General features: G+C 46.6%; 6 protein-coding genes, 7 long non-coding RNA genes and 2 pseudogenes across 62 annotated transcripts, besides 93 other annotated features; 7 read left to right on the top strand and 8 right to left on the bottom strand.

Moving 5' to 3' along the window:
* Positions 12518–13429: an enhancer, noted in NCBI's record as "H3K4me1 hESC enhancer chr6:3579367-3580278 (GRCh37/hg19 assembly coordinates)". NCBI's record gives its function as "activates a minimal SCP1, AML or CMV promoter by ChIP-STARR-seq in naive H9 embryonic stem cells {active_cell/tissue: H9 hESC(naive)}" and the evidence as "EXISTENCE:reporter gene assay evidence [ECO:0000049][PMID:30033119]".
* Positions 23474–23976: an enhancer, noted in NCBI's record as "H3K4me1 hESC enhancer chr6:3568820-3569322 (GRCh37/hg19 assembly coordinates)". NCBI's record gives its function as "activates a minimal SCP1, AML or CMV promoter by ChIP-STARR-seq in primed H9 embryonic stem cells {active_cell/tissue: H9 hESC(primed)}" and the evidence as "EXISTENCE:reporter gene assay evidence [ECO:0000049][PMID:30033119]".
* Positions 29092–29591: an enhancer, noted in NCBI's record as "H3K4me1 hESC enhancer chr6:3563205-3563704 (GRCh37/hg19 assembly coordinates)". NCBI's record gives its function as "activates a minimal SCP1, AML or CMV promoter by ChIP-STARR-seq in naive H9 embryonic stem cells {active_cell/tissue: H9 hESC(naive)}" and the evidence as "EXISTENCE:reporter gene assay evidence [ECO:0000049][PMID:30033119]".
* Positions 51932–52432: an enhancer, noted in NCBI's record as "H3K4me1 hESC enhancer chr6:3540364-3540864 (GRCh37/hg19 assembly coordinates)". NCBI's record gives its function as "activates a minimal SCP1, AML or CMV promoter by ChIP-STARR-seq in primed H9 embryonic stem cells {active_cell/tissue: H9 hESC(primed)}" and the evidence as "EXISTENCE:reporter gene assay evidence [ECO:0000049][PMID:30033119]".
* Positions 80616–81468: an enhancer, noted in NCBI's record as "NANOG-H3K4me1 hESC enhancer chr6:3511328-3512180 (GRCh37/hg19 assembly coordinates)". NCBI's record gives its function as "activates a minimal SCP1, AML or CMV promoter by ChIP-STARR-seq in naive H9 embryonic stem cells {active_cell/tissue: H9 hESC(naive)}" and the evidence as "EXISTENCE:reporter gene assay evidence [ECO:0000049][PMID:30033119]".
* Positions 80813–81107: a silencer, noted in NCBI's record as "tiled region #10864; K562 Repressive non-DNase unmatched - State 4:PromP". NCBI's record gives its function as "represses a minimal TATA promoter and a strong SV40 promoter by Sharpr-MPRA in K562 cells {active_cell/tissue: K562}" and the evidence as "EXISTENCE:reporter gene assay evidence [ECO:0000049][PMID:27701403]".
* Positions 102246–102745: an enhancer, noted in NCBI's record as "H3K27ac hESC enhancer chr6:3490051-3490550 (GRCh37/hg19 assembly coordinates)". NCBI's record gives its function as "activates a minimal SCP1, AML or CMV promoter by ChIP-STARR-seq in primed H9 embryonic stem cells {active_cell/tissue: H9 hESC(primed)}" and the evidence as "EXISTENCE:reporter gene assay evidence [ECO:0000049][PMID:30033119]".
* Positions 119038–119518: a transcriptional cis regulatory region, noted in NCBI's record as "candidate enhancer chr6.239 targeted for multiplex CRISPR interference". NCBI's record gives its function as "positively regulates expression of the WRNIP1 gene with high confidence and the ECI2 gene with lower confidence in K562 cells {active_cell/tissue: K562}" and the evidence as "EXISTENCE:mutant phenotype evidence [ECO:0000015][PMID:30612741]".
* Positions 119133–119427: an enhancer, noted in NCBI's record as "tiled region #3383; HepG2 Activating DNase matched - State 9:DNaseU, and K562 Activating DNase unmatched - State 8:EnhW". NCBI's record gives its function as "activates a minimal TATA promoter and a strong SV40 promoter by Sharpr-MPRA in HepG2 and K562 cells {active_cell/tissue: HepG2 | K562}" and the evidence as "EXISTENCE:reporter gene assay evidence [ECO:0000049][PMID:27701403]".
* On the bottom strand, positions 123552–136859 carry LOC643327 (uncharacterized). The gene is made up of 2 exons (NR_147844.1): positions 136311–136859; positions 123552–123676 (listed from the first exon to the last, which is right to left on the bottom strand). It is a non-coding gene; the product is annotated as an uncharacterized LOC643327 (long non-coding RNA).
* Positions 135235–135454: a silencer, noted in NCBI's record as "silent region_16854". NCBI's record gives its function as "represses an Ori minimal core promoter by ATAC-STARR-seq in GM12878 lymphoblastoid cells {active_cell/tissue: GM12878}" and the evidence as "EXISTENCE:reporter gene assay evidence [ECO:0000049][PMID:35858748]".
* SLC22A23 (solute carrier family 22 member 23) lies at positions 135512–323589 on the top strand. 23 transcript variants are annotated; one of them, NR_104448.2, is made up of 12 exons: positions 147549–147743; positions 176707–176810; positions 182220–182374; positions 268560–268728; positions 269244–269296; positions 294344–294471; positions 302696–302798; positions 305471–305703; positions 307451–307483; positions 308587–308710; positions 319150–319733; positions 320071–323589. NR_104448.2 is itself a non-coding variant. In XM_011514801.3 (11 exons), exons 1-11 carry the CDS (start codon positions 136003–136005, stop codon positions 319505–319507), a joined length of 2133 nt encoding a protein of 710 aa, XP_011513103.1. In that variant the 5' UTR covers positions 135512–136002; the 3' UTR covers positions 319508–323589. The 23 variants fall into 23 exon arrangements, 19 of the variants coding, with proteins under 19 accessions (XP_011513103.1, NP_056297.1, NP_001369246.1 ...); XM_011514801.3 differs by lacking the exons at positions 147549–147743; positions 269244–269296 and adding exons at positions 135512–136656; positions 154007–154078 and having other exon boundaries at positions 319150–323589; NM_021945.6 differs by lacking the exon at positions 269244–269296 and adding an exon at positions 160224–160468 and having other exon boundaries at positions 319150–323589.
* Positions 135515–135744: a silencer, noted in NCBI's record as "silent region_16853". NCBI's record gives its function as "represses an Ori minimal core promoter by ATAC-STARR-seq in GM12878 lymphoblastoid cells {active_cell/tissue: GM12878}" and the evidence as "EXISTENCE:reporter gene assay evidence [ECO:0000049][PMID:35858748]".
* Positions 145287–145833: an enhancer, noted in NCBI's record as "H3K27ac-H3K4me1 hESC enhancer chr6:3446963-3447509 (GRCh37/hg19 assembly coordinates)". NCBI's record gives its function as "activates a minimal SCP1, AML or CMV promoter by ChIP-STARR-seq in primed H9 embryonic stem cells {active_cell/tissue: H9 hESC(primed)}" and the evidence as "EXISTENCE:reporter gene assay evidence [ECO:0000049][PMID:30033119]".
* Positions 145834–146381: an enhancer, noted in NCBI's record as "H3K27ac-H3K4me1 hESC enhancer chr6:3446415-3446962 (GRCh37/hg19 assembly coordinates)". NCBI's record gives its function as "activates a minimal SCP1, AML or CMV promoter by ChIP-STARR-seq in primed H9 embryonic stem cells {active_cell/tissue: H9 hESC(primed)}" and the evidence as "EXISTENCE:reporter gene assay evidence [ECO:0000049][PMID:30033119]".
* Positions 159335–159414: an enhancer, noted in NCBI's record as "active region_23892". NCBI's record gives its function as "activates an Ori minimal core promoter by ATAC-STARR-seq in GM12878 lymphoblastoid cells {active_cell/tissue: GM12878}" and the evidence as "EXISTENCE:reporter gene assay evidence [ECO:0000049][PMID:35858748]".
* Positions 159475–159614: an enhancer, noted in NCBI's record as "active region_23891". NCBI's record gives its function as "activates an Ori minimal core promoter by ATAC-STARR-seq in GM12878 lymphoblastoid cells {active_cell/tissue: GM12878}" and the evidence as "EXISTENCE:reporter gene assay evidence [ECO:0000049][PMID:35858748]".
* Positions 164124–165037: an enhancer, noted in NCBI's record as "H3K27ac-H3K4me1 hESC enhancer chr6:3427759-3428672 (GRCh37/hg19 assembly coordinates)". NCBI's record gives its function as "activates a minimal SCP1, AML or CMV promoter by ChIP-STARR-seq in primed H9 embryonic stem cells {active_cell/tissue: H9 hESC(primed)}" and the evidence as "EXISTENCE:reporter gene assay evidence [ECO:0000049][PMID:30033119]".
* Positions 172613–172907: a silencer, noted in NCBI's record as "tiled region #10234; HepG2 Repressive DNase matched - State 5:Enh, and K562 Repressive non-DNase unmatched - State 8:EnhW". NCBI's record gives its function as "represses a minimal TATA promoter and a strong SV40 promoter by Sharpr-MPRA in HepG2 and K562 cells {active_cell/tissue: HepG2 | K562}" and the evidence as "EXISTENCE:reporter gene assay evidence [ECO:0000049][PMID:27701403]".
* LOC105374890 (uncharacterized) lies at positions 174583–181862 on the bottom strand. The gene is made up of 3 exons (XR_926397.3): positions 181651–181862; positions 175769–175979; positions 174583–175237 (listed from the first exon to the last, which is right to left on the bottom strand). It is a non-coding gene; the product is annotated as an uncharacterized LOC105374890 (long non-coding RNA).
* Positions 177110–177611: an enhancer, noted in NCBI's record as "H3K4me1 hESC enhancer chr6:3415185-3415686 (GRCh37/hg19 assembly coordinates)". NCBI's record gives its function as "activates a minimal SCP1, AML or CMV promoter by ChIP-STARR-seq in naive H9 embryonic stem cells {active_cell/tissue: H9 hESC(naive)}" and the evidence as "EXISTENCE:reporter gene assay evidence [ECO:0000049][PMID:30033119]".
* Positions 178676–179175: an enhancer, noted in NCBI's record as "H3K4me1 hESC enhancer chr6:3413621-3414120 (GRCh37/hg19 assembly coordinates)". NCBI's record gives its function as "activates a minimal SCP1, AML or CMV promoter by ChIP-STARR-seq in naive H9 embryonic stem cells {active_cell/tissue: H9 hESC(naive)}" and the evidence as "EXISTENCE:reporter gene assay evidence [ECO:0000049][PMID:30033119]".
* Positions 179233–179527: a silencer, noted in NCBI's record as "tiled region #2334; K562 Repressive non-DNase unmatched - State 14:Gen5'". NCBI's record gives its function as "represses a minimal TATA promoter and a strong SV40 promoter by Sharpr-MPRA in K562 cells {active_cell/tissue: K562}" and the evidence as "EXISTENCE:reporter gene assay evidence [ECO:0000049][PMID:27701403]".
* Positions 181759–181903: an enhancer, noted in NCBI's record as "145 bp enhancer 213 fragment used in the MPRA reporter construct; PK_construct_1789". NCBI's record gives its function as "activates an SV40 promoter by MPRA in HepG2 cells {active_cell/tissue: HepG2}" and the evidence as "EXISTENCE:reporter gene assay evidence [ECO:0000049][PMID:23512712]".
* Positions 181825–181838: a transcriptional cis regulatory region, noted in NCBI's record as "HNF4 motif; enhancer activity is reduced when this motif is scrambled". NCBI's record gives its function as "necessary for full MPRA enhancer 213 activity {active_cell/tissue: HepG2}" and the evidence as "EXISTENCE:site-directed mutagenesis evidence [ECO:0005528][PMID:23512712]".
* Positions 182575–182795: a silencer, noted in NCBI's record as "fragment chr6:3410001-3410221 (GRCh37/hg19 assembly coordinates)". NCBI's record gives its function as "represses an EF-1alpha promoter that drives an FKBP-Casp9 reporter gene in an ReSE screen in phorbol 12-myristate 13-acetate-treated (for megakaryocytic differentiation) K562 erythroleukemia cells {active_cell/tissue: K562(+PMA)}" and the evidence as "EXISTENCE:reporter gene assay evidence [ECO:0000049][PMID:32094911]".
* Positions 214978–215077: an enhancer, noted in NCBI's record as "active region_23890". NCBI's record gives its function as "activates an Ori minimal core promoter by ATAC-STARR-seq in GM12878 lymphoblastoid cells {active_cell/tissue: GM12878}" and the evidence as "EXISTENCE:reporter gene assay evidence [ECO:0000049][PMID:35858748]".
* Positions 221543–222063: an enhancer, noted in NCBI's record as "H3K27ac-H3K4me1 hESC enhancer chr6:3370733-3371253 (GRCh37/hg19 assembly coordinates)". NCBI's record gives its function as "activates a minimal SCP1, AML or CMV promoter by ChIP-STARR-seq in naive H9 embryonic stem cells {active_cell/tissue: H9 hESC(naive)}" and the evidence as "EXISTENCE:reporter gene assay evidence [ECO:0000049][PMID:30033119]".
* Positions 221713–222007: an enhancer, noted in NCBI's record as "tiled region #2671; HepG2 Activating DNase matched - State 5:Enh". NCBI's record gives its function as "activates a minimal TATA promoter and a strong SV40 promoter by Sharpr-MPRA in HepG2 cells {active_cell/tissue: HepG2}" and the evidence as "EXISTENCE:reporter gene assay evidence [ECO:0000049][PMID:27701403]".
* Positions 221713–222007: a silencer, noted in NCBI's record as "tiled region #2671; K562 Repressive non-DNase unmatched - State 7:EnhWF". NCBI's record gives its function as "represses a minimal TATA promoter and a strong SV40 promoter by Sharpr-MPRA in K562 cells {active_cell/tissue: K562}" and the evidence as "EXISTENCE:reporter gene assay evidence [ECO:0000049][PMID:27701403]".
* Positions 227297–227797: an enhancer, noted in NCBI's record as "H3K4me1 hESC enhancer chr6:3364999-3365499 (GRCh37/hg19 assembly coordinates)". NCBI's record gives its function as "activates a minimal SCP1, AML or CMV promoter by ChIP-STARR-seq in naive H9 embryonic stem cells {active_cell/tissue: H9 hESC(naive)}" and the evidence as "EXISTENCE:reporter gene assay evidence [ECO:0000049][PMID:30033119]".
* Positions 227798–228298: an enhancer, noted in NCBI's record as "H3K4me1 hESC enhancer chr6:3364498-3364998 (GRCh37/hg19 assembly coordinates)". NCBI's record gives its function as "activates a minimal SCP1, AML or CMV promoter by ChIP-STARR-seq in naive H9 embryonic stem cells {active_cell/tissue: H9 hESC(naive)}" and the evidence as "EXISTENCE:reporter gene assay evidence [ECO:0000049][PMID:30033119]".
* Positions 235529–236419: an enhancer, noted in NCBI's record as "H3K27ac hESC enhancer chr6:3356377-3357267 (GRCh37/hg19 assembly coordinates)". NCBI's record gives its function as "activates a minimal SCP1, AML or CMV promoter by ChIP-STARR-seq in primed H9 embryonic stem cells {active_cell/tissue: H9 hESC(primed)}" and the evidence as "EXISTENCE:reporter gene assay evidence [ECO:0000049][PMID:30033119]".
* Positions 240539–243399: an enhancer, noted in NCBI's record as "VISTA enhancer hs1391". NCBI's record gives its function as "enhancer in: midbrain (mesencephalon)[7/9] | forebrain[7/9]" and the evidence as "EXISTENCE:transgenic organism evidence [ECO:0001131][PMID:17130149]".
* Positions 250651–251374: an enhancer, noted in NCBI's record as "OCT4-NANOG-H3K27ac hESC enhancer chr6:3341422-3342145 (GRCh37/hg19 assembly coordinates)". NCBI's record gives its function as "activates a minimal SCP1, AML or CMV promoter by ChIP-STARR-seq in naive H9 embryonic stem cells {active_cell/tissue: H9 hESC(naive)}" and the evidence as "EXISTENCE:reporter gene assay evidence [ECO:0000049][PMID:30033119]".
* Positions 267333–268532: an enhancer, noted in NCBI's record as "CDK7 strongly-dependent group 2 enhancer chr6:3324264-3325463 (GRCh37/hg19 assembly coordinates)". NCBI's record gives its function as "activates an origin of replication core promoter dependent on BRD2, BRD4, P300/CBP, MED14 and CDK7 cofactors, with strong dependence on CDK7, by STARR-seq in HCT116 cells {active_cell/tissue: HCT116}" and the evidence as "EXISTENCE:reporter gene assay evidence [ECO:0000049][PMID:35650434]".
* Positions 267750–267799: an enhancer, noted in NCBI's record as "active region_23889". NCBI's record gives its function as "activates an Ori minimal core promoter by ATAC-STARR-seq in GM12878 lymphoblastoid cells {active_cell/tissue: GM12878}" and the evidence as "EXISTENCE:reporter gene assay evidence [ECO:0000049][PMID:35858748]".
* Positions 270000–270500: an enhancer, noted in NCBI's record as "H3K4me1 hESC enhancer chr6:3322296-3322796 (GRCh37/hg19 assembly coordinates)". NCBI's record gives its function as "activates a minimal SCP1, AML or CMV promoter by ChIP-STARR-seq in naive H9 embryonic stem cells {active_cell/tissue: H9 hESC(naive)}" and the evidence as "EXISTENCE:reporter gene assay evidence [ECO:0000049][PMID:30033119]".
* Positions 281721–282570: an enhancer, noted in NCBI's record as "H3K4me1 hESC enhancer chr6:3310226-3311075 (GRCh37/hg19 assembly coordinates)". NCBI's record gives its function as "activates a minimal SCP1, AML or CMV promoter by ChIP-STARR-seq in naive H9 embryonic stem cells {active_cell/tissue: H9 hESC(naive)}" and the evidence as "EXISTENCE:reporter gene assay evidence [ECO:0000049][PMID:30033119]".
* Positions 295357–295857: an enhancer, noted in NCBI's record as "H3K4me1 hESC enhancer chr6:3296939-3297439 (GRCh37/hg19 assembly coordinates)". NCBI's record gives its function as "activates a minimal SCP1, AML or CMV promoter by ChIP-STARR-seq in primed H9 embryonic stem cells {active_cell/tissue: H9 hESC(primed)}" and the evidence as "EXISTENCE:reporter gene assay evidence [ECO:0000049][PMID:30033119]".
* Positions 305106–305635: an enhancer, noted in NCBI's record as "H3K27ac-H3K4me1 hESC enhancer chr6:3287161-3287690 (GRCh37/hg19 assembly coordinates)". NCBI's record gives its function as "activates a minimal SCP1, AML or CMV promoter by ChIP-STARR-seq in primed H9 embryonic stem cells {active_cell/tissue: H9 hESC(primed)}" and the evidence as "EXISTENCE:reporter gene assay evidence [ECO:0000049][PMID:30033119]".
* Positions 309117–310044: an enhancer, noted in NCBI's record as "H3K4me1 hESC enhancer chr6:3282752-3283679 (GRCh37/hg19 assembly coordinates)". NCBI's record gives its function as "activates a minimal SCP1, AML or CMV promoter by ChIP-STARR-seq in primed H9 embryonic stem cells {active_cell/tissue: H9 hESC(primed)}" and the evidence as "EXISTENCE:reporter gene assay evidence [ECO:0000049][PMID:30033119]".
* Positions 310173–310467: a silencer, noted in NCBI's record as "tiled region #5686; K562 Repressive DNase matched - State 14:Gen5'". NCBI's record gives its function as "represses a minimal TATA promoter and a strong SV40 promoter by Sharpr-MPRA in K562 cells {active_cell/tissue: K562}" and the evidence as "EXISTENCE:reporter gene assay evidence [ECO:0000049][PMID:27701403]".
* Positions 312882–312941: an enhancer, noted in NCBI's record as "active region_23888". NCBI's record gives its function as "activates an Ori minimal core promoter by ATAC-STARR-seq in GM12878 lymphoblastoid cells {active_cell/tissue: GM12878}" and the evidence as "EXISTENCE:reporter gene assay evidence [ECO:0000049][PMID:35858748]".
* Positions 323590–324512: 923 nt separating the features above from the next.
* PSMG4 (proteasome assembly chaperone 4) lies at positions 324513–338158 on the bottom strand. Of its 7 annotated transcripts, XM_047418768.1 has the most exons (5): positions 337671–338158; positions 337333–337511; positions 328803–328878; positions 328237–328353; positions 324513–324971 (listed from the first exon to the last, which is right to left on the bottom strand). In XM_047418768.1, exons 2-5 carry the CDS (start codon positions 337387–337389, stop codon positions 324850–324852), a joined length of 372 nt encoding a protein of 123 aa, XP_047274724.1. In that variant the 5' UTR covers positions 337390–337511; positions 337671–338158; the 3' UTR covers positions 324513–324849. The 7 variants fall into 7 exon arrangements, with proteins under 7 accessions (XP_047274724.1, XP_011512893.1, NP_001122064.1 ...); XM_011514591.4 differs by having other exon boundaries at positions 337333–338158; NM_001128592.2 differs by lacking the exons at positions 337333–337511; positions 337671–338158 and adding an exon at positions 333366–333615.
* Positions 325778–326277: an enhancer, noted in NCBI's record as "H3K4me1 hESC enhancer chr6:3266519-3267018 (GRCh37/hg19 assembly coordinates)". NCBI's record gives its function as "activates a minimal SCP1, AML or CMV promoter by ChIP-STARR-seq in primed H9 embryonic stem cells {active_cell/tissue: H9 hESC(primed)}" and the evidence as "EXISTENCE:reporter gene assay evidence [ECO:0000049][PMID:30033119]".
* Positions 326278–326779: an enhancer, noted in NCBI's record as "H3K4me1 hESC enhancer chr6:3266017-3266518 (GRCh37/hg19 assembly coordinates)". NCBI's record gives its function as "activates a minimal SCP1, AML or CMV promoter by ChIP-STARR-seq in primed H9 embryonic stem cells {active_cell/tissue: H9 hESC(primed)}" and the evidence as "EXISTENCE:reporter gene assay evidence [ECO:0000049][PMID:30033119]".
* Positions 332906–333035: an enhancer, noted in NCBI's record as "active region_23887". NCBI's record gives its function as "activates an Ori minimal core promoter by ATAC-STARR-seq in GM12878 lymphoblastoid cells {active_cell/tissue: GM12878}" and the evidence as "EXISTENCE:reporter gene assay evidence [ECO:0000049][PMID:35858748]".
* Positions 333156–333255: a silencer, noted in NCBI's record as "silent region_16852". NCBI's record gives its function as "represses an Ori minimal core promoter by ATAC-STARR-seq in GM12878 lymphoblastoid cells {active_cell/tissue: GM12878}" and the evidence as "EXISTENCE:reporter gene assay evidence [ECO:0000049][PMID:35858748]".
* Positions 333306–333425: a silencer, noted in NCBI's record as "silent region_16851". NCBI's record gives its function as "represses an Ori minimal core promoter by ATAC-STARR-seq in GM12878 lymphoblastoid cells {active_cell/tissue: GM12878}" and the evidence as "EXISTENCE:reporter gene assay evidence [ECO:0000049][PMID:35858748]".
* Positions 333546–333795: a silencer, noted in NCBI's record as "silent region_16850". NCBI's record gives its function as "represses an Ori minimal core promoter by ATAC-STARR-seq in GM12878 lymphoblastoid cells {active_cell/tissue: GM12878}" and the evidence as "EXISTENCE:reporter gene assay evidence [ECO:0000049][PMID:35858748]".
* Positions 339753–340047: an enhancer, noted in NCBI's record as "tiled region #12515; HepG2 Activating DNase unmatched - State 4:PromP". NCBI's record gives its function as "activates a minimal TATA promoter and a strong SV40 promoter by Sharpr-MPRA in HepG2 cells {active_cell/tissue: HepG2}" and the evidence as "EXISTENCE:reporter gene assay evidence [ECO:0000049][PMID:27701403]".
* Positions 340793–341087: a silencer, noted in NCBI's record as "tiled region #12113; HepG2 Repressive DNase unmatched - State 4:PromP, and K562 Repressive DNase matched - State 5:Enh". NCBI's record gives its function as "represses a minimal TATA promoter and a strong SV40 promoter by Sharpr-MPRA in HepG2 and K562 cells {active_cell/tissue: HepG2 | K562}" and the evidence as "EXISTENCE:reporter gene assay evidence [ECO:0000049][PMID:27701403]".
* Positions 344902–345467: an enhancer, noted in NCBI's record as "H3K27ac-H3K4me1 hESC enhancer chr6:3247329-3247894 (GRCh37/hg19 assembly coordinates)". NCBI's record gives its function as "activates a minimal SCP1, AML or CMV promoter by ChIP-STARR-seq in naive and primed H9 embryonic stem cells {active_cell/tissue: H9 hESC(naive and primed)}" and the evidence as "EXISTENCE:reporter gene assay evidence [ECO:0000049][PMID:30033119]".
* On the bottom strand, positions 352579–361159 carry LOC100422781 (uncharacterized). The gene is made up of 2 exons (NR_147505.1): positions 360400–361159; positions 352579–355227 (listed from the first exon to the last, which is right to left on the bottom strand). It is a non-coding gene; the product is annotated as an uncharacterized LOC100422781 (long non-coding RNA).
* Positions 353628–354127: an enhancer, noted in NCBI's record as "H3K4me1 hESC enhancer chr6:3238669-3239168 (GRCh37/hg19 assembly coordinates)". NCBI's record gives its function as "activates a minimal SCP1, AML or CMV promoter by ChIP-STARR-seq in primed H9 embryonic stem cells {active_cell/tissue: H9 hESC(primed)}" and the evidence as "EXISTENCE:reporter gene assay evidence [ECO:0000049][PMID:30033119]".
* Positions 356773–356882: an enhancer, noted in NCBI's record as "active region_23886". NCBI's record gives its function as "activates an Ori minimal core promoter by ATAC-STARR-seq in GM12878 lymphoblastoid cells {active_cell/tissue: GM12878}" and the evidence as "EXISTENCE:reporter gene assay evidence [ECO:0000049][PMID:35858748]".
* Positions 359980–360762: an enhancer, noted in NCBI's record as "H3K27ac hESC enhancer chr6:3232034-3232816 (GRCh37/hg19 assembly coordinates)". NCBI's record gives its function as "activates a minimal SCP1, AML or CMV promoter by ChIP-STARR-seq in naive H9 embryonic stem cells {active_cell/tissue: H9 hESC(naive)}" and the evidence as "EXISTENCE:reporter gene assay evidence [ECO:0000049][PMID:30033119]".
* Positions 362755–363311: an enhancer, noted in NCBI's record as "H3K27ac-H3K4me1 hESC enhancer chr6:3229485-3230041 (GRCh37/hg19 assembly coordinates)". NCBI's record gives its function as "activates a minimal SCP1, AML or CMV promoter by ChIP-STARR-seq in primed H9 embryonic stem cells {active_cell/tissue: H9 hESC(primed)}" and the evidence as "EXISTENCE:reporter gene assay evidence [ECO:0000049][PMID:30033119]".
* Positions 364607–365265: an enhancer, noted in NCBI's record as "H3K27ac hESC enhancer chr6:3227531-3228189 (GRCh37/hg19 assembly coordinates)". NCBI's record gives its function as "activates a minimal SCP1, AML or CMV promoter by ChIP-STARR-seq in naive H9 embryonic stem cells {active_cell/tissue: H9 hESC(naive)}" and the evidence as "EXISTENCE:reporter gene assay evidence [ECO:0000049][PMID:30033119]".
* Positions 364713–365002: a silencer, noted in NCBI's record as "silent region_16849". NCBI's record gives its function as "represses an Ori minimal core promoter by ATAC-STARR-seq in GM12878 lymphoblastoid cells {active_cell/tissue: GM12878}" and the evidence as "EXISTENCE:reporter gene assay evidence [ECO:0000049][PMID:35858748]".
* Positions 364909–368285, top strand: TUBB2B (tubulin beta 2B class IIb). Its single transcript, NM_178012.5, has 4 exons — positions 364909–365075; positions 365893–366001; positions 366293–366403; positions 366751–368285. The coding sequence occupies exons 1-4, from the start codon at positions 365019–365021 to the stop codon at positions 367809–367811; spliced, it is 1338 nt and encodes a 445-aa protein (NP_821080.1). The 5' UTR covers positions 364909–365018; the 3' UTR covers positions 367812–368285.
* Positions 365266–365926: an enhancer, noted in NCBI's record as "H3K27ac hESC enhancer chr6:3226870-3227530 (GRCh37/hg19 assembly coordinates)". NCBI's record gives its function as "activates a minimal SCP1, AML or CMV promoter by ChIP-STARR-seq in naive H9 embryonic stem cells {active_cell/tissue: H9 hESC(naive)}" and the evidence as "EXISTENCE:reporter gene assay evidence [ECO:0000049][PMID:30033119]".
* Positions 382315–383514: an enhancer, noted in NCBI's record as "P300/CBP strongly-dependent group 1 enhancer chr6:3209282-3210481 (GRCh37/hg19 assembly coordinates)". NCBI's record gives its function as "activates an origin of replication core promoter dependent on BRD2, BRD4, P300/CBP, MED14 and CDK7 cofactors, with strong dependence on P300/CBP, by STARR-seq in HCT116 cells {active_cell/tissue: HCT116}" and the evidence as "EXISTENCE:reporter gene assay evidence [ECO:0000049][PMID:35650434]".
* Positions 382983–383072: an enhancer, noted in NCBI's record as "active region_23885". NCBI's record gives its function as "activates an Ori minimal core promoter by ATAC-STARR-seq in GM12878 lymphoblastoid cells {active_cell/tissue: GM12878}" and the evidence as "EXISTENCE:reporter gene assay evidence [ECO:0000049][PMID:35858748]".
* Positions 383073–383367: an enhancer, noted in NCBI's record as "tiled region #8505; K562 Activating DNase unmatched - State 1:Tss, and HepG2 Activating DNase unmatched - State 4:PromP". NCBI's record gives its function as "activates a minimal TATA promoter and a strong SV40 promoter by Sharpr-MPRA in K562 cells, with weaker activation in HepG2 cells {active_cell/tissue: HepG2 | K562}" and the evidence as "EXISTENCE:reporter gene assay evidence [ECO:0000049][PMID:27701403]".
* Positions 395954–396507: an enhancer, noted in NCBI's record as "H3K27ac-H3K4me1 hESC enhancer chr6:3196289-3196842 (GRCh37/hg19 assembly coordinates)". NCBI's record gives its function as "activates a minimal SCP1, AML or CMV promoter by ChIP-STARR-seq in naive H9 embryonic stem cells {active_cell/tissue: H9 hESC(naive)}" and the evidence as "EXISTENCE:reporter gene assay evidence [ECO:0000049][PMID:30033119]".
* On the top strand, positions 396795–409745 carry LINC02525 (long intergenic non-protein coding RNA 2525). 2 transcript variants are annotated; one of them, NR_038296.1, is made up of 3 exons: positions 396795–396896; positions 401332–401735; positions 408836–409745. It is a non-coding gene; the product is annotated as a long intergenic non-protein coding RNA 2525 (long non-coding RNA). The 2 variants fall into 2 exon arrangements; NR_038295.1 differs by having other exon boundaries at positions 401305–401735.
* Positions 397062–397615: an enhancer, noted in NCBI's record as "H3K27ac-H3K4me1 hESC enhancer chr6:3195181-3195734 (GRCh37/hg19 assembly coordinates)". NCBI's record gives its function as "activates a minimal SCP1, AML or CMV promoter by ChIP-STARR-seq in naive and primed H9 embryonic stem cells {active_cell/tissue: H9 hESC(naive and primed)}" and the evidence as "EXISTENCE:reporter gene assay evidence [ECO:0000049][PMID:30033119]".
* Positions 397616–398171: an enhancer, noted in NCBI's record as "H3K27ac-H3K4me1 hESC enhancer chr6:3194625-3195180 (GRCh37/hg19 assembly coordinates)". NCBI's record gives its function as "activates a minimal SCP1, AML or CMV promoter by ChIP-STARR-seq in primed H9 embryonic stem cells {active_cell/tissue: H9 hESC(primed)}" and the evidence as "EXISTENCE:reporter gene assay evidence [ECO:0000049][PMID:30033119]".
* Positions 397673–397967: a silencer, noted in NCBI's record as "tiled region #8607; HepG2 Repressive non-DNase unmatched - State 4:PromP". NCBI's record gives its function as "represses a minimal TATA promoter and a strong SV40 promoter by Sharpr-MPRA in HepG2 cells {active_cell/tissue: HepG2}" and the evidence as "EXISTENCE:reporter gene assay evidence [ECO:0000049][PMID:27701403]".
* Positions 399233–399527: a silencer, noted in NCBI's record as "tiled region #8965; HepG2 Repressive non-DNase unmatched - State 20:ReprD, and K562 Repressive non-DNase unmatched - State 10:DNaseD". NCBI's record gives its function as "represses a minimal TATA promoter and a strong SV40 promoter by Sharpr-MPRA in HepG2 and K562 cells {active_cell/tissue: HepG2 | K562}" and the evidence as "EXISTENCE:reporter gene assay evidence [ECO:0000049][PMID:27701403]".
* Positions 405399–405448: an enhancer, noted in NCBI's record as "active region_23884". NCBI's record gives its function as "activates an Ori minimal core promoter by ATAC-STARR-seq in GM12878 lymphoblastoid cells {active_cell/tissue: GM12878}" and the evidence as "EXISTENCE:reporter gene assay evidence [ECO:0000049][PMID:35858748]".
* TUBB2BP1 (tubulin beta 2B class IIb pseudogene 1) lies at positions 412848–415520 on the top strand (annotated as a pseudogene).
* Positions 413332–413831: an enhancer, noted in NCBI's record as "H3K4me1 hESC enhancer chr6:3178965-3179464 (GRCh37/hg19 assembly coordinates)". NCBI's record gives its function as "activates a minimal SCP1, AML or CMV promoter by ChIP-STARR-seq in primed H9 embryonic stem cells {active_cell/tissue: H9 hESC(primed)}" and the evidence as "EXISTENCE:reporter gene assay evidence [ECO:0000049][PMID:30033119]".
* Positions 414771–415291: an enhancer, noted in NCBI's record as "H3K27ac-H3K4me1 hESC enhancer chr6:3177505-3178025 (GRCh37/hg19 assembly coordinates)". NCBI's record gives its function as "activates a minimal SCP1, AML or CMV promoter by ChIP-STARR-seq in naive H9 embryonic stem cells {active_cell/tissue: H9 hESC(naive)}" and the evidence as "EXISTENCE:reporter gene assay evidence [ECO:0000049][PMID:30033119]".
* Positions 423829–424426: an enhancer, noted in NCBI's record as "H3K27ac hESC enhancer chr6:3168370-3168967 (GRCh37/hg19 assembly coordinates)". NCBI's record gives its function as "activates a minimal SCP1, AML or CMV promoter by ChIP-STARR-seq in primed H9 embryonic stem cells {active_cell/tissue: H9 hESC(primed)}" and the evidence as "EXISTENCE:reporter gene assay evidence [ECO:0000049][PMID:30033119]".
* Positions 425026–425624: an enhancer, noted in NCBI's record as "OCT4-NANOG-H3K27ac hESC enhancer chr6:3167172-3167770 (GRCh37/hg19 assembly coordinates)". NCBI's record gives its function as "activates a minimal SCP1, AML or CMV promoter by ChIP-STARR-seq in naive H9 embryonic stem cells {active_cell/tissue: H9 hESC(naive)}" and the evidence as "EXISTENCE:reporter gene assay evidence [ECO:0000049][PMID:30033119]".
* Positions 425625–426224: an enhancer, noted in NCBI's record as "OCT4-NANOG-H3K27ac hESC enhancer chr6:3166572-3167171 (GRCh37/hg19 assembly coordinates)". NCBI's record gives its function as "activates a minimal SCP1, AML or CMV promoter by ChIP-STARR-seq in primed H9 embryonic stem cells {active_cell/tissue: H9 hESC(primed)}" and the evidence as "EXISTENCE:reporter gene assay evidence [ECO:0000049][PMID:30033119]".
* Positions 425625–426823: a biological region, named in NCBI's record as "hESC enhancers GRCh37_chr6:3165973-3166571 and GRCh37_chr6:3166572-3167171".
* Positions 425973–426267: a silencer, noted in NCBI's record as "tiled region #12208; HepG2 Repressive non-DNase unmatched - State 4:PromP". NCBI's record gives its function as "represses a minimal TATA promoter and a strong SV40 promoter by Sharpr-MPRA in HepG2 cells {active_cell/tissue: HepG2}" and the evidence as "EXISTENCE:reporter gene assay evidence [ECO:0000049][PMID:27701403]".
* Positions 426225–426823: an enhancer, noted in NCBI's record as "OCT4-NANOG-H3K27ac-H3K4me1 hESC enhancer chr6:3165973-3166571 (GRCh37/hg19 assembly coordinates)". NCBI's record gives its function as "activates a minimal SCP1, AML or CMV promoter by ChIP-STARR-seq in primed H9 embryonic stem cells {active_cell/tissue: H9 hESC(primed)}" and the evidence as "EXISTENCE:reporter gene assay evidence [ECO:0000049][PMID:30033119]".
* Positions 429156–430048: a transcriptional cis regulatory region, noted in NCBI's record as "candidate enhancer chr6.179 targeted for multiplex CRISPR interference". NCBI's record gives its function as "positively regulates TUBB2A gene expression with high confidence in K562 cells {active_cell/tissue: K562}" and the evidence as "EXISTENCE:mutant phenotype evidence [ECO:0000015][PMID:30612741]".
* Positions 429180–429990: an enhancer, noted in NCBI's record as "H3K27ac hESC enhancer chr6:3162806-3163616 (GRCh37/hg19 assembly coordinates)". NCBI's record gives its function as "activates a minimal SCP1, AML or CMV promoter by ChIP-STARR-seq in naive H9 embryonic stem cells {active_cell/tissue: H9 hESC(naive)}" and the evidence as "EXISTENCE:reporter gene assay evidence [ECO:0000049][PMID:30033119]".
* Positions 429366–429425: a silencer, noted in NCBI's record as "silent region_16848". NCBI's record gives its function as "represses an Ori minimal core promoter by ATAC-STARR-seq in GM12878 lymphoblastoid cells {active_cell/tissue: GM12878}" and the evidence as "EXISTENCE:reporter gene assay evidence [ECO:0000049][PMID:35858748]".
* Positions 429516–429905: a silencer, noted in NCBI's record as "silent region_16847". NCBI's record gives its function as "represses an Ori minimal core promoter by ATAC-STARR-seq in GM12878 lymphoblastoid cells {active_cell/tissue: GM12878}" and the evidence as "EXISTENCE:reporter gene assay evidence [ECO:0000049][PMID:35858748]".
* Positions 431820–432414: a transcriptional cis regulatory region, noted in NCBI's record as "candidate enhancer chr6.177 targeted for multiplex CRISPR interference". NCBI's record gives its function as "positively regulates TUBB2A gene expression with high confidence in K562 cells {active_cell/tissue: K562}" and the evidence as "EXISTENCE:mutant phenotype evidence [ECO:0000015][PMID:30612741]".
* On the bottom strand, positions 433126–434861 carry LOC105374889 (uncharacterized). Its single transcript, XR_926395.3, has 2 exons — positions 434809–434861; positions 433126–434130 (listed from the first exon to the last, which is right to left on the bottom strand). It is a non-coding gene; the product is annotated as an uncharacterized LOC105374889 (long non-coding RNA).
* Positions 434677–435136: a silencer, noted in NCBI's record as "silent region_16846". NCBI's record gives its function as "represses an Ori minimal core promoter by ATAC-STARR-seq in GM12878 lymphoblastoid cells {active_cell/tissue: GM12878}" and the evidence as "EXISTENCE:reporter gene assay evidence [ECO:0000049][PMID:35858748]".
* Positions 435018–438896, top strand: TUBB2A (tubulin beta 2A class IIa). 2 transcript variants are annotated; one of them, NM_001069.3, is made up of 4 exons: positions 435018–435155; positions 436410–436518; positions 436827–436937; positions 437639–438896. In NM_001069.3, exons 1-4 carry the CDS (start codon positions 435099–435101, stop codon positions 438697–438699), a joined length of 1338 nt encoding a protein of 445 aa, NP_001060.1. In that variant the 5' UTR covers positions 435018–435098; the 3' UTR covers positions 438700–438896. The 2 variants fall into 2 exon arrangements, with proteins under 2 accessions (NP_001060.1, NP_001297244.1); NM_001310315.2 differs by having other exon boundaries at positions 437507–438896.
* On the bottom strand, positions 438984–474186 carry BPHL (biphenyl hydrolase like). Of its 6 annotated transcripts, NR_026648.2 has the most exons (9): positions 473715–474186; positions 473050–473277; positions 468802–468905; positions 465154–465320; positions 463364–463517; positions 455140–455200; positions 454383–454521; positions 452053–452176; positions 439364–440074 (listed from the first exon to the last, which is right to left on the bottom strand). NR_026648.2 is itself a non-coding variant. In NM_001302777.1 (8 exons), exons 2-8 carry the CDS (start codon positions 473103–473105, stop codon positions 439987–439989), a joined length of 825 nt encoding a protein of 274 aa, NP_001289706.1. In that variant the 5' UTR covers positions 473106–473277; positions 473715–474186; the 3' UTR covers positions 439364–439986. The 6 variants fall into 6 exon arrangements, 4 of the variants coding, with proteins under 4 accessions (NP_004323.2, NP_001289706.1, XP_047275222.1 ...); NR_026649.2 differs by lacking the exon at positions 473050–473277; NM_001302777.1 differs by lacking the exon at positions 454383–454521 and having other exon boundaries at positions 455069–455200.
* Positions 443861–444022: a silencer, noted in NCBI's record as "fragment chr6:3148774-3148935 (GRCh37/hg19 assembly coordinates)". NCBI's record gives its function as "represses an EF-1alpha promoter that drives an FKBP-Casp9 reporter gene in an ReSE screen in HepG2 liver carcinoma cells {active_cell/tissue: HepG2}" and the evidence as "EXISTENCE:reporter gene assay evidence [ECO:0000049][PMID:32094911]".
* Positions 453139–453218: an enhancer, noted in NCBI's record as "active region_23883". NCBI's record gives its function as "activates an Ori minimal core promoter by ATAC-STARR-seq in GM12878 lymphoblastoid cells {active_cell/tissue: GM12878}" and the evidence as "EXISTENCE:reporter gene assay evidence [ECO:0000049][PMID:35858748]".
* Positions 458419–459075: an enhancer, noted in NCBI's record as "H3K4me1 hESC enhancer chr6:3133721-3134377 (GRCh37/hg19 assembly coordinates)". NCBI's record gives its function as "activates a minimal SCP1, AML or CMV promoter by ChIP-STARR-seq in naive H9 embryonic stem cells {active_cell/tissue: H9 hESC(naive)}" and the evidence as "EXISTENCE:reporter gene assay evidence [ECO:0000049][PMID:30033119]".
* Positions 473554–473943: a silencer, noted in NCBI's record as "silent region_16845". NCBI's record gives its function as "represses an Ori minimal core promoter by ATAC-STARR-seq in GM12878 lymphoblastoid cells {active_cell/tissue: GM12878}" and the evidence as "EXISTENCE:reporter gene assay evidence [ECO:0000049][PMID:35858748]".
* Positions 473915–487140, top strand: LOC107986556 (uncharacterized). The gene is made up of 4 exons (XR_001743928.3): positions 473915–474773; positions 483166–483260; positions 484665–484760; positions 485771–487140. It is a non-coding gene; the product is annotated as an uncharacterized LOC107986556 (long non-coding RNA).
* Positions 473982–474617: an enhancer, noted in NCBI's record as "H3K27ac hESC enhancer chr6:3118179-3118814 (GRCh37/hg19 assembly coordinates)". NCBI's record gives its function as "activates a minimal SCP1, AML or CMV promoter by ChIP-STARR-seq in naive H9 embryonic stem cells {active_cell/tissue: H9 hESC(naive)}" and the evidence as "EXISTENCE:reporter gene assay evidence [ECO:0000049][PMID:30033119]".
* Positions 477375–528595, bottom strand: RIPK1 (receptor interacting serine/threonine kinase 1). 15 transcript variants are annotated; one of them, NM_001317061.3, is made up of 13 exons: positions 528503–528595; positions 518760–518923; positions 515575–515798; positions 514627–514783; positions 511446–511583; positions 509902–510015; positions 509249–509477; positions 507154–507303; positions 502905–502981; positions 488247–488337; positions 486511–487080; positions 481607–481759; positions 477375–479509 (listed from the first exon to the last, which is right to left on the bottom strand). In NM_001317061.3, exons 7-13 carry the CDS (start codon positions 509445–509447, stop codon positions 479223–479225), a joined length of 1527 nt encoding a protein of 508 aa, NP_001303990.1. In that variant the 5' UTR covers positions 509448–509477; positions 509902–510015; positions 511446–511583; positions 514627–514783; positions 515575–515798; positions 518760–518923; positions 528503–528595; the 3' UTR covers positions 477375–479222. The 15 variants fall into 15 exon arrangements, with proteins under 15 accessions (NP_001303990.1, XP_047275404.1, NP_001341861.1 ...); XM_047419448.1 differs by lacking the exons at positions 509902–510015; positions 518760–518923 and adding an exon at positions 527841–528074; NM_001354932.2 differs by lacking the exon at positions 518760–518923.
* RNA5SP201 (RNA, 5S ribosomal pseudogene 201) lies at positions 503753–503876 on the top strand (annotated as a pseudogene).
* Positions 514233–515207: an enhancer, noted in NCBI's record as "H3K27ac-H3K4me1 hESC enhancer chr6:3077589-3078563 (GRCh37/hg19 assembly coordinates)". NCBI's record gives its function as "activates a minimal SCP1, AML or CMV promoter by ChIP-STARR-seq in naive H9 embryonic stem cells {active_cell/tissue: H9 hESC(naive)}" and the evidence as "EXISTENCE:reporter gene assay evidence [ECO:0000049][PMID:30033119]".
* Positions 518402–518901: an enhancer, noted in NCBI's record as "H3K27ac hESC enhancer chr6:3073895-3074394 (GRCh37/hg19 assembly coordinates)". NCBI's record gives its function as "activates a minimal SCP1, AML or CMV promoter by ChIP-STARR-seq in naive H9 embryonic stem cells {active_cell/tissue: H9 hESC(naive)}" and the evidence as "EXISTENCE:reporter gene assay evidence [ECO:0000049][PMID:30033119]".
* Positions 523410–524199: a silencer, noted in NCBI's record as "silent region_16844". NCBI's record gives its function as "represses an Ori minimal core promoter by ATAC-STARR-seq in GM12878 lymphoblastoid cells {active_cell/tissue: GM12878}" and the evidence as "EXISTENCE:reporter gene assay evidence [ECO:0000049][PMID:35858748]".
* Positions 528253–528362: a silencer, noted in NCBI's record as "silent region_16843". NCBI's record gives its function as "represses an Ori minimal core promoter by ATAC-STARR-seq in GM12878 lymphoblastoid cells {active_cell/tissue: GM12878}" and the evidence as "EXISTENCE:reporter gene assay evidence [ECO:0000049][PMID:35858748]".
* Positions 528553–528842: a silencer, noted in NCBI's record as "silent region_16842". NCBI's record gives its function as "represses an Ori minimal core promoter by ATAC-STARR-seq in GM12878 lymphoblastoid cells {active_cell/tissue: GM12878}" and the evidence as "EXISTENCE:reporter gene assay evidence [ECO:0000049][PMID:35858748]".
* Positions 528873–528922: a silencer, noted in NCBI's record as "silent region_16841". NCBI's record gives its function as "represses an Ori minimal core promoter by ATAC-STARR-seq in GM12878 lymphoblastoid cells {active_cell/tissue: GM12878}" and the evidence as "EXISTENCE:reporter gene assay evidence [ECO:0000049][PMID:35858748]".
* On the bottom strand, positions 535205–537474 carry LOC124901242 (uncharacterized). The gene is made up of 2 exons (XR_007059409.1): positions 536538–537474; positions 535205–536063 (listed from the first exon to the last, which is right to left on the bottom strand). It is a non-coding gene; the product is annotated as an uncharacterized LOC124901242 (long non-coding RNA).
* Positions 537235–538027: an enhancer, noted in NCBI's record as "NANOG-H3K27ac hESC enhancer chr6:3054769-3055561 (GRCh37/hg19 assembly coordinates)". NCBI's record gives its function as "activates a minimal SCP1, AML or CMV promoter by ChIP-STARR-seq in naive H9 embryonic stem cells {active_cell/tissue: H9 hESC(naive)}" and the evidence as "EXISTENCE:reporter gene assay evidence [ECO:0000049][PMID:30033119]".
* Positions 538640–538869: a silencer, noted in NCBI's record as "silent region_16840". NCBI's record gives its function as "represses an Ori minimal core promoter by ATAC-STARR-seq in GM12878 lymphoblastoid cells {active_cell/tissue: GM12878}" and the evidence as "EXISTENCE:reporter gene assay evidence [ECO:0000049][PMID:35858748]".

The raw sequence follows: 540025 nt of genomic DNA, 5'->3' as shown, positions 1-540025 counted from the left end.
TGCTGGTCTTACACAACACTTTTTGTTGGTGTCAGCATCAAAGGAAGAACACTGAAGCACGTAGGACAAGGCCTGATCTTGTATAACCTGAGTCTTCGGGAAAGATGGTACAGACAGGAGCTACAAGACCTGATCATTTGTGTTGGCTCTGCCACTAACTGGATGAACACTAACTGGATAAACAATCTCCGATGAGTCAGTTAATTTCCTCATGGTTTAAAAGAAAATGATGAAACAAATGCTATCTATCTCAAAGGACTTAAAATGAAAAGAATTAAAAAAATACAATTAAAAATGGTCAGAAAAGTTGAAAGTTTCATACAAAATGTTAAAATATGTACGTTAATGATCTTTATGTACAATAAAGAAGGAAACCTCCTGACATACAGCAATTTGCTGAGTCACATTAATATCTACTTATTAATTGGAAACACCAAGCCAGTAGACAGTAGTAATTTTCTTCTGGCAAATACATTTCAAACTGTCTCATTCAGTTTTCTCATTAGAAACAACAGATGCTAGAAGTTAATGAAAAAAATATTTAAAGTACTCAAGAGAAAGTAACTCTAAACCCACAATTCTATACCTACATAAATTATTATGCAAAAATAATGGCAAAAGAAAGACAATCCCAGCCATGCAGAAGTTGCCCTTCTAACTGGATTTTCTTCCACCCTTGCCCAAAGCAGTCTGTTTTTAACAACCAGTCAAAGGGGTATTGGTAAGGTGGAAGTTGGGCACGTCATTCCTCAGCTCACATCATTTTTAAAACTTTTTTTAAAAACAGCTTTATTAAGATACAACTTAAAAAAATAAAAAATAAAAAAGATACAACTTATATGTCATAAAATTCACCCCTTGTAAGTGTATAATTTTGTTATTTTTAGTAAATTTATAGACCTATGCAACCATCACCACAATCCAGTTTTAAAACATATCCACCATCCCAAAATGTTCCCTTGTTCCACTTTGCAATTAATCCCTGCTACTACTAATACCTCCAAGCTCTAGGCAGCCACGAATCTATTTTCTGTCTAAATTTGCCTTTTCTGGACATTTCAGAGAGATGGACTCATGCAATCTGTAGTTTTTTTGCATCTGGCTACTTCCATATGGCATAACATTTTTGAGATCCATCCATGTTGTAGTATGGATTAGCAGTTTGTTCCTTTATTTATTTTTATTTTTTGAGATGGAGTTTCACTCGTGTTGCCCAGGCTGGAGTGCAATGGCGTGATCGCAGCTCACTGCAACCTCCACCTCCCAGATTCAAGAGATTCTCCTGCCTCAGCCGCCCGACTAGCTGGGATTACAGGCATGTGCCACCACGCCTGGCTAATTTTCTGTATTTTTAGTAGAGACAGGGTTTCCCCATGTTGGCCAGGCTGGTCTTGAACTCCTGACCTCAGGTGATCCACCCACCTTGGCCTCCGAAAGTTCTGGGATTACAGGCGTGACCCACTGCACCCAGCTTAGTTTGTTCCTTGTTTATTGCTGAATAGTATGCCAGTGTGTGGACAGGTCACATTTTGTTATCTGTGCACTAGCTGATAACCAGATTGTTTCAAGGTCTTGGCTCTCATGGTTGATGCTGCTACGAACAACCACGTACACATCTTTGTGTGGATTGCCCACATTGTTCATGCCTTCCCACTTCCTTCAGAGTAAAACCAAAGCTTTGGCTGTGGGCTGCACATCCCTACCCCATGTGGTTTCCTAGTACTGCTCCTTACTGCTGTCCTCTCACCCCCTGCTCCCCCGTCGCTCACACCACTGCCACCACACTGGCCTCCTGGCCATTTCTCCAACACATCAGTCATGCCCTCCCCTCAGAGTCTTTGCCCCAGCAGTGCTTTCAGCCTGGAAGCTTTGGACCCCATTCCAGGATACCCTTGTAGCACGTCTCCCCCAAATCTTTGCTCTTCTTCTCCCTTGCAATCTCCCTTACCTATTACAGACAACTTCCAAGTTTTTGTTATTGAAAATGTGGGGAGAGAACCACAGACAGACAAGATAGCATCACCAGGAGCTGGTCAGAGCTGCACAGCCTCGGTCACCGCAGACCTGCTGAGCCGGGATCTGCATTTTACCAAGGTTCCCAGCTGGTCTTCAGGTACACTAAGGTCTGGAAAGCCCAGTTCTAACATACAAGATGATTTACTTCTTTGTTATACGTATTGTTTACAGCCATCATTTTGTACTAGAGCGTTCATTTCACAAAGATGAGAGATTTTGTTGTTTTATTCATAATGAATCCCAGAGGCTAGAACAGTGCCTGGCACACATTCATTGAATGAGCGGATGTTTTCCTGTAAATATCTGTAAAGAATTATCCTTGTACATTACCTGTAGAAGCCAGTGATTTAAATTAATAGTCTTGGACTTAAGCCTGGGTGGGGAACAATAGAAAAATTAATTTTTTTCCACTTCTGGGCATTAAAAAATATCGGTTCACTAAAGAATGCCTTCAAAGAATAAAGTATGAGTAGATTAAAAATAAAATGAGTAACCATCTAAGACTATGGAAATATGAAGAAGAAAAAGAAGCCAAAGAAGCGACACTGGACTGCCTGTGGGTCACCGCCTGTCTCCCTTTCCCCTGTCACGCAGCCTCCTGTGGAGCCGGCCGTGGAAACGCCCTGACATGGAGTCAGAAGCCCGAGCCCGTGTTTCAGACTTGGCGTTCATTGACCAGAAGAGCTGCTTCACCACTTAACCATGCAGCTTCAAGGGCTCCATCTGCAAAACGCAGGCTTGAACCACAGGACTGGTTATGCTCCTTCTTGTTCTGTGTCCTCTAAATCCACCCCGTGGGATGGTTCTCATCCTCATTTCTAGGAAAACAAGGCCCAGGTGGAATCTCTTTTCTCATCTGCAGGACTGATGCCTTTCTTGGCCTAAATTTCAACAACATGTGACTATAAAACTTACCTGTGTGTGAACCCTACAGATATTTGCGGGGGTGTTGTGTGGGGAGATGACCCCATGGTGGGCCCCTAGCGCCGGCCTCTTGCTATCATGCTGAGCACGCCCACCTTGCCGCAGCCTAGGATCTCCCTTTCCCACCGGCACTCTCTTGCCTGGAGTGTGGATCCACTGTGGCTTTCCCTCGCCCCATCCTCCAGCTTGGTGGGTAGTAATATCTTCTGTCCCTCTTTAGACTCGGGGGCCTAACTGGAAAACAGGTGCATTGGTAGATTTAGTAGCAGAGGAGTCCAAGAGTTCTAGTGCTCTACATGGGCATGAGACCAAAGCCCATAAATACATGTTCGCGGGGTGCCTACTGTATACCCAATGCTGTAAGGTAGTGTCCCCAAAGCATACTGCTGCAGAACACTAGTTTTGTGGGGTGTTCAACGATATTACCTGGAGAAAAGAGTCCAGAATCTAACAAGTTTGGGAAACTCTGGATTAAATAAGGTTAACTATGTTTCTTTTAGGTAGTCCTTCTCAGAGACTTAAGATGAGAGCATGCATTGGGAACTTCCAAAATGGGAGATGCAGTGGGAGGCACTCCCATAGTTAGGTAACCAGGCAGCCCCTTTTTACTTATTTTATTTTATTTTTTTGAGATGGAGTCTTACTATGTTACCCAGGCTGGACTCAAACTTCTGAGCTCAAGCAGTTATCCCACCTCAGCCTTATCCCACCTCAGCCTCCTAAGTAGCTGGGACTACAGGCACGAGCCACCACACCTGGCTTTTTTAAAAACAAAGGACCATATTTTGGAAACACATAGGCCCTGTAGCACACAGACCCATGGGATCTCCTGGCCACCTGGCCCAGCCCATCTTCCGCAGATATGAATCCTGGACCTGAGGGAGAAGCGAAGCAACTTGCCCCAGGGCCCCACGGCTAACACTGTAGGCCACGCTTCCCATTTCTCAGCTGAAATAAAAGGTATGTTTTTGTTGCAAATATTTAGTTGACCATTAATTTACCTAAAACCAGTGACTCTCACCGGGACACACAGACTTTTGAAAAGAAAAATCATTAAAGTGAAAAAAGGAGATTTTCAGGTAACTGCAGTTTTTTATTTTTATTTTTTGACATGGAGTCTCGCTCTGTCACCCAGGCTGGGGTGCAGTGGCACAATCTCGGCTCACTGCATCCTCCACCTCCTGGGTTTAAGCAATTCTCCTGCCTCAGCCTCCCAAGTAGCTGGGATTAGAGGTGTATACCACCACGCCTGGCTAATTTTTATATTTTTAGTAGAGACAGGGTTTCATCACGTTGGGGGCTTAGTCTCAAACTCCTGACCTCAAGTGATCCGCCTGCCTCAGCCTCCCAAAGGGCTGGGATTACAGGCATGAACCACCACGCCCAGCCAACTGCAGCTTTCTAGCAGCCAAGTGTGTGTTCTTTATTATCTTGAATCCCAGTGAAAAATTAGAGAAAAAATTGTGTGTATATGGCACTATCAAGTTTGAATGTTATACTTTTTACTAAGAGAAATAAAATCAAGGAAACAAAATGCAATAATAAACACAACCTTAAGTTGTCAGTTTTCTCTAAGAGGTATAATTTCATCAAAAGCATAATTGTAAGCTTTACCTTGTTAATAACTTTATTGATCATAACTGATTATTGCAATGGACTGAATGTTTGTGTCCCCCAAAATCCATATGTTGAAATTCTAACCCCCAAGATGATGATATTAGGAGGTGGGGCCTTTGGAAGGTGATGAGGTCATGAGGATGGGGCCCTTGTGAATGAGATTAGTGCCCTTCTTAAAGGACACTATTTCTGCCACATGAGGACACAGGAAGAAGGCAGCTGTCTGCAGCCTGGAAGAGTGCCCTCATCAGAACCCTAACATGCTGGCTCCTTTATCTCCAACTTCTATCTTCCAGAACTATGAGAAATAGGTTTCTGTTGTTTAGAAGCCACCCAGTCCATGATACTTTGTTATGGCAGTCTGAACTAAAACAGATATTATCTTGATTATATTTTCTAAAACACAATATGTTTTGACCATAGTTCATGTACTGACCAACGCCTTTTTAATCATCTAGGAGAAAACAATGCATTAATCTTTCCAGCATTGCAGTTATCCTCATTTTGGTAGAAGAGAGAAAGTCCTCTGAGGTCAGGGAAAAATCAAAGTTTGGAACCACAATACATGGTATGGTGGTATGAATAGAAGTGGTATATGCATTGTCCTTCCAGGCTAGAGGGGGATCATCAACATTCTTTGAGAGTGGCTTCCAGGTGGTCGTTCAAATCAAAGTACATGTTTCTTCCGGAAGCTCATTTAGTAAAATATGTGGTGTAACTATGAAAACTTGGTTGCCTGAACTTTTCCCTGTTGGGATGTGCCATACTCCTCTAGAAACATCAGAAAAGATTACAACTGGTCATCACCAGTCTTTTGCTTCATCAACAACAATGCAAAATGGCTATTTAAAGGAGCAACACTAGTTAGTAAAAATATATTTGCATACACAAAACTGCTAACATCCAAGTGCCTGGCCATGTTATTTTCAATAAAGCCACAATCATTACTTTTTCATTTCATCATCTTTTTCATTAGCATGGGAAAACCTTTTAGTAGCAGAAGCTCATTTGCTTTTATCTACTTTTCTGTGCTCTCACAATAAACAAGCAAAGCAACTTAATTTCAACACATGGATAGAAAGAGCATAAGTCTATATTCCCTTCTTTTCTGGGGAACAAATAGGGCAGGGACTTCTGAAACTAGAGATGTTCCTGTAGAGACAGATATGTGTAATATCTGTAAAAATTTACAAAGACAATGCTACAAGTTTGCTGCGTCAGACCATCAGAATTGTAATTGCTTTTGTTCTTCCAAAAGCCCCACAGGATTTAGTACATAACTACGTAATTGAAAATCGTTTATTATCTATGCCTTACCTAGGTTTGTTAATTGCCTTACGTTTGTTAATTAATAATTTGAAAATGATACATGTATTTGAGATACATATGTGTGTGTATATATATACACTTTTTGTATATATAATTATATATATAAAGTATATATACTTTTATAATATTATAGATGTAAATTTATATATACTTTTCCCTAGTTCTGTGCACTGAAATGTCTTAGAACAACACCCAGATTATGGCTATGAAGTACTATTTCCCACAAAACCAATAAAATGAAAATCCATGGGGAGCCTTGGAGAAGTGGGTGACTCTAGGTCTGAGGTAGAGAATGTCAAAGGTGAGACTGGACCCCCAGGACACTGTCAAAGATCACTAGGACTCACACACCAGCCTGACGAGGCTCCCAATGGCCTCAAACACCCCAAAGATGGGGACCATTCGAACATTATGCACACAATAGTTTCAACGGACCAAAACAACTGTGAGTTTATAATTGATTTTTTTTTTTAAAAAAACCACACACCAAAAATCTAACTAGTCACTATTGGGGGATGCTGATGACCAACTTATTTTTTGAAAATGGGTAAATAAGGGGAAAGAGACAGCCATTTATTCACCTTTCCTATGCAAACTATACTACTGGTAACCAAACAGCAAATGAGGGGAAGTTTTTCTTTACAGGAGCATTCTAGCTAAGAAATGAAGGAGGCGTGACAGAAAATAACCATTTTGCAGCTCCTTGTGGACTAATGAATAGATGCATTGAGCAATAACAATTGCTACTATGAGAGAGAGAGAAAGAGAGAGAGAGAGCGCACGCCAGATATTATATATCCTGATGGAAGAATACAGCACCACCTGTGAAATATTTCCCACTCCTCATTCTCTGCTGGAAAAAAGGACCTGACTCTGAACAGGCCTCTAGATACAACTACCAAGAGAGAGGAAGTACAGAGGGACATGGGAAGCCACCATGGGGATGCCATCAGCACTCTGGTCAGGGGAGATGCTACAGGACAGCAATGTGGCTTCCACCAGAAATAAAATGCAAGAAGGACCTTTAGATTGAAAAAGACCTGAGACATAACAACGAATCACAGGCGTGGGCTTCATTTAGATCTTGACTGAAGCAAATAAACCATAAAAGGAAATAAAATTATGAAATGTATGAGTCAACTGGAAATTCAAATATGACTGGACATGTGATGGCCTGTTAAGAAACTATCTTTGATTGTTTACAGATGTGATTGTGGTATTGTGATTATGTTGGGGGAGGGAAAGAATTTATCCTTTTAGTGACACATACTGAAATATTTACAGATTAAGTGATAAGGTCTCTAGGATTTGCTTCAAATTAGTATAAGAGTAGAGTACCTAGGGGCGGTTAAAATGAAACAACATTGTTCACGAGTTAATTATTTAAGAATTTAAAGCATATGGACATATGGGGATATATTATACTATTCTGTATTGAACTACTTTGGTGAAAATAATGAAAAGTTTTCAAAAAATAATTATATGTGAATAGTAAAAGTAAAAAGAGGAATGCCTATGATTATTGAAATAATTAAATTAATACATACCTTTCTTCCTTTATCTAGAGGTTCATGACATTAAATATCTGTCTACACTTACCGCTGTCTTCCAAAACAAGAATAAGGATTGCAAATCTTAAATTAAATTGTCATGACAGTTGCATTTCTCTTGCATTACATTCAAAATTCTATACTATATCAACTGCTACTTTTTGAATAATAATGTGTGCTAAAGGCTTTTCAAAGTGGAATAAAAGCAGTGTGGTGGAATTATAATCTTTTAAATAAGCATGGAACTTGCCAGCTTAATAAAAACCTTCACAGACATTTCATTTAATTCTCACCGAACCGTGGGATAGGTCAGCTAAGCTTTATTAGCGCCAGTTTTATGATGGGGAGTGAGAGAGAGAATAACATCCAAGGTTGCACAGCTATTAACTGCCAGAAGTAGAAGAGTCCACATTCTTTTGCTTCCTGTTTGGTATTTTTACCCACCACATCCCCTAACCTCTGCAACTTAGAAGGGCAAGGTACCTTGTAGTTTAAATGACACATTAAGATAAAAACGTATCTTAATGTATATAAAATGTATGATTAATGTGTATCTTAATGTGTATAAAATGTATCATTTTATAAAATCAAGAAATTAGATTAATATGATGTAAATGATGATATTTAAATCCAAGAGCTAATTTATTTAACATTTAATTTTTTTCCAAAAATGTGGCTTCTGGTGTTTCCGTCAACTTTAAATGCTCTCAGGGTTTTCACAACAAAAATTTCAACAGTAAGAGCGAGAAACTTTCCACTGATATAAATCATAGGGTAATTTGCTAATATATATTACTGAGTAAAAAATGTGTTTAGCTCAATTATAACCTCCAAGTACTTCTGGCTTTATTATTTCATCATTTCATCATATCTTTCTGGCTCTACATATCTTTATCTCTGATACAGTTCATTGTTTTGAGATTCTGCAACCTTAAAGAACTACTAAGTTTGTATAAATGCTAGAGGAAAATAACATCAGAATCTCTACCACGAAAAGCTAAAGCTCACAATTAATGAGCATCTTATGCCCCTGACATTATTGTGTGTCAGTCTTTCTGTAGCTAGAAATTGTCTCACAGTGTTTTAAGTGATAAAGTAAGGGGAAGGATTAAAACAAAGCAAATCCAAACTTAAACATGAGAAGGCATTCCCTGTGCGAAAGCTAGCAGAACTGTGTGAGGAGGGCACAGGCTGGGATGAAGGGCAGTGGGAGGGAACTCCAGAGGAAGGGAGGAAGGAGAGGATGCAATTTAGGAAGGATGACCAGGAGGCCAAACCCACAAAAGCAGAAGTAAAATCTGTGTGTAAGGCAGTAGGAAGCATAAGTGATATTCCCAAAAATCAAATCAATAATGTGGTGGTCAAACTCGAGTTGTTTCCTTAGAACACAGAAAGAATAAAACAAAGAAAGAAAATATATGGAATAAGATGATGTTTATGGAGAAAAGTGGATGTTGAATGAGCCAATGTATATATTCTGGAGGGAAAAACCAGAACAAATGAAACAGGAGAGAGAGAGAGAGAGAGAGAGAGAGAATCTCCCAAGATGAAGAAAACACCTGTATCTTTTATATAGATTAATAGAGATCATCATATCATCATATGGTAGGATGGACCAAACCTGGTCATGTATATCCTGGAAAATATTTAACAAGGAAAATAAAGAGTCCTCTTGTCTTTCTGGCTGGAAAAAGCTATAATCAAACCTATCAGAGAAAAATCAGGCTAGACTCAGAATCTACAAATACTATGTAATAAAAGAAAAACTGAGTTCTGAAAGAAAAATTTTGACGCATGAATTGACAACCAGTCAAGTTGTTACTACATGTGAAGATAATAGATAGTCTTATGCATGCATACAAGAGCTTGGAAAACAAACCATTATGTATTTTAACCAACTAAGAAATGAGGTAGAATTAAGAGCTCAAGAATGAAGATATAAAAAGATTTGCAATGAACACTGAAATTAGTTAAAATAGAGGTAAGCCTAAACATGGTTGTAAATATAAATATGCTAAATTAACCCAAATACAAAAATTAAGAATTATTCTCAAAGGAGATGATATGAGGAAAAAAGTAATATAAATATTTACAATCTGGATTTGATGAAATTCAGCCTCCATAGCTGATAATTAGCAGAGTATTAAAAAATTTTGTTAGTAAATATCTAGGAGTATAATAGCACTTATTTAATATAATATGCAACATTTATTTGAAATAATTAATAAGCATTTAACTTACTGAAATAACATTCATTCCCTGTAAAATCAAGGGCAAACAAGATTTTTACTACCAATGCTAGGATTAAGTGTCATCCTAGATAGCCTAACTAATGCATCAAGACAGGAAAAAGAAATAGAAGATAGCAGTGGAAGAGAAAAAATAAATGCATCATTATTTTCAAATGATGTGACTGTCTCCCGGTTAACCTAAGGAAATCAACTTAGACACTGTTGCAATGTGTAAATAAATGACTTCAATACTTGTCCTGTAGACTGACAATAATCAGTTATAAAATAAACAAGGAAAAATGCACTCAAAATATCAACCAAAGTATAAATTATGGGAGTAAATTTAAACAGAAAAATAAGAATCTTTGTGAAGGAAACAGCAGGATTTTACTGAGAGATTTTTTTAAAGACAAATAAATTGAGTGATAAATATTCTTAGAAACACATTGGAAATATAAAATTCTCTACAGTTAATCTACAAATTTAATATAATTCCAATCAAAATCCCAATGTGTTGAAAGTTTTGTTTTTTATTCTTGTTTCATTCTTAATGAGAAGAGGGAGTTGGGGAAACTTAACTTGTAATTTGTAAAGTTTGTCTTGAAAATGAAATGCAATCACACAGCTTAGTGTTTTAGTTTTTAGTTTTTTGGTTTATTTGAAAGGCACATGGTCTTAAAATGGAGTGGTATCCAAAATCAGACCTAAATACAGACTAAACATAGAATTTAACATATAAAGAAGACAACAGCTAAATAGGGTGGAAACCACCAATTAACCCATTGGGGAAAAATAAAATTAGATTCTTTCTTCATATACAAAAATAAATCCCAGATGGATTAATAAATTAGATGTAAAACTGATAAACTACAACAGTACTTTCTGTGTCATAAACCACAGAGACAAGATTAACAGATTAGTTACATAAAATTCTCAAATTCATGTATGCCAATCATTTCTCCTTCCACCCTAAATATAACAATGAAACAAAAACAAACTCACTTTTGGCTGCAAGTGAGCTACTGGACAACCAGTGGTTTAAGTAGTAAAGATATTTCATTATCTCACATCACAAAAAGTGGGAGGTAAGTGGTTACAGGTTTGGTACAGCAACTCACTGACACAAATTCTTTCCATTTTCCTCTCCACCATCCCTTATGTGTGGGCCTTTCATGCTCCCACTGTCATCTCATATTGCAAGATGGCTGCCACAGCTCCAGCCATTAAATCCACATTCAAGACAGGAATAAGTGGAGGGGAACAGCACCAGCCATAACTTTTTATAAGGAGCAAAACCATTCTCAGAACTCTCGCCAGCCTTGACTTCTGCTTATATCTTAATTGTTAGATCTACATCATAAGGCCTCTCGGAGATACAAGAAAAAGTAGGAAAACTAAGATTTCCCTTTGCAGTCTCGGAAGAGAAAGTCAGGCAGTGGAGAATGGGATTGGCAGTGGGCTCTGGGTTAGCTAACCAACAGTGGCTGACCTACCCAGCATTCACAGAGTTAGACAAATGACGAATTGGGGCGGGGAGGTGGGGGAATTACAGTGTCTGAAAGGAAATGAAGAGACACATTGCTGTATAAGAGTTCTTACAAATAAATATTAAAAATATTGGAAATTATAATAGAGTCTAAGGATGTTGTTAGATGTCAATTTACTAAGGGAAAAACCCAAATAGCCATTCAGTAGATGAGGAAAATGATTATTTCACCAGTAATCTAAGAAATACCAGCTTGGAAATTGACTAGGATTATAATGTTCAATGTTCTCTGTGGGCGAGGCACTCCAGGCATCTGCTAATGACAGCATGAACTAAAGGCTCTTGTTAATATGCGTCAATGATCTTTGCAAAGGTTCACGTCACTTGACATAGCATTTCCAAGAATTAGCCTAAAAAATATCTAGGAAAATATTTAAAGATACATACATGGATTTTTATCAAAACATTGTTTAAAATAGCAATAAACTTGAGGCAGTTGGTTAAATAAATTATGTTATCCACTAAAAATAATGCTATGGTTTTCTACCTACGGATGTGGAAAGGTCACGTGAAACATTGCTGAGTGGAAAAGCTACTTGATTTCTTAAACAAGGAACATGTAGTCTTTGCATCAGAAAGAAATTTTTTAAGTACAATAAAACTCCAGCTTTAGAAATCTTAACTTGCATGAATACTGTGTGGATATTTTCTTTGCGTGTTTTTGTGTTTTCCAGGCTTGATTCTTTAAACATACATTATTTCTTTTTATTGAAATGAAATTACATACAGTGGGACACACAGCTCTAAGTGTACAATTCAGTGAGTTTTTACAAATGTCTACACCCGGGTGAGCCACATGGCAATGAAGTTCCCTTGTGTCTCCTTCCAATCAATCCTCTCCCCATAGGCAACCCCTGTTGTGACTCACAGCATATATTATTTTTGTAATTTAATAAATGCTTAAAATTTAAATATAAGAAAATCCTCACAGGAGAACTTGTAACCAACATACGATAATTACAACAAACTTCAGATTGAGAAAATTTGGCATGAAAAATACTGTTAGTGTAGAATGGCAGACTTTTAAAAATGAGATATCTGTTATATTTTTTAAAGGATTTGCACTCTCATTATCCTTCATCAAACCCTTCTAATTTTTCTGCTGTCATAATGAAATATGTTTTCCATACAACATTATACACGTATATACCATTTAAAGATAGAATTCCAGGAAAGAGCCGATTTAAAGCCAGGCATTCACCTGGAAAAGTTAATTTCTTCCTCCTCATTTAAGAATGCCTCTTTTTGTGTGAGTAGGGGAGGGAGGCTCGTGAATGCCCAAAGACTTTGAATGAATGTTATTAGCAAAAATACACAAAGCTTCTGCCATCAGGGATCTCACAGCCCGGTTAAGGAGATAAGACTAAAGAAATTCGTGTGTAGCACAAGATAGCACATTATGTGAGACCCAGGTTAGGAAGAGAGTCAAGAGCCCTATTCTGCCCAACAGTTGTAAGGATTACAGAAACAGGAGGCTGTGAAAGCCTTTGTAAATCGCCTGCTGCTACCTGACACGTGTCCATTGTGGTTCTCACGGGGTCTGATGGAGAAGCCAAGGTGTTCATCGCTCAGTCTGATAAGTCTTGACCCTACCCCGCATCCTGACGGCCTGTATGCTCTGAAGGAGCACAATTTCATGAGGGGTAGAGAGGGACAAGAGAAGGAACATGAGGCCGGCGTGATCCGCCCAATCACAGAAGCCCAGTGCGGCCCGGAGTGAGGGGAAAGGCAGGCCAAGGAGGCAGCCCAGTGACCAAGGCCCCAAGGTGATATCCGTGTCCTGCTGTGAAGGGAAAAGAGCAGCCTGGTCTGAGAGTGCTGGGGACACGTCTTCTAGCATCTCCAGCAATAAGGATGGGGAGGAGGACAGCTCGACATGTCAAGCCTTGAGCTCACGGGCTGCCAGGGGCAACCATCATCTAAGCAAACTGTGGTCCTGCCGAGGGTGGGCAGGGCTTCTGTCACTCACAGGGATCGGGCAGGCAAGCCCCCTCCAAACCACTAATCTCCACACCCTGGCCAGCATCCTTCCCTTGGGGCTGAGGAGCCCAGGAAAAGTGGTGCTGTGTCCACCCCGACCAAGCAAAGCATCAGAACCCTGTGGGTTTTAATCCTTGGGAGCATTTTAACCCAGAGGCTTCCTGCTTGTGTAAACTTGTAAGGCCTGACACATTTATGCAGAATTTCTCCTGGTGTGAGAGAAGCAACCCACTCTTTCCAGGTGGCTTAGTATTAAACCTCAATGTGTTTTCCCCAGAACCCTCTTCCTGCAGTTTGCTTACATCTGAGTAGTGGAGGAACTTTTTATTCTTGTCCCCTCCAGACTTTCCCCAGAGAGCGTTCTTCCGTGGGCCCCATTCACCCAATTTTCAATACCCAGGCACACATTAGGACCTCTCAGAGCCTGCGCAATCTTCTAATAAATTTTGACCCTGTAAAAGTGCATGGCAAAAGAAGGTTTCTGCCCTGAAGGCCCTATGGGTGCTGCTATAGTCACGATTTTTGCAGCATGGGTCCCTTTAAAGCAAGCCCGGAGAAACCAAGCTGAGCACCAGAGCGAGCTCCCCGGCAGCAGCATGTCCACCCTCTGCAGACTCCTGCTCAAGTGCTTCCACAGCCCCCACATTCCTCAGTGAGGGAGGACACACACAAACCTCACTCCCAGGGAACGTGTGTGCTGGAGGCAAGAGCTCTCCTAGCGATGTCCTGACGTCTTGGTGTAGACTCGGTCCCCCAAAGCCCATCTGTCCTTCTAACGGCTCAGGTCACTGAGTCTCAGGCTGGGAGCAAAGGGGCGCTTCCAACGTGAGGCCCAGAGAGGCTTAAGTCGGGTAGGACCACCATCTGGATTGTCATATTTGCTGGTTGTCGATTCAGGATGGGAGAGGACCAAGAAGAGAACACAGGCGGGAGCTGGGAGGGTCGACGGCTCTCGGCCTCTGCTTCTTTCTATAACCCAGGAAGGTGGGCTGTTTCTAATGAGATAAAAAATACATCTATCGGCCAGGTGTGGTGACTCACGCCTTTAATCCCAGCACTTTGGGAGGCCGAGGCGGGTGGATCACGAGGTCAGGAGATCGATACCATCCTGGCTAACACGGTGAAACCCCGTCTCTAATAAAAACACAAAAAATTAGCCGGGCGTGGTGTCACGCGCCTGTAGTCCCAGCTACTCGGGAGGCTGAGGCAGGAGAATGGCGTGAACTCGGGAGGCGGAGCTTGCAGTGAGTCGAGATCGCGCCACTGCACCCCAACCTGGGCGACAGAGCAAGACTCCGTCTCAAAAAAAAAAAAAAAAAAAAAGCAACAAAAAACATCTATCCAGCTCTGACTGACTGTGTAACAAGCACATTGCTGAGCTCATTTCCATTTTTGTAAAATAAGAATGATAATACATACTTTGAAGGGTGGTTGTGAGAGAAAGAAAGTCTAATTTCTTTCTATTGCCTACTTCATTTCTCTTTTTCCCCTGATGGTCCCTTAATCTTATAACACAAAGAGCCTTTGAGCCTCTTACCTAGCTTAGGCCTTGGTTTCTACACAGCCAATTCTGACACCACTTCCCCCTCATCCTGTCCCCAAGGCCAAATAAGAGACGTTTGTCGAGAGGCTTCTGTTCAGTTCTGAGATCTGCATCTGTCAACTTGCTTTTGCAGATGCGTCTCCACTGTGGTCACGCTTTCAGGAGCAAGTTGAAGGTCTGAGGCCTTCAGCAGTCCTGTTTTTTCAGGGCATACGGGAGGAGATAGCCCTGCAGCCCCATCCCGCACTGAGCCCTCAGGCCCTGCAGGGGAGGGAGCTGGCTGTGGGGGCACGTTCCTCACTGTTGGCTAGAGTCAGGGATTTTCATTATGCCAGTATCTTCCAGCTAGACGGACTGTTTCATTAGAAGCATTAAAGCCATTTGATCTATTTATGATCATAGATTAGCTGTTGTAACAAAAATTACACAAGTATACTTTATTTTAAAGAAACTCAAAATAGAAAAAGCTGAATTTATAATAACCCCCATGATGCAATTTCTCATATTATTGGGAATTCTTCACCATAGAATTCCTCCATCAATACCTTTAAATCCAACAGAAGGATTGAGAGAGGAAGAACCTCATTTAGTTGGGTGGGCTTTAAACTGGACTCCCTGGAGCCATGGGGATTTTCTATAGACATGCCCCGGGGGACACCGCACTGAGCCCCGACACTTACAGCAATGGAAAACCAAACAACGAAAACCGAAAGCCAGCAACTCCACTGTCTGTTCTCTGTACCAGGCTTCGTGGATAAGGTTTGGTTTGAAGAACAGATTCTATGACTGAAATATTTTCAAAAACCGTGGACCCGGTCTAACAGCATTTGTTAAACAAATGAGGACCCCGAAGAACAGAGAAGGGAAGAGGTTTGCTCCAGAGTCAGATGTCGAATTTGCCTGCCCTGATCTCAGCCTAGTGTCTGCTAAATTTTCCAAATGCTGTCTTTTTGTGAGGGTTGGGGAAAATAAAAAGGGAGGAACAAAATTAAGCAGATGTGTATATTTTAAAACATCAGTAACTATCTGGAGATCCATCATAAATGAAGAGAGAGGATCACTAAATATGCTACATAATTTCACGAACATTGCTTGGGAATAGCAATGGAAAGCTCTGAAAGTCTGAAGAGATTATTTTAAAGGGATAAATGTAAAGTTTTTAAGTATATACAATGAAGTACAGAGGTCCTTATAGCACATACTAATTTTTTTTTTTTGAGATGGAGTTTCGCTCTTGTCACCAAGGCTGGAGTGCAATGGTGCAATCCTGGGTCACGGCAACCTCCGCCTCCAGGTTCAAGTGATTCTTCTGCCTCAGCCTCCCGAGTAGCTGGGATTACAGGCGCCTGCCACCATGCTGGGCTAATTTTTGCATTTTTAGTAGAGACAGGGTTTCACCATGTTGGCCAGGCTGGTCTCGAACTCCTGACCTCAGGTAATCTTCCCGCCTCAGCCCCCCAAAGTGCTGGGATTACAGGCATAAGCCTGTAATTAATTGATGAGAATTCATTAAAATTTAGATCAATCACTGATGGACAGAAACTCTAAAGATTTTCAGAGTAACTTTTTTCTCTTAAACACATCAACCTTTTCCCCTTTCCATTGTTTGCTTATCATTTGCCTAACAGACTGCTTTTACACTTAATAGTCTAAAGGTAAATGTCAAACTATCTCCTGGCCAAATTATCAGGACGTTAGAATTTGTGGAAATTTACTCTATGCACATCTGCTACGGGGAACAGGGAGCAACCATTTTTTGTGTGGCGCCCTTATCTATAGAAACAATGTAAGTCACTCAACATTAGTCCATCAGCATCATTCTGGCTGCCCAAGTTTATGTGATCCCGTAAAGGAAGTACTGTCCCAGGCAGTGACAGTGGTCTGCGTGCCAGGTGCCCCCTACGGGATGACCTTGTTAGGCAAGGCCCTAGCTCCAGGCCATCTGGTCGACCCCACCTGCAGAGAGTGGATTGGAGACTATCCCAGAAGGGAGAGATGACGGCGGGGACATTAGGACAAGGCTCAGGGAGCTATGACTTGAGAACACTACAGTTCCAGCCACCAGAGACAGGGAAGAGGCAGAATCCCCCTTGCCTGGATCAAAGAGTGGTACTGACTCTGCAAGTCAAAGCAGCAAAAGAAATGGAAATAGAAAAATTCTATATGCTAGCAACTTTTCAGCCATATCTCTCTGAGCAGTAATTAAACTTGGAGTTGAATATCAAAAGAGAAAGGGTGCTATTGCTGTCCAACTGCATTTTGAGTGTCTTCGCGGCAAACCACTTGCATTTCCTGTTTCATGCATCACTGTGATGTTTCTAAAGAATTCCCTATGCCTTTGGACCGAGGATGATTATTCTAATGTAGGTAGGGCGCCAACTGGCTCTATGGAGTTTTCAGTCTCCACAGGGATTTTTTGAAAGCATATCTTTCAAGTTAAACACAGCAGGGAGCCAAGCTACAAGGGTCCATTTTTCCACCTGTGGTCACATTAAGGACCGCAGTAATTGGAACTTGACAAGAGCTCCTGGTTTCCACAGAACTAGGGGTAGGCACGTACATTGGCAACACTGTGTGTAAAGCTGTCCTCTCCTCTGTGTTCACCACACTGGAGTCTGTGGGGGCTGCAGCTGGTTGTGAATAATCCAAGACAAGGAATTGGCTGTGCTGCCCAGCACAAAAGGCTCACGACAAAACCTTGGTGGCCAAACTCTGAATTACTCCACGTGAGGCAAGATCCCCATCCTCATGGTGCCAGGGAGAGCAGCCCTTCCTGGGGGCTAATCCCTGTAGGTAGAGACCCTGCTGAGCTGGCCTGGCAGACCCCAGCAGGAGCCAGGGCCTGGGGGATCTGCACGTATTTCAACATCAAATGCACAAAGCGATTCCTTTCACAAATCAAACACTGGCTGCTGTGTCATCCTTCTTCAGGACAGGTTAAGATTCATCTAAGATTCCGAGGCAGTGAGGTGGGAGGGACACTGCCCATCAGGTGTTGGCTTTTTGTTTCATATCTCCCTCAGGTAATCCCTCCTTCACATTTGTCTTGTGCCACGCTGGAGACAGAGCATTTCTGTTTGCTGCCCTTGTCCCCAGTCCCTATCTGGCCTTGCTGACTACAAGAGGTTGGTTACCAGTGAGTCTGCTCCAGCCAGACTAGAGCAAACCCAGCAAGTGCAGAGCCCACTCTGCCCTCATGGAGATCAGTATCATCCAAGTCATCCCAGACAGCATCCAGAATCAGTCCCGGAGCAGGGCTCAGGTCGCCTCTAAAAAGACAGGCTGGCCGGGCGCGGTGGCTCACGCCTGTAATCGCAGCACTTTGGGAGGCCAAGGTGGCGGATCACGAGGTCAGGAGATCGAGACCATCCTGGCTAACACAGTGAAACCCCGTCTCCAATAAAAATACAAAAAATTAGCCGGGCGTGGTGGCGGGCACCTGTAGTCCCAGCTACTCAGGAGGCTGAGGCAGGAGAATGGCATGAACCCAGGAGGTGGAGCTTGCAGTGAGCCGAGATTGCACCACTGCAGGCTAGCCTGGCAACAGAGCAAGACTCTGTCTCAAAAAACAACAACAACAAAAAAAAAAAACAACAAAAAAAGACATGTTTCTAAATCCCATTCAATATGAGCAGCTGATGTGTTTAAGCAAAGCCTACCAAGAAAATAGGAGAATATCCAGATGTTTCCATGAGCAGGAGTCTTCATTCTGACACCATTTCCAGAGAGTTACCGCTTGCAGATCAGAACCAAAAATCCCTAGAGAGGAAAGCCTCTCCCCTTCTCATTTCAGATTCCACACAGCACACCTCGTCACCTCCTTCACACCCTGGCTCAGAGCTTTCCTCCTAGTGAGGCCTGTTCTAAGCACCCCATATAAAAGTGCCCCCCCCCACTCTCACCCACACGCCCACACATGCACCCATAAACACACACACATGCAGGAAACACACCCACATGCTCATCCAACATAATCCCAACACACGTACACACTCATACACACACACTTGCACACATATACACACTCACACAACACTCATACCACAGCCTTTCCAATCCCTCTTCTCTGTTCTACTTTTTCCCTTTTTTTAGCATTTCTGACCTGAAAAACTTCCTTATTTATTAAGTGTGTTGTTGATCACCTCACTCCTCACTGCTGAAATGAGGCTGACAGGAGTCCACGTTCTGTTCACTGATGTATGAGTGCCCAGAACTATGCCTGCCACGTGGAAGATGCTTCACCCATATTTGCGCAGTGACCTTCAGACAGAAAGAAACATGCAATTAGATTGTGATGGGTTTTCAATTAGTGAAGACATCTTACTACTAGATGATTTAAAAATAAAATACTAAAATATTTGCACAGGTTCACACTTCAGTTACCTTATTTAATACACTATTTATTCAGCAGCCTTCTCCTATGGGCTCTATTTAGGCTGCAAAGAAAAAGAGGGAGTGGAGAAAGGGAGGGTGACTGAGTTAGGGAGGATATAGGAAATCAAGAAGAGAGATCCCCCTTTATGTGAATCAGGAGGCTAAGACTGCCCTGTAGGGGCCAATTCTAATTTTGCAGAGCTGAGATCTCTTCCCCAGCCATTGCTGACCTGAAAATCCCTCACTGGGTTCTGGAGTTGCTGTGTATCATGCATTACTTGGTCTATAAAAGTGACCTCTCTGGGGCAGGATATTTCACAAAATTTGGGGGATTCAAATGTATTCGCAGTGACAGCTGCCTTTGACAAGGATCACTGGTCAGTAATAACTTCCTCGGATGTAGCATGACTGCGGGTGTAACGGGGATAGTCCTCAAAAGCCTGTCATCAAAAGAGACTCTCCCCGTCTTCCTAAAGGGGAAAACCAACGCCAACTTCAATTTGTTAAAACCAAAACAAACAAAAATGTCTTTAGGGCCCCAGTGCTGTCACACCACGCCTTTTCTCCTGGGTTAACTACTCAAGGGAAGGAGTGAAGAGGAGGCCATGAGACAGTGAGACAAATCCAGTTTTTAGAAACTGAGGCTTGCCCTAATGCTATCACTAAAACGGCTGTGTGTCTTTGGGAAAGGCATGCAACTTCTCTGATTTTCTCACCTCTAAAATGAGGGACTTGTGGGCAACATGGCGAGACCCCATCTCTACAGAAAATACAAAAATTAGCCGGGTGTGGTGGCACGTACACCTGTAGTCCCAGCTACTCGGGAGCTGAAGTGGGAGGATCACTTGAGCCATGATCACGCCACTGCACTCCAGCCTGGGCGACAGAGCGAGACTCTATCTCAAAAAACTACAAAATAAATGAGGGGCTTGGAAGTAATCCAAGAGCTTTGCTTCTCCCTGGAGCCAGTTTCTCAACCTCTGTTTCCTCAACTGTAAAATGGAAACAGAATTCCTTCCTCAAGTAGCACAACGCCAGCACACAGTAAGCACGTGGCTGGCTGTGGCTCCCTCTCCCTTTCCCTCGTTCTGCCAGTGCTGTGGGGGGTGTTAGTGTCATTGATTCCTGTTTCTCCCCAGTGCCTGTTGAGGGGTGCGGCGGGAGGTCCTAATGGAAGCTCTGTAGGGCACAGAGGAGTACTGAGGTGACCCCATGTATAAGGCTTCGGCCTTTGCACTCATTGCCAAAGGGTGGAGTTGGAAAGAAATGCTGCTGGGCAGCTATTCATCATCGCAGCCATCCTTCGTGGGCTCCTTCTCAACCCCAGCTATGCTAGAATGTGTCTCATCAAAGCCCCACAACAACCGTATGGGGCAGATGCAGTTGTCCTATTCTGCAGGCCCAGAAGGGCTGAGTAAACCGGAGGTCATGGAGACAGGATTCCGAGCAAGGCTCATTTCCCCCAGAGCCCGCATTCTTTCTCTGGCCCTTCTAGCTATGCAGTAAAAGTGGCTCTGGCTTTAGGCTGAGGAGAAGAGCCTCCTCTCCCAAGAGGCTCTGACCTCCACCGCGAACATCCAAATGATGTCTTAGCCAGGTCTTTTGCCAGCTGCTCAAAGGTGCCCTGTGGCCCAGGGTGGGCCATGCTAGGCATGACCAGCTCCAACTGTAGGTCACAGAGGCTGTGGCCAGCTTTCTCCTCTGCACTGGCGGCCACTGCCCGCATCTCAAACACCTGAGCAGCAGCAACACCATCTCCACTTTGGAACTTGTTAAAGATGCAAATTCCCAGCCTTGCTCCAGCCCTACTGAATCAGATTCTCTCACTAGCCCTCCAGGGAATTCTTGCACACGCTCAAGTTTGAGAGCCACTGATGTCTGACCCCATGCCCTGGATTACCGTAGCTCTAGGCTGTTGGAGCAGGAGAATCGAGCTCAGTCTTCTCACAGCCTATGGAGGTGCTGACTCCCTGTTTGGTGGAGAGCGATGGGCATGTGTGTGTGGGTGGAGGGGGAGATAAGGAGAAGGTTCTATTTCCAGCAAGAACAAGATGTTTCTTCCACCAGAATTAGCACAAGACAGCCCGAGCCCAGCCAAGGTAAGCCAAAAAGTCCCCAGGGGAGGTTCAAACCCAGGGAGTTCATGGGCAGACACCAAGTGCTGCAGACCAGAGAGGGGTCAAAGGGAGAGCCACGGGCCAAGGAGCAAAGAGCCGTGACACCCAGCAAGGTGGCAAGCACAGCCACAGACAGATCTGGGCCACCTGCTGCCCAGGAGGTGGCCGCAGGGTACACAGCATATCCATCGGCTTGGTGGAGCCGAGCCAGGGCAGGCAGGACACCTGCCTAGGCACATCAAGAAAAGGGTGGCTGCATCTGCCCCTCTGTCATTCATCTACTACAGAGAAAAACAAGGCAGTCCTTCCTGGTCCTAGGGTGGCTATATAGCTGGGAATGGGCAGGGCTGCTTGGGGAGTTAGGGTGAAGGTAGGGAATGCTTGGGAACGTCACGCCAGGGCCCCTTTGCCAGAATTCCTCACATTAAGATGACAGATAACCAGCAACGTCACTTTCAGCAGACAGTTTCTGCGATAATGGAAGCCACAATTGTTACCATCAGATGTAATTAATCTTCAGACCAATAATGAAATGCATTGATGAGCTTGTTAGTTTCTCCATATAGTGCAATAAGAGTGTTTGAACTCAGCAGATGTTTATCTTCTGCCAGAGGACAACCCCTTCCCATTCTTCCAGAGTAGGAATAATGTGAGAACAACCCACTTCACGGTCCACACCACAGGCCAAGACGAGAGGAGGAGGGGCTCCTGCCTATGACCCAGAGGAGCAGAATGACCACCCACCCCTGAAGGGCTCGCTAACCCCTCCTCATATCAGGGGGTGAGGAGAGTGCTGCAAAGCACTTTTAAGTGCATTTTTGTGATCACTCCTTTGTCATTTCTCTATGGCAGAATCTGCCACAACGTAACCCGTGCGAATGAGTACAGGGAGATCACAGATTGCAAGGAGGGTGCTGTCAAGGCAAGGAGCTTCTCCTAGGAGACTTCCCTGCTTCATTTTATGAGAAAATAAAAGACTTGTGTTAAGAAATTGAATTACTTTTATATTTTATACTGGTGTGTTGAATATAATTTATTAAAATGCTTCTATTTCAAGAAAAGCTGAAATGAAACGTGATTCCCTAACGAATCAAATTTAGATAACTAATTTGATATTGGCAGAGGAGAATGGCCAGGAAGATGGTGTTATGTAATTTTTTTATGACAAAAAGGGCAGCAGATGTGGGTAGAGCAGGAGAGAGGAGGATCTGCAGCAGATGTGGAGGGAGAGGAGAGGGAGGGAGGGGACAAGGAGGGAGGGTGCCAGAAAGGGAAGAAGGAGGAAAGGGAGAGGGAGGGAGAGTGCAGGAGAGGAGAGAGGGAGGGAAGGGAGTGGGAGGGAGAGTGCCACAGAGGGGAGAGTGCAGGAGGGTGCCAGGGAGGCGAGAGGGGGTGCCAGGGAGGGGAGAGGGAGGGAGGATGGGAGCCAGAATTCAGGGAGGTGGGCACATGCTTGTTGCCCCTTGAGCACTCTTGATGTCCAAAGATGAATGCTGTGTGTTTACAATGTCTAGAATTTCTTTTCTAGGCTGGAAACTTCAGCGAACAAAGATTTTAATGAGCAGAAAGCTGAAGACCTGAACTGATCTTAAAACTTCTACTGTGGTGCCCTTCAAACCATTCTCCACACTTCAGCAAGAAGGATCCTATAAAAACCCAAATGTTATCCCCATATCCTTACTCTACTTAAAACTTCACTTTTCTCAGAACATAGCCCCATCATGAAGCAACGCATGACTCTGTGTGTGTGTGTGTGTGTAGATAAATGAAGCAAAAGTATGATTTGATTTGAATGATTAGGAAAAGTTGCACCATTTTCAGTGTCTTTAATTTTTCTTTCTCCTTTGACGCTTGAGGCCTTAAGGAGAACATCTTTTCTAATTGTTTCTGACGTACTATATGATGTTTATAATAGTCTCTTATTAATTAAATGCAGGTCTCAGCCGTATACGCGGCTCACCACGACTGAGTCTGCACACTGGAAAGCGCTGAGCACAGGGTCTGGAGCACAGTGTGTCTTTAATAAATGTCAGCTTCCTTTCCCTTACTTTCTCCTGACAAATATTATGACTTTGTTTTATTGAAAGTAGACATCTCAGAATACAAGAATATCATCCATTTTGAGAAATGGAGCAGAGCTTCCTTTGCAGTCGGCTGTATTGAATGAGATGACCAGTGTCTGCCTTTGTTGATAAGAGAGTAGGTGCTGCAGTTCAAGGTGCCCCGGCCTCTCTTGACCCCTTTAAAAGGTTTCCTGATGTTTACCCCAGTGATTTAGACAGGTAGCCAAGAGCGATTTCTGAGCAACAAAGAACTGTCCTGTCAAGGGGCTTATTGCCTGTTCACTGCTTTCTAATAAAACATCCAGTGTGGAGGCTTAGATGCCCTGAGGTACAGAGAGAGAATTCCCCTTATAAGGGAAAGGACTCTGCTGATAAACAGCAGGGTCAAAAGAATGCCAGCTCACGGATTCAAGCTTCATCAGAGGCCTCCTGGACAGCCTCACCCTGTGGACATGGTTGTTGTTCTGTTGCTTACTGAGGATGTGTTTCCCAATTTTATACAGGAGTGGACGAGCTCAGATGTACAATGCACTTCCACCCTGTGAGCCTGGATTACATATAGCAAGGCCATGTTGCAGAGCCCTCGCCAGGTTGGGAGCCTCAGACTCGTGAATTCAGCACAATGGGACTGCCAATTACCCATATGGGATGCTGAAACACCCAGGAGCTCAGACCCAGAGCAGGCTTGGCAGCCCCTCCCCTGGGTGGCCACTACCCAGCCTGCCTGCCTCCCCCGAGGGGGCACTGGTGGCCATCTGGCAGCTCCCTCTGAGCTGTCACCCAGTCTGTTTTGTCTTTTGTCTGGATGTGACATGACAACGTGTTAATTAAAAGGTAGTTAAGCCAAAATGAAAAGGCAATCCAAAACCTGGGGAAATATTATAATTCATATGAGAAAAAAGACAACTCAATAAAGAAAGAAAGTACAATGAACACACATAAGCAGTTATTAAAAAGGAGTACAAATAAATGGCCAATAGCATATTTTTAAGATAATCAACCTCACTAATAATCAGAGAAATTCACACTGAAACAAGATCCTTGGGAGTAGAACAGAAGAGGTTAAGTATTGCAGGAGACTGACAGATGACAAAGACAGAAAACACAGAGTGGTCCTGGGTGTGGCAGCCAGTGACCAACTACCACTGGAGAGAGTGGAGAGCTATGGCTTTTCTAAAAGGAAATGGGCAGCATGTTTTTAAAATGCAGACACAGTAGGACCCATAAATTACACTTCTAGGAATTTATCTTAAAGAAGCAACTGGACAAGTGTGCAAAACATAACAACACAGCCACATATGCCTCAGTCTTGGTTACAACCGTGGAAATGAGAAGAGCACACATATCTAGTAGGGAATCAGTTAAATAAAGCGTGTTAGATAATATACCAATGCAATAAAATTATATATTATGAGAAACATGAAGCGCTTTGATGTAGAAATATGTTCATAATATACTCAGAGAAAAAAGCCATTATGAAACTCCATATTTCATTGAATACTACACACCATCAATGATAAGATACACACTACATTATGTACCACTAAGGGGAGAAAAGGTTTGCACTTACATAACAGGCCAGCTATAAGGAAACAAATTAGTCAAGGTGCCCCTAAAACTCCTTCACCTTCCTTCAGAGTGCAACACTTTTGAATAGTGTTTGTGTTTAGCAGTGTTGCTGTTCATGCTTTTCCATGTAGTATGGTCTCTGTATCAGCAAGAGCCTTGGTCATAGCGTAGTTCTTAAAAGGGTGCTCAGTGTTTTCTTCTGAGATTGATTCCCATTTTCCAAGTTCTGATGTGTAGCTGAGAGGATGACAACGACTATAAGGGCCACAGCAATTGTAAACTCGGTCCCACTTTCAGTGGTGTGGAAATGTGAAAATAATACGTGAATTTCAGAATCATTCAATGATCACAGTGAATATAGTATAGCCACTCCCGTGTGATCAATTTGGACAGCCTTTGTCTTGTCCCCAGTTACTGGGAGGAAGCCTCTAAATCCTTGGAATTTCCCCAGTGATACGATTGTCTTTGTTACTTATGGTGGGCCCTGATAGTTTATGCTAATGAGGTGATCTGGGGGCCCCTAGATAGTTTAAGTTAAGGAGATGGCTCAGGCTGGGGCTGGCCATGCCAGAAAGGCTAACCATGATTGAAGGTTGGGGCTTTGCGTCACATGGTGTCAGCCCAACCTACAGAGAGAGATGGTGGCTGGAGACCTAGTTCAACCCTGTGGCCAGTGACTCAGTCATGCTTACTTAATGAACCCACGAAACAAAAACTGTTTTGAAAATGTAGACTTAAAATGAAGCAACGTCTGTCCATCTGTGTGTCCATCCTCAGTAGGAATTCGGTCACTACAGGACATGGGTGGTGCGTTAGCCTGTTTTGCATGGCCGTAACCGAATACCTGAGACTGGATAATTGATAATAAAAGAGGTTTATGTGGCTCACGGTTCTGCAGGCTGTACGAGCATGGCTCTGGCCTCTGCTTCTGGGGAGGCCTCAGGAAGTTTTCCTCATGGCGGAAGGCAGAGGGAGACGAGGTATGTCACATGGAGAGAGAGAGCAAGACAGAGATGCCAGCCTCTTTAAAAATATCAGATCTCCAGGTAACTGATAGAGTGAGAACTCACTCACTACCTCGGGGAGGGCACCAAGCCATTCATTAAGGACCTGCCCATGACCCACACACCTCTCACCAGGCCCCACCTCCAACACCAGGGACCACATTTCCACATGAGATTTGGAGGGGACAGATATCCAAACTATATCAGGTGGAAACTTCACTTTTTGGTTAAAGACAAGATTGTTTCTGAAAAATAAAATTCATCCCAAATCATTAAAACTACTTACTCCGAACAGTATTATTTTTAAAATTTCTAACTTAAAAAAACCTGCCCAATGCCCAAAGAAGAACAAATCGAACTGTGTTCTGAGGTCATTCAGTCACAGGCCTTAATCCTGACTGCTGCAGGGAGTCCCTTTTAGGAGAGAGAACAGCAGATATCTCACGCCTGTGGCTCGGGGGTGGGAGGGGAGGAACACAGCTCTGAGCCGTGGCCTCTGTCCACCAACAGGAAGCATCACGATGGCCTTGCACACACTTGCTCGGACTGCGTCTCCTGCCACCGATCCCACTTCACCTGCTGTTTCTAACCCGCCATGGATGGGAAACGGAATAGCCACACTTATAACTGAAACAAGGGTGAGCAGGCCCCATGTGAGGTCCTGAGGGGCCCTCCCATCGTGGGATTCCTTAGGACGTTTGTGCCAGTGGTCTCCGTTTTGCCTCCTCAGCAATCTGGACTCTGCACTCTCAGTAACACTCCTAAGTGTTGAAGCAGCCATGAGACGACCTTCACATAGCTGGGTCAGTGTGTGCATTCAGCACAGGCGCCTGCAACCTGCAATAGGCCTCTCTGCATCATGCACCATGCACCATGCAGGATTGCATACACGCGCATGCACACACACACACACACACACACACACACACACACACTCCCCACCTCTCTGAACAGTAGCTAAACCTGTTAACCTGTTCCATTCAAAAAACAACATTAGGTTCATTGAAGTTTGTAAATTACAGAGTAGGGCTGAAGTGGTTGCCTTCGTCATTAAAGCAAAAATCAATGAATCACCTGTACTGTCCCCATAAAAGGAAGCCTTTAGTTTTCTAGGAACGTGTAAGGTCAAGGGCCTGCAAGCTTGAAATGCCCTGTGTGTTGCCAGCAGCGACTCCTTCAAGGCTGGCAAATATCTATGAATGCAAATACCTGTGCTCTGCTGAGCAGGTAAAGGTCACAGGCTTTCAAGTGCTCTGGTACACAGTGACCCCACCAGTCTCTCATCAAGAGCTAAAGTTTATTTTCCTTCCTCTTTAATCTGGACTGGCCCAGTGGCCTATTCAACCAAAAGATTAGCACAGAAGTGAAACTTTGTAACTTCTAAGATTAGGACTTAAGAGATGTGCAGCTCCTACCTTTGCCGTTTGAAATGCTCTTTCTAGGAACCCAGCTACCATGCTGTGAGGAAGCCCAAGGAACCACATGGAAACGCTCATGTGGAGAACTAAAACCACCAGCAGACGGTCCCAGCTGAGCTCCCAGCTAATGGGCAGCACCAACTTGCCAGCAAGTGATTGAGATCATTTGGGACTTCAACTTATCCCAGTGCCCCAGCAACATAAAACAGAAGAAACTCCTAGTCCATCCACAAAACCATGAGATCTAGCCACTAAGTTTTGGTGTGGTTGCTGAAACTGATTTAAGTGGCTAAAATTATTCAGGGACACAGAAAATGTACTGGGGATTTTTCTGCTATTGTGGTCTGTGTTGCAATCCTTTATACCACCATGTAGCTTTTATGCACACCTGGAGGTGTTTCCCATGCTTCGCTGTATTAGTCCGTTCTGGCATTGCTATAAGGAACTACCTGAGACGGGGTAATTTATGAAGAAAAGAGGTTTAATTCACTCACAGTTCCGCAGAGTGCACCGGAAGCATGGCGGGCAAGGCTTCAGGAAACTTACAATCATAGCAGAAGGTGAAGGGGAACCAGGCACATCTTCATATGGCGGAGGAGGAGAGAGAGAGTGAAGGGGGAGGTGCTACATACTTTCAAACAACCAGATCTCATGAGAACTCTATCACGAGACAGCTCTAGGGGGATGATGCTAGACCATTAAAAACTACCCCCATGAGGCCGGGCGCGGTGGCTCATGCCTGTAATCCCAGCACTTTGGGAGGCCGAGGCGGGCGGATCACAAGGTCAGGAGATCGAGACCATCCTGGATAACAGGGTGAACCCCATCTCTACCAAAAATACAAAAAAAAAAAAAAAATTAGCCGGGCGTGGTGGCGGGCGCCTGTAGTCCCAGTTACTCGGGAGGCTGAGGCAGGAGAATGGCGTGAACCCAGGAGGTGGAGTTTGCAGAGAGCCGAGATCCCGCCACTGCACTCCAGCCTGGGCGACAGAGCGAGACTCCATCTCAAAACAAACAAACAAACAAAACAAAACAAAAACAACTACCCCCATGATCCAATCACCTCCCACCAGGCTCCTCCAACACTGGGGACTATAATTCAACATGAGGTTTGGGTGGAGACACAGAGCCAAACCACATCACCCACCATAACTGACACTTTGACAAGGCTGTGGCGAGCTCTCTCCCTGCCAGGGTCACAACTGTCTTTTCTATTTTCCAAAAGGGCACATTCTTCTCCAGATGGCAGCCCTTTTTCTGAGGAAATTGGGGGAAATTCTCCAAACCTGGACCATTATTTTTCCTTCACTTTTTCTTCTTGAACACCTTGCCTCTCTCCTCCTTTCCCGTGCTCATCTCAGGAAGTTTCCTGATCCCTCAGCTCATGGAAGCCCTGTCTTCACCCAGATGGTCCACCATACTATCCCCCTGCCTGTCACTTGATGTCAGAGCCCTACTTCTGGGGGTCCTGCTGCTATGATACACCGATCAAAACCAAGACTACCAACGGTGAGGCTCTTTCCCTCCTCAGGATGAGGGCTGTAATTGTCCAGACATTCCCCACATAGGTGAGGTGCAACTTTCACCTCCATCTTTAAGAGTCCAGTGTCCTGGATCTCTGCTCACAGCCCAAAGTCTCCTCACCATGCTCCCAGGAGGCCTAGCCCAGCAGGTCCTCAGGTAAATGAAACTCCGGGTGGTTTCTTTGGTATCCAGGGTTTCTGAGTGCAGTATTAGACCCACATTCCACACCTACTGGATTGTTACAAGATTACTACAGATAAGCCATTTGTTTAAATGCCACCATATGATAAATTAATAATGAAGTAGGCTAATAATTAGATTTACAATGGCATATGTTTTCCAGTGATTTGCTTGGTCTACACACACACACACACACACACACACACACACACACTCACTTTCCTGTTACTCGCGTTGCTCCCTGCTGTCTTCTCACCGTTTAGCACATAGGGTATTAAGCATACTTTTCATTTTCTGTATTTCAGGCTTTGTCATCTGCAGCCGTGCTGACCCTGGAGGGACTGCCTCTTCAGGATTAGCCAGTTCTAGAGATAGCAAACAGCTCACCCAAGAGTGCAGTTTTCAAATACAAACCAACCAATCCAGAGAGCCCACACCTCAACCACCTCCATTATTGGGATCTCACATATGGGCCACTATCCACCTGCACCAGTGCACCAGTCACCCTGGGGCCAGGTTCCAGACAACTTGGGGGAGCTCTTCTGCCCCAGAGCTACTGAAATTATTCAGACCAAAACAGTACTGAGCCTGTGCACCCTGCCTTGCCTCGTCTTCCTGCAGAAGCCGCTGTGCAGGCTCCTGCCCTGGGCTTACCCTCTACTCCTGCCTCCGGATGGACCCGGTGCCTCACTGTGCCTCTACCCTCCACCCCCATTGCATGGCGTGGCCCCTCCTCTTGGAACTGTGAGTGACAAACTCTCTTTTCAATTGCAGGCAGCTCCTGATGTGTTGACCTTCCCAGGCCTCAGATTCCCTATAAATACATTATGTTTTAAATTGCACAGTACCTGGAACTTTGTAGCTGCTCAATAAATATATGATGAATGAATGTACCAAATGAAATAGCTGGAAGATTTCAGAGTTTCAGGCATATGAGTACCTAACCTCTCTCTCTTTCCCTCTAATGTCTTCATTATGATATTGTGATTCAGGATGAAGCTTCTGGAGCCACAGTGCCCTCGTAGCAGTGTGACGTGGGCATATTTCCCGGCTCTCTGTACCTCAGTTTTCTTGCCTATAAAACCTGAAAAATAATAAAAATTACCTGACAGCGTTGTTGTGAGGAGTAAACAGCTCACATTTACAAAGCTTTTAAAATGGTGTCTGGCCCACACTAAAGTGCTTAAAACACCAGCTTTCATTATAATTCCCCGCAAACCATTTCTCTGCTCCTCCTGCTAATGTCTTGTAGGCAGAGTTGGCTTCCACCTTATAGACTGTCCTGGGTCTTCCTGAGCCCCAGAAGACTCATTTCTTCAGCCCAATCAGTGCCAATGATTAGAGTTATGGAAAATATAGGGGAGAAAAACCTATCAATAATAAACCAGAAATTTTTTTCCAGACAGAAGGTAGGTAATGCCATTTGTTATCATTTTACTCTCAGATTACTACAGAATTTAGCCCATGTGGGTCTAGAGTTATCTTTTAAACTCATAAAAGGAAGAAAGAAAAAAAAACAGAAATGCAAGTTCCTCTCAAAAAAAAAAAAAAAAAAGCATCCATACATCAACAGAAGTTACTGCAGGCTTCATCCAGGCCTCTAGGGAGCTCTGTTCATCTCACACAGGCCCTCTCACCTCTCACAGGCATTAAACAAGCTGCGTTATGTCCCAGGGGAATGCTTTGTCAACCCAGTGAGGATGTTTGGGTACAAATTCTACTGTGCTGGGCTGAAAAGGGAAGGAGAGTTCTCCTTCCTGAGAAAACAACAGAGAAACTGGGGAAAGAACAAAGGAAAATGTGAAGCAAAAATAAAGTCCAAACTTGGTGCAAAACAGGAAGGGATTTTAAGACCGAATGTTTTCTTTCGCTCTGGTCATTTCCAGTGCAGTGAGAAAGCATCAGCCTCGGCCTGGATTTTAAGATTTAAAGGTTTTATATGATAGAGAAAGGCTGTTTCTCTCCCTGTGTCTTTCTCTTTTTCTGTCTTTCTGAATAAACAAACAAAAGAGAGTGGAGGGGCAGATGTGGCCTAAATCATTCACCCTGAGTGATGGAAGAGAGAGGTTAAGGCACCTGCACATAAATACACTAGTATATTCGACCCCTGTGTTCCAGGCAAAGTTATTTTCTGGTGTCATGTATTTGAGGTCCTCAGAAATAAAGAACATGCCTTTTTTGCTCATCTGTGAGTTTTTTGTTTGTTTGTTTGTTTGTTTGTTTTTGCCTAGCATGAATCCTGGTTGAAAGTAGGTACTCAACAAATGGCAAGAAATGGATGCAAAGAAGGGGGGATGGATGGATAAATTAGTGGATGAGTAGGTGGGTGGGTGGGTGGATGGATGGATGGGTGGATGGATGGATAGATGAATAGATTAGCCCTAAGAATTATCTGGGAGATAAACAAATGAGTATCAATACTTCATTCTGAATAATCAACAGCTCACTGAATGGTCCTTCCTTTCAACCATCCTCATGAGGACCTTTTAAACTTAGGTAGGCCCAGAGTCTCAAAAACATGAACTCAAATGAATTTTAATGACCTTGGCAATGGAGCTGAATTTCTAATTTTCACTGATGGCCAAAGCCAAAAAAATCTTGGGCCCAACTTGGATTGGCACCATGTCCAATGGTAACCAGGGGCCAAGAAAGAGCCATTAGTAAAACAGCAGAAACATTCCAGCATCTCATCATTTTCTGTTGACAACCTTGACCTTAAAGCATTAACCAATCTTTCCCCTGTGATTCCAGCAGATCTGAGACTTAGATTCAATTTTTATTTACCAGAGATTTGCTTGATAGAGATTCTAGTAGTCCATCAACCCAATGTCCATTCTCCCCTTCTTTCTTAAAAAAAAAACAAAAACAAAACAAAACAAAAAACAACAACAAAAAAAAAAACACAAAGAAAAAAGCCCTTCAATTTGTTTGGGATGAGAGGCAGTGAGACACAGCTGAAAAACATTTTCAATAACACTTACAGCTAGGGATGGTCAGTTAAGTGAAGAAAAATAAATCTTTAATTGGTTTAAGACACTGTTTTTCAGAGATTTGTTACTTGCAGTCAAACCCATTTCCTAACTGACACTCCTTCTATACTGGGTAATCAGTTTGAAAAGATGCCTTGACAGAAGGAGACATTCTAGCAAAGTCCAGGAAACTAAACAAGCAAATCAAGTGCCTAGAAGTTAATGGACTGGTTTATCACCTTGGAAGCTAATACAGGCAAGGACAGCGTGAGTGCTGTCTCATCCACAGGAGTTACCTTGGAAGGCAATACCAGCATTTCCCAAGATATATTTGAACCTTGTTTTTGAACTGTCTTCTAAAGTAATTTATAGGCTACACAAGTTCATTTTCCTTTGCACTCTCATCCCATTTGGGATCAATGTTAGCATCGCCAACTTGATAACTCATCTCATTGACCAGAAATGGCTTCATTCTAGATGACTTTTGACTATTTCAACAAATCAAATATTCCTTCAGAAGAAGGACTTTTGTCACCATGGAGATTATTAAAATGAAATTACATGGAGGCTGATTCTAGTTCCCCTGTCAGTCTTCTCCCTCTTCCCTATACAAGATAGGACAATAGGAAGCTGCCAGGGGAGAGCCTTCCCACAGGAACCCCTGTCCCCTACACTGCCACCAAAATCAAGATTTGCCTGTTGGTCTCCTACCCCATGGCCACTCTATATCTGAGTTAGTTCCCCCAGCTCTGACCCTGTCTTGTCTTGTCTTTGATGACCTCTCAGTATGACTCAAGCTGGGCACAGCTGGGATACAACAAAGGTTCAGGAAAGTGCTGTAGAGCTGGACCTGGCCAGGACCAGGAGACAGTGGCATCCACGGAGCAGGGCAGAGCCCATTTGCAGACATCACTGTGCCCTGTCACAGGTGTGAGTAGTCCTAGGAACAAGCCAAGAGAGGTTTGTTATCTGGGGAATGCTTCTGAAGAACCGCCAAACCAGGAGGAAGAAGACAGCCAAGTCCAGGAAACTGAGCAGATAAGTCGAGTGCCTAGAAGTTAATGGACAGGTTGATCATGTTAGAAGGTTAAACTGGAGAGGAAGGAACTAGGGGAACCACTGCATACTGCAAATTGTGGATGGGCTGAAGGCTGATTCAAGAACATAACTTGAATTCCATGCTAGCTCAAATAGAGGAAGCCCCTGATAGCGTACATCTTCCCCTGATTACAGCTAAGAGCTCCTGTTAACTCCAAAGAGTAAGCAAGAGAAATTTGAGAAAAGAAGTTGAAACTTGAGGAATGACCAATATAGTGTTTTTTTCTTTTTCTTTTTCTTTTTCTTTTTCTTTTTTTTTTTTCCTTTTTTATCTCCTGGCTTTGACCCAAGGATGAGCCAGAGGGTTAGAACTACACAGAGGGCATGGACAGCAAAAACTCTGCCTGCAACCCACTCCCTCCAGCCAGAAAGCCAGGAAAAGGGATCCCTAGGAGCCTGAGAGTGCAGGAGGATTCCCCTTCTTGTCTTTCTTTTTTATTTTTTTCTCATTTTTCTTGTCTACCTCTGCCCCAAGGTCAGCCTCAGTTGCAAAGCAATACTGTTTCTGCCTCCACAGCATGGGCATATAAAACCTGAGGAGAAAATTTGTCTCTCTGTCCACAGGAACCACAAAAAGGGGGCCCCTGAGAAATGGAATGTGCTGAGGGGGCGTCACCTCACTGGGTGAGAGCTGGAGACAGGCATCCCCCAACTCTGAGAATGGACCTACCTAAGTCCCAGGCTCACCCTTGAGATGCGCATGCATGGAGCAGACCTTGAAGACCATGAAGAAGCATTTAGCAAGAGCTTTGAAAACTGAGCTACAATCTAAACCCTAGCCTGAGAACGTCCAGAGGAGACCATGAGTGGCACACACACGTGGTGCTTACGAAGCACAGCAAAGGGCTTTGGAATCGGAATGGACATTGATCTGCCAGCCACAAGAGGCTAGTCAGAAATTGGAGTCTGAGGCTAACCAGTTTGTCCATCAAAACAAAAAGAACGATGCTGAAGAGAGAATTTTTTTAATAGACTTTATTTTTTACAACATAGTATTCTCCTATACCCCACACCCAATTTCCCTTATTATTAACATCTTACACTAGTCTGGTACATTCGTTATAATCAATGAATCAATACGGACACACTATTTTTAACTAAAATTCATAGTTTATTTGGATTTCCTTGGTTTTTACCTTTCTTTGTTCCAGGATCCCATCCACAGCACGTTGTATTTAGTCTCAACTGTGACAGCTTATTTCATGCTTTCTTGTTTGGTATGACCGCGGTTTTGAGGAGTACTGGTTTGGGTATTTTGTAGAATGTTTGCAGAATGTCCCTAGCAATTGAAATTTGTCTGATATTTGTCTCATGATTACACTGGGAATAGGAGTTGCTTGGGAATTATTTGAGGTAAAATTAACATAACATAAAAGAAGCAATTTTAAAGTGTGCTATTCAGTGGCATTAGGTACATTCACAATGTGTGCCAACATCACGTCAATTGAGTTTCAAAACATTTTCATTACCACGAAAGGAAAACCTGTACCCGCTAAGCAGTCACTCCTATTCCCCACTCCTCCCCATCCCCAGAAGTCATCAATCTGTTTTCTCTATATATAGGTTTACCCATTCCAGATATTTCATATAAATGGATTGTACAATATATGATCTTTTGTGTCTGAATTCTTTCACTTAGCAGTGTTTTTGCAATTTATCCATGTCATATGGATAAATAAAACATGGATAAACATATATTTGTACCTCATTGCTTTTTATGGTTTTATTTTTATTAAATGAATATCGCATATATTGTGTACCCATTCAACTGATGAAAGACATTTAGGTTGTTTCCATGTTTTGGCTGTTGTGAATGGTGCTGTTAAGAAAATTAGTGTCTACGTTTTTATTTAAACACCTGTTTCCCATTCTTTGAGGTATATACCTAGGAGTAGAATTGCTGGGTCATATGGTAACTCCATATTTAACATTTTGAAGAACTGCCAAACTGTTTTCCAAAGCAGCTGTGCTGTTTTACATTCCCACCCACAATATGTGAGGGTTCCAGTTTCTCTGTGTCTTTGACACTTGTTATTGTCTGTCCGTTTTTAATGAATGTGAAGTTGTATTTCATTGTGGTTTTGATGTTTCCTAATAGCTAACAACGTCAAGTGTCTTTCTTGTGCTAATTGGCCATTTGTATATCTTTTTAAAGAAATGTCTATTCAAGTTATTTGCTTACTTTCTAATTGGGTTGTTTGGTTTATGGTTTATTTGTTAATTGATTTATTTTTATTATATGTATGTAAGGTATGCAACATGATATTTTGATATGCATAATACACAGTAAAATGATTACTAAAGTCAAGCAAATTAACATATCCATCACTTCACATAGTTACCTTTTTCTGTGGTAAAGTACCTAAAATTTTGTCTTTTAGCAAATGTCCAGTGTACAATACAATATTATTAACTATGATCACCATGCTGTACACACATCTCTAGATTTAGTCATTCTACACAACTATAACTTTGCACCCTTGATCTATGTCTCTCCATTTCCTACACACACACACACACACACACACACACACACACACACACAGGGTAGCCACAGTTCTATTTTCTGTTTAAATGTAGGTGAATTTTCTGGGTTTCTTAAAAACGTTTCCTTTAGATTCCATGTACAGGTGAAATCACACAGTATTTTTGTTCCTATGCCTAGCTTTTTCACTTAGAATAATGTCCTCTAGGTTCAGCTCTTTACACATTCCGGATAATAAACCCTTATCAGATACATACTTTGCAAATATTTTCTCTTATTTGTCGGTTTGTCTTTTCACTCTCTCAATGGTGTCCTTTGAAACACAAAAGTTTTTAAATTGGGTAAAGTCAATTTATCTACTTTTTCTTTTGTTACTTGTGCCTTTGATGTTATATCTAAGAAACTATTACTTAGTCCAGGTCATGAAGATGTACCCCCATTTTTCTCCTGAAAGTTTTACAGTTTTAGTACTTACATTTAGGTCTTTGGTCCATTTTGAGTTGATTTTTGTATACGGTGTCAGATAGGGACCCAGCATCATTCTTTGAAACATGAATAAAAGTTGTCTCTGGTTACCCCTGGACATGGTGCCAATCCAAGTTGGGCCCAAGATTTTTTTGGCTTTGGCCATCAGTGAAAATTAGAAATTCAGCTCCATTGCCAAGGTCATTAAAATTCATTTGAGCTCATGTTTTTTGAGACTCTGGGCCACTACCTAAGTTTAAAAGGTCTCATGAGGATGGTTGAAAGGAAGGACCATTCAGTGAGCTGTTCACTATTCAGAATGAAGTATTGATACTCACTTGTTTATCTCCTAGATAATTCTTAGGGCTAAATAATCTATTCATCTATCCATCCATCCACCCATCCATCCATCCATCCACCCACCTACTCATCCACTCAATTATCCATCCGTCCACCTTTCTTTGCATCCACTTCTTGACATTTGTTGAGTATCTACTGTCAACCAGGTTTCATGATAGGCAAAAAAAACCTCACAGATGAGCAAAGAAGGCATGTTCTTTCATAAGGGGTATTGGTCTACAGTTTTCTCTTCTTGTGACACAATTACTTGACTTTGATACTGGGGTAATGCTGGCCTCCTAGAAAGAGTTAGGAAGTATTCCTTCCTCTTCTATTTTTGGAAGAGTTTGAGAATCACTGGTGTTAATTCTTTTTCAGAGAATGTTTGCTAGAACTCATTTTTCTGGTCCTGGGCTTTTCTGGTCCTGGGCTTTTCTTTTTTAGGAGGTTTTTGGTTACTAATTCAATCTCTTTTTTTGTGACAGATTTGTGAAGGTTTTCTATTTGTTCTCAAGTCTATCTAGAGAATTTTAACAGAAGCCAGTGTCTCACAAGATAATATTTAGAAAAATTTAGGATACAATCCAAAATTAAACAACAATGAAGATTCAGAAAAATATGTCCAATTCTTTAGGAGAAAAAATTAATAGCTGCAAACCTGAGATGATCCAGATGTTGAGATTATCAGACAAATCTTTAAAGCACCTATCATCACTATACTTTATGAGGTAAAAATGAACATGATTGAAACAAGTGGAAAGATAGAAATTCCGTGCTGAGAAACATAAAGTATTAAAAAGAACCAAATGGAAATTTTCAAACTAAAAAAATATAATATCTGCAATTAAAATTTCCTGGGTGGGCTTAAAAGCAGAAGGAAGATGACAAAAGAAAGAGTGAGTGAGCTTGAAGATAGATTAATAGAAATTACATAATCTGAAAAACAGAGAAAATAGTAAAAGAATGATGAACGCATTAAGGTCTTGTGATACTTAAAGTAATAAAATATTTTACTTTACTGTAAAAATGTAGCACATATATTTTAATACCAGAGTAACCATTAAGAAATAGAATGGACTAGATGCAATGGCTAATACCTGTAATCCTTAATTTTTTTTTTTTTTTTTTTGAGACAGTCTTGCACTGTCACCCAGGCTGGAGTGCAGTGGCGTGATCTTGGCTCATTGCAAACTCCGCCTCCCGGATTCACGCCATTCTCCTGCCTCAGCCTCCCGAGTAGCTGGGACTACAGGCGCCTGCCACCATGCCTGGCTCATTTTTTTTGTATTTTTAGTAGAGATGGGGTTTCACCATGTTAGCCAGGATGGTCTCGGTCTCCTGACCTCGTGATCCACCTGCCTTGGCCTCCCAAAGTGCTAGGATTACAGGCATGAGCCACATGCCCGGCCTGTAATCATTAAATTTTGAGAGGGCAAAGTGGGAGGATCACTTAAGGCCAGGAATTCGAGACCAGCCTAGGAAACATAGTGAGACCCCATCTCTACAAAAAATTAAAAAATAATAAAAAATACAGAGATATAGGCAAAATCCAAGAAATAATTAAAATGAAATACTGAAAAATGTTCAAATAACCTGAAAGTAGTCAGGATAAAGGGAACAGAACAACGACCAAAAAAAACATGAAGACAAACTAAAAAACAAATAAGAAAACAATATATTTAAATTCAAACATATCAATAATTGTATTAAATATAAATCATCCAAATACATTGATTAAAAGATAGACGTTAAAAGATTCAATGAATAACTGTGACCCAGCTACACGCTGTGTTTGAGAAACGCACATTAAATATAATGATACAGATAGGTTAAAAGGATGGAAAAAGATATAACATGGAAACACTAATCAAAAGACAGTGGAGTGTCTACATTAATAGCAAACAAATTAGGCTTCAGGAGAAGGAAAATTTCCAGAGATAAAGAGTGACATAACATAATGATAATAAGATCAATCACCAAGAAGAAAAGACAATCTTTGATGCATGTGCACATAAAAAGTGGGACTTCAAAATACATGAAGCAAAACCAAATAGAACTAAAATAAGAAATTAACAAATTCACAAATACATTTGTATGCTCCAAAACTTGTCTCTGAGGAATTGATACAACAAACAGACAGAAATCAGCAAGGATATAGAAGATCTGAACAACACTATCAGCCAACTTTATTTAATTAACATTTATAGAACACTTTATCCCAAAGCAGCAGAATACACATTTATTACAAAGGTACCTGGATCTCAAAATAAATCATATCCTGAGATGTAAGGTAAAATTTAATGATTTTAAATTTATTGAAGTCTGCTTTAATGTATGCAGAAAGCATTAAAAATCTCCTTTCTGGCCATAAGGGAATTAAACCAGAAATCAATAACAGATGTTTGGGAAATCCTCAAATATTTGGAAATTTAAAAACACACTTCTGACTTTTCCTATTTGAAGATAACATAATGATTTGTGTTGAAAATTCCAAGGGATTTTCAAACTATCCTAAAACTAATAACTGAGTTTTTCAAGGTCACAGGATACAAGATCAACACAGAAAAATAATGTTTCTGTATACTAACAATGAACAGGTGGAAACTGAAATTAAAAACACATATTGTTTATAATTACTCTTAAAAATAATTAGGTACAAATCTAACAAAATGTGTACATGATTGTTATGAGTTGCTAATAAAAGAAATCAAAGAAAACCTAAATAAACAGAAGACATACCATGTTCATGGATTGAAAGACAATATAGTAAAGATGACAATTCCCCCCAACTGATCTATAGGTTTAATGCAATTTCTATTCAGATCTCAGCAAGGGCTTTTGTAGATGTAGCAAGTTAGTCTTGATTTTATATAGAAATGTTCAAGCCCCTGAAAAAATAAATAAGTTTAAAAAAGAAGAAAGTGGAAAAGGTCATTTTACCCAATATTAAGGCTTATTATTAGTATTGTTATTGTTGTTATTTGTAGTTACAGTACTTGAGGTATTGTAGTATTGGTGCAGGGACAGACCCATAGATTAATGCAACAGAATAGAGATCTGGAAATAGACCCACACAAATGTGACCAACTGATTTTTTACAAAAGTGCAACTCAGTGAAGGAAGGATAGGCTTTCCACAAGTGGTACTAGGGCAATCAGACACCCACAGGCAATAAAAAGGGGACAAAGAGAGAATCTTGCTCTAAACCCCTCAGCTTATGAAAAGTTAACAGAGAATGGATCACAGACTTAAATATAAAATGTAAAAGTACAAAACTTTTGGAAAAAATAGAAGAAAATCTTCAGAAGCTAAGGCTACATAAAGTTCTTGGATTTGGAATAAAAAGCACAATGCATGAAAGTAAAAATTAATACTCTAGGCATCATCAAAATTTAAAACTTTCACTGTGCAAGAGACCTTCTTGAAAGATAAAAAGACAAGCCACATGCTGGGAGAAGGTACTTGCAAACCATATGTCCAACAAAGAACTGTTATTTATATAAGTATCTATATGTAAATAACCATCAAAACTCAAAAGCAAAAACAATTCAACAAGAAAATTAGAAAATGGACAAATGTCATGAATGGACATTTAACCAAAGAGGATGCATAAATGACAAGTAATCACATGAGAAGATGTTCAACATTATTAACCTTCAAAAAAATAAAAAAACTATCATGAAATATCACAACACTTATCAGAATAGCTAAAATTAGAAAAAATAGTGATAACACTAAATTCTGGTGAGAATGCAGAGAAACTGGACCACTCATACATTGCTGGTAATAATGTAAAATGATACAGCTGTTCTGAAAAGCAGCTTGGCAGTGTCTTATAAAACAGAATGTGTGCTTACCATAGACAACCCTCAAATTGCACTCTTGACCATTTATTTTAGAGAACTGAAAATTTGTGTTCATACCAAAACCTACGCACAAATGTTTAGGTGCTTTATGTGCAATAACCAAAAATGAGGGAAAAAACACAATTATGTTTCAATGGGTGAATGGTTAACTAACCTAATGTACCTCCATACCGTGGAATACTGCATAGAATTTAAAAATAATGAATTGCAGATAACATGCAACCCCTTGGATGGATCTCAAGGGAATTATGCTGAGTGACAAAAAGCCAATCCCGAAAGGTCACACACTATATGATTCTATTTATGTAACCTTCTTAAAATGATAAATTACAGAGATTAGGAATAGATTAGTGGTTGCCAGGTATCAGAGGGAGGGAGAGTTATGTAGGTGTGATTATAAAAAGGTAGAAGATAGCACAAGGGATCTTTGCGGTGATGCAACATTTCTGTATTTTGACTATGGTTGTGATTACGTGAATTTATACATGGAAAAAATTGCATAGAACTAAATACATTCACACAAATTGGTGCATGTAAAACTACCAAAATCTAAATGAGATTGGTGGATTGTATTGATACCAATTTCCTGATTGTGATATTGTACTATAGCTATGCAAGAGGAAACCACTTGGAGAAGCTGTGTGAAGGGCACATGAGATTTCTAGGATTATTTCTTATAACTGCATGTGAATCTACAATTATCTTAAAATTAAAAGTGTCATTTAAAAAGACACACTTGTAAATTATCATAGATCAAAAAGAAAGTCTTGGGCAATAAAAAATAATTAAACTGAATGAAAATGAAAATACAACATATCAAAATTTGTGGGAAACAGCTAAAGCAGTGCTTAGAGGTAAATTTGTAACTGTAAATGCATGTAATAGAGGAAAAAAATAGAATGGTCTAAAATCAATAATCGAAGCTTTCACCTTAAAAAACCATAACACCCAAAGCACGCAGAAGCAAGGACATAAAAGGTAAGGACAGACATCAATGAAATGTAAAACAGCAAACCAATAGAGAAAAATCAATAAAACCACAAGCTGGTTCTTTGAAAAGATCAACAAAATTCATAAACCAGACTAATAAAGAGAGAAGACACAAATTAGCAACATCAGGAATAAAAGTGAAGATATTACAGATCCTACAGATATTAAATATATAATAAGATACTACTTAAACAAATGTCATATATTTGACAACTTAAATGAAATGAACAAATTCCTTGAAGGTACAAACTACCAAAGTTCACTCAAGAAGAAATAACCTGAAAAATACTGCATCTATTCAAGAAATTGAATTCATAGTTAAAACTTTTCCAGCAATAAAAACAAAAAAACTCCAGGCCCAAGCAGTTTCAATTAAAAGTCAGGTACTTGAAAATTGCAGCACCATAATAAGCAGTCACTACATAAATAGGGTAACCCCTTTGGAGAAAAAAATCTGTTTAGCCCACTAACTAGCTGAACTATATTACTGATTATACAAGAAAACAAAATCACTCTTCTTTAACCTCATTTTGAAAAGCTACTATCATTCCAATCTGGGATGCCAGGAATATACCTACTCTGGTGATGCCTTGGTAATAAATCCAGGACTCCTCTTGCCTACAGTCCTTTCAGAATCCAGAGGGGACTCAGAGCTTTGGGAGGCTGAGGCAAGAGGATCACTTAAGGCTGGGTGTCTGAGACCAGCCTGGGCAACATAGTGAGATCCCATCTCTACAAAAGTTTTGTTTGTTTGTTTTTTAATTAGCCAGTCTTGGTGATGTGCACCTGTAGTCCTAGCTATTTGGGAAGCTGAGGCAGGAGGATTGCTTGAGCCCAGGAGTTCAAAGTTGCAATGAGCAGATCATATAACTTCTGTACGATTGTACAGATTGGGCCATTGCATTTCAGTCTGGGTGACAGAATGAGACCCTCTCACTTAAAAAAAAAAAAGAAGAAGAAGAAGGAGAAGGAGAGGAAGAGGAAGAGGAAGAAGAAGAAGAGGAAGATGAAGAAGAGGAAGAAGAAAAAGAAGAAGAAGAAGAGGAAGAGGAAGAAGGAGAAGGAGAAGAAGAAGAAGAAGAAGAAGAAGAAGAAGAAGAAGAAGAAGAAGAAGAAGAAGAAGAAGAAGAAGAAGAAGAAGAGGAAGAAGAGGAAGAAGAAGAAGAAAGCCTAGAGGCGGAAGGTGAACAAGTGTCCTTGGAGTTGCCAATAGGGGGGAATTTGCACAGATTTGGCAGCTGTTTCTGGTGGTCATCATTAGTTCCCAGTGCATCTATGGGATCTGAGGAAACCAATGCTAAGTAAGCATAGCAGCAAAGTATAGAGTGTAGAAATCAGAGCCGGAAAAAGTAAGATGTATATACCTTGTAATAGTGTCAGATAATTCATACAGGACTGTGTATCTAATAGCATAGTTTATTCTTTTAACAGTATCCACAGTATATCCCAATTAATGATTGGCTGCACATGTCAAGAAAGGATAAACCACCCTATTCTGCAAGAGTGACATCATCTTTCCTCCGGTGTTGCCAGGGGTGCTCCCTAAACAAGCCTGTTCCTTCACATTAGTGCCCTCCCTGTCTATGCATGACTCCACCTTGACTGTTCAACCTCCTGTGACACACAATGGAACTGCTGAGTTGGCACTGCTTGGAAATGTTCCTGTTTGCACTAATTAAAAATACACTTCAATAAAAATTAGCTTCTGAAGGCCACCTGTTAGTTATAGAAGTCTGCACCATTATTTTCAGTGCGCAATTTCTAATTAAAGGATCATTGCCTGAAAGACCTTTGTACATGCAATTACCAGCAACAAAGGGAAGCTCAGTAAGGAGTGTGCAGCAGTACCCAGGACTTGACCGGGGAGGGCACAATGTGACCAATCAGGCCAGCGAAGCCACTGAGGAACAGGCTACTATTAATTCAGAATGGCTCTTCTCAGACCAACTATTAACTTAATTAAACTGGCTGTTGTGCGTTTACATTTAAACAGCATACTTATGAAAATTGTTAGGCAGGAATTCTTGCGAATTACTTGTTTTTTCCTGTCGTCACGAGGTTTCCAGTAGCCTACTCTGTTTTGACAAGGAGACCTGAGGCCATCTGAGCCCACCTTGTTTATCATCCCCACCATCCTCCAACTCTGCTGGCCACCCGTCCTCCCTGGCATTGCCATCTCCATGCAGCTGTCCCAACTTTCTCCCACTTGGAATGCCATTATTTGCCACTTTCCCCACTTTCTCTTTAGTACCCTCTGGATCTTTGTCTACTGGAAACAAAAATTGTTTAAGCCCTCATCAAATGCTCCTTCCATTACTAACACCTTGCTCTGCACTGGGGCATGGGTTCTAGCCCGTCTAAGCAGTCACTGCCCTTTTTCCCGGTCTCTACACATCCTCAGGTGAGTGAGCACTCTTCTATCACTCTTCTGCAAACCATCACTCACCCCCTTTGAGGCTCATGCCATCAGCTCTGCTACACTGTCCCCCAAATTTGCTCTACCGCCCCTTGCCTGAGCTCCAGATCGTCTCCTGTAATGCCCCGCAGATGCCTTATCTTTAGTAGGGCCCCAAGATCTCTCCATCTGTGGCCAAACCCACGCCTCCTCCCAACCTCCTCACAGAGCGTACACCCTTCAGCACATGCTGATCGTTCCCCTGACTGCTCACTGGTCCTTGTGACAAACTCCTGGCCAACATTTCAACCTGTGTATTGAGTCACCTCGATAAAAGAATTCCTAATCATGCTCAAGCCTCCAGGAAGTGTAAAGATCTCACTCCTCTCTTCTCTTATTAAATAATGTACTTTGTTGTAATATAACAATATTTAATTTTTTTTTTTTGAGTCGGAGTCTCGCTCTGTGGCCCAGGCTGGAGTGCAGTGGCATGATCTCGGCCCACTGCGAGCTCCGCCTCCCGGGTTCACGCCATTCTCCTGCCTCAGCCTCCTGAGTAGCTGGGACTACAGGCGCCCGCCACCGCGCCCGGCTAATTTTTTTGTATTTTCAGTAGAAACGGGGATTCACCGTGTTAGCCAGGATAGTCTTGATCTCCTGACCTCGCGATCCGCCCACCTTGGCCTCCCAAAGTGCTGGGATTACAGGCTTGAGCCACCGCGCCCGGCGGTTAGTTAATGTGGTTTCTCCCAATTGACTTAGAACATACTAAAGGCTTTCCTCTTCTCTTGTCCTTCTTCTCTTTCTCCTCCTCTCCTCTTCTTCCTCCTCCTCTCCTCCTCTTCCTCCTCCTTCTCCTCCTTCTTCTTCCAGTATTTTATTTTTTATGTTCTTGTATATAGTTCCATATCTGGCTATTAATCCCTGCAAATGAAGAACTGAATAGGATGCAACATGTCTGAATAATCAGCCTTCATTTGACAGATGAGAACATTGAAACTGAGGCCCAGGGAGGTGATACTGTCTCACGTGTCCGTATGAAGAGACCACCAAACAGGCTTTGTGTGAGCAACAAGGCTGTTTATTTCACCTGGGTGCAGGTGGGCTGAGTCCGAAAAGAGAGTCAGCAAAGGGTGGTGGGATTATCATTGGTTCTTACAGGTTTTGGGGATAGGCGGTGGAGTCAGGAGCAATGTTTTGGGGGCAGGGGGTGGATCTCACAAAGTACATTCTCAAGAGTGGGGAGAATTACCAAGAAACTTCTTAAGAGTGGGGGAGATTACAAAGTACATTGGTCACTTAGGGTGGGGCAGAAGCCAATCACAATGGTGGAATGTCATCCGTTAAGGCTATTTTCACTTCTGTGGATCTTCAGTTGCTTCGGGCCATCTGGGTGTATATGTGCAGGTAACTGGGGATATGATGGCTTAGCTTGGGCTCAGAGGCCTGACTATGATTTGTGAGAGTCACACAGCTTGTGTCAAGCCAGGACTGGACTCTAGATCTAAATCCCAGCCCAGGGATTCTTCATAGTATGTGACACTTCCTTTCTATACCTAGGTGCACTTCAGGTTTTAAGTTAATAACTTGAATCATTAAATCATGTACATTAATGTACATAAAGACACATCTACTCTGTTAAAAGATGTTGGAAGACTTCTAAGAATAATGAGAATATGCCTGTAATTTTTAAACACCCTCTCAGAAACCTATAAAAAGGAATCATAAGAATGACAACTAAACTGAAAGGAAGGAAACCTTCTGTCATTTTTACCAATTTGAAAAACTATCAGCCAGAGGGAACACAGTTTAAATTTAACTATATAACAACCTTATTCACTGACACACAATGATGCAATGTGTTAAGTGAATCAGCTTTTGGTAGGTGTGTAGGGAGCCATTGGAACATCCCAAAGCCTCTCAAGTAGGTAGCTGGTTGCCCTCCTTGATTCTGGAACATTCTCCCACTTAGTATCCTCGCTGGGATGGGGGCTTGAGTGTTTTCGATCAGGATGTGCTAGAGAAGGAATGACATACAAACCTATACAAGATGCTGATGGAGTCCTACCAGGCTAGACTGTAATTTATGAATATAATCAAGCAAAGGTAACTTATTGGACTCTTGAGGAGAATGAGCAAACAGAAAGGAAATTAAACCAGGCAATTGGTCTGAAGGACTTTCAATTAAAAAGATTTACTGTAGGAAACAGAAGATATCTTTTATAAATTCTGACTGGTATTCACAGTGACACCTAAAAGAATAAAACCACAACAAAAACTCCTAGAACCAACTAGGTATACAGAAAATAGTTGTAGAGGAGAGAACGATCATCGAAGAAGTACAACATTAAATCAAGGAACTGAACACTAAAAAGAACACTGTTGAAAATAAAATTTGGGGCCGGTCAAATTCCCCTAATGAGCAGATACTTTTCTTACCTGACTTTTAAAGGGGCTCTTTATCCCAGGATAAAGAGTAGTATTTGACCAAAAATGATTTTTTTTCTCCACCTGTGATGGTTAATTTTAGGTGTCAATTTGTCTGGGCCACAGGGTGCCCGGATGTGTGGTTAAACATTATTCTGGGTGTGTCTGTGAGGGTGTTTCCAGAAGAGATTAGCCTTGAACTGGTGGACTGTATAAAGCAGAGGGCCCTCCCCTCCCCAAGATGGGTGGGTCTCATCTGAGGCATTGAGAGCCTCAGTAGAACAAACAGCAGAGGAAGAAAGCATTTTCTCTCTGCCTGGCTGCTTGAGCTGGCACATTGATGTTTTCCTGCCCTGGTGCTCCTAGTTCTCAGGCTTTCAGACCCAGACTGGAATCTGCACCATCGACTCTCCAGGTCTCAGCCCTTCCAGCTAAACCACCAGCTTTCCTGGGTCCCCAGCATGCAGACTGCAGATCATGGGACTCCTCAGCCTCCATAATTGGTTGAGTCAATATTTTATAATAAATCACATATATATAATATACAATTATATGTATTTATATTATATATACTAATAATAAATATGTATATATATATTATAAATATACACACATACATACACACACACATTATATACTATTGGTTTCATTTCCCTGGAGAATCCTGACTTATACACCACCCTAAGATATTGAAACTGCTTGCAACTTCCAAATTCTCATTGCATGCAATATTGAAAATTAATGCGTTTTAAACTTTTCTTTTTTTTTTGAAACAGGATCTCACTCTGTTGTGTAGGCTGGAATACAGTGGCAGGATCATAGCTCACTGCAGCCCTGAACCCCTGGGCTCAGGTGACCTCAGCCTCTGGAGTGGCTGTAATGACTGGCATGCACCACAATGCCAGCCTCATTTTTAACAATTTTTTTAGTAGAGATGGGGTCTCACTATGTTTCCAGCCTGGTCTCTAACTACTGACCCCAAGCAATCCTCCTGCCTCAGCCTCCCAAGTAGCTAGGCCTACAGGCGTGAGCCACCATGCCCAGCCCCCAAGGCTATTTTTTAAGGAATGGATACTAGAGGGAGAAATATGAATTAAATTCTAGATCATTTAGGATAACCCAAGTGATAAGGAGAAGAAAAGGGAAGTAAGTGCATGTTACAATTCTTGGCTTACATGAGGGCTGGTGGTTATGAATAATGTTTACTTAACTTTGATAGAATCATGTAGAATAAAATACATTTGTTATAAAGGTGACCACTGTTAGAATAACACTTAGATGTAATATTTCATATTGCTAGGGGAAGAAAAAAGGACAAAAAATGATCAAAGAAGGAAGAGGCAGGAAAGGTGAAAAGAGGAAGCAATAAGAAATCATAGTGAATAGAAAACATAAAATAAGAAGGCAGGAGAAAGATTGGATATGACGTTAATCACAATAAGTAATAATGTACATGGAACAAATTATTGCCCTTGCTATGTCTTATATTTGAAAATAAAAGAATAAACAACATAAAAAAGCAAAAATTAGCTAAATGGTATTTTAAGGTACATACCTAAAACAAAATGATAAAGAGAAAAAGGTAGAAAATAAAGAAGTGGGCAAGGATATATCAGGAAAATGCTAACAATGACAAATGGCAAAAATACCAACATCACACAAAGCACATTTTATAGTCAAAAACATCAAATAAGGCTGAGGAATTTTATTGATAAAAGATAATATCTCTAAAGAAATTGTGGCAGTCATATACACTTACACACCAAATCACATTGCAGAGACCTACTTCTATTGAAAGAAAAATAATTTAGGAATTCAAGGTTATTTTGGTAAAATCACAATGAGCTTTAAAACACTTATATCTAAATTTAATAATTTCATTAGATAAAGAGTTAATACGATTAGAGCATTTGAATTGCTTACACAATAAGCTTTGTTTAGTAGACATACTATTTCTGTACAAAACAGAAAATCTTTTCTAAATGTTAATGGATAATTTATAGAAATTGTTCATAGACTGTGCCTTAAAGAAAATCTTGACAAATTCAGAGGCAAAGATAGATAAATAGCAATTGAACATACCACATTCTGGCAACAAAATATAGCCCTCCACATCTAACCTAGAAATTTAAAAGCATTTATAAATAACTCTCAAATTAAAGATTAAATAATTATACTAAGATTAATTAATTAGAAGATAACATAAAAAAGAACTCTACATTTCAAAGTCCATGGAATGTGGCCAAAACTCTTATCAAAAAAATGCAAAAATTGTCAAAAATACTTCAAAAAGCAGCCTCCTTTACTGTTCCAAGCATAGATTCTGGAGTCAGGTTATGCAAGCTCAAATCCCAGCTTTCCTGCTTACTTAATTTGTGTCATTTTGGAATAATTACCTAACCTCAAGGTGCTCCATTTCCTCATATATAAAATGGGGAGAATAATGTCTATCTTTAGGGTGTTGTGAAAATTAAATAAGGAAATCCATGTGGCCTCCTTTCATAAGTGGTCTCTGAGGAGAAAGAGAGAAAGGGGAGTAGGGAAAGAGACATAGACAGAGGAAAAGATAGCTAGATATCTAGATAATAGATGATAGGTAGATAGACATGGCAGAAGATAAATGATAGACAGAGGTAGATATACATGGTAGAGAGATACGACATAGACAGATATACAGGATAGATAGATATAAGTAGGTGCATGATTGATAGATGATAGATAGATAGATAGATAGATGATAGATATAGATGGATGGATGGATAGACAGACAGACAAATAGACAGATGGATAGATTGATTGATAGATGATAGATAAGCAGAAAAGAGAGAAAGGGAGAAAGATGGAGACAGAGGGAGAGAGAGGGAGAGATTGATCGATTGAGAGATTTCAATTGAGATTTCATAAGTGTCTCTGAGGAGAAAGATTGAGAGATTTCAGCACTGTGATGTGTTGAATCATGTTCTCCAAAATTCCTTTGTTGATGTTCCATCCCCCAGTACCTCAGAGAGTGACTGTATTTGGAGATAGGACCTTCAAGGCGTTAGTTTAAGTGAGGCCACGGGGGTGGACTGTAACTCGACATGACTGGTGTCCTGTAAGAAGAGGAGATGAGGACACAGACATGCACAGAGGGAGGGTGCAGGGAGAAAAAGCCATCTGCAAGCCAAGGAGAGGGGCCTCAGAAGAGACCAACCCCCCTGACACCTTGATCTTGGACTTCCAGCCTCCAGAACTGTGAGACAGTAAATGTGTGTTGTTGAAGCTGCCCAGTCTGTGTATTTGTTACACAGCCCCAGCACACTATAATACAGACAGTGCCAGCAAACCTGCCCTCCACACCTGGCGTGGACACCATCAGAAGATGGAGTTCCACTGATCCTGCAAGCCTTGGTTGCCGGGTTTTGCGTGGTATGAGACACTCACCGAACCGAGTGTAGGTCTAATGTTAAATACGTATATTTTATACAACACCGCCCCTGAAGAAAACAACCCTCCGCTCCCAAGTACTGAAGTGGAAAAACAGATTAAATCCAATGATGGAGGGAAAATGGTCTCCGCAGGCCTCACTGAGTCCAGCATTCCATCCACTGTGCTCTATGGTCAGTCTGGGGGATTTTTCAACTGCAATTAATCTACATGCAATCTCGGCCCTATGGGCTACTTTAGAGCTTCACCTTTACCTCAGCTGTCACTCCACGGGATGGTGTGGGTGGCATCAAGGTTGGTGGTGAGAGAGAAATCCACAGATAGATCCCCAGAAACACACACACACACTGTGTGTTCAGCACGTGGGGTGGGGGCTCCACCCTCCTCCCTTGGCGATTCCTCCAGGAAGAAGTTTGCATCCAACAGCAAAAGAGGCAACAAAAAATCACTATCAATAGCTGAGCAAAAGTAGAGTTGCCCCCTCTTGCCAGTGCTGGGCTTTCAGTAGAGTCTGCTAAGGGGAGTCTACACAGCTAGGGTCCACCTCACTGCTTTATAAACCAGGGCGCCCCAGGGTCGGCTGCAAGCTGTTGACCTATGTCCAGGGATCTCTGACTGCTGAGGTTCAGAAGGTGGACGCACATGTTCTTCCTGTGCGTGGCCCAGGGGAAAATGCTGAGGCACATTCTACACAGTGCCTCAGAAGGTCTCTGGGGGAAGGAGCTCTCCATGCCCTCAGTGGGGATCAGCTTGGTAACTCTCCCCTGAACTGGCTTCCCCTCTGCCTCTGACTACCTTCCTTCTCTCACACTCCCGTTCCCTGGAATTGTTTCCCAAAGCCACCTGCACACAGCCCTGCTGCAGGCTCTCTAGGTACTCCACCCACTGGAGGACAGGTGAATCAGTACCACAGGCTTGGAGCCCAGTGTGGTGACACACGGTAAAATGTAAGGATCCAGAGCCCTTGACTCTATGGCTCCTCCTCTAGAAATGTATTCTGCAGAAATGTGCATGAGAACAAAAAGATAAACCCTTCCATCCATTAGGATGAATCCATTTACTGTGTTTGTTCATCCACTTCTGTTCATCTGTTTGTATGTTCTGTTCCAGGCAGGTGGTGACAAAGGCAGATAAGGCGCCTACTCTCTTTGCATTTGGGGAGTTAGGCAGGAAGCAACACATGAATGCACCAGCATAGCCTCACCATCATTGTTCTTGGTAGGAAAAAAGAAAAAAAAGAAAAACTAGAAACATCCAAAATTAAAGGAAAGGGGTTAAATAAAGTATATTGTGTCCTTACGAAGGATTAGCATGAAGCCATTAAAAAGAAGCCGGTCTACAAGTACCTATATGGAAAGATGGGAAAGACTTATTCAGTGAAGAAAGCAAGTTGCAGAACTTACGTCTAGAGTAAGTCTGTTGTTTTAAAGTGTTACGTATTTACACTCATACATTCACACACACAGCTACCAGGATTATATCTGAAATATTCTTGATGAATTTTTCACTTTTGCCTAAGTACATAAACCATTAGCATCCCATCCCTAGACAAGATCTGGGTTTGCTGCAGGAAGAATACAAAGAGAAAAGATAGGAATGGCTAGGAATGCAAGCAGGGCCTAGGCACGTATCTGCCTCTCTCTGATCTAACTCTCGTCAAACAAATAGTCACGCAGAATAAGCCTAATCAGTAAGATAATTTGTAAGCTGGGTTATTGTCTTGAAAGAGAATGCTCCAGAGGTTTTTATCCCCCTGAGGGCTCTCTTGTGTTGGAGAGAAGAGGCGTCTTTCCTTTAGTCCCTCTGTCAGCTAAACCAGGAGACTTGCAATTCAGCAAACGGTGGTTTGAGGTAGGAGAGAGGAGCGGAGGACAGGAAAGGAAGAGAGAAGGGCCTCTGGGTCAGAAGTCCAGGTCTTATTTTTCTCCTTTCTTGGCTTGAGCCCAGAGCGGTAGAAGCACATTCACTAAATGAAAGTGACACTTTTACAGCAGGCTTCTTCCTCTGCTGCCTCTCCAGGACTTTGCAAAGTGCTCCCTCCCGGCTGGGCGCAGTGGCTCATGCCTGTAATCCTAGCAGTTTGGGAGGCCAAGGTGGGTGGATAACCTGAGGTCAGGAGTTCAGGACCAGCCTGGTCAACATGATGAAACCCCGTCTCTATTAAAAAAAAATACAAAAATTAGCCAGGCGTGGTGGCAGGCGCCTGTAATCCCAGCTACTCACGAGGCTGAGGCAAGAGAATCGCTTGAACCAGGGAAGCGGAGGTTGCAGTGAGCCGAGATCGTGCCATTGCACTCCAGCCTGGGCGACAGAGCGGGACTCTGTCTCAAAAAAGAAAAAAGAAGTGCTCACTCCCCAGCCTCAGGAGTGGCCATGTCAACCCGGGGGGCACAGCCACACAGGCAAGGGCAGCCCTGGGTTGGCCTCAGCGTCATGCGGCATTGACACTGGGTGGACATGCACTGGCCGGCCACAGGCCTACTATGGCGGGATGTGGGGATTCCAGGTGAGGGGCATGGATGGTGGACAAGATAGAGAGAGGTTTGGGGGTCTGCAGACGGTGGTGCTGAGATGAGCTCTCCTCTGCCAGGGGAAGCCTCTCCTAGGCTCTGCACAAGCCAGGGGAGGACCAAGCTGTGAGTGACACTCCAGGTGCCTGCTGCAGATGCCAGGGGGAAGTGGCCAGCAGGCACATGGGGACACAGCCCAAGAGTGCCAGGCCTTCTGTCTTGCAAGAGGTCATTAACTGCCCCTGCTTTTCCACCCAGCCAGCAGAAATGGGGAGGGGAAGGCAATTCATAAGTCTGGGCATGTTTTGCCTTAAGAAAGTGAAAATTACCTGAAGAAATTGTTTACATTTTCAGATCAAAATTTGGGCCACATTAGACATTAACTTAAATAATTTTTTAATTAAAAATATAGCATCATTAGAAATGTTTCCCCTGCTAAGCAGTGGGTAGGGCTCAGTAGGACGACAAAATTAGATGTCGATAGAGCAAAGAATCTACATGTTTCTCTGCGCTTCTGAGTTGTAGTCTGAGTAAAAAGTCTAATAAGATTCCCAAAGCTTTACTCCTGGGAAGAGGGACTGGACACAGGGGAGTGAGGCCCAAGGCACACTGGGCAGGGATATTTTCCCTTCTCTTTTGTACACCTTATGCTTTTTCAAATCAGGGAATGGAGAGGTATAAAAAGCAGCCCCTGGCAAACATTTGGAAAGACAGTTTCTCTCTTTCATGAAATCCCAACTCCATACTCCCTGGAGTCCTTTGAGTTTTCCCTCTTTCTGGGCCCTTTAATTACCAACTCACATTCAGTTCCTAGTTCTTCTGTCAGTGGCTGTCCAATGGTCGCAAGAGACTTTTGTTTTTCTTTCTTTGCCTAAGACCTATCAAACATCCTGAATTGGCAGGTAATGGCTATGGAAAGCAATGAGACAGTATTACTGCACATTTCATCCCCCCAATAGTTCACTCCTGGCAAATTCACTCGGGGAGAAGCATTATTTAAAAGATATTTGGGTAGGGGATAGAAATAAATGAACAGGCCACTCCAGGCTTCCTGACTGTCTCCCCTCGCCCTTCCTGTCAGCAGGCCTTGTTGTTGGGCTTGACATCTGCAGATCTTCCTTTCAACTCGGACCCACTCCAGACCTTGAGATCCCCAGGGATCATGCAGAGTGAAAGTGAGCTTGCGTCACCCACCTCTCCAGTGGACTAGAGCTCCTCAGGACTAAGATATTCTGGCTTCCTCCAGGGGAGGAGGTAGGAGAAAAATGAATAAGAGGGAAATGGGAAGGAAGAGAAGGAAGCAAACTCCCAGAAGAAGTTTGCATCCAACGGCAAAAGAGGCAACAAAAAATTACCATCAATAGCTGAGCCAAAGTAGATCTAGTTCCTTCTGCATCCCAAGCATCACGCTAGGTAGGTACTCTCACAAAACACGGCTCATTTTTTTTAAGGTGGATTTTATTTTACTCATTTAAACAGCTTTATTGAGGTATAAACCCCACCCACAGAGAGAATATTTCTATCCTCGCTTTTCAAATAAAACCATGAGGAACAGAGAAGTTGAGCAACTTCCCCACCATTGCAAAGGTTTTAGATAACGGGGCAGAGATTTGGTGCAGAACTGTGAAGTCTCTGAACTCCCCTCACCCCACTCACAATAATGCTCCTGTTACAACAAAGAACGAAGAAAACGAGCGTTCCTGGGATGAATCCATATTGCTCCTGTGGAGTAAACCATGACTAGGAATGCAAGCGGGGCTGAGGCACATATCTGCCTCTCTCTGATCTAACCCTTGTCAAACAATGTGATTTCCTTTCCACACCAGAGTGGAGATCCTTTCTCTGCCCTATGGCTGCACACCTGCAGCCTTTGTCCATAATTTGTACACTTTACTTCCTGAAAATACCGGCCTGAAATAGCAAAGATAAGATGGTGCTCCATCTGGGCTCTGTGTCCATGGAAATGTCGGTTTCCTGGCTGACTTCACCCTGTCCCTGTAGCCCTTGTCTGTCATTCCTGTTGGGGGCCATGCCCTGCTTTGGAGTGGTGTGTGTCCCTGTTGGCATGGCTTCCTGAGAGCTGTCACTGAACCTGGGAATCAGAAGTAAACCCAAAGGGAAAGCATCTGCTCCTAAGAGCAGAGGGTCTGATATTCCTTCAGGTTATACCACAAGCAAATGTATGCACAGAGGGCGAGTGCAGGTGGAGTGGCCAGCCACAACCACTAGAGCACAGTGACAAGGCTGGCACACCCCCACGCACCCTCCCTGCTCATCGCAGACCCTTTGTGAATACGTCACTCCAGGAGAAAGGGAAACAAATGCCCTGCTAGGACTTCACCTTCTTCTTCCATGTGAATGTGGGTCATAAGCACACGAGCATGCCTCCCTGAACCCCAGTCTTCTCATCCCAGCCATGCTGCACCCTCAGAGCTGCCCCTGGGGCTGGGGGCCCTTAACACACTCTCAGGTAGGATCCTGGAGGTCATCCGAAACGTGGGATTTTTAATGCTTGTTCAAAAGCCCACAGACACCTCTCTAGGACCATGTCACCAGGTAGCCATTTCAGACGGGGTCTGGGGACAGCTCCACCTCTGAGTGTCTCACTGACTTTTTCATCCACTTTGAATGCTTTCTTTATGTGATGTCAATTTATTGATCTCCTGTTGTATGCCAGAGCGCTCTTTAATGTATCCTCCTCTGCACTCCTCTAGATATCGTCCCAAAGCCAAGGGTTAGCCACTGGGGAGATGGGAAATCCATCTATGTCCTCCGAGAAGCCAGAGAAGACTTGTGCACCAATAGCTTGTACACAAGCCTGTAGTAAGAATGAGGAACACATGTCCCGCTCCTGCCTTTGTGATAAGGCCTGAAGAGGAGCGAAGACCAAGGCCTGAGATAAGAAAGGGTCCATCCAGGCCACCTGTGCTTGTCCAGTCCATGCAGAGCCAAGTTCTCCTGACACAGAAAGCACTGTGGGGGAGCTGGCACGGGGCCCTGGGTTCCACAGCACAGCCCCCCTTCTGAAGCACCTGCTGGACATTATGCATCACCCCCGTCCATGGTGACAGCCAGAGCTCAGGAGCCCCTTTTTTTGATAACAGTTGTAAAAGTCCTACATTGAAAATATGAAAATGTCATTAAGGTAACCTATCAGCTGAAAGGCATGGTCTTATTTTAGAACTATTGTCTGCATTGGGTGTGATATCTTTTTTTTTTAATTTTACTTTAAGTTCTGGGATACATCTGTAGAACGTGCAGGTTTGTTACATAGGTATACACGGGCCATGGTGGTTTCCTGCACCTATCAACCCATCATTTGGGTTTTAAGCCCCGCATGCATTAGGTGTTTGTCCTAATGCTCTCCCTCTCCTTGTCCCCCACCCCCCGACAGGCCCCCGTGTGTGATGTTCCCCTCCTTATGTCTTAACAAACTCCCTGATCCTGGGATAACTCCTCATTCAGATAAGCAGGAAATCATAATAATAGCTAACCTTGTGGACTCTGCCACGTGCCAGGCCCTCAGGACTCAGCATCCACCAGCTCATTAAATACTCAGACAACTTTCCAAGCTGGAAACCACCACTATTCCCATATTAGAGAGGGGGAGCCTGAGGCACCGAGAGGTTTATTAACTTGCCTTAAGGTCCCTCAGCTAGCAGGTGGCAGAGCTCGACCCAGATGGTCGAGCACCGGAATGTATGTGCCTCCATGGAAAATAAATATTTAATTTCCAGCTTTGGGTCCCTAGTAAGATCCTCAGTTATGCCTCAATGAACCAGTGAGATTAGATTAACAGTAGAGTGAGAGGATATGAGGGCAATTTTCACTTGTTCTAACCCAAGAATCCAAACTAGAATCTCTTTTCCCTAACGTCACTTCCAAACTTAAATGGGGCCAACTTTCTCTTGACATGACAACATGGGCCTTTTATTCTGATGAATAAATTGCAATCTCTTAGTATCATGCCACTTGAAATATGGTTTCTTCTTCCCACCCTGAGAAGTACAACATGGCCGCTGGTTATGTAGACTTTGCTGGGTCTTTTGTGGCTCTTTGGAAGGCTGGACAGTTTCTGGGGACTGTGATGGTGGGCATATACGTTTGTGGACATTCCAGACTAAAGAGGAGAAAGTTTGTAATACTTCAATTACCCCTCCAAGTCTTTTCTTATTGTCTATTTTTCAATCAGTTTTATCTGAGAGAAATGGTGATGGAGGTGGTAAGCATATAGCATGATTCTCCCAGATCAGAAACTGTCTGGTGACAGAGCGAGGCCGCACACTTTCCACCGGTGCCTCATTCCAAGGGGGCTCCCACAGAGCTGCTGAGCATGTCCTCTCAGGGTACTGCAAAAGCAGAACGGCCCCGTGTCGCAGCCGGCTCCCCCAGATCCGGCAGATGCATCTTCCCCGTGCATGGGGGAAGAGCCAACAAAGTGGGAGAACTGAGCTTCAAAGCTTGAGTCTCTACACTAGAAACAGCAGCTTGGTTTTTCTTCCAGGATTAGAATCATCATAAAAGAAATTGTTCGCCCTGAGAGCCTCATTCACTCCTATGAAATCAAAGCTGAAAAAAATCCCTTCTCTGCCCTTAGGACTTTGTCAGAATGAACGTAGCTGTCATAATTTCTGAATGACTGCTAAGATTCGATAAGATGATTAACGATTAGCGAGGGGAGCTTACCTCTCCCAGCTCTGCCCAGAGGGACTGAATCATAGCGCTGCAATAGAAACGCCAGCGTCCTTTACTAAGATCTGCACTTTAGCAAGAAGCTTACGGCACGACACTAACACACCTCCAAAATCCAATTGCCTCTGCAAGTCCTTGCTGCAAAGGGAAAGAGTTAGAGCTGGTTCTATGAAGCCCTAATTATTTTTAAGTAAAACAAAATGAAGACTATACAGTTTGGGTAAATATGTGCTGTCTGCTGATAAAACTGGGATCTGACATGACCAAAGGGAGTAAGCCCATAATGATTATGGAAGCCGGGAAAAACGCGGTGCTACTAGATTTATCTTCTGTGACTTTGCCAAACTTCATCCCTCAGAATACTTAAAATAAAATAAATTAACTTATGAAACCTCTAAAGCTTTGCCTGCTTTGAAGCCAGGGTTATGTTCAAATCTTGTCATCTGACAGCAAGAATTGATTTCCCATGCTTCAGATTCATAATCTTTCTTAACCAAATTCCCCTTGAGAGCAGAAGTGCTCACTTTCCCGGCTGCAGGAGTGTCAGGGCTGATGGCTCTCAGCTGAACCCTCTCCTAGATGTGCCCTCAGGTGAAGACAATGGCCTGAGACCATGACCCTTCCCAGATGGCCACACCCAATGACTGGACACAGAAGAGCCCAGGGCCTTTCCTCCAAGTATGACAAGGACCATCCCAGCTGTAGAGTTCCCAGTGAAAACTAATCATTTTGTTGCAAGGATAACACAGCTCAGCTTTTGCCTAGTCAGTGTCTAGCCCTCATCCTACCTGTGTAGCAGGCTTGGATCCTGACAGCTGTCCCCAGTAAGCCTCCTACATGCAAATGTCCTTTTCAGAGTCTGTTCCTTGGGGAGCCACAATGATCAAATCTAAGAGACTCACTGACACCACCAAGTGAGTAAGTATAGATGGAGAAACAAAGGATCCAAGGACAGAACATGGGGTGCTCCAATATTTAGAAGACCAGGAAATGAGGAGAAAGTAGGCAAGGGACCAGAGAAGGCACAAGCAGAGGGCAAGGGGGACAGCCAGGAGGGTGGGGTGTCCGGGGAGGCAGGGGAGGGTTTACGGAGGAGGATGATTCATTGTGTCAGATGCTACTGCTCAGGAAGATGAGTATTGGAAATTGACCTTGGTATGAGCAATTCAGAGGTCACTGTTGACATGAACAACAGTGGTGATAACCGTCATTGGAATAGCACGTCACAGTTTTCAGAGCACCTCATTTGACTGCAAAAATAGCCACAGGGAATGGATAGGAGAGGTATTTTATTATACTTATGAAGATGATATATTTGTCATGGTTCTCCAGAGAAACAGAACTAATAAGGTGTGTGTGTGTGTATGCATATAATGTGTGTATATGAATATGTAGATATATGATTTATACAATACATATAAGGAATTGGCTCATATGGTTATGGAAGCTGACAATTCCCAAGATCTGTGGGATGAGTTGGATCCTAAAGACCCAGGAGAGCTGATGGTGTCAGTTCCAGTCCAAGTCTGATGGCCTGAGACCCAGGAGAAATGATGGGGTATTTCCAGTCCAAAGACTAGCAGGCTCCAGACCCGGGAAGAGTGAATGTTTCACTCCAAGTCTGCAGGCAGGAAAAAGATGATGTCTCAGTTCGAAGGTTGCCAGTCAGGAAGAATTCTCTCTTACTCGTGAAAGAGTCAGGTCTTCATTCTATTAGGCCGTGAATGGATTGGATGAGACTCACTCACGTTGCAGAGGGTCACCTGCTTTACTCAGTCCACCAGTTCAAATGTAACCTTATCCAGAAACACCTTCACAGACACACCCGGAATAATGTTTGACCAATTATCTGAGCACCTTATGGCTGAGTCAAGGTGACACATGAAATAAACCATTAGAGATGGAAAAATTGCACTGCAGAGATGCAACATGGTTTGGCCAGCATTGCAGGCCCCATAAGAGGCAGAACTGAGAACCAAATCCAGTTGATTTAAAACCCCATCTCTTCCACTCCATCACACCATGGTCAACATGGGCTGTGTTCCTGGATTCCTGGAGACAGTTTTTTGTTGAAAGGTTCAATAAACATGAGTCTGTAATAGCTCAGGTGTGGCTCTTCCTGGGGGCAGTCATGACTATAGGCCCACCCACCTGTAAGGCATCATGCATTTGGAAAGGCAGTCCCAATTCCTGTGTAGCCTGTCTCCATCTGTTTGTTCTGGGAACAGCCAGCTGTGGCACAGGCAACTGTATGAGACACGTAAGTCAGAGAGGCATCCAGGCACACTGTGCAAAAGAGACAATGCACAGTGGATATCACAGGTTGAATTGTGTCCCCAAAATTCATATGTTGAAGCCCTCATCCTTAGTACCTCAGAATGAGACTGTATTGGGGGATAGGTCCTTTAGGGGTAAAATGAGGTCATTAGGATGGGGCTTAATCCAATATGACTGGTGTCCTCCTAAGAAGAGGAGATTGGGGCAAAAATGCACACAGACAGATGACCACATGAAGACAGGGAGAAGACAGCATTTGCAAGCCGAGGAGAGCGGCCTTGAAGGGAGCCAACCCTGCTGATGCCCTGATCTCGGACTTTCAGCTTCCAGCACTGTAAGAAAATACAATTCTATTGCATAAGCCACCTATTCTGTGGTATTTGTTATGGCATCCCTAGCAGACTAACACATATTTTGCTACCATGCTGTGGAGTGCTGCTATAAAAAATACCTAAAAGTGTGGAAGTGGCTTTGGAAGTGGGTAATGAGTGAAAGCTGGAAGAGTTTTGGTGTGCAAATTAGAAAAGCCCAGATTGCCTTGAAGAAATTGTTGGTAGAAATATGGACATTATAGGCAGTTCTGGTGAGGGCTCGGACAGAAAAGAGGAGAGCTGCAGAGAAAGTTTCCCTCCTCTTAGAGAACATCTAAATACCATGAAGAGAATGATGCTAGAAATATGGATGTACAGTTCTTCTGGTGAGGTCTCCTTCGGAAATGAGAAACATGCTACTAGAAATTGAAGGAAAGGTGATCCTGGTTATGAAGTGACAGAGGACTTGGCTGAACTATGTTCTGTCCTGTGGAAAGCAGACATTGTATGTGATGAACTTGGATGTTTAACTGAGGAGATTTCTAAGCCAGGTGTTGAAGGTGCATCCTGGTTTCTGTGTCTAAGCCTCCAGTCCATGGTGCTTTTTAGGGCAGCCCTAGAAAGCTAGTACAATAGGAAAGTCCCTGGCTGGCTCTGGAAGCTCTGTTGTTTGTCTGTCAGTGGTGACAAGAGGGCTGAGGGACAGGAGGCAGAGCAGTGGAAGGTCAGACACCACAGCACACCTGGGCTTTCTCTGTCTCTCCCTGAGAACCAGGAGGAGCAGTGATGGCTCCCGTTCTGCTCTCAACGGCCCCTCGCTGAAGGGATCCCATGGCTCCTGGCCACGGTGAAGCCTACCTGGCTCCCAGGGCAGAGCTTCTTCCCTGGAACCTAACCCCTGTGCAGGAGAACTTCGTGGAGAAAAGAGAATGGATGTGGCAAAACAAAACTGCCTTCCACTCTGCTTGATGTTTTCCTTGAAGAGTAAACAAACAGTTCCTGTAGAAAAGCAATGTGACAGCCACATTTTTAAAAAGCCAAATACTGCACGATTTAACTTACATGTGGAATCTAAAAAAGTCAAACTCATAGAGGCAGAGAATCGAAGAAGGGCAGTCACCAGGGCCTGGGGGAAGGAGGGAGTGAAGAGATGTTGCTCAAAGCATGTGAAGTTTCAGTTAGACAGGAGGCATAAGTTCAGGAGACCTACATACAACTGATCTATAGTGAATAACAATACATTGTGCACTTGAAAACTGCCAAGAGAGTAGATTTTAAGTGTTCTTATCACCAAAAAATGGTAAATACATAAGGTAATGCATATGTTAATCAGTTTGATTGATTTAGCCAGTGCACAATGTATACCATATGTCAAAACATCACATTGTACACCGTAAATATATACAAGCTTTATTTGTCAATTAATTTTTTTTAAAAAGGAAGGTGTTGTCAAGCAGTGGGTAGCAACCCCTAGGGGCTGCAGCGGGGCCAGGTGTGCCCTGAGACAGGTACCTCATCGAGGCTTCTGGTCACAGAACAGAAGGAATTATATGCATGCACATTCGACGGCCTCCTTTGGAGTTTTGTGCAGTGGGGTCCAGTGCCCCAGGACCTGTCAAATGCAAATGTTTCTAGCTTTGCAAAGGAGATGAGGAAGGGTGCAATGCTGACACATGCCCACTCTACCAGCACCAAGACACACACCGAGCTCCCCCAGGCCGGCCAGCTCCCCCAGGCTCCCAGCTGACTTTATTTTGCCCAAGAGGCCAGAGCCTAACTCGAGGATTGAAACTCTTGCATTACAACAATCATTAGCCTTCCTTCCCCTGGGCTTTAGAGCATGTAGTAGAGGTGCAGGAGGATGCCCTGAGTGCAAACGGAGGCAGATGGCCTCTGAGGATTCTTAAGACTCTACAATTCTTTCCTTGCAGGGATGCACCAATCCAACTGATTGCAGCATAATGTTTGATCACGCGAATCTGATTCTCCCACTGGCTTCCCTTATAAAATCTAAGATGTGTCCCCAAACAGCCAGAAACTGTCCCCATAGACTTAAATGAAGGCACTGATGAGAAAATCTTTGTCAAGCAACCACCCTTTCTAGGAGAACTTGACCACAAGACATGTGCTTGGCTTCCTCAGAGGCCCCTTCCCCTCCCTAACAGGGGAGACTGGCCATTTGCCTGTTTTTCTGCGCCACCCATCCCCAGCTGGCTGCCTCCTCTCACCAAGAGGTCTGACTTCATTTCTCCATTGCAGTCACCACTCCCTCTCTCCACCTTGGGTTCCCCAGGGCCCATTTGACCCTAAATCCAGGTTTAGCCCCCGCCATACTCCTGCCTCTTCACCAATTTCAAATGCACATATTCTTCATCTAAAAATAGAGCTGATTTTCACATTGGCTTATTAGTGCCCATGTATTTTAGCTTCTAAGTAAGTCTAGAACGCATGTCTCTGTCCCCACCTCTGGTGGTACCAGCCTCACTCAGGCCACCATCGTCTCTCTCTTAAACTGACGCACAAGTCACCCTGATGACATCCCCCTGCCCTGTCAGTCCTGTCTCTGCAGCACAAGTTGATGGATTTTTCTTCACATGCAAAGCTAGTGATGCCACTTCTCTCCATCGCCCTTAGGACGAAATTCAAACCCGTTCAGTGGCTTCCCAGGCCCTGCAAGCCCTCTCTTCTCTGCCCAGTTCATCCCTCACCAGTTGCCTGAGGATTCGGTGCAATCGAATCAGTGTTGATCAGGCCTCGGCACTTCTTTTCTGTCTCTCAAATTCGTCCTCTTCACTCAGATGGTCCCCTTTCTCCTCTCCAGCTGTCCTCCCTGGACAACGTGGCTCACTCTCCCTCTTCCTTCCAGCCACAGCTCTGTTGCTACCTCCTCCATGACCTCTCAACTCTAGTGTAAAAAGTCCTTCTCTGTGCTCGTCTGGCCTCGCACCACCCCATCCCAGGCTTTTCAGGTGGTGGTGTGACAGCCTTTCATTTATCTGTGTCCTCCACTGTACCTGACTAGAAGCTTCATAAAGGGAGGATCGTGCCTGTTTTATTCACCATTTTACCTCCAACACCTAGCACAATTGTTCATCTTAGTGTCCACTTGACTGGGCTAAGAGATGCCCAGATAGCTGGCAAAACACTGTTTCTGGGTGTGCCTGTGAGGGTGATTCCAGAAGAGATCAGCATTTGAATCAATACACGGAGTAAAGAAGGTGCATCCTCAACAACATCGGTGGGTGTCATAGATAGACGCCCTACCTGGTGGATGCCCAGATAGAACCAAAAGGCAGAAGGAGCTAATTCTCTTTCTCTCTGCTTGAGCTGAGACATCCATCTTCTCTTGTCCTCAGACATCAGTACTTCTGGTTCAGGCCTTCAGACTCCAGGGCTTATTATTAACTGATTTATTATCTAATTATTAACTGACTTATACCACAAACGTCCCCAGTTCTCTAGCTTACAGACAGTAGATCAAGGGACTTCTCAGCCTCCATAACTGCCTGAGCCAATTCCCATAATAAGTCTCCTCTTTCATCTCTCTTCCTATCTATCTATCCTATTGGTCTGGATAACCCAGGGTTCTCCAGGTTCTGGAGAATCCTGATTAATATAACAGTGCTCAGAGCATAATAGGTGCTCACCGAAAATCTGTTGAAAGAATGAATGACCCTTGGGAAGATTCAGTAAGGTGATATGTGTAAAAGAGCTTACTCTCATTTAAGTGCCACGCACAGCGTCCAGTACACCACGAGTGCTCAGTTCCATTTTCATTCCTGTCTTCGCTTCAGCCCTATAAAGTAGGGATAATTCCCTGCTTCACTTGGATGTTGTGAACATTAAATCAAATAAAGGATCTGGCAAACTGTGGAGTGCTCTTGACATGTTAATGAGTATATTATTATAATGTGTATTTGTCTTCTTAGCTCAGCTAGACGGAAGTTTCTTTAGGATTGACAGTCTTAGGGCAGCGAGGATGCCTGGAGTACAGGCAGTGAGGGACAGAGAAGGCCAAGAGGCCAAGCGGAGACTTGGAGGGAAGCAGAGGAGGGGAAAGTGGTGAGGCTGAGGATGGAGACAGTGGCCACATCAACAGAAGACACTGCGTTCACCAATAGTCACTCTGTGGCCCCCACCATGTTGTTCCTGGCATTGAGGATACAGTGATAAACCAGACAGACGGAGCCTGCCTTAAGGATGTACATTGAGTGAGCAGAAGACACCACCGAGCGCCAGCCACCTGGATCCACTCACTCATTCTCATTACACCCCCGCAGGGGAAGTGTTGTTAATTTTTTTCCTTTTTACAGAGGAGGAAATGGAAAAAGGGAGAGGTTATGCAAAATTCCAAAGGAAGGCTACACCGCTAATAAATGGCAGAGCCAGAATTTGAACTCAGGCAGTCTTGCACCAAGATAAATGATAACATTTAGAAAAATAAGAATGCTTACCAGCTGAGAAAAGCATCTTTGAATTATTTCCTAGCAGAGGCAAACAGAAGAGGAACCTGGGAGCCTGTTGTGCACGGGAAATGATGAATGCTGGAATAACCCCCGCTCAGTGGAAGACGATGATCCAAGCTCCATGGAGCTGCAGCCCTTCTGAGAGGGTGTTTGGTTTTGATGACATTCCTGTGTATCTCATCCTAGAGAGCAAACTACCTATTAAGAATATGTGCTGTGTATCAAGACTCAAAACTTTCTGAAGGAGTGCAGTCATGTACTTAACAAAGGGGACACCTTCTAAAACATGTGTCATGAGGCAATTTTGTCGTGTGAACATTATAGAGTGAACTTACTCACGCCTAGGTGGTAGAACCTATTACACACCTAGGCTGTATTGTACAACCTAGTGCTCCTAGAATACAAACCTGAACAGCAGGTCACTACTGAATACTGTAGGCAATTGTGACACAATGGTAAATATTTGTGTATCCAAACAAAGAAAAGATACAATAAAAGTGCAGTTTTAAGGCCGGGTGTGGTGGCTCACACCTATAATCCCAGCACTTTGGGTGGCCGGGGGGGCAGATTACCTGAGGTCAGGAGTTCAAGACCAGCCTGACCAACGTGGAGAAACCCCATCTCCACTAAAAATACAAAATTGGCTGGGCATGGTGGCGCGTGCCTGTATTCCCAGCTACTTGGGAGGCTGAGGCAGAAGAATCACTTGAACCCAGGAGGCAGAGGTTGCAGTGAGCTGAGATTATACATTGCACTCCAGCCTGGGCAACAAGAGTGAAACTCCCTCTCAAAAAGAAAAAAAAAGTGCAATGTTTAATCTTATGAGACAACTGTCCTATATGCAGTCCATTGTTGACCAAAACATCATTATGCAGCACAGGACTATATAAGTCACAGTCTAAATCTAAGATCAACAAACTATAGGCCTCTGTAGTTTGGTCTCTCATCATCCAAATCCGGCCCACAGTCTGTTTTTGTAAATAAAGTTTTATTGGCACACAGCCATGCCCATTGGCTCACGTATGGTCTATGGTTGCTTTCCTGCTCCGACTGCAGAGTTCTGCTATTGTGACAGAGACCATCTGGTCCAGGAAGCCTAAAAGAATTACTATCCATCCCTTTATGTGAAAAGTTTGACACTCCCCCACTCTACTCCACCCACCAGCACAAAAACGTCTGACTCCAAAATGAGAAAAAATGTTTCTCAGCCTGGGCTCCACTGTGGGAAAGGAGGCCTTGCCCAGTTAACTCATTCCCCTACCTCGGGATTTCTTGTGTGTGCATTATCTAGATAATCTTAGCAACTATCCCCTCCCTAAGATCCTCGGTAGTAAATCTCTCAGCTACTTGGCGTTAATTAACCCTTTCAGCCTCCAGAATGGCACTGAGAATCCCCTTACCTGGAAATCTAACTGCAAAATTTTTGTTTGAAAATTTTTTGAAGGTGAATTCAACCTTACATGGTCCCCAGGCAAGGTTTAATTCACCTTTAAAAAAATTCAAACAAAAATAGAGCCTGACCTGTCTCGCTGTCACCAGGCCCACAGACTAAAGGCAAGTCCCTTAGCTAGGGGCTCATGGAGGCCTGGGGAGACCGGGGTGAACCCACAGCTGAGTGGGGGTTAAGAGCAGTGGACCTCAGCGCCCGGACGCTTACTCACAGCTCAAAGCTGGGCGAGTCCCTGCACCAGGAGCTGCATGTCCACCTCTGCCCATGGAACGTACAGGAATGTGCATGTTGAAACCAGGGTTGATATCCAAATTCCCCCGGGGAATCCTGCCCTTGGAAAGTTTTGTTTCATGGTGTGAGCAGCCCTCTTCAGCAGCACAGTGACGGGGGCATGGGCTAGAAGGAATTGTTTAGCAAATAAGCTCAAGAATGTCACAGGCAGAGGGGGCAAACAGTGGCATTCTCACTCCCATTTCTCACACACCTGCTCAGGGTGGGGTGAAACAAGGACCTGTTGAGGCAAAGATCGTGAAGTCCCTGTTTGATCTCTGTGGGCAAAAAGCACAAGAATGAGATGCAATTCTGTTACTATTAAGTTCAGGAAGAGGTTTTTCCAAGTTGAAAGGACGGTGTATCACCCACTTATAGCAGACACAGGCTACAGTTGGTTCTTGTGTATTTGTGGGAGATGGGGAATGTTAGTTTTGAAGTGCCAGCTAGTACCCATAAGGTTGCTTGTGTTTTGGGGGTTTTTTGTTGTTTTTGTTTTGTTGTTGTTGTTTTTATTTATTTTGCTATCTGTCTATTTTTGCAGTGGGTTTTTCCCTAGGAATGGTCTCAGCTAATCAAAATATGAAAGGTGCTAGAAGTGTAACATGAGAGTAGCAATGTCAGGTGGCAGGGAAGGCTGCATGCTCCCCTTGGCAGGCAGCTGGAGCCCTCCTAGTAAAACAGTGGTAGATGGCATGGGTGGAGCATTTGCCATGGCCGCACCTGTGCAAGATGTTTTCCAGGCATTACCTCAGTTGGCCATGTCATAGGGATTCTGCAAAGTACCTGTGAGCCATGCATATGCCCCCATAACACGGGTGAGAAAACTGAGGTGCAGGCAAGTGAGGTAACATTCTGAGTCTGGGCTCCATCCAAAGCAGCGCCTGAGACAGACTTGGGTACAAGCAGGTAACTTGGGAGTTGATCCCAGGAAGCATGAGGGACAGGAAAACAGGGGATGTCAACATAAGGTTGTATGAGATGCATGACGTCCCCAGAATTGTGCAACTAAAGGAGAACACGTCTGCACTAGCTTTCAGCCTGGCGTTACCTCTTCAGGGCAGAAAGCAAAAAGGCCTGCAGGACACTCTTGAGGCACAAGATGGCCACATCTTCGGCTGTAGTCACAGGGGGACTGAAGTGGTAAAACACGGGAGCAGTGGTGTCTGTTGCTGCAACACATGGGGAAGAATTCAAATTTGGGTCTCTAATTCAGAGACTATTCTCTCCATCACCACCCTCCCATTTGACTGGCCCTGGGGAGCAGAGCTTTTGCTGGGCTGCCCAGAGGACAGGAGGCCTCTGCCTGATCTTGCTGGGCTCACCACCTGCCTCCTTGAGCACTTGGTTCCAAGTGTGGAGAAGTCTGGCCTATATGCCCCCATCAAAATGCAATTTGTCCTGCTGGCAGGGTGAAGATTGTCCACCTTGATGAAGTTAGACACGCTAAAAGTCCAAAGCTGCATGGTTCTGCAGGCTTTGCACTGTATGACCCCAGAAACACTGTTCCCCAGATAGCAAAGTGAGTGGTGCCCCCTAGAGTTGTGCAGTGAACAACAAAAGACTTGTATAAAGTGGCTTTGGACCCAGGACTTTCACTGCCAGAGGTTTCCAAAAGTGCATCTGTTCTCAGATGCTCTTGGGGCCACTTGCTCTTGGACGGGGCCCATCAGCATAGCACCTTGGCCATGGGCCCTGCCCACTCTTGAGGCTCTCAGCGCTTGCTTAAATCTCAGTTGTCTGCTGCTTTCCATTAGTTGTTGAAGCCCCATTTCCAAGCAGCAGTGATCACCCATGCCTCCTATACATACCCTTGGAATTTGAAAGAACGGCTGCATAATGTGACCACCACCACTGGAGAATGTTCTGCTGCTGGACAACACTCTCTGATGAGAATCTTGATTGTCTCAATGCTCAGTGGAGTTAGGGGCAGCTTTGCAGGGAGCATCACATTATTGGTTGTGGGTTGTCCCTTTCTCCACAACCAGCATTAGAAACTGACACCAAAGTGAAGAGAGGTAGGAATATGAGTATCGGGGATGCCTTTGCCTGTAACCCAGGTGTGAGACCAAAGGCCATCTGCCTCCTTCTCTCAGAAATGTAATAACTATGGTTCAGGATCTATAATTTAATTATAGATGTCATAGGATGTAAGAGAGACATGAACACTCTTCTCCAATGCCAAAATCTGTGCCTTAAGTAAAAGAACTTTCTAAGAGACCTGAAAGGTAAAAATGAGAAGCTCATGCTGCAAACACTTCTGTGCTGTTTTCTTTTCTGCAAAATTTCACTTAATCTCTGTGACTTCACTGGTGGGGAATAAATGTGCACAGTTAATGAAAGACAAGAGGTTGTGGACCTAACTGTGCAATGGAATCAAAGCTTTTCCTGGACACCCATTGCCTCACTGATTATCTGACCATCCTGAAAATATTCAGAGAATCTGCGGATGCTCACTTTCATGTCAGAGGATATTCACTCATTCACTCCTCAAAGATCAGGCTGCCTTGATGCAATTCCCACCCTCAGGGGTTCACAGCTGAGAGTCAGGAGAGAGAACAAACCACATAACAGTTACAATACAACGGGATGAATGCTATAATAGAAGAGAATTTTGTTCTATGTGGAATAGGAGCACAGAGGAGGGGACCCACTAGTACTGCCTAGGTGAATCAGGAAAAGAATGAGTCAAGAGATAATATAGTAGTTGAGTCTTAAGGAAGAGTAGTTTTCCAGGGGATGAGCTGGAAGGGGCATTCCAAGCAGAGCAGGGAGAATATGCTAAAGTTTAGACGCTTAAAGCTTTGTGGCGTGTTCAGAGGGCTTACGTGGTTTTCTGTGACTGAAGTATGGGGTGCAAGAGGCAGGTGAGGAGAAATCAGAAGAGGCTGCATGAGCTGAGGCTGAAACTAGGCTGGAACCGCACAACGGTGACAGCTTTAGGATGCTGCCTCCAGGGACCCTTGCATTAATTGTTATGTGGAGACCAGGATTAAGCTGAATGAAGTGCTTAGTTTAGCCAAGCATGCAGCCTTTGCCTCCTTAACCATAAAAGGAGGTAGTGTCTCTCGCTTGATGAGATTTGAAAAGTAAGGGACATCCTGCCCAAAATATCTTCTGTACTAGCTTGACACAAGACAAGAAATGTCACTATACGAATGCCATTCCCTTGGATCAGAAAGGCCTCTTGGCCTTCAACATCCCTTAATAAACATGCAAATAGCCTAGGAGGAGAGAACACCCTGAATCTTGTAGTTTACTGTGCATTTTCCTGGTTACTAATGGGGTGAGCATCTTTTCATGTGTTATTGGCCACTCATGGTCTCACTTCTCTGAATGCTTGTCCCATGCTTTCTCTAACTTTTCTGTTGAGTTATTTCATATTGGCTGGTAGCAATTCTTTATGTCCTTTCGTTGCTAATCCTTCATCAGGTATATGTGTGGCAAATATTTGGCAGCTTGTCTTTTTCTGAACACCGGAGAGATGTGTTAGTGTATCTCTCTGCTAACATCTGCCTGGGATGATTGATCACGTTTGTGCCAGACAGAAGGTCAAGAGCTAGGTTAGGACCCAAGACAGAGTCTGAGGAGGAAGGGAGGAATGTGACTCTAGTGAACAGGGTAGGGCATTGCAGAGGGAGGGTAAAGTCCCAGCACTTGGCTTACGTTCCTTCCAATGGATCTGGCAGGCACCTCTTACTGTCTCTGCCAGCAACCTCCTCCGCCTGCATGGTCCGGCCATAATAAACCACCTTTCAGATCTCAGGATTTGCCATGATCTCTGCCTCAGGCCTTTCCCCATGCCATTCTCTCTACAGGGGTTCCACTTCTAAACCCTTCCCAGCCTGCTCTGTCCAGAAAATCCTGCTGGTCCTTTAGTTCTTTCCTGGCGTCCTCACCTTTGGGGGCTTCCCAATCACATCAGGACCCAGTAAGATCCCAGTTAGAATCCATCCCCAAGGCTCCTGTGGGAATCTTAACTCATCCCAGCTGAGACTCTCACCTTTTACTCATCAAAAAACTATGTGTTTGTCCAGATAGAGCCTTAACTTCATTGGGTAATGCTTTCTACATTCCACACATTGTCATGCTCGATGTCTAGCTATGTGACAAATTTTTTAAAGAATGAAATGACTTGATAAAGGCAGTTTGGAATGCACTGACACTTTTTAATTCGGCTTCCCAGACCTAGTATAAATATAGTCATTTTAAAATCAACATTTGCATGGTAAATCTAGCATTTTTTGTATAAGACACAAGAGACTTTCAGCTGAAGTTAGAACTTTCATAATCTGTATTTCACTCCGAGGAGGACCTCACAGACGACCACCTGTGGGTGGTGCCCTGACAGCAGCAGCCCAGACCCGGATCGCTGTTGGAGGAGGGCCACCCTGGCCCCTCACTGGACTATGATGTAATTGCAAGGCAAACCTTGATTGTGTTAAGCCTTTATCACAATCAGTATTCATTTATCTCATTTCCCTTGTTAAAACAACCTCCTTTTGGAATTGGCTTTGAAATCTGTTTGGAATATGTTCAGTGCTATCCAACTATTATCCTTTGAATATGAATGAACTGATCCAGTCAGTTCAACAAATATGTGTTGAGCACCTAGTATATTCTAGGTAGAATGACAGGGGCTGGGAAACATAACAAGAAAAGTCTCTGCTCTGCGTGAGCTCACAGTGTGGTGCACACAGCAGCGCTTCTGCATCCAGCAATTCCTCTAAGGCTGGGCGCAAGAAGTGGCCGCAATGACATCAAGTAGAAAAACACTTGAGTTTTAAGTCATAAAGCTTTTTCCTTGGAAAACACTGTAAACAAGAGTAACTGCTATCCTGTCAGTGGAAACGCATGTTAAATCCATAAGCATCCAAACGACAATACTGAATAGCTCCATTCTCTGACTGAGAGGCCCTACTTCCTAGCTTTGGATGAGCTGTGACGAGCCTGCTGGAGGGGCTGCACAGTCTGCAGAGGGAAGTGACATGCTTGGGACTCTTGGTGCCTCAAGATGATTCCTGGGTTGGGCTGTTGAGTTGTTCAGTTGTCGAGTGTCTTTTGGTAAGCAATAGGCCTCTTTTGTGCTTCTATACTCCCCATGTATGAACCAAAGAAGAGGATAAACACCCTTATGCTGTGATATGGTTTGGATCTGTGTCCCCGCCCAAATCTCCAGTCAAATTGTAATCCCCAGTGTTGGAGGAGGGGCCTGGTGGGAGACGATTGGATCATGGGGACGGATTTCCCCCTTGCCGTTCTTGTGATAGTGAGCGACTTCTCACAAGATCTGGTTGTTTAAAAGTGTGTGGCACCTCGCCAGCCCGTTTTTCCTGCTCCAGCCATGGAAGATGTGCCTGCTTCCTCTTCGCCTCCTGCCATGATTGTAAGTTTCCTGAGGCCTCCCCAGCCATGCTTCCTGAATAGACTTTGGAACTGTGAGCCAATTAAACCTCTTTTTTAAAATAAATGGCCAGTCTCAGGTACTTCTTTACTGCAGTGCGAGAAAAGACTAATACACGCTGTATTACCAGGCTGTGTAAGGATAACACAAGGATGAGAGCAGCAGGCTGTGGGCTCAGAAGGTTTGTTGTGATGAATAAATCATGGTAAATATTGATGACAGTAGGGCTCTCATGGCACTCACCTTATTAGGTTTTAAAAACATTCCTCCCCCAAATGGCATATACGGGAAGAGTGAGAAGGTTAAACTAATGGAGAAATGGGTTAATATGAAGACTGCCCTATTGGGATAAAGAAAACAGTTCACACAAATAGAATCATCTCAGGGTAAAGGCTGAAGCCGCCAACTGATTCCAGACCCTGCTTCAGACACTGCCTGTGGCATCCCCAGCTAGCTCTGACAACTGTGTTTATCTGATGAAATGTAATAGACTTGCCTGGCTCAGACTCACAAGCACACTGCACGGTGCCGCGTGGTCTGCAGTCCCACTGCAGGGTCCATGCTTCCACTCTGGGCACCATTCATAAATCCCATCACCTCACCCTCTCCTTGAAGGAAGGCCGAGCGTTTCTGGGCTCCAGTTCCATGGTTCCTGTGTCATACATAACATAGGATCAGATTGATTCTAAGCTACCTTCCAGCTCAAGCATTCTAAAATTCCAGTCATAAGGAATTTCCCAACAACAACAAAGTAGAAGAGCGTAACCACAAAAAGTACATTTCAAAAATCAGTAGCCAAGGAAAGAAGCATTAGATTCTGGAGCGGGGCCCGAGTCCCAGCCCAGCACAGCAGGGTCTTCAGCAGTCTGCTCCCCATCTCCAGAAGCCCTACTGGTGACCCTCCAAACCCTGAGGGCCAAGCTCAGAGGAGAGCTTTCTTTCACTCCTCTTCTGACCAAGGAGCTGGGGAATCCCCTGTGAGGACTAAGTAGTTGCATCAGGGAAGAGATCTGAACCCTCCAGTTTCCCCATGGGAATGGGGTCTGCCCTTGGGCAAGACAGAGCTGGTCCTAGTACTGGACACTTAACAAAATTTCCTTTCATGAAAGAAAGTCCAGATAGACCAACAAATATATCAAATCAGAGTGACTGAATTCTTTCCTTTTATCTTTGCAATCCCCTAAGCCAACAGAAAGGGAAACAGTCTTCAGACTGCTCATAGAGAAAAACAGCTTGGCCTCGAAGGAGTCATGTCAAATTACTCTAACTCAGAGCAGACAGAATGTCTGGGGAGAGCTACCCAAGCATATGTTAGATGCAAAGAATGGCTGAGCAATTATGCAAACATATAGCCAAGGAAAGGGAAGAAGGAAGGAAGGGACAGAGGGAGGAAAGGAGGGAGCGAGGAAGGGAGTGGGGAGGAGGAAAAGGGAGACTGTAGACCTAAGGAAACAGGTGGTGAGCAATGAATCTATTGAAATATACAACATATGTTACACGCCAATAAGAATTATAGCTCTCAAACGGAATGTGATCAGTCACATAAACCTGGTCAATGTGAAAATGTCTGTTTTCGTTCCCTAGGGCTGCCATAACAAAGCACCGCAGACTAGCTAGTTTTAAAGCAACAGAAATTTATTGTCTCACAGCTCTGGAGGCTGGAAGGCAGATCAAGGTGTCGGCTGAGTTGGTTCCTTCTGGAGGCTCCAAGGAAGAATCTGTTCCAGGTCTCTCTCCCAGCTTCCAGCAGTTGCTGGCAATGCTTGGCATTCCTTGGCTTGTAGCTGCATCACTCCAACATCCCTTTGTCTTCATGTGGCTTTCTTTCCTCTGTGTATCTGTGTTCAAACTTTGCTCTTATGAGAACATCAGTCACTAATTTAGGTCTCACCTCAATCCAGCCTGACCTCATCTTAACTCAAGGACTTCTGCAAAGACCCTATTTTCCAAATAAGACCACATTCACAGGTCTCGGGACTAGAATTTGAGAAAACCTTTTTGGGGGATTCAGTCCAACCAACTCTAACATAACTTACTAAAATTGAGACGAAGAGGAGGGGAAATGAAAGCCACATGAGAATGCCAGTATCCTCTTCTTTCTTTGGAAAGAGACAATTGCTTTGTTCTAAAATTGAGATGCATATTGTATGTGTATGTGCATGCATGCATATATAAAATCCCAACCTGTTCATGTTATCTGCAATCTCTTTCCTTACCCTTAGAGAAATAATATCCTTTGTGGTAAAGAAACATTCACTTAAGGCTCAACAGCTTCGGTTTATTTTTGGTCTTTTACAAAATAAATAAAATTTAAATGTAATGATTTTTATTCTTTTAGAGGCTATAGTGACTATTTAAGCAGTTGCTCAACGAAGCAATTACAACATTCACTTTCTTTCTGAAAACCACCAAAATCATCAGAAAGCATATGATCATGTCAGTCTTAGTGAGTTTGAAAGCTCCAGCAATTGGCCTGGCACACAGTTTCTGTTTAATAAATGCTTGCTAAACTGGACTATTTTCTTGCTAATTACACAGAGCAGACATGTCCAGACCCCTTCAGAATCTCGCACCTGTTGAGTTAAACATCCTAGGACTGCATTTTTTCATTTCTCTTTTGCACCAAACAGTCTAACTCTGGGAGATTAATTCCAGACATAGCTGAGGAGGAGAGGGCACACTTGTCCTCAGATGAGCTGATCCTGTACTGAAGGGGAAAATGAATTCCTTCTTTCTGTCTGGAATGTATTTAAAGCCCTCTGCTTTAAAGCCGTATACTCTGGCAAAATAGTAATTTTGTCCTTAGACAACGGGATCTGCTGGTGAAAATCTGAGGAGAGCATCTGCCAGCTCCCTGGGCTCAGCTCCTTTCCCTGCAAAGGACACAGTGGTTGCTGATGAACGCAGCCTGGCTCAGAAAGGAATGAGTGCTGCTGCTGACAGCTGTGTGCGGGTGTGCTGAAGGGTCCATAGCCCATCAGCTTTGCACCTCCCCATCCTCCCTGCTCCTCCCATGCCCGATCACCTCCAGCGTATTGGAGGGCAGCAGCAGTGACTCAGGGTTTAGTGAAAAAACAACGTGCACACCTGAAGACTGGCCTTAGCTCTTACTATCAGGCTCTTGGCAGGGAAAATCAGGGCCATATGCCTCTTGCCTCTTTCTCTGCCTCTGTCTGGTGTGCAAGCCTCTCTCTCTTCCCCATCCTTCTCTCTCATTTGCGCCCCAGGGCATTCAACATTCTCCATAACAGGCCCAGGGCCTGCCAGGCCGCGTTTGCCGCTCCCGTGCTGACTCATCCACAGAGCCCATCCCAGGCCAAACGTTCCCTCTGGCTGGAAATGCAGCTTGGTGTATCCTTGGCTCTTGTTCATTTTTGCCGTGGTCAGTTTCCTATTTCCTCTTCCCCAGGTGGCGTGTGGGTCCTGTGCTGTGCCCTGCCACCCTGCGAGTTATGGAGAGAAATTCACATAGGCTTGGGGTCCTGCAGGACCACCTTTGGGAGGGGCACAGAACAGCGCTGTCCTTTGGAAGTGTCAAGAAGCAGCTGCTCGGGGGCCAGGTCTAGAGCCAGGCTACACACTAAAGACAGCTGCAGCCCCAGGCTGGCACTGCCCGGGTCCAGGTTTGGCTTAATTGCCTTATTCTGTAACCTAACTAGAAGAACTAGGTGGGTGAAAAACAATAAATGCTCATTTAAATTCTGTCCTAGCTGTCCAAGACAGAGGTTTAGAGCTGCTTAGACCTCAGAGATCACTGTGTTCAATTTCTCTCTCTAAAGAGGAGACAGGGATGCCCGAGATGGGCTATGGCTCCCCAAGGTCACCTGGGAGAGCAGAGTTCCAGGGTTCTGGTCAAGAGCTACCTCCTTGCCTCCTGGAAGTGCAACCTGTGTGCTACCATGTGAATTCTGGACACCGTCAAGTGCTTTGCTCCAAAAGGCTGTGTCAGGGTCCACTGACAGCCATACCAGAAGAGGAACTTGTTTAGGAAGGGAAAAAACACTTCCATGTGGCAGCGATGGAGGATTACACCAAGGCAGGTGCTCTGGGTAAGCCAGGGAAAGACAGCAAGATAGACCTGGACGGAGCTTCATAACGGACAATTCCCTGGGGATTACAGGGATTAGCTCTCATAATGCCTTTCTATGACAGCTCAGTGGCAGAGGACAGAAAAAAAAAATAACAGCTTCATACAGGGAGATTTTGAAAAGGTAATGAGCAATGTGGCATTGTGAAACACTGGGTTGCAAAAGCAACGTGACTTCTCCTAAAAGCATGTATTTTGACCTCAAGGAAATCTCTGCAGACACACTTGCTCCCTCAGCATCCATGAATTCCACTCCGCTGGCCTGCAGTGAACCACTGCAGAGAGGTGGTTGAGAGAGCGGAAGGAGATGATGGAGAGTGGGGGAGATGATGGGGAGTGGGGGAGATGTTGGGGAGCGGGGGAGGTGATGGAGAGTGGGGCTGATGATGGGGAGTGGGGGAGATGACGGGGAGCCGGGGAGATGATGGGGAGGGGGGAGATGATGGAGAGTGGGGAGATGATGGGGAGTGGGGAGATGATGAAGAGCGGGGGAGATGATGGGGAGGGGGGGAGATGTTGGGGAGCAGGGGAGGTGATGGAGAGTGGGGCTGATGATGGGGAGTGGGGGAGATGTTGGGGAGCGGGGGAGATGATGGGGAGCGGGGGAGATGATGGAGAGTGGGGGAGATGATGGGGAGTGGGGAGATGATGGAGAGTGGGGGAGATGATGGAGAGTGGGGGAGATGATGGAGAGTGGGGGAGATGATGGGGAGTGGGGGAGATGACGGGGAGCCAGGGAGATGACGGGGAGCCGGGGAGATGATGGGGAGGGGGGAGATGATGGAGAGTGGGGAGATGATGGGGAGTGGGGAGATGACGAAGAGTGGGGGAGATGATGGGGAGTGGGGAGATGAGAGCAGGGGAGATGATGGGGAGCAGGGGAGATGATGGGGAGTGGGGGAGATGATGGGGAGCGGGAAGATGATGGAGAGTGGGGGAGATGATGGGGAGTGGGGGAGATGACGGGGAGCCAAGGAGATGATGGGGAGCCGGGGAGATGATGGGGAGGGGGGAGATGATGGAGAGTGGGTAGATGATGGGGAGTGGGGAGATGATGAAGAGTTGGGGAGATGATGGGGAGTGGGGAGATGAGAGCGGGGGAGATGATGGGGAGCGGGGGAGATGATGGGGAGCAGAGGAGATGATGGAGAGTGGGGGAGATGATAGGGAGCAGGGAAGATGATAGGGAGCGGGGGAGATGATGGAGACTGGGGGGAGACGATGGGGAGCGGGGGAGATCATGGGGAGCAGGGAAGATGATAGGGAGTCCGAGGCACTGACTTTAAAGCTGGGAAATCACAGGACTGTGACCTCAAAGCTGAGTCACCTTAGTGGCAGTCTGCTCATTTATGCAGCCTGTGTCCCAATCTCCACTGTCAAACCTTGAACAGACCAGGAGAGAGAGCTCCCCTCCTCTGGGATCCGCCCTTCCATCTGACAGAGCTCTAATTGATCAAACATCTATACAGGTCAGAGCAGACTCCCTGTGCCTTCTCAGCATTGTTTAATCCTGCCATAATTCTCAGCAGTCTGAATATTACAACTTGGTAACAAATTCTAGACACTATGCACAGGTGCACACGTGTGTGTGTGTGTGTGTGTGGTGAGGGGGAACTTCCACATTATTTAGATTTATAATCTTGCTAATTACAGACAATTACCAAGGAAGCCAATGATTTATTCAGTTAGAAGTTAGCAGTGACAAATTCTATACATCATATATTTGTTTCATAAGTCTATTTGAATTTATAAATCCTGAATTTCACACTAGGAAAACAAGCTTAGTCAGCTTTCAGATGCTAACATTGCAAATATTAAAAGTAAAAGTCTGGCACAGTGGCTCACACCTGTAATCCCAGCACTTTGGGAAACCAAGGTGGGAGGACCACTTGAGGTCAGGAGTTGCAGACTAGCTGGGGTAATATAGTGAGACCCATCTCTACTAAAAATTTAAAAATTATCTGGGTATGATTTCACACACCTGGAGTCCTAGCTACTCAGGAGGCTGAGGCAGGAGGATCACTTGAGCCTAGAAGGTCGAGGTTGCAGTGAGCTATGATAGCACCATTGCACTCCAGCTCGGACAACAGAGCAAGACCCTATCTTAAAATAACTAAGTGGGCCGGGCACAGTAGCTCACACCTGTAATCCCAGAGCTTTGGGAGGCCAAAATGGGAGGATCATGAGGTCGGGAGATCGAGACCATCCTGGCCCACATGGTAAAACCCCATCTCTACTAAAAATACAAAAATTAGCTGGGCGTGCGTGATGTGTGCGCCTGTAGTCCCAGCTACTTGGGAGGCTGAGGCAGGAGAATCGCTTGTACCCGGAAGGTGGAGGTTGCATTAAGCCGAGATTGTGCCACTGCACTCCAGCCTGGCGACAGAGCAAGACTCCATCTCAAATATATATACATACATACATACATACATACATACATACATACATAGAAGTCAGCCTTTTCCCAAGATGTATACCCCATCTTCGATAATGACACTTTTTTCCCCGTCCCTGTGTCCAGAACTTGGAGTCACCTCCGATGCTTGGCTTCCTTGCACCCCCAGCGTCAGGCTCGCTGGGCACCCCTTGCCCTGAGACTCTGCCTTCCTTCCATGCGACTGCAGGTCTCCATCAGCCCCTAACCATGCCCTACTTTCCTGCTCCAGGATCCAATTCCCCTCCATCATCCCTGGCCCTTCGCAGAAGCCGCCTGTCTCATCACCAGCGAGAGGCCGACACCCAGCCCTCTGGTCTGCAGCCCCAGCTTCTTGCTGTGCTCTCTCTTTGTGCATCTGGATGTGGCTCCCTGGTGCCTCCACCCCAGCCTCTCCCCAGCCTGCTCCCTCTCGCTCTCTGCTACCCAGGTCCAAGCTGAGGTCATTGTCCAGTTCGCCCAGTGAACACTGCCTTCCCCCTGACCTTCCCTTGAGCCATCTTTGGGTGTCAGTCTTTCTTGTGCAAGAGCCATGCCATACCTTTAACCTGCCTAACTCCTTCTTTTAGAGCCTCAGCTTGATGATGATGGGACTCCTCTCTTGCCTCAGGCCACGGCCCCACCTTGCCTTGTGCTGGGGGGCCCTCACTTGCCTTCTGTAATGCTCATCCCAGGGTGAGACCCCTGCAATGCCTGCCTCCTTGTGGATTGAGACCTCCACTAGGACGGGGCCTCCTCTGTCATCCCTGCCTCCTCTCCTGTATCTAGCACAGCGCTGGCTCCTAGGAAGCACTCAGCACCTGCTCCTGCCTGAGTGAAGGAAAGTGGCCCGTGGTCTACAGAACGCAGCTCCAACTCCGCTAAGTCCCGGCCAACGGCATCCTGAGCTTCCTCTGCACCCTTCTCTCCACTCCAGGTCCCTGTGCACACAGCGGACTGACTGCTCTTCTTGCCTCCACAAATCTGGAACACTCCCATCTCACAAGCCCCTTGCTCATAATAATGTGTACTATGTATTATACATGCTACAGAACATATTGATACATGGTAATATTCAATTTGACAAATTTAAAATACTTGTCTGTTAACTTAATACATAATATATAAAGGTTAATAATATTGGATGTGTATTTCATAATAAATAATAAATTATAAGGCCGGGTGCAGTGGCTCATGCCTGTAATCCCAGCATTTTGGGAGGCAAAGGTGGGAAGATTGCTTGAGTCCAGGAATTTGAGACCAGCCCGAGCATGGTAGTTATCATACATACAATTATAATTACATATAATATATTAATGTAATACATTTTATATATTTTGTATAATATATTATCTAATAGTGTATTAATTATAATAAATAATTATTTACAGTAACTAAATAATTAAAGTGGTCTGTAAAATTCTGTGTGTGTGTACGTGCATCTATAATAACACAATATGCCTTTTTTCTGGGCCAGCTACTCTTCCAAACACCTGGCATGAATTATCTCACTTAATGTTCACAACAGCCCTCTGATGTGAGTATTGTAATTACCACCACTACCGAAACACATGCTACCATTCTGCCTCCCCATCCTCTGAGTCCCCGCGGCAGGCCCCTCGCCCAGCGATCTGCTTGGCAGGAGTGGCTCTCATCCTCACCTTCACCCCACCAGCACTTTCTTTCTGCCTCTTTGCCACCGAGCAGGTCTCAGAGCCTGCCTTCTTGCAGCTGTCAGGGTACATTCAGGACTCTCCAATATACGAGAAGCCCGGCAGGGCAGGACAGGGGCAGGCCTGGCTCCTTCTGTGTACCTGCAGCCCAGGTGGACGTCCACAGCTTGTCACGTCCCCTTGGAGCAAGCCAACACCTAGTCTTGAGAATTGGCATCCACACAGATGGAGGGGTCAGAAACCTGGTCATTGTTCTCCGCGGCACAATTTGCTCAGCCACGTCTTCAGCATAACTGTTAGACCCACTCGTCAAAGGTAATGTGGCCTGTGGGTTTGCTCATGATGCAGAAGTTCCACCAGAGCGCAGGTTTAGAAGACAGAGTTGGCAGTGGCTGGTGCGGAGGGGCTGGCTCCTGATTTGGAAGCTTTAAGCTTCTCAGGCTGCCAGGTGAATGGTCATGGCCTGCCCGAGGCCTCAGGTGTGACTTGTCCTGCTCCATCCATGGAGAGACAGCTCTGGTTCCACCGTCCAGTTATCCCCCAGGCCACCAGGAAAGGAATCCGGAACATCCTGCCCTGCAGCCTCTCCCCTCCTTCAAGGACACCTCAGTGCCACACACAGGGCCTTAAATCTGTCACCCCCAATCCTGGCAGCCTATTCCTTTCCTAGTTCCTCTTCAGCAGGCCCAGCAAAAATCCCTCCTCATTTTCACTAGGAAGCAGGGTCAGTTGGAGGCAGTGGGTACTTTGAGAAAGCTGCCATTTTCATAACATTTAATGCTATTCGGTATCTATCTAGAGGAGAAGCCGAGTGCCACGCTCAGCTCTCCTCCTGCCTTCCCCTCCAGCCAAGGCTCAAACTCCACACTTTTGTCCCAAGCAGTTCCACTCAAGCCCTCAATTTACGTATTTTGACCAGGAAACCAAAAAGCCCACAGGTGACTGGACTTGCATTCCTTAGGAGGGCACTTTGGTCAATTTAATGGAGTGGGAAGGGCTCACCCCTTGCACCAAAGTCAATATCCAAGGATTCTCTCCAGCCACATGGAGTCATCTCTCTGAGCCATGATCAGGTGGATAAATGTTGCTTTTCTCTTGCCCATTACATTTCTAGGACTGTGTTAGTGGGTGTTGGAGATCAGCCTCCTCAGAAGCAGACTTTGAGACCAGAATTTTCGTGCAAGCAATTTCTTCAGGCAGTTCTCCTGGAGAAACTGATCAACAGGCAGGAACAGCACAGCAGGAAAGGTAGGCACCCAAGCCAGGTGGTAAAAGCATTTTCTGCTTGATCCTGCAGAGAAATTTGGAGTGAAAATTACACCTCCTCAGAGTTTGTCCTGTGTCATAGCAAGGAACCTGAGCTTCCATATTCCTTCATCAATTAGTCATTGCCAAGGGCCATCCTCAAGGAGCTGTCATTCCTGGATACTTTCAGAACTCTAGGAATGGAGGCAAAGTGGCTGCACTCACCCAAGGGCAGCTGGGACACAGGTGCTGGCCATCAGAAGCAAAGCACAAGGATGCTAGGTGTCTTCATTCATTGTTGCGTTGCTATAAAGGAATACCAGAGGCTGGGTAATTTATAAAAAGGTTTACTTGGCTCACAGTTCTGCAGGCTGTACAAGAAGCACCAGCACCTTCTGGGGAGGGCTCAGGTGGCTTCCACTCATGGCAGAAGGTGAAGGGGAACCAGCGTGTGCAGGGAGGAAGCAAGAGAGGGGAGGAGGTACCAGGCTCCTTTAACAACCAGCTCTCTCAGGAACTAACAGAGCAAGAACTTACTTGCTCTGCTCCAAGGGAGGGCATTATCTACTCCTGAGGGCTCCACCCCCAAGACCCAAACACTTCCCATTATGTCCCACCTCCAACATTGGGATCAAATTTCAACAAGAGGTTTGGAAGGGTCACACATTCAAGCCACAGCCCCGGGGCTTGGGCACACAGCAACCAGGAGAGGGAGCCAAGGGGAGCTGGGTGGAGCACAACAGTGCTCATTGCAGTGACCTATGTTGAGTGGCACTTTGGGCAATTGCTGTCCACTGGCCACTCCTTAATCTGGCTCTGCCTAGGATTGGGGTTTAATAACCTAGTAGAATCCAATTATGACCCTGGCGTCATTAGGTAATCAAGATGAGCCTCAATCTCAATCCCTCTCCCTCTCCCTCTCTCTTTCTCTCTCTCTCTCTCTCTCTCTCTCTCTCTCACACACACACACACACACACACACACACAGCACAGCAGCAGAGCAGTTAGGAAACACAGGGCTTCATTTATAGATGGGCTCCAGAAAGCTGGCCCAGGTGGGAGGCACCTTCCTCTCCCTGTTCAGTACCATATCACCCCTCAGCACCCTTGCCATCCCGCTGCTCCTTCCTGCTCCCACCTCTCAGTGGTTCCGTGTTTGTCTGAAAAATAGCATCTGTTTCCTTTTGTCACTGACCCTCCGTCTTCTGAATCCATGGGATTTGTTTGTGAATCCTTTCCTGGAGCATACATAATTTGTGTATCAACCCTTCTCCCAGACTCCTGGAGGCTGGCTTCCTCACCACCCAGGTTACTGGCTCTCTGGAGCATCAGTCTGTGCTTTGTAAGGCAAAGAGGACTCCGTTCTGAGGATTACTGGTGTTTCTCACGATTTTGTTGTGGCTAGAAGCCTGACATTCTGCTGGAGATCACATCGTGGCCCCAGCCCTGAGGTGCACTGTGCAACCCTGGGCATTGCAGAGATTCCACAGCACACAAGGAGGTGCGCTCTAGAAGCAGCCGGCCAGCTTCCTGTCCCATCGCCACCATTCAAGAGGGGAGGATTAGTTCACTTTCCACATCTGTCAGTGGAGTTAGGAATAGAACCTCCCTATGAGCTTGTTCTGAGAAAACAAAGTCATGCGGGCAAATAGCACAGCACCTGCCTGGCCACCGTGAGCACTCTATGAATGGTGGTGGGGCCCTGGCAGCAGCAGCCAGTGTCGTTCCTATCACTGCCAGCATGAACCCAAGTAAGAGGCTTAGGGAGAGTCCCTCTCAGCTTCAAAAATCAAAATCAAACCTCATTTTCTGGTCACTGACACTAGGAAAACCCGTATATCAGCAGCAAGCTCTGTTCTGCTGCATGTACCTTTGGTCTTTGTAAGAAGAAAGAGCTTAGCACATGGCAGACACCCAGTAAAACTGGCTGCCTGGACCTGCTGCAGGATGAAGGGAACTTGTGACTGTGACTGTGTGTGTCATAAAAATAGTGATGATTAATTAAGGGAATAAAAAATAAGATTGACTTTTATGGATTAATTAATAGATTGACATTCTTCTGGGCTTTTGGACAATGTGTTAAAAAGCAGAAATCAAGCTCAAATGGCTAAAAGCAGGGAGGAGTTCATATCTTTTAACATCTCTTCTCCCTATTCACTCACACAAACTTTCTTTTGTTTTAATTCTATTCATGAATAATGTTATAGCTACAGAAGAGTTGCAAGAATAATATCAAGAATTCCTATATATTCTTCACCCAGATGACCAATTATGAAGTGTTGCCACATTTGCTTTATTACTCCTCTCTAAACATATGTGTGTATTACTATTTTTTGAACTATTTAAAACTTAATAGCAGACACCATGCCCTTACTCCTAAATAGCTCAGCATGGATTTTGTAAGAACAATAACTCTTATATAACCACAGTACAATGATTAAATTTAGGTAACTTAGCATTGAGACAATACCGTGATATAATCTACAGTGCATATTCAATTTTTTTAATTGCCATATTCATGTCCTTTATGGATATTTTTTCTCTGATCCAGGACCCAAAGGGGACCACACAGTGCATGGAGCAGTCATGTCTCCTTCATCTCCCTTCATCAGAACTTCAGCCTTTCATTGTCCTTAAAGATCCTGGTAGTTATGAAGAATACAGGCCACTTCTTTTAAAGAATGGCCCCCAATTTAATTTTGCATGACATGCTTTTATATTAGATTCAGGGCCCACATTTTTGGCAGGAATCCTGCTTGAGTGATGTGTTCACAGTGAATCCCTGAGTCTCCATGAGTCAGGAGGCATCTGTGTCACTCCATTCGTGTTGCCATCACAACATACCTGGTATTGGATAATTTATAAAGAACAGAAATTTATACCTCATAGTTTGGGAAGTCCAAGATCGAGGCACCAGCAGTTTCAGTGTCTGGTAAGCGCTTGGCCTCTGCTTCCTTGCTGCTGTGTCCTCCAGAGGGGACGAACACTGTGTCCTCATGTGTTGGGCAGAGGGCAAAAAAGCCCAGCTTGCTCCCTCCAGCCCTTTTATGAGGGCATTAATTCCATTCACAAGGACCGAACTTTCACGGCCTAAGCAAAGGCCTCACCTTCTAACAGCATCACCTTGGTGATTAGGTTTCAATATACTAATTTTGGAGGGACCCATTATACATTCAAACCATAGCAGTGCCTGATACTAGTTAATCCCATAGTTGTGAATGATAATTTCTCTTACTTGGTAAGGTAATGTCTGCCAGATTTCTTCAAAAATCACTGTTTTAAAGAAGAAAACAAATATATTATAAATATTTGAGTCTTCCATAAACAAATATACAAATTTAACACAATCTCTTAAAATCTCCTGGCAAGTTTCCTTCCTTCAGAAGTAGACAAACAGATGCATTAAAAAAAAAAAAAAAAACAAGCAAGCATAGCCCAGGAAAACTCTAAAACAGAAGAAAAATGAGGAGGGATTGGTCTCCCCAGCCTTTAAAACTCATCATAAGGCCTCGGTAATTAGTACTGAATGGCACATGAATAGCCCAATGGAACAGAAGAGAAAGTTCAGAAACAGACCCAAATGTGGCCAGGCACAGTGGCTCACGCCTGTAATCCCAGCACTTTGGGAGGCCGAAGTGGGTGGATCACAAGGTCAGGAGTTTGAGACCAGCCTGGCCAATATGGTAAAACCTCATCTCTACTAAAAATACAAAAATTCGCTGGACATGGTGGCGCACGTCTGTAGTCCCAGCTACTTGGGAAGCTGAGGCAGGAGAATCACTTAAACCCAGGAGGCAGAAGTTGCAGTGACCCGGGATCGAGCCACTGCACTCAACCTGGGCAACAGAGAGAGACTGTCTCAAAAAAAAAAAAAAAAGACCCAAATGTATGTGGGAAATTAATAGATGATAAACATGGATACTCTCATCAGTGTGTAAAGATGGACTTTGTAACGGACAGCACTGGGACAATGGATAGCCCTTAGGGAAAAGGTACAGTTATGGCCACAATATCCATAGTGCATCAAGATAAATGCTCATGGGTCAGTTTCAAATGCAAAAAAGTAAAACTGTAGAAAAACTACCACCAGAAGGCATCTCTTGCAACTCCCCCTGACCCCCAGAATTCAGATCCACTCTCCCATGTCTTCAACCCTGGAAGGCCTCCCTAAGTGGGGCCAAGGTTGAGCCACAACAAGACAGGGGAGGCAATGCGGGAGGTGAAGGTGGGGTATTTATTTTCCTGAGTTTTTCCTGCAGGTCTCTATTTCTCATGATAGATGCCCTGCTCATCTCTGGGCGCCCTGGGCTACACAATTCTCGCTCCTTCCATGCTGCAGTAACTTCTCCGTCGCCTGTGGCCTAGGAGTCATGACTCCTCTGTTGCTGCTATGTCTTGATTTTAGGACCACCCCCGGGAGTCCCCTAAAACTTGCCCACGCCCTTGCAATAAACTTTTGTAGGGCTTATGTAATTCACCCTTTTATCTATAAACCTCTCTTGAATTATCCTAACTCCAGTGTGCCATTTGCTTCCTGTTAGAACTCGGATTGATAGAATAACCTTGGAGTAGATTGGCATATTTAACTCTGTCTCAAAATCTAAAAGCCATAAAGGAAAGAGTAATAACTGTGAATGTAAATTAAAAAAAAAAACTGTATAGAAAACGAAAACCAAAGCACAACACAAACAGAAAAGACAAAAACTAGGGGAAATGTGTGTAGCTCATGACGCAGAAAAGTACTTTTCTCCAAAACACACGAAGCGCTCCCAGAAATGAAAGATAGAATGACCACAGATTAATTTTTAAAAGTGGGCAAAAGTCATGGGAAGTTTACAGAACAGGAAATGCAGATGACCTGAAATCCTTGCAAGCATTCATAATTAGAGACATGAAAAATCAAAACTACACTAGGAGATGACTTTTCCTTAATCAGGTGGATAAAATTCCAAAAGTTTGACCAAACCCTCTGTTGGCTAGGCACTCAAAAGGCAGGCACCAGTGTCTGTTCTCAGTGAGATTGCAAAATGGGGCATTCCCTATTAAGGGCAATCATCATCAAAATTTCAAGGGTCCTCCCTCTGACACAGCAACCCCACTCAAGGGATTATATCTGACAAGTATGAACTGACACATGACAAGATTATTCACTGCAGCCTTGTTTGTGATACTAAAAACTTGGAAACCACTCAAGCGTCCATGTCAAAGGAACTGTCTAAATTAACCTATGATTTGCTCACACAGTGGAAAGCCCTGGGACTCTCAGGCTTTGAATATAACTGAGCTCGGTTTGAATCTTGGTGTTCCTCGCTGGACAAATGACAACCTCACTGAGTCAGTGTGCATACACATACACAGGATTTCAGCGGTGTTTACTTCACAATGTTGTTGTGAGGACTGAGTTAGGTACTGTATGTCCTTTGAAAGTGCTGGCTCATGGGAAATACAAGACATTGTTATTATTTTTACAGCTTTAAGGCAGATACATTGAAAGATAAGAATTTAATGGCCCATGTAAACCTTTTTACTGAAAATTCTCCCTGGAAATGAAATTACTGTCTTCCAAATAAATACCGAACCTTCTATTTTGAGATGCATTGCTTAGGCCTCTTCACTCTGCCGTGGTTCTGGCATTTAATAAACCTCCATTAAGGATTTAGAAAGTCAAGGCAGGTCCTTTATTCTCAACAAATACAGCACTGGCTTTTCTTCTGTCTTCTCCTGTTTTTCCTCTTTCTTGTTCTCTCTTCAGTTTCTCCTTTCCCTTCTCTCCTCTCTCATTTCTGTTTCCTCTTCTGCTTTTGCCTCCCTTTCCCTGGGTCTCTGTGGCCATAAATGACCCAAATGTTAAAAACAGAAGTGACCTTGGGAGGCCATCAGTCGAAGCCACTGGTGTGGCAGATGAGCAAATCAAGCTCCAGAGGAAGTCAGGGTTTACCTAGGGCCACCCCTCCAGGCGGTGGCAGACAGGACCAGAGCTAGCTTCTGCATCAGTGTTCTTGTCACTCGGCCTCTGGAGGTCACCTCCTACCAGCGTTGTCCACACCATGTCCTGAAGGGAGACACCACTCCTTAATGTCTCCTTCTGTGTTCAGAAAGTAGACAGGCAGGAATCACTTTTTCACTCGGGAGTGTGAGATCAAACACATGATACTTTTGCAATGTCAGTGGTTAAAGTGTTTTTCAAGGTGATGGATACAAAGCACAGGGCAGGAGGGTGCTCAGGTCTCCAAGCTTCAAGGGTGTGGACAACTGCATCTCACCGGGCTTTCCAGCTTTATGCCACAAACAATAGAAGTATGTTCCCAGCACCATCTCCTCTCCCTAAAGACCTGGCTACTGTATCTTGAGTGCTCAGCCTGGAAGCTGTGGGACAAGAACCAATTTTAGAGTAGAAAAGGGAATGAAGAACAGCCTTAGCGGCCACCTCTCCAGACAAGACATTTTCTCCCTGCCAGCCACTACGTTGTGGGTTTTACACACAGAGCAGGTTAGTGTCACAGGGCACAAAACGCAAATGTGCAAAAAGGCCACATTTTCACTTTAACTGCATTTCATTTCTACCTCAAGCCTCCATTCTGCTCAGAGGCAAAAAAGTTAATGCAATGACTCCCCAGACAGTCATTTCACGTGAAATGCAGCCAATCCAGTGCTGACTCCTTCTCTCCCAGCGCATGTCGATGTTCTGAGTGACGTGCAGGCAGCATTCAGCTGTTGGGAGAGGGGTCTGGTTGAGGTCATCTCCCGCTCTGCTCCCATGCACACCGGGGTGTGCTTCTCCTGATTCACCCTTGGGAGCTAGAATCAGTCCCCACTGGCATCTCCCAGGAAATGTGAGGGCTTGGCATCCTCTTGCACAGCAGCCTATGCGTTCTTCTGTTTCCTCTCCCCAGCCTGGAGGAGCCTGTGGCTTTGAGAGATGAAGCCAGCTGGACTTCCTGGGTCGAGTGAGGAGAACTTTTCTGTCTTACAAGAGGATTGTAAAACACACCAATCAGCACTCTGTAACTAGGATTGTAAAACATGCCATTGAACTCTCTGTAGCAAGCAGGGGATTGTAAAATGCACCAATCAGTGCTCTGTAAAAACGCACCAATCAGCACTCTACTCTGTAGCTAGCAAGAGGATTGTAAAATGCACCAATCAGTGCTCTGTAAAATGCACCAATCACTGCTCTGTAAAATGCACCAATCAGCACTCTGTAAAACACACTAATCACTGCTCTGTAAAATGCACCAATCAGCGCTCTGTAAAACGCACCAATCAGCAGGATCCTAAAAGTAGCCAGTCGCAGGGAGGATTGAAAGCAGGGCACTCTGACAGGACAGAAAGGGAACACGGGAGGGGACAAATAAGGGAATAAAACTTGCCACCCCCTGCCCCGCCCCTCCCCTCTCCCAACCCCCCCGTGTCCAACCCCCCCTCCCCTCTCCCAACCCCCACCTCCCCCCCAGCCAGCAGCGGCAACCCGCTGGCATAACCCTCCATGCTGTGGAACTTTGTCTTTTCGCTCTTGGCAATAAACCTTGCTACCACTGGGTTCCTACCATTTTTAAGAGCTGTAACACCACAAAGGTCTGCAGCTCCATTCTTGAAGTCAGCGAGACCACGAACCCCCCAGCAGGAACCAACTCAGAACACAGCTTCACCAGCTCTCACTCAGGCTCACTTCCAGCTCTCTTCTTCTGGGTACATAGATTACACTTCTCTTTGAAGTTGGGCGACCTTATGTCATGTTTGGGCTGATGAGATCTTTAGCAGAGACATCTCATCAGCCAAAACATGACATAAGGTCGCCTAACTTCAAAGGGGTGAGAAATGTATGTGTGTGACTTCCAGGTAGAAGCCTGTGAGAACCGAGGAGTAAGCCTCCACCTTCCTTTCCCTGTGTCTGGGGTATGCAGTGGCTTTTCTGGCTTCCTAGGTCTTTGGATGAGGACAATGTGAAACAGACACAAGATGTAGCAGAAGCAAGAAACAAAACCTCATTGTTTCAAGTCACATGGGATTTGGGGGCTACTGGGAACCACCTAATAGAGGGGATAATGAAGTGTTCAAATGCTCTCCTGTGCCTCTTGGGGCCAGGGGAGATAGGCGAGTTCTTGGGGACCCTCCGTACGCTGGCCACATGTCCATCTTGTGCCCACCGCTGCTACCAAGGGGCAGAGGTCTTCTCTGTACCTTTTGCTGTGATATTCAACTTCTGGGGTATGAAACACAAGGCCCCCAGACTCTCAAATTCTGAAACTCTTCTGAGGCTTCAATTATCATTTCTCACCAGAGGCAACTTGGTCTACAAAGTGGAAAGATAGGCGGGGCACTGTGGAGTCCACCCACTACCCACACCCGGACCTACCCCTCTGGTTCCCTCTCCACCGACTTTGTCTCAGACATTGATCTAGATCCAAAAGGCGCATCAGGCTGCTAGCCATTGATTCTCTTTCTAATGCATTGTTTATGGCATGAACTTTATGGCTATCTCCTCAGAGGGTAACCTTTTTAGATTCTCAAGCTTATGCTCTTGCAAATCCAAAGCATTTTCTCTCAAGACTATTTCCTTTTCCTCGACAACTTATTTTTTAAAATCATCAAAGAAATATATGTACATGATTAAAATCAAAGAGAACCACAAGCCTTGTGATGAAAACGGACACTTTTAACTCTTTGCCATTCTAGTATTTACAGCCTTAATTCTAAATAATATTATTAAAATATTATTTCTTGATTTATCCATTTTAGACATCATCCAATGACTTCTTACTATGGAAAACGAGCATTTAGTATCTTGCATCTTCTCAGCCCCTCAGTCTGCAGTCCCTCCTCCTCCACCTTCCCAATACTGACTAGATCAATAGTCTGCACTTAACAGTATGATGGTCAGGAACTGTGATTTCATTTATTCCTCACTTACAATTTTAATTTTTCCCCTGAATCTAATAATCTAGTAACACTAATAGTTATCATTTGGATAGCTAATCATTTTTGTTTGCTTGGTTTGTTGTTAATTCTTCCTTAATCCTTCAACAGAATTATAAAACCTTTCTGAATATTATTGTCTACCTACATGACCAAACACATCAGGTAACTGATCCATTCCATCTTTTTCCAGGATATTTCTCTCCTAAGCCTTCAGTCCTCCTACCGAGAAGACTGAGATTGTGCTGGTCCCCACATGCCTCTGCCAGAGGTGGCCTGTGCTTCTGTCTGCTTTGGGATGCTCTGTTCCCTGGAGCCCCTGTCTTCCTCATTCTTGGTATACCGCTTTATTTTCCTCTAATAACTCAGAAGAAAGGGTACATGAGAGTAGATGTTTTTAAATCATGCCTCACAAGAGAGACATCCTCTCTCTGGATGGATAATTTAGTAAGATAAGAGTCATTTCCCCCTGAATTTCTGGCTTCCATTATGGCTCTGAGAGGCCCCTATGAAATTCCAATTCTCTTGCCTTTGCATGTGAACTTTTCTTCTCCTCTCTGGAAGCCTTTAGTACCGTGTCTTGTTATTAGTGTTTTAATATTTCAGCAGTGTGTTTTAGTGAGGGTGCTTTCTCATCCACCGTGTTGGGCATTCTGTGGGCCTCTCAGTTTAGACATTCATATATTTCATAATCAAGCTGTGCACTTCAGATTTGTGCATAGTATTTATATTTGCATGGTGTTATATTTGCATATCAATAACATTTTTAAGAACAGGAAAGGGGAGAGCCTACTTGGAGCTCAAGAGCTGAGCTGTTAACCCTTTTGTAGCTATCCCCCACAAATCCCTCCCCGAAGGCCACACACACTTTGAGAGAACAGAGGGCAAAGGTGATAGAAATTGTGGTTGGGAAGGAGCGTGCATATGGGGAGAAACTCGGCTAATATATTGCAGAATTCTGTCTTGCCACGTTTACCTGGTTTATTTAGGCCTTACAGTTGCTCTGCAAGGTTGGTGTTATTATCCCCAGTTTACCAATGAGAAAATCAAGACTCAGACCATTTGAGGAACTTCTCTAAGATCCCACTGCTAACTCAGCTTTCAGCCTGATTTGGAGTCTTGCTGACCCTGAAGCTCTTCTTCTTCTTCTTCTTTTTTTTTTTTTTTTGGCTGAAAACGTTTCAAGTTTTATAAACCCACAGATCAAAGGCACTGAACAAGCAGCCTAAGCGCATAGTGTAAACACAAACAGAACCTCACCAGGGCACTTTGTAATCCAGTTTCTGAAAACCAGTGACAAGAAGAGTATCGTTAAAAAGAGACAGAGAGGGGGATAAAAAAAAAAATTAAACAGAGGAACAAAGTCTCAGGCAAGGGGCTGCTTATCAGAAACTAGCAAGCCAGGGGACAATGGAATGATATATTTTGTTTTTTTAAACTTCACATTCTTAATCAATAGAAAGAATAGGCCACCAGCTGCTGAAAGGAATGTTCTGTGAGTACCACATGTCAAACCTCAGACTTGAGATCCTTTTGTTTTTTACTTTCTCTCTTTCTGTTCCCTTACAAGGATGGTGAATCTTCTAGGTAAACTCAGATGAAAACCTAAGCTCTCTGAGGCCACAGAAAAGTATTGTTTTCTTCCATGGAATCCAGCAAAGATTAGTAATCTAGAGAATACGTTTTTAATTGACTAAGAATGATCTTGTTCTCCTGCCCCTGTGATTCTAAGCTTATATTGTATCGGCATTGACCACATCTCCATAACTTTGGAGGCTGGCAGAGAATACCCCACTGGATCCCCTTCCTTTTTAAAAACAGATTTCTTTTGGAGGTGATCTGGGACTCCTTCACATAAACAGGAAGCATGAACAAACCTGCTGAGTCCCTGTGGGTTTTCCCCATTGGGCTAGTTGTCATTTTTCCAGCTGATTCCCAAATGTTTCTTTTCCAATTCCATGGTGAAAAGTAGGCCGGGCACGTTGGCTCACGTCTGTAATCCCAGCACTTTGGGAGGCCAAGGTGGGCGGATCACGAGGTCAGGAGATGGAGACCATCCTGGCTAACACGGTGAAACCCCGTCTCTACTAAAAATACAAAAAATTAGCCGGGCGTGGTGGCGGGCGCCTGTAGTCCCAGCTACGCGGGAGGCCGAGGCAGGAGAATGGCGTGAACCCGGGAGGCGGAGCTTGCAGTGAGCCGAGATCGCACCTCTGCACTCCAGCCTGGGCGACAGAGTGAGACTCCGTCTCAAAAAAAGAAAAAAAAGAAAAGTAAACTAAGCATTTTGATTTCTCTAGTGACACAGAAGTCTCAATGAAGTAGAACTATTCATTAGTGTAATAAAAATCCAATGGAAATGGAGGTAAATATTTCCCTGATAAATGAAAACTGCAATTGGATTCTCTTTCCACAATTAAATTTGCTAGCTTAGTATCCTGGTTTTGCAACATGGTGATTAATACATTAAACCCATTAAACCCTAAGTAACTCTTTACATCTGTTTGCATATTTTTTTTAGAAGCGCACACAGAATTAGTCTGAACCAAAGGTGTAATTTATTTGTCTGCAGTCTGAGTCACCGAGTTCCCTCAGGGTGTCTTTCAACTTGTTTTTTTTAAATCTCTATGGAGTATTTTTTTTTTTCAAAACACATGATCTGTTTAGAAACAGGCTACCCAGCACAGAACCAAACCTGTTCTACTGTTTTCTATTTTAGAATTTGCTTACATGACTTAAAAAATTTTAAGGCTCTGTATTTTACATGTTTTCACAGCTCTGAATTGAGAAAAGTAATGCAAGCTTGTCTGACCCATGGCCCACCGGCCACATGCAGCCCAGAACAGCTTTGAATGCAGTCCAACACAAACTCGTAAACTTTCTTAAAACACTACGAGATGTTTTCGCAACTTTTTTTTTTTTTTAGTTCATCAACTATCATTAGTGTTAGTGTATTTTGTGTGTGGCCCAAGATAATTCTCCTTGTTCCAGTGTGACCCAGGGAAGCCAAAAGGTTGGACATCCTTGAAGTAATGAAAGTTGATACCATGGCTGCTTTATGGCAGAAGTCAGAAATTGCCTCCCTCCATTGATGTGCTCGTTAGTATTGGAAAGGCAAATCAAGAAGTTAGGAGAGGCTGCCTTCACACAGCCTTTCAAATATATGAAGTGTTATGGAATTACAGCGTTAGATAATATTTTACCTGAAGTTCCAAAAGAGTTTTCTTCCTATTTACTTAGCATTCAGCCTTGAGTTGAAAGAGAATCAAAGATATACGCAATTATTAAAACCCAGATATAAGACCACAGTTTTTTTGCAGAGACTTCTAGAATATTCATGCAACCCTATAGTGTGCGGCCAAGAAGACACCAGAACTCAAGCTGCAGGCTCGTTAGGAACGTACCCTCTCTGAGCCTTAGTTTCCTCATGTAGAAATGGGGATAACACCTGGCAGGCCCACTTTATGAAGCTGTGTTTGGGTCCAAACGGCTTAACATCTAGAGAAGCCCTCTGCTGTGCATAAGGGTGTCCTAACAGAGGCATTGCCATGTGGTTTTTAATTACTGATCTTAAACAGTGATCTCCATAGAGAGGCCTGCACCTGGACCCATTGCAGTGCAAGAAAGTATCAGAATGACTAGAATGTTTACTCTTGACCTCTAATTTCTTTCTATGTTTGTGTTTCTATGTTTTCTATATGTGTGGACTGTGTGATTTGTGTGTGCTTGATGGTGGACTGGCTTGCTCCTTGTCAGTTCCAATTTTCTTCTGGTTAGACTTTCTAGATGGCAGAGACCATAAGGCTGAAAAATCACCCTTCCCAGACTCCCAGGCTCCTATGGCTAAGGTTTCCCGAGGTGATTTGGCTTTGCATGTTTGCCATGTTTCCAGACTCTGCCAACTGGATGCTTTAACACATGCCCTGCATGGAGATGCTGAACATGCCTTATACTGGACAACCCAGTAAGATGCCCGAGTCACTGTGCCTTGGCCTCCTGCTTCCCTTGTTGCTCTCCCCTTCCTTGGGGAACAGCTTCCTCTCAGGGGCTTGCTTTTCAAATACAAACCAACCAACCAAGCCAGAGTTCACACCTCCAACAACCTCCATTTTCAGGCTCTCACCCACTGCCCCAATCACCCCAGGGCGGGCACCGGATAGCCAGGGGCGGTCCTATGCCCACAGCCTACTGAAATTTTCCAAACTGGCCAATCCTAAACCTGCTTACCCTGCCTGACCTGTTCCTTCCTGCAGAACCACCATGAAGGCTCTGACCCATGCCTTCCCTGCTCCCTCTGCCCCCAACTTACCTTGGTGCTTCTCCATGTGGCCCCCATCGCATGGTATGCCCCCTCCTCTTGGGAACTGTGATTAATAAGCTTTGTTGTTGTTGTTGTTGTTGAGACAGAGTTTCGCTCTTGTTGCTCAGGCTGGAGTGCAGTGGCGCTGTCTTGGCTCACTGCAACCTCCGCCTCTCAGGTTCAAGTGATTCTCTTGCCTCAGCCTCCCAAGTAGCTGGGATTAGAGGCACGCACCACCACGCCCAGCTAATTTTTTTTTTTTTTTTTTTAATAGAGATGCAGTTTCTCCATATAGGTTGGGCTGGTTTCAAACTCCTGACCTCAGGTGATCCGCCCACCTCGGTCTCCTAAAGTGCTGGGATTATAGGCGTGAGCCACCACACCCGGCCAATAAGCTGTCTTTTCAATGCCAGTTGTCTCCTGATCTGTTGGCCTAGTCCAGTTGGATCTGAATCAAGTCTTTAATTTCATCCAATTTCAGTCTTTTGCTGCTTTCCAGCTTCACCTGAGGTGGCTCAGAGACATGGAGGGGGTTGTGGGGGCACAGGCAGCCTCCTGACCAGTTCTCTGCCTTACTCCTCCGCTTTCTCCACTGCCCTGATGTGAAACAGAAAAAACAGAAGATGTGAATCAGGAGGGGAGGGCGAACACACAGCCTTCCACATTTTTAGGTATTTGTTGTAGCAACATCCCCCTTCTGGTAACCAATATCTTAATCCATTTATGCTGCTATAACAAAATACCTCATGCTGTGTAATTTACAAACATCTTAAATGTATTTCTCACAGTTTGGAGGCTGGGAAGTCCAAGATAAAGGCACTAGCAGGTTTGGTGTCTGGAGAGGTCTCTGTCTCTGCCTCCAAGATGGTACCTTGCATGCTGCTTCCTCTGAAAGAGGGGACAAAGGCTGTGACCTTACATGCAGAAGGGACAGAATGTCAGAAGAACCCAGCTAGCTCCTTGCGGCCCTTTCATAAGGCACTAATGCCATCCATTATTAGAACCCTCATGGTCTAATCACTTCCTAAAGCCTCCACTCCTTGATACTGTGGCATTAGGGATTCAGTTTCTACATGTATCTTGGAGGGAACATAAACATTCAAGCCATCTCATAGAGCTGCTATTCAACTCTTCTAGCCCTTCTGCCCAAAGTAAGCTCTGAGCTCTCATCTACAAATCCAAAATCAAAGGACTCAGTGAAATGAAGGGGAGGTTTTTCCTTTAACAGTACAGCATTTTGTGTTTACTCTCTAACGCATCCTTTAAGAGAGTCCCTCCTCCTTAAAAAGCAGATAGGATTTAATTTCAAATAGTCATTTGTTTCTTTTTTTTTTTTTTTTTTCCTGAGACGGAGTCTCGCTCTTTCACCCAGGCCAGAGTGCGGTGGTGCCATCTCGGCTCACTGCAAGCTCCGCCTCCTGGGTTCACACCATTCTCCTGCCTCAGCCTCCTGAGTAGCTGGGACTACAGGTGCCCACCACCACGCCTGGCTAGTTTTTTTGTATTTTTTTTAGTAGAGACGGGGTTTCACCGTGTTAGCCAGGATGGTCTTCATCTCCTGACCTCGTGATCTGCCCACTTTGGCCTCCCAAAGTGCTGGGATTACAGGCATGAGCCACCACGCCCAGCCTTCCTTTTTTATATATTTATGGAAGTAGGCCCAATGAGCTATCTGCTTGGAAAGATTTTATATTTCAATGGGTTAGATTCATGTAAATAAGTGTTTTAAATTAAGAAAGAACCACCCCTTACCCCAGAAATTAATATAACATTGTTTAATTTGCTTAGCTATTCTACAGATATCCTTATCTTTGTCAAGATGCTACAACTAACGTCTTATCAACTGTTCTTAAAGGAATGATGAAGATTTTAAGGAGAGACATAATAAACAGGGTAAAAGAAAGTAAATTTTATTTTCTATTCATCCAGACTTCATTATGCTCATGGGTCTCCCTCTCACCTCTGATTTGAACCCTGTTTATTGAATAAGGCTCCATTTTTCACTCTTATCTCATGGTGCCTCTCAGCATATTCCCTTAACACTTCCAGGGCATCTCTTGTAAGCTGGAAACAGCTTATCCTATTTTGTTGTTAGTCATCTACTCCCCTATAAGCCTTCAAATTGGTTACTCAAGTTTGCACACTTTAGGTGTTGGTTTTCCCAGTAGACACCAGAGTTCACTCATATGCAATGGTCATTCTACAGTACAAATTTGCTTTCCTGGTGACTGTCAAGATGAAAAAAAGAGTCAAATGTTTGATAAGCCAACTAGTTAGCACATGATCTCTTCTTTCTTTCTTTCCAGGTTTGGGGGTTTTTGCTTTTGTTTTTCGTGATTCAAGTTTTTATCTCTGCTCTTGAGATTAATTCCCCAAATTAGTGTCAAGTGTCTTCTTTTAATCATCTCAAAAATAATGGTAATAATGAAGCTGGAATGTTAGGAAGGAAGGAAGGAAGGAGAAAGAAAGAGAGAAAGAGAAAGAAGAGAGAAAGAAAGAAAAAGAAAGAATGAGAAAGAAGGAGGGAGGGAAAGAAAGAAAAGAAAGAAAGAAAGTCAGAAAGAGAAAGAAAAATAAGTGAGTTAGGGAGGGAGAGAAGGAATAGAGAGAGAAAGGCAGGGGGTGAGAAGGACAGGAAAATAGCATTAAAGCAGGCCAAGCTTTGAGTGTTTCACTAGCTCATCATGGCACAAACTGCAGTCTCCATCCAGAAAGCCTGTACCCCTCAGTGACCTATTGCATTCAGGCTAGCTTTGTGTGGAACACAAGTCATTGAGGGGCCGCATAAAAGCTTATTGATTATCAATGCTCCATTCTGTGCTAGGTACTTAGACAAGGGGGGGAAAGGAAAAGTATAAATAAGCCCCAAATTTACTTCTGCAGAAAGAAATGGATGAAATACCGATATGGCACCTTCCCAGCTTAGATCATTTCTTATACTCATTAAAATGCAAAAGCAGTGGTCCAAGTGTGTCCTCCAGGAAACTTCCAGTTTCACTAGTGGATCTTCCTAACCTTTTTCTCCACTTCCAGCAAAAGTTCTCTGAGGGTTGGAGGGAAAGAAAGGCAAACACTGAAGGTGGTGGTTCTCAACCTTGGGCATCCATCAGAATCACCTGGGGGACACAGCCCTGGGCCCCACTCCGTTAGGTCTGAGTCAGCCCAATAATGCATTTCTAACAACTTCCCAGGTGTTTTAGTTCATGTGTGCTACCGCAACAAAATACCACAGACTGGGTTATTTATTTATTTATTTAGAAACAGAGTTTCGCTCTTGTTGCCCAGGCTGGACTGCAATGGCGCGATCTCGGCTCACTGCAACCTCTGCCTCCCAGGTTCAAGTGATTCTCCTGCTTCCGCCTCCCGAGTAGCTGGGATTACAGGCATGTACCACCACACCCGGCTAATTTTGTATTTTTAGTGAGATGGGGTTTCTTCATGTTGGTCAGACTGGTCTTGAACTCGTGACCTCAGGTGATCCACCTGCCTCAGCCTCCCAAAGTGCTGGAATTGCAGGCATGAGCCACCACTCCCAGCCCAGACTGGGTAATTTATAAACAATAAAAATTTATTTCTCATGGTTCCAGAGGCTGGGAAGTCCAACACCAAGGCACCAGCAGGACTAGTGTCTGGTGAGGGCAGCTCTTTCCTTCCAAGATGGTGTTTTCTTGCTGCAGCCTCTGAAAGGAAGGTACACCGTGTTCTCACATGGCAGAAGGCAGAAGAGCAAGCAAGAGTTCTCTTTAACCTAGAGCCCTCTTATGAGGGTGCTAATCCCATTCATGAAAGTGGAGCCCTCATGACTTAATCACTCCCAAAGGCCATACATCTTAATACTGTTGCATTAGGGATTAAGTTTCAACATGCATTCTGCAGGGGACACTGTTATTCAAACCATAGCACCAGGGGATGTGAGGGCTGCTGGTCTGGGGACCACTCTTTGAGAACCACTGGCTACACTGGTTACAAGGCAGTAAACCATAATGGTGACGAACATAGATTCTGAAAGACCACCTCTATCTAAACCCTTGCTCCACAACTCACTAACTCCGTGACCCTGGGCAATTACTTATTGGTGCCTCATCTTTAGAAGGGAAATAATGCGAGCACTTCATAGTACTGCCTACTTCATAGATTGTAAAGAGAACTGACTGACTTAATAGGGATAAAGCACTTAGAATAAATGCCTGTCACATGGTAAAGACCATGTACAAACATTAGCTAATATCTATAAATTTTTAACATGTTTGTTGTTTGTTCTATGATTCCTTTCTGGCCCTGAGTGAGCAAACCTGTTCGTTTGAATGTCTTTTATGTGAACCCGCATTCTCCTCTCAGCTCTGTAAATTATTTGCTGAGTGACTGAGACAAGTCAAAGCATACCTGGGCCTCAGTTTCCTCATCCATAAAATAGGAGGGTTGACTGGCTGACTTTCAAGGTTCCTTTTTATAGTAAACACGAAATGACTTCTCTAGCTTACTGGAGGCCCTTTGAATGTTCTGGGCTGTAACAAGCTTCTGAGTCAGCACATCTTGAAGAGTACCGCAGAGCTGATTGTGCATGGATTGCTTCTGAGTGTCCCTTGTCTCTTTCAGGTGTGTTCCTTGCCTCCCCCACAATCATGGAGGAAGGAAAAGAAAGAGGGCTGAGCCAGCTGCTGCGAAAGCCCCTCACATATTCCTTAGGGCAGCCCTTGGGAGCAGGTGGCATGGTCCCATTTTCCAGATGAGGAAATTGAGCTTAGGAAGTCGCCTGCTCAGTTAGCCAGTTGGCATGGGATGGAGCTGAGATCTGAGCCTGTGAAAGGGGCTGGGGGTGGAGAGGTAAACATAAAAACAGCCAAGACCAGAACACCCCCAGAGGGTCCATCCAGAGTGGGCACACTCCTGGGCCAGCTGCCAAACCAGTTCTCAGTGCCTGTTTGTCACAATCCTCCCAGAATAACCAACATTTTATTTTCTTCCATAGTTTCAGGAGGGCACGTTCTTCTTCTTCTTTTTTTTTTTTTTTTTTTTTTTGAGACAAAGATTCACTCTGTAGCCCAGGCTGGAGTACAGTGGTGCCATCTCGGCTCACTGCAACCTCCGCTTCCCGGGTCTCAATTCAAGCAGTTCTCCTGCCTCAGTCTCCCGAGTAGCTGGAATTGCAGGCATGCACCACCATGCCCAGCTAGTTTTTGTATTTTTAGTACAGATGGAGTTTCACCATGTTGGCCAGGCTGGTCTTGAACTCCTGACCTCATGATCTGCCCACCTTGGCCTCCCAAAATGCTGGGATTACAGGCATGAGCCACCATGCCCAGCCGGGAGGGCACGTTCTTAGAAAGCTCAGGATGACAGGCAGTTCCTACAGGGTAAGCAGTACCTGGGTGTGGAGAGCCCAGAGTTCCGTTAACTTCCCCAAATTTTACAGGGAACAAGAGGCACCAGCTGCCCCGCCTGTACTTCCCTCCACACACCTATTTCCCCTTCTCGTGGTTAGGACACCTCTCCACAGCCCTCCCCCAACCCCTGTGCCCACGAGAGTCATCACTCATCTGTGATGACTTGGCCCATCACTGCCCCTCCAAAAACTCTGAGACCTGTGTTCTCATTTGGCAATGCCTGCTCCTCCGTCCTTGCAGCCTGCAGAGCACCCTACCCATCTCTACCTTATCCCTGGGACACCTTAAAGTACTCTTACCTCCTCCTGTATGACTCCATCTATGATATGAAGCTGTACTCCACACCCCAAATTCATGTGTTGAAGCCCTAACCCCAAGGGGTAATTAAATTAGTTCGGCCAGGCACAGTGGCTCACACCTGTAATCCCAACACTTTGGGAGGCCAAGGTGGGTGGATCACTTGAGGTCAGGAGTTCAAGACCAGCCTGACCAACATAGCAAAACCCCGTCTCTACTAAAAATACAAATATTAGCCAGGAGTAGTGGTGCATGCCTGTAGTCCCAACTACTTGGGAGCACAAGAATTGCTTGGACCTGGGAGATGGAGGTTGCAGTTAGCTGAGATCATGCCACTGAACTCCAGCCCAGGTGACAGAGCGAGACTTCATGTCAAAAAAAAAGTCATTAGGATGAACCTTTATCCAGTCAGACTGATATCCTTATAAGAGAAGATTCAGACACAGAGACACACACAAATACAACCCCTTCACCCCGACACCCCAAATACTTGTAGCAAACAGCTTGGCATCTTAGGGATGGAGTAGTGTTCATCCAGGAACTGCTCACGCCCAGGGTAGCCTGGCTCTTAGGAGGCCTTGGTAAAGGTATGCTGGCTGAACCAATGCATGGGTATCCATCCTGCTCTTTCATTATAAAGCTCCTATTGTATGCCCTCACCTGATACAGGGGATGCATGAGATAAACTGAGACCCCCTCACTGCAGCTTAGAGCTGTGCATGAAAAATAATGGGTGAATGAAATTGGCTGAATGAATTGGTTTTTCTTTAATGTGGTGCAGGGAAAATGAACAAATTGCAACCCCTGACATCCAGAGACTGGCCTGATACTCACAGCTGGGCATACACCGCAGCACAGAATATCAATCTCAGATGCCAGTCTGCAACCATGACACAATGAGGCAAGGTGACGGCATAAGCATAGACCAAAATCAAGGTCACCATGCCACCCACAAAAATATCCCCCTAAAGCCCTTCTTTTGGCTAAAATGAATGACTACCACTTTGCTGATGACAGCTCTGTCTTGTTCTCATCTCCCTTCCTTATAGAGAGTTGTTGAGACACCCAATCACAGACTTGCCCATCTTTCTGACAGTATCTAATCTAGAGCCGACCTCCACTTCTTGACAGCCTCCCCAAATCATCCAACCAAATCTCAAATCCTATCATGGAACCTTCCTAACACCCTCCTATGGAGACACCCCATGTCTCCCATGGTGGGCGTCCTCCCACACTGCAACTCGTGATAAACCCAACTTGTTCAGTGGCAGCGGTGCTCCAGGGGTCTCAGGCTGGACCTCCCTGACAGTGCCGTTCAGTTGGCTTCCGTTTGATGACCCACAGGCCAGCTGCCAAATTTGTGAGAAGAGGTGTCGAGAGGATGATAAAATGGAGGCCCTGAAGATGAAGAAGAGGGTTTGGATGATTTCTGCAGAGAAAGAGAAAGAGGAGTTTGGAGGGCGTGTTGGCATAGGTTTCCTCTGTAAGGCAATGCAGCCCTTTCCTCCATCTCCCAGCCTTCAGCAAAAGATGGATGGTTCATTAAGCTCTTGAAAGAAGTTGGGTGTGGGGCAGAGAAGGCTGGATCTTTAGCGGGATGAAGAGATTGGACTATAAGCTGATACCACAAGAGAGGTAGATGGCCCCAGAATGCTCCACCTATCAGGTTATCAAGATTTTCCCTTCACCAGTCAGTCTGCAAATGTCTACAGGACAGACAATTTAATCAAATGTAGTCCCTACAGTACCCTATACTGTGTACTGGCCATGGTGGGTTCTCAAGTCTTGGGTTCGGGGTGAGAGGTCCTCTGTGAGAAGAAACTCTCCCTCCTTCCAAAGAGAGCTGGCCATGTGACCAACCGCCACCCTGCCCACAGCCAGAGGAATTCCCTCTGGGCTCCTGACCCTAGCAAAGCCCATCAATAGGCTCCTGCCAGTGACTCTGCAGATCAGGGATGACAGTGGCCGATGGGCTCCTTCTGGCCCTTTCTCAGGAAGTTTGGCAGTAAAATAGAGAAGAGACAGTGTGAGTATATTCATTTCCTGGGACTGCCAGGAGCTACCACAAACTGGTAGCTTCAACACCAGAGATTATTGTCTCGCTGTTCTAGAGAAAAAAGTTCAAGATGAAGGCATTGGTGGAGTTGATGCCTTCTGAGACCCACAAGGGAAGACTCTATTCCAGGCCTCCGTCCTTGGCTTGCGGGTGGCCATCTTCATGTCCACATGGCACTCTCCCTACACGTGTGTCTCTGCATCCAAATTTCCCCTTTTTACATGGCGTGTTCATACTCATGTATGGAAGCTTTAAAAAGGTTGATCGCATAGATGTAAAAAGTAGAACAAAGGATACTCAGGGCTGAGAAGAATGGGGAAAAGAGGATTAGGGAGAGATTTATTAAAGGATTCAAAATCACAGCTAGATAGGAGGAATAAGTTCTTTTGTCCCATAGTACTATAGGGTGACTATCGCTAACAATGCTCTGTACTTTCAAACAGCTAGAAGGAGAATAGCGAACATTCCCAACACAAAGAAATAATACATGTTTGAGCTGACAGATATGCTGATTACCCTGATCTGATGACTATACACCACAGTTCCCCAATCTTTTTGGCAGCAGGGACTGGTTTCATGGAAGACATTTTTTCCATGGATGGGGTGGTGGTGGATGGCTTCAGGATGATTCAAGTACATTCCATTTATTGTGCACTTTATTTCTACTATTATTACATTGTGATGACATATAATGAAATAATTATACAACTCACCATAATGTAGAAACAGTGGGAGCCCTGAGCTTGTTTTCCTGCAACTAGATTGATGGGAGACAGTGACGGATCATCAGGCATTAGATTATCATAAGTAACTCGCATGCACAGTTCACAACAGGGTTCATGCTCCTTCGAGAATCTGATGCTACTGCTGATCTGGCAGGAGGCAGAGCTCAGGCAGTAATGCAAAAGATGGGGCGTGGCTGTCAATACAGATGAAGCCTCACTTGCTCACCCACAGGCTGCTCACCCCTTACAGCCTGGTTCCTAACGGGCCATGGACCAGTAGCAGTCCGTGGCCTGGGGGTTGGGGATCCCTGCTATGCACTATATGTATTGAAACATCACTGTGTACCCCCGACCCCGTGAATATGTTCAATTATTATTTGTCAATTAAAAGCATAAAATATTTAAAAACCAAATTTCCCCTTTTTATAAGGACACCAGTCGTACTGGATCAGGGCTTACCCTAATGACGTCACTTTAACCTGATTACCTCTGTAAAGACCCTGTCTCCAAATAAGGTCAGACTCTGAAGTACTGGGGGTTAGGACTTCAGTATGTACATTCTGAGGGACACAATTGGACCTATAACAGCGAGCCACCAGCAGACACCCACGGCAGACCCTGAAAGACATCATCTGGAATGTCTCTTTCAAACCTTAGCACATGCAGATTCTGATTTCTTTGTTCTGGGGTGGGCTCGAGGAGTCTTTATTTCTAAAACAAGTGTCCAGAGGATGCTGATGCTGGTGCTGCTGGTCCATGAATCCCACTGGGACTAGTGAGGGAGCAGGACCTCTCCTGGGGCCCCTACTGCCCCCTTGAACAGGACTTGTGGACCTGAAGGATTGAACTGTTCTCAGCAGCTCCTTGGATTCTGTGAGCTTAAGGCAGCTGTTCTCAACTTCGCAGCTCATTGGAACTACCCTGAGAGCTTGAAAAAAGTCATCATGGTTACCTCCCAAAGATCCTGATTTAGCATTTTTAGAAGCTCCCCAGGGGATTCGACGACTGCTTTCAGGGATCCTTCCCACAGTTCATGGATTTACATTTTAGCGGGAACACCTATTACCCAGTGACCCTTATTGTGGGAATTTCAACCACCAGTTTCAATGGTGGGAAAATATCTATGGACAGACAAGTCTTTTGTTCTGCAAATAACAACAGAATGAGGTCATTTTAGTGCTTTGTAAGATCATCCTTGCCAGAAAGTATGGGGTGGGGAGTGAGAATGGGCTAGAGTCTTATTTAGAACAGAGCAATGTATTAAATCCTTATTTTCCAAGAATGCGTTGAGCACTTCTCAAGGTGAGAAAAAGCTCTCACCCTATGCAACACCTGTAATTGTCAAGGGACAGGAAAGAGTCTCTCAGTTGTTGACAATGCCTTAGCAGAATGAGGGTGTCTGGATGGGAGGGGCCTTCTGAGACCAGTCCTCTGGGGACTGTGACTCAGTAGGGACACCTCCAAGACTAAGTGCTTGGAAATCATGAAATATGCTTATGAGACAATTCGCATATGTGGCCTCCAGTGTTGGCCGTGAGAGCAGGAAGCTGAGATTGGGTAAAATAGGAGAAAGTCATTTCAATGACACCATGAAGAAGGTTTTTTAAACATCATATAAAATATGAAAAAATAAAATAAAAACAAGCCAGGCATGGTGGCTCATGCCTGTAATCCCAGCACTTTAGGAGGCTGAGGCGGGTGGATCACCTGAGGTCAGGAGTTCGAGACCAGCCTGGCCAACATGGTGAAACCCCATCTCTACCAAAAATACAAAAATTAGCTGGGCGTGGTGGTGTGCACCTGCAGTCCCAGCTACTTGGGAGGCTTAGGCAGGAGAATCGCTTGAACCAGGGAAGTGGAGGTTGCAGTGAAATGAGATCACACCATTCTACAACAGCCTGGGCAACAGAGCAAGACTCTGTTTCAAAAAAAAAAATTTAAACATTTACAAAAATATTCCCCTGTTAAAGAGTTTTATTTTATTTTTGTCCAAACATATGACATATGAGCATCAAGTTCTAAATACTCTTCAGTGTGAGTGCCACCCTGATATTGTAAATGCCTGCATGCAACTCTTTCTTCCTGACCATAGTCCCTTCTTGGGAAGCCTGTGCTATCTCCATTGAGGAGTCTCCGGTGTCCAGCATGATGCCGGGCACATCGGCCATCACAGACATGATGGAGTCTGTTTGCATGGTTTGCTCCCTGCAGTCCCAGTGCCCTGCAGAGTGCCTGCACACACAGGGGCTCGGTGAGTATTTGATAAATGAGCATCGGCCCATGGAGAAGTGGAAAGTCAAGCTCTCACTAGCCAGAGGCAAGCTCTCTGATTTTTCAGATTATTTCATTCACCCAGATTGGTGCAGCGTTAGCAGGAGGGAGGGTGGGAACCGTGAGAGGTGGTGGCCATGAGCGGCAAGGAGTAGGGTGGTCTTTGGCCCTGACCTTTACTCTTTTCCCTTGGAGACAGTCTGAGCTGCAGCAGCCCAGCCTTCTATCTCCCTGCTCACCCCCGAGTTCAGAGCCAGGAATCCAAGCTGCCTTTCCACAGAGCACTATTTCTTCAGAAGATGCCTGCAGAGTCCTTGTTGTCGACACCGCCTCTGTCTCACACTTTTCTACTGCTTCCCATGCAGTCCTGCACCCAGCTCGCCACACTCCCAGCCTTGCCCTCAAATGACCCTGAAAGCTGCCTTTTTCCAAATGTGGAGACCCAGAACCTCTTAGCCACTGTCAGGAATCTCAGACCAGGACTACACACCCCAAATAGATTTAAAAGAGCACAGCTGACATGTTGGAAACTGATTAGTACTGTGACTTTTGCTCAGCCCAGCTGCCTAAATTGAAATCTATTCACATCAATCAACTAGTAGCTGTTGAATATCTACTGGGAGTTTAAGATTGTGCTAGGTGCTACTGCAGGAGACACAAAAGAAACACAAAACGGTCTGTACAGGGAAGCAGCGTCCTCCTTTTATGGGGTGGCAAGAGTAATGCTGAGGATAGTGGCCAGGTGCTTCATTGTGTTTTGATGTGGATGCTGAAGGTACAGCAGTCGAGGGCCAAGAAGAGGACTGGGTACAGGAGTAGATGGACAAGGTGGGGTTGGGACTTGAGCGGACAGAGTACAGAAAGAGGGAAGCGTCATTGTGTGGGTGATTGTGGGAGCAAAGGTACAGAGGTGAGAAAGAGCATGGTGTCTTAGGGGACCACAAGGAAGCTGGCCTACTTGGACGGAGGGCATGTGTTGAGACTTCTGACAAACCGAGTCAACTGGCTGGGGCAGGGACAGCTGATGGGGGATGTGGAAAGCCTTGCTGTACAGAGCATCAGGACAGTACTCGGGCAAACCAACTTCCTCAGCAGGCCAAATAGGAAATAGACCAGAGGCTGCAGGGCACCAACCAGAGAGGAGCATGGCAGGCACGACGTGGTGCAGGCCTGGAATGGGAAAGGAAGGACCACTCTAAGCTAAGAATGAAGGATTTGGTGACACATTAAATGCAAAGAGCAAAGAAAAGAGAGACTTTAGGGTGCCAGGAGGTAAGAGGTAAAAAGTTTCAGGTAAATTTTAATGGCATAAGCATTAGTTGGAGAGCTATTTTTCTTTCTTTCTTTTTTTAAATTATTAAGTTGTAGTAAAATGTATATAATAGAAATTCACAATGTTAACCGTTTGAAGTGTGCAGCTCATTTCACCATGTTTTGAGACGGAGTTTCACTCTGTCGCCCATGCTTTCTCCCACAACGAGGCTGAGACCCACTGTGGTTAAATGCCTTCCCAAAGGGGCAGGACTAGGATGGGAGGAGAAATTGCATGTCTGAGGGCATTCATGCTGCTGTGAATGCCCATCACCACCATCCAACTCCAGAACTCTTTTCATCTTGCAAAACCGAAACTTCATTTCCACGAAACAGCAACTCCTCATTTCTCCCTCTCCCCCACTTCCTGGCAACCATCATTTTCCCTTCTGTCTCTGTGAATCTGACTACTCTAGGTACTTCATGTAAGTGGAATCATACAGTGTTTGCCCCTTTATGACTGTCTTATTTCACTGAGCATCCTGTCCTCGTGGTTCATCCATGTTGTAGCATGTGTCAGAATTTCCTTCTTTTTATGGCTGAATAATATTCCACTGTATGTATTTTGTTTATTCATTCATCATTGATGGGTACTTGAGTTGCTTCCACCTTTTGGCTATCGGGAATAATGCTGCTGTGAACATGGTGTACCAATATCTCAAGACCGTGCTTTCAATTCTTTTGGGCATATAACCAGAAGCGGAATTTCAGGATCATATGGCAATTCTCTGTTTAATTTTTGGGGGAATCACCAAACTTCTTCCGCAGAGGCTGCACCCATTTTACATTGCCACCAGCAGGGTACAAGCATTCCCACGTCTCCACATCCTCACCATGGAGGGCCTTTAAAATGCAGAGTCTCAGGACCCTTGGATTTTTGGTTCCAGGATCTAGTGTGAAGGCCCACAATCTGGATTGCTAAAGCTCCCCAGCTGATCCTGATGCTGGTGGCCCTCCAAACACGCTTCGGTTGGGGTTTTATTAAGGTTCAGTCACTGGGAGGGCCTTCAGAAGGAGATTCCATCACGTGTATCCACGGTTTGCTGAGTCTTACACATGCCAGGCAGTTGGAGGTAGTCTGAATTGAGCCCTGTATTCCACAACTCCAACTGGTGTCAACACAGCTTAGGAAGAATACATGTGGCATTCCCTCACAGACTCTGATGTGGCAAGTGCAGGGCAGATAGCCTGTGGCCCTCGGTTTGGGAAGCTGTGACATCCTGGAATGGGTGCTGGGTCTCAGACATGCAATTTCCCCACCCATCCTTGTCCTGCCCCTTTAGGAAGGCGTTTGACCATAGTGGGTCTCAGACTTGTTGTGAGAGAAAGCGTGACCTGTTCTCAGAGCTGTACAAAGGGCTAACTCTGATAAAGAATATGGAGGCGGCCAGGTGCAGTGGCTCATGCCTGTAATCCCAGCACTTTGGGAGGCCGATGCGGGCAGATCACCTGAGGTCAGGAGTTCAAGACCAGCCTGGCCAACATGGTGAAACCCCATCTCTACTAAAACTACAAAAATTAGCCAGGCATGATGGTGTGTGCCTGTAATCCCAGCTACTCAGGAGGCTGAGGCAGGAGAATCGCTTGAACCCAGGAGGCAGAAGTGGCAGTGAGCAAAGATTGCACCATTGCACTCCAGCCTGGGTGTTACAGCGAGACTCTGTCTCAAAAAAAAAAAACGTGGAGGCACCTTAGCACCCTGCATACTTATGGAATCCTAGCCACAGCGTTGCAGGCCGCCCTAAGTGGTCTAACAAACAACCGAAGATTCCCTGTTCTCTCCTCATCCCTTGGCAAACGTCTTTCGTACTGGTCGCTTGCCTGCTATGAAGTGTGGGAGGGGTAGCATCCTCTTTGGGTGGCATTGTTTTAGAACAGAGACCAAGAATGGCGAATATTGTATTACAGAGGATTCTTAGCTGTGCGCAGTCTCTGTATGGACAAACGCCTGATTGGGTGGCAGTGTCTGCCACGGGCATGAATCAGCGAGTGTAGGGTGACAGAAATGTATGATTCCTAACCCAGGCTCTGTGGGACCCTGCTCTTGTTTTTCAATTGATTAGGCTTTGGTGACCCCCACCACCACTGTTCAGGATGGGAATCTGTTGTCCAAGGATATAGAGTCATAATGCCAGAGGGCAGTACCTATTTAATGACTAAACCCAAAACTACCATCCTGTCAGTCTTCAGTATTTGCAGAAGCTAACACAGGGCCTTACACTAACTGAATGTTTGATGAGTGAATACCTGCATGCACACGAATGCATTGCTATGAAAGTGTCCCTGGCACTGTACCTCCAGCAGCATATCTTGGATCACAAAGAAAATAGAACAGCAGACCTCTACGTTTCATCTCAGATGAGACAAATATGTAAGATAGCAAACCAATACATAGTCACAAGCCGATTCACCTAGGTTTCCAGGCATCCCCGTTTGGCATGTTCCAGCAGCTCTCTTTCCACTCTGCCATTTGGCGGCTCCTGTGTTGTATTATAATTACATGACTGTGCTGTCCCTGTCACTACAGAATAAGCTCCTTGAGGACAGGAAGCCCCTTTTATTATTCTTAGTTGCCAAAGCCTGGCACAGAATCTCCCACATAGTTGTGGTTGCGTGTGGGATGACTCAACAGACGAAGGAGGAGGCAAGCTGTGAAGCCTCCAGAGCTGGAGAGGCCGGCGATGGCTTCCTTGTTCCCATTCCTTTCCCTATATCTCAGCACCTAAGGGTAGCAGAGCAGGCATCACTTGATTTATTTTGGTCTTTGTGTCTGCGAACGCATACATTAGCTGGCTTTTTAGAAAGAGTGGCTATTTGAAAGCCTGGAATGAGATGTTATTTTGAATGCTTAGAGGGCTAATGACGGGATTAGAAAAATGTCCTCACCCCAAATATGAATTGAGATGCTTCCTGTTTTTTAATGTAAAACATGAAATCAATATAATTCACTGTCATTTTTAATGCCCGTGTACATTACAGAGACGCATTTAAGATAAATGATTTTCAAATGTCTGATCAGTCTGGTTTGAAAGCCTCCATGGAATTAATGTGATATAATGTATTCAAAGCATTTTCAATCCAGGCCCTGCTTCCATCTTTGTTTCCCGTTGTCATCGTCAATGGAAATACAAGTCCACATAAATAGGACATTGCCAATGGGATGTGTTCTGCCCTGACTCAAACACTGGCCTTTAATCTGAATGCTCTTCTTCTAGCTCAGCCCAGATGAATGGTGAGGTCACAGAATAAGCCTCTGGAGATGTCTACTGTGACCCATGTGCACTGAGGAGGGACAGAGGTGAGTGGCATCAGAGTGTGTGGTTGTGTGTGCATGTGTGTGTGTTTAGCTTCAGATGATTGTACATACCCACAGGGGCAAAATTTTAAAATCTGTTGGATGCAACAAAATTTGATTAAAAAATCTGTACGTTGAAAAGTTATTCTGCCACCTCCTATTCAGTAATTTCTAGTGTGTCTCTCCAACATTCCTTTATGAATATGTAGACATATCTTCTTATTTTTACCCCATAAAGGATATTATAAAGGAGAAAAAGTAATGGCAGTTTATATTTATTAGTATTGATGACAGGCTGTAAGTGTTCATTTGCTCCTTGAATCAATTCTAAGAGGTATTAGTATTATTCTCACCTCATTTTATAAATGCAGAAACTAAGGCAAGTAGAAACCGAGTTAAGTAACTTGTGCAGGGGAGTGTGGAGGCAGAATTTGAGCCAGGCGGAGTTGGAACCCCTAATCTCCACTCCCTCACCTCTCAGACAGAGAGAAGAGTCTGTGGGGCTTCTGTTCTCACCAATGGTGGAGTCTTCCCAGTAGCTGGAAAATGCTAAGGATCAAATAAACCATTGTTCCCCAGGTCCTAGAAAAGAGGCCAAGAGGTCCCTGGAATGTGAGAGGCAGGAGCTGTAAGGATAATCCTCAGCCCAGAGCCACCGTGGAGTCAGTCAGTCCTATGGATGCCTCAGTGTCTATGAAGGAGACTTGCGCTGCTCCAAGGTATGTCCAGGATGTGGCAGAAAGGCAACTCCACGTGGGTGGCCCTTCTGTCTCCCCAGCATGGTGTGTGTGCCGCACAGGAGTGCCAGAGCCTAGCAGTGACTGGGGCACCTCTCTCTGTGTTCAGCACCTACAGCAGTCTCTGACATACAAGGTGCTGAATGAATTTATGCCCAGAATAAGAGATGCAAACACTCACTGATCCATTTTAAAAACCATTGCCGACCACTGTGAGCCAGGCACCTGGCTAGAATGGTGGGGATACAGGAGTGACCAGGACGTGTTTCTGCCTCAAGGAGTCCGTGATTTAGTGAGGAACGTGAGCAGGTTCACAGAAAGCTGCAATGTGGGGCCATAAATGCTGCGCTGATGGCACCACGTGTGGGCACGCAGGACGGCCCGCTGTGTCTGCCAGCGTCCTGCTGGGAAACAAATTCCACACAGGTGGTTCGTCTGAAAAGGTGCAGGTGGAGAAGGGGAAACAACTGGGGGTTGCGGTGTAAGAAAATGTGTGTATTTGGTCTTTGTCCCCCGGTTCCTGGCACAGAGCTCCTAAAACTCTTGAGATTTCCTGAGCCATAGGAGTGTATTTTGTTATCTATAACAAGCCCCTTCTGACTACATCTGAGTTTATGCTAATGAGGTAACTGTTGGTGGGCCCCCAGATAGCTTTAGGGGAGGGGCTGCTAGCCAGGGCAGCCAACAACAGGATTAAAGGGCTGGAAATTTCAGACCCACCACTGACCTCTAGGATGTGAAGAGGGTGGGGACTGAGTTCAGTCACCAATGGCCAATAATTTAATCAATCATCTCTAAGTAATAAAACTTCTAGAAAAACTCTGAAAAATGAGGCTTGGGGGTATTTCCAGGTAGGTGAACATATCAATGTACCGGGATAATGGTGCATGCATGTCAACTCCATGGGGACAGAGCGCCTGCACGCGGGTCCTTTCCAGACCTTGCCTTATGCATCTCGTGATTTGGCTGTTCTTTATATATATTATATTCTTTTTAATAAAAGTATATTATACTTTTATATTCTTTATAATGAAAGTACATTATATTATACTTTTATATTCTTCATAATAAAAGTATAATTGTAAGTATAGTGCTTTCCTGAATAGTTTGAGTCATTCTAGTGAATTATGGAAGTTGAGGTGGGGCCGGAAACCCCTGAATTTGTAGCCAAGTCAAATAGAAGCGGTAGTCATCTGGAGACCTGGAACTTGTGGCTGGCATCAGAGGTGAGGCAGTCTTGTGGGACAGAGCCGCCGCTTAGGCTATGGGATCCGTGCTAACTTTGTTAGTGTCAGGATTGAATTGAATCTTAGGGCACCCACTTTGTGTGGGAGAAGCGGGATATACGGGTGTCATGGCACCCAGAGTCTGGCAGCAGTGGGAAGCTGTTACCACCCCAAGGGGTGGAGGGACAGAGGAAAGGAGTGGCAACCAGGGACGGGAGGAGGCATGAGGAGGAGAGAACCCAACAGGAGCTGTCATTGCGTGTGCAGCTGGAGTTGTGCTCACAGTGGTGAACGCGAAGCGGGGAAGCAGGACAGATGAGAAGCCATGACTTATATTAGATGCTGTGGAGAATGGAAAGCAGGTATTGACTCTGGAAATATCAAAGGCTGTCAGGTAGTACCAGTGGGTCAGCAGACGGTGATTTGTAGTAACACCCACCTGGAGTGCTTTCCCCAGCAAAGCTTGGTAGCCTAAGTTTAGGAGCACGAAGAAGAGAAAAAGATGGGTCTAGGGATAGGGTTTTGGAAGAATGGGGCAGAGCAGATTAGAAGAAAAAAAAACAGTGGGGTTTGGGATATTAACCAGATTTTGTGAAGGTGGTGGGCTGCGGAGTCTAGGTCAGAGAAGAAGTGAAGGCAGCAGGAAGGGGGTGGTGAGGAAAAAGCGTTGCACGGAAGAGTTGAACTTCTCCAAACCCTGGTGAAGGTGAAGACAGGTAGGGTTGGAGTAACTGAGAGGATGATCTGGAGGAGACAAGGTTGTATTTAGAGATGGGATAATCAGTCTCAGAGTTTGGGGTAAAAATGGCATTAGGACATTGCTATACACTAAAATGTGACCCCCTCCCAAATTCATATGCTGAAACCCTTTCAATGTGATTGTATCTGGAGATAGGGTCTTCAGGAGGTAATCAAGACCAAATGAGGGCTGGCCATAGTGGCTCACACCTGTAATCCCAGAACTTTGGGAGGATGAGGCAGGTGGATCACTTGAGGTCAGGAGTTTGAGACCAGCCTAACCAATATGGTGAAACCCCATCTCTACTAAAAATACAAAAATTAGCCGGGTGGTAGTGGCGTGTGCCTGTAATCCCAGCTACTAGAGAGGCTGAGGCAGGAGAATCACTTGAGCCTGGCAGGTGGAGGTTGCAGTGAGCCGAGATTGTGCCGCTGCACTCCAGCCTTGGCAACAGAGTGAGACTCCATCTCAAAAAAAAAAAAAAAAAAAAAATCAAATGAGGTCATAAGTGTGCTGCCTTAATATGATAGGGCTGTGGCCTTATAAGAAGAGGAAGATATAGATGTATATCTCCCTCCTCGCCTCCCTCTCCCTCTCTTTCTCCCCTTCTCCCTGTTGTGTGAGGGCACAGTAAGAAGGCAACTATCTGCAAGCCAGAAAAAGGACCCACACTAGACCCCAATCCAGCTGGTACCCTGATCTTGAACTTCCAGCCTCCAGAACTGGGAGAAAATAAACTTCCATTGTTTAAGCCACCCAGTCTGTGATATTTTCTTATGGCAGCCTGAGGTGACTAACACAGATTTTGGTACCAGAAGTGGGGTGCTGACACAAATACCTAAATACTTGGAAATGGCTTTGAAACTGGGTAATGGCTAGAGGCTGGAAGAGTTTTGAGGTACCTGCTAGGAATATGAGCATTAAGGACAATCTGCTAAGATCCTGGATGGAAATGAAGAACATGTTATTGAAAACTGGAGGAAAGGTGATCCTTGTTATAAAGTGGCAAAGAATATGGCTGAACTGTGTCTAGTGTTTTGTGGAAGTATAACTTGCAAGCAATGAAATTGGATATTTAGTTAAGGAGATTTCTAAACATAGTGTTGATTGAAGGACAGGCTTGGTTTCTCCTTACTGCTTATAGTCAAATGTGAAAAAAGGAAGATGGATTGAAAAAAGGAATTGTAGGCTGGGCACGTGGCAGCTTACGCCTGTAATCCCAGCACTTTGGGAGGCCGAGGCGGGCAGATCATGAGGTCAGGAGTTCCAGAACAGCCTGGCCAACATAGTGAAACCCCATCTCTACTAAAAATACAAAAAATTAGCCAGGCGTGGTGGTGGGCGCCTGTAATCCTAGCTGCTTGGGAGGCTGAGGCAGGACAATCACTTGAACCTGGGAGGCGGAGGTTGCAGTGAGCCGAGATTGCGCCATTGCACGCCAGCCAGGGCACGACAGTGCGAAACTCCATCTCAAAAAGAAGAAGAAGAAGAAGAAAGGAATTATTAAAAAGGAACCAGAACTTGAAGATTTGGGAAATTCTCACCCTATTCATATTACAGATGCCCCTTCCAAACAGCTGTGCCAGTGGGTCTGGAAGGCAGGGCACAAACTAGAGGATTATCCTAGAACCTTAAGATATATTGGGATTTGCCTAACTAGGTTTTGGACTTGCTTGGTGCCTGCTGTCCCTTTCTTCTGTTCAATTTATCTCTTTTGGAATGGGAATGTCCCTCCTATGCCTGTCCCACCATTGTATTTTAGAAACAGATAACCTGCGTGAGTTCACAGGTTTCAGCCAGAGAGGAATTTTGCCTCAAGATTCATCATCAAATCTCACTCATACCTGATTTAGATGATATTTAGATGAGCCTTTGGACTTTAGACTTTGGAGTTGATGCTGAAATGAGTTAAAACTTTTGGAGCTGTTGGGATGAAATGAATATATTTTGCATGAGATAAGAACATGAATTTGGGGGGCAGGGGTGGGATGCTAGAGACTGAATTGTGTCCCCCTAAAAAATTTGTATGTTGAAGCCATAGCCCCCAATTCGACTATATCTAGATATAAAGTTTTAAAGAGGTAATTAAGGTTAAATTAGATCATAAAGATTCATCCCTAATACAATAGAACTGTGGCCTTATAATAAGAGGAAGAAAGAGAGCTTTCTCTCTCACTCTCCTAGATAGGTGAGTTGGTGAGAAGGCAGCCACCTGCAAGCCAGGAAGAGGGCCTTCACCAGAACCTGACCATGCTGGAACCCTGGTCTTGAACTTCCAGCCTGCGGAACTGGGAGAAATTAATTTCTGTTTCTTAAGCCACCCAGTCAATAGTATTTTTTATGGCAGCCTGAGCTGACTACTAGAATCATGGCTGTGGGAAAGATGGAGTGGAGAAAAAGGTCACAAGCTGAGGAAGTCAAGGAGCTGAGAAGTCAGGGTATCAGTTGGGTCAGCCACATACACATCAAAGACACCAGAATAACAGTGGGACTGAGAGTGCTGATGACAAGGGGCAGTTGCCAAACACTTTAAAGCACAAATGAGGGGGACTGTCCAGGAGGGTGTCAGATGACAGCACCTCAGAGGGATAGGATGCATTCTCCCTGGGAGCTGCTGATGGAGGGAAAGAAGACAGGCTGCAGGACCCCAAGAGTGGGGTCCACAAGGGAACAAGGAGGTGAACAGCCCACCTCAAAGACAGATGACCTAAAAACATTTATACTGTATTGACTCCGCCACCCAGATACTTAGTTCAGTACACAAATGCCTCCCATTAAAAGCCCAAAATGTTTCTCTAAAGTTTCTCTGTGAAAAAGAGACTGTGAAAGTAGAGGCAATTATTAACACAAGTGATAGAACGTTACGAAAAAGAGAAGATGCCTAGGGGAGTGATGGCATTTCTGAATGTGGGGATTCACAAAGGGCTCCAGGTACATCCTTTGGGGATAATAATCTGATCTGCAACATACAGCAGATGAAAAGTGCATGAAATAGGGGAAAGAGGCACTGTCAAAGAAACTGACACAGTCATAGATTGCCACAATAATTGTACCAGATCAGAGGGAAGGCAGCCCAGCAGAGGGCAGGTGTTTGGGCACCTGGGAGTGAGTCCACTCACTTTCATCAGGAATCCCTGAGAAATTCCAAGGGAGTTAGCCAGTCCTCCAACCTCCCAGTGAGTGGGTACCAGTCAAAGTGGGCAATGCACTTAAAACCAGAAGACGATTAAGAAGTAAAGAGGACCGCATCAAGACTTGCCTCTATTTCTAACTGGAAGAATTTGCCAGCCCTTTAGGGCAGGGGTCTGACCCCTGGTTCCAGTCTGTGGTCTGTTAGGAACCAGGCCACACAGCAGGAGGTGGGCGGAGGGTGAGTGAGCATTACCACCTGAGCTCCGCCTCCTGTGAAATCAGTGGGGGCATTAGATTCTCACAGGAGCACAAACCCTGTCGTGAACTGTGCGTGCAAGGGATCCAGGTTGCATGCTCCTTATGAGAATCTAACGCCTGATGATCTGAGATGGAACAGTTTAATCCTGAAACCACCATCACCTCCCGCCCCCCGAGCCCCGTTCCATCAATGGGAAAATTGTCTACCGCAAAACTGGTCCACGGTGCTACAGAGGCAGCAGAAGCAGCTTCGTGTGGCCTATACCTAGGTTTTAATGCACTTAGGAATGACCTGGGGCTTGTGAAAATGTGGATTCTGATTCTGTAAGTCTGGGCGGGGGCCTGAGAATGTTCTTAATAGTTAAGAAAATTGTTAAGAAAACTGCAGTCAAGTTCACCCACAGTATTGTATTAATTCTTCTCCACTGATGCTTACTGTTTACAAAATCCTGAGTTACAGAGTGCATCTTTATCATTTCTTAAATAAGATAAAAGAAGCATAAGCCACAACAGAAAAAGATTGATAAGTTTGACAAAATGAAAATGTAATATTTTTATATAACAAAAGACAACAGAAACAAAGTTAAAGCCAGTATCAAGGACAAAAGGAGCCACAGATTGGAGGAATATATTTGTAATGCATGAAACTGATAGGGAATGAGTATTCCGGATACACAAAAATCCCTGCAAATCATTGTTTTTGAGAATGAACAATTAAAAATGACTTACATATTCACCAATAAGTAAACGAATGCATACATTTTAATAAATTCATAGAAATAATGCAGAAATAGATGTTCAAAATGAATACACTAGATCTCCAAATATCAACTGAGACAAGTCTTGAAAACATGGAACTGAGTGAAGTGTAAGCTGTAGAAAACTGTATGAAGTATTATTTGTATAAAATAGAAAACATTACTAAATGTTGATTATGTACACCTATGCATGGGTAGAGGAGATACACACCAGTATCAGAATGGGGGTTCTGCTGCAGAACAGGTGGGGCTGGGAGGAGGGAGGAGTAGAAAGGAATTTCCACCACAGTGTCAGAAATCATGGAGCAGGCTGGGTGCAGTGGCTCACGCCTGTAATCCCAGAACTTTGGGAGGCCAAGACAGGCAGATCGCTTGAGCCCAGTAGTTTGAGACCGGCCTAGGCAACATGATGAAACCCTGTCTCTACAAACAATACAAAAAATTAGCTGGGCATGGGCACATGCCTGTAGTCCCAGCTATTTGGGAGGCTGAGGTAGAAGGATCACCTGAGCCCAGGAAGTTGAGGCTGCAGTGAGCCGTGATCGTGCCGCTGCATTCCAGTCTGGTTAAAAAAGCAAGACTCAAAAAAGAAAACAGAAAAGAAATCATGCGGCAGATGTGGTTAGAAACCCACATTTGTCAAATCTGTATAGCAATTATTATTCTCTGAACTTTTCTGCATGTTCAAAATATTTCAGAGAGAGATTCTTTCAGGCATCTGGAACAAGGTGACCTGAGCCCCTTTCTGAGTCCTCCTGAGCTGCTTGCAGGTCCCTAAATGGCCTGGTAGGACTCCTTCCCTCCCCTCACTACTCAAAGTGAGGTTTGCCAACAGCCGCATCACCTAGCAGCATCTTGGAAATAAATGCACATTCTCAGGCCCCCGCCCAGACTTTCAGAATCTGCATTTTCACAAGCCCCGGGTCATTCCTATGTATATTAAAACCTAGGTAGGCTACACAAAACTGCTCCTGCTGCCTCTGTCCCTTCTGTCCACTGCCCATATTGTTACCTAGATAACTCCAAAGCCTCTACCTGGATGGAGTTTAAGGATTGCATGTTCTAAGACTGCTGTGAACCCCTATCTAGAGCAGGAGTTATCTGTGTATGCTGGACACTTTATTTTATCAAGATCTGAAACACTGTTATCAGCTGCTAACCAGACAGTGAATTCCATATTAGTCCCATTAACCTTTGGGGGGTTGTCCATCATCTTATAGTACACAGCACATGGCATGAGTTCAGTGAATCTTTTAAGAATAAATGAAGAATCCACATTTTTAAGACACTGGTAAGGCCATCATCCATACTAAAAATGTTCACTCAGGGAATGGAATGTTCTGATTCTGGAACACTTTAATACGTGGAATTAATTTCTTATTATCTTTTAAAGTTCTAAATCTAAAATAGATTAAATTTATTTAAAAATTATTGGCATTTTAAAAAACTGTGCATGTTTAACATTTTGTAGCAAAGTAGTATTTTTTATAGCACATCTTAATAAATTGATGTAAAAAATGTCTCCACTTCAGGAACTCTTAGTCTTTCAAGGACTCTTGGCCCCATTTGAAAGCCTAATGGCAGATAGAGACCTTTTCCCCAGACAAATGCACATAATCAGCAATACATAATTTCAGTTTTCACAAACCCCAGGCAAAGAGTATCTGCCCTAAATTCAACAAGGCTGTAGATGACCCCCTTATCTCACATCGTTCCAGAGTTTTCTACTGTGTCATGTGAATGAAGATGTGTCACAGAGAATCCCACCATATGACACCTTTCATAGCCACTCTTCATTCCTCTCGCTGTGAAAACAATCCCCCAAATTATGAGCAACTTAAAAAACTCTTATGAGCATTAACTAATAAAGTGGTGCTCAAAAGTGTTTCCTTGGCTGGGTGCAGTGGCTCACACCTGTAATCCCAGCACTTTGGGAGGCTGAGGCAGGTGGATCACGAGGTCAGGAGATCGAGACCATCCTGGCTAATACAGTGAAACCCTGTCTCTACTAAAAATAAAAAAAATTAGCCGGGCGTGGTAGCACGTGCCCGTAGTCACAGCTACTTGGGAGGCTGAGGCAGGAGAATCGCTTGAACCCAGGAGGCGGAGGTTGCAGTGAGCCAAGATCATGCCACTGCACTCCAGCCTGGGTGACAGAGTGAGACTCTGTCTCAAGAAAAAAGAAAAAAGTGTTTCCTTTTGAACGTGCCCCCCGGGTTTCCACCTGTGGATGTAGAAGACGGGAAGTCTAGAATCCATACTGCTGCTCAGAGGCCATCACACAGGGTACATGGGCCTGAGTGAGTGACCGCACTGCCCTCGTTAACTGGACTAAATAGTATTTTATCACATTTTGTTGTCGTTTTGTTGCTTTTTTTTTTTTTCTTGAGACAGTTTCATTCTTGTTGCCCAGGCTGGAGTACAGTGGCACAATCTCGGCTCACTGCAACCTCTGCCTCCCCAGCTCAAGTGATTCTCCTGCCTCAGCCTCCCCAGTAGCTGGGATTACAGGCGCATGCCACCATGCCTGTCTAATTTTTGTATTTTTAGTAGAGACGGGGTTTCTCCATGTTGGCCAAGCTGGTCTCGAACTCCTGACCTCAGGTGATCCACCCGTCTGAGCCTCCCAAAGTGTTGGAATTACAGGTGGGAGCCACTGCACCCGGCTCTTGTTGCTTTTCTTAAGAGACATTTAAAAATGCCTTGGTAGCAGGTAGAAAAGCAGCAGAAATATTTTATTCTATTTACAGGCACCATCAAACTACCACATGGTTTTAAATATAAACAACTACCAATAAACAAGTAACACCCACAGAAATCCAGAGCCAGGAGGAGACATCTGCATTAGGCTCTGGTGCTGAAAGAAGCCTCCATCACCAGGTCAAGTTTATTTGCCAAAAAGAGAAAAAATAAATAAGTCCACCACCCAATCCCTTCTGGAGCAGCCATCCTTTCCCCTCCCCCTCCACATTCAGTCACTGGAACTGGAAGTCACTTTCATGCCAAATAATAATGACGGCCAGGTGTGGTGGCTCATGCCTGTAATCCCAGCACTTGGGAGGCAGAGGCAGGCGGATCACGCGATCAGGAGATCGAGACCATCCTGGCTAACACAGTGAAACCCTGTCTCTGCTAAAAATACAAAAAATTAGCCGGGTGTGGTGGCACGTGCCTGTAGTCCCAGCTACTCGGGAGGCTGAGGCAGGAGAATCACCTGAACCCAGGAGGCGGAGGTTGCAGTGAGCCGAGATAGCACCACTGCACTCCAGCCTGGGTGACAGAGCAAGACTCTGTCTCAATAATAATAATAATAATAATAATAATAATAATAATAATAATAACGATACTAATTCATTATTAGTGTCATTTAACAAATAATGAATTTGCACCATTTTTAACTTTGCAAAGCTCTTTCACTTTTGTTAGTGTAGCATTTTAATTATGTTACCAGAAAGGAAAGAGTGAGCTGGAAGCTGGGCCGCCTTCCTTCACTCAGCCCCACAGCCCATCCCAAACCGCTCCAAACACAGCTCCTGCAGAGCACCCGCAGAAACCACCCACGTGTGTGTGTGTGTGTGTGTGTGTGTGTGTGTGTGTGTCTGAATTCATGCTGAGTCATGGGAGCCAGTGTTGTGCATTGTCTGGTTGGTGAGGAGCTCTCAGATGTTTGTGAAATGATCCCTGGGGGACATGAGTAAGCTCTTCCTAGACTCTGAGTGCTGAGGTCAGAGATTGATAGAAAAAGAATTAGAAATTTTGAAAAAGGCGTAGAAATTCCAAGCAGGGCAGAATTCCTAAGAGAGACTATTCTTTTTAAAATTACTGACTCTCTTTTGAGGACTCATATCATTAAGGATCTGGAGATAAAGAGAAACTTTGGATGAGTAATACTTTTATTTTGAATTTTAAATATTGCACTGATGTTTTTAAAATAAAGCAACCTCATCCAGATAATAGAAGTGCAAGATGAGCTTCCCATAGTGGAACTTGCTTCCACCAGTGGCTGGTTAACTACATTAATTGGTTAACTAACAGGGCAGCCAATTTGGTCCTTGATGGGATAGCTAGTTTCTCCTTGCTTCTTTCATTCACCATTTATTGAATGCTAACCCTTCATTCGCACCATTTACTAGGTGCTAAATGTGAAGGAAACACAGTTGGACCTTCCCAGAGCTTAATGTTTCATGGAAGAACTCAGAGAAAACCCATTTTAATAGATTTAAGCCATCTGTTTCCAGAGAGATGAAGCTGGGAAATGACCGTGTAACCCATCATCTGTGCAAGACAGGAAAATACCCTATTGTCAGCCATTTCATTACTGGTGAAACGAAGGTGTTCTACACAGATTCGGTTTGCAGGGAGGCAGCATGGAGAATGTACTGGCTGGGAACCAGAAGAATTGAGCTCTAGGACCGTATCACCCTCGAATAAACTCTTTTTCTTTTCTTTTTTTTTTTTTTGAGATGGAGTTTCACTCTTATTGCCCAGGCCAGAGTGCAATGGCACAACCTCAGCTCACCACAACCTCCGCCTCCTGGGTTCAAGTGATTCTCCTGCCTCAGCCTCTCACGTAGCTGGGATTACAGGCATGTGCCACCATGCCCAGCTAATTTTGTATTTTTAGTAGAGATGGGGTTTCTCCATGTTGATTAGGCTGGTCTCAAACTCCCAACCTCAGGGATCCACCCACCTTGGCCTCCCAAAATGCTGGGATTACAGGTGTGAGCCACCGGGCCCGGCCGCCTCTAATAAACTCTTAAATTTAGGTCAAAGGATTCCACTTTCCTAGGCCTGTTTCCTCTCCTAGAAATGGGGGGGTTCAGTAGATGGCTAGAGGCTCCATTTAGCTTCATTATTTGCTATCACTCAAAAACCTCACAGTCCTGAGAAAGGCAGCCATGATTAATTCCTCGTTGTCTTGGAAGAGAACTAGTTGTGGTGCACTAGCCAACACATAAGCAAGCTCAGCCCTTAGCCAGCGGCTGCCTTCCCTCTTCTACTGTGACTAACCACCACTGGACCTTAAGGCAGTTGTTGGAACCAGTAAAAAGAATGTTCCTCTCCTGGCCATAAGTACAAGTGGTTATTTGCAAAGCTACATAATGGCGTTAATTAGTGAGAGTTCACACTTGGGCTTAATGTAAACAGACTCTCCTAGTAACAGACAACTTCAAACAGTGAGGCTGAATTCCAGTGTAGACACTACCTAAGCAAGTGAAGAATCAATTTTGAGGGGAAAATTAGAGACTTTGGGATGGAGTCCAGAAACCATGGGGTGGGGTTCGGTCATCGGAGGAAGGAGAGGGGCCACCTGAATGATTTTCCCTGAGCAGCTGATAAGCATATTAATCTGGGCAACTGAAGATCCCTATCAAACTATTGATACAGCTGTGTTTGGCTCCAAGTGTGCTGAATCTGTGCCAGCTCTTCACAACCTGTGATCTAATGAGCTGAGGACAGGAACTGGGACCTGGCCCTTGCGTGCTCCTTTGAAGGAAGAAGGGAAGGAATCAAAAGTGGAGAAAAGAGGGCTGGGCGTGGTGGCTCATGCCTGTAATCCCAGCACTTTGGGAAGCAGAGGTAGGCGGATCACCTGAGGTCAGGAGTTAGAGACCAGCCTGGCCAACATGGAGAAACCCGGTCTCTACTAAAAATACAAAAATTAGCCGGGCATGGTGGTACGCGTCTGTAATCCCAGCTACTCGGGAGGCTGAGGCAGGAGAATCGCTTGAACCTGGGAGGCAGAGGTTGCCGTGAGCCGAGACCATGCCACTGCACTCCAGCCTGGGCGACAGAGTGAGACTCTGCCTCAAAAAAAAAAGAAAAAGAAAAAGAAAGAAAGAAAAGCGAGCCTACAGGAAGGGGACACCATTTCGACTTTGTTTTCTGGTTCTTTTACCTTACCCGTCTTCGAAAGCTAGGCCTATGAGACTAGCTACAAATATAAAACGTACCTTTACGGAGAGGACATATGGGCAAGGAATGATTTAAATTCTTAGCCAATTCCTCTTGGGGTTTAGACACATTGTCACTCTCGTTAAATGGAAATGTGAAGGATAAATTCTTAGCCAACATCAAAAGGAGTGGCGTTTGAAAGTAGCGATAGAGAAGAAAGCGGGCTCTCTCGCAGTCAGAGGCCTAATCTCACCCCACCTCCACACTGCACCCACCCGGATGAGGGTTCCTTCCTGGAAGCTTTCATGTGTCTCAGAAGAAAATAATTACCATCAGAGCCACTCGAAGAACAACAAAAGAAATCCTTCCTTCTTATTTTATAGTCACGGGTTATTTTAAACCCCAAATGGTATTTCTCAGTTTAATCGCTAAACTTGGTTTCAATTGACTTTTACTCAGTTTTCTTAAAGTCGAGAGCATAAAAAATTTCTCACAATTGAGACTATTCAAAAGAACGTGCGGCAGACTCCAAATGCAATATCAGGAAGAGGGGGCCAGAGGGGTTTAGACAATACAGCACCTTTTTCAGAAGTCTATTGTCCTCTGTGGAAGAGGTGAGAAATTTGTCTGTACAAGTCCAGGCTTGCTTGTATTAAAATATCTAATTTTATACATAACATTCTTATCTGATAGGCAGCATTAAGATCCTCTTAAAATGAACTAGGTGGAGGAAAAGGGCAAAACCATGATACACAGTCACAGGAAACAGTTTAGATTTTCCTTGATTGGATTCCTTCTGGAGAGAGATTCCCGAGGACCTCCAGAGCCACACCTGGCTCCTTTGATGACTTTCAAACTCGCTCCAGGCACCGATGGTGAATCCCTAAGGGGCCTCAAATAACGGTGGCTGTCGAATGAAAGGCCAAAGTAGTTTACCTGAGTGTCTAGTGAGTTCTGTTTCCAATAGTGGGGTTTTCTGAACATCTCACATAATGAAGACAGAGTGGAAGTTACAGAATTTTATACTCAAGAGGTTTTGAGTCTATCCCGGAACCCAAAGCAAAGGAGAGTCAGGCAACTTTATAAGAAGCCCTCACTGTCTAGGGGCCTGTTTTGTTCAGGGAATAAAGGCTAATGCTAAAATGATCCTCCTGACTTTGTAAATGATTTCCAGAGGGCTCAAGGGCTTAGGGATGGCTCCCGGGAGCGCGCAGTGGTTGACAGTACTGGCCTGAGGAGCTGGAAGTGGACATTTTCCTGGAGGGAAGTGATTTGGGATTTCCCAAGGTCACTGGTATTGGGGCAGAGAGGAAGCCAGTTCCAGAAGCAAAGGTATGAGTCAGAGAAGCCCACTGGGCCCAACTCTTGCTGAGAGGACAGGGAGAGGAAGGGGCAGTGGACATGCATCCGACTGGAGATGAGCCCTGTCAGATCTAGACATCTACCCCATGGAATCAGAAAGATCTGGCAGAAGTTTCCCACTCTTTCCATCTGGGGGAGATGGCTAACCGTAGTGGATGAGAGTCCCAAGCATTGGCATGAGACAGGTCTGAGTTTCTGTTTTGAATCCTGGTTCTGATACTGCATGACCTTGGGCAAGTTACTTAACATCTTTTAAGGTTTGTGTCACGCGCATCTGTATGAAGAGAGTCCACCAAACAGGCTTTGTGTGAGCAACAAGGCTGTTTATTTCACCTGGGTGCAAGCAGGCTGTGTCCAAGAAAGGAGTCAGCAAAGGGTGCTGGGATTATCATTAGTTCTTATAGGTTTGGGATAGGCGGTGGAGTTAGGAGCAATTTTTTATAGGCAGGGGGTGGATCTCACAAAGTACATTCTCAAGGGCGGGGAGAATATTACAAAGTACCTTCTTAAGGGCGGGGGAGTATGACAAAGTATATTATTGCAAGGGCGGGGAGGGGGTATTGTCATAAGGTCAATTGATCAGTTAGGGTGGGTAGGAACAGATCACAATGGTGGAATGTTATTTTTTGTGGTTCTTCATTTGCTTCAGGTCATCTGGATGTATATGTGCAGGTCACAGGAGATGTGATGGCTTAGCTTGGGCTCAGAGGCCTGACAGTTTGTATCCTCGTCTCCGTAATGGTGCAATGATCCTTCCTTCGCGTAGGGTACCTTAAGTGAGATGAGATATGTGGAAAGGTGATCGCGTGCTCAAGAAATGCTAGCTGTGAGGATTATTAAGGTTATTAGGAATGTGTCACGTTTCTGGTTCTGTCCAAGATGCAAAGCAACGTGTCTGCAGCAAGACAGGGCAAGCGGGAGAAGGTGGAGCCAGGACCTACCATTAGAGCTGCTGGGTGGATGAAAATAGGGGCTGCCCCTTGTGGGGGTTCTGTGGGGTGGACAGGACACTGCTGGAGTGTGGCAGGCCTTCACTCTTGCTGCCCTTTAGCCTAGGGGACCACCTAGAGGGCCGGATCTCCTGCCCCGGGGCAAGGCAAGGCATTCAGGACAGCACAGGTCTGGCCTGCAGACATTCGCTACCAGGAAGTCTGATCACAGCAGCAAATTCAAGCTCTGGGTCTATCGGTCTCTACTGTAGAATTATTTAGTAGAACTAATGGAATGAAATGTCCGCTGGGGATTCCAACCTCTTTTCTCTCTTTGATTGACAGTGGAATCTGGCCCCAGGTTTGTGGTGATGAGGAATCAGATAAACTCTATAGAGATGGTTTGAGTGGTTGGGGTCAGGATGACCACTTCTGATAGCAACTCAATCATACCGAATTCATTCACATTATCTCATTGGTTCCTCACACCAACCTGTGTGATGGGCAGTAACTCAGGTGTGATGATTATTCCCATTTTACAGATGAGGAAAGTAAGGCTGGCAGAAGTAATGGGACTTGTTCAATGTCACACAACCAGAAGGTTGTGAGGTCTGGGCAAAAATACAGGAGGTCTGACTTAGATGCTCCACCTTCCCCACTAGGTCCTGTGAGGTGTTTCTTTGGGCTTGAAACTTTATCCTTGTGAATGTAGGCTTTTATCTTTAGAAGCAGACAGTAAAATAGGGCTTCATGTGCAAGGAAGCAGGCAATGGATTTGGGGCTTTTGTTGTCCGTGCTCACCTGTCCCAGGTTAAGGGGGAACTAAACTCCCAGATACCTTTTTTTTTTTGGAGACAGAGTTTCACTCTTGTTGCCCAGGCTGGAGCGCAATGGTCCGATCTCAGCTCACTGCAACCTCTGCCTCCCAGGTTCAAGTGATTCTCCTGCCTCAGCCACCCGAGTAGCTGGGATTAGAGATGTGCGCCATCACCCCCAGCTAATTTTGTATTTTTAGTAGAGACGGGGTTTCTCCGTGTTGGTCAGGTTGGTCTCCAACTCCCGATCTCAGGTGATCCACCCGCCTCAGCCTCCCAAAGTGCTGGGATTACAGGCGTGAGCCATCGCACCTGGCACACTCCCAGCTACTTCTTACTGTCTTGGCAAATCAACCAAGACAGTAGTAATTAAAAAGCAATGCTTTGAAAAACAGGTCTAACGTTGGGGGCTGATAGAAGTAAAAGCCCTTGAAGCCGTCCTCCTTTCCCCAGTCTCCAGACCCCCAAACTAAATAAAGAGCCCGGAGGGAATGTGGACAAAGCAGGGAAGTCAGGCCCTACAGTGTGACTTTGGCCAGGAAGGGTTTGAAGCGCCCTGCATCCCAATCACATCATGCTGGGTCATGTTAATAGCAAATCTTGGTATTTTTCGTTACATGAGCTAATCAAGTTCCTTTTTTGCATAAGCCAGTTTACCCTGAGTTTTCTATAATTTGCATGTGAAAAAATACTGATGCCGATGCACTCACGGTACAGGTAATTTCCTGTAGATTTCTTGCCATGAAGTATGAAAACCTAATATGCCACCTAAAACTAATTTTCAGGCAATGACATGTAAAGTATTCCCTGTAGCTTCAGACTCACTAACCAGCATACTGTGCCTTCTCCCCATTGTTGCTGTGTCCTCAGAGAATGCGAGCATTATTCAAATATCCTAAAGTCATAAGCTGTTCCTTGCCAGCTCAGATGATGCTCTTCCCAGCCCTGCTTTCTTTGTTCTATCAGCGGCCATAAGGACAATTTTTGGTGTCCACCATAAGGATTGGTGATCCACAAGGTGTCATTTTCAAAAAATGAGAAATGGTTTATCATACAACCCATCAATCCTACTCCTAGATATTTATGCAAGAGAAATGAAAACACATTCTACACAAAGAACCCTATATGAAGGTTTCTAGCAGCTTTGTTCATAGTAGCCCCAAACTGGAAGCAACCACAATGTCCATTAACATGAGAATGCATGACAAGCTAGGGGCTATGCCTACAGTGAGACACTGCTCAATGACAAAAAGGTATAAAATGTGGATACAGCAACCACATGGGCAAATCTCACAAGTGTTATGCTAAGTGAAAGAAGCCAGGCGCAAGAGAGTGTGAGCTGCCTCGTTCCATTTATTCCAAGTTCTAGAACAGGAAAAACTAACCTGTAGTGAGAGAAGGCCTAGGGTGGTGTGTAGGGGGCTGGCTGCAAAGAGGCACAACAGATCGTTTTTGGGGAGGGTGAAATGCTGTGTGTCTTGATTCAGGAGATGGTTTCAAAGGTGTACACATCACTGAACTGTACATTTAAAATGTATGTATGTAAATTATACCTCAATAAAGTCATTTTTTAAAGGTGAGGTATTTTGGGGTTTTCTTAACTTCCCTTTAAAACTTGTAATGTTGCTGGGCGCAGTGGCTCACGCCTGTAATTCCAGCACTTTCGGAGGCTGAGGCAGGCAGATCACCTGAGGTCGGGAGTTCGAGACCAGCCTGATCAACATGGAGAAACCCTATCTCTACTAAAAATACAAAATTAGCCAGGCATGGTGGCACATGCCTGTAATCCCAGCTACTCGGGAGGCTGAGGCAGAAGAATCCCTTGAATCTGGGAGGCGGAGGTTGCAGTGAGCAGAGATCATACCATTGCACTCCAGCCTGGGCAAAAATAGCGAAACTCCATGTCAAAAAAAGTAAATAAATAAAATAAAATAAAACAAAACTTGTAATGTTTATACTTAAAATAGCATTATCCAATTTTCCTCTATAAATACTATAAGTAAATCATATTACGGAAATGCCGTGTACCAACTACCACAAGCAAGCACATCTGGTTCCTACCTTCGCGTTTCATTCTCGCTATTCCTTTTATTTGGAATATACTGTTCCCTCTTCTCTCTCTGGCAGAATCCTATATCGCATCCCATCCTTCCTTTGTTCGTTCATTCAGCAAATGTTTATTGAATGCCAGGCCCTGTGACCGGCAGTGGAGCTACCGAGACGTACAAATCTAGTAGGTGCTTTAGGGACACCTACTAGAAAGTGGAGTTTTACTTGAATGCCCTTGGATTTCTATTCCAAGCATTTTCTGGCCGATAAAAAGACTCTGTCAAAGACTGTTAACCTGGAGGCTCCAGTCTGCTCTGTTACATTACCTAAAAGTAGGCTGGTTATTCCATACACATGTATTTCACAGCCTCCCCTAAAGGTTCTATGTTAACTTTTAAGAAATGGAATCATTGATAAAGTTAACAAGGCAGAAGAAAAAGCTCTAAGAAACCAAAGAAAAATTGGCTTAAATGTATTTCTAGGTCAATGATGAAAACAAAATAGAATATGGAAATGTAAACACAAATGGAACAAGAGAACTTTAAAATAAAAAGTGATAGTTACCATGTGTCTCAGGGCTGGAGGACCACCTGGCCTTGCTGGCCTCTTACACCAGAGCCTGGGCCATAGCTCATAATTTTGCTGATATTGGCATCTTTTAACTTTGGAGTGTTTTTAAAAATCAGTTACTATAACAAGCTCTCATTAAAATTTATTTTTCAGCCAGGCACGGTGGCTCATGCCTGTAATCCCAGCACTTTGGGAGGCCAAGACGGGCGGATCACCTGAGGTCGGGAGTTCGAGACCAACCTGACCAACATGGAGAAACTAAAAAAAAATATATATATATACAAAATTAGCCAGGTGTGGTGGCACATGCCTGTAATCCCAGCTACTCGGGAGGCTAAGGCAGGAGAATTGTTTGAACCCAGGAGGCGGAGGTTGCAGTGAGCCAAGATGGTGCCATTGCACTGCAGCCTGGGCAACAAGAGCAAAAAAAAACCTCCGTCAAAAAAAAAAAAAATTATTTTTCAATCATTTGAATTTTTGTGTCCCTCTCATCAACTTTCGGTTTCAAACCATTAAACCTTTTCTTGATTAAAAAAGTCATCACATCTGGGTGCAGTGGCTCACGCCTATAATCCCAGCACTTTGGGAGGCCAAGGCGGACGGATCATTGGAGGTCGGGAGTTCGAGACCAGCCTGACCAACATGGAGAAACGCCATCTCTACTAAAAATATAAAATTAGCCGGGCATGGTGGCACATGCCTGTAATCTCAGATACTCAAGAGGCTGAGGCAGGAGAATCACTTGAACCCGGGAGGCAGAGGTTGAGTTGAGCTGAGATCGTGGCATTGCACTCCAGCCTAGGCAACAAGAGCGAAACTCTGTCTAAAAAGAAAAAAAAAGTCATCATAGAGATAAAAACCTATACAGAGAGAAATTACTGATTGTATTAGTTCATTCTCACATTGCTATAAAGAAATACCTGAGACTGGGCAAATTATAAAGAAAAGAGGTTTAATTGGCTCACAATTCCAGAGGCTGTACAAGCGGCAGGATGGGCATCTGCTCAGCTTCTGGGGAGGCCTCAGGAAGCTTACAATCACGGTGGAAGGCAAAGAGGGAGCAGACACTTCACATGGCCAGAGCAGGAGCAAGAGTCGGGGTAGGGGTTCGGCTTCTGCTATGTTCAGAGAAGCCCAAAACACATTTTGGGTGGAGGGGTTGCCACACACTTTTAAACAAACAGATTCCAAAAGAGAACTCACTATCTTTTTTTTTTTTTTTTTTGAGGCAGAGTCTTGCTCTATCACCCAGGCCAGAGTGCAGTGGCGCTATCTGGGCTCACTGCAAGCTCCACCTCCCAGGTTCACGCCATTCTCCTGCCTCAGCCTCCCGAGTAGCTGGGACTACAGGCGCCCGCCACCGCGCCCGGCTAATATTTTGTATTTTTAGTAGAGACGGGGTTTCACCGTGTTTGCCAGGATGGTCTCGATCTCCTGACCTCGTGATCTGCCCGCCTCGGCCTCCCAAAGCGCTGGGATTACAGGCGTGCGCCACCGCGCCCGGCCCCAGAGAACTCACTGTCTTGAGGACAGCATTAAGGGGATGGTGTTAGACCATTACTGAGAAACCGCCCCCATGACCTGGTCACCTCCCACCAGGCACCACCTCCAACAGTGGGGATTACAATCTGATGTGGGATTTGATGGGGAAACATATCCAAACCATATCACTGATTTAGAACTTGAAATGAAATATTAATGTTTGAGATGTCATTTTTTTTTTTACAAAAGTAAACTTTTAATTTTAGAATAGTTTTAGACTTATAAAAAATATTACAAAGATAGTACAGGGAGTTCCCTCATACCTCACACTCAGTTTGCCTTCTTACCATCTTACATTAGTCTGATACATTGTCACAACTGATGAATCAGTATGGATACATTATTATTAATCTAGGTCCACTGTTTAGTGCAATTTCCTTAGTTTTTCCTTAACATCTTTTCCTGTTCCGAGATCCTATCCAGCATATCCCATTACATTTTGTCATCCTTTCTCCTGTAGGCTCCATTTGGACATGACACGTTCTCAGACTTTCCTTGTTTTTGATCACCCAGACAGTTTGAGTACTGCTCAGGTATTTTGCAGACTGTCCCTCAGTAGGAATTTGTTTGATGTTTTCCTCATGGTTAGACCAGGTTATGGAGGTTATGGGAGAGGTAAAGTGCCATTCTCACCGTATCATATCAGGGGTACACAGCGTCAGCATGATTCATCACTGTTGATGCTAACTTTGATCATCTGGCTGAAGCAGTGCTTTTCACTGTAAGAGTTTTTCCACTGTAACCTTATTTTTCCCCGTTTCCACGCTCTTTGGAAGGAAATCAATACGTGCAGCCCCCACTTAAGGAGCGAGGACTTATACTCCTGCTTGAGGGCTGAGTATCCACATCAATTATTTGAAATTTTCTGCATGGGAGATCTATCTCTTCTTCCTCATTTATCCAATCATTTATTTTTCACATACAGACACACAGTATAGATTTTATAATTTGGGTTATTTATTATTCAATAGCACTTTATTTTTTGCTCAAATGGTTCCAGCTTTGGACTTTGGGAGCTCTTTCATTTGGCTCCTGTGTCCCTTTCGCACACCCCATAATTGTGTGGGTGGAGGGGTGTGGAGGTGTTCAGCTCTTCCTTACTTCCCGGCACTATACAAAATGCCCCAGGATCACCTTGTAGATTTCCTGCCCCATCCTAGAATCAACCATTTGTCTCCAAGGGGTCCTGGTTCCTTATATTGGAGAATGGTATTAGATACCAAGATCTGGGTGCTAGGTGTGCTTGTTGATACTAGGGTGTTAAATCACCTTATAAATAGAAAAAGTGCTTTCCTCAAAGTTCAAAATTCAAAACCTTAAAAATACTGTTAACTTAGAATGTTTTAGTGACTTTATCCATATATTTACATGTATTTTGCTATAGGAACGATAAATTTTAATTCAAAGCCCTCTTAGATGGCCTAGAATTTGGACTGAAAATAATATGCATACACAGCCATTTTTTTAAATATGAAAAGTCATTTATGACTATCTAATGGTAATAAATTCAAACCAGCCTTATTAAAGAAAGAAGTTAAATAAACCAATGTCTTGGTCAAAACAGCTTACCTCAGAAAGTATACTCTGGGTCTAATAATCTGCCTCCTTCAGGAATATTCATTCCTCTTGTTGCCCGCTAGCTTCCAGTCATAAAAAAAAATCCGTTTAATAACTTTAGATTTGGTTACATCCATCTGTGTGTTTTTCTTCACCTCCATTTAGAATTAGTAGGAAAAGCATTAGAACAAAAGGGTTGTTTAAAGAACATTAGTTTATCTCATTTGAAAAGTGAAACTTCTTTCATGTAAGCTCTGGTTACTTCATTGTTCTTTCCACAAGCCCTTCTAACAATGATTATCTGCAGTTTGCCCACCCACTGTCAAGAGCTCAGCATCCATACTTGAAACTCAAGCTTCATATGCCAACTTTGGGATGATTCTCATCAAACAGAAGAGGCTGTTTCCATGCTGGAATAAAACATATAATATTCACTTATAAGTCTTGGCATTGTGTTATTTTCGTGTGTGTGTGTGTGTGTGTGTGTGTGTGTCAAAGAACATTTTTTTTTCTTTTTTGAGATGGAGTCTTGCTCAGTCACCAGGCTGGAGTGCAGTGTGGCATGACCTTGGCTCACTGCAACCTCTGCCTCCCAGTTCAAGCGATTCTCCTGCCTCAGCTTCCCGAGTAGCTGGGACAATAGGTGCGCACCACCATGCCTAGCTAATTTTTGTATTTTTAGTAGAGATGGGGTTTCACCATGTTGGCCAGGATGGTCTTGATCTCCTGACCTCGTGATCCCCTCGGCCTCCCAAAGTGCTGGGATTACAGGCGTGAGCCACCGTGCCTGGCCCAAAGAACATTCTTAAGTACAGTAAGACAAAGATGACATCTATGATTTTCATCAAACAAAAGCCAACATCAAATTTTAGATCGATTTGCTTCACTAATTTTTTTAATTCAATAAAAGACTTCAAAATTAAATTTTGACCAAACTTTGAAAGTAACTGGGCCCTAGCCATCACATTTACAATGGAGTAGCTTTTTGCATAGAAGTCTTATCTTCACTTTTTCTGTTTTCACTTGGCCTTTTGATGAATTTGTCTTGTACTAGATGAGTAGGTAGTTTTTCTCAAGATACTACCTGTAACTTTCCTTAGGATAGATTATGTGACATTTTTATTACTTCTGTCACTTAACCAAAGTAGCTTTTTCATTTTCATTTATGATAGGTTTTGTAAATGTCAAATTTCTTGTTAAAGAGTCAGACTTGATATTCCAAAAGGCAAAGGATGATATAAATAATATTCAAGTATACACAACTAGAGTTGGAAATAATTTCAATCACTTTCTCCCACCCTCCCAAAATCAAGGTAACCTAATTTTCAAATAGTTATTTGAAAGGAAGAAATCAAGCTGCAGTTTAAAAAAAAAATGACACAGGATATTCTAAAATGTGATATATCTATCTATAATTCAAGTATAAAGACCATGAATAATCAGAGAAACCAACGTGAAATACATTTGGTATGACTTGCAGCGTACATTTAAAGTTAATTAACCCTGACTTGAATTCCTTAGAATTAACTTTTACAGAATTATAGAGGATTTAAAATTAGGTTTCCATCAATTTTAGAGGTAAGCTAAAACATTTTTTCTCCTGTTATCTCCAAGGAAATAAAACTGTTCAAATGTATTGGTGATTAGGTTATGACTTTCATTTCCTTTCCTTATTTTCTCAATTTTTAGAAAACTATAAACTGGTAGATTCTTTAACATACTTTCAAAGGAAAAGGGAATGACTCAGCTTCTTTATTAAGATCACTGGGTTCAGGATACTCACATAAATTTAGGGTCACAAACACAGCTACTTTTGGGGGCCAAATGTCATGCATGAGGGGCATGTGTCAGGCAGGGATGAGGGCAAGCTGGAGAGTGCCTGCTCATTTACTGCAGTCCAAGAAAGCACGGTCCTGCAAACATGGGGCATCAAAAGGACAATGGCTTCTGCTATGATGTTCAGAGAAGCCCAAAACACATTTTTTTCTAAGTATTCAATCTCCCAATTTTGAAATGTTAGCAATTATTTTCCTGAAAACATTGCCTATGGTCTGTGAGCTGCATTTGGCCTATAAGCCACCATCTGCAAGCCAATACTGCCCAAGAGAAGATAATATTGGGAGCTAATCCAGTAACCACAATGCCTTACAACAAGACATATAATTGTCAAATTCATTTCAAGTCTCATGTTGGCTGATCTGAGCACCATCTTTGAGAGATGAACAAACACAAAAAGGTTGCTTGATGATTTAAGAAACAAAGTAAACAGTTTGATGATTTGAATAGACAGTATCATCAAGTGATTAATAACTTGATACACTCATTTATTTGACAAAGATGTATTGAGTGCCTTGCATGTACCAGGCACTGTTTTAACCACCAAGCATACAGCTGAGCACAAGGCACCTATCCCCGAAGGTGCTTACATTCTAGAGGCAGAACGTAAATCTAACTAAGCAAACAAGAAAAATAGCAGCTGATGATAATGCTCATTCAGAAAATTAAAAACAGTAATTTTTTAACAGGTGTCTGGCTTTCCTATCCTGGTCCATGGATCTCAAACCTCACCCACTGAGGCTGTCAGAGTGTCAAATTCTTCCTCTTTACTCCTTTTGCTCACGTTATGAGATCACTTGTGGTATGTTTTAATAAATTGAAGGCCACTTTATTTTAAAGTAGTTACACTTTAATCTTCTTGACTAGATTTGGTGGAAATATCAATCCAGGAGGAATTTAGGGAAACCTCTAATCTAATCAACAGCTTAATTACAATGCCTGGGTCAGTGCTGCAGCTAGTTAATTTCAAACATTTTATGTTGCCTCCTTTTAGCTTCAGTTTTAGAGGATACCATTTTCCAGTGTGTCCCTAAATTCTAAGAATGTACCATTTGAGGATTTTTACCACCTTTTGCGAACAAAGACTAATAACATCTTCACAATGAAACTCTTTTCCTAGGGCCAGGGCTTCTCCCACGTAAAAATGCACATTAACAAACATCTTTGTAAACTCTTCCCTATAGTTGCCCCTGTATGATGAAATGGAGAAATCCGGTAATGTCCAGTCAGAAAATCTGGGTTCAAAACCAGATATTTGGCTCAGCTGGGGACCAACTCTTTGATCTGGTAGTCAGTCACCTGATCCTTGCTGTTTCTCTTTGAAAGCCCACTTCTTGGGGCGCTGAATGTGAGGACTGAGTGAGAGTGTGAATTTGAAAGCCAACTCTGAAACGCTGGCTATGATAGTTATTCTGATTGGAAGGGCCATTAAGGTCAATGGCAATGCTCCTTTTGTGATCAGTTACAAGAAAACAAATGGGTCCTTGTGACTGTGGGGGAAGGGAGGCAGAGCCAGACACAAAGTGGACCTCTTCTGGAAAATCAGCCACTGAAAGGAAAATAAATAAAATCCGTAAAGTTATATTTCAATTCAAAAAGAAATGTGGATTGTATGTAATGGCAAGAGGAGCACTGGTAATAATACATGTCTAACATTCATTGCGCACTTACTCTGTTCCAGGCATGGAGGTCAGAACTTTGCATGTATTAGCTCTTCAAATGAGGGGAGGAGAGGGAAGGAAAAGAAAAGTTAAGCTAATAAATAATGTGAAGTTGAAAAATTACCACGTACACAACGTGCACTATCGTGTCCCCCCCCGCCCCAAGCCCCCAGCTCTTTATATATGTGGTTTCCAGACCCATTTCTCAGCGGTCTGGTGTCTTTTGCAGCCCTTAGGGCCCCTTCCGCCCATTGTTATCTAATCACCCCTTCTCGGCCACGCAGGAAGGTCCACAACCTCCCCTGTCCCCCAAGACCCGCCCCCCGGCAGCCTTCAGAAATAGTTCTCTGGTACGTATGTGCCAGCATTTTATGCAGTAAACACATGTTGCCCTTAACACTGAACTGCAGGTTAAAAATGTATTCCACTAAATTGTGCAGCGGTTAGCTGAGCAAATAATGAAAATGCAAAAGAATACATTCAGTATATGGAGCTTAGAATATATCCTTTTGGAAAGCTAAACATTTTTTTTTTTTTTGCCCCAAATAAGACTAGAAATGGATTGCTCCATTTAAGACTTCCATTAATAAACTTCTCAGAATATGAAATGCCTCCAAAATGTGGGGACGCTGGGTTGAAAGGTGCCGGATAATTCTCTTTGGTGCGTGCGCTGGGTGCAGGAGGAAATATGCTAATGTAGCCGTTTGCCGCAGGGCTGGTGTTATTTATACAGCGCTGGCTGGGCAAGGTTGGCGCTGGAGCAGGAGAGGAGGGAGAGGTTTGTCTTCTTGTGTGAGAGTATAGATGTGTGCGCCTGTGCACACGGCGTTCCAAACGTGAATACAAGATCTTAGGGAGGGGGTGGGGAATGCCATCACGTTTATACTGTGTGTATTATAACTTGTGTTGGAGATATATCCCAGCATCGTGCTTACATCGCATGCACTTAGGAGTGGGGGAAGAAATGGCGATTTGGGAGTGGGTGCGGCGGGTCGCAGGTGGCCAGACACTGCGGGGGACTGGCGACCTGAAATTGGCAAAGGCGCCTCCTTGACCCTGCTCCACGGACACAAAAATCAACCTTATTCGCTCCTGGAAAAAGCGCAGAGGGTTGTTCCCGAAGGCTGAAGACCCTCGGGCTTGGGACTGGGAGCGGGGCGCGGGCAGCGGGACCGCCGGGCACCTCTGAAGAGACAGAGGTCACGGAGACCTGGCGCGCGCGGAGTGGGTGGGGGGCCCGCGCGGCTGCGGGAGCCCAGCCTCAGAGAAGACCCGGCCCACACGTTCTCAGCGCACGCCGACTTTGCCGGGACCCGTCGCCGGCCGGCGACCCCTGCTACGCGCGTCTCCTCCTCCCCCGCCCCGCCCGGCGCGAAACGGGCAACGGGCAGGGGATCCTCCAGCCAGGCGGGCCCGGGGTGTCCCGTTTCCCCCGCCCCCCTCCCGTGGATCCCGGGCGGCGGCGGCCGCGCGTCCGGGCTGGAGGGGGCGCTCGCGAGCAGGAGCCGAGCGCAGCAGGTGCCGCGGTTACCTCCACCTCGGCGGGGGGAGAGGGGGCGGGCCGGGGGGCAGGGAGGAGGGGGAGGAGGAGGAGGAGGAGGAGGAGTGGGGCCGGCTCCAGGAGCTGGAGAGCGCGGCCGGCTCGGCAGGCTGGGTCCAGAGCTCGCGGCTTCCGGGAGGCGCCCGAAGTCGGAGAAATACAGCGCGGCCACCCCGGGAGCAGCAGCCTTTGCCCGCACCGCCGCCCGCAGGGCCCTGAACCGCCGGCAAGGGCGCGGGCCGGGCGCGGCGCCGGCTCCTCCTCCTGCCGCGTCCGGCGCGGAGCAGCGGAGAGCGGCGGGCTCGGCAGCCGGCGCCCGGGCCGCGGAACTGATGAGCCGCGGCGGCTGAGGGCCCGGCCGGCCTCTGCCCGCCTCTGCCCGGCGCCCGAGCGGGGCCGCAGCGCCCGGGGCGCGGGGTCCGGCGGGTGACATGGGGGCGGCCTGACGCACCCGGAGCCGCCGAGCGCTCTCTCTCGAGCCGCGGGCCCTCCTCGGCGGCAGCGGCTGCAGGCGCCTGGCCCGGCGCGCTGTGCCCGGGGCGCCCGCGGAGCCTCCGCCGCGCTCTATGCGCCTCTGCGGGAGCCGCGGGCCCGGGCCATGGCCATAGACCGGCGGCGCGAGGCGGCGGGCGGCGGGCCTGGGCGGCAGCCGGCCCCGGCCGAGGAGAACGGCTCCCTGCCGCCCGGGGACGCGGCGGCCTCGGCGCCCCTCGGGGGACGCGCGGGCCCCGGCGGCGGCGCGGAGATCCAGCCGCTGCCCCCACTGCATCCTGGAGGCGGCCCGCACCCGAGCTGCTGCTCCGCGGCTGCGGCCCCGAGCCTCTTGTTGCTGGACTATGACGGGTCGGTGCTGCCCTTCCTCGGGGGCCTGGGCGGGGGCTATCAGAAGACCCTCGTGCTGCTCACCTGGATCCCGGCGCTGTTCATCGGCTTCAGCCAGTTCTCGGACTCGTTCCTCCTGGACCAGCCCAACTTCTGGTGCCGCGGGGCCGGCAAAGGCACCGAGCTGGCAGGGGTCACCACCACAGGCCGGGGCGGGGACATGGGCAACTGGACCAGCCTCCCCACCACCCCCTTCGCCACTGCCCCCTGGGAGGCTGCGGGCAACCGGAGCAACAGCAGCGGCGCGGACGGAGGCGACACACCACCCCTGCCATCCCCTCCGGACAAGGGGGACAACGCCTCCAACTGTGACTGCCGCGCATGGGACTACGGCATCCGCGCCGGCCTCGTCCAGAACGTGGTCAGCAAGGTAAGGGCCGCAGCCGCCCAGTCCCTCCAACCCTCTCCCTGCAGACCGAGGTCCAAGCCCGAGCCAGCGGGAGAACCGAAGTCCCCAAAGTGGTGGTGCTAGAGTGTGTGTAGGGCATTCCGCATTGGCTTAATCTCCTTCCGTCCCCCAAACCACATGCCTTTACTTGGGTGTAAAGGGAGCACCATAGCCTTTACTAGTTTGCACCCAAACTCCTGTCCCAGTACGCGGATGGAAAGCGCGCCCTTCCCCCACCCTCGGGGCGAGGCAGCTGACCTGTCACCAGCCCCCTCTGGAGGAGTCGGACTGGCGTCGTTCAAGGTCTGCTGGGGGAGTCGGGACCACAGCCCTGTTCTGCCCGGCTAGTTGTCCCTGGGTCTCCCACAAAGCAATAGTCTTCCATCTCGCACTTGATTTTGACACAGGTAAAGCCTACTAAAGAACTGGAGAGCCAGAGAAGCAAAGACTCCTGCAAATCCCCAACCCGCAGCCGATGCTTAGTCCTCCCCAAAGATATCTGACTTTAGGCTTTGCTACCCCAGTGTCTCCTCCCATGTTTTCTCAGCACTTCAGTAAACATCACTACAGTATAGGAAGGACGCGGAGAATATGTCATTTGGGTGTTCCCCGGCCGTCACCGCTCTTACACAGCAGCTGCTTTGGGCTGAGGCACTGAGAACGGGGGTGTGCTTTAGCTGAAACATGCACCTTGTCCTCTGAGTCCTGTAGCTAAAGCTCCCTTGCAGAGGTATTGCGTGGTGTGAAATGTAGCAGAAGGGAGTTGTGAGACAAGTGTGAAGGCCTAAACACAGAGTGGGCAATGGTGGACACTCAATGCCCCTAGACAGCTGTAATTTTATTCTTAACATATAAGAGATATCAAGACATTTGTAGTTTTGCTCCTTGTGTCTAAACTAATTAATTCACATTTTAAAGTAAATACAGACTCTCCTCCACCCCACCCGCTACCCATTCTGGGCTGTTCTGGCAGAGTTTTAAATGCTTTGTCGAAATGTATGAAATTGGACAGTTTTAAATAGTCAATGTGCATGTAACCTCCTCCCCCCGTGTGCATTGGTTAACAGTTGTAGCTCATGGATGTGTAAGATAAACTCTTACATCATCATAATCATTGTTTTAATCTTGTACCAACCTGGCCAGAAATGCTCTGTCCTGTGGGAACTGTCTGACTGAGCTGCCCCTGCTGCCCTGCAAGGTAATGGGGAAGGTCCTTCTAGCTGGGTTCACCTTGATCCCACCCACCTCCTACCCCCTGCTTTCTAAAGGTGTTTCTGTGACTGTTTTCCCTTCACGGAGGGCAATATTTCTTTGTTGGTTTAGCAGCAAAGAAAAATTAAGAACAATGACTATTTAAATCACTGTGTATGTCTGACAGACTGAGGATTTGGCAACATTGTTAAGTATTTCAAGTGTCTTTCTAGAGCAGAGGGAGAATAATGGATCAAAGTGAGTATGTGTGAAGAGCGCTGTGTCCTGGGGTCAAAGTAGAGGTGAACTTGAAAGTGATGAGATGGGATAGAGTGCCATTACCTTGGCAGTGAGGACCCAGGAAACAGCTATTCACACTCAGCCATGCACGGTGGGAGGAGAGAACAAAAATAGTTCTTAAAAGCAGACTATGGAGGCATATTGGAGAGCTGGGCAGTTTTTCTAAATTAGCATTCGAGAGGGTCACAGACAGCCCTCATGTGTGTGGCATGTTTTGGGTGATGCTTGATGACACGTTGCAGTTACTGGGCCAGACTGAGAGGGGAAACCTGGGAACAATAATTAGACACACATTTTCTTATACAGTAAAGCCTAGAAAGGACATATTGATTTTCACAGACAAAAAAGATCTAAATAAAGGACTGCCTTCCCAGTGTTCTGTGTGTTTCAAGCACATAACAAATGCTTCAAAGAGCTTTTCAAGCACATTTTGGCATGTTGGAAGGCAGACTTTTCCTGTGCTGCTGTGTATGTTGAATACTGTATCAGATGCACTAATGTGGGATGTACACTATGGTGAGTGCAGGAGTTCCAGGGGTCAGGTGCTTGTCAGCCCACATCCCAAGTAGAAGCAGAAAGTGGAAGGAGCCTTTGCCTTCTTTCAGTGGATAAAAGCTCAGGGTTTGAGAAGCTGCCTTTTGTGCCTCTTTCCTGCTCTGTTCCATGATCTTTCTCTTGCAAATAAGCCTCATGCTGTCTTCAGCATGTATCCTGTATTTAGTATGTATCCTTTAGCGTGTGTGTGCCCTACAATATATGCACCATTCTGTCCCTAGGTGTCAGAAAGGGAGAGGAAGACAGAAGAGCTACCAGGCACAGTTCTGGACCTCTTTCTCATGTGGCTGCTGGTATCCTAGCACCTACCTACACACGTGAAACTGTCAAGCCAGTTAGAATCCCAGGTTATTGTAGTTAAAAGGGATCTTAGGGCTGACCAGCCTCTCTCGCCTTCTGCATGATATCTCTAACATGAAGTTATCCATCCTAGTTTGAACACTTCCATCGATGGAAAGGGAGTGCTTTGTTAACAAGGCAGCTAGTCCATCCCGTAGTTGCTTTTCCTTGCAGGAAGGCACACTTTGGTAAATAAAACTCAGGTTAACTCATGCCTATTTGTGCCACTTGCTCCTCAGAATAATTTTTTTTAAAAAATTATTTCTTAAATAAAATGTGTTTTCAATAGCTTCTTTCCTGGCTGAAAAATCTACAGTACTTAAGCTATTCCATACGTGCAAAAATTTGCCATACTTATCGCTCTGGTTGGCATGTGTGTCTCTTAAGCATGGTACCCAGAATCCAACCCAGCCAGGCCCTGTGTGTTCTAACCCAAAGAGGGGATTGATGGATACTGTCCTTCCCCTACTGCAACCTAGAGTTGATTCATTAGGCTTAAACTAGACATGACATACTTCTGCTTCCAGACCATGATCACCAACCCCTCCAATGTTGTTTTCCTGGGAGTGGTGGATGAAATCAGGATTTTCTCAGTTTTAGGCTCATGTAGCATGACCATGACTTAGGTTTCATCTTAACAATTTTGAGTTTCTAGATCTCTCCCGTTAGGATCTTTTTATTTTTTGCCTTGGCCTTTGTATTTGTTATTGGTACCAGAATTTGCATCGCAGAATCTGCAATGCCTTCAAAATAATGACAACATTAATGTCAGTTTCTTTTGTGCAGCCCTTTATAGTTTATAAAACATTTCATATACATTATTTTCTTTGATTAAGAATAATAACCCAAGGTCAGTCTCTAGGCTTTTTTTTTTTTTTTTTTTTTTTTTTTTTTTTTTTTTTTAGACAGCGTCTGGCTCTGTTGCCCAGGCTGGAGTCCAGTGGTACGATATCACAGCTCTCTGAAGCCTCCACCTCCCAGGCTTAAGTGATCTTTCTGCCTCAGCCTCCTGAGTAGCTGGGACTACAGGCATGCACCACCACACCTGGCTCATTTTTATTTTTATTTTTTTGTAGAGAGGGGGGTCTTGCTATATTGCCCAGGCTGGTGTTGAACTCCTGGCCTCAAGCTGTCCTTCTGCCTCGGCCTCCCAAAGTGTTAGGATTATAGGTGTGAGCCACCAGCCAGACTAATAGCAGGTGCCAATCATGGATTTTAAGTCAGTGAACACACAGTTGAGTGTGCCATGTGTTCTGTACAAGAACCAGGTACAGATGCTCCTCTGCTTCGGATGGTGTTGTGTCTTGTGTCCAGATAAACCCCTCATCAGTTGGAAATATTGAAAGTGGAAAATACATTTAATACACCTAACCTACTGAATATGCTGGCTTAGCCCAGCCTACCTCAGATGTGCTGAGAACACTCACATTAGCCCACAGTTGGGCAGAATCATCTCACACAAAGTCTGTTTTATAATGTGTTGAATATCTCGTGTGACTTACGGAATACTGTACTGAAAGTGAAAAAGAGAATGGTTGTGTACTTCAGATACTCACACAACCATCGTGTTTTTCACTTCTGGTGAATAAAGCAGCCCTTATCGATACAGTTTCTACTGAATGTGTATCGTGTTCACACCATCATCAAGTCAAAAAATCATCAAGTTGAACCGTTTTAAGCCGGGGACCATCTGTGTTCAACTTTCTGATGACTTTCACAAGCTCTGCATTTTATCTCCCAGCTCTGTTGTAAGGTATTGTCAGTGCCTTGCAGAAAAGAATCAAATTCCTTCCAAGTGACATAGACAGCAAGTTTTGGAGAGCTAAGGACAAACAGGGCCGCAGCTCAGCTCAGTTGGCTTGCTTCTCCCACACCAGCATTCCCTGCGCAGCCCAAGTTCTCAGATACTTCTGAGATCTTAGTCAACAAAGTTAAAACAAAACAAAACAAAACAAAAAAACAAAGACTCCATGGACTTGCAAATATTGCGCTTAATGATTTGCACAGGCTGGGTGCAGTGGCTCACGCCTGTAATCCCAGCACTTTGGGAGGCCTAGGTGGATGGATCATTTGAGATTAGGAGTTTGAGACCAGCCTGGCCAACATGGTGAGCCCTCATCTCTACTAAAAATAGAAAAATTAGCTGGGCGTGGTGGCGCACGCCTCTAATCCCAGCTACTAGGGAGGCTGAGGCAGGAGAGTCCCTCAAGCCTGGGAGTGAGAGGTTGCAGTGAGCGAGATCGCGCCACTGCACTCCAGTCCGGGCGACAGAGTGAGACCCTGTCTCAAAAAATAATAATAATTTGCACAGTGTATCCTGCATTGTTCTGACTGAATCTGTTGGTTTCTAATACTCAGCACTTTCTTGAGTAATCTCTAGAACTTTTGCCAATAATCAATGCCAGCTGAACTTGCCCCAATTTTTTCTGTATTTGAAATGTAGGATGTTTGTCCAGCTCCAATCTTCTGGTAGCATTTCCTCTGTTCTCATGAATTTGCAAAGATTTCTGACCTTTATCCTGAAAGTTGCTTAAATATCCTGGGAAGTAATTTGTATCCTTTTTCTAGGGCTAAAGAGTAGAAGTTATTTAAAGTGACTTTAAGTACAATTTAATTAAGACTAGAAATAATTATATCATTGCAACAGTAACACTTTTAAAAATAGCCCACAATTCCATGATCCTAGTTATCATATGATGACTAGTTTTCACTTTTGAAATGCCTTACACACAAACCTGTTTTCACAGTTCTAATCAAAGTGTTTATTTAATGGAATCTACTATTTTCTTGACACCTCATCAAAAGAATTTGTCCATTTCTTCCGAAACATTTTAAATGCATGATATTTTTGCTGATTTATTAAAAGTTCTTAAATTCTTTTCCTAATACCGAACTGACGGCCGGGCACAGTGGCTCACGCCTGTAATGCCAGCACTTTGGGAGGCCGAGGCGGGCGGATCACGAGGTCAGGAGTTCCAGACCAGCCTGGCCAACATAGTGAAACCCCATCTCTACTAAAAATACAAAAATTAGCCGGGCATGGTGGTTTACGTCTGTATTCCCAGCTACTCGGGAGGCTGAGGTAGGAGAATCGCTTGAACCTGGGAGGCGGAGGTTGCGGTGAGCCGAGATCACTCCACTGCACTCCAGCCTGAGCAACAGAGCGAGACTCCGTCTCAAAAAAAAATAATAAAATACTGAACTGACTACCATGAGGTCATCCCAGTGGTGGCTTTTGTCTAGTATATGCAACAACAGTGGATATCTTCATGCATATCTATTTTTAAAAATTGACTATAGTAGGTAATACATGTACATTGTACAGAAAGCATAGCATAAAAGTAACATTTCTTTCTGTCTCTGCCCCCAGTTTCCCTCTTCAGAAGCAACCATGGTTACCAGTTTCTCACATCCCCTTCCAGAAATGTTCTACTTTCATTTACATATTTTGTCTCAGAAACACTAGCGTATCCGAAACACTGTTTTTTCACTTATGCTGGAGATGAATACATCAGTACATAGAGATACTCATTCTTTTTTATGTCTGCATAGTATTCCATTGTCAGACTGGACTGCCATTTATTTAACTAATCACTTACCGAGGAAGCATTAAGTTTGTCTCCAGTCTTTGCTGTTATATTCACAATATATCACGAAATCTTGGCATGCACAGACATTTGCACACGTGTAAGAAATTTTTAGAAGTGGGAGGGTGAAAGTAGGCTGCATTTTTATGTTAATACTGTCAGAGTGTTTTCTGTAGAAATCTTAGCTATGCACAATTATACTAATAATATGTGTGGTTCTGTTCCCTACACCCTCCCTGACCCAGGGGATTATCAAATCTTTACATATTTTCTAGTTTGATGTGCAAAAAATTGTATTTGGTGGTGGTTGTGACTTGCATTTCTCTTGTTATGAAGGAAGTTAAACATCTTTTTGAAAGTTTTTGAGCCATCCATATTTCCTGTTCTTTGAACAGTCTCTTCATTTCCTTTGCCTTTATGTGTGTGTATATGCTGTGAGAAGCATTATTTTCTTATGTATTTATAGGTACACTTTATGTATGATGTAAATTAACCCTTCTGGATGACTTGTAACCATTTTCCTCGAGTTTGCTGTTTGGTTTTTTAAATTTTGTACATGATATTTTTGTTATGTAGAAACGTATGGTTTGGTTAGAGTTGTATGAATTAATCTTCTTTTTTATGATTTCTTATGTTAGCTTTAAGGCTTGGAAGATTCCTGGAAGACTGGGGGGAAATCCTATGTTTTCTTCTAACATTTTTATGATCTTATAACTTCTTTATTTTGGGGTTGGAGATACCTGTTTTGCTTTTCTGAGCTATTAGGATAAATTGCTAGAAAGGTCAGAGGATATAACCAGCATTTCATGCAGACGTTGACTTGCTTGTAACAACGTCCTAAACATTTAGTTTGGCAGTGGCCCTTATTAATGTAAGGATTAGAGGCTAGCCAGCTGTTAAGCAGCCTTTCCACCTCCGTTTGGGAGATAGCTGTCTTCCCAGGTCACAGGTCTCCCTTTCCTTCTTCATCTTCCTGTTCTGAACCATCTGCAGATCTCTCCCTCTCCCTCTCCGTCTCCCTCTGCCTCTCTGTAGCAACATTTTCTGCAGGTGCCTTTACTTTGGCCTTTAGTCCAAGATAGGATTGAGTCGAAAGTTGGTGTCATTTAAAAACATGGTGGGGGCTGGGCGCGGTTGCTCACGCCTGTAATCCCAGCACTTTGGGAGGCCGAGGTGGGCGGATCACGAGGTCAGGAGTTCAAGACCATCCTGGCCAACGTGGTGAAACCCCGTCTCTACTAAACATACAAAAAAATTAGGAGGGCGTGGTGGCGGGCGCCTGTAGTCCCAGCTACTCGGGAGGCTGAGGCAGGAGAATGGCGTGAACTCGGGAGGCGGAGCTTGCAGTGAGCGGAGATCACAACACTGCACTAACTGTCTGGGGGACAGAGCCAGGCTCCGTCTCAAAAAACAAAAAACAAAAAACAAAAAAACATGGTGGACTTTCTGAATCTTTGTCCTGAGGTTGCCACAAACTGGTGGTGTGTGGGAGCCAGCTTGGCTTCTATTGACTCTGAGCCTGCTGCACGTGTCTATCCAACTTCACATTCAGTAATGTCATGCTGGCAGCTTGAAATTCACCATGGTGGGAGCATTTACACCATAGGAATTGGCAAACAGTGGAGATCAGGGTTTTTTTTCTTCATAGAGCCGGTTGTTAAACATTTATCACACTAATGAGTGTGACCCTGGACCACTTGAAAAAATTTTTTTGGCCGGGCGCGGTGGCTCACGCCTGTAATCCCAGCACTTCGGGAGGCCGAGGGAGGTGGATCACCTGAGGTCAGGAGTTCAAGACCAGCCTGACCGACATGGTGAAACCCCGCCTCTACTAAATATACAAAAATTAGCTGGGCATGGTGGTGGGTGCCTGTAATCCCAGCTACTCAGGAGGCTGAGGCAGGAGAATCGCTTGAACCCAGGAGGCAGAGGTTGCAGTGAGCCAAGATTGCGCCATTGCACTCCAGTCTGGGCAACAGAGTGAGACTCCATCTATCTCAAAAAAAAAAAAAAAAAAAGAGAGAGAGAGGCCAGGCATGGTAGCTCATGCCTGTAATCCCAGCACTTTGGGAGGCCGAGGTGGGTGGATCATGAGGTCAGGAGATGGAGACCATACTGACTAACACAGTGAAACCCCATCTCTACTAAAAATACAAATAATTATCCAGGTGTGGTGGCGGGCACCTGTAGTCCCAGCTACTTGGGAGGCTGAGGCAGGAGAATGGCGTGAACCCGGGAGGCGGAGCTTGCAGTGAGCCGAGATTGCACCACTGCACTCCAGCCTGGGCAACAGAGCAAGACTCTGTCTCAGACAAAAAAAAAAAAAAAAAAAGAAAGTTTCTTTCCTCTCTCCTCCTTTTCACAGATTTGAGTGCCTGTTCTGAGCTGAGCATTGTGCTATGTGTTGGGGATACAATGATATGTGAAAGTAGACAGCTCAGCTTCCATAGAGCTTAGAGACTTCTGGGGAAGGCACACCCAAACTGATCAAGTAATAATCTTTTCATTACAAAGTGAGTTAAGCGTGTAGAAAGAAAGGGAATTGAGAGACTAGAACAACAACAACAAAACCCTGACCTAGACAGACTGGTCTATGTAAGAAAGTGACATCTGAGATGAGAGCTGAGGTTTGAGTAGGAGGTAGAGAGAGAGGCAAAAGAGGAGAGATGTGTGTGTTTTCCAGAGACAGCAAATGGCACTTGCAAAGGCCCTGTGGTGTGTAGGGCCTGGAATTGATAGCAATTGATATGGGAATGGGGGGTGGCGATGGCTTATAAACCGTGCTAAGAACTTTTCCTCTAATTTTAGAGCAAAGGAAAACCATTAAAGAGTATTAAGTGGGATAAGGGATATGATGCAGTCAGAGTTCGTATTTTTGAAAAGACCTCTCTGGCTGCAGTGAGATCTCGCGTGGTGGGGAGGGGAGGCTGTGCTGAGTGCACAGGAGAAAGCCAGCGAGGCCTGTAGAAGATGCTGATAACTCCCCCAGGGCTGACGGGGAGGCAGACACTCTCGGGAGATACCAGGGAGATGCCCTTAGCCAGCTGAGGTGAGGCCTTGGGAATGGAGGGCTTCAATGGAGGGCATGTGGAGTGAGACGAGGGCCTGGGCCCAAACACCGCACGTACGATGGAGACTTGGGGCTCTGTAGCCACCCATAGGCAGAGGGGAGGGAGGAGAGCTTTTGACAGGGAAAGGCAGCCTGACCAGAGGTTCTGGAGGAAACTGGGCCTGTTTGGGAAGCAGACATGCTGGCCTGCGCAGGGGTTCTGGGGATGAATAGTGGGAAGTCCTACTGGAAGCTCAGAGGCCAGACAAGGGGGCCTGAGCCTGTTCCCAGGGCTGTCGATAGAAAACTCGGGGCCTTTGGCGTGTTCTGCCATTTTCTCTGGCCCTCCTACTCAACAAGGGAGGATGCTAATTAAGTTTCCACACAGCTGAAAGACCCAGATATGTGAAACCATGGGGCTAGAATTTGCCTTCAAATTCAGCTGGCTTTGCCTTTGCTAATTGCTTAGTCTAGGTAAAAGATTGTCCTGGGCGTGGCCATGTTTAATATGATTATCTAGTCCAAGCCTTCAGTTTAGATGAGAAGGCTGAGCTGGAGGGCCATTGGCTTGTCCAAAGCCACCAACCTATTAGGGTTTGAATTCAGTTCTCCTTATCCTCTGCCCCAGAGTGGCCCTTACCATGGGAGAGGGGCTGGGAAGGGCTGGCAGGGGCTCCCACCCTTTGTGACTTCTCCCTGGCGCTGGCCTTTCAGAGGTGACCCTCCCGTTGTGCTTGAGAATGGTGGTTGCTGTATGTTTGGGTTTCTGGACAGTTCAGCTGTGGCTTTGCATGGGTGGACTTCCGCAGAACACCTCTCTGGGCAGATTTCTCTACTCTCTGTCTTCTTAGTCCCGGCTAGCCAGGCCCCCATCTTGTCTTGCTGCTTTTAACACCACAGGCCCGAGAGACAGAAAATAAGATGGAAACCTGCCCACATCACTTCCCTGCTTGAAGCCTTCCATGGCTCCCCATCACTGCAGCACCCATCAAGGGTGCCCTCAGCCCTGAGCCCCACATGTCTTTCCTCTCCTCCCCTGCCACCCCTCCTTGTTGTAGGGGGCATCTTGTATATATTAATAGTTCCCAGCCCGGTCTCTCTCACTGCCTTGTGCCTTGCTCATGCTATTCCACTTGCTCGAGCCCCTTCCCTCCTTCCTTCAGCCCCTTGGTTCCTGCTCATCCCTCAGGTCAGCTCAGTCTCCATCTGAAGGACGGCAACCAGCTGTCCCCTTATCCAAGCCCTCACTGGACCCTGGTTGGAAGGATGCCCGTCTCTCTCCCCTCCTGAAGCTCTTTGACTTTATGAGGTTAACACCATAAATGTCTGAACTCATCTGAACTTGATGTCATGAAAAGGGCAAGAGTGGCCGGGCACAGTGGCTCATGCCTGTAATCCCAGCACTTCGGGAGGCCGAGGCAGGTGGATCCCCTGAGGTCAGGAGTTTTGAGACCAGCTGGCCAACATGGTGAAACCCTGGTCTCTACTAAAAATACAAAAATTAGCTGGGTATGGTGGTGCGTGCCTGTAATCCCAGCTACTCAGGAGGCTGAGGCAGGACAATTGCTTGAACCTGGGAGGCGGAAGTTGCAGTGAGCCAAGATGGCGCCATTGCACTCCAGCCTGGGGGACACAGTGAGACTCTGTCTCAAAAAAAAAAAATAAAGGGGGGCAAGAGTGGCAGGCCTGGCTTGCAGCCCCAACTCTGCCACTTGTCATGGGTCTCTCTCCCAGAGCATTACTGCACCTGTTTCCTCAATGGTAGAATGCGGTCAGTGCTGCCTGACCTTGAGGGCCATTGTGAGGACAGACGCAGAACACTGGGAAGCGTGCCCCACCCCCACGTACCTGGCAAACAGCCCCCACCCTGGAAGCCTCAGGTGCCTTCCTTCCTCCCCTTGGTGGGGTGAGGACGACCGGGATGAGTCGTCTGAGAAGCACTTTGAGGGGGGAGGAGCTGAAGGCCACACCTGGAAGGGCGATTTATTCCTTGGGCGCTGCCAGGTGTCTGCCGCCTTCACCCAGAAACCGATGATGTTCGGAGCCAGGTATGCCCTTCAGACAGGAAGCCTGCATCCAGGGTGATGGGAGGAGCCCCACCAAAAAGCACCCTCTACAGGGTTTATGTGTCTAAGTTCCAACCTGAAAACAAAACAGGTCACCGGGCCACAGGGCTCAGAGAGAGGCCGGGATCAGAAAGCCAGGGGACCTTCCTGGGTAGCCAAGGCCTGGTTAGCCAAGGCCGGGAGAGTGGGGCTCTGCCTGGCGCTTCACTGCCTCCTGGAGTTCTCAGGCCAGAAATCTGAGTTTATGCCATTGAGTGGAAGATGAGCTGCATGTGTTTGAAAGCCTGGCTTGGGTGTGCTGCGTGAACATATGGCTCAGAGAGAGTGGAATTTGAGAGACGAGTTGTTGGTGACTTTGAGCTCATAGCAGCAGAGCTCAGAGAGCAAACGTAGGGGCAAGTTGAAAACTGGAGAAAGGGCTGGGGCCCCTTCCCACTTGCAGCTGAGATTTTATGGGATGCCATGGACTTTGACCTCAGTATTGTAGAAACCTTAATCTTCTGCAGGCTGGGGTTTAGTTGTTTTGTTCTTTGTGTCACTATTGATGAGCAGATCTCCCTCCACACAAGTGATTTAGAGATTGACAGGGACCTATTTGTCTGGGAAAGGGCAGGGGCTGTTGAGTGCATGAAGTGGATTCCTCTAAAATAAACCATTGCTGTGAGAGGATACCGCCAGCACGCGCCCACCCATGGCATCTGCATGGTATTGTATCCTGTCAGACCTCTCTTCGGTCTCTTTTGGCTACAAGTAACTAAAACAAATTTAAATTACATTAACAAAATATAAAAGGAATTTCTTGGAAAGATGCAGGGCAGCAGGTGGAAGGTGGGATCTGAGATCACAAAGTGGGGTGGGGAGTGTCTTTTAGGACACTCAGAAGCTATATCTTCTCATCCCATTCTCCAGAAGTGAGCTCGGTTCCCACTTCAAACTGGCTTCGCCTGATGCTTTTGCTCATGTGATCCCTGGTCAAGCAACGGCCAACACAGAGGTCAGCATCTCTCTGTCCAACTCCAGCTTCCTGGGTGCAAATCTGATTCCCAGCATGGATTGGGGTGAGGGAAAGGAGGTTTTGGAGCAGGGAGTGAGGTTACGCAGGGCTGGGGACTCCTTCAAACGGTGTGACAGGATATGGTTCCGGCTGTTCTTCAAGCTGGGGTGGAAGGGGTTATAGGCAGATGTTTCTGGCAATTAATTGAGGGTAATTGAGTATTGATGATTTAACCACTAAATGCTTTAAACAAAGTATTCTTTTCCCTCCCAGAGACTCAGGATGTAACTCACCTGCTGGCTACTTGAGCTGAGTGTGGAATTAGCAGGAACATACCTCCTGAGGCTTCTCTTCTAGGAATAATTAAACATGGCCTTAGATATTAGCTCCAGATCACCCAGGGATCTTGGAAGGAGCCGTTGGACAGTCACCAACACAGTGTTGCCAATTGTCACTCCCACCCCTGCCTTCACACAGGGCCAGTCTCCTGCTTTCCAAACATTTCTTCTAGTCAGGGCCAGCTACATAATTCGCAGGTCCCCGTGGAAAATAAAAATGCAGAGTCCCTTGTTGACAAAGTGTGTTGTCACCACTGCAGAGCTAGGCAAGGGTTTCCCCAAGCCTTTCCCAGTCTGTCTTCCTTGTTTCTCAGTAACTTCTCTGCCTCTCCTCCATTGTACTTCATGTCTTTTTCTAGATTTCTTTTGGTAAAAAGCAAAACACACTTTTTGAGGGCCTACTTTTCCCAGGGAACAGCTTTACAGAGCCCTGAGCAATTTTGTTTGGGATGTTTGGTTAGCTCAAGGTGTGCAATGGCATGAAGGAGCCAGGGAGCAGTCTTCCATTTGAAAATGCCGCTCTCTCAAAGTTGAGACAGTTGCTTTACTTATCTGAACAGAGAACCAAAGAGCTGAGTCACAGAGATGTGTGGTTAAGGATGTTAAGTCGTAGGAATGCTAGTTAAGTGTTTATCAGGTGTTTTTTTTTTTTAAATAAAGTGGGGAGGAGGGTCAATCCTTTATGTAATTTAATTCAACTAGCTAACAGTCGTGCTTTATTTCTTAGAATCATTTTAAAAATAGGTGCAAGGGAGATAATGCTGGCTTAAAACAGCCACAAGCATCCCAGTGGTCATATTGTATTATGGACGGGTTATGTACTTAGCATCGTAATTTGCACTATGGAGTGTTTCCTCCCAGATTAGATGAAAAGCTGCCTTTTGCATGTGTTTACAAGATGCTTTACAAATTGGGCGCCCTTGATTGCTATGTGTTGAGGAACTCCACTGTTCTCAGATGGATATACTTTAGCGTCTGCAGTAAGCGGATAGTCTTTGTCCTACTCTTTTTAAAACTTGTCTTTATTTGTAATTGTGGTAAAACTATAAATTATAAAATGTACTATTTTAGCCATTTTTCAGTGTACAGTTCTGTGGCTTTAGGTGCATCCTCATTGTTGTGCAGCTGGCACCATCATCCATCTCCAGAACAATTCCATCTTCCCAAACTGAAACTGTCCCCATGAAACCCCAGCTCCCCATTCCCCTCCTCTGGCAACCCCACGCTACCTTCTGCCTCTTTGAATTTGCTTACTCCGGGTACCTCATATAAATAGAGCATTTGTCCTTTTGTGACTGGCTCATGTCGCTCAGCGTGATGTCTTCAAGGCTCATCCATGTGGTAGCGTGTGTGAGCGTTTCCTGCCTGCCTTAGACTGAGGAATACGCCATTGTGTGCCTGCACCACATTCTGTTTGTTTGTTCACCCATCGGCAGACACTTGGGTCGCCTCTACCCCTTGGCTATGGTGCATGTGCGGCTGGGAACTTGGGTGATGCCCTCCTTCTTGAAGACAGTTCCGGACAATCCCTCCATCCCTCCCGTGCCCTCCCCTTCAGAGGCAGTGCTGCAGCTGCTTGCGTGGTGTCCCTGTCTTCCTCTCAGAACATCTGCCCTGGGCTGGTGTCACAGATGGGTAGAAGATCGTGTCTGCCCTGGAGAAGGGAGCTCCTCATGTAGCCGGAGACGGTTGGGAAATTGAATATCCCTGGCATGCGGCACAGGATGAGCGGGGCAGGGAATGGGAGCTGAGGGTGGGGGGTGAACCGAGCACATCCCAGGAGGGCAGGTGCAGTGCACTGTGAGGTGCCTTGGCCCAAGAACAGGACAAGGTGCAGGGGCGCAGAGGAGTCGCTTCCGTCAGTGGGCAGGGAAGCCCAGGGGGCTGTGGCATCTGAGCTATCCCCAAGGAGGGCTTGGGTTTGAGCAGTTGAAAGGATTGAGAGAGGACCTCTTCTGTGAGGAGCTGATGAAGGTGGGGAAGGGACATGTGCAGAGTGCAGAGAGGACGTGGCCTAGAGGAGGGCATGGGTCCTGACCCTGCAAGGCCCCCCTACAAAGCCATAGAGTCAGCCTTCGGCATAGCTTGATTTTTTTCCCCCAGTAGACAATGAGTCTCCTGAACTTTGTAAGTAAGGAAATGATGGAAGAACGAGATTTTAGGACTTGATGGGAGAGATCCAGGAGAGAAGGGCTCGTGTCCACCCAAAGGGTCTGTCCACAGCCCCTCAAGCCAGCCCCTGAGGCGCTGTACCTCCAGGACACACCCATGTTACTCAATGCCTCTTGAAAACCACCTGAACGAGCCCCCATCACAAAACTGTGGTAGGCCCCATGGTCCTACCTGGGGGCCACAGCCCTCTCCCTCTCGACATGTCTGAGCTCCTGCCAAGCACCTTCTCTGCCCAGTGCCCAGTGCTCCTGCCTCCTACAGGCCCCAGCCCAGCACCATGTGGTCTCTCCACTACAGAGGCTGTCAGGCTTGCCTGATGCCGGACCCCACACAACTGCTCAGGAATTTCAGTTGACCTCCCTGGGTGAGTTTCTAGGGCTGCAGAATACCACAGACGGGCAGCTTCAACTGCAGAGATGTATTTCCTTACAGTTCTGGAGGCTGGAAGTCCAAGACCAAGGTTCAGCAGGATTGGTTTCTCCTGAGGCCTCTCTCCTTGGCTTGTTACATGGCTGTCTTCGTGTCCTCACACAGTCTTCCCTCTGTGTGTGTCTGCGTCCTCATCTCCTCTTCTTTTTTTTTTTTTTTCTGAGACGGAGTCTTGCTCTGTTGCCCAGGCTAGAGTGCAGTGGTGTGATCTCAGCTCACTGCAACCTCCACCTCCTGGGTTCAAACTATTCTCCTGCCTCAGCCTCCCGAGTAGCTGGGATTACAGGCGCCCGCCACCGTGCCCAGCTAATTTTTGTATTTTTTAGTAGAGATGGGGTTTCACCATCTTGGCCAGGCTGGTCTCGAACTCCTGACCTCATGATCCACCTGCCTCGGCCTCCCAAAGTGCTGGGATTACAGGCATGAGCCACCGCACCCGGCCACTCATCTCCTCTTCTTATAGGGACCCCAGTCGAATTGGATCAGGACCCACCCTAATAGCTGCATTTGACCTTACTACCCTCTTTAAAAGCCCACTCTTGAAACACAGTCACATTCTGAGGTCCTGGGGGTTACAGCTTCAACGCTGGAGCTTTGAGGGGACAGTACAGCTCATGACAGCAGAGCTCCAGCATGGACCCTGAGCAGGGCAGCTCTGATCTGTATCTGCACCCGGGATAGTTCCCTGAAGCCCTAGGCCTGTGCATTCCCCAACCTGCTGGACTGGCCCTCTCTTGTGGTACCTGATCTTATCTGTGCCTTTTCCCTAAATCCCAGTGTTTTGGTCCTTGGACCCTAGCTGAGTGGCTCTTTATCACTCCCTTGCTTCAAATCCTCCGTGGCTCTCCATGACCTTTAAGGTGAAGTTGGGCCTGGGTGGTAGGTTTCACGGTCTCTGCCTGCCTCTCCTGCCTCCATCCCCATCATCCCCACAGGGACCCCAGAGCTCCACCCACCGATTTGTTTATTTCCCAAACAATGCTGTGTTCCCCCATGCTCTTCTTTCAGCCCAGAGTCCACCCCTCCATCCTGTTGCCTCCTTCAGACCTTCTTGGCTCCCTCTTCCTCCCTTCCCGTTTCCCACCCCTGCTGTCCTGGCCTGAATATATATCCTCAGCCCCTGGGCCTAGCAGGTACTCTGTAAACACTTCCTGCATGGTGCCAGTAAGGAGGTGGCGAAAGGGTTTTGCTCTCATTTGAGTGAGGTTGGATGGCTTAATTCTAAGATGACAAGAATAAAAGAGGACAGATTCGTAAGTTGGCTCAAACCTAAAGTCACATTTCAGTGAGCTATTGAAGATTAAGAAGAGTTATGTAGCTTATCTGAAATGGCAACTAATCAAACTTGGGTGGATCATACTGGGCTCTGGAGTTGATTATGTCTTTAAACCACTGCTGTTCAGAACTTTAGGTAGGTCACAGAGCCTTTTCTTCACGTGGAACGGGCCCATCTTCGTCCAGGGCCGCAGTGGCTCCGGTGCACTTAGAGTCACCCTGGGGAACTTTCAGAAATGCCTGTAGGACCCCAGCATCCATCGTTTAAAAGAAGTTCTCTGGACACTTTCCACGGGGTATGATTTTGCTCCCAGAGAACATTCGGCAATGTCTGGAGACATTTTTGTCGTTGTTGTCACACCTTTGGGGGCATGGGGGGAGGGTGCTACTGGCGCCTGGTGGGTAGAGGCAGGGGTACTGCTAAACATCCTACAGGGCACAGGACTGTCCACACCACAAGGGATGATCCGGCCCCAGATCCGGCCCCAAATACGGCAAGTTTGAGAAACCCCGGTCAGATCCGGCCCCAAATACGGCAAGTTTGAGAAACCCCGGTCTAGACTAATAAAAACACTCATTGTATTTCCTGACCACACCCAACAGATGGCCAAGCCTGTGGGGTGGGACAGTGGGACCTCTGCTCTTTAACCCACAGTACGGGACACATGGGTGTTCAGGCTGAGGGTGTTTCATCCTGCTGGGAATTCCCACAAGGCAGCCACGGTTCCCTGCCCTCTGTGAAGAAAGGGTTTGCTGAGCTCGTTATGGAATAAACAAAGCTCAGCAGGCAGCAGGCACGTTTAGCCCACCTAGGAAAGCATGTTTGGGAAAAGGGCCATAGTATATTTATACAGGAATGAATGTTGCTAATGACCAAGTCACTCCTTGAAGTAGGTCCTTTGAACCTCTACTTAGAATAACGGTTAATTACTAGAAAAGGAAACGTTTGTTTGGAAGTAAAAGGTACTTATTTTCAAAATGTCTCTAATTCAAACTAGCCTTTTCCATAATTAATTCCTATTACGGTGGTTTTATAGTGTTGTCAGCAGCAGGAAACTGGAGCTCTCCCGTGGGACACAGACACCAAGCGCTGGAGGCCGGAGCTGAACGTAAGCACTGTTTACGTTTGCTGAGTAATAGATCAGGCTGGTTCCCGCCAGGGGCCCAGGCAGCAAGCCTGATGGATCATCTAGTCCCAGTGAAACATCTGCTACCTGTGCCAAGGCAGGCACCTCGTGGCTTTGCCGGCTCCGAAAGTGAGTGTGCTAGGTATTAGCTGGACTGCTGGCCGGGGCCCCCTTGGGTATCCAGAGTGACCCCTTCCCCAGCAGGATGGGTCCTGCTTACATGATCGCAGCACTGTCTGCCTTGTCTCACTCTCTTGGCCCTGGACTTGGTAGCGTTGTCTTCCTTTTGGAGTGTTCTTGATGTTCTTGGTGCCTCTAGCACACGGCTGTCAATGGTGGTGGCAGGGGAGACTTAGCTGGGTGTCCTGGCAGGGGCCCATGTCTGACTCTCAGAGCTACTTTCAAGCAGGCAACAAAGATGTTCGATTGGAGCCCATCTGGCTAGAGGGAGTGAAATGCAAGAAGGTGATGGGTTCCCACAGGAGCCTGTCTGGGGCTTACCGGTTTCTGGAATTCTATTTTCTGGAGTCATCAAAATCTTCACGAAAAAATTAGCTGGGTGTGGTGGCACATGCCTGTAGTCCCAGCTACTTGGGAGGCTGAGGCAGGAGAATCATTTGAACCTGGGAGGCAGAGGTTGCAGTGAGCCAAGATGGTGCCACTGCATTCCAGCCTGGGCAACAAGAGCAAAACTCTGTCTCAAAAAAAAAAAAAAAAAAATCTAGTAAGTTCCAGAGTGGGTTTTTAAAATTATTATTATTTATTTATTTATTTTTTGAGACGGAGTCTCGCTCTGTCACCCAGGCTGGAGTGCAGTGGCACGATCTCAGCTCTCTGCAAGCTCCGCCTCCTGGGTTCACGCCATTCTCCTGCCTCAGCCTCCCGAGTACCTGGGACTACAGGCGCCTGCCACCACACCTGACTAATTTTTTTTTAATTTTTTTTTGTTTTTAGTAGAGACGGGGTTTCACTGTGTTAGCCAGGGTGGTCTCCATCTCGTGACCTCATGATCCGCCCACCTCGGCCTCCCAAAGTGCTGGGATTACAGGCGTGAGCCACCGCGCCTGGCCTATTATTTCATTTTAAAAGAAGACTTATTTGTAATATTTTTCTGGGAAGTCCCATAAGAAACAACTTGTCAAAAGTGGATATTGTCAAGACTATGAGGGAATTTTGATGTGTGTGGTTTTGTTTTGTTTTGGGGTTTTTTTTTGGTTTTATGTGTTTGCTGATAATGTGGTTTAAGTATAAGCAAATGGTTTCACTGTTTAATTCATTTCTCGTTTGCCTTCTTGTTGTTCATCGTTTATAACTATAGTTCTTTTGGGGCAGAGTCTTAGATAAGTGACCAATGGGAGGGTGGTGAGGAAAGCCAACGGCAACTTTGATGATGAATCTCATTTTTAACAGCAGTTTTTGCGAAGCTGAAATGACCTTTGACAGCAGAAGGTTACCAGGCAATTTACAGACTGAGGATGTATGGATCATCTTACTGAAAAGAAGTTTTTAAGTCTTCAGAAGGCATTTTCTCCTTGAGTACGGGGAAGCAACGACACACAGCAGCCTTTCTTTTGCGATCTGTTTGAATCTATATAGCAAACACAGTGGTCTAGTCTTATAGTTCAAAATTATGTGGGGAAAATACTGCACCAGGCATGTCCTGAGCAGTGTGTTAACATTCAGATGTTTATTGAGCTGATACTTTGTGCACAGCACTGTGCTGGGAGCTGCAGGAGACAGGGAGGATGGATCTGTGAGTGTGCTTGGAGAACAGGTGGTCCCAGGAGACAGAGGCGGGGCCAAAATAGCCTGGCAGAGCGGTGCACGGTGCATGGAGATAGGGAAGAGAGAGTTGGGAATCCCTGGGATGTGCGCCCTGTAACGGGAAGGAGCGGGAGAAGACACTTATTTCAGTTAGGAGGAGAGAATGGCACAAGACTGCGAAGAGTTTGAAAGCTTGAGGGGTCAGTCAGGATGCTGCAAGTAGCAGAAAACCCTGCATCAAACTTGCTTTAAAAAAATACAGAAGGGCCCGGGCACAGTGGCTTACGCCTGTAATCCCAGCACTTTGGGAGGCCAAGGTGGGCGGGTCACCTGAGGTCAGGAGTTTGAGACCAGCCTGACCAACATAGTGAAACACCATCTCTACTAAGAATACAAAAAATAGCTGGACGTGGTGGCGGGCACCTGTAATCCCAGCTACCCGGGAGGCTGAGGCAGGAGAATCGAACCTGGGAGGCAAAGATTGCAGTGAGCCGATATCACACCATTGCACTCCAGATTGAGACTCCGTCTCAAAAAAAAAAAGTATAGATGACATTTCTGGAAGTCCAGAGACAGGACGGGCTGCAATCTCCAGTTCTTTCTAGTTCTCTTCTAGGTCATCCTCTGCCCTGGCTTCATTCTCACGCTGTATTAGCTTGCTGGGCTGTGTAACAAATACCACAGAAATGTATTCTGTTACAGGTTTGGAAGTTGGAGGTCCTAGATCCAGGTGTGGGCAGGGTCAGTTTCTCCTGAGTTCTCTCTCCTTGGCTTGCAGATGGCGTCTTCTCCCTCTGTCCCCACGTGGTCCTCCCTCTGTGTGTGTCTGTGTCCTCATCTCTCCTTGTAAGGACACCAGTCACCTTGGATTAGGGCCCGCCCTAGAGACCTTACTTTAACTTTAATCATCTCTGTAAAAACCCTATTTCCAAACAGGGTCACATTTTGAGGTTCTGGGGTTTGGATTCCAGCATATCTTGTTAGGGGCAGGGTGGACACACTTCAACCTGCCCAGGGTCCCTTCAGGGAGAAGGGAGGCAGTCGCATCTCTGGAGCATGGGCTGAGTGTGTTCTCATGTCACTTCTGCAGTAAGTGGGCTTTCCGTCCAGTCTGTCTGTTGTAAATCAGATGTGCAAGTGAGGGCAGCTGCCAGAACTTCCATAGGAGTTGGCTGCCGTGTTCACAATCCAGGTGGTGACAGAAGGCTGCAGGTACTAGAGGGAAGGGCAGGTCCCACCACTGCAGGAGAGGTAGCTGGGAACAGGGGTGGGAGTGTGGGTCCCCATCATAGGGGAGGAGGAGGGAAAGGAAAGGGGGAAAAGGGAGACGGAGAGGGGAAGGGGAGCAGGGATGGTGGAAGAGAGGGGAAGTGGGGAGAAACAGGAGGAAGAGATGAGGAAGGGAGAGGGAAGGGAGGGGAGGAAGAGTTCATTGCTGCAGGTTGGCTGGGCTGAGTGTTTTACAGATGCCGTGGCTGAATCCTGACAGCCCCCTGAGAAGTTGGCTTCTCTGTGGCTTATAGCTAAGCTAAGCCACCTGCTGGAGCTGAGATTTGGACCCCAGCAGCCTGAATCCCAGCCCCTGCACACTGCCCCTCTGGGTAGGGGACTTCCAGCATGGGTCCTTCACTCCCAGCAGCCGCTTCCAGCACCCTTGTTGCCTGGGTTCTCCGCCCAGGTTTCTATGGAGCAGTGTGGATGGGTTGGGGCTGTTTTTCTTGCCTTTGATATAGTGACAGTCAGACTCCTGTTTGGAACTGACAGGCAGCCCATAAGCACACCTGCTAAGAACCTCAGGCCTTGACATAGCATCTGTGGGAAACTTTCACATCTCTTTTCTGAGTTCTTGGCCTAGAGATCTATTTCCTAAGCACAAGGGAGGATACGATCAAATGCCCCCTCTCCTGGAGGTTGATCCAGGCATTGCGGTTATTCCGTTGGTGGATTGGCCACACCCCTCGCGTCTCCTCCGTTCTGCTGCCTGACCTTGTGCTGTTGGAGGAACAAAAAATTGATGCTCCTCGCAATCCATCAGATATTTCTGCCCTGTCTTTGGACCCATTTTAAATAATTTCACAGATTTTTTTTTTTTTGAGATGGAGTCTTGCTCTGTTGCCCAGGCTGGAGTGCAGTGGCGCGATCTCTGCTTGCTGCAACCTCCACCTCCCAGATTCAAGCGATTCTCCTGCCTCAGCCTCCTGAGTAGCTGGGACTACAGGCGGGTACCACCATGCCCCGCTTATTTTTGTATTTTTAGTAGATATGGGATTTCACCATGTTGGCCAGGCTGGTCTCGATCTCCTGACCTTGTGATCCACCCGCCCTCCCAAAGTGCTAGGATTGCAGGCATAAGCCACCGCACCCAGCTCTTTATTTATTTATTTATTTATTTACAGAGTTTCGCTCTGTCGCCCAGGGTGGAGTACAGTGGCGTGATCTCAGCTCACTGCAATCTCCGCATCCCGGGTTCAAGTGATTCTCCTGCCTCAGCCTCCCAGGTAGCTGGGATTACAGGCATGCACCACCACACCTGGCTAATTTTGTATTTTTAGTAGAGATGGGGTTTCACCATGTTGGTCAGGCTGGTCTCGAACTCCTGACCCCAGGTGATCCATCGCCTCGGCCTCCCAAAGTGCTGGGATTACAGGGGTGAGCCACTGTACCCAGCTTTCACAGATTTTTTAAAGTGGAGGCATAATGACCACATAGTAAAATGGACAGATGTTAAGTGTATAGCTTAGTAGGTTTTGACTTGTATATATGCCCATCAACCACCCCCTAAATTAAGGTATTTCCTTCACCCTAGTGAATTCTCCAGTCAGCCCACCCCTTAGGCAACCGCTGCGTTAATATCTATCCCCATAGCATGGTTTTGCCTATTCTGGAAGGTTATATGAAGGAGGCCTGTGGTCCGCCGTGTCAGTCTCATCCCTGGATTCCTGAATGGTACTGTGCACATTGATAGTTGTTCCTGTTTGTTGCTGAGCCATATTCCACTGCATGGGTAGACAACACTGTGTTTCTCTCTCCATTGGTGATGGACGCAGGGTTGTTTCCAGCCTGTGGTGATTATGCTTAGACTGCTGTGCCCATTATAAGCTGAACATTGTCAATCCTTTCCACTCCTGGCTACCCCTCTGTTCTAATATTTAAAAGTTGATTGGCAGAATCAGGGCAGCCATTGAAAAGTCTTGACTTATTTATAAGCTAGGCAAGTTTCCTCTTTTTCTTTTCAAAATTTTTGGGGTAGGAAGCAGGAGTGATGGGAGGAGTGTGGGGAGGGGGTTACCATTTGTTAGGGGCAGGGATCCCTGGCCCTAGAGAGTTGTGGCCCCTGTGTGGCCCTACAGCTTCTGGGACTCACTCCCTAGGGCTGATAAGGAGGCCGTGGGAATGGTGCTAGTACCATTTGGGCAGGGAGAAGCCACCTAGAGGTGGCACTACCAGTCAGCTGCTGTTTGTGTCCCAAGGGTGACTTAGCAGCTGTTCTGAGGAGTTTCCTCCTGTCCGTGCAGCATGTGAGAGTGGCTTTGGCAGCCAGGCCCTCCCGCCTCTCTGTAGGCATCTCTTGCATGTGAGCGTTTGATGAAGACCTATTTATCCTCCCTTTTTGTAAGAATGACCTGGGCAAGCCTTTTGAGTGAAACTCAAATGAAACAGGTGGGGCCTCTGCTGTTACCCAGCCCACAGCCAGCTGCAAAGAGCCACAAAGCCCCAGCTTGTAGGGTTTCAAGCCAAGGAAGGGAATTATCTTCTGATGGAACCTGCTCTGCAGAATTGTACGTTCCCTTCACAAGGTTCCGGAGGCCACTGGGGAAGTATCTCCCAACAGGGATGAGTTAGTGAGAGAAGGAGGGCCAGGCCTCCTGATTTGCCTGCTCCTTGCTAAAAACCTTAAAAAGAGCAACGAACTGTAGGTGGGCATTTCCACCATATTTAAACATATGAAAAGTTCAGTGCTTTTCCTAAGATTTTCCCAGGGCTTCAAGTTTGCCAGCCACTCTGCACTTCATCAGGAAGCATGTTTGTGCTTGCGTGCGTGTGTCATCCTGAGACGAACTGCATTCCTCTGAAAGCAGGTTAAACAACTGATGGTGTGCTTTTATTAGGATAACAGTTTAGAAATTTGAAGCCCCCAAATGTTCTGCATAAATGATGCATTTGTCATGATGGCTACTGAAATTACTGAGCCAAAGCGGAGAGCTAGAAGGAGACGCGTTCCTGGAAGTCCTCCCTCTGCCTGGTTTTACAGTGAGCTGAAGAGCAGTTGTACACAACAGCAAGGAAGATTGGTTCCTTTAGGTTCTGCAAAAGCAATTTCAGAATTCGGGGAAAAAACATTAAACATTTATTTTAAACTTAGGCTTCTTCAAAGTCTCACAGCCAGCCTACCCTCAAAGCCTGAGTGATTGTGGAAGGAGCCAGCGTTCACTCAGCAGAGGAACAGAGCTTTCCTGCCGCAGGCTCTCAGTGAAGATCCAGGGAGCAGAGGCGTGGGCAAGGAGCACTGGGCTCAGATGCAGGAGAACCGGTTTGAACCCTAGCACTACCGCCTCTACACTGAGGAACCTTGGGGATTACTCAGCCCCCTGGAACCTAATTTCCAAGGTAGAGATGACACCTATAGCATAAAGCTTTGTGGGGATTACAGAAAATGATGGATGTGCCGCTCCCTTTCAGCAGAGTGTGTGCTTTGAGATACGCATTTAATCTGAGCCCTTTTCTGCAAAGAGCTCCCAGTGGAGCTCAGAGGACAGTCATGTAACCAACAACTACAATGCATTATACAACCACCTGCAATCCCCCAACCATTAACTCTAGACCTCTAAAACAGAAGTATGGAAGCTCATAGGAAATGACCGAGGTCAGCCCTGGCAAATGGCGGTCTTTGTGGTCCCCAGCTGGCCACCTGAGCTGTGGACACGTTTGTTTGCCTTGTGCCCTCACTTTCAGAACCCCTCCTCCTTTGGCCTCATATTGTCCCTAGCTATTTGACATCTCCTCATTTAGGAGTGCTTCTCAGGTGCTCTCAAATGACCTCTTTTTCAAAATTTCCTCTCTATTCCTACTTTCCAAAACCAAAATATCTGGGCAGCTAATTTTAGCTAAGAGATGAAAGCAGTTCACACTAAGGTACGAAGGACTGATAGGATTGACCCTACTCTTTCTGAGCTCATCCATAACTTCAACCTGTTAATTGAGGACTGGCCAATAGCCCACAAACTTCATGCCCACCCATAGATGGTTTTGAAAGGCTGAACCTTTAACAGCCCTCCCTCCCTTTCTCCCTTCCCTGTCCCCTGCAGAGCCAGGCTTAGGAATTTGGTCCTCCTTTTCTGTGATCCTTGATCAGGATATTTCTAACAACAGTAGCATCAACCGAAAGCCCCAAATAAGGTTTGATTGAGTTAACATTTTCATTGCATTTTAAGTCTAGTCCTGATTAACATTCCACTCTGTGACATGGGTGCAGGGTGTGTCCTCACAGGACCTGCCCCCACGCCCATCTCACTCAGTGTCCAGTCCAGGTGCAGGTATCCCTCCTGGAAGCCTCCCTTGAGCCTGCCCCACATTTTTAAACCCTCACACATGCTGTGTTTTCTTTTTCTTTCTTTCTTTTTTTTTTTTTTTTTTTGAGACGGAGTTTTGCTCTTGTTGCCCAGGCTGGAGTGCAATGATGCAATCTCGGCTCACCACAACCTCCGCTTCCCAGGTTGAAGTGATTCTCCTGCCTCAGCCTCCCAAGTAGCTGGGATTACAGGTGCGTGCCACCACACCCAGCTAATTTTGTATTTTTAGTAGAGACGGGGTTTCTCCATGTTGGTCAGGCTGGTCTCAAACTTCCCACCTTAGGTGATCCACCCACCTCAGTCTCCCAAAGTGCTGGGATTATAGGTGTGAGCCACTATGCCTGGCCATATGCTGTGTTTTCTAACACAGACAACTCCTTTCCACTCCCCTCCAGCCTCATCCCTTCTGGTCTTCCTGGCATGGATAAGGCTGGCCGGGGCACACTCATAGCACCTTCTGTGTGTCTGCTGCCGCTACTCTTTACCCCTCAGCATAGTCCTTTCTTAAGCCTGCCCCAAACTCTAAAGAGCGAGGACAGCACTTTTTGCATTATTGTTTCCTTGGGGTGTGGCACTCAATACGTGACCAATAAATAGTCATGGAACACTGAGACTGTGGCACTGGTCTGCAGTCCCTCCTGGGGCCTGGCCCACAATACTGGGGACTGGGTGGTGGCACAAAGGAAGAAAACGTATTTACACAAGGCCAGGACGTAAGAGCTTGGGGTGGCCTGCCTTGAACATGTGAGAAGTCAAGGGGGTTGGTGACTGAGGGAGGGGGGCAGTCTGGTCACTCTTCCTTTTGGCGGGCAATGTCCTTTGATCCTTTCACCCATGGACAAGCTTGGGGAGAAAGGACGTCTCACTGCCAGCGGAGACGAGATGTCAGATAGAGAGGCCTGCACCTTGGAGATTTTCTCGCGAATATAACCTGTAAGACAACTGTGCTTTCTGCTGCCTAATCCAGGATTCTCTTCAGAGTGCTCTGCCATCCATGTTTAAGTTAATTGGGATACTGGCTAGCCCATTTCCTGAAGATAACACTTTCTTTAAACTTTTTTTTGTGTGTGCGTGTGGGAAAATGTACATAACATAAAATTAACCATTTTAAGTGTATAGTTCAGTGTAAGCCATTCACATTGTTGTGCAACCATCACCACCATCCATCTCCAGATATTTTTCATCTTCCCAAGCTGAAGCTATATCCCCATGAAACTATAACTCATCCCCACTCACCCCAGCCCCTGGTAACCCCCATTCTACTTTCTGTGTCTATGAATTTAACTACTCCAGGCACCTCGTATCAGTGGAATCATACCATATTTGTCTTTTAGTGATGGCTTATTTCACTTAGCATGTCTTCAAGGTTCATCCATGTGTAGCATGTGTCAGAATTTCCTCCCTTTTGCAGGCTAAATAATCCTCCATCATGTGCATGCACCACGTTTTGTTTCTTTGTTCATCCGTCAGTGAACACTTGAGTTTCTCTCAGCCCTTGGCTACTGTGAATAGGGCTGCTATGAACATGGGTGTACATATCTTTGTATGTCCCTGCTTTTGCTTTTGGGGGGTCTACAGACTATTTTTTAAAGGATAACATAGTGTAAATCATCGCCTGCATACTTCCTAATCGGCTTGGGCTAATGGACTTGGGCTAATGGAGCAACTGTCCTTCCGCAGAGAGGTGGGGACATGCAGGGCAGTGATTTGTTCTCAAGGAAGTGGAATTTTACACAGTTGACTGCTTCTTGTTGTGGTTGACCTTTTGCAGATCATTTCCTTAGAGTTTTCAATGTTTGTCCATATCTTACCAATTAGCAGTTATAAACTCTTGAGAAGACAGGAAAATAGTTATTTTTATTTTCTTGGATTAAAGGCAGAAAAACATTCCTCTGGTTCTTGTGAACATCCATTGATGTGCACGCATATCCCCCCTCTCTTCCTTCAGGTAGATTGTCAGGGGTGACAGGACTGTTGTACCCCAGCCTTTAAAATCCCAGAATTTCCACGTGTTATAATTTTGCACTGTGTTCACATATTAGGTCATGCAGGGCAAACAAAATATACATGGCAACATCTCTCCTATTCTGCAGCCCAGACATGCCCTTGAAAGTGTGTAGGAGGGAGAGGGTTTCCGAAGCCAAATACGTTTGAAGAGGGGGCTACAGAGCCCCCTCTTCAGGACTCATGATGCACATTAACATGCTAAAGGCTCTGAGAAGTCCTGAAAATGAGACACCAGCTTGACTTTGTTTCACTGAATGTTATCGCTAATTAGCCAGTTACTCCCTTTTTTAGATGAACACTTATTGTTACCCTTTTAGGCATGCTGCCTTCAAAAAAAGCTTCAACTGCTGGCTTAGAAGTGGGTGTGTCTTTCAAATGCAGCTAGACAGGGAGGAGAGTCCAGTTGTGAAGGGCTTCCTTATTGGATCGTTAATTTTATTAATATATTTTTACGTTGTCTTTTGCTGTCTATTTGCCTTTGAGTGAGACAGAAGGAAGAATTGGGGAATGCTGAATGGATCAACTTGACTGTCCTGTGGCAAGCTTTGTCAAGCCCGCTCTGCTGCATCAGTAGTGAATGGAGAGAATTATTTTGGCAGGGCTGGGATGGAGTTCAGGTGCCCTGGCTTGTTACGCAAAGCCAAGCCCATGAAGCCCGAGACACTGATTGCAGTTAGTACTACAGCAGAAGGGCCTTCTCATGTTCATCCCTGGAGTTCCCCCAAAAGTTCACACCCTCCAAGTCCTGTAATTCCAACTCCACAAGTAACAGAAGGATGTCCCCTCAGGAGCTGGCCATCCGAGGCCTGTCACCAATATTAAAACACTGTACCACTCTGAGCAGCCTGGAGGGTGAGGAGGGGCAGGAAGGTCTCTGATAAGAGACTCTGGTGAGGGCCGCGACTTGGGCAGCTTTGCAGCCTCCTTGGCATGAGAGGGTCTCTGCTCCCTTTCTCTGTCCACTTACTGAGGCTTGAGTTGTGACATGTGTTCTCTACTCCTTTCGCTGTCCCATACGCATCTGGCCAGGCCCCGGTGAGTTCTCAGGGTAGTGATCCTGGCTTTGGCCTAAGGATGCTTTGAGGTTCTATCTGAGGAAACTCTTAGAGAGCTGCCTCTCAGTCCGCTTGTCCCCAGGATGCCGGAGGCACTGAAGTGGAAGGTCGGGAGCCTTCCTGGCTCACCCCACCTCGGGTGCAGCCGACCTTCTTCCTCTCCCGACCAGAGGGCGGGGGCCGGGAGCCAGCCTGCACAGTCACACTCTGCTGTCATGCTGCCAGTTTGGCACGGTGTTTTTAGAAGATTAATAGTTAGTTCAAAGGAAGAAAATAAAAACACACTCTTGGGTGTAATCGTGTTGTCAGCTTTTGAGAACCATCCTACTTTTTTTTTTCTTTTGGTCAGAAAAATAGTATATTTAAGGAATGATTGCAGGAAGTGTTGGAAACGAAGCTGTTGCTGTTCCCAGGATGCTGCTGAGGAGGTCAAAGTGAAGGGCACGGCATCCTGAGAGGTGGTGGGAGGACCTGAAAGCACGGTAGAGCCCCGGGTAGACCTGGACCTGCTCCTCCTTCAGCATCTCCCAGCTATGAACACAGCTGCTCCCTGGAGGGCGTCTTCCATCCTCGTCTGGCCCACTTTCTAATCTGGTGCTGACTATGCAGACAGGATGTAAAACTAGTAAAATACCCCTTAATTTGGGTCAGTTAGGGGTGAGGCTAAAATGAATAGCTCAGACTCTAAGTAATCAAAACCCTTTTTGAAGTAGTTTTATTACTCTCAGATCCAAAATGTTACTTACCAACAGACATAAGCCCCCGAGGACCTGCTTAACTGACAGACAAAATTAATGAGTAATAATCACTTTGTGCCGGTTACTGCACCAGGCGCATTCCCGATGTTATTTTTGACTCTTGTAACAACCCTCTGGTGAAGGTTTTGCGACTCCTACGTCATAGATGTTAAAACTGAGCCCCCACACGGTGAAAAAGCTTGCCCTGATGACCGCGGGGCGAAACTAGAAATAAAACTGGGGCTTATCAGGCTCAAACTCCGAGCTCTTAGCCTGCATCCCAGCTGTGCTTGACAGCACATTCGCAAGCTGGCTCAGACCCCACTTTAGGCTCTGAATTCCATGCTACCAGGCTCTCGCTTACCATGCGATGCCCTTCCTCAGAGACAGTGGTAAGCCAGAGTCCAACCCAATGAAGACAAAGTCCAAATGGGTAAAAACCTGAAGGATTATGCTGTCCTGTAGCAGCAGTCACACCTACTACAGCTGAGAACTACTATAGTTGAGTAACTTTGGGATGTGGAGTAGGCCCAGGGCAGCCTCCAGCTTTGTGTACCTTGTTTGTAGCTGGTTGGTGTTAGCTGTTTTCATGGAAAAGGTCATCATTTAGATCCACGGTTGTACTGGCTTCTAGTTTGAGCTAAATAAAGCAAGAAAAAAAAAGAGAAAGAAAGAAAAAGGCATCATGTCATCTTCAAGATGGTTACACCAGTGTTGAAACAGGAGAAAAACTGGTTTACCATCTCAGGTACTCTGATTCATATGTTACAGAAAAAGATGAGTATTTGGCAGGAAGCCTAAGAGTAGGTCTCAATTAAAATGTTAATTTTTTTTTTTTCCTAATCCTTCCTGTTGTAAGAGTTTGGGACTAGAATGAAGGTAGTACCACCACACTGACCATTAGATTAGCAGTTGTCCTGGCTTGGCAGTAATTGACTTGTGAAATTTGTTGGGAGAGTCATGCGTCCCTGTGCATCAGGTCACCCTGTCTGAAAATGACATTTTCCACGGCAGTCTGGTATGGAGCAGCTGAGCCCAAGGAAACCTGGGCTCTGCTCAAGTCTGACTTGGCTATAAGCTTTTTTAATTCTGAATGAGTCACTTCACCTCTTATTCAGTTTCTTTGTTTTTAAAATAGGGAGTTGATCATAACTTTTTTCAACATTTCAGTACTAAAAATTCTATTTAAAAAAGATACTGTGATATTAGTATCTTAAACAGCCATCATGTATCAAATATCTGCTATTCACAGACCCCTGACAAATTATTATTTGTTTAGTCACTGTAACAATGAAATAACACCGAAGCCTGTCCTGTTTTCAGTATGCTACTTTGCTTCTATATGCACATAAAGTGTATTGAATATTTGTCCAGACAAATGCTATAACCTGTAACAAATTAATATAAACCAGAGAATTGTATTTATTTGTATGAACTAGGGCTGTTTCTTTGAGTTTACTGGGGGAAAGAACCTGAGTTTCAATCAGATACAGATTTATAATTTATGTAAGAGACACTTGATCTTGGACTAGCATCACTTCTCAGCCTCAGTTTCTTCATCTGTGAAATGGACATACTGGTAATAATGTCCATGCAATGGGCCTGTTGTGCTGTCAGGGTGCTTAGTCAAAGCAGCTGGCAGAGTCCCTAGCACAGGGTAGATACTTAATGAATCTTAGTTTCCTTTCTTCACCTAGAACAATGCTTAATTTAATGTCATAGATTTGTTCTATTAAGAGATAATTATTCGGCCGGGTGCGGTGACTCATGCCTGTAATCCCAGCGCTTTGGGAGGCCGAGGTGGGCGGATCATGAGGTCAGGAGATTGAGACCATCCTGGCTAACACGGTGAAACCCCGTCTCTACTAAAAATACAAAAAATTAGCCGGGCGTGGTGGCGGGCGCCTGTAGTCTCAGCTACTCGGGAGGCTGAGGCAGGAGAATGGTGTGAATCTGGGAGGCGGAGCTTGCAGTGAGCTGAGATTGCACCACTGCACTCCAGCCTGGGCAACAGTGAGACTCCATCTCAAAAAAAAAAAAAAAAAAAGAATTATTCATTGTTTTAAATAAATTTTTCATATACCCAATTTTCTACTGGCTTTTATAATAAAACTAGAAATATCTTTCCCTGGAGGAAAATTACCAATAGAGAAAAGTTTGGTGGAAACATTTAAAAACTATATTGCCTATATAAATTTGGTATAATAATTATGTATTAATTATTTAAATTAAATTATACTTGAAAAATAATCACAGAAAGAGGCTTAAGAAGATAAATAGCAGAGCACAGTGAACACGGGTGGACACGGGAGCATTCTGACTTCTGGGAGGGTCATTCCTACCTGACGTTAACACTCTGCCCCTCCCTCATTCTGAGCATTAGCTTAGGCATGAAGGAATAAGACATGGTCCCTTTCTTCAAGGAACTTGCAGCCTAGTGCAGGAGTCAGCAAAATTTTTCTAAAAAGGGCCACATAGTAAATATTTTTGGCTTTGCAGGCCATGTGGGCTCTGTTTCAGTTGTTCGACTCTGCCGCTGTAGTGCAGAATCCGCTGCAAATGAATATATGAATGAAGGAGCACGGCTGTGTGCCAATAAAACTTTATTTACAAACACAGACAGCAGGGCTGTGTTTGGCCTGTGGGCTACAGATTGCCACCCCCTGAGCTAGTGGAAGAAAGACTTGTAAACAGGCAATTATGATATATTGTAAGAACAGTCTACGTGTTTTATCATGAGTACAGGATGCTTCAGAGGCACAGATCTCCTGATCCGGTCTTGGGAGAGGATACCCCTCAATGGAGTTTATTAAACTTTATAGAAATAGAGAAGCATTTTCATTTGTAATTTTGTACCCCTTTCCCTTTTCACTTGGTTGTGTGCTTGCGAAAGTAATATGTGTTGCTTGAAAGAAAAAATGCGTGCAGTACAGAAAATCGGCCATACTTTGACTGACAGGTGACATACAATGTCAAATCATTTTGGTTGTGGTGAGGTTTGTCCTTTAAAGCAGGCATCAAGCCAGAAAAGTTGGAGTGGGAGAATGAGGGTGTTGTGGGAGTGGGGCACAGAAGAGCAACATGGGCCAAGGGCATGGAGGCTCTGGGGAGCTGTGAGCACTTTGGCAAGGCTGGGTCATGGCAGGGGTTGGGGCAGGAGGTAGTGATGAGAGAGGTAGGTGGGGGCAGCCACCCCTGGCTCTCTTCCGGAATTGATGGCAGCCAGTTTGTACATGGGAAGAATAGAAGGTGACAGGTGACTCCAGCCATAAAGGGAATGTAACAGGGTCCTGTTACAACAAGGCCATAGCCTGCGGCTGTGGGAAGCCACTGAGGCATTTGTTTTCAGCAAGTGGAAGATGGCTTTCCTTCACCCTCCAAGTTCTCTCCAGGATGGATCACCTGGGTCGTTACAGTCTTCTCATTTCAGAGATCCCCTGAGGCTCCCAGCAGAAGTTCCCCACCACTGGCTCTCTTCCGGAATTGATGGGGACATCTTAAATGTTAATGCTACAGTCCGGCTCTGTTGACACACTGTGTTATACTAGAAAATACCCTCCAGTAACACTTGAAACAACTTTTGAATTTCTCAAGTTAACAGTCTTCAAGTTATTTCATATAAATGAGTTGCTAGAAGCCTGTGTGCTGACTTCTTGCAGGGCATTAATAGCTGCTCCCTTTTGATGCTAAGGGATCTGTGGGGTTCCTTCCTTCCTCCCTCCCTCCCTGCATTCCTCCCCACTCCCTCCTTCCTTTTTAACTTACAGGGCTTACTCTTAATTTCCTTTCTTAGAGGTAGTTGATGAGGGCCGTTAATAAAATACACAGTGCAGAATTTGGAAAGACTCTTCAAGGTTTTGGTAGCTAAAAGGGCATTGCTTATTAATTATCTCTGCTGCTTTGTGGGTATCTATTCAGCTTCCCCAAATGCCATCGGGGCCCTGTACAAAACGAATAAGAACGTTCAATAATGCAAACCTCTGCTGAGAAAGATGTACCTCCCTATTTCCTTCAAGAAAAAGTAAAAGAAACAAACAAAGAAAAGTGACTCATTGTATTTTTCCCTCAGAGATAATCCTACACATCACTGAGGATGTGTTCAGGTGGTAATTTTTTCTGTTTTTCAAGTTCTACATCTCTAGCCCTTTAAAAATGATCAAATTCAGTGAGAACCAGGAAAGCCCCAGTGTCAGTAAATGAAGCAGTTTCTATTTCTCTCCCACCGGGAAGGCTGCACTGCGCAGAAGAGGAGCGGACAGTAGAGTTGTCATTTGAAGAAAAAAAGACAAAAAAAAAAATTGTTGCTTAAGGGTTCGAATGAATCGGAAATTACATTACTCATTAAAATGGGACTACGTGAAGTTTAAGAAATATGAGCAGCTTTAACGGTGTGGCTCTGGGGTGGGTTTCCTTAGAGAGGCTCAGAATGCAGGTCTGCTAGAGTTGGGGTGTATCTTCCATCCAGCAGGAAGGGTTTGCAATCTATTTTTGCCCCGGCTATTCCCCTCAATGTACCATGGTTATTATTTTAGCACTAAGGTAGAAAAAAGGAAAGATGAGGAGCAATTTGAGCAGCAATTAATATTCATTAAAGAACAGAGAAACAAAATTGAAAAGAGAAAAAATTTCCCCGGAGTACCCAAGGATGTTCATTATGTCATTCAAGGAAGCTTGCACCAATGCCAACTCTAATTGGCAGTTGTGTTGGCTACTGTTGACAGCAAACCTCCTAAAATTGGAGGATGAGCTTAGAGGCAAAAAGTAGAGAGTAATTTGAGGTTTTCAAGTCATGCAGTATATCTTGAGTTTTGATGGAATCTTTTAGGGGAAAAAAAATCTGTCAACTGTTAGATTTAAAATACTGAAAAACACATTTAGGTAGCATAGCCTCCCTAAATGTTGAGAAACTAATCGTAGCTAATGTGCTTCATCAGCCTGGCTTGTGGAGGGTGTTTCTTTTGTCCGTCTGTGACTCATCTTCCAGGGTGGACTCTGTGTGTGTGTTCTTGCCATTTCTATTGTCTGCAGTTAAGAAGTGCAGAGCACCGCACGTCCATGGTATATAAAACACTGGTTCATGAGAGGCTGCTGAAGCTCTGTTTTAGGGGGGAAAAATGCTGACCCTACATTTCTCTAAATTCCTGCGACCCAGTCAGGAACTTTGTTTTACTTAAGCTTTTGAAGTTTTAAGCAGTACTATCCTCTTTGTAGGGCTGAACAGAAATATTTTCTTTTATCTCAACTGACACTGCTCAGCTTTAAAACAGACAGTGTGCACAGCGATTGGTAAAACCCTCGTGGTTTGCTGATAGAACAATTTCAAATGGGGATCTCCACTACAAAAGATGAAACTTGGGGGAAAATTTTCATTCACTTCCCTAAAAAACACTTTTCGCTTTAGTCAGTGAGCATTAACGTGCTTAACCTTCAGGCTGTGAAGACGTGGTTTGTTCCCAGTCACTTTCAGAATAAGCTTCCTGTAGGCCTGATTTATAGGATTGTCTTAAAATACGTGTTTCCGAGAAGGCGAAAAGGTTTTTCCTTTGTTGGTTTGTTTTTTAATGATTTTGTCTTTGCCTCCCCACCATCGCTACCACTGTGGGAGTTTACATTATTTTTCCCTACATTTTTTTTCTGTCATTTGAGGGCTTATAGATTCATCGTAGAAAGTTTGGAAAAGTCAAGAAAAGTATAAAGTTGAAAATAAAACTCAGTCTTATTTCTACTCTTTAGAGATAGTCACTTTAAAATATTTTGGAATATTTTCTTTTAACTTTTCCTGCATATACAAACATCTCTTCTAGTCACCGTTTTTCCATTCTGAAGCTTTCATACAATTATATCATGAGCATTTTCCTCGATCATTCATTTTCAAAAGCGAAATTTTTAATGGCACTATGGTATCATTGACATTGAGTCAGGTTCTCAACTTTTGCTCTGATAAGTTACAAACAGTGAAAATCATTGCATAGAGACCTCTGTGGGTGTCTCTGATAATTTACTTGAGATAAAGTTCCAAGAAAGGGAATTGCTGGGATAAAGAGTAGACCCCATTTAAAGTAATGTGCTGCATATTGCCAAATTGTCTTCCAGAAAAACAGTGCCTAGTTTATGCTCCTTGTACAGATTTGTACCTCTTTGTTTCTCCTTCATCTTTAGAAATTTTTTTAAAATTTTCTTTTTGAAAAACAAAATATTGTCTTTTTTTTTCCTTTTCTTTTTTCTTTTTTTTTGAAACAATGTCTCATTCTGTCACCCAGGCTGGAGTGCAGTGGCGCAGTCTTGCTCACTGCAGCTTCTGTCTTCCAGGTTCAAGCAATTCTCATGCCGTAGGCTCCTGAGTAGCTGGGATTACAGGCATGCACCACCACACCCAGCTAATTTTTGTATTTTTAGTACAGGATTTCACCATATTGGCCGGGCTGGTCTAGAACTCCTGACCTCAAGTGACCCTCCCACCTTGGCCTCCAAAAGTGCTGGGATTATATGCGTGGGCCACTGCACCTGGCCGTCTTCATTAGTGAAATCAAACATTTCCCAAGTGTTTAACTATTTGTGTTTCATATATGGTTAATCATGTGGGCGCTTAACTCAATTTCTGGTTGCAGTATTGGTGTATATTGATATGTAAGTGGATATATATTACAAATTTAGGTCTTTATAATTTTGCTTATTGTATTTTTGATGTGTAGATTTTTAAAATAGTAATTAATAGTAAAGTAGTAATCATTAGACTGTTACAAAATCTACCAGTTGTTTCCTTAGGTAGTTTTTCCCCCTTAGTTTTTCTCTTTGGAGATTTTATCTTCACTTCAAAATTAAAGAAGCAATCTATTTGCTTCCAATTTTTTTATGTTCTTATTTTACATTTTATCATAGAATTCATTACTGTGGAAAATAAGGTTGTTTTCTTTATCTCCCATTTATTTTCCATCTTCTTTAGAAATTTTCTGAGTCTCCTTGATGAATGTTTCTCCACTCTGGCAAGTCAAGCAATTGAATTATTCCTTTCAAAATAATATTAATGGTATTTTCTTTAGCTTATCCTTAAACTATATAGGTTCTCTGACTCCACAGTTTTTGGTTTTTTTTTTTTTTTTCTCATTTTGCTAGAACACATAGCAACTAACGTGTGTGAAATGTAGACACACTCTGGAGTCATTTGTCTCACCACTTAGTCATGGCTCAGAAGCGTCACATGGCATCATCATGAATGTCCCTGGTCTTGGAAAAATGACAAAGCAAGCAAGCCTAAGATTATGAAATGAGGCTGTGACTTTAGTGCTTTTATGATCTTGTTAAACCTGCTGATGAGGTGTTAACAAGCTTAATTAAAGGATGCTTTTCATTGTTCTGTAGGGAATGGATTTGAGGGAGGTTAGAGTTAATGCAGAGAGACTCTTGTATTAGTTCAGGAGAGGGAGGATGGATGGTGACTTGGCCTTATCTTGTCTGCTTACCCCCTGCAAATTCCATCCCAAGGAAATTTGACCAGAGAACAAGGTTCAATTTGCAAATGACAGAAGCCACTCTGGTATTTCAGGAGATAGGGACTGAATACAGGGAATAGTGCTTACTGAGTTGCTAGAGCAACTGTAAACGGGCCTCTGGAAGGATTCCTGGCAGAGCTAGCCTGTCCAGGGAACTGTGCCTCCATTAGGAGGCTGAAGAATTAGAAGGTCACTGTCCCAACCACTGGTTCCAAGATCACACCTCCTTAGCCACCTCCAGAACTGTTGGCTCCCAGACCACCCAACCCTTGCCAGAGCTGACCAGCAAAATGGATGCCTCCCTTCCTCCCCTCTGAACTCTCTTCCTAACTCAGGTCAGCCGGAAATTCGAACAAGGTTGCACACAGAAAGTTATTTTGGGGTGTGCACCTGATTGGCAGGACCAAAATCACATTTGAAACCATAGGTATACCAGAATCTGGAAGTATGATTTTTGGCCTCCCAGCCCACACTATAGGAAGCCCACACCAGAAGGAGACTGGAATCACATGAGTGAGCGCCTGCCCCATCCCTATAAATCGGGGTGTCTGTGGGGGCAATGGAGCACGGATGGGATGTTCAGGATATATGTGAAAGGCAGAACCTGCTGGAATTGGTGATTGATTTGATGGGGAGGGAGGTGACTAGGGTAACGTCAGAGACAAAACCCGTTACATTCAGTTCTGGTTTTGTACTTTTTATAACGTTACTCCTGTTATATATTTCTTTAATCTGAAAAGTTATAAATTGCTTTAAACATTGCTTACCCAACTGGTCAGTGACATGACCAGTTGCCATATCTTATCTAGAGCAATGTGAACAAATTTCAAGAGCCAGGTGACCTCAAAGCTTCCTCATACTTCTGAAATTCTTTAGGAGATTATACTGTGTCTGAACATATTTTCTTTTCCCGACACATTTTTGTCAATACCAGAAGCAGAAGTCAAACAAGGGTGTCGGTGCCATGGGTTCCCCCAGCGCTACCCTACCCTGCTAAACGGCGGTGCCTCCAGGATGGCAAGGGCGGTGTTGCAGGCGGATCCCCAGGCATGAGTAACCCTTATCATGGTAAACTTGCTGGGCCTGGGAATCCAGTTGGTTTACTTGTTGCTTCAGATATGCTGTCTATTCTTGTGCCTAGTTGAGGAGGGTTTAAGGTAGCAGGTGGCTGCCTTGCTCTGGGTTTCCTGCACCCCCTCCCCAGGGGGAAGCCCAGAGGCTGGGAACTGTGGAGCCAGCAATACTTCTAACCAGGCTTCCTCTCCCTACCAGGCGTGTGAGTGACTCAGTCTCCCTCCACTGTGTTCATTTTCCACTGTGGCACTGTTAATGGATAGGGCTGATCACTGAATGTCTTATTAGCTAGCACCTTAATGGGGTCATGGCTGCCCAAGGCCAGGTCTGGTCATTGCTCAGGTGGCTGAACTCACAACAGTATTGGCAATTTCCTCCAGTCCCCTAAATGCTTTATTAAAATTTCTTCTGCCTCCTGGCCATCTCATAGAAGCATAATATACTCATTTGCATCCTTTAACCTCAAGTAAACTCATCAATGGGAAGTCTTGGGGGAGACATGAAAGCATTTCAGATGACTCCCTGCCATCAAGACAGCAGCTGGTGCCCTTCTCCCCGGCAGCAACCTGGGGTCGGGATGTGTTCCTCTCCTGCCAAGATTGTGCCCGACTGAGGCTCCCAAAGGCATGATGCAACTGGGAGATGAGTGGTTACAGGTGTTGAGAGCACCTCCTCTCCCAGAGTGTATAAACCAAGCTGGAAAAACAGAATGTGCACCCACTGTGATTTATGAAGCTGTCACTCACGTTTTAAGGCAAAACCTGTATTCCTGAAGTTAGAAATAGGTTGTGTGGTGAAAGGTTTTTATTATCAAAAATACATTTTTTCCTAGAAACAGCATACATATGTGAATGTTCGTTTTCCAGGCTTGCCTCCAAAAGCTCACTGAACTCATCACCTAGCTGTACGACCCTGCATTTGCAGAGCAGAGCAGCAGCAGCCAGTAGTCTTTTGCATGGTTCCCACAGCGTTTTTGCTTCTCCCTGCTCTTGGGAGTTGTTTGAACCCCAGCCCAAGACAGTGAAGCTCATTCATTGTCTTCAAAATGGCAGGGCAGTGTTGGCCAGTAGTTCTCAGAGTCGCAGGGCAGGTTTGCCGAACCACACTGCTGTGCTTACCTGCAGGAGTCTTCATTCAGTGGGCCTGGGATGGGGCCCAAGAACTTGCCTTTTCTAACTAGTCCCCAGGTGGTGCTGATGCTGCTGGTCCCTGGAGCAGTTTGAGGACCACTGGAGCAATCATGGAAGGAAGTTAACCCTGTAAGGAGCTCCTGTGTCTGAATTCTTAAGAATCTGTGCAACCAGCAGTGCCCTTCTCCCCAAATTCATGAATAAACCCTGACAACAGCAAATTCCAAGCCGTCTTTTATTGATGAGGCCCTTGTGCAGTCTGTGCTTACATTCCCATATTCCGTTTCTTCCTGGGCCTGGCGTTGCAAATCACTCTGGAAGCAGATGGGGTAGAAAAAGAAGTCACCCTCCTCAGACCTCTGGAAAGCATACCTGTGTTGGGGGCATCGGCGAGCCAGTGTGTGTCCCAAGGAGTCCAGGGCAGAAGTGGGGACATTGTGACAGGCAGTGGCTTTCTACTTATCCCAGCCAGGCACCTTTCCCTGCATCCACTGACACAGAGCTTGGCTTTTCCTGAATTTTAGTGAAGCTGAGAACCACAGCTGTGGCCTCAGGGGCCTCGATAAGGCTCTGGAAGTTTGGAAACATGAGGCAGGACCTGAGCTTACAGTGCCCTCTAAGGATCCTCTGTGCTGCAGTCTGGGTAGCATAGAGACAAGGGGCGGGGGGAGACATCTAAGAAGACAGAACTAGGATCAGGGGTCAGCCCACCACCTTCCATGTTCCCCATCCCCTCCAATCCTGCCTCTGCTCCCAGAACACCTCCCGCTCCGGTGTTCCCAAATGCATTGGCGTGAATTTCTTCAGCTTCTTCCCTGCACCACCCCACCCCCGTCTCCACTGACCTGGAGTTGCGCGTCCAGACCAGAAGCTTTGCCCACTTCTTTGCAGCAGAAGCAGGGGCATCTAGACCCCCGGCTCTGTGTCTCCATGGCCTGGCCAGCAGGGACCCTGCTTATGTGCCCCTCTGGCCCAGATGAAAGCTGCATGTGGATTTGAGTCCACACTTGGACACACATCCCTTAGAGGGAACAAACAGGGGTTTACGTCCTGATCCTGCAAGTGGAGAAAAGAAAAATGAGAAGATTTGTATTTGTTTGTATTTTTCTTATTAAACAATATAATAGTCTGAATGTTGTATTTACTAATTGACCGGCTTTCTCTCCAAGGAGAGCAGATGGCTTTAGAGGGAAACATGGGAAAACGCAAGGGACACTTCCAAGGGCAAAATAGAATGTTTAGTTAAAGTTCATATTTCAACATTTACTACTAATGCTCGCTTTTATTTTTAAGACTCCTCATAAAGTTTGGGGAATGTTTTGGGATGAAAATGCAAAAGTTACTTTTAACCTCCTCATGTCATCACGATGCCCATGCAGAAAGTTGACAGGGTCTCCCAGCCCCTGGGCACTCAGAGCAGCTCTTCATGGTGAGGGACCACTGGTCCTCAGGGATGCCTGGTCTCCGTGGCTGCCCACCTCTGCCTCAGTTTACATTTCCCGTGGTGGTTGGGACAGAAGAATACACATCCCCAGACTTCCTGCGTCATTCTTTGCAGACTTATAATCTGTCCCAGACTAAAATGTTACATTTCCTTTTGTGGGCAAATTATATGTCTCATTGGATTTTCAAAACCATGGAAGAGACTCTGACTGGTGTATATGGCATGGTACTGGCAACGGTGCGGTGGTCCCTGCAGGGTTATTGTATTGCCCTTATAATTGAGTACGACTAGCTCTGTGTATGTTTCTCTCTGATTTATTTTCTATTTGCCCCTCTCTAGTGGGATCTTGTGTGTGATAATGCCTGGAAGGTCCATATCGCTAAGTTCTCCTTACTGGTTGGATTAATCTTTGGCTACCTAATAACTGGATGCATTGCTGACTGGTGAGTACCAACATGCCCGCCGCACGAACCTTTGGAGGCCACAGCACGCCTTTGCTGGCTAAAGAAAAATAGTCAGTGTTAGCTTACCATGACTGTCTTTTCCCAGTGCCAGAGCAGAAGGCCAAAGCTGCCACGTGGAGAATGCAGAGCTCGGAGAAATGGCCCATGCATGTAGCAGATCATTTGGAAGTGTGAATTTAAATTCAACGCAATTCTCTAGCTTCTAGAATATAGCAAAACCAGCCTGCAGCCCCATCTACTTCTAACCTTTGACGTTTCATTAGAAAGAGCTTGAAGACTTATGTGCAGGGCTGCAGGAGGTGGATGCACTAAGGGGCAGCTGCAGAAGATGCATTAAAAAATAGGGGATGGGGAAGCTAAAGACCCTTCCCCCATGCGAGCTGAATGAGTCAGGCAATGCTGATTAGCTCCTCTACATGTCACGTGGATTTTGGAGAGGGGCAGTCCTTGGCCAGGAGATGCCTCTGTGGGGTCTGTAGGGAGCTGCACCTTGAGTGATAAAGAGCATTTCGGTAATACAGATGGGCGCTGTGGGCAGGGGAGGGTGGTGGCCAGAGGTGAGAATGCATATGCAATAATGATAACATTAGCAGCTGAAAGATTACCGTGTAGCAGGCACTGTGCTAAGTAGTTCCATACATTAACATCTCCTTACAACACCCCGAATAGGAGATGCTATTATTACCTGTGTTTTACAGTTGAAAAAGCAGAGAAGTGTAAGTAAAATCTCCAAGTTCACTCAGCTTTAAGCTGGAGAGCCAGAACTTGAAACTCAGCCACCACGTGGCCTCAGAGCCTGCCCCTCCACCAGGATGCTGCAGCGCTTTTATTTAAGGCATTCTGTGGTCACAGGGGCAGCAGCGGTGAGGTGTCTAAGCAGGGAGGCAGTTGCACAATGTTGACAGGTTTTTCAAGTAGCGAGATTGCTCAGGAGAGAGGCGTAGTGTAACTGTCTCCCCAGCTTACATTCTTTTATCTTTAAAGGATTTTTTTTTTTTTTTTTTTTTTTGGTGAATCGAGACATCTTGGCCTTGAGGAAATAAGGGCCCAGAGTGATATGGAACAAATTCTATAGGTTCTGTGACCTCTGCACCTCAGTTAACTGAGAATGCTGGCCAAGGCAAGTGCCTGGGCGGACAGCAGCAGAGGGTCACATTACACATGTGGAAAATTTCTTCCAAAACCCAGCGTGTATTTGGGAGTTCCTTGAGCTGACATGTAATGTGATTTCCTGTGTGCTTGACATCTGCCTCATCATGATTTGCAAGTGCTTCTCATGGACACGTTCTCTGTGGACAGCAACAGAGAAGCAGTCAGTGACCTCTGGAGACCTACGCAGGGGACCTCTTGGGGGCTTTCTTTGGTAGAGGCAACACAGGGTTTATTTTTTTAAACCAAATACTTGAGTTCATAGGTTTCTAGTGTGGGCTATATTGGTCTAAAATATACCGTTTCCCAGAAATCTACATTGAAATAGGTTAGAAAAATATACTAATATAATCCATGTCACTGTCTTTCTAAAAAAATGCAAACTCAACTGGGGTTGTAGTGTCCTTATTCAATAAATAATTTAATAGAAAAGTAAAAATCGACTTTTATGAATGAACCAGTCTGTAACAGTTTAAATTGTTTAAAGATTGTTTTCTTAACTTTCTTCTTGTACACACATGTGATGTGGCCTCCCTGATCACACACCAGGCCTGAGGACAAAAGAGTTTGGGTCTTGCTCTTAGAGTAACCAGAAGTCTGACATCGCAAACCATTTCTCTGCAGTTGCTTTTCTGAGGTTCCTCCTCAGATGGGCAAGATTGAGGGGGTGCCCCGGGAATCAGGGGCAGGCTGCCTGAGTGGTAGTTTTTGAACATTTTGAGTGGCCTTCCCTTTCAGTTTGAAAGCTTGGTATTTTCCAACTCCATTTTCTGGCATTTGACTCCCTGCTTGAGCCTTGCTTAAAAGGAAATAAACCCATTTAAAGGGAACTCCAGACCTCTCGGCTATGGGCCCTGTTTCATGGCTGCAGGGGAAGTGGATCAAGTCATACAATATGCTTCCTAAGGCTGCAGTCAGCATTTAGTAACATTTAAGTAGTACACTTCTTTCTTCAAAAAGTTACATTTTTGACACCAAGTTTTGTCTGGGGATGTTCACTGGGTATTGGTATAGAATCTGCTAGCTCAGGTGGGTGGGAGGGCCGATGGCCAGTGGCCCCAGGGATGCGCTCACTTCTTCGCTGTGTTTGTTACTGCAGCAGCCCTCTGCCCCCTTCCCCAGCCTGCCCTGGGAAGCTGGCCAGTATGGGCTTCCACAGAGGACCCCTTGCCCGCCAGCTCCTGGCCGAGTGTGGCCAGTGGGGAGCACCAGCTGTAGATCCTCAGGGGAGAAGAGAGTGAGGTCAGGCACTTGTATGCCCAGCTTGCTCTCTGCCAGGTTGGAGGGGCCAGCCACCTCCTGTCCATGACCTCCACACAGCACCTCTTTCTCTCTGGGGCCAGGACCATCCTTCCCCTACTCCCTGCTGTCGAGAGCCGCAAGGTCAAACACCGTCTGTTGTGGGTTCCCTCTCAGCTTGTTTACTCTTCTGTAAATAATCCCTTTATTACCATCTCCTCCAGTCACTTCATTTGAGTGGGACCTCTGTTTCCTGTTGAGACCCTGTGTCGGTTCTCTATGGCTGCTGTTACAAATTGCTACCTGCTTGGTGGCTTCCAAAGCCCACATGAATGATCTTCCAGCTCTGCAGTTCACAAGTCCAACAAAGGTCTCACTGGTCTAAAGTCGGGGTGTCAGCAGGGCTGCATGCCTTTTTGCAAGACCCAGGAGATAATCTGCTCCCCTGCTTTTTCTAGCTTCTAAAGGCCACCTGCATTCCATGGCTCATGGCCCCATCCTCCGTCTTCAGAGCCAGCAATGTCAAGTCAAGTCCTTCTCACACCACTACCTCTCTGGTTCCCTGGAGCCAGGGGAGGTTTTCCTTGTCATTAGATTGGACCTACCTGGAAAGTCACCTCATCTCAGGGTCCTTAAGCTTAATCTCATCTTCAGAATTCCTTTTGCCATGAAAGGTAAAATACTCACAGGTTCTGAGGATTAGGACATGGACAGATTTGAGGACCATTGTTCTGCCCACCACAGATCCTAAGTGATAAAGTCCTCTGCATTACGGACAAGGACTGTGGCTTTATCAGTCCTCTCTGAGAGGGTTCTGCCCTGGGAGCCAGTTTCTAGGAGAACCATCCATGCTTGTAACTAACATGTATTGAACGCTTGCTGAAGCATTTGTTCATATCCACTCCTGTCGATAACATTATGAAGCAGACATTAATTGGCCCTTACCAAAGGGAACTCCAGGCTCGTTTGAACAAGCCTGGTCTTACTCAAGGTCACATAGTTCAGAAGTGGTGATCCTGGATTCAGAACCAACACACTCTGACTTCAAAGACAGTGTTTGCCCTGTAGACCTTGATAAGTTTTACTTGTTGATTTTAGCCACCATTTTTCGGGAGGCAGCACGCTTAAAAAAATCGAACATCTTTTCTAAAATATCAGAACAGAGCAAACCATGTTTGGTAGGCATCAGGGACGTGGAAACGCAGGAAGGAATGAGCACTACAACATTGCATTATTTCCTCTGCGCCAGGCGTTGCATCTGTGCCCATCATCCCCCCTAGTGAAGGATCTCAACACTCCACAATGTGGGATGCTTATCCCCATTTCACAGACCAGGAAAGTCAAGGGTAATGCAAAATGTTAGAGTTAGTTCATTTTTCTTCATTTTAGGAGAATGACTAAAGCTGTATTTTAAATTTATTTTTGTCAATGAGTTAGATTTGGACAAAATCAGCTACACAGTCTTTGCTGGTAAGGGCTTCCTGATCCCAGCACTGGACAAGGGAAAGTAATGGCTAAAATCTCCAGGTGAGATTATTGACTTACATTGAGCTCCTAGCCTTGGCCTTGTTTCACTAAACCAAAGTGACTGATGGGAATGGTTAGAACTAAAAGTTCTGAGTGTAATTTCATCCTGTTGTTCCTTTCCCTGTATTTTCTTAAAATTCCATCTATCTCTATAGGGTAAGGCCATGCCTTAATTTTTTTTTTTGAAGTTTTATTGACATATAATTTGCATCCCATAAAACCCACCCATTTTAAGTGCACAATGGAATGAGTTTTAGTATATTTGCAGAGTTGTACAGCCATCACCACACTCTGAATTTAAAACATTCCCATCCCCTCAAAGGATGATGGAAACATCACCCCCCAGTCCTGGACAACCACAAATCTACTTTCTGTTTCTGTATATTTGTCTTTTCTGGGCATTTTACTTGCATGTAGATGTCTTGTAATTAACACGTCTAGGACAGTTCGAGCCCCTCAGCTACCCTTTGTGGTACTGGGGACAGGAGGTCTGGATTTTTCCCCCTTTTTTCTCCTGGCAAATAGCATCCACTCTGCCCCCATTTCTCTGAGTTATCCTTTAGACCAAGCCAATCGTGTTTGATGGAGAGTTATTGTTGCCATTTTATTTCTAATCGGTTAATCAAGGAAAGATGGAAAGTTAGCATGGGGCCACAGGAACTGGTGACTTCCCCATTCTTGTGGACCACCCTCTACTGTCCTCCCAGGCACTCTAGAAGCACATCGCCCCCTAGTGGTCACTGATCTGAAACTGGCCAGCTCCAGAACCCACGAATTGAGGGTATCTGTGGCCGTTTCCAGAGAATCATCACAGCCTGGGCTCCCTGCCTCTCAGTCCAGCCGAGGGGCTGCACTGTCAGCTCACTATCAGGTCACTGGGCATTTAAAGTTCACGCTGTCTTACCTTAGTGTGTGATCCCTTAAAAATTACTTCTCGTCGTGTAGCTGAAACAAATTGACAGATGGCTTGGCCCTGGCTCGGATAGGCTGTGTGTAGGATCAGGTATCTGACTTAGTTAACAACCTGGGGAGAGGAAACAAAGCCGCTTTGCTTGGTGACCATGTTGACTTTTGATCCAATCCCAAAGGTCAACGATTTCTCAAGACTTTTTATGCTGGGTGTATCAAGGTTCCTGTTTGGAGAATTATTAATTTTGTTCCCCTTGCCTTGAATTATATCACTATACACTCAGAAATAGACTCAGCAACAGGAATTGGGCTCAAGTCTGAATTCTCTTACTCTGTAATTGGTTGATCTCTGCTCCCTTATCTCGAGAATTAGGGGGTTGGGCTAAATCTCCCTTTTTACCCATAGTAGCCTAGGATCTAGTGAAGTGGGTATAGATGGCACAGGACTTTTTACCCAGTACTCATTCAACATATATTGAGTGCCTGCTGGACACCGGGTTTCAGCATCTAGCGTCATTGTCTTGTTTCACAATGATTCCTAACTTTTTCCCTCTCCATATGCAGGGTCGGCCGGCGGCCTGTGCTGCTGTTTTCCATCATCTTCATTCTGATCTTTGGACTGACTGTGGCACTGTCAGTGAATGTGACAATGTTCAGCACACTCAGGTTCTTTGAAGGATTTTGCCTGGCTGGAATCATTCTCACCTTGTATGCTTTACGTAAGTAGGAGCCTTCACGACTAGTCTTGAAAGAATTTAGCAAAAGTATTGTTGCCTGGGAGGTTCTGGGAAAGATACTGTGCATGCTGCTCGTGTGGGCTGGCAGTTTTGTGGAAACACAAACATTAAAGGCCTCAAGTGTTGTGAAAGAGGCTTTTCAGGTGATGCCGTGAAACATTTCACTCAATCCTGATCTCCAGCTCGGGCTCAGTGCACATCAAAGGACACGGGAGGTTGCGTAACTGCTTGGAGGAGTGGCGATCGGTTCTTTCCTGATATGGAGAGGCTTTCGGTTTTCTTCAGAATTGTCTGCATTGACATCCTGTGTGCTTCTATCTGGTGCATAATTGGGTATCCACACAGAATCCAAACTTTCCACATTCTCATGTCCACAGTTGTGTCCTTAAGTGGTCTGGAACTGAGACCTAAGCATTGGTACTGGAAAAGTAAATGACAGCATTAGCTAGTATTTGGTCTTTTTAGGAGGGTGAGACATTTCTTTCATTGATCTATCTTGTCTGTTGGCTGTATTAACTCTGCTGAATATAGTTAGGTTTCACTTATTTGTAGGTGGTGTTTGCTAGAACACAACCACACACCCATAAGGAGAAGAAGAGTTTTAGGCGTGGTTATTTTACTTATTTACTGGCTTTATACTTTTTAGTCACTTTGTGGAAAGATCTGTTGGGAATACTGTAAGATTTACCATGTATTTTGTCTTTTTCTCTTTCTTTGACCACACGCACAGGAGTCAGGTATAGATTAAGTAGCAATTTCCAGTGTGACAACATAAGAATAGTTCTAATTCTCTTAAATTTGCATATTAAAGACTTCTTTTAGATAGCTAAAATTTTTGTTCCACTAGAAATATAATCCATTCAGGACATAGTTTTATTGTCACAGGAAGGAGCAGACACAGAAAAAGGCTACCGGTATATTCTTCTAGATCCGTAGTTGGCCGTTTTGTCATCAATGTTTAACTGAATTGTAGTTTCTTAGAAATCACCTTTTCCAGTTTACTTGCATTTGTCTTAGAACCCTTGTCTCTTGGGAAGTTCTTTAGGAAGATATGCATGACAAGATGAGTGGGCCTGGGTGATGGTGTTTGGGGAACTTGTTTCTTTGAATAAATAATGCGAGTATTGGGCTTGAACCTCCCCAGGCAAAATGCCTGTGCCGTTGTCTATGGCCCTGACCCCTGACAGTCTGTGCAGAGGAACAGGTCTAAGCACTTTTCTGGAGAAGCCTCCTGGTCCTGCCCTCAGGCAATCCCTTGGCCCACATGTGTGCAAGTGCGCCGGGACCCTTGCTCTGGGCAGCCGTCCTTGTCAGGCTTCCATTCTCACAGGGGGAGGGCAGTCCAGTCCTCTCACGTGGATGGTCATAAAAGGGGACAGCTCTGCACTAGGACAAAATGGAATAGCTGTGCTTCAGGAGCTCTGCAGAGAATATAACCTCAGCCTCACCACCCCCAGGCAAGAGAGTGTTCATGGAAAATTACCTTACCGCAAAGATGGTGTATTGGTTTTATCTTGCATGCCAATTACTAATGACTGGCTGAAGCTGCCAGAGAATGGGGAGAAGACTTCTGAGGAGACTTTGGGGCTCAGCAGAAGAGAACACCTTGATCCATTAGCCATGTCTGCCAGTGTCAAGGAAGGAGGGTAGGGAAGGGCTACCTGTGTAACTGGCATTTGCCATCTGGAGAGACTATCCATGAATGAAGCCAGACCAGGAGTGAATTGTACCTGAACGGCATTGTTTCCACCTCACATATTCATAGAATTGTTTTACTGACTTGCACTGTGACATCATGCCATTGACCTCTGAAGCCAGTTGTTATATTTACTACAAAATATTATGTTGAAGATGTGTTTTCATTAGATTACATAGTGAGCTGTTTATAGCAGAAGGTTCTCTTCTACTTCAGAACCATTCAAAGAAAGTACTTACCCTAGGAGATTGCTTCCCTCCAGTCTCTTAGGCACAGAATCATATAACCCAGACACTGGCAAACTTTTTCCATGTGGGAAATTTTTCAGGCTTTGCAGGCCATATGGTCTGTCACAGTTACTCAACTCTGCCATTGTAGCCTGAAAGCAGCCATAAAGAATATGTAAATGAGCAGGTGTGGCTGTGTTCTAATAAAACTTTATTTACAGAAACAGATGGTGGGCCAAATTTGGCCAGTGGGCCATAATTTTTCAACCACTGATGTAAATATTTGTGTGTGGGCCTGATAACACAAGCTTTAAATTCTGACCTCTCTCCTAGTTTCATCTTAACTTCCCTACTTTAATGTCTGCTTTGTCCCATTTTTCTTCCTCCATAATTTGTGTTATTTTGTGTGTATCTTAGTGTGTATGTTATTTAGTGTAAGCAGCCTTAGGTTTTTTTCTGCAATAAAGCAGGGCATAAATGGTCATGTTTTCTTAGATAGGGACCACAAATTAAACAAACATCATGACAAATGCCATTGCAGTGAAAATGTCCCAAGTATCAACAAGTGATTGACCCACTGTTAGACCTAATAAAGTATTTGGGGTTACACAACTAAACTAAACCAAAGGGCTGTGAATGATGACTCGGAGTTTGTTGAGATATTTAAACAATGAAAATTTAGGAGAGTTGGTTGAGAGATGGCAAAAGAGCAAAGCTTCTGAGAGAAGAATAAAAGGAAATAAAGGGAGAATTTAAAAAGGAAATAGTCATAATGGGCAGGTGGGATTGGGGTAGGATATGGTTGGGGTGACCCATGTCTCTGCACACATGGCAGTCTTAGGAGAAGGCAGAGGCTGGTGACAAGAAGTTAAGACAGCAACTCCCAGTCAATAAAGCTGAGTCAAAAAGCGGAGTCACTGAATATCCATATTAATGTACTTGCTAGCATTTTATACACAGTAGTATTTATGCCTAGGTAATGCTTGGAAATTTGTTTTACTTGAAGAAAATTATTGATAAGCCAGGTCACAGGGTTGAAGTACTTCTTAACTCTAAAGGGAAGTTTAAAACTTTGGGACATTGATTATTTGGAAGTTACATTTGTAATGGCCCCAACTTCTTTTCTTCCTCCAACCATAAGGTTTTTATCTCACTTAATGCATCTGCTGGAAAGGCCTGTGCTTTCTCAGAACAGAACTGGATAGCATTCTTTTTTTAGTCTTGCAGGTGCTTGGCAATGTAAGTAGGGAAAGTAATGATTTTTGCAGTTTTAGTTTCTTGTATGGCTTGCCGTAAGGGTGGACTCTTCATTTTGAGAAATGCTGCTGACTTGTGGAAGTTTTCTGCTTTATTTGCAAGGCTGCTGAAGGTTTTTTTTTTCTGCTTTGGAGTTTTTCTAAAGTACATCCCAGTTAAATACTCTACACTTTACATGTTTGTTTCCCTCAAGTCGCCAAAGGGAGATGTGGTTGTGTAATTAGTACATAAAATAGAGATTACTGGCATCTTCCTAAGGAGTGTTTGCATGGAAGCAGAGTGCACATTGGCAAGAGCAAGAGAGAACAAGCCAAGCTCAATGGATTTCCCCAGCACAGTAGTGGCCTCTAAGACCTTTGTGAGCCACTGAACTAATTTCTAAATACACTTGGACTGGATCAGTGGCCTCTGGACACACATACGCACACACACACATGCGCGCACACACACACACACACACACAGGCAGTCGAAAAACTGACTTAGCAAGGCGAGGGGCACGGACCAAGAAAAGAAGCAATAGATCACATTTTCCTATTTGTTTATGAAAGTACAGTCTTATTTTCAGCCTAAAGAAATGGACACTTCTCAGCATAGGCGGACGTGATTGGTTGTGGTATGAATCCTTTTCCTAACCAGGATCCATAATATCACAGACAAGGTAATATAGCACTGTGAAGGATGTGTCTTTCTTCAAATGGAGCCATGAGAGATGGTGGTTTTTTAAGTTGATTTGATGTTGGATGTAGTAAGTCCTGTGGGAGAGAATTTTTTTAAATAAAAAATACTGTTTAAAAGTGTCTCTTCTAACTTGATCTCTACCTTTTCCCCTCTCCACTTCTAACTGCCCCCCACCAGCTACACTTTCCCAGTTTGAAATAATGAACAATACCTTTTGCTGACAGACCAAACCTTAGTTCCTGTGGGCAAATGAAGGGTTTTTTCCCCCCAACAATGAACAATTTTCTTGAAAAAGTCTCTCAAAGATGTTCTTATTGTAATAACCCTCCTTCAACCCAAACAGCCTAAATGATTGGATAAATGTTACACAAGATCAAGGAGCAACCAGGAATTTCACAGCTGACTCAGTTACTGATTACTTTGCAAAAATAGAAGCCAAGTCTTGACTTAACTGGTAATAGACTCAGAGTTTGAGTTTGCTCTGGGTGGGGTGCTGATCCCTTTTTCACATGACAGAAGTGATTGAGTAATTTCTAATGTGCTGGTGTTGGATGGCTTTTTCTTTCTCACTATCCCATATATTTTTACACTTTGATATTTCCCTGAACTAATATTCCTTGCAACTTATTTCAGTCAACAGGATCTTTAAGCATCAGCACTATGCTATATATGTAAAAAAAAAAAAAAAAAATTTGACTGAGCCAAATGGCTCCACAGAGTGAGTTGTCAAAGTGTGGAATGAAGAGAATGGAGATTGCCGATGTCAACTAGAAATGGCTTCAGCTACCTTGTGGGCTTCTGGGGAGCAAACATTTGCTCTGCATTTGGGTGAAGGGAAAGTTTCGCATGAATACGTGCTCGGTCGTCTCTTTGTCTCCACCCGGTTTCCCCATCTTCAGATACGTGGGCCTTCCCAGTAGCAGCAAGTTCTCAGGGCAAAAAGCCCTTCTCCTGGTGGGACCAACTCCACTCACAAGGCTATTTCCACCAAGGAAATGAGTCAGAGTTTACCGAAGGCCTTTGACAAACTTTTTTTTTTTTTAAATTTTTTGAGACAGTCTCGCACTGTCGCCTGGGCTGGTGTGCAGTGGTGCCATCTCAGCTCGCTACAACCTCCGCCCCCCAGGTTCAAGTGATTCTCCTGCCTCACCCTCCCAAGTAGCTAGGATTACAGGCACCCACCACCACATCCAACTAATTTTTTTGTATTTTTAGTAGAGACAGGGTTTCACTATGTTGGCCAGGCTGGTCTCGATCTCCTGACCTCGTGATCCGCCCGCCTCGGCCTCCCAAAGTGCCAGGATTACAGGCATGAGCCACCGCACCTGGCCGACAAATCTTTTTTTTTTTTTAAGCTTCAAAGGAATTTTGATTTTACTGAGGTTCAGATGGGCACAACAGGGAAATCGGAGCAGATTGAGGTCTCTCCATTGGTCATTTTCTTCACTGGAAACACATTACTAACCCTGCGGGCAAACTGCGAAAAGCAAAGGAGTAAATTTCTAAGCAAAAAGTAACAGGGCATTTGCTCTGTACCCCACTGTCTTCCCTTATCCCACCTCTGAGCAGTCAGAGCTTCTGGGCTCACTGCAGGGTAAGTAAGAATAGAAGCATCTGGTGAGGCAGTTCCAACCCCTGGGAAGGCGAGAATGCTGTGGTGGCCAGTTAGGCAGGGCCACTGGTCATGGGTCAGAGCCTGGAGGGGTGAGCCATCCAGCAGGGAGCCACAACATGCCACTGAAGACTGATTTTTCTCAAAATTGTGCCAGTCCTTCAAATAAAAATTTACTCAGGCCTTTCTCTCTATCTCTACCTATATGTTCGCCAAAACCTGGACTTTTCTTTCTATAGACATTTCTCTGGAAAAAATGCAAATGTCTCTAGGGCATGTAAGGATATATCATCTCACCTGCATATTAAAAATGGAAATGTGAGGACAGAGAAAGAATAAGCGGCCAGTGGCATCACTGAGACCCATCTGCCCAGTCTTCTGTCCAGAAGTCTGTGCAAGAAAACATGTAGCTATTGCCTAAATGTACAGATAGGCTTTCCAGTGCATATATCTTTTGGTGTTTTGAATTTGGTGAAGGTAGATCTATGTCCAAATCAGAGGAAAATAGTAGCAAATACTCGGAGATATCTGGGCATTTTAAAATTAGAGTATTTGGATGCTTTTCCACACAGGGGAGGCTGTTCTTAAACTGTGCGTCAAAACCTTACGGACTAGGTTTTTTCCAGACTGGAATTTCAGTAGTGTGTCTGTGCTTCATTTGAAACAAAGCTGTTCACTACTCTAAAAGGGGAACTGAAAAGATCTGAAAATCAGGAGATCTGAGCTGGATTGCAGACTCCACAGTTGACTGACGGTGACCGTGACAGATTGTGAGATCTCTCTGAGCTTGTGTCTCCCTCTCTATAAAGTAAGGGATGAGATTTAAACCAAGTTTTGTGTAGCTGTGCGATCGCTTCCTGGGATAACTCGTGGAGAAAATGAATGGAAAACAAAACAAATGGAAAACTATTGAGCTTCAACGTAACTTCCAGTTTTAGAATTCTATGGCTTTTGAATTCTTAGCCATTAGCCTCCTTCAGTGTTGAAGATTTCTTGGGGTGGGAGTGGGGGCAGTGAAACCAGGGGTGCTTCCTCTTACCCCCCTAGATGTGCCAGTCTCAAGTCCACACTAGTACCTAGTGTTGTTGGACTTCCATCCTTCCTCGCTGTGTGGCTGCTGCGCCAGTGCCGATCTATAAAGTGAGCTGGGAAGAGATGCTGTGATAGGGTAAGATTAATGGTTAACAGCTTCCCTTTCCCCAGGGTTCCAGACCCTGCCCTCATGTCAACAACCTTGCCCTTGCTGGCCCCTGCTGGAAATCCTTTCCTGCTTGCTCCATTCGCCTCTCTTACCACATGTTTGCTGGCTGGAATCCTATTACACTCCCTGGGAGTTTTTTTTTTTTCCACACCTGGACAGACAGGATGGGACCTGAAGCTAAAAGCTGAGTCGACCAGAAAAAATTGTTCAGGAGTGTAAGAGAGCAATACTGGGCTGACTTTGTTTTGTTTTATGTTCTTAAAAGCAAATTAAAAGAGGAAATAAATCAGTCACCTTGAAAACAAGTAAAAAAAAAAAAAGCAAAACATTAGGCTTCTTGAAAACATCCAAATGTATCTAGTGGGAAGCAAAATCATTACTGGTTTGCCAAGACTTGCTGTTATTGAAAAGACAGACTCTTGGCTGAGAGCACAGAGAGAAATATAACTCAAATGGTGCAGAGCCATGAAAGTTTGTTGTCAACAACTGTTTCTCAAATCAGCGCATCCTGCCAGATAGGCTCTGCTACAAAGAGTTTAAGTTTTAGTTTTTCATGACCTGCCCGGAAGCACAATTTTCTCCTTTGCTCATTTGCTCCATGAACATGTGAGGACCTGTCGGGTGCCAGGGGATGGACAGTTGGTTCCTTGATTACATACTAAACCCTTGCCATTGTTGAGTGTTGAGGACATAGAGGCAAGTACGTGCTCCTGCCCTCTAGCGCACTCAGAGTTTAGTGAGTGAAGAGGCAGAGACACACCCTGCTGGGACAGTGAGCACCAGAGGAGACTCCTGAGCTGTGAGTTCTGTGGGGTCAGGGAGAATAGGTGTTTGCTATTTGCAGTGGGTGCTTAGATCCTAGAAGAGCCTAGTGTACTCTGGGTAGTATAGGTGATTGGGGTTGGCTGGAGCCTAGTGCACTCTGGGTAGTGTGGATGATTGGAGTGGGCTGCAGCCTAGTGCACTCTGTGTAGTGTGGATGATTGGGGTTGGCTGGGGCCTAGTGCACTCTGGGTAGTGTGGGTGATTAGGGCTTAGCTAGAGCCTAGTGCACTCTGGGTAGTGTTGGTGATTGGGGTCGGAATCTAAATTATGAATAACAAAGCCAAGGAAGGAGGATGGAACAACACACACAGACCTATCCTCCATGACCTTAAGGTAGTGGCAGGCCACTGAAGGATCTCAATTGAGAAAGATAAGCCTTAGATGCATGTTTTGGAGAAATGTCTCAGGCTGCAGTGTGAGCAGGCCAAAGAGGAAAAGAAGGCCAAGCTAGGAGCTGGGAGGCTGCTGTGGTAGTGAGGCGAGGAAGAAGAGCCCGAATGAGGGCCATGGCCATGGGGCAGGAGAGACACTGAGGATGCAGAATCACAGCCTCAATGACTGAGGAATGGGGAGAAGGGTGAAGGAGGGCCAGGGGACTTGCCTGGATACCTGGAGAGGGGATTTTTCTCTGAATGGTGATAAAAGGGATTCAGCCCAAGCATTCTACTCTGATTCCAAATCCTGTAGAGTCTGAAGCTACCGACCACTCCCTTCCTCCCATGAGTCTGACAGGGGAAGATGATGACCTCTGTTTCAGACCTGGTAAGCTGATGGAGACTTAGGGCATCTGAGAGGATTGATTTGCCAGGAGATTTGTTATTCAGAAGTTCAGGAGCAAGGCCCCCGTGTCCTCAGGATGAAGGTAGCAACTAAAGGTTACCAGAGCTGAGCTCACCCAGGGGCTCTGTAGCTGAGCAACAAATGGGTGGAGGTAGAAGAACCAGTGGAGAGAGACAGGGAGGAACCGACTGTGTGGTCAGTGGAGAGTCAGACCAGGCTGGTTACCAGGGAGCCAAGGAAGGGGCTGACAGCAGAGTCAAGTGATGCAGGACATTGAAAAATGTCCTTTGGGCATAGCAAAGATTGCCCAGTAGGTCAGAGGTAAGTGTGGCAAAGCAACTTTAATTCCATGTAGTGATTAATGTAATGTGAATTATTTCGAGCATAGGTTTTAATTTATGTATGCCTCAGAGAAGCACTGTCTTGTCCTATGCCAAGTATTTTAGAAAGAAAGTTATATTTTTTTTTTACTGTGGCAAAATATACATTACATACAGTTTACCATTTCAGCCTTTTTTGTTTTGTGTTTTGTTTTTTGTTTTTGTTTTTGTTTTGAGATGGAATCTCACTCTGTTGCCCAGGCTAGAGTGCAGCGGCACAATCTCGGCTCACTACAACCTCCATCTCCCAGGTTCAAGCGATTCTCCCGCCTCAGCCTCCCAAGTGACTGGGACTACAGGCGCCACCACGCCCGGCTAATTTTTGTATTTTTAGTAGAGACGGGGTTTTGCCATGTTGGCCAGGCTGGTCTCAAACTCCTTACCTCAAGTGATCCACCCACCTCGGCCTCCCGAAGTGCTGGGATTACAGGCATGAGCCACCATGCCTGTCCCATTGCAGCCATTTTTAAGTGTGCACAATTTAGTGATATATTTCCATTGTTGTGCAAGACAATGTTTTTTAGAGTGTTAGATGTTCATTATTATTGAGCAGAAAAAAATGGAATTGGAAGGCAAGTCGGTAATGCCTATTTTTGCTTAAAGTCACCTGAAACATGATATTCCCGTGACTCAATAACTGGATATTCAGTTACATTTAGTACAATTGAGTTGAGTTAGAGATGCAGTTTTGTTCTGATGTTCCAGTGTCCATACTGAAAGGCAGTGTGTGAAGACTTGCCATATCCCCACCCTCTTTCTCATCAACACACACCCAAGTGCACACACGTGCGTGTGATCACACGGAAACAGTTGAGAAGATGCTTGGGTGGAATCCAGGCTTGGATTGGAAGCCAAGCCCCCCACTTGCCAGTTGTGACCTTTAACAAGGTAGCTGACTACTCAAAGTCAGTTTCCTCACCTAGGAAAGATTGGGCAGGTGGCTGACCAGATGAACGTGATTGTCATCTGTAAAACCATGAAGTTCCAGGGAAGTGTTGGTGGACATTTGCATGTTTGTGACGTGATGGCCACCATCCTACTGCAAGCACCAGAGCTGCCCTGAGATACCATCCTACTGCAAGCACCATTACTGCCCTGAAATAATCGGCCCTTTCCTCTTCCACGAGGCCCACTCATGTGAGGGAATCTCTGGGCTCGCAGCAAGCTTGGGAACTTTGGACTGTGGCTGTCTGGTAGCTTAGAATAGCAGAATAACTGGTGGGTGGGGGCAAGAATCTGCTTCATAATTGTTTTTCCAGTGGTCAGCTTAATAAATTACCTCTCTTATAGCATCCATTCAGAGCTTTTAAAATTCATTTTAAAATGCAATCATGGGCGGGGCGCGGTGGCTCATGCCTGTAATCCCAGCACTTTGGGAGGCCGAGGCGGGTGGATCACTTGAGGTCAGGAGTTCGAGACCAGCCTGACCAACATGGTGAAACCCCATCTCTATTAAATGCAAAAAATTAGCCAGGCATGGTGGTGCATGCCTGTAATCCCAGCTACTTGGAAGGCTGAGGCAGGAGAATCGCTTGAACCTGGGAGGCGGAGGTTGCAGTGAGCTGAGATTGTGCCATTGCACTCCAGCCTGGGCAACAAGAGCAAAACTCCGTCTCAAAAAAATAAATGCAATCATATATTGCATTTTGAAAGTCTTAACCACTTCAGGGGTAGGAGAGGACAATAAACTCAAGAAAAAATTCTCCTGGACAGATCATTCCTAGGGCTCTTCTATCGACTCCCTGAGTATCCATCACTCACAGAATGCTTCATTAATTGGTAAGAAAACCCACTGAAGAAATAGAATAGTGGTACTCATTTTCAAGATTTATCTTATCTGTATGCAACCTCTCCCTTTCCCTTCCTTGTATTAATCCCTAAAAACGCCTGTAAACATTTTGTTCATATTGTTAAATATTAACTCAGGACGTTGCTCATTATCCGTAACACAGCTATAGGCTTGGCCCTGTTGTTTGCCATGTTCTGCCATAAAGTTTCACTGCCTTCCTTCTGGAGGGGCGGATGGCAGTTCCTGTTTGCGATGTGGCTGTGTGAGAATGTGTGTTTTCAGGATGGACATGAATGGCTGCTTGAGGAAGGGCATGACTTTGAATAACACATGGTTCATTTTTTATTGTATTTTCAAATGGCTCTTCTGGGGGAAAAACAGTTCAGGAACCACATTCCGATTGCTGGCCCAAAATCCATGTAAGACTTAGAAAATATTTGGGGTGAAATGATGGGCAGTGCCTTGTTTTGCACATTTTATGATGTGAGTTCGTGGTCCCCTCTGAAGAGGCGTTTCCTCTGCATGGTGAACAACTTCCCAAGTCCAGCCGCCAGGCCTGTAGGAACCCACCTCCCACTGGCCCAGACTCTGGAAGCAGGGCCTTGCTGGTGATTCTCTAAATGGTGAAGTCAGACTCAGGGGCCTTCTGAGTGTTTTTCGTTTTTTCGGTTTTATTATTTTATTTTATTTTTAAGAGTCAGAGTCTTGCTCTGTTGCCCAGGCTGGAGTGCAGTGGTGCGGTCACAGCTGACCGAAGTCTCGACCTCCTGGCCTCAAAGGATCTTCCCGCCTCAGCCTCCTGAGTATCAGAGACCACAGGCATGCACCACCGTGCCTGGCTACTTTTTAAATTTTTTGTAGAGATGAGGTCTCACGATGTTGCTCAGGCTGGTCTTGAACTCCTGGATAAAGCAGTTCTCCCATCTCGGCCTCCCAAAGTGCTGGGATTACAGGTATGAGCCACCACATCTAGTCCTGGGTGTTTTCAAAGCTAAGACCTCTACCCCACTAGAAACCAACGTCAAGGAGCCTGAGGAGGCAGGGAGGGTTGCAGCTGGGGTGAGATGCTCTTGGGCGAAGCTGCAGGGCCTCCACTTCAGGGCAGTGTTCCCAGGTGACAGAGTGGGACAGCTCAGAGGGCCTCTGAATCTCCTGCACAGAACACCGAGACCAGAAAATGGGTCTCTGATTAAGGGCTGTTATTTTCTTTTCGTTTTTCCTTCCACAGGGCTTTTGATGATTCTTGTAAAAAAAAAAAAAAAAAAAAATAGTGCTTTGTATCCAAGCAGAGTTGGCTCTGCCTGCTCCTGTTTGCTGGCTGAGAGGTGCTTGCGTCCTTTCTAACCTCTGCCTTTTGAAAGCATGTCTTGCTTGTTATTTGCTTTGTGTGAGTTCTGGGAAAAGGCTCAGAACTCCCTCCAAACCAAAGTCAGATTATCAGGGTTGGGGGTAGGGTTAGGAATTAAGGGCTATTTACTTCTAGTTCATTTCCCCATCCATATCAGTTTTAAATAGTAAATACATTTTGCTAAGTTCCTGTGGGGCTTAGAGTTTTTCACTATTTCTTCCTTGGCATCAGTTTAATATGTCGAACTGGCATTGCTAAGTGTGCAAGGCTCCCAGGGTGAACAAGGACTCTGAGATGGAGAAGAATGCAAGGGAAAATATGATTTCTCCTCTTTGGTAAATAGTACTGGCTGCTTTGTGTTAGGGTGGGGTCATGTGACTACCCTCACTACATGGGAAGTGTTTGCTGGGAGGCCCCAGGGCCCCCCATTCTTGGTCATTTGCTCCCCGTTGGGCTGACCTCAGTGCTTGGAGCGTGATTGTGTCTCATATCTCATTATGTCATTCCCTTACCTCTTTTTAGAAAGAACCATATACAGCCCCGGAGTGTAAGAGTTAGACATCTAGTAGCTACAGTGAATCTTGGCTTGAGACCTCCCTTTTGGCACACCTCAGCATGTGTGCATGTATATAGCATGGTGCTGTATAGCTGAGCACTGTTTTGATATTAAAGAGTAAAAAGGGATTGAGGCTATCATGATAGTGCCTTGACAACAATGGATGATAATAAGCTATTTATTCAGCATTTTCTAAGTTCAGAAACTATGCTGAGTTATACATATGTACATATACACAAATATATAGAAAGATATGTAAATTTCATAGTAACCATGTAAAGTAGCTCCCACAAATAGCCCCATTTTACAGTTAAGGAAACTGAGACCTCTAATTCCTGGACCTTGTCTAATTTGCTAGAGATGCCTTTAAGCCAGAGATAACACTTACTGAGCTTGTACACTGCGTCTTCCCTGAGCCCCTCTCGCCAGGGAGCCTGGCCAGCCAGGATGTGACTCTCCATAGGTGACACGGAATTGTCATGTGGGGACTGTGCAAAGGTGAACTTTTTCACTGCTGAGTGCTATGGAACTATTTAATCCACCCAGTAATTCTGTGATATGAGCACTCATTTCATAAACAGAAATCTGAGGCCTAGGGAAGGTAACTTGCCTAAGGTTACATACTAATGAAATGGGAAAAGTTCCCTTGTCCCCCTTGCAGGGTGTGGGATGGGAGAGTGGGTCACTCTTCCAGTGCCCTGCTGCTCAAACCTCTAGAGGAGCATAAAGCGGACAGGCTGTGGGGCTGCGACCCCACAGCAGCGTCTATGGGTGAATGTTTACAGCTCCTGAAGCCCCGGTGGGCGTGCGTGACGGGGTGCTCTTTTAGTTTAGCCATCGGAAGGCAGCTTGTGTTGGCTCAGTCAGACCCCTGCCTTATTGCAAGGACACAGGGCTTTCTGTATCCTGGGGTTCTTGCCTTGGTGTACCAGAAGAATCGGATCAACCTGGGTTTGGAGAATGAGTGCAAGGTTTTATTGAGCGGAAGTAGTTGTCAGCAGATGCGGGAGCCAGAAGGGAGATGGGTTTTCCCTGGAGTCAGGCTGCTCGGCAGCCTCGCTCTTCTCCGACTGCCCCACCAAATTCCATGTCATTCTGCTGGTCGATGGCCTGCCAGCCTGCTGGTGCATGCCGGTGCCTGCTGGGGCATTCCTCTCAACATCCAGCCGCCTGTGTGTTCCTCTGCTGATGTGCTCCTCTCAATGTCCAGCTGCCTGTGTGCCTCCCTGCTAGGGTCTTGGGGTTTGTTGTTGTTGTTTTGTTTTGTTTTTGAGGTGGAGTCTCACTCTGTCACCAGGCTGGAGTGCAGTGGCGCGATCTTGGCTCACTGCAACCTCTGCCTCCCGGGTTCAAGTGATTCTCCTGCCTCAGCCTCCCGAGTAGCTGGGACTACAGATGCCCAGCTAATTTTTGTATTTTTAGTAGAGATGGGGATTCACCATGTTGGTCAGGATGGTCTCGATCTCTTGACCTCATGGTCTGCCCGCCTTGGCCTCCCAAAGAGCTGGGATTACAGGCATAAGCCACTGCACCTGGCCATCTCCGGGGCACAGGATGGGGGCGTGGCAGGCCAGGGTGGTCTTGGGCAGGAAATGCCTGTCCTCACCTAGGTCTGTGGGGATGGAGCCCTAGCCAGGGACCATGCCCTCCTCTACCCAGCTCTTCCCTTCCTAGCACTTCCCTTCCGTATATCACTAAGAGATGGAGCAAACAGAACTTCCCCGGTCCCAAGTCCGCCTGGCTCTAGTGCCCTGTTTATACTGCTGTGTTGTTCCCAACAGCCCCATCTTTTTTTGACTTGAAATATGTTAGTATAGTATTATTTAAATGTGTACAATCATCTTGTAAGGAATTTGCATGAGTTCTCGTAACTTCCAAATAACTATAAAACCAAAATATTAACAACAGTTTCAAAACCTGTATAATATAATTTCAATCCAGGAGTTCCATGTGATGGACAATAGTCTTTTCCTGAAACAGAATTACCCACTGACTCATGATGGGTTGAATAGGAGAAAGATGTAGCTTCAGATTCAGATTAATATTTAATCTATTTTGGCATTTTGACTTGAGTAATGCCAGTATACATGTTGCCTTTTTGCGTAATTTTGCCATCTGAGATGGCAGTGATTTTAAGGCTTGGCTGACATGGAATACTCAAGCTTTATGTATTTCACCCCTGGCCTGCTCCATGAGCAAGCCTCAGTCATTCGCTATAATGGGGTGCCTGATGGCTGCGCTACTCTATCTGTCTCCTGAAGATAAAGTTAGATTTGTGGCATTACTTTAAAGTAATAATTAAATATGCAGTTAGTCCATTTATGGCTGTCATTGAGATTGGAAGCATTCGTTATTGCCTGTTTTCCTATTACTCTTCTTGCTAATGAAGCTGATCTTTACAAGATGGATGGGCACAGTCCTTGTGGTCCCCTGCCTGACGCTCAGGCTCAGTAGGGTTTGCCGTACGCATGTGAGATCTTGATTCTCCTACTACTTTATTCATACCTGTTAGACCTGCATTTGTGCAGCCAGTCATGGTGACATGTGGCCTTTGGTGCGTATAAATCCAGATGAAAATGTGGGCTCCAAAATCTTATTATAGGTTCACACTGGGCTACAGGCATCCCATCCAGATGATTGAGAATACCCTTGTATTAATATAAGACTAAGTTTTTCACTGACATGAGAGCATACGATTTTAAAACTTCTGTAGACTGCCAAGAACACACCCAGAGATGGCTACAATATTCCTGCCCACTTCCGGAGCCAGCATCCTGGAGCCCAGCCCCACCTTGGTGACCCGTCCTCCCTGCCTCATACCTGCCCGCCTTGGTGCCTGCTTTTCATCACTGGGTTGATGGTGTGGTTTAGACCTGCCCCCTGCCTGTGACTCCATGGTTGGGCTGCCTCTGTGACTCTCTGGCTGCTTTCTCCAGCATCTGAGGATGAAGTCCCTTCCCCGAGTCTTAGCCCCTGTCACCAGGGAGCCTGGCCAGACAGGATGTGACTCTCCACAGAGGACATGGGACTATCATGTGGGGGCTGTGCAAAGGTAGACCAGAGCGGGGCAGGCCTCAGAGCGACGTGGAGACTTAAGGGGTCTGGTCTTTACCCTGTGGGCCCTGGAGAGCCACTGCCAGCTTTTTGAGGGACAAAGTGATGTGCTTTGCTTTGTGTTTGGGGGGGATCACTCTGGGGGTCACACCCTTCTGATTCCAGGGGCTGCCATGAAGCAACCATAGTTTGTGCAGTTTCACAAATTCAACCTGATAATTTCCTCTTTGATGCAGTAGGCATCCCTGGAAAAAGTTAAATGGAGAACTAATCACTCAAATCTATATTTCCCATAAATGAAATTTACCACAATCATTCCTGTTCTTGACAGTTTTGCCACTGAAAAGATGGTCTTTGGAATCATCATTCAGTTTTCTTGTGTTTCACCTGGGCTTCTTGAGTCCCGTGAGTCTAGAGCCCACCAACCACATACAGGAATTATTGTGAGAACTTTCATGTGTGCCTGGAGTTGCTGGGGGAGTATCTGATGACTCTGTGATACACGGATCTTGTTCTTTGCAAGGATTTAATTGAATTACAGAATGCACCACCCAGAGAGTACAAGCTGCAGTCCCGGGATATTACAGTGCCCGATCCCTCTTTTCCTTTGTAATTGTTACTCTAAAGCACAGTGGTGTTCTCTGACCAGTTCTGGGTTGGACCTTATTTTCCGTGTCTTTAGTGGGGTCACTGCCGGATCTTATTTCATGTTCTCTGCAGGGGGTCATTGCTCTTCTGCTGTGTTTCCAAGCTCTCCTTTTTGGCATTTTTCCTTTTCACCTTGTGACGGTAGAAGCGAATGTTTGCACAGTTGGCTTTTCCATTTGTGATGCCTGTGTGGAGTGCAGGGAGAGGAGGGAAGGGCACAGGGAGAAGCCACACCATCTCCAGGGCCTGAGAGGCCGTTGCCTCGTTCCTATCCTCTTTTCAGAGGGATGAAGAGGTAACTCCGAATGAAGGAACGATTGAAAACCTGAGAATAATTACCCGCTGAGAAGCTATGCAGACCGCTGCCCTCTTCAAACGTTGAAAGTTATTATAAACAGTTTGTAAACATGAACCCAAAGAATTTGGACAAAGGCGTGGAGCAATGGTTGTCACATGTCTAAGTTATAAAAGGAAAATCAAGTGGGAAACATGTATTTCTGCTGCCATTTTCCCGCTCACATCATCCTATGAGGCAAACCAAGCATAATCAACAGTTTCAAAGAGGAACTTAGAGGAGGGTTTAGGTCAGAGCTGCCTAAGAGAACCTGCAGCATCAAGGCAAATGTTCTCTACCTGCACTGCCCAATAGTCCAGCACTAGGCACGTGTGCTATTGAGTGCTTGAGATGTGCAGGAGTAACTAAGGGACTGAATTTGTCATTTAAAACCATTTTAATTCACATAAGTAACCACGTATGGCTCGTGGCTATTATATTGGATGGGCCCAGTTCAGGCAGCAAGTAGAATTAGAGACAGTAGCATCATTTCTCCCTTTCACAGCAAAACTTCTCCAAACATGAGCCCCAAGCATTGTCTCTGGGGCCTTGCTTTCCGTCCTTGCCTCAGTCCACTGAGGCTTTCGTCACCCCCGCTGCTCAGGTGGAATTCCCTTGATAAGATAACCCACAGCCTCCAGGCTGCCACAGGCTTGGTCATTTTCTCTTTTGCTTATCTGAACTTCTCAGCAGTGTCTGACCCAGCTTGACCACACCCTCTTCTTTGCTTTCATGATACCTCACCCACTTGGCTTTTCCCTTCCTTTGCCCTCCCTCCAAAGGTTGGATCTGGGGCTCCTGACATTTCTCCATCTACACTCTCTGTGTGTCTGCTCTGCTAGAAACATGGCACTAATTCACCTCTCCATAGGCCAGAGACTCCCAGGTGTATATCACCAACTCTGACCTCCCTGCTGAGTTCCAAAATCGTATACCCTACTGCCTTGTGGATGTTCCACTTGGATGTCCAGTAGGCATTTCAGATTGTGTGGCCAAAACAGAACCCTCCTTCCTCCCACATCCTCAGAGCCATCCCTCCCTAGAACCATTATCCATGCAGTTGCTCAAGCCAAAAATGGGTAAGAGTCACCCTTTCTTCTCTCTCTCTCCCTTGATCAGCAAATCCTCTCAGTTCTTCCTCCAAATTACATTCTGAGTCCCTCAATTTCTCTGTCTCCACTGCCACCCCCTGAGGCAAAGCCTTTTCATTTCATGCCTGGAAAACTAAGCACAATGGCTTTCTAACTGATCTTCTTGCTTCCTGTTCAGACCTCTACAGCTCATTCTTCACTTACAACTAGGGTGATATTCATACAGCCTGAATCAGAGCTTCTACTCTCCTGCATCGATCTGTCTATATAGTTAGCAATAGCTTCATTTCTGAAAGCACTTAAAACCAGAACAACAGGGATTTAAACAAAGTGGAGTTTATTTCTATCATCAATATAGTCAGTCCTGGGCTGCTGTGGCAGTCCCATGACACTGGGAGCCCAGGCCCCTTCTGCTGTCCTAATCCAGCCAGCAGAGCAGTGGAAAAGAGGAAGAAGGAACACTCCTTCCCCTTCAGGTCACTGCTCAGAAGTCATGGGTACCACTTTTCACATCCCATTGGCCAGATCTCAGCAACCTATCCACACCCAATTGCAAGGGTGGCTGGAGAACTTGGTCTTGTTTTGTACAGCTATGAGCCTGTAGGAAGAAGGGGAGCATGGTCTTGGAGGATGACTGGTGGTCTTTGCCACACGCTCTAACAGCTTCCATCGTGCATTCCAAATGCTACTGCAGTCCATGCTATCTTGCATGGTTTGGCCCTTTGATCTTGCACTGTGTCCAGCCAGATGGATCTTTCAGCTCCTGCTTGCTCCTTAGTTCCTTTGTACTCACCTTTCCCTCTGCCTGAAATGCTCCCCTCCAGACCTCTGCAGGCCTGGTCCGGTCTTGTCACTATGATCGCTTTTCAGTTGATGCCTGTGGAACTTTCTCAGGCTAGCTAGTCTAATCAGTACCCAAACAATTTCTTCAGACTCACCCAGCCTTTTTTAAAGCATCTGCCCTACCTTAAAATACCTTCATTTATTTGTGTATTTGTATCTCCGCATACCACTCATCCACTCTAGAGGAAACACCTTGAAAGCAGGGTCCTTATTGTTCTTGCTCTCCACTCCATTTCCAGTGCTTGGATTTGCACCTGGCACAGAATGGGTATCTAAATACTAGTTTGATGAATGAATGAATTCATGGAACATGATGAATGAATGAATTCATGGAACACGATGAAGATCTGTGCCGCAGTATTGCAGAATAGATATACATATGTGATTCTAAATTGTTAAAGCTGGAAGGGCTAGACTTTTTAGTCCAATTCCCACATATTAGAGATATATCACAAGTGTTTTTGAATAGTAGAGGGAATTTGCTGAGATTTCTCACAAAGCCTCATGACCCAGATGGATTTGGCGTGGATGCCCGAACAGTTGGTGGGATTCAAAACCTGTTGCTCAACCCACATCCTACAGGTATTGATTAATGAATTGATATCAGCAAGAATAAAGTCTCCATGAGCTGGTGAGGACATTTGTGTGCAAATCACATTTCCATGAGCCCAAAAGGGGAATGGTGAATAATGAATGATAACCTAGAGTCACTCTCTTCCTTTTCCTTACCATTACTGGTTGATTCCCCCGAGTCATTGCTGTTATTTTCATTGTAGCTCCGTGAGAGAAGGGACAGGGCTGATCTTGTATCTTCTTGTCAGGGGCATTTTTGGTAAGTTTGAGAAATTTTTCATCACTCTAATGAGTCAGGGTATGATTCTCTTCATTCCATTCAGGCAGTTGACCAAATTCACGGAAAAAGAGGCGCCAACATCAACAGTAAGTGTCATGGTTCCCTCAGATCTCTGGGTGCGGCTTCTGGGCAGAACTCCAGCTTCCGCATTGGAAGCCAGTGGTTTGGCAGATAGGCAGCATATTATTGAAGCCTGTAGGGCCTGAGACTGATGTTTAGAATATAAATGTTCAGTGATGATGTTTAGTACACTCCATAGCCCCACTTGGGGTCCACTGATACATACCAGGCTCAGAGATGCTGAGTGGCAGCCAGCTTTTGGTGCATTGAACTGATCCATAGTGAAATAGAACCATAGTGGCCCCAGTGTGTACATCTCTGCATTAGGTTATTCTTAGGTAACATTTAAACCTGCAAGTGAACCCGAAGTGTACCTCAGAACTCTAGGCCCCGGGGAGCACTAGAGTTCACTCCAACTGTGTGGCTTTCTTCTCATGAGAGATCCTGTGGACTAAGGTCATGGTAGATGTGAACAGAATTCTTAGCCTTCTCATGTTAGGTTGGCACTTGGACTTAATTGGACTTTGGGGAGGGAGGAGAGAGGGAGAGTGGGGCAGAGAAGAGGGATGCAGGATCTACTTAGATCTCTCTGCATTCTGACAGAGGGGCATCTTTTAAAATCTAATTGAGTAGTATTCTGTGATTGAGGCCAATTACCTGAGATGGCTGAGTGTTTCAATTTCCAGGCAGTTCTGCTTTCTTTCTTCGGTACCTTTCCTCCTCGGTGTCATTGGATGTGAAGTTTAACATAGGCCTGGAGGTTATGGAGAGAGCCTCATTCCTTTTCCTGACTGTGGCTCACCGCTGGTTGCTGTTCCGGATGAGCCCACGGACGGATGGTGGCAACTGGCCCAGTGATGCCGTGCCAGGAGAACTCTGTTCATTTCATCCCAAACCAGGCCTTTTTTTGAAATGCAAAGTGATGATGTCACTTTTGTATTTTAGCCCATCCTTTGACTGGCTGAGTCTTATTTTTGGAGGATGGGTACATCAGCTTTGCGAAGTTAGCCAAAAGGCAACAATGAGAGCGAATCTTTGAAACCGGTTCCAGCAAGGCCGTTCTCCACTAACGGGTGTGGTGCTGTGCAGTGGATTCCAAGCAGCTGGCAGCAGCCTGAAATGCACGTACCAGCTCCCTTTCCCCTTATGCCTGCTTTGCAGGGGTGATTCTGATCCTTCGGTAAGTCAGGAAGGATAACTTCATCCCTGTACTTTCTCCTGCACAGGCTCTAGGCCATCTCCATGAGTGATTCCACCACCCTGAGGAGTTTAGGGCTTCATGGAGTGGGAGGAGGGGTGACTGTAGTGAGCCTGAAATGGTGGTGAGGCCGGGCAGTAAGAGAGCAGTAGACAGAAAGGATGCCAAGCACTCTGTGGAGACATTGTCTCTGTTCCTCGCCCCACCTCCCTGCTGAGAGAGGCCTTCCCTGACTGCCTCCTCAGCGCTCACCAGCTTGTTTCTCTGGTCACAGTCTCCTACTCTAATTGTCTGCATAGACTTCAATTTCAATTGTGATAGAAAACATATCCCATAACATTTACTATCTTAACCATTTTTAAGTGTACATTTCAATAATGTTAAGCGTATTCGCATCGTGCTTCTGTCATGCCATTCAGCCCCAGCACTTTGTTGTTGTTGCTTTTTTTTTTTTTTTTTTTTTTTTTTTGAGACAGAGTTTTGCTCTTGTTGCCCAGGCTAGAGTGCAGTGGTGCAGTCTTGGCTCACTGCAACCTCCACCTCCCGGGTTGCAGTGATTCTCCTGCCTCAGACTCCTGAGTAGCTGGGATCTCAGGCATGCTCCACCACACCCAGCTAATTTTTATATTTTTCGTAGAGATGGGGCTTCACCATGTTGGCCAGGCTGGTCTCGAGCTCCTGACCTCGAGTGATCTGCCCGCCGCAGCCTCCCAAAGTGCTGGGATTACAGGAGTGAGCCACCACGCCCGCAGCCACCACAGAACTTTTTCATTTGCAGAACTGAAACTCTGGTCTGCAAAAAATACGAACTCCCCATTCCCCCTCCCCACAGCCCCTGGGAACCCCCATTCTGCTGTCTGTCTCTTTGAATTTGACAACGCTAGGTACCTTATAAGTAGCATCAGATGGTATTTGTCCTATTGTGACTGATCTACTTCAGTTAGCATCATGTCTTCAAGGTTCATCACACTGCAGCTCGGGACAAGATTTTCTTCCTTCTCAAGGCTGTATCATGTTCCATTGTATCCATGTATCTGTATGGATGGACCGCATTTTGCTTATCCATTCATCAGTTGATGGAGACTTGAGTTGCTTCCATGTTTTAGCTGTTGTGAATAACGCTGCTATGAACTTGGTTGTACAATTTCTGAGTACCTTCTTTCATTTGTTTTAGGCATATACCCAGAAGTGGGATGGCTGGGTCATATGGTAATTGTATTTTTATGTTTTCGAGGAAGTGTCACAGTTTTCCACGGTGGCTGGCTGTTCCATCTGACATTCCCACCAGCAGGCCACAAGGGTTTCAGTTTCTCCACATCCTCGCCCAAAACTTGTCATTTTCTTTTTTGTTTTTGTTTGATGGTAGCATTGTGATCTGCATACACTTTCCACTCTGATGTTTTTGTTTATTGCATTTTGTTTCTGTTTATTGCATTTTATTGCATTTTATTGCATTTCTGCCCTCCCCCATGAGGAAGTATGTGAGCTCTGTGACACCAGCACTTTCACCTGACCTATTGAGTCTCACGTTCCAAAGCACTGGATACATTTGTTGGATGAGTCTCCTTCGTTCTTTGTTGAATGAACCCCCTTCTGTGTTTCTGTGGCGGGCTTGCCCTCTCCCTACATCTAGGCCAGTGAGCCATTTTGATTTTACAAAGTCAAGGGCTGCACCAGTGATTTGAGTGCTTGGTTGTAGCCTGCATCCGGTTTTAATTTGATTTTAGGATAACTGGTGGGAAAAATTGCACTTGCCAGAGGGGACTTGTTGGGCTTCTCTTTCAGGCAGCAGGAACAGCACGAATTCCACCGAAAGGAGATGCCGTGGCACAGACTGTCGTGGGCTGCCAGGACATCCTCGCTGCGGCCTGCCTTCTCCTTTCCTGCCACTCACCCTCAGAGAACTTTATCAGAGAAGCCCACGACTCTTGGGTTTCGTTAACTCTTTGAATGAAATATACATATACTTACTTGTTCACCATATTTTAAAAACATTTTAAAGTAGAGGAGTGGCAAAAGCAGTACAGTTAAAATAATTTTAGACTTACAGAGGAATGGCAAAGGCAGTACAGAGATTTTCTGTAAGCCCTTCACTCACCCGCCTTCCGCTAACGTGAACTCACATAACCACGCTACGGTCCCCAGAGCTGAGAAACGGACGTTGTCGTGGGACTAACTAAACGACGGACTTTCCTTGAATCTCACCAGTGTTTTCTCTACTGTCCTTTTTCTGTTCCAGAACACTCTATTAAATGTAGCTGTGTCTCCACAGTCGCCTCTGATCTGTGACAGTTCCTTGGGTTTGTCTTTTGTGACCTTAACACTGTGATGAGGACAGTGGTGTAACGGGTTGGTATTTTGCAGAATGCCCCTCGATGTGGGTCTGTCTGATACTTTCTCTTGATCAGACTAGGGGGAAGAGCACCACCCTGCTCATGGCGTCGTATCGAGGCAGGAGCTCTGACGTCAGCGTGAGCTGTCACTGGTCACGCTAACCTTCCTCAGTTGAGATGGGGTCTGCCAGGCTTCTCCTCTGCAGTTACTAGTTTTCCCTTTCTCCACTTAGTTTGTTAGGAGTGAGTCACTTTATTTCTTCAGCAAAGGGACTCACAGCTATGAAGGGCAGATAATCCATGTGGCTAGGTACACTGCTGTTTACCTCCTCACTCCTCAAAAAGCTGTCTCTTCTAAACGTGTGTATTTTTTAAAGGTTAGTAGGGTTTTTCTGAGAAACAAAGGTGAAAATCTGGGTGAGGTTGGAAGAGAAGAGTTGTGTGTGGTTGTTGTTGATTTCAAAGGCTGGAGTGGTGGTCTGAGTGACGAACCAGAGAAAGGCCTGCTGCACCCTGGGGTGCCTGCCCCGCCCTGGGGTGCCGGCCCTGTGGAAGCAAGTCCTTGTTCCCCATGTTGCTGCCAGGTCCGTGTGTCAGCATCAGAGTATGCAGACTTTCCAGATGTCCTTCCAGTGGTGCCCTGGGTGGGAGACCCAGTCCCACTGCCGCCTCCACCCCTCCCACGCTGGGTGACCCTGGGGCAGGTCCCCGGCAGTCCTGGATTCACTCTTTTCATCTGTAGAGCAAGAGGGTTGGCCCTGGAAGGCCGTTCTGAGCTCTCGGGCTGTCCCCAGCCACGCTTGGCACGGCTACTGAGGAGCAAGCAGCCTCCAAGCCTGGCAGTGCCAGCCTCCTCTGTGTCTGGAAGAACAAGGCTGCCTCAGAACCCGGAGCCTCCTGTTGGCTGCTTTATTCAGACCCTCCCCCACTTTCCAGAGAAGCCAACTTCTTGAGGAGGAAAGAGAAGCACCAACTCCTGGTGCCACATCCAGGGACCCCAGGGCTGGTTGTGCGTGTGGCGTACACAGAGCAAGCGTGCTCTCCCTTCTCCTTCGCTCTCCAGCCTGAGGCTTGTCTGCCCTCCAGCTTGGGCCACCGCCACCCTGAGCAGCCTTTTCTGCCTCCCCTTCCTACCTCCCCTGCCTTGGGTTTCTAAACCCCTAACCGTGCACTGTCAGGGCACACTGGCTTCCCTGTGATGCTCCCAGCTAATGTCAACCCAGATCATTAATAAATCCACCTCGTCAGGTAATGAGACACCCGGGAGGGGTGTGGAAAGGTGTGAGTTCTTCAAGCCGATTGAAGTCCCCTCATCAGTGACCACAGGAATGGGCATGAATGGGGAATTTGAGAGCCGCATCATTTAGAGTGAGATGTGTCACATCTGGCAGCGTCCTGCTCAAATGCGGGGCTTGGGTGTTTGTTGCAGTATCTTGGCAGCCTAATAGGCTATTCTGTGGATGTTCTTTTTGGAAAAGAACTGTGAAAAAAAATGAGATGACCACATTTCCCTTTGCAGTATTCTAGCTCTAATACGTCTCTCTGTCCTGGTAACAGAGTGCTCTCTGAGGAATGTTGTTTGTTTTGAGGACAGGGAGTTTTTGTTTTTCATATGGGCCAGTTGCAGGCACATGTGTTTGTGGGCAGCCCTGGTCAGGAGTGGCTGGCACTGAGCATGGGCTGTGACTTCAGAGGACTTCCCCAAGGAGCCCAGACTTGTAAGGGAACTCAGACAATTAGCTCCAACAGTAGGGGACAAAGCTAATTTTTAGTAAACTTGTCAGTTGTGTGGTTCAGCTAAGGCACCTGTGTTTTACAACTTTCTGTTTGATCATGGTAAAATACACATACCATAAAATTTACCATCTTAACCTTTTTTTTTGTTTTTTGAGACAGAGTTCTGCTCTGTCGCCCAGGCTAGAGTGCAGTGGCACCATCTCTGCACACTGCAACCTCTGCCTCCCAGACTCAAGGACTTCTTGTGCCTCAGACTCCCAAGTAGTTGGAACTATAGCCATGGGCCACCGCACCCGGCTAATTTTTTTTGTATTTTTAGTAGAGACAGGATTTTGCTGTGTTGGCCAGGCTGGTCTCAAACTCCTGGCCTCAAGTGATCCACCCACCTTGGCCTCTCAAAGTGCTGGGATTACAGGCATGAGCCACCGTGCCCAGCCCATCTTAACCATTTAAGTGTATGGTTCAGTGGCATTAAGTTCATTCACCCTCTAGGGCACCCCTCACCACCATCCATCTCCAGAACTCTTTTCATCTTCCCAAACTGAAAGTGCACCCATTTAACAACAAATTCCCATTCTCCCTCCTCTCCCCAGCCCTTGGTAACCGCCGTTCTCCTTTCTGTCTCTATGGATTTCACTACACTAGTGCCTCATATAAATGGATTCATACAGCATTTGTTTTTCTGTGACTGGCTTATTCCACTGAGCATAATGTCCTCCATGTTCAGACATGTTGCAGCAGATATGAGAATCCCCTTCCTTTTTAAGGCGGGATCGTATTATATCGTATGGATAGGCCACATTTTGTTCACCCATTCACACTTAGGTTGCTTCCACATTCTCGCTATTGTGAATACTGCTGCTGTGAACACATGTGTGTGTTTTTGAGTTCCTGCTTTCAGTTCTTGAAGGACTATACCCAGAAGTAGAAATGCTGGATCATATGATTTGGGGGACTTTTAAAATCACTGTGTTCTTTGGAGGCTATCTGTGAGGTTCTGGCTTAACTTACCATAAGCATTAATGAATAAAAGTTTTTATTGACATTTTTAAAAATAGAAATAACAAGCAAAAAGAATGTGGTAATTATTTGGTAATTAAGGTTCAAGTTCAAACTAGGTAGTGTGATGATGAAACCAAAAGGCAGCTCTGTTCCGTGATTTATTTTCTTTGTATCATTATCTACCTCCATGTTTATTCTTGCCACCAGGAAAATGTGTTTTTTAAGTGATTTTCCCACTGATATGATTTAGAAGTATTTATAAAGTATTTACAGCATTCGTAATTTTTACTTATCTATACTTTTAAAGGATTAAGAAACATTCTTAGACAGAAATGCTTATTTAACATGAGTCTGAGATTAAAACCTATTTTTATAAAGCAGACGTATGATAGGAGATTGTTTACTTTAGAGAAGGAGCAACCACTTTGCAAAGATTCACTGTGAGATGTCTTTACAATTGCAGCCCTACAGGTGCATGAATATTTAATTCAATGTACTAAAAGTCAATTTATACAAAAATGTTTTCTCCTGCTTGTAGCAGTCTATAAGCATCTGCTATGATAATGAAGCACCTCATGCAATTTTGGCCTGGCACCGTTTTTGTTCTTCTCAAGTAATAGGGGTGTACATCATTACTGCGGACATCCGGGAGCTGGCACCGGTCTCAACCCAGCAGAAACCTGAGGGACTTTAGGGTACCAGAGGAAGCTGATGTTGCCACAGCCAGAAGAATCTTGTAAAAAGGCAGCTCTGATCATGTCACTTTACTCCATACCATAAATCCTTCAAAGGCTCTCATTGCTTTTAGAATAAAGGCTTTCTGTGGCTGGTCAGGCGCATAGTAGGACCTCAGGGGGCCCTCTCAGCCCCGTCGCCCGCCCCCACCTCACTTGCTCTGCCTGTTTTGCTGAGCTGGTATCAGTTCCTTGAAAACCTTGCAATCTGTGTCATCACTGGACTTTCGCCAGAACACTCTCCTGTGACTTTTTCTCAGGGTGAAGTTTGCTCATAAAGTCCTCAGATAAGGTTGGCGCCACTTTTTCTAGGGATTTTCTTCTGACCCCTCACATCAGAGTCAGAGGCCCCTCCTCCGTGTGCCTGTAGCACTCTCCACTGTCCTAGTCACAGAATCATAGCGCTCGTCACACTGACTCTGTGTTCAACATGGTTTGGTTTTATTTAACCACGGAGTAGATATAAAAATACTAATAAGATATATGTCAGCTATAAAGGATTCTACACCGTGCACGTTCATGTACTCACTACCCGGCTTTGGTGCCTTTCAGGCACCCTGGGTGTCCCTCCCCAGCCCCACCCTCAGAGAAAAAACCAGCCAGAATTTTGTGTTATTTGTTCCCTTTTCTTTATTATTTTACCTCATCTGTTAGTATGCATAAACAGTACATCATTTAGTTTTGCATTTTTAATAAGTCAAATCATACCGTGTGTGTTCCTCCATACGTTATCTTTCACTCAGCATTATTTCTGAGATGCCGCCTGTGTTGATCTTTATAGCTTTATCATTTGTTTGTTTCTCTGCTGTCTGAATATGCTGCTATCATTTGGGCTGTCATTGCTTTTATACATCTCTCTATTCCTTCTCTTTCCCTTACACCCCCATCTTCACCCTAACACACAATTTTAGTCTCCAAAAGGAGTTTATCTTGCTCGTTGTTATGTCTTAGGATCTGGCATAAGAAAATGTTTGTTAAATGAAGTGCATACCCTTTGGTCTGAGAGTCTGTCTGTAAACAATGAGTGAGTTTACCATTCCATCATTCCATCAGTAATCAGCAGCAATGCCCTTCTTTGGCAAGAGCTCTTTCCTCCCTACACCTTCCCTTGCTATAATACTAGACTAGGACTCAACAAACTTTTTCTGTAATGTCCCAGATGGCAAATATTTTAGGCTTTGCAGGCCATATGTTTTTTGCCACAGCTACTTAATCCTGCCACCATAACATAAAGCAGCCATAGATGATATGTAAACAAATGGGTGTTACAATAAAGCTTTATTAACAAAAGCAGGCAGTGGGCCAAATTTGTCCCACAGGCTATAGTTTGCCAACCTCTGTCGTAGATGACTCACCTGGTTGGAAGGAAGGACAATGTTGCTACTAGGTCAGAGATGGGAAACTTTGATCACAGAGCCCAGGGGGACTCGCCCAGTCTATTAATAGTACAGGCAAGGATAAAGCTGAGCTTGTGATACCTCATAAGGCCTTGAGGCAAAATAAAAGTTGAGGGAGAAAGGTAGCAATTTTCAGACTAGGGCGTAAGTGCATCTTAAGGGTCAGTATGTTATGCATTGTAAACTACGTTACAAAGCCACAACTAAAAATACTACCATGAGATTTGAATTTTAGGCTGGGACAGAGTTTAGCTATTCACCTCACTGTCCTTCATCTGACACTTTCTTCCCTGATTCATCTCCAGCATCTGAGGCTTGAGCCTGGCTGGCTGTGCATACTGAGGACTAAGAGTTGGTGGCTCAACCCTGTCACTCTGTCAAGCATGCAGAATAGATTCTCATGGAGAAAATATTGACTTATCTTTGTTGAACTGAGAGAGCAGAGCAGCATCCTTGAAGAGCTCTAAGTACAAGTGGAGGATCCACCTCCACTGAGTTATTCCCCTTATGTTAAAGTGGACCCCCTTGTCATCGTGACATCAGGGTAAGTGAGGCGGAACATTGCAGGGAAAGAGCATGGGCCTGGGGCAGACAGATGGGAATCTGGGTCACTCATAGTCTTCTCATTCTTTAAGCAGGGTGCATGCCTGTCTCACAAAATCATTGTGAGGGGTGTGTCTTGCTCATGGTGGCAGCAAATGAGTCTGAAAGGAGCGTGGCTGAGGGAGGCCAAGAGGATGCTGATAAGAAAAGGAACTAGGGACTTTACTGTGCACTGCCAGGCATTGTTCTAGCTCTTTTCTCCTGATTCCATTCTCACCATAAGCCTGTAAGAAATAAATTCCACTACTGTCCCCCTCGCACAGATGGTAAATGGAGCAGAGAGAAGGCAGGGCGCTGGGCCAGGCTTGCTTGGCTGGAAGGCTGTAGAGCTGGGATTGGGAGCACAGCGTGTCTGGCTGGAGAGTCCCCACTCTTCTCTGCGACATGGTTTATCACAGTGGCTGTGCTGATATTTTAAGCCTGGCTGTTGTTAATTTTTATTGGGGACTGGTCCTGAAACGCCTCACCACTGAGGCTACTCAGTCAGCCCCATTCTGCTGTCCTGTAGTTAGTTGATCCTGCCCAACCTATGGCAGAATAGACAAAAGGTGTCCTAGGGAAAGGTCCCCAAAAAGATCAGAGTATAAAGTTGAAGATGGCTGAGCCCCCACTGTACTACAGTGCTGTGGTTAATGGGCAGATGGACCTCACTAAGGCAGGCTTCTCTTCCTCACCTCCCCACAGAGAGGCCCCAGCAGGCTGGGGAGATGTGGTGTCCCCATGCCTGGCAGAGAGATAGCCACGGGAAGGGACTTCAGTTAGTCCTTTTGATGGTTCTCGGGCTCTGATGAAGGAGACACAGAAAGTGGCCTAGAGACATCAGCCATTCCCCTAAGGACACAAAGCACCCAGGACGTGGTGTCAGTGCCTTCACATACGAGGCATCTCTGAAGCAGTTTCAAAAAGTTGAAGAGATTTCAAAATGCCCATGAGGTTAGGCAGATTCCTGTGACTGGTCCTGACCAATGAGCTGCGAGTGGAAGTGACCTGTCACTTCTGGGCTGGAGCATTCAGTTACCTGTAAGAGACCTGCTAGGCCTCCTGGATGCCGGCCAGCAGCATTCACAATGGTAGCTGCTCCGTCAGCCTGCATCCCCACGTGACAATGACAAGCAGAGACCCACCAGCCCTCAATAGGCATGTATTGTGAATAAGAAATAAGCTGTTGGCATTTTCAGCCTCTGAGATTTTAAAAAGTTGTTACTTCAGTGCAACACAGCTTGTGGCTGATACACAAACTCACTGCAGTTTTCCCCGTCCTTGCTAATAGCTTGATTTTTTTTTTTAATAACTTAATGTGAGTTAGTACTAGCATGAAAGGATGTTAGTGTTGACTTTGGGTGTATAGAGTTTTGTAGAGAGTAAATAGGAAGTTCCAAAATAGAGTCCGGTTTCACAGGACTTTGTACATATTGATTTAAATCTACCGGAATGCCTAGTTTCATGATAATGTCAATAAATGTTTGATTCATTGGTCAGGCCATTGTTGGGCCACTCAGATGTATGGAAATACTATTAGCTGATGCATCCAAATTAGTTATTCCCTGGAATATTCTTCTTACCAATTCCTTATTATTGTGGTTTGAAATAGTTCAGCCTTATACTACTATCTTACTTAACTATGTCAAGATAGGTTAGTGGAGGGGTTATAGTCAAGGCTATCATGCCTGTTCACCCAGACCAATTCATTTCAGTTTGAAGCTTTCATCTAAATGTTTCTAAAGCCTGCTCACCTTGTTGAGTTTGGGTAAGCCACTCACCCCTATGGAGTCAGTGTTGTTCAGATATCAAGCGCTACTCTGGCTTAGAATTCATATTCTATTATTTATGTCTTTAACAGAGATTGTTTGGGATTTCTGTACTCTTCACCCTCTAGCCCCCTCATCCCTCATTATGTTCTCACATTTCCTCTCTTTATCTCTCCCACAGGCATGTGTACAGATGCACGCACGTGCACACACACACACACACACGCATCCACACTCCTTTCTCTCCAAAGATTTAAACTGATCCTGTTCTAAGATCCCTGATACTGGGGAAATGTGTGCACAATATTTATCATCCCTAATAAATGAAACCACAGGAACCCTTTGAAGCCCCTGCTGGGAGCTGAGGGCAGCTCGTTGAGTAGTCATCAGGCAATCTGAGCCCGTCCCAGCTGCATGACTTCTGTTTGAATTGCATAAGTTTCTACGTAAGCACATGCTGCAAAGGTTTAGGTTTTCAACTTGTGTTCAAGGTGATATGAAGCGAGGGTAGTCTTGGTGGGAGAATTTTAGTATTGGGGGAAAGGAACAAATGGCAGCATTTCAGTCCCCAAAATGTTTGTTTGCCTTTCTCTTTCACCTAAGCTAAACTATCCAAAACCACGTGGAAAACGCTGTCTATCCTTCTCTCTGCCCACCCTCGCACACCTCCCAAATCCCCTGTCTAAGCCCTGCAAGTGTAAAGCCTTGAATTTGCTGCATGGTGTTCGATAGTTCTGTGACAGCGTTCCATAGCAGGAGATACACATCTCATTCTGGACAATGAGAAGCACACTCTGAACTTTATCAGGGAGCATTAGGTGGTTTTTTGAGTTCATAGATAGTCATTAAAAAGATAGACCATTCCCTCAAAGAACTCCAAATCCAGCAGGTTTTTAAACTACTTTTGCCAAGAGGAAAGAGCATGTTTATTGGGGGAAGCCGAAGTCCCCTTGGTGGAGGAGAAGGACATTTTAGAATTGTTGCTGTGGTCTAGACTCAACATCAGAGACTAGAACTTGTCTCAGAGACAGGCCAGCCATGGGAGAGAATCTCCAGAGAGCTCATTAAGGGCACCAGAATTACACTGTGGAGAAAACAGGGCAAAAAGTGTCATGCTGGCAGGGAGGCCCAGACAACTCTCCCATAAAGACAGGTTTTGCCTGACCTGCAACTTAGAGCCCAGGCCACGATTCAGCTCCTCCTTCATGTTAAAACCTGACACTGAGGCCAGGCGCGGTGGCTCAAGCCTGTAATCCCAGCACTTTGGGAGGCTGAGGCAGGTGGATCACCTGAGATCAGGAGTTCAAGACCAGCCTGGCCAACATGGTGAAACCCCATCTCTACTAAAAATACAAAAAATTAGCCGGGTGTGGTGGCAGGTGCCTGTAATCCCAGCTACTCAGGAGGCTGAGGCAAGAGAATCGCTTGAACCCTGGAGGCGGAGGTTGCAGTGAGCCGAGATCACGCCATTGCACTCCAGCCTGGGCAACAAGAGCAAAACTCCATCTCAAAAAAAAAAAAAAAAAGAAAAAAGAAAAGAAAAAAAAAGTCTGACACAGAGAGAGGTTCAGAGGCATATCTAAGGCTGGACAGATGGTATCTGAGCCAGGGTGAGAACTTAGACTTCCAGTCTAATGCCCTTCAAGTAGTGAAAGCCAGTCACAGTCGACAGATAAGAACCACATAAAATAGGAGAGGAAGTGATGGCTTTTCAAAGGAAACAATTACCCTGTTGCCTCAGTAGCAACAGCAGCAATGGTCGCTTTGTAAAAAGTTTTAAAAATACCCTCAAGTCTTTCAGGAGTAAGTGCTGAATCACGGGCCGAGGTCTGCAGGTGCTTTCACCCTTCTATTCCTGGGAGAACGGTCCTGGTTCTCACCACCCATGCCTGATGGACTTCGGGCCATGTTGACTTCTGACCTCTCAGTGCACCCACCTGACAAACATGGGCCCAGCTAGGAGGGAAAACGACCAAAGGCTTCCAGGTCAGCTGAGCAAAAAGTACAAAGTGTTCGGAGCCATCGGTGATATTAAATGTTAAAGAGGAGTTGCGGGCATGTAGGAATCAGTCATAAGTGCCCTAGGTATTCTTAGGTATGTGGCGTCGTGGTGGTTTCCGGGTAAACAGATTCCATAACAACCATTGCCCTGCCCAGCAGACACCTCGGGACTCCTGGGTGTCCTGTTCCCTGGAGGAATTGCTCCCAGGAGCTGTGAAACAGCAACATCCTCAGGCTGGCAGAACTGCTGATACCTCAAGTGCCCTGTTGTTCTTTTGGTGGCTGCTGGGCAGTGGAAGGGGCACGATCCCCTCTGCAGCGGCTGTTCTCTGGAGGAGCTGAGACTGCCTGTATGAGGTGTAAGTACTTCCCTGCCAGGGCCACTGTGCTAGTGTCATTCCATCTTGGGATGTTGTCAATAGTCTCCTCACTCGTTTCCCCACCTACAGCCTCTGCCTGGCCCAGTGCTGTTCTCCACTGCTCATTGTCTTTCTTTAGTACAGCCTGAGATCACTGATCTGCAGCCTAGACACGTTCAGTGCGAGACTTGGAGGGGCACAGTTTACTCCTCAGGTCCTGTGGATGCAGCTGCATGGGAGGGGAAGGCATTAAAGCCATAATGGTGCTTTCTGCCTTCATGCTGCCCACAGACTGGAGAGAGCACACACGTGGCACCCAGTCACTGCACCATTCAGGCACAGCAGGGTGGCCTCCCCTGCCAGAGGGTCCAGGAGGCCTGGCAGAGGTCTGGCAGTTGGTGGGCTCTCTTAGCATTCATCCCACTGCTTTCCATCCAGTGTTCCCTCTGTTGACCCTCTCCATTCCATCATTCCATCAGTAATCAGCAGCAATGCCCTTCTTTGGCCAAGAGCCCTTTCCTCCCTACACCTTCCCTGGCTATAATACTAGACTAGGGCTCAGCAAACTTTTTCTGTAATGTCCCAGATGGTAAATATTTTGGGCTTTGCAGGCCATATGTTTTTTGTCACAACTACTTAATCCTGTCACCATAGCATAAGGCAGCCACAGATGATATGTAAACAAATGGGTGTTACAATAAAGCTTTATTTACAAAAACAGGCAGTGGGCCAAATTTGTCCCGCAGGCTGCAGTTTGCCAACCTCTGCTCTAGATGACTCACCTGATTGGAAGTAAGGACAATATTGCTACTAGATCAGAATTGGAGCTCTCCACCCAGCCCTTCCCCCGACACCTTCATGTGGACCCTCTCCTCCATCTGAAATGCCCTTCTTCCTCCATCTACCATTTGCATAGCCACATTCTATCTGTTTCTCAGGGACCAACTCAGAAGGCCCTTTTTCTTGAAAGATCTTCTTCCCATCTCCCCCACCCTCCCAGCCAGGAGGCCAGCCTCACTCCCCAAACCCCTGCAGGACCTACTTCACTTTTGCCTTTCTTACAGGATGCCTTCTCACTCCAGCTAGTCTACGAGATAATTGTCTGTCCTGTCCATTTTTGTCCAAATGACCTAATACAGTGAACTGTGCCTAAATACACTGAATGAAATGCTTGTAAAATAAGCGAATGATGTAAGGATTGATGCTGGGTGGCTGAAAGTCTTTGGAAATTTAGGAGAAGGGAAAGAACGGCATGAACTTTGAAAGATAGGAAAGTCTCCCTATGGAAGGAAGGACTCGAGAGGGAGGTATTTAGTTGGGCAGAAGGACAAGAAGGCACATTCTGGGGTGAAAGAGGCACAGAGCTACTGAAATGGGAGCTACAGGATGTCGGTGGGGGCAGGCAGAGGGAAGGTGCGAGGTGAGGGGCGGTAGGGACTATAACCCAGCTCAGAAAGGTCAACTTCAGAGGAGGACAGTGGGAAGGTTTGCTTTGCTCCGTGATATAGAGTTGGTTTCCTTTGGCTGGGGCACAGCAATGGGCAGATGCGTTGCTCAAATCAGACGTTGAAATGAAGAAGGAGGAGGAGGCAGCTGGGTGTCCAGTCTTCAGTCTGGTTTCCCGCTAATGGACAGAGCTCTGCAATGACTGCACAATAAACCTTTTATTCTGAAGCCAGCATTGGTATTTACTGATATGCTCTTACTGGCACAATTGTTTAATAAAATCTGCACGATCTTTATTGCCTGAAAAGCAATGTGTTTTTCCAAAGAAATGTATATGGCCATAAAATATTCAAAAATGAAATATGGAAGAGGCTTCCTAATGCCTTCTAGAAATAGAATTGAAATACACATGGCACCAAATGAATTTATTTCTACTATTAAAATTCCTAATTTACCAACTACTTAAAAGGCAACTTCAAGTAAGCAGAATAGGCGTGTGTTTTCCTCTGAGGGGAATATTTTAATAAGAATAGAGACAGTTGATAGATAGATATTTGTACCTGGATCTTTTCATTCTGCTCCATTAAACCAGAAATTGGTCTTTGCCAGTAGTGACCAAGTATATGTGTCCAAAGCAAGATGATTAACTGGAAGGGGGCCAATTGCAGAAGTGCTTATCCTGTCATATTTAATACCCACCTTATATATTCAACACAGATATACACATTAGAGGCTTTAAATCCCCTCTGTGGTGAGAGAGACTATACACAAAGCTGTAAATTACATCTGCTGAAAATAGGTTGAGCAGTTTCTCCCCAGAACTCATATCCCTGCCCACAGTGATGGCCTCAGCACTAGCCCACTGGCCCACATTGATTCTGGCAATAAAGCTCACTGTAGTGCACCACTACCATAGTCAGCGAATGGTTTAGTTGGACGCATAACTGTGCTGAATATATTGAAAAGCAATTAGCTTCCTGAGGGTCAGTAGCTGACATTCCATTTCAAAACACTGAATGTTGTCAGATATAATCATGAGAATTCATCAGACTCTACAGAGTTTATAAGCAATAATTTGACAGGAGGTGGTTTGCTTTGAATCTGGGAGTACTGAAAATGTTAAATGATGAATAGAGGTGGATAAACCAACTATCAACTGGTTCATTTTTTTCATAGGCTTGTTTGTCATTTTTTTCTGCTGATTTTTTTCTTCCTGTAGCTTGTTGTCATTTGAAGTCTCACTTCTTATCGCTATTGAGATGACTGTTTTCCTTTGTGCATAATTTTGTGTGAAATAAAGAATGTTTGGATTTTCTTCCAAGACATCCTTACTCCCATCATCAGCACCGTTGTTCATTCAGTTTTCTGCGTTTACTCTTCAAAGACCCCTGCCACTGTTAATGAGCTACCAGAGTCCATCAGTTTCCTCTTTAGAAATGGTTCTTAAAAACCACAGCCACCACCCAAATTCTAACCTGAGTCTATTAGAATCCTAAAAGGATAAAGTGGGAAAGAATGTCAGAGATGGTTCTCTGAGGTCTTACTTGGACAGATCTAGCACTGAAACTGCCTCCAGTTTTGGGTTTGGCCTGTCCCCAGGGCTGGCTGTGCTGGGTGACATTGTGCTGAGATTCCAGCAGCAACTTGTCAGCTCCTTGCTCTGCTTCAGGGCTTCGGCCCAGCTAAGCCATCCCTCTCTTCTGCCCCCAGATTCATCTTCCCAAATCCTCACTTTCATTATGGTCACTTTCTTTCTCACTGGCTACCAATTACTTTCACACTTTTTTTACTTAAGGGTCATCATAGTTTCAGCCCGCCCAGTTTCTCCAAAGCACACCCTTTATTCCAGCCAACCTTCCTTTGGCTCCTCAACTTGTCGCCCTCATTGCTGGCTCCAGCACTTTGCTCATGTTGTTACTGTCAGGTAGATTGCTAGTTTTCCTTTCTGACTCTCCAGGATTTACCTTCAGGATCCATCCTCCATGTGTTTCCTTCTGCCTGTCATCACAGGCCTCCCAGTCCCCAGTGGTTATTCTCATCCACCCAGCTGGCGTCCGACCGCTCACCATGTGCATGGTGCCAGGGAGGGAACCCAAAGATATACCAGGCTTGAGCCTGGACATATAGCTGAGAGCCCAGCATAGGCATTCTGACTTGCACACAAATCATTCTGCTGCTGGAGAGGATGTCATAAATGATATTTAACAAAAGAAAAAGATGTAGGTAAAGTTGGGCCTGTGTTTATGCTAGTGCAGACCTCTCTCTATGTCCAGAGAGAGGTAGTATGATATAATGGTTAAGTAGTGAGGTTTTGAAATCAGAGGATGTGTTGCTGATAACTAGCCTTGTGACCTTGGGCAGATACTTAACCTTTTTGTGCTCAGCTTCCTCATCTGTAAAGATGGAGATAACAAAAGTACCTGCCTCCCAAGGTTGCCGTGAGGATTGCTGGAGTTAACGTCAAAGTGCTTAGGACAGTGCCTGGCACGTAGTGGGCACCAGATGAGTGTCCACTGTTCACTGTTACTGCCATCATCATCATCTCCATTGCTGCCTCCTTTACTGGACCGTAAGTTTCTGAAGGGCAGCGATCACAGTGTCACTGTCCCCTGAGTGTGTAATTGGTGCCTGGTCAACACTGAATGGAACAATAGGTGACCTGCTGTTGCTGCTGCTTCCTCCTCTTCTTCCTCCTCCTCCTCTTCCTTTTCTTCTTCCTTTCTTCTTCTTCTTTCTTTTTTTTCTTCTTCTTCTCTTTTTCTTCCCAGCTTCTTCTTTTGATTTAGGGTGGGTATAGTCAGAGCCCTCCACCTCTCCCCCAGGCCTTCCTATGCCTCACAAAGCACTGCTCCAGAAGAACAGTATTCTAAAATGAATTGGCTGAGGATGGCTGTGTCAGGGGTCCCCAAGACCACCCCCAGGTTGGCTGAATAACTGGGAACCACAGCACTCAGCATATAGTTGTACATGTGGCTATGATTTATTACAGCAAAAGGACACAGAGCAAAATCAGCAAAGGGGAAAAGCAGATGGGGCAAAGTCCAGAGGAAACCAGACACAAGCTTCTAAGAGTCTTCTCCCAGCGGAGTCACACAGGATGTGCTGACTTCCCCCACATGGGATTGTGACAACACATGTCCAGGGTTGTCTACCAGGGAATCGCACTAGAGACTTAGTGCCCGGGGGGTTTTGTGGGACTGGTCACACAGGCACAGGCTGCCTGGTGCATGCCAACATCCCAGACTCCCAGAAGGAAAGCACTTGCTTGGCACAATCCACATTGTTTGTGAGACATCTTAGGGAAGATCAGTTAGGGGACAGTGTTAACCCTTCGGAATCCAACTTCCCAGATGCCAGCCAAGAACCAGCCTCGCAGGCAGGCCTTCCTAAGCAGAGCAGCCTCAGAACTCATGGGTTAATTCTTTCCTGCATGATAACATAGGCTGAAGGCACGGACTGGGCAAGCTTTTGGCTAATTGGAGTTTTACGGAAGAATCCTGACTCTCACTTAGTGTATTTTAAGTATTTCATAAATGTTTGGCGATGAAATATAATGAAGAGAAAGAGATTTGAGATCGACATTGTGAAATAAAAACAAGTCAGAATTTGGAAGAGAATGTTGGCCTAGATTGTCCTAGGACTTGCGCACCCTGAGGCTCCATATCTAACGCCCCGGCTGTGCTCCAGCTCCCTGGGATGCTCATGGTCTCACCTGCTGCTCCCAGCTGAGCTGGGAGGCTGCAGTCCATGCTGAGGGCCCTGTGCATGAGACATGGGGGGAAGCCACGGTTTCCTCAGGCCACGCCACCAGTACACGACAGAGCTCCAGGCTGGTGTCTGGCCCCTGAACTCCACAGCCCACATGTGTTCCTTCCACACAAGACAGTAAAGCTCAAGTGTAAGAAAGATCTCCCTGGACTTCTCCTCATGCCCTGCTCTGTCCACCTTACGTGCTGTCAGCAGCCACGCCCATCCCCCCTTCCCAGCACAGCCAGCAGGAGGAGCCTGCAGGCTTAGACCTTCGTGCATCTTGCCACTTTTATTCCACATTTTCAAATCCCTGTTACCTGTTACTGCATTCATACCCTACTTTGAAACACTAGATGGACAAGATTTACTGGCCCGATGGTGTTTACCCTGCTTCAGACTTCCTTGCCCTTCCCTTGCATATTCAGAGTCCCAAGTGGTCCAGCCTCATCACAGGAGTCTGTGCCCTCGAGGCAGAGCTCAGATCCTGGACTAGGTTGCCCAGGTTCATGGCCTCAGCACGGATGCTTCTAGCTGTTTAAGCATGGGCTAGGAACTGTTCCTCAGTTTCCTCATCTGTAAATTAGGGATGATGAGAGTACATACCTCCTGGGATGGTCGTGGGATTAAAGAAGATACCATATTGTATTGATTCTAAGATGCATCCTCCAAAACACACATACTCTTGAGCATTTGTGAATCAGGATCTTACAATCGATGCTGTGTCAGAGGTTAACTCGCAGCTTTTTCTTTCTTGGTGGTACATTCAATAATGGTGCATCTTAAAATCGATGGCATCTTAGGTTAGATAATATACTGTAAAAAGTAGGTAGCACTTAACACAGTGCCTGGCAGGAAATAAATGTTCAGGAGGGTTAGTTGTTACTGCTTTATCAATGTGGTTATCATCATCAAGGAAGGAGATTAGCTAACATTCATTTGGTGTTTTCTGTGTTTCAGTATCTAATTCTTAGAACCCACAAGACAAAGATTTTTATCCCCATTTTACAAATGAGAAAACTGAGGTTCAGGAAGTTCAGGCAATTCCCCTCCACCCATAGAGCTGGTAAGGGGCAGGCCTGAGGGTCCATCCAGGAGTCTAAGCCCCCGCCTACTGGCCAAAGCCAGCTGCCTGTTTTCATAGCCGCCTGCAAGCTATGAATGGTTTTTACATTTTTAAACAGTTGAGAAAAAAAATCAAAAGCTCAATGTTTTGTGACACATGAAAATTTAGGAAATTTCCATTTCAATGTCCACAAATAAAGTTTTATTAGATCACAGCCCTGGCAACCCTTCACTTATATTTTCTATGGTGACTTTTGTTCTCTAGCAGCAGATGCCATGTGGCCTGCAGCACCTAAAATATTTGCCATTTGGCTTTCTTTCTGGAAAAGTTTGCAGATTTCTAGCCTAGCCCTTGGCACTCTGACTTGTGCCCATTTGAGGAAAGCAACGTCTTATTTATCTTATCTTCCACACTTGGTAGGCACTCAATAATTATTTGCTAAAATGACTTTCCATAATCACTCTAAGTCTGAAAAGTAAATCTCAAGTCATGAAAGTTACCATGGCACCAGATAAACATCAAAATAACATCCTCGTCAGCTCGAGGAGAGGAAAGTGAGGTGCAGAGGCTCTCCAAGACTCTTTTTCAAGTAAGTTCATTTTCGTGTTGTGGTATCTCTTGGAGATTAAGTAAAATAAAGTGATTCTAAAGAACAAGGCCACGTTGCTGGGAGCAGCTGAGTGGTAAATAAATCTCAGGTAGGAGCTGTTTTCAGGAAATTGAACACTTAATAGTCCCTGCTGCAGGTCTGCAGAGAAGTGAGTCGTGATGTCCTGGCTTTGAAAGTCCTATTGGTTTTAAGAGATCAATCAAGTTATTGAAGCCAAACCACAATTGACGTTTTCTCTGCATTAAATGTTTGCAAGGGAAGCAGGTGTAGGCACACTGAAGGTCATCGTGAGGACTTGCTCAACTTGGAGTTTGAGCTGGCCTTGGGCACACAGACCTGAGTCAGGTGAGAGGCACTGAGGGGAGCCAGGAGCTCCCACCACTGCATGCTGAAGGGGCTGGGCATGAGCTGCCCCGCAGGCCACCTGGCCACCGCCTCAAGGGCTGTGTGTGTATCTGTGGTTGCAAGGTTGCAGCACACCTGGAGGCTTCGTCTCCAGTGCGAGTGAGCCTTGCTTTCGACACCTGTGCAGAGAAAGCTTCGTACAAAGTGAGAGCCAGGCATGGGCCACCTGCCGTTGGAAGGCACATGCACCCCCACTGCCCCGGTGAGCCTCGCAATTCCTCAAAGACCCACAGTCAAGGCTCTCTGAAGCTTGTTTTAAGCATTTTAGTTGTACTGTTAAATAATTTCCCTTTCAGTCATTTCCCACAGAAGCATAATTCTTAAAAGGGTTTTTGCCTTCCTACGTATGGCTAACCTCTTTTTGTTTTTTGAAAGAAAATCCAAGGAAAAAATAAATTTAGGGAAAAAAAATTCCCAACCAGGAATTTTTTAATGGAAATGTATATTCCAAAAAGTGAAATTCAGCAAAGTCTATTGTAGCCGATTTTCTTATAGTCATCCTGATAAAATTGGATCTATTTTCTTATAATTTGCCGCTTCCTCCAAAAAGAGAAGGGTGATGCTCAACAAATCTTAATTGTGGTTACAGCATACTGAGTTTTTGTTTATTATTTTTTCTCTTGAATGTGGAGATATACCTAAATGTAAGGGAAATTTTCACAAGAAAAAATAGTCGTGCTTGAGATTCATTGAAAACCATTTCTAAAACTGAAGCCATGTTTACATGTGCGTGTGCACACACATTCTAAGCATGAAGCATTTCAACAGTTTTTGGGTTAAAATGCTTGTATGGACTAGTCCAGGGTCCCTATAAATAAGAACCTAAACATTTGTTTATTCCATTACTTTTTTTTTTTTTGAGATGGAGTCTCACTCTGTCACCCAGGCTGGCATGCAGTGGCACAATCTTGGCTCACTGCAACCTCCACCTCCCAGATTGAAGCCATTCTCCTGCCTCAGCCTCCTAAGTAGCTGGGATTACAGGTGCACGCCACCACGCCCGGCTAATTTTTGTATTTTTAGTAGAGATGGGGTTTCACCATGTTGGCCAGGCTGGTCTCGAACTCTTCAGTTCAGGTGATCCACCCGCCTTGGCCTCCCGAAGTGCTGGGATTACAGGTGTGAGCCACCGTGCCCGGCCTATTCCATTACTTCTAATCAGTTATCCATGGACTTTTAGAAAACATTTGTGGATGTGGATACTACTACCTTGAAGGGTTGGAGAAAAATTATAAGGAGGTGATGGTGACCTTTAGAGTGACCTTTAGAATGCTCAGGCTGTAGTCCTTTTTGTGCCACCATTTTTTTTAACCCTTTAGATTTAACTGGGCGAGCAGGGGACAAGAATTCACATGGTTTTTACCAGTTCCCTTCTGCCCAGGAATGTCACCACATCTTTAGACGAAATGCTAGAAGAAGACTAGAGGAATTATCAGCTGGGCTAAATTATTCATGAGAATATTAAGAAGGGAAAAAGTATTTTCATAAAAAAAAAAAAAGTAAACCTCACACAATAGTGACAGTCAGAATTAGGTTAAAAATAGAGCCATCTCTGGGAAAGACCATTGAATTTTAATTAGCTCATCACTCTGAGCAATTCTGGTGTGTCAGCGGGTTCTTCCTTGCCATATAGTCATTTTTATAGGTTTAAGTAAAAATAGGAACTGGTGCACAGCCTAAACAAGCTGCATAACGAACCCACCTTCCTGGCAACTCACATCTTGGAAAGAGGACGCCGCTGCCTGGCCTGATTGGACTTCCTCTCCTGTTTGGCATCTCTACTAATCTTGGCTGTCTTTCCTCACTCATACTGTTCTTGCCCACCCCCATCCCTTTCACAGCTAATGATTCCCCATTCTATTGGATTTGTGTGTGTGTGTGCATAACTTATTGCATTGGAGGATTTGTTTTAATTTCCCTGAAATCTTACAAATTAAATTGCCCATCCTTAACTTTTTCAGTTTTTCATCACTCTGACCCACTTTATGTTGAAATGTGGCCAATTTGACAGAAGCGAAAGCCCCTTCTAAGGCAGTACTTCTGAATCTTATGAATATTTTTGGGTCAGAGACCCCCTTCCAGAATTTGATGGCAGCTACGGGTCCTTCCCCTGGAAAAGCGCATATCTCTTACACACACATGCACACATGCATAGAGTTTCACATAAAGTTACAGAGGCCTCCCGTATCCCTGAACACATTCATGGATCCCAGGTTGAAAATTACATGGCCAAGGAGCAGCTCGGGTTGAGCATGGGGTGCAAGGGCCTCGCGGGGAAGCCTGGCCTACATCCTTGCCAGCACTGGGACCATGTGGAAGAGCAGGGTGTGAGGGGCTGGAGAGGGGAACGTATCCCCAAGATGCAGATGCCATCAAGCCCTTTGTCATGTAGGACCAAGGATTCAAATAAACCTTCTGTTTCCAGAAAGCAGCATTTGTCCAAAAGGGTGGGAAGTGAGTGGTTGTGACTTCCCAGCCCAAGGCCACCCTCCTTTGCTCTCTGCCTTCAGTCACCTTGACCTTGCTCAAGTCCAGTGATGGGTGCTGGGTCTCTCGGTCCGCTGGTGAAGACGCAGAGAGATGGACATTTCTGAATGAGGCTGAGACAGCAGAGAGGACTCAGTGTTCAGGAAAATGAGACTTGACCCAGTGAGAAAAGCACAGAGTCCAGTGTCGGGGTTTTTCCCTGTACTAAGCAGAAGGAAATGTTATTACTGATTTGAGTCCCAGTTGGGGTCACTGGGTGCATTGATGGAGGCTGGTTCCTCTTTTATTTCATGTGACTAGTCTTTAAGTGCTAACAAATAGTTAGGAGTTCTTCCACATAGAAGCCACTGGAAAACCTCACCTAGAATTCACTGTAAGCCCTTCTACCACCACTATGAGCTGTGTGACTTTGGGCAACCTAACTTACGTCCCTCAGGCTCCTCATCTGTGATGGGAACATGAGTGTTTTCCTCTCCGGACTGTAAAGTCATAGAGTAGCTGCCTGGCCCCTGCTATGCACTCTCTGAGACCCAGATGCATCTCAGTCACGACCAGGCTGCCAAGGAATGAGATACAGGTACTGCAGAAGCCTGTTCCTAAGGCAATGGGAGAACAACCCTGTAGGTGCCGTCACAGCCAGCTTGCTAACGCCCAAGATGATGGCATATTGGAATAGACATTTCCCATTACACAGTTAATCACAAGCAAAAAGACAGAGATGTTTTCAATGATGGCCAAAGAATAGGCTTTGAATACCCAACTAACTGAACCAGACTGACCCTTTATCCTGCCTCAAAAATTTGATTTCTGGACTGTTTTGGAAATGTACTTTGACCTTCTCTGGGCCATGAGACTGATGCTCTTGCCACTAATGCAGTTATAACCTCAGGGAAGCAGAAAGCTCCAGGGAAAAGAGCATTTCGCATTTCCTTTAAAATACACACACACTTCCCTCTAAAGGTTTGCTAGCAGATGTTTAGTGGAGACAGAAGGCATCTCGTCAGGAGTTGGTGGGGTGCTTGCAATGATTGATTGCCATGTTTGCATATAAGTAAGTTCTTGTTCATCTGCTCACTGCCTAAGACCTGGTGTTAATCCCCCCTGTCCTTCCTTCTGGAGGAAAATGATTTCTGCCAGGGGAGTTGAGTAACACTGACAAATATCAACTAAGTTTTCATTTTGAGTGGAGGATGGGGTAGGAGACAGAGGTCACTTGCTTGAACTAGGTCTTACCCACCATTGCTAGGATCCTGCCTGTCCAAGGTTCATGGTGGCTTCTGCTGGGGATGAGGTCGGGAGGTGAATTATTAAGCTCTGTGCTTTAAGTCGCTCTCTGAGGCTGATATTTTGGACTGATGTTTAGCTTATGAGAGTGGTCTGTGAAGTTTTGTGAACTTCAGCAATTACATAGATCGCATAGAAGTATTGTCCACATGAGATAGCTTGAATAGCAATAACTCAGGAAAAGTTAGTTTGCATATACTACTGGTAGTAATAATACTAATAAAGGAAGAAGTGATTTGTTGAGTCAGGAACTGTGCTAGGGACTGAGCTTGTATTAACCCATCTCCCCACAACACAGCGAGTTAAATAATTAACACCATTTAACAGAGGAGAATACCATGGCTCACAAGGTGGACCAAGACTACACAGCCCTAACGTAGTGACATCATACCTCATACCCTTCTCTTTCTTTCTTTCTTTCTTTTTTTTTTTTTTTTTTTTTTTTTGAGACAGAGTCTTGCTCTGTCACCCAGGCTGGAGTGCAGTGGTGTGATCTCGGCTCACTGCAACTTCCACCTCCCGGGTTCAAGCAATTCTCCTGCCTCAGCCTTCCTAGTAGCTGGGACTACAGGTGCATGCCACCATGCCCAGCTAAATTTTTTTTGTATTTTTAGTAGAGACAGGGTTTCACCATGTTAGCCAGGGTGGTCTCGATCTCCTGACCTTGTAATCCACCTGCCTTGGCCTCCCAAAGTGCTGGGATTACAGGCGTGAGCCACCGCGCCCAGCCATACCCTTCTCTTTCTGATGCTGACACCCATGGACCTTCCACTGTGTCTTCTGCTGGTGCATGATGACATGCACACTCCGATGCAGCATCATCACTGTGGCAAATTAAAGGAGCCAGAGAGAAATTAAGTGAAGAACAGACAAGAAACTAACAAGTCTTTGGTTAGCAAAGTATGTCGGCCAGAAGATAAAGTTTTCTGCTTTCCTTTTTCCTTCTGCTGCTGCTGTTTCCAGTAGACTTAAGGTTAAGGATGCATGCATTAAGGGCATGATGACTGTTTTTTAAATGTTTTAAAATTTTTAGGAGAAAAGACTGAACATATGGTTCAGCCCTTGTCTATAGGAACAACAGAAAAAAATATTTTTTAGTAGGATTCTCCTGGAAAATCCAAGAGGATCATTTCCAGAGTTATAGGTCTAATTTGCTTTCTTTAGTGTTAGCTCTTTGCCAGAAACACTATGAAATAGAGACTGTGCTACGCAAGGGCATCAGGTCCGCCCACTGCTCCATCTCCAGCACCTAAATGGTAGCACTCACTCACTCAGGCTCAGCCAGACCAAGTGCCTGCCTGAACCGCATCTACAAGCCAGTATTTTAGGAAATTCTGTTCTGTGTCAAAGCAGCTTCACTGTAGTCTACTCCTGTGTTTCCCCAAATTAAACAAAGAACAGAGGTCATGTCCGTCTGGAGCTAGGGCGGTTTATTTTGTTTGTTTGTTTGTTTTTTCGAGACAGGATCTCGCTCTGTCACCCAGGCTGGAGTGCAGTGGCGTGATCTTGGCTCACTGCAACCTCCACCTCCCGGGTTCAAGTGATTCTCCTGTCTCAGCCTCCCTGGTAGCTGGGACTACAGGTGCGTGCCACCATGCCCAGCTAAATTTTTTTGTATTTTTAGTAGAGACGGGGTTTCACCATGTTGACCAGATTGATCTCCAACTCCTGACCTCAGGTAATCTGCCTGCCTTGGCCTCCCAAAGTGTTGGGATTACAGGCGTGAGCCACTGCGCCCAGCCATAGGGCAGTTTATTGGTTAATAAACTATACAGCAGACACCTGTGCCTCATTCCCTCGGCCCTTTAATGTCCCCTTGGCTCCCTGGGGCTCAGATCATTCCAGGGACCTCTGCACTTTTTTGCCGTCCCCCTACCCCCTCTCCACCACACCGCCAGAGTGAGCTTTCCAAACCCAAACCTATGCCTCACTCTTCAGCTTCATGTCCACTCAGCTGCTCTGACTGTCCCCAGGCCAGATTCCAAGTCTTAACCTGCACGTCCCGGATGGTGGACAACAGTAGCTCATCTCCTGCCACTCTCCATGCTGCGCTTCTCCTGTCAGGTGCCTCCTGCTCCTGTGTGGCTGCCTCAGCTGGGAGCGAACTGCTCCCTCCAGCTGTGCCCTGCACGCGTGAGACCTCTCGCTGACCCTGGAAACACAGCAATAGGATCACTTCCCAATGCCCTCCCTCACCTCTGTGTTGAATTTAGATGCCTCCTGTGTGACCTCATCACATGGTGTGAGCAGGGCATCTGGGCCAGGTGTGACCTCATCACATGGTGTGACCTCACTTTTTTTTAAAGAAGGGAATGAATTTTTTTTTAAGGAGGGAACAAATATAAAAAATCTTTGTCCTAGAGTCAGAAAACCAAGGTTCAGGTCCTACAGTTGAGACCTTCTTAGCTCTGTAACTTTGAGTAATTTACTGTAGAGAGCTGATGTTGGTTCCTTGAAGTGTAACATGGGAATTGTGCCTATTACATCTTACCTAGTTGCCGTGAAAATCGAATGCACTCACCTGCATGGAGAGGTTTTAGAAGCCATGAAACCCCGTACAAGTGTTTGGTGGCACCATAAGGACAGTTAGTGTTCATTTCCAAGCAATACAATATTGCATATTTGTGTGCAGATAATGAGCTTTCTATTACCTTTGACTCATCCCAAAGAGGTTCGTGAAAGTGCCCCAGGAGAGAGGGAAGGCAAAAGCTCTATTGGGTGAGATGCACAAATGTCAGACCATGCCAGAGCCTTCTGTTGTGTGGGCCCATGGGCCAGGTCAGATAAAGTCAGTACCGTTTGGGGCCCACCCAACTACACCCGAATGTCCTTCATGCCTTTGCCATGCCCAGAGGAAACTCATGCCTGTGAGGGTCAGCCAGTCCCTGGCTCTGCCCCATGTCCTGTCTCCTTTTGGAATGTAGAGCTAGTGCCCAAGAGAGGACCAGGATGGGGGCAGGGGCACTGGAGTAACCATGTAGTAGATGGCTGAGCAGAGGCCAAGGAGGCAGCTCCCACCACCACCCCAGAAAAATACCCCTTTTTCTCTCCAGAACGTGGCAGCGGTTGAAGCCAGGAAGGACCAGGCTGGAACGCTGTGCTTTTCCCTTTTTGGGGTGGCATTGTCCTCTGGAGAATTGCAAGCAGGCACCTTAGTGCTGAAGGTGCCACATCCTAGTTTGGGCGTGACTGCCAGGTGCCCACACTGGGCCCAGGGCCAGCCGCAGGCAGCAGCCTGTCACATCAAGGTGAGCAGCAGGCCATGGGCGGGGACAAAACCATGACTCATATTCCTGCTCATTCTTTTCCATCCCCTCCCCTTCTCCCTCACAGCCTCTCCTCAGCCTGTGTCCTGGGGTGTCACAGTCCCCCGAGGAGGAAGCCTGGGCCCTGTCTTAGGTCCTGTTCTGGCGGTGGCCTGGCCCCTGGGACAGAGCCCTACAGACAATTGCTGACCATTCAATCCTGCTGTGACACATGTGCTGTGCTGCCGGAGCTCACCCATTGCTGCTGCGCCTGGTGAGGATGGGCCAGCCAGGGCTGCAGGAAAAGAAAACTGACTTTGGTAGAGGGGAGACCCAACTGCTTTTGTATTTTGTGTTAATTTAAAATGGCAAAGATATAAGTCACAAAAAACATGCCCCTGCCTGAGTGTGCTATGCCTCATGTCCCAGCTGAGCGGAGAGCCCATTTCTGATGCTCATCAGAAGTTGCAGGCAGTGGGCTGCGGGATGTCCCACCGAGTGCTGAGCAGGTCAAGTGGGAATGCAGATCAAAACTCTCTTCCTTGGGCTCTGAGCAGTCCAGAGTTTAAAGGTTGTTAATTGGCCAAGCCTATTTAATATTTCATTCACGCGCACATGGAAACAAAGAGGTGGTCATGGCAAAAGCTGGCACAGGACATTCCCCTGTCCCACCACCCCATTCCCCTTGCCCTCAAAATCTTTATTCGATGGTCCTTAATGTCTGCATTTCATTCATGCTTCCTCTCCTGGGTCCTGGAGGTCTACCTGCTTCTGGGACCTGCAGCCTTTCTCCATGGAGAGAGCTGGGCTCTGGTTCTCCCATCCTCACTCTGTGTAGTGGAGAGACGGAGAGGCCAGATTTGTAGATGGCATCTTGGGGGTTCTGCCTGGCCCCAGAGTTCCATTCCTTTGTTACCTTGCTAAGGAGATGGGATGGGGGGCTTTGCTGTGCTCATTAATCTCAATCCCATGGAGCCCAGGGCCATGAAGAGATCTCAGAAAGGTCATGGCCTTTGCCTGGTTAACAACTGTTTGGTTCAGGAAACAGTATCCTTGGTGGGTGTTTCAATCCCTGATGAAAATGCATGCTAATTTTTATTTTTTATTTTTTATTTTATTTTTTTTTTTTGTGAGACGGAATCTCGCTCTGTCGCCCAGCCTGGAGTGCAGTGGTGTGATCTCGGCTCACTGCAACTTCTGCCTCCCGGATTCAAGCGATTCTCCAGCCTCAGCTCCCGAGTAGCTGGGACTACAGGCGCATGCTACCACGCCCAGCTAATTTTTTGTATTTTAGTAGAGACGGGGTTTCACCATGTTGCCCAGGCTGGTCTCGAACTCCTGAGCTCAGGCAATCCACCCACCTCGGCCTCTCAAAGTCCTAGGATTACAGGCGTGAGCCACCACACCTGGCCGCTAATTTTTTTAAAGTTTGCTTAAAAAAAAAATTTATTTTTCCCTAGAGGACCTCACAGAGCCTTTAATTTGCTGACAAGCACATGAATCTGAAGGGAAGGTGTATAGAATGATCTGATAGGTTTCCTCCATGTTTCTACAGTCCTTGTGTGCACTCTGGCATGACCATCAGCATGTGGCAGTGTGGTGTTGGATTTGGAGTATTTTCCATGCCTGATTGTAAATCCCTCGGGGTAGGGACCATGTCTTCATCTCCCTAGGTCGTAGCGTGAGAACCGGCACGTGTTTCCCGCTTGACAGGTGTCCCAGCCGTGGAGGCCTTTGCGATCTGTTGAGATGGCCTCATGTTTCTTCTTGCCCCCACAATGTGATTCAGCAAAAAGACAACTGGGTAACAGACGCATGGAGCAGTATTTCTTGGATCCCATGGGGCTTGCTGTGTTGAGACTGGGCTTTCGAGTCTGAATTCAACTGAGAGTGAGGTGTTGCTGATGCAGAGAGACTCATGGGCCCAGCCCCTTGTCCTCTGTAAAGCTGGGAACAGAAGCTAAGTCTGGAGAGTCGAACCCCAGAGTTTTAGAGATAGAACTGATAGGCAGGTCGCCGTTCTCCTGGGACCCCAGTCTTTGTGGCCTTTCCCAGCAGCTGAACTTTGGACCCCTCTCTCTGTGACATCCTGCTCCTAACCTGGCCACATGATGCTGCTTGAGAATCCAGCCACAGCCTGAGCCAGGACAGCTCTCAAGAGAGGAGGACAGGCTGTGGGATGAACGGTCATGGCCACAGATGGAAGGGACCCAATTCCTTAAAAAAAAAAAAAAAAAGAATGATGTAGGAGTCTTTAAGCTTCTCTAAAGGGCAGGGCTTGGGGGTCCCTGTGTCCCTCTTATTGAAGCACGTTTCCCTCTCTTTTTTTTCAGTAGAAAGACAGTTGAGGGGGTGTGTTCTGTGTGACACTGCTGCAGGCTCCTTTGGGGGAGAAACCCTGATCTAAGTCACAGCTGGTTGGGGTCTTAAGTCCTTAAGCAGTTTAACTTGGGGTCAGGCATAAAATGGGGGGGGTGGGTAGAAATAGAAAATATACAAACAACAGGAATATAAAATGTGGGACACCTTCTGTGGCCTGGACATCCCTGCTGCCTCGAGCTCCCCGCAGCTGCTGATGTTCGCTAGCGCCTCTCGTCACCCCAGTACCACGCTCTGACCTTCTGTTCCTGCTGCACCTGTTCCCCACCCCAGCATCTTTGCCCGAGGGAAGGCTTCGTCCAATCCCGTTCCCGCCCTGGATGACCACGCCAGCTGTGGGCCTGCCTGGCCGAACGCAGGTCTCCATCAGAGGGGCCCGTCTGCATGGGGGTGCCTGCACACCTGTCGTGTCGACATCACTGAGGACCCCTTGGGGGCTCAGGCCAGCTTGAGGGCCTCTTTGTCTCCTAAATAACTGGGACAGTATCTGGGGCTTAGATGAGCAGTCAGCATAGCAATAAGTGACCGGAAATACAGAGATGTGTGGACTAAGACTGTTGAGGTTGACTCGGATGTGTGCAAAGGCCCCAAAGTGACCTCCCTCCACGGTTGAGCCGTTGCCTGAAACCCGACTATGAGAATGCAGTTCTGTATTTTAAGGCAGATGAGACAAATGCCCCCAAGAATGGCAATGCAGTGAGCTCTGTGACTCACCTCACCTCCTGGTGATTGAGCCTTTCTGATCCTCCTGAGTTTAAGGATCCTTGGGTGGATGGGTGGGCGGGGCACAGCTGAGGTCAGAGCTCTCAAAGGCCAATACTACGGACTTGCCTTTTTTGTTGTTGTTTTATTTGGAGGGGGGTGTTTGTTTTATCATGGTAAAATAAACATAGCATAAAAATTACCATTTTAACTACTTTTAATTGTACCATTCAGTGGCATTAAGTAATTCACATTTTTACACAGCCATCACCACCCTTCATCTCTAGAGGTCTTTTCATCTTCCCAAACAAACTCTGTCCCCAATAAACACTCCCCATTCCCATCCCTTAGTCCCGAGCAGCCACCCTTCTACTTTCTGTTTCTATGAATTTGCCTACCTAAGAACCTATTTAAGTGGATCATGCAATATTTGTCCTTTTGTGACTGGCTTACTTCACTTAGCATAATGTCTTCAGGATTCCCTCAGAACAAGGACCTCTAAGGACAAAAATAAGTGAAAATAAGAAAAAAAGAAAAAATGCTTCCTTTATACTATAGCATATGTTGGATATGGCCTCCCTTTTTAAGGCTGAGTTATATTTCATCCTCTGGATGGATCACATTTTCTTATCCATTCATCTGTTGATGGACACCTGCGTTGCTCCCACCTTTTGGCTGTTGTGAATATGCTGCCGTGAACATAGGTGTGCAAATATCATTTCAGGTCCTTGCTTTCACTTTTGGGGGGTTATACCCAAAAGTGGCATTGCTGAGTCAGATGGTAATCCTCTGTTTAATTCTATGAAGAACAGGGATATTGTTTTCTCCAGTTGGCTGCACCGTTGTACATTCCCACCAGGAATGTACTGGTGCACCAGGGTTCCAGTTTCCCCACATTCTTGTCAGCACTTGTTATTTCCTGTTTGTTTGACAGCAGCTACCATCCTGATGGATGTGAAGGGCTACCACATTGTCGCTGTGATGTACATTTCCCCGATGACAGTGACGTTGAGCATCTTTCCATGTGCTTCTTGGCCATCTGTATGTCCTCTTCAGTTTTTGTTTTGTTTTAAACTTGCACTCAGATGGATAGTTATATGTGTGACCTAAGGAGAACCACTCAGTGATGAAGAATAAACGTGGCAACACCAGCTAGCATAGCTTAGCAGCATCTGTTATCTGCCTGAGGGCGGTGAATTCCCAGTGAGATGCTCATTCTAGTACTGTCCTAGAATGAAATGAGTCTCAGCTGGCATGTTCCTCGCTCTCCTTCTCGGTGCCCATCTTTTTCTTAGTTGAAATGATCTGTGATTCTGGATGCAGCCCGTGTTGTTCTGGGACGTCTCTGTATTGCACTAAATTAATAAAGGAGCTTTCATTTTTGCAGTTATGTATTTTGAATTCCCTATTCTCTCTTCATCCTGAATGACTGAGACTTGATTAGACATCGGCACAGCGCACCTGACATGGCGCTGACATGGAAATGCAATGGGTGGCAGCTCGGGGTGCAGACCCCACCCAGGATGCTGTGCCCGAGGGGAGCCAGGGCTTCCCTTTGAAATGGCAAAGGTTCCCACCATCCCTCCAGCCCCCGATGGCAGATCCCTTCTCACTTCTTCCTCACTGGAGCTGTGACTCCTTCCGGTGTTTTCCTTGGGTTGATGAAACAGAAACTCTCCTGGGGCCTTTTTTATTTTATTTTTTAATTTTATTTGTGGTAAGAACATCTAACATGAGACCCACCCTCTTAACAGGTTTTTTCAGTGTACAGCACAGTATCGTGAACTATAGACACAATGTGTGCAGCAGAGTTCCAGAGCTTATTCATCTCGCCTGCCTGAAAGCTGATGCTAGTTGACGAGCAACTCCCCATGTCTCCCTCCCTCTACCCCCGGCAACCATCAGCCCACTCTTTGATTTTCTGAATTTGCCTATTTTTACATGCCTCATGTAAGTGGAATCATGTAGTATTTGTCCTTCTGTGACTGGCTTATTTCACTTAACATAATTCCTCCAAGTTCATCCACGTGTCGTACGTGTCAGAATTTCATTCGTTCTTAAGCGGAATCATATTCTATTGTATTTTTCACTGTGTTTCGTGTGTCCCTTCACCTATCAGTGGACCTCTGCGTTGTTTCCATATCTTGGCTGTTGTGGATAACACTGCAGTGAACGTGGGAGCGCTCACGTCAAGTGCTTTGAGATCCTAATTTCAATTCTTTTGGATAAGTACCTGGAAGTAGAATCACTGGATCATATGGCAGTTCTAGTTTTAGTTTTTTGAGGAACTGCCATACTGTTTTCCATAATGGCTGCACCATTTTTGCATCCCTACCAACAGTGTTTAAAGGTTCCAATTTCTCTCCATCCTGGGGACTTTGATACTGAGAACCTAACCTGTCTAGCCTCTTCTGCACTGGCCGCCTTTGCAAGAGCTGGTTGCCTCTCTGAAAACTCTCCTCCCAGGCCTCTTCCCTTCCCCTCACCCACATGGCAGGACAGTCCTACTTCCTTTTCCCTTAAGGGAAGATTCAAATGCTGCTTCTTTGGTGAAGTCTTCCCCAGGCCTCGTCCCTTTCTTTGCATTCCTGTAGCACAGAACCCCATCTGTGTCTTATAGGCACGTGTCTCTTCATCAGACTGTGAGCCCCTTGAGGCCGGTGGTGTGGCTTCATCTCGGCATCTCCCCTGGCATGGTGCTACCTCATCCTCCTTGCTGAATAAGTGAATGAAATGCATTCATTATACACAGCCGCCTTCTGTTTTCCATTATTTGTCATTATTCAGTGTGTTCTGTGAACCAGGAGCTGGGCATGGCTTGTTGAATAAGAACACAGTCCCTAAACTAAGGAGCTTTTAGGCTGGTAACCAAAAAGGGAAATTCTAAATTTTTTTATGATAAGCTTTTAGATATCTTTTTGATATTTAGAATGAAGTAAACACAGTAGATGTAGTCCAATTTTGGAAATCATTTAAGACCTGAGCCTAATTGAGCAGGTAGAAAGCCAGGAAGAACACACCTACTTTGTATTTGCAGTCCTTTCCTCATGCTAATTGATAAGGCGATTAATCCTTACACTATTGCTGAGCCACAACCCCATTTAAAAATAAAAATTAGGAAAGCTGTCTGGATAATTATTAGCAAAGACTTTACAGAGGCTGGGATAAGTCCTCCAGCTGGTTGTTTGCACTGGGAGTTTTACAGTGTACTTGACCTTTGCTTAAGGTAAGGGAGTTTGTTTGGCAAAAACAATGATACATATTTCCATGGCATTGGAATCCTGCTGGATTTCTGAGACTCTGGGAATGCAGATGTGGGCACTGGAGTAAATGTGAGCATTTCATTACAGTGCCTGCCTTGTTTTGGGTTTTTTTTTTTTTTTTTTTTTTTTTTTTGGCTCTGTTTTGGTTTTCTCTTCCAGGCTGTATTGCTAGGTTTACTGCTTTAAAATTGTCTTTATGGTCCAGGCTGCTGCAGCCTTTAGAACAAACCACGACAGTTGGGATCTAGAAGCCTGCGCCTCTCCTAGAGACACCACCTGCATCACAGTGTCGGTGACCTGACCTTTGAAGGGGCCATTTCCCATCTTGGAAATGGGGATACTACTTGATATTCTTATTTATAGGATTTGGTGAGGGCATATGAGGTAACACATCCACAGATGCTCTGAAGGGCTTGAGCGGGATCCTGCACCTTATTACAGGTGGTTGTTGGTATCTTGGGCAGGTTTCAAGACCTGGAGGTTCAAGCCAGCCCATCTCACTGCTGAGCCAATAAGGAGGAAGACAACAGGGTTACAACAAAGCTTCAGGCTTAGGAAGAAATGTTTCACGTGGATGGTGTCCTGGCCAGCGGGTTTGGTTCTAAAATAAACACTACTGTCTCTGGGGCTGAAGATTTGCCCAGGACAATGAAGCAGCCAGCGGGAGGGTAGTGCAGAGCCGGTAAGTTTAGGGTCAGCTTTATTTTCACAGGCAAATGAGGAAGTGAGAGGCTGCTAAAATCACTCCTCTGAGGCTTCCCCTGCCCCTTGGATGAGGTCGCTGCCATCTCTGAGATGGGGGTGTGGCCTGTTACCCTTGTAGGCACCGAGGGTGGATCTAAGACACTGTTTTACCATCCAATCCTGTCAGCGGTTCCATGGCCCACCGGTTTCCTTTTGAATGTTTCCAGGAGCCAGAAGTCCAGATCCCAAGGGCTGGCACGCAGAAGGAGGGCCCTCCCGAGAGAGCACGCGTGCTTCGATTTCTTTCGTGATTATGAGATGTTTCTGATGTCACGTGTATCTGCTACCCGGACTCGGAAACAAGCCTCATTAATAAGTCCCACCCTCCCGCCTCCACCCACCCCCGCCTCCTCCCGCCTCCTCCCCCTCCCGCGCCCCCCGCCTCCTCCCCCTCCCCTGTCCACAAGTCTCCCCACCCCGTTTGCTGTTTTTCATCCTCATGAGTTTCGTTAGGTTTTCCCACATCTAGAACACTGCGTTGTACAGTTTTGCCTTTAAAAAAAAACTTCCTACAAATGCTGTCGTACTGTGTTTGTTTTTCTGAACTTCCTTCTTTTTTTAATACCTCAGCGTTATATCCAGTGGCTCCTCCGTGTCGATGCGGAGACAGGGAATGAGTGAGAGCGACGCCGGCTTTGAGAGCTGGGGTTTGTGCAGGGCTGAGTGAGACCTTGGGCTCCCGTGGCCCAGAACTTAAGAAATAGCAAATGAGAATAGTAGATGAGCCAGAAATTGAGAGTAAATTTGGGAAGGCACAGAAAGGACTGACCAGGCATCAAGTGGCCTAGCTCTGGAGCCTGGGAGTGGGGCTGATACAGGGAGCGGGGCGGGAGGGCCCAGACCTAGCCCAGACTCATGAGAACGGTAACCTTGTTATGACCTTGGCCTTCACACAATAACTTCCCTCTGCCCAGCAACGTCCTGTTCTCTTATACACATGGTAAGAGGGAAAATATCTATCTATAAATACATTTATATTTCTAAGAGATCATCATGGAGATTTTTTTTCTCGACCCAGGGAGGGTTGCTTTGTTGCATAGAACAGGGTGTGACGAACCCACGAGCAGCATGCTTGTCTTCCTCCCGTCTTTTAAGTTCAAAGGCTTCTCACTGTACCTAATAAGTCGATGTCTTTACTGATATTATTTCTGATTTCCAGTTTGAAGATGAGAAAACTGGTGGTTATCAAGGCCTCTCTATTCATCCCATTTTATTTGAAGAGCTACTGGATAGTATTTGGAGGGAGACTTTTTTTTTTTTAGCTGGGGAGGGTGGCGGCCACAAAGACAGGGAGCTGTTTCCAAGCAGATAGAGGGTAGGAGCCCAAAGATAAGGATTTGAATACTGCCATGTGGAGAGGCGCTGGTTTTTTTTGTTTGTGTTTTTATAAACTCGGTAGTAGGAATATCTTTTATTGTTTTTCCTGTTGCCTGTTTAAAGGAAAGAGTGTAGCACAAATTGTCCAAATGCCTTGTGCTTTTAGGGGCAGAGTTAGATACTGTCACCCTCTGGCCCTCAGGTCCTGCTTTGTCTGTTCTGCGTGTTGTCTACCCATGAACTAATGAGGCTGCCTGCTTAATTGACCTGGAAAGACAAGTGTCAGTTGAAGAAGATGATGTTGAATTATGAGATTCAGAAACCCATTACATGGCTACTTGGCCCAGCATAGTACCTTCCCCATTTGTTAGACATTCACTATTTGATTAATTAGTAAGAAATTAGAGATGGTGTGGATCATTGAAATCTAGAGCAACCCCTCCAACACCTTGACTTCCCCCTAACACTCTTACTGGGACATCAACTAAAAACAGACTGTGTTTCAGTTCATCCATTGCTTTACCCACTAATAAATGGTTCACCCATCCTTTCTTGAGTGCCTGCTGGATGCTGGGTCTCTTGAGGATGGAAAGACATTGCCTTGCCTTTGAGGCACAGAGTCTCTGCTATATCGATGGATCTGACCACAGTACAGTGGTCACTACAATCGAGGAACTTATTAAATGCAGCAGGGACATGGAAAGAGAATCTGAATCTTCTTGAGATTTTCTTTTGTTTACCCAACCCACCTCATGTAAAGATGTAAAGGTACACAAGTCAAGAGAAGGAAAAGTCTGTGAGTGCCTTTAGTCACTTGCTCCTCCGTAAATGTGCACTTCCTGTTGAATTTACCTTTGAAGGGTCCTGAAAGGAGTGTCTTTGCCCATCCAATGCCCTGACTGCCTCTCCGTTGGGAGTGCACCATGCTATGTGTTTGTGTGAGCCTGTGTGTGTGTTTTGCTTAGAAGTTGCATGTGGCTCTTGTCTTGGCCATGCCAACTCTAAGGAGAAAACACATGTGATCACCATCGAAATTTCCACAATCCAATCAGGCCTGCCAAGGAGGTTTATGGGTCCAGATAAGTGGCTTAGCTACCTGTCACATCAAAGGATTCAGTCAACCGACCCAAGGACCAGCATTTTTCCTTGTGCCTTCTTAGAGAAAGTAAAGCAGCCCACGCATAGGAGACCTGGAAAAGTTGGTAGTCTGGGATCTGTAAGGAGCCTCTGCATGAGGCTTCCTCGATGCTGTCATGCTCTGGGCCAGAACTGGGGTCCTGGGAAACACTGGTGGTAGAAGGGAGAGTCTGCCTCTACTAAGAAGGTGGGGGAATGGTGTGGCTTCCTGAGGAGGGAGCTCTTGGGAACAGCAGCCCTGGAAGCCAGAAATCACGTGAGTACATTTGGGTGGCAGTGCACAGGGCAGAAGAGCCACATCACAGCTTCGGTAATGGGACGAGGCGAGCACAGCCCTTTACCTGGAAAGGCAGTGGTTGACTGATCTAGTGATTTGGGAGCAAAAATTCCAGTAGCCCTAGTCTTGTGATTTGCAGCTGAACTGTTTTCCTAATAGTCTTATACATGTGATTTTGTAAAGCATAATGAACACCTCAATCAAGCAGGTGACATCGTGAATCCCAGCATGAGGGTCACGGCATTTCCCATTGAGTGGGATTCAGGCCTGAAGCCAAACCGCTCAAGCCAGATGTTGAGACACAGGAAGTTATTTTAACTAAAATGCTGTAGAAGAGGGCAAGATTGGCAGCTGGGAGAATCAGGCAGCACCTCTTCATTGGGGAGCTGGCTGTGGTATAGGAAATCTAACACAGACGGAGTTTCCCTTTTTTTGTTCAAATGCTGGAAAACCAGGTTTTGGTTTAAGCAGCCAGGTAAAGGCCCACAGTTATGTGCCTTTTATGGCCCTTTGCCATCTTGCCTTCAAAATCTCCAAGAATAACAGATTATTCCTGTGAGCAGGGAAGTAATAATACTTACATGTAATTTTAGATTAGGCGGAGCACTCACAGGTGAGACTTTGCATCTCTTGACACGGTCTGGTCGTTGCTGAAGAACAGGGTAAAAAGTCTTACTTAAAATTTCAGGCAAAAAATGAATATAATCACTGTAGTATTTTCATACATATTTTGACCCTGTTCCTCAGCAACAAAGTCCTGTTGGGACAAGCTGACCACTGGGGGTTCTGGTAGCAAGGTGCAGGTCACGGGGGCGACTGATCTTCTCCCGGGTGTTTGCAGGGCACGCGGCTTGTCCATGCGTATCCAGGGAGCGTCTCTAAACTGCTGTTGGCTCTGGGTTTGCACTATGTGCTTTTCCTTCACTCAGATTAATTAAAGAATTGTCATTTCTCTGCTTTTTGAACACCTGTAAGCGACACCATTTATCCTCAGACCTCCAGGAAGCTTGGCAGTTTTCATATGCTGTGAGAGTATGATTTAAGGACTCAAGTGAGTCCATTTTCCATGATTCAGGTGAGTCCCAGTAGCAGGTTTCTCATTTTCAGATGGAAAAACAAGAATGGCAGAGATCAGAGCCTTTTCTCCCTTTTGTTATGGCCGGGGCTTGGTGTGTGCTCACCTGCTCTCTTTCTCTCTGTCTGTGTATTTGTGTGTCTGCAAGTATGCCTATGTGTGTATGTGGCCGTGTATGTGAATGGGTCAATATGTGTCTGTGTGTGTCTGTGCATGCATGCCGGTGAGCTTCTGTGGCTGTGTCTGTGTGTGAGTGTGTCTGTGCATGTCTGTATGTGCTTGTGTTTGTGGCTGTGTGTGTGTGTGTCTGTGCATGTCTGTGTGTGCATGCTTGTAAGTGTCTATGGCTGTGTGTGTGTGTGTGTGTGCATGTCTGTGTGTGTATGTTTGTGAGTGTCTGTGTGTCTGTACATGTCCGTGTACGTGGTTTTCACTGTCAGAGCAGCAGGACAAGAGGCACTCTCACATCTCCTTCCACAACCTGCCCTGTTCCTCCCTTCCTTATCTGTGGTCCTGGTGGGCCTGGTTTTGCCATGGCCTCTGCCACCTCTCAGCACTCCAGCAGCCCTGCCTGGGGAGGGGAGGCCATGGAGTGCTTTCGCCTTGACGCCCATTTCAGAAACGGAGCAGCCTTACCAGTCGGGTGGTGGACAGTCATCCACCCAGAGCATCCCTCCCTGCTCTCCTGTTTGGTGTGGCCTAGATGGGAACTCCATCTGCCTCGAGGTGGTCCCCATGACTGCAGCAGCTCAGGCCTTGGCCCTGCTGCCCATCCTCCTGCTCACCTGGGGGTCATGTACATTTGATGAGAATGCATTAGAAACCTGGGTTTCCTGGCTCAGTCCTGAATGAAGTAGCAAGTCTCCTCGGGGACAGTTTTGATACCAAATAGCAGAAATATGGCTCCATAGGGCCCACCCTGTGGTACAGTGTGGCTGGGGGAGGAGATGGGTTACAGAATCTTTGAAGTGGCCAGTGACGTGTTCTTAGGCGAAAGCCAGGAAAGGTCGAGGGGAGAGAGGTTTCCAGAGCAGTGGGAGGGGTGGGCGGGAAGCCACAGAGAGGGCTGTTGACTGAGCCTGGATGACTGCTCATTAGTCCTGACCGTCCAGTACTTGTGGGCTGAACGTTCCCCGCTGCCTGGCACGCTCAGGGCAACCCCCAGGATTTGTGTTCATTGCCCAGCTCAGCCACCCCCACCCCATAAAATCTCAAGACTTGTCTTTCTGCCAGCACTAGCTGATAACATCAGATTATTTTTCCCCAACCCTTTTCCTTCGCCCCTTCGTTTTCCACCCTAAGAGGCTAAATTGCCTGGCATTTTCCACCGCACTCCGATTACACTGGACAAAGGGCCATCCGGCTAGAATGCTAATAGGGAGATTTTTTTTCCATCCTGCCTGAGCCTCACAAAAGCTGGGGGCTTTAACTGCGAGGGCCTCTCTAGCTCTCACTTTCTTTCCTGTAATTCTATACAAACGGCATTAGCCTTTTATGAGGTCTTTGTTTGTGGCCATTCTGAGGGTACTTTTCATCTCACATGGGTTTCTTGAATTTTAAGTGGAATTTGTTCAAATCGGCCTGGCCTTGCTTCTCCTGGAGGAAATGCAGGCTCACCATTATAAGTTAGTAAATTCAAAAGGGATTTTTTTTTTTAAGAAAAAAATCTTTCTCTTTCACCACAAATTAAATGCGTCAATAAGAGAAGATGATTAAAAATTCAAGTGCCCTTTGAAGATACAAGATGATTGACCTCAGAATGGGAGTGAGAAGGGCAGTGAGACCAGCTCCCCATTACCACCAAGAAATTCCATTTGTTTTCTCTCTCTGATGTGAAAATAACTCCGTCTCCCTTGAGGAATCTGCTCTCATAATAAAAATCACCATTTGCATTTTTTAAGTAATAATGCTGATTTTTCTGTTAGAAACTGAAGGATAACTAAAACATGCTGGCTCTGACAACCAGTTTGACGAATGGATCAGTTAATCCAGCCTGCAGCTGTCAAAGCTTCAGAGCAGGCATGGGCCAAGTTTTCTGCAAAGGGCCAGAACATGAATATTCTGGGCTGTGCAGGCCATACGGTCTCTGCCCCACCTACTACTCCCTGCTACTGCAACAGCAGCCATGGACAATCTGGAGGTGAATGAGTGTGACCGCATTCCACAAAAGCCGCATTTGTCGACACTAAAATTTCAATTTCACATAAACTTCACACAAGAGATATTATTCATCTTTTGGTTGTCTTGAACCATTTAAAAATGTCCATTCTTAGGGACGAGCTGAATAAAATCAGGCAGTGCATTGTACAAAAACAGCAGCCTTCAGCAGGATTTGGCCCGAGGGTCATAGTTTTCCAACCCTACTTTAGAGCAGCTTTTAAAACTGTAGTTTATGACACATTAGGGCTTGGGTTAAGGGTTATAGAATCCATCGGGTGGGTCCTGCCCAGCATTTTTAAAGAAAAAAATAGAATTAAGTGCATCACACACAATAAGGGTTAAGTATCGTTTCATGAAAATTTGGGGTGTGTGTGTGCATGCATGCTGAGTCACTATGCTGTGCAGTACTGGGAAATAATTTTCTATCAACCATGGTCCTACTCATCCACCAGACTTTTATGTGCTTCAAAGGACACAAAGACCAAGAACCAAGGGACTGTGAATGTACTTAGCCCCCAAGAGGGGATGAAGGCGACCGTGATCATCTGCCTTCGTGTATCACAGGAATCAAGAGCCCTGGAAGAGGTGCTCTGTCCCAGGTCTGTGATCAGAGAGCGATGGGAGCAATAAGCCACCACCTTATCTTTCCTGAAGATATCAGGTTGCTTGAGGCACTGCCCACTTCATATGAATTTCCTGCTTTCATGTTAGGCTTATTTCTGAGTAGTTCAAATAATTCATCTTCTCCACTCTGCTCTTCCACCTCCTGAGATTCAGTGATATTTAAAGCACTTGGGTGGTTGAGTATTCAATATTCTTCACCAAACAGAAATACAATAGTGTGTGGGAAGAAGGGCCATGCATTTTAATCTGATGAAAACAGCTCATGCCAGCTGTGACGGTTAGCCTAACTGCAAACTAGGCTGTGAGGAGGTGGAGGAGGAAGGAAGGTATATTTTGGTACTATAATAATTCAGGGCCTGCAGGGGATGCCCTATGGTTGAACCACATTCTAGAGAGGGTTCCAGAAACTCCAGGGGCCACAGGGCTTGCCTCGGGGTTGGCATTGGGATTTGGTGGTAGGAGTCAATTTGGCCGAAGAGTCCTCGGGTAGGTGGGATAGGGAGAGAGAGGCTGCCTCTTAGGTCCCCAGGAAGTGGGGAGGAAGAAAGACAGGTAGGAGACAGAAAGGTGTTTGGGGCTCTGACTGCCCAGTCCGAAGCCCCAGCTCAGTGCTGAGCTGCTTGGTGGCTAGGGCAGGCTTCCTCGAGGGTTCTGCAGGCTTTGGCAGGGAGGAACGAAGAGCAGGGAGAAGTGCCCCGCGGCCAGTTGGCCCCAGTGGGAAGCACCCCATCACCCAGCTGTTTGCAGAAAAGGCAGCTGTCCTTGAGGGCAGAAGCAGAGGAGCATCCCCCTTCCTTGTCATCCTGCTCAGGGGAGGCTTTGTGGCTTTCTGGTTTACCCAGAGGGAGACACTGTTTACTCTTCTGAAGGGGTTATGAAAGATGACTATTTCCAGAGTGGTGATGAACGCTGGAGAGACAGTTGGAAGGGAAGACAGTACCAGTTGACTCTCCTCTGAGGCAAAGCCTCTAAATTCCTAAGCCCTCCCTGCCCTGGCTCTGGGTCATGGGGACCCGGTCCGTTGGCTGGGAAGGGTTTGTCTCCTTGTGACCCAGGATGCTTGCTGTAAGATTTGGTGACTTTCTGCAGCTGGAAGGTTTGAAGCTCTGTTTTCCTTGGACAGTTTGCTAGTTGGATCTTGGGTTGAATGAGCAGCCGCTAGGGGTGAAGTATCTGGCCTCAGGTGTTGGGTGGGTCAGGTCCTAGGAGTTGGGAAGGGCACCACACCCAGCTCCGTGCCGGGAATGTGGTGGATGCTCGTGTGATTGCCAGGCTAGTAAGTGCCGAATGGTGGGCTGCATTTTTCCATCAACAGGGCCGGATTCTATAGTGTGCACTCACTTAGGTGCAGATGGGACTCAGTAAGAAGACAGTGGCCTTGCTAAATAAAGAAACTGAGAGCAAGATAAACACAATGCAGACTGCTATTGTCACTCTGAGCAGATGGCCACAAGTCACCCAAAGCTCAGGTAAGAAGAGAAAACAGAAGCTTGTAGAAAAATACAGCTCCTGCTCCAGGAAAGATGGCGCCTAGGCTTTGGTTCAGAGGCCAGACCCCTCCGTTGTAGTAGCTGTTCCAGGCCATGGTCAGAAACCAATTCCCTTCCTCACTTCCCCACATCCCCACATCCTTCCGTCCCCAAGCATGGAATCGTGGAACGTGCAGGCACCAAGGATTAGAGGGTTGGGACTGAAGAAAACAAAAAGAATGTCTCTTTCCTCCTGGAGCCTTCCAGAGCAGGAGACACACAGCATGCAGGTAACTAGATAAGTGTGTCCCCCACAGCTGGGACAGGTGCCATGAAGGAGAAGCCTGCAGTGAGATAAGAGAGCCAGTGAGGCCTGAGTTAGATGAAGGAGTGGAGAGCAAAAGCCTCCATGATGACACATCACCACGCAGAGACAGGAGGGCGTCCAGGCTGGGGCAACAGCCGCACACCTCCCGATGCTGGGCAGAGCTTCATCTTTAGCAGTAGAAGGAAGGGCTCTTGGCCACAGCCTGAGGGCAGGGCAGACTGTGTAGGACCTCCTATGCCAAGCCAAAGACTCAGGAATCTTGTGCATAAAGTGAGTCTCCAGTGGAGATTAGAGGAATAATGAGAAAATATCAGACTTTTAAAAAATTCAATATGAAGTCATAAAAAAATCAGATTTTTATGCTAAAAAGTATAGATCAGAAAATGTAAAGTAGGAGGAGAAAGAGAAGACCATTGAGAAGAACCAGGAGGTAGCCAACACGAGCGATGAATGAGAGAGGGAGGCTGGGAGAGAAGCAGCTTAGGAGACCCAAGAGATCAAGCAGATACCTGAGGCATTTGGCAGTTCATTGCATGGCTGGGCCCTGCCTCCTGTTACCCAGGGGAAGGAATGACTAAGTGCTCCTGGTGTAGTTAAATTCTCCTGTGCAGTTCAGCTCTCAGAGGTCAGCCGTGATGATGCTCCAATGTTGGGGGTTGGTTGCTCAGGTCAGCCGCCAACACTCACCAGAGTCTTCTCTGTGTCAGCTCTTCACCATCCTGAGGGGTGCGAGGAAGTGTGAGAGAAGGACATGGCCCACAAGAACGCTAGGGTCCAGTTGGGGGGACAGATGCATGTGCGTGTAAGACAACGCAACCGTACAAAATAGGAAGCTGCTGAATGTCCCGCAGTGATGCGAGGGGTTAAGTCCATGAGTGGCGTGGCTGCACGGTCAAACTTCGGGCACTCACAGGACATCACAGCGTGGGGGTAGTTAATGACTTGGGGAAATGTGTGCAACATAATGTAAAATAACAAAAGCAAACTGATAACCATTTAAAAAAAAACGTTGTGAAAGATTGGGAGGAAATATACTAAAATATGAACACTGGGTGTTTGGGTTATTGGTGATTCCCTTAATACATATGTCTGTATTTTCAGGGAATTCCCATAGTATCTTTGTTTAATGTGAAAAGTTAAAATGTATGTATGTTGTCCTTTAGATGCTACTAGGGGGTATATGCTCTGTGTTATATGTGTGCCCTGACCCAAGACAGCTTTGCCAGGTCCTAGGTTAGAATTCATCCTGGGTGTCAGCAAGGGCAGACTATTTCTAGTAGGACTGAGCTGAGCAAAGGCATGACAGGGAACCAAGTGGAAGGTGGGTCTGAGGGATGGCCAGGGAATGGGCACAGCTCCCATGGACTCCCAAGAGGCTGTGGGATGGTGCAGCTGGGAGTAGCTGGAGGTGTTTCATGCCTGCCCAGGATCTGGATGTGATGACACAGGAATGCAATGCCAACACAAGGGTTTAAAGAGCCACTTGCCTGCTTGGGAATGCCCTTGTAAGCTGTGTGGCAGCAGATACGGAGGGGACCCTACCCAAGCTGGAACAGAGTAGCGGCAATGGGGTGCACAGTCACTAAGAGGATTTGCAGGGAGGAAGCTGGCTGGACTGGGACTTCATCCATGCAGGGGAGGAAGGGGTTGCTGCCCCCAGTTCTCATCCTGGGGTGACTGAGGGAATGCATGGGTCATTAACAGACATGAAGTGGATGGAAGGGCTGGCTTTTGTGCGGAGAGGGGCAGGGGTGATTGCAGCTTCAGACGTGCAATGCTGGGTTTTAGAGGTACATGAACGTGTGAGCAGGTCAGCAGAGACGTTGAGCTGGGACCCGAGCAGAGGTGGCGCTGGCCTGTCAGATTGGCATCGTGCACATTCAAAGAGAGTCTGTGCCCTTGAACGTCCAGGAGCCTGCTTGGGCTTTGAGCAGTTCAAGGCAGGAAAAGTTTCACTGGCACCAGGCTGAATCACTCATAGGCTGTAAGTGGAACATTTCAAATGCTGAAGTGGAAGCTGTTTAGTGGCAGTATGACAGCTGACAGCAAGCGTGTGTACCATGTTGCTCAGTGTATTCTGCAATATCAAGGAAGGCCACAGCAGCCAACACTCTCGGAGAACGGGAGACACCAAAATAAGAAACAAGCTCGGCTATATGTACAGCAGGTTATAAATAGAAAACTGAAACAAAAACAAAATCTGCTTAGCAGCAGGTAGGCCAGTTCTACTTCATGATTATTTGGAGGCAGACTTGGTTTTACATAATGATAGAAATGTATTACTGAGTCAACAAGCATTTGACCATCTCAATTCCATATAAATACAAGTCCCACGTTTCTCTTATCCTCTTGTCCTGGGAAGGGCACCATATTTTTAGAAATATAAACTACTAGGGTGGGGTGTGGTGGCTCACACCTGTAATCCCAGCACTTTGGCAGGCTGAGGCGGGAGGATCACCTGAGGTCAGGAGTTTGAGACCAGCCTGGCCAACATGGTGAAACCTTGTCTCTACTAAAAATAAAAAATTAGCCAGGTGTGTTGGTGCATACCTGTAATCCCAGCTACTCAGGAGGCTGAGGCAGGAGAATCACTTGAACCCAGGAGGCGGAGGCTGCAGTGAGCCACAGTTCGTACCACTGCACTCCAGCCTGGGTGACAGAGCAAGACTCTGTCTCAAAAAAAAAAAAAAAAAAAGAAAAGAGATATAAACTACTGGTACTTTCCTTGTAACTTAAAAGTGAGTGCTTTCCCTCTAAGAAGTTGTTTTCTTAAGTTGACTGGAGATGGACTATATAAAACTCAACATGTATCTTTCGTTTCTCAGTCATTTGAATGAACCTCGGTACCTATTCAGACACCTCTGTGTGCTAATTCCCTAGATGCTGATGCTAGGAGTCTACTGAATTTGGGAATGTAGTAGAAGTAACACTAAGATAAAAGAAAGTTAAGAATTCTGACAAAGCCAATTGTTCTTTGCATTCAGACATAGGGACATATTTATTACAGTCTTAGCCGTGGGTCTTTTGTCTAGTCAAGTACTGGACAACAAATGGCCACTTTCTTTGTATAAAGGAAGTTTGCTCAGTGAGGAGTCCACTTGTTTCCTGATACTTAAAATTTCTTGAACATCAAGACTAGGAAGATGGTTTCCTCAGCCCAGGCTGCCAGTGCTGCCAAGAAATGAGTTTTCTCCTGTGTTTGCTTCTAGCTCCAGAAGCACCTTTACCCCATTTTAAGGAGGCAGCAGGTGGATAGTTTGCAAGAAGCTTGCTTCTGAAATTATAAGGACCAAAATGTGATACTGAAGGAGTTCGTGATTGCCTAACGCTTACTTATTTCAATATGCTTAAAGTTTGGAATTGGTTCTTTCAAGACACGCTGTTCACTTCTACCTCCAGAAAAAGGATCTTTATACATCACTCTATGTGTACAAATTAGTTTCATTTTAACCTTCAATGAAATCCCAAACATTATAGAATGGCTTTTAGTTTCCCAGAAAATTTAGAACCCAGGCTGTTTGGCCCCAGAGCCCAGGTTCTTAACCACATGGTCGTGTCAGACACTACCGCTTGTGTCCTTTGAACTTTTCAATACAGCCCTTTAGACTCATCAAAGGGATCCAGTAGAGCTTCTGCTAGAAAAGGGGAAGGAAAGAGGGGAGGAGAATATGGCACATGTAGAGATTTGGCCAAGCTGTTTTGGGTATTCTCTATTATTTCTTATGCTTTTTCCATATATGTGAAATACTACTTTTTTAAAAAATTTGTTTGGTTTTCCCCTCCTTCTTACTTACATGTCATTGAGAATGCTAGGAAGGTGTTTTCATTTTGACATGTTAACATCAGATTCTAGATCAGTGCTGTCCAATAGAACACTTGAAGTGTGGCCAGTGCAACTGAAGAACTGAAGGTTTACTTGTACCTAATTTTAATTAATTTAAGTTTAAATAGCCATATGTGACCACTGTATTGGACAATGCAGTTCTGGAAGAAAAAGCCACAGAAACCAAGGCATTCCCCAGTGCTGTCAGAGACTGGACAGTAGATTCTAATTCGTGTACCATTCCCCTTAGCAAAAATCCTCTTAAAATATTTTCTAACTTAGGAATAAGCGAATCGAATCTAAAATTTACTTGAGAAAATATTCTCAATATTTATAGAATGTAAGTTCCTTCTTCTGCCATCCTGTGCCTTCTGTCTTCTTTCCCAAATGAAACATTTTTTCATTGCTTCTTGTGTGTATGTATTTAAGGGCTGCTCTCTGTTCGGCACCAATGTTTGACAGTGATTGGCTCTTCTCTTAAATACAGCCAGCTCCCCAAGGTCATCAGTCAACGTCATTATGTTCAGAAGCAGATAGATGGGCAATTCAAGAGCGACCTAGGGTCTTTCGACATTTGGCCGGCTGCTGAGTATTTAATTACGTCTCGACAAACATGGGAGAGAGCCCTCATTGATAAGCTTAGCTTGTTAAGAGCTGGTCTCATTAATGGTCATGGTGATAAATTGTGCTAGTCTTATTGAAAAAAAGATGTCTAAAACGAGGACATTATGTCTAAATGATGAGGATGTGTGTGTGTGTGTGCGTGTGTGTGTGTATTTGCAGGGGCTGGAGATGTTTCCTTCGTTCTTAAAGGATAAATCTGGTGTTTAAAATCCAAAGATCTGAATTCAAGTCCTAGATACTATAAACCATATGACCTAAGGCCTATTTGGTAACTAACCTCTTGGGGCCTCCCTGTTAAATGGGATTAGCACTTGTTTACGAGGCAAGAGTGTGGTTGGGAATAGATGTGGAAATGCAGTGTCTCTGTTTGCTGCTGAAGTGGTCCAGAATATGCCACTGGCCATAAGGACTGTTGTGAGCTGACAGCATTTGAGAACCAGCAGATGCAGGACGCAGCTTTGTCGGAACTCCCCCATCTACCTAGAAACAGAGCTTTCCCGAAGAATTCAACTGTCATAAATCCCCCTTTAAGGGAGATTTCTCCCAGCAGAGGTGAAGATGAGAAGTTGATGCAGGATGAGAAATTGCATAAACACACCTTACTAAAACAAACCTTCTCTTATATTATTTCCCCCGTGTATTTCTCTGTCATTTCCCACTATTTCTTGTCTCTTGAAATCCTAACCCCTTCCCTGCATTAGGATGGTATATAAAGCCCCAAATTCCAACCTCTTCTCTGAGCCATTTTTTGCACTCTCCTGCCGGTATACATATGTGATTAAACTTTGTCTTTCCTCTTGCCAGCCTGTCTTTTGTCAGTTTAATTCACAGGCCCCAAGCACTGACCCTAGGAGGGTGGAGGAAAAGGTTTTCATCCCCAGCACTAATGTGAAGGTGTTATTTGTACGATGGCAGTTTCAGGCAGATGAGAAATCCCAGCAATTTTGCTGACATTTGACGGCAAAAGCTCCTCAAGGTTTGAATCTCCTGGACCCCCCATCTACTGGCTTCCTGGGCTCCATCTGGAAAGCATCTGTTTCTGGGAATCTGGGCTCAGGGCCCCGGGGGACTCTGATGCTGTGGGTCAAGGAGGCCCCACCTTTGAGAAGCACTGTTTTCAGGGACCTCTGCAGACTGGGAGAGAGAAAGAGGTGTGTGTGTTTCAAAGGAGGTGAGCCGTGAACCCTAGTGGCCTCACTTCCATAGTTTCTGGGGCTGTACTTCATTCTGAATTTCAAATTTTAGTATTCGGTTGCCTAAATGAAGTAAGGTATTCCTTTAAATTTTGTTTTATCTCAATTTGTTGGCCACCCAATGACTTTTTGAAAAAGAGTTATGTTAAGGAGACACATGGCCTTAAAACAGCAAACCACATTGGGCTGGATTTCAAATTGAGGCTTCCATCTTGAAACAAAACGGTAACTGAGAATAAGTTTTCATTTTCACGCAGACACACCTAAAATTTAAACCCATAGTATGTACCTAGAGGAACAAAATGCTAGTTTAGGAGCTGCTGAACCTAAACTAGCAGCTTTCATTAAGAAGAAATCTTAATTAAAGCTTCATTAATCTTTCATTAAGAAGAAAGATTTTCTTCTTAATGCTACTGAACAGATGTCTTCCTCTATCCATGAATCGAAATATAGATAATCACTTGGGCCCTAGGATTTGTTTAGGAAATGAAAGAAGTACAAGAAGACTTAAGTTGTATGATTTTTTTTAAAATCCATTAACTTTTCTTTTAAAGGATTTACAGGTGTGGAAAGGATGGCCCCAGTCTGAAATTTTATTCCCAGCTTGTGTTCAGTTTCCTGCGCTCCCCCGCCCCCACCCCCCTCGCTTGACAGGGAAGCTTCGGTCACAACAGATGACCAATGAATTGTGCGTGTGGTTTCTTCTCTTTTGCTTCTTTTCTTTTCTGCCAACTCTGTCAAAGGCAGCCCAGCGTGAATCAGAAGTGCTGGCTGAACACTTACCCCAGAAGTCTGAGATGGTTTGGTAATCACAGCATTTACATTTGAATGTCATCTAACACCAGAGCAGTGATTAACCAGTGACTACAGAGTCACATCCTAAGTAGAGTAATACTGTGATTTTTTTCTGGGTTTTCATGTTCTGGACCCAAGGAGTTGGAAGAAGAGAGAGAGAGAGAACAAAACCCATCCACCTCAGAGTTTTCTAGTGAGGTCTGACATCTGCCATTCTAAAAAGTTTCAGGTGTGTCCTCTAAACCTCACCTTGAAACAGCCTCTTGCACTGTATAAAAGTTAGGCTTTTGGAACAAAATCTTTTGAAACAACTACAACAAAAAGTATGCTTCAATGGCATAACTTTTTTTTAGCATTTCAATCCTTCATATTTAACATTTTTCCTCTCAGCTTGATCGGAGGGAGGGCTTTCTGAGAAACCCTCTTTCCAATGAATCTCAAAACAGCTTCTGAGGTCATCTGTGACTCGGGCCAGCCTCTCAGCAACCTCTGTGTGAGGATTGTTTCTCTATATTAAATGCTGTATGTTCCGAATGTGTGTCCTTCAGAGCCAGGAGCTCACAGGAGCCATGTGACCCCTGACTTCACAGCAGGCCACCTTCAACCCTGTGAAGGGAGGGGAAGGTGCCATAGCAGGCATTGGTGATGGGAATGCCAAAGGTTATGTGTAACATGAGAGACCGGCCCCTCCTCATTCAACCTGATCCTGAAAGAAGGAGCATAAGCTTGAAGACATGAGTCCTTTAAATATCATTCCTGTAAACTCATATTGCCCTGGTTTCTGTTTTCCCAAATGGTAAATGTATCCTTTCCAGACAGATCCCATCAAAACCCACAAGTACCTAAGGACAGTCTCTCGGTTCTCATGTCTCTAGCACGTCATGCGGCTGCCCTTTTCCCAGTAGCCCCATCTGTTTTCCATAAGGGCCGCACTCTGTCACTTTATAAATTTGCTACGGCAATTGTCTCCTGCTTTTTCACATGGGACCTTGAAAATCGTTTTTGGCCTTTACACAAAGGATCGGTTACAAAGCTCCTCATACTGTGGTTAGAAATCGAGTCACTTTCCAAGTTGCCGTTCTTATGCAAGATGTTCCCAACTTTTGCAAGAATTATCAACTTTTACAAAAGTTCATTTATCTCATGGTTACCTGGAACTAAAGGGGCAATTTGTCATAGACTCTGCTGCGGTTACGTATGGGTCCCCAGGCCAGCCCACAGGGCTGTTTAAATGTGTCCCTGAATTATTATACTAACGTGCTGTTTGAAGGCCCTAGAGAGAATGTGACCGGCGGGCGTTTTACCTTATATCATCACTTTCTTTGACTCTGACAAACATTTCTTCCAGATAGTACCTCTTGCCATTCATAAGAGAGTCATAAGCATGTTAAGCCTCTTGCTCAATGTCATTCGTATAGCTGGTACTTGGAAAATGGAAATGCCAACCAATTTCAAAGCCCCTGCCCTTACCATTCCCTTCTCCAGGCCATCCCTCCTGGATAATACCGCTTTTGTGGGAGCGCTCTCTGGGCTAGGAAGCACCTCCCCTGTGGGGAGAGGAGAGGAGGGAAGCTGTATTCTCATGGACACATTTTTAATTTCATATGTTTACATAAGGAGGCTCAGATGTTCCTCAGCCATTATTGTTACAGGAAAGGGGCCCTGATCCAGACCCCAAGAGAGGATTCCTGGATCTCACCCAAGAAAGAGTTCGGGGCCAGTCCGCAGTGCAAAGTAAAAGCAAATTTATTAAGAAAGTAAAGGAATAAAAGAATGGCTACTCCATAGACAGAGCAGCCGCAAAAGCTGCTGGTTGCCCTTTTTTATGGTTATTTTTTGATGATATGCTAAACAAGGGGTGGATTATTCATGCCTCCCCTTTATAGACCACATAGGGTAACTTCCTGACGTTGCCATGGCATCTGTAAACCGTCATGGCGCTGCTGGGAGTGTAGCAGTGAGGACGACCAGAGGTCACTCTTGTGGCCATCTTGGGTTAGGTGTGTTTTGGCCGGCTCCTTTACTGCAACCTGTTTTATCAGTAAGGTCTTTATGACCTGCCTTTTGTGCCGACCTCCTGTCTCATCCTGTGACTTAGAATGCCTTAACCATCTGGGAATGCAGCCCAGTAGGTTTCAGCCTCATTTTACCCAGCTCCTGTTTAAGATGGAGTTGTTCTGGCTCACATGCCTCTGACATTATGAATTGGAAAGTGGAGGCTGTCACCCCAGGAGGGACAGGACCAGGGCTTGGGAACTCAGCTGCACCTGGGGAATGAACAGAAAACAAAAAGCTTTGTAACAAAGCTTGACAAAGTCTTTGAAGACAGATCACCATCTGTCTTCATCTAAGGCCTGTGTGCCTGGTGGTGGATTATCAGATTGGGGGTGGGGGAAAGCACACTGTTTTAATTTTTATTAAAGTTGGAAGAGGAGTTTTAAAGGATACGAAATCCTGATTGGTAGGAGGCTGACATGGATTTCAGCTGCAATGGCAATAATAGCCACAGAGCTATTGCATCACTTAAGAAATGACTGGCTCCTCCCTCCCCTCGACCCTGCTCTTCCCTCTGCAGCTCTGTGCTCTCCACACACACATCCTCTCTTCATCTGGCACCTCCACCAAATTGCTCAGGCTTCAGTCTTGGGGTTACTTTCTCCGTTGGGGCTTCCTGGGTACCTCCTTTGGACCTCTCTTGCTCCATGTTCCCCATCTGGTCAGTGTTGATGGAATAGTGGTTCTAGACTAGAAGGAGCTAATGTTCTCAGACAAGAGCAAGAAACCCCAAAGGTGACATCATCTTACATAATTAAACTCAGTGCTGCCACGTTTAATTCTGTATAGGCTTTTAAATCTCTAATAGCATTGTTCTCTTTATTACAAACATTATCACATAATTATGAAGTGGTAAAACTTTAAGGATGCAACTAAAAGGGAAGAAAAAATGTTTTCCTCTACCCTTTTAGGTTTAGAACCTGGGACCCTGCCAATAAAACTGACTAAAGACAGATTAAGGCCAGGCACAGTGGCTCACGCCTGTAATCCCAGCACTTTGGGAGGCCAAGGCGGGCAGGAGTTCAAGACCAGCCCGGCCAACATGGTGAAACCCTGTCTCCTAAAAACACAAAAATTAGCTGGGCATGGCGGCATGCGCCTGTAGTCCCAGCTAAGGAGGATGAGGCAGGAGAATCACTTGAACCCGGGAGGCGGAGGTTGCAGTGAGCGAAGATCATACCACTGCACTCCAGCCTGGGCAACAGAGTGAGACTCCGTCTCAAAAAATAAGAAATAAAGGCAGATTAACAGGAGAAAAGGCCATACTTGCACTTGATGTCAATATTTTAATTTTTACATGTACAGGGGAATCTCACAGAAGAAATGAAAGCCCAAGGAAATGGTTAAGCCTAAGAGCTTCTATACCATTTTAACAGAAAGCAATACATGATTTGAGAAATGACAAGACAAAGGAAAAGGCTTCGGGCTTCTAGGAGCAGTAAATTGTGGGACGGTAAATATATGGGGGAAACTGATGGAAGACGGGGCTATTTCGTGAGGTTTGTTTATGCAGATTCAAGTCGGTAGTGTCCCCAGTGGTGAGTCATCTCACTTCCTCTTGCTCCTGTGGGAGAAGGGAGGGAGTCTGGGGGTGACAACTTCACAAAGGGAAATTTGTGCCCTGCCTCTAAGCAGAAAGGTGGGTAGAGAGCTTTTCCTGCATCTGCTCTTTCTCCAATTGCCTTCAACTCAAAATAATCCTTATGCGAAAGTAGCATATTTGCATATTTCAAGATGACATACTCTGAGCCCCTTCACAACTTCCTGATCTTGTTCCACATTCCTTTCACGAATTGGAAAACCCAGGATCTGAGGGAGTCCTCGTGGATCACCAAGGCCGAGCCCAGCCTGTGGCCTCTGCGAGCCTGTCGCCACACCAGGCTGTCCTTGCCCTCGGTGGGGCCCGAGCACATGGTACACAGGAAAGACTTGCCCGGGTCCTTGCCCTGTTGCCTCTTGTTACCTTCCCACCAGGGCTCTGCAGGAGCCTGGGCTTGAAATCTAGCTCTTCCTTTTGCTAACTGCGTTTATGGGAGTCAATGAATTAGTTTTTCCCAAGCTTCAAATAAGAATGTTAACACTGGGGGCAGGACAAGGCAGGATTTAAAAAAAAAAAAAAAAAGGGAATTGTAACACTTAACACAGAGCTTGTTGTGCAGATGATAAAAGGCACTGTGCCCAGTACCTGGCACCTACAAGGCCTCCCTGAATACTCACCACTCTCCCCAGCAGCACCACTGGCAGCTCTGTAAATGGCACCTCCGCCTTAGGCACACATAGTCACTGAGTGCAACTGTGTGGGGTGGGCTGGCGATTTGCTCCAACAAACAGGCCTCCTGGCTCTCCTGTGGTTGAAGCAGCCCTGAGGAACTCTGCATTTGTGTTTAGCGCAGAGCCCTCAGAGGCTACATTCATGACGGATGCTCATGCCCTTGTGTAAATATGCTTAATAAAGCTAGTCTGCCAGGAGTGGTGGCTCACACCTGTAATTCCAGCACTTTGGGAGGCTGAGGTAGGAAGATTGTTTGAGCTCAGGAGTTCAAGACCAGCCTGGGCAATGTAGCAAGACCTTGTCTACTATAAATTTTAAAAATCAGCCAGGCATGGTGGCATGTGCCTGTAGTCTCAGCTATAGGGACGCTGAAGTGGGAGGCTGAAGTGGGAGGACCACTGGAGCCCAGGAGGTCAAGGCTGCAGTGAACTGTGATCACACCAGTGCACTCCAGCCTAGGTAAAAGAGGGAGACCTTGTCAAAAAAAAAAAAAAAAAGCCTACTACAGTTATTTCTTAATTTACTCAATTTCTTAGCTGAACACATTGGGTAATAAATTTCCACATGGAAGTTGTGCCTGATTTCTGTGGTCTGATTTCTGTGGTCTGATTCAGGGCGTGTTGAGCCTCTGGTAAGTGCTGAATACAATGCTAGACGTTAGGAAGGACACAGGTGACAGAGTGGTTTTCCTTTTCAAGGAGCTCGCTGCTGTGGCAGTGTAGGGCTTGCAGCCACCTGGCTTGCCAGGAACATTGAGTTATGTGAGAAGAGCAGCCTGTGAGAAGGGGAATAGGCCTGGGACGAAATCATGGAGGACCATGGTTGGTGGGCTCAGAATTTGGACTGACGTAGCATTTTTAGCAGTATTGAAATAGAACAGAGCTGGGCTTTAGGGGCAGTAACCTGCCAGCAGGATGTCAGATGGATTAAAGGGAAGAACTCTTTGGTAGCAAAAGCCCTGGTCACAGGCGACTATGGCAGTCCAGGTGAGAACAATGTGGGCGTGGCATGGAGGTGCTGTCTCCTCCTTCCCGCCACCCAAGTGGATGATCACACACACATTCTGACTCGCAGCCTCCCACCTTCTTGGGAAACATTTGCTTAACTGCTGAGTTAGGTGAGGTGCAAATCTGTGTGTGTGCATTTTCTACAACTTCCAGCAGGCACTCCTAGGAGAAGAGTCCAGATTTCTCTCTTTTTTTTTTTTTGAGATGGAGTCTCGCTCTTTCGCCCAGGCCGGAGAGCAGTGGCGCCATCTCGGCTCACTGCAAGCTCCACCTCCTGGGTTCACGCCATTCTCCTGCCTCAGCCTCCCGAGTAACTGGGACTACAGGCGCCCGCCACCGCGCCCGGCTAATTTTTTGTATTTTTAGTAGAGACGGGATTTCACCGTATTAGCCAGGATGGCCTCGATCTCCTAACCTCTTGATCCGCCCGCCTCGGCCTCCCAAAGTGCTAGAATTACAGGCGTGAGCCACCACACCTGGCCTGAGTCCAGATTTCAGTCAGCTCATTTATAAACTCAGATATCTTATTAGGTTGGTGCAAAAGTAATTACGGTTTTTGCCATTAAAAATAATGGCACCAATCTATAGAACTGGAGGGAGAGATGGAGCCCCCAGGAAAGAAGAGCCCCCAGCTTAGCATCTATTTGCCAGTCCAAGCTGTGCATGCAGCAGGGCATGCATGTGATACACGCAGTGTGACCTGTCGAGTCACCTGTGGGGTATGTGAGAGCCCTGCTCACTGAGGCCTTGTCCCCACCTGATACATGGGGCGAGAGGAATTCACCCCAGAGATGGCTGAGACTCAGGGAGGATGCTGTCACTAAATTCCCTGTGCAGGACTTGGCTGAGAACTAGCATTCTGTAGTGTTAGAGTCCTCATGGCCCTGTCCACGTGGGCAGGAAATTCAAAGGCAGACACTGTGTGAGACAAGCTCTGTCAAAAACAAGATGGCCCAAGAACAAGATGGCACCAGAGCAAGATGGCATGGGGTGTTAGAAGGCCTCGGAGCCTCCGCCGCTGCTGAGAATGCACCGTTTTGCTTGGGTTTAGAGGAAGACCTCTTACTGCTCCCACCTGCTAGTATTTTCCTCAATCACAGACCTGTTTCTTGAAAACCCCTTTCCAGTTGATGGCCTGATCTGACCCTTTGTTTCATTAGCTGGTGCCATTATGTTGACTAGAACACGAAAGGATTTTCTGATTTGGTAGAGGAGGAGGAAGCTGATTTTAACTGCTGTACGTTCTATCAGCCTCAACTTTTCTTTTTATTGTAATCTCCATTTTTACAAAAACCCAAAAGTAATCCTAGGGACTTGTATTCTCCAAAGGCAATATGGTGAGAGGCCCGGAGAGCCCCTGGTGTGGAAATCACAATTTGCTTTTGCTACCAACTAACTCTGTGACCTTATTTTCCCCTTGAATAAAATAAGCAGGTTGGACAAGGATCAGCAGCTGCAGACTGGCAGTGTGCAGTCAGTCCCTGACCCTGCTCATGTTCTGTGTGACCTAGACAGTGTTTTGTTTTCTAATTGAATTTAAAGGCCTTTAAACTGGGCAAGCACCGGGCGATGTGCCACAGGCTCCGCCCCTAGCACCCGGCGGGCTTCACACGTTCCTTATCTGCCTAGCATTTGACTCTGCCAACCGTGGTGGGTGTTCTCTGAGTTTCCTTTTATCTGAAATAGGCTGAGAAATTTTGAATTTCTTTGCAACTTCAGGTTTCTTGTGCTTCTGCCTGCCTTGCCCTTTGGGTGTTGGAAGAACTCTTTTTTTTCATTGAAAAAAAAAAAAGTCACATGCCTGCTGTTGGTTAAAAAGCCAACATCTACGCTGGGCGCAGTGGCTCATGCCTGTGATCCCAGCACTTTGGGAGGCCGAGGCGGGTGAATCGCCTGAGGTCAGGAGTTCAAGACCAGCCTGGCCAACATGGTGAAACCCCATCTCTACTAAAAATACAAAAATTAGCAGGCACGATGGAAGGTGCCTGTAATCCTAGCTACTCAAGAAGCTGAGGCGGAAGAATAGCTTGAACCCAGTAAGTGGAGGTTGCAATGAGCCAAGATTGTGCCATTGCACTCCAGCCTGGACAACAAGAGTGAAACTCCATCTCAAAAATAAAAAAATAAAAACAGCCAACATCCAGTTACCCCAAGGCCAGTAGGCCAATAGGTGTTATAAACTCTAAAGCAGCTTAGCTTTGTTTTATTTTTAATATGCTAATGCTACAATGGAAAAATTAATTATAGGATCTCAGGGCTGAGATGTATAAAACTCTTCAGTGTTCAGAACACTGCTTTTCAAAGGGTGTTCCCTGAAGCAGCAGCATCACCATTCCCAACCTCATCCGCTTATGAGGAGGATTCAGTGGCTAATATTTGCAAAGTATACTGCAGTGGTTCTTCAGCTGGAGCCAGCATCAGAATTACTGCACAGCTTGTTGACACAGATTGCTGTTCCCAGCCTCAGTTTCTGATACAGTAGGACTGAGAAGGGCCCCGACTCTGTGTTTCTGAGGTGGTGGCCCCAGGTGAGGCTGCTGCTGCAGGTCTGGGGCCACACTTGCAAACCACTGTCGGGGAGGCACTCTCCTCTGTGTGGTCGCAACATGGGGAAGCAAGAGGGCAGGGATTACTATTTTATATAGCATGGTCAGGGCAAAGCTTCTGGGCAAGATGGCTCTTAGAGACCTGAGAAAAGGAGGAGGGAGATATGCAACTCCCTGGGGAGGACAGACGGGGAGTGCACAGCCCAGAAGGGGGGTGTGCTTGCTGGGTTAGAGGAGCAGCAGGGAGGCCAGTGTGGCTGAAGTGGAGCGATGGGGCGGGGAGGGGCAGGTGATGTGGTCTGAGGGATGCGGGAGGGGTGGAAATCACATGGGTCACTGTGAAAGACTTTGCTTTCACTCTGAGTGGAACAGGAGCCCTTGGAGGGGCACGTGTGGTGTGAAATTAGCTATCACCCAGAGTGATTGTGATTTTATGATGCTGCCTCTTCTGAACTGACCGTATTTCAGGGCAAAGAGCTGGCCCTTGTTGCTGAATACAAGTTCTTCCTTCCAAAGTAATTCAAGGTGAAAACAGTATACAGTGAAGGATGGAATTAGAAAATCAGATCACCATTTTGCACTCCCTACAAAACCTTTAGGGAAAATGTTGGTGAACAACTCTAGGATGGGAGGCTGAGGCGCCGCCGCTTTGCTCCATGGGTCAGTGGTAGCGTCATTCCCAGTAGGTGACCTCCTGCGGGGCAGCACCGTGACGCACAGGCACCAGCTGCGATACGCTCTTCCAAAAACCTGAACCTGGGTCTCACCAGACATTAGGTGGAGCTTCCAGTTTAGAGATTAAACCAGGGCATGAAGGAACATGTGAACGACATCACGGGACAGTCACATAAAACCAGCGGTTTCTTCAAGTTCCATGGGGAAAGAGGGTCGGGGGAAGTCTGCTCTAGACTGAAGGAGAATTAAGATATGTAATATGTGGATCTTGTTTGGATCCTGATTTAAAAAAAAAACTATAAAGAGACTTTTTTGAAGTAATTGAGTAGGTTGGACACAGACTAGATATTGAATAATATTAAAGAATTATTGTTAATTTTGTTAGATGTGAAAATGTCTTTTTTAGGAGAGACATATTTGTATTTAAAAGTAGAATGACATGATTTCAGGAATCTGATTTAAAATATTACAGAGAAGAGAGGGAAAGAGGCAGAAGAACCAAAAGGGCAACATATCCAAAATATTCATGACATGATTCTCTCTTCTTTGTGAATATATGAACATTCAAAAGAAAAGTGTTTTTAAATCCAGATGCAAGAGAAGATGGGAAAATGAGAGAAGAAGAGAAAAGAAGACTTACTTGGAAAGACTAAGTTGCTAATAATTCTTCTCTATTTAGAAGTATTATGCCAAAGAGTAAAATATATTTACTATTACTAGATGTCACACAGTAGTGATGCTGTGAACTGGTATTGAGATCTATTCTGTTTACCATACGCCCAGCCCCTGATTCCCTGATTGCTTGCCAAGCTCATAAAATAATGACAATTGATGATGACACTGATGATGAGAAATAAAAGTCAGATCATCTTCCCTGCCCTCCGACAGCTGGGGAACTGAGAGCATGCTGTTATGGGACAGAGCTTGAAGTAATTTAGGGCTCGGCTGTTTGGCCACATGCCTCGGAGGTTTCAAATCTGAAGGCCTGTGAGGCTCCATTTGCTCAAAAGCGTGATATAATTCTACAAACATGGTCACTCACTGCGTATGATTTTGATCCGTAGAATGGATAGCACCAGAAAAACTGAGGATTGGGAATTGTCACTTTGGAACTGGTTGTTGGAAAACCTGGGTGGTAAGCTGTGCTCTCCACCTTAAAGCCACCCTGTCCCGTCTCTGCTCCTTCAGTTAGCTTGACAATGAACAACAGACCTGAAAGGAAAGAATTCCAGTGGATGGGAGGGGATTCTGATGTTTGAAGTCGTTCCTCTCCTTGGCTTTCTCTGCTGTTTTTAAATACTAGGAGACTGAAAGTGTCATTAATTTAAATTCTTAAGCATGTGCTGCTGAGCATCAGTCTTTGTTTTTACACAGAAGAGATTGCTGAGCATTCAAATCCCTGTTCCTCATTTGAGTCATTATAATGTTAGTTTTAAAGAAAAAACAGAAGGTAGTAAAATCTGAAAAGAAACTGAACTCTGTGGCTCATGTTTGGTTTTATGGTTGATTTTCCTCAAATTATTATCCACATATAAATATATAGAACCATGATGTGGACTTTGATGAGTTCCCACGTAGGGTGCCGGGCCAGCTTCTACAGAGTCACTGGCCAGTCTCTTCCATGGTGACTATAATTGATTGGGGGGCACTGGTAAAGTGACTGAACTAGGGAGGAAAAAATGTTCACATTTATTCATGCGACAAGTATCTGAGCTTCTGGTGTGTGTCAGGCACAGTCCTAGGCTCTGAGGAGCAGCAGTAGGCAAAACCTGAAAAGCCCTTCCCTCCTTGGAGCTTAGATTCTGGTGGGGCACAGAGGAGGCCATACCTGAAGATAGCTTCTGCCTGCAGCAGAGATATGGGGTAATACAGGGGAAGCTGGCTTCAGCTCCCATCTTGTTTATTTCTTAACTGTGGGATCTTGGACCAGTCCCTTAATCACCCTGAGTTTCAGGGTCCTCTCATGTAAAATGAGCATTAAAAACAATACCTACATAATACAGTCATTGTGCAGATTAAATGAATTTAACACAGGAAAAATACCTCCCAAAGCATTTAGCTTTCAGCAAGTGAGAGCTGTTACTTCGCCTAGTAGTGCAGACATGATAGGTATTCAATTGGTAGTTAATTCAGTATTTCTGCATTTGAGCATTTAATGCCTATGTCTACATGTCTGGCAGACACTGGAATGTGATTTGTAAGAAATACTTAAAATTTCTCTGTTTTTTAAAATTTTCCCTTTCTCTAAATGGAGAAAACTACTCTTTCAGATTCTTCTGACCATTACTTTGGGTTGGCAGATCCTAAGTTAAGAGGAAAGAGGACGCCTTCCACGCGGAAGGGGAGATGTAGAGCTGTAATGGCAAGCTTTTACAGGAATACCCTCAAATGCTATTTGGGTCTCCATGACTGGCAATTTCAGGCCCTTCTGCTATAATAAGGAATTCCACAATCACATGTCCCAAAGTCTATTTTCCAGGATTCTGGGGGCCATGCGTCCTTGCCTGTGGCAGTAATTATTGAGTGGTGTGTTCACTTCCAGGCCCACTTGGGGAGTGACAGGAAGGAGGGAGGGTGCAGGGAAGAGGAGAGAGGCTCGCATGGTGGTCTGGGAGATGGTGAGGCCAGCGAGTAAGAGGAAGCTCCCTGCAGTTCTCCACTTTGCCAGGGAGGGGCGCAGTCCAGGATGATGGGGCTGTCTTCAGAGGACTGTGGTGGTCTCCAGGTGGGTGTCAGCAGCTTAGGGCCAAGCCTGAACCAGGTTGGTGGAAGCCCAGCGAGGCAGGCAGCATGGCCAGCCCTCCAGTCTCTGTTGAGAAAACTGCACCTCCTTCCTTTCCACATTTTCCCGCTGCTGGTGGAAATGGGCTTCTAGTCTATTGGATGATGGAGGAGGGCTGGGAGAGGGGAGGAGAGGGGTGATCCACTTGTAAGGACAGCGGGTTTGGAGAAGTGGCCTCTTTGAATCCTGTGTGTTCTGGGGCTGGGCAGGGCGGTGGGATCCCCAAGCCCCGGTGTCCTAGTGGCCCAGTCGGCCTTCGCAGAGGCTTCCCCTTGGGAGAGGATGGCCGGGCCGTTCAGCAGTGGCCTCTGGAAGGATTTCTCGTTCCGCAGGCCTGTTCCAGGAATTGTGTTTAATTTAGGAGCCTGAGCAGTGTGGGCAGACGCTGTCCTTTCCTGAGCCCGTCTCACCTCCCTCTGCCAGTGAGTTGTGCAGACTTGCCCTGTCCCGAGAGTGGCCTTGGGCCTGCAGAGTGCCCGGGGCAGCTTAGCAGGGTGGCCTCATGTCTGTGAGGCCAGCGACACATAGGAAGCCTTCCGTGGCTTCAGTATGAGCCAGGTGCGCTCGAGTGCTTCGTGAGTGTCGTTTTCTCATGACCACCTCATGTGGTAGGTACGATCGTTACCTACCTTGGCTGCAAGGACACAGGCTCAGAGCGGCTGAGTAACTTCACACCGCCCAGCAGAGGCCGGGGAGGAATCTAACCCCCACCTCTAGGCCAGAGCGGGCGCCTCATCCCATACCCTGCATGGCACGCTTTGTTCCGCGGGCACAATTCTGTGAATTCCTGTCCTCTGGCTTAAGTATTGTCAGTCAACTTAATATATTCCTTTGTTACTTGCCAACTCCAGTCCAGAAAAATCCTGTACTCTCATTTCAGAGAAGCCAGGAGCACTTAGCAATCCCAAGAAAATGTATATTCTCTCTATGGTCATAAGCATTCAAGAGTTTCTTAAACGTATTTAAGGAAGAATAAGTGTTGTGTTTTATTCATTTGTGCATTATGGGAGGATGGGCCTTTTTTTTTCAAAGATTGGCTTCAAAAGGTTTTTAAAATTTTATTTATAATCACTGAATCCAATGAACAGTTAGATCGGTGTGTGTGTTTGTGGGGGATGAGGGAGGTGGGGGGAGAATGTTAAAACTTTGGCCACCCCTGGTATTTCTGGTGGGCAGATGCCTTAGCCGCTGGAGCTGGGGCCAAGCCCTGCTCAGTAGCACAGCTCGGACCTTTGCGTGCTCCCTGGGGCTCCTCCCTGGGTGCTGCAGTGTTTTGACAGACGGTCCCTTGAGCTTGGCAGTGCCCTGTGAGGCTGGGACCTGGTCCAGGCTGGCCGGGGAAGAGAAGCAGGGACAGGATGAGAGAGTGGGGAGTAAGAAGGGGAGGGAGGGGGTGCAGCTTCGGAGATGGGCTTCACGGGAGGCCTCGTGTGAGCCTGTGTGATGGGCAGGACCTCCTGACCTCCGCCTCAGAGTTCAACCAGAGAAGAGGAAACAACAGGAGATATTTAGAGATTTTCTGCGAGGAATTGGCCCACACGACTGTGAGGGGTGGCCAGGCTGACATCCATGAGGGGCCAGCGGGAGGGCCAGCCATCAGGACTCCAGGGCATGGGGGCGGGCACTGCCGTCCACAGGTGGAATCTTCTTCCTCCTCAAGGAAGCCTCGGCCCTATGTTCAGGTCTTTCAACAGATGAGGCGAGACCCACCCAAATTATCTAGAAGCCCCTCGCTCAAAGTCAGCTCTCTCCTGGCAGCACCGGGGTTCCTGTTTGAGCAAATGCCTAAGACTGCAGCCCCGCCACGTGACACATCAAACCCCCACACCCCACTCCCTCAGGCCTTCCTCCTCCGTCACATAAAGTGTCTACCCTGGGAAGCGCAATGTGCTTTTCCTCCTGAAAATTTGTAAGAATCTGACGACTTCCGAAAAGCGTATCTCCCAGAGCTGTGGCCTCCTAACAATGCCACTTTTCTATCAAAGCCTCCGGGCGGCCTCTGTGCTCAGACTTAGTCATGGTCCCTGTTGATTCACTAAACAAATGCCTCAGTTCAGTCTCAGCTACGTACTGTTTCATTCTCACAACCCTCAGTAATCTCTCTGCTTATCGACAAAGTATATCTAGTTGCCAAGAGTAGCTTGTAAGCATTCTTCATTAAGGTGTTAGGGGAAAAGTAACGGTTGTTTGTTTGGTTGGTTGTTTTTTAGAGACAGGATCTCACCATGTCGAATGAGACCAATGAGCGACTTGGCAATAATTATATTGTTATGCAGGTTGGGCATCCCTAATCAGAACATCTGAAATCTGAAATGCTCTAGAATCTGAAACTTTTTGAGCACCTAAATGACACCACAAGTAGAAAATTTCACACATGACCTTATATGATGGGTCTCAGTCAAAACTTTGTTTCATGCACAAAATTATTCAAAATCTCATATAAAATTACCTTCAGGCTATGTATATAAGATTTATATGAAACATAAATGAATTTTGTTTTTAGACTTGGGTCCCTTGCCCAAGATATCTCGTTATGTATATGCAAGTATTCCAAAATCTGGAAAAATAATGCACGAGATTGTAACACATAGCACCTATGTTCTAGCACTATATGCTGTTTAGTGCTCACAACACCCCATTTTGCAGACAAAAAAACTGAGGCACAGAACTCCTAACTGACTGAACCAAGGTCACAGCTTCTATGTACCAGGAGCAGGATTTGAACTTGGGCACTCTAGCTACGGAGTCCAGGCTTTTAACCACAGCAGTGGAAGTGCTACATGCTGGCCACTTGAGATAGTTTAATGTTTGAATCTTTGATGCATCACCCAAGATACTTTCTTGTGGCCCTTAAATGTTTTACATAATCAGGGAGAGTCTGGCTGCCCATGAATGAAAATCTACTAAAAGGATTTGGGTTTGGTTCCATTGGCAAAGAAATTGATTCTAGTAAGTACCGGGACACAGCTGCCAGCCAAGGTCTTCCACGGGCACTGTGGACACCTGCCTGTGAGTGATCTACTCTCCACAGTAGCCAGGCCCTGAAGGGGCAGTTGGATTGGGGACATCATTCCCTGCCTTTCAAGCCCAAGGCCAGTGGCCCCTGGCCAGGCGACTGGAACCATCTTCAAGGTGTGGGAGCTGCTGCACCAAATGCTTCTGCTTGCAGAGCCCAGCAAAAACTATCCACCTGCAGTCCCCGTCCCTCCCAGCAGAAACGATCCACCTGCAGTCCCCGTCCCTCCCAGCAGAAACGATCCACCTGCAGTCCCCGTCCCTCCCAGCAGAAACGATCCACCTGCAGTCCCCGTCCCTCCTGATGGATGCCGGGACTCAAGGCTGAAATGTCCTCATGTGTTCTTTCCTCTCCCACTTCCAAAAAAACTGATTTGTCATCTTCCAGAGAAACTTGTGATTAATGGCAATCCTCAAGTGCCTGCAGTTTCTTAATCATTGCTTTCTTTTACAAAAACATCTTTATAGCCACCTTCAGAATATAGTTAGATTCAAGCAGTTTGGAAAGATTTACTGGTGAGTCAAGACAAAAAAAGGTAGTTAACTGCAGATGGCCATACCTGTGTCCTTACATCAAGCCGCTGTGTTTTTCCATTGCCTAGGCAGCAATGCTAAAATACCAAGTCTCTGCTGGAGTGCTCTGCATTTTTCTACCTGCTGAAATAAAGTCAAGGCTCTGCTAGGATTCCTAGCAAAAACAGAAGGAGTGGAGAGGTCAGAAAATTATTCCACTTCTCCAGCTCCCACCGATATGTCTGTGAGGCAAAACATGCTTACAGTTTTGGAGAAATGCGGTGAGCCAGTGCTTCTCAAGGAGTTGTCTGGGGAGCTCATTAAGATGCAGATGCTGATTCTCTAGGTCTGGGTGGGGCCTAAGATGCTGCATTTCTAACAAGCTCGCATGTGATCGCATGCGATACCGACACAGCAGGTTCACACGCTACACTTCAGGCAGCAAAGGGTTAGGGGCCACGCCGACCACTTGTTTACAGGAGAGGATTGAGACAACCTTTGGAGGAAAAGCTATGACCATTTAATAATTGTCATATTGACAGTCACACTAAGAGATGTGCCAGCCACAGCAACTCACTTGTAGCAAGAGGAGACTGAAGCCAGACTGGTCCAGCAAGGGAGCATTTTCCCTGCTCATCCGCAAACCTAGAACCTGGTCTGGGAAGTGGCCTCATGATCCCTTGTGTGACATCACATCAGTGTAGATTAGGATGTGGGGTTAGACATCCCAAAGGGAGACTCTGGTAAAAGAAGTGTAGTTGCAGATATTTTCATTGTATCATGTCACTAAAGAGAGGTATTGAAGAGAAAAACAGCAAGCAATATATGTCTGCTGTACCAGCAAACCACTGATACGACGCCATCATGCTGTTTCCACATTATCTCTTTGACTTTGTTTAAAGGTTACCTGGATGGCCAAGTGCTGAATTTCCTTATCTGATACTAGCCCATGCTGAGCTTCCAACACTGAATTTACCGTGGCTAATATAGATTTCTGGTTTCCATAGCAGCCAATTTACTGCTTGTGCTTAATAAATGAAAACAAGACCTACAACTGTTAGTCTTTTCTTAAAAGACCTATTTTTCTTTATTATTTTTGAGAGCAGAAATGCCAGATCTGGACCCTGCTAGGTAGTGATCTTTTAAGTGAACCTGACCTATGGTACCAAAAGGAACAGCATTGCAGCAAATGGCTGAGAGTGAGCCATTTAATCTTGTTTTCCTAATTAAATGGTAGAAACCTCTTTATAAGCAATAATCAGTGAAATCTGGTTTCTCTCTTGTTCACTGATAGCTATGATGATGATCTGTTTGCTTGTGGCTGAGCAGCAATGGAAATTCTGATGGCATTATTATTTTTTTCCAGCAGATGAGCTGCTGTAGGAATTGGCTGGCATGGTGCCCTCTCCTTGTTAGGGCTGGTAATATCCTTGTAGCCAAGCATAATTCATCTGTACTCTCTCTAGTCTGCTTCCCTTATTGCCTTCTGACCTCCTACCTCTGCTGTGGTCTCTAGACACCCAGCAGATGAGCTGTCACAGCTGATCCATGAAGCCCACCATCCAAACAGCCTCCAACACACAGGCATAAAAAGTGTTCTCTCCGAAGGGTCTGTCTTCTTCCTCTTCTTCTTCTTCCCCCTCCTCCTCCTTCCCCTTCTTCTTCTTACCTTATGTTTGAAAGAGCAAGCAAGCAAGAAGCCTTTAGAGAATACTGCATATTGCCGGAGAATCACAAATAAATGTACATGCTCTGTAGGGAAAATAATATATATAAAACCCAGCTGCTTTTTCTACTATAAAGGGCTTTCATTATGGTGATTCACGTAGTAGTAAGTCTGTATTGGTTGTCACTTGGGTGCCACAGATTAAAGTTTTCTGATCATCTTTTTGACTCAAGGTCAAAGTAAAAGAATAGATTCTTGCAAATAAGAGGGGCCGTGGTCATTTGTTGAAAATAGACACTGTTTTTGGTTTTGGAGCTACAAAGATGAATTAGACATGGGCCTTGCCCGGGGGTGGTGTCCAATAGAGACAGAGAAAGGATGCATGACTCACCCGTGTTGCAGTGGCCCACAGAACTCCCACGTGGAGAAGGGGCTTTCTGGTAGGGTCATTGCTATATGATCTGAGTCAGCCTTATTGTTGGTTTTTGTCTTGTTTAATAGATAAGCTGAGACTTAGCTCAGTCTCCCTCTGTCTCACAGTGTGAGTAGGTTGCCTGGAACTCGGAGTGCTCAAGGAGCCCTGGAGTGAGAACCAGAAGAAGGGGTGGGTGGTGCATATGGGTAGGAGTGAGTATATGGGCATGCCTGGTGTCCTGTCTAGAGGTCGAGATGGCCCCTAATACAGCATCATGGACAGGAAGGAATGGCGACAGGATGGGCACGAGGGGGGAACGTGCTGGACAGCAAGCTCAGTGACGTCTGGAGAGCAGAGGAAGCAGGAACAATGGGCGATCTGTCCCATAGGCAGTACCATTTCCTGGTTTCTGAGCTAAGCTCCTCTGAATTATAGCATCCCTTCGTCATCGACTAGCCCTGTGGCCTTGAACAACCGTCTCACTTCCCTTCCCAGTTGGAGCCTCAACGCGCCCGTAAAACACTGGCACACCACATAGGGCACTTGTGGTGGGCAGCAGATGAAAACAATTTCAGTCGTTGGTGGGTTAAGCAGTGCACTGGCCCAGGTGCACCCAGGACTTCTCGGGCTGTCGAGCAGGGCACTCATCTCTCTCTCATTGGTTCTGTGTTCTAGGAATAGAGCTGTGCCCCCCTGGAAAACGGTTCATGATTACGATGGTGGCGAGCTTCGTGGCCATGGCGGGCCAGTTCCTCATGCCTGGGCTAGCCGCCCTGTGCCGGGATTGGCAGGTGCTGCAGGCCCTCATCATCTGCCCCTTCCTGCTCATGCTGCTCTACTGGTCGTGAGTACACTCTGCACAGCGCCCTGGGCTGGTGCGACTGCACATGCTTCCTGAAGGCCCGGCCCCGGGCAGGACACACAATCCCCACACTTCCCACTAGTTGCAGCTTGTGGTTCTGTCTGAGAAGGTTTTCCTCTCTTTTTAAAAAATTTTATTGTTTAAACTTTCTGTCTTGGAAAACTGTTCAAATATACACAAAAATAGAAGAGTGGAATGAGCCCATCACCCAGCTCCAAAAATCTGCAAATGCACTGGCCAGTCTGGCTCACCCCTTCTTGCTACCCACCCCACGGGGTTATTCTGACATGAATTTTTATGAATGGATTGCAGGGAGGTGGAGGTCTTGTGTTAGGAGGGGGGATTTGGAGATATTAAAGGAGTGATTTACAAAAGTCCCCCTATCTCTTCTAGGCGAGGGGTGGGCAACCTTCAGCCTGTGGGCCACATCAGGCCCACTGTCTGTTTTTGTAAATAAAGTTTTATTGGAACACAGCCATGCTCGTGTGTTTACATAGGTATTACCTGTGGCTGCTTTCTGGCTATTCACAGAGTTGAGTGGATGCAGCAGGTTGGTATGGTATAAAGCTGAAAATATTTACTATCTGGTCCTTTACAAAAAATAGCTTGCCCACCCCTGCTCAATATCAGTCTAATATGCCTTTTTGAACTATGGGTAACCTTAAGTCTTTTGACCTGCTAGCTTTGCCGGCAGTACGGGGGGAACACTAAACACACTGGTAAAGGGGGTTTGACCTGGGCAACTGGGTTTTTTAAAAAACTCTCCAGGGAATTTATGTTGAGTCAAGACTGGAAAACACTGCTCCACGGATAGAGAGATGTTGACCCTAAAAATGATACTTTTACCTTTTTATAAATGCTGTTTTTCATCCTTTCCCTTCCTTCCCATCCCTCTCCATGCTGATACTCTCACCTTACCCATAAGTAGATCATGGATGTGGCCCTGTATTGCTACTATTTAGTCAACAATGAAAACCAAATTTCTGGCCGTGCAGTCAGTCTTGTCCTTGCTTTAAGGGTTCACTGGAGCTGAGCTTCCTTTGCTCAGGTGCCCGGGAGGGAAGAAAGCACCTACCTTTTGGCTTAGTGGTACTGCCCCCCGCCCCTGCCCTGGTAGTAGATGTACTGCGAGGGTGCAGGTGCGGTTTCCCCGAGAGCCTGGTTCTTGCTCACTGTGTTATGAGGACCTCGGCAGCAGCAGGGGGCCAGCAATAGCAGATGGGAAAAGGCCACCTGCCAGAGAGGCCACTCAGCAGCCACCGCTGCCCGAACTGAGCTCCTCTCCTGGGGCCGCCTCCAGCTCTTGTCCCGAAGTTGGATGTCCAAACCCCTCCCGCAGCACAACCGTGTTCCAGGACAGCCCTTGTGCCCCAACAGGGCCTTAAGGAGCGGAGAATGAGCAATAGTTTCCCTGGAGAAGGATGGAGTGGGCAGCTCTCTTCCTTCTATCTCCTAAGGAAGTCTTTCTGCCCCCTCCCTTGTGGCAGCCTTCGCTGGGCTTAGCTGTTTCGGAGTTCAAGGGTGCTGATTTATCTCACAAATGCTTCTCTGTGCTTCCCACTGTACCAGGCACAGACGACAAGCACTTTGCAATAGTAAATGGTTCCACCCTCATATCTCAGCAGCCCATCCTATAGAGGACAGAACCGCGGTCCCCTGACCCCCGCTGACTCACGTCAGAGCCTGGACCTGAAGCGGCCAACTCTTGCCACACCTGGCTCCTGTCTTCCCCTGCCTGGCCCCTATTCCTTGTTTGCTCTTTAGAGATACAGTACTCCAAAGCGCCAAGTAGGCTGCCGGGCACCCTGGTACATGCAATAAATACTTGCTCATTAAAGGAAAACAAGCAACTTTCAATATTTTGCCACCAAAAGCTGGTCATGCTGGCTGGTGCTACAGCTCACCCCCTCTCCCCAGCAGGCCCCTGTCTTCCCTCAGCTTCCATCTCATGTCCCTACCCCAGCAGATTCTCTCTGCCACTTCCTCTGCTGCTGGCCTGCACCAGTGTTCTCTCCTAGGCTAGGAGAACAGGGCACAGCCTCTTGGCGACCCATACTCCTGAGAAGAGAGGTCAGACAGGGTTGTTTCCCTCACCCCAGGCTCTGCACCCACCTGTCCCAGGCAGGAGTGCACCTGACAAGGGAGAAGTGGCAGAGAAGGTCTTTCCAGAGCAACTCCAGTTATGCAGGGCTGACCCATGTGAGAAGGGCCGGGTTTTTGTTTTGTTTTTTTTTTAATTTTAGAAACATATTGAGGTTTAGTGATAGGCAAGGTAAGGCATTCATTTATTTAAAAATATTCTAAAACCTCAGGAAAATTCTTTGAAATATACAGTTTTAAAAACAAATTATACAGCTTTTGAAAAGACATCCAGGGACTTGCAGAAGTAAACGTGTGTGCATGTGTGTGCATGTATGTGTACGTGTGTGCATGTGTGTGCACGTGTGTGCATGAGGATGGCGGTCCCAAGGTGCTCTGCTTCCCGCTTACAGCTCCAGCTCTGCAGTCTGGGTAGAGCTGGCCTAGTGACTGGCTGTGCTGCCTCCAGCCTGCCTCACACCTCTCTGAGCCCGCGTTGTCTCATGTCTGTAAAAAGTGGGTCATAATAGTTCTTATTTCATGGGGTTGTTTTGAAGACTGAAATAACGCACGGAAAACATATGCATGGAGGGGCAGTCTGAAGGGAGGCTCGGACACAGAGCCTGGACCTCTGCCACTTAGTAGCTGTGTGACCCTGAGCAAGTCGCTTAATCTCTCTGTGCCTCAGGTTCACCAGCTGTGCGTCATTGTGGTCAATAATGGGGTTGGGAGGAATCAGTGAATTAATGTATGAGACATTTAGAACAGTGCCTGTCACCTAGTGCCATATGTATATTAACTGCCATGATAATCATAATTATTTACACATTTATATTACTATTAAGGTGCTTAGTACATGTCTGCTCTATAAGTACTCATGAATATTAAATATTAGTCACTGCTATTGTTATTATTGCATCCTCTTAATATATATATAGGAGTCTGGGTGTAATGGGGCAGGTTAAAAAGTGGGTGGTGAGAAATGTAAACCACCTTTGCCTACCAGCCTTGGAAGCCTCCACTAGAATTATTGGCTTTAAAAGCCAATAATTGCCTACCCTTTTTTATTGTCTTCCTCCCATCTGCTGCAGTGGGCTCTGTTGTTTGACAGGATTTGAAGTGGCCCGCTGTGGAGAGGGGGTGAGCTGTAGCACCAGCCAGCATGACCAGCTGTTGGTAGCAACATATTGAAAGTTGCTTGCTTTCCTTTAATGAGCAAGTATTTATTGCATGCACCAGGGTGCCCAGCAGCGTACTTGGTGCTTTGGAGTGCTGTATCTCTGAGGAGCAGACAGGGGAGCATGTACCTTAACAAGGACTGGAAACCAAGCTGCACGAGGCACGGTCCCCAAGGGGCGGCTTCTTGGGGTAGGGGCAGTAAAGACAAACGTGTGAGGACTGGCCAGAAGGGATCTTCTGGTCGAGATGGTAGACTGAACAGACAGGGACCCCTCCATACACACATATAAATGCTGGTTAAAATACAGCATTTTTTAGAAGTACGACACTGAGCTCCAGGGAAAGAAGGGGAAGTTCCCAGGTGTCAAACCAAGGAGGGAATCCCAGCAGGAGCAGACACAGAGGCAGCTCCCAGGGCATCTGAACCAGAGAGAAGCGTGAGGACTCTGGGTTTCAACACCTGCCCGGGGGCTAGAGCTGAGCTCCCAGGCCTCTGATGCCGTGAGAACTGAGCTCCTTCAGTCAAGCCAGGAGTCAAAACTGTCAATGGCCACAGGACTGGGAGATCTTTGCCTGCCACAGGGACTCAGCCCAGAGCTGGCGGACTGCCTTGGACCGTGGGCAGAAGAAGATTCACCCAAAGAAATTGGAGCCTTGAAGTCTGCACCACGCAGGACTGTGTGTTCCAAATTCCACCTGCTCCCTGAGGCTGAGATATCAATGTGAGAACCAGGGAAGCTCATTGGACCCCTCAGGGTCCAAAACACGGCCTCCCACAGAGGCATCCAGGACTCACACGGAAGAAAATTCTCTTTAAAGATGAGCTCACAGGCAAAGGTCACAGATCCACGGGGAATCCACTATGAGGGCCCAAACCTACAGACTGGGGAGTGTGCATCTCAGGAACTGTAGAAAATAGAAGAATCTGAAAGGGCAGTGAAGCGAGCTGGTATTTGTTAAGCAGCCACACTGCCTTATGCTGATGCTGTTGCTGGTCCAGGTATTCTAGATACATCTCCAGAGCAAGCTCCCGATCTCCTGAAAGCACATTGTGGGGCAGAGGCGGGTGGGAGCCTGAAGAACCCACACACACATGAGGAACATGCTTTTAAATAGTGCTACGTACCAAGTAGGGTGGTCAGGAGAGACCCCTCTGAGGGGCTGATGTTTGTGCTGAGGCCTAAATGTTCAGAAAGAGGAAGTCACACAAACTTCTGGGCGGAAAAGTGTTCTAGACAAAGGGGATCAGCCAAGGCAAAAGTTGGCTTCTGCTCGGCTTCTCCTGGAACCGGGAGAGGAAGGTCAGCAGGGCTGGAGCATGGTGGACAAGAGGGGACAGAAGTGACTTGGAAAGGCAGGTGGGGTCAGACCCTATGGGGTCTGAGGAGCACGGGCTTATTCTACAAAGGCATAAAGATGCACTGGAGGGTCTTAAGCAGGGGAATCCTGTGTCCCGGATTGTGCTCTGTGAGGACCCATCTGTCTGCTTCGTGGAGAAGGCGTAGAGCCGGGTGAGGGCCAGGACAGAGGCAGCGCACACACTGGGCTGTGTGACATCCTGGTGCCTGCACTGGGGAAGGCTGGGTGTCACCTGCAGAGGGCTGATTCGAGAGATGCTTTGAGAGTGGCCCTGGTGAGACTTGCTGATGGATCTGAGGTGACTCTCAAAGGTGAGAGAGGAGGCAGTGATGGCAGCTGGGTCTGTTTCCTGAGATGGGGAGGCCAGAGCTTTAAGAAACATGGAAGCTCAGGAGGGCTGGAGGCTGAAGTCCTGTCCTGCTATCCTACTGTGGTGGGTGACAGGATGAGGTGACCAGGAGACTTGACTGAGGCCGCAGCCTGTGTTAAGATGTGGGTTTTATTATTATCCAGGTATAGTGAGGTCAGCAGGCCAGGAGACAATTGCCATTGAAAGATCATTTATTACTCTCAGTTCCCAGGAGGAAGGGGTACATAGGACCACACAGGGCCTCCTGGGAAGCACTGGGGTGGGCCAGGAGGCACACAGGGAGGCAAAAACGTGGGCAGGAGCCTTTATTGCGGTTTCTGTGGGAGCAGCAGGTGAGGCAGGGTGTGCAGGATGAGTTTTGGCAGTTTGATCATTTCTGCAGCGCGTGGGCATAGGGCTGTCCCTAGGTGTCTGGAAGCTGGCCCCGGGGTGACTGGGGCAGGCGGATGGTGGCCCACGTGTGAGAGCCCGACACAGGAAGTGGTTGGGGTATCGGCTCTGGATGGGTTGGTTTGTGTGTGAAAAGTACACTTGCAGGTGAATCTTTTACTCTGTCTAGGAATTAGCGAACCCTGGGAGGAGCAGCCTCTCTGGAATCAGCAAGGCTCCAGATGTTAAAACATTAGGAAATACAGAAAATACAAAGGCTTGGTTAATAGGCAGCAGCCGCAGGGTTGCAGAGTTCTGGAATGAAGTGACCCCCAGGGTGGAGACGCTGGCCAGGAAAAGGTGGCAGCAGCATGATGCACCCAGAGACTGGACAGGGACTTGGCAGGGGGTGCAGTGAGCACAGGAGTCTCTGGTGATGCAAGGAAGATGGGACACATGAATGATTTATGCTCCAGCAAGTGGAGCCAAGATAGGCGAGCGATGTCATTGCACGAGCTGCCTGGGGATGCTTATAATATGTTGAGCCTTCTGGGCCATGGCAGGATCGGCTGGGCTTTAGGTGAAGGAAGAGCTGCGGCAGCTGGTGGCCAGAGAATGGGAGGGTGCGCTCGCCTGGTCCTCTCGTGTGGTTTGCAGAGTCAAACTTGAGCACTTAGTTGTGAAGCAGGAGCGGCAGAAGAAAGAGCCCTTGTGAGTGTTTTTCACCTGAAAGTAGACGCCGTCAAAGCGCTGGGTGATTGCACTGATGGACGCAGATGCCTGAAGAGAAATGCATCTTTAGTCATTTTGCTCAGGCATTGATTGTCACTCGGTAAAGAGCAGCAGGGATTTAGCGCTCATCTAGAAGGAAGTCATACCGACTGATCCTTCTTCCAGAAGAAACATGAAATCCTTCCAGGGTCACAGCCAACAACGAGGGGTTGGCGGGGAAGATGCAAGATCCAAACCACAAGAAGAAGGGAGTATCTAGGAGCATCTAGGAGGAATTCTGCTTAGATGCGCTAGGAAGATAGGTGGCAGGAGGTGCCAGAATGGAAGAGGGAGCTGGGTGCAAGAGCTGCTGCTCTGAAATTGTGCACACTGCGGAAAGGTGCCCCTTCCAGGTGGCCACAGCCTGCACTGGGCACATGGCTTAATGACAGAGCTCCTTCCTCAGCTGGGAGCCCTTGTGCAAGACACAGCCTGGTCTTGTGTTTGGAGGTCCAGGTCTACGTTACGTTAGAACATCCTAGAAAACCGCAGCATGGAAGATCAGGAAGGTAATACGTGGGACAGGGTGACATCAAGTTTCCTGCGCGGGAATTCACTATTGAGGAATGACAAGGGAGGGAGAAGGCTGTTGGAGAGGCTGCCATGTGGTGTTTATCTCAAGTGGCTTGGAAGAAGTCACAGGGAGTAAGGACTTCTGGAGATAGTGGAGATGTGAGCGCCACTCTCCCAAAACGTTGGTGCATGCCATCACCATTCCTCATCAGGTAAATTAAGGGTACTGAGTACACATGATCATTGATAACACAAAATTTGCAGCTGGGCATGGTGGCGCATGGCTGAGGCAGGAAGATCACGTGAGCACAGCAGTTCAAGATAAGCCTGGGCAACAAAGGGAGACCCCATCTCTACCAAAAATTTAAAAAATTAGCCACACATGGGAGCACGTGTCTGTATCCCAGCTACTGAGGAGGCTGAGGTGAGAGGATCACTTGAGCTCAGGAGTTCAAGGCTGCAGTGAACTATGATTGCACCACTTCACGGCAGCCTGGGTGACAGAGCAAGACCCTATCTCTTAAAAAACAACGTGCTCGTCTGCTCTAAGAGTAGGTGCAGAATTTTGATGCTAGTTCGACAAGCTCCCCAGTGAGGGCTCTCAGCCCAACATGTGAGTGCTTAAATGTTTTCTAGGGGTGGAGGTGTCATCGTAAGCAAGGCAGACAGTCCCGCCCTCATGGAACGGTGGGGCAAAGAAAGAAAACATTGCACTTGGACATCTTATGCCTCCCTGGTGGCAGACACATGGACTGTGACATTTGCTGATTGTGTCTTCACATTTTAGAAATGTGCTTTTCTTCACATCAGCTGCACGCTTCTTACGTGTGAAAACATATTAACCATAGTACTCTCGAATTCCTTAGCTCTTCCTGGATCCAAGGAACCAGAGGTTGGTGGAGTTGGTGGATTTATTCCTATTTGTAGGTGGGGGAACCAATAAATGAAAAAACCTTCACCAAATCACTCACAAATGTGGGAAAAGCATTCAAAACAGGTTTTCAAATGTCAGTGGTTCTCAAAGTGCAGTCCCTGGGCCAGCAGCATCAGCATCACTTGGGAACTTGCTAGAAATACGGATCTCAGGCCCAGCCCCCGCCCCAGGCCTGCTGAATAAAAACGCCTGTGGTGGGCCTGGCAGCGTGTGTTTTAAGAAGGCCTCCTGAGACGCCGCTGAGCCCTGCTGTTTGGGAAGCACACAGAGGACCTAACATACTTTGAAAAAGGATGATAAGAAGTTGCAAAAGAAGATCCTGTGAGTCAGCTGCATTGGACACACACTTTTCTTTTCTTTTCTTTTCTTTTTTTTTTTGAGACGGATTCTCACTCTGTCGCCCAGGCTGGAGTGCAGTGGCGTGATCTCAGCTCACTGCAAGCTCTGCCTCCTGGGTTCACGCCATTCTCCTGCCTCAGCCTCCTAAGTAGCTGGGACTACAGGTGCCCACCACCACGCCTGGCTAATTTTTTGTATTTTTAGGAGAGACGGGGTTTCACCATGTTAGCCAGGATGGTCTGGATCTCTGACCTAGTGATCCGCCTGCCTCGGCCTCCCAAAGTGCTGGGATTATATGTGTGAGCCACCATGCCCAGCCGAACACACACTTTTCTTACATGAAATAGGGTTCGAGACTGTGTAGTGAAATGAAACAGATGCCATCCTCGAAGGGCCTGTGAGATCTGATGGTCCTGTCCAGTTCCACGATGTGAACAGATAGCTTGACCATCTCGGACAGCAGAAGTCATCAGTATTCCTGGAAGCGATGAAAGCAAGTAAAACAAACTTGGTCCTGGCTCTACGCATTTCCTCTGTGCTGTGGGGACACGCACGCATTTGTGGAGTCTTCAGTCACGGCAGTGTTCCAGGTTCACGAGAAGGGAAGGCTTCCCCAGCCTGCTCCCCCGACCTCCCTGCAGGCACAGATGGGGCATCTTGCTGGCAAAGTGCTTTCCACACCCAATTCCATCCCTCCAACCCTGCAGGAAGTGAGTGTGTGCAGTTTTTTTTTTTGCACTTTTCCCCAAGACTTTTAATCAGGTGCACACCTAGTAGAAAAATATTCTCACCTCGAGCCCACCTAATGTGTGTGTTTTGCATGAAACGCCTAGAGATAGAAACGCAAAAGGCTGAATGTGTGAAGCTGGTGAATTAGAGGAAAGATCTGCTGGCAATCAGCATGATCATCAAAAGCATCTGGGAAAGCAATAAGACGATAATAAGCAGTATGGGAAATAAGGAGGAAATTAGAGAAGGATCACGCTGCACTGCATAACACTGGAGAGTAAGGAACAGAACCGATTCCCCACATGAGGAGGTAAACCCTAGCGCGGAGGACGTGAGATTGTGCTGCCGTAAAGGACACTGGCCCGGAGAAGACACTCCAGAGGCTGGCCGTGCAGAAACCCTTAGAAAAAAACAGACATGCTACAAGGAGTTTTATTTTTTTTAATTTCAAGAAGAAAGCTATTATAAAACATTTAAATGGCCTCAGGTTAAATAAATGCCTCATTTAAAAAAAAATTCCAATATGTAAATAGCCCTAATTTTTTGGCTCTTTAAAATATCATTAAAAATATTTTGGTCAGAGTAATACTGATTTTTAGCATCTCTTGAGGGTTTGTTTCTTAAACCCTGCTAAGCACTTTACATAACTTAGCTCCCTAAATCTTCCTGAAGACCCTGTGAGGTAGATACCGGGACGGCCTCCAGTGCAGATGAGGAAACTGAGGCACAGAGAGATGCGGTGTTGCTGACGCCCCATGGCTAGTAAGTGGGGCTGGGGTCTGGATTCCAGCAGGTGGACTCCAGAGCCACAGGGACTACCACCTCCTGCTCAGCCCAGTCATACATAATGAGCCCGGGGTTCTGTGGCCCAGGGACCTGGAATGCCGGGCAAGCGGAGGGCCCTGGGCTGCTGAGAGCAGCATTTACTTGGCAGAGCTACACTTCTGTCCTGGGAGGAATCCTCCATGCCCTCTTTTTTATGTAAGTACATTGTTTAACATTGACAAAAACAGTTCTTAAAATTATTGGGGTATCAGTACCTGCCCTGATAAGGGCTCAATAAAAATGGGTTAAGCTGATCAATTAAGTTTTCTTCTTGTTATCGTTGAAATGACTTTTAAAAGACCATTTAAGAATTTTTTTTGAGACAGAGTTCTGCTCTTATTGCGCAGGCTGGAGTGCAATGGCACAATCTCGGCTCACTACAACCTCCACCTCTTGGGTTCAAGCAATTCTCCTGCCTCAGCCTCCCCTGTAGCTGGGATTACAGGCATGCGCCACCATGCCCAGCTAATTCTGTAGAGACAGAGTTCTTCAGCAGAGACAGGGTTTCTCCATGTTTGTCAGGCTGGTCTCGAATCCCAGCCTCAGGTGATCCACCCACCTTGGCCTCCCAAAATGCTGGGATTACAAGCATGAGCCACCGCGCCCGGCCAAGAATTTTTATACATACATAATCCAGCAGGTATCAGCCTTTTTTCCTGCCCAAACACAAGAAAGAACAACTTGACAGACACAACAACTTCCTCTATTAAAACCAGTTTTATTCCAAAAGGGGGGCAAAATGCTGCATTATACAAAGAGACTCTATTACAGATAAAATAAGTGCTGTGGGTTCCCTACATGAGAGGAGGGAAACTGAATTCAGTTACAGCAACAATTAAGCATGCGGGAAAATGCTCTCCTCAAAGGAAAACGGAAGAGGTGCGTCATGAAAACCATGCAGTCTCCGGGAGCTTGAATCAATAGGCAATAATTATTTTTACAAGTTATCCAATAATCAATTTGAGAGATCAATAGGAAACATAAAAAAAATTTCTTGGTCAAATCTTTTCTGCCTACAAACTATCTAGATGGGAGATAGATGAGGTAATACTGACAAAAGGCAGATGTGGAAATAAAATGGTCACCCATATTTCAGTCATAAAAATGGAGCAATTAAAAGTGAGATTCAAATGTTTTCTGTAAGTGGGTATTCTGGGATTTGCTGATGGCATGGAAGTTTAGGGAGCCCTCAGACAACACTCCACAGAGATTGTGTAAGACAATAGGAACCTCTGCGTCAACACAAATGCCTGCAAGGAGAAGCGGAGAGACTCCTGCAAGGGGGAAGTGAGCACTGAGCCTCTGCTCTGGAGGCCAGTGTGGCTGTCCCGGGGGCCAGCCTTCGCCCTTCCTGTCCTCATGCTAAGATGTGCCCCAAGAGTCCATCTCACCACCCTGCTCCCACCGGGAAGCTGGGGTTGCTCCAGGCCAGTTTGAGATGCACTGCAGCTTTCAAACAGGCAGAGCGCAGGCAGCATGCATCTGTGTGTGCATGTGTGCACATGTACAGATGTGCACGTGTGTGCACTTTGTGGGGTGGTGGGCTGGGCTGTTGGCAACCGACAGAGACCAAGTGAGTGGGCCTCTGGTGACAGGTGTCCGGGGTCAGTTGCTAGGGTGTTGCCATTGCTGGCGTCTGGCAAACATCCACATGGTGGTTGGAATGAGGACAAGGGGACCCAGCCGCCCATCTGCTTGGCCCTAGGGACTCTGGCAGACCACATGGCCAGTACTAAAGAGTGGCAGTCCTGAGTGCGACCGGGACAGCCTCACTCAGCCATCAGAATTGGCTAAGGTGTCGCGACTTGTTTCATTAGGAGGTGAGTAGGAGGTGAGGCTGCTATCATAGAGGTGTGGATAAAATTCTGCTCAGGAGCAGAAGCGACAGAGTGCCCTTGTTCCTCTGCCTACTTACCTCCTCACACTGTTTTACAACATCAGACTTTTTAAAAGTCATTTGCCAAATTAATCCCCCTACCACGTTGTATTTCGAAGGCTCTGTGTGCCTTATATTTTCTGCAGCCTGATAATTGCTTCTACGGATAAATGAGTGAAAGGTGCAGACAGAGGGAGAAGGTTAACCCAGCCACATGGAAGGTTATAGATTGTAGGTGAACCTGCAACTGGACTCCAAGTATTCATCCGCTTATAATATGAATTAAGGGATGTTTTAAATGTATGCCAATTGTTATACATTTGGAGTTGGTTAATCATGAAAAGTCTGACTCCAAAGTTGTCTTAGGCACTGACTTCATTTGGTCTGGCAAAAACTTAAAGCAGCATAAGCTCATTTATTCAGTGCGTTGTCAGGAGCAGCATCTTCTTCACCTTCCGGAAGGAGGCAACAGTGAGCGTTAGCCCTGAGTCTAGATGGAGAGTGTTGAAGCCAGGCAAGACCTTGGTGCCGTTCCACAACCCGGTCTACAGATGTGGGGAAACTGAGGCCCAAAGGAATAAGGTGACTTGCCCAGGGCTACAAAATTGGCACACAAACCCAGGGCTCCCAAGAGATTTCCACCATAATTTTTCTAGAGCAGAATTTTGGAGCCTCAGTGTATATCACTTTGAAAGACAAAAGAGACACAAGGTTCTGAGCTTTTGTAACAGATAAATTAGCAGCATAGTCATTTAAATTATGAATGCACTTTTTCTCCCAAGAGATTTTCAAGGAATTCATTTGCCTTAGGAAAACCTTGGGGTCTAACCATCCTCAGAGCCAATCTTTATTCGATTTCATGATACTCATCCCATCTCTCTACAGTCTGAAGTTTAATGAAAGCCACCTTATTGTTTTAATACCAAACAGAACTAACGTTTAAAAAATCCAAGTGGAAGATTATGTACAGAATCCAAGCTTATATTTTGTGCAAAAGTTTTGAGCCAGAAACTAAAGATACTCCCCAAACTGGTACTTAATTCAACTTTAGCCTTTATTATTTTTTTAGAATCTCTTCAGAATCTCATAATACTCTGATACGTGGCAACACCCCAAAGCGTCAGTGGCTAGAATCACCCCTTTAGATCAGAAGCACCCTCACTGCAGCCTACAGCCCTTCTCACATCACTTTCAGGGAAACCTTATCTCCACGATGCCTTTTGAGATTCTCCTCCCTCCCCCAGTCCCTGCTCTGTGTCCCCCACTCTTTGATGGGAAGGCCTATTTGATAGAAGCTCCTCATTTATTAGGCATTTATTAATTTACACGTTTTTGCCCCAACTAGACAGTGAGCTCCTTGGGGCCCAGACACTGTGTGTGTTTCATCTCCAGGCCAGCCCGTCCACAGCAGGTGGATGGTGCCCAGTGCATGTTTAGCCCGTGAATGGCGTCACGTGGAACCACAGACAGGAAGGCACACCTGTCTGCACAGGTATCGCCCTGCAACTAAATATTTCGAAAAACAAATAAAGGAATGACTTGAGGGTAAAATTAATTTAATAAGCATGGGCAGTTCATCTTATTTCCTTCCTGTATTTTCTTTATGAGTAAATGTGCTAGTACAGTACGTTAAAGAGGGTAGACGTGCGTCTCATACAGTTGCCAAGCTGGCATTTCTTCACAGCAGGTGTTAAGTGAATTGGCAGGAAGGCAGCCAACATAGTACACTTGTCTATGTCAGTCTCCAACTGGATAGAGGAATAATTTATTTTATTTTTAGATGTCAAGGAAAAATGATCAACCTCGTAGGGTTTCACAGTATTGAGTTTTAATTACAGATTCTACTGAGCAATTACTCAGGTTACAGGGACTAAGATGTAAAACAGATCCATGAAATGTAAATCAGACGGGCTTGAGACTTAGCCAAATCCCCACTCCAGAAAAGAGGACAGAGATGGGAATGTGGACCACAAGCAACACACCACTGTTAAATCATCAGTTACCCTGCGGTGCATCAGGTGCTCCCTGGGAGACAGGGTGCTCGAGTGGGAGACAGGGTGCTTGAGTGGGAGACAGGGTGCTCGAGTGGGAGACAGGGTGCTCGAGTGGGAGACAGGGTGCTCCCTGGGAGACAGGGTGCTCGAGTGGGAGGCAGGGTGCTTGAGTGGGAGACAGGGTGCTCCCTGGGAGACAGGGTGCTCCAGTGGGAGACAGGGTGCTCCCTGGGAGACAGGGTGCTCCAGTGGGAGACAGGGTGCTCCCGCTTGAACTGCGTGCTGACACTCAGCTTTGAGGAGTGACAATGTGATGGTATTAAGAAAACACAGAGAAATTTTCCTGCCTTGATACAGTAACATTGTGTACATGATACCACTGGGGAAAAGTTCCACATAAATACATTTTCCATAGAAATCTCTAAGAACCAGCTCTTCTGCCTAGCTAATTTGGGTGGGACTCTTTGTAGAATACATTTTTCCTGCTGTAGAAGCAATACTGCAATCATGGTGTGATGTAGGAAAACTCCACAGGTTTAGGGGCCTTAAGTCCCAGGTTCCAGGCCTGCCTCTGCCATTCATGAAGCCCCAGGCAGGGTATTAGCATGGCCAGGCCTAGGTCACCTGCTGTGCAGTGAGGGGCTGGGTTAAGTGCAATCCGGAGATGCCCTTCTGACTGTAGTTCCGTTTTGTAATGTTGCCTGTCCCTGGTGAGTGATTGGAGAGCCATCCCTGTGGCAGCAGGTACTTCTGTGTGACCGTGGTGTAACCCTTCAGAAGCATGTGTGTGTGAAGCTCCTGTACCACCAAGGAGGCTGGAACGCCTGTGTGCAGCTGGCCCGCTGCCTCCTGCCACCTGCTCGTCAGCCCACAGTCCTTATTATGGTCAGGTGCCACCTGCTCGTCAGCCCACAGTCCTTATTATGGTCAGGTGCCACCTGCTTGTCAGCCCACAGTCCTTATTACGGTCAGGTGCCACCCTGCTCTGAGGCCTCTGCCCAGCGTTAGTGGCCTGGGGCTTTCTCAGCTAGGATTCAGTTGTCTGAAGACCCTGGGCGCGCCTCTGTGAAGCAAGTCTGTGTTTTCAGTGAGTGGACTGAGTTACCTCTGCATTTAATTAGAGACCCCTTTTACTTAATTTCGAATTCTTGGCTCTTTTCATGTTTATTTTGATTTTCATTTTGAGACAGGGTCTCACTCTGTTGCCCAGGCTAGAGTGCAGCGGCACGACCTTGGTCCACTGCAAACCTCCCGGGTTCAAGCGATTCTCCTGTCTCAGCCTCCTGAATAGCTGGGATTATAGGCAGCCGCCACCATGCTTGGCTAATTTTTGCGTTTTTAGTAGAGATGGGGGTTTCACCATGTTGGACAGGCTGGTCTCAAACTCCTGACCTCAAATGATCCACCCACCTCAGCCTCCCAAAGCGCCCAGCCCTCGGCTCTTTTTAAGATTAATTGAAGCCATGGGGTTAGGGACCTGCCGATCCACACTGTGGGTTGTTGGGGTTTTTTGGTTGGTTTGTTTGTTTGTTTTTTGAGACAGAGTCTCGCTCTGTCGCCCAGGCTGGAGTGCAGTGGCACAATCTCGGCTCACTGCAACCTCTGCCTCCCAGGTTCAAGTGATTCTCCTGCCTTAGACTCCTGAGTAGCTGGGATTACAGGCCTGCGCCACCATGCTTGGCTAATTTCTGTATTTTTAGTAGAGACGGGGTTTCACCATGTTGGTCAGGCTGGTCTTGAACTCCTTACCTCATGATCCACCCACCTCGACCTCCCAAAGTACTGGGATTACAGGTGTGAGCCACCACACCCGGCCCATGCTGTGGTTTTATGTTAGGTTTTATGTCCCAAGTACATGCTGGAAAATGGCATGGTTCACGTTTTTGTGAGGTTTGATCAACCCTGAGTTAGTGCCCTCCCCTCACAAGTAGGAATTAATGTGCTTTTATTCAAGACCTCAGGAGAAGAGCCACTGTCCACACCTGGGGGAACTGTCTCTGAGCACCAGGTGGGCAAATGTGTGCCAATCTAAAAGGAAGGGAATGTTTAGAGTGAGACTGGCATTTTTCACTGTGATGTGGGGGCAGTGTGTCATAGCAGAGGCGGCACCTGGAGATGCAGGTGCGTGTCAGCGCCCTGAATACGATTTGGAAGGACATGTGCCCACCCAGGGAGGGCTTAGCCCTGGAGGACGGGAGGGTGAGTGCAGGGGCACTGGGATTGGGGTGAGCGGTATGGGGGGGCTTTCGTCTTCTCTGTAATATTTTCTTTTAATTGTGGTAAAATACACGTAACATAAAATTTTCCACTGTAACCATTTTAAATTGTACAACTCAGTGACCACATCCACAACGCGATGTTGTGCAGCCATCTCCACCATCCATTTCTAGAATTTTTTCACCTTCCTCTATCCCAGGTCCTGGCAGCCCCCACTCTACTTGCTATGAATTTGACTCCTCTAGTGCCTGATGTGAGTGGAATGTCAAGGTGTTCCTCCCTCGGCAGCTGGCTTATTGCACAGAGTACGGTGTCCTCTAGGTTCTCCCATGCTGTAGCAGGTGTCAGATCCCTTCTGTTGAAGGCCAAATCATATTCCATTGTACAAATGGACCACATTTTGTTATCCATTCATCCATTGATGGAATCTGTAATATTTTAGTTTTTTAAGTAGAGAATGGGTTTATCTGTGCTTTGCTTAATTAATTCCATAGCCAAACCCGACCCTGGAATCCTCCACTGTAACTCACCGACAGTCACCGCTTCCAGCTGCTGTGGACAGTGTCACACCGGGGGCTGTCCCAGCAGGTGCTCAGCATGCACCTACCGTGGTGTGGTTCCTGAGCAGCTCTCGCTGATCCGAGATACGTCCATATTGGACGCCAGCAGGGCCTGGGCCTCAGTCTGCCGTCCAGCATATGACTATCCTGCAGTGGAACATCCGCAGGGCTCCGTGAGGAGGGACAAGTGAAGGCTAAAGGCACTGGTATCCCAGTTGGGTTCTGCCTGCATTGAGTTCAGGCCAGTTCAGGTATTATGGCCAGAATGCTTTGGGGGTTCCAGAATCATGAATGAAGATTGTGGACCTTCTAACCATCCTGAAGGGGTTTCTGAAAAGGGCTTGAGTCCAATCTGTCATTCACCTTCAGACGAGACCTCCACTAGATGTGTCATCAGGAGGAAAGAGCCCTCTCCACAGTCCCCAAGTTCTGCTGGAATGTGGGGGGTCAGAGCGTCGAGATGAACTGAGACCCGGAGCCAGTGAGGACACCTGCCTGGACATGCCACTGAGAGTGCAGGTTTTGTGCCTACCCTCAGCTTGTCAGTAACCAAGTGCCACCTGTGCATGTCGTAGCGCTGCCGTATGCCGTCTGCTCAGCATGTTCATGGCCCATCAGCAAACATCTGCTCTAAAATCCTCCAAGTTGGCAAGCATCCTACTTACCCTAGAGGAGGAATCCTTGTGCCCCTCCATTGCTGTATCCATACCGCGCTGCAGACGCTGACGCCTGCTTGGTGGGAAGGCAGCTATCTGCCTCCCTCTACCCCTGGGGCACTGCAGACACACACAGCCTGGCAGCACCTCTGCCTGCTCCTTCCTGGTCCTGGGTGACCTCAGCTTGAACATTCTGCTCTAGACAGCGTCCTTGTCCTGAACGGCTCTTTAGAAGCAAAGAGAAAAATACTCTCCACTCTGTATCCAGCAGGGCTCTCTGTCCTCTGCTTCTCTCCCCCCACCTGGGGTTTAGGTCTTGGAGGGTGAGTGGAGACTTGTAGTTCTGCCCACGTCCTTCCCACAGAAGCCCTGGGGATCAGTGAGCCAGCCAGCTTAGAGCAATCACTTGTTAGGTGTGAAGGCTGGGCTCCTTTAGGTCTTCCCAGCCTGACAGTCTCTCCAGTCAGCCTGTCTGGGTTTAAATCCCAGCTCTGCCATTGAATAGCTGTGTAATCCTGGGCAATGTATTTGAACGTTCTTTGCCTGAGTTTTCCCATCTGTAAAATGGGGATAATGATAGTACCACCACATAGTAAAGAATTAAATACTTACAGCTTTAGAAACTTCCTGTTCCACATCTGTGGTTTCAAGCAAGCCCTTTGCTGCATGAACCAAATTATTTTTCCCTTACCTGGGTGATAGAGTTTGCACATGAGTCCCTTCCAAATCACATGTTGAAATGTGACCCCCGGTGTTGGAGGTAGGGCCTGGTGGGAGGTGTTTGGGTCACGGGGGTGGACCCCTTGGGCTTGGTACGCTCCCCACGGTAATGAGTGAGCTCTCTCTATTAGGCCATTCAAGGGCTGGTTGTTTGAAAGAGCCTGTCACCTCCCCCTTCTATTGCCCCTTTTCTCACCCCGTGACATGCCAGCTCCCCTTGCCCTCCACCATGAGTAAAAGCTTCCTGAGGCCTCACCAGAAGGAGAGCAGATGTTGGTGCCATGCTTCCTGTATAGCCTGCAGAACTGTGAGCCAAATAAACCTCTTTTCTTCATAAATGACCCAGCCTCCAGAGCCTCCAGTGTTCCTTTATAGCAACACAGACAGACTAAGATAATGGGACTCCTCCAGTTTGCACCTCTCCTCTTGCACTGCCATCCTGGCCACAGCCACTCTGAGAGCCAACTTCAAGGCTTTCTCCCAGGGAAGCTGCTGTGGTTTTAATGCCTAGTTGTGTTTTACGGTTGCAGAAGTCATCCTCAAGGTCGCTTTTTGGCCGTCTACATGTGAGGATGCACCAGACAGATGAAGCTCCAGCTACCCACCGTGCTTCCTGATTTTTTGTTGAAAGTCATCAATTTCTCTGAGGCTCAGCTCTATTCCTCCCAAGTCCTGGGCCCTTGGCTGGCTTTTTAATTTGTGTGGCGTTATTACGTTATGTACTTGTCAGCAGAGATTTCATTAAGTTCCCATAATATGGCCACGCTGCACATTATCCAAACTAAAACAACCATCTCTGGGCTTGTTCAGAGGCTGACAGGCCAACGAATTCTTCATGATTTTGCAGCAAATTTAAATTCACGGAGCGCGTCATAAAACTTAAGTATTCCCTACACATACCCTTTGGGCTTGTGGCATTCCGCAATGCCTGAGGAAGCATCTCTGGAACACTGCTTCCCAACTTCAGTCACCGGAGTGCCGTCCAGGCAATATGGGTTTGCTGCTGTGCTGTGTCCACAGAGGTTAAGGGTGTGGGCTATCTCATCAGACTGCCTGGGTTCAGATCCCAGCTCTGCCATTAAATAGCTGTGTAATCCTGGGCAATGTACTTGAACTCTCTTGGCCTGAATTTTGCTATCTGTAAGATGGGGTTAATTATAGCGCCACTATATCATGGACTTGCAAGCATCACACACGGGGGACACTGGTGGGACAGTGTCTGTTGGTTGTAAATCCCGTCATGGGGAAGGTGGTGAGCAGTGCTACCCCCCAGTGGAGATGGTCATGTAGCTAAGGGGAGCCTGTCCCTTGTCTCGCGCCCAGATCTCCTGGGGAGTGCTGTCTTTACTTCAGTTCACTCCAGTCCCGTGGCTGCTGCTCATCAGAGCCCATAACACTCAGGATCTTCCACTCCCTGGGCCCTGCATCCCTCTCCTCTCCCTGCGTCTTCTCACCTCATTCCCAGCATTCGGGTTTATCAGCTTGCAGCTCTCTGAACACAACAAATGCACCGTCCCACAACCCCATGCCTTACCTCTGGGTCCTGCCCCACACACCTCCAGCAGTACGAGGGGATACAGGGCCTGCCCTGCAGCTGCTCATCTTCCAAGACGGTCCAAGCAGAGCCCGGCCTCTCCAGAGCCTCCCCTGACCAGCCCCTGGACCACCTGCCTGGGACTGCCCCCACTACAACCCACGCCATGCGGGCTTCTATCCAACTCGCTCAGTGGATTTGAGTGAGTAGTGACAAATCCATTTCAGATGGATTTGTAGTGACAATGCTCAGTATGTATTAGAAAAAAACAATTTGGAGACCCATCGAAAGCTTGGGCTCCCAAAGAGGCCCATACCCACTTCTTAAATCCTAAGGTCACACCACGCCTTTGTAAACAGTAATATCCTTGAAATCTTTTCTATGAGCTTTGCAATTCTCAGAGACTCTCTAGAAGGGGACTTGCTCATCATCACTTCTCATAAAGACATTTATTGGTTGTTGTCAGTTTTTAGGTATCCAAAGTGTGTTGCCTTTAGACCCAATTGGAGGATGACAAAGATGAGGGAGTGATCACTGAGGAGCAGGCAGAGTCTCAGAGCCCTGTCTGCCCTTGCACCACTGGGCTGCACACACACCCTCCTGCCTCAGGCTCTGGTCTGTGCCTGTGGCTTTGAAGTCTGGGACAAGGAGAGACTTTTCTCCTGAAGGGCAAGGGCTCCGTGGGCCCAGATAAGAAAGGGGAACAGCAGAATTGAATCCTCTCTGGGATCCAATGCCTGGACTGATGGAATTCCAGTAGCACCAATGTCTGCCTGGTATGCATAATGCAGGGCTTTATCTTTGTAACAGCATTTGTTAAATTAACACATCAGAATTGTACATATTTATGGGGTACATAGTGATGTTGTGCTACATTAAATGTATAGTGGTCACATAATAGCATGCAGCATATCCATTCTCTCAAACGTTTATCATTTCTTTGTGTTGGGAACATTCGATATTTGAAACTATATGATATATTATTAACTAGAGTCATCCTACAGTGCTCCAGAACACTAGAACATATTCCTCCTATCTCTTGTAATTTTGTATCCTTTAATCAATCTCTCCCTATTTCTCCCTTCCCCCTACCCTTCCTAGCCTCTAATATCCTCTGTTCTACTTTTCACTTCTATGAGATCATCTTTTTTTGAGCTTCCACATGAGTGAGAACATGCAGTGCTTAATTTTCTGTACCTGGCTTATTTCTCGTAACATAATGTCTTTCAGTTCCATCCATGATGCCACAAATGACAGGATTTCATTCTTTTTTACAGCTGAATAGTATTCCATTGTGTATATATACCACATTTTCTTTTTCCAGTCATCTGTGTTAGACACCTAGGTTGATCCCATATCTTAGCTTTTGCAAATAATGCTGCAATAAACTCAGGATGCAGATGTCTCTTTGACTGTTTTCCTTTCCTTTGGATAAACACCAGTAGTGGGATTGCTGGGTCATGAGGTAATTCTGTTTGTAGTTTTTTGAGGAACCTCTGTACTGTTCTCCATAGTTGATGTACTAGTTTACATTCCCACCAACATCATATAAGAGTTCCCTTTCTCCACATCCTTGCCAGCATTTTTGTGTGTGTGTCTTTTTGATAATAGCCATCCTAACTGAGGTGAGTTGATACCTCATTGTGGTTTTGATTTGTGTTTTCTGATGATTAGTGATGTTGAGCTTTTTTTAATATATGTTTGTTGGCCATTTGTGTCTTTTAAGAAATGTCTATTCAGATTATTGTCCATTTTAAAAATCAGGTTGTTTCTTTTTTTGCTGTTGAGGTGTTTGAGTTCCTCATATATTCTAGATGTTAATCCCCTGTCAGATGAATAGTTTGCAAAGACTTTCTCTCATTCTGTAGGTTGTCTTTTCAGTCTGTTGATTGTTTCCTTTGCTGTGCAGAAGGTTTTAGTTTCTCCAGGATCAGCTGTATGGTAGAACACAAAACAAGTCTCAAAAAATTTTTAAAAATCAAAATCATACCAAGTATCCTATCTGACCATAATGGACTAAAACTAGAAATCAGATAACAAGAGGAACATTCAAAACGTACAAATACATGGAAATTGAACAACATACTCATGAACAACCAATGGGTGAAGGAAGAAATTAAGAAGGAAACTAAAAAATTTCTTCATACAAATGAAAATAGAAACACAATATATTAAAACCTATGGGACACAGCAAAAGCAGTATTAACAGGCAAGTTTATAGCAACAAATGCCTACATCAAAAAACTAGAGCGATTTCATATAAACAACCCAATGATGTATTTCAAGATACTAGAAAAGCAAGAACAAGCCAAACTTAAAAGTAGTAGAAGGAAAGAAATAATAAAGATCAAAGCAATCATACATGAAATTGAGACTAACAAAACCATAGAGAAGATCAATGAAACAAAAAGTTGGTTTTTTGAAAAGATTTTAAAAATTCATAAACCATTAGGTAGACTAAGAAAAAGACAGAGAAGACCCAAATAAATAAAATCAGAAACAAAAAAAGACATCACAACAGATGCCACAGAAATACAAAGAATCATCAGAGACTACTATGAATACCTATATGCCAATAAATTCAAAAACCTAAAGGAAATGGATAAATTCCTGACACATACAACCTACCATGATTGAGCCAAGAGGAAATAGAAAGGCTGAACAGACCAATAACAAGTAATGAGATTGAATCAGTCATAAAAAGTCTTCCAAAAAAGAAAAGTCCAGGACCAGAGGGCTTCACTGCTGAATTCTACTGAAACTTTAAAAATGTAATACCAACTTTTTTCAAACTATTCCCCAAAAAAACGAAACAGAAGGAATTCTTCCAACTCGTTTTACAAGGGCTTTATCTTGAAGGCAAAATGGCACCACTCAAATGTCCATACTCAAATATGCCGCATTTTGGATTTTCCCTGGGCTGTCACCTCCTATCCTGGCTTCAAAACTGTGTATAGTGAGCACATCTCCGCGGTTCTCCCCACCCTGTGGGTAACACTTGAGGATAAATCAAGGAACAGGACTTGAGATTGCTGGGGCAATGAAAAAGTTATGTCCTCTTGTGGAAGCTCTGCCCTGCTCGTTCACACCACCTGCGCCCTCAGCCCTGGGCAGTGGCCCTTGGGGTACGTGGCCCTAGGGGTTGGAAGGTGGGGCTGCAGCTCCTCCTCTGCTGGGTCATCTGGGCCTTGTTCTTCATTTATGGTCTTGATTTTCAAAATCCATTTCCTGCCATGGAGTTCCGTAAGCGTTTGATATAAATAAATTTTAATTATTTTGAAAGGACACAAATTTCCACGTTGTATGCCGTATTTCAAAACTGTAGAGACTACCTGCGAAATCGCTTGCGCTGTCATATTACCGTATTTATATATATTCATATATTGTTTCTTAGATAAGCAAAAATTCTCATAGAAATCACAAAATATTTAGAATCAAATCACAAATGTATCTCAAATGATAATATCTAGATGAATTTTGAAGTCTTAAGTACACTTATGAGAAAATTAATAATAATGACCTCTATGTCTATCCTGAGAAATTAGAAAAAGATACTAAACCCAAACGCATCAGAAAGATGGAAATACTATAGATCAGAACTTAAACTATGGGGGGTGGCATTTGTGTTAGGTTGTTTTATTATAAAGAAAAGATCTGATTTTTAAAATACAGCAAAATGTGAATATATATAATATTAATGTCATGTATCTGTTTCTATTTCCTTGGATTATGTTATTCAAAATTAATTTTGTATAGCTAGAGGCCAGGAAAACAAACATTAACTTTGAGTATTTAAAAAAAATCAGTGCCTGCAAATGTATTTGGGACTTCCATGTGAGATGACCAGAGACCTTCTGTCCATTCCACACGGCCCTCCTGCATTCCACACACCTGCTCAGCAGGACAGCTTTTAGCTCTTCAAGAAGCTCCCAAGTCTTCCAGAGTGAGTTATCATTCAGATCAGACCATCCCAAAGGTACCACCGAATTCAGTGGGAACAACTTCATCATGTAAAACACAGTCACAAGCAAATAGAAATTTGGACTTTTTTCAAATAGGTATGAAGGAGGCAGTAATTATTAGATATCGATAGTGATGTGACTTTGAAATAAAAATTTTCTGCTTCTCACAGTCTGTTCCTGCTGCTACAACAAAATACCTTACCCTGGATGATTTATAAACAACAGAAATTTATTGCTCACAGTTCTGGAGGCTGAGAGGTCCAGGATTAAGGCACCAGCAGATTCTGTGTCTGGCAAGCGTGTGTTGCTCATAGATGGAGCCTTCTGTGTCCTCACATGAGGGAAGGGGCAAGGCACCTCTCTTCAGCCTCCCGTTCTCATGACTTAATCACCCCTAAAGGCCCTATCTCTTAATACTATCACATTGGGGTTTAGTTTCCAACATATGAATTTGGGCCAGGGTGAGGGAAACACCATTAATACTTTTTCTAGCTGCTAGATTCATTTTAAAACTCTCCTGAGTCCGGGCACGGTGGCTCATGCCTGTAATCCCAGCATTTTGGGAGGCCGAGGCAGGCGGATCACGAGGTCAGGCGTTCGAGACCAGCCTGACCAACATGGTGAAACCCCATCTGTACTAAAAATACAAAAATTAGCCAAGCATGGTGGTACATTCCTGTAATCCCAGCTACTAGGGAGGCTGAGGCAGGAGAATCGCTTGAACCCAGCAGGTGGAGGTTGCAGTGAGCTGAGATCACACCACTGCACTCCAGCCTGGGTGACAGAGCAAGACTCCATCTCAAAAAAAAAAAAAAAAAAAAAAAAAAAAAAGTCTATCCTGAGCTTGCAAAGCAGGTGTTCGGTACTTACAATAACTTCTTACCAGCATCAGTCGTGACTTTCCTGATACAATTTAACTAAAATAAAGTGGAGTGATAACTAGAACACTGAGGGCTACAAGAAGCTAGGACTGTCATCTTGAGCTTTGATTTCTACTTTTTGTCTCTCCCAAACAGTCAAGGGTCAGCTGCCTGTTTTGCAATAAAGTATTATTAGCCCATAGCCACACCCACTCCCATACATCCACACTCAGGCCACAAGGCCAAGATGAGGAGAGACCATTTCACCCTCAAAGTCTAAAATATTGATGACTTGGACTTTTGCAGAGATAGCGTGCCAACTCCTGCTCTGCGCAGTCACGGTGTTCTCTTTGAGCAGCTTGTAAATATTGTCATAAATGTAAATTTATAAAATTAATTGATAATAAAACACTAGTTTTTTTGTATTGGGGCTCCTCACAAGATTCCATCTTTTAAAAAAAGAAAAAGATTCTGTCGCTTTGGTAAAACTCGAAAACCACTGCGTTGTGGCATCGTCTGAGGGACAGTGACAGGCGGTTAGCAGTAACGTGGAAATAGCTCTGAAGGAAACCCCGGGACAGTGAGCCTTCAGGTTCCGAAACTGAAAATAACTGCAGGTTGGTCATATTTGGAAGTAATTTTTTAAACGTAAAATCATTCTATTACTATTTATTGTGACAAAATACAACAAAATCAGCAGGCTTCCGTGAATTGTTTCTCCATGCTTTAGAAATCTATGGTTACTTTGAAAGGTATACACTGATTTCTTGACACAGCTGGTAGAATGTTGTTCATATCCGCTACTCTGTTACATTTGTTAAATTATTTTTTTATTTTTGTAATTGACACATAGTAATCGTACATATTTATGGGGTACACAGTGATGGTGCAGTACATAGAATGTAAAATGATCAGATCAGGGTAATTAGCATGCCCATCATCGCAAATATCACTTTTTTGTGTGTTGGGAACATTTTTTTTTTTTTTTTTTGAGACGGAGTCTCGCTCTGTCGCCCAGGCCGGACTGCGGACTGCAGTGGCGCAATCTCGGCTCACTGCAAGCTCCGCTTCCCGGGTTCACACCATTCTCCTGCCTCAGCCTCCCGAGTAGCTGGGACTACAGGCGCCCGCCACTGCGCCCGGCTAATTTTTTGTATTTTTAGTAGAGACGGGGTTTCACCTTGTTAGCCAGGATGGTCTCGATCTCCTGACCTCATGATCCACCCGCCTCGGCCTCCCAAAGTGCTGGGATTACAGGCGTGAGCCACCGCGCCCGGCCGGGAACATTTAACATCCTCCTCCTAGCTATGTGAAACTGTATATTATTAGTAGCTATGGTCATCCTACAGTGGCGTAGAACATTAGAACTTGTTCCTCCTACCTAGCTATAATTTTGTATCCTTCAACCAACCTCTCCCTATCCCCAGTTTCCCCCCACCCTTCCCAGCCTCTAGTATCCTCTGTTCTTCTTTTTACTTCTATGAGATCACTTTTTTTTTAAGCTTCCATACGTGGGTGAGAACATGTGGTTAACTTTTGTTAAGCATTTTTAAGGTCTTGATTTTTACTCTTTGGAAAAGAAAACTGGGAACGTTTCAGTGCCCACAGTTTTATCTCCCCTGATTGGGCTGATGCGTGTCTGGAGACTGACCGCCACCTGCCTGGGAAGCTCCCGGGCCACACCTAAGCCACACTTCCCGGTGCCGTGCAGAATCGGAAGACATTCACTGATCCCCTTTGTGTCTTTAAAGGATATTCCCCGAGTCCCTCCGGTGGCTAATGGCCACCCAGCAGTTTGAGTCTGCAAAGAGGCTGATCCTCCACTTCACACAGAAGAATCGCATGAACCCTGAGGGCGACATCAAGGGTGTGATACCAGGTGAGCACACCGCGGGCTGGCAGGGCTCAGAGAGGCTCCACGGGGCAGGTCCCTGACACCTGGGCTGGTTTTGTTGCACAAACAGCTGTTTTAACCAGCTGTGCAATTCTCCTGTGACCTTTTGGCCTGCACAAGGGCAATGTGGCAACCTTGACATTCTCTCCATTTTCTAGGTGTTGGTTTCTTTCATGATCAAGTCCAGCACACTCTGGATCTGCTCATCTCCTGTCTAAATGCAGAAGCGAGCCATGAGCCCAATATACACTGCTCAAGGGAATATCTGGCTGTCTGGCCCATAGCCTACCTGCCTGCCAGGTCTAAACACTGCCAGAGCGCTGGCTCAGGGTGTAGATGGCCCCTGTGACCTCAGCTTTCCTGAGCATGACCTTCAGAGAGCCACCATTGTCTTTACCTGGCCATGACCTATTTGTTGGGCAGCTGAAGACAGGAAAGGTGAAGTGTTTTTGGATAGTCGTTCAGATCCATAGAATTCCTGCGTGTCAGGAGCGTTACCACAGCTAGGTGGGGGTTCTCAACCTGGGGATCCACGTATCACCAGGAGGTTGTTAAAATCCAGATTCCTGGGCCTCTCCCTGGCACCTGGAGATCCTGACCTGTTAGATTTGGGATAAGCCCTGAGAACTTGCATTTCTAATAAGCACTAGAAGAGATTCTGATGCAAGTGGTATACAGATTTCCGTTTGAAGATCACTGGTGGTCTCGGCCCAAGCTCTGACTCACTGCCCTCACTGAAGACCTGGGATAAATTGTTGCTATAAAATTCCCTGGGAAAATAACCTCCAGGCCATCGTCCAAGAGAGAATATGCTCATTTTCCCCCCTGACCAGAAATGCTTGTGATCATGATTCATTCAGTAAACCAACACGTGTTTACTAGATGCCTGCTGTGTTTCAGGCGCTATTCTAGAGCAGAGAAGACACAGGCAAAGCCTTGCTCTCACGTAACTTGCAGGCAGGTGGGGCACACAGACAGGGAAGTTACACGTGCATACGTCAGGAGGGATGAAACAGCAGGGCTGTGGGATAGAGGGTGGCAGGGAGGGACTACAGTCAGAGTGGCTGCGGAAGCTTTGCTCCAGGGGCACAGGTGCAGGGGCCTGAGTGAGGTGGGAGAATGTGCCCTGCAGGTATCCATTTACGATGGGAAGGGATGCACGGGAACCCCAAATCAGAGAAGCCCTTGGTACCTGGACAGGCCTCTCGTTAGACTCCCAGTTCAGAAGATCGGGGACACTAGGTCACTAGAAGCTCCTTGGTGCTGCCGTAGCTCAGCCAGGATGTCACCCTCTGCCTCAACTTGTGCAGGGCCGTGAGAGTCAGGTCACCCAGGCTGGACCACGTGCTGGGTGGGGTGGGGCCTACCCAGGGACGCCTGAAGCTTTTGCTTCGCTGGACAGAAGAAGGACATGAGCCAGGTCTGGTTGACATGAAGGGTGCTGAGTGCTGGTGCATCTGTGGTCCCTTTTTATCCAGGGACAGTGACGAGAAACACGATGACACTCACATGGCACTCACATTTCAGCTCCTTTTCTAAGTGATTTGCAAATATTAATTCATATTTAATATTTAGCCCCCAAGTGCTTCACGTGTATTATTTCTCCATGACAGCCTATGAGAGAGGCACTATAATTAGCCCCGTTTGCCGATGAGGAAACGGGAGCACAGAGAGGCTAAGCAGCTTCCAGAGGTCACACAGCTGCTAAGAAGTTGAGCGAGGACTTGTCCAGCAGGGGTGCAAAGTCCAGCAGGGGTGGCTTTGCCACGCTGCTCTAACATGAGGGAGAGCTCTGGATAGATACAAACTTCCCTGCGCTGAGTAGTGAGTACTCAATCCAGGTTTCTCCAGCGGGGCCATGCTTGCTCGTTTTGGACGGTCCAGATGGCTTTCCCAGATTTCCCCAGACCTCACTCGTTAGCAGGTTAATGCTCTTAGGCTTACAGTACAATTTGTTTGTGGCATTTCCCTAATTAAGTCATCACACTCTGCTTCTTTCACGTTAAAATATTGTCTGGGAATAGCTTGTTTTCTCAAATCCTAATTACACTGATTCATTTCCCTCCTATATTTGGAAAGTGGTATTAGATCCTTTTTAAAAATTTATTTCTTTGCTTATGAGTTTTGCTGGTGCTTATTTCCTTTCCAGAGTCCCAGGCAGGAGGCTGGGTGAGAGGCAGTTGGTGACATGTGACTTAACAAAGAGGATAGAGGCTTCACCTCCTTGGGGAGCGGTCCTCAGGTGGTGGCTCTGCCCCGCAGCCCTTCACAGTGGACTCTGCTCTCTTCCACCCCCAGCTGTCAGATGTGTTGATGGCAGCACGATTGGCAGGGCTGCTGAGTGTGGGGGAAGGCAGCGTGTCTTTCAGTTGCTACATCTCCCACTTCCAGCTTCCTCTGCCCAGGCTCAGTTTTCTGCATGGAATCTTCCTCCCATCACCCCATCTAATCCCACAGCCAACACCTGCTCCGAGCCTCGTGTCTGTCACCCTCTCGCGCCCTGGCCGGCTGGCTGGGCTCCCAGCTTTGTTCCATCCTCCCTGCCACCAGGTCACACATGATCTGATCACATCACCACCGGCTTCAAGCCTCTCCAGTGCCTCCCAGTGCCTTTCGGGTAGACCCCAGGTCCTCCAGGCCACTGCAGAGGCTCTGATCTCTGCCTCCCACCACCTCACACCCTGGCCTTCGTTTGGCTCCCAGGACACACCACCGTCTCCCTCTCCACAGGTCCCTCCCGGTGCACACTCCCTGTCCTCTCAGCTCCCCACTCTTGCCTTGCCCAGCTCCTCAGAGACCAAGTCAGCCCCCAGTTATTCACTGTTACAACTTCAGCACTTCTCCCCGCTTCCCCTCATCCCAGCTACGACGAGTAATTGCAGGGTTCCTTATTACTGCCTGTCACCCCTGCAGAGCGGCAAGGCCAGGCAAGGCAGGGCCCGTCTGTAGAGCCAGACACTTCTGTGCCCCCAGCAGCAGCCCAGCCGAAGGCCTGACGCGACGCGTAGCAGGTGTGCCATGAATATTTATGGGCTAAACGAACCCAGGACTCCTATAGGAAGGAAGGGTTAGGATTGCGGTTGCATTGCCACTGGGTAAGTAAGCGTCTCGGGCCTGGCTGGAGGTACGTGTAGGGGTCCAGTGGGGCTGCTCACTGCCCCATCAGTACATCCTAACCTTGGACTTATGCCGGGGGAAAACCTGATGTTCTCAAATTTCTTATTTCCTTTTCTCTTTTAAAGCTGTCCTTGGTTTATCTCCTAGCAAGTGTGAAGTTCTTACTGGCCTGTGCAGCTGAGTTTAGATATGTGGGTGTGTTCCTGAGCATCATTCTCTCAATGTCAGTCCTGCAACCTTCATATCACATAACGTGCCCAACTGCTGAGAGCACTCCTGTGTCATTAGTTCCTGAGGTTTTGAGCGTTTAAAGCAGGAGTAGAAGGCCCGCTGGTTCCCAATGTGGCCGTGTGGCCAGCAGCCTAATGCAAAAACGAGACCCGGGATGAGTGCCACACACGGCACTGTGCCTTCAGTTTCACAGGCTGAGCATCCCTTATCCAGAATGCTCGGGACCAGAAGTGTTTTGGGGATTGGATGTTTTGGGATTTGGGGATATTTGTATGATACTTACTGGTTGAGCTTTCCAAATCCAAAAATCCCAAATCTGAATGCTCCAGTGAGCATTTCCTTTGAGAATCATGTGGGTGCTCAAAAGATTCTCAATTTTAGAGCATTTCAGGCTTCAGATTTTGTAGAATCTCAAATGGTAGTAATGTAACTCAATGTAGAATGTCGAATGCTCAAATGGTAGTAAGATAAGCAAAAAGTCACTGGACAGTGACTGCCAGGCATCGGAGGAAGCGCTTCATATGTATCTCATCTGCATCTGAGCTTCATGAGGGAGAGGAGCCATTCTCCCTACTTTACAGGAACAGAACGGGCCCAAAGAGGCTGAGCAGTGGGGAGCAGTAACTCCATGATACCTCTCAGTGTCAGGCTAGCCCCAGGGGAAGGACGGCAAATGCACTCCTGTCTTCTTCCTTGTGGGGAGCCACGTGCAGGGTGCAGGCATCCTCCGTCCTCAGCATCAGTCCTCTCCGGGCAGCCCCACACCTCACCCCGGAGAAGCCAACCTGCCCAGCATTGCCAGGATGCACGGCTGAGTCTGTGTGATCCGAGCGCCCCCATCTTAGCCCCATGTGGGGCTCCCTACTACCCCTAGCAATGACAGAGCTTGGGTTTTGTCCTGGCCTGCCTCACTCTGCCTTAACAATCTGTTCAGATCCTAAGATGACGAGAGGGTGGATATGTCAGGCCACCTCCACGTTCCACGCTAGGTACCTTGCCCAAGTCACACCACCTGTAAGTGATGAAAGCAAGGTATGACCCCAGGCAGGCTGCACAGGGCCCTCACTCCACAGGCGACCGCCACGGCTCACTCAGAGGGCTCAGGTTAGGTGGAGCCTGTGTCTGGGCAGACGAGGACAGAGATGACAGAGGTCGGCAGTGCCCGGTCAGTTGTTGAAAGCTTGGCTAGACATTGAAGATTGTGCTGTCTGAGGTGACTTCGTGATAAGACTCCTGTGGACGCTTATCTTCCACTTGCTTTCAAGCACATTTATTCGAGTGGCCGAGTGGCCCCATTCTAAATCCGTCCCGGAGGGGTGAGGGGCTGTGGGGAAGAGGCAGCAGGTGCTTTTTCTACTTCCCAACACGGGTGTGGGGCTCAGGGCTGCCTCCTTGGAGCGTTTGGTGTGCTTTTTTAATGACTCATGTGGCAGAGATGGCAGCATCCCTTCTTCCCTTTCATTCTCTTTCTCCTCCTCCTGCTCCTTGTCCTCCTCCTTTTTCTTTTCTTGCTTTCCGTCTCTATAACTGATGTTTTTCCAATTTCACCCCTAACGCACTAGCATCGTCCACTAGGATGACAACAAAGCCGGTTTATCTCATACCCCCACGCAAGCCAATTCCAATTCTCCTCTGCGTGTGTTTTCCCTGCTCCTCCTGAGCCTGGTCTTGGGCGAGTGGCCACTGCGTCCTCTGCTGTCCTCGGAGGCCTGGTTTACCTCTCACACCAGATGGCCAAATGTGGAGAGGCCGTGCCCTCCTCCCAGCGGGTCAGCAGGGTCATCAGGGCCTCCTTTCCCTCCCTCTGTTGGTGAAGAGAAGCTGGGAGATGTTGGGCTCACTGAGCACGGGGCGGGAAGACACGTGCTCCCCGAGTGCTCCCAGAGGCCGCGCCGAGTTCTCCCATCCGGCCCTCAAGGCAGCGCTTCATCCTACTTCACAGACGAGCAGCTGGGCTCAGAGCAAGGACAGCGTAGCTTTTCCAAGGAGAGCGTAGCTTTGCCGGAAGTGCAGAAGCTGGGTTCCTGCCCAGGCTCATCGGGCCCCTCACAGCACCCAGACCTCAGCCCCGACCACACGGGGATCCGTGAAAATGTGGAGGCACAGGGGCTGCAGGATGGCCTTGGACATACCTGGCTCATCAAAATTCAGTCGGCTCGACGTGGGTTTTGGTTGGAAAATTTTCTGATGGCTCTAAGTCAAGCAGGCTGATGTGTCCTCCTCCTCCTCTGTCTCGAGGAGAGCATGGGAGCTGGGTGCTCGCAGCAGCAAATCCTAGATGCCAGTGTCCCACAACCTGGCCGGGCTCCCTGTTGCCCATTCATTTCCATGTGTGAGGAGTTTAGAGAAGTCTCTAGATGTCCATCTGATACCTGGACAGACAAAAAGGCCTCTTGGATTCAGCTACCATTGAGGGTGTTAGAACCATCTGAAGTGTCCTATAACATAGAGCGCTGCCTTGAGGGCCGGATGGGAGAACTCGGCACGGCCTCCAGAAGCACTCGAGGATTTGAGGCCCAGAAGAACAGATATAATGCTGCGGAAGCTTCATGCTGTTGTTGACAGGCTGGTGATGTGAGTAACTGGTAGTAAGATAAGCACAAAGTCATTGGACAGTGACTCTGCCAGACATGGGAGGAAGCGCTTCATGTGCTTCCTGAAAACATATCAATAGCCCTGGAAAGGTTAATCTAATTCCACTTAGAAGAATTCAGTTACCTCTGCAGACTACAGTCAATTTTTTAGACTGGGTTCTAGGTTTAATTTTATTTAAAAAGCTCAGGTCATAATGCAGTTGTTATTGCTTCTTTAACATCATACTTAGTAAACAATAACATATCAGGAGTTCAGTTTGGGGTATATACTTTTTAAAACTTTAAACTTATATGGACTTGCTAATGGACATTGAAATTTTCTTCTCGGAAGTCTTCCATGGTGAGAAAACGTAGCTATTACAGTTGGTTTCTGATGAGTTCTATAATAGCAAAGATATTCAGATCATTGGATCCAAGGTTTTCTGTTAACCATGATATTTTCAAGCTCTTTATAAAATTAGTTATTTTAACCATGGAGAAACTGTGCCTGTAGTCAAAGTAGCCCATTTTTGCTGAGGAAAAATAATGGACCTTGGGAGCTGAGAGGGTCCGTGGACCAGCAGCTGAAACGCCGGCCCTGTGGGCTTACACACAGACCTCAATCTTTGCACCCAAGTATGGCAAGGGAGAAAGTTCTGGAAACTCAGTAGACATGAGCTCCCTCAGACAAGTGAAAGGTTTCTCCTTCTCCCTTCTGTGCCCTGGCTGGTGACACTCAGTTCAAAAACAATGTTTGAATAAAAACATCATTGCTTTATTCAAATCCCTACGGTTTAGCAACACATTTTTTCTTCAAACTATAATGAAAGAGCTTTGTGACCCTCCTACCGCTGGATGGCAGGAAGGAGGTGGAAGAGGAGGGTTGAACTTGAGCCATCCAGGGTTCAGAGTGGCCCTCGGAAGCACAGGGCCAGGGTCCTGGAGACACAGCCCCCGAGGGAGCAGAAGGATCCCTCTAGAGGCAACGACAGACCTCCCAGTACTCGACTTCCCAGATTGCGAATGTCTGATACTGTCGTGGTACTGTTGTCGAAACTAAAAGAGTGACATTGGAACACTACCATTCACCAAACCCCAGCCTTTATTTGGTGCCTCCCATCATCGTGCTTTCCATGACGACTCCTCCCACCCGGGATGCCGCCCAGGACTGCGTCTTGTCCTCCCCTCTCCCTAGTCTCCTGGTCTGACAGCTGCTCAGTCTTTCTTGTTTCTGGTGACCTTGACAGTCTTGAAGAGTCCTGGTTCCCCTCCGCTTCGGGAAGTCTCCCTTTTCTTTTTTAGCTCCCCAGTAGGGGATTACTCCATGAAGACATGCCAGGCTAGGAAGGCAGAGAGGCAACAGAAGGCTGAGGTGGCATTCCTGCTCCCAGACGTGCAAGCAGACAGCTCCTGGAGGCCAGCACCCCCACCATTCTGAATCTTCCCTGTAAATTGCCAGATCAACACCAGCACCTCTGCAGACCCCTTGGCCTGGTGAATGTAACACTGTGCGCTGGTGGACTCCCTTCAGAGGGGCTTTCAGAGCCGCTGGAGCCGCACAAGAAACTCAGTCTCATGACTTTATAGTTGCTCACATCCCTTGGAGCCAAAATATTGTCCAGCCCCCAAGGACTTCTGTTAACTAAAACATGCACACGTATATGCATGCGTATGAATGTGTGCATGTATGGTGTATACACATACACGCAGATGTGTTCACTTATGTATTTGGCTTTCAAAGATGCATATGATGTCCTAAGGGCAGTTTCAGCAGAAGTAGCTACAGCCATAGTTCCACCCCACAAGGCTAAGAAGCATATCTGCATGTGGCCTTCCCAGTCTCCGAGCCGGGGGTGACACAGGCAGATGTAGAGTGTACGGAAAAGAACTGCATGTTTAGATTTGCCCAGGGCCTAATGAGTGCCTCAGTAACCTAGAATATCATCGCTGAGCTCTGTACTCAGACAAAAGTGAACTGAGTCGAGACCGTTTGTGTGCACTCTGACTGGTTCCAAAACAAGGGTTTGTGATGGAAACTTCTGCTGACGGTGCACCTTGGTGCCCTCTCAGGCACCCGAGCGAAACCTGAACTGCAAAGCTGGGGTCTTATGAGTGCCTTTCTATCCTGGAAACCTAGACCCTATCCACTGGCAAAAAAAAAAAAAAAAAAAAAGCTTCTCTCTCCCTTCTGTGGTACCCGAACTGGGGAACCAGGGCTGTGACTGCAGCTGCTGTCCTGTCCTCTGTGGGCGGCCTGCCCAGGGCTCACAGGGTCTGTTTCTTTGCAGAGCTGGAGAAAGAGCTTTCCCGGAGGCCCAAGAAGGTCTGCATCGTGAAGGTGGTGGGGACACGGAACCTGTGGAAGAACATTGTGGTCCTGTGTGTGAACTCGTGAGTCACAGAGGACAAGTGCCAGCTGGGTGGGAGGGGGCCAGGGAAGAAGGTGGGGAGTGGTGAAGCCCAGGGCCCTGCTCCCCACCCCGCTGAACTTGGAATCCTAAGGGTGTGTGTGTGAAGAGTGACACGGGCTAGAAGATATTGACCTCCCCCGCTCCCGGAAGCCTCAAGCAGCCGGTGCCCCCCAGCCCAGGCGTGTAAATCCTGTGAGCAGGGCCTCCCCACCACGTGCCCATGAGGTCCAGGAAACCAAGATGCACATGGACGCACCTCCTCAGGGGCACAGTGGGGGATGCCACAAGGCTGGAAATTCTGGGCCCTGTCTCAGGACAGGGGATTTGAGACCCATGAGGCCTTGGCCCCTGCCTGTAGCCGGCCCCGCCCTTCCTGAACCTGCAGCCAGCCTGGCCAAAGGCCCCAGGACAGCCGTGGGTGGAGGCAGGTGGGCCTGAGCCAGGCCAGTGAGCGCAGACCTCCTCCCAGGGCCCTCACCGGCCCAGGTCGCCCCGCCTGCTGGGTCCTGCAGGGGCTGGGGGCATCACTCACGCAGGTTCTTTGCAGCCCAGTCCCTGGACTTGGTGTGTACCTAGAAGGTCACTCCTGTCTTGAGCTCAGTGGCCCTGACTGTGCAAGGTGGTCCCTTGTTCAGGGTCAGAGGTCACCAAGGTGGCGGAGGGAAGGGATTTGACTCATTTGGGTTAGAGGTCACCTGGGGTGTTGCACTCATTTGTGAAAGGTCTCGAGCTGCCACCAGGTAAAGACAGGCCCAGGGTGAGGGCGAGGGGCCAAGCATCCCCCATGGCTTTTTCTGTCAAAGCAGCTCATCAGTTCTCCATATTGGGGTTCTGGGTTGAAATTGATTTGTGAGGAGTACAAGAGGCTCTACTGCCCAAACAACAGTAGAGCCTCATCCTGAGCTCAGGAGAGAGACCAAGGCCAGGGACCGGCCACGGCCACATCAGGCCAAGCCCAGGGCCTCAGCCTTGGCCACTCTGCTGCTGCCTGGTTCAGGTAGATGCTGGGTGAGCTGGCGGCACTGTTAGGAGTTGAACGGCTTCTCTACATTTTATGTTGGAAAAAAACATGAAATTTGACATAAGATGGTGAGTTTCCATTTTAATGATTCGTTTTGTGGAGACGGGGAACCGAGCTCTCTGGCTCTGTTATCTTCAGATGACCTGTTGTGGTCAGGGGAGACTTCATTTCTACCAGAGCAAGAAGGTAGGAGATTGCCCTGCTATCTCAGCAGGCCAGAAGAGGAACTCTGGAGGCTAACTGAACCAAATCAGTTGCTGGATTATAAAGCCATTGTGCGGGGGCTGGGGCCTCTGCCTATTTCCCAAGAGGAAAGGCATTCACCTGGCAAGGGGTGGCTTCCCCCTATGGGGCAGGGACGGGGTCTGTTACAGTTGACCTTGATGCATTCTCAAGGTTAGATGAGAAGGACGTAGATTTCCCTGAAGCACGAAAGGGTGTTTGGGGAGAGAAGGGGGCAGTTTTTGGCTCTGGGATGGTTGCCAAGAGCAGACATAAGAAGGGTCCCTCGAGGCACCACGGGTGCATCACAGGTACACCCCAAAGGTTCCTGAGAGCCCTGAGGCACCCCATGGATGGCCATCAGCAGCCTCCGTGGGAGGGTGCAGCCACGCCTTTGTTCCTGTTTTCAGGGCAGACACGTTTTTCCAGCAGGTTGATACGCTCGTGTGGGGCAATAAAGAAGCTTGACCCAGGGCAGTGGAGGGGAAACAGGGATAAATTAAGAATCAAAACGGAGGCCGGGTGCGGTGGCTCACACCTGTAATCCCAACACTTTGGGAAGCCAAGGCAGGCGGATCACTTGAGATCAGGAGTTCGAGGCCAGCCTGTCCAACATGGTGAAACCCTGTCTCTACCAAAAAATACAAAAATTAGCTGGGCATGGTGGCAGGTGCCTGTAATCCCAGCTACTTGGGAGGCTGAAGCAGGAGAATCACTTGAACCAGGGAGGGGGAGGTTGCAGTGAGCTGAGATCTTGCCACTGCACTCCAGCTTGGGTAGCAGAACACGGCTCTACTCAAAAACAAAACAAAACAAAAAAAAAAACAGTTTCCTGTGGACCCTATATGTCTTCCATTGGCCTGGCTTCTGCCCGACTCCTCCAGGCTGTGTGGGTGGAGTTGAGGCTGGTATGGATAGATCTCCACCCTTCCAGAACCCTAAGTGCCCAGAAAAGCTGCGTCTCTGAGTTGCCGCTTACCCGCCGAGAGCCTCGTGCGAGCTGCTCTGCCCCCCTGCCCCTGTGAAGTGGGTGTGCAGTGGCTGTTGGATTGCGGCCCTGGGTTAAATGAGTCAGTACCTGGAAAGCGCTTTGTCTTGGAGGATTCCCATGAAAGTGTGTGTTTTAACAAAAGGACTCACTGCTCTTGTGCCCACACCTGTCTATTAAAGCCATGGTAGTGGGGCATGAGCCTGGACCTCCATCAGGAGAAGCATTCCATATTTCTCCCACGTCTCCTCTTTTGCATTGGCTCTGTAATCTGCTCGTGGTTCGGTCATGATGGGCTTTTCTATGACACATTGAGTTGCTTCTTCATCTCCTGGTCACCTGACAGCACGAACTCCCAGGAGGCAGCGCAGCCCCTGGCATGGGGGCAGCCCACCCACTGCCGCTCGGTATGTCTCCACAGGCTGACGGGGTACGGGATCCACCACTGCTTTGCCAGGAGCATGATGGGCCACGAGGTGAAGGTGCCGCTCCTGGAGAACTTCTATGCTGACTACTATACCACGGCCAGCATCGCGCTGGTGTCCTGCCTGGCCATGTGCGTGGTGGTCCGATTCCTCGGGCGCAGGGGAGGGCTGCTGCTCTTCATGATCCTCACCGCCCTGGCCTCACTCCTGCAGCTCGGCCTCCTCAACCGTGAGTGGGTCGGGGAGGTGGGCTGGGTGCAGGGAGGGAAGCTGGCAGATCCCCAAGGGCATTTGAAAGGGCTGCATAAGACTCCGCTGGCCACTCTAAAATCTACTGCTGGAAGGAGCTGCTTTGGGGAGAACAGAGCTTCAGTTGAGAGCATCTGTGGAGCCCGCCTTAGAGGGCACTGGGCCTTCCCGCCTCCCCCTGCCCCTGCCCCGGCCCGGGCTGCACCATGATTCCTTCCGAGTCCTGGTGGCCCAGTCTTTGCTAATAGGTAGACTGCTTCTGTGTGATTCATCACATGACCAAGAAGAACAAAGGATTGTCTCTTTCGAGTGACATTAAGGGGGAAATAAATCTGTTTTGTCACCCTTGCATTAGGGCCCTGCTTTTCAGCAGATGTTCCCGAGTTCATCAGCTTCTCTTTGGACCAAAGAATTTCTCAGTAAAGGTTAAAAATAATCTGGCCGGGTGCGGTGGCTCACGCCTGTAATCCCAGCACTTTGGGAGGCTGAGGCGGTCGGATCATGAGGTCAGGAGTTCAAACCAGCCTGACCAATGTAGTGAAACCCCATCTCTACTAAATATACAAAAAATAATTAGCTGGGCTTGGTGGTACACGCCTGTAGTCCCAGCTACTCAGGAGGCTGAGGCAGAAGAATCACTTGAACTTGGGAGGCAGAGGTTGCAGTAAGCTGAGATCGCAGCACTGCACTCCAGCCTGGGTGACAGAGCAAGACTCCATCTCAAAAAAAAAAAAAAAATCTAAGGCAAAGCTAGAGAGTCCATCTGGCCCTTCCAGCAAGCTCTGTATAGCTCCTCACCAACAAATACCCATTCCCGTGTATGGACAAACCACCACAGCATCTCCGTGGCCAGCCCAGGGCGCGACGTGAACAGGCAGGACCGATGAGCCTCTTCTCCCACCCTGGCACGGTCCTCCTGGGACAGGCTCAGGACACTGCGGGAACATCGACCCCACAGAGCTCCCCTGCCTTTACAAGGAAAATGAACCCGGGCTCTCAGAACTAGACGCCAGGGCTGTCCACCGCACCCAGATCAGAGCGGCCTTGTCGTGCAGCCTAGATTAGAGATGGCTCACTTCAAACTCAGGAGCAGCTTTCTAACTTGGACAGTTCTTATGCAATCTATACCTTGCTGGGAGACTGCTGTTAGGCTTAGCTAATGGATTGCACACGTGGCGCCTGTCTCCCTCCATCCCCGTTCCCCAGCTGCCCTTCCAGGGAGTCTCCTGCTCACACAGTTGGGACGGAAGTGGCAGGGTGCCTCAGCCCCCGGGTGTTGTGGTGCCCCTTTGGCCCTGAGCAGGAATGCACAGGAGCCCCAGGCGAACACCAAGCAGCCGTGAGGAGCAGAGCTGGGGCTGGCAGGGGCACCCCACAGCACTTGACGCAGCTTGAATGCAGGCGGCAGTGACCTGTGGGTGACTTTACATGCAAGGAAGCTCACCCTTTGCACCTGCTGGGGTCTCACTGTGAAGGTTCCATTTTCTCCTCAGGCTCTGAGGCCAGCAGGGTCTCACTCCTGTCTTCCTAACAAAAAGATCTTTGTTTAGCGCAGTATGAATTCCACTGCCCCGGCGGCCAGCGCCATCCCAGACACGGAAGGGAGTTTGCTTGAACCAAGTCGCATGGGAACACGCTAGGCTAACTCCACACCTAATGTGCTCTCTTCTCTCTTCTCGCTTGCTTGGCCCTTGTCCGTGTGGGTGCGATCATGTCTGCGGGTCCAGTGATTGGAAAGTACAGCCAGCACCCAGACTCAGGTGAGTCCCAAGCGCGTGGGCTGTGCTTCCTCGTCTCATATTACATCTAAATGGGTGTTTTCTCGAAGACTCACGGACCTGTGGTTTCCATTTTCTCTTTCTCCCCGTTGCCCTCCAAGAACTGCAGCTGAAGTTGGCCGTAGGTTGGACACTATACGGATACATTTGTATTCTCCCTCTTGCCTCTAGAAAGAGCGACTGGTGCTTCCCTGTTTGTGTGCTGCTTGGCACGCATGCCCCCGCCCCTTCCCCTGGCACCAGGCTCAGCACAGGCCCTGGCCCGGCGCCAACATGCTTTGTCTTAGGGACAGTTGTCTGGGTGGGGGGAGAAAGCCTGGGAGTGCTGGGGCCCGGCTGTCTGTGCTGCCAGGGGAAGCCGCTGTCCCCCTTTGACTCATGTAAGCTTGCTGCCCTGCAGCCCATGGGGACAGCACAGTGCCGCCCTGCACCTCGAAGCTGCTGCTGCACCCGCCTGGCCTGCCCCAGCCCTCGCCCGTGTCCCTGGAGAGTGCTTGCCCTCTATGCAGCCTTGGGGAAGCTGAGCTGAGCCCCAGCTGTATGGTCCTGACAGCATGCCCGTGCACTGTGCCAGACCCTGTCCTGGCGCGAGGTCGGTCTCCGGTGCCATTTACGAGGGCTTTGATGGGTTGAACACTTGCCTTCTGGGCCCATAAATTCTGTGGCTTGAGTTTTTGTTTCCTTAAATCAACCCTGACTCAGCTACCCTGTCCCACACGTTGGGCACATCAGACCTGACTGGAGCAAACATAGGCCAGGGCAGAGGGATGTCGCTGTGGCACCAGGGACATGCCAGCCTGCCCTCCCACCAGGCATGGCTCCCGGCTGAGGAATTCCAATAGAGGCCACCATGAGCTTCAGCATGCTTGACGCACAGGGACTCATAGAAGCCCCACAAAACCCACTGCAGGGGCTCTGGGCTTCTAGTCCTTGAGGTGCTGCTTGGTCCCCAGAGGGAATTGCATACCCATCCATGCCGCAAGCTGGACACTGGGAAGGAGCTGTGCTGTGCAGCCCCAGGCCTCCCTCCCACCCTGGCCTGGCTTCCTCTCTTCCCTCACCACCTTCTTCTGACCTTCCCCCAGGGATGAGTGACAGCGTCAAGGACAAATTTTCCATCGCGTTTTCCATCGTGGGCATGTTTGCCTCCCATGCGGTGGGGAGCCTCAGCGTGTTCTTCTGTGCGGAGATCACCCCGACGGTGATAAGGTGCGTCATGGGAGACACCCCAGGGGACGCCGGCTTCTCGGAAATCAAAGACGAGTCCCTGGCTCCAGGCTGGTGTGGGATTAACCAGCGTCAGCTCTGTCTCTGGCTCTGGACACATCAGCTTCGTGGTTCATAGCTGAGGTGGCTGTTGGACCCAACCCCGAGGCGCCCAAGAGGCAGTGAGAACCTGGCCCTGGGGTCCTGTCCAGGCAGCAGCAGGAGGAAGGGGGAACAGGGAGCTACTCTGGGCCCAGGAAATATGTCAGTGTCTGAGCGTCTGGCAAGGGGGGGAGTGCAGCGGATCACTTATGCCGCACTTCCACCAGAACCTGTGCTGCCAACTCTGCTAAGAGACCTCACGGCACAGCTAGTGCAAAATGTTTCACAAAGTAGAAAGAGCCTACCCCCCGGCCCTCCCCGAGATGGAGTTTCACTCTTATTGCCCAGCCTGGAGTACAATGGCATGATCTTGGCTCACTGCAACCTCTGCCTCCCAAGTTCAGGTGATTCTCCTGCCTCAGCCTCCAGAGTAGCTGGGATTATAGGTGTGCGCCACCACGCCCGGCTAATTTTTACATTTTTAGTAGAGACGTGGTTTCACCTGGTTGGCCAGGCTGGTCTCGAACTCCTGACCTCAGGTGATCCCCCCACCTTGGCCTCCCAAAGTGCTAGGATTACAGGCGTGAACCACCGTGCCAGGCCAAAAGAGCCTTATTTCATACTGACCTGAGAAGTTGATGTCATGAATCCAAAGCGAGCACAGCGAGTGAGATTACTGACTCATGTAAGAAACATGGATGGAGAGCCCACTGCGCGCCAGACACTAGGCCCAGAAAACACAGCAGCACAGTCCCGCCCTCGTGGAGTCTGCGGCCATTTCATACCTCCCTAAAAGGTGTGACTAACCTGTGCTCAGCCACTTTTGCTTTAGTTCGGAAAGTGAGGCTGACCCCTTCCTGGTGCCGTCTCTGCCCCTGGGTCGTGGTTCATGGGTGCTACACGCCATTTACTGTTGCCACCATGCTTATAGGTTAATAAAAAGGCACGCCTCCACTAAAAGGGCATCACTCAGCTGCAGTCATTTTCCTACACTGTTTGTGACTTACTGAGGAGCTTGAGTTATACCACACTGAACTTCTTAAAGGAGTATCAGCATTTCTCATGCACGTGCCTTCATAAAACAGAACTTGAGAGTAATGGCAGTAGTTCAGCCGTGAGTCAAAACCCAGGTGTCCGCATAATGACACCCTTGGGAAAATCCAGTAGCGGCTATTCCAGTCCAAGGCAGACTATGTGGAGGCTAAGCTGGGGAAGGCTTTGGGAGCAAGTAGGCAGGTCCGTGGACTTTCTTACTTTCCACATTTCCAGTAGCCATGCTAACAACAGCATCTTCACGTCCACACTTTTTGATTCATTCTCTTGGATCGTATCCTACAGGCCCAGCCTGACAGCTACTGGGCACCTGGACAGAAATGCCAAGGCATTGTATGATTAAGCACAAGGAACTCATCCTGTCCCTACCTTCTGCATCAGCCACAGGGGAGAGATGAGTCAGGAGCTTATTTAGTGCTTGCAGTTGCAGGATACCTCAGGCCGACCGCAGGCTCACTCCCTGTCTAAAGGACGGAAAGTGAAATTTCTCTCCTTTATCAAACAAAACAGCAAAGCCAAGTCTTTCAATAGACCAGAATCCACAGTCAGACCTTCTGGGTTTCCAGCTGGCCTCCTGCAGCCTTTGCATGATTATGCATATTTTGTTGGGGGAGGGGGTGGCTAGCGGGTACCCCTTAACTCTGGCAGTTGGTAGGCATCATTATTCTCTGTTAGATTTGGCTTAGCAAGCTAGACGGAAGGAAATGCTGTAAGCTTTTCCTCTTTGACGCAAACCTGGAAAGATTTGAGGATAGAAATTCAACAAACATGTTCTCAGATTCAGCTTGCCAAGATGACAAACTGGAAAAAATATGTGACCCTTGGTGATGCTTTTGTGCCTGCAGAGGATGAAAGGAAATTAAGTCCAAAGGGGGTCCCTGGGCCAGGCTGGGAGAATGTCTAGCGTTCCTGACAAATCCCTCTTCTCGCTGGGAGCCCTTTTCACCCGTGCCATCGGGAGGCCACAGCTCTTTCTTGCAAATGACTGAGGAACAATTCCCACGGAGGCCCTAGGATGGAAGTAGACTCCCCTACCATCCCCCCACTTCACAGAGAAAATTCCAAGATAAGCCACGATGGGCAGCCTGGGGCCCGTGAGCTCCATCTTTCTTAGCACAGAACTAGCCTTTCCCTGTGACACTATTACAGACAAGCCTTCTGGCAGCAAAGGGTAAGGGGCCAGGATGGACTGCCTGGAAGCAAATATTAGGATATGAAATTTTCTGCAAAAAGTTCAAAAAATGCTTTTATACTTTTCATACTTGTTCCACCACAAAAAGCAACAAAGGCCTGCAGAAATCTATTGCCCCAAGGATGATAGAGGCCAAGTTAACTAAATATTGTTTCATGAGATTCTGTTCAGACCTCGCGTTGACAGAACCAGCTACCCGCTCAGGCCCAGGCCAGGTGGTGGTTCTCATCAGCCAGTGCACAGCTCTGATTCATCTGTAAGACATTGGGAGTTGGGTGACTTTGCAAGTCTATCTGACTGTGCCCATCTCCCAGCTTGACATGGGCAGAAGTGGCCTGGGGTCCTGGGCGGATCTGGAAGCAGCTGCTGGCTGTGCTGGGGCGGATCTTTTCTATCCACTGTCCATCTGGATGCTCCAGGTGGGCTCCGAGGCTTCCTTTGCCCTCACGGAGGGGTCCAGGTGAGAGAGGAGGCAGGCGCTGGTGATCATGACACCCGCCTGTTTTCTCCTGCCCTGCCCACTCCGGCAGCCCTGGCCCTTTCTAGATCATAAGTCGGACAGGCCTCCCTGAGACACTCCCTGACTGACGACTCCCTGACATCTGTCTTCCGCTCTAATGCTGCCTCAAGAATAGGCACCGAGGGCCAGGATGACCTGGGGTTAAGGGAGTATCAGAGTCTGTTCAACTTCTTTAAAAAGTTGTATCTTAAAGGCCGGGCACGGTGGCTCACGCCTGTAATCCCAGCACTTTGGGAGGCTGAGGCGGGCAGATCACGAGGTCAGGAGATCGAGAGGATCTGGCTAACACGATGAAACCCCGTCTCTACTAAAAATACAAAAAAAATTAGCCGGGCGTGGTGGCGGGCGCCTGTAGTCCCAGCTACTCAGGAGGCTGAGGCAGGAGAATGGCGTGAACCCAGGAGGCGGAGCTTACAGTGAGCCGAGATCGCGCCACTGCACTCCAGCCTGGGCGACAGAGCGAGACTCCATCTCAAAAAAAAAAAAAAAAAAAAAAAGTTGTGTCTTAAAAATGTCACATCTGAAAACAAGTACTGAGTAGCAGACAGGAAGCCAGCATGCGTCCCATGCCGGCAGCGCCTGTGGCGTGCGAGCGATGAGCAGCGGGGCAGGATGAGGGGAGGGTGCTGATGATATGGCCCGGAGCCTGGGAAGGAACCAGACGGAGCTGCCCATGATCCTGAGGCCGCCTCCCTGTGTGGCCTTGGGTGGGTCCCTCGGCCGGCTTTAGTGTCCTTGTCTTAAAACAAAACTGACTACAGGCACCTTGTTAGGCGGGGGTGGAGAATGGAGGCCATGTGCAAAGGGCCTGGGCTCAGCACAGGACAGTTCATATTCTTCTTCTTCGCTGGGCATCTTCAGCAGTTGTATTTATTTCTATAAAAAATGGTACAAATATTTGCTTATCCTCAACTTCACAGAAATTTAGTCAAGTCACATTAAGTAATATAAAAGAGGAGCTAGAACAGGAGCCTCGCCTCGGGTGTTTCAATGTGAGATGGTAACGTTCACATGGCTAACAGCAATTTGATTCTGGAATCCTTAATTCAATGAAGTTTGCCATTTCTAGTAAGAAGTCGGCCTGCATATCAGTTTTCCTACCTTATTGAGATCCTATTGCTAGTAAAATAAAGATATCCCGTGGGTATTACAATTTTGTGCTCCTAAAGCCCAAGGAGGCAGTGTGCGCCCTCGGTTCTCTGTCCGTAAATCAAGCAGCTCTGACTTCTAAACACGGGCGTATGCTGCCCTCTAGTGACAACCCAGAGAAAAGCAGAAAAGGCACTGGCAGAGCCCACATTTCAGGGGCAGGAAAGGAACCCAACACCTTAAAACCAAGGATGTAACAATCTCTTTCTCTGAGATTTCAAGAGAGAAAAAAAAACAAAGCCAAAAATGGCATACCAACTTCTGCCAAAATTTTTCCTAATCGTACTGAATGATGTCAAGGATTTTTTTTTTTTTTTTTTTTTTTTTTTGAGACGGAGCCTTGCTCTGTTGCCAGGCTGGAGTGCAGTCGCGTGATCTCGGCTCACTGCAACCTCCAACTCCCTGGTTCAAGTGATTCTCCTGCCTCAGCCTCCCAAGCAGCTGGGATTACGTGCACGCGCCACCACACCCAACTAATTTTTGTATTTTTAGTAGAGACGGGGTTTCACCATGTTGGCCACAGTGGTCTCGATCTCCTGACCTCGTGATCTGCCCATCTCGGCCTCCCAAATTGCTGGGATTACAGGCACATGAGCCACCATGCCCGGCCATATCAAGGAATCTTTGATAGAAAACCAGAGAATTGCTCCCACAGAAAAAAATAAAAAGATATATTCCATATTATATATGCATGTGTACATTTGTTGCATATTATGTATATACATATACATAGACATTTTTCTAATGATCTGCAAATTAAATATATTTCATTTTATTTGGCACAGTTAACAAGATAGATCAGTATGATGTGGTTCACCAGGCACAATGCAAGGCTTTTGTTCCATGCAGTTTGCCCTTTAACAGTGGCCCTCTGCCCACCCCTCCTGGGGGTCTGTACTCTGCCCTCCTGTATGTGACTCCCGTGTGAGTAAGGGGAGTCCTCTCACTGCTTGTCAGTGCCGTCCACATTTAGTGCCGGGAAGGTCAGGCAGAAACCTGGGAGGTTTCCGAGAAAATGCTGTCCCCATTAAAATCATGTCCATTATCCCTAGCATCTGATATGCCCTGTGGCTTCCTGAAAGAGCCAGGTCTACCAGAAAGACTTAATTGGCTATTTTAGGTGTTCAGTCTTCATCTTACAGAAGGATTTGGTCTTATTGCTCATTTCCGTGGTTGTCTCTATTTAACCTGTCCCATTCACCTGGGTGAGCTGACCTTCCTATCCAGGAAGCCCGTGTGATCCGCAAGCATCCGGTATTTATTAAGCACAAACAGCACGTGCCTGTTGATGTCCTAGAAAATAATTCTTGCCCTTGAAGGGCTCAGAGACTAGTAAGGTGACAGGCACATGAACAAATAGTGACAGAAAGATGCAGAGTGTCTTTGAACGGTGGTCTGGGACCCTCAGCCTGGGAGGAGTTTGAGTATCTGGGAGACATCCCCCAAATTCTTGCTCTTCCTCATCCATATCGTCTTCAGGCCCAGAAGCACAGTGGTGTGGCTATTCCTGCAACTCTTTCAGCCTCTCCCTGGGAAGGGCTTTCTAATATGAAGTGCTGATGCCTGTCACAGCCTGCATGAGAGGTGGCTGTCAGTCTCCCTCCGTGGCTAAGGCAGGGGAATCTGTCACTCACCGAGTATCTTGGTTTTCTATTGCTGCATAACCAATCGCTCCAAAACAGGGGCCTGAAGTAGCATGCATCTACTATCTTATGGTTTCCATGGCTCCAGAGTCTGGGCACGGCCTGGCTGGGTCCTCTGCTCCAGGTCTCTCAGAGGCTACCATCAGTGGGTAGGGCCCACCACTAAACCAAGTCAGGCACTGGTAGGCTGTTTCCTCACGGGCTGTGGGGCTGGCAGCCTCAGCTCCTTGCTGGCCGTTGGCCATAGGGACCACAGTCACAAGGCAGCTCGCTTCGTCAAAGCTAGCAAGAGTCTGCTAGAATCTGCCTTTTGGAACCTTGTTGTGGAAGGAACATCTCACTATCCTGGCCGTAAATTTGATTGCTAAAAAGTACGTTATTTGTACCTTGTACCTTGAGGGCCAGCGCACACTCAAGGCACAAGGGTGGGAATTACTGGGGCCAGTCTAGAAATCCGACTATAGCACTGAGTAGATGCCCAGGTGCCAGCCAGGTCTCAGTGGCTGGGCAGGTGCTGGGGACAGCACACGGAGTGGAGCCTGGTCCTGCCCTGGAAACATCTGGTGTCTATTAGAGACACACAGACACGCAATGCGAATGTGTCTTCGGGCTACACAAGTGTCCTGAGGATGCAGGGGAAGTGCCCAAGAGAGCCTGCTCAGTCTGGACTCAGAAGGGTGGCTGGGACGGGATTCCCAGGATGTGGCCTGGAGCCCGCACATAGTGGCTCTAGAGGCGATGCGTGTTTGGCAAGTGCACTGCGGCGGGAGGAGGTGAGGCTGGATTCCTAGGGCTCGGGGAGCAGGAGCAGAGGTTCCTGGAAGGGTGAGGGTGGGCGGGTGTGAAGCAGCTTGAGGAGGCAGTGTTTGCAGAGCTTGGTGCCTCACCGAGAGGAAGGCCAGGGTGGAGGAGAAGGGTCCCAGTGGCACAGCCCCCTCTGCCAACTTTTAGGACTCCATGTCATGCCTGGAGGCTTTAGGCCCATGGGAGAGGCTCATCCTGTTCGCCTCCCAGTTCTTGAACCTCTCCAGCTCTGGTTCCTCCTACACCCAGCTGCCCCCTAGACCCTGAAAGACTTGGGTGGCCCCTTCCCGGCACTCAATGGATGCCACCTGGAACCAATCAAGCCACGGATCTTCCTGTCCCCATGCTAGTCACATTCGTGCTTTAACCTCCACTGCACTTGGACATTGGAGCTTTTCTCATCCCTGTTTTATAGATGCAGACCGAGGCTTCGGGAAGTGAAGCTGGTGGGCGGGGGCCAGGATTCTAGCCCAGGCTCATGGGCTCCAGAACTCCTGCTCCCAGCCACGGCACTCGCACCTTTGTGGCAGCAAAAGTCTGTTCTGTAGCTCACTTTGGGCTGGCTCTTTTTATGTGGGTTTACTCAAGGCTTGGAGGCTAATGGCTGATGCCCCAGTCTTGACAATCATCTAATGGAATAAACATTAACGAAGACCCTGTACCAGAAGGCATCTCCTTCCTCGAGAAATGCACAGACGGCGCCCTACCCAGGTAGCCTGTGGGAGCTCGGCTGAGCCAGCATAGGCCAACCTCACAGAGCGAGCACCAGACAGAGCTGAGGGACCCCGGTGCCATGAGTATTGGGACTGAAAGGCAGAGGACAGGAGGAAGAGGTGGGGCCCCCAGGACCTGTGCATCACCTTGCAGGCAGGAGGGAGCCATTGGAGGACTCTGAGCAGCCAGGTGATATGATTAGCTCTGTGTTCTAGGAAAATCGGTTTGGCAATGGTGAGGAAACAAAGTCTAGGGGGTGCAGAAGATGCGCCAGGGAGGAGCGCAGACCCAGGCGGCCTGGAGTGGAGGCCCTGAGGACTTGGTCATGGGCTGGACAGGAAGGAGCTGGGAAAGGGAAGAATCCAGCGAGTCTTTGTCCCCTAGGGCTGCAAGCCTGGCAAGGCTGCCCTTGTGCCCCCAAGCCCTGTGCCCATGGTGGATGCAGATGGGTGGACTGCAACCAACAGAGAGGCAGTCATTTCTACATTAGAGGGAGAAAAGGCAGAGCAAAGTGTCTTCTCTTATTTTGTTACAGGACAAAAGCCCCCAACACACACACACACACACAATCACCATTCTTCCATTGCATTCTGAGAAAAAGGCTCCAAATCTGTGAATCTTCCTGGGGTTATTAGCATAGACCTGTGTATATCTGGTTTATGAGGGCCACCTGGGAACCCTGGGACTCCCATCCTCCCTGCCCAGGTCACCTTTGCCCAAGCCTCTTTGGGCATGAGCCACTGTGTCTGGCCTGCCCATCTTTTTACTGGATTATCTGTCTTCTTTTTGAGTTATAAGAGTGGCGTGGTGGCTCACGCCTGTAATCCCAACACTTTGGGAGGCCAAGGCGGGTGGATCACGAGGTTAGGAGATCAAGACCACCCTGGCTAACACAGCGAAACCCCGACTCTACTAAAAATACAAAAAATTAGCTGGGCATGGTGGCACGCGCCTATAGTCCCAGCTACTCAGGAGGCTGAGGCAGGAGAATGACATGAACCTGGGAGGCAGAGCTTGCAGTGAGCCGAGATCATGCCACTACACTCCAGCCTGTGCGACAGTGAGACTCTCAAAAAAAAGTTCTTTATATATTCTAGTTACAAGTCCTTTATCTGATATATGCTTCACGAATATTTTCTCCCAGTCTATGGTCTTTTTTTCTTAAACATGTATCTTTTGAAGGGTAGGAGTTTTTAATCCTAATGAAGTCCAATTGATCAGCTTTTTCTTTTATGGATCCTACTTTTGATGTTATGTGTAAGAAATCTTTGCCTAACCCAACGTCATAAAGCTTTTCTCTTGTTTTCTTCTAGAAGCGTTATAGTTTGAGCTAAGTTAAGCACTTAGATTTTATTATCCATTTTGAGTTCATTTTTTTACATGATGTGAAGGGTCCAACATCATTCTTTTGCACATGAATATCCTGTTGTCCCAGCACCACCTGTTGAAAAAACTATCCCTTCCCCCTCACTGGATTTGCCTCCATCTACAGTCAGTTGACCATAAATGTGAAGGTTAGTTTCTGAACTCCCAGTTCTGTTCCATTGATCTATTGATATATACACCAACACCACACTGCCTTAAGCCGTATGGCTTTATAGTTTTGAAACTGGGAAGGCAAGCCTTCTTTGTTCTTTTCCAAAATTGTTTTTGACTACTCTGAGTCTTTTGCATTTCCATATAAATTTTAGAATTGGCTGTTTTCTGAAAAAAAAAAAAAGTCACCTGGAATTTTGATAGGGATTATGTGGAATGTATAGATCAATTTGGGAAAAATTACCATCTTTATAATATTTAGTCTTCTAATTCATGAACATGGAATGTCACTCCATTTATTTTTATCTTTTAATTTTCAGCAATGTTTTATCTTTTTCAGCATACAAGTCTTGCATTCCTTTGTTATTTATTTCTAAACATTTTATTCATTGGATGTTATTGTGAATGGCATTTTCATTTTTGGGTGTTGCTAGCACGTAGACATATAATTGACTTTTGTATGTTGATCTTTTATCTTGTGACCTTGTAGGACAGTCTTTTGGTGAGTTAGGAGCTACCTATAGTGCCAACCAAGAGAACCACAGACTAGTCAAGAGCTGGAGTTATCTACCTGCCTCCTACCTGTTGCAGGGACCTCCCTTTCAGCCCACTCAGCCTCAGCAGTTCAAAGGATACAGCCCTCTTCACTTCAAGGGGGTGCCTAACGAGCAGCCCATTAGAAAGCTTCCCCAAACCAAAGGACCAGTCTACCTGCTGCTGTGGAGCGAGGCACACAACTCCACTCCCTCTTCCTTGAGACAAGGCCACCTCTGCCTACCTCCTTCAATGAGGCCCCAGAACTGGGGACCAGGCAGCCCTCTCTAGCCTGGCCTGACACCTGAGCGCCACGGTCCCACTGCAGCCTGGTACAGCACTGCTTTCTCAGGGGCCACAGAACACCTTTGTCCCAGTAATGTGTTTTTAGGTCAAAGTGGAGAGGTTTGAGGGATAGGGGTTCTGTAAGTTTTGCGTATCTACTAATCCCTGGGACTCTTGGCTGCTCCCGTACAAGGCAGGGAGTGGAAATCAATGGCTTGCCTTCTGGACTTTGGTTATCCTGAGCTCAGAGCTGCAGTGAGTTCCTCTCTGTCAGTGCACAGCTTCATTTGGGGGACCCTTCAGGCACAATCCTCAGAGATGGGACCGTTTCCAATGGTGGTATGTGAGCAATTTCAGGAGACACGTGGGCCATCAACTCACAGTGAGGAAACTACTCTTTTAAAGTATCTTGCAGTCTCTCCAGTTATGACAAAGAGAAAGTCTCTGTTCGTGTTGGTATGTCCTTAGTACCCTCTTTAACCCTTGGTAATCCCCCAGGCCTTCAGGAAATGGCATAATTTCAATCCCTTTTGTTTTTCCTTGTATACTACTTATGGCAAGTAATATCAGCTTCCCATTTACAGTAGTATTATATAAGGCTGCCTTTCAAAATAAAGTTCTCATGGTCCCCAGCCCTGAAAAAACAATAAAAATAGGAAACATTAAAGAAAAAGATAAATTAAGTAAAAGCTTTTGATTTGATGAGGAAAAACAGTCACTGCCGTAGAGTGGCCTTGTACAGACACAGCCAGGGTGCTGGTGACATGGGACGTGTGAGGTCGGGGTATACTGGGCAGTGCCCAGGGCAGCAGGGCCCCTGCAGAGGTGGCTTCCTGGTCCACCCCGAGCTTTCCCGGGATCCAGCCCGCTAGCCCACAGCAGCAATCCCTGTGCTTCCCTCCCCCTGCAGGTGTGGCGGGCTGGGGCTGGTGCTGGCCAGCGCGGGCTTCGGCATGCTGACGGCACCCATCATCGAGCTGCACAACCAGAAAGGCTACTTCCTGCACCACATCATCTTTGCCTGCTGCACGCTCATCTGCATCATCTGCATCCTCCTGCTGCCCGAGAGCAGGGACCAGAACCTGCCTGAGAACATTTCTAACGGGGAGCACTACACGCGCCAGCCGCTGCTGCCGCACAAGAAGGGGGAGCAGCCACTGCTGCTCACCAACGCCGAGCTCAAGGACTACTCGGGCCTCCACGATGCCGCAGCCGCGGGTGACACACTGCCCGAGGGTGCCACGGCCAACGGCATGAAGGCCATGTAGCCCGGCCTGCGGAACCCGGGGCTCCAGGGTCTGGGGCAGCTTGGGCACAGGTTTACAGACCAGGGACCGAACACGCAGCCAGGGGTGGGAAAGCTGCCTCAGCCAAGCTGAGCCTCTCAACTGGTGTGGGGAAATCCTGTCTTTCCAAAAGTCCAAGGAGCGCGGGTCGGAGGAGACAAACTCTTTGGAAATAACCCTTTCAAGACTTTCTTTTCTGCCGTTAAATGTGTGTATTTATTTTGGTCATTTTTACGAGAAGCACTTTATTCCCTCTCCCTCTCACTGATCACAAATGGAATCACCTCCCTGGGCAGCGAGACGCAGTTGCTCTGGGAAGATGCCACAGTGACCAGGGCCATGGCCGGTCCCTCTGGGGAGATGGGACACGGCTCCTGGCAGCACCCAGGAGCCCCCCAGGCTGCCTGCCTGCGTGCAGAGGCAGGAGAGGACCGTGGAGCGTTTCCGGGACTGCATTTTAGACGGAGTGAAATGTACATGAATTTGGCTTTTGCTAGAGTCTGTGTATGGTTTTTTAAGGTCCTTTTTCCCTTTCTGTTTGTAAGGTAAGAGCTTCTGTTCGTGTGCAGGGAAAGCAGCTCACAGACGCCGTTAAAACCAGCTTCATCTTTCCTTCAGGATCATCCTTTTGTACTTGATGCTGGAAGCTCTTGGAGAAAAAGCTTAAACATTTCACCAGAAATCTTAATTGAGCAGCAGTCATATCGCCACAGCTTTGTGAGTACACAGCTAACAGATGCGTCGAGACCTGAGATGTGCTCGTTTTTATTCCTCCTCTCCCAGATTGGCTCCAGCAGAAAAGTCCCTCGTGCACAGGCAGCTCTTGTGCCGGCACTACTTGAAAACATGGCTACTTTCTAAGCTACAAACCATTAGAAAATAACTCAAAAAGATGGCAGAGGCAAATCCACAGAAGGGGGGCTGCCCTCCACACACACACGCCCGTCACCCACACCTTGAGCACACACCATGAAGATCACCAGCTTGGATGGCCGTCACCTCAGACATCACTCCAGGGAGCACCCGCAGGAGCTGGGCCCCCTCACGCCTGCCTTCCTGGGCCAGCTTCCTGCTTGCAGTCACTCGCATAGCACAGAGGTGGGGCTTCGGGCAGGGAGCGGAGATTCCTCATAGGTGAGTCCAAATGACCTCCAGCCTCTCGAAGGCATCAAGACAAATTGAAAGAAAGCAATAACTCACCAAAGCTCAACGCTGCCCCTGCCTCGACCTCCATGGGTCTCTTCGTGTTCCTCGTTTCACCCCAGAAAGTGGAGGTTTCCTCTTGGCATTTTCGGAGGAAACTTGTAGGACACCCAAGGCGACTAAGAGACAGCCTCCTTGGCAAGGGCAGGCACCACTTTGTAGCAACTTGGGCACCAGCTTTTCTGGACAGCCTGGCTTCTTACTGGCATTGTCCAACTCATCCCTTCTCGAAGCATGTCTTTGCCATGGGCTGTGTCCTTCCAGGGAAATTGTGGTCTCGGGCCTGGGTGAGACAATGAAGTGACTTCCAACCGACAGTTGCTAGAATTCACAGGGCAGAAAAGGGGTTGACCTTCTCCCCTTCTGGCTTTCCACCCGGCCTGCTGCTTGCTGTCGCCACTCATGTCTCCTCCACATGCGGTCCACACATCAGTAAGGGCCTGGAGATGTGTAAAGACACAGCAAGGGGCAAGCAGACTCTTGGCCACGTGTTTCCAGTGGCTGGACCACGCCGACACCTGGGATCTTGAGATACCCAGGAAGGGAGGCTGTCTGGCCAGCCTCTCCCTGCCTCCACTTGCTCCACGTCCAGCTCCTCACCTTCCCTCTTTTTTAAAGTCACATTTCCATGTTTCAACATTAGTTTGCATTCACCTTTACAAAGGCCTTTCTTTAGATCTGTGCAGCCTTTGCGTGCCAAACTTGTGAAATTCCTTTTACCTTTTTTGGAGTACTTGCTATAAAGCCACCTGTCAACAAACCCCCATTATGTACAGAATAGGACCTATCCAGTAGCCAGGCCAGTAGGCAGTTGGGGAAGGTGGGAAGGATCCAGCGAGGCCCCTGAGCCTGCACCTGGACAGGTGTACGTCTGCACCCATCACCCTCAGCACCAGGCCACCCTGCAGTCCACTTACTGTACTGTGTTGTGGAAGGATATGCTAAGTGATGAAAGTTGCGAGCAGTCTCACTGGTCGTGTAAACTTTTTTTTTTTTTTGGAAATTGAAGCTGTAGAGTGCTGCCCGAAATCTCTAGGAAGTTGGTGGCAAGGGACAGCACTCACACTCTTCTGGTCATGATCTCTGATCTCCACCTCAAATGACAATAAAAAACTGGTCCAACGAAGACACTGCTCAGCACTTCAGCCATCAGGACTAATCCATCGATGACTGGAAAAGAGGCTAGCTTTGAGGAAAACAGCCTGGGCTCTTGGGAGCAGAGTCCAGTGGGTGTGAGGCTGACTTGCCGACGGTCGGCAGGTAATGGCTCTCAGCCGGCGAGGCGGTCCCACAGCTCTCCTCCCAGGGCAGCCTGAGGAGGAGGAGGCCGGGTGCCTGTTTGGTGGCAGCTTCAGCCTAGGGATACCTGAAGCTGTTGAGCAACACCTTTATGAAATGTTGCCAGAGCAGCAACACTTCCCTGTGGGCACAGCCCCGGGAAATCCGGTACCAAGTGAGCAAGGTGGCAGGACCCACCCAAGCCTGATACGCATCTGGGCCCGCCGGGCTCAGCAGGGGAGGCTGCTACGGCTGCCCACTTCCCAGCACCGTCTGTCACGCTTGAACCCCTCTGTGCTGTTCCCTTCCTGGCTAATAGGGAGACCCTTCGCAGGCACCCACTGTTTCAACTTGACCCTCCCACCCCCTGCTACTCTCCTCCACACACCCCTCCGTTCCGCTAGCCTACCCTGTCAGCCTTTCAATAAAAGTTATGCACAAATGTGAACACCTGAGATGGAGCTGAACATTTCTTCACTTTGTTCTTTTTCTGAAGTCAAACTCTTATCAAATGCCCTAAAATTATTACCACCCAAGAGAAACAGGAAAAAGGTTACATGTTTTTGTTTACTGAGAGTAAGATCACCTGCATCTGGAAGACGGGCTGGTAAATTGGTTTGGCTACAGAACAGAAAGAAAACAAAAACAAACCTCGTAAGGGAAGTATCACACTCAGACACCACCGCTTCCTAGAGCCAAATGAGCAATCCCAAACTGCAAGTGCCATAAGTGGGCCTGTGAGGTCACACCGCCCGGCCCGAGGTATCGCATGTGCGGGGGAGGTCCACACTACAGCTGTCCTCTCGTCTAGAAGGCACCACCTCGCTTTCATGTCCCGTGTGTTTTGGAAAAGCAGTATGGTGTGTCATGTCTAGCGGCGAACACTTCCCTCCCTGTCCTTGAGGTTGTAATATAAAAACTGTGTTTCTGTACGTGTGGGTGGGAATTCTCTGACGGTGCTCGTTCATAGCACAAGCTTACGCTGAGTTCTGAACTGTCGTTCACAGCTGCGTGTCTGCATGGTGTCGCATCTGTTGTACCTTTGGGGAAAATTTGTATGTAAATGTACAGAAATAAAAACGTTGCCCCATTAACAGATTTCCTCTGGAATGTCTTCCCTACCTCACCTGATGGTATCCACCGAAGGGCATTTCACTACCATTAATGGTGAGTAATAAAATCCTCCGTGTTCATTCAGACCTCACTGCGTCACTACTTTGAACGCCTCTGTAAGCTGTGTCTTCACTCGCCCCGAGGTGGGTGGAGGGAGGCCTCTCACTCTGCTTCGAGTCCTGGTCTTAAAGGTAGTCAGAGGCAGAGGCTGGATTAAACACACACTGTTTACCAAGTGCCACTCTCAGACCACCTGAGAGACGGGGGCCATCAGTAAAATTAAGAGGAATTTTTTTCCCTTGTTCGTGTATGTTCTGCTGATCCGTGGCCTGAAGGTTCCTAGAGACGTCAAGAAATGAATATCTTACACTGTGATTCTGTGAGGAAAGACTGGTAACCCAAAACTCTCTTCTCTAATGTATTTTTTAACGAAAATGACAATATTTCTTTAATAAAGTATTTATACCAAACTCTTCTCTCCATAGCCCTGATTTTGTGTCACTCGCTATTATATTTCTAGAGAGGTGTCCACTCAGCTTTGCAAGCTGCGACGAGGCTGGCCGGGGCCTCGAGGTTAGCACGGGAAGTCTGCAAAGGAGGGAAGCACCCGGAACTACAGACTCACTCCTCCGACGTGCCTTTCCATCCTGGCCAGGGTCACTACCTTCACTTGCCTGCTGCTGGCTCAGTGCAAGACTTTTGCCTCTGGATGAACAAAAAGGGTTCAGACGGACCCCAAAGATTAGAAAGTTCTTTGCCAGTGGTCCTCAACCTTGCCTGCACGGAGGCACCAGGGGAGCTTTCAATCCTGCCAAAGCCTGGGCCCCAGACCATCTGAACCTCTGGAGAAGGCCCAAGACTGGAACCCACTCCAAGTGGTGGGATTAAAGATTAAACGCTAAAGAGTACAAATGACCAAAGCAGGTACCTGAGGTACTCTGGATTTGGGATAGAAGAGAGGGGAGAAGGGAAGACGATGAAATAACAGGAAGAGAAAGAAGGACCTGAAGCCTCTGAATCCATAAAAAGGAAGGAAATCAAACTATAATTGACATCTAAGTGCCACGGCACTTATAGTTTGCAAAGCATTTCTACCTACGTGCTTAATCCTAAAAAGAACCCACCAAGGTGGGGATTACTCCAACTTTATAGATGAGGAGACAAAGCCTAGAGAAGTCAGACTTCACAAGACCGCAAATGCAGTAATGGGGCAGTGTAGGGAGGTGCTCAAATGTAGGCCCAAGAGAGAACACAGCAAAAAAGGAGTGCCCAGAGGAGGGGTTTAGGGAGAACACAGCAAGAAGAGACGTGCCCTGGGGTTTCACTGCAATGAGGAGATAAATGCATCAATTCACAAGGCAGAATTCTGAGGAATGCACACACAAATCTAAAGCATATTTATACATCACTTTAATTCTAATTGAGGATGCACGTCACAGTCATGTCTGATTGAAACTCTTAGATTACAGTCTTCAATCCCAACAAAAATCCCATTTCATCCCTCTATCACTCACAGCCAAATGAGGAAGTATATACTGCCCACTTTGCCTCTCCTTCACCAGGTGGGTCAGTATGAGCCTTTTGGCCCACACACTGCTGAGAAGGAAGCTCAAAAGATTAACCCCTTAAAAACAAAACGGGAGCGCGGCCTGATGACAAACTGAAATTCAATCCATTTATTTACACGTACATTGTACATAAGTTTACAAATTCTCACTTCTGCCACTCAGCTAGAACTTTTCGGGGAAAGCCTCCATCTCTTCCTTGATCCTGTTTTCTACAAGTAATGCGAAGTTACTGTCTGTGTTCTGAAGGTTATAGCTGACAAACACCTGTTTGTTGGTCTTCCTGGCTAAAAAGAGAAAACACATTGATACAGCCACTCCTGAAATACTGCAGGCCCCGTGTTCCTCACAGCCACGTGCAGCTGGGAAATGCTCAGAAAGAGGATGGGGTTGTAGGGAGAAAAGAAAGCTCTAATCTCCATGCCTCTCTTCAGACAGGTGCTGCAAATGCAGACGAGTCACTCAGGCCTCTCCCAGTCTCTCCACCAGACCCAGGGTTCTGAAGGGCAGGCCCCACCTCAGCAGCCTCCCTGGAACTTGTTCGAGAGGCAGCTGCTGGGCCCCACCCAGCCCTCCTGACCCAGAAAGCCAGGATTTGGGGCCAGCTGTCTGCTGGAACAGATCCTGCAGGTGCCCCGCACTGCTTAAGAACCTCTGCCCTACACAGAGGGGTTTCTGGTGTTTTGATTTAAAAAAAAAAAAAAAAATTTAAACACAAAAAATGGCCGGGAGCGGTGGCTCACGCCCATAATCCCAGCACTTTGGGAGGCCGAGACGGGTGGATCATAAGGTCAGGAGATCGAGACCATCCTGGCTAACACGTTGAAACCCCGTCTCTACTAAAAATACAAAAAATTAGCCGGGCATGGTGGCGGGCGCCTGTAGTCCCAGCTACTCGGGAGGCTGAGGCAGGAGAATGGCGTGAACCCGGGAGGCGGAGCTTGCAGTGAGCCAAGATCGCGCCACTGCACTCCAGCCTGGGCAATAGAGCAAGACTCCGTCTCAAAAAAAAATAAGTATTTAAAATAAAATATTAAAGTTCTCCTTCAGCACCACCCCACCCCAACCAGTTCCACTTCCCTCCCTCCTACGTTTCCATGCATTTGCATATATGTGTATACACACAAATATATTTGTGTGTGTGTGCACAGATAGGCATATGGACACACACGTAATTTTCTACTGAATGTAAGTTTTAGTCCCCTTCTACAGAATCAATAGAAAATGGCTGAGGTGCACATTGGGCCAACTGCAAAAATCAAGCAGAGTCATACACCTGGAATCTGAAAGCCAATATCCTGAAAATACGTGGGCAAAAAGGCTAAAGCAGTTGGATGTTGCCTGCCCCACTGCGCGGCCTCCTCCTTTAGCCTCACCCATACGCAGGGCCAGTGCAGAACTACTCACCCCTGGAGAGGCACTGACCCACCCCCACCTCAACATATGGCAAGCATGTACTTAGCCTCATCACCAAAAGGCAAAAGGGTGGTGCGGTGAGGCTGAGGGCACCAGGCCACCTGCACCATTACTAAAGGCCGATTTAGAACACACGTCATGGGATCTCATCTGGGCAGCAGTTCTGTCCTTTCAGTTGCTGCCATCTGAGCTATGGTCCCACCAAGAACCCTGAGAGGCAGTGTGGCTCAGGGGCGCAGGTGCAGGCGCAGGCCCAGGCCCCACCGTGGCCTGGAAACCTCTCCCAGCTTTGTTTGGAAATTGAGGAGAGGGAGAGCCCAGGACCCCAAAAGCCTGTTTTTCCGCTGTACAAGGCTGCGTGATTTTTAGGGCTGGAAAGGTCTTGGGTATTAACTCACTGACTGTCCTTACAAAGCAGCCAACACACCTATGAAAAAGCAAGGCGGCGGCAAGCACAGCCTCTGCCTGAGGACAGCTGCTGAATTGTATGACATGTGTTTACGTCTCGGTAAAGCTGTTTTTTTATTAAAAAAAAAAAAAAAGGAATGTGTCCGGACAAAGGCAGCTGTTCGGTTATTCCAAGAGCTGGTGTTTAAAGAACAGCTTACAGTACTTAGCACAGAGCCTCCCACCAGTGTGCTGGGTGCAGTGTGCCCCCGAGGCGGAGAGTTGTGCCCAGTTATCTGCTCAGCCCTGCGGGGAGTGAGGAAGCCTCTTAGGCTTCCCCCACCATTAGGGACCAACCTCATCCTTTCCTAGCTGTGTTAGGCAGGCTGGGACCACTCATGTAGAGGGTGATCTAAAGGCAGGCAGTGTGGTAGGAAGCTGGGGCTCACCAAGGCTGCCTAGGAGGAGCCTGTAAGTCACACCCTGCCCTATATCCCAGGGGCAGGAACATCCCCCTTTACCCTAAGGGGGCCCCCCTGGTATTCCAACTGTTCTAACTGCAGAGACAGGATTTCTGAGGAACAACGCTGTGTCTGGAGGCACTGAGCCCCTCAGACCCAAGCTGTGCCCCTCCAGGGCCATAGGAGGTTGGGTCCCCTTGGCCACACCAACTCCTGCGATGCTTCCAGAGCTACTGAGAACCCCCCAGGCCTTCTCTTTCCCTACCTGCTTTCATCTCTCATATAAGATACTGATTCAGGACACCTCTCCCTTTTCATTATAGTGCATTTTCAACTTGAGGGCCCAGACCCAGGCTCAAGGCAACTGGCAAAGCATGGGACTTTGCTGGAAAACCTTCTTGGTCCGAGCTCTGCAGCACCATTCCCTTAAGAGACGCCGGAAGCCACGGCACACCCGTGACTTGTTGAGACAGTCGAGATACTGAGAACCCCTCTTTTTTGCATATAGATACTAGGCCTCCATCTCGCAAATATTCTGGAGACTAATTTACCTTATTGATATGAAAGTTATTCACGGCCTGCCAGACAAGCTCACACCACCTTCTCTATGGGAGTGTGTCCGCAACCCCACCCAGCTTTCCGTCTGTATAAATATGAATACCTTCCTGAGCCTTCTCCCACACGCAGTAACCTGTTCCATGTAAGTGTGCTACCCCTTACACAGTCACACACACAGAGTGACACAGACACAAAAGGCAGCTTTACTTTCATGTGGCTCAGAAAAAAAAAGATACAAACACAAAGAGGGAAGGGTGGCAAGTGGGAAATTGGGGCAAAAGCTAAGCAGGAATTCTATCTTCTTTGCAACTTTTCTGTAAATTTTAAATTTACTTCCTAGTTAAAAATTACCAAATTAACTTACAAGTCAGGTCCCCACCTCCAAGGGAGGGAAAAAGAATACTGCGAGTTCCTGAAATGCTGACCTGTGCCCTCCCTGACCTCTGTCCTATCCACATACTGTCATGGGCCTGCTGGTGACACTCCACCCTGCCCTGCCTTCCCCCTGGGCCAGGTGCCATGCTATTCGTGTGCATTTGCCTCAGTGTGACTGACACAGAGGTTCCTGCTTGTCAGGTACCAGGTCCTGTGCCTGAGACACAGAGAAGACTCCAGAGCAGAAGCAGCTGGGCCTACTGGAGAACGCCAGGCCTGGGCAGGAGACAGGCATCCTGTGCACACTGGCCACAGGCACTGGGGCTGGGGGTCGCAGAGCACATGGAAGCCTTACCTGGCCCACAGGAAGTGTGTTGGGGTGTGGGAAGAGTGGAGCATTCAGCCTCATGACCTTTGCTTAATCCCCACTCTACGCCACACTCACAGGCCAGGCCAGTCTTCCCTCCGAGCCCTGAACGGTATCACACTGAGTGAGGACAGTCCTTCCTGCACAGAGGTGACACCTGCTCCACCAGCTGCACTGACTCCTCCTAAGGCCCGGGAGGCTACCTTGAGCCACCACCCACAGGGGCTGTGGGCACTTCTCATGCTCTCCTCCCAGGAGGTGGTGATGCACTTACGGAAGGCAACTAAATCAGCTCATGGACTCAAGGACACACCCAAGGACGAGGTGGGAGTCCTTTGGGAACAGGCCAGCCCTGGGACGGTGGTGATGACAGGCGAGCATGGAATGTGCCCCTTAAATAAGACCCAACGTGCAAAGGTCTGTGCTTCCCAGCAGCAATGAGGTGATGGTTCTTAGCATAAAGATGCTTTACTTCCGAAGGGACTTGCTTCATGGTTCCATTAAAGAGTGGGCCCCACCTGGCTGGCCATGCAGCGCCAGCTGTGGGTACATACCTAGGCGCTGGGCAAGGCCAGTAGAGGTCGTGTCGGAAGTGTCTCCAAGGAGGGAGGTAGACACGGGGATGGAGTCCTAAAAGAAAAGCAAAGGGCACACTGCAGCTTCTCCACCCCCCGCAGGCCAGCCACACTTCTGGCTTCCGGGCTTCTGATTCTTCACGACGATGGCAGTGGCAGGTTCAGAGAGGACAGGCACAGGTGCCGAGGGAAAGAGGGGTGGCGTCCGTCAACAACCAAGTAGGTGGACCCCATGTCGCATATGAGGTCAGCGGAGTTGGGAAAGATGAAGCTGGAACCACAGTGCTACTAAGTTCTAGGACCAGTTTCACACGAAAGGCTCGTTTTAGTGTCTCAAACTCCAAAGCATGCTGAAGGGCAACACCACAACCAAAAGGGAAGCAAACAAGATCATTAAGGCTACAGCAAGAAGAAAGTGACTCACAGTCGGGGCACCTGTGCACTGGTGCCTCGTGCCCCACAGCAGCTGGCTCAGAGGCAGGATGCCTAATCTCCTCATCTCAGCCTGTGAGGGAGCATGCTGCTCCAGCCCCTGTGGGCTCCTCAGGGTCAGCGAGTGCCTTGTGACTTTGATACAAAGGGCACCAGCCACCAGCATCTAAATAGGGAAAATAACTTCTGAACATGCTTGGCCAACCTCATTTCAGACAAGAAGCAGTAAGGTGAAACAAGCAGTACAAATGATTCTCAGATCAACAAATGGGCCCTCCGGCGATGTGGGAGTAACTGCTCCCAACTACTTTGGGAGTAATCTCTCACCATTAACAATGTCTAGCTAGTCCCAGAATCCCAGCACTTTGGGAGCCTGTGGAGGGAGGACTGCTTGAGACCAGGAGTTTGAGACCAGCCTGGACAATGAAGTAAGATCTGTCTCTACATTTTTATTAAAAATAATAATAAAAAAATAAAGTAAGAAGGTCTAGCTTCCAAAGGGGGAAAAAAAAAACACTTATTGGTAATATGGCCAAAATTGCTTTTATCAAAATAGCAGATTTCTAGGAGAAGCAGCCTGGCTACAGAGGTCTGAGAATCTTGGAAAGTGGCAAGGTTTTTAGAGGTACAGAGACTTTGGGGTTTGGTTCCCCTGCCACCCCAACTGTCCTGGTGGGGACAAGTTAACTGAACAAACAGCTACTGTGTGCCAGACAGTATGGCAGGGCAGAGACCACAGGCGCTGCTCATCTCCTAAAGGTTCAAAGCCACTTCCACAAAAGACAATAAAAGGCAGGAGATCAAAAAACACAGGAGAAGAATGAAAGCATTTACTGTATGCTTCTTCACTAAAAACGATACAAAAATATCTTAATGAGCCTGCTGTTTACAGATTCCTCAAGTTCAACATTTAGCTGCATGGTAATAGTATGTACAGTTAAACCTTCTAGAAAAAAGAAAATCTACCTTACCCAGGGTGGCCTTTTTCTACCAAAAGTTAAATGTAAAGCCCCATCGTGTCACCCTTAATAGTTCATTACTTCCGACATCACACTAGGACTGTGGTCTCCCAGCAGATGCCCAGGGAGTTCTGCTGCAGCTGAAGCACCACCTTCCACTCCTAGAGGCCGGGCGGGGGGTCCAAGAATCCCTGAGCAGGCACGGGCCCAGGTCCCAGGCCAGCTTCCCTCAAGCTGGTAGGACTCAGTGTCACTAGTCCTGCAGCCTCTCTGGGCACCAAAAATCCCTGCTCAACCCAAGGTCAGCCAGCTCCGGGTTGCATGGTGTCTGTTCTCTACAGTCTCACATGTGGGAGTTTAGGGAAGCTGGAGGGAAGAGACCTCACAGACCGTCTGGTGCCATTCTCCACGTGTGGGCTGGCAAAATTCCTGAGAGGGACCAGATAGTAACTAGTTCAGGCTTTATGGATTACAAAGTCTCTATTACAACTGCTCAGCCCTGCCACCAAGGTACAAGAGCTCCACAGAGTCTACCTGCATGGACGGTAGATGGAGGGCTGGCCCACGGGTCACAGGTGGACAGTAGATGGAGGGCCGCCCCACGGGTCACAGGAACCTTGGGCTTCCTGCCTTAAGCTAATGCCTACACCTCTTTTCCCCAGCTGGCTCGGCTCTCTGCCCCTGGAGAGAACACCCAGGCACACTGCGGCCAGTGAGAGGGACTGGACTTCTGACAAGTCAGGTAACTCAATCAATCCCCTGTTCCTTTTCCTGCCTGGCTTTGCTGGAGGGGCACTTTCCAGATGAGAAAATATACCTCACTGGGAGCTGTGACCACCATGGGGTCGGGTGACCAAAACCACCCACAGGAGGAGCCTACTTCTTCCAAACTTACCAGCCCAAACCAGCACTGCACAAAGTGGCACAAGGCAGCGACACCAGATCTGACCAGTGCCCAAAGCCCTGCCCACTATGCCTTGGGATAAAGAGAGAATGCGAGGTGGCACAGAGCACACAGCCCCACCCATCACCCCTGGTCCCCCAGGCCTCTTCCGCTGCCGCCTGCTCAAAGGTCCACTGCCAGGACCCTCCAGGAAAGAAAAAAAGAAAAAAGGAAAAGGAAAAGAAAAGCAAGAAAGGAATCCAGATGCCATCTCCTTCCCAAGGCCTTCCCAGGTGCCGCTGTGCACAGCTAAGAGGCTCACCCATGACTTCCTGCCCCCAGCACCCTCAGTCATCACTGCCTCACTGGCTTCAGAAGGGTCTCGCTGAGGGGGCCTCACTCATTCATTCCACAGGGACTTAGAGAGCGGTGCATCAGGAGCTAGAGAAACAGACGCTCACCCTGGGCAAGCAGACAAACCTCACCGTGAAACACTCAACGGCTGAGAGAGGGAGCTAATGCGGCTGGGAGGCCAGCACTGCCCAGCTCGAGGACAGGCAGGAGCTCTAAGAGGTAACAGAGCCCGAAGGTCACTGGAGTCTTCGAGTGCTCCGAGTTCACCTCGTGAAAGGTTTTGAGCAGAGAAATGAAAATATCCAACTTCAGTCTTAAAACTATCATTCTGTTGCCCTGGTTACAAGGCAGTGTTGTGGCCTGAATTGTGTCTCCCCAAAAAATATGTTGAAGTCCTAACCTCTGGGTACCTATGAATGTGACCTTGTTTGTAAACAGGGTCTCTGCAGATGTAAATAAGATGTAATTTAGACCAGGCGCGGCGGCTAACGCCTATAATCCCGGCACTTTAGGATAAAGATTAGCATAAAGATTCTTTACTTCCAAAGGGACTTGCTTGCCTTTGGGAGGCCGAGGCAGGCGGATCACGAGGTCAGAATTTCGAGATCAGCCTGGCCAACATAATGAAACCTCAGCTCTACTGAAACTACAAAAATTAGCCCGGCGTGATGGCTCACACCTGTAATCCCAGCTACTCAGGAGGGTGAGGCAGAACTGCTTGAACCTGGGAGGCGGAGGTTGCAGTAAGCCAAGATCACGCCATTGCACTCCAGCCTGGGCGACAGAGCAAGACTTTGCTTCAAAAAAAAAAAAAAAAAATATATATATATATACAATTTAAGACAAGGTTATACTGGAGTAGGATGGGCCCTTAATCCAACATTACTGATGTCCTTATGAGAAGAGTCGGGCTCACTGAGGAAGGAGGATCATCACTTGAGGCCAGGAGTTCAAGAACAGCCTGGGCAAAATAGTGAGACCCCCATCTCTACAAAAAAACACAATTAGCCAGGTATGGTGGCACATGTCTGTAGTCCTAGCTACTCGGGAGGCTGAGGAAGGAGGATCACTTAAGCCCAGGAGTTTGAGGTGACAGTGAGCTATAATAATGACACTGTACCCCAGCCTGGGTGACAGTGAGAGACCTTGTCTACAGATCTTTGAGAATAAACCTCTGTTGTTTTAAGCCACGCGGTCTGTGGCACTTTCTTACAGCTGCCTCAGGAAACCAGGAGAAACCAGGCGGCGACACGCAAAGCCGGAAAGGCGGGAGAGGAGGGGAAATGATAATGTCCCAGGCTTGGCCCAGCGCGGCAGGGTGAAGGTGAGGGCGGCTTGGGTTTTGTCTGCTTTGACTGGCGGCAGTGCCTAGGGACTCAGCACGTGGAGTGTGAAGAAAGAGGAATCAAAGACAACTGCGAGGCTCTGAACGCACAGCCAGGAAGATGGAGCTGCCATCACAGCGCCAGTCAGGCGGAGGAGGGAGCAGGTTTGGAGAAGAGAGCCTGATGTGTGCCTAGTGCGAAATGCCTGAGACATCCAGTGGAGACGCAAGAGTCCCCAAAAAATTATCAGTGTGCTCAAAATCCAGATGGCAGGAGAGCTACGAGGCAGACGCGTCCCCCAGCGAGCGTGTGGCGAGGACAGACCCAAGACATTCTGACCTACAGAGACCAGTGCGGGACGCAGCTGCGGGGCGGCGGGACAAGGAGAGGGGCCCGGGGCCCGCGCGCAGCTCCCGAGGTGGTGCAGGCCCTGGCGCCCGCGGGCTTCCTAAGACATCCCACGGGTGGGCTTCGGGGGAGTAGGGCGCCCTGTGGACCCAAGAGAAGCCTGGGGGGCTGCAGCTCGCGCAGGCCCGGCGCCCCCGCGCCCCCGCCCCGCCGCCCGCACCCTCGGCCGCCAGGCACTCACGTAGCGGCTGCACATGGCCACGGCGAGGTTGCGCAGGTGCGGCGTGGCCCCCACCCACAGGAACAGCGAGTCCGTCAGCCGCATGACGTGGAAGTGGACCAGCTGCTCCCACAGCCTCGCGCTGAAGTTGTGCAGGGAGACGTCCCCGCCGGCGGCGACAACCAGCCCCTCCATGCCGCCCCACGGCTCCCGGCCCACAGCGCCAGACCCGGGTCCTCGCCGCTGCCAGCCCCGCCAGACCCGATGGAGCGAGCACCGAGAGACCGAGCGCGCTTTCGCTTTCGGCCCCGGAAGGGCGGGGGTGAGGGGCGTGGTCGGGGAGGGGCGATCCCGGGCTTGGGTTGGGGGCGTGGTCGAGGCGGGGCGGCTGCCGGCCCTGGGCGGAGTAGCTGTCCCTGGTTGTCTTGCTGGCCTCTCCCGCACACCAGTACCTCTCTGGACGGGCTGGGGAAACCCACTTGAGTAGCAGAGTGCGACAGTGACCTCTAGGAGTCCACGGGCGCCCAGCAGAACTCACCCTCGCTTTGTTTCCCCCCACCCCCTAATTATTACTGACGCGGGGCATTCAAGGGCTGAAGCCAGCCGCACCGTCCTCCCAGGCCGTGACACTTCGCCCTACAGACATTAATTTAATTAAAAATTTAAAAAGACTGATTTTTAATTAGTTCTTCAAGCACTCTGAGAACGGCCACCTCCCGTCCCACCTCCTCCTCCTAGCAGCCCTTTAACTCCAAGGAGGCTTCGACGGCACCCAGCCCTAATTAAGAATGGCAACGGTATTGGGAGAAAGCCTTTAGAAAGGAAAATTGTGTCAACTAAGTTGGCAGGAGGATGGGCAGGCACCCTTTTGGACGCCGAGTCCCAAGCTGCAGTCATGTACATGGCCTCGGGCTACCCCCTTAACCTCTCTGAGACTCAGTTTCCTCATCTGCAAAATGCAAATAAGAACAGGTGCCTTTCGGAGACGTGGAAAGGATCTCAAGAGAGATTAATGGGAAGCACCAACAATCATCCAATCATCCCATTGTCATACCTATGGGGAGACCCCTTGAACACTTCAGGACATTACAGAGTTGAGAAAAGGAAGCCTTGATGGGTTAAGAGAGAAGGTGGTAAAAGAAAACAGCCCATTTTGTCAGATTCTGTTACAACTGACTTTAGAGATTTAACTTGGAACTATAAAAGGTCTGCTTTAAAAATCTCTAATAGATCTAAGTTGACTAAATTGAAATTTAAGAGGGCATTTTCCATAGTTCTATTTGCTAATTATCGATGATTCAATAATACAGTTAATTTTCAGGTCAATATTTTAACAGCTTTATTAAAATGTGATTAACATACAATAACTGCACATATATAGTGTACAAATTGAAGTCTTGACACGTTATAGCCAGTGAAATCATCATCACAATCCACAAAGTGAACGCGTCCAGTACTCCCTCCTGCCCTCAGTAATGACTCCTGCCCCCAACCACTGATCTGCTTCCTGCCACACAGATTAGTCTGCATTTTCCAGAGTTTTGTATCAGTGGAATCACACAGTATGTACTGTTTTTTGTCCAGCTTCTTTCCTTCATCATAATTATCTTGGGTTCATCTGCTTGTGTGTCAATGGCTTGTGTCTTTGTATTACTAAGCAGTGTTCCATTGTATGGCTACACCATAATTGTTTTATCCCTTTACTTTGTGATTTGAGGCCCTTCAATCAGCTAGGAGGACCCAAAGATTAAGGAAACAAAGTTACCGACCGGTGGAGAGTTCAAGGCCTGGCTGGCATGGCAAATTTCTCAATCTGGATTGTAATGATGGTTTCACTGGTTATACATGTCTCAAAACCTCAATGCTCCTCTCTCTCTCCAGCTTTGCTGTCACTGCTCGGGAAACACACAGGCAGAGGGTCACAGCCAGTCATGCCCAACATCAGCGGCCCTGGAACACTGCCCTGCAGTCCCTAGACAGCGTCCTCTCTCACTCCCCTTGACTATGCTCCCCAAACCCTGAGCTGACCCAAACCCAAGTTCAGCAGATGCCCTTGCTTCTGATGTTATGCAGAAAATAGAGGTGACAAAGCCAGATTTTCCCAGCTCCTTGTCCCTCTCCTAAAATGCTTATCTTCATTGGACCCTATCTTTCCTTCTGCTCACTCTGTGACAGTGAAAGATAAAGATGTCCCTCCTTGTACAGAAGGTCAATCCATCCACCTGTGCTCTGACCCTGTCCTTTCACGTCCTCAGGAACCCCCCTCATTATCTGTGATGCGTCTCCAAAGAGCCTGCATGTGCCACCTAGGTCCACTTCAAAAAAAACTTGTCCCAACTGCTACAAATCCTACCTTCTGCCACGGCCTCCTCTAGAGTCTGCACACCCTCCCCGTGGCAGCCCACATACAATAACTGATGGAGGCAGACTATGAAAGCCAGGCCAGTTTGCCCCAGTGCAGAACAACTCACAACTCTGATGGGCCATTTTGGCTCCAGAGTGCCCAGGGAGTCAGCCCACCCTGCCTACTGCAAGGGCGGTATTCACCTTACACTATCAAAAGAAATCAAGAATGGATGGTCAGGCGGCTGAATGTTGTCACCCCCCAAAAACATTATGATGCCTGGGCCTGGAACCCAACAACTGGAGAGGTGACCAGGTCCCCGGCACCACCATGTGCCGTAACAATCGCCCCAGCCGTTCCCCAAATGACCGAGTGGCTGGCCACACATCACAGGAGGAGGAAGATGCAACATTTGAAGGGTTAGAGCTGGAATTGAGATCTGGGGAAACTGAAGTGTCATCACAGTCCTTCTCGAGTGGGGAACCATCCATACAGGAACAGAAAATAAAGGGAGTCCTCGCCAAAGGTCCACTGGGTCTGTGGACCCATCAGGGGTCATTTCCCTGGTCCTCAAATGTATAACTGGGATATATATACCTAGAAATTAGCCCAGCACCCACATTGGATCTGTGCCCTATAGGGTAGGAGCTATCATAGTGGAGAAAACCAAGTGGAAGCTTCTAGAATTATTGCCCTTCCCCCAGCCAAGCAAGCATGTCAAAAACAGTATTCCATCCTGGGGAGGATGGTGAAAATTTGTGCCACCCTTCAGGAGCCAAAGGATGCAGTGGTGGTAGACTTCATATTGCTATTTAATTCAGTCAAGTCCTGGAAGATGGCAATTGACTTCTATAAACCCAACCAAGAAGCAATCCCCATTGTGGCTGCCATAGCAGATGTGGAATCTTTGCTAGAGTGGTGTGATAATGCCATAGGTACATGGTACGTGACCAAGGATGCAGCAAATGTGTTTTCTATCCCAATCAGGAAAGAGGAAGACAAAACAATTTGCATTCACGTGAGATGGACGACATTCATTTACAGTTTTGCCCACAATTCTAATCTCTGCCCTGTCTGAAAAGATTGGGACTCTCTGGACATTCCACAGAATATCACATTGGTGCATTTGCCCACTGCCACCTGTTTTACCAATACCCCTTCTTCAGTTCCTGCTTTTGGCCATAGGAGGGATCTCATACAAATCACTTAAGGCTCTCGGACTCGTTTGTCTGTGGGCGCAAGCTACAAATAGATGACAGCTGCACTTCTGCCTCACTCAGGCAGTGGGTCTGGGTAACCATCTCATGTAAACAGAACAGCAGCCCAAGGTTGGAGTCTATACAGACTCATGGGCAGTGGGGAATGACCTGGCCAGGCAGTTTAGGTACCTTTGGGGAGAAAGACGGGAAGATAAAAGAGGTGGTGGTCTGAGAAGGGGCATGTGGCTGGAGTGTCCACGAAGTGTGAAAATCCTTGTCATGTTATCACTCAACAAACATCATCCACCACAGGAAAAATTAAGCAACTACATAGAATGACTCCACCAGTTGCCGTTAGCCTCATCCACCACTCTCCCAGGATGGGCACCGATAGACCCGTAAGACAGCCGTGGTAACACAGAACCCAACAGCATGGAAGGCTTACCAGAGTTGATTTTGCTCCTGCTGCCACCAAACATCCTACTTCCACCAGAGCGCACATGTAAGCCGTCAGTATGGCCCTGCTCCTCAAAGAGAATGACCAATACGTGGTAAGCTGGTGATGTTGTGCTCCTATGCAGCCAACTTCTTAGGAATAGAAGCATATTCCAAGTGTGTTTGTTCCTGTCCAGAGAATCAGAAAGCGCCATTATCCCAGCGCTCCCACATGGGAGTGCGCTAGGTCCATGGGATCCACAGCCACATCACATGCTCTGCAACACCCAACAGCTGACACCCAGTGAGAGAATGGCTGAAGCACCAGCTCAGAGATCATTCACTTACAAGGTCGGAGTCACCCTCCAGCATCTCATGTTCACCCTGAGTTAAAGTGTTTTCTAAGGTCCCACTGTGTCCAGAATTGGTGTCTTGTTGCTCTGACCCCAAGCATTCAGCCAGACCCTACAGGTGAGCATTACAGTTTTTAAAAGAGGCACAGGGGGAGTTTGTTTTTTCTGGTGTCCAGGCGCATCCCACAGCTTCTTTCTGTTGAGTTTAGTGGTTTCGCAGCTTGAAGGAACAAAGCTGTAGGCCTTCACAATCAGTGTTACACCTCTTAAAGCTACGCCTACTGGAATTATTTACTTCCATCGTTGGGTTCCCAGCCTCACAAACCCCGAGAACAAATCTGCACACCTTCCAGATAATTGTTACAGCTCATAAACCCAACACATACACAAAAAACCACCAGCAACAATATTTATCTAAAAAGACACACAAAAAAAGCAGAAAACTATTACAGCACAAAGCCATACCTCCTCAGATGTGCCACCAACAGCAGGTCGGGCAGCCTGCTTTTATTCCCTTATCTGACCCCACCCACATCCTGCTGATTGGCCCATTTTACAGAGAGCTGATTGGTCCATTTTACAGAGAGCTGATTGGTCTGTTTTACAGAGAGCTGATTGGTCCGTTTTACAGAGAGCTGATTGGTCCGTTTTACAAAGAGCAGATGCGTCCATTTTTTGACAGGATGCTGATTGGTGCGTTTACAATCCCTGAGCTAGACACAGAGTGCTGATTGGTGTATTTACAATCCTTTAGCTAGACATAAAAGTTCTCCAAGTCCCTACCAGATTGGGAAGACACAGAGTGCTGATTAGCGCATATATAATTCTCCAGAGGGACATGAAAGTTGTTTAAGTCCCCACCCAATTCAGGAGCCCAGCTGGGTTTCCTAAGTGGATCCCCCGCCAGCGCCACGGGCGGAGCTGCCAGTCACCGCCTGCATTATTCAGCCGTTGGGCGGTCGATGGGACCGGTCGCCGAGAAGCAGGGGGTGGCACTTGCCGGGGAGGCTTGGGCCGCGCGGGAGCCCACCGCGGGGGTGTTAGACATGGCGGGTTGCAGGTCCCGAGCCTTGCTCTGCGGGGAGGCGGTTGAGTCCCGGTGAAAATTCTAGCGCGGCGCGGGCGGGCCGGCAGTGCTGGGGGACCCGGGGCCCCTTCCACAGCTGTTGTCCGGGGTGCTAAGTTCTTAACTGTGCAGGGCCGGTGGCGCCGGCCGGTTGCTCCGAGCGCGGGGCATGCCAAGCCCGCGCCCACCCGGAACTCGCGCTGAGCGCCCCGCCCAGCCCTTGTTCCCGCCCGCGCCTGTCGGTCCACGCCTTCCTGCAAGCAGAGGGAGTCGGCTCCAGCCTCGGCCAGCCCCAGAGAGGGGCTCCCATAGTGCAGCGGCGGACTAGAGGGCTCCTCAAGCGCGGCGAGAGAGGACGTCGAGGCAGAAGAGGCACCGACAGCGAGCGAGGGCAGCTAGCAGGTTGTCACCTTTTACCATGTCCCCAGTGAAAAGACTACAAGAAACAGGGAACCAAGAAGTGGAGGCAAAAATGGCTGTCACTTCCAACAGTCCACTGAGGAGAGTGGGCTTCCCAAACCTGCGCCTGTGGACTGCAGGATTAGAAGCCCCATATCCCAAAGGGAGAACACTTCCACCTGAGACTTAGCAAGAGCCCCGTTAAGCAGTAAGCCATGGCTGCTGTGGGGCACTTTGGGCTCCTTGGTGAGTTGAGAACAGTCACCATCCTGGCAAGGGAGATCCACCCTGGTCATCAGCAGGAAGAGGGCTGTTGACACCCTGTGGGAGGAGCAAGGAAGGTATTCGGTACTCAGCTGATCTACTTGGGCGCCACAGGGGACTCCCTTGCCCAACTGTGACAGTAAATGGAGGAAACAGCAACTCCAGCCTGGGAAGGGCAGATCCCCTTGCCAGGGAAGAACTGTCGCCCAGCTGCTGGGAGCACAGAGCCTTCAAGTGTCATCCCCCATAGGGATTTGTTCAGCTCCTGAGAACTGCCTTGCCTAAGGTCTTTCCTGTGGGGACTTTCTGTTGAAGACAACGGATTAAAGGCATGGCCACTTGGGCGCAATGTGCATGGTCAATTCTGACAGCCGCTTTCGCCCTTTCTGGCTGATTTTGTTCCTCAACTAAAGTGAATCTGTGGCTAGCATTGCTCTCAGAGCCACAGGCACACCCAGCAGCCTGCAGGCGTTCCCACCTGACTCACAGCACCGGCCCCTCGGCGCAACCACACTGAGCAGCTCCTCCCTTCCTCTCCTGTCCTACCCGCGGCCAGCTTGCCTGACTGTGTTCCGGACAGTGGTGCACAGACCAGACGCATTCATTTCCCAACCGTAAATATGAGACTCTTCCCAGTTACTGCAGCAGCGCTGCCTGCTCACATCTCCCACACTGGCCTGCACTGCTGCTGTGACATTCTGATGTTTCCTTGCTTCTTGTTTCACTGGCTTCCAATTTTTCTTTCTCACTATTGCCAGAGAGATCTATTGAAGCAATATGTCTGATGATGCTACGCCTTCTAATAATTCTTTGGTGATGTGTAGCCCAAACACCTTTGCAGACACACAAGGCCCCTCACCTAGCTGCTGGTCCCCTTCGTGTCTGTCCCTGATGTCACGCTCAGGCAATAACTCCACAGTTCAGTATCTGCCCCGTGTACCACCACACACGGCGCCACTGGGCCTGGGCCTGCCCTGCCTTACCTGCCTGAGAGACTAGTACTCCTGAGGTTCACCCCAACACCACCCCTCAGGGAAGCCTTCCCTGGCTCCAGGCAGGCTGGCGGCAGCTTCTCTTGGCCCTCATTTTTACCTCCTATAGAGCAATCATTGTATGCAATGTAAAATAAGATATATTTTATGTAATGGTCTTTCTGCATGCCCACCTTCCTCTCAGGAAGCTCCTAAGGATAGCGACAGGGCCTTTCGTCTGCAGTGCAGTGCACAGCCTTGGACTCTGCATGTAAGGCAGATAGCGAAAGTTGATTGAATGGTTGAGTGAGAGAACACAGAAGGACCTCACTGCAGGCCTCATCAGGGTCTTAGGCTCTAGTCCTAGCTCTACCACTAATTATCTCTATACCTTTATTCTAGGTCTGTTATCTTAGCTGTAAATTGAGACGATTGGCTTAGATCGTCTCTAAGGCGCCTTCCCGAGCTAATACCCTATGAAGATCAGATAAGAGAGCCGAATGGTAACTGGAGCCCTTCACTGCCGCCCATGTCATTCTGCAGGGGGCCACTAGGTGGCAGGTGGGAAGGAAGCGGGCAGGTTGAGAGCTGCCTTTGCTTTCAGAAAGCGATGGGAGTTACTGGATTCTTGCTCCTGCAGATCACTCGGGCAGGACAGTTTATTTCTCCAGATTCTGCAATTGCAGATGAAGCACGGGGGTCCTGGTCCCCGGGTAGTTCACAGCCCACAAATGTAAAACCGCCCAGCAGCAGAAGGCGAAAGAGGCCGATTCGAAGAGAAAAAGCAAGGTTTCCTAGGGTGTTTGATTCACCCCCTCCTCTTTCTCCGACCAGGTTAGATTGTGAGCCTTTGTCTGGCATGAATTTCATTAAGAACAAAGATTCAAAGATGATGGATAAGAAAACTGCTCCGTGACCAGCTGGGCAAGGTGGCTCACATCTGTAATCCCAGTGCTTTGGGAGGCCGAGGTGGGAGGACTACATGAAGTCAGGAGTTTGAGGTCAGCCTGGCAACATAGTGAGAACTTGTCTCTACAAAAAATGAAAACTTAGCCAGGCGTGGTGGTGTGCACCTGTAGACTCAGCTACTTTGGAGGCTGAGGTGGGAGGATCACTTGAGTCCAGGAGTTCCAGGCTGCAGTGAGCTATGATTATACCACTGCACTCCAGCCTGGGCGATAGAATGAGATCCTGTCTCAAAACAACAACAAAAATCTTCCTTTGATCATACATTCACTCTGATTACCTCCCCGTATCTCTGCTTCCCTCTACAGCAAAACTCCTGGAAAAAGGCTTCATATGTGCTGTTTTCAATTCCTCTCTTCCCTTGCTCTTGTGAACTCGCTTCTTTCCTGACATTTCACTAAACTGCTTCCACCAAGGTCACCACGCCACATCTTAGTCTCTTCCTTGCTCAACGGGCAGCATTTGATTTCTGGGGCGCTGCTCTGTCTTGGTGCCTCGTCCCTCCAGGTCCCTCCTTCTCAGGCTCCTTGGCTGGTTCTTCGTCATAGTCCCACCTGTGCAGCAGAAGCGTCCAGCGTCCTATTCTCTCCAGCTCCGCAGCCCATGGCTTAATTCCTTCTGCACACGGATGACTCCCACACTGGTTTCTCTGGAGCCAACCTCTCGCCTGAGCTCCAGTGCATATGGTCAGCTGCCTACTCGGCATCTCCATCAGAAACCTCCAACTTACTGTGCGGTTTCCCTCCAAGCCTGCTTTCCCACAGGCTTCCCCATCTCAGCAGCACCTGCATTCTTCCAGCTGTGGGTCCCAGCTGTCCCCACTCACCCTTCACAAGCACAGACAAAACACTTTGGCCAGCAGCAGCCGTTTCCCAGTACACAAAAGAAGAAGGCTTGCCCAAGTTCTGATGTCATCAGGCCCTGGTTCAAAAGGAAAAATAGGATAATCCTGTTTCGTCCAGAGGAAAAAGGCTTAAAGTGGATGGAAACAAGTTAAGCCTCACATCACTGTGATTCACAGGCAGAATCAACCAGAATGAGATTTTTCTATAACTCTTCCTAAAATGTCAATACAGTTTTCTTAACCGAGCAAGTGTCAATACAGCCCTGCCCTACCCAGAGGACAGCTCTGGCCTTAGACCCTGGGCAACCCCATGAAGGGCATTAGGGAGGCACCCTGTCTTCACTCCACCCGACCCCTGCTGCTGTGGAGGCAGGGGCAGCAGGAGCCCAAATTTTACCTTCCCCAACCCTGCCCCTGCGGTGTAGGGCCAGCCCTGGGCTGTGGCTCAGTAGGAACCATGAGTGATGAATAAAAAGATTCCTCCCCATCAGGCTAGGCCTGGGGGGCAGCCCAGCTTTTTTACCCACTTGCTTTAGGGAAGGGCAGTAACAAGATGGCAGATTAAGCACAGCACAACAGAAAGGAGATTTCCAGCATGAGAGCAGTTGGGTAGTTGGTCCTCATCTTGCTAACCCTTTCTTCCAGCAGATTTTCTATGCACTGAGCTCCGTGCACACTATTGTGTATTTGATTGGATCTCCAGGCACAGACAGCTTGTTGCAGAGACAAGACCAGCAAACACAGAATGAAAACCAACAATAGAAGACAGAGCATGAAACACCACACAGTTCAGGAGTAAGAAGGGGCTGAGCCAGGCTGGTCAGGTAGCTGGGCCTGAGATGTCAGGGTGAGTTAGGCTAGAGGAAGAGAAGAGGGTGTGCTGGGCAGGGGAAATGGGTGAGCAGTGCTGTAGGGCAGCATGGGACGGGGGGTAGAGTAGCCTAGTGGGGTAAGAGTCAGGTCATATATTTGAAGAGCCTCACAGAAATCCCAGCAAAGCCAAACATGGTGGCATCCACCTGTAGTCCCAGCTCCTCAGGAGGCTCAGGTGGGAGGATCGATTTAGCCCAGGAGTCAGAGGCTGCAGTGAGCTATGATCCCGCCACTGCACTCCAGCCTGGGCAACAGAGTGAGACCCTGTCTCTAAATAAATTAATTAAATAAAGTAAAAATAAAATACAAATCCCGAGGCAGCAGGTATAATGACTCACTTTTCTTTTTTTCTTTCTTTCTTTTCTTTTTTTTTTTTTTTGAGATGGAGTTTAGCTTTTGTTGCCCAGGCTGGATTGCAATGCTTGATGTCGGCTCACTGCAACCTCTGCTTCCTGGGTTCAAGCAATTCTTCTGCCTCAGCCTCCCTAGTAGCTGGGATTACAGCCATGCCTGGCTAATTTTGTACTTTTTGTAGAGACGGGGTTTTGCCATGTTGGCCAGGCTGGTCTCGAACTGCTGACCTCAGGTGATGCACCCGCCTCAGCCTCCCAAAGTGCTAGGATTGCAGGCGTGAGCCACCGCACCCAGCCATGACTCACTTTTCAAAAAAGGAACTGAACGCTGAATAAATGAAGAGCCCACAAGGCACTTAGTCGCTGAGGGTGGAGCTGAGGCTTGGATCCTGGACCACCTCCCTGCACCCCTTTCCAGGTGGAAGAGTGGGGATCCCAGGCAGGGATGGAGGGTGAGGATCCGTGAGGAGCTATGGGGTGCTGAACAGAGGACCTGAATTTAAGTGAACACGCAGGCTTCCAGGCAAGGTCAGGCACCGTGCACACAGTGGCGAGGAGTGTAGCCACCACCTCTCCGAAATCAGCTCCAAACAGGCCCTCCAGGTAGACAGCAGTCCTGGGGCCATGTCACCAAAGCCAGTGGGAACTGTTCCACCTGCTCACTCTGGGTTTCTTATCCCAGATCTCAAAATCTCCAGCACAACCCCAAAGGTCCAGTGTTTCCATTAAAATGTGGGTCTCAATGTGATTTTATTTTGTGACTGTTAATGCTTTTTAGCTAAACGAATTCACGCATATGGGAAGGGGGAATCCCTCCCCAGATGGTGTGTACCCTCGTTTGGGTTGGAAAATATGTGGTTGCACATATGTGTGATTGTGGAGGGGCTACCTGACAGCTTTGGAAGGCACGCATGATCAGTGGGGCACAGTGAGACTCCCCGAGGATAAGCAAAGACACAACTCTCCCGTCCCACGAAAGAGAATTTATATCCTGGGTCCAAATCATGCCTAGTGAAAGAGCACCTTGTCTTCCGGGTAAAGCTTCCCAAGTTTTATTAGAATCCTCAGCCTGACTTCAGAGCGTTGTGCCTAAGATACGCAATCATGGAGGCTGGCAGAACAAAAGGCTGTTTCTCTCCGTCTCTCTCCTGCTGAAACGGATCATGTGATACAGAAGCAGATTCATCTGCAAGGCCCTGCGTGGGTGGGAGGGGCAGGTGGGCTGCTCGGAGCTCGCCTTGGGGTTTTGCTGAGAACGTCAAAGCCCTTTTCCCGCACCGGTGGCCGGACTCTGCATGAGTCACCGCCTGCCTGCAAGCCCAGAGCTCGCCGCACCCCCCTGCCTCTCCGCACCGTCCCACAGGCTGTGACCCTCCACCCAGCCATAGACGGTTCTGCTCTTGGCACAAAGGAGGGCTTCTTAGCCGGGAATATGGCTGCCCGGGAGGGGCGACTTCTGTGCTTGTTTTTCCTTCCTGGCACTGAAAACAAGCACATCCACCCAACAAATAAAGACGCGGTCAATGAAAGCAGCTGTGTTTCAAGGGGAGACAGGGAGCAAGCCAAGGAATAAATGAAAAGACCCAGTGACAAAATGCCCATTCATCGGGTTCACTCGGCAAACATTTACTGAAGCATCTGTGTGCCAGGCACTGTCCTGAGTGCTGGGAAGACACAAAGATGCCCTTCAGAACGATGACCCCCGCCTCGCCCTCCGCTGGAACCGGGAGGCAGACACACACATAAATACGACACAGTCAACCGTCCCCAGTTCACAGCATCTAAAGGAGCTAGGAATGCATGGGATGCTTATGGAATGTGCGAGAACACGGGTGAGTCTCACAAAAAGAATGTACACGGAGTACATACTGTCGGATTCCATTTCTATCAACTCCTGAAGCCTGCAGAGCTAACACCTACTGCTGGAGGGCAAGGCAGTAGCTGCTTGTTGGGGTAGGAGATGAGGAGAACACCAAGTGGGCTTCTGGAATGCTGGACACCCGTGGTCAGTGCACCTTTTTTTTTTCCAAATTGAGACAGGGTCTCACTCTGTTGTCCAGGCTAGAGTGCAGTGGTGTGATCATAGCTCACTACAGCCTTGACCTCCTGGGCTCAAGTAATCCTCCCACCTCAGCCTCCCAAGTGGCTGCGACTACAAGTACATGCCACCACACCTGGCTAATTTTGTTTATTTTTTGTAGAGACAAAGTCTCACTGTGTTCCCAGGCTGATCCCCAACTCCTGAGCTCAAGCCAGCCACCAGCCTTGGCCTCCCAAAGTGCTGGGATTACAGGCGTGAGCCACCACGCCGGGCCCAGATGAACAGGTAAGAGACACAAGCAGCTCTGGGAACTGCAAGGTGATTAGAAGATGGGGGCAAGACTGAGCACAAAGGCGGGAGAGCACAGGATGGAGCAGGTTAGGAAGCTGGTACAGGAATCAGGACAGCGATGCCAAGGTAAGGAAGGCATCGGGGGTACAGGAAAAAGCAGAACTAAATTCAGCAAAATGCTCCCAGTTGACCAGATCCTATGGAAAAACCCTCAGCTGAACGCCTGGGGCACCCACTTACAAAGGCAATCTTATCTTATAAAGAGAGGGAATTCTCACACAGGTCACAGCATGGATGAACCTTGAGGACATTTGCTAAGTGAGAGACAAAAAAGGACAAATACTGTATGAGTCCACTCATAGGCGGTGGCTAGAGTAATTAAATTCACATAAAAAAACAGAAAGTAGAATGGGAGTGGCCAAGGGCTGCGGGAACAGCAAATTGGTGTTTAATGGGGACAGAGTTTTAGTTTGGGGAGATGAAAAGTTCTGGAATGGACGGTGGTGACAGTTGCACCCCCATGCTTCATGCCACTGAACTGTGCACTTAGAAATGGTTAACGTGGCAAATTTTATGCTATGTGGTTTTTATCACAATGAAAATTTTAAAATTTAAAAAGTTGGGGCTGGGCGCAGTGACTCAGGCCTGTAATCCCAGCACTTTGGGAGCCAGGGGCAGGCGGATCACTTGAGGCCAGGAGTTCGAGACCAGCCTGGCCAACATGGTGAAACCCTGTCCCTACTAAAAATACAAAATTTAGCTGGGCATGGTGGCGGATGCCTGTAATCCCAGCTACTTGGAAGGCTGAAGCAGGAGAATCGCTTGAACCCGGGAGGCGGAAGTTGCAGTGAGCCAAGATCACACCACTGCACTCCAGCCTGGGTGACAGAGCAAGACTCCGTCTCAAAAAAATAAATAAAAACATAAAAAATAAATAAATAAAAAGCAACCCTGGCCTGGAAGGTCTGTCATCTTAGGTATATTTTTAACCAAGAAGTCCCATCACCCTAATGAGATTCTGTATACTTTGCTGCCCAAACCATAACAGGTCCTCCTCCAATAACCCAAAATAATTCACAGATTGTTACCGACTCTACAAATATCTTATTTTATAATTTTTCAGTCTTATGAATCAATTTCATTTCCAAGAGCCCTGTTGGGTAAGTAGCCCAATTTCTGAACACTCCTCTCTTGAAGCTGTTGCTAAGAACCCACCATCCCCAGCTTCTCAGCATGGTAGGAACCATGACTTAGCCATTGCCTCCTCTATGCCTAGTACTATCCTAGGTCCTTCTTTAAACCATTTCTATCCCTCACAGTAACCCCATGAGGAAGATATTATTTCAAAGTCAGGCTGAGGAGGCCAAACATCAGACCAGTTGTGTAACTTGCCCCCGGGTCCATGCAGTGGGTTGAGAGTGAAACCAGGATTCCTGGCATAAAGTCTGCGCTTTTCCCACTCATTCCACGTAGCTCCTAGTGCTTTCTTCCATGGCGATGGCATTGAAGTGCAGATCCGTCTTCTCAGTCCTGACTCCTAGACTTTTCCCTCCAACCCCCAAGGTGATGGGATAAAGAGATAGGGCCTTTGGGAAGTTAGTGCTGTTATTAAAAAGGCCCCAGGCTGGGTGCAATAGCTCACGCCTATAATCCCAGCACTTTGGGAGGCTGAGACAGGTAGATCACCTGAGGTCAGGAGTTCGAGACGAGCCTGGACAACATGGTGAATCCCCGTCTCTACCAAAAATACAAAAATTAGCTGGGCATGGTAGCACACACCTATAGTCCCAGCTGCTTGGGAGGCTGAGGCAGGAGAATCTCTGGAACCCAGGAGGTGGAGGTTGCAGTGAGCCGAGGTTTCAGTGAGCCGAGATTGCGTCATTGCACTCCAGCCTAGGTGACAGAGCAAGACTCCATCTCCAAAAAAAAAAAAAAAAATTAAAAGGCGCCAGAGAGCTGCTTTCTCCTTCAGCCACATAAGGGCACAACAACAAGGTGCCACGAAGCAAAGAGCCCTCACCAGACATGGAATCTGCGGGCGCCTTCTCAGCCTCCAGAACTATCAGCAATAAATTTCTGTTGTTTATAAATTCCCCAGTCTAAGATACTTTGTTATAGCAACCTAAATGGACTGAGACTGACACCCATTGTGTAATATAACACTGATGATAACTGTTCCAATCACTGGGCACCTACCCTGTGTCAGGAACTGCATTTATGAGCTTTAGGTGTTGACAGTAACCATATCGGGAGGTATTAATATTCCTTGTTTCCGCCTTTTTTTTTAGTGTGCCATTTGATTCCAAATGCTATGCTCTTCCCACTTGGCTCTTCTGTTTTGTTTGTGCAATCTGGGTTCGTCTCGGAAGTGTGTATTTAAGGTTCTCTCCAGGTTAGAGAGAATGTGGCAGCATGCCTGATGATGTCACCCACTGCTTCTGTTATACCCTGCCCAGCTTACCCCTTCCCTCTGGGCCTTTTATAGGACCTTGTATTTAGTCCAACAACAACAATAGCACAACACCCATAAACAAAACACCTCTGCATATAATACAATGTACTTGCCTACTTGCTGACTGAAAGAGCTCCCACAGCCTCCCAGGTGCTGCCCTGCGCTTGGAGCAAAGCCTATCTGAGGCTGAAGAATGAGTAAGTCACCACCTGAATCCTGCCCTCCAGCCAGCTCTCTTCATCATGGAAATTCTTGGAGCAGAGTGGAAGGGAACCTGAGAGGAGAGATGGCACCTTCACTGATTCCTCCTTTATCTTTCCAGACTTCATGGCTGAGACAGAGCTGAGAGCAGAGAAAACAGACTCATAAAATCCTGGCAGAATCTTTCCATTCTAATAGGTAGGTTGGGGTGTGGTGGCTCATGCCTGTAATCCTAGCCCTTTGGGAGGCTGAGGCAGGAGGACCACCTGAGCTCAGGAGTTCAAGACCAGCCTGGGCAACATAGTGAGACCCTGTCTCTACGAAAAATAATAATAAAAAACAATTGGCCAGGCATCATGGCATGCACCTGTAGTCCCAGCTGTTCAGAAGGCTGAGGTGGGAGGATCACTTGAGGCCAGCAGGTTGAGGCTGCAGTGAGCTGAGATGGCGTCACTGTGGGCAACAGTGGGAGACCCTATCTCAAAAAGCAAACAAACAAACTCTAATCGCCGTTAAAGTTAAATGATCTACAATCTGGCTTTATGCTAGGGTAAACTGTCTTCTCACAGCTGGAAATGAAAATTCCCTATAGTAGTTGGAGGGCTCCCGACCCCCAGCCTCCCAACCTACCACACTCCAACTTTGTCTGTGCCCTGCCACGAACACTTTTCTAGAAGAGACCCCTTCTGCCACCCCACGTTTGCCACAGTGGGCTCCTCAAAGTGCTCATCCAGGAGACTGAAGATTCTAAGTTTCCAACCCAGAGACTGGAGCCAACAGAATCCCTTTTCCAGGACTTAGCATTTGGGACTCACAGAGATTTCCTCTCCCTCATTGGGCGACTGGGCTATAACAGTGGGCTTCAAAGTGAAGCTAGTAGACTGGGGACATGAAGACGTTGGAGGGGTGCAGAGTCATGAATAGCTGTCAAGGATTGGTTTCCAGATCTAAAATTGACACCTATAGTCTTTCCTATACAGACATGCTCTACTGGCGAGTGTTCTGGTTCTGAGAGCTTGTCTTTCTTTATCAACTGCCCTTTCAAGCTCAAGCTTCCCCTATTGCACAGAAGAAATGCAAGCCTCTTCCCTTCTGGAATCGCACCATGGGCAGTACTCCAGAGAGTGGAAACTCTCTGACACCAAACAAGGGACAATTCAAGAATAAATGGCACCTGAGTCCCAGGAGGGCAAAGCAGAGTGAGAAAAGAATTAGTGAGTGATGTGGAAAGGACAACATCCTTTCATCCCAGAGTCAAAGCCCCGGCAAGCCTCCAGGCCTCAGCGCTCCCTCTGTCTTACAGCACAAAAACACCTTTTGTGGATGGGAAAGGACTCAGGACGTGATCAGACTGGCCTGCTGAGAGTATCATAGGGAAGTGCTGGATGGGTTCATGGAAAGAAGTATACACAGATGAGGAACAGCAGAAAGGCATGGTAGGTGGAAATCACTGGAAAAAGTAGAAATCATCATCAGTTATTAACAAAGAATTGAGTTGAATTATATGTAGAAACATAGAGGGGTGATAGTATTGAATTTTACATTCACTTATTATGGCAATATAGTTTAAGGTGACAATTTTTCAAAAGGAGGGACAATGCAAACATCTCATACACATAAGAAGGAGAAAGGGTCAGGCGCGGAGGCTCACACCTGCAATCCCAGTACTTTGGGAGGCTGAGGCAGGTGGATCATCTGAGTTCAGGAGTTCGAGACCAGCTGGCCAATATGGTGAAACCCCATCTCGACTAAATACAAAAAAATTAGCTGGAAGTGGTGGCACATGCCTGTAATCTGTAATCCCAGGTACTTGGAGGACTGAGGCAGGAAAATTGCTTGAACCCGGGAGGCAGAGGTTGCAGTGAGCCAAGATTGCGCCATTGCACTCCAGCCTGGGCAACGAGAGGGAAACTTGATCAAAAAAAAAAAAAAAAAAAAAGGAGAAAGATTGCAGAGGCATCTCCAAGGCAGAAGACAGGCCTGGGGGTCAGGCAGAAGTGAAGACAGCTATGTGCAGCTTGCTGGTTACACATATGCACACACACACACCCATATACTCAATCACCTGCCAAAGGCACAGAAATGGGCCCGCAACTACCCTTGGTCTTTTTTGGAGTACTTTCAGTGGTTAGGCTAATCACACTTAAGAATAATTATTGATCAACCCAAATGCCCATCAGTGATAGACTAGATAAAGAAAATGTGGAACTTATACAGCATGGAATACTATGCAGCCATAAAAAAGAATGAGTTCATGTCCTTTGCAGGGACATGGATGAACCTGGAAACCATCATTCTCAGCAAACTAACACAGGAACCGAAAACCAAACACCACATGTTCTCACTCATAAGTGGGAGCTGAACGATGAGAACACATGGACACAGGGAGGGGAACATCACACGGGGCCTGTTGGGGTGGGGGGCAAGGGGAGGGAGAGCATTAAGACAAATACCTAATGCGGGGGGGTTAAAACCTAAGACGACGGGTTGACAGGTGCAGCAAACCACCATGGCACACGTATACTTATGTAATAAACCTGCATGTCCAGCACATGTATCCCAGAACTTACAGTAAAATAAAAATAAAAAATAATTTTTGGAGAAACTAGATAGATTCAAGAAATGGAGGAGGGAAGAGAAGGAAGGAGAGGCAAAGCAAAGAAAGAAAGTCAAGTAAGTGAGCACCCAGAGAACAAGCAGCAAGGTGAAGGAGCAACACCCATGTCCTAGAGACAGAAGATTTACAAAGTCTGTGACCACTTATTTTAAATATTTGAGAACCCGAACACTGGAAGATAATATTGGGGTTGGGAAACTGAGGCATGAAGTAACTTAAAATGAAAATATTTTGGCCGTGTGTGGTGGCTCACGCCTGTAATCCCAGCACTTTCGGAGGCCGAGGTGGGTGGATCACGAGGTCAGGAGACCGAGACCATCCTGGATAACACGGTGAAACCCCGTCTCTACTAAAAATACAAAAAAATTAGCCGGGCGCGGTGGCAGGTGCCTGCAGTCCCAGCTACTCCAGAGGCTGAGGCAGGAGAATGGCACGAACCCGGGAGGCAGAGCTTGCAGTGAGCTGAGATCAGCCACTGCACTCCAGCCTGGGTGAAAGAGCCAGACTCTGTCTCAAAAAAAAAAAAAAAGAAAATATTTCCCCCAAAATGACACTTATATATCAAAGAAAGAAAATGATTTAAGACAAAGGCAGGGTGGTGGTGGTGTGGAGGACATCAGATATCTGAAATCTGGAATGTGACAGTTACGGAGCTTGGACCTGTGAAGACAATGAGAATAAGATGAGGGCATCCAGGGCTTACCATCTGACACGAGGAGGTGCGATGTGATGAGCAAGGCCACACGTGGCAGCGGCCTATCCCATCTCTTCTCACAGCTCCCCAGTGTTGGGGGAAAGGAGGAAGCATGTTATTATTCTCGTTTACAGATGCGAGGCAGGGACAGGCTGGGCATTGTGTCCAAGGCCTCTTAGCTCAAGTCTGCAAAAGGCAGAGGAAGCAAATTTGGGTGGGCAACTCCTCTTCTGAGTGAATTAAGCTGCCTCCTGCTGCCTTCTAAAATCAAATTGCTGTTGTAAAAACAGTGACCTGCCAAGAGGGCCTGCCATCCAAACCTCCCCCTGGCTAACTTGACAATGGACCTGTAAGTTTGGGAAAATAAGTTCACCTTCGTCCTTCTGCGCAGTATTTCTGCAGTGGGATGACACGTGGAGGAGAGCCCGGGGGGTAAAATTCATTTTGTATTGAAGCTTCAGTTTTTCCTGGCTATAGCTATGGTATAAAGGAGAAATTTTGGGTGGTTGTTACAGGTGGCTAGCACTGTTTAGTTTGTGTTTTCCAACACAATTTGGCTTTTGATTTAGAGATCACCTTGGTGAGGATCCTACAATGACTAAAGACATGGGTTTTTAGGCTGAGAGTTTGTTTATTTGTTTGTTTGGTTTTTTCCCCCCAGTATCAGTTACTTACTTTCCTGTGCCAGGTAATCTACAATCATTCAGAGAGAGAAAGAGAGAACAAAAAGGGGCGACGAAGGGAAGTCAGGTCAGGGATGGAACAGTGTCATTATTGAAAGTGTCAGTGTGACTCAAATAACCTTGATGGCACTTGGTCTAATAAGCTGTCACAGACTTTTCATTACACTGTCATCAAAGTCATCTGCAGCCTTTAATTACTCAGTCTCACCACACTCTATTTAACAGAGAAAAGAGGAAGGTATGGAAAAGAGTGAAATTGGCATAAAAAATCCAATAAAGGGCAACGAGCAGGAAACAACAAAAACATGGGAAACTGCCGACCTGAGGAATCGCGCTCTTCTAACTTTACAGCTTCACCTGCCGTGTTTGCTCCTGGAGGACTGAGACTTTTGTCTGATTCGTCTGCTGCTGTCTTCCCGATGCCTAGAACACTGCCTGATGCACGGGAAGTATTTGTCAGATACATCCCATGGCTTCTAATGCCATTTGCAAGGATGAAAGCTGGGTGTGCCCGGCTGTACGGCAATACTTCCAAAGGCCTGTAGGACTCCCCAGTGACTGTCCCATTCACCAGGAGGAGGACTGCAGTCACCTGCATTGTCCTGGGAAGGTCAGCCAGGCCTTTTCCCAATGTCTGTCTGGGAAAAGCCCCGGTGTAGTCTGCTCGGTCCTACACCCAGAATCACGGGGGCTTCAGGAGCAGGCATTACGAGGCAAGGAGTAGCTTCTCCCCCTCACCTCCCACTCAGCAGAACGCACTAGCCCTGTGCTCTTCTGATCCTGAAGGCAGCTGAGTCTGAAAAGTTCCTGTACCTTTAAAGGTACTAGAGGCAGTGTGGTGCCCACTCAGGAACTGCATGATTTAAATAGGTTTCTAGGATAAAGGCAACTCGTAGCACAAAGGAACAAGTCCCAGGGAGTGGCATTCCAGATCATTTGATTCCTGAGCGAAGGAATTATTATGGTGTGGAGGTGGGGACCTCCTTACTACATTCCAAATTGCAATAAGGTTGTAAGGGTTTTCTCTTCCATTCTGAAGTACTTTGACAATAGTTTTGAACTTCAAAAATGTTTATTAAAGGTGTTTTCACAGCAGTTTCATAATGTTTAATTTGTTAATTACTGGAATTGATGCTAAATAAAACAGGCAAGTAATACTTCAGATGGCTTCATCTTCAGAGTCTTCTTCATGTGTGACTCAAAATGCACAATTTTGGCCGGGCACAGTGGCTCACGCCTGTAATCCCAGCACTTTGGGAGGCTGAGACAGGCGGATCACCTGAGGTCAGGAGTTTGAGACCAGTTTGGCCAACATGGTGAAACCCCATCTCTACTAAAAATACAAAAATTAGATGGGCATGGTGGTGTGTGCCTGTAATCCCAGCTGCTTGGGAAGCTGAGGCAGGAGAATTGATTGAACCCAAGAGGCGGGGCTTGCAGTGAGCCGAGATCCCGCTCCAGCCTGGGCAACAAGAGCGAGACTCCGTCTCAAAAAAAGAAAAAAAAAGCACAATTTCAGGACAGCCTAAGCAAATAAAAAATGGGAAATGGAAATGGATTCGAAGCAGGGAGGACGTTCCGCCCACTGTCACACCGAAGGAATGGTGGAGGCTGTGAGTCCTCCGCCCACTGTCACACCGAAGGATGGTGGAGGCTGTGAGTCCTCCTGTAAGCCGCCGCTGGAGAAGGGGCAGCTCTGGAACCTGACGACATTCTCCTATCTTGCATGAGGTGGAGACAAAGAGTCCTTCTGCGCTGGGACAGGATGAGGGCGAAGTGGTGACTTCAGGTCAGAAGCAGAGCCTTGGGGACCTCTGATTCTCAAGGGCGAGCTCCCTCCAGAACCCCAAGAGATGGCCCTGACTGCATGGGAAAGCGTGTCTCACCATTGCAATGTTCTCTAAGTCTGGAGGAGGCGGAGCCCAGTGAGAATGACAGGCAGACCGCAAGGAGGCCCGGAAGCCCCCCATGGCGAGGATGCATCCAAGTGTATTCTGTAGGAGTGACCAGTGGCCACGTGGGTAGTGGGCAGAGCTTGTTTTCCTCCAATATCAGCGTACAGAGCAGGGGAGCCTGGTGAAGGTTTCTCTCTGAAATCATGGATTCAGCTGTATTAGTTTCTATCCAAGGCTGGCATAGCTCACCTTCCACTCCAGCAATGACCTCGGGCCAGCTGTCACGAGCCTTCTCACCACGAGGATGGTCTGGGGTGGTGAGATCTCACTGTTGGCCATAATTCATTCAACATTTCTTCACTTCTCTGCTTGTAAGTTTTCATTTCCTCTGCAGCTGGTAGCTTCTGTCATTTCTTTTCCTATTTATACCAGTCCTGAATCAGCTTCTTTTTCAGAACCATGCATTTCTCTCGGTAGAGGTCGTTAAGAATCTCTCCACTTTCTGCTGCAAGATTTTTTCTTTTGCTTTCTGGCAGAATTTTGGTCGAATGTCATGCCTACATGACCCCTCATCAGTCAGGGTATGTTGGAAACAAAGGATTTGGCAAACATTTGTCCATCAGCACTTCATCCTCCTCCTTCTCTGATTTCTTTAAAAAAAGAAAAAGAGGCCGGGCACGGTGACTCACGCCTGTAATCCCAGCACTTTGGGAGGCTGAGGCAGGCGGATCACTTGAGGTCGGGAGTTTGAGGCCAGCCTGACCAACATGGAGAAACCCCGTCTCTACTAAAAATACAAAACTACCCGAGCATGGTGGTACATGCCTGTAATGCCAGCCACTTGGGAGTCTGAGGCAGGAGAATCACTTGAACCCGGGAGACAGAGGTTGCAGTGAGCTGAGATCATGCTGTTGCACTCCAGCCTGGGCAACAAGAGTGAAACTACATCTCAAAAAAGAAAAAAAAGAACCTTCTCACTCCAGTGATCTGCTTCAACTATAAAATGCAATGTTTTAAAACTTTAATTTCCCTCTCTTTGTAAGCAGTAGTTTCTTATATATCTTTCAAAGATTTCACATTCGAGTTTGTTAGTTCCCTGAGCTCAGTGTATTTCTTATTCCAATCATCTTTCCCCAGTATTTGTTCCATGCACCTCTGAAATTTGGTTATTTTTTTCTTATGCTTGTTGGAACTTAGCCTTTTTTTTTTTAACTTAGCCTTTATTGTGACATATTTTTCCCTCTGAAAATTTAACCCAATGCTATATTAAAATGTGTACTTTTTTCATAGAGTTTTGGCTTTTTTTTTTTTTTAAGACGGAGTCTCGTTGTGTCGCCAGGCTGGAGTGCAGCGACGCGTTCTCAGCTCACTGCAACCTCTGCCTCCCGGATTCAAGTGATTCTCCTGCCTCAGCCTTCTGAGTAGCTGGGACTACAGGCACACTCCACCACGCCTAGTTAATTTTTGTATTTTTAGTAGAGATGGGGTTTCACCACGTTGGCCAGAATGGTCTTGATCTCTTGACTTCATGATCCCCCTGCCTCAGCCTCCCAAAGTGCTATGATTACAGGCGTGAGCCACCGCGCCCGGCCCAGAGTTTTGGCTTTCTAGTAGTTTGTCCTGTTTCTTTATGTGACATTTGTCCTTAGCAGCAAAAATAAGAAGCAGCTTTTCTCCAGGAATCCGATTCCCTTCTTTAGGCCCCCTGACTGTCTCATCCTGCTCACCTCAAACACAGTTGTGTTCTGTACCCTGAGTTCCTGAGAAGATGCTTTGCTGCTTTGATCTTCTGCCTAAAATCTCACAATTGTTTAAGAGTCAGTGTTTTCATGTGGTAGTGTAGTTTTATGCGGTCTATTGTTCCATCCCTTGATGTCTTCTACTCTTTGTAGCAGGAATAGCTTCCAGAATAAACTGACAAACAGCCAGTTCCCTGCAAGGTAATAATTCCAACCGCCAGGGAACCTGGCAGACCCCTAGCAGCACCTCGAAAGAGCCTGTCAACATCCTTCCTGAAGGCGCAGAGCTTTCCACAGCTGAGGGACTTCTGCATTTGTCTCTAGGCCATTTCAGAGGCACCTCATTCCTTAGTTCACAGGCTGTCACACAGCCTCTGCCAGTACCTGCAAACCTCTGTATGGTACTTTCATTCTGAGACCTACTTCTACATTCTCTGGGGTCCTTTTTTTCCCCTAAACAGGATTCACAAGAACAATATTTTTTTAGTTCTTCTATGTTCAAAAATATATGTTACCTTTAAAAAATCCTTGGGCACATTTTCCTTGAAAATGTTATAGAAATTGTTTTATTATCTTCTAGCATTGACTATTGTTTTAGAAAAGTCTGAAACAACCCTGATTTCCCCACCCCACCTTATAAGAGTGACTTGATCTTTTTTCTAACTTGCCCAGAAGATCCTTCCTTTATCAAAGAGCTCCAGGAAGTTGATACTTTTTATCTTTCCTCAATTTCCTAAAAGTTGGGGTTTGCATTTCCTCCATTGAGTGACTTCTGAAAGAAGCAGAAAGTTTACTTGGTTCTGTCTTCTCCAGACCTCATCACCAAGACAGTAGTCTGTTTAACACCCCTGATTTGCATGCCAAGAAAGAGAGTGCAGACTAGTGGGCCAGTTGGGGTGGCTCACGCATGTAATTTCAGCATGTTGGGAGGCCAGGCAGGAGAATAGCTTGAGCCCAGGAGTTTGAGACCAGCCTGAACAATATAGGGAGACCTAGTCTCTAAGAAAATAAAATATAGGCCGGGTACAGTGGCTCACCCCTGTAATCTCAGCACTTTGGGAGGCCAAGGCGGGTGGATCATGAGGTCAGGAGATCGAGACTAGCCTGACAAACATGGTGAAACCCTGTCTCTACGAAAAATACAAAAATTCGCCAGGCGTGGTGGGGCACACCTGTAATCCCAGCTACTCAGGAGGCTGAGTCAGGAGAATTGCTTGAACCTGGGAGGCGGAAGTTGCACTGCGATCACGCCACTGCATTCCAGCCTGGCAACAGAGTGAGACTCTGTCTCAAAAAAAAGAAACAAAGAAAAAGAAAAAAAAAATTAAAAAACAAATAAGCAAACAAGAAAGTGCAGGGGGCCGGGCACAGTGGCTCATGCCTGTAATCCCAGCACTTTGGGAGGCCAATGCGGGTGGATCACGAGGTCAGGAGTTCGAGACCAGCCTGGCCAACATGGTGAAACCCCGTCTCTACTAAAAATACAAAAATCAGCCAGGCATGATGGGAGCGCCTGTAGTCCCAGCTACTCGGGAGGCTGAGGCAGGAGAATCACTTGAAACCGGAAGACGGAGGTTGCAGTGAGCCAAGATCACGCCACTGCACTCTAGCCTGGGTGAAAGAGCGAACTCTGTCTCAAAAAAAAAAAAAAAAGAAAGAAAGAAAAAGAAAGAAAGAAAGAAAGAAAGAAAGAAAGAAAGAAAGAAAGAAAGAACAAAGAAAAGAAAGTGCAGACTAGTAATTCAACTCTGATTCCTGAGGAAGTATTTCCTTCTCTCCTTCCACTCTGTCTTAACCAGAAATCTTAGTTATGCATTACCAACATAGACAAACAAGGGTGAAAACGCAGGCGTAGGAAAATGGCTATAGGGAAGTGAAAGATGATTGCAGAGGAGGGCATATCATCCAGGCCCTTCCACGCTCACCACAGCCAGGAGCCGCAAAGTCTGGGAAGGATGGGATGTGGGCTGGACCTGGCCAAGAGGTAATTATGGAGAAAGAGGAGGAAGGTTTCTTTGTACTTAATCTGCAGAACAATCTGCTCCTGCTTCAGGTTAGAGGTACCTGGGGGCTTTTCCTAATTGCCTTATATTTGTGATTTTTTTAACCCAAGTTCTGTTATTATTTGCCCGTGCTTAGTTTCAGGCAATGTGGAAGGTATAAAGGCCAATGAACTAACTCGAATCCAATCAGGAGTTCTCAGAATGGGGCAGGCAAGAGCATCTGTTGGAGCATGGGAAGAAAATCAGAACCTCTGTTTGTTTCATATAAAAATAAAGAAATTATGCTTTAGGTAGTTAGAGTTCAAAATGACACAGGTGCCCTCACAGGATGCTTATGTTTTGTGGCCATGTGTCATGAATTGTTCCCTGGAAAGGGAGATCCATAAAGGAGGAACTGTAGCTGGGTTTGCTGAGCATATTATCTCCTGTTTGCTCCCCTGACTTGCACAACTGGCAAGCGGCTTTAAAGCCGACAGCAAAGAAGCTGCAAAATGAAGATGACATTAGTGATATGAACACGCACAAAAAATAAGGAAATGGCCAGGTTGACACTCTGCTCCTTTATATAAGCTCTCTGTCAAGCCCATTTCAGGGTAAGAAAGTCATGAGGAACCCCAAGTCTGCCTAGATGTTGGCCAAAATAAAACTGGAAGTAATAGAAAAGTTGGAAATATTAATATCTGATATCATTAACAATGTACCTCATACTAAGTATATTGTGCCTTGGAATATTAGCTTATAAGAATAAATATATATAATTTAAGAATAAATAAATATACATATATTGGGAATGTATACCCTCCTTTTTCTTTTGTTAATAGAGATATACAATGAAAACTCATTACACCACTGCTCTGATGTAATAAATGCAAAACCTGTACCAGTCCTATGATGCAAACTGGGGGCATAGAGCATAGGCAGTCCATTGCTCCTGGCAACTAGTGGGACGTATCACAGATAGATGAGCTGCATCATGAAGAATGAGTGAGATGCCCCAGGCGAGGAAGCAGAGAGGGTCATTCCAGGTAATGGATTAGTGTGAGCAGAGACTCAGAAACTTCAGAGAGCATGTCCTTTTTGGAGATCAGTGTGCAGGTTAATGTCCCCTGGAATGGACTGCATATACCAGACGGGTGGCAAATAACACTGGAAAGGTAGGTAATGTCCAGACTGAAGGACCTGAATTGTATGATAAGTGTTTGGACCACATACTATAAGCAATACAGAGTTGATGGAGATGTATGAACAACCTACAGAATGGGAGAAAATATTTGCAATATGCCGCAGACAAAGGACTAATATCCAGAATTTATAAGGAACTTAAATCAGCAAGAAAAGAATCAATAACCCCATTAAAAAGAGAGCAAAGGATATGAACAGACATTTTTCAAAAGAAGACATACAAGTGGCCAACAAACATGAAAAAAATGCTCAACATACTGATCATTAGGAAAATGTAAATCAAAATCACAATGAGATACCACTTCACAGCAGTCATTATTATTAAAAAGTAAAAACAAAACAAAACAAAAAAAAACAGATATTGGCAAGGCTGCAGAGAAAAAGGAATGCTTATTTGCTGTTGGTGCGAATGTAAATTAGTTCGGCCACTGTGGAAAGCAGTTTGGAGATTTCTCAAAGAACTAAAAATAGAACTACCATTCAACCCAGCAGTCCCATTACTGGGTATATACCCCCCGCCCCAAAAAAATCATTCTACCAAAAAGACACATGAGCTCCTGTGTTCCTCATAGCACTATTCACAATAGCAAAGACATGGAATCAACCTAGGTGCCCATCAATGGTGGAATGGATTAAGAAAATGTGGTACACACACACCACAGAATACTACACAGCCCTTAAAAAAAAGAAAACAAAATCACGTCCTTGGCAGCAACATGGATGCAGCTGAAGGTCATTATCCTAAGCGAAATAATACAGAAACAGAAAACTAAATACTGCATGTTCTCACTTATAAGTGGGAGCTAAATATTGGGTGCACACGGACAAAAAGATGGGAACAATAGACGCTGAGGACTCCAAAAGGAGAGAAGGAAGGAGCAGAGCAAGGGCTGAAAAACTCCCTATTGGGTACTACGTTCACTATCTGGGTAACCAGGTCGATAGAAGCCCGGACGCTCAGCATCATGCAATATACCCTCGTAATAAACCCGCACATGGACTCCCTGAATCTAAAATTAAAATAGAAATTTTAAAAAAGAAGCAGGCTGGGCATGTGAAGCCCAAAGAACTCCGTTTGGAAACTGCACTGCTGTCTCTGCAGTGTGGCCACAGTGACTGCCCGCCCACCAAGCATCTAGAGCCCAGAGGCAGGGGTGTTGCTGCATGGATGTGTCCACCTGGATACGCACGTTTTCATTTCATTTAAATGGCAAACAAAGGTCTTGGGCAGATTTCGAAAAGCACTGGTGAGCTGCGGAGACATTTCCGAGCAGGAGCTGATGTGGAGGGTTTTCAGCGCCGGGTGAGGGTCCCGCAGCCACAGCGATGTTCTAGCCTCCGCCGCGGAACTCACAGAGGTTCCCCCGCCATAGCCTCCCGCGTGCGCTCCTGCGCTTCCACCAGACCTTATTTATAAGTCTGTTGATTTCGCAGGCCGCACCTTGCAAGGGGCACACGGTCCGTCTTATTATTTCATAATCACTTCTTCTCTTTTTGTTTTCCACCCGGCCTGGCTCTGTGTCTAGGACTCAGCGTGCATTCCCTGGGCTCGGCCTGCCCCGCCTGCCTAAGAATCCCACAAATCATTGACAGCGTGGGGGAGGGGAGATTGCCTGTAGCAGGGAAATGGCGCCCTAGAAAAGCCAGGATGCTACTCCCTCCGCCGATTTGTAGGACAAAGCAGGCAAAGCTCTCTCGTGGAAGCTCGGCTCTCTCAGTCCCGACCGAGGCCATTATAACTCAAATTCACAACCTCCGGGGATGCGAAAACACCCGGCCTTACTGAGGAACAAAGGGCAAGTGTTCCCGCACTGCGCTGCGTTCGTGGGCTCGGGGTTTTCGCTGCTGGTTCCAGCTTTTGGTTGCCCTGCTTGGCTGGTCCCTGCGGGGCCCACGGCTGCGGAAGGACAGGGCTCTGAGGCTGCCACCCCGCAGCCCCTGCGACTAAACAGTGCCGGGCAGCTCCGCCGGGGCCGCTGGCTTCCCAGGCGGAGGAGGGAAGGCCTGGGGGGAAGGGGGAGGGCAATGGAATAGAAACTGGGGAGCGACAAAGCTGAGAAGGCGCAGATCTTGGCGGATCCCGGGAGCTTCCTCCACTGTGTCCTTTCCGCAGTCACAGTATGGGGCTGCGACCGCTTCCTAGCCCCCATGCCCCGGGCATTTGGCTCTTTTACATAAATGCTAGGATTGGTAGCTTTCCAATATTTCTAAATGGAGAGCTATGAGAAGAGGTGATGTGTGTGTGTGTGTGTGTGTGTGTGTGTGTGCGTGTGTGTGTGTAAGGAAATAATGATGGATTTGCAGTCTCTTTCTTTCAACTCCTCTTCATTCATTGGCTAAGTGTCGGTTGCCTAGGAAACCGCGTGCATCTCGGCTGCAGAGCCAGCTATGGGGGCTGCGGGCTGGGTTTTTGGGGTTTTAAGCGGTGAATCCTGGCAAGCAGTGAAGAACCCTAATGCTAAATGTCTAGTAATTTCAATAAATGTGTCAAAAATATATGCTACATTATGAAAACAGTGCTTTAAAAATTTACTACTATATAAAGCCTCTTTTCTATCAGACTTCTTCAAACAATGACTGTGTGTGTAATAGAGAAATGCAAATTCACTTGAGGACATGCCGTTGAAAGTAATCTGAAAATTGTGAAAGCAAATATAATTTTAATAGTTTAAGGGATATCTTGCTCACCTCAGTCACGCAATAGATTACGTATAAAACAAATGTTGAATTGTATTTTATGCAGCAATATTTCTACAATTGTCTCTGGAAGGGAAAATTTTTAAATGTTAGTACATCATCAAGACTAACATTAAGAGATCATGAAATATGTTGCCCCGAAATCTTCGTGCCTGATATACGATGACCTAGATTGAGACGCATTGCATATAATGAATAGACAGAAATGCTGGGGACCCAACTGAAAACGACTTTTTTTTTCTTTGAAAGCCGGGTACCAGTCTCTTTATGCGAGCTACATGGATTAAGAATGATTTTTTTGTTTAAGGGTTATCAGATAAACTGAAAGACTTCAGGGAAAGGTGTGGCTGTTGTCAACATTTTAACACAAAATCGGCTCCTTGTGAAAATAAAAATGTGCAGCATCACAATTCCAGTGGGGGTGGGGGTGGGGGTGCGATGTAGACCGGTTAACAAGACTGGCTGCCCGGAAGGGGCAGGGGTGTGGGGACAATTCGAGCAAAATGCTTGAAAGGAAAGCAGATCTTGGGCCAAAAGTGTCCCCAAGGGCACTCTGGGCTTTCAGAAGGATGATTTCCAGCCTCATCCTATCCCAAACCAACCCCTTTAAAAGAAACCTGAGAGGAAAGGGTCTTTTCATCTATCTATATGATCTTGAACACGCGTTTTCACCCGGGCACTGAATGGAGATTTGGCTCGGAAACAGAAGCTGAGAAATGAATTGGTTAGATGAAGGAGGCAGGCGGCCAGCTCAAGTTACTCAGCATGGAGCTGAGCGGCCCCCAACCCCACCCCCCAGCGCTGAGCATCAGGGTTGCTCCTGGGAGCTCGCAGCGAGGGGGTGACCGCTCCGAGTGTGTCTACACTCGCCGCGCGGGTGCCGCCCTAGCTCTGTTCCTTCCGGCGCAGCTTGGTCCCACCAGAGCCGCCACCTCGAGGCTGACACCTGCCACAGCCCTTTTGGCCGAGATGCGGTCACTTTCCCTGAGGTCTGGTGTGCCCAAAAGACGAGATTCCAGTCCGAGCCCTGTCCTCAACTTGCTGTATGACCTTGGGAATTGCTAGCCCTCGACGTTTCGGCATCTGCAGGATCTGGATTAGAAACTCGGAGGTCAGGCCCCGAGACCTTGGTACCGGGAGAGCAGGGCATGTGGACAGACCCTCCGCTGCTCTCTGCCTCTCGGTAGACCCCACCCTCACCCGGGCACGCCGGCCGGGTCTGGAATACCGGCCGGCGAGCTCCAGTCTGGGCGCCCTGGATGTTTGGGGGCGCCTGGGCTTTTGTTCTCGCTACTTCTCTTTGTACATTGGAATCGACTTGAACCCCCCACCCTCCACCCCACAGCGGGAAAGGGAGGCGATGACAGCTTGCTGATAGTTCTGGGAGGGTCTCGCTCAACAGCTGCAGGCTGAGCTCCGCCGCGTGCGCCCGGGTCATTCGGCCTTTCTCGCCAGGGGATGAAAGAGGTCACGTCACCTCGCCAACGGCCCTTCCGAAGTGTGGGGCGGCGCGCTTCAGTCATCGAATTGCAGGGAACAGGTTGTGCAGTGAACGTTTCTGACACCCTTTCCCCTCCCGCCCTCAAACGCACGCAGGATTAGTCTCTCTCTCTCTCTCTTTCTCTCTCTCTCTCACACACACACACACACACGCGCGCGCGAAAAGTAACAAAGAGACCAGTTCCTGCCTCAGTACCTAGAGACTGCGGATCTGAAGGGAGGGTCTGTGCTCCAAGTCTGTGCACGCGCTCGTGCGAGTGCGCGTGGGTCTTGGGTCGTCTCGCGCGCGCTGGGCTGCAGTTTTTAGTCGTATTCCCCACCCTTCAACCGCAGCACGAAGCCTCGGACCTCCAGGTCGCCGCGATGGAAGATAAGAAAGTTTGTTACTCGGGCTTGGGCCACCCTTGGAACCCACCCTCTTACTTGACAATAGATGAACTGAATCCGAGGGCGGGGTGGGGGGGTGGGGCGCCTGTCGTGTGGTTTTAAATACTGGGTTACACAGCGTATCCCACGTTTCTGAGAGCCCTTTGTTCCGCCGACAGCCCCGCCCCCGGGACCCCACCCTCTTTCTGCCCTCCGGACGGTCAGTGCAGCGCCACCGGCCACTCCCACTCCATCACTAGCGAGCAACAAAAGTCAACCCCCGGGGCAGAGGGCTCCTGGGTACCAGCAGGGGCGTTATGCACTCCCGGAGAGGGTCGGGCAGGGCTGAGGGGCTCCGAGGTCGCTTCACCCCTAGATGCTGCGGCGCAGTGAGAGGAGCTACCAGCCCAAGACAGACAAAGGAGAAAGCAGGCCCACGCTGGGGCGGGGGCGGAGGCCGCGCTGGTGTTCATGGGCCGCAGGTGTCCCGGTTGCCATCAAGCACGACTTCCTTCTGGGGCCACCTGTCCTCCCCCAGGCCTCTGTGAGACGGAGCGCCGCCTGGGCAGTCGCTGGCCTCCAGGGTTGAGGAAAAAGACGGTGGTCTCACCAGGGGCAGTTGGCTGGAGGGACTCTGGCCAGTGGCCGAGTAGGAGCCGCAGTCCGAGGTGGCGGAGCAGCCTGTGCCACCTCAGCCCTCCCACCTGCCGGCACTGGAGCACCTGACGGCTTCTCCACATGCTCCAGTCCTCCATCGTTCCCATCCGGTGCCAGCTCTGCCCCCACCCCGGTCAGGACGCGCTGGTGGCCCTCGCCTCGCCGCCCTCTCACCCTCCTTTTCTTCACTGTTCCCCCATATCCCCATACCCAGACCCCCACCACAGCCCCAGACAATGCGCACGCCCCCACCATACTCCCGGTAGCCCCCACCCCTCTCCCGGTCGGCACGCCCGCTCTGATTGGCCGCGGGCCGGTGGTCCAGCCCCCCGGACGGTCCCTAGGGCTCGGAGCATTACGTCAGCCGGGCCTGGAGAGCGCCAGCGCGAAGGGGACTGGGGGGCTCGGGCTGGGGGCGCGGCCTGTGCCGGCCGCCCCACCCTCCTTGCATAAAAGCCGGAGCCCGCGGGGCCGGCGCTCTCAGCCCGTCGGTTCCCGAGCGCCTTCCCGGTGACCCCGCAGTGGGTGTGTGAGGGGAGGACGGACAGACCCAGACGCCGCCGGACCAGGAGGACGCTGACGAGGCACCATGCGTGAGATCGTGCACATCCAGGCGGGCCAGTGCGGCAACCAGATCGGCGCCAAGGTGGGCGCGCCGCAGCGGAGGGGGTCCAATGGGGGCGCGAACCTGGGCCGAGAGCCCCTCGGGGTCCCCAGGCGCGGTCCTGGGAAGGCCTGGGGATCGCCAAATGCAGACCTTCCTGGCCGCTTTGTGCCGCCGAGTGTGGCCTGGGCTAGGAGGTGACTTTCGCGGACGGAGGGGGCACCTCTCTTTCTTTCTGCTGTAACTCATTTGGAGTCCCCGTCACCCCCTCGGCCTCCCTCCGCGCTGGCTGCTTGGCAGGCACGCGTGCCTGGAGAAGACGAGGGTGTGTCCGCGAGGCTGTGCGCGGCGCTCCGCGCGAGGGGCTGGGACACCAGGAGGATTAATTGTACTCGCTTGAACCGGAGTCGAGCTGCCGGGGGAGGGGAGGAGAGCGATTGTCTTGCGGTCTCAGGACGTGCTTTGAATCTAAAACCGCGGTCCTTTAGCTCCTTTGCGTTCCTCTTTCCCCGCCCACCCGCTCCTGGCGGGCTGCAGTCCCTGTGCCCTCGCCTCCTGCCGCAGCCTGGGGCTGCGACCAGTGCGCCAAGCTCCGCCACTGCCCGGCTTTGGCTGGTCCTTACCCCCTCGACCCCTACCTCCCCCCGCGAGCGGCAGCTGTTTGCCTGGGAAACGCCCAGTTTCAACTTTCTGAACCTGCAAAATACAAGCCCCGCGGCTGTGCCCGGGTCACGACGCCCTTTAAAGCTTCAAGCTCCTGAAATGTTGGGTTGTCGGAACTGAGTCGGGGACATTTCATTGTGAGCCTTGGCGTTTCTGGGGGCATCGTTCATGGCTAAATGCAGCCTTTCTGTCTCAGTTTTGGGAGGTCATCAGTGATGAGCATGGGATTGACCCCACTGGCAGTTACCATGGAGACAGTGATTTGCAGCTGGAGAGAATCAATGTTTACTACAATGAAGCCACTGGTAATCACCCTTGCCCCACCCCCACTCCCTTCAGTTTTTCCACCTTCTCCCCTTTCCCTTGCGTGGGACCCCAGGGGTGTGGCCCTGGGAGAGGGTGGACTATTCAGTTTAGGATCCCCGCTCTTTCCCTGCAGTATTTCATTGGGCTTCCTTATGCCAACAGAGCCCTTTGAGAACCTGATGGTGGGTCTCCCTTTGTTTGGGGCAACATCTGCATGATGGCAGCAGGCGCCAAGCCCTTCTCTGCAGAGGTCCTTGCCTGAGGGTCTAAGTCACTGTTGTTCCTTGCAGGTAACAAATATGTTCCTCGGGCCATCCTCGTGGATCTGGAGCCAGGCACGATGGATTCGGTTAGGTCTGGACCATTCGGCCAGATCTTCAGACCAGACAATTTCGTGTTTGGTGAGTGCCTGGTGTGGCTGAGAGCATGAGGGATTCATTTTACGCTGGGCAGTGGAGGCTGAAGAGGTGTGATTGCCAGAGGGAAAGCATGAAGAACATCCGCGGTGTGCCAACTTAGCTTTAATATAGTGTAAAATTGTTTGCCTTTCAGCTGCTAAGAGCTTGGTGTCCTGGCCTTCCTTATTTATAATTATATTCATGAACAAATATTTTAACGTTTGGCCATTTTGGTGATAATCTGAAATAGTCTTATCTGAGCATTGACTCACTGATCTATATTGAGGGGTTTGAGGTAAGGTATTTAGTACAATCACCGGTGACTTAAGATTTCTCTTTCCCTCTGGCAGGCCAGAGTGGAGCCGGGAATAACTGGGCCAAGGGCCACTACACAGAGGGAGCCGAGCTGGTCGACTCGGTCCTGGATGTGGTGAGGAAGGAGTCAGAGAGCTGTGACTGTCTCCAGGGCTTCCAGCTGACCCACTCTCTGGGGGGCGGCACGGGGTCCGGGATGGGCACCCTGCTCATCAGCAAGATCCGGGAAGAGTACCCAGACCGCATCATGAACACCTTCAGCGTCATGCCCTCACCCAAGGTGTCAGACACGGTGGTGGAGCCCTACAACGCCACCCTCTCGGTCCACCAGCTGGTGGAAAACACAGATGAAACCTACTGCATTGACAACGAGGCCCTGTATGACATCTGCTTCCGCACCCTGAAGCTGACCACCCCCACCTACGGGGACCTCAACCACCTGGTGTCGGCCACCATGAGCGGGGTCACCACCTGCCTGCGCTTCCCGGGCCAGCTGAACGCAGACCTGCGCAAGCTGGCGGTGAACATGGTGCCCTTCCCTCGCCTGCACTTCTTCATGCCCGGCTTCGCGCCCCTGACCAGCCGGGGCAGCCAGCAGTACCGGGCGCTCACGGTGCCCGAGCTCACCCAGCAGATGTTCGACTCCAAGAACATGATGGCCGCCTGCGACCCGCGCCACGGCCGCTACCTGACGGTGGCTGCCATCTTCCGGGGCCGCATGTCCATGAAGGAGGTGGACGAGCAGATGCTCAACGTGCAGAACAAGAACAGCAGCTACTTCGTGGAGTGGATCCCCAACAACGTGAAGACGGCCGTGTGCGACATCCCGCCCCGCGGCCTGAAGATGTCGGCCACCTTCATCGGCAACAGCACGGCCATCCAGGAGCTGTTCAAGCGCATCTCCGAGCAGTTCACGGCCATGTTCCGGCGCAAGGCCTTCCTGCACTGGTACACGGGCGAGGGCATGGACGAGATGGAGTTCACCGAGGCCGAGAGCAACATGAACGACCTGGTGTCCGAGTACCAGCAGTACCAGGACGCCACGGCCGACGAACAAGGGGAGTTCGAGGAGGAGGAGGGCGAGGACGAGGCGTAGATGCCCCCGCGAGACGGGTTAGGGAAAGCGGAGGAGGAAAGCGAGGGGGTGGGGGGCTTCCCGGGACGATAACCTGGCAGTGGAAGGAAAGAAGCATGGTCTACTTTAGGTGTGCGCTGGGTCTCTGGTGCTCTTCACTGTTGCCTGTCACTTTTTTTTTCCTTTTTTGTAATATTGATGACATCAATGTAACATTTGAGATATTTCTGAATTACTGTTGTAATGGCTAAAATCACATAAACGTTTGTGTCGGAATGGTGTCCTCTCTTTCTCTTCCTTTTTCTCTTTATTAACGATTTAAATGTAACTTTCTGAACACATTGCATTGAATTCTTCCTTTAACAAAAAGCAAAGGCGTAGGTAAAAGCTCAAATGAATTTATTCTTTCGGTATGGTAAAATTGAACCAATCACAGTTAAGATGAGAGATCAACCTGAGTTTTAAAATACCTTTAATAAATATTAGTTGAAAAAATGTCTACTTGAAAGCACAGTGTGTGTCTTCATGTGCAATTCCTACTATGCTTTTATCTCCTTTACAAAAAAAAAAAAAGCATTTTTGGAATAGTTCCTACATACTCACAGCACAAAATTCTGAAGAGTGGAAAGTGAGTGTGTCTTTTTCCTGTGTTCCTTGATGCAGTTTCCTCCCTGGAGGGAAACCATCCTAATCACGGTTATCTTTCTTACTTCCTTGCAGAAATACTCCATATATTTTCAAACCCATGTAGGATATTTCCTTTTTCTCTTTCTTCACACACATGATGTGATACTAACACAATTCTGCAGCCTTCTTCACTAAACAGTGTATCTTGAACCTACAGAGAGCTTCCCTCCTTTAAATGGATATGTAGCGTCCATTATATAGTTGTGCTATGTTTTATTTAGCCAATTCCCTACCAATGGTCATTAAGGTTTATACTTACAGCATAGTGTCACAATGAATAATTTTGTTCATTTATTAGTGTGCATATGAGAATAGTTATCCTGTAAATTTCCACAAATGGAATTTTTTGTCAAAGGCATGTGCCTTTTTAAGTTATATCACCTGCACTTAGGAATAGCTATAGAGTTATAAACAGTGAATAGGCTCATTCTCAATTCTCAAGCAACTTTTTCTCCAGGCAATCATATTTATACTATATTACAAACTATTTGTACTTATTTTTAACATCATTTGAGTTTAGATGGAATTATAAATTCTGCATTGTTGGGGAATTTTACTTTAAGTAGGCAATCCAGAATAATTTTCAGCCTATTGCATTTTTTTTTCCATGCAGAAATAGGATTTGGGATTTGAACCCAAGTCTGACTCTGGACTTGAACTCAACCACTAAAGAAGCTATAGGATTTCAATAATGGATTTTCAGTTAAGATGTTCCTATGGGATAAATTATACCTTGTCAAAATACTGCTGATACTCTGCTTTAATCTGAGCTAGTTTCTCATTTTGAGAAGAGAAAAAGAGTGTGAGTTATAAGCAAAGGTACAAAACTTATTTACACACCCCTATAGAAAGAAAGGATCATGAAAACCAGGTTTAAGATTTTTCTAGTTTTCACACAAACTCAAAATTAGAAAAAATATGACCTTAAACCTGACCTTATATTTATTTTATTCTGCTTGGTCCTACACTTACTTAAATGTTAAAAAAAGAAAGAAAAGTGTAGATACAAGATTTCCATTATTTAAAAGGCTGAAATATATTTGAAAATAGTTCCAAAGAAAACCATAAGCAGTATAATTCCAAATAGTGTGAAAATAAGTTAATTCTGCCACATGGCTCCCATAAATGGAAAAGAGCACAATTCACTTTACCAAGCATTATATACCTCTAAAACTTGACTGAGTGATGAGTAGGGTCAGACAGGTGTCTGGAGCCAGTGGCTTCAGCTCAGTTTTCTATATTTAGCTGCAGACTGGCAGATGTGATTCCTGCTGAGCTGGTGTAAAGCTTCCAACAACTGAATTGAAGGGTGGCATTAGCTTTAAATGCCCCAAACACCTGGGGCAGCTGCCAAGGTCCCCTGGATCTATCCTTGGGCATGCATTCCCTACAACCTGTCAGGCATGCGTTCAGTACCCTCGGAGACTAGTGGGATTGTATCCAAGAGCCTCTTGGCATACTGGACGTGTGGTACTTCTCTTCCACCTGGTGAGAAGGGGACAGGCAGGCACCAGTAGGCCAGCTTGCTAGCCTGTCAGTACAACCACGTATGGAATGCTAAAGCTTATTTTGGCATGGTTAGAATAGTTGGTGCCAAACTGACCTGCCAAGCAGATCTTCTGGGGCCTAATACAGATTTTAAATGCATACATTTAAAAAAGTTCAAAATGAGGAAAATGCTCAGACTAATTCCTGGATGAAGATACTATTTTGGAATCATTAGTTTCATTTGTTACATGACCTTTATGTGATGGGATTTGGTGGTGCTGATGGTGGTGGTGGTGGTGATGATGGTGATCGTGGTGGTGATTGTGTTGGTGGTAGTGGTAGTGGTGGTGGTGATGGTGGTGATGGTGATGATGGTGATAGTGGTGGTGGTGGTGGTGGTAATGGTGGTGGTGGTGGTGATGTGGTAGTGTGGTGGTGGTGGTGGTGGTGGTGGTGATGGTGGTGGTGGTGGTGATAGTGGTGGTGGTGGTGATGGTGGTGGTGGTAGTGATGGTGATGATGGTGATAGTGGTGATTGTGATGGTGGTGGTGGTAGTAGTGGTGATGGTAGTAGTGGTGATGGTGGTGGTGGTGGTAGTGTGGTGGTGGTGGTGATGTGGTGATGGTGGTAGTGGTGGTGTGTGTCTGTTTTCAACACTTCCCGAAAGAAATGTTTTATCCCTCCTTGACGTGCCCTGAGGAGGATATTTACTTCCAAGCAGACACAATATCCAAATTACAAGAGCCACTGAGATGTGATGCATGATTCAGAGACTGGGGTTTGGGGAGGGGAGCTGAAGTCACCCTGAGATCATCCAGAGAGTCTGAGAAGGAACTAAAACCTCAGTGCGCTCTAAGTTGGCCTGCTCCTCTGCATCAGCCTCAGGGATGATCTAAGACTACGGTAGATTTTCCATTGTATCACCAAAAGTGATTGATATTAGATTGATAGCAATTTGAACAAAAATTACCTTAAGAGATCATCTCATTTGCCCTCCTTGGTATGTAAGTAGGGAAACTGAGGATCAGAGAATTATCTAAGATCCCAGAACACTTTCTGTACAAATTGGGTCTTACACCCAGTGCTGACTTCACTGCAGCTGCATGGCTCAGGTTCTGTTGTATACAAAGCCACGTGAGGATCATGAAGAAGGGAAAGATGAGTTCCCTGGCATCAAGGAAAACCTGAACGTGTGCCTAGGTCCCACTCAACGTTTCCAGATGGGTTGGCCACAGACATAGTACCAGCCTTTTGTCTGTAATGAGGTCACTGACAGGTGATGTTGAATTGCCTGGTTTTAAAACACCACATACACAATGCTCTAATACAAACACGGTTGAAAAGGGAATATTCTACCAGGGTTTAGCTATTGTGAAAAAAAGTAGGAAGTTAAGGAGGACAGGAGTGGCCCTTTTTTCAAATCCCCATTTTAGTTAAGATGTGGCTTGGCAAACTGCTATAAGGCTAATTTCTTTCTGGTGTGTAAAAGATGTCCTATTGAGAGGTCATGCTTTTCTAAATGCACTTCAAAGTTGAGCCATTCCCTTGAAAAGACTCTTCCATACCTTTGTTTTTTAACCACCCTGCCTTCCTGCCTCCCCACCCCTCGTGTTTCTCTGCAGGTGTGCTTGTCAACACACAGCCAAAGAAGCTTAATTTGGTGCATTCTATTTCACTCAAAATATTTCACAGTCATTTTTTTGTCTTTTAATTGAGATAAAATTTGCCTACCATAAAATTCACCACTTAAAAGACCGTAAGTCGGGGGTTTTAGTATATTCACAGAAATGTGCAGCTATCATCACCATCTAATTCCAGAATATTTTCATCACCCAAAAAAAGAAACTCCATGCCTATTGTCGGTCACCCCCCATACCCCTCTCCCCAGTCTTCCCTACCACTCCAAGCCCAGGAAATCACTACTGTTTCTGTCTTTATGGGTTTGCCTATTCTGGACATTTCATATAAATGAAGGCATTCTATTTGTGGTCCTTTGTGTCTGGCTGGGCTTTTTTTTTTCTTAGCATATGTTTTCAAGGGTCATCCCTGTTGTAGCATGTATCAATACTTCATTCTGTTATGGTTGAATAATATGCCATTGTATGGATAGACCATGTTTTGTTTACTCATTCTTCTGTTGATGGATATTTGGGTAGTTTCCACTCTTTCACTCTTAAGAATAATGCTGCAGCTGGGCGCAGTGGTGCATGCCTGTAATCCCAGCACTTTGGGAGGCCAAGGCAGGAGGATCACTTGAGCCCAGGAGTTTGAGATCAGCCTGGATAACATAGGGAGGCCCGTGTCTCTACAAAAAATAATTTTTAAAAAAATTCACCAGGTGTGGTGTCACGTGCCTGTGGTCCCAGCTACTTGGGAGGCTGAGGTGGGAGAATCACTTGAGCCTGGGTGGTTGAGGCTGCAGTGAGCCATGATCCCATCACTGCAGCCCAGCCTGGGCAACAGAGCCAGACCCCATCTCAGAAAAAAAGGGTAACGCTGCTATAAATATGTGTCTGTCTGTGCGTGTGTTTTCCATTCATTTCGCCTAGGAGTGGAATTTCTGGGTCATATGGCAATTCTACGTTCATAGTCATTTTGATTTCCAGCTAACAATACACACACTCACTTTCAGATTTGCCCAGAAGGCCAAGATGGAATAGAGATCAGGCAAGCATGTTGTACTTATGTATTTATACAGAGTCTTAGAATCATAAGGTTTTAGAAACAGAGAGAACTTTAGAGATCTTCTGATATAACCCTCATCAGTTCACAAATGAGGAAACCACGGTCCCAATTAAGCAATGTTTCCAGGTCACTGCATCAGTTAGGACCGATGTTCAGCTGCAAGCAACAATGGCAATGGGTTATTTTTTCCTCTCACTTAAAAAATATAATGTAGTGGCACACAGCCCGGGCAGTGTAGCTTCACAACATCCTCAGTGTACCCGACTCTTCTCTTTCTGCTCTTCTGAACACCACCAGTGGCTACCACCCTCAAGTTCTCCTGCTGCAGGATGGCCACTGCAGCTCTGATCATGGTACCTGGTTCCAGGTAAGACAGGGGAAGAACTGGGTGGGTAAAAAGTCACCTTCCAGCTGAGACAGCCATCTCTGCAGATCTGTGCCACGATCCCCTCAATGACTTCTGCTTGCATTTCCTTGGCCCCACCTTTCCCACAAGCTGACTGAGCAAGATAATCTTTGAGCTGGGTACATGATCTCCCCAACAATTTAAAGGTTCTGTTAGGAAGCAGAGAATGGGCACTGGACAGGTAAGCAGCAGTTTCGTCTATAAACAGACAGTGGCTAAGAAGTGACACTAACCCACTCTCTTAGCACGTCCTCCAGTGCTCTTTGTAAATGTAAGATTGCAGTGTTTCATGCTCAAGGAGCCCTCATTTTCTAAAACAGCCAAAGACTAAATGAAAGATTTCTTGGTCTGAATTTCTGAATCAAAATGTTTACTCTCCTTACATTTAGGTCTTTCTAACCTTTTTTTTTTTTTTCTTTGAGATGGAGTCTCGCTCTTGTCATCCAGGCTGGAGTGCAATGGTGCGATCTCTGCTCACTGCAACCTCCGCCTCCCAGGTTCAAGCAATTCTCCTGCCTCAGCCTCCCAAGTGGCTGGGATTACAGGCACCCACCACCACGCCCAGCTAATTTTTTGTATTTTTAGTTGAGATGGGGTTTCACCATGTTGGCCAGGGTGGTCTCAAACTTTTGACATCAGGTGATCCACCCACCTCGGCCTCCCAAAGTGCTGGGATTACAGGCATGAGCCACCATGTCCAGCCCTTTCTAACTTTTAGTCAACTGATGACAACTTCCCAGAAGTTGTCAGGTACACTGAGGATGTTGTGAAGCTACACTGCCCAGGCTGTGTGCCACTACATTATATTTTTTAAGTGAAAAGAAAAAAGTTACCCTCCCAGAACTTTTAGGGAAATTCCTTTCTATGATAGACAATGAAATGTTTATATCGGGTTATGCACTGAGCTTTTCCAAAATAGATATGTTCACTGTGACTTGCATGACTGACCATTGAGGAAAAAGAACCAAGACTACTTCGGTGAATTGTGTGGGAAGAGGACGCACCTGGGTGCATACTGGTCATGCGCGGCCATGGGACTGCATGGTCTCTCAGAGGACGATGTCCAGGGAAAAACTGGCAGACAACAGGGACTAAGGCAAGTCTGAGGGCTGGAGGGAAAGTCAGCGCCACAGAACATGTTAGATGCCCATGTTCAGAAGTGGCTGAAAATCTGGAAGGACAGCTGAGAGAGGCGAGCCTTGAGGGGTTAAGACGGGAAGATACAAGCGTTCAGCAGGTCCGATCATTCAAAGATAAGTCTCTGAAGAGCAAACTATACCTAAGGGAGGCAGAATGTATAGAAGCATCCTTACGACTTCTGCTTTCGTGTGAACCTCTAGGTAGACAGGCATGATTTGAGGATCTTGGTTTGCAGGAAAGGGGAAAGGAATCCACATTTACCAAGTGACTGCTATGTGCTAGGCATGTTACCATCGTCCATAGCGTCTGGTGGAAAAAGAGCTCAACTATGTCATTTATTAACTTTGGGAGCTTTTAACAAGCTACTTCCTCTCTCTAAATCCCTCTATAAAATAGAGTTCTCTGTATCTGCTTGTACAGGGGATAAAATGATATTAAGATATGTAGTGATAAGAAAGTAATAATAGTCAGTATATGTTGAACACGTGCCGTTTGTTGCATGTTTATCTAATTTAATCCTCACAAGAATACTGTGTAGTTTGGGTGCTTCTGATTGTGCCTGAAATCAATTCAAAACTTGCTTACAAAAGCGGTAAGGGTGGGAAATCATTGGCTCATGTAATTGAAAAGTCCACGGGTAGTTCTTTCAGGTTCTGGGAGCCTCTAATGATGTCATCAGAACTTTCTCTTTCTTCATTACTCTCTTGGCTTTGTAGTCCTCAGTTTTGTCTTTATTCTTTGGCAAGATCTCCCCAGATGGTGGCAACTTTAGGCCTGTATCACCCTATTGCTAGAGAAAAATCCATAGCTGGGCATGGTGGCATGTACCTATAGTCCCAGCTGCTCAGGAGGCTGAGGCAAGAGGATCACTTGAGCCCAGGAGTTCGAGGCCAGCCTGGGCAACGTAGCAAGACCCTATCTCAAAAAAATAAATATAAAAAGACTGGCAAGGACTGTGTCAGGTACCCATCCCTGAATCAGTCCTGTGGTCAGGGGAAGAGGGACAGTGACTGACTAGCCTGGATACTGTGTCCTCCCCTGAGGTGGATAAGGAAGGGCCAAGTGATCAGTAGTCTCATAATTTAGGAAACTGATCCTGAAAGAACTTGGGCTTAGACTAAGAAACTTGCCCTAGAATCATTCAGTGGAGAACCTGGAGAGAAACCCAAGGTTTCTGACTCCAGAGTGCATGATCTTTGCAATATAACACCAAAAAATGATTACAGCCAGGGAAGAGGATAGCCAGAGTGGCCACTGAGGGTGAGGCTCACTCAGAGATAAGCAGTCTTCAGGGGTTCCATCTTGCCCACAGGCTTAAGGCTAAATTCAAGGCCCTTGGCTACCTGGCACACCCCCTTTACCTCTTTTTTTTTTTTTTTTTTTTTTTTTTGAGATGGATTCTCGCTCTTTTAGCCCAGCCTGGAGTGCAAGGGCACAATCTCTGCCCACTGCAACCTCTACCTCCCAGGTTCAAGTGAATCTCCTGCCTCGGCCTCCTGAGTAGCTGGGATTACAGGCACCTGCCACCACACCCAGCTGATTTTTGTATTTTTAGTAGAGACGGGGTTTCACCATATTGGCCAAACTGGTCTTGAACTCCTGACCTCCGGTGATCCGCCCTCCTCAGCTTCCCAAAGTGCCGAGATTACAGGCGTGAGCCACCGCGCTCAGCCCCTTTACCTCTTAATACTCTCTGAAAACTTTCTGTATGAATCCTGTTTTCCCACTGCAAATACCCTCCTTTCCCATCTCCCACCGTCATCTTTTCATATGCCATTCTCCCTCCCTAGAATAGCCCACTTCATTTCTTCCCAAATGCCTCTCAGCTCTTACAGTCATGTTAAGGCTCCAACATTTTCGAGAAATCTTTCTTTACTCTGATGCTTTACATGGCACATTCTTTCCTTTTTTATTAGAATAAGAGCACACGTCTAGGACCCAGGCAATTCCAGTTCTGGTCATGACATTTTCGCTTCAATTTTGGCTATTGTTTATTGCTTCCCTGCTAAGAGTATTTTTTAAATTCCATTTTTATCTCCACTATTGGTTTATTTGTGTTTATGATTTTAGTGGTTGCTGTAAGGATTTAAATACACATCTTTAATCTATCACAATCTACCTTCCAGTTATACTTTACCACTTCATGCATAGTGTGAGACCCTTACAATGGTGTACTTCCATTAACCCCTCCTGTCTTCCATGCTTTTATAGCCATACTTTATTTTCACATACAGTTGGCCCTTAAACAACATGGGTTTGACCAGTGAAGGTCCACGCATACAAAGATTTTCTTCCATCTCTGCTGCCCCTGAGACAGCAAGACCAACCCTCCTCTTCCTCCTCTTCCTTAGCCACTCAACGTGAAGATGATGAGCATGAAGGCATTTATGATGACCCACTTCCACCTAATGAAATATTAAGTGGAGGCTGGGCACCGTGGCTCACGCCTGTAATCCCAGCACTTTAGGAGGCCGAGGTGGGCAGATCACGAGGTCAGGAGGTCGAGACTATCCTGGCTAACACGGTGAAACCCTGTCTCTACTAAAAATACAAAAAATTAGCCGGGCGTGGTGGTGAGCGCCTGCAGTCCCAGCTACTAGAGAGGCTGAGGCAGGAGAATCGCTTGAACCTGGGAGGCAGAGGTTGCACTGAGCTGAGATTGTGCCACTGCACTCCAGCCTGGGTGACACAGCGAGACTCCATCTCAAAAAAAAAAAAAAAAAGAAAAAAGAAATAGTAAGTGGAAGTGGATCATCATAGAGGTCTTCATCCTCATACATAATGAATGAATATATTTTCTCTTCCTATTAATTTCTTATAACATTTTTTTCTCTAGCTTGCCTTATTGTAAGAATATAGTATATAATACATATAATACGCACAATATGTGTTAATCAACTGTTTATGTTACCAGAACAGCTTCTGGTCAACAGTAAGCTATGAGTATAGTATTACTGGGAGGTAGACTGTTAAGTTTTTGAGGATTCAAAAGTTATATATAGATTTTCAACTAGGGGTAGGGCAAGTGCCCCAACCCCCACGTTATTCAAGGGTCAACTGTATTTTGAAAATATACATTGTTATTGCTTTTGCTCTAAACGAGGGGTGTCCAATCTTTTGGCTTCCCTGGACCATATTGGAAGAAGAGTTGTCTTGGGCCACACATAAAATACACTAACACTAAAGATAGAGGGTGAGCTAAAAAAAAATTGCAAAAAAACCCTCAAAATGTTTTAAGAAAGTTTATGAATTTGTGTTGGACCACATTCAAAGCCATCCATGAGTCATGGATTGGACAAGCTTGCTTTAAACAGTTATCATTTTAAAGATTAAAAACTAAGAAAAACACGTTCATCCACACATTTAAATTCCAGGTCTCCTCATTTGTTTGGGAGGATCCACATTTCCTTCCCCCTACAGAACCGAACTTCCTTTAACATCTCTTGATGTGCAAGTCAGCTGGCAATAAGTCTCTCAGCTTTTGTTGGGCTTTAAAGGCCTTTATTTTTGGGCAGATAGCTTGAGCTCAGGAGTTCAAGACAGCCTAGGCAACACGGCGAAACTCTGTCTCTACTAAAAATACAAAAATTATCTGGGCAGCCGGGCATGGTGGCTCAACACCTGTAATCCCAGCACTTTGGGAGGCCGAGGTGGGTGGATCACTTGAGGTCAGGAGTTTGAGACCAGCCTGGCCAACATGGTGAAACCCCATCTCTACTAAAAATACAGAAATTAGCCGGGCGTGGTGGTGGACACCCATAATCCCAGCTACTCAGGAGGCTGAGGTGGGAGAATCGCTTGAGCCTGAGAGGTGGAGGTTGCAGTGAGCCGAGATCGTGCCACTGAACTCCAGCCTGGGTGACAGAGTGAGACCCTGTCTCAAAAAAAAAAAAAATTATCTGGCCGTGGTGATGGTTCCTATAATCCCAGCTACTCAGGTGGCTGAGGCAGGAGAATCACTTGAACCCGGGAGGCAGAGGCTGCGGTGAGTCGAGATTGTGCCATTGCGCTCTAGCCTAGGTGACAGAGTAAAACCCTGTCTCAAAAAAAAAAAAAAAAAAAGCCTTTATTTTGCCTCATTTTTGAAAGATATTTTCACTGGATATAGATTTTTAGGTTGGCAACTTGTTCTCTGTCAGATATTCATAAAATAACATTGTCTCCTGACTTGTGCTGTATGAGATGAGCAGTCACTAGTCATTATTAATTTTGTTTGCCTTTATGTAATATTTTATTTTTCTGTCTGGCTGCTTTGAATGTTATCTTGTTCTCACTATTTTCCGGCAGTCTTAATATGATGTACATTGGTGTAATTTCCTCTGCATTTATTCTACTTGGGGATCACGGAGCTTCTTGAATCTCTGAGTTTTCAAGTTTATAAAATTTTCTACCATAAATTTTAAAAATATTTTTGTGGGTTCCCAACTTATTCTGAGATTTCAATTACATGTATTATGTATGTATTTTTTATTGTGTCTCACAGTTTGCTGTCAATCTGTTCATTTTTTGGTCAGTCTTTTTCCTCTCTGTGCTTCAAAGGTTCTCCTTCAAGTTCACAGACCTTTTCTGCAATGTCTAATCTGCTGTTAATCTTATATGGGTATTTTACATCCAGACATATTTTTAATCTTTAGAAGTTCTATTTAGGTCTTGAAAATGTTCCATTTCTTGCCTCTTCATGTTTTCCTCTGCCTTCTTGAATGTATGGAGCACCTTTATACCAGCTCCTTTATAGTCCTGATTTCATCATCTGTGTCATCTCTAGGTATATTTCTATTGAATTTTTTTTTCCTGGTTATGGGCCATATTTTCCAGTTGTTTTGCAACTTTCATTTGGATACCAGATGTTGTGAATTTTATGTTGGTGAGTGCTGGGTTGTGTTGTAGTCCTTTAAGCATTGTTGGATATTGTTCTGGCACTCAATTACATTACGTGGAATCAGTTGGGTCCTTTTGAAATTTGCTTTTAAGCTTTGCTAGAACAGGTCCAAAGTAGATTTTGTTCTAGGCATAATTTACGCCATTTATTTATTTTATTTATTTATTTATTTATTTAGAGATGGAGTCTTATTCTGTTGCCCAGGCTGGAGTACAGCGGCACGATATCGGCTCACTACAACCTCTGCCTCCCAGGTTCAAGTGATTCTCCTGCCTCAGTCTCCTGAGTAGCTGGGATTACAGGCATGCGCCACCTTGCCCTGCTAATTTTTGTATTTTTAGTAGAGACAGGGTTTCACCATGTTGGTCAGGCTGGTCTCGAACTCTTGACCTCGTGATCCACCCACCTCGGCCTCCCAAAGTGCTGGGATTACGGGCGTGAGCCACCGCACCTGGCCATTTACGCCCCTTATTAAGGAAATGCCCCATACATGATGAGGTGTTTCCATTCTGGCCTGTGTGAGCAGTGGGAATTGTTTGGTCTACTGCTTTCCAGCTGCTCTTCCCCTATTCTCACAGTTTCTTATCTTGCCTCTGCATATCAGTTGTCAGCTGAAGACCCAAGAGGACCTCTCTGCTGACCTCCAAGCTCTCTCTGTGAAGTTTCTTCCACTTCTGTATTCTGCTCTGTGTTTCTAGCTAACTCGAGTTCTCAGAATTCTAACTTGGACTTTGAATTCTGATTTCTGTATTTTCAACTCAATGAGACCACCAAACTCTGTCTGGGTTTCTCCCTCCCTGCACTGCAGCATGGAAAATACCTCCAGATAGTAAACTGGGGAAATTATATGGCTACCTCATTTGTTTCCCTTTTCTCTGGAGTCACTGTCATTCATTGCCTGATGTCCAATGTCTGCTGTCTTCCACCTATCCCGAAATTGGGTCATTTCTAAAGTCTCCTGAGTCTCATAGTTCCTACTGTCATGTTTCTATCTCATCATCCTTTTGCTTCAACAAATATCTGCTGAGTACCTACTATGTGCCTGACACAGTGCTAAGGATACGAATGTGGATAAACACGCTCCAGCCTCCAGGGGTTCCAAGCCAGCGGGGGAGAGAGACAGAAGCTCAGGTAAGCACAGGCAGCCTGCGCACGCACTGTGCACAGAAAACTCACTCATGTTGGCTGGAAATCAGGGTCACTTTCATACAGGAAGCAACATGGACATCCCCTAAACTAGCAAGTCTAATGGAATTCACATATTAATAAGAATCCGGGTTCTTGTAGGTGGATGGACTCAAACCATGGTTCTTGAAACAGCCAAGATGTGTTATTACTGAAAATGCAGCTGGATAATGAGGGCTGTCTCCTTCATGGAGCTCATGCTTCTCTCTGTCATCATTAGCCTGGCCTCCTTTCTTGTTTGTTTGTTTTCCTCTTCCCCTAGCAATGTTGACAGGTCTCTCTCTGGGAGGAAGACAGTATGGCTGTTGCCTGGTGTTGATCCCTAGCTCTTCCTCCCACAGGAGACACCAGATTAGAGCTTTCCATTCCTCTGCTGAAAGAGGAGGCTGCCAGGAGCCTTTCTGCATTCTTGACCTGTGACGTCCAGCCCCAGTCTTTGGCCATCCCATCCCCTGGGCAGGCTCGCAGGCTGGCACACAGACTGGCATCTCACACAATCATGCCCCTTTGTTTGGATTTTCTCATAAAAAGCCAAGCGGTTGATGTGTGTGCTGGCAGGAAAGAGGGCAGGCTGCCATCCGCCTGGCTTCACCCACAGCCGTCTCTGGGGGCAGACCCCCTTTAGAGGCCACCAGTGCTTCTGTCCTGCTTCTAGTCATCAGAACAGTTTTTGTTTTTTAAGTGTTGAACCCTGTATTCAATTATTCCAGGGTTCAGCTGGAAATTTTAAAAAGCCATAGAAGATGCAGTTATCTTTGGAACTTGCAGTCTTTCCTCAGTCCCTGCTGCTACAGCTTCCTCCAGGACCACAGGCTCCAAAGTGACCCCGAGACCAGGAGGTGGGAGAAAGAGGGGTGTGACCTAAAGAAGGCCTTCCCCTAGGGCAGTCCCACTAATGACCACGCAGAGGAGGATCCTGTTAAGGAGAAGCACAGCCTGAGGGTGGTGACTGAGGGAGCAGGAGGAGGAGGATGGAGAGTCCAGGAGAGAAGGGATGAGCAGGTTCCCAGCAGCCTCTCAGCCCTGCCCTCTGAGTGCCCTCTCATCACTACGCCAGCTTCCTTGGCTCATGCCTAGGCCCTGAGGAAACTCACTGCAGGGTCAGCCCTACTTCTGGCCTCTAGGGGTTCACTGACACCTCCATTCTTCATCCAAGTAAGGATGTAAGACAGTCCCATAAGATGAGGTTAGAGGCCGGGCCCAGTGGCTCACACTGAAATCCCAGCACTTTGGGAGGCTGAGGCGGGCAGATCACTTGAGGTCAGAAGTTCAAGACCAGTCTGGCCAACATGGCAAAACCCCATCTCTACCAAAAAATACAAAAATTAGCCGGGCCTGGTGGAGCACGCCTGTAGTTCCAACTACTCGGGAGGCTGAGGCACGAGAATCACTTGAACCTGGGAGAGGGAGGTTGCAGTGAGCTGAGATTGCATAGTACTACTGCACTTCAGCCTGGGTGAAAAAGTGAGACCCTGTTTAAAAAAAAAATTAATAAATTTAAAGAAGTAAGGTTAGAACAGCCCTGGAAGAATTGAGAGATTCTAAATCCTGGAAGCAAAGGACTTCCAAGCCACAGGATTCTTATCCTAGCTCAGCCTCCTACAGACTGGCACAGCTGGTCCTGTCACAGGCTTCCCCTCCTGCTTCCTCTTCCCTTCCTCAGCACTGTCTGGGTTGGGTGCAAGCAGGGGGTCTCAGTCGTGAGACCACAGCGGACCTGGGGTGAAGGCGCTTCTGGGCATGGGCCTCCTCCTTTCTCTCATTCCTGGACATAGCCCAAGGATGGACCTCGGCCTTCGGGTCCTGTATTGCTCCCTCAGTTATCTCTGGGCCACCGGTGATGGAGACACTTCCTCATGTAGACATTCAGCATTGTCTTTGGGGTGTTCCATCACCTTCAGTAGATCCTGGGGGTCTCTGTGGCCCTGGTCTGGGGCTCCTCACTGGCCTCATCCCGCTTCTCCTGATCCTGCTCAGGTTTCCTCGGGCAGAGCTGCTTGCCTGTGACAGTTCCAGCCTTCACTGAACTCCTCTGTCTGCCCCAGCAGCAGGGGCTACAGCCTGAGCCTGATTATGCTGGAGGTTATAGGGACTCAGTGGGCCACATCAGCTCCTGGGAACACATGCACCCCCAGCAGCACAGCCCTAACCTCATTAACTTATCTTAGAACCACTCATAAGTCTCTAGTTCCTCTGAGTGGTTTCTTTAGCTTATAGCTCATGCTCCCAGCAATAAACAAAAAGAGCTCGTTTGCTAAAGGTTCTGTGTGATTCTTGGAGCATCAAGCAGCTCTGCCCCCGGGGCCCAAATGATAAGCAGGCGTCACTCCACTCACATGCCCTGTGACTTGGCAAGCTCCTTAACCTCTCTGGGCTTTAGTTTCTTTATCTGTGAAATAGAAATTTCATCTGTGAAATAGTAACGATCATTATGATTCATAAGGTTAAATCCAAAAGAGTACCTAGAACAGTGCCTGGTGTATAGCAGTTCTTGACATTGTTGGTTATCATCGTTGTCATTGCTGAAGCCATTCAAGGCAGTGCAGAAGAATTCTCACCTCTTAGACAGAGTGCCCCGTAAAGCAAGCACCCTTGGGAGCCGTGGCTGGTGCCCAGGTCAGAGAGCAGGAAAGTGGGAATTCCATGTGGTAACTGAGTGAGGGGGAGTCATGAGTCACACTCTGGGGACTCTCCAAAGTACTAGGTTGAATCATATGAAATTGCTGGGGCTTTTGGAGAAAACCATAGGTTTCTATTAGTGTGGCCCCACTTGCAGTCTCAAGCAGAGGAGACTGGGAAAATACGGATTTCTCAGGTCTCCCACTCTTCCTACTTCTTCCGGGTTCTCCTGATGATTCATCTGCAGGGCGGAGCTTCTGAGTCTACACCCGGCTCCTCTAACCCTCAAGTGCCTACTCATCACCTGGGGATCTAGTTAAATGCAGATTCTGGCTTAGTTGGTCTAGGGCGGGGCCAGAGATTCTACATTTCCACCAAGTTCCCAGCTGATGCCGCTGCTGCCTGATCGTGCTGCGAGGAGCAGAGCTCTAGCATGTCGTCAGCAGGCCTTTGACTCATCCTAGCTCCAGAGATCCCAGAAGTCGCCCTTTCCCTTGCAGCCCCGGTAAATTAAAAACAGAATGAAACAAAGCTGCAGCAGGGCAGCAGCATCTGTGTCAAATTCCCCCACCCCACCTGTCTGGAGAGTTTCATAGGTGACACTTTTCGCTGCAGGCCCATTAAGCCTATTAAAAGGGATCTTTTTCCCTTTCCTTTCTTCACTGACCATTTGTTCAACAGATATTTACTGAGCACCCACCATTGACAGATACTACACTAAGAAGAGAGATTCCAATCTATGCTTTGTACTGCAGCCAGGGTGATTATCAGAATTGAAAACCTGATCCTGTTATTTCACTTCTTAAACTCTCATTTCCCTGAAGTATAAAGTGCAAGTGTCCTAATACAATGCTGAATACCCTCTGAAAGCAGACTTCTACCCTGATTGACAGTCACCCTACCTCTAGCCCTACCCAGTACCTGAAAGCTTCCCCTGCTCCCTGCTGACCAGCCCCCAAGCTTGGGCTCCTGCTCTCTCTCTCTCTCTCTCTCTCTCTCTACCTCACTCTTCCGAGCCTGCCCTTGCCACCTCATCCATCACTCATCCTTTTCAAGATAAAGCTCCCCACCACGCCGTTCAGGGAGTCTTCTCGGAACCGAGGTGGATTTCCTAAGCCCCCTTGGTTCTGACAACTTTACATAGAAATTCTGTCAGTTCCTTTCTCCACAAAACTTTAAGTTTCTCAGACATAGAGAAATGTCTCAGTCATTTCCCCATCAGCCAGTTTTGGCGGAGCTGCATTTCGGTCTAAGCGCTATGCTGCCTGGTAGGAATTCCTTCTTGCCTGCAAGTTTTCCCGTCTCAGAGGTTCATGGCCCCGACCTGCTTCCAGTCATTAGTGTTGGCTCCCAAGCAGCTGGCAAAGGGCTGGGTCACAGATTGCTGAGGGATGGAAAAGGATCCAGGGCAAATGTGCGTCATCCGTGGTATGCAATGTTTTACAGCTCAGCTATGGAGACAGAATCAGTAACAGCCCATCAGGAAAGGGTGAGGAGAATACCAAGGAAGCAAGAGAAGGACAGGAGGAAGGGTCACTGATGTCTCCCGAGAACCACGGTACCCTTAGAAATGCAGTGTGCTGGGGAACCTTAGATACACTCCCACCCTGAAATTCTCTCAACTGTGGATATAATGAGATGAAAAGGGAATCCAAACTCTTTGCAGCTTCTAAAACGAGTCCCATCTTGCTTCGCCTAATGTTTGGAAGGGCTAATCTTCCCTAATTTGGCAGCTGTTGCAACCATTTCACTTTCGTGTCACTGAATTGCTAAAAATCTTTCTTTTCTTTGACACAGAGTCTTGCTCTGTCGCCCAGGCTGGAGTGCAGTGTTGTGATCTCAGCTCACTGCAACCTCCACCTCCCGGGTTCAAGTGATTCTCCTGCCTCAGCCTCCCAAGTAGCTAGTAGCATGTGCCACCACGCCCAGCTAAATTTTGCATTTTTAGTAGAGATGGGATTTCACCACATTGGCCAGGCTGGTCTTGAACTCCTGACCCCAGGTGATCCACCCATCTTGGCCTCCCAAAGTGCTAGGATTACAGGCATGAGCCACTGTGCCCAGCCAAACCTTCTTTCTTTTATGAGAGAAGAGTTTGAGAAAATATTTGACTTTTTTGTTCTTCTCTTGAAATCCCAACCTCTGTTACAAATCACACACATACACACACACACACACACACACGCACCCAAGCACACACACAGCAACACTAAACAAAGACATTTTTCTTTTTTTAATTTTATTTAAGAGTAAGGGTCTCACTCTGTCATCCAGGCTGGAGTGCCGTGGTGCCATCACAGTTCACTGCAGCCTCAATCTCCTGGGCTCAAGTGATCCTCCTCCTGTCTCAGCCTCCCAAGTAGCTGGGACTACAGGTATGCACCACCACACCTAGCTAATTTAAAAAAAAAATTGTAGAGACAGGGTCTCCCTATGTTTCCCAGGCTGGTCTTGAATTCCTGGGCTCAAGCAATCCTCCCACCTTGCCCTCCCAGTGTTGGGATTACAGGTGTGAGCCACCATGCCTGGCTCCTAAGACATTTCTCTAGGTTATAAAATGGAACCAGCAAAATTGTAACATAATGAAGACTTGAAGTCATCGACTTTGAAGTGCAAACATATAAACTTCCATGAAACCATCTCTCCAGGGTCATGATCAAGAAGAAATATGTGCAGTGTGTTCTGGTGTCGAGAGGGGCAGGGAAGGGAGACTATTAAACCTACTTTTGATGTTTTGGTATTGCATTGCTTTTGTAATTCAAATGCCTGAAAGGAAGAATGATCTTTTAATCCCACTGGCAACAGTGGAGAGACGTGTGTCCTTCAGCATCTCCAGGCATATTTGACATCTGCCTCATCCACTGGCCTGTCATCTCTTTGGCTCCTGAGCTCTTTGCCTTGTTCCCCCGACCCTTGGCCCCCATTACAAACACGTTGGCAGTCACTCTATCTGGGTAAAGCCAATGGCACATTAGAAGGCAGTTCTGATTTTGAAGAGGGTGCTAACATGGCATTAGAGTATTTTAGTCCATTCAGGCTGCTATAACAAAATACCCTAGGCTGAGTGACTTATAAACAACAGAAATTCACTTCTTATGGTTCTGGAGGCTGGAAGTCTGAGATCAGGGTGCCAGCATGGTCGGGTCCTGGTGAGGGCGCTCTTCTAGGTTGCAGATGGCCACCTTCTCCTTGTGTCCTCACATGGTAGAAAGACCCGGAAAAGAGAGTTCCCAGGTTTCTGTTTTATAAAGACACTAATCCCATTTATGAGGGTTCCACCCCCATGATCTAATCACCTTCCAAAGACCCTATCTCCTAAGACTATCACTTTGGAGGTTAGGATTTAAACATATGTATTTCGGGGGGATACAACATTCAGTCTATAACATAGAGTGATGGCTTGCAAAGGAAAATCTGGTGATGATGGGAAGGACAGACAAGAAGGGCCAGGAACTGAAATCAGGGAGACTAACTGGTTCAATCAGTTTTCTAGGTCATGTGTGAATCATCGTGGTGGCTGCGCTGGGCTAGCACATTCAGCATATGCTTCATTAACACAACACATTTTCTTAAGACTCCCACGGTGGCCAACTTAAGGAAAAAAGTGAAACCCAATAGTCTGAAGCTCATAGTGTGCATAGCAGACATGACGCAATGTGGAGTGAAAGCTGCCTAAGGAAAGAATTGAACACAATGTTGTAATCCCCATAGGGCCTAAACACTGGCAGTATGGGAAGACTGGCTGGTGCTTCTCTCCTTCCTCTATATGTCACCAAGCAAGAACCTCTGGACTAGCCTCTAAGTTAGGGGACAGGGCAGGAATGGATTTGTGGACTCCCAAATCTGATTAAAATAAGAGCCAGAGGCGGGTCATGGTGGCTCACGCCTGTAATCCCAGCACTTTGGGAGGCCAAGGCAGGTGGATCACCTGAGGTCAGGAGTTCGAGACCACCCTGGCCAACATGGTGAAACCCCTTCCCTACTAAAAACACAAAAATTAGCTGGGCTTGGTAGCAGGTGCCTGTAATCCCAGCTATTTGGAAGGCTGAGGCAGGAGAATTGCTTGAACCCAGGAGGCAGAGGTTGCAGCAAGCCAAAATCCCACCATTGCACTCTAACTGGGCAACAAGAGCAAGGCTCCATCAAAAAAAAAGGCCGGGCACGGTGGCTCATGCCTGTAATCCCAGCACTTTGGGCTACTAAAAATACAAAATTAGCCAGGCATGGTGGCACATGCCTGTAATCCCAGCTACTCAGGAGGCTGAGGCAGGAGAATCACTTGAACCTGGGAGGCGGAGGTTGTGGTGAGCCAAGATCGCAACACTACACTCCAGCCTGGGGAACAAGAGCAACACTCCATCTCAGAAAAGAAAAAAAAAAAAAAAGAAAGAAAGAAAAGAAATAAGAGCCAGAGTCAAGGTCAAGCCATTGTCAGGCAGACCATGGAGAAGACAGTGCAGCCTGTAGTCCAGACGTTATCCAGAGACTCCAGGGCCTAGGAACTACGACTGCATCTTTGGTAATCTCTGGGTCCCTGGAGGGCTTGCCAGCCTCGACTCCAGCCTTGGAAGTTATGTTAGCACCGCCAGCCACGGTGGCAAGTCTGGAGTTGCTGAGGTGTCAGCTAGGCTCTTCAAATTTGATCTAGACCCTATTTGGAGGGTGGGTGTGCCTGAAGATGTATATTTTACTCCCTTTTCTCCTCACGCTCACTTTAAAATCTACCCACATATTTACCATTTCCAGTGATCTTTGCTATTTTGTGTAGATCTGAGTTTTACTCTGGTTTCATTTTTCTTTAGCCTGAAGAAGTTCCTTTAACATTTATTGTAGTAAGATCTGCTGGCGATAAATTAAGTCATGATTATCTTCAAACGTCTATTTCACCTTCCTTTTTGAAGACCATTGTGACTGGATTGAGACTTTTAGGTGGGCTTGATTTCAGCATTTCTAGATGTTGATTCATTGCCCCCTTGTTTGCCGGGTCTGTGGTAAGAATTCAGCAGACATTCATAGCCTGATTTTACCACTAGTTTTCATCAATATGGCTATGAGTATGTTGCCTTGATGTAGTTTGTTGCTGTTGTTTTCTGTCTATCCTGCTAGGCTTTGTTGAGATTTTTGGACCTATGAATTGATATTTATCATCAAAACTGGAAAAAATTTTAGCCACAGTTTTTTCATACATTTTCTGCCTCTCTCTCTTGGGATTCTAATTATATGTATGGTTGAGATTGTCTCATAGAGAACTGAAAGTATGTTCATTTTTAAAAGTCTCTTTCCTCTTTCTGTCTTTCAATTTGATCATTTATATTTTCATGTCTTTAACTTCACTTTTCTCCAGTGTCCAGTACTCTGTTAGGACCATCTAGCAAAATTTTCATTTCAGATATTGTGTTTTCAGCTCTAGAATTTTTTTTTTTTTTTTTTTTTTTTTTTTAAGATGGAGTCTCACTCACTCTGTTGCCCAGGCTGGAGTACAGTAGCATAATCTCGGCTCACTGCAACCTTCACCTCCTGAGTTCAAGTGATTCTTCTGCCTCAGCCTCCTGAGTAGCTGGGATTACAGGCGTGTGCCACCACGCCTGGCTAATTTTTGTATTTTTAGTAGAGATGGGGTTTCCCCATGTTGGCCAGGCTGGTCTTGAACTCCTGACCTCAAGTGATCCACCAGCCTGGGCCTCCCAAAGTGCTATAATTACAGGTGTGAGCCACTGCGCCCGGTCTCAGCTCTAGAATTTTCATCTTTTTTATTTTTAGTTGAGATATAATTAACATACCATAATATTGATTATTTTTATGTCTACCATTTATCTCCTCATTGTGTTCAAGTTTTACTTTGAATTCTTTAGTATATTTATGTTAGCTGTTTAAAAATTTTTGTCTGATAATTACATTTTTCCCCCATCATTTCTGGTTGTTTTTCTACTGACTTGATTTTTCTCCTGATTATGGGTCAGATTTTCCTACTTTTTGGCATGTCTAGCATCTTTGGATTGAATGGTGGACGTTTTGAATGTTTCATTGTTGAACATCTGAATGTTGTTGTCTTCTTTTAACGAGCATTGAACTTGGTTCTTGCAGGCAGTTAATTTACTGCACGCATAGTTTTATCAGTATGATCCTTCTGTGGCTCATTTTTAAGCTCTGCTAGAGTGGATCTACCGTCATCTCTATGCTAGCACTACTTTACTTACATTCTTGAGGGCTGATCTCTCTGTGGTTTCTAATGAATGTCCTGGGTGTTCATTAAGATAGCCCCACGTAACTGCCAGAGCTCAAATGTCTGCAGCATTGTGCAAGCTACAACTACCCAGGAGCTGCTCTTTCCCTCGTAGTTGTTCTTTGCACAGCTTGTAGAATCTCACCTGGACATCACAACCTAGCATTCAGCCAAAATCTTCAAGGGTACTATGCATATTTATGGAGCTATTTATTTGCATATCTCTAAAAACTCAACCCCCTCAGCCTTCAAACACCTGTTTCTGTCTCCTCAGCTCAACAAGACTGCTGTGCTCCACTTGGATTCCTTTTCTCTGTACATGGCTTAGAAAGTTCCTCAGGCAGAATGGTGGAGTGATTGCAGGCTCACCTCATTGTTTCCCTTCTTCAGAGATTACAGTCATTATGTTTCTATTTTCCGAAGACCAAAACCAGTTGTTTCATGTATTTTGTCCAGTTCTCTAGTCATTTATAGTCGATCTGGTTTCTCCTTCTCCTCCTTTTTTGAGACAGGGTCTTGCTCTGTCACCCAGGCTGGAGTGCAGTGGTGCAATCACAGTTCACTGCAGTCTCAACCTCCCAGGCTCAAGCAATTCTCCCACATCAGACTCCCAAGTAGCTGGAACTATAGGCATGCATTAGCATGCCTAATTTTTGTATTTTTTGTAGAGACAGGGTTTCAGTATGTTGCCCAGGCTGAGCTCAACCAATCCATGCACCTCAGCCTCTCAAAGTACCAGGATTACAGGTGTGAGCCGCACCCAGCCTGTATCAGTTACTCCTATACACCCTTCTTAATAAGGCCTTTTTTGGGGTTATTGTAAAAATAAATAGCACACTGGTTCTGGAAAAGGTTTTCCTTGCTTTTGAAAAATCAGTGGGGCCAGGCGCAGTGGCTCACGCCTGTAATCCAACACTTTGGGAGGCTGAGGTGGGTGGATCACCTAGGTCAGGAGTTTAAGACCAGCCTAACCAACATGGTGAAACCCCATCTCTACTAATACAAAAATTAGCAGGCATGGTGGTGCGTGCCTGTAATCCCAGTTACTCGGGAGGCCCAGGCAGGAGAATCGCTTGAACCCAGGAGGCGGAGGTTGCAGTGAGCCGAGATCACACCATTGCACTCCAGCCTGAGCAACAAGAGCAAAACTCCATCTCGAAAAGAACAAAAAAGACCCAGCACTTTGGGAGGCCGAGGCGGGCGGATCACGAGGTCAGGAGATCGAGACCATCCTGGCTAACACGGTGAAACCCCGTCTCTATTAAAAATACAAAAAATTAGCCGGGCGTGGTGGCGGGCGCCCGTAGTCCCAGCTACTCGGGAGGCTGAGGCAGGAGAATGGCGTGAACCTGGGAGGCGGAGCTTGCAGTGAGCAGAGATCGCGCCACTGCACTCCAGCCTGGGCGACAGACCCAGACTCCGTCTCAAAAAAAAAAAAAAAGAAAGAAAGAAAAATCACTTTTTTGGACAAATAGGACAAAAAGAAATAGTGCCTTTTCTGCCTTTGGAAACTTACGATGCCAGGAACTGTTGCTGCAGTTTTTTCTCTCTGTCATTTCTGTGTGTCCATTTGGTACCATGTGGGGTAGGGGGGGTGCTGCTGTCTAAGAGAGCAAGTCCATATGCTGAGAATGGCAGAGTAAACAGATACAAAACAACTGGGTCCGGGGGAGCATCAGTGAGATGGTGTGGTAACCAGCCCTGAAGCTGCATGAAGTCTACACCAGCGATTCTCAAACTGTTTGGTCTCAGGACCCCTTTACACTCTTAAAATTACTGAGGACCCCAAGAAGCTTTTGTTTATATGGGTTATATCTATCAGTATTTATTATGTTATTAATTGAAACCAAGAGAAATTTTAAATATATATTTATTAATCCATTAAAAATAAACCAATTTAATAATAAATATATTTTTGTGAAAAAATTGTATCTTTCTAAAACAAGAAATAACTTAGCGACAAGTGGCATTGTTTGACATTTTTGCAAATCTCATTAATGTCTGGCTTAATACAACACAGCTGGATTCTCATGTCTGCTCTTGTTTATTTTTATTTTTTCCTTTGTCAAGATGGGGACAAGGCTGGTTTCAAACTCCTGGCTTCAAACGCCCACTTCAGCCTTCCAAAGCACTGGAATCACAGATCTGAGCCACAGGGCCCAGCCTCATGTCTGTTCTTGTATTCGATCTGTTTTGGTATGTTGGTTTGGTTGAAGTATATTAAAAAAAAAAAATCTAATTTCACCCAGATATGTCGTAGCAAAATGAGCAGTATTTTTATGTCTTTCCAGGTCATTGTAGATATTCTTTGTTGATACTACACTAAGAATGTAACAAGTGGTAGCTCCTTAAAGGTCATTTGCAATGTGGAGTCTGAAATTATCTCCAAAAATGATTTATACACTATGGCAGAGATCAGCAATTTTTTTTCTGGAAAGGGCCAGATAGTAAATATTTTCCACTTTGTGGGCCATACAGTCTCTATCACAACTGCTGGACTCTGCTGGTGTGGCACAAAAGCAGCCACAGACAATGCATGAACAAATGAGTGTAGCTGTGTGCCAATAAAACTTTATTCACAACACATTTGGTAATAAAGTTTTTTGTAAATAAACACTGACTTCTGCTCTGTTACATTAAAGTTCATCTGCAACTTGCACATGGAATGGATGATTTTGACCATGTAGTGCCTTGAAAGGGTTTCAGGGACTTCCAGGCATCACTAGACCATGTTTTGACAACTACCACCATAATGTTTTTGTTGTATGAGATCACAAGTCCCTTATTATTAAAGTCACTTTCAGTTGGGTTTTCTGTTACTTACAGCCAAACACATCATAGCTGATAAACTAGGAGTACCTTCACAAGCCAGAAATCTGCATACTGGTTTCTATCTTGGATCCTGGGAAATGGTAAACCCAACCACATTGACACCCACCAATTTGATGTGCCAGCGGTAGAGTAGAAATAGCAAGACACATGTTTAGGCTCAAAGGTACCAGGGCAGCCTCATGGAGCCTCACTGGGTTCCAGGACATTGTGGGAGAGATTTGAAGAGTTTTCCCTATTTTCACTTGGAAGAGCACAGAGGTAGCTGAGAGAAGGCCAGGAGAACCAAAGATACCTCATTATCTAGACAATGGGAGAAAGCAGGGTATGTCAGCATGGAATTTATTATGGAAGACTCTAGGGGAATGTGGGCATCTCATCAGGGGCCAGCACGGATTGATGGCAGTGAAGAAGGAATGCAACCTCCCTCCCCTGCCATTACTCTGGCATCACACACACCTTCCCTAACTTCACGTCAACCTCAGATAGACAGAGAAGTTGACTAAGGGTCTCCTGGATTGATAAAGATTAACCAACATTGACTAAGTTGAAGTTGTTGCTGCCAAACAGAAGAAGCCTCTTGAGTTAGAAATTAAGGTCAATTTTAGGAAAGCTTTAAAATTTTTTATACACCTGTATTTATGTACTAAACATTCATATTGTCCAACAATAGATGTCATCAAATTAAAAAATTTTGCCAACTTGATGAAAAATGATATCTTATCCTTTAATTTATATTTCTTAATTATCAGTGAGGATGAGCATCATTTATATTATCGAGGGCATTTATTTTTAAATCCACCATAGTGATTTTGAACCCAGTGTGATTAATTTTTGTAGTTTAGGATATAGTACTATTGAATCTGCAGACCCACCTATGTGTGCAGACACGGTGCTGCCACTTCCACCTGCAAAGTGAGTAGTTTACAGATTGGCAAGCACTGAATAGGCCACCCAGGAGACATATTCCTTAATTCCAGTTGACCTTCTTCCCTTCCTGTATGGTAACACAGTCTATCAGGGAAGTTACACTCCGTTTTCATATGCGCATCGGCCTGCCCAAGCCTCCTGCTCACGTGGTTGGCTGGTTCCTGGAAACAAAGCCAAGGCACTAGGTGCAGTGGCATCCTAGTGTCACTTCCAGCATTTCTCTTCTACTTCCCAAGGTGAGATAAAATCAACACATACTTCTTTGAATCTAGACACCATGTGAACAGAAGCAATAATTCTTAATGTTGTGCTATTTCTTTTATTTATTAAGACAGCCTCAGTTTGCTGGCCAGCAGAGGTAATACCCACTTATAAATTCCTTTCATTAAAAACCAAAATGGACACAGGGTAAAGAAAGCTACATCAAACCCCACCACTCTAACACAACTGTTAGTTTCATTTTTTATATCAACACCTAGTCCTCACTCAACTACATAGATATTTTACATACTTACAATGCTGTATCATTAACTAAGGATCTCCCCCCGAGCATTGAACATCAGTCTGCTATATTTAGTCTACAAACATTATAATTTATAAAAATAACAATATTTTGGTACCAGTACCATGCTGTTTTGGTTACTGTAGCCTTGTAGTATAGTTTGAAGTCAGGTAGCATGATACCTCCAGCTTTGTTCTTTTGGCTTAGGACTGACTTGGCGATGCGGGCTCTTTTTTTGGTGTTGGAACAGAACAGAGCCCTCAGAAATAATGCCGCATATCTACAACTATCTGATCTTTGACAAACCTGAGAAAAATAAGCAATGGGGAAAGGATTCCCTATTTAATAAATGGTGCTGGGAAAACTGGCTAGCCATATGTAGAAAGCTGAAACTGGATCCCTTCCTTACACCTTCTACAAAAATTAATTCAAGATGGATTAAAGAATTAAACGTTAGACCTAAAACCATAAAAACCCTAGAAGAAAACCTAGGTATTACCATTCAGGACATACGCATGGGCAAGGACTTCATGTCTAAAACACCAAAAGCAATGGCAACAAAAGCCGAAATTGACAAATGGGATCTAATTAAACTAAAGAGCTTCTGCACAGCAAAAGGAACTACCATCAGAGTGAACAGGCAACCTACAAAATGGGAGAAAATTTTCGCAACCTACTCATCTGACAAAGCACTAATATCCAGAATCTACAATGAACTCAAACAAATTTACAAGAAAGAAACAAACAACCCCATCAAAAAGTGGGCGAAGGACATGAACGGACACTTCTCAAAAGAAGACATTTATGCAGCCAAAAAACACATGAAAACATGCTCACCATCACTGGTCATCAGAGAAATGCAAATCAAAACCACTATGAGATACCATCTCACACCAGTTAGAATGGCAATCATTAAAAAGTCAGGAAACAACAGGTGCTGGAGAGGATGTGGAGAAATAGGAACACTTTTACACTGTTGGTGGGACTGTAAACTAGTCCAACCATTGTGGAAGTCAGTGTGGCGACTCCTCAGAGATCTAGAACTAGAAATACCATTTGACCCAGCCATCCCATTGATGGGTATATACCCAAAGGACTATAAATCATGCTGCTATAAAGACACATGCACATGTATGTTTATTGCGGCACTATTCACAATAGCAAAGACTTGGAACCAACCCAAATGTCCAACAACGATAGACTGGATTAAGAAAATGTGGCACATATACACCATGGAATACTATGCAGCCATAAAAAATGATGAGTTCATGTCCTTTGTAGGGACATGGATGAAATTGGAAATCATCGTTCTCAGTAAACTATCGCAAGGACAAAAAACCAAACACCACATGTTCTCTCATAGGTGGGAATTGAACAATGAGAACACATGGACACAGGAAGGGGAACATCACACTCTGGGGACTGTTGTGGGGTCGGGGGAGGGGGGAGGGATAGCATTAGGAGATATACCTAATGCTAAAAAAAATATATATATATATAGTGGATTTGTGTAATCCTTGGTCCTTGGCTACTGTGGAATTCAACCATCATCACGTTTCTATTTTCTTTTCTTTTTTTTTTGAGATGGAGTTTCACTCTTGTTGCCCAGGCTGGGGTGCAGGGGCATAATCTCGGCTCACCGCAACCTCCACCTCCTGGGTTCAAGCGATACTCCTACCTCAGCCTCCCGAGTAGCCAGGATTATAGGTGTGTGCCACCACGCCCAGCTAATTTTGTATTTTTAGTAGAGACGGGGTTTCTCCCTGTTGGTCAGGCTGGTCTCAAACTCCCGACCTCAGGTGATCTGCCTGCCTCAGCCTCCCAAAGTGCTGGGATTACAGGCCTAAGCTATCACACCCAGCCCACATTTCTATTTTCTAATTTATTTATACTTTCATTTATTCAACAAATATTTATGGGGCTAGGCACCAGGGGTGCAAATATAAATAAAGACACTGTTCCTGCCCTTATGGGTCTTACAGTCTAGGATGAGAAATAGACATCATCATCTAATTTTTATGCCTTTATTTATTTGAGTTATGTATTCATAATATATTTTCACGAGCATCAAAATACAGAATACCTATTTTTTTCATGCTAATTATGAGCAAGTAGCCACATATGTGTTTTGGTTGGTTGCATTACTTTCTCAAGGCTACAAAAGCAGGACCATGCAGGATCTAGAAGACTTGCTGTCCATTTTTGCGGTATAATCTCTAGATGGCACATGCTCCCACTTCTGGCCACAGGATGGGTTGTCAGATAAAACATTCTTTCGAATGAGAAAAACAATTAAGCATTGAAAATGTGAGAACAAGAAAACATAAGATAAAAATAGAATTCGCCAGCCTGTTTTATGAAATATCTGTTTAACTCGTTGAATTTAAAGGTAGCAGTTTACCATATTCCATCCTGTCTGGACTGTACTACATTTAGGATGAGAAGTCAGCAAAGTAGTAGTAACTAGCTGTATCACTTATTCTAGTTTTGAACTCTAGGCCATTTGTGAAGAAAACCGGAAAACTGCTTCATGTTTCAAGCCTAGAATCAATCATTAACCCGTTTGGAAAAACTTCAAAAATTTATTTTTAAAAAGCCTTATAACCTACAAGTTGAAAGAATAGCACAGCCAGTCTCTGCATACCCTTCCTCTGCCTTCAGTAGTTTTTAACATTTTGCCCATTTTGCCACGTTTGTGTGTAAGCTTTTTTTTTTTTTTTGCTGAATTATTTGAAAGTAGATTGCAGACATCACGACGCTTCACCCTAAATGTTTCAGCACGCACCTCCTGGGGACAAAGGCATTCTCTGATGTAACCACAGTGGCAGCACCACACCCGAAAAATGTATCACTGGTATTCAATAGGGCCACCTCATATCCAGCCACTAGCTGTGGCACCCTGGGATTATGTCAGCCCTGCCCTGCTGCTTGGGCACTGAGCCCTGTCCCTGCCCTGTCCCTGCCCCATCCAGAACTAATAGTGTGACTTGGTGCACCATCATGTCCAGAGACGGAGCCTGCTGCCTTCACCCACCAGCTCAAACCGCTAGATCCAGTGTCTTCCCGATGAATATCTGTGTCTGCCCTTCCCCATCCCTGGGGGCCAGCACCACAGCTAGTGTAGTCGGCTGCCTCTTGATGGCGACCTACGCCACGCTGCAGCTGACCATGGATATTTGAAAGGGGCAAGTGAAGATGTTAATCATTGAGATGGCTTGGATTTGTGTCCCTGCCCGAATCTCCTGTTGAATTGTAATCCTCAGTGTTGGACGAGGGGCCCTGTGGGAGGTGACTGGATCATGGGGGCAGATGGTGACTGGATCATGGGGGCAGATGTCCCCCTTGCTGTTCTTGTGTTGGCGAGTGAGTTCTCGCGAGATCTGGTTGTTTGAAAGTGTGTAGCACCTCCCCCTTGGCTCTCTTCCTCTTTTTCCTGTCATGTGAAACATGCCTGTTTCCCCTTTGCTTTCTGCCATGATTATAAGTTTCCTGAGGCCTTCCCAGCCATGCTTCCCGTACAGCCTTCGGAACTGTGAGTCAATTAAACCTCCTTTCTTCATAAATTACCCAGTCTCAGGTAGTTATTTACAGCAATCCCAGAACAGACTAATACAACCATACATAATATGACTGGCCACTGACATTTCCAACCTGTTCTTTGCACAGAATATTGCCGAGAAAAATGGCTTTCAGCAACACCCACGAGCTTGAATGTCATTAATATTTATTTCGGAAGAGAGCAGCTCATAAAAGCAAAGTGCCTTTGAGCTTCTCAGTAAAGTATAGAGGCAATGCTTCGGTTGGATGGAGATCAAATTGTTAAAGGCGGTAAGGGAGTGGGCTGCCGTGACCCTCATTTCCCTCGCTCACTTAGTCCTTCAACCTAGACCTGTCTCTTGCAACAGGGAAAGGAGAGCAAGTTCTTTACGTCTCTGTGGCCCCCTGCAGAGACCATCACAGGACGGAGCACAATAAGCAAAGAAGCCACACCAAGATGAATAGACCTTGTGACCCAGAGTCATGCCGGCCCTGGGCCTTGTCCTGGCCAGTCCCAGGGCCGGGGACCGGCAAGGACTCTGCAGAGCCCTTTGCCTATCAGGGGAGTGGGTGGGTTGCTCAGATCCTGGCGTTTCTCGAGGGGCACAGGCTCATGTGAACAAGGAGGAGTACTCACTCCTTGCTGCGAGAACAAAAAGCCTGGGAGAAAAGGAAAAGGCAGGGGAGTGAATAAAAATAGAAACAGGCTCAGTGCTCTGACAGGCAAGATCCTCAATGAATCGGGCCCTTCAGTGAGTGGAAATATCTCATTTGAACTAGAATCCCACGGATAAGCTTTGGGGCTGTTTTCGCCACATTAACGCCCTGACAAAGGCCTGCACTATTGTTGATGCAGGAAATGAGAGGCGCTGGCTGGATTCCCCCTTCCTCCCTATTTATGCAGACGGTCCTGGAGGCTGTGTGGTGGTTACCTAGGAAACAGCTTGGATGTGAAACTTCAGAAACTGTGCTGTCAGGCAGCAGGGGATGCGATTGCTGATTTTTTGCTGGCATTGTGTGATGCCAGGCCATTTTATTAACCCCTCTGAACCAGCTTCCTCACATGTAAGCAGGAGATAATATCTACCTCTTTGTGTGTGTGTGTGTGTGTGTGTGTGTGTGTGTGTAGCACCATAGCTGGTTGTAGAACCCAGAAGACGTTCAATGTAGATGTTTTCCCCTTCTCTTCTACCCATCTCACAAGCTTGCTGCACTTAACAGGCACCACTGAATAAATAGGATATAGATATGATATAGAAACAGCTTTGGCAATGAACGAGAAGTTTATTGAATTACATTTAAAGCGTAATAAGGAAGTTCCTTATATGGTGCTAGATGATCCATCTTTTGTAAATTGAAAAGTCATTTAAGATACAAATACTTCTAATTCGTCACTTTGGTAAGCTTAAAAATTTTTAAATGTAGGCCGGGCGCCGTGGCTCACGCCCGTAATCCCAGCACTTTGGGAGGCCGAGGTGGGTGGATCACGAGGTCAGGAGATCGAGACCATCCTAGCTAACACAGTGAAACACCGTCTCTAAAAATACAAAAAAAAAAAATAAAAAATTAGCCAGGCTGGTGGCGGGTGCCTGTAGTCCCAGCTACTCATGAGGCTGAGGCAGGAGAATGGCGTGAACCCGGAAGGCGGAACTTGCAGTGAGCTGAGATTGCGCCACTGCACTCCAGCCTGGGCCACAGAATGAGACTCCATCTCAAAAAAAAAAAAAAAAGTTAAATGTAATAGTCTGGATGTTCTTTGAATAAGCACAGCCACACAGTAAGTGTTGAGGGGCCTCATAACAAGCACCCCTTTTGGAGATGAGACCCAAAAGAGAGAGGGTGTGGGAGTCACATCTAGCAATAGCGAAATGCCTGCATAATCGCCGATGAAATCCATGTTACCGAGTTGGGCAGCAACAATAGGCCTTTCAGTGTCGCCCTCCTACCCCCGAACTGGAGAGACTTCACACGCCCCCCGCAGACAGTGCTGGGTGACTGTGGCCACTGCCGGCCTCAGCACTGAGCTCCCGGATCCGGCTTTTGCTGCACGGCACGGGAGCCCCAAGCACACGCTGTCTGCAGGCCGACCGCGGTGAGGTTCAGCAGTATAACTAGAGGTTGTTGACCAAGTGAGCATTAAAGATTTCAAAGAAGTCAAAACTAGAAGCTTCCAGTTTAACAAAGCAGATGTTACATGGACCACAGACTCCCCCTTCATATTCTCCCAGCTGCTGGGAGTTGGGGCCGCTGCTGGCCCTCAGAGAGCCCCTCTCTTAGAGTCGTCTTCAGCTAAAGTGAGCAGCCCACCCACAGTCACAGCCCCTCCTCAGGGACGGCTTAGGGCAAGTGCTGGGCCCTGGGGGATAGTACAAAGGTTTAGTTCCCTTGCCTCAGTTTGGGGCACCTCTGAGGGTCGTCTGAGCTCCAGAGACACTTGGGACAGACCGGGACAGTCCCTAGGAATGCACCACCTGACTCCTGGCATCCCCAGTCCTCCATTCGTCATTCTCTGACATGCTTCACATGCAAATCTCCTTCTGAGTCTGTTTCCCCAGGAACCAACCTGAAACAATTCATTTCAAAGTAACTACATCATGTGTTCAGATTATAAGAAGGTGATGGACTTCATCACATAGAACTGTATCTGGAAACCCATGTTCTTTGGTCATTTTTCTTGATACATGATCATGTTTCTCATTTTAAAAATTATTCTCGGCCGGTTGTGGTGGCTCACGCCTGTCATCCCAGCACTTTGGGATGCCAAGGTAGGCAGATCACCTGAGGTCAGGAGTTTGAGACCAGCCTGGCCAGCATGATGAAACCCTGTCTCTACTAAAAATACAAAAAAAATTAGCCAGGCATGGTGGCGGGCGCCTGTCATCCCAGCTACTCGGGAGGCTGAGGCTCAGGAGAATTGCTTGAACCCTGGAGGCAGAGGTTGTAGTAAGCCAAGATCGCGCCATTGCACTCCAGCCTGGGCGACAAGAGCCAAAACTCTGTCTAAAAAAAAAAAAAAAAAAAAAAGAGAAAAATTATTCTCTGCAGAATTCCTATCTATCCGATGTTGGACCTCCAGCCCAGTCCTCATTTTCTTTTTTTTTTTTTTTTGAAACAGAGTCTTGCTCTGTCGCCCAGGCTAGACTGCAGTGCCATGATCTCAGCTCACTGCAACCTCTGCCTCCGAGGTTCAAGTGATTCTCGTGCCTCAGCCTCCCGAGTGGCTGGGATTACAGGCGTGCACCACCATGCCCGGCTAAGTTTTTGTATTTTTAGTAGAGACGGGGATTCACCATACTGGTCAGGCTGGTCTCGAACTCCTGACCTCAGGTGATCTACCCTCCTTGACCTCCCAAAGTGCTGGCATTATAGGCGTGAGCCACCGCGCCCGGCCAGTCCTCATTTTCTTATCAGTTCTTTCCTGTTTGCCATCTCCTTCTCTTCTTACTGCACTTTCTAGGAGACTCACTTGACCTATTTTCCAAGGTCTCCATGTGTTCGTTTGTGTTTTTATATAGTTCTCAAGAACTTTTCTTTATTCTCCAAATTGTATTTTTTACATCTTCCTATTCTTATTTCATGGATTCTCTATCATCTCTTCTCTGAGGAAATTCATGAGGTTTTCAAAGATGTTTTCTTCCCTCTACATAATTTCCTCTATGCTTCTGTTTTTACCCCTGTTTGCTTGTTAGGATATATATATATACCCCCCCCAAAAAAAATATATATATATACCCAAAATATATATATACCCAAAATATATATATACCCAAAAAATACATATACCCAAAATATATATATACCCAAAATATGTATATACCCAAAATTTATATATATACCATATATATATACATACCATATATATATACATACCATATATATATACATACCATATATATACCATATATATATACATACCATATATATATACCATATATATATACATACCATATATATATACCATATATATATACATACCATATATATATACCATATATATATACATACCATATATATATATATACACCATATATATATATATTTATTTTATTTTATTTTATTTTATTTTTTTTTTTGAGATGGAATCTCTCTGTTGCCCAGGCTGGAGTGCAATGGCACGGTCTTGGCTTACTGTAACCACCACCCCTCCCAGTTTCAAGCAATTCTCCTGCCTCAGCCTCCTGAGTAGCAGGGACTACAGGCGCATGCCACCACACCCGACTTATTTTTGTATTTTTAGTAGAGATAGGGTTTCACCCTGTTGGCCAGACTGGTCTGCCCTATGATGTCAGGCTCTGTTCATTCTGTTTCTGGAGAATTCTGACTGATGCCTACACCTTTGAAAGGTGACTCTGCCACTCTGTCAGTCAAGAGCTGGAGCCTGTTTCTCTATCTCTTCAACCTAGGTTTGACCACATGATTTGCTTTGGCAGATGGAACGTTAGCAGCTGGGGACCTTTCTGCCACCACAAAAGCCTAGATTATCCTGATGGACGATGGAAGACACATGGCTGTTGTTCCAGCTGACATCAAGCCAACCACTGGACAAGATAGGAAAGCTCTCCTAGAACACGAAGGCCCGAATGAACTGGCCCAGAGCAGAGAAACTGCTCAGCCAAACTGCCAAGCTGTGATTAACAAAGGCTTCATCTTAATCCACCAGATTTTGGGGTGGTTTGTTACACAGCGAATGCTAACTGATACAGTCATTATCATTAGGTCTTTCTTGAGCTGATCATACTTCCCAGCATAGAATACGCCAATGTCCTGCTCCTTATTCCTGGCTGCCAGCATTGTAAGAGCTGAGTGGAAGGCTGGGGTTTTCAGCACTCAATATGTAAGTATTCCCTTCATTTTCTAAGCAAGTTAGGGCAATTTATGAAGCTTTAGAGGGCACACGGGGTCCACATAGAAGACTGCCCTCATTTCTGACATCAAGTACAAGTTTGGAGGGTTCCCAAAACCACCCTCAGCTTCAACAATTTGCTAGAAGGACTCACAGAACTCACTGAACGCTGTTGTACTCACAGTTATGGTTTATTACAGGGAATAGAATACAGCTTAAAATCAGCCAAGGGAGGAGACACATGAGGTGGAGACTAAGAGGGGCCCAAATGCAAAGGTTCAGGTTGTCCTTTCCCGGTGGGGTCCTACACACTGTTAACTCCGCCCTCACCAGCATTGATGTGTGACAGCATGCCCAGAGCATCACCAACCAGGAAAGCCCACCTGAGCCTTTGGGGTCCAGAGTTTTTATCCGGGCTTGACCACACACCGCCCCCATGGCTGGCCTTTACTGCCCAGCCCCTCCTGGAGGCAGGGCTGATACCTTTCATCTCCAGTCCCTGGGAGATTGGAACTGATAGCATGTGGCACAAAGCATATGTCATGAATCACATTGTTAGGCTGTCTGGTGGCTAACCCCCCCCAAAGCAAAGACACTCCAGTTAGTCAGGACATTCCAGGGGCCTAGAGATCGCCTCCTAGGAGCCAATGGCAAAGGCTGGACCTCTCTTTGGGCAAAATCAATTTTTCACTACATAAACTACCCTCTGGCATTTGGCCAAGGCTTTCTTATACAGCAAAACAATCGTCTTTGTTTAGGCATCTATAGTTAGTGTAGTGTTTATTAGACAGATAGAGCAATAGTGGGCAACTCATCTGTCCTATAAAGCCATTACATACATTTTCATATTTTTATACTGTTAATAATTTGATTACTCTTTTCCTCCCTTGATCTGCTGTTATTTGTACCTTCTGATAAATTTATACTGAGCTATTTAGCATAGAAATTAGGTAATAGTCAGCTAAACCCAGTTCTTCCTCAGGCCAGTCATTTTATTACAACCTGAAGAGAAGTTTTAACTCAATCTCTCAATATATTTGATCATCAATATCAGCATTATTCTAAGACTTGTTTATATAAGGTAGTTGACTCTTATTGGTAATGAGGCCAGTATTAAATCACATCACAGTATGGTAACCTGAAAAATAAATGCCAAAAGATATCATCACATTACCAGAGTCCTACTTAGTCATTATCAATTACTCCAGTTTCATCATATCGTATGACCAAAATGTCCATCAATCATCAATCGAATGACCATCAGTCATTATATCATATGACCAAAATGTCTCCTGAGTGCTAACACTCAGGTTTGCAGACTTTCATTCGACATGGTCAGGTTGCGAAAGCACATGCAGTCTCAGCAATCCATAGCTCTACCTTTTCAGGCATCAGGTATATTACTGTGGTAAGAGACAGTAACAGCCAGGAGCGGTGACTCACACCTATAATTCCAGCGCTTTGGGAGGCCAGTGGGCGGATCACTGGAGGTCAGGAGTTCGAGACCAGTCTGGCCAACATGATGAAACCCCGTCTCTACTAATAATACAAAAATTAGCCAGGCATGGTGGTGCATGCCTGTAATCCCAGCTACTTGGGAGGCCGAGGCAGGAGAATCGCTTGAATCCAGGAGGCAGAGGTTACAGTGACCCAAGATCACACCACTGCACTGCAGCCTGGGCAACAAGAGTGAAACTCTGTCTAAAAAAAACAAAACAAACAAAAAAAGAGACAATATCATCTCTCGCTCGGAGTCTTTCTTGAAGCGCCAAAGTAAATGTCAGATCTCCCTCATGGCATAAACCATTTATCCATCCCTTTGCTCTTAGCTGCCTTTCCCCTTCTCTCTATTTATCATTTCATTTTTTCCAGCGTTTCCATCTTTGGAAAGGACATTAGGTTTGGCCACTGCGCCGGTATAGACTGCCAGAAGCAAGCATGGCGAAGCAAGGACTCCTCCCCGAGTCCTTTCCCACTTATATAGGATAGGGGCACACAGGCACAGAACTAGTGAGCTCTCCCAACAACCAGGTAACACAGCTGCATTCAACACTAACGCCAATTTTGCCAGACGGTGAAGGCACAGCCCACACCATCAGGCCCCCAGGAATTCTGACACAAAGCTTTAAAGGCCTGGTTCTAGCTTCTTGCTTAGGGATCATCCCTCCTTCTGGCACCTACCATTGCTGCCATGATCCTGGAGCCGCTGCATCAGGTAGGAAAAACGGAAGGTGAAGTGACATAGGGAAGAACTGTGTGGTCACATTAGCATCCCCCCATCCCTGCCTCCCCAGATCCCATAGAAAAGTCGAGGACTGTGTCCAGTGTGCACTCTCTTGGGCTCCTCTTGTGGAGTGTGTGCATGAAGGCGTGTGAGCCAGCCCTTCCCGCCTTTATCACCCTGTTTTAGACAACGCATGTTTCAATTGCCTGTTCCACTTCTCTATCAAACTTTTATTCTGAGGGTTAAAGTGTGTTCCAAAGAAATGTAATTGCCTGATCGGTTCATCCTGCCTTCTGGCCAGAAAAGCCAATGCACTGAGAACAGCAGCTTTTTTGCAATAGAAAAAGTTTAACGGCTGGGCACAGTGGCTCATGCCTGTAATCCCAGCACTTAGGGAGGCCGAGGCAGATGGATCACCTGAGGTCAGGAGTTCAAGACCAGCCTGGCCAACATGGTGAAACCCCGTCTCTACTAAAAATACAAAAAAATTAGCCAGGCGTGGTGGCGGGTGACTGTAATCCTAGTTACTCAGGAGGCTGAGGCAGGAGACTCACTTGAACCTGGGAAGCAGAGGTTGCAGTGAGCCAAGATTGTGCCACTGCACTCCAGCCAGCTCAACAAGAGCAAGACTCCATCTCAAAAAAATAAATCAATCAATAAATAAAAGAGTTTAACTATTACAGGGCTGGCCAAAAGGAAAGAGTTGACTATTCAAATCACTCTCCTCAGAAATTCAGATACTAGGGTTTTTAAAGGATAATTTGGCAGGGAGGGGGCTAGGGAACGGAGAATGCTGATTGGTTGGGTTGAGGATAAAATCACAGGGGGTTGAAGCTGTCTTCCTGCTGCTCTTGAGTTCCTGGGTGGGATCACAAAACTAGTTGAGCCAGTTTCCCATTCTCGGTGGTGCCAGCTGGTTCATCAGGATGCAGAGTTTTGAACACCCGTCTTGGGTTTGACAATAGTGATGTTATCTATAGGAGCAATTGGGAAGGTTATGACTCTTATGCCCTCTAGAACAATGGCTGGTTATTGTTTCATTATGCCTACATGTTAGCAGAGTTCAGACCCCTTCCTAATCTTAATCTGCGGCCTTTCATTAGTGTTAAAAAAGCAATTTCATGCTTGAACAAGGAAAGGTGTAGTTTTGGAAAGGGCTATTATCTGCTTGCTTTAAGGTTAACCTATGAACTAAATTCCTCTCTAGGTTAGCTTAGCCTATGCCCAGGAATGAACAATGACAGCTTAGAGGTTAGAAGCTAGACAGAGTCAGCTATGTCAGATTTCTCTTACTGTCATAATTTTGCAAACGCAGTTTCAGTGTGATTCAGTGGTCTAAATTGGGGCAATATTTTCAATTCTAGTCCTTTTGCAGTATTTTGAACATCTGCATCTACCACTGGTCAACAGCCAGTCCAGAGCAGGTGCCTGTTCCTGTCAGGATCCATTTGTAGACCCCAGGGACCATCAGCATCAGACCAACTTGGCAGCTCCGTGCAGGGCCTTGCCCTGGAGAATCTGCCCCACCACCATCCGCAGTCTCTGCTTCTCTTGCTGGCTGACTGAGCAGCTGGTATTGTGTGCCTCAGAGACCACAAGAGGAACACATGTGGATTCAGCCATGTCTATACTGCAGCATCCCCACTGCCCCCATCCACTCCTTCCATGAACCCAGGTGGCCACCCAAGCAAGTGCACAGGATACCCACTTGCCAATTCCAACCACTTTCTCATCCTGGAAGGGCGTTCTGATGGGTGCTGACATGTCCTACTTCAATGTAGCCCTCACATTCTCCTAGTAATTTCCACAAGGCTGTGCCCCATATGGGCATCCCTTTAAGAGGCCAGCTTTCCATTGCCACCTGGCTTAGTCTATGGCCAGGCCATTGGCTACTGCCCATGAGTCGGCAAAAACTCAAACAGAGGGGCAAACGGCATGCATCTCAGCCCACTGAGCTGATTTGTTTGTACCTTGTTCAATCAGAATGGCGCCTTCCAAATAGGATGCTGTCTGCTCACATTGGAACCGCCATCCATAAACCAAGTAGCTCTTTGTTGATCAATAAAAGTTGTTCATAGGGTAACACTCAACTGGTTATAGGGCCCAGCAGCTCCTCGGGTGGTTCCAAAGTGAATGCTAGGGGAGAAGAGGCTCCTTGCTCACAAGTATCTCCTCCTTGCATTCCCCTGGTACCATGATCCTGCATAAACCAATTCCATTTTACTGTGGAGCTTTTCTGAGCACTCTTTTCTCCATTAGAGTGTTTCTCTGGCATTGCCCAAGACATTCTGAATATTTCAGGTTTTAAGATCAGTTTATGTCCTTCGGTCATAGGGCAGTTTCAATCAATGTCCAGTAGAAGGCAAGTAAGTAATTGCCTTTTGAATGGAATTTTCCTAGTCCAAAATCCCAGTAGTCCTCACTGGGTGGCTCTCAGAGGCTACTGCCATAAGTTCCAGCCTGCCCTCCACACAGGCACATTGCACAGATAATCTGTCTCCATCATTACTCTAGTAAAATTAACAACCTGCATGGGCTCAGGTAATTTTCTTGATTCCTATTTTTGGCATGTTCAGCCAATATTGGCTGAAGGGTAGATTTACATGCTTAATGTTTTATAATACTAGGTGAGGGAAGCAGTCCCCAGTCAGACTCAATATCCATCCCCTTAATAAACTCAGGTAAAGGAGATACCACCACTTCACATAAAGTCCATTCAGACATTCCAAATTTCATCCAAACTTTCACTTAATTTCTTCAATATTTCATTCCCATATCCTCTCAATCTAACTATAGCCCCTTAGAACTTCAACAGCTTTTGGAATCACAGTGCATGGGCCTCGTGTGTCAAGGAGTCCTAGAAATGTCTCCTCTTCACCTGCTGACCATTTACCCACGTGCATGCATACACCCTCAGTTCCCCAGCTGAAGATGGGGCCAAGGGACTCAGGCCCTTTTGTCAATCTTCATCCTGATTAGATTGTGAGACCATTGCCTCAGTGATTCAAAATCAGATTTCTCATTGTCATCCTTGCTTGCTGGCTTTTAAAATTCCTCCAAACTATGAAGCAGAGTTTGTTTAAAGTGAATAAAGCAGATTTATTTAAAGCCCTTCGCAGCCGGGCACTGTGGCTCACGCCTATAATCCCTGCACTTTGGGAGGCTGAGACAGGCAGATCACCTGAGGTCAAGAGTTCAAGACCAGCCTGGTCAACGTGGTGAAACCCCATCTCTACTAAAAATACAAAACTTAGCCGAGCACGGTGGTGGATGCCTGTAATTCTAGCTACTTGGAAGACTGAGGCAGGAAAATCGCTTGAATCCAGGAGGCAGAGGTTGCAGTGAGCCAAGATCATGCCACTGCACTCCAGCCTGGGCGACAGAGCAAGACTCTGTCTCAAAAAAAAAAAAAAAAAAAAAAAAAGAACCTTCACTGCTGGGGGACAAGCAGGGGCTCCCATCAGTCCCTACAGTTTCTGAGAGTGCTGCATTAGGCTTTTGTCTTCACTCCATCAAGGTCTGCTGTATTCATCCCATTAATAACCACTGGAAGATTTCTGCCCTGCTGGGATGAGTCCCTTGACTTTCTCCTCTGTCCTTCCCCCATACCCCTGCACATCTTAGCTATTGGTTGCATCTGCTTAACTGTTCCCTCTGGTAGCAGCACTGACGTTAGTGGCTGTAGCTTGGACCCACCTGAATCCAAGCTTAGGACAGCCTTAGGATCCATCCCAATACTCTTACTTTTATTTTAGTTATTACAGATAACAATAACCAAGAGATTGGTACTAGCTTGTTCCTTGTTACTTTTCATTTCCTTATATATCCACTACCAGCTCCTCAGAATTGGAGCCGTTATTTCTAAATTCCTTTGGTAACTTCTGCCTCCAGCAACTAATTGCAGCACAGCATTATTTCCAAACCGCCGGCAACCCTGTGGCCATCCAGTAATCAAAGGTTCATCACCTCCATAATCACCCCCAGCCCTTTCCTCCTTCTTCCTCTCAAATCACATGTTTCAGTGAGTCAGGGTGGGGCTAGTGAATCCCACGTATGACACCAACTGTGAAGTGTTTTGGCGACCTGTAATGTCAGAGGGACCAGTCATTAAGACCACTGTTGCTTCTGAAATCAATTGCAAATAGAAGGGTCTCCAAGATCAGCTTTAGGTTTGATAATTTACTACAAGGAGTCACAGAACTTAACTGAAATCTATTATACTTACAGTAATGATTTTTTTTTACATGGAAAAGATACAAATCAAAACCAACCAAGGGAAAAGTGCCTACAGTGAAGTCCAGGGGAGTCAAATGTAGTTTTTTTTGTGGAGTCAGGGCATATTACTTTCCCAATATCAACATATGACAACACACATGGAGTGTTATGGAAGCTCACATAAGCTTTGTTGTTCACAGTTTTTACTGTGGTTTGGGTGCATGTTTGTGGATGTCCTAGACTAGGCATCCAAATTCCATCATTTTCACAGGCAGCTACCCCTGGAGTGCCTCTTGATTCTAGGGGTGCACACGACAGGCATGGCCTACCCTCAGGAGGACTGACCCAGGGAGAAGGGTTCATCAGGCATTGGAAGTGGATTCAGGGCAATCTGAGAACGATATTCAAGCACCATAATATTTGGAACGTGGTCTAGAACAGGAGTGCAAGCTTTGAGTGAACATGACCTCTTTGATCTACAAATTGTCTCCTATGGGAAGGGGGCTGGACAGGAAAGGAAAAAGCATGCCTGCTGGTTGGAATAGATCCTGTTATTTAGCTAATCCTCTTAGTGCTTTTCAAATCTTTAATTAGCCCGCCTTCTCTTCTTGTCTTAACTACTAATAGATTATCATGGATTTAAATTTTTCAGGCACTAGACAATCCAAAAGATCTACAAAAACTTTACATCTACAAGCCAAGGCACTGAATCTCAGCCCCAGAAAGAGACTGTGACCTTCCTTCCTCATCAGGATCCCAAGAAGCCGTAGAACAAGAGGCTAAGAGGTTCGAAGGACACTGGAAAGGCTTCATGCTGCTGTAGGTTGTGGATGGACAAGCTTTGTGTCTGGAGCTGCTGTAGTGGGCCACTCAGTTAGTTCACCCAGGCTCCCACATTCTCCATGCTCTGTTTCAGGAAACAACCAGAACTGTGGACAGTCTTACCAAAGACACTAACATCATCACCAGAGAATTAAAGAAATCCAGTGAGTGGCCCACAACAATTGGCTGGCATAGGACATGATCCTAGCTTCCCACAGGGCACTTGGGATTGTGCAGTCAGAAGTGATTGATGTGCATATGTTTCCACAGACCTCTCTGATGTCTATGCCGTCACCAAAAATATTCAGACTGCAAACCAGGAAATGCATTGAATTGCCACCATTGTCCTTATACTTCCGTTTAAGGACACTCCAGGCCCAACGTCTCAAGGCCTTTTAGGCTAGCTTCCTTCAAACCTCAAATCTTGGTTGCTGTCTAATTTAACCTTTAACCCTTTTACCATTTGCCCTGAGAACACTTGCCGGCAGCACTTCCAGCTGCAGCGTTTACCCAAAGATACCTCTGCCAGGAAAGACCTTGCTTTTATTATTACTTTTGCATTTCTCTAGCATATTGACATTGGAAACAAAAGACATCATTCTATATATAGCATTCTGGTTTTAGTGGTGGTAGTTCCATTTACAAAATATAGTAATTCTTGATCACTGAAAATGTCAGAGCCTAGAAAACGGAGCATTCCTATGCGTGATGTTAACATCATTAAACAGTTGTTGGCCAAAGACTCATGTGATGAATCCAATTTTTCTAAAATAAATAGCTCAGATGATTCAGATGATTCTGATATTAGGTCTGTTTAGAAATAAAACTTCAAAAACAGTTTTTATATTTTACTTCCACATTGAAAATCAGTCAGATTTGCTTTGGCCTCAAAGAATGTGTTCATGTAAAATTAAATGAGCACTAGCAGCCAGCTGTCCTTTTTTTTTTCTAAATGGGAAAAGGGTTAATAATTATTATTTTAAACATATGCTAGGTATACCTCTCTTGAATGCTGATCTCTAAGACTCTAACACCTGTCATTCTAGAACACAGTCAGCAGATGACACAGCTAGATCTTCCGGGCCATTGAGAACATGAAGGCCAGCGCACCCCTGAGACCTAATTGAACCCGCCTCAACCTTACAGTGAAGGTTATTCCATCCCTAATAGCATTGAATACAGTGAAGCTTATTCCATCCCTAATAGCATTGAATACAGTGACGGCTATTCCATCCCTAATAGCACTGAATACAGTGAAGGTTATTCCATCCCTAGTAGCATTGAATACAGTGAAGGCTATTCCATCCCTAGCAGCATTGAATACAGTGACAGCTATTCCATCCCTAATAGCATTGAATACAGTGACGGCTATTCCATCCCTAATAGCACTGAATACAGTGAAGGTTATTCCATCCCTAGTAGCATTGAATACAGTGAAGGCTATTCCATCCCTAGCAGCATTGAATACAGTGACAGCTATTCCATCCCTAATAGCATTGAATACAGTGACAGCTATTCCATCCCTAATAGCATTGAATACAGTGACGGCTATTCCATCCCTAATAGCACTGAATACAGTGAAGGTTATTCCATCCCTAGTAGCATTGAATACAGTGAAGGCTATTCCATCCCTAGCAGCATTGAATACAGTGACAGCTATTCCATCCCTAATAGCATTGAATACAGTGAAGGTTTTTCCATCCCTAATAGCATTGAATACAGTGAAGGTTATTCCATCCCTAGTAGCATTGAATACAGTGAAGGCTATTCCATCCCTAGTAGCATTGAATACAGTGAAGGCTATTCCATCCCTAGCAGCATTGAATACAGTGACAGCTATTCCATCCCTAATAGCATTGAATACAGTGAAGGTTATTCCATCCCTAATAGCATTGAATACAGTGAAGGTTATTCCATCCCTAATAGCATTGAATACAGTGAAGGTTATTCCATCCCTAGTAGCATTGAATACAGTGAAGGCTATTCCATCCCTAACAGCATTGAATACAGTGAAGGTTATTCCATCCCTAATACCATTGAATACAGTGAAGGCTATTCCATCCCTAATAGCATTGAAGGACAGATTTTGTGTGTCAGAAACAATGAGAGAATAACCACAGGCTCACAGTTGCCAATTTTTTACCAACGACTTTGGCTTGACCAAACTTCAATTGGGCTTTTACCCATAAATCCCTAAATGTTGCCTTTCACGCAAGCACTCAGAGGTGCACTGTCTTCCTGAAAGGCTCAGTTGCACAATCAGCTTAGTGTAGAGGAAAATATTTCCTGTTGAAAAGACCTGATTTTGCCACCTGTCTACCCATCCACTTGCCCTCCTCCATAACAAAGCTTCTGCAAGTCCTGTATACCCCACCCTACTAAAGAAAAGCTTTATCTAGTTGATTTTGGATTGACACAGGTTAATAAAACCAGAGCATTCTCTTTATTTCAATAGGCTTTTTGATTAGTTTCTTTTTTCCTTTTCTTTTCTTTTCTTTTCTTTTTTTTTTTTTGAGACAGAGTTTTGCTCTTGTTGCCCAGGCTGCAGTGCAATGGTGTGATCTCGGCTCACCACAATCTCCGCCTCCCGGGTTCAAGTGATTCTCTGCCTCAGCCTCCTGAGTAGCTGGGATTACAAGCATGCGCCACCACACTCAGCTAATTTTGTATTTTTAGTAGAGACGGGGTTTCTCCATGTTGGTCAGGCTGGTCTCAAACTCCCGACCTCAGGTGATCCTCCTGCCTTGGCCTCCCAAAATGCTGGGATTACAGGCGTGACCCACCGCGCCCACCCTAGTTTCTTTTTATCTAAGTCTGGATTTCCATTTTTTTAAGAGACAGGGTCTCACCGTGTTGCCCAGGCTAGATTTGAACTCCTGGGCTCAAGCAACTCTCCCATTTCACCCTCCTGAAGAGTTGCAAGTCCAGTCAGGTGCCATTACTCTCAGCTTGGATTTGTGTTTATCTGTCCATAGGGTCATCTGATGCCCACAGGCGAGGGTGTCAGATAAATTGCCCTGCTCAGGCACTGTCTAGACATGATGACATATACCATGATGCTCTTGCTGCCCACCCCCAAGGCAGCAGGTGACAGCACTGGGTGGAGGCTATAATTATATTACAAACCCCAGCAGGGGAGGCAGCAGCGGGTCTGGTGCATGGGTCGGGGTGGGCACCTGTACAAGGACGTGGTCTCTTTGAGAACCGCCATGTTGCCCACCCAACTCCCTCACCCCCTCCCTACTGCAAATTCACAATGCAGCCAGCGCCCTCACGATGGCCAGCTCCTTCCACTGCCGCCCAGGTGCCCTCCCAGGCTCCTGCTGCCCTTCGCCCAGTCCCTCCGGTGGTCAGTGCCAGCATGTAGATCGGTGGCTTAAACCTGCACTGTTGCAGGAGTGCCTGGGATCTGTGCCAAGAGAGCTTGATCCCTGGAGGCAGCCACAGAGTGGGTCCCCCTGTCCTTGGTCCTGCCACGACCCATCAATCATCCCGGATGCAATGGCATTCAGCCCTGCCTGGGGTGACACAGCCTCCCTGTACCCCTTCCCACTTCTCTACTCTCCACCCTTCCCTAGAAGGGCATCTGCTGTGTCCCCTCCTCCTCCAGGGCCCCTCCCAGCTTTCAGTCTATCCCCATAATATGGCCGATGCTCTGCGGATTTTCAAGCCCCTCACAGCGGCTGCTGCAGGAAATAGGGGGTGCAGCTCTTTGCTCTCTGTCTAGCACTTACTAACTGTCTGACCACAAAAGCCCCTGTTCCAAGGACATGGGAGGAGGACAAGGCCATCCTTAGTGACATGCAGGATGCAGAGCCATGGTGTGGTTCTTTTTTCATTTCAGTTTTGGGAGGTCATCAGCGATGAGCATGGGATCGACCCCACAGGCAGTTACCATGGAGACAGTGACTTGCAGCTGGAGAGAATCAACGTGTACTACAATGAGGCTGCTGGTGAGTAGCGGGATGTGTGTGCCCAGGAATCCTTGCTTTCCATGATGTGGGAGATGAAACGTCCCAGGAACATGCACGTGACAAAGGCATGCTTCTTGCATATTCATTTCAAATGCCAACTACTGGAAAAACACGCTTCATTGGTTCCTAAGATTCCTGCCTGTTTTCTCGCTCTGTCGCCCAGGCTGGAGTGCAGTGGCACGATCTCGGCTCACTGCAAGCTCCACCTCCCAGGTTCACGCCATTCTCCTGCCTCAGCCTCCCGAGTAGCTGGGACTACAGGTGCCTGCCACCACACCCAGCTAATTTTTTGTATTTTTAGTAGACACGGGGTTTCACCGTGTTAGCCAGGATGGTCTCGATCTCCTAACCTTGTGATCTGTCCGCCTTGGCCTCCTAAAGTGCTGGGATTATAGGCGTGAGCCACCGCACCCGGCCAGGACCTCCTTTTTCTTAAAAGCAGAAAACATCCTCTTTTCCTTTTGTCTCAGATACTGGAATTGAATGCTACTCTGACTCTCTCCCGGAGCCCAGGTCTAAGTCAGTTCTCATTCCCGGCAGGTAACAAATATGTACCTTGGGCCATCCTGGTGGATCTGGAGCCTGGAACTACAGACTCCATCAGGTCTGGACCCTTCGGCCAGATCTACAGGCCAGACAACTTCGTGTTCGGTATGTAGTCATGATCACTGGGAACTGGCCAAATGACACACCTTCTTCCTAACAGCCCTGCGAAGCACAGTTCTTAGTGTTCAGTGCCAAGGTGACACTGTGTCCACGGCAGCCCTGAGTCCTGGCCTAGCTCCATGCAGTCCATGGGCGGTCATGGCTCACAGATCAACGCCAGCCTGCAGAGGGCTGCTGCAGCCCTCCCATTGCAGAGCAGCCTCAGACTGGAAGGAAGAAAGAGCAAGGAAAAGCTTCAAGCCAGGCTTCATAGCTATAGGCAACTTGAAAGGACTTCAAAGAGCCAGGGGCCTTGGGAGGCCGAGGCGGGTGGATCACAAGGTCAGAAGATTGAGACCATCTTGGCTAATACGGTGAAACCCCATCTCTACAAAAAATACAAAAAATTAGCTGGGCGTGGTGGCGGGTGCCTGTATCCCCACCTACTCGGGAGGCTGAGGCAGGAGAATGGCGTGAACCCGGGAGGCGGAGCTTGCAGTGAGCTGAGATCGTGCCACTGCGCCACTGCACTCCAGTATGGGCGACAGAGCGAGACTCTGTCTCAAAAATACATACATACATACATACATACATACATACAAACACACATAAAGAGCCAGGAGCCAAAAGCACAGGTTATGACCAGAGCTAGACAGATGCTGAGGCCAACTTCTCTCCTGGTCACACTGCCTTCACCTTGCCTGTTTAATTGTACTTGAGTATAAAGAGAATGCCTCTTATAAATGTATGTATTTCAAAACCAATTAAGTTTTCTAACCCTATCCTCTTCCTCAGTCAATGGCCTCAGATTTGCTAAACTTAATTCTAACTTTATTATGATCCCGAGGGTTTTTGAGGGTCACTAACATAGAAAAATATTTCTGGCCAGGTGCAGTAGCTCACACCTGTAATCCCAGCACTTTGGGAGGCCGAGGTGGGTGAATCACCTGAGGTCAGGAGTTTGGGACCAGCCTGGCCAACATGGTGAAACTCTGTCTCTACTAACAATATAAAAATTAGCTGGGCATGGTGGCAGGTGCCTGTAATCCCAGCTACTAGGGAGGCTGAGGCAGGAGAATTGCTTGAGCCTGGGAGGCAGAGGTTGCAGGGAGCCGGGATGGAGATGCTGCACTCCAGCCTGGGCGACAGAGCACGACTCCATCTCAAAAAAACAAAAAAGAAGAAGAAAAATATTTCTTTAGGTAAAAGAAGAGTATTCAAAAGAGAAGAATCTGCCAGTTTGAGACCAGTCCTACCTCCTCCTCCATAGTCAAAATGACAGATGTTTTAGGCAGGCCAGAGCGGAGCCGGGAATAACTGGGCCAAGGGCCACTACACAGAGGGAGCCGAGCTGGTCGACTCGGTCCTGGATGTGGTGAGGAAGGAGTCAGAGAGCTGTGACTGTCTCCAGGGCTTCCAGCTGACCCACTCTCTGGGGGGCGGCACGGGGTCCGGGATGGGCACCCTGCTCATCAGCAAGATCCGGGAAGAGTACCCAGACCGCATCATGAACTCCTTCAGCGTCATGCCCTCACCCAAGGTGTCAGACACGGTGGTGGAGCCCTACAACGCCACCCTCTCGGTCCACCAGCTGGTGGAAAACACAGATGAAACCTACTGCATTGACAACGAGGCCCTGTATGACATCTGCTTCCGCACCCTGAAGCTGACCACCCCCACCTACGGGACCTCAACCACCTGGTGTCGGCCACCATGAGCGGGGTCACCACCTGCCTGCGCTTCCCGGGCCAGCTGAACGTAGACCTGCGCAAGCTGGCGGTGAACATGGTGCCCTTCCCTCGCCTGCACTTCTTCATGCCCGGCTTCGCGCCCCTGACCAGCTGGGGCAGCCAGCAGTACCGGGCGCTCATGGTGCCCGAGCTCACCCCGCAGGTGACATGCCCTTGCCTAGCATCCATACACTGAGAGGAGTGGGGCGGGGAAAGTGAAATGTTCTTCAGCAGCTGCACAAAGAACCAGGACAGCTTCCTGTGAGTCACCAGTGTGATGAGGCTCTCCAGCGGTGACGTAATCAGACCTGCATCATCCCAGCCTTCAGACAAGAACAACTAAATGAGTGAGAGCATCTCTGGCCTTTGCATTCAGCTCTGAGTCCAGTGCCTCTCTAGATTACAAAGTATTTAAAATCCTGCTTCATGGTGGGTCCAGAGAGGGACTAGAAATGCTTAGCTAGTGAGGAGAGCACTGCTGCAGCATGAAAATGACAGGAATCTGAATGGCAGCTGCAGAAGACAGACGGGTCAGCTAAGGGGACACAGCAGGTCCAATGGCTGAAGGCCACTGTCAGTGGATACAAGGACTTTCCCATCAAAATTCTTTGTAGCAGACACTGTTGGACCCACCCTGTGCCTTTGGCCATTGTTTTTCTCAGACCTGCTGATGGCTTCTTACTGAAAAAAACTGTGACCTGCCCCAGGGGTCACTTGTGCAGCAAGGTAAACCTCTTTCTGGAGGCTAAGTAGCCAGCTCCCCTCCACTCAGGTGGGGCGACGCAGAGTGAAGTTCTGCCTGGTCTCTGACAGATGCCCCTGGGTTGAACCCTTGCCACCTGCAGCAGTGACCTGTTCTGAGGCAGCCCCTTGGCTTCCTTCTCTTTCCTGGCTCTGTTCCCCACAGCACTTCCAACGCTTCCCAGGACAGACACTGCCCTCATCACCTTCCACTCAGATCCTAGCCTCAAGGCGTGCTTTGGGGCACCTGACCTACATCACTCATCAAAGAAGAACTCGTCTACCAGTTTGCTATTTTAACAGGTTACCACAAAGTCAGCAGCTTAACGCACCAGGATCACCTTACAGTTTCCGTTGCTTGGGAGTCCAGCAGGTCTGGGAGGGCTGCACTCATCAGGAGCTCAGGGGCCTCTCCCATGCTTGCTCACGTGCTCAGCAGGGGCCAGGTCCTCACGGTCATAGGCCGAGGTTCCCGTTTTCTTGCTGGCCTTTGAGCAGAGGCTGCTTCCTGCTCCTGGGGGCTGCCTTCTGTTCCCTGCCACATGGCCCTCTCCATAGCAGGCTATCGGATCCTTCAAGGTCATCAGGAGGGGGTCTCTACTGCTTCCAAACTCGAATATCCTGTCTGTCAATGGGTGGAGAAATCTTCTTCTTCAAAAGGGCTCATGTGATTAGGGGAGGCCAATGAGATCATCTCTCTATCTTAAGGTCAACTGACTTGGAAACTTAATTGCACCTGCAAAATCCTGTCACAGCAGTACCTAGATTTATGCTTGATTGAACAACCGGGAAAAGGTGAGTGTTGTAAAACAAAAATAAAATTCTAAGGCCCCCCCAACCATCTGAATGGAACCCTCCTCTCAGCCAAGGTCATTCAAAGTTAACCTGAAAAACTCATTCAGGCAATGATGGGAAGTGGGAGCTGGACATGTCTCTGCATTCCCTCCTCCCGTTTGGAAATGCTGATAGAACAGACTCTTAAAGTCTGATGAGAAACGTTTACAATCTATTCTCTCTGAAGCCTGCTACCTGAAGGCTTCATCTGCATGACAAAACCTTGGTCTCCACAATCCCTTATCATAACCCAGGCATTCTATTGATAACTCTTTCTACATATTGTCAGTCAGAAAACCTTTGAATCTATCTATGACTTGGAAGCCCCCCTCCTTCCAGTTGTCCTACCCTTCCAGACCAAACCAATGTATATCTTATATGTATTGATCGACGCCTTCTGTGTCCCTAAAATGTATAAAAGCAAACTGGACCCTGACCACCTTGGGCCCATGTTCTCAAGACCTCCTGAGGACGGTATCATGGGCCATTAGTCACTCATATTTGGCTCAGAATAAACCTCTTCGAATATTTTACAGAGTTTGACTCATTTTGCCAACAGTATATACCACGAGCCAGGTGAATCTTGGGCCACCTTAGAGTCCTGCCTACCCCAGAGTGGAAACAGCACAGCCTCTGGAACAGATGAACCTGTGTTCCTAAAGTAAGTTATTTTTTTTCCTTCCTAGTTGTATGGCCTTGGGCAAGGATTTTAATCTCTCTGAGCCATACCTTCTTTGTCCAAAAAATGGTGATCATGGTAGCCACTTCAGAAGGCAATTATTATGAGGATTAAATGAAATGCACATGTAAATTACTTGTCACATATGTGTGCAATCACTGGCTCTGTAGGAGCACCTTGTCAAGGGAGGTGTTCAGGGATAGGCTGTATAACTTCCCATCAGGGATTCTGCATAGAGAAGCCATGATAATCTTGGACTATCTTTTAATTTTTTTTTTTTTTTTTTTTTCCGAGACTGAGTCTCGATCTGTCGCCCAGGCTGGAATGCAGTGGCGCGATCTTGGCTCACAGCAAGCTCCGCCTCCCAGGTTCACGCCATTCTCCTGACTCAGCCTCCTGAGTAGCTGGGACTACAGACACCCGCCACCACACCTGGCTAATTTTTTGTATTTTTAGTGGAGATGGGGTTTCACTGTGTTAGCCAGGATGGTCTCGATCTTCTGACCTCATGATCCACCCGCCTCGGCCTTCCAAAGTGCTGGCATTACAGGCATGAGCCACCACACCCAGCTGGAATATCTTTTAATTTTTAAATATACAACCTTTAGGTTCTTTACAACCAGGAAAAGTCTGTGGCTCCACGTAAACATTCTTGAAAGAGCTTTTCATCAGAAAAAGGCCTTCATTGATTGGTATTAAATTATTTCCTTGGGGCTAGGTGCAGTGGCTCACACCTGTAATCCCAGCACTTTGGGAGACTGAGGCAGGAGGATCACTTGAGCCCAGGAGTTCAAAGTTGCAGTAATCCATGATCATGCCACCACACTCCTTCCTGGATAACAGAGCAGGGCACTGTCTCTTAAAAAAAAAAAAAAAAAAAAATTATAAGCTGGGCGCAGTGGCTCACACCTGTAATCCCAGCACTTTGGAAGGCTGAGGTGGGCGGATCATCTGAGGTCAGGAGTTCAAGACCAGCCTGGCCAATATGGTGAAACTCCATCTCTACGAAAAATACAAAATTAGCCAGGCATGGTGGTGCATGCCTGTAATCCCGGCTACTTGGGAGGCTGGGGCAGGAGAATCGCTTGAACCCAGTTTCACTCGCGTCCGTGTGAAGAGACCACCAAACAGGCTTTGTGTGAGCAACAAGGTTGTTTATTTCATCTGGGTGCAGGCGGGCTGAGTCCGAAAAGTGAGTCAGCAAAGGGAGATAGGGGTGGGGCCGTTTTATAGGATTTGGGTAGGTAAAGGAAAATTATAGTCAAAGGGTGTTGTTCTCTGGTGGGCAGGAGTGGGGGTCACAAGGTGCTCAGTGGGGGAGCTTTTGAGCCAGGATGAGCCAGGAGAAGGAATTTCACAAGATAATGTCATGAGTTAAGGCAGGAACAGGCCATTTTCACTTCTTTTGTGGTGGAATGTCATCAGTTAAGGCAGGAACCGGCCATCTGGATGTGTATGTGCAGGTCACAGAATATATGATGGCTTAGCTTGGGCTCAGAGGCCTGACATTCCTGTCTTCTTATATTAATAAGAAAAATAAAATGAAATAGTGGCAAAGTGTTGGGGTGGTGAAAATTTTTGGGGGTGGTATGGAGAGATAATGGGCGATGTTTCTCAGGGCTGGGATTAGGGGTGGCGTGGGAACCTAGCATGGGAGAGATTAAGCTGAAGGAAGATTTTGTGGTAAGGGGTGATATTGTGTGGTTGTTAGAAGAAACATTTGTCGTATAGAATTATTGGTGATGGCCTGGATACGGTTTTATATGAATTGAAAAAAGAACGGAATAAGAAGGAGAAAAACAGGTATTAAAGGACTAAGAATTGGGAGGACCCTGGACATCCAATTAGAGAGTGCCTAAGGAGGTTCAGCATAGTCCTGCCAGCAAAGATTATTTATTTACTTTAACAGGGAGTTAAGAGTGGCAGTTTCGGGATAGCACCAGGAGATATCAGCTGTGATGGCTTGGAGAAACAGTGAAAAAGGGCAGTGTAAACAAGAGCAGAGCATTTATGAGTAGTTGAGAACGGTGAATAGGAGTATGACTAGACAGAAGATAGTAGGGATGACAAGTTTTTTGGGGTGCAGTCCAAGTTGGTCTGGTGTCTGGAATGAGACTGGGGCCTAATAAAAAGGAGCGTCTATACAGGAGCTTAAATGTGCTGTACCCTGTAGCATTCCGAGGACAGGTCTGACTTCTGAGAAGGGAAAGTGGTGAAAGTATTGTCCAGTCCTTTTTAAGTTGGTGGCTGAGCTTGGTGAGTTCTGTTTTTAAAAGACCATTAGTCTGTTCTACCTTTCCTGAAGATTGAGGACGGTGACGGATACGAAGGTTTCACTGAATACTAAGAGCCTGAAAACCTGCTTGGGTGATTTGACTAATAAAGGCTGGTCCGTTATCAGACTGTATAGAGGTGGGAAGGCCAAACCGAGGAATTATGTCTGACAGAAGGGAAGAAATGACCGCGGTGGCCTTCTCAGACCCTGTGGGAAAGGCTTCTACCCATCCAGTGAAAGTGTCTACCCAGACCAAGAGGTATTTTAGTTTTCTGACTCAGGGTATGTGAGTAAAGTCAATTTGCCAGTCCTGGGCAGGGGCAAATCCCCGAGCTTGATGTGTAGGGAAGGGAGGGGGCCTGAACAATCCCTGAGTAGAATAGCAGATAGAACACTGAGAAGTTATTTCCTTGAGGATAGATTTCCATGATGGAAAGGAAACGAGAGGTTCTGAGAGACGGGCTAGCGGCTTGTAACCTACATGGAAGGTTATGAAATGATGACAGAATAGAATGGGCCTGTAAGGCTGGAAGGAGATATTTTCCTTGGCCTAAGAACCATTTGCCTTGTGTGGGAAGAGATTGATATGGTGGAAGTTTCAGCGGGGGAGTAAGTGGGAGTGACCAACGTGTAGGGGGAAAAACTGGCCATGACAGACAGAAGTTGGAATGCTAGCTGCTTGTCTAGCCACCTCATCAGCATAAGCGTTGCCTAGAGCAATAGGATCTATGTGTCTGGAATTGGTGGATTCTTGGTCTCACTGACTTCAAGAATGAAGCCACAGACCCTCGAAGTGAGTGGTACAGCTCTTAAGGTGGTGCATCCAGAGTTTGTTTCTGCTGTTACGGATGTGTTCGTCGTCTCACTAGCTCAGGAGTGAAGCTGCAGACCTTCACAGTGAGTGTTAAGAACTCTTTAAGGCAGCGCATCCAGAGTTGTTTGTTCCTCCCAGGGGGCTCATGGTCTACGCTGGCTTAAGTGAAGCTACAAACCTTCATGGTGTTACAGCTCAATAAAAACAGTGTGGACCCAAAGAGCGAAAAAATAAAGCTTCCACGGCGTGGAAGAGAACTGTCGTGGGTTACCACTGCTGGCTCAGGCAGCCTGCTTTTATTCTCTTATCTGGCCCCACCCACATCCTGCTGATTGGTAGAGCCTAGTGGTCTGTTTTGACAGGGTGCTGATTGGTGCGTTTACAATCCCTGAGCTAGACAAAGGTTCTCCACGTCCCCACCAGATTAACTAGATACAGAGTGTCGACACAAAGGTTCTCCAAGGCCCCACCAGAGTAGCTAGATACAGTGTTGATTGGTGCATTCACAAACCGTGAGCTAGACACAGGGTGCTGATTGGTGTGTTTACAAACCTTGGGCTAGATACAGAGTGCCGATTGGTGTATTTGCAATCCCTGGGCTAGACATAAAGGTTCTCCACGTCCCCACCAGACTCAGGAGCCTAGCTGGCTTCACCCAGTGGATCCTGTACCGGGGCTGCAGGTAGAGCTGCCTGCCAGTCCCACGCCCTGCGCCCGCACTCCTCAGCCCTTGGGTGGTTGATGGGACTGGGTGCTGTGGAGCAGGGGGCGGCGCTCATCGGGGAGGCTGGGGCCGCGCAGGAGCCCATGGAGAGGGTGGGAGGCTCAGGCATGGTGGGCTGCAGGTACAGCCCTGCCCCGCGGGGAGGTAGCTAAGGCCCGGTGAGAAATCGAGCATAGCGCCGGTGGGTTGGCACTGCTGGGGGACCCAGTACACCCTCTGCAGCCGCTGGCCCTGGTGCTAAGCCCCTCATTGCCTGGGGCCGGCAGGGCCGGCTGGCTGCTCCGAGTGCGGGGCCCACCAAGCCCACGCCCACCTGGAACTCTAGCTGGCCCGCAAGCGCCGCCTACAGCCCCGGTTCCCGCTCGCGCCTCTCACTCCACACCTCCCCGCAAGCTGACAGAGCCAGCTCTGGCCTTGGCCAGCCCACAAAGGGGCTCCCACAGTGCAGCGGCGGGCTGAAGGGCTCCTCAAGTGCCGCCAAAGTGGGAGCCCAGGCAGAGGAGGCGCCCAGAGCGAGCGAGGGCTGTAAGGACTGCCAGCACGCTGTCACCTCTCAATCGGACGCCTTTTGATGCCCCTTGCAGTGAATGACTCCAGCTTCCTTTGGAAGTAAAGCGGCCATGAGCAGAGTTTTTATTAAAGAGGCATTAATGATGCAGGACCTTGCGTAGTGAGAAAACCTCTTTCAGCCCATATAACTGCATGGTGGTGCAGAATATGGAAGGCATATTTAGAGTCAGTATAAATATTAATGCGTAGTCCCTTTGCAAGAGTGAGGGCCCGAGTTAAGGCAACTAGTTCGGCTTGCTGAGAGGTAGTGGAGGGGGGCAGAGCGGTAGCCTCAATGATAGATGTGGAAGATACTATTGCATAGCCTGCCTTTGCTGGTGAGTGGCGATTAGGCCTGGTGGAACCGCCATCAATAAACCAAATGTGATCAGGGTGAGGAACAGGGAAGAAGGAAATATGGGGAAATGGGGTGAATGTCAGGTGGATCAGAGAGGCAGTCATGAGGGTCAGGTGTGGTATCTGGAATAATGTTGGAGGCCGGATTGAAGTCCAGGCTAGGAACAATGGTAACTGTGGGAGACTCAACAGAGTGAGTATAGCTGAAGGAGCTGGGGAGCAGAAAGTATATGGTCAGGTGTGAGGAAGAAAATAGATTTTGGAAGTTATGAGAGCTGTAGAGAGTGAGTTGAGCATAGTTTGTGATTTTGAGGGCCTCTAAAAGTATTAGGGCAGCAGGAGCCGCTGCACGGAGACATGATGGCCAGCCTAAAACATTGAGGTCAAGTTGTTTGGACAAAAAGGCTGCAGGACGTGATCCCAGTCCTTGTGTAAGAATTCCGACTGCACAGCCCTGCACTTAGGCTGTGTGTAATGAAAAGGGTTGGGATGAGTCAGGGAGAGCTAGAGTGGGGGCAGTCTCTAAAGCTGTCTTCAAGGAACGGAAAGAGGAGTGGGAAAAGGATTTAAGATCTATGGGGTCAACTAGGTTTCCTTTTGTGAGTTTATATAATGGTTTTGGTAGGATGGCAAAACCAGGTATCCAAAGTTGAAAGTATCCAACCATGCCTAGGAAGGAAAGGAGTTGCTGTTTTGTAGAAGGGGTTGGGGTTTGAGAGATCAGTAGGACATGATTGGCAGGGAGAGCAGTGTGTTTTTATGAAGAATTATGCCAAGGTAGGTAACAGATGGAGAAGAAATTCGAGCTTTGGAGGGGGATACCAGATATCCTTTGGAGAATAAATGCTGAAGGAGCAGAAGGGTGTCTTGTTGAGAAGATTCAAAGGAGGGGCTACAAAGAAGAAGGTCATCAATATATTGAATAAGGTGAGAAGCGGGGGAGTGGAAAGAAAGTAAATCATGAGAAACAGCTTGGCTGAAGTAATGAAGGCTGTCCCTGAAACCTTGCGGCAGCACAGCCCAGGTAAGCTGCTGGGACTGATGGGTGCCAGGGTCAGTCCAGGTGAAAGCAAAGAGAGGCTGGGACGAGGGGTGCAGGGGAATAGTGAAAAAAGCATCTTTAAGATCAAGAACGGAATAGTGAGTTGTGGAGGAAGGTATTGAGAACGAAAGAGTGTACGGGTTGGGCACCACAGGATGGATGGCAAAACAATTTGATTGATGAGGCGCAGATCCTGAACTAATCTGTAAGACTTGTCCGGTTTTTGGACAGGTAAAATGGGGGAATTGTAAGGAGAGTTTGTAGGTTTTAGAAGCCCATACTGTAACAGGCGAGTGATAATAGGCTTTAATCCTTTTAAAAAGTGCTGTGGGATGGGATATTGGTGTTGAGCAGGGTAACGGTGATTAGGTTTTACTAGGATGGTGATGGTCATGTGATTGGTTGCCAGGGAGGGGGTAGAGATGTCCTATACTTGTGGGTTAAGGTCGGGGGATACGAGAGGAAGACGCAAAGGAGGCTTTGGGTTGGGAAGAAGGGTGGCAATGAGATGCAGCTGTAGTCCAGGAATAGTCAGGAAAGCAGATAATTTGGTTAAAATATCTCGGCCTAATAAGGGAACTGGGCAGGTGGGGATAACTAAAAAAGAGTGCATAAAAGAGTGTTGTCCAAGTTGGCACCAGAGTGGGGGAGTTTTAGGGGTTTTGAAGCTTGGCCGTCAATACCCACAACAGTTATGGGGGCAAGGGAAACAGTCCCTTGAAAAGAAGGTAATGTGGAGTGGGTAGCCCCCGTATCGATTAAACAGGGGATGGACTTACCCTCCACCGTGAGAGTCATCTGAAGCTTGGCATCCGTGATGGTCCGGGGGCTCCCGAGGCGATCAGGCAGCGTCAATCTTCAGCTGCTAAGCCGAGCAGATCTAGGAAGGAGTCAGTCAGAGAGCCTTGGGCTAGAGCTTCAGGGGCTCTAGGAGTAGCTGCTGGATGAGCTGGGCAGTCTGATTTCCAGTGGGTCCCTGCACAGATGGCTTGGGAGCAATCCTGGGCTGTGGGCATTCCTTGGCCTAGTGGCCAGATTTCTGGCACTTGAAACAAGATCCTGATGGAGGAAGTCTTGTAAGAATGCTTGACTGCTGTGGCTTAGGTGTGTGCGGCTTAGGCATTTTGAAGTTCTTGTGTGCTGGAGGTGTGGCTGGGTTTTGTCTCACGGCAGAGGCAAGTAATTGTAACTCAGAAATGCGTTGCCGTCTGGCTGCCTCCTCTCTATTATTGTACACCTTGAAGGCAAGGTTGATTAATTCCTGTTGTGGGGTTTGAGGGCCAGATTCTAATTTTTGAAGTTTTTTCCTAATGTCAGGAGCGGATTGGGTGATAAAATGCATATTAAGAATAAGGCGGCCTTCTGGCCCTTCTGGGTCTAGGGCGGTAAAGTGTGTAAGGGTTGCTACAAAGCAGGCCATGAACTGGGCTGGGTTTTCATCTTTACCTTGGGTAGTTTCTTTAAGCTTGTCATAATTAACAGCTTTGTAAGCTGCCTTTTTAAGCCCTTCAACTAGGCAGGAAATCATGTAATCTCGCCTAGCTATACCTGGGGAATCTGCCTGATAGTTCCATTGGGGATCCTCTTGGGGAACTGCTCTGATGCCTTCCTGGAGGTCTGGCTCATGAAGCCGGTGGTTATCAGCGTGAGAGTGGACTAGAGAAAAAACTCTTTCCCTTTCATCTGGGGAGAGGGTAGAAGTCAGGATGACATTTAGGTCACTCCAGGTTAAATTGTAGGACAGAGTTAGATATCGGAATTCCTGTATATGTTTAGTGGGGTCTGATGAGAAACAGCCTAAACGCTGACTGATCTGTGAGGTCTGATAGAGAAAAAGGTACATGTACCCTGACTATGCCTTCAGCTCCAGCCACTTCTTTAAGAGGAAATTTGGGTAGGTAAAGGAAAATTATAGTAAAGGGAGGGGGTTGTTCTCTGGCTGGCAGGAGTGGGGGTCACAAGGTGCTCAGTAGGGGAGCTTTTGAGCCAGGATGAGCCAGGAGAAGGAATTTCACAGGATAATGTCATCAGTTAAGGCAGTAACAAGCCATTTTCACTTCTTTTGTGGTGGAATGTCATCAGTTAAGGCAGGAACGGGCCATCTGGATGTGTACGTGCAGGTCACAGGGGATATGATGGCTTAGCTTGGGCTCACAGGCCTGACACCCAGGAGGCAGAGGTTGCAGTGAGTCGAGATCGAGCCATTGCACTCCAGCCTGGGCAACAAGAGTGAAACTGCGTCTTAAAAAAAAAAACAAAAAAACAAAAAAACAATATGTCCTTAGAGTACAGAATTTAAGGCGGTGGAGCCTGCTTGCCCAAAATGGTGGGAGGATAATGAGAGGTATAAAAGAACTCTAAATCAAAGAAAATGACCAAGGTGAGTCTCAATCATTTTAGAGGTTTATTTGCCAAGGTTGAAGACGCACTCAGGTTTATTTTGCCAAGGTTGAAGACGCACTCAGGGGGAATAAAGAACACAAAACCATGGGAACATCTGTGATCTGCGCTTTTTCCAAAAAGGGTCTGGAGATGTCAATATTTAATGGAGAAAGAGTGGCAGTGGGGGAAAGAGGAAAGAAAAAATGGGCGGGTAGATAAAAGGAGAGCAGTTGCATTCTTTTGAGACTTTGATCAGCTTTCACTGAATGCACATTTTACATGTGAAAGGAGGAGGTAGAAGGCCAGTCCATTATGCATTTGTCTCAGTGAATCTGCAGTTTTACATTAGATAAAGTAATCACAGGGTACAGGAAGCAGCCAAACGTGCATTTGTCTCTAGTGAGTGGAGGGAGGATCTAGTCCTGTCTTTGTCCTTTACCTATGAAGATGAGCTGTGAATTTACATTGTCAGGGTGAAATTCAACAGAACTGTTATAGGCTAAAGATCTAGGGACCTACAAGGAATTTCCTGATGGGCAAATCATGTGGAAGGTCCCCTAGGGAGGTTTGTGGCCTTTTATCTTTGTAGCTATCTACTTAGGAACAAAAGGAAGGCAGTCTTTGCATGACTCAGTTCCCAAGCTTTTCCCTTTGACTTAATGAGTTTGGGGCCCAGAGATTTTTATTTTCCTTTCACAGAACAAAAAGGAGATGTAACCACCCTTACAATGTCACTGAGGACTAGTTCTGGATCGGTAAGCTAAATTTACAACTGCAGGTAGCTACAGTGGAAATTTCTGTCTCAGGCTGGGCTCAGAGTAGCAGCAACCTAGGTTTTTCTGAGTCAGCCCTGCAGGGCAGAGGTCTCCTTGTAACCCACCTCTGACATATACATCCTAGCCTCTTCGTCCTGCTTCCCCAACGAGGCCTTTCAGCCAGATCTGAGATTGTGACACAGATTCTGATTCTTGCATTAATCTCTGGTCATTTTTAGTAGCTCGTTTGTTGACTCAGCTCCAGAGCCGCTCAGCCTCTGTCCTCACTCCCTCTTCCCATACTTAGCCTGGGCTTTCCCCACCATGGATGGCCTCAGCCTATGCTGTTTTCAGCTTCATTTCTCCAAGGTCACTGTGATATTGTGAAGTATATGTTCAACCTCGTTTTTTGGCATACAACTCCTAAAATTCTTAAAATCTCCAAAGTGATGTCTTTTTTATGCTAATGAATCAGCTGGTGGCTGGCAGCCCCTAGGTAGCTTCAGGATGGGGCTGGTCACTGGAAAGAACAAGGCATGATTAGAGGGTTGGGACTTTCAGCCCCATCCCCTAACCTCCCTGGAGAGGAGAGGGCCTGAAGGTTAAGTTGATCACCAGTGGCCAATGATTTAATTAATCAGGCCTACAAAATGAAGCCTCCATAAAAAACTAACCCAAAAGGACCAGGTTTGGAGACCTTTAGGTAACGGAACATATAGAGGCTACTGGGGGTGGGGCATGTCCTGGGAGGGCATGGACCCCTTGCCCATACCTCACTCTAGGCACCTCTTCATCTGTAACCTTTGTAATAGCCTTTATAATAAACTGGGAAATGTAAGTAAGCATTTCCCTGAGTTCTGTGAGCTGCTCTGGCAAATTAATTGAACCCAAGGAGGAGACCCTGGAATCCCGGATTTATGGCCAGTTGGTCAGAGGCACAGGTAAGACAGCCTGGCACTTGCAGTTGGCATCTGAAGGTGGTGGGGAGAGCCTGGGGGACTGAGCCCTCAGCCTGTGGGATCTGACATTATCTGCTGGTAGATGGTGTCAGAATGGAATGGAAGTTGAGGACACCCAGCTGGTGTCTATGGCAGAATTGATTTCCTGCTTGGTGTATGGGGAAACACCCCTACACGTTGGGTCACAGAAGTCTTCTGTGTTGGCTTTTGTGCTGTGAGAACAGAGGAAAAACGATTTGTGTTTTTTCACTCACAGAGTCAGTATTGGCTTCTCAATGAGATCCATAATGCCTCATTAATTACAAAACTATCCAACCTTAAATGGCATCTGTACATTATGTCAGTATACAAGTATTCATGAGTTAACAAATTTTGAATTTTGAAAGGCCAAGTACATAGAAATATCCAGTTGCACATTGCCTCTCTATCTTATCATGCACCCTAACTCTCCCGTCTTCCCCTAACCCATGTACGACAACCAAGCTGCTCTTGGCCTGTGAGCCCCCTGAGGGCCAGCGAGGGGAATAACTGCCCACAACCCCTGACCACGTACCCAAGTTCCTCCCAAGGAAACTGGGCACCCAAGAAGCACCTCCCCTTCCCCTTTCCACATTCGCTGCTCTGTTAAATCGCCCTCAGAGGGTGTTTCTCCTGCATATTTGTCTCCATCTTCCTTAATCTCCTTCTTTCTTTCAGTTATTAAAAAAATTCTGGGTGGGCGCAGTGGCTCGCACCTGTAATCCCAGCACTTTGGAAGGCCGAGGCAGGCAGATCACTTGAGGTCAGGAGTTCAAGACCAGCCTGGCCAACATGGTGAAACCCTGTCTCTACTAAAAATACAAAAATTAGCCGGGCGTGGTGGCGGGCGCCTATAGTCCCAGCTACTTGGGAGGCTGGAGCAGGAGAATAGCTTGAACCCGGGAGGTGGAGGTTGCAATGAGCTGAGATCGAGCCATTGTACCAGCCTGGGGGTCACAGTGAGACTCGGTCTCAAAAAAAACTTCTACTCATTTCTTGATAACCAGAAAATGATACTAAAAGTGGGTGATGAATGGAGCCAGCTCGAGCTCTGGAGGTCGCTGGCACTCTTTTGGAGGAACTGTCCCATATCATATTAGATATGTTTCATTTTCTATTTTAACTTTTTACATTAAGTATAATTTATACATTACAATATAAAAGTTGAGTTGTCTTTGACTAATTGACATGATATATTCTGTAGACATTTAAATAAACATTCATTTTACTATTGCAATTTTCCTTTTATTTTGGGGTCATTACTCCCCCTACACCCCCCACATCCCAATCCTGATCTCAAACGTTTCCTTAGGTCTGGAAAACTAATTAGCAGTGTGCTTGTGGTGACTACTGGTAAAACTGACCATGCCGGGCAAACTTTAGGTAGTGGAAGTAACAAATGTTCTTCCTAACTGAGAAGAGACACAGAATATATACATTGGCAGCACTACATTTAAGCCAGCCATTGGTGGCATTTCATTAACACTAGCAACAAAACGTGGGGGCATCAAAAAGTAAATTTAACAAAATTAGCCCACCCCCTATTCAGATGTTCCCTATTGTTATTTTTGTACGACAGGGCTGTTAGGCGGAGACGGAGGTTGCAGTGAGCCCAAATTGCGCCACCGCACTCCAGCCTGGGTGACAGACCAAGACTCCATCTCAAAAAAAAAAAAAAAAAAAAGTACTTCGATATTCTCTTATAGCTACAAAAAACAAAAGGCACGTCCTATTTTGAGCGCATCTCCCGCCTAGTATTTCATGAATTTGTGGGGTTGGTTGGTGCTCCCGCTGCAAAGGCCGTCCGATCTTGAGACAGAGGCTCAGGCCTTGCCGGCGACGGGCAGGGACGGGCGGTGGCGGCCTCCAGGGGGAACCCGGGTCTTGGGGCGGGGCGGGGCGGGGCGGGGCGGGCAGGGCCTCCGGGGGGCACAGCCCCGCCCTCCCCCTGCGCCGCGGCCCCTGGACCCCGGTGCCTCTCCCGCCCGCAGGAGGCCCCGCCCCGCCGCGCCGCGCTCTCACCGCGGGGAGGGGGCGAAGCTCAGCCTTTCCCGAACTACCGTTTGCCTAGAGCGTGAAACGGAGCGGGTCGCGCGCCCCGGCGCTCCGGACGGAAGGAGAAGGCAGCGTGGCGGCCCCACCCCGAGTCCCTGGCAGCCCAGACCTGGCGAAGGGTGAAGAAGCCTGGCTCCAGAACTAGGTGGTCAGGGGGTCAGGTAGTAGGAAGCCACGGAGCCGGCTCTCCCGGGTGCCTCGCGCCTCCCGGCGCCGCCCAGCGCCCTCTGCCCTGGACCTGCAGACTCGACGTCTGGGTGGGGGCAAGAGTGTTCCGATGGCGCCTCGGCTCGCGCTTAGCGATCCTGCGCTCGCTCACTCTGCAGCGCCAGCCTCGGGATTAGGGGAGAGGAGTGTAGTGCGGAGCTGTATGCAGAAGAGCGTGCGGCCAGCGGAGACCGCAGTCTCGCCGCATGGGAGCCTCGCAAGTGGCTCTGGAGTTGAGTCCTGATTCCAGAAGAGCTCCAGGGAGGGAGGGGAAGGAGGGAGAAAAAAAGGGAGGGAGGGAGGGAGTGGGGGGAGGACGGGATTAACCCGTTATAATAGCTAATATTTATATAACACTGTGGGGCAGGTGGTATTGTGAGTGCTTTCACATATTCATTCAGTCTTTATCACAACCCCAGGAAGCGGGTACTATTATTACTGTCACTTTACAGATGAGGCAACTAAGGCAGAGAGAGGTTAAGTAACTTGCCGAGGTCACACAGCTAAGAAGTGACAGTGAGGATTTGCACCCAGTCCATCAACTCTAGGCCCTGTGCTTTTCAACAGTCAGGGAACGCGGCAGGAGGGCACTGAGTCCTCTAAACGGCCTTAGTCATGGGAAGCAGAGATGAGTTTGCTCTGTAGATAATTCGGTATGCTCTGGACACCTCAGATTATGGGGAGAATGACAGTTGGGAGTAGGTTACATATTTTTGAGAATTTGTGAGATTATGTCTAAGTCATAGCAGAAGAAGATATAGTATTTCTTCACTCTTAATGTTGAAGGCAAAAAAAAAAAAGTTATAAAGGAACAAAAACACCTAAACAGCCCATGAATAGGAAAAACACAAAGGAATATAATACATCAAGCATTTAAAAAAATCTCGAGAACAGGGGATACACTTGTGCTCTTTAGTACTTTCTAAGTGTTTCTAATTTTATAATCAGGAAATATGTATATAAGATATATGTATATATAATTGCTGTGTACATTGTATGTATTTAAAAAAAACTTGGGGGGTTATAGCTTAATGAGAATTTGACATCAAGAATAACATCTTTGAGACCAGCCTGGCCAACATGGTGAAACGCTGCCTCTACTAAAAATACAAAAATTAATCAGGCATGGTGGTGCACGCCTGTAATCCCAGGTACTCGGCAGGCTAAAGCGAGAGGATCGCTTGAGCCTGGGAGGCAGAGGTTGCAATGAGCGAAGATCATGCCACTGCACTCCAGCCTAGTCGAGACTCCATTTCAAAAAAAAACAAAAAATGACATCTTCAGTTTTGAAAGGCCCCAGATCGACACTTGTAATATGAATGTCACATTCTGGGGCATGGCCCATTCCAGAAAGTGGCTAAAAATCTTCTATATATTTACTCTGTATTATTATAGTCATCTGATGCAAAAAAAAAAAAAAATTGTAAACTTTGGTGGGGTTGATATTTTAAAATTAAATTTAATTGGAGTTCAGACTTTTATTTTAGGTAACCTTTTGAAAAGGTTACATCCCCTTAAATGCTTTGAACAAAATTCTTCCATCTTCATAAAGAGATGCTTTTATTTAAAAAATAGCAGACAGGGGCTGCACTGGATGAGTTTCATGGGAAAGAGAAGTTGGAGCGGAGAGTGTGGCTAGTTCTCTGAGGGCACAAACAGGATGCAAGACTGTACCATACAAATTTAGACAATTGTATTGCTGGGATGGTCCTTGGGTTTTCATCATTCTGCAGAGGAAACTAGTGTTTTTGAAGTTCCAGGACTCTCTTACTTGGACCAACTAAATCTATTTCAACTAGATCACGACTGTCACCCTTAGAGATGGCATCAGTGAACAGTAACGATATCATCATAACACCACATATTCACAGGGTACGTTTCACTAGAACATTCTCACCAGGACCCTTCTCGTTGGGCCCTCTGAAGCAGCAGGCGGGAAGGGCAGGCAAAAGGGTAAGAGCTTATGTCCTTTTGTGAAAGACAGATGTGGCTCAGCCTCCTACCTGGAACACATTCTCTAGTCTGAATTTTGTCATTACACCTGCCCTTCCCCGCCCCCCGCCCCTCACCCCGCCAATGATGCCTTCAGGGTAGGGGTGGCTCAGACACTGCGAGTGGCATCCTGTCTAAAGCAGGAAGTGACTTGAGGCTGGAGGAGGTTGGTCCTCTTCCCCTTCCCCATCCCCGGCCCACCCAACAGCCGGTGGAGCTGCTCCTCTTTAGACACTGAAAAATACATGAAAGGGGAGAGATTGCTCCTTAAAAACCTATTCTAGGGAAGGGGACAATTAGCAGGCTCTATTTCCTCCTGTTATTATCTGCATCGGTGCTGTACAAGGTCGAGTTGCTTAGTGACAGCGAGGTGGGGTTGGGGATATCTACACTTGCCGCGAGGGAGGGGAGAGCAGGAACTCACGGCCTCAGATGAGTCACCTTAGGCAGGGCAGGCATTATTTAAAACTCCGCGTGTGAGTTTCTCTGATTATATACTAACACACATCACGGGCGGCACCGAGGGAGGAGCGCGTCAGAGAGAAGTAGGCTGGGCGTGAACTGCCAGGCAGGAGAAGGCCGACTTGGGCAGAACATTCACTGCCAGCGATCCAGAGCAGACAATCAGGTACCTGGCCTGCGCCCGTGAACACTGCCATGGATTTATTTTCTGTGCGCTCACTAATGTCCAGTTCACGCACAGTGCCTCCCAGCTCCCCAACGTAAGAAAAACCCATTTCCAGAGAAGCTCAGAGAGGTGCAGTGACTTGCTGGAGGACTGAGCTAGGAACAGCAGAGTGGGCACATGCTCCACAGGCCGGGAAACGCCCAGCTGCTAGGGGTCCCCGTGTCCCTAGTGCTGTCCCTTTCAGGTCTCATCCTCTGCTCCTATTTGGCCTCAGATTTCACGCTGAATTAAAACACAAAGGCCAAGAAGCAATTATCTCTGGAAAAATCTTTTCAGAACTGTGTAATGAGTGAAGGTACCCCAAGGAGAGCCATTCTCTGGAGAGGATCTGGAAGGCTCCGGCTGTGGTGAAGAGCCAAGATGTGAGAGTTGGGGTGGGGGTGGGGAGAAGGTGGAGGTCAAGCCCTGGGTACCTGGGAGTAGCATCCGAGGGACAGGTTGTCCACTGGGGGCCCAGCAGCAGGGAGAGGGGAGAGAGGAGGAGAAATTCTAGGAAATCTGTCCCCACCCTGAGAAGAGGCACTAGGCACCTGCCTACCTACATCTGGGAGGATGCTGGGCGCTTCCTAAAGCTGGGGTGATTAAGACCTAACTTGGCCTAAGAGGCTACTCACAGACATCTGGCTTTAGTTTCCACCTCCGATACAGACCAACTATTGAGGTGGCAGGTAGGGTGCACATTAGGAATGACAGCATCATCTTGGGTTTTTTGTTGTTGTTTTTTATTGAGACGCAGTCTGGCTCTGTCGCCTGGGCTGGAGTGCAGTGGCGCCATCTCGGCTCACTGCAAGCTCCGCCTCCCGGGTTCACGCCATTCTCCTGCCTCAGCCTCCCGAGTAGCTGGGACTATAGATGCCTGCCACCAGGCTCGGCTAATTTTTTTGTATTTTTAGTAGAGACGGGGTTTCACCGTGTTAGCCAGGATGGTCTCGATCTCCTGACCTCGTGATCCACCCGCCTAAGCCTCCCAAAGTGCTGGGATTACAGGCGTGAGCCACCGCGCCCAGCCCATCACCTTGGGTTTTACCAAGGCATTTTTACTCCATAAACTCAATGTGCTTTCATATATGGCTTCTCATCTCCTACCACAAAGCCAGCTCCAAGGCACCTGTAATTATCATCATTATATAGTTGGAATGTGCTGGGAACCAAAGGCAGTCCCCAAGCCCCTGTTACCTAGTCCACCGTGCAGGGCCATCTTTGTGAATAATTAAGTCAGGTCCTTACCACAGCCCACCCAAGCCTTTAAAACTCACCTGGGCTTTTTATTTATACAAAGGCTTTAGATTCCTTCCCTTCCTAGCTTTGTGGCTGGTCAGGTCTTTCAACCTCGCTTTCGGAGCTATGAAATTGGGGTAGTAATAATGCTTACCAGAAGCCGGTGGTAGTCAACAAAAATATGCGTAAGTGAGCAGCAAATGGAAACCAAGTATGTAATTTTACATTTTCTAATTTCAAAACAAGTCATTTAACACAATGTATCCAAAACACTATTATTTTGATAGACCATCAATATTTAAGAATCAGTAATGAAATATTTCACATTATTTTAACTTACTGAGCCCATAAAAGCCAGTGTGTTCTTCACACTTAACAGCCCATCTCAGTTCAGATTACCTACGTTTCAATGCTCGGCAGCCACCGTGCCTAGGGTCTACCGAACTGGCCAGCCTAGCTCCGACAGCTTCTGTGAGGATCAGGCGACCTAAGGGGTGTAAGGGGCAGGGCCATCAGCTGACACATCAACGTGGCAGATATATTCCTCCTGTCTTTCCTCTCTGACACACACACACACACACACACACACACACACACACACCCGCAGAATTTTCCACATTTAAAAGGCCTTTACAAGGACGCAGGAGCCCAAAGCGGACATGTGACAAATCCAGCCCTTTGATAGCCCCCCCAACCCCCGCCCCCGACCAAGCCATCTTCCTCCCCTGCAGGGGCGAAAGGCCGCCCACCCCGCCATCCTGGCATTCCTTTCAGGCAGCTGCCCGTCGGCTCCCCGCGGCCCCCCACTCCTCTCCACGCTGCCCACCCCACCCCCACAAACGGCGTCCAGGACCCTGCCCAGGATGCGGGAAACCTTTGCCACCCGCTGGAGAGCCCACTGCAAATGGGTCTTCAATTTCCGGCCCCCTACTCCAAAGGGTACTCGACGCCTCTTCCCGTCCTTAGGAGGCGAGGACCCTGTTCCGAGGCAGCCCCTCCCCCTGGTTCCGGGGCCCCCGGTCCCCAGCCCCCCTCGGGGGTCCAGAGTGGGCGGCTCGGGGTGGGGATCGCGGCGTGAGCGGAGGACCCAGCGCCAGGGGTCGCCCGTGCCCGTGGATCGGGCAGGGGGCTGCGGCTGGGCCCGAGGCCCGGGCACCGCACTCACCGCCGGACCGCGAGGCCGGCCGCCCACCCTAGACCCAGCGGCAGCAGCAATAGGGCGAGCGCCCCCACACCTCGCACCGCGCCCCGGCTCCCCCTCGCGGTGCCGCAGTCCCAGCCGCACCGCCCCCGCGGCCACAGCCCCGCCCGTCATGACGTCACCGGGCAGGGCGGGTCCCCGGGTATAAAAGACCGAGCTGGGGGGGCGGCGGCAGGTCTCTGCGCAGCCCAGCCCGCCGGTCCACGCCGCGCACCGCTCCGAGGGCCAGCGCCACCCGCTCCGCAGCCGGCACCATGCGCGAGATCGTGCACATCCAGGCGGGCCAGTGCGGCAACCAGATCGGCGCCAAGGTGGGCTCACCGCCACGGAGGGGCCCGGGGTTGGGACCGAGGGTGCGGGCTGGGGCCGGGGCGGGGGCTGGAGGCCGCGGCGGCCCCGGGCTGGCCGGGTGGCACATTCCGCGGCGAGGCCGCCGGGCGGGGTCCGGGAGGCTGCATGACCCGCCAGGATGCCCGCAGCGCCGCAGCTGTGTGTGCGTTTAATCGGGGGCCTTTCGATTTCCCTGGGACACAGCCCTTCTGCGGGACGCGGTTGGCATTCCCCTGGGTGTATTTGTCTCAGAAACTTGGGTCGGGGGTACGGTCATATTTATTGCGCTAGCTTCATGTGAATTTAATTTGTATATTTTTCTCTACGGTTTGAATGAAAACATGCAGTGTCACTGGACTGGCAGATGTAACAGAGGCGTCCCTTTGGGTCGTACAGGCAAGGGTGTTAGATAAATTCCCTTGCTCGGGCACTGTCTTGACATGATGACATACAACGCGATAGTCTTGCTGCCAGTCCCCGAGGCGGCAGGTGACTGCGCTGGGTGGGGGCTGCAATTACCGACCGCTGTGTGGGAGGCAGCAGCGGGTCTGGTGCATGGGTGGGGGCGGGCGCCAGTACAAGGACGTGGTCTCTTTGAGAACCGCCATGTTGCCCACCCAGCCTCCCCGCCGCAAATTCACAATGCAGCCAGCGCCCTCACGATGGCCAGCTCCTTCCACTGCCGCCCAGGTGCCCTCCCAGGCTCCTGCTGCCCTTCGCCCAGTCCCTCCGGTGGTCAGTGCCAGCATGTAGATCGGTGGCTTAAACCTGCACTGTTGCAGGAGTGCCTGGGATCTGTGCCAAGAGAGCTTGATCCCTGGAGGCAGCCACAGAGTGGGTCCCCCTGTCCTTGGCCTGCCACGACCCATCAATCATCCCGGATGCAATGGCATTCAGCCCTGCCTGGGGTGACACAGCCTCCCTGTACCCCTTCTCCACTTCTCTACTCTCCCCACCCTCTCCCTAGAAGGGCATCTGCTGTGTCCCCTCCTCCTCCAGGGCCCCTCCCAGCCTTTCAGTCTATCCCCATAATATGGCCGATGCTCTGCGGATTTTCAAGCCCCTCAGCAGCGGCTGCTGCAGGAAATAGGGGGTGCAGCTCTTTGCTCTCTGTCTAGCACTTACTAACTGTCTGACCACAAAAGCCCCTGTTCCAAGGACATGGGAGGAGGACAAGGCCATCCTTAGTGACATTCAGGATGCAGAGCCATGGTGTGGTTCTTTTTTCATTTCAGTTTTGGGAGGTCATCAGCGATGAGCATGGGATCGACCCCACAGGCAGTTACCATGGAGACAGTGACTTGCAGCTGGAGAGAATCAACGTGTACTACAATGAGGCTGCTGGTGAGTAGCGGGATGTGTGTGCCCAGGAATCCTTGCTTTCCATGATGTGGGAGATGAAACGTCCCAGGAACATGCACGTGACAAAGGCATGCTTCTTGCATATTCATTTCAAATGCCAACTGCTGGAAAAACATGTTTTATGGTTTCCTAAGATTCCTGCCTGTTTGCCACGGCTAAGCACACTCAGGACCTCCTTTTTCTTAAAAGCAGAAAATCTCCTGTTCTCCTTTTGTCTCAGATGCTGGAATTGAATGCTGCTGTGAGTCCCTCCCCAAGCACAGGCCTGAGTCAGTTCTTATTTCCTGCAGGTAACAAATATGTACCTCGGGCCATCCTGGTGGATCTGGAGCCTGGCACCATGGACTCTGTCAGGTCTGGACCCTTCGGCCAGATCTTCAGACCAGACAACTTCGTGTTCGGTATGTAGTCATGATCACTGGGAACTGGCCAAATGACACACCTTCTTCCTAACAGCCCTGCAAAGCACAGTTCTTAGTGTTCAGTGCCAAGGTGACACTGTGTCCACGGCAGCCCTGAGTCCTGGCCTAGCTCCATGCAGTCCATGGGTGGTCATGGCTCACAGATCAACGCCAGCCTGCAGAGGGCTGCTGCAGCCCTCCCATTGCAGAGCAGCCTCAGACTGGAAGGAAGAAAGAGCAAGGAAAAGCTTCAAGCCAGGCTTCATAGGCTATAGGCAACTTGAAAGGACTTCAAAGAGCCAGGGGCCAAAAGCACAGGTTATGACCAGAGCTAGACAGATGCTGAGGCCACCTTCTCTGCTGGTCACACTGCCTTCACCTTGCCTGTTTAATTGTAGTTGAGTATAAAGAGAATGCCTCTTAAAAATGTATGTATTTCAGAACCAATTAAGTTTTCTAACCCTATCCTCTTCCTCAATCAATAGCCTCAGATGAGCTAAACTTACTTCTTACTTTATTATGATCCCCAGTGTTTTTGAGGTCACTGACATAGAAAAATATTTCTTCAGGTAAAAGAAGAGTATTCAAAAGAGAAGAATCTGCCAGTCTAAGACCAGTCCTACCTTCTCCTCCATAGTCAAAATGACAGATTTTGAAATTCCTTATGTTTTAGTGTCTAATGTTCACTTTCCCTCTGGCAGGCCAGAGTGGAGCCGGGAATAACTGGGCCAAGGGCCACTACACAGAGGGAGCCGAGCTGGTCGACTCGGTCCTGGATGTGGTGAGGAAGGAGTCAGAGAGCTGTGACTGTCTCCAGGGCTTCCAGCTGACCCACTCTCTGGGGGGCGGCACGGGGTCCGGGATGGGCACCCTGCTCATCAGCAAGATCCGGGAAGAGTACCCAGACCGCATCATGAACACCTTCAGCGTCATGCCCTCACCCAAGGTGTCAGACACGGTGGTGGAGCCCTACAACGCCACCCTCTCTGTCCACCAGCTGGTGGAAAACACAGATGAAACCTACTCCATTGATAACGAGGCCCTGTATGACATCTGCTTCCGCACCCTGAAGCTGACCACCCCCACCTACGGGGACCTCAACCACCTGGTGTCGGCCACCATGAGCGGGGTCACCACCTGCCTGCGCTTCCCGGGCCAGCTGAACGCAGACCTGCGCAAGCTGGCGGTGAACATGGTGCCCTTCCCTCGCCTGCACTTCTTCATGCCCGGCTTCGCGCCCCTGACCAGCCGGGGCAGCCAGCAGTACCGGGCGCTCACGGTGCCCGAGCTCACCCAGCAGATGTTCGACTCCAAGAACATGATGGCCGCCTGCGACCCGCGCCACGGCCGCTACCTGACGGTGGCTGCCATCTTCCGGGGCCGCATGTCCATGAAGGAGGTGGACGAGCAGATGCTCAACGTGCAGAACAAGAACAGCAGCTACTTCGTGGAGTGGATCCCCAACAACGTGAAGACGGCCGTGTGCGACATCCCGCCCCGCGGCCTGAAGATGTCGGCCACCTTCATCGGCAACAGCACGGCCATCCAGGAGCTGTTCAAGCGCATCTCCGAGCAGTTCACGGCCATGTTCCGGCGCAAGGCCTTCCTGCACTGGTACACGGGCGAGGGCATGGACGAGATGGAGTTCACCGAGGCCGAGAGCAACATGAACGACCTGGTGTCCGAGTACCAGCAGTACCAGGACGCCACGGCCGACGAACAAGGGGAGTTCGAGGAGGAGGAGGGCGAGGACGAGGCTTAAAAACTTCTCAGATCAATCGTGCATCCTTAGTGAACTTCTGTTGTCCTCAAGCATGGTCTTTCTACTTGTAAACTATGGTGCTCAGTTTTGCCTCTGTTAGAAATTCACACTGTTGATGTAATGATGTGGAACTCCTCTAAAAATTACAGTATTGTCTGTGAAGGTATCTATACTAATAAAAAAGCATGTGTAGAAAACCTTGTGGTCTGTGTTCTCACTTCAAATAATTTTTATTCTTTCTCTAAATGCTTAAGTATAAAGTGTCAAGGTTTAACTTGCTACTGTTTTTATTGTGGTAATCAAAGTTTAATTTTAATAGCAATGTAGGATTTCTGCTTTAGTGTTTTAATTAATAACATTCCTGTCCTTTTAGTACAGAGTGATGAAAATACATATTTTGTTCACCTTTACTGGCCCAAAGTATTCATCTCTCAAAAGTGAACCAGGAGAGGGATATGGGGTAAAGCAAACCTGCCCCTATCTGCTGCTGTTCTGGACATCCTCTGATCTTAGAATTGAGGACCTCGGGCACGGACTCTCCCTACTTCTCTTTGAATATGATAGATAAACACAAATAAAAACACAAGTGAAGCTTGAACCTCTCAGATAAAAGGTACAGTACAAATTCAAGATGTCTTAAAATCTCCAACATTAACACTACACATTCTCCACCTAAAATTTATTTGAAAATAAATTATGGCAGGAATTCACCTGTTAAGACAATGGTATAACTTGTCACAACTTCATCTTAGAAAATCGGATTTAATTTTCATAGCTATTGAAGTTAGAGGCTTTATTCCTTTTTTATTTTTTTTTATGTTTTTATTTTTTTTTAAGACAAGGTCTTACTCTGTTGCCCAGGTTGGAGTGCAGTGATGCAATTACAGCTCACTGCAGCTTTGAATTGGGCTCAAGTGATCCTCCCACCTCAGCTTCCTGAGCACCTGGGACCACAGATGTGTGCCACTTCGCCTGGCTAATTTTGAAAAACTCTTTTTTGTAGAGCCGGAGTCTCCCTATATTGCACAAGCTGGTCTTGAACTCCTGGGCTCAGGCAATTCTCCCACCTCAGCCTCCCAAAGTGCTGAGATTATAGCTGTGAGCCACCGTGCCCAGCCTGAAGCTAGAGGCTGTTTTCAATATGTCATTATTCTCATTTGGTTAGGATAAGATTGAAGGGAGGGGTAGAAAGTTTCAAAGGCGGAGAGTTTCAAAGGCATCATGTTAACAGGCAGCAACACGATCAAGCCCCACACGAAGGAACCACCAAGACTGGAGTGTGCATTCTCATTGTAGGAAGTCTTCTGCTAACTTGTTGAATTCATCTGCAAAACGCAAATGCAGGTTGTGTTTGCCTTCTGGCATCAAATGCAGCCTAAAAAAGGAATTAAAAATACTTTGGGTCAATGGCCCACCACTTAAGAACAAACCCCTCACTCTCCCCAACATTTCACAAACATCTAAAGTGAAAAATTAACACATTTCCCCCATGACCACTATCGAGGAGAAAAATGTAACCCATCAATCTCCTAAGAATATAGTCAGACACGTGAAACTCTTGGAGTTTATGACTACCCTTGAGGTTGACTATAAGGCAATGACTTAACAGTAGCAGACACACATTATATTTGGAACTGAATCAAGTAACAAATGGTTTGACTGGAAAACGGACTGAGAGTGGGGGAGGTGATCTGGTGGTTACTCTAGAAAAATCCATTTTAATGAAGCTGATTTTAAGAGAGAAGGTTGGTAAGAAGATAAAAATAAGAAATGTTCAGAATGCACTGGGATGGGGCAGGTGAGTTTCTTGGCGTGTTGATGTAGTGGGCAAGTGCAAAGCAGAATTCACAGCCATCCCCAGCCTGCTGCTCAAGGTTCCAAATCACCCTTCCATTTTTGGATTACTGAACAAATACATCTGAATACAAGCCGCCAGACAAATGGCTGTGAGGGTGGTGAGCCCATGCCAGCAGCCCTGTGCTCCAGGAGCCGCTGCTGCAGCTGTCACGGCTCAGCATTGTAGCAAACACACTGTCCTCGTAAGGCTTCTTCCTTTCAACAGGATTGTGATCAAATGGGACAGATTTACAGTTTCCTGAACAAATGCAGCCTTCTCTTTGTTCTACATTTGACTTATTAGCTACAAAAGTATAGAAACAGTAAAAGTGGTAAAGCTTCTAGGATGAAAGCCTAAGTTCAAGCCACTTTGTCTACAATGATAATTAGACATTAAAAGGACAATATTAGGGCAGAATGCGTTATCATGTTCCCTAATTTTTTGAGTTTCAATACTGGGGGGCTGACAGCTCAGAACCTCAGTAGGTGCGAGGGAGGAACTGTGGGGCAGGGAGCTGTGCTTGGAAGATGCTGGGCCTCTTCCAACTCAGCCACCACATTGGGGGTGGGAATGGGGTACCAAGAGAATCAACTTGAAAGGAAGACATATTGTTGGGACCTTTCCGAGGGCCTTGGAACATTAGTAATGCTATTACTAACAATCACGACATTCTAAATTCAACTTTAACACTATTCAGAAAAGAAGGATGAGTTGCACCCACCCCAGAGATAGGATCCCAGTTGCCTACACAAGGAACAGGGCTTGCAGGGACACTCAAGGCCTTTGTTTTCAGGAAACAGGAAAGAACGAATTGCCAAGGATGCTGCGAGGTCATAGAAGGTCACGTATAGGCTAAATTGCATCCCCTAATCTGCACTAAGCTGGACTGGGAGGCAGGGAATCCCCAGCCTGCCACATGTGAAGTCTTTCTCTGTAGACAGTCCAGCCTATCTGGCTATGATTTGTTGGTTTCCCATAAGGAAGGAAGGAGAACCTCGCTGTGAATCGTTTCTTTTTAGCCGTTCAGCACTGTCTGCACTCTTCCTAATCTCTAGATCTTGGGGAAATAAAAATGAGGTTCCCTTCATTAAAATATGGGAGACCTGCTCTGAATGCTGGATGGATGAATGGATGAATAGACAGATGGACAGACAGATAGAAGAGAGTATGAAGACAACTCTTCTCCTTGATATCTTTTAAGGGTCATTTCAAGCTCCTCAGCAGCCCTTGCCTCCTTTAGGTCTGACACAGGTTTCACTGCACAGAAACTCTGTTGTGTGTTCCTCTTTGGAAACAGGACCACAATAGATGGGCATGAATATTAGCTGTCAAGGCAAGACAGGAGCTCTAGATTCTCACCCAAGTAACAAAAAGATCTAATCACATGCTCTGTGGAGAGCACTTTTCAAACAATAACATTCTCCGAAAAATTAGTAGGAAACCCCCAACTGCTAAGCACATGGCTCAGTTGGAAACGAAGGGGCCTCAGAGGATGAACACGAGTTCCTCTGCCAGGGCAGGTTCCTCACTGCATGTGGCACCTTCAGAAAGAGACATGGTTCCAGATAGTCCAAGGAACTAGAAGCTGTCTAACCCCAAGGTAAATGTATGGGTCACTTTACCTCTGTTGATACAGCTCTTTTAGGTCAAAATGCCATAGGTGAGATGCTGGCCTCACGATGCTACCTTTCCTGCCCCGCCTGGAGCCCTTTTCATCTTTAGCTGAACTTTCATCTGTAACTCAGGGAGTTACAGACAGTAACAAGGCCACAAGTAACCTGCTGTGGCGTGCCTTCACCTTGGATCAATGTAACAAAACTTGATCTATGAATCCATGAAGTTGTCAGTGAGTCTGTAATCCGCAGAGTGCCAGTACGTACTTTTGTGTTTACTGGAACCCAAAGCAGGCCGCTGGATCTTTGCACAGGATCTCTTCCAGTGTGAAACTGGGCAGCAACATGGCATATCACTTCTTCAGGCATTCCTTCTGACGCCATCCAAACCTGGTTGCCAATAGCCCCTTTTTATTCAGAAACTAAATATTTTCCTTTTTCATTCTGCTTCTTCTAGAAAGCCCCACCTAAGAAAAAGGTACTAGACTGGGCACGGTGGCTCACGCCTGTAATCCCAGCATTTTGGGAGGCCGAGGCAGGTGGATCACTTGAGGTCAGGAGTTCGAGACCAGCCTGGTCAATGTGGTGAAACTCCATCTCTACCAAAAACACAAAAATTAGCCGGCGTGGTGATGCGCGCCTATAATCCCAGCTACTCGGGAGGCTGAGGCAGAATCACTTGAACCCAGTAGGCGGAGGTTGCAGTGAGCCGAGATCCCGCCACTGCACTCCAGCCCGGGCAATAGAGCAAGGCTCTATCTCACAACAAACAAACAAACAAACAAAAAGGTAATGGTCAAACCACAAGCTCCTTGCTGCTGATGAAGTTGGGGGCTGCCCTGGCTGGCCAGGCTCTCCTCTGGTTAGGGCTGACCAGGCATTTGGGGATGGTGGGGGCGACAGCTCACTGAGCAGCTCCATTTCTCAAAAGCAACCATGTCTCAAGCATTAGACACAAGCATTAGAAGCAAAACTGCCCCGGAGGCTACTTTCTGGGCAGTGTGGCGGCTTGAAGTGGGCTGCTAGAGGACCCTCGGGCTGCTGGGTTGGTGCTTTTAAGTGGTGTGTGGAGGACAAAGCCTTTCCAAATCTGCTGTGACTGTGGGGACCTAGTCGGGCCCTGGACTGCAGGAAAGCTTTCTTCCTGTGACATTTGGATGTAAACTGGAGGCATCATCGTGGGAGGAAAACACTGGCTTTACGGGGCCAGGACAGTTTTGTCTAACCAGCACAGAGTCCATACTGACAGGCTACATCCATCTCCCTGAGTCACAATTCCTCATCTGGAAAATGCGGACAGTAATAGAATCTACCCCATAGAATCATTCTGAGGATGAATGAGATAGTAGATTCAACGTATGCAGCATAGGGTCTGCGGGTACGTGGTAAGCTTAATAAATGTCTGCTGTTATTTTATTAGTATATTTGTATTGCACTTTACAATGTGCAGAATTCCTGAAGGTGTTAATCTGTGCAGCATATTAAACAATGACTGACTCAGGGGAGCACAATTAATCTACATTTGTTGGCTAACACAACACCTCCAACTGGAGGTTTCTTCTCTTAAGAGAGGTTTTAATATAATCTTGCATGTAAGATTTGTCTGGAAAGGTTCAGACCACACTGTTTTTGAAATATTAATACAAAAGACTCAACTTGATAAGCACTGGCTAATTCTGTGTGCAGTAAATCCTGTAACGAGCCCACAAGCAGCGTGTGGAGCTGATGGTTTTCCCTTCCACCTGAGCAGCAGCTGGGAGGAGCTGAAAGCAGCACCTGGGAAGAGGAGGGCTGGGATGCCAGTGGTGGGGAACTGTCACCTGGGGCAGTAGCAGAGGAGCTGGCAAACCACTGCGTCCAGGCTGGAGGCAGTCCAGAACGGAAGCTGCAGCCCTGGCTGCCTGCAGCGTCTACCTCCCCACCAGAACCTGGCTTCACTTTTCTATGGAGCTGAAAATGAACCATTATCACTGGTGTGAATCTTTTCCACCTAAGCCAATTCATTTCACTCCACCTAGTGGTAAGGCTCCCACTGGCCTGCCTGGGAGGACTAGGGCCATCTTACCACTGGTGGCCAGACCCAAACAGCCAAGGAAGCTGCAGAAAGAGGCCCTTCCTTCCCTTCTGTGGTCCAGACAGAGGAGAGTAACTAGCCCACTGCACAGACATCCCAGGCCTGATCCCTCGCTGCCAGCCTGCCAGCACACCCTCTGGTGAACCCAACACAAGGCCCAGACCTCTGTAGAGATGGCATCCATCAGCCCTTCACCCTGTGACTGTACACTTTGTGTCAACTTGACTGGGCTACAGGGTGCCCAGATATTTGGTCAAACATTATTTCTGAGTGTGTTCATGAGGGTGTTTCTGGATGGGTTAGCATTTGAATCCACTGACTGAATAAAGGCAGAGGCCCTCCCCAGTGTGGTGGGTCTTGTCCAATCTGCTAAAAGCCTGAGTAGAACAAGAAGGCTGAGAACAGGGAATTCCTTGGCCTTCAGTCTGCGATATTGGCTTTTTCCTACCTTTGGACTCAGGCTGAAACATTGGCTCTTCCTGGGTCTCAAGCCTCCTGGCTTTCACACTAGAACCACACCATCTCCTCTCCTGGCTGTCAGGCCTTCAGACTTAGACTGGAATCACACCTTTAGCTCTCCTGGGTCTCCAGCTGGCCAACTCACTCTGCAGACCTTGGGACTTGTCAGCTTCCATACTCCATGAACCAATTCCCTAAAATGAATCTCTTTTTTCTACCTATATATACATACACACATATACGTCTTGTTGGTTCTTTTTTTTTGGAGAACCCAAATATGCCCATATACCTACACTAATAATGGTGTTGTCTTAGCTATTCAGGAGGCTGAGGCGGGAGCATCCTTTGAAGTAAGGAGGTTGAGGCTGCCAGGAGCTATGATCGGGCCACTGCACTCCAGCCTGGGCAACAGAGCGAGACCTTCTCTTAAAAAATTTAAAAATAACACAAATAATAATGGTGCTGAAAGTTGGAACAGATGGCAACTTGCCTGACCTAATTTCAAGCTATGCCCCAATGTCCTCTGGGGGCCCTATTCACCTGTATCCATGCCAGCATTCCATCCTCAAAAGTGGCAGCTACTGTCTGTTGAGTATTTTTTATTTATTTATTTATTTTTCAGGTGGGGTCTCATTCCTACACCCAGGCTGGAGCGCTGTGGCATGATCATGGCTCACTGCAGCCTCCACCTCCTAGGCTCTGGTGATTCTCCTACCTCAGCCTCCTGAGTAGCTTGGACTACAGGTGCATACCACCATACCTGGCTAATTTCTTGCTTTTTGTAGAGACGAGGTTTCAGCATGTTGCCCAGGCTGGGTGTGTTAAGTCTTAAATTTAAGTCCAAATGTACAAATACCTCCTCATTCATTCCTCAAAAACTATCTTGAGATGATAGGTATTGTCATGCTCATTTCACACAAGAGGTAACAGTAGTACAGAAATATTACATCCAGCACATGGTGACCAAAGGAGCACTCCAACCCGAACCAGCACTCGCCCAAACCAGCACTCCGACCCAAACCAGCACTCCGACCCAAACCAGCACTCCAGCCGGAACCAGCACTCCAACCCGAACCAGCACTCCGACCCAAACCAGCACTCGACCCAAACCAGCACTCTGACCCAAACCAGCACTCCGACCCAAACCAGCACTCAACCCAAACCAGCACTCCGACCCAAATCAGCACTCAACTGGAACCAGCACTCCAAACCACACCAGCACTCCACCCCGAACCAGCACTCCGACCCGAACCAGCACTCCACCCTGAACCAGCACTCCACCCCGAACCCAAACCAGTACTCCACCCCGAACCAGCACTCCCGACCCAAACCAGCACTCGACCCAAACCAGCACTCCGACCCACACCAGCACTCCACCCCAAACCAGCACTCCAGCTGGAACCAGCACTCCAACCCGAACCAGCACTCCGACCCAAACCAGCACTCCGACCCAAACCAGCACTCAACCCAAACCAGCACTCCGACCCAAATCAGCACTCAACTGGAACCAGCACTCCAACCCACACCAGCACTCCACCCCGAACCAGCACTCTGACCCGAACCAGCACTCCAACCCGAACCAGCACTCGACCCGAACCAGCACTCCGACCCGAACCAGCACTCCGACCCGAATCAGCACTCCAACCAGAACCAGCACTCCAACCCACACCAGCACTCCACCCCGAACCAGCACTCCACCCCGAACCAGCACTCCACCCCGAACCAGCACTCCAACCCGAACCAGCACTCCGACCCGAACCAGCACTCCAACCGGAACCAGCACTCCAACCCACATCAGCACTCCACCCCGAACCAGCACTCCAACCCGAACCAGCACTCCACCCGAACCAGCACTCGGACCCGAACCAGCACTCCACCCCGAACCAGCACTCGACCCAAACCAGCACTCCGACCCAAACCAGCACTCCAGCTGGAACCAGCACTCCAACCCGAACCAGCACTCCAACCCAAACCAGCACTCGACCCAAACCAGCACTCCGACCCAAACCAGCACTCCAGCCGGAACCAGCACTCCAACCTGAACCAGCACTCGACCCAAACCAGCACTCGACCCAAACCAGCACTCTAGCCGGAACCAGCACTCCAACCTGAACCAGCACTCGACCCAAACCAGCACTCGACCCAAACCAGCACTCCAGCTGGAACCAGCACTCCAACCTGAACCAGCACTCGACCCAAACCAGCACTCCGACCCAAACCAGCACTCCACCCCGAACCAGCACTCCAACCCGAACCAGCACTCGACCCAAACCAGCACTCCGACCCAAACCAGCACTCCGACCCACACCAGCACTCCAACCCACACCAGCACTCCAACCGGAACCAGCACTCCACCCTGAACCAGCACTCCACCCCGAACCAGCACTCCACCCCGAATCAGCATTCAAACCCAAACCAGCACTCCACCCCGAACCAGCGCTCCACCCTGAACCAGCACTCCACCCGAACCAGCACTCGGACCCGAACCAGCACTCCACCCCGAACCAGCACTCCAACCCACACCAGCACTCCACCCCGAACCAGCACTCCACCCCGAACCAGCACTCCACCCCGAACCAGCACTCGGACCCGAACCAGCACTCCAACCCACACCAGCACTCCACCCCGAACCAGCACTCCACCCGAACCAGCACTCGGACCCGAACCAGCACTCCACCCCGAACCAGCACTCCACCCCGAACCAGCACTCCACCCTGAACCAGCACTCGACCCAAACCAGCACTCCGACCCACACCAGAACTCAAACCCAAACCAGCACTCCAACCCAAACCAGCACTGCAACCCACACCAGCACTCCAACCCACACCAGCATTCAAACCCAAACCAGCACTCCAACCGAGGTCTGAGTCCCCTGCTGGTGCTCTTAACCCCTCTCCCTCCCCTTTAGTTGACACGAACTTAAGATGCCAACTCTGTGCCACATGGACTTTCCCACCGGGTCTGGCCCTCAGGCCTGGGCTCAGAATACGCGGCTGGTCCTGCACTGGTGACCCCAGCCCATCCACAGAGACATGGCCCTCTGTGCACCTCTTGCTCTCCCTCTCTCTCTTTCAACATGCACTGAGCATGTTCAGATGCTCTAGACCACATCCTGGGATAGGCGGTGGAGTGTTCAACATGGGAAGAATTGCATTCACGTTAGCAGCTGTTAGAGATATGAATAAAGAGGCTGGGTGCAGTGGCTCACACCTGTAATCCCGGCACTTTGGGAGGCCAAGGCAGGAGGATTGCTTGAGCCCAGGAGTTCAAGACCAGCCTGGACAACACGGCAAGGCCCTTTCTCTACACAAAATACATACACAAAAAATTAGCTAGGAGTGGTGGTACGTGCCTATGTCTGAGCTACTTGGGAGGCTGAGGTGGGAGGATCACTTGAGTCCAGGAGTTCAAGGCTGCAATGAGCCGTGATCACACCACTGCACTCCAGCCTGGATGACAGTGCAAGCCCTGTCTCTTAAAAAAAAAAACAAAAAAAAAAAAAAAAAAGAAGAAGGCCAAGTGCAGTGGCTTATGCCTGTAATCCCAGCACTTTGGGAGGCCGAGGCGGGTGCATCACGAGGTCAGGAGATTGAGACCATCCTGGCTAACGCCGTGAAACCCCGTCTCCACTAAAAATACAAAAAATTAGCCGGGCGTGGTGGTGGGCGCCTGTAGTCCCAGCTACTCGGGAGGCTGAGGCAGGAGAATGGCAGGAACCCAGGAGGCAGAGCCTGCAGTGAGCCAAGATCGCGCCACTGCACTCCAGCCTGGGCAACAGCGAGACTCTGTCTCAAAAACAAAAAAAGAGGAAGAAAAAAGGTATAAGGAGCCACATGACCTCAGATAGGTGAGCGAGCAACTGGAGGCGCATGCAGAGGCGAGGAAGCCTCGCTGAGGAGCCGCCTGAGTCCTGGCCTAAGGGGTGGGCACACACCCAGGCAGGCAAAGGCAGGAGCTGAGGGGTGGAGAAGGGCCGCAGGCGAGAGGCGAGGGACTCATCGTTTGCAGTCGAGTCTGAAACCCAGAACCGGGCCTCTGGCTCCTGAGATCGGAGCACCTCCTCAGAAGCACTGTGATGGGCTGAATTGCACCCCTCATATTGATATGCTTAGATCCTGACCCCCAGCATCTCAGAGTGTGACCTCCTTTGGGTAGAGTGTTTAAAGAGGTAATTGATTTGAAATGAAGTCATATGAGTAGGTCCTAATCTATTACGACCGCTGTACTTATAGGAGGAAATGTGGACACGGGAGGCAGAAAGGCAAAGCCTGCTCCCCATCACTGCTGTCGTCTGAGCAGCTCTCATAGTGTGTTTCGTATCTCAGACTGCAGCACAAGTGCTTGTTAGAGGAAGGGCTTCAACCGACTAAAAACACATTTTAAAATCACTGAGCTTGAATGATCTCTAAGGCCTCTTTGCTTAAAATAAAAATAAGCGATTCTTATTTTTCTTCTACCACAAAGAGAGAAGAGAGAAAGAGACAAATTAACATAAGCTGGAAGCAGACCTGCTGAGCAACTCCACCCTTTGTTCAGCCTCCTTCTGAGGCAAGAAAGGCAGTTTGGTGTTTGCTTCACACATAATCTGTATTTCTTGGTAAAAATCTGGGAAGGGATAGTCTGTGCCTTTAAGTGTTTTTTTGTTTGTTTGTTTGTTTTTCAGAGAGGGTTTCGGCTCTTGTTGCCCGGGCTGGAGTGCAGTGGCGTGATCTTGGCTCGCTGCAACCTCTGCCTCCCAGGTTCAAGTGATTCTCTGCCTCAGCATCTTGAGTAGCTGGGATTACGGGTGCCCACGACCATGTCTGGCTAATTTTTGTATTTCTAGTAGAGACGAGGTTTCACCATGATGGCCAGGCTGGTCTTGAACTCCTGACCTCAAGTGATCTGCCCACCTCGGCCTCCCAAAGTGCTGGGATTACAGGTGTGAGCCTGTAAGGGTGTTTTTCTCCTATACTGATGTACTGTGTTGCTAGGAGATGGGCCTAAATTAAACTTTAATTCCTAAATTAAACTTTCTTGTAGACTGACTTTAATTGAACCTGGCTCTTTAAGGGCACATAACACATTTACTATGTGTGTCACTGTGCAAAACCTGTCATTTCTGAAGCTGGAAGACAATTAACCAGGTCACCTGGTATCTTATTCTAGGCATGTTACCATCATACATATTAAGAGATAAGTGGCAGCTGTGCTATGGTGGAAAAGCACCATATTAGGAGAAAAATCTAAGATTAATTATTTACTAGCTATACAACCTTGAAAGATTGCTTAACATCTCTCAGCCATGATTTCTCATCTGTAAAATGGATAATATTTTTCATAAATATGTCATAAACTATAACTAGATACTATATATAAAATACCTTTTAAAATATTAAGTGCTATATGGAGATATCACTTTGTACACTGCAAACGTATACAATCAAAAGCACAAAAACTGAGATTGTATAAAAAACTTTTGCAGGCCGGGCATGGTGGTTCATGCCTGTAATCCCAGCACTTTGGGAGGCCAAGGTGGGTGGATCACAAGGTCAAGAGATCGAGACCATCCTGGCTAACACAGTGAAACCCCGTCTCTACTAAAAATGCAAAAATTAGCTGGGCGTGGTGGCGGGTGCCTGTAATCCCAGCTACTCAGGAGGCTGAGGCAGGAGAATCACTTGAACCCAGGAGGCAGAGGTTGCAGTGAGCCGAGATCGCGCCATTGCACTTCAGCTTGGGCAACAAGAGTGAAACTGTGCCTCAAAAAAAAAACAAACAAAAAAAACTTTTGCAAGGATTAATAAGAAAGTATACTACTGGAATTTTGTACCATGACCATAACTTAGTATTATAATTTTATAAAGTCTAGTTTGAAAATACCTTTTATTCGCTACTAAATAAATTTATACTTATTTATTTATTTCTGAGACGGAGTCTCACTCTGTCACCCAGCTGGAGTGTAGTGGCATAATCTTGGCTCACTGCAACCTCCGCCTCCCAGGTTCAAGCGATTCTCCTGACTCAGCTTCCTGAGTAGCTGGGGTTACAGGCACCCGCCACCATGCCCGGCTAATTTTTGTATTTTTAGTACAGATGGGGTTTCGCCATGTTGGCTAGGCTGGTCTTGAACTCCTGGCCTCAAGTGAACCGCCTGCCTCAGCCTCCCAAAGTGCTGCAATTACAGGTGTGAGCCACTGTGCCCAGCCCCTACTAAATCAATTTAAAAACTCCAAGCTGGGAGTGGTGGCTCATGCCTGTAATCCCAGCACTTTGGGAGGCCAAGGCAGGCGGATCACGAGGTCAGGAGTTTGAGACTAGCCTGGCTAACATTGTGAAACCCGTCTCTACTGAAAATACAAAAAATTAGCTGGGCGTGGTGGCGCACACCTGTAATCCCACCTATTTGGGAGACTGAGGTGGGAGAATCGCTTGAACCTGGGAGGCGGAGGTTGCAGTTAGCCGAGATCGTGCCACTGCACTCCAGCCCAGGTGACAGTGCGAGACTCCGACTCCAAAAAAAAACCAACTCCCTCATTAAACCTCTTTGTCCACCCGCAGTATAATCCTGCCTAACTCCCACCTTTGCTCTTCACTGACTCTATGCTCTTACCAAATGAATTATTTGTTATACAGGCTCATGTGTATTTTTGATTCATGGTTGAAGTGGTATAGGAGGAATGTGTGGAATAAAGAGATGCCTGTTAACTTAAAAAATGCTAAATGGATATAGCACTATCCATTATGGATATAGTAATTATAAAGGTTTATGGTAATTGTATTTTATTATAGAAAAGAAACTTTTTTTCCTCCTTTAAAAATTCTCTGAGAAATCTGTTGTTAAATACATCATAGAACAGAGCGAGAAGGGAGCAGTGGAGCTGTTTCTGTGCCTGCTTTCCCTGCTGGCCTGGGGGCTTTAGGGACAGGGAACACTACCATTAACTGTGCTGAGTAGGGCTGGCTGTCAGCAGACATCAGAAATTTGGTTTAACAGATTTTTTTAAATTGGGTGGTCAGTGCTTTTATAATGATAAAAAACTAAACTGAAAATTCCCAAATTGTGTGAAACTGTTTCGGTTAATACTGATGGAAATAAATCTAAACTATTACCAAGTGACAGGGCTTAGCACCTATGAGCATGTTTGCCACTCATGAAAGTAAGAGCTGTCTATCTGAACATGCCTTTCCTTCTGGTTATCAGTCACCCACAGTTCAGGGCTTCTCTCTTCCGTGGTACCCTAAATAAAGCGGTGCTACTGACTGGCATTGGCAAAAGGGGGGCTGTGCACTCTAAAACTCCAACTCCTCTTGGTTATTTTCCTTCCAGTAGCTTTGCCCATTGACTCCGAGGCTCTCGGGGGGAGTGTGAAGGCGGTGACAGGACTTACCGTGAGCCTTTCACGTGCTTATGAATGAAGTCGGCATGAAACCGTGGGACCAGAGGATCCTTCTCACCGTGCACAATCAAGGCGGGGCACTGGACCCGGGGCAGCAGGTGCCGGCAGATGTTACCTGACGGATACACAGCACGAGGAATCTGCTTTAGTGCAACCATTCTACGCGGTCAGAGGAGGCGAAACTCGGCGAGCCCTGCCCCTCCTTGGCCCTCAGTTTCCCTATCCGTAAAAACTGTGTTTTGGATTTGACCGTGCCTGGGATTCCTTCCAGCTCTAACATTCTTTGGGTTCCCTTTTCTGTTTCTCTCTGTTTCTTGTTTGTTTGCCTGTTTCTGAGTTCTACTAGTAAATAAGCAGCCTGATTTAAATTCGCATAAAATAGTAGGAAAATCAAATAAACACCCCACCACTATATTCCACAGTGGCGGTTCCCACCGTGAAAACAGTGGTAGGTGCTTGACACCTGTAGAGCTTTTCCCTGGAAATCACGTTTCAGATGAGTGTAGGGGCCCCGGCCAGCCCTCAAAGCATATGAACCTCACAAGGAATTAATTATACAACTTGCGCACGGTAAAGCAGCTTCTCCTTATCGCTGATGCATCTGTGACACTCCTGACTAACATACTTTGGAGAGACTGTAAGGACTTACCCCCATTTATGAGAACTTTCCTGAGGCAATGATGGACAGCCTGGGCCCTAGTCCCTGTACTGCAGTTTCCTGCCTCTGTGAGGCTGTGGTGGCTCCTTAACCACTGGGAGCTTCAGCCACAAACAGGAACAATCACAGTTCCCCGGGGCTGTTGTGGGGCTAAAAAGAGAGTTGCGTCTGCGGTTCCTGGCATCCCTAAGCTAGCTCTTTCCTTCTCCATTCCCTCTCCGTGTGTGTCAAGAGGAAGGCACTGCAGCTCTGAGAAGGCTGGGAGCTGCCCCGACGGGGCAGTGCTCCCCCGCCCTGCACGGGCCCCAGGCCTTTCCCTCCTCTTCAGTGGGAAGTCACTGCCTGCTAAGTGAGAAGCGGACCTGCTGACTAGGGAAATACTTCTCCAGGTCTCTGACACTTCCCTCTCCTGTCCCGAGATGACACACACCGGCCAGCTGCATCATCACGTGATGATCAAAGTCAACATGCCTGAGTGCTCACTTGGTGCCAGCAACTGTTTAAACAATTTCACATCTGTTAAACACAGTAGTTACATGTTTTAACTCATTCAGCATATAAAAATGTTTGTTCATTAAGGACTTCTGTAATAACAGTAATACCAACCTTTCACTAGACACTTACTCTGTCTTTGATCCTGCACCAAAGCTGAATAGATAATACCTCATTTAATCCCCACAACAACAGCTTTTCGAGGTCACAGATAGGAAACCGAAGCTTCAAGAAGCTAAGTTACCTGCCCAGATCCATTCTAACAGCAAGCCGGGGACACAGGCAGAACTCACACTCAGGGCCATCGCACTCCAGAGCCGTGCAATGCAATGAATCCCTACACTATACCAAGCATCCATAAACCTGAGAGGACAGTCGGAAAAGAGGGCTCCTACCAAATGAGTCAGCACAGAAGGGGGACGCATCACGAAGGCCCTCGCTGTGAGACAGTTTATACACTGCTACAGCCTCTGTATCATGAACGTATTTTTGAATTGCTGATTTAACCCTATTTCCACCTTTAAATCTTCCTGTCTTTTCACTACTCTCTTCAACAAAACATCCAAGTTTACATTTTACAAATGTGCCCTCTTTAATGGAGAACTGTCTCAAACATCGTTTCATGGCATTTTTTTGTTTTAAGAGCAGAGATTTCCAGGGCCTGTCTCCATGGGTGGATGCTGCATCTGAACAGAAACATTATAAGGCATACATTTGATATATTTGCTGTTTTCAACTCAAACCAGAAGAGTAACATTTCCAAATGTCCTTTTCATTGTGAAAGTTTTGGCAGATGATTCATGCAGGAAATGATTACCTAATGGATCAAATTGGTCCTTCAATCACAACCATTTTGTAACAATGCACTCCAAGATTAGATCTTAGCTACTCTATTTTCTCAGTAATTAAAAAAAAATGAGATTATAAACATAAACAGCTGTATGAAAATAAACTATAATTCAGAATTTCTCTTAAAGATGTCAATTCTTACTTTAACTGGAAATCTTGTTAATTTTTCAGATAAAGAATAGGAGGCTGGGCATGGTGTCTCAGGCCTGTAATCCCAGCAATTGGGAGGGCCAAGGTGGGCGGATCACGAGGTCAGGAGATCAAGGCCATCCTGGCCAACATGGTGAAACCCTGTCTCTACTAAAATACAAAAAAAATGTGCCTGTGTGGTGGTGCACGCCTGTGGTCCCAGCTACTTGGGAGGCTGAGGCAGAGCAATCGCTTGAACCCAGGAGACAGAGATTGCAGTGAGCTGAGATCATGCCATTGCATTCCAGCCTGGTGACAGAGTGAGACTCCATCTAAAAAAAAAAGAATAGGAGACATTTGTGCATTGTTCATGGTTACAGTCATATCACTTAGTTCTGAAGATGGAAAAAACAGAATATTTTCTTCCTCATATTAATTCCGTTGAGATTAAAGATTAACAGTGTCCTCGTGGGGAGACACATCTAAATGTGTAAAAAGGAAAAAATATTGTACACATTGTGGCCTATTTATTTTCGAATTACTCATTCTGGAATTAGAAAATAGAAACGGTTTAAGGCTTCTGGATAATTATTTTGTCATCGCACACACACCAAGGATTAGAAGGAAAAAAGAGCAGTCTGCTATTAAAGACTCAACAATGTGAACCTTTGGACACGCAGTCCTACCTCTCCGTTAAGCCAGATTGACTGCCCAAGAACTGGCACAGTACACAAGAACTAGTATTCTCTGTTCTGCTCACACATGAGCGTGTGAGGGCGATGGGCAGATTCATGAATCACTGAGCAATTCCAGAACACTGGGGAGGAACTCGAGCACCCTCTATAACAGGCAGAGAGCCCTTCAAGCCCAGTAACCTACCATCTGGGAGATGTTTAAACTGTCTTATGCCATCCACCCACTTTTCACAGGTTCTGGCAAAGTAGTCATACCCATAGAGGGCTTCTAGAGGCTTTCTTGTTCTCTCACTCCATTTGGAAACATCTCGGATGCCTGAAAAACAGAAGTGTAGGCGAAGAAAGGTTTAATTTCATACTAAAGTATTGTCTTTAAGTATTCTGAGCAAGAGCCACTTCTGAGCCCATGCGCTCACTGTCTCGTCTGCCTGGAATGCCTCCCTCCCTCCCTCTGCTCGGCTTAGCCCTGGTTGCTGCTTTGCGGTGCCTTCTGGACCCAGGGCTGAGTGCCTGCCTCCCACTAGGACCTGTGTGCAGTGTAAGGGACTTTGCTTTGCTCCCCACTGTACCCCAGGGCCTACACTAGTGCCTCCCACAATACAGGCCCACAAATCAATGCTTACCAAGTGGATGAAATTAGAGCTGCACTTACCGCTTTCCTTTAAAGATACAAGATAAAAGAAAATATGACCCTAACAGGGTCACCTGAGGAAGAGCGACAATGTTTGCAAAAGAGGAGTTTTTTTCTGCATTGCATTTGTATGGACATTGAAAAATGCACACAAATTATTCATTCTAATTTCTGCTACCGAAGAAATATGGGTGTAAAAGGCTAAGTACCAAACTTCAAACTGTATTATAGATGATTCACTAGTAGGGAAGAATAGCTAAAAACAACCATTAACATGAATCAACAAATGCAATTCCTTAGGCCAATGTTTTCTATATTTCTTTAAATACACTGTGATAAGTAAAGATTCTAATGCTCTTGAGCATATTAAATATTGCTTCCTGAGAGCTACACGTTACACATGGAAGAAATATAACACTAATGGCATGAACTCACATGAGCAACAATCTCTACAGAGTCCCGGACAACGTCAGGCACCTGGCAGGCACTCACTGTGTGCTTAGTGAATTCAAATCACCAAATGGAGGAAAAACTGCTATTTACAATCACAACTGCCTTCTGAGGAGGGCGGATCCCCCATTACAGGACAGTGCCTGGTGCCTGCCTTTGCTTCTGCTGACTGGCTTAAATATTCAGAGGTAGGCCCCGTGTGAGCTGAAGATAAAGGCTGAAGAGGATGAACTGCTCTGCACAAGAATGAAAAGACTTGAATGAGGTACGTGGAGACAGCCTGAAGAGGTGGGGAGAAGATGTAGGAAGAAGAAAACATTTGGGGGCGGAGGGTAAGGGAGAGAGAAGCAAGCAAGACAGTGTGAAGATGGCTAGCAAAACGTCCCTGCACATGCTTCTACTTTTGGCCGTATGGCAGACCATACCCTCTGAAAGGCCTTCTTGCAGGGGAATAACTAGATCTTTCACAAAACAGAATTCTGTGGCATTGCTGAAGTTGCAGTGGTTAATGGAAACCGGGGTGTGAGTGTGTATGAGTGTGTCTGCACATGAGAAACAGAACCCTGAAAATACAGCAAAGGAAGTAAGCCAGCTCCAAAGGCAGGCCTGCTCTGGGTGGAGACGCAGTGTTCGCAGGCAGGCCGGGGCCCAACCTGAGACTCCTGGATCAAGCTGAGCTAAAAATGGCCCCAACCTGGTATGATCCTGTGGTTCCCAAGAGCAACAAATGCAAATCTTCCCGGAAGGAAAGCGCTCTCGATTTATGCTCACTGCTTTGTTTATTTTCAGATTAAGAGTGAGTAAATATTAGCTCCTAACCAAAGGTCACAAAACAAACAGGATTTTTATAAAGTTAATAAAAAAACTAGAAAATTGGAAGACAAATCTTAAGAAATTATGCAGAACACCACGCAGAGAGACACGACGATGCAGAAGAGATAAGGAAGATGGAAAGACGAGGTTTACAAAAGTCCGCTCGTCTCAGAAGAAGAGAATAAGAATGAACGAGATGCCTATTTGAAGAAATAATGGGTGGGAGAGTTTTTCAGAATGAATCAAAGAATCCATAAACAAAAACGCAATGTATTCCAAACAGGACAAGTAAAATGAAATCTGCATTTGGACAGAATATATTAAAACAGCAATATATCAAAGGTAAGGAGAAAATCTGAAAAACAGCCAGAGAGTTAAGACACATCACTCCGAAGCAGGAACCACGTAGACGGACAGGAAACTTCTCAACAGCAAGGATGGAAGGCAGAAGACTGCAGAATGGGGGAGACAATGATTTTCCACTTCCATTTCCACACTCAGCTAAACAGACTTACAGAAAAGGTGGATGAAAGAAAAGACACTTGTTGGTAAAAACTGAGTTGACCATTAACAGGCTGCCCTTAAATAACTTCTAAAAATAACTTCAGGAAGAAGAGAAGATAAATGCTTTTAGAAGGAACATTTGAGAAGAAAGAACAGGTGAGTAAACAAATGGGCAAACATGTTGGTGGATCTAAAATCAAACAAAACCAGCCAAACCAATGAGAAAATAAAACATTGTGAGGCCGGGCGGCATGGTGGCTCACACCTGTAATCCCAGCACTTCGGAAGGTTGAGGTGGGTGGATTACTTAAGTCCAGGAGTTCAAGACCAGCCTGGGCAATGTGGCGGAACCCCGTCTCTACAAAAAATACAAAAATTGGCCAGGCGCGGTGGTTCATGCCTGTAATCCCAGCACTTTGGGAGGCCGAGGCAGGCGGATCACGAGGTCAGGAGATCGAGACCATCCTGGATAACACGGTGAAACCCCGTCTCTACTAAAAATACAAAAAAATAGCCGGGCGTGGTGGCAGGCGCCTGTATTCCCAGCTACTCGGGAGGTTGAGGCAGGAGAATGGCGTGAACACAGGAGGCGGAGTTTGCAGTGAGCCGAGATCACGCCACTGCGCAGCCTGGGTGACAGAGCGAGACTCCGTCTCAAAAAAAAAAAAAAAAAAAATTAGCCAGGTGCGGTGGCACACGCCTGTAGTGCCAGCTACTTGGGAGGCTGAGGCAGAAGGATAGTTTGATGTTGAGCAAGCAGGCTGCAGTGAGCTGAGATGGTGCCACTGCACTCCAGCCTGGGCAATAGTGGAGACCCTGTCTCAAAAAAAAAAAAAAAAAAGGAAAGAAAAGAAAAAGAAAAAGGAAAGAAAAACAAAACACTGTGGCATTTCCTTACATTAAGTAGTTCTGCCCATAAAGAAAAAGGCAAAAGCCACCCACTGTGAAGAGGTGCTTGCAACACAGTTACCCTAAAAGGGGTTACTGACTAGGATTAGAGTAACACTGGGATAACATTGAAACTGTTCTGGTGCTGAGTTGGGTGGACAGCGGCGGGGTCGTTTTGTTGTTACATTTCATACTGTATACCCAAACATACTGTATTGTGTGTATCAATTATTACATAACAAAAAACTTTTCACCAATAAAAATACATGGATATAATACAGAAGAAACTCAAATGGTGGATAAACACAGATTTTCAATCTTATTAGTAATACGAAATGCAAATTAAGACCCCAATAAGATAATATCTTACACCCATTTGATTGGCTAGTGAATTAAGAAGTCTGAGAATTTCAAGTTTTTGTTGAAGAGCTAAAAGTTAAGAATCTCATCTATTGCTGGTGGAAGTGTAAATTTATTTTGCTGGAAAATAATCTGTCACTTGTAATGTAGTCTACCTGCCCACAACACTCAGCAATTTCACTCATGGACTTAGACCCTAGAGAGATACTGTTGCTCCTACACCCCAGGAGACGGGTACAAGAACCAGCCGTCCATCTGTAGCAGAGTGGCCTGTGTGCTCACACGGGCAGTGGACACGGGGTGGCGGCGGTGAGGGCTTCCTAGAAGATGGAATGCTTGGGCCATTCTGGGAGAAGAGAAGTCAGCAAACAAGTGAAGGAGTGGGAAGGGAGCGGGAAGGGCCCACACAAGGAGGCAGGAGCCCGCCACCTGCTGCAGGGACCCAGGTGGTCTCGGATGGCTGGACACTGGTGGTTGGGAGGGGAAAGTGGGGGGAGGGGACCTGGAGAGGCAGAGGCCGGGCCACTCATTCCGTGAGCAAAGTGAAGGAGCCTGAACTTTATCAGGAAAGTTGTGGGGAGTCCTGGAAGGCTTAAAGTAAGACACCATGAGATTCACATATTGCTGAATTGCTATCAGAGCATCATGGAAGGCAGACTGGTAGGAGGCAAGGACCTGGACCGGTTGGAGAGGCACAGAATCAGCCCAGACGGGACCAACGAGGCTGGCGGGAGCCTGGTGGGAGGGAGAGAGGGGTAGGGCAAGATGGGGCCACTCAGAGCCCAGCAGAAGAGAAGAGTGCAGTGAGCTGCAGGCCGCAGTGTGGGGGATGTGGTCTGGAAGGTTTCCTCACTTTTGTGAGCCCCCGTTTTTCACTTGACAAGCAGGCTGAGAATCAGAGACCTTACATGGATATCACGTTGTTAAAGACTTTAGCTCACGGCAGGCACTCAATAAATAGTAATTAAAATATTATTTTCAGGGAGAAAGAGTATTATTTATAATGACAAGAAATTTAGCAGAAGGGACAGGCCTAGAGAGAAGATCATGAATTCAGTATTAGACAGACTGAATTTAAAGTAGGTGTGAGACAACCAGATAAGAAAATTGAATAAAAAGTTGAATAAGGCAACATAGTGAGAACTCGTCTTTTTCTTTTCTTTCTGTTTTTTTCTTTTGGTTGTTGTTGTTGCTGTTGTTGGGACAGGGTCTCGCCTCTGTCACCCAAGCTACAGTGCAGTGGTGTAATCACAGATCACGGCAGCCTCAACCTCCCCGGCTCAGGTGATCCTCCACCTCAGCCTCCCAAATGGCTGGGACTACAGGCACATGCCACCACACCTGACTACGTTTTGTATTTTTTTGTAGACACGGGGTCTTGCTACGTTGCCCAGGCTGGTCTTGAACTCCTGGGCTCAAGTGATCCTCCTGCCTCAGCCTCCCAAAGTGCTGGGATTACAGGTGTGAGCCACCACACCCAGTGAGAATTTGTCTCTTAAAAAAAAACAACAGTCGAACATGTGGGGTTTGGGAGTTAGGTGGAGCAAGGAGCTGAGTGAAGCTACTCAGGTGTGAGGTGTGAGGGTAAGAGGGGAGCAGAGCACTGAGGGTGACGCCTGGAGGACCCCAACACTGTGGCCCACATGGGGGAGCAGGCACGTGTCAGCCAGGGAACAGCCTGAGAGAGGAGGGAAGTCGGGAGAACACGGTGGCAAGAACTTCCAGACAGAGAAAGCTTCAAGAAGAGGGGTGTAACCAATGGCGCACACATCATGAGCATGTTCTCAAACGCTGCAGAATGACCAAGGAGCCAAGAGGAGGTGCGTGGTGGGGGCTTGGTCTCTAGCACACTGGCGGGCCACAGCCATCTTGACACAAGTTAGGAGAGGATGGGGGATGAAAAAGAAAGAGTAGCCAGGAGGGGAAGTAGCGAGACGTCAGAGAGTAAAGAGTGCTGCGCTACTGAGAGACTCTTGCTTTCATCAAGAAAGGAAAGTCAGAGCAACTGCACACAGTGAGTTCCCACTGCGGTGACCGAGGCAAGGGAGTAAGTGCTGACAGTGCCCGGGGTTGAAGGGCCGTGACACAGGCACGTGCAAGGTGTGGCGGGGTCCAGGAGGGAGAGCACCGCCAGGTCTCAGGGCTCCGGGACGCCATCCCAGACGCGGAGGCCCAAGGAGCTGTGTCAGGGGTGAATATGCCCTGGCAGAGGATGTGGCTGAGGGGAAGGCTGGTGCAAGCTGGCACAGCAGCAGTTGCAAAGGCGAAGAGGCATGAGGGGGAAGCTTGTTCCAGGAATGGCCATTTATCCCACGTGGGAGAGGCACCGGAAGGATGAGGAGAAAGGGGAGATGGGAGAATGTCCGGGGAGGGGCTGGCAGGAGGGGCCAGCCAAACTGCACGGACTTTGCTGGTTAGTGAAGGATTTTAAGTCCTCTAGTGGAATTAAGTGATTAGATTTTTGCCTTACAAAGGAAACTCTCCTATGGAGAACAAACTACCATATGAAGCTAGCGGCCTAAACCAGGAGAATGTGGGGAAAGAAGAGAGGTGAGGATAACTGGAGGGGTATTATGTAACAACAGAAAGCATCACAGTTCAATGAACAGGGCAAGGTGGGCAAATGAAGAGGGCAGAGGAGGACTGGGCCCTCGAGGGATGCATCTGGGACTCTGCCTGGATGCCGGGTCATCTGCAGGCCATGAACTGAGATAGTGATTATGGGAAAGAACAAGTGGGCAGGGGTCAGTGAGGAGAGTTTCAGTAGAGGGGGCTAGAATGGGCCAGAGAGGGAGATGGGGCAGAATGGACTAAAGAAGGAAGGAAAGGAGGATCCCTAGAAGCAGGGAATGCAGGTGGCTCTTTCCATAAGTTTGTGGGAAAGAATAAAGAATGGGAAGATAGTAACCACAGGTAGGAGTGGCAACTTTCTGGAGGAAGAATTGTGCCCACTTTTGCAGGCTGAGAGGACTGACCCAGTGGAGAGAATTTAAGGATACAGGAGAGGGAGGAAGAACTCAAGGCAGCCTGTCCTAGAGGCCGCGGGAGGGGACAGACCCTTCACAGAGCGGAATGGCCTACTGTGCACAAGATGGATACCAGGCAGGAGCAAAATAAGGACAAGCAGGAGCACAGACAGGACTGGCAACCACATCAGACTCACCGTAAGAGCTTCATATTCATTTAAAAAACAGAAAGACTGTGAAGAACTACAATTCTACAACAGAACGCTGCCACTAAGTAGCGTACTTAAAAGTCACGTGAATTGTCGAATAGCTGAAAAAGACTAGACTTGTGATATTCTAGCGAAGAGATCTGTACACCTTTTATGTAAAGGGCCAGAGAGTAAATAAATATTTTAGGTTTTGCTGGCCAAGAAGCAAAATCAAAGACATTATGTAGATACTTACACATGAGGAGAGAAAACACCTGACCCACCTAGTCCTAAGTGTCTGGGGCAGGCCATCTGGGATCCACTAGACTCACACTTGGACAAAAAGCTAGTGGCCTGAGGAAGAGGGTCCTGGTGGGCCAGGCTGGCAGGTGGGGGTAGTAGGGTAACGCAGGTCAGTTTCACTTCTTGTCCTAGCAACCCCTAGATCCTGGTGCACCCTTCTTTCCTCCCAAGAGCCTGGTCATCTCAATGGGGCAGCTTGCTGGAGGCTAAGCAACTCCTGAGTTGCTGACTGAAATTCCATGGCTGGGTGCCTGCTCATTGCCAACAGTCACCCCTGTGTAGTGACCACCAGTGCAGGTCTGGGGCAGCAATGCTGGGTGGTAAAGGGACACCCCAGCTTGGTCTCTGTGACTCACAGCACTAGCCACCTCGATTGGTACGTGGGCTGCACAAAAGTGGGAGGCAGGCTAGGTGTAATGCACAGGCTGAAGTTCACTGGCCCCTATTCCAGTGCCTGTAAAGACCTCAGGCTGGGCGTGGGGGCTCACGCTGGTAATCCCAGCACTTTGGGAGGCCAAGGCAGGTGGATCACCTGAGGTCGGGAATTCGAAACCAGCCTGACCAACATGGAGAAACCCCGTCTTTACTAAAAAACACAAAATTAGCCAGGCATGGTGGCACATGCCTGTAATCCCAGCTACTTGGGAGGGTGAGGCAGGAGAATCGCTTGAATCCAGGAGGAAGAGGTTGTGGTGAGCTGAGATCGCACGACTGCACTCCAGCCCAGGCAACAAGAGTGAAACTCAAACTCAAAAAAAAAAAAAAAAAACCTCAAAGACAGGCTTGAAGGACAACGTTAAAGCATGCAAATAGCACAGAAATTCTTTTAATCAAAATAAAAGGTTTCATATTTGTATCCAGTGATTCTTTTCCACACTCAACATTATTTTCTTTCCTCCCCCATCTCTCTCTCACTCCTGTCACCCAGGCAAAAGTGCAGTGGCACAATCATGGCTCACTGCAGCCTCGACCTCCTGGGCTCAAGCGATCCTTCTGCCTTGAGCTCCCAAAGTGCTGGGATTACAGGCATGAGCCACTGTGCCTGGCCTCACAGTATTTTAAATGAGATTATTAATAACACTTCACACCACCCCCTCCTTCCCTGAAGTTCATTATCAGTAGTAGTAAATAGAAATAGTGATTTTACTTAGCCTTTTCCTGAGCCATGGAAGTTTCACTCCTGGAAACAGAAAGCTTTAAAACTCAGACTGGTTAAACTGCATTACTTTTCTGAGAACTCGTTATTCTTCCTACCTGAGAGTTGAGAACTAGAAGCACGAGAGATGTGTCTTGTCAACATATCCCACAATAAGAGATGAGATGCGGAGAGAGGGGAAGGATCTGCCGTCCCGGCATCTCCCCTTCGCAGAACCTACCCTCATATATCATGCTGTCTTCGTCAGTGACGTAGGCGTTGGCGCCCCAGATCACCATCTTGTGGATGTAAGATGGATATTTTGCAGCAGCAATGAGTGCGGTTATGCCCCCATCACTCCACCCCAGCAGAGAAACCTTCTTAAACTTCAGCGCCTATGATCATACGACAAAATGCACGGCACGGGTTATTGCTCCTCTCTGTTAAAAGAAACTGAATCACTAATTATCAGAATCAATACAGGTGTGAGGCTGGAGTATCAATTAGTCAGAAAAGAAAAACCCTAGAGTCCACCATTTGATGACATCATGTTTTCTCTTAATTACTTTTAGTGGAAATTGTCACAAAAACCTGAGCATACGGTATGGGTTTGAATTAGGAGGGAACTACATCTTCTGGTTGGATAAAAAGCTCAAGGAACTAGAATCAATGGAGACCAAGTACTTAAATATGACAAATACAGCATACGTGTGTATGCGTGTGCACGTGTGTGCATATGCATGCCTGAGCAAGGACCTTGAGAACAGTTCTGTAGATCAGAGAGGGGACCCTGAGCTCTGCTGGATGGAGTGAAGCAGGGTATCTGGTAAAGCAACTGTGGGAAGAACTGGCAAGAGCCAGGCTGTCAGAGAACAGCGTCATGGGGAGGTTGTGTGAGTCCGCGGGTGAATCAGAGAGGGTCTGGACATGCGTTTGGCAGGGAAAATGGACAAAGATTACATCTTAGAGAGGCCGCCAAGAAAAAAGAATGGAATGACTGGAAAATTAAAGGTAAAGAATTAATATTACTCCAAGATATTTGCTGCCCGGACCATAAAATGGTGTAACTACTGTGGCACTATCCTGCAAAATGAACATCTGGAACTTCCATCACCTAGCAAATTGTCTCCTAAATGTGTATGAAATTCTCCCTGTGTGCCAGGAGCTCAGTCCAGGATGTCCACAACAATACTGTTTATAGTGGCAAAAAAATGAAAATGCCCACGAGCAACAGAATGTTCACTGCCTGCTATTTATAACAGCAGAAAAAGGCAACTTAAAAATTAAGTTAATTATCTACTATTAGAAAACTGGTGAAATAGGCCAGGTGTGGTGGCTCATGCCTGTAATCCCAGCACTTTGGGAGGCCAAGGTGGGTGGATCATGAGGTCAGGAGATCGAGACCATCCGGACTAATGCGATGAAACCCTGTCTCTACTAAAAATACAAAAATTAGCTGGGCATAGTGGCATGTGCCTGTAATCCCAGCTACTCAGGAGGCTGAGGCAGGAGAATCGTTTGAACCCGGGAGGCAGAGGTTGCAGTGAGCCAAGATTGCGCCACCGCACTCCAGCCTGGGTGACAGAGCAACACTCTGTCTCAAAAAAAAAAAAAGAAAATTGGTGAAATAAGATACAGTACATCCATACAATGGAATAATATGTGCCTATCATACAACTAGTATAAATGCATATTTATTGACATGAAAGTTATTTCCTTGAAAAATTGTTCAACAAAAATAGTAAGTTAGAAAAACGTTAGGTGTAGCACGATGCCATCAATATGAAACTGCGTTTGTGATGTAATAAGACTGGCCAGAAAGCAGAGCCGCCAAGATTTGGTAGTGTCTCTAGAGAGCTGGACTGTGGGCTATTTCTACTTTCTTCTTTATACCTATTTGAACTCTTGGGGTTTTCTATAGCAATCACATGGTATTATTTTGTAGAAAAATATAACAACAAAATTTAAACAAAATAAATGAAGACAGGCCCAGCCACCCTTCCTCCCCTGGCCCTTCCCTCAGAGACCTACCTTCATCAAATCAACAGCATCTTTTGCATCCCTTTCAAAAAAGTCTGCTGGGAAATCGCGATCTGGGGGCCTGGAATGTCCATAGCCTCGAGGATCCCAGGCGACCACCGTGAAGAGCTTCTTATTGAGGTTCTTGAGCTGAGGTCCAAAATCAGTCTCTCCACTTCCTAAAAACAGCCACTTGGTTACCCTCAGGTGATCGCTTTCACTATCAAACACATTACAGTGAAAACAGAAGCAATAACAATCTTAAAAGCAAAGTAGTTTCTACTCAAAGTGGTCAGAATGTAATCAGGAAAGCAGCCTTGCAATGACTTAATCCATCCACTCGAAGAAAGGAGGCAGGCTGACCGGGTGCGCCTGTAATCCTAGCACTTTGGGAGGCCGAGGCGGGCGGACTGCCTGAGCTCAGGAGTTCGAGACCGGCCTGGGCAACACGGTGAAACCCCATCTCTACTAAAATACAAAAAAAAAAAAAAAAAAAAAATGTAGCCGGGCATGGCGGTGTGCGCCTGTAGTCCCAGCTACTCAGGAGGCTGAGGCAGGAGAATTGCTTGAACCCGGGAGGCGGAGGTTGCAGTGAGCCCAGATCGCGCCATTGCACTCCAGCCTGAGCACAGGGCAAGACTCAGTCTCCAAAAAAAAAAAAAAAAGGGGCCGGGCGCGGTGGCTCACGCCTGTAATCCCAGCACTTTGGGAGGCCAAGGCGGGCGGATCGCTTGAACCAGGGAAGCAGAGGTTGCAGTGAACGGAGATTGCGCCACTGCACTCTACCCTGGTGACAAAGTGCGACTCTGTCCCTCCACCAAAAAAAAAAAAAAAGGAGGCGCGCTTCCTTTCCCGGCGGAGTGCAGGCCTGCCTCCGACCTCCCCCTGGTGGCTATTTTGAGAAAGACAGAGGCCCTGGGTCTTCCTTTGCTTCTGTATTATTTCAGCACTTTTGAAACCTCTTTGGCTTAATCTTCCTTTTCTAAAGGAAAGAATTAATGAAACTGTATACAAATTAATTCACAGATATGCTTCTGGGTTATCTATTCTTCTTAAAACAATGACTTACACATGAGAGGGATCTCTATAATATCTGCAAAGAAATTTATGAGATTTGGTCCAAGTTATTCAAAGTAGAATTCTAAAATTCCAGATTTTTAATTTTTTTTTTTTTTACTAAGCTAAGGTGAATAGCCTAAAGATTTTATTTTGTAGTTATAATTAAAAACCAGGAAAACTAAACAAAAACACTGAAATGCAGAAGGGGTATGGAGGAAAGAAACCAAATCAGTTTCATCAGAACAGTATGAAACAGCCCATGCTAAAAGCTGAATTCTATTAGTGGGCCTGCAGGGAGCTTGGCCGCTAGTCCACAGCCCACCACGTGGTCCCTGTAGGTGTGGTGTGTTCACACCTACTGTGCACAGTGCAGAAGGCCACTCTCACAGAGCCCAGTCCAGGGGCAAGTCAGCATTTTATCAGTGAAGTCTGCTGATTTCTGAGGACTTCTACCTCAGGCCACAAATGACTACTAACCACTTTGCCTGACAAACCATATTAGAAAATGTCTTTCAAGGTGGTGCAGGATCATTCAACATTGTCAAGGCCTATCATTTTTCCTGGCAAGATATATCTTTCCCAAGATCAAGTAAACCATTCAGAAAATTCAAGCCAAAACCAAATGAATAGATCTCCAGCCCACATCTGCTGCTGTGACCCATGAGGCTTCTCTTCTGCCTCTGACCTGGAGGGGTTCTGGCCACGGAAGTACCCTGAAGGAGGGGCAGGAGGTGAGAAGATGGGAAAAAAGAACAGTCTAAAAGACCAATTTCAGAAACAAGAAGGCATTTGCTCCCTGGCACACATGTACACATTTGAAGACCAGTGCCAAGAATATAAAACTTAAAAAAACATTTAAGGAATACATGTACATAGTTATCAGCATGTAACATCTGAGAGGCCTGTGGGGAGGGGAACTGGGTGCTGAGGATAGGACAGGAGAGAGAATCTCCTCTGGTCCATTTTTTTTAATATTGGAATCATGCTAATACTTTACATAAAAAAAAATTAAATTGGGGACAGGTGCTGTGGCTCATGCCTGTAATCCCAGCATTTTGGGAGGCCGGGGCGAGTAGATCACCTGAGGTCAGCAGTTTGAGACCAGCCTGGACAACATGGTGAAATCTCGTCTCTACTAAAAATACAAAATTAGCCAGGCATGGTGGTGCACACCTGTAATCCCAGCTACTCAGGAGGCTGAGGCAGGAGAATCGCTTGAACCTGGGAGGTAGAGGTTGTGGTGAACCAAGATAGTGCCACTGGCTCCAGCCTGGGCAACAGTGAGACTCCCTCTCAAAAAAAAAAAAAAAAATTAAATTGGTAAGTTTTTAGCACCTGGACAATGACTGCAATACCGAAATAATGGAAAGCTAAGATAGGCAATGTTTTTACAGATAACTTTAGCTCCCCATCAGCCATGAGAGTCAGTGTCCTTGTTCATCAGGTTAAGGAAAACAAAGGTACCAAACACCATTTAGACACACGTGCAACAGTGCCACGATCCGCTGAGGCTCAGTCAAGTGGAACCTTTTTAGCACTTCACTTTTAGAAAGAAGCAAATCACAAAGAAATAAGTACAGTCAGCCTTCCTATCCGTGGTTCTACATCTGTGGATTCAACCAACCTCGGAACAAAAATATTTCGGGAAAAAAATGGGTGGTTGGGTCTGTACTGAACATGTACAGACGTTTTTCCTTGTCATTATTCCCTAAACAATACAAAATAACAATTATTTGCACAGCATTTACATTGCATGAGATATGGTAAGTAATCTAGACATGACTTAAAGTATACAGGAGAACATGCGTAGCTTCCATGCAAACATTGAGCTATTTTATATCAGGGACTTGAGGATCCTCAGATTTTGGGATCTGAGGGCTTCCTGGATCCAGTCCCCCAGGAATACTGAGATTAAATATTAGGATTATTTAACTAAATCAAAAATAAAGCAACAATACTAACACCCTTAAAACCAGATTTCGGATGTACTGGAATCACTGCAAATTTTTCCCTTGAACTTTCTACATCTGAACTCCAGTTCTGCAAAATGAGATTGAGATCCAGTAGGCTTTATTATGGCCCATATATTGAGAGAGGGTAATATGCCAATCTAACTCTGATTTCTAAAAAGAATCAAACTGAGGTTTTTTTTTTCTTACCTCTTATTTTAACGGAATATATTATCAACCACAACAAGTGATCAATTCACTCTAGTTTTAGCACTGAAAGTCCCACATCCTGGAAAATCCCCCAACGCCAAGCAAACTAGGATGACTGATTACCCACTCACGTTCCTCCTTTACCTTCTTCCCACACCCCTTTCCTTGACCCCTGTCACCCTCCCAAATTATGGGCAACTGTGATTTCACAGAGTACTTGCAATAGGAAAAACTGGGTACTTTACTAAAGGAATAAAAAATCCAATTCTGAACAGCAGTAGAAAGTTACCTACTTTTCTAAGTCATTTAAGTTTGATTGTAGCAAATATGAAAACATTTCAAAAAAGCACTAAAATTAATCATCAGTATTTGGCATCTAGTATTGTGAATGCATCATAGATTTTACAGCATGCAAAAACATTCCATTAAAAAGTACCCAGACCTAACATCCCAGGAAGTAGCAGGACTGCGTGATCTCCCTCTCCAGTCTGCTGGTAATGCAGCTGAACGCCATTCACAGCCACTTTGGCAGAGGTTACCGAGGTGCTAGAAGAGAAAAAACACATCCCCACAGGGGGAAAGGGGAGATGGGAAGATTTCTTAGTTGATTCAAAATTCCAGCTAGACAGGAGGAATAAGTGTTAGTGTTCTACGCGCTGTAGGATGACTACGGCTAACAATAAGCGATAGTTTAAAATAGCTAGAAGGAAGATACTGAATGTTCCCAACACAAAGACATGATAAATGTTTGAGACGATGGATATGCTAATTACACTGATCTGATCACTACACCTTGTATCTATCGAAACATCACTATCTACCCCATAAACAGGTACACTTATGTCAATTAAAAAATAAAATTTGAAAAATGTTTAAAAATCCACCCCCAGAGGAAAATCATTTAACAGCACGAATTTAATATGATAAAACTGTCTTTGTATATGAATGAGTCGCCTCCAGAACGCCTCTCAGTCTCCTTGGGTTATTTCGATTTTTCCAATTCTGAACAGTGACATGAGTTTGAATTTTCTTTACTAGACTGCCGATCTGAACTGTGCCCTCATGCTTGAATACGCTATTGTGCCCAGCCTGGGGCTCACCCTACAAAAACCCTAGGCGGCTTGCTCAATCAATGGCCACAGAGGCTCATGGCACACGCCGGTGAGCTGGAAGCCAAGGGTCCTCAAGTGCAGGCTGGCGTGAAACGAGGGTGGACATCAGGGGCAGAGACCCTGGAGTCACTCGTCTGCACTCAGCAGGCCCAGAGGACCTACCCAGACCTTCAGCAGCCTTGGTGACATTCCCAAAGATGAGACTGGTCCCAAGGTCTCGATCTCCAGGCTGTTCTTTAGCTGTAGGGTATCCTGTGTTGTCTGGCCTGCTGCAGGAGGGCCATAGTCAACAGTGCCCATCTGCACGGATAAATCCTACTGTTTTTTAAGATGTTAAAATATGTCTGTGTCAACTGCTAAGTAGCCCTGTCCATAAGCCTCCATCTCAAGAGCCCTCCTTCCTGCCACTCACCCGCCTTGGCCTAAGACCTCCTAGGATCCAGCATCTAACTGGACCACACTTAGCACAGGACAACGCCTCAGGACAGGCATAATGCCAGTGTCTGTGCTGCCTGAATTATGGGTGCCGTACAGGTGTTCTGATTAACCTCTCCTCAGCTGCTCTTCGAGGACAGCCAGACTGTCCTGGGATATATACCAGTGGGGCACACAGACGGCCCCTGCACCAGGACCAGGCTCCATCAGCCTTCCCACAGCTTATCAGACAGATGACTGAGTGAAGCACAGGAGGGACATGATGGCAAGCCAGGACAGATGCCAGAAGGAGGCGCTCTCTTCTCCTGGTGGAGTGCCAATACAATGAAATCAACCACCATCTCCTTTTATTTTTATTTTTATTTATTTATTTTTTGAGATGGAGTCTCACTCTGTCGCCCAGGCTGGAGTGCAGTGGCGCCATCTCGGCTCACTGCAAGTTCCACCTCCCGGGTTCACACCATTCTCCTGCCTCAGCCTCCCAAGTAGCTGGGACTACAGGCACCCGCCACCACGCCCGGCTAATTTTTTTGTATTTTTAGTAGAGACGGGGTTTCACCCTGTTAGCCAGGATGGTCTCAATCTCCTGACCTCGTGATCTGCCTGCCTCAGCCTCCCTAAGCGCTGGGATTACAGGCCCGGCCCATCTCCTTTTTCTTCTACATACTCTCTACTCCTACCTCTGCCCTTAGTCAAAGGATAACTGAAACACAGCCCTTTTGAAAAAATGAGGTCCTGTTTTATCTTTTGGTTTAATCTTATTTGCCAGTCTCAAGTAAAAAAGAAACAAACGTGGAAACAGATGTGTTGAATACAGGTACATCTACTCTTAACATACCATTTCTGGAAAAATAAAAGACAGAATTGGGTAGTAATAAGGTCTGACTAAACTATAAGCTCCTTATCTACAGAAATATTATTAAAGGGGCATCAATGAAGCCACCAAGCAATGGCAATACTGACTCTGCCATTTACTTATTATGATTACTGCCCTATTCCTCTGAGAAATTCATTTCTACAGTTAAGATAGCTTAGGATCGGCCAGGTGTGGTGGCTCACACCTGTAATCCCGATACTTTGGGCGGCCCAGGTGGGTGGATCACGAGGTCAGGATCACGAGGTCAGGAGATCAAGACCATCCTGCCCAACATGGTGGAACGCCATCTCTACTAAAATACACACAAAAAAATTAGCCCGGCATGGTGGTGCACACCTGTAATCCCAGCTACTCAGAAGGCTGAGGCAGGGGAATCGCTGGAACCTGGGAGGTGAAGATTACAGTGAGCCGAGATCGTGCCACTGCACTCCAGCCTGGTGACAGAGAGAGACTCCGTCTCAAAAAAAAAAAAAAAAAAAAAAAAAAAGAAACTGCTATTATCATATTGTATGTTCAGCTATTTCTTTTGTGTATGTTTTGTGAAGTAGCCATTATCTACAATAAAGTATTTGCTACCTTCAGGGCTTGAAATTTGCATGAATCTTGATGAATTATTTTTACATCTCTTATATATTGTACTATTATATAAATATTCCCATTGTGCCTACTAATTACTTCATGTTTATTATATCCCCAGGCTTTTACATTTATTGTTTCAAATCCTCACAAAAACGCTGCAAGGCAGGAGGCTCAGAGAGGTTGAACAATCTGCCCACACTCACAGAGCTAGGAAGTGGCCACGGGGCCATTAGAACTCCAGAGGCCATGATTCCTCTCTAACCTCATGGCTGAACAGAGTCCTAAGAGGGCTCAGGCACCGGGGCCACACTCTGACTGCCAGATACAGCGTGGTGGCAAGCGTCAGCAGAAGGACAGTCTCTGATTCTCTGGCAGGGCATCCCAAGGTTGAACTTGGAAAATATTTTTTAGGAAGATTGTTAGGTTATGTGAATTATTAATATTTATAACTGCACATAATATCCAATTTCAGGTAGAAAAGGCTTTTCTTGACCTGACCCAGGAATAAATCACCTTACGGATTTTGAAATAAGGGTCAAAGTTCCAAACAGCAGACTTACAAACAAGTTTTTGGAACAAAAGTCAGTTGTAGGTTGGGCACTGGCTATTCTGAAGCAAAGTTTTTACACGAATCCTTTTACCTACTGACACTGAGCTACAGCTGCATTTCAGGATTAACTAATACCACTGCTTGTTTTCCCAGATTATATGTCATATCAACTTGCAGCTGCATTTATAAAACGGCCGTACAAAATCCAGAAAAACCTGTTTCTTCAGAGATATTTTAGGAAGAATGATCTGCAATGCAACTAGATGGATGGGGCCTTCCTCAACCATTAAATAACCTATCAGAACTATACTGGTAGGCCGAGAGCGGTGGCTCACGCCTGTAATCCCAGCACTTTGGGAGGCTGAGGCAGGTGGATCATTTGAGGTCAAGAGTTCGAGATCAGCTTGGCCAACATGGTGAAACCCCATCTCTACTAAAAACACAAAAATTAGCCGGGCATGGTGGCAGGTACCTGTAATCCCAGCTACTCGGGAGGCTGAGGCCACGAGAATCGCTTAAACCTGGGAGGCAGAGGTTGCAGTGAGCGAGATCACAACACTGCACTCCAGCATGGGCAAAAGAGCGAGAGTCAGTCTCAAAAAAAAAAAGAACTATATTGGTACAATCACAGTAACTTATTTCGATGCCTTTCTGCAGACAGGAAACTGGAAAAAATAATCATTTTCACTGTTAATTTATACAGCTGTAGCCATTAACATGTTTTTCCATCTATCAAAATAGCCCTGACCATCTTATAATAATTCTAAAATTAAAGGAGCTAGTCAATTGCAATATGAAATTTTAAAAGCTGGTCAGATTTGCCCTCTTTTCTCCTTCTAAATCAAGTTTTCAAACTAAAAGTTTCTATGTTGGATCAAGTACAGTTCTAAACGCTGTGTACCTATCTAGTACTGACTTTATGAAAGTAGCCCATCAACAGTCAACTGCGCACATGCACTGTGTACGTTCGTTGTATACGTGTGTTTGCATGTGTGTAGGGATGTATGTAGAGAATAAAGTAAAACAAGCTTCATGCCGCTCTATCCACATTTCTGCCCAGTATCTCTTGGGACCAAGAGTATCCATTTTCAAGACAGAAGGTCAGAAATTAATCCAGTTTTTTTGTTATTGTTTTACCTGAAATGGGGGGACAGGTGGGAGGACAAAAGAGAATAAAGCAGATTCCTGGGCATCTCCACACATGTAGATCAGATCCTCTGGGAGTGAGGCCCAGGATTCTGAATTTTCAGTTCCCAACGTGATTCTTTTGCACATTAAGGTACGAGATCAGCAAGCAAAGAGAAGACTTAGGGCTCTCGGGACCCGTGATTAAAGCCTTAGCGGTACTCAGGCTCAGGCTGATTTCTGACATAAGAGAAAGAAGAGATTATTGTCCTTATGCCCTTAGTGTGGACTCTGGACAGAGCAATGGACTAATGAGGGCGTTGGGATTCTAGTCCGTGCTCCGTCACGGGTGAGTCCATACTACAGGCAAATGTATCTCCCTGGGTCTCTCTGGTCTGCACACTGAAGGGGCTGCACTCTATAGCCCAAGCCTCCACGGCTCCAGACTCCTTGAACTGAGGCTGACCGAGGCGCATGCACGATCGAGGGGCTCGAGCACCAAGCGCGGCTGGCCCCCAGGATCGGGGTCTCGCGGCACAAAGGGCGACAGGGCAGCCAGGCCGCGCCCACGCCCCGTGCCCGCGCGCCGGGAACTCCTGCTGTCGGCACGCGCCCCTCCCGCCGCCCCTCGAGCGCGCCGATGCTGGGGATCCCCGGGGCGAGGTGGCCGCCATTACCCGAACGCGGCCGCGGGTCCGGCCCGTGGGACGTGGATCCCGGGCTTCAGCGCTGAGAGAAGCAGCCGCAGGCGCAACACGCCCCGGCCGCCCAGCACAGCCACCATGGTCACAGGTCGCGTAGCTGCCGGGAGTGCGCATGCGCTAAGACCAAGCGCGGTACCCGGCCCACTCTGCCCCGAAGCCACGCCCTCTGCTCCGCCCACCTCGCCTCTCCATCCTGCTCCGCCCTCTGCCCGCCCCGCCCCGAAGCCACGCCCTGCCGGGTGCTTTCCCATGGGCGACCGAAACTCGGCTCGTGGTTTCGCAGTCCTGGAACCGCCGGCACCCGCGTAGACCGTCCCCTCTCGGTGCTGGCTCTGGCTCCCGGGATGAGTGTCCCCGTCGGCGCTGCCCCGCCCTCGCTCGTCGCCTCAGCGACCATGGCCTTTCCAGGAGGCGAGGCCGCCAGCCATAGCGCCCTCGCTGCGTCGGCGTCCAGGCGGGACTCCGGAGTGGGCGGGGCTCCGGCTCTAGGCAGGCTGCTATGTTGGATCAAGTAAAGTTCTAAACGCTGTGCACCTATTTAGTACTGACTAGTACTAGGAAGTGTATTTGCTTTTCGGAGATGATGGGATCTAAATTTTGTTTATACCACTTCACGCCCATTAGGATGGCTACTAGCAAAACCCCCAGAAATTAGTGTTGGTGAAGATGTAGAGAAATTGAAGCCCTTGTATATTGCTGTTGGGAATGTAAAATGGTGCAGCCATGTGATGAACAATACTGCGGTTCCTCAACAAATCAGTTATATGATCCAGCATTTTCTTTTCTGGGTATATAACCCAAAAGAATTTAAAACAGGGTGTACAAGAAGAAATGTTTTTACACTCACGTTGACAGCGGCACTATTCACAATAGCCAAAAGGGTGGAGGCAATTTAAGTGTCCAAAAACAGATACATGGATAAGCAAAATGTTGTCTGTGCATGCAAGGGAACATTTTTTAGCCTGAACAAAGAACGAAATTCTGACACTTGCTACTACATGGATGAACCTGGAGGACACTATGCTGAGGGAGGTAAGCCAGTCAAAAAAAGACAAATACTGTGTGATTCCACTTATATAATAAGGTACCTAGAGGAGTCAAACTTATAGGGACAGAAAATAGAATGGGGGTTGTTGAGGGCTGGTGGAAGGGGGAATGGAAAGTTGGTGTTTCATGGGGACAGAGTTTCAGTTTGGAGAGATGAAAAAGTCCTGGGGATGGATTTTGGTGATGCCTGCATTACATTGTGAGTGTACTTACTGCCACTGAACTACACACCTAAAAGTGGTTTAAGTGGTAAGTTTTATGTATGTTTTACCACAATTAATTTTTTTTCTTTTGGCTGTATAATTGCAGCTTTATAAAGGTTATAGACATTATCTAATTGAAAGCTCAGTGGAGAAAAAAAACAACTATTGCTTTTTAAGTCAATCGTTCTGCCTTAATTGGAAATAACTGGCAGATTTGTGGCTACTGTTGTAGCCTTGGCTTGAATAATTGGAGACAACAGCTTCTTTGCATATTGCATTTCTTCTCCTCCAAGAGACCTTTTTGGTGTAACAGTCAGTCCTGTGAGCACAGTGCTTGTAGGTGTTACACTCATAGAAATTTCTGTCACCTGCAGTGTCCTCACTGGCCCATTGGACTTTCTTGAGTAGTAAAGGCAGTTTTGGCCTAAATACAGACTATGCAAAAGTTTTCATATTCTACTCTCAACATAAATCTATCACATTAATTCCTGCATAAAAGGAAAGAGACATATATAATGTTTGAGTTTAATATCGTTTGACTTTCAGAAATCTTTGGTGAGGTCAGTATTTCCTTTTTTCCTGATATGTTGATTGGGGTTTCATCTCAGAAATGATAAAAATAGCTGTCTGTACAGTTTCAACACCAGTTACCCTTGTGCTAATAAAAAACGGTAGCACTGAGTTTTAGGTTATTGGTGTCACAATTTTTTTTTTTTGAGACGGAGTTTTGGTCTTGTTGCCCAGGCTGGAGTGCAATGGCGCAATCTCAGCTCACTGTAACCTCTGCCTCGCAGGTTCAAGCAATTCTCCTGCCTCAGCCTCCTGAGTAGCTGAGATTACAAGCACCCGCCACCATGCCCGGCTAATTTTTGTAATTTTAGTAGAGACGAGGTTTTGCCATGTTGGCCAGGCTGGTCTCAAACTCCTGACCTCAGGTGATCCACCCGCCTCAGCCTCCTAAAGTGCTAGGATTACAGGTGTGTGCCACCGCGTCCAGCGTGGTGTCACTATTTTTAAGTAACATACCTGACAACCAGTTCTTTATATATAGCAAGATCGTACAGTTTAAAAAAACTGCCATTTTTGTGCCAGGCACCTTATGATATATCATATTTCTTTAATCTTCACATTAGCCTTCTGTGCTATTGCACTCTCCATTTATAGATGAGGCAACTGAGGCTAAGAAAGGTTAGGAAGCAAGCCCTAGGTAACACAGCTGAAAAGTAATTTTGAGCTGCTCAATTTCAGGACTCTATACTTGCATAATGACGGCGAAAGGTTAGGAAGCAAGGCCTGGGTAACACAGCTGAGAAGGGGCAGGGGGGAGTTTTGAGCTCTCAATTTCAGGACTCTATACTTGATGATGATGATGATGATTGCTATTATTATTGAGGCACGGTGTGATCACAGCTCCCCACAGCCTCAAACTCCTGGGCTCAAGTGATCCTCCCACCTTAGCCTGCCAAGAAGCTAGGACTACAGGCATACACCACCACACCTGGCTAATATTTTTTAATGTTTTTGTGGAGATAGGGTCTTGCTGTGTTGTCCACACTGGTCTCGAACTCATGGCCTCAAGCGATCCTCCCAGCTTGGCCTCCCAAAGTGCTGGGATTACAGGCATGAGCCACTATACCTGGTCGTATACTTGGATTATTGCATATTGTAAAAATCACTGTAGTAGCATTAACCTTTCAGTGATTTCTCTGAAATCAGCTGCTTCTAAAATCTTGAATATTTACACTATTTATGCCTTTATTATAATTAGAAAACCCTTTCCCTTTCATAAATACCACACATTAAAATGTACATCAAAATACTGCCTAAAATATTTTGTGATTTATTAAACATTTTATTCCTGAAACCCTAACCTCACGTGACAGACCCAAAGCAAAGATGATGATTGTAGCAACAAGTAGAAAATCTACCAAGCAGGACTGTGGGAGCTGGAAGGAGGTCTCCGTTACCAGCAATAACCTAGGGTGTGAGTATTTGTTTCCGAACCAAGTGCGGACAGTCTCGGTTCTGCTTTGCTGGTCTGTGTCGTCATTGGCTCTGCCCATTAACAGCAGTGTTCTTGTGGAGCTTGGGCCTTGTACCTAACTCCTCACAGGCAAACTTGGTTCTTCTCACCATGGTGCTGAGAGAGTGGGGGTGAAGGGAAGGCCCCAGAGCCAGGCGCGGGGACAGCAGTGCTGCAGGCCTCTCATCCTGAGCGCCAAAATGCACTGGCAGGGAGGTGTTCTTACCATCAGCATCCCGTCTCCTGCTTGGCAGCGGGAGGGTAAAAGGGGATTATGCTCAGGAAATGCGGCCTCAGTGGCAGAGGCACCATGGAGAATCCGCATCTGTCCCAGTGACACATCACATCAATAGCCTAAAGTTGTGGTATAAATTTTTATTTTAAAAAGTGTTAAAAAATGCCTTGCCCTCTTGCCTTTGAACATTAATTATTCAACCTCTTTGGAATCTAAGAGATTTGATAACACCATTTGGATGGTGGTACAAGGAGCAAACAGAACTCACCCAGGCCCCTCCAGCAAAGCCTGGAGCCTCCCTCCATTCTCCCTTTTGGGCTGTAGGAGCCAAGGCTGCGTGGTGGCCAAGTAGTAACCGGACAGGTGCAGACAGGAGAGCCGAGGCTCATTACTTTACAGCAGTGCTCTTCTCAACCGGGGCAATTTTCCCCTTTCCTTGGACCATTTGACAATGTTTAGAGACTATTGTCACAACTGGGGCGGGGGGCTGGGGAGAACAGTGCCCCTGGCATCTAGTAGGTGGGGGCAGGGATGCTACTAAACATCCTACAAGGAACAGGACAGTCCCCACAACAGAATTACCCAGGCCGAGATGCCGACAGTGGCAAGGCTGAGACAGCCTGCTCTGCAGCCCCATTTCAGGGGTGTGTATGTGTCTGCTAGAGTTGAGGGGATTCACAATCAGAATCAACAACACTGTTATCAGCCCAAGACACCAGAATCTGTTCCGACAGCCAGATTGACCATCACCACACCCTTCTCGCCCTCCCTCTGGGGAGAGCTAAGCACACAGCCTTCCTTGTCGGTTTAGCAAAATGCCAGTGGACACTGAGCGGCCTACCCAGCTTCAGTCTTCTATTCTAGTTCTTTCATCCACCCCCAGGTTTCAGGTGGGCTTTGAAAGGCTGGGTGCTAGAGGCACAATTACCACACTCAGAAGCTGTCCTTTTTCACTCTGGCACACAGAAAAAATATGAAAATACTTTCACAGTACACAGAGTAAACCGAGGAAGCCACTCAACAGTATCAGCCCTGAGGTTCTGGTCTCACCCAGGGGTAGAGATCAGCATTTCCTGTTCCCTCTCCAGGGCACTCAGGCTGGGTGAAGGTACCAGAATGCCAGGAAATAACTTTAAAAGTCAATCAAGAATTTTTGTTGTAGTCACGGTTAGTACCAATTCCTTGCAACAACTGCCTGGGAAATTCTGATGTTTCCCCCCTCCTTGGTACCCCTTTAAATCCATTCAGTTAATTTGAAGACTCAATATAAATTCAATTCATTAAAAAATAATCGATAATTTAATGGGCTGAAGACTGCACGTGGTTCTTAGAGCCTACAGTGGCTGACAGAGTATTGGGTATTAACGTTAACGGATCCTGTGATGTGGCGGTGAGCTGCAGCTGTGATCCACGAAGTCTCTGAACAGGGCTTAGAATCTGACTGCACTTTGTTTTTAACAGGAGCCTACGTGAAGAAGAGAGCACACAATTTTAAAAGTTGATTTTATATTCTCTGAGTTTTTCTTCTTGCTTCAACAAAACTCTAGGAAATGCCATAAGCTGAAAGAACATGACCTTCCTCAGACATCTCTTCTCTCCCTTTCCAAACACAACTAGGAGTCATTTTTTTATTGGTGCTATGCCATTAAGAGGTCTTCCTGCTTACGCTTTCCTCAGAGCGGATTGTTGGCTGGGCGCAGTGGCTCAGTGCCTGATATCCCAGCACTTTGGAAGGCCGAGGCGGGAGGATCACTTGAGTCCAGAAGTTTGAGACCAGCCTGGCAACAGAGTGAGACCCCTTTGCTGCAGATTTCTTTCCCCATTCTCCAGCTATGAAGTACAGGAAACAAAATTTCTGCAGACACAGAACCCCTATCAGTGAGGACAGAATTCTGAATGCTCTGAGGCAGCCAACTTTCTGGGGTTATCCACTAAGTGAGGCGTCCACTTCAGCTGCCGTAGCCCATCCAGGGTTAGTTCTGGCTGACGTAAATCAAGCTGCTCAGAAGGTCGATCCTGGAACACTGGTGGAGCGCCTGGGCCAGCTTCCCCACCGTGGCTCCCTTTATGCCTTCCCTCATCACCCACTTTTGGAGCATCTGGTAAACCTTTTCTTTCAGTCCATCTCGCTCATAGTCATGGTCAATTTCATCAATCTGAGACTGTGTGAAGCCCAGTTTACGGGCACAGTTTTTCCAGTGCTTTCCCAGATTTTCCCTGATTGGGTCCAGGTGTTTATCCGTCAGACTAGTGGTATTATCTGCCAAATGGGAAAAAGAAGAAGGTATCAAGCTAAAACCCATTCAAACATTCCAGCTTCCTGAATTGCTAAAAAACCCAAGTGAAATGAAGAGTACCAGAAGACAGTGAAAAAGATAACTTCTTAGTTATATAGCTGTTGATGCACTGGCAGACATTTCACATGCCTGCTAGCCCACATGGAGTCTTTATGTGAATTAGAATAGGGCATTCCCGGCCTGGCGTGGTGGCTCATGCCTATAATCCCAACACTTTGGGAGGCCAAGGCAGGAGGATCACTTGAACCCGGGAGTTCTAGACCAGTCCTGGGCAACACAGCAAGAACCTGTCTCTACCAAAAAAAAAATTTTTTTTAATTAGCTGGGTATGGTGGCACATGCCTGTAGTCCCAGTTACTGAGGAGGCTGAGACAGGAGGATCACTTGAACTCAGGAGTTCGAGGCTGCAGTGAGCCATGACTGTGCCCCTGTACTTCAGCCTGGGCCACAGAGCAGGATGTTGTCTCAAAAACAAAACAAAAAAGAATAAGGCATTCCTTCCTCCTAGTAGACACATCCCTGAGCCACAGCTGATGGCTCTGTGAACAAAACCCCTGTGTGGCTACGAGGTTGGGTGTTCTAGTCAATCTTAGCCAGTGATCCTGTTGGTATTAGACCTTCCTGGGTGTAAAGGGAAAACCACCATTTTTGTTCCTTTTAGACATTCTCCGCTTACATCTGGCCAGAGTTAAAGCCGCTCAACTCCTGACCACCACCCCGGCCCAACAGTTCACTTTCCTCTTACTTAATCAAGGAATTGTCCAGCAGGCGTGAACCCATTCAGTTACAAAGCCTTCCTTGTCTTTCAAGCGACGAGGTAACTATACTCTTCAAGGTCTGTTTTTGGACCCTAACCCCTCCTTTACTCCACCCCACTGCCGACCGACATTGCCTCTTCTCCAATAGCCATAACCTCTCTCCTTCTACTGGTTCCTTCCCTTCGCCCTTCATAAAAATAATAAAAGGAAACAAATGAAAATGTACAACAACCACAACAAAAAAAATTCCTTAATCCCCACACTACCTCATTAAACAGAATATAAGGAAGAAAACATTTCATTCTTCCTTCCCACCTCTCTTCTTTCCTCAGCCCTCTGTGATGTGGCTCTCTCTCTATCCATATCTTATAGATTGTCAGCAGTCCAAGAACTTCCCAAGATATTTTCCAAATTTTGTCAATATTTCTGTAGGGGGTAGATCCTGGGTTTCATTAGATTCTCACAGGTGCCCCTGACCATTCGCAAGTTCTGTTCTAGGTATTTTAAAAGCTGTCCTTCAAATGGGTTAGACCAGGGGTTGGCCAACTATGGCCTGTGGGCCAAATCTGACTCCTGCCAGCATTTGTAAATCCACTTTTATTGGAACACAGCCGTGCTCATTCATGTACATATTGTCTGTGGTTGCTTTTGCACTACAATAAGAGAGGTGAGTAGTTCCAAGAGACCTCAAAGCCAGCAGGGCCTAACATTTACTATTGGTTCCTTTACAGAAAAAAAAAAAAAAAGCGCCAATCCCATGGTTAATTAGAAAGCTGAGTTCTTAATCAAGTCGTTTTGGCCTCATGACTTTTTCCAGACTGTACTTTGGGATTAGCATTATGGGCTGCACCATAGAACCCTATAAGAGATAGCCCTCTTGATTTTATTACAGAAGTGCTGTGGAGGGCACAGTCTTCTATCTTTTACAGGATCTCCTTCGATGAGGGCCTGACACAGCTATTTCTTCTGGGTCTGAGAAGTAATACTGATGATGATGATGATGAAAGTTTAACACTTTTTATAGAACTTACTATGTGCCAGGCAGTGTTCTAAGCTTTTTATACATATCAACTCATTTAATTTTCACAACAAATCCATAAATTAAATACTGTGATTATCTCCATATTAAAAATAAATAAATGACAAAGGAATTATATGGAAATTACAAAGATATTTTGCAGAAGTAACATAAGAAAACTTTCAAGAAGAATTATCAGAGAAATTTTAAGATTCCACTATGTCCTTCTCACAAGTAAGAAAGTTCAAGGTTGCTAGGCGTTGAGTCCTTCCAGGGTATCTTACCAAAGATAGCTTGGTACTTAGCAGCTGGCTCTTCTTTGAAGTTCGTATTTGTGCTGTCTAGTAGTGATGAACTCGTCCCACCAATCTCCATATAATTGTAGGCTCCAATCTGAATGCCAGTACTATTGTATATGGTATATTTTATAGATTCATCTGCATAGAGAGAAACACACAGGTAAGTAATTCTAGATCAAAAGCAAGAGAAAAAAATACAGCATGGCAAAAAAGCAGGGCTTTATGCCAAACATTAAGTTAATTATCCTATGCCACCCTTTAAACTTTTCTTCTTTCAAATCTGGCTAAACCACCTCATACCCATTAGGATGCCTATGATTAAAAAAAAAAAAAGAAATAACACATATTGACAAAGATGTGGAAAAAATGAAGCCCTTGTGCACTGCTGGTGGGAATGTGAAATGGTGCAGCTGCTCCTATAAAGAGTATAGTGGGCCAGGTGCGGTGGCTCACACCTGTAATCCCAGCACTTTGGGAGGCTGATGCAGGTGATCACCTGAGGTCAGGAGTTCAAGACCAGCCTGGCCAACATGGTGAAACCCCTTCTCTACTAAAAATACAAAAATTAGCCAGGCGTGGTGGTGGGTGCCTGTAATCCCAGCTACTCAGGAGGCTGAGGCAGGAGAATCACTTGAACCCAGGAGGCGGAGCTTGCAGAGTGAGCCAAGATCGTGCCACTGCACTCCAGCCTGGTGATAGAGTGAGAGTCTGTCTCAAAAAAAAAAAAAAAAAAAAATCGTGATTCTTCAAAAAAATTAAAGATAGAATTACCATATGATCCAGCAATTCCGTTTCTGAGTATATACCCAAAAGAACTAAAACAGGGTGTTGAAGAAATATTTCTACCCACGTGTTCACTGCAGCATTATTCACAATAGCTAAAAGGTGGAAGTAAGCCAGGCACCCATGAGCAGATGAGTGGATAACCCAACTGTGGTCTAGCTACACAATGGAATAGTCAGCCTTGAAAAGGAAGGGAATCACATCACATGCTACAACATGCATGAAGCTTGAGGACATTTCCTAAGTGAATGAAGCCAGCCACAAAGAAAAATGCTGCATGGTTCCACTCACATGAGGTACCTAGACTGGTCAGAGTCACAGAAACAGAGAGTAGAATGGTGGTTGTCCGGGGCTGGGAGGGGAGCTGGGGAGTTGGTGTTTAATGGATACAGAGTTTTAGTTTTGCAAGATTAAAACAGTTATATAGATAGATGGTGGTGATGGTTGCATAACACTGTGAATGTTAGATAATGCCACTGTAAAAATGGTTGAAATGGTAAATTTTATGTTTTTGAATTTTACCATAAAAAAATGTGGCTAACACCAAGTCAGAAAACAGAAGTGGATGAACAACACAGCAAAGCTCAGCCACACTTCCCAGCGGGATCCCACGACTCTGAACAGCATCTGTGAAGGGTCCTCCTCCTTTACCTGATAAACTCAAACCTCTCAGGTTCAGTATTCAGAAGCTAGCCACAGCTCTGCCCTACCCTCTTGTCTCTGATCTTCCTTTCACTGTTTCCTCCCTGTCTCCACTCCAGAGACTCCAGTCCCACCAGATTTCCCACCGATCTGCTGACATGATGCTCCTGCCTCTGCCTGGACTGCTGACCTCCCCACGTGCTTCTCCCTGCTTGTGAGTTTCTGACATAGGCCCAGCACAAATTCCACCTCCTTCCATGAGCCTGCACTGTAATCCTAGACTCAGCACTCTGCCCTGCGCCGCTCTGTATCTGAGCTGGGTCTGTTTGACTTCTCCACTAGAATGTGAGTCCCAAGGGCAGCGACCACACCCACTTGTTTTTGTACTCCTTACACTCGCTAGCCTGGGCCTTGGTACGGGGCATGGGCTCAATGACATTCATGCTGAGCTGAATTTGTCAAGTGTTGGTACTGTCCCTAAAGAGCACTTGGCATATCTTTGTAGGAGAGAGAAGGTGGTTGAGAAGACAGTTCTGAGGAGGGAGGGAAATGAGTATCAGCTCAAGGTACCTCCGTCAGCACACCTGGCCCTAAGGTAGGCCACCCTCTGGACCAGGCACTGTGCTCATTTGTTACATTTTCTCTGAGGAAGCCAAGGAAACTAGGGACCCTCTCTACTGAAAGGTGTAAGAAATATAGGATGTGCACACACACGCCATCTGTGTGCAATTCAGGGTGTTCGTGAAGCTGCTGAAACTGGGGTCCTTGGAATCCTAGCAAGGAACCCCTGTGACAGTCTCTGAGGTGCCTTCCAGTGCTCAAGGCTGTCTAGGTGTTCTTTGCTGACAATGATAATAACAGTGCTAATAACAGCAGCTACCGTTTACTGAGCACTTACTCTGCGCATCGCCAGGCACAGTGGTAAGCTGCCTTACCCTGTTTAATCCTCCTGGCCCACCACCTCCAGCTTACACTGACACCGTGTTCGTCACTCACAGTCTGCGCTCACCGCGGGCTTACATGGAGGTTTATTTACCCTGCACCTCTCTACTTGGAAATCTGTGTTCTTGAATCAGTGCTTTCTGCCCAAATCTGACCACTGGAAAAACCATGAAAGTTACGAAGTGGAGAAACGAATGCAATACTAGAAACATACTAGAGCTGATAATATATAAATTTTCAGTTGTAACATTTTCATTTATAATTGAGGAGAATGAACTCTGGAGAGGCAAATGACTTTCCCAAAGTCACCCATATAGTGACCGGCACAAGCAGGACTAGACCTGGGTCTCCTGACTCTTAGCCCAGTGAGCTTTCCTTTTCTAACCTCACTTCAAGCAGCACAGTGAATAAAAAGCAGTGGGTCTAAGAGCTCTTTCACTGAAAGGAAGACATTTATTTTCCTTTTGTACTTACTGCATACACACCCTTCTTCTATGGTATGGCAAATTAGAAAACTCATATTTTGGTATAGAGTTAGGACTTTTTGATGATAAAAGCAAGCAGAAGACTTATTTAAATTTGCAAGGAGAAACTCAGCGTGTTCATTTACTAGCTTAGTACCTGGCAGGATCATCTTTGGGAGCAGAAACACAGAAAATTCTATTATCTATTGTAGATCCAAGCGCCCCTTTCCCACTGAAAGCATCTCAGAACCCTGAAGAAGCTGCATCCCTGTACATCTGTCACTGGCAGAACCAGGAACCAGAACGAGGTGAAAACACAAAGAGATTTCTGGCACTAAACGGGTGTATTTGGGTTGCTCATGTAGAAAAAAGATAAAAAATGACACATTAAATATTGGTTTAGGGTCTGCCTTCTGTCCACTAGGATTTAAACTGTGTGAGGGAAGGGACTCAGGCTGTTTGTTCAGTTATAGCTCCAGTGCCTGGAGAACTGCACGTCACAAAGTGGGAAGAGTTTTGGAATTTTTTTTTTTTTTTTTTTTTTTTTGCGACAGTCTCGCTCTGTCACCCAGGCTGGAGTGCAGTGGTGCAATCTCGGCTTACTGCAACCTCTGCCTCCCGGGTTCAAGTGATTCTCCTGCCTCACCCTCCCAAGTAGCTGGGATTACAGGCGCACGCCACTATGCCCAGCTTTTTTTTTTTTTTTTTTGTATTTTTAGTAGAGACGGGGTTTCACCGTGTTAGCCAGGATGGTCTCAATCTCCTGACCTCGTGATCTTCCCACCTCGGCCTCCCAAAGTGCTGGAATTACAGGCGTGAGCCACTGTGCCCAGCCAGTGGAATTTTTTTTTTTTTTTCGAGACACAATCTCACTCTGTTGCCCAGGCTGGAGTGCAGTGGCATGATCTCAGCTCACTGCAACGTCTGTCTCCAGGGTTCAAGTGATTCTCCTGCCTCAGCCTCCCTAGTAGCTGGGGCTAAAGGCATGCGCCACCACGCCTGGCTAATTTTTGTATTATTTAGTAGAGACAGGGTTTTACCATGTTAGCCAGGCTGGTCTCGAACTCCTGGCCTCAAGTGATCCACTCACCTCAGCCTCCCAAAGTGCTGAGATTACAGGCATAAGCCACCACACCTGGCCAACCATGGCCCCAGCTGAAATTTTTATTGACTTAATCATGAATGAATAAAATGATATGGCAATACTAATAAAAAATTTTATCCCCAACATGAAGGAAACAAAAGGACATTCTGCTCATAGGATTATACATGACTTGGATACTGCTTAATGTCTAATCCAATATTTTGCATTCTACAGATCTTATCATAAAACCTATGGAAGAAATCGAGGATGTTTGCATAGGACGTTTTTGGAGAATTTGGCCTTTTGAAAGAAAATGTAACTAAGCTCTGTGGTTCTGAAAGCTTCCTCTACCTGAGATGATTTCAAGATCTCCAGGACACCTGTGGGTATCATTGGTAGATGCTGTTCAGGTAGTTAAGGTGATGTTGGTGAGTATTATTTGATAAAAATGCTGGATATTACATTAACTCACTTCCATTCTAGACTGCCAGTAACTACTATCACCTACCTTTTACTTCACCTGATAGAGATATGGGAGTTAAAAGAAAATTTTTCATCACTAATGGTAGTCTTTGAGCTATATAAGGTCAGAAACAAAAATATCCAAGACTGATTTCTTACCTTCAAAAAGTAGCAAGCAAGGTAAAAGCAAATAAGCAGATAACTTCCCATTTATCAGAGATTGGGTGAAATAGGACTACTATGCACTCCAGGTTAGAGTCAAAGATGCCTGCCAGTCACAAGGACCTGTAACCCGATGCTTGCGGGCATCTGTGATGAATCCTAGCCCCAGATGAAATACTCCCAGACCAAGTGGTTTGGCAGGGTCCATTCCACAGGGGCAATTTGCATCTGGCAGCTGATGATGCCCTCTGTCCCCATTATAACCCACAATCTATAATAGAGCTGCTTGGTTGCTGTATTTTCTGAAAAATAAAAAAAGACAAGCTTGTGACTATCGAAGACCCATTTACCTGTTGGTGGCAAGGAGCTGAATGGCATGGTGGGTGTATTTCCTAGATAGTTGGTCTCAGGCACTGGGATATTATGCAGACTAGGCATATGACTTGGAATTGGCCTGTACCAAACTCTGGGACCTGCTGTTCCTGGATCCAGTGGTCTTGTTCCAAAGCCATGTGAGCTATATAATCCATTGTTCTGATACAGTACTTGAGGTTGGCTGGTGAGCCCTGAGGGCTGGTGCACTGCATTACCATGACTGGCTGCACTGGAATAAGCAGTGCCTTTTCCCTCTGTATTCTGAAAATTCTCGTAAGGTCTTTGCTGTGCAAAAGGGTCATGGGAGACCCTGCGTCTCCTTTCCTCCTCTCTGTTGTAAGCCACATTCTGTCTGGGCTGCTGTTTCGTCTGCCTGTCCATGCGGCTGCCATAAAGATGGTAGTTGGCTTCGTCTTGGAGTTTACTCTGCAGGCTGGGCTCATTCTCTTCTTGTGGGTGCTCCAGGGAAGGAGCAAACCAGGACTCCTCCACAGGACCCATCCCAAGTCCCTGGGAACTGTGCAGTGAACCAGGCTGTTCTGTGGCTGAGAAGAAATGATCAACATTAGAATGGGTGTCATGAAACATTAAAAAGTAAAATAAAATCTGAGCGCCGTCATGAATCTGTATCTCAAAGTAACACACAGAAAACAAGTACGAGACCAGTCCAAAGCATTTAGGAGATGGTCCTCTTCCCACAAGCTTTACAAATAATAATAGGAGCTCCTCGCTGGCAGTAAGAGAGTACTAGGAAAATTATAGCAAGCAAGAGAAAAGCGGCTGTTGCAGGGATGATCAAGGAAAAAAGGGACTTGGTTTGGAGCAGAGAAGGTGGTTGTCTCCTTGGAGCAATTCAGGTGGAAAATAAGATCTGTGGCTGGGTGCGGTGGCTCACGCCTGTAATCCTAGCACGTTGGGAGGCTGAGGCGGACGGATCACCTGAGGTCAGGAGTTCGAGACCAGCCTGGCCAACATGGCGAAACCCCATCTCTACTGAAAATACAAAAATTAGCCGGGCATGGTGGTGCATGCCTGTAATCCCTGCTGCTTGGGAGGCTGAGGCAGAAGAATCGCTTGAACCTGAAAGGCGGAGGTTGTAGTGAGCCAAGATCACACTACTGCACTCCAGCCGGGGTGACAGACTCTGTCTCCAAAAAAAAAAGATCTGCAGCAGCTCTGTCCTAAGCATGTCCCATGAATTCTTTCATTCTTGAAGAGCCCTATGAGAGGAGGAGCAATTATGATTTGATGAGTGAAGTTTAGAAGAGGTTAAGTAATTAGCCACAGATCAGGTAGCTAAGCGGCTTCAGTATCCTATACTCTGCCATCCCTTTTGTTACAGTGAAAAAAGTATCCCTACTTGACCTGAGACCAGCCTCTCTGCTTGTACCCTGGCTGTAAGTCACTCCGAGCTCCTCAGGGACTTTGCTCTCACATATGTCCCCTTCCTTCTTCTGAACTGTCACTTCTCCCCATCAGATATATTAGGCCTTTTGTTCAGAACACTCTATGACTGGTGAGCACACTGTTACTTCATATTTCAAATACATGTAACTTGACTCTCGAATATTATTATAAATTCCTGTAAGGCAGGTGTTCACTTTTATAGTTTCTTCTGTTTCCCATATGGTCCTGAATAGTCTTTTAGAGAGTGGAGTGAATGAGTAACCAAACAAATAAATGAATAGATTTTGACCATAGTGTAATTTACCTGAATTTGACCGGCTTGAAGGTACTGCCACACAATCAAGTTGAAGAGACTGCATTCTCTTCACAACTGCATTTTCGTTTGAATACTCTTTCTATAATTAAGAGCATAAATACACACTTTAGTGAACAGCAGGAAATAGAGTCCCAGAAAATTTTAACGAGAAGAATTCATATTTTCAGAAGGTAGAAATTTCACACAGATCTTACAAGTAGTAATTTTTTAAAATTAATGTTTTTCCCAAATAGCCAAAATGATCTTTAAAAAGAACAAGGTTGTAGGACTCACACTTCCTGATTTCAAAACTTACTACAAAGCTACAGTATTCAAAACAGCGTAGGACTGGCATAAAGACAGGCACATATGCCAGTGGGGCAGAATGGAAAGCCTAGGAATAAACCCTCCTATAAATGGCCAATTGATTTTTGACAAGGTTGCCAAGAGCATTCGATGGGGGAAAACTGAATATACACATATGAAATAATGAAGTTGGACCCTTATTTCATACCATATAAAAATTAACTCACAATGGATCAAAGACTTAATTTAAGGGCTAGTGCCACAAAAATTCTTAGAAGAAAACACAGGGAAAAAGCTTCATGACATTGGACTTGGCAGCGATTTCTTGGTTATGACACAAAAGCACAAACAAAAGTAAAGAGTAAAAATAATACATCAGAATTAAAAGCTTCTGTGCATCAAAGGATACTATGAAAAGAGTAAAAAGATAACCTACAGAATAAGGAAAAAATACTTTGGGAGGCCAAGGCAGGTGGATCCCATGAGGTCAGGAGTTCGAGACCTGCCAGGCCAACATGGTGAAACCTTGTCTCTACTAAAAATACAAAAACTAACCAGGCATGATGGTGTGTGCCTGTAGTCCTAGCTACTCGGGAGGCTGAGGCAGGAGTTATCTCTTGAACCTGGGAGGCAGAGGTTGCAGTGAACCAACATTCTGCCACTGCACTCCAGTCTGGGTGGCGACAGAGCAAGATTCTGTCTCCAAAAAAAAAATAAATAAATAAAATAAAATAATGGGGAAAAAGTTGCAAACAATATATATCTGAAAACGGATGAAATCCAGAACATAAAAAAAAAAAATCCTACAACTCAACAACAAAAAACAAACAACCCAATTCAAAAATGGGCAAAGAACTTGAATAGCAGTTTCTCCATAGAAGATATACAAATGGCCAATAAGCCATGAAGATGCTCAACATCATGAGTCATAGGGAAATGCAAGTCAAAACCACCATGAGGTACACTTTCACACTCCTTAGAGTGACTATAATATAAAAATGGTAAATAAAAAGTGTTGGTAAGATGGTGGAGAAATTAGAATCCTTGTGCATTGCTGGTGGGGAATATAAAATGGTGTAGCTACCATGTAAAACAATTTTAACAGTACTTAAAAGTTAAACATGGCCGGGCATGGGAGCTCACGCCTGTAATCCCAGCACTTTGGGACCTCAGATCACCTGAGGTTAGGAGTTTGAGACCAGCCTGGACAACATGGTGAAACCACCCCATCTCTACTAAAAATACAAAAAACTAGCCGGGCGTGGTGGTGTATGCCTGTAATCCCAGCTACTCGGGAAGGTGAGGCAGGAGAATCGCTTGAACCCGGGAGGCGGAGGTTGCAGTGAGCCGAGATGGTGCCACTGCATTCCAGCCTGGGCAACAGAGGGAGACTCTGTCTCAGAAAAACAAAAAGTTATACATAGAATTACCATATGATCTAGCAATTCCACACCCGGATATATATACCCCAAAGAACTGAAGGCAGGAACTCAAAATATGGTGCAGGTGTAGTATCCCTTATCCAAAATGCTTGGGATTAGAAGTGTTTTGGATTTTGGATTGTTTCCAATTTGGGAATATTTGCATGTACAGAATGACAGATCGTGGGGAGAGGACCTAAGTCTAAACATGAAGTTTATTTGTGTTTCATATGCACCTTATACACATAGCCTGAAGGTCACTTTATACCATATTTTAATAATTTTGTGCATGAAACAAAGTTTGAGGATACTGAACTATCAGAAAGCAGAGGTGTCAGGTGTGGTATTTTCCACTTGTGGCATCATGCTGGCACTCAAAACGTTTCAGATTTTGGAGGATTTTGAATTTTGGATTTTGGGTTTAGGGATGTTCAACCTGTATATCCATATGATGGAATGTTATTCAGCCATAAAAGGGAATGAAATTCTGATACATGCTATGAAACAGATGAACCTTGAAAACATTATGCTAAGTGAAATATGCCAGACTCCAAAGGAAATACATTGTGTGATCCTTTTGCTAGGAGCTACCTAGAATTCAGAGACAGAAAACAGAATAGAAGCTACCAGGGGCTGGGAGAGGGAGGAATGGGGAGTTACCGTTTAGCAGGTACAGAGTTTCAGTTTGGGATGATAAAAAAGTTCTAGATATAGATAGTGGTAATGGCCGCACAACATTATGAATGTACTTAATGCCACTGGATTGTTCACTTAAAAATGGTTAAAATAGAGAATTTTATGTTAAGTATATTTTGCCACAGTAAAAAACTTTTTCCTTATAGGAGCAATAATCCTCATTATAGAAAACATAGAAAATTATATATTCTTAAAACCTATCCATAGTTTTGCCCTACACCCAAAGATAAAATGTTAACACTTTGGTATTTTTCCTTCAAGTTTTTTTTTTCCTAGTTTTATTTGTATTTTGCTGTTAACGATTGTCTGCTATATAAATAAGTGGTCAAAAATACTAGCTAAATGAATACATGCATGATCTAGGGGAGAATGACAGAGGGTATTAATTATGTTCACACTTTGTAGCATTCTATATATTGTTTTTGTCTCTTTGCATGTTTATTTTTAGAGATCAAATCTGCCTCTGTCGCCCAGGCAGGAGTGCAGTGGCATGGTCATAGCTCACTGAAACCTCCAACTCCTGGGCTCAAGCAATCCTCCCAGCTTGTCCTCCCAAAGAGCTGGGATTACAGGCATGAGCCACCTCACCCAGCTGTATGTTTATTGTTTTTAATTAACATGAAAAGGGTTTTTTGTTGTTTTTTTTCTTGAGACAGAGTCTCACTGTGTCCTCCAGGCTAGAGTGCAGGCTCAACCTCCAGGCTCAAGAGAGCCTGCCACCTCAGCCTCCTGTGTAGCTGGGACAACAGGCATGCGCCACCACGCTTGGCTAATTTTTGTGTTTTTTGTAGAGATCGGTTTTTGCCATGTTGCTGGTTTTGAACTGGCCTCAAGAAATCCACCCACCTCAGCCTCCCAAAGTGCTGAGATTACAGGCACGAGCCACCCTGCTTAGCCTAATATGAAAAGTATTTTTGTTATTTTAATTTTATCAAATTGATTTTCTTTTTATAGTTATTTTTATTACACAAATATGTTAAGTACAAAGTCCTTTTGAAAGATTCAAACAGGCCAGACATGGTGGCTCACGCCTGTAATCCCAGCACTCTAGGAGGCCGAGGCGAGCAGATCGCTTGAGGTCAGGAGTTCAAGACCAGCCTGGCCAACATGGTGAAACCCCATCTCTACTAAAAGTACAAAAAAATTAGCTGGGTGTGGTGGTACACGCCTGTAATCCCAGCTACTCGGGAGGCTGAGGCACGAGAATCACTTGAACCCGGGAGGTGGAGGTTGTAGTGAGCCCAGATTGTGTCACTGCACTCCAGCCTGGGTGACAGAGTAAGACCGTCTCAAAAAGAAAACCAAAAAAACCCCCAAAGATTCAAACAATGCAGAATCACATAGAATAACATCCAAACATTCCTTCAGCACCTACTCTTCCATTCTCTAGAGGTAAGCCTTATCCAGAGTGTGATGCATATCACTCTTATTCTCTCTCTAGGAATTTGCACACACATTCCAGAAATATATATATATTTGAGACACAGTTTCACTCTGTTGCCCAGGATGGAGTGTAGTGGCACAATCTTGGCTCACTGCAACCTCCACCTCCCGGGTTCAAGCAATTCTCATGCCTCAGCCTCCTGAGTAGCTGGGATTATGGACATGCACCACCATACCTGGCCAGTTTTTTTTGTATTATTAGTAGAGACGGGGTTTTACCATGTTGGCCAGCTGGTCTCCAACTCCTCACCTCAAGTGATCTGTACAACTCCGCCTCCCATAGTGCTGGAATTACAGGCATGAGCCACTGCACCAGGCCAAAATATATATATCTTTAACATTAAAAGGACCACACTGTAAGTATTGTTTTGTGACTTATTTTTTTCACTAACAGCTAATCTTGAAGATCTTTCTATATCATTACATGTTAGTTTCCACCTCTTTCTTTTAAATGGCTATTAGTATTCTGTAGTTTAGATGAATCATAATTTAGGGCAGTTACTTATGGACATTTGAGTTGTTTCTAATTTTTCACTCTTATAAACTAAGGTGCAAAGAATGGAAACTACATCTTTGAGTGCACGTGAGCAGTATAGATTACTGAGAGTAGAACTGCAGCCAAACTTATGGGCTTGTGGAGTTTGTTGGGTGCCTCACCTTCTAATAAACTTCGCCACTCTTACCAACACTGCAGAAGACTGCTTGTTATTCTGCATTTTCACCAACACACTGTATCACTAATCTTTCAAAAATTTCAATCTAATGGATGAAAAATTGTAACGGGTTCATTTTGCCTTTCTCTGTTGGCGAGGCCAAATATCTTTTCTGAAGTATGTTGTTCAGTTTCTTTTTTGAATTGTCTATGTTCTTTGTCTATTATTTTTCTTTTATTTTGGTTTTTTTGTTTGTTTTTTTGAGACGGAGTCTCACTTTGTCACCCAGGCTGGAGTGCAGTGGCTCCATCTCGGCTCACTGCAAGCTCCGCCTCCTGGGTTCACACCATTCTCCTGCCTCAGCCTCCCAAGTAGCTGGGACTGCAGGTGCCTGCCACCACGCCTGGCTAATTTTTTGTATTTTTAGTAGAGATGGGGTTTCACCATGTTAGCCAGGATGGTCTCGATCTCCTGATCTCGTGATCCACCAGCCTCGGCCTCCCAAAGTGCTGGGATTACAGGCGTCAGCCACCGCACCCGGCCTATTTTTGTTTTTTATTTGTAGGCACTCTATTAAATATCCTGGATATTAATCCTTTGCTAAACACAATTTCTCCTTTTTGACTACCTTTCCATTTTCATGAAGTCATATACAATAATCTTTTTCTTTATACCTTGCGAATTTTGTGTGTGGCTTAAGAAACATACATGGATTGATTTTGGACTTTGTGGTAGACACAGTGATGGGCCTCTCAGATTCCCCCTCAAGGAGGGATTTGCTGCCCTGTTGCAAGGAGCTGAGTGAACAAACAGCCTGCAGCTGTGAACTCCTTTGCCCCAGGTACTCCCCTTCTGAGCCAGTGACTGAGAAAGGCGAGGGGATAAAGCCTTGGCCATTTCAGTCTGACGTGGGACAAGCCTGAGGGGCATTTGCTCAGTGCTCCCGGCTGCCAGAGCTGTCAGGCTTCGTTGCCTTCTGACTTCTTCCTCTGCTCATTCCTGCTTCCCACTCCTTCCTTGCACCCCAATCTCCAACTCAGTGGCTGCTTCTGGAAAACCCAACCTGCAAAGACTCACCTTTTCTATTAATCTATTTGATTATCCTTGCTGTAGTCTACACTGTTCTGATCTCCTCCTTCAGAATTTTCTTAGCTATCTTTGTACATTTTGTGTAACTTAAGAGTCAGCTTGTTGAATTCCATAAAGAATTTGGTTGTGCTTTTAATTAGGATTGCACTCCTTTTATAAATCATGTTGGGGAGAATAGACAGCTTTAGTATGTCAAGTCTTTCCATCCATAAACACATTTCACTGTTTATTTGGATTTATTTCATGTTGTTTAGAAAAGCCTTGCCATATTTGCCAATGTTTAGACACATATTATCTTATTGTGGTTTTAATTTGCATTTCTCTAATTACCAGTAAAGTTGTGCACTTTTTTGGTGTATTTATTCTCTTTGGTGAAGTGCCCATTCAGCTATTTCATCCCTGTTTTAACTGGGTTGCATATCTTTTCCTTTCCGATTTATACAATTTCTCTAGATTTTATGTATTCAAGTCCTTTGTCAGTTATGTGTGTGTTGCACTTCTCCCATTCTGTGACTGGTTTATTTATTTATTTATTTATTGGAGATGGGGTCTCATTCAGTAACCCAGGCTGGAGCGCAATGGCGCAGCCTCCTGGGCCCAAGCAGTCATCTCATCTCAGCCTCCTGAGTAGCTGGGACCGAAAGTGGGCACCACCACGCCCAGCTAATTTCTTAATTATTATTTGTAAAGAGGAGGTCTCACTATGTTGCCCAGGCTAGTCTCAAACTCCTGGCCTCAAGCGATCCTCCCACCTCAGCCTCCCAAAGTGCTGGGATTACAGGCATGAGCCACCATGCCCTGCCTCCATTCTCTTAATGGTTTATTTTGATGAATAAAAGTTTTAAAATGAATGTATACATTCATTTAAAAATCTTCTAAATTTATAAATGTATAAATTTATTTATAAATAATTTATAGAATTTTACAATGAATTCGTTTATAAATTCGTTTTAAACATTCATTTAAAATTTTATAAATTTTAAAATTTATCAGTTCTTACCACTACAGCTAATGCTTTTGTATACTGTTGAGGATCCCCTACCCTGAGGATATGGACAAATTCTCCTATATTTTCCAATAGCTTTATAATTTTATCTTTCACATTTCTGTCAGTAATCAACCTGGAGCTGATTTTTTGGTATGGTGTAAGGTAGAAGCCCAATTTCATTTCTGTACCATGTGGATACCCAGTTGTCTCAGCACCATTTACTGAAAAGACTGTCACTTCCCCACTGCTCTACAGTGCCATCTCTGTGAAAATCAAGTTTCTAGGTATGTGTAGATCTATGGGTTTTCAACTCCATTCCAACAGTATCTGTCCAACCTACACCAATACCACTGTCTTTTTAATATAGCTTTATAATAATTCTTGACAAGAATCTGATAAGGCAAACCCTTCACTACTAGTCTTGTCCTTCTTCAAGGGCATCCTGGCTGATCTTATTCTCTTCTTTACCTTTTCATATGGATTTCAGAGTAGGTTTGTCAAGTTCCACTCCTCACACCCACTTGCCACACACACACAAAACTAAAAGGTTGAGATATAGGCTGGGCGTGGTGGCTCACACCTGTAATCCCAGCCCTTTGGGAGGCCAAGGCAGGCGGACCATTTGAGGTCAGGAGTTTGAGACCAGCCTGGCCAACATAGTGAAACCCCATGTCTACTAAAAATACAAAAATTAGCCGGGCATGGTGGCGCACGCTTTTAATCCCAGCTACTCGGGAGGCTGAGGTAGGAGAATTGCTTGAACGCGGGAGGCAGAGGTTTCAGTGAGCCGAGATTGCGCCTCTGAACTCCAGCGTGGGCAACAGAGCAAGACTCTGTCTCAAAAACAAAACAAAACAAAACAAAATACTTGGCTGGGCACGGTGCCTCACACCTGTAATCCCAGCACTCTGGGAGGCTGAGACGGGCAGATCACGAGGTCGGGAGATCGAGACCATCTTAGCTGACACGGTGAAACACCGTCTCTATTAAAAAAAAAAAAAATTCGCTGGGTGTGGTGGTGGGCGCCTGTAGTCCCAGCTACTCAGGAGACTGAGGCAGGAGAATTGTATGAACCCAGGAGGCAGAGCTTGCAGTGAGCCGAGATCATGCCACTGCACTCCAGCCTGGGAGACAGAGCGAGACTCTGTCTCAAAAAAAAAAAAAAAAAAAAAAAAAAACTTGAGATATTGGTTGAGATTGCATTGATTCTATAGATCAATTTGAGAAGAGCTGACATCTTCGTACTATGGTGACTTCCGAATCACAAAGTAAATGGTATATTTCTTCACTTACTTTGGTCTTATGTCTCTCAATTAAGGTTATACTTTTAGAGTTACTACATACCTTTTGTAAGATTTATTTTTATATATTGATTTTTATAACTAAACTATTATTAATTTAAAAGATACTTTTGAGTTTTTCTATGTACACATCCTATAACCTATGAACAGTTTTGTTTCTTCTTTTCCAATCCTATATCTCTTCTTTCTTTTTCTTGCTCTACTAAAATAGCTAGGGCCTCCAGTACCAGGCTGACCAGAAATAGGGGTGGTAAGTAGCTTGGTCTTGCATATTATTTCAGAGAAAGGTGGGCTGGACACAGTGGCTCATGCCTTGTAATTCCAGCACTTTGGGAAGCTGAAGAGGGCAGATGGCTTGAGCTCATGAGTTTGAGACCAGCCTGGGCAACATGGCAAAATCCTGTCTCTACAAAAAATACAAATTAGCCAGGCATGGTGGTGCATGCCTGTGGTCCCTCAGGGGGCTGAGGTGAGAGGATTGCTTCGGCCTGGGAGGTCAAGGATACAGTAAGCCGTGATCACGCCACTGCACTCCAGCCTAGGCAACAGAGTAAGACCTTGCCTCAAAAAAAAAAAAAAAAGGCTGTTAACATTTTGTTAAAATAAGTACAAAACTTCTGTTCGTTTCAAGATACCTTATTATCAGAAAAGGAATTTCTTTTCTGACTTGCTAGCATTTTTAATCATGAATAAACATTACATTTTATCAACAGATTTATCTGCATCTATTGAAAAGATATATCTTTTTCTCATTTAAGAAGACAATGTAATAAATTATAATGACAGATTTTCATAAAGTTAAACTAACTTTGCATTCTTGGCAGAAACCGAATTTTGCGTTTGTTCTTTGATGAATTGAGTTTGTTTATAGTATTTTATTTAGAACTTTTGCATCTATACTGTTAAACAAGATTGGTCTGTAATTTTCCTTTCTTGTACCTTATTTTCCAGTTTTGGGAATCAAGGTTATGCTTACACAAAGTGAATCTGGAAGAGTTCTCTCTTCTCTATTATCTAGAGAAAACTGTATAAGATTGACATAATTTCTTCATTGAATATTTGGCAGAAATCATTGATGAAGCTCTCTGTGGGGTTTTCTCTATAGGAAGTTTTCTTTTTTTATCACTGCTTCTTTTAATAGTTACAGGAATATTCTAAGTTTCTATCTCTATTTGAGTTAGCTTTGCTAAATTGAACTTTTTAAAGACATTGGTCCATTTTACCTAAATTTTAAAATAATTAACAAAAAGTTGTTCATAATATTCTCTTAATAACATTTGATGTCTGCAGGACCTATAGTGATTCCTCCTTATTCATGGATTTCAATCTTGTCTCCTTTTTTGTCAGTCTTTTTTTTCTTTTTTTTCTCAGAAGTAGGGTCTCACTCTGTTGCCCAGGTTGGAGTGCAGCGGCATGATCATAGCTTACTCCAGCCTCAAACTCCTGGGCTCAAGCAGTCCTCCCATCTCAGCCTTCATGGGACTACTGGCACATGCCACCATGTCTCATTAATTTTTTATTTTATTTTTTTAGAGATGGGGTCTCACTGTGTGGCCTAGGCTGGTCTCAAACTCCTGGCCTCAAACGATCCTCTCACCCCAGCCACCCAAGTAACTGGGATTACCTCACACCTGGCTCTATCAGTCTTAATTAGTCTATTGTATTAGCCTTTCGAATAACCAATATTTGGATTTTTTGATCCGCTGTTAGTTACTTTCTGCGGCATTAATTTATGCTCTTTTCCTTATTATTTACTTCTTTTTTCTCTAGGTTTATTTGCTATCTTCTTCAGATAATGTTTGGCTAATTAATTTTCAGCCTTTCTTCATATATATATATATATATATGAAATATTTATTTATTTAAGGTTATATTAAGTACTCCTTTGCAAAGTGCATTTTATAATTTTAATATGTAGTGTTTTGTTAGCCTTCAGTGAAAAATATTTTCTAAATACCATTGTGATTTATTTTTTTTGATCCAAGGGATATTTAAAAGTATATTTCGTTACTTCTAACCACATAAGATTTTCCAATTACCTTTTTAAAATTAATTTTGAACATAATTGAAATATACTCAGAGGACATTTTTATGATTACAATCCTTTTAAATTGAGACTTATTTGATTTCCCAGCACATGGTCAGTTTTTGAAAATGCTCTGTATGTTCTTGAAAAGCCTTTAAAGGTAGGTGCACTGCAGTTACTAGGTGCAGCAGGTAGGTACTCTGCAGTTACTAGGTGCAGCAGGTAGGTACGCTACAGTTACTAGGTGCGGCAGGTAGGTACTCTGCAGTTACTAGGTGCGGCAGGTAGGTACTCTGCAGTTACTAGGTGCAGGAGGTAGGCGCGCTGCAGTTACTAGGTGCGGCAGGTAGGCGCGCTGCAGTTACTAGGTGCGGCAGGTAGGCGCGCTGCAGTTACTAGGTGCGGCAGGTAGGCGCTCTGCAGTTACTAGGTGCGGCAGGTAGGCGCGCTGCGGTTACTAGGTGCGGCAGGTAGGCGCGCTGCGGTTACTAGGTGCGGCAGGTAGGCGCGCTGCGGTTACTAGGTGCGGCAGGTAGGCGCGCTGCGGTTACTAGGTGCGGCAGGTAGGCGCGCTGCGGTTACTAGGTGCGGCAGGTAGGCGCGCTGCGGTTACTAGGTGCGGCAGGTAGGCGCGCTGCGGTTACTAGGTGCGGCAGGTAGGCGCGCTGCGGTTACTAGGTGCGGCAGGTAGGCGCGCTGCGGTTACTAGGTGCGGCAGGTAGGCGCGCTGCGGTTACTAGGTGCGGCAGGTAGGCGCGCTGCGGTTACTAGGTGCGGCAGGTAGGCGCGCTGCGGTTACTAGGTGCGGCAGGTAGGCGCTCTGCGGTTACTAGGTGCGGCAGGTAGGCGCTCTGCGGTTACTAGGTGCGGCAGGTAGGCGCTCTGCGGTTACTAGGTGCGGCAGGTAGGCGCTCTGCGGTTACTAGGTGCGGCAGGTAGGCGCTCTGCGGTTACTAGGTGCGGCAGGTAGGCGCTCTGCGGTTCCTAGGTGCGGCAGGTAGGCGCTCTGCGGTTACTAGGTGCGGCAGGTAGGCGCTCTGCGGTTCCTAGGTGCGGCAGGTAGGCGCTCTGCGGTTACTAGGTGCGGCAGGTAGGCGCTCTGCGGTTCCTAGGTGCGGCAGGTAGGCGCTCTGCGGTTCCTAGGTGCGGCAGGTAGGCGCTCTGCGGTTCCGAGGTGCGGCAGGTAGGCGCTCTGCGGTTACTAGGTGCGGCAGGTAGGCGCGCTGCGGTTACTAGGTGCGGCAGGTAGGCGCGCTGCGGTTACTAGGTGCGGCAGGTAGGCGCGCTGCGGTTACTAGGTGCGGCAGGTAGGCGCGCTGCGGTTACTAGGTGCGGCAGGTAGGCGCGCTGCGGTTACTAGGTGCGGCAGGTAGGCGCGCTGCGGTTACTAGGTGCGGCAGGTAGGCGCGCTGCGGTTACTAGGTGCGGCAGGTAGGCGCGCTGCGGTTACTAGGTGCGGCAGGTAGGCGCGCTGCGGTTACTAGGTGCGGCAGGTAGGCGCGCTGCGGTTACTAGGTGCGGCAGGTAGGCGCGCTGCGGTTACTAGGTGCGGCAGGTAGGCGCGCTGCGGTTACTAGGTGCGGCAGGTAGGCGCGCTGCGGTTACTAGGTGCGGCAGGTAGGCGCTCTGCGGTTACTAGGTGCGGCAGGTAGGCGCTCTGCGGTTACTAGGTGCGGCAGGTAGGCGCTCTGCGGTTACTAGGTGCGGCAGGTAGGCGCTCTGCGGTTACTAGGTGCGGCAGGTAGGCGCTCTGCGGTTACTAGGTGCGGCAGGTAGGCGCGCTGCGGTTACTAGGTGCGGCAGGTAGGCGCGCTGCGGTTCCGAGGTGCGGCAGGTAGGCGCGCTGCGGTTCCGAGGTGCGGCAGGTAGGCGCGCTGCGGTTCCGAGGTGCGGCAGGTAGGCGCGCTGCGGTTCCGAGGTGCGGCAGGTAGGCGCGCTGCGGTTCCGAGGTGCGGCAGGTAGGCGCTCTGCGGTTCCGAGGTGCGGCAGGTAGGCGCTCTGCGGTTCCGAGGTGCGGCAGGTAGGCGCTCTGCGGTTCCGAGGTGCGGCAGGTAGGCGCTCTGCGGTTCCGAGGTGCGGCAGGTAGGCGCTCTGCGGTTCCGAGGTGCGGCAGGTAGGCGCTCTGCGGTTCCGAGGTGCGGCAGGTAGGCGCTCTGCGGTTCCGAGGTGCGGCAGGTAGGCGCTCTGCGGTTACTAGGTGCGGCAGGTAGGCGCGCTGCGGTTACTAGGTGCGGCAGGTAGGCGCGCTGCGGTTACTAGGTGCGGCAGGTAGGCGCGCTGCGGTTACTAGGTGCGGCAGGTAGGCGCGCTGCGGTTACTAGGTGCGGCAGGTAGGCGCGCTGCGGTTACTAGGTGCGGCAGGTAGGCGCTCTGCGGTTACTAGGTGCGGCAGGTAGGCGCTCTGCGGTTACTAGGTGCGGCAGGTAGGCGCTCTGCGGTTACTAGGTGCGGCAGGTAGGCGCTCTGCGGTTACTAGGTGCGGCAGGTAGGCGCGCTGCGGTTACTAGGTGCGGCAGGTAGGCGCGCTGCGGTTACTAGGTGCGGCAGGTAGGCGCTCTGCGGTTACTAGGTGCGGCAGGTAGGCGCGCTGCGGTTACTAGGTGCGGCAGGTAGGCGCGCTGCGGTTACTAGGTGCGGCAGGTAGGCGCGCTGCGGTTACTAGGTGCGGCAGGTAGGCGCGCTGCGGTTACTAGGTGCGGCAGGTAGGCGCGCTGCGGTTACTAGGTGCGGCAGGTAGGCGCGCTGCGGTTACTAGGTGCGGCAGGTAGGCGCTCTGCGGTTACTAGGTGCGGCAGGTAGGCGCTCTGCGGTTACTAGGTGCGGCAGGTAGGCGCTCTGCGGTTACTAGGTGCGGCAGGTAGGCGCTCTGCGGTTACTAGGTGCGGCAGGTAGGCGCGCTGCGGTTACTAGGTGCGGCAGGTAGGCGCGCTGCGGTTACTAGGTGCGGCAGGTAGGCGCGCTGCGGTTACTAGGTGCGGCAGGTAGGCGCGCTGCGGTTACTAGGTGCGGCAGGTAGGCGCGCTGCGGTTACTAGGTGCGGCAGGTAGGCGCGCTGCGGTTACTAGGTGCGGCAGGTAGGCGCGCTGCGGTTACTAGGTGCGGCAGGTAGGCGCGCTGCGGTTACTAGGTGCGGCAGGTAGGTACTCTGCGGTTACTAGGTGCGGCAGGTAGGCGCGCTGCGGTTACTAGGTGCGGCAGGTAGGCGCTCTGCGGTTACTAGGTGCGGCAGGTAGGCGCTCTGCGGTTACTAGGTGCGGCAGGTAGGCGCTCTGCGGTTACTAGGTGCGGCAGGTAGGCGCTCTGCGGTTACTAGGTGCGGCAGGTAGGCGCGCTGCGGTTACTAGGTGCGGCAGGTAGGCGCGCTGCGGTTACTAGGTGCGGCAGGTAGGCGCGCTGCGGTTACTAGGTGCGGCAGGTAGGCGCGCTGCGGTTACTAGGTGCGGCAGGTAGGCGCGCTGCGGTTACTAGGTGCGGCAGGTAGGCGCGCTGCGGTTACTAGGTGCGGCAGGTAGGCGCGCTGCGGTTACTAGGTGCGGCAGGTAGGTACTCTGCGGTTACTAGGTGCGGCAGGTAGGTGCGCTGCGGTTACTAGGTGCGGCAGGTAGGCGCTCTGCGGTTACTAGGTGCGGCAGGTAGGTGCGCTGCGGTTATTAGGTGCAGCGTATCCTGTGTTTCCGTTACGTCAAGTGTGTTCGTCATGTTCTTTCTGTCTTCTATATCCTTACTGATTTTTGTTTGCTCGTTCTATCAATTGAAGAGAGATGTGTATTAAAATCTTCAGTTTTAATTGTGGATTTGTCTGTTTTTCTTTGAGTTCTGTCACTTTTGGCTGGTTGATTTTGAGGTCATGTTATTGAAGGTGGATCCACATTTAAAGCGGTTATACTTTCCAGATGAATTGGGCCTTTTATCATTATGAAATATTCCTGATTGTTTGAGGGAATGATTTTTTGCCTTAGAGTTTATCTTAGCTGATTCTAATCTCTTTTTTAAATTATATTTTAAAGTCTCTGCCTGTTTTATTTGTCGTAGTCTCCTGTTCATGATTATGGGGTAGGTTGCTGGAAGATGGATGGCAGTAGCTTGATTCCAGAGTTGGCAGGGGGGCGGGGTGGTCTCCATTCCTCTTAGTTGATTGGTTCCTAACTGGGCCTTGTCATGCCCCTCTAACCCCAGAAACCACCTCCTTGCTTCAGTCTTGGGCAGATGCTGCTGCCATCTGTTGCTAAGTACAGGGGAAGGAGGGAGAGAAGCCGACTTTCCTAAATAGCATAAATGAGGTTCTCAGATGACTCCCCTGTCAACATCCCAGGTGACTGTGCTGTTGCTTCTGCACACTGACCCAAGACTGCCCCTCCGGTACTTCTTCCTCAGCATTATGTCTTGGGCTAGTATTCCTTGTCTGTTATATGTCTCAGCAGAATAATTCTGTGGTCTTTCTATCTTTCAAGAATTCCTCAAAATGGCTGATCCACTTATGGTACTTTCCAATCTTTGCCAGTGACATTGTGCTTTTGTTTTCATATTGCTATATATGTTTTCTCTCATTTCATGAGTTTTGAAGGAGAAATGGGTCCAGTATGCCAACAGGATGATATGTGCAGACAATTGCTCATTTTGTTTTATATGTTTACCAAGCTAGCTTACCTCAAATCTCAATAACAAATCACTTTGTTTTGGTTTTCATGATTGACAGTATATATTTTGCTATGTTAATATTTTGAGCATCTGCTATATTGCCTACCTTTAAACTCTTCACGTCCTCTTCTACACTTTCTTCTAATTGACTTAAATAAAAAGGCCTAAATTTTTCTTCAATGCCTGTAAAAGTAAAATGTACTTTAAATTTCTTAATTATTTTCTAACATAAAATAAAAATATTAGCCATCTATTATCTTTGAATTACTTACCTCAATCTGTGGGCAAAGCTTAAATAAAAATTTAAGCTCCAAATCACTGACTCTGATAGAGACTAATAAGATTAATAGACAGAACAAGGGATAGGCTAACACAGGAAACCAGGGGTTTCTGCCTCAATAGCCTGTGCTCTTTGTGCTTTTTATTCGTGCTGCAGTTTCTCTGGCTGCAACACAAACTGCTCCCTGATGTGAGTTCATCTCCAGCTGAACAGGGATGGGCGAACTCCATGTTTCTGTTCCTCTGGCATCAAATTTATGAGAGATTGGGATAGTCAGAGGAAGGATTTAGTGTAATGGGTTACAGCTGTTAGCCTTAAAAGAAAAAAGAAACTTCCAGTTCCAGGAAGATGGAGTGGACATACTTTTTTCTTAATCTTCCTTCTAAGTACAACAAAAACATCCTATATATTATTTATAAAACAAACATACAGAGTCTCTGAAAGGAGAAGAGAAGGAGGCAGACCAGCAGGAAACCTCGGGATCAGATGAAACACACGATAGTGAGTTCACTGGATTTTCTCTTTTCCTCATATATCTCAGACTTGGCTGAAAAGGTGGCAACCTCAAACCATCAAGAGCCACAGATAAAAAAAAATCTCCAACTAAAGCCTGCTCTTTCTAGCCAAAGAACTAAGCAAGGGGCAGCAAGGGACAGACAGAAAACCTTTAGCCAGTCTACAGCCATGCCATCCTGAATATGCCCAAACTTGTCTGATCTTGGAAGTTAGGCAGGGTCAGGTCTGGTTAGTACTTGGATAGGAGAAAACTTTTAGTCAGCAACCACTCTGTTCCAGCCAACCACCACAGAAAAAACCCTGTGGCTCCAACCCCACCCACAGCAGCTAAGGCCAAGTGGAGAGCCTCAACATCCAACCGCATGAGACAGTAACAACGTAACCCAACACCCCCACCGGGGTAATGTCAGAGAAGGCCCAACAGGAAGCCAGGGCTGTCCTACCTGCCAGCTGATAATGAGCGCCTCCACTCCCATGGTGTCAGGAGAACACAAGAATAGCCTGGATTTGCCCCACATGGCAGTAACAAGACCACCCTTCCCTTCCCCACTGGGGAAGTGTCAGAGGAGGTCTAGTGGAGAATCGGGACTTTTAACATTGTCCAGTAGTAATGAGGTACCTTCACCTCTGTGTCAGTGGGGACCGTGTGGACTCTGCCAGAATTCCCACCCCTGATCAGCAGTGAAGAGGAGCCTCTGACCTTAGGTGTCAATAAGGGCTGAGTCGAGAGGCTGAACTTCTACCTCTACCCAGCACTAATAAGGTGGCCACCACTCTTCCCTTGTCAGAGCAGTGTCAGGAAAGTTCAGTTAAAACAGAAGGCTTAAAGAGGATACAGAATCTCCAAACATAGGAAGAAAATGTACAAGTTTCAACAGAAAAATTACCCATTACATTAAGAATCAGAAACTGAATGAAATAAGACAATCAATAGATGCCAATACTGAGATGACAGCAATGTCAGAATTACCTGTCAAGGATTTTAAAACAGCCATGATAAAAACGATTCAATTAATAGTTATGAACCTGCTTGAAACAAATGAAAAATAGAAAGTCTCAGCAAAAAAGGGGAGAATATAAATTTTAGAGCTGAAAACTTTAATGACCAAAACATAATAAAAAGCTCGGTAGGCCGGACACAGTGGCTCACACCTGTAATCCCACACTTTGGGAGGCCGAGGCGGGCTGATCACAAGGTCAGGAGATGGAGACCATCCTGGCTAACACGGTGAAACCCCGTCTCTACTAAAAATACAAAAAATTAGCCAGGTGTGGTGGCGGGTGTCTGTAGTCCCAGCTACTCGGGAGGCTGAGGCAGGAAAATGGCGTGAACCCAGGAGGCAGAGCTTGCGCCACTGCACTCCAACCTGGGCGACAGAGTGAGAGTCCGTGTCAAAAAAAAAAAAAAGCTCAGTAGACAGGTTCAACTGTGGAATCGAGGAGAAACAGAAAAATCAGTGAACTGGAAGACAGAATGATAGAACTTACCCAGTCTGAATAAGAGAGAGAAAATTAACTGAAAAAAACAAACAAAAACAAAAAAAACAAAAAAAACACAAAGCCTCAGGGACCTGTGGGACTATAACCATAACCAAAGATATAGTTTTTATGTTGTCAGAATTCCAGAAAGAAAAGAGAAAGAGGGTGGGGGTTAAAAAGTACTTACAGAAATAATGGCTGAAAGCTCCCCAAATATGGTTTAAGAGGCATAAACCTACAGATTTAAGAAGCTGAGCAAAACCTAAACAGAATAAACCCAAAGGAATCCACACCAAGATAAATAACAACTAAATCTCTGAAAAATAAAGACAAAGTCTTGAAAGCAGCAAGAGAAAAATAACACCTTCCCTATAAGGAAAAAAATTTTAGAATGACAGAGTTCAGACATATCCTAAAAGAATGATTAAGGAAAGTTCTCTAAACAGAAAGGAAACAATAAAAGAAGACACCTTGGAGAATCAGGAAGGTTTGATTTTGTTCATGGCAGGTAGCACCTAAAATCCTTGGAGTCTTCTAAGAGTGTCTTTTGGGTGGGGTCAGAAAACTAGGCAACTTCAGAATGGGGGCTAGCAACCAGAAAGACCAAGCTATAATTAGAAGGTTGGGACTTTCAGCTCCACCTTTGACTTCCAGTGAGGAGAGAGGGACTGGAGATTAAGCTCAAGCACCAATGACCATGATTTAGTCAGTCATGCGTATGTAATGGAACTTCCATAAATCACCTTAAACGGTGAGGCTTGGAGAGCTTGAGGTTGCTGAACACACAGAAGCACTGGAATGCGGTGTGTCTTGAAAGGCTATGGAAGTTCTATACACCCTCCTCCCATACCTCACCTTGTACATCTCTTCCATTTGGCTGTTTCTGAATTGTACCCACTGCAGTAAAAGGGGAGACGTAAGTAAAATGTTTTCTTGAGTTATGTGAGTCTTTCTAACGAATTACCAAACCTGAAGTGGGGCTTGTGGGAATACTCAAATAAATTTGTAGCTGACTAAGCAGAAGTGTGAGGAGCCTGGGTACCCCATGCTGGTGAGGATACAAGAACCTGCATCACTCGGACACCGAACATAAAATGGCACAGCCCCTCTGGGAAAATGTTAGGGAATTTTTAAAATAAACTGTACATGAAACTACCATACAACCTAGCTATTGTACCCCTGGGTATTACTCCAGAGAAATGAAGACTTATATTCACACAAAAACATGTCCACGAATATTTACAGCTGCATTAGTCCCAACAGTTAAGAACTGGAAACAAGTCTTTCAAGGAGTGAGTAGTTAACCAAACCGTGGTACATCCACACCATAGAATACTGCTCAGCAAACATCCCGGCACCTTTCCTCATCCCTGTATGACAAGGCCAATCTAGACGGCAAAATACTTTCTAAAGATGCCAGCTAAACAAGGGAGGGGATGGAAATAAAAGAAGTGAAGAAGCAAGAAGGCTGGTCAAAGCCACCTAAGTGCCCATAGACGGACGAATGGATAAACAAAATGCACTCCATTCATACAATGGAATATTATTCAGCCTTGAAAAGGAAAGAAATTCTGACATATGCTACAACACAGATGAACCTCGAGGACATCATGCCAAGTGGAGTAAGCCAGACACAAAAGGACAAATACTGTATGATTCCACTTATATATAAGGCACCCAGTGCAGTTAAATTCACAGAGACAGAAAGTAGGATAGGGGCTGCCAGGGGCAGGGAGAGAGACGATGGAAAGTGAATGTACTATGGGACTGTACTTACTGCCCCTGAACAGTGCACTTGAAAACAGTTACAATGTTAAATTTCATGTTACGTATATTTAAACCCAAGTTAAAAAGTTAATTACAAAAAAAGGAAACAAGAAGGCCTTATGTGCCATCATGCTTTTGAGAGAGAGGGCTTCTTTGCACTGAATAACATGTTTGAAATCTAGAAAATCAGTTTAAAACCACAAGTCAAGTCGAACTCAGTTTTCTGAGGATTCAAACCAAGTTCCTAACAATATGTTACTAGGAAAATCACCACACAGGATGCATCCTACACAGTCAGAAAAGATGCTCTTACCAGGAAATGTCGGCCGAGCTTCCGGATTCGCTTCCCAGCAGAGCTTCATGAGACTGATAATTTCTCTTGGGCAGTACTCAGTGATGTCATCCACATCTGGCCTGTTCCCAGATTTTATGCACATTATCAACTGCTGCTCACAGATAGCATCTACAAAGCAAAGACTTTCTTTCAGGTCTTGCTCCTCTCTCAGGCAGGAAGGTGACAGAACTTGAACAATACTGCTCATTTTTCTCAGCCTCTGGTACAGCTGCCTCATTCCATAGAGTGGAATGGCCTTATGACAAGGAGCTGACATATTCCACTACAGAGATGACCAAACAATATCTTAATGTCTGCAGATAAAACAAAATTCTCGACAAAGCTGCCTGCTGATGGAACAAAAAGATTATGTGGGCAAGGCCAATGGCATGCTCCATGTGCAAAAGCAAATACAGGGCAGTCCTTGTCTTTAGGAGCTCAGTTTAATGAGAGTGACTTAAAACACAGAGTGATCATTGCTATTCAAGAAGGCTGAGGCTGGGCATGGTGGATCACACCTGTAATCCCAGCACTTTGGGAGGTTGAGACAGGCGGATCATGACGTCAAGAGATCAAGACCATCCTGGCCAACATGGTGAAACCCCGTCTCTACTAAAAATATAAAAATTAGCTGGGCATGGTGGTGTGCACCTGTAGTCCCAGCTACTCGGGAGGCTGAGGCAGAAGAATTGCTTGAACCTGGGAGGTGGAGGCTGCAGTGAGCCGAGACTGCACCACTGCACTCCAACCTGGCGACAGAATGAGACTCTGTCTCACGGGAAAAAAAAAAAAAAAAGGATGTACAAGGGGTTCCAGTAGCACAAACCTGACTAAAAAGGTCCAGGAAGGCTTTGTTGAGTCCAGAAAAATTAGCAGGTAAAGAATGGGAAAGGGAGACTTAAGGAGGAGGACTCCAGGAAGAGAAGCAGGATATCAACAGACTAGAAGTTACAGAGATCATGACGCATCCCACAAATTCCTCAGTGTAACTGCACACTGACAAAGAAGGGAGGGTTAGGGACGAGGCCAGTAGAGAAGCAAAGGCCAGAACATGAAGGCCTTTTATTCCACGCTGAGGAATTCGAACTTCATCCTGAAGACCACAGAGCATCTGGGAAGGATTTCCAATATGTGAGGGAGAGGGTTGCATGTGCCTTTTAGGACGACCATTTTGGCTGCCACATGAATGGTGGACGGTGGAAGGAGCCTGCTGCAGAAACGAGGAGGGTTTGAACTGAGCAGAGGCCAGTGGAGACAGAGAAAGGCAGATGGGTTGCAGATATATCTTGAGTCATACATATATCTTGAATTCACAGGTTTTGAGATCTGATAGAATGTGGGAGAGAGGGGCAAGGGCGAGTCTGGGATGACTCTGAAGTTTCTTATTGGGCAACAACTTGGTAAAAGGATGGCGATGCCACTTCCCAAGCATATGAAGAGGGGTGAAGCGGGGCGAGCTGCAGGACAGTGTCGACAGGATGTGTTTGGGGGATGCTGCTTTGGAGGTTCCTCTGGTACCTGCGATGGATCTGACTGTAAGACAAGTGGATATCCATTCCAGAGCCAGAGACACAGATTTAAGAAGCATTTGCAAAGAGATGATCATCAAACCATGGGAGCTGATGATCACCCAAGAAGAGTATGTAGGACAACATCCATCAGTTTATGCACTTAACAAACTGCAGAGTGTCTCTATCCTACACAAGCCACGACTTACTCATCTTTATATTCCCAATGCCGACTCAAGTGCCCACAGTAGGGACTGAAAAGAAATAATTCTTGAATGAAGGAGCAAGTGAATGAGTGAAAGTATGAAGTGTATGCCTTGTAGTGTGAAAGGCTAAGTCCTCACAAGCAGAAACAATCAACTTTCCTGTCTAGGAAGAACCCTGGAATTTCACAGCACCTCTCCAGCTAATGACACACTATCGAGGTTCCTATTCATCCTATGATCACTGATTCCTAAATGGGATTACTCATTCATTCAACAAAAATTTACTGGGCACCTATTAGTTCCAGGCACAGTGCGTGTAGATGCTGAGGGGACGGCAGTGGAAAGTAAGTAATGCCTTACTTTCATATGGCTCCTTATTTGCAAATATCGCCCAGAGTACTACAGCAAAGCTGTACACATCCGACTTCTCTGTGGGCTTTGCGTTGACGTCATTCAGGTGCTCGGGCGCCATGTAGTAGAGGGTGCCGCCATTCTTCTTAGCGGTGCCGTCCACTTCCCTCAGCTCATTGTGCTCTTCATTATTCAGTTTGCTCCACATCTTAAAGGAGGCAAGGCCGAGGTCTGCGATCTGCGAAAGACATTGAGCCACTGGGATTGTTTGGTGAAGGCCGTAAGCAAATCAGATCTGACTTTCAATTTTGGGCTTATCCATTATACATAAGGTACGGTAAATTTTCCAGAAATGGTTGCACTGGGCAGGTTCAAAACAGCGACTTCTCAACAGACTCATAGAAACTGTGTGTCTCCTCAGCCATTTGTAAAATGTCGCCCAGGAAACGTTCACATGAAATTCTGGTATCGTATTCCTTATGCAGTAAGGGGGAGGGGAAAAGCGGAAGATGTTTCTGACAAGAACAGTAACAACCAAACATATTTATTCTCATTCCCCATTGACTCTGCGTATGTTTTTCAACTATTTCTAGGGCTTGGGGGGAAAATGGTTATTTTCTTCTCTGCACATTTATGCAGCAGACAGTGGCTAAATACTACACCTTCTATTTCCCCAAATGGCGTCCAGAGGCCCATGGATGCAAGTGTCCAAGGATCCCAAAGACACACTGAGGATAAGGACTGCAGTGTTGCTTGTTTTGAGCTGTAGCCTGAACCTAAGAGGAGATAGGGTGGAAAGGAGGAGAAAAACAGACAAAAAAGCAGAGAGAAAAATAGCAAGGTCAGACACAGAACAAGAACAGTGCTGGCAGGGCAAAATGACAGGGCAGCACAGTTCAGAAGAGAATATAGGTGCCAGTTCCACTTCTGCCTCCAGGAATCCAAGCAAGCATGTGGGGATGAACTGTGGCACATGAGTACCTAAAATTCACAGATTCTAACCCACGACATAAGAGGGAAGTCATGAATTTGAAGATAGGTTATGAATAAGGAATTTTTATTCCCAGCCCTTTGTCCAAGACTAGGACAAAGCGCTAGACGCAGAACCTGCTGGTGATGAGAGGCCCCTGTGTCAGCAGCTCCTGGGTGCCTCCCCCAGGGCTGCTTCCCCTTCCGCTTCCCCTTTTGGATTCTTGTGCTTGGATTCCTGCTGCAGAAGCCAATTAGATATGACACTCCCCCTAGCTAAATCCTGCCCTTGAATGAACAAAAGAAAAATCCCTTTCCCTTGTTCCCTTTACGACAATGGAAAGAATGTGTTCAAAGGAAACTGATTTTTAAAATACAGACAGAAGTAAACAATCGAATACAAATATAAAACAAAATTTCAAAGTAGAGGTTTTTGATGCACTGCTGATTTTTTTTTTTTTTTTTTTTTTTTTTTTTTTTTTTTTTTTTTTTTAAGGCAGAGTTTCGCTCTTGTTGCCCAGGCTGGAGTGCGATGGCACAATCTCGGCTCACCACAACCTCCACCTCCCCGGTTCAGGCGATTCTCCTGCCCCAGCCTCCCGAGTAGCTGGAATTACAGGCATGCACCACCACGCCCGGCTGATTTTGTATTTTCAGTAGAGATGGGGTTTCTCCATGTTGGTCAGGCTGGTCTCGAACTCCCGACCTCAGGTGATCCGCCCACCTCAGCCTCCCAAAGTGCTGAGATAACAGGCGTGGGCCACTGCACCCGGCCGCTGATCTCACTCTTAGGCCATATCTGAACTCTAAGGATTTTCCGCACACACCTTCACATTCCCCTGCATTTCCAGAGGAGGAGAGTCTTGGTGACACAGATTTCCTGGAGAACATTATGACACCAATGGCCCATTCCAGGATGAAAAGGGCAACCCTTGAATGTTTCTAAATGTTTCTAACAGAGGAAAAAACACAGTCTAGGAAAGAGGTCTTCTCATCTACCCCATTCAACTCCACTCCTCCCCCAAAAGATATGAGTTATCCTGACAGTTATCTCCTGATCCCATCAAGCCTGCAGCCTTCCTCTCAATCACCGGTAGAGCCTTTCGGCACCATCATCAACAGTTATAAGCTGAGCTAGGTCTTCCTTTAGCTTCTCCAATGTACGAGAATGGATTTACATTGGAGAATTAAAACTAAAATCACCCAACTTTCTGGAAGCCTACCGATGATGGTTTACCTTAATGTGGAAGTCATTATCAACAAGGATATTTTCAGGCTTCAGGTCCTTGTGTATCACGCCTTTTCCATGTAAGTAGCACATTCCTTCAATGATTTCCAAAATTATCCTTCCTTTTACAGAAAGCGGAGTACTCATCTAAAACAAGTGATATTAAGTCTATGAAATGGAAAGGTTATCAAATAGGCCAAAGCAACTGTTTCATGAAAGGGTGGTGGGATCTGAGCCTGAGGAGAAGGTTACCAGGTTTCCTTCCAGCAGGTGCACCACAGTACTGCTGTCACTGGGAAACAAGAAAGATTTCATTCGGGGGGGGGCAGAGGGTATTCGTGTTGTATTTTGTTAGTGTAAAAACAAAAATCCCACAATAATTTGGTAATGCATAAAATACTATAAAATTAAGCTCCTTGAGAACAAAAATATATATTATTTAGGACTGTATCTTTAGAACCTAGGATTGTACCTGGAATGCTTGTTGAATGAATGGATGAATAAATATACGAGCAAGCAGTTTCTGTGGGATACTCACACGACATCATACTAAGTTTACATTAAGGACATGAACAATGCCATGCAAATGTCGCGTGTAAAATAACATTAAGAGAAAAAAGAATACAAGGGAACATGTTCACACTGATTACAATCATAGAAAAATCTGAGATAAACATGATGTTAAAACTACGCTTAAGTGAATTAATATCTATTTGATGACCTGGTAGCAGATACTTCAGGCTTCTGTAGAGTCTCAGGTCACTGGTTCTTATAATTGTATTCTTGTTATGTGAGCATCAATACTAACAGAAACAATTCCAGTTTCTATTATAGTGGTTAAATTACAGTTTTGCTTAACAATAAAAAATCAGTATACAAACAAGATGTTTCCTAAAAATGTATATGTATTTTGGTCGTTGGTTAACAGGAAAAAAATTTTAATGATAGAAGTGAGATTCCCCCTCAAACCATATTTATGACATAACGTAGCAGAGCTACACTGTTAATAGCTTGATCACCACCATACAGAAAGTAGCAGAAAAGATGTTTTCTCTTCTTCCTTGGTATACCTTTGGACTTAGGAAAAACTTCTGAGTAAGCAAAGTTGGTCCCCCTCTCTCCTCTCTTTCTGCTTCTCTCTCAGGTCCTCCTGATGCCCTGACTGAGTCCAAACAGGTGCACCTGAACTTTCCCTCATCTTGCACAATGCCTCATGTCCCCAATGATTTCTCTCTCATCTCAGAAGCTAAGCAGGGTTGGGCCTGGTTAGTACTTGGATGGGAGACCAAAGACTTATTTCCCAATCAAAATGTTTACTTCAAACAGCTGATCTTCTCTAGTTCTGGGGTGGAGAGCAATCTGATCAAACTATAATACCATGCGTATAAGTGATCACCTCTTCTCCTTCCCAAGGGTATTTTTGTGAGATGTCTGTTGGCTTGGCAATTGTGGGGTGGGAGAAGAAAGTGGAAAAGTGGGAGTATTTGCCATAAAGGCAGCCATATCCCGCCACCCCTCCCCATACCCTGTGCAATCTATGCTCTAGCCAAACCCAGGAATTTACAGTTCCCCAAATTTGGCAGTCTCTACATGGTATTCTCTCTGCCTAGAACACTTGTTCTCTAATTCTCTGCTTCAAAACGTCTACATGTCCTTCACATTGGAAGCCTTTTCTGTCTATTCCAGGCTGAGTGGGTGCCTCTCATGTGTACTCCCTCAGCAATGAGTATGTCTATCAAAACACCATCAGCTGGGAACGGTGGCTCATGCCTGTAATCCCAGAACTTCGGGAGGCCAAGGCAGTCGGATCACGAGGTCAGGAGTTCGAGACCAGCCTGACCAACATGGTGAAAACTTGTCTCTACTAAAAATTAAAAAAATAGCCAGGCATGGTGGTAGGCGCCTGTAATCCCAGCTACTCAAGAGGCTGAGGCAGGAGAGTTGCTTGAACCAGGGAGGTGGAGGTTGCAGTGAGCCGAGATTGCACCATTGCACTCCAGCCTGGGCGACAGAGCGAGACTCCTCTAAAAAAAAAAATACCACCACACAGCTGGGTGCAGTGGCTCATGCCCATAGTCCCAGCTACTCAGGAGGCTGAGGTGAGAGGATCATTTAAGGCCAGGAGTTCAAGCCTGCAGTGCACTATGATTGTGCCACTGCACTCCAGCCTGGGCAACACAGTGAGACCTTGTTCTCTTACAAAAGAAAAAAAAAAAACCCCATCACACCATACCACTTATTTAGCTATCTGCCTCCTTTTACTCTCCTACGTCATATTAGCTATTGATTCATGAGCAACTAGCGCAAGGCCTTCATCTTAACAGGCACATAAGCTTTTAAAAATGTTTTCAAATCATTTGACTTTGGTAAACAATTTTTATTTTTGTTTTAAATCCTATCCAGTGTTGTTGCCAATAATTTCTATATTTAATTTAAAATAAAACTTTGTTGAATGGTATCAAAGTGCAACCACTAATATTCTATCTGCTCTCACGGTCATTTATAGTGTATATCCTTTCATTAATCCATATTTAATGTCATCCCATCATGCATATACTCTACATCAGATGATGTCTGCATCATGAAGACAGGGCTTGTCTCTGAACTGTAGATTGCAGAGCAGCGGACAGGTATGGTAAACAGCCAATCACATTCCTAAGACACAGACTATGGAGGACTGTCCACAGGATCGAGAGGATGAAGAGACCACTCTCAGGGCAGTAAAAGGCAAGGAAGATTTTCTCTTTTTTTCAGAGACAGGGTCTTGCTCTGTTCACATGCACCTTTTATTTTTTGTAGAGAGGGGATTTCACTGTGTTATCCAGGCTGGTCTTGAGCACCAAGGCTCAAGTGATCCTCCTGCCAAAAGTGCTGAGATTACAGAAGTGACCCACGGAGCCCAATCAAGGCATAGATGTTTTAAGGAGAAACTGACTTCAGGAAATCCAGCCTGTAATCCCAGCTACTTGAGAGGCTGAGGTGGGAGGATCACTTGAGACCAGGTGTTGGAGTTCAGCCTGGGCAACATAGCAAGACCTTGTCTCTATAAAAAAAGGAAAAGAAAATTCAAACTACCAAGCAATTTGCAAATTTGATGCTAACGAGCTGCAAACAAACACCCCAAGGGGAGCCATAACAGACAGCCAGGGCCCAAGCGCTGGGGATCCCCGTGCGGAGGGGCCCTCTCTACCTCGGCTTTCAGCACGTGCATCAGGTTGCCCTTCTCCATGTACTCCATCACCAGGGAGTACTTCCCTTCCTCTATGATGACGCCCAGGAGCTTCACCACCCGGCTGTGTCTCAGTCTGTTCATCATCTTCGCCTCCTCCAAGAGGGCCTCGTTGTGCCTGTGGGCAGGAAAGGTGCTATGCTGAGGCTGGCAGAGCCAGCGCCTCAAGAGCCTGGTGCACACCTCCAACACATCACTCCCACGTGCTGGGGTCATGCTTGGGTCTGTACCGATCTCTTCCAGGCACAGGCCAGAAGCGTTAGAAGGCAGAGCGGTTTCTCACTTCCTCACAGTACTCCTGCCCAGTAACTGGCAGTGCATGCTCCAAAAATGTAAATCAATGAAGGAATGAATGAATCAATGAATGAAAAGTACATGAACAGCAGCAAGGTAACCTGAAAAAAGACCGTGCTGGACAGAACGATTAAAAAAAAAAAAAACAGCCTCTCTCAAAACCACTCTGACAAAGGAGGGAGAGAGGTGAAACCACTCTACTGGTTGCTTTAAAGGGAAGGCTCTCAGAACCTCTCAGGAATGAACTGCCTTTTCATTTTTATACTTAGGGCTGGTCCTCACTGAAAATGTGAAGCGAGTGAATAGGTCTGTCTTCACCCATCCTCCTGTTTCCTTTTCATTGTCCCCCCACCACACTTATCTCTTTGTCTTTCTCTATTTCCTTCTTGTTCATGTCTCTTCTGTTACTTACCAGCTGTGAGAGTCCTTCACTACCCAGTCTCAGAGTCCACATCAGCGACAATAACAATCCGAAGAGCCATCGTCACCCTGACATCTTGGCAGGCTCCCTCTCACTCTACCCACCAACGGCTCCGCAGCAGCCAACGGCTCCACAACAGCCAACGTCCCCATCCCGCTCAGAACTTAGCCCACCCACCCCTGCTCCCTACTCACTCAATGCAGTTGGGCCCCTTGTACACTGTTTTCATGATCATGAGTCCCTGGGTTCTGTGGAAACACAGAGACACCTTCCCAAAGCCTCCGCTGTCCAGTTCTGCACTCTCCAGGAAGTCACTGGATTTCATCTTAATGACATTCAAGGACATGTCTGGTTGCATTCTGAAGCTCAAGAACGCCCAAAATGGTACCACTTTTTCCCCCCCCGGCAGAGCTGTACCCTGTAAAGAAAACAGAGAGAAAACCTCAGGGCAAGACTATATATATATATATATATATATATATGTTTTTTTTTTTCTCCTTTGGAGACAGGGTCTCACTTTGTCAGTCAGGCTGGAGTGCAGTGGCACAATCATAGCTCACTGGAGCCTCGACCTCCTGGGCTCAGGCAATCCTCCTCCCTCAGCCTCCTTGAGTAGCTGGGACCACAGGTGCACCCCACCGTGACCAGCTGATTTTTTAATTATTTGTAGAGATGGGGGGGCCGGGGGATCTCACTATGTTGCCCAGGCTGGTCTCAAACTCCTAAGATCAAGGGATCCTCCCACCTCAGCCTCCCAAAGTGCTGAGATTACAGGTGTGAGCCATTGTACCTGGCAGAAAAGATCATTTTTAAAAACTTTTGTTAACATTCCACCACATGCTTGGTGTGCCTTGGATTTCTGAGGATAGACTTACAGTCATCTGATGAGCTATTTTTCATATTTTTAAGAATCAGAGAAGACTATAATATTTATTCCCTCAGCCTTTTTATTTCTGGCAATATGGAGCATTAGAAAATTTTAAGAACCCTCCAGCTATAAAGGACACAAGTATGTTGGACAACATAATACAAACATTCATTGAAATGCATACCAAAACTCCGTGGAAAGGAAAAGAACTCTAGGGACAGAAACAGAGCACCGGAGGCAGGCAGTAGCTCACACAGGGGAGTGCCAACCTCGCCATCCAGAAGTCAAGGTTTAAAGCCCAGCTGAGGTCAAGGAATACAAGAAAAGAAGGTAGAATGAAGAATCCCCCCTTAACACGGCACTGCTCAATGTGCAACCCTTTGATGAAAGGATGAACTAGAAAAAAAGCAGCCCATGGCAAACAAACATATTTGTCTTGGACTGGGCACAAGGTATTAAAAAAAAAAAAAAAAAGTTTGTGCAAATTTATAACCTTGGGCCTGTCTTGAAATAGATACAGACTTTGAATTGAGAGGATCGCCTAAACTATGAACTTTTACACAGGAAGTGGTCACAGGCTGATGCCATCCTGAGGTTATAGGCTAAAGCAAACAACAACCTCAAGCCAGGCCAGACAGAATTCCTACAAATACAAATTTAACATGAGCTCCCTTTCCAAAATTATAAAACACAAAAGAAAAAATTCACTGTGAGACAGACCCTGCAGCTACAGCAAGCAGCACTAGTAAGCACCAAAGAACTTCAGTAAATTAACAACTGAAAGGCATTAGAAAATGAATAGGTTTAAGTAATTATGAACAAAAGAAGGAATCTGAAGAATATAAAAAGAACAATGCAAACTCTAAGAAGAAAATGTGAAAAAGGAGTAGAATTTGGAGAATGTCCATCAGGGCTGTGAAGTATACAGTGTCAGATCTCAAAGCACAGCTATTTGCTTCATCCTTCCTCCCTTCTTTTCTTCCATTCATTCATTTTCCCCAAACTGAAATATAGAATAAAAACCCATGGAGAACCACAAGGAGACACCACTACACAACTACCAGGATATCCAAAACTAAAAAGACTAATACACCAAACACTGGCAAACATGTGAAGCAACCAGACCTCTCAAACATCACTGGTGGGAGTATAAAATGGTACAAACACTTTGGGAAAAGGGCTGGCAAAAAGCTTCGTGGCAAAACAGAAACTCCATGCAAACCAACAGGACACGGACACACTGGTGTGTGCATGTGAATGTGCGTGTCTGTGTTTTGCTTTGAGAGTAAAAGGAGGGCTATGGATGTTTTGTATTCCAGAAATACCCACATCCCGGCTGGGCGCCGTGGCTCACGTCTGTAATCCCAGCACTTTGGGAGGCTGAGGCGGGCGGATCACGAGGTCAGGAGTTCAAGACCAGCCTGGCCAACATGGTGAAACCCCGTCTCTACTAAAAATACAAAAATCAGCCAGGCGTGGTGGCACGCGCCTCTAATCCCAGCTACTCAGGAGGCTGAGGCAGGAGAATTGCTTAAATTTGGGAGGCGGAGGTTGCAGTGAGCCGAGATCGCATGCCACTCACTGCACTCCAGCTTGGGCAACAAAGTGAGACTCTGTCTCAAAAAAATTAAAATAAAATAAAATAATAAATATCTACATCCAGATACAGACCATGAAAAATACTCTTTCTGGGGCATAAAATATTCATTGAAATTTCATAGGCATTTATTTTGTTTATAAAACCACAAACACCTGCACTATGACCCAGCAATTCCAATCCCAAGAGAAATGAAAACGTATGTTGGAAAACACTTGTAAAATGTTCATAGCAACTTTATTTATAATAGCTCCAAACTGGAAACAGCTGCCCATCAGTAAGAGAATGAGTGAACACACTGGTGTATGAACACGATGGGATACTACTCAGCAATAAAAATGAACTACTGATACACATGAATGAAAACCGCATGAACGAAATGCAAAAACGTGATAAGTGAAAGTCGCCTTATACAAAAGCATACATACTATGTAATTCTATTTATATGACGGTTCAGAAGTCAAAACCAATCTGTGTCAGAAAAAGAACACTGGCCGCCTGTGAGCACGGTGAGGCTGAGTGGGCAGGGGCATGAAGGAACTTTCTGGGGTGATGATAATGTTGTAGGATATCAACGGGGGCTAGGGTTGCAGGCATACGCATCTGCCCATACTCAGCAGATGTACTCCCAACAACAGCAGGTAAATTTTACATCAAAAGACAAACCTGTAAACATATTGAACTCTAGCTATGGTATGCATGCTGAAGTATTTCGAGATGTGTACTGATGTGTACTTGGAAATACATCAAAAAGTCAGACAATGACGGACAGATGACGGGAAAGGAGATGGAGAATTACACGATGAAGCAAGCGGTGTTAAGACGATAGTCGTGGTGGACGTAACCTTCAGACTTGGTGTTTTTCATAATAAAATGTTGGAGGGCAGGGAGTTAAAAAATGAAAAAAGAAATACCTTGGGGAGAGGGGACTCTGGAAACTCCTAGGCTGCCCATGGTGTTGCACAGTGGCCGGCTACAGGTGACCCGGGTAACCAGCCTTCTACACCTCATCTAAAGGCTGGGGCCAGCTCTGTCTAGCGGAGGAAGCTCATACAGCAGCACCTATGGGCCTTCTTTCCTAGGACATAAGACATTACCAAACAAGAGAAGTGCCTCAGGAAACAACTACATCGGTGGGACGTGGGCAGTGGGTGGAGGCGGGGGGCTGCCTAGATGAAGGCCTGAAGACTGAGGGGTGGGGTGAGGCACACGCGTGAGGTAAGAGACCAGGAGCCATAGCTCCGAGAGCACGGGCCCTCCACTATGAGCGTGAACTCTAGCTCTGTGACTCACCAACCTGTGACCTTGGGGCACTTACTTATGCCTCAGTTTCCTCATCTGCAAAGTGAAACAATAATGACCACCTCACAGAAGTGGTAAGGATTATGAGAAAAAAAAAGTATACGTTCATGTATGTATACGTATAAATATACATATATTTGTATATGTATATATGTAATATATAATATATGATATAAAAATGTATATGTGTGTATATATACACATATTTGTATGTGTGTATGCATATATTGTATATGTAGATATATAGCTATATTTGTCTATGTGTATATACGTATATGTATATATTTGTATATGCGTATATATGTACATATGTATATATTTGTGAAAACACGTTTGTTGCCTGCTTTATGTCTCTAGCTATGGTTGGCCCAGCCGCCCACATGTGTTTATCCACACGGGTGTTGTTTCCTTGGGCTTTGAGAATGCCAACATTCTCAGCTGGGATCACTCTGTCAGCAGGGCCCTACTGACCAATCCTAGTGAGAATGAGGTAGGAGCGGGTGGAGACAGAGGGCATAAAAGATAACATTGATTTTAGGCCTCCTTTTTCATTCACTACACATCACTGGAGCAGGCAGAACTGTGAAGCCTTCCCCATTCCATAAGGGTCATCCGCCCCACCCTCTTAGGCCATATTCTTCCAACTTCTTGCCTGGTTAGGTGTCAGAGAACTGTCATTTTGTCAAGGAAGCCATCCTAAGTCTTCCCATTAGACACTTCCATAGGTAAGACAGTACTGTAATTGAGAATTATTTCTCATGAAGTTCACAGAAGGCAGGAAACTTGTCTTGTGCACCATCTCCAGAGCCTAGCAGAACCCAACGTATGCCGGCCCATCATCAATTGAATAACTATTTTAAAAAGAGAACTATTTAATTGTCCAAAAAAATAAAAATAAAAATATTGTTAAATGAATTACGGCACACTCCTAACAGAATATTATATAGCCATTCAAAATTGTTTTTGACGAATAAATCTGTAAAAATTATATTCACATTTGTGTGTGTTTTATATATATATATATGTAAATAGATAAAGATATAAGTACAGATAAAAAAGACATAAAGACACCAAAATGTTAACAAGGATTGTATCTTGATGATAGGTTGATTTTTACTTTCTTCTTTACACTTTTACTATGTTTTCCAAATTTTCCACAATAGACATGAATTAAATGTAAAATTAAAATTATTTTTTTGAAAGGAATAATTCCTTGACTCAGTATTTCTTTACTCTGAGGGATCAAATCAGAGATGCTGATAAAGATTATGTGCAAAGCTGTTCCTGGTAGCATTACATAGAACAGCAAAAGTAGGTAAAACACTTAGCATGTACAGAGGAGAGAATCAGTTATGCCCATCAACACTGAAATATATCTAGCAGTTTGCAAAAGCGATGTTGTGAAAGAATGTTTAATAATATTTAAAAAAGGTCACAGACAGTAAAGAAACAGGCAGGAACTACAACATGCCCTGAAAAATGCCCTTTTGAGTAAAAGGTTTCTACTTTATGAGGAGTCCTATTTGGTATCTCTTCTTCAGTCTCAGCCACATCTCCTCAAATTTGTCAAGACCAACTAGGACCTGCAGGTGCTGCTGTGTGCGGTGGAGTTTGGGAAGGCCTCTAGTTGGGTCCACTGGACTTTGGGAGCTTAGCTCCTGACCCAAGTCAGTTCTCCTTACAGTCTTGCGGTTTGCTAGTTTAGTCTGTTAATCTTCTGCATCTTCTGCATGGTGTTCAGTGATTTCTTTTGTTTTTCCTATCCACCCCTCTTTTTTCCACATGAAAGATTCAACTTTATGAGCACTGAATATCTTAGGAAGGCCTTGTGAGTAGTTGAAGGATATACAAAAACAGTGAATTTAGGCAGCTTATATGGCCATACTGCATAACCATATTATTACAAAGCCATGACACAGAGTGACAAAGACATGCTGGCCTGTTATAGCAAATAATTTTAACTAATAATTACGTCCATTTGAAGGAATTTGTAAATGTTTTGCATAAATATTAATTCAGGGACTCAGGACAGTGAATTTGTTTCTATTGAAATTAATGTGAAATCTCAAGGAATTTCACGATTACCTTCTAAGGCAGGGTAAGTATACATATCAAAATATTCTAATTAACTTTTTCCCCATTTTTCTATGATGACCACACATAACAAGAGAATGGCAGAAAATGCTGGTTGCCCACCTGCCATTGCCCCCTTTCTTCCCACTAACAGAATTCTGATTTTGCTCAGCTATCCAAGTGACCAGAGGATTTCTCCAACTTCCTTGATTACAGCAGCCTGATGCTTTGCCTGGATAAACAAAAGCTCTGAGCAAGGAAGAGACTTAAGGACCAGCAAGAGACAAGAATTGAAACAGAGTTTAAACAAGCATCATAACCCCTGAAGCAAATTTTATCATGATTTCAATTTGCAAATAAAGAAACTAAGATTTGGAGCTAAGTGATTCACCTAAAGTGGTAGGATCCTGGAATGAAATATTTGTCCCTTCATTCAAACTTTCACTATTGGCTCACTAATACATGCTACTTCTCTAGATAGCAAATAATCTGTCTTCGGAAAAATCCAGATGCAAAGACCCACCCTTACAGCCTTACTCATCTATATTAAATAAATGTGCGACAGTCAGAAACACGGAGAAAGTACAGAATAAACTTTTTAAATACAGGAAGGTGAGGTGCAGGGGCTCATGCCTGTAATCCCAGCACTTTGGGAGGCCAAGGAGGGCAGATTGCCAAGAGTTTGAGACCAGATTGGCCAACGTGGTGAAGCCCTGTCTCTACTAAAAATACAAAAATTAGCCAGGCATGGTAGTGCATGCCTACAATCCCAGCTTCTTGGGAGGCTGAGGCAGGAGAACTGCTTGAACCCGGGAGGCGAAGGTTACATTAAGCCGCGATCGCGCCACTGCACTCCAGCCTGGGTGACAGAGCAAGACTCTGTCTCAAAAATAAAAATACACGGCTCATGTATTTTTGAAATATATGGTTCAAAATCAATGTTCTACAGATTAATACAGTCAACCTTTTTTGCCAGAATGTAATATCCAACTAAAGCATGGGAAATTAAGTATTTTCTTCAAATTCCCAGATCATATGGATGTTAACACGTTATAGATTAATAAGCACCAAAAAGTAAGCTGCCCAGTTTGAAAGAGGCTGTTTAAGAGCTTTTCTTAATACTCATTAATATTCACATTCCAGAAAGTACAACATATCTCTGAGGCTCAGTATAGTTCAGACAGAGGAAAATGAGTATTAAAAGTTATCATTTTTGCTATTTTATCAGTAATAATGATACACTCCAAATTTCATTTTAAACAAGCCTAGTCTTCACTTTTTGTGAATAGAAGAGCTGCAGTATTCCCCATTTCTTTATTTATTTTTTTTTTTGATACAGAGTCTCCCTCTGTCGCCCAGGATAGAGTGTAAGTGGCAATCTCGGCTCACTGCAACTACCGCCTCCTGGGTTCAAGCCATTCTCCTGCCTCAGCCTCCCGCGTAGCTGGGATTACAGGGACCCGCCACCACACCTGGCTAATTTTTGTATTTTTAGTAGAGACAGGGTTTTGCCATGTTGGCCAGGCTGGTCTCGAACTCCTGACCTCAGGTGATCCTCCCACCTCGGCCTCCGAAGTGCTCGGATTACAGGAGTGAGCCACCGTGCCCGACGCAGTATTCCACATTTCTAACAAGACAATTTCCTCTTGACTCAGTCCATCTTCCTAGCAGTCACAGAATGCAGATGAGTACTAAGACATTGCACATTTCAAAGTTCACTTCCTGCCTTGGCTTCTTCAAGTGTAAGTCAGGGAAGAATTAATCATTGGAACAGCCTCCTGCTTTGCCCAAAATAAAAAAGAGCTCTGATTAAGGGAGAGCCAAATGGTCAGCAAGAGAGAAAGAACTAACAACCCCAGACCTCCCCCTGCCCCCGCAACCCCCGCATCCCTGTGAGGCTTTGTCAAATGCTTAGGGAAGGAGGATGCAGCCTATCCTCTTCCCAACCCTCAAGAGGGTCCGCAGCACTTCACAAAAGCACCTGCCAGTGACAGAAGCCTGCTAGGGTTACCACATTCGTCCCCTCAGTCGTCTAAGATCACGCAGAAATGCTTTTGTTTTTGGAACCTGCTGCGGCCTCAAGCGCAACAGTAAAAGGCCCTTTCAAAGGGCTGGTAAGGGAAGAGCCCAAACTGTTTTTTCTTAATGATAGGGCACTAGGAGCCCACCTTCTCCACCAAAACAACATTAATGGCGTGTGGGACTGCCTATTCCACCCTCACGCGGTAACCGCGGCCCAAAGGCAGGTCTCCGCCCGCTACCAGTCCAGCGCCCCGACCTCTGGCACAGAGGCGGCCAGCGGACTCCGGATAAGCAGAGACACCTAGCGGAGCACCCCTGACTTCCGGGAGCGCCCGCGGCCCCGCCCACCGCCCGACTTCCGGTACCGGCGGGGCCCGCCCGCCGCGCGCACCCCGGGCAGAGTCCCTCTCCTTCCGGGAAGCCCGCGGCCGCCCCGGCCTCCACGCAAGCACCCGAGCGTTACTTTCGTTTCCGCGGCAAACGTCTGGAGGCCCGGGTGAGGGAAGAAGCGGCGGCGGAGGGTTGGGGATTACTCCGACGCCGCGGCAGCCTTGCCCGGGCGTGCTGGGGGAGGGCGCGCGAACCCCGACCAGGGGGGTCACCGGGACTGAGCCCGGCGGCCTCCGGAATGTTCCCCGCGCGGTGCCAGTCCGCTCACCGCGCCCTTCTCCGTGGCCGCGCCGTCCAGCCAAGTCCTGCCGCGCTCCGTCGGCCCCGCCCGGATGGCCGCGCTCTGGCGCCCCAGCTGTGGGTCCCCTGGAGTCGCCGCGCTCCGGCAGCTGGCCCGCCGTCCGCGTCGAGCGCGCCCGGCTGGAGGGCGTGGACTGTTCGCGCTGCCTCCTCCCCCTGCCCCGGCCCTTGCCGGGGAGGAGGACCGCGAGAGCGCCGCCCCGCCGCTCGTGGGACCTCGCGCCCGGGGTCTGAGTCCCGGAGCTCTCTTGCGGGCTAGAGGATCGCGGACTTTGTTTTCAAGCGAGTGGGGCGGCCTACGTAAAAGAGGAAACCGAAACCTCCGCGCGCACGAGAGGGAGAAGGGTCTGGAGGGAAGCACTGGGTGGATTACAGCGGGGGCGCTATCCGGAGGATTCAGAGCTCTGCGGGTTAGCATAGGCAAGTTAGCATTCCTCTACCTTCATCTGTAAAGTGGGGCTGTTGAGGAGGAAATGTGATTATTTTGCAGCCCTTTAAAATGGTAATTGTGAAGTCTCGAGCAAAGTTGGAACTGCATGCTATTCATGTATATTAAAAATCAAATAATAAAATTATATGCACATCAGGCCGGGCGCGGTTGTTCACGCCTGTAATCCCAGCACTTTGGGAAGCCAAGGCGGGCGGATCACTTGAGGTCAGCAGTTCGAGACCAGCCTGGCCAACATGGTGAAACCCCATCTCTACTAAAAAATACAAAAATCAACTGGGCGTGGTGGCGGGCACCAGCAATCCCAGCTACTCGGGAGGCTGAGGCAGGAGAATCCCTTGAACCTGGGAGGTGGAGATTGTAGTGAGCCGAGATCGCGCCACTGCACTCCAGCCTGGGTGACAAGAGCAAGATTCCGTCTCAAAAGGAAAAAAAAAAAAAGCACAACAGGATTACATACTGTGAAAAGATATGTATGTCAAGAGAACTAGCCACGTTCACAACACGAGCCACAGACTGGGAGAAAATATTTGCAAAAGACATATCTGATAAAGCACTGTGACCCAAAATATACCAAAAAAAACCCTCTTAAAATGCAACAATATGAAAATGTACAACTTGATTAAAGGCGGGCAAAAGCTCTGAACATACACCTCACCATATGTATATGCATATGAAAAGATGCTCAACATCATGTCATTAAAGAATTGCAATTTAAAAAAACAAATACTATTACACATTTATTAGAATGGCTAAAATTCAGAACACTGACAACAACAAATGTTGATGAGGATCTGGAGCACAAGGAACTCCCATACATTCCTAGTGGGAATGCCTAATGTTAGAGTCTGGAAGACATTTTGGCAATTTCTTAACCAAGCTCTTCTTACCATAAGATGAAGCAACTCCACACCTTGGTATTTACCCAAACGAGTTGAAAGCTTATGCCCATACAAACACCTGTACAAGAATGTCTATAGCAGCTTTATTCATAATTGCCAAAACTTGAGGGCATCCAAGATATCACTTAATGGGTGGACAGATAAGCTGTGGTACATCTATACAATGGAATATTAAGTGCTAAAAAGAAATGAGCTCTGAAGCCACAAAAAAAAAAAAAAAAAAAAAAATCCTGGAGCAATCCTAAATGTATAAATCTAAGTGAAAGAAGCCAATCTGAGAAGACTACATAATGCATGATTCCAACTATGTGACATTCTGGAAAAGGAAAAACTACGGAGATAGTAAAAAAGATCAGCGGCTGCCAGGGATTTGCAGGGAAGGAGGGATGGATAGGTGAGGCACAAGGGATTTTTAGGGCAGTGGAGTCTGACGTTACAGGGTTGGGTACATCTCTATACATTTGTCAAATGTATCTTGAATATACACAAAGAGCAAAACCTAACAAACTCCGGACTTTGGCTGATAATGTATATGTTTTATCCATATTGGTTCATTTTTGTAACCATGAATCTATGTTGGTTTATCAGGTGTGACAAATATTCCACAGTAATGCAGGATGTTGATGGTAGGGGAGGCTGTACAGTCCAGGATGTTTGTGGAAGGGGATATTTTCTTTCTGCTTAGTTTTGCTGTAAACCAAAACAGCTCTAAAACAAAGTCTATTCATTATTTTTTAAAAGATGTACACATATCAAAAAAGACGAAAGGCAGAGCTATTCACTCAGCAAAGCTTTCTATCTACTGTATGCCAAGCAGGTACTAGATACAAGAGCATCTGGTGATAGATACAAGAAATACAAAAAGGAATTCATTCCTTCAGTAAATATTTACTGAGCACCTGTTCTAGGCACTGAAGACTCGGTTGTGAATTAAACACAAAAAATCTCTATGTTCTGGCCGTGTGTAGTGGCTCACACCTGTAATCCTAGCACTTTGGGAGGCCAAGTCGGGCGGATTGCCTGAGCTCAGGGGTTCCGGACCAGCCTGGCAAACATGATGAAACCTCGTCTCTACTAAAAATACAAAAATTAGCTGGGCGTGGTGGTGCATGCCTGTAGACCCAGCTACTCAGGAGGCTGAGGCGGGAGAATTGCTTGAACCCAGAAGGCGGAGGTTGCAGTGAGCCAAGATTGCTCCAGCCTGGGTGACAGAGCCAGACTCCGTCTCAAAAAACAATAAAAAATAAAAAACTCCACGTTCCATTCGTGGAGCTTGCATTCTAATGGGGAAGACAAAAAGTTATTGCCCATCACTGTCCTCTAGACATCATGTGACCTTGGGAGGTTGGAAATGCGTTGTTTTTGCTTCATTTTGTGTTCAGTGTTTTAACTCAGAAACATCTATTTGGGAGCTTTACTCATTACTCCCAGCAAAAGCCATGAGTGTAGACTGTGCATGAGATGAAGGAACTGGTCCTTGCAGAACACCAGAATGGAAAAGGCAAGAAACAGCCCAAGGTGAGGAAAGAAAACCAGCGAGAACAAAGAGCTGGTACTATCTCTGAAGCCCGTGGAGGCCAAAGTGTGAATATGAGGGGGTAGGTCTCTTGGCCACAGGCCTGAAACCAAATGAACCCCCACCCCCAGGCTGCAGTTCCCAGTGCACTTGGAAATGAGACCCTGACTCCTCCAGGTGAGCCTGGGAGACCTCCCTGACTCCTTTCCATCTCCCCCTCCTCCCCCACACCCATCTCCAAGGCCTGCCCTCTACGCCCACATTTCTTCCCACTTTGGATCCTGTGCCTGGTCTAATGCCCAGGCCCCCTCCCGAGCCTCTGGTCTCCCTAGAGCCACTCCCCACTGTCGGGACACCTCATCTGTGCTCCCCAAAACGCCACGCAAAGCACTGGAGAGCCTTGGACAATGAACACAACCCGCACCCCCAGCCACCCCCGCCACAGCCGCACGGCACCTCAGAAAGCCGTGTCTTTTTTTTTTTTTTTTTTTTTTTTTTTGAGACGGAGTCTGGCTCTGTCGCCCAGGCTGGAGTGCTGGAGTGCAGTGGCGCGATCTCAGCTCACTGCAAGCTCCGCCTCCCGGGTTCACGCCATTCTCCTGCCTCAGCCTCCCGAGTAGCTGGGACTACAGGCGCCCGCCACCACGCCCGGCTATTTTTTTGTATTCTTTTTTTTCTTTTTTTTAGTAGAGACGGGGTTTCACAGTGTTAGCCAGGATGGTCTCCATCTCCTGACCTCGTGATCCGCCCGCCTCGGCCTCCCAGAGTGCTGGGATTACAGGCGTGAGCCACCGCACCCGACCAGAAAGCGGTGTCTTAATCCTCTTGTCCTTCCTCCTAAATCTCCTGGGGCCCTTAGGATCCGCTTAAAGCCACCTCGTTAAAACGGTTTCTTCTCCACCTGCCCCTCCCTTGATCCAGCCTCACTGAGGTCACAGCCTCCACCTCTGGCCATCCTGAACCCCTCCCAAAGTCACCTCTTCGCAAACTCCTGGTCCCCCTTAGAAGGCCCCACGTCCATCACGGGATTAATTCCACTCACCCTCAAACACCGCGGCCCGGAGGCTCTGATTCCCACCCTAGAGGAGGTTCTCTTGACCCCGCCGGCGCGACCCTCCCCAGCACGACCCTTCCTCCCGAAAGTGATTCCTCATCTTGCTGGCGGGTCCCACAGACCGCAGGCTCTGCAGGCGAGCGCTGAGCCTGGCTCTGCAGATTCTCAGTCCCTGGAGGAGTGCTCCGGGGAAGGAAGGGCCCCATCCGTTTCGCTGAGTTACTGAAAGAATTAGAATGGGTAAGAGTGCTCGGATTTAGAACTGGAGACTAGTGACTTTGAAAGACAGAAGAAGAACCAGGACAGACGTCATCCTGCGGATCCCAGAGCAGAGAGGAGCAGTGAGAACACAGGGCCGGCAGGTGGGGAGGAGGCTGCAGGGGAGGGCTTCGGCCAGGGAAGGGCAGCGAGGAGGCGCCGGGGAGGGCGGCGTCCGCGCTGGCTGGGAGCTGCGGAGGCGGAAACCGGCTGCGCGCTGCAGGGGACCCCCCACAGACCGTTGCTGACCCCGCCGAGACACCACCGCCTCCCCGGGGCTCTTGGCTGAGCGACCTCTCCTGTCTTCAGGTCCCATCTTTCGGTGGCAGCCGGTGGACCTGAAGCTCGCCACTCCCGTGCTCCACCCCGGCCGTGCGCGGGGACGTCCTCACCTGCCACCTAGTCTCCGTGTCGCGCTCCGAGCCTGGACGCCGACTCCCGAGGCGCAGGACCGGGCCCTGCTGCTGCGCTCGCCGCGGACTCCCACTCGGCCCCGGCGGGCACCGCCTTTTATATAGTAGCTTGTGACGCCACGGAGCTTTTCCCACACTTGACGAGCAGTCTAACTGGGGCTCCGCCTGCCGGGACTAGCCGGGGAGGCGCGCGCGTTCGCGCGGCGGCGGAGGGCAGGGCTAGGCGCAGAGGCAGATCCGTCTACCCCCAGTCCGCCCCGCCCAGGGCGATGTCCGCCAATGCTCCCGCCAGCCTGAGGCCGGCCAGGTTCCCAAGGCGCGCGCTCGGCCTCACCCACCCCCGGCGCCAGGGCCTCTTCAGGACCGGGTTCAGAACCTGACAGCCCAGAGAAGTAGGTTGGGAGCCTGCGGCGTCCAGGGCCTCCGCGCGAAGAAACAAGGCGTCTGCGGGAAAGGAGACGGAGCCTGGAACCCTGGGCTTTTCTACTTAAGGAAGCGAAGGTCGGGTGACAGCCAAGCTCCCTGTTCCAGTGGGAAGGCCCCATGGGTCTGTGTTCCACGCCTCTTGTCATGAATATGGGGGATTCACTTAGAACCAAAGCATTTGTTCCAGGTCCCACCACTAACTAGTACTAGTCCTGGGCCCAGAACCAGGCGTCCTCACTCCTAGTACCCAAGCCCTTCTCTAGCCACAGGTGTTTGGGCTGCGGTGTGGTGTAAGCAGCCCCATTTTCCCGCAAAGTGATGGGAAGAGACACTGAGTCACACGGGCTCAGGACACTCCTTGTGTCCTCTATCAGGGGATCCAGAGGCAGGGACTCGGGGGAGTTGATGCAGCAGTTCGTGATGTCATCAGATATCCCCCCACCCCCTTCCATCTCAGGCTGGACTCAATTGGAAGCATTTCATGTTGGCACGGTGACGTCCAGAGGAAGGGAACAGACAAATGGCTCTCTCTGGAGCACGGAGCGTCGCCCAGAAGCCGTGCCCTCCTGTTTCAAATTGACCAGAATTAGAGCTTTCTCCTGAGGGCCTGAATTAGGGAGAAGCAAGCCAGGTGCCTAAGGCACAAAATTTCAGGAGGGCCACACGCATAGGTGCCAACCCTGCATTTGCGCGGCCCTGAGAATCAGAGCCTCCTTCAATTTGACACCCTAGGTGCCTAGCTTGTTCTTATTAAGGTTGGGTACGGTGGCTCACGCCTGTAATCCCAGCATTTTGGGAGGCCGAGGCAGGCAGATCACGAGGTCAGGAGCTCCAGACTAGCCTGGCCAACATGGTGAAACCTCGTCTCTACTAAAAATACAAAAATTAGCCCGGCGTGGTGGTGCACGCCTGTAGACCCGGCTACTCAGGAGGCTGAGGCAGGAGAATCGCTTGAACCTGGAGGCGAAAGTTGCCATGAGCCGAGATTGCACCACTGCACTCCATCCTGAGCGACAGGCGAGACTCCGTCTCAAAAAATAAAAATAAAAATAAAAATAAATAAATAAATAAATAATATATAAATAAAATAACACCTTTAGTAAAATACAATTCACATACCATAATGTTCATCCTTTTAAAGCATGCAATTCAGTAGTTCTTAGTATATTGATGAAGCTGTGCAACTATCACCACTATCTAACTCCAGAAGATTTTCATCACCCTAAAAGGAACTGTGATACCCATTAGCAATTATTCTCCATTTCCTCCTTCCCACAATCCCTGGCAACCACAGATTTATTTTCTGTCTCTGGATTTTCCTATTTCGGGGATTTCATGCAAAATGAACCATACAATATGTGGTCTTTCGTGGCTGCTTCTTTTACTTAGCATAATGTTTTAAAGGTTCATTCATGATGGTTCAAGGTAGCATTTGTCAGGCTTCATTTCTTTTTATGGCTGAATAATATAATAATATGTATACATATATCTATTTTGTTTACCCTTTCAATTGACAGACATTTGGGTTTTTTCCATCTTTGGCTATTATGAATAATGCTGCTATCAACATTCATGTATAAATATATTTATGAATAATGCTGCTATCAACATTCATGTATAAATATATGTATAGAGGTATGTTTTCTTGAGCTTATCATGGATATATACCAGTGGGTAGAATTGGTGAGTCATATGGTATAACTCTATATTTAACTTTTTGAAGAACTGCCAAACTTGTTTTTGCAAAGCTACTGTGCAATTTTACATTCCTGCCAGCAATATACAGGCATACCTCAGAGATATTGTGGGGTAGGTTCCAAACCACCACAATAAAGCGAATACCACAATAATGCAAATCACGCAACGCTTTAGCAGCCCTATGCATATAATAGTTATATACTATACTGCAGTGTATTAAGTGCACGTTATGTCTCAAAAATGTAGATACCTTAATCATAACACATGTTATCACTAAAAAAAATGATGATAGTCATCTGAGCCTTCAGTGAGTCATAATCTTTTTGCTGGTGGAGTGGCCCGCCTCAATGTTAATGAACCTGACTGATCAAGGTGGTGGTTGCTGAAGGCTGGAGTGGCTGTGGCAATTTCTTTTTTTTTTTTTTGAGACAGAGTCTCGCTCTGTCGCCCAGGCCTGAGTGCAGTGGCGCTATCTCAGCTCACTGCAAGCTCCGCCTCCCGGATTCACGCCATTCTCCTGCCTCAGCCTCCCCAGTAGCTGGGACTACAGGCGCCCACCACTGCGCCCAGCTAATTTTTTGTATTTTTAGTAGAGATGGGGTTTCACCGTGTTAGCCAGGATGGTCTCGATCTCCTGACCTCGTGATCCACCCACCTCGGCCTCCCAAAGTGCTGGGATTACAGGCGTGAGCCACCGTGCCTGGCCGGCAATTTTTTAAAATCAGTTGGCTTCATCAATTGATTCTTCCTTTTATGAAAGATTTCTCTGTAGCATGTAACGCCATTTGATAGCATTTTATGCACAGTAGAACTTATTTCAAATTGGTGTCAATCTTCTCAAACCCTGCCACTGCTTTATCAACTTACTTTGTTATATCCTAAATCTTTTGGTTTTTGTTTGTTTGTTTTGAGACAGAGTCTCGTTCTGTCAGCCAGGCTGGAGTGCAGTGGCACAATCTCAGTTCACCGCAACCTCCGTCTCCCAGGCTCAAGCAATTCTCCTGCCTCAGCTTCCCGAGTAGCTGGGATTACAGGCATGTGCTACCACACCTGGCTAATTTTTGTATTTTTAGTAGAGACAGGGTTTCACCATGTTGGCCAGGCTGGTCTCGAACTCCTGACCTCAGGTTATCCACCGGCCTCGGCCTCCCAAAGTGCTGGGATTACAGGTGTGAGCCACCACACCCGGCCTGTTGTCATTTCAACAGTGGTTACAGCATCTTCCCCAGAGGCAGATTCCATCTCCAGAAACCACTTCCTTTGCTCATCCATAAGAAGTGACTCCTCATCTGTGAAAGTTTTATCATGAGGTTGCAGCAATTCTGTGACATCTTCAGGTTCCATTTCTAATTCTAGTTCTGTTCTATTTCCACCATATCTGCAGCTACTTCCTTCCCTAAAGTCTTCCATGAGCGTTGGAATTAATTTCTTCCAAACTCCTGTTAATGTTGACATTTTGACCTCCTTCCACGCATCACAAATGTTCTTAATGGCATCAAGAGTGGTGAGAACCTTTCTAGCAATTTATCAATTTATTTTGCCCAGATCCACCAGAGGAATCACTATATCTGGCAGCTAATAGCCTTTTAAAAATTATTTTGTGTTTATTATTATCATTATCATTATTATTATTATTATTATTATTATTATTATTATTATTATTTTGAGATGGAGTCACACTCTTGTCACCCAGGCAGGAGTGCAGTGGTGCGATCTCGGCTCACTGCAACGTCCGCCTCCCGGGTTCAAGCGATTCTCGTTACTCAGCCTCCCAAGTAGCTGGGATGACAGGCGCCCGCAACCACGCCCAGCTGATATTTGTATTTTTAGTAGAGACGGGGTTTCCCCATGTTGGCCAGGCTGGTCTCGAACTCCCTACCTTGGTTAATCCACCCGCCTTGGCCTCCCAAAGTGCTGGAATTACAGGCGTGAGCCACCACGCCCGGCCGGAAGTGTATTTTTTAAATAATAAGACTTGAAAGTTGAATTTACTCCTTGATCCATGGGCTGTAGAATGGACGTTGTGTTAGCAGGCATGAAAACAGCATTCATCTCCTTGTACGTCTCCGTCAGAGCTCTTGGGTAATCAGGTGCATTGTCAATGAGCAGTAATATTTTGAAAGGAATCTTTTTTTCTGAACAGTGAGTCTCAACAGTGGACTTAAAATACTCAGTAACCTATGCTGTAAAGAGACATGCTGTCACCCAGGCTTGGTGGTTCCACTGAGAGCACAGGCAGAGTAGGTTTAGCATAATTCTTAAAGCCCTAAGATTTTCAGTATGGTAAATGAGCATTGGTCTCAACTTAAAGTCACCAACTGCATTAGCCCCTAACAACAGAGTCAGCCTATCCTTTGAAGCTTTGAAGCCAGGCATTGACTTTTCCTCTCTAGCTATGGAAGTCCTAGGTGGCATCTTCTTCCAATAGAAGGCTGTTTTATCTACATTGAAAATCTGTTTAGTGTAGCCACCTTCATCAATGATCTTAGCTAGATCTTCTGGATAACTTGGTGCAGCTTCTCCATCAGCACTTCCTGCTTCACATTGCACTTTTATGTTACAGAGATGCCTTCTTCCCTTAAACCTCATGAACCAAGAACCAACCTCTGCTAGCTTCCAACTTTTCTTCTGCAATTTCCTCACTTCTCTCATCCTGCATAGGATTGAAGAGAGTTGGGGCCTTGCTCTGGATTCGGCTTTGGCTGAAGGGAGTTCTGTGGCTGGTTTGATCTATACAGACCACTTAAATTTTCCCCATGTCAGCAATAAGGCTGTTTTACTTATCATTCATGTGTTCACTAAAGCAGCACTTTTAATTTCCTTCAATAACTTTTTCTTTCATTCACAACTTGGCAGCTTGTTTGGTGCAAGAGGTCTTGCTTATGGCTTATCTTGGCTTTTGACATGTCTTCCTAACTTTAATCGTCTTTCACTTTTGATTTAAAGTGACAGGCATGCAACTCTTCCTTTTATTTGAAGATTTAAAGGTCATTATAGGGTTGGTTCTTCACTACCCTAATTTAAATATTGTTGTGTTGTCTCAAAGAATTTGGGAGAGGGAGAGAGATGGGAAATGACTGCTCACTGGAGCAGTCAGAACACACACAACATTTATCCATTAAGTTTGTCAACGTATATGGGTTTAGTTTGTGGCACCCCAAAACAATTATAGTAGTAACATCCCGGATCACTGTAACAGATGTAATAATAATGACAATGTCTGAAATATTGTGAGAATTACCAAAACGTAACACAGAGACAAGAAATGAGCACATGCTGTTGGAAAAATGGTCCCAAAATCCTGCTTGACACAGTTGCCACAGACCTTCAATATGTGAAAAACACAATATCTTTGAATTGCGCTAAAGCAAAATGCAATGAAATGAGGGATGTCTGTATAAGACAAAGAGAAAATCATAAAAGCAGCAAGACATGTACAAGGGATCCTCAATAAACTCATATGTCTATGGCCAAGGGTGCCAAGCAGTATTCAATTCAGGGAAGAATAGTCTTCAACAGATGATATGGAAGGACTGTATTTCCACATGCAAGAGTAAAGTTAGACCCTGCTTCACACCGTATTAAAAAAACCCTCACAAGCAATGAACTAAATATAAAAACTAAAATCATAAAATTCTTAGGAGAAAACATAGAAGCAAATCTTCATAATTTTGGGTTTGGTAATAGGCTCTTAGATATGATAGCAAAATCTCTTGCAAAACAACAATGAAAAAACAAAAAGAAACAAAATCCACTGGGAGTAATCTTCATTAAAATCTGAAATTTTGTGTATCAAAGGATATTATCAAGAAAGACAACCTACAGAGTGAAGGAACATTTTTGCAAATCATATAGCTGATAAATTCAGAATATAAAGAACTTCTACAACTCAACAATGAATAGGCAAACAATCCAATTAAAGTATAAGCAAAGGACTTGGATAGACATTTCTCCAAGGAAGGTATACAAATGGCCAGTAAATGCATGAAAAGACGATTCAAGTCATTAGTCATTAGGGAAATGCAAATCAAAAACCCAATGAAATACCACATCACATCTGCTAGGATGGCTATAATTTAGGGGAAAAAAAGCAACATAATAAATGCTGGTGAAAATATGGAGAAATTGGAACCCTCATACATTGTTGGTGGGAATGTAAAATTGCACAGACACTGCGAAATACATTTTGGCTATTCCTCAAAAAGCTAAACATAGGATGACGATAGAATTGTTATAACAATTCCATTCCTCGGTAGATACCCACAGTATTAAGCGCAGGGAGTCACACAGATACATATATGCCAAGAATCATTGGTGCATTATTCACAAATCTCAAACGACCCGTGCATTTTTAATATTCGGCCACAAAGAAGTGAAATTCTGACTCATATTACAACATTGATGAAACTTGCCAACAAGGTTTTCAAGGGAAATAAGCTGACTGTAAAGGCCCATTTTGTAGGATTCCACTTATACGAAGTACATGGGACAGACAAATCATAGAGACAGAAAGTAGATTAGAGGCTACCGGTAATGAAAGGAGGGGGGAATGGGAAGTTATTTTACAATGAGTACCGTGTTTTTATTTGTTCTGTTGAAAAATGTTTTGGAAATAAATAGCAGGAAAGGTTGCACAACATAGTCGATGTAATTAATGCTTCTGAACTGTCCACTTAAAAATGGATAAAACAGCATATCTTATGTTGTACATATTTGACTACACAAAAACAAAGTTTAAAAGTACAAAAAACTCTGTTATTAAGAGTCAGTTTCCCAAAGGGATGGAGATGCTGGTAACAGAAGGGAAAGAAATCTCATCAAATAAAAAAAAGCAATGTCCTCTTCAGGAGGTGGCTCAGCTAGTTTAGCTTTACCTTAGCACCATGATGGTTCATTTTATTCAGAAATAGAAACATGGGGCGTTGGGGAGAAGAGGAGATGTGTACCTGCCTCACCTGCCTCCCTGCCCAGAATGCCGACTCCGACTCTTGCTTTCCACTAAGGCTGGGGATTAAATGAAAATTGAGAATCTGGAAACCCCCAGAGATGATGTTTGTCGTTGGAGCTGATTTTATCTCGTCTTAGTAGCGTGACCTCCTCTTCAAACTCAGGATGCAATTATGGTCAATCTCATCAGTGTGCAGTAATTGCTCAGCCCCAATACCAGATTAGCAGGAAGTTCTGTTATTTTCCTTTTGAGGACGGGCTCCTACTGAACTGTCCTAGAATCTACCACCATTCAACTCACACCACTCAAAAGACCCAGGGAACGGCCAGGCGCGGTGGCTCCCGCCTGTAATCCCAGCACTTTGGGAGGCCGAGGCGGGCGGCTTCGAGGATCAGGAGGATCACGAGGCGGATCACGAGGTCAGGAGATCGAGACCATCCTGGCTAACACGGTGAAACTCCGTCTCTACTAAAAAAAAAAAAAAAAAATTTAGCCCGGCGTGGTGGCGGGCGCCTGTAGTCCCAGCTACTCGGGAGGCTGAGGCAGGAGAATGGCGTGAACCCGGGAGGCGGAGCTTGCAGTGAGCCGAGATCGCGCCACTGCACTCCAGCCTGGGCCAGAGCGAGACTCTGTCTCAAAAACAAAAACAAAAACAAAAACAACAAAAAAAGACCCAGGGAACTAGGCCAGTCCAGCTCCCAACCCCAAGCAGGGAGCAACTTGCTCAGTCCACGTTGTGATAGCTCCTCGCTGCCACAAGGTGGTGATGTTGCATCACACACGCGCATGATGGGCGCGCAGGCGCCAATGCTCCCAGGACCTGCTGTTCCATTCCTAAATGAAAGTTGTTCCCAGGATCTGGACTCACAAGACAAGGCAGCCTGTTCCCTGCTGGGGAGCTCAGGGGCAAGAGGGCATCTCGGAGGGAGGGCACATTCTCACCTCTGAAGACAAGGAGAACATCATCAGCACATAGACCAATCCCAGCAGTGCACCTTAGGATGGGGGCCACTGTGAGTTACAGCAAAATGAACGAATGAATGAACCAATAAATGTCTGAGAGGGAAAGTCCCAACGACCCTCAGGAGGTGCAATCAAGAGTTGCAGTTATTTTCGTTAGGAACGTTCTAAACCACAGGGGAAACCTTCCTTCCTTCTGCTCTATCGTTGGAGTGGGACATCAGTGTTTCTGGTCTCTATTTCCGGGACACCAGAAATCAAGGTATAGAGTTTGGAGAGGGGTCTTGGGGAGGTCACAGTGGCAGGTGACTGCCAAATGAGGGGGCAGAAGCCAGCAAACACTAGAAAAAAAGACAATCGGCCTAAACTGTTCACCAGCACCGCCCTCCCAACCCCCAACTGGCTCTGTTTCCAAGACTTTCCATTTTCTAGCCATTTCCTTGTCCTTAAACCACTTTCCTTTAATCGAACTTTTTCTTTGGAGCCATGCACCCAAGGACTATGGCCTGTCCTTGGGAATTATAGGGAATTCCTGTTGTATGTGAAATTTTCCACCGATTTAAGAATCTTTGGAAAGCTTTACTACAATATCCTGGTCCATTGTCAGTTTTGATTTTTTCTGGAACTCCCATGACAGCAAAACAAGACAATAAACGTTTTTTAACATGGGAAGTACTTTCTCCTGTCTGGCAAGCTGCCCATATGAAATGTGAATAAGTATCAACTGTTACATGAACATATGACAATCTTCCAAATGAAGGGACATGCGTGACATCCATTTGCCATAATGCATTAGGACACAGACCTCTGGGATTAACTCCTGCCTCTTGAGTGGGCAGGTGTAAGACTTAACACTGGGGAGAAACCTTGGACAATACCTGGCTTTCCTAGGCAGAGGACCCTGCGGCCTTCCACAGTGTTTGCGTCCCTGGGTACTTGAGATGAGGGAGTGGTGATGACTCTTAAGGAGCATGCTGCCTTCAAGCATTTGTTTAACAAAGCACATCTTGCACCGCCCTTAATCCATTTAACCCTGAGTTTGACACGCACATGTTTCAGAGAGCACGGGGTTGGGGGTAACGTCATAGATTAACAGAATCTCAAGGCAGAAGAATTTTTCTTAGTACAGCACAAAATGGAGTCTCCTATGTCTACTTCTTTCTACACAGACACAGTAACAATCTGATCTATCTTGCTTTTCCCCCCACCGCCCTCCCAACCCCCAACTGGCTCTGTTTCCAAGACTTTCCATTTTCTAGCCATTTCCTTGTCCTTAAACCACTTTCCTTTAATCGAACTTTTTCCTTGGAGCCATGCATATCCGGTTTCCCCCAATGGTGGCATCTCACAAAGGACGGTCCAGTATCCCAACGGCGTGTTGCGTTCTGCGGGACGCAGATTTCCTTCACAGGCACCCCCCGGGTTGCGTTTTTATAGCCACACACCCGCCGCCTCCCTAACTCCTGGGCACAGCTAATGAGTCCTGCATTTCTCTCCTCTGTCCTTTGGAGAAATTGATCCCCCGTCTGTGATCTTTGGGATTGGTTTCGCTCACCAGCGTAACTCCCCGGGAGATCCAGCAGGCTGATGGGTGTGGAGTACCAGTGGCTCATTCTTTTTGTCGCACTACAGACTCTCATTCTGTAACCTGGATATCTGCCAGGGATGGGGCGGGGGTTGGCATAGAGCAGGAGCGTCCCTCCTCCCCGCACAGAGTCCCAGCACTCCTTTTTTTTTTTTTTTTTTTTTTGAGATGGAGTCTCACTGCAGTTCAGGCTGAAGTGTAATGGTACGATCTCGGCTTACTGCAACCTCCGCCTCCTGGGTTCAAGCAATTCTCCTGCCTCGGCCTCCCGAGTAGCTGGGACTACAGGCGCTCCCCACTACGCCCAGACTAATTTTGGTATTTTTAGTAGAGACAGGGTTTCACTGTGTTGGCCAGGCTGGTCTCGAACTCCTGACCTCAGGTGATCCGCCCGTCGCGGCCTCCGGGATTACAGGCGTGAGCCACCGCGCCCGGCCTCCGCGCTCCATTCCTGTGGGTCCAGTTTCCACCTCCTCGAAACCCAGCAGGGTCCTCCCCAGCCCTGAAGGGCTAGACGAGCCCGGAGGCGGACTGCGGTGGCGTGGCGTGGCGTGGGCGGAGCTTGGAGCCGGAGGCGGGGTGTGGGCGGGGCTGAGAGGCGGGGTGCGGCCTCGGCGTGGGCGGGGCCTGTGTGTGGCGGGCGCGCTGCGGAAACAAGCCTGCAGTCCCGCGGGCCTGGTCCCAGGCTGCTTGGGTTGTGCGGGTACCTGGTCCCCCAGGGCGGAGCCGCAGCGCTCCTGGTCTGCGGGACGTGGCCCTGTAGCTGGAACCTGGCGCAACTCAGAGAGCTGTCCTCGCAGAGGCGCTGGTCCCAGACCTGCGGCTCCTACCCCGGCCGGCGCTGGCTGGAGGGTGAGTGATCTCCTACCGGAGACCGAGGGACTTGGGAGAGGCAGTTCCCTCCTGCAGCCTCCCCGGAGGTTCTAGGTCACCATTCACTGTCCCTGCAATGAGACACCTTCCGGTACCACTTATCTAAAATAGCAAACATTCCCCTGCTGTTTGATCCGCTAGAGTACTTTATTTGCTTATCACTATTAGGTACCATAGTTTTTGGTACTTACCGCCACCTGGAATTTTGTGGCGCTTTCTTTGCCGGCTTGTTTATTGTTTCTTGCCCGCCCCCCGTACCGTCCCCGAAGAGTACAAAGTTCCATTCGTATCTGTCTTGTGGCCCCAGCACCTGCCCAGAGATGAGCCCTCCTGCCAGGAGGGGTCCAGCTGAACAAACGTGTGTATGGGTTAGGAAATGTGTCCCACTCATTGCTAGTAATGGAGTCAACGCCAGCGGCTTTCAAAGAACTCGTGAAGAGCCTGGAGCTTCTCAGAAACCATCACCCGCTCTGGAACCTCCATGACTCTGGGCTGCATACTCACCTTCCAATCTTAGTTTCGCCTCCACCTTGACCTTTAACCCTCCTGGGGGCCCGTCTGCAATAGTGCTTCAGATTCTTCCCCTATCTTTAACCTGAGAGCACCTGCCTCACCTTAGACCTGCTCTCCGCTGTCCTCAGGGTCCCTCCACGGTGTGCGCCATGGGCAGCCTCCTTCCCTCTAGGTTCCCCATAGATTGAGAGCGACCTGAGAAGGGGGCCAAGCCGTGGGGAGAAGCAAGTCCTGAGCTGCCTGGCCAAGCCACGCCCGTGGGGTCAGGAGAAGGGCCCTCCTCCTCGGCCTCACCGACCAGACTCCTGCTTCCCTGGGCTTTCCCAGGCCTCCCTATGCGCTGTGACAGCCAAAGTTTGCTTTCTACAAAGTCACCTCCAGGCAGTGACTGTCTACCAGGGCACTGCAGAGCCTCCCAGCTAATGATGAGGTCATTCACTCTCCTCTCTTTTTCCTTTAAGATCCCTTAAATTTCCTTTAAGATAAATCCCATTTTGGC

Source organism: Homo sapiens, chromosome 6 (assembly GCF_000001405.40).
Source record: "Homo sapiens chromosome 6, GRCh38.p14 Primary Assembly".
Taxonomy (NCBI): Eukaryota; Metazoa; Chordata; class Mammalia; order Primates; family Hominidae; genus Homo; species Homo sapiens.
This window is presented reverse-complemented; position numbering and strand designations above follow the sequence as displayed.

Excerpts from the sequence above, each read along its gene's own strand:
- SLC22A23 (XM_011514801.3), top strand. The coding sequence starts at position 136,003 with ATGGCCATAGACCGGCGGCGCGAGGCGGCGGGCGGCGGGCCTGGGCGG. Across the intron at positions 302,799-305,470 it reads GTGGTCCTGTGTGTGAACTC|GCTGACGGGGTACGGGATCC; the intron begins GTGAGTCACAGA and ends ATGTCTCCACAG. Across the intron at positions 307,484-308,586 it reads CAGCCAGCACCCAGACTCAG|GGATGAGTGACAGCGTCAAG; the intron begins GTGAGTCCCAAG and ends ACCTTCCCCCAG.
- PSMG4 (NM_001128592.2), bottom strand. The coding sequence starts at position 333,539 with ATGGAGGGGCTGGTTGTCGCCGCCGGCGGGGACGTCTCCCTGCACAAC. Across the intron at positions 328,354-328,802 it reads TGGCCTTGCCCAGCGCCTAG|GGCTCGGAGGGAAGACTGGC; the intron begins GTATGTACCCAC and ends GATACCGTTCAG. Across the intron at positions 324,972-328,236 it reads ACACACTTCCTGTGGGCCAG|CCAGGAAGACCAACAAACAG; the intron begins GTAAGGCTTCCA and ends TTCTCTTTTTAG.
- TUBB2B (NM_178012.5), top strand. The coding sequence starts at position 365,019 with ATGCGTGAGATCGTGCACATCCAGGCGGGCCAGTGCGGCAACCAGATC. Across the intron at positions 366,002-366,292 it reads TTACTACAATGAAGCCACTG|GTAACAAATATGTTCCTCGG; the intron begins GTAATCACCCTT and ends TGTTCCTTGCAG. Across the intron at positions 366,404-366,750 it reads ACCAGACAATTTCGTGTTTG|GCCAGAGTGGAGCCGGGAAT; the intron begins GTGAGTGCCTGG and ends TCCCTCTGGCAG.
- TUBB2A (NM_001069.3), top strand. The coding sequence starts at position 435,099 with ATGCGCGAGATCGTGCACATCCAGGCGGGCCAGTGCGGCAACCAGATC. Across the intron at positions 436,519-436,826 it reads GTACTACAATGAGGCTGCTG|GTAACAAATATGTACCTCGG; the intron begins GTGAGTAGCGGG and ends TATTTCCTGCAG. Across the intron at positions 436,938-437,638 it reads ACCAGACAACTTCGTGTTCG|GCCAGAGTGGAGCCGGGAAT; the intron begins GTATGTAGTCAT and ends TCCCTCTGGCAG.
- BPHL (XM_047419266.1), bottom strand. The coding sequence starts at position 473,992 with ATGGGAAAGCACCCGGCAGGGCGTGGCTTCGGGGCGGGGCGGGCAGAG. Across the intron at positions 455,201-463,363 it reads AGACAGCATGATATATGAGG|GCATCCGAGATGTTTCCAAA; the intron begins GTAGGTTCTGCG and ends TCTGTTTTTCAG. Across the intron at positions 442,540-452,052 it reads AAGCACGTGAAAGGCTCACG|GTTTGGATGGCGTCAGAAGG; the intron begins GTAAGTCCTGTC and ends ATTGGCAACCAG.
- RIPK1 (XM_047419445.1), bottom strand. The coding sequence starts at position 522,845 with ATGTGGAATACTGCGTCGGGCACGGTGGCTCACTCCTGTAATCCGAGC. Across the intron at positions 488,338-502,904 it reads AGGACGTGAAGAGTTTAAAG|AAAGAGTATTCAAACGAAAA; the intron begins GTAGGCAATATA and ends TCTTAATTATAG. Across the intron at positions 481,760-486,510 it reads CAGCTCCTTGCCACCAACAG|ATGAATCTATAAAATATACC; the intron begins GTAAATGGGTCT and ends CTCTCTATGCAG.